Below are 561,209 nucleotides of genomic sequence, written 5' to 3' on the forward strand. Positions count from 1 at the left end.
AATTTACATTGTCTAATGTGGGGAGCAACTCGGACTAGACTGTTACTCGAATTAAGACTTATTCTATGCATCTGCTCTCCCACAATATGGCGCTGGGAGAGGAGGAAACAGCTTCTACACAGCTGCCTCCAGTTCAACCAATAAACAGCAGGACCTGCTCCTGATTGGAGGAGAGCAGCGTACTCGGCGTGTGGGTAGCAGAGTTGGGATTGGTGGAAGAGGACTATAAAGGAGGAGAGAGACAACATGCACCAGGAACATCTATCTGAAGGAACACCTGAGCAGCCCCCGAGAGAGCTGGCCGGCGGTGTGCCACTCCCCCTCGGAAGTGGGGAAAGTGGCAGGGGGAACCGCCCTTCCACGGAGTTGGAAGGGACGGTAGCCAACCCAGGAAGAACCAGCAGCAAACCCGGGGAGGGCCGAGCAGACAAAAGAACAGTGCAGGGTCCTGTGTTGTTCCTCCACGAAGAGGGGGAGCGACATAATGGTGCCGTGACTCGGATAGGAAACCTAGGCAGGGTTTAGTGTCGTTCCTCCGTGAAGAGGGGGAGCGACAGTCTAAGCCACCCAGGATTTCACATTTTGTAATGGCAACCCTAGATAACTAATCTAAAAACTGAAAATAAGGACTCAATAAAAAAAAAGTCTAGCAGAAAAACGAACAGTTGAATAGAAACACAGATCACTAGAAAATACCCAAACTGGGGGCCAACGCAATGGCTCATTTGGTTAATCCTCCGCCTGTGGTACCAGCATCCCATATGGGTACCCGTTCTAGTCCCGGTTGGTCTTCTTCCAGTCAGGCTCTCTGCTGTGGCCCAAGAGGGCAGTGGAGGGTGGCCCAAGTCCTTAGTCCTGCATCCACGTGAGAGACCAAAGAAGCACCTGGCTCCTGGCTTCAGATCAGCGCAGCGCCGGCTGTAGCAGCCATTTGGGGAGTGAACCAATGAAAGGAAGACCTTTCTCTCTATCTCTCTCTCTCTCACTGTCTATAACTCTATCTGTCAAAAAAAGAAAAAAAAAGAAAATATCCAAACTGAAATATAAAGAAGAGAGATGTAGTGCAGCAGGTTAAGCTGTCATTTGTGATCCCAGCATACCATATTGGAGTGCCAATTTCGGTCCCAGTTGCTTTACTTTTCCAGTTTCCTACTAATATGCCTGGGAAGGCAGCAGAACATGGCCCAAGTACATAAGTCACTGACACATATGTGAGAGAACAGGATAGAATTCCTGGCTGCTGGCTTCAGCTTGGCCCAGATCTGTTGCAGGCATTTGGGGAGTGAACCAACAGATAGATGATCTCTCTCTCTCTCTCTCATTCTGCCTTTCAAATAAATAAATAAATCTATTTAAAAAAAAGAGGGATGGAAAGTATAGAAAATAACCAATTGATAAAATAAAATACATTATTTGTGTATAATGGAATTCCAGGAGAGAGAGAGAGAAGGGAGCAGTGACATTTGAAAAGATACTGATTGAAAGTTTTTTAAAGAAATAGAAAACATCAGTGGGTCTAAGTAGGATAAATATAAAGAAAACTACACTAAGGTAAATCAGAGTAAAGCTATTGAAACTTAGAGAAAAAGACATTATTTTCTTTTAATTTTTTTTAATTTGACAGAGTTAGAAAGAGAGAGAGACAAAGAGAAAGGTCTTCCTTCCATTGGTTCACTCCCCAAATGGCCGTTATGGCCCGGAGCTACGCTGATCCGAAGCTAGGAGCCAGGTGCTTCTTCCTGGTCTCCAACGTGGGTGCAGGCACCAAAGCATTTGGGCCATCCTCCACTGCCTTCTGGGCCACAGAGAGAGCTGGACTGGAAGAGGAGCAACCGGGACTAGAACCCGGCACCCATATGGGATGCTGGCGCCACAGGTGGACGATTAACCACATGAGCCACGGCACCGGCCCAAGACACATTACTTTTTTTTTTTTTTTTTTTTTTGACAGGCAGAGTGGAGAGTGAAAAAGAGAGACAGAGAGAAAAGTCTTCCTTTCTCTGAAGGGAGGAGAGAACTTCCACTTTGACTATGACCTTGTCTAAATAAGATAAGAGTCGGAGAACTCAAAAGGCTTCCATAGCCTTGGAAACTCATGACTGGAGCACAGGGAGATTACTGATGCCATAAACAGGAGTGTCATTTTGTAAAGTCAACAACAGGAGTCACTGTGCACTTACTCCTCATGTAGGATCTTTGTCCTTAATGTGCTGTACATTGAGATTTAATGCTATAACAAGTACTCAAACAGTATATTTCACTTTGTGTTTCTATGGGGGTGCAAACTGTTGAAATCTTTACTTAATGTATACTAAACTGATCTTCTGTATATATAGAAAATTGAAAATGAATCTTGATATGAATGGAAGGGGAGAGAGAGAGGGAAAGGAGAGGATTGCGGGTAAGAGGGAAGTCATGGGCGGGGCGGTGGGGATCCAATGTAGTCCATAAGCTGTACTTTGGAAATCTATATTCATTAAATAAAAGTTAAAAAAAAAAAAAAGAAAGGTCTTCCTTTGCCATTGGTTCACCCTCCAATGGCCACCGCAGCTGGTGCACCACGCTGATCCAATGGCAGGAGCCAGGTGCTTCTCCTGGTCTCCCATGGAGTGCAGGGCCCAAGCACTTGGGCCATCCTCCACTGCACTCCCTGGCCACAGCAGAGAGCTGGCCTGGAAGAGGGGCAACCGGGACAGAATCCGGCGCCCTGACCAGGACTAGAACCCCTTGTGCCGGTGCCGCAAGGTGGAGGATTAGCCTAGTGAGCCACGGCGCCGGCCCTAGACGCATTACTTTCAAAAGAGCCACAAGAAGATTGAAAATAGAAGAATGGTATAATTAAAGTGCTCAAAGAAAATGACTGTCAGCCTACAATGCTATATACAGTGAAAATATCTATTTCAAAAATGAAAGCTGAAGACAGGATTTCATTCTTTTTTCTTCAACAAAATGGATGCATACTTAGTGAAATAAGCAAGCCCCAAAATGACAAATATCATGTTTTCCCTGATCTGTGGTAACTAATACAGTACAAAAAAATTTAATGTATAATTATTTGCATTGCAATCTGCATAAAATTATTCCTGTGCATAAACTGTTGCGAGGAAGTGGTTTAAAGTCTAAGTGAACTTAATTATCTTGTAACCATACTGCAAATGTTTAGATGTCACATTGTCACTGATTTATTTCATTGAAAGAAATTATGAATAACTAATTGACAAAAAATTGTATATGGCTGAAATAGTCATTTTTCCATTCAATTATTGTTTATAGCCATTATCTATATTCTCACTAAATTAGAATATTTTTGCTTTTTACTTGTTAAACGTATCTGGTGAAGTATTAATCCTTTCTACCGTAATGTAAATTTAAAATGTTACCTCAAAAACTAAAAAAAAGAAAAAGAAAAGTAGCAGGAAGGAGGATGGGAGGGAGAGAGAGAGGGAGAAAGGGAATATTATTATGTCTTAAACTTGTATCTACAAATCATACTGAATCTGTTAAAAAGTAATTAAAATTAAATATAAAAATGAAGGGAAAATAAATGTTGCTTGAGACAAAGACTAAATAAGTTTGTCATTAGACAACTTACACTAAAGGAAAAAACAAAGGTATTTGAAAAAGCTGGTGGGAAATGCAAATTATAAGAATACTCTCTTGGGGCCAGCGCTGTGGTGTAATGGGTAAAGCCACCACCTGCAGTGCTGGCATCCCACATAGGTACTGGTTCCAGTCCTGGCCTCCCCTCTTCCAATCTAGCTCTCTGCTATGGCCTGGGAAAGCAGTAGAAGATGGCCCAAGTCCTTGGGACCCTGCACCTACGTGGGAGACCTGGAAGAAGCTCCTGGCTCCTGGCTTCAGATTGGCACAGCTCCATCCATTGCAGCTATCTTGGGAGTGAACCAGTGGATGGAAGACCTCTATCTCTCTGCCTCTACCTCTCTGTAACTCTGCCTTTCTTTTTTTTTTTTTTTTTTTATGGTTTGCACTTTTTTTTTTTTATCTTTTATTTAATGAATATAAATTTCCAAAGTACGTCTCATGGGTTACAATGGCTTTCCCCCCCATACCGTCCCTCCCACCCACCACCCTCCCCTTTCCCACTCCCTCTCCCCTTCCATTCACATCAAGATTCATTTTCGATTATCTTAGTATACAGAAGATCAGCTTATTATACCTTAAGTAAGGATTTCAACAGTTTGTTCCCACACAGAAACATAAAGTGAAAAATAATAGATGATTTTTTTTTAAATGATGATGAAATCAGATCAGACCTATTGTCATGTTTAATCCCAGTGAGAGTCAAGTTGGGAATTGATAGTTTCTTTTTTTTTTTTTTTTTTTTTTTTAACAGAAGATCAGTTTAGTGTACATTAAGTAAAGATTTCAACAGTTTGCACCCCCATAGAAACACAAAGTGAAATATACTGTTTGAGTACTCGTTATAGCATTAAGCCTCAGTGTACAGCACATTAAGGACAGAGATCTTACATGAGGAGTAAGTGCACAGTGACTCCTGTTGTTGACTTTACAAATTGACACTCCTGTTTATGGCATCAGTAATCTCCCTGTGCTCCAGTCATGAGTTTCCAAGGCTATGGAAGCCCCTTGAGTTCTCCGACTCTTATCTTGTTTAGACAAGGTCATAGTCAAAGTGGAGGTTCTCTCCTCCCTTCAGAGAAAGGCACCTCCCTCTTTGAAGACCTGTTCTTTCCACTGGGATCTCACTCACAGAGATCTTTTTGCCAGAGTGTCTTGGCTTTCCATGCCTGAAATACTCTCATGGGCTTTTCAGCCAGATCCGAGTGCCTTTAGGGCTGATTCTGAGGGCAGAGTGCTATTTAGGACATCCGCCATTCTATGAGTCTGCTGAGTATCTCACTTGATCAGCATAGCCCTGACTGCTAATGGACAACTTAATACATTATCCCTCATAGTATTTTTTTTTTGTCTGTTCTACTTAATATGACTGGTTTAATTCTGTAATTATCACACAGTTATTCTTAAGTGTTGAAAATTAACTGAAATGTGATCCCTGTTAAACATAAAAGTGGGTATAAGAGAGGGAAGAGATGTATAATTTGGGGCATGCTCAGGCTGACTTGCCCCAATTGTAACTCTGCCTTTCAAATAAATAAATAAATATTTTTTAAAAAATAAAGAAAATAGTCTGCATGGATTTTAAAACATTTTGTGCCAAAATAAATTTATTTTTGATTCCATTTTTTTTAAGAATTGTTTATTTTATTTGAAAGGCAGAATTACAGAGAGAGAGAGAGAGATCTTCCATCTGCTGTTTCACTCCCCAAATGGCTGCAATGGCTAGAAAAGCCAAGAGCCAGGAGATTCTTAATGGTCTACCATGTGGGTGCAGGGGCCCATGCTCATATGGGATGCCTGAACCACAAGCAGTGGCTTTACCAGCTAAACCACAGCACGAACCCCTGATTTAATTTTTCTACAAACTTTATGAAGTTCCTGCAGACTAAAGGGAGTACTCCATGCAGAAGTAAATGACCACGGATGGAGCACAGAAGTGTAAGAAAGAATGAGGAGCACTAACGATGGTGAAGACGCAATTGTTATGGACTGGATGTTTGTGTCCCCTGAAGTTAATATAGTAAATCCCTGACACTCAGTGTGGCTTTATTTGGAGGTGAGATCTTTCAGGAGGCAACTCAGGTTAAATAAGATGACACAGGTAGGATCCTAATCAGATAGGATTAGTGTCATCATCAGAAGAAACACCAGCGCTTTCTATCTCTACACACACACACACACACACACACACACAGACATACACATACAAAGGAAAGACCATGTGGGTTCACAACAAAGACCCAGTCACCTGTAACCTAAGGAGAGAATCCTCATCAGACACCAACCTACTGGCACATTGATGGTGCCTTCTCAGCCTCCAAAACTGTGAAAAAACAAATTTCTGTTGTATAAGCCATGCAGATGGTGATATTTCATTATAGCAGCCCAAGCACACTGAGGTTGTAGATAAATCTCAATGAATATTGATTGTTCAAAACAATAGTGGCTTGTGGAGGTTAAAAATGCGTTCAAAATTAAAATACATGATGACAACAATACAAAGCTGGTAGGAGGTAAATGAAATTAAAAGTGTTTTAAGATTCTAGAAGCTGTCATTAATATGATTACGATGCAGGTGATTAAATTAATCATTTAGGTTTGACTGGATGGTTTTTTTATTTATTTATTTATTTGAAAGGAAAAGTGACAGAGGGAGAATGCATGAGAAAAATCTTCCATCTGCTGGTTCATTCCCAAATGCCTACAGAGGCCAGAGCTGGACCAGGCCAAAAGGCCCTGGTTTGGGAGACCCCATTCAGGTCTCCCAGGTGAGTGACAGAGACCCAAGCACTTGAGCCACCATTTGCTGTTTCCCAGTTCTATTAGCAGGAAGCTGGAACTGGAAGCAGAGCCAGGACTTAAACCCAGGCACTCCAACATAAGATATGGGCATTCCACACAGCAGCTTAACTCTCTGTGCCACAACACCCACCTCTGACTGAATAATTTTAAAATGAATATTGTTGGAGCCGGCACTGTGGCATAGGAGGTAAAGACGCTGCCTGCAGTGCCAGCATCCCATATGGCCGCTGGCTTGAGTCCCGGCTGCTCCACTTCCAACCCAGCTCTCTACTATGACCTGGGAAAACAGTAGAACATCCCAAGTCCTTGGGCCCCTACACCCACATGGGAGACCTGGAAGAAGCTTCTGGCTCCTGGCTTTGGATTGGCACAGCTCCATCTGTTGTGGCCACTTGGGGAGTGAACCAGCGGATGGAAGACCTCTCTCTCTCTCTCTCTCTCTGTAACTCCTTCAAATAAATAAATAAATCTTTAAAAAATATTTGAGTAATCAAAAGAAAGGTGAGAAATGAGAGAAAGGGGCACCTTAAACACATGGGCCAAACAGAAACCAAACAAGATGGTGCCTACAAACCCAAATATATAAGTTCCTACATTAAATACAAATGGGTTCACTATGCCAATTAAAAGAGTTTGTGCATGTAGTTTTTAAAAGATTATTTATTTTACTTGAGAGGCAGAGCTAGAGATAGAGAGAGGTCTTCCATCTGCTGGTTCATTCCTAAAATGGCCACAATGTATGGAGCTGGGCCAATCCGAAGCCAGGATACAGAAGCTTCTCTAGGTCCTCCATGCAGATGCAGGGGCCCAAGGACTTGGGCCATCTTCTACTGCTTTCCCTGGTGCATTAGCAGAGAGCTGGATTGAAAGAGGAGCAGCTGAGACTCGAACTGGCACCTAAATGGGATGCTAGCATCGCAGGCGGTGGCTTTAACCCACTACACCTCAGCACTGGACCCAAGAACATTTTCTTACATGGCCACATATAATGATCAGATTCAGGAAATTTAGACTATAGTTAGCTAATAGAATTAATGCTAAGGTTTTTGAAGTGTAGCTTATGTTTCATGTCATCAGAGAAACTTTTTCTGGCCCCTCTTTCTGCCTGCTTTTTTCTTTTTTTATCAAATCTTCTCTCTGATCTCACTTTCCATAAAATTTCAGCTTGATGCTGCCACACTCAAATAAACTTCCTCTTACATCTTCTCTCCCCAAAAGCCATGGCATTCTGGAGAGCAACAACCAAGTTCTACTTATTTTGTGTCTCCAGTGCCTAAGACAATGCTCATCACATTGAAGAGTCTCCAAAAATATTATTTTAAATGAACAAAATGAATGTTTCATGCATACTTTATTTTTTATACAAACATAATTATGGCTAATTTATGTTTAAGGTCTGGTGAATTTAAATATCTGATTGTCTTTCTACTATATTAATTAGACACACTGTTTACTATATTAATTACAACACACTCACCATAAAACTTCAGTCTGTTCACTTGTAGTTAAGATTCTGTCCTTCAAAATTCTGCCCCATCACCTGTCACTGTCATATAACCAGCTATATTATAAAACTAATAATATTTGTGAAGATACATGAATGATAAGGAGTTCTCATAAAAATTATAAGGCAGGTGGTTATGTATCAAGCAAATACAAGCAGATGTCAAGATTAGTATTTGTGATAAACAAGGGGACTTCAAGTTCATGGAAAATTGAACTTGAAGTGGTGCAAAACGTTTTGTAATGCATTCAGTTTTTTCATAATATGCATTTCCCATGAAACTTTTTAAAGACCCCTTGTATACACTAGGCTTCCAGGTTTAAATGATTTTTCCTTCCCTTTGTATTTCACACAATCAGAAAAGGGATTGGAAGGACGAAGTAAAACAGAAAAGTAGTTGCTACAGTTTAGAAATAAAACCTATATTTGTGTCAACACAGATGTCATTTGGAAGAGCACAGTTCCTAAATATGTGTAACAAAGGAAAGAAGATATACTAAATAGTAGTTTTCATCTATCCTGTTATCTTCTGGATCTAAAGTTTCTGTCAATGAACATTCATTAAATGGCTGCTATTGTTCAGTTTTCTGACAAATTCACGCATGTGTTTTATCTTTATCTCCACAATAAACAGCAGCAGCATCACTATTCTATAAAGAAAACTGACGTTTAGCAGTGCTACATCGGAGCATCTCACTGAATCCAAGTTCACTTCAGCTGTTCAGATTCACTATTACTCTATGTTCTGTGAAGACAGAAGCAAAAATGCTAAACCTTAAACTCCGACAACATATGAAGATGCTATTGACTATAAAATGCGAATCAGTTTCAGACAAGTTAAAAATATGTCTTCAGATGAATGAAATGAAGTGAGGAGTAAGGATGGGAATTAAGCATGAATCGGTTTGTCTTCCTGCTTGGTGACAATTCTACTGTCATCATGCCAAAGTCAGATCCTCTGTGCCTGCATCCAGGCAGGGTGAGGTTGGGTACTACTACGTGCTAAAAGGCCAGGAAGCTTTTAAAAGAAAGTGGCATGTCCAACTGTCCCTCCAGATGAAAGTGATCGGGTTTGCCTCCCTGGGAGGTGGAAGGAAGACACAGGGAAAGCCAATGATTGCCTGCCCGGCACAGGCAGACGTCATTTTCCCCATCGTCTGCCCAGTATGCCTGAGAGTTACAGGCAATGGGCCTTGCATGTGAAAGGCCTAGGCAGGAAAGGTTCAGGACTCGCCTAGTAGTGCAGTGCATCAGGGACAAAATCTAAATTAAAATGTGCAGTTTCTTGCTCCCAGGCCTGTGCTGAGTCCACTTTGGCAGGCTGCTTTCCCTGCACAACTGTGATTCTTGCTGAATAATTGAAGCTCAGGCTTTGTCCATATCAGGGATATTACTGTTTGATTTTGTGATCCCAAAGGGACAGCTGCAAACAGCTGATGCCTCTGCTGGTACTGAAATTGCTACAGAATGTGGGGATTTTTCTAGTCTCCTGTTGGAAAAGTCACCAGGCATTGCACTGGAAAGTGTGGGCTTCTTGGATAATTTTTATAAAGTTCAAAAATGTGGGGGATGAGAGGTAGATAAGATGTTTTTCTGTGTAGCAAAATTGCATCTGAACAATAAATTATGTGCAAAAATTAATTATAAATGGAATCATCCTTACCCTAAGGGATTGAGATAATGTAGAATAACTTTCTGCTCATGGAAAGAAGCAAATGTTAATATATACGCCATACCCCCAGTGAAAGGCTCCATCTTCCCATTTGAGTGACAAATGGTAACGTCTTCCAGTGTAAACCCCCCAGACATGCACACACGAATGAAGTGACAGTGGTCTGTGATCCCCTCCCTACAGTCCTCCACGAGGGCCACAGAGCAGAAAGCAGTGGCCTGTCCCAGAGCAGAGCTCATGTTCCTTGCCACACATGTCTGAAAGCTCCCTTCACATTTAGTGGTTATTTTTCACAGAAACATTATTGATCAAATACCTACAATTTTATTATGTAAAAAAAGTGTGCAATACAAAGATTCCATGACTTCCCATGAGAAAAACACAGACACTTGAATTCATCCAAGTCCCAGGTTCAGGCAAAAGAACGTGAACAAAACATCCCTCTGCTTGATGGTGAAGAATCTTGTGGGGGAAATGTAATTCCAGATCTACCTTTTCAGACGCAAATTTATTAAAAGGGATGAACAGCAAATTCCTAAGAATGATGTGGCAAAACCCCACACTCACTTTCCCTGTTGTTCCCTCTATAGTCTCACAGCCGTAGACAAAGTAGACAGTTACAAGAAACATTGTCTGTTTAACATAAAAAGAAATTTTCATTTGTTCTTAAAAAGATGGTAGTTACATGGAGCTAGCAAATGTGTAAGTTCATTTGATAGAGGAAGCAACTGAGAAAACAAGAACACTGATTCTGGAATGCTCCCTGAAGTTCCACTTTCTGTGGAGTGAGGAAACCTGGGTTCAAAAACCTCCACTATCAATTCCAACCTGGCATTTCATTAACCCACTGATGCCTCAGCACTCTCAGCATCACCATGGAGGACAAAAATCTCCTCTGCCCATCCTTGTTGAGAAAGGAGGAACCCTCAGGCAGAGCTTTGAGGACAGGGCCCGCCCCCAACAAATGTGAGTTGAATGTGAACCTGGTACCCAAAAATGCATACTTGGTGGGGCAGCCCCAAATAAAAGTCATTTATATCAAAATGATGTCAAGGGAAAAAAAAGTCCCCATTTGCTGGAAGGCAAAGAGTGTTTAACTGGAAGCAAAAAATTACTTTGTTTTATTAAACTTAATTTGGCTTTGTGTTTATCTGTTTTTGATTTAGTTTGTTTTTAAGAGAGAGAAAGTATGTGTGTGTGGTCTGTCATATGTTAGGTTCTCAATAACTATTTGTTGAATGGAATTTTAAAAAGGAGGAATTTGGCCAAGGAATATAATGTAGTAGTCCCAGGACTTACCACAATTCCATGGATATTACATTTTCCATGAGTATTTGTTATATTTCTGAATACAAGCTTTTAAAGCAGGAATTTTTCAAATTCTTTCTCTAACACATTTTATATTCTCTTTCTGAATTTCGTTTCCACTGCCACTGCTCTATCATGGCCTCTGTAATAAAATAAAAAATCCAGACCCCTGTCTGGCTTTCAGTATTGTAGAAAAATTTATGGTCATGTCAATATCACATGTATTACCCATAATACAATAGTCTATCTAATTGTGTCCCCACTTAATAATCTCCCAATCTTCTCACCCTAACAAGCCACGTCACTGAGCTCCTGCTACCTGACACACCTAACCCTGTCACAGTGCTGAGAGCATTCAAATCCTCCCAACCTCTTTACCCAAGTCCACAACTGAAGTTCATCTTTTCCCTCACCCAGCATCCACCTGCACACTCAAAGAACACAATTATATAAATAACAAACCCCATATAGCAAAGGGAATCAGGACTCCATCTTTAATTATGCCTTCATCAAAAGGAGAATTCTCTGAGCCCAAAGAGAATACCAACCACCTGGAGGAGTTGGCACAAGGAGGCAGCTGTTAGAGAGAAGCCAGCACTCACTACTCACACACCTCTCTCTCAAGTTCTTCATCTTAAAATGGGAATTCTAGGGCTAGTGTTGTGGCGCAGTAGGCTAAGCTGCTGCCTGTGATGCTAGCATCCCATATGAATGCTGATTCAGTTCTAGCTCCCTGTTAATGCACTTGGAAGGCAAAGGAAGATGAACCCTGGTTTTGAGCCCCTGCCACCCATATGGGAGACCCAGATAGAGTACCAGGCTCCTGGCATTGGCCTGGTCAAGCCCTGACTGTTGTGGCCATCTGGGGAGTGAACCAATGGATGGAAGATCTGGCTGGCACTCCCTCTCCCTGTAACTCTGCCTTTCACAAATAATCCCTTGCAGTTGCCCTATAAGCTCCTAGAGTTGCAATTGCACAGAAACAGTTCCCACAGGTTATGAAGAAATAGCAGACACAGTCACTGCTGTGGCCTGAAATTCATATGTTGAAATCCTGATCCCAAGGTGACCGCATTAGGAGGCTGAGCCTTTGGGAGGTGATAAGGCCTTTTTCCTTATAAGACCCCAGAGTGACCCCCCTCCCATCCTACCATGTAAGGTGTGAGAAGACAGCTACTGATGGAGAAGCCCTCACCATATACCAGACCTGCCAGGGCCTGGCTCCACCCAAAACCAACCTCTGCTTCTGTAAACCCTCCTTAGAATTACCCAGTCCACATCCAAACCCTACAATCAGCCACTCCCCAGTCCCTCTTAACAGGTGGCTTCAGGGTTCGCCCACATGCACTCTCCTTGAGGCATCACGCCAAGCACACCTGACAGCTGCCTGGTGGGCCAGAAGACAACATCTCTAATAACAACAAAACCAACAGCTGTCACTTCTGGGGCTTAATCTGTGCCAGAGACCTTCCAAAGTGCTCGACATGGATTCACTTTTAACCCATGTCCTGGATCAAGAGATCCAGTAAGTGAGGAAGCCAGAATTCAAACCCAGGTCTGTCTGCCCCAGAGCTGAGGCTTCTCACCACTGTTCTTCCTGTCTCCCGAGTGTAGGCTGCTTGGTGAGGGCAAAGAGGCTCAGTATCTTCTTCCTCTGAAGTTGAAGTGGAGCACAGCTTGTCCCAGTTCTGCCTGTTTGTTACTAAAGGGATAGGAAAGGGAAAGGGGGAATGAGTCATCTCCCTGAATGGAGTCCAGTTTTCATTTTACAAAGCATAAACTTGAAACTGGGGCCGTGGTGTTAACATTTAGGGGGAGAGCAGCTTCGCAACTGGGGAAGCAGAATGGCAGAGTGAGCTGTGAAATCCAGGAGAGCTGGGTCAGTCCTGGCTGCAACCCTTCTAACAAGGGGAACTATAGGCAAGTTGCTTAACCTCTCTGAAGCTCGGTTTCCTGTTCTATAAAATGGGCCCAATGATGCCTCCCTCGATGGGAGACAGTAAAGTGTGTGATGCTTCAAGTACTGGAGACATAAAAAGCAATGATTGCTACCATTTTAAAGAGCAGTGAATCTCAGAAACTCCACATGTCCTGGGAAATCATAAAAGGCTCAGATGGGTCCTTTTAATGTTCATTAAAAGTCACAGGGGCTGTCAGAGCCAGAATGAGGGCAGGGAGGGGAAGGCCAGGAGAAAGAAGCTATTTAAAAATGAGAGAAAAGAGCCCTGTTTGAGATCCTGTGACCATTCATTCTGGAAGCCAACAGCACAGAGAAAAAAAAATCATAATGTTTTAGCTACAAGACATTGTCATTTTCAGATACTGTAAGGATCCAGGCTTTGGGGGACTTCAGGTCACACCACCTCTGAACAATAACAAATTTTCCTCTTCATATAAAGAAGCCTGGAGACTTCTCAAACAGGCTTCGGAAGGAGAAAGAAAAACAGAGCTACATGTGCACACGCGCATCTCTATGTCAGATAAGAAAGCTACACTCACTGCCAGAAAATGAACAGTTCCCCGAACTTACCGCAAGCCTCTTTAATGAGCTGCAACCTAGTCATTAAACGGGAGGGGAAAAATATGAGGACAGGAAATGGGAAAGGACGGAGCACAGGGGGAGAGAGGGTGAAGGAAATCTGTCTGCTTCTAACGTGATGCAGTAAGATATAAATACAATCAGAGGGGTTAATCTAATCCTTTTGTGAAGCACTGAGTCAGAGAACAAGACAAAAACAAACCTGTGATCTGGAACTTCTCAAGCCCCCATTCGGGGGGATTAATGAGGAGTACACGGCTGTGAAATTACGTGCCCTCTGAGTCAGGAAAATGGTCCTGCTGGTGCATGACCTTGAAATGAGGGGACGCAAACTTCACCTGATCCACAATTATGAAGCCCACAAAGGAGGGGCTCGGGGAGCAGGGAGAGGCCGTACCAAAGCTCAGAATATGAAAACCCACAAATCTCAACCAACCCGAGGCTCAAAGGGGGATCTAAACACAACATAAAATATTCAGAGGACTTTAAAAGGACGCTGGCATTTGTTGCAAAGCATTAGGAGACAAGGCTGTCCTCTTTATTTACATAAAGTAGATATTTTGTGGCTGTTGTTATGGACTTGGTGATGTTTGTCTCTGTTCAATTTTCCCTTTGCAATGAAAAATCGTTGCGAGATGATTTCTAGTCTTAGCTGCTTTACATGACAGTATTATCAAGGATTCATCAAGAGGCCATCTGTCGAATTTATGAAAAAAATATGCAAAAACAAAACAGATGAAAAGGAAAGAGCAAGACAGACTGGTCCAGGGGAAGATAGATGTGGCAGCATGTGCCTCCGTGTGAAAATTACAGCATTTAAATACTGCGGAATAAATTACTGTGCCGAAAAATTAGTGACGCTCTCCCACTTTAGACTCTACCCTTACCATAAGAGCATAATGAAATATATCACATATGAAATCACCCTTCCCTCAGACTATTATTATATTCTAATGAAAAATTAGGAGAGGAGAGACACATAAACCTCAAATGGGAGGGATGAAAACGAGCCAGCGTGGATTTGCTCTAGGACGCAGCCATGAGAGGCATCTCCAAAACACACCGTCCATATGGAAATAAGAGCTTTCTCCCTCTATTTATTAGAAAGTCAATAAAATAAATTGCGGATTGTGTGAAAAGCTGAAATAATATATATTAAAATGACAGCAAGGCCGGCCAAGCTTACACCCAAATTAGATGGGCTGTAAAAACAATGTATTTCAGAGAAGTAACAGGAAGGAACAGAGAAACAGAGGAATGCAAAATGACCAGAGCTGCAGTGTCGCCCCCTAGAGGCGAGACACAGAACCACATGCACTCATAGTCCATCTGTGCCTGAAGGACTTAGGAGCTGTTCTATCAGATCTAAGAGCAACCCCGAGACTGACTCCTAACAGATCACTGCCTTTGGAGTTTGTTTCCAGGCCATAATGCTCGCAGCTTCCTACACCCACTGAAGAAGCCATATTCCCCCTTTTCCCCTCTATTTCACCCCTTCCTCCTAGAGATCGGTCTTTAGGAATCCAATGTTTCAGTGCCCTCTGAAGTATTTCACAGTGTTGCTAATCCTGTATTCAAGTGTAATGTCTCAAACATAATGACATAGTAGATGACACCCACCCCTACATTTCAAAAGAAAAGCACAATCCTGGCTCACCAAGAGCCAATGGTGTAATAAACCTGCAATGGAAAATAGTGAATGATGACAGGATAAGCTGGTACTTGTCAAGTGCATTGGTTCACTAGTTTAACCCTCACACAAATCCTGTGAGAAAGCTACTGTTTCTGCTGGTTGCCCACTTCACAGATAGAAAAATGGAAGCACAGAGAGATATAAGGATCCCATTCAAAGTCACATACAATGCAGCAGTTGGAACCCAGACTATCACGGTCACAGCACATGCTCTAATCCACCACACTGCTACTTCCCATTAGAGAAGCAGCCTGGCAGTACTCGACTCATTATGCTCGAAATAACACAAATTCTTCAACCAATCCCTAAAACTAGTGCAAACCATAATATTGAACAGCCCTGGCTATCTTAGTTTGCTCCCTTCCAACAACAACCAAAGAATCTCTGATCGACATTGAATATCTGATTAAAGATTGTATCTCACATCTAAACTAAAAAATAATTTCAGCATTTGAAATATTCAAATCATGTTACACATAAGTTCATATATCTATGTTGGTCCTTGTTAAGACATTTAACTTGGAAGTTTTTTCTACTTTCAACATAAGCAGAAAGCTGACCAAATTTGACTCAGTTTCTCCTTTTTCTCTTCCAACTTTATGTTCCCTTTTTAAAGAATTATGATTGTCTGAAAAAAATTGGAGTATACCGGTTCAGAAGCTTGGTGGCCTCAACTTGCCTGGTACTGATGGCAGTAAGATTTACCACCTCCTCTTCCATCGTATTGGCATATACAATGGGTCCTCCTCCAGAAGCAGCTCAGCCACAGCAAGGTGATACGGCACTTTCCAATTGTCCCTCTTTCACAGACATAGATGACACTTTCTAAACATATAAGAATAAATTCTTAAAATCTTTTGTTACTTTTCAAGTTGTAGGTATGATGGAATCATATTCATTGATCATCTAATGTAAGCCAGCTGTTAATCTTAAATTAATTTCTATCCACAATGACCCCAAAATGGAAAACATGTTTGTAGGTTGACTCTCCCGCACCTGCTGCTAGCAAGTTCTTTGGTGTGACAACTCAAAGACCAACACTGGTATAAGTAGTTTAGACAGAGCCACAGCAATCTGTGGGAATTAGCCTAGGATGTCAGAAAACTACTCCCAGCTTCCAAGTGCCCTTAGACACATTTTAAAATGGATAGACACATAAGATGTTTTATTTACCTGCCATACTTATCCAGATACCTTCCCTCCCACTTCTTGTTCCTCCTGTGTCACCAGACTCAATGACACCTAATGGCCAGACCACAGATCCATGTCTTCATAGCCAGGAAATGGACAGTTGATCTCTACCATCCCAAGATCTTAGCACCTGGGATTACTTTCCAACCAGGAGTCCTTTATTAACTCAAAATTTTAATAAGTTTGTGTGTGCTTGCTGTCTGAATTCCAATTGGACTTAACTCATCTATCCCTCACACTCAACTCTTCTATCTCAACGTCTCATGGACCTTAAGAAAGTACCTATAACACATGAATGCACTCAGGCAGTTCTATCTACTTCACGCCACACAGCTCTTTCTAAATTACTAACTCTTCTATAACATTTTAATTTTACTTTACCTCTGTCTCTACTGTCTACAAATAGGCATCAAAATTTGTATTTGGATAAACCTTCATTTAGATGCATTTTTGAGGCAGTGACTGATAATGTTTTCCTCCTCTGGAATGCCCTTCTATTTCCCATCCATCAGCCTATCTCTTTGGCACCCGGTTTCTTAAGCCCAAAGTTTTGTGTCCTCCATTTTCTGTCCTTACTAAGTCACTTTTTTTAAGACTGTATTTATTTATTTAAGAAGTAGAGTTACAGACAGAGAGAGGGAGAGATAGATATTCCATCCACTGGTTCATTCCCCAAATGGTCACAGTGGCCGGAGCTGGTCTGATCAGAAGCCAGGAGCCAGGAGCTTCTTAGGTCTCCCATGCGATTTCAGGGGCCCAAGCACATGGGCCATGATCTAAACTGCTTTCCCAGGCCATAGCAGAGAGCTGGATCGGAAGAGGAGCACCCAGGACATAAGTTAGTGCTCCATGTGGGATGCCAGCGCCTCAGGTGGAAACTTATCCTACTACGCCACAGCACCAGCCCCCGCTAACTCACTTTTGGCATTTACAGATGCCCTTGTTATAGCACCCTCTATAAAACAAGCATGATATTTACCACCTTCAATTTTGGTGAAAGCTGTGATGGTTTTTCTGCACATACAGATTTTGCCCAAAAAGGTATATAAAATGAAAAAGATCTCTCATTATCATAATTATGAGAACTAAACAATGGCTGAAGATGACTGTTTCCAAAATGCTTAAAGTTACTGCATTTCACTGGGGTATTTCTGTAAAACATTGTTCTAGTTATGAAGAATCTGAGTGTGTACTCCCCTGATCATAGTGAATGGAGTTCTAACAGATCCTTACCTTTTTGTAGGGGGCTTGGCATTTGTCTGTCCTGTGCTTATTATTGACAGTAGCATGGGTTCACACAGCCATTTACAATGGCCCTCATGCCTATCAGGTCATTTCTCCCTCACCTCAGCACCAAGACAACTGTCTTTGCCACGTTACAGATGCAGGTGCTGCTAACTTGCCCAAGGTCACTTCATGTGTCAGTGCTAAAATTCATACCAGAACCTCAGTGTCCTAATGCCTGGTACAGTGCATACTCTTCCAGAACCTTCTCTGGCAATTCTTCCCCTCCCCGACCCCTGCCCTGGAAATCAGCCAGAGAGCCCATATGTATGTGTGTAATCACACAAACTCATATGCATACATGCATTCACCCATGCACTGAAGACACATGCACCTAGACACACACTCACAGACGTGCATACACGGCGCAGTTTCCACAGTTGCGCAAGCTCCAGGCTGTTTCCGCAACCAGCTCAAACTCTGTGATTTGCCTGCCTTGCTCCCTAAGACGAGGGTATTTCTTGAGAGGAATCACCTGAGACCCCATTAATACACATTAAATTAGCCACTCAATACATGACACTGCCCCACAATGGAGTCACTGGCAGCAGTCGCCAAGGCCAGAGCTCCTCGGGCTCCTTGGCTTGGTTATGGCTGAGAAAGAGCTCAGTATGAGGAGCCCGGTGTGATGCCAGAGCTGTGAGGCCGGAATCTGAGTGGCAGTCCCAGCCTCGGGTTGTACTCAGGTCCGTTTTGCTCACTGTAAAGCGACTGCCCTTTGTAGAACAAATCTCTGATCTGTGCCTGCTCAGCATGGGGTGACGAGGCTAGCGAGAGGTGGTGTTATCTTAAATGACTGCTACGCCAAATAAACACTATGCACACCCCTCAGCCTTATAGACACTGAAAATAAATCATCACCAAAAAGCTTATTTTACAAACCCACAAATCATGGGAAATATAAATGCTTTCCTTTCCAGTCCTATGTTTTAATAAAGACTCCCCCCTCCTTTTTTTTTCAGACTCACTCAATTACAATATCACTATCAGTTCACATTACAGGTCAGAGATACAGCGCTTAATGTATGAGGAGCCAGTTCTCCTCTCCTAATAGCCTGTCATTCCGGGGATTTGAATGTCAGAATACAGCCTGCCGCGGTAATGCTACCCGGCAGCCTGGTGATGAAAACTTTGGACAAATTATAAAGAACACTGCAGCCCCACATCATCGGAAGGTTACCGGGGAGAGCCTTTCCTTCTGCTTTGACCCCTTGATCTGACAAGTGACACCTACAAAATGAACAGCTCTCCAACTTAAATTGTTTAACTGTAGCCTGATCAGTTTTATTATCTTGCTAATCCGAATATCAGCCGTTTCATCAGAATGGAAGATATGCATATCATGAATTATTTTGACACGGGGACCTTTTAATTTTTGCCAGCAATATTTTACTGCCCCAATCAGGGCCTGCAGTCACTGATGCCGCTTGCCTCCTGGGATGTCAGCGGACAGCGCACTCCTGACAGCACCAAATCATCCGGGAGCTGTAACGAGCCATTGCTGCGATTATTATTATCTCCTGTAGTCATGCATTTCATTACCACGCGGCAGCCGGGGGCTTGGGTTTCGGGCAGTCGTCTTCAGAAATCGCTGCCATTTTATGGGCTCACCGAGCTCTGGGGTATAATTTGCCTTTTCTTTCCCCTCCATAGATGAGGCGAGGTGAATTCCTAATAAAAACAAAACACAAGGTAGACACTGCAGGAAGAGAGAGCTCAGAACAGGACATTAAGCAGCAGTAAGGCAGCCTGAATGACCCACTTGAAGTTTATGAAAGCAGTGGTTAATCAGCAATATGGTTTGCTACAGAGGGAAATAAAAAGGGAAAGAAATGCTCCTTTTAAAATTGCTAAGTGCTGAGAATGCTTTCTTAAGAAACACTCCTTTCTTCCCATAGATGTGTTTCTTCATTTGCCTCTCCCTTGCTAACCATTTTCCTCTTCTGAATTTCCATTCTCGGAGAACCAGCTCCACTCTGAGCCTGGACCACGTTCTCTGCATTTGCGGAATTGGGCTCTGGCTCTGTGCCATCAGCTGCACTGAGCAGCCCAGGAATCACACCATCATGTGTGCTTCAAGGCTGCGGAAGAAGGTGTCAATCAGTGCAGGACACCACATCTTCTGCACAAGCACCAAGGACAAAATCTTCTGTAGCCTTACAAACAACTGATTGCTTTTCAACTTGGAGGCATTGTGAATCATGTTTATCATTTTTCTTCTTTATGATGGCTGCTAAAACCCTGAAACCATTCTATTCCTTACAAAATTAAGCATAACTATCTTATGATCCAGTAATTCCAAAGAACTGACAGCAGGAAAACATACAGAAGTCTGGGCACTAGTGCCCAGTGCAGCATTGTTCACAATAGACAAAAGGAGATAACAACCCAAGAGTCTACCCATGGGTGAATGGATAAACTACATGTGGTACCTCAATTATGCAATGGAATATTACTGAGCCTTAAAAAGGAAGGAAATTGTGATACATACTACATGAGTGAGCCTTGGGGACATTATGCCAGACCAAAAAAAAAGACAAATATTTAGATTACTCTACTGTGGAGCACCCAGAAAATCATGTTTATAGAGAAAAAGTAGAATAGTGATTGCCAGGGCTCTGGGATAGGGGTGGAGTGGAAAAGGGAGTTGTTCTTAATGGATATGGAGTCCCAGTTTTGCAAGATGAAAAGAGCTATGGAGATGGATGGTGGTGAAGGTAGCACAACATTGTCAATGTACTTAGGTTCACTAAGCCGGACACTTAGAAATGATGAAAAGGGTAAATTTTATTTAATATAAATACTTTATCACAATTGTAAAAAACAAAATCCATAGCCAACTTCTAGCAAAGAGAAGGATCTTCTAGAATATATACTGTGCATGTGTCTCATTAGTAGCTTCATTTATTCTTCTTATCCTTATTAGCTTTGCTTTATTTTCCTCACCAGATTTTTAAAAATATTATTGTATTGTTGCATGTTAGTTTTTGTGAAATGATTTTTCCCCAAGATCAGGAAGAAATTCAACATTAAAATACACTCAGTCTGGCATGACAAAGCTGTTGGGTGATTATGTTGCATGGAGAGAATAAATGAGAAATATGCATTTCTGAAGCCCAGTGGTAGCACAGATGAGATGGGGGAAATCTCTGAGAGGGAAGGCTGCTTCTCACTTCTTGAGAGCATGGGACCACTCTCCTGGGTGCTCCCATACTCCTGAAAGACTTTATAGGGTGCTCTCCCAGGTGCTGCCCCAGCCTTGGATACATTTGTATTTATTACCTCTCTGCCTCTAGGCCATCCCTTGGGCATGTGAGCCCCACTCTCAGAAGGACTCTCCACTTAGTTATTGAATATTAATGTTCCTGATAACTTTTCAACAAAAGTTGAAAACTTTTCATTTTGTACATAACTTCACAAATCATGTAGGTGGTCTTGCCACCACTAGACAGTGAGCATTGTAGGAGCAAAGAGCCCATCTTATTTTTTCATCAAATGCCCAGTGGCTGATGGGCAATCCCATAGAAGATAACCAACATACAGTCAGTCAGCCCTCCATGTTCATGGGTTCCACATTTGTGGATTCAACCAGCCACAGATTGAAAATATTCAGGAAAAAAATTGTGTCTGCACTGAGCATAAGAAGACTTCTCTTGTCATTATTCCCTGCAATACAGAACAGTGACTATTTACATAGCATTTCCATTTTTTGGGGTATCATAACTAATCTAGAGATAAAGTATACTGAAGGATACATATAGGTTAGATGCAAATATTATTTTATATAGAAGACTTGAGCATCTACAGATTTTGGCATCCAAGGGAGTTTATCCCCCAGAGTTACTGAGGGAAGACCAGGTAAACTAAAATTACATTAAGTCCTTTATGTTACAGGTGTAAATGTTGCTTCCTCATGTTGCCCATCCAAGTTATTGTCTGCTTCATGCTGAGTATAATCGAGGAAGATACCAGAATGAGTAGTTGTGCAGAGTAACTTTATTTGCAGCACATAAAGAGACTGCATGTCCAAAGTTGAGACTCTTCAAGCAGGGGACAGCAGTAATCTTCATTTGAGGGGTACATTAATCTTTAAAAGGGAAAATCTGGCCATTACCTGTGGAGGTGGTACAAGTTCGTGCAGGTACTGTTCATAAACATGTTCTTACATGCATGTTATGTTATGGTAATGAGGCTTAAGCTATGCATAGGGCAGAGATTTTAGCAATAATATCAGGGCAAAGTTAATGCTCAGACACCTGCACATGCTCAGTGGTCCTGCCTGTGGTCAGGACTGATGCCAGCTATTTCTGGGGTCTGGTAGAGTCACCCCCTTCCTCCATCCGAGCCTGAAATTCAGCTTTGAGGAAATTCTACCAATTTCGCTTGGTTACCCAGGAGGAGGGGTCCCTCAAAGTCCTGTCATGCTATTGGTTACACTCATTATTCTATGAAATCCACTCCAGACAAAGCCTGCAAAACCAAAGGGACCAAGTCAGTAAAAGGGAGGCTCATGGACCCATCAAAAATGAAGAAGACATCACAGCCATGGTGTTCTCTAGATTGGGATGCATATGTGGGAATCACCTTTGATGTGAGCAGTGCGACATGTACTACACCCATGGCCCTAGTGGTTATAACCTAAGCCCCAGCAGCAAGACAGAGCTACACGGGGATCATCCCATGCCAGTCATTATCAACACAATTCTAAAAACTCCTCAGATATGTGACCAACCCAGCCAAGCCATCTCATCATCCCTTGCAGTTTTGCTGGGAGGCAAGACCTCGGTGGCTCTCCATTTAACTAACTAGAAAGGGAGAAAGAACACAGAGCTAGAAGGAGACTGGGAGAAAGAGAAGGAGAAAGCTGAGGAAAGAAGAAAGACATGCATGCAGATGGCGGTAACAGGTCACAGCCCCCAACTTCCAACAAATCCAAGGCCTTTGGTGACATCAGACGTCCAGCAGAGATTTCCAAAAGCTGAGCGACTTCAGGTCCTATGCTTTCATTCCCAAAACCTAGCAAACTGTAAAGAACTTTCAACCCAAGAATGATTGTTTGGAGTCTTTGAAATATGTCAATTAATTTCCATTTTCATGAGAATTCAGGGACTAGGATAAATAAAAATAGTATTAATTTGAGTCAGGAAAAGGGAAGAAATAGAACACTGGGTGTGCATGATGAGAAAAGGGTTGGAAAGAGAATGGCGCCGGGGCAGCGTTTTTCAATTTGCAGACTCGCACTAAGCCACCCCCCCCACCCACATGCTCACTCTGTTCCTAACAGCATCTTCATCAATTAAGATTCTATGGGACTGGCAGGCTCCAAGATCAACAGTACCATCCACATATTCACTATTCCACTGGCACGGCGAACAATCCCGAATATTAAAAGTAAAGCAACACATTCTGCCGTGTCTTTTGTATACAGACAGCTGAAGCTGCGTGAAAGTTTGGCACCAAAAGGCCAAGTACCATATTTTCAGCCACCCACACGCCAAACCCTATAATAACTACAGACTCTTGATGTGAAATTTTCAGACATTTGCCGTGAAGAAAAACTAATAGTCATGTCTCTTCTTGGGCTTCCTGTCTTAACAGGGCAGTTTCTGCACTTTAAAACCTTGCCGGCGTTAAGCTGAAGAGAACAAAGGGTGCTGCCCGGCTATTTTCACCAGATGTCACATGGTGCTTATTTATTTCAACAGAATGCCCTACTGTGTACACTTGGTTCACTTAGTGATATGTGCTCTGTAACAAGGATTTTTTTTTTTTATGAGTAAAAAGCTGCCACCAGTGTGCTTAAGTTACAATAGGGCTTTGGGAGAGTCTGTTAGCTGAGACTAAATATTGCTCTTTTTGCCTTTGGTTAAAATGTAAACTCCCTTCCCATCTTCCTCCTTCAATAGGAGAAACACTACAGCTGAAATTAATGCAGGACTAATAAGTAATCCTTTTGCAAATCTAGAAGCAAAGATGTTCAGTCTCGTTGTGCTTTTCCAGGTAGGTGGATGAGCTACAGAATAGTGATTTTTCTCAGCAATAACACCAGAAAACATTGTAATGCTGTCCTGTGTGACTCCCTGAAGTTCCTGTGCCTGAATGAGCTACAAGAACCTAAACTGAGAACTTAGGTTGACCATTCACTGAGGATAACACAATGGTTGACCTGAAACTCCATTGAGCTTATGAAAATATGGAGAATGTTAAATTGTTCTATAGAAGAAGGGCCTTGATGAGGCTAGTGCTGTGGCATAGTGGGTAAAGCCTCCGCCTGCAGTGCCCACATCCCATATGGGCACCAGTTCAAGTACCGGCTGCTCCTCTTCTGATCTAGCTCTCTGCAATGGCCTGGGAAAGCAGTGGAAGATGGCTCAAGTCCTTGGGCCTCTGCACCCATGTGGGAGACCTGGAAGAAGCTCCTGGCTCCTGGCTTCAGACTGGCATGGTTCCAGCTGTTATATCCATCTGGGGAGAGAACCAGCGGATGGAAGATTCTCTCTCTCTCTTTCTCTCTCTCTCTCTGTATAACTCTGATTTTCAAGTAAATAAATAACTCTTTAAAAAAGAAAGAAGAGCCTTGATGTCCCTCATTCTGCCCAATAGAAAATATATTTTCACATCAGGTCTCTGTCCTGAAGTCTCCTCCCATCAGAAAGGAAATGTTTGAGTATCCTTCCTATCAACAAGGTGAGAGGAAGCTGGACAGAAATGACACTTTGCTCAGACTAGAAATAGACAAAATCTCTCAGAGACAAGTAAATATAAAAGGAATGTATCCCAGATTATCAAGTAGCTGCCTGCAGATTTTACAGAGCATAATGCAAGTTTCCAACCTCTTAGAAATACAATGGAAAGAGAGTGTGTTTATAGGGACAACTTTGAACAGGTCTATAGAGAATCTGAGTACTCTGGTAGTTATGAGAAGCAACCTCCCAGTGAGAGTGACCTAAGGCAAATGGGGAGGGAGGCATAGGTAAAGGGACAACAACACTTAAACAATGTAAGGAGAAACCTGGCTGAACTTGAACAGACTATTTGCCTAAATATCCCTGGTGAAGAGTTTTCACCAAATTCCTTTATGAAGAGATAACGGCAAATTCAGCCAGCAACCCTGAATGACTATGACTTTCTGTAAATACTTTTAATTACTATAACTTTTCAGTATAGTGTACCCAGTTCTGCCCCCCATATTATGCGTTATTGCACTTAATTTTCTTTATAAATCCTAAAATAAAATAATTTATTCAACTTTATGTTAGTCCTAGAAATCTAGATGAAAAGAAGTTGAAATAATATTATAGTACAGATTGGAGCTCTTTATTAGGTCTTCAAATACAGGTCATCATAGATATCCTCTGATGGAGTAGCACCTCTAATGAATGCTAAGTTAACTTCCTTTGCTATCAACCCACCACTGTAAAATATCTGAATATGGATCATTTTTCAAAATTATTTTAAAGTGAATATCTAGCTCACAGAAAAGTAAGCAAAAGCTATAGATACCAAAAATAAAGAGTAAACTAGGGTTGACACTGTGGCATAGTGAGTAAAACACCTGTACCCACATGAGAGACCCAGAAGCTCCTGGACTGGATCTTGGCTTCAGACCAACCCAGCTCTGGCTCTTGGGCCATTTGGGGAGTGAACCAGCAGATAGGAAATCTCTCTCTCTCTCTCTCTCTCTCTCAAAATAAAAATAAAAATAAAAATAAAAATAAAAATAAAAAATAGAAGAAACTGAAGACCAGAGTGAGCTTTCTATCAGCTTTTGACTACATAGTTTTGAAACCACTTGCTATTCAACAGAGTCAAGTGACTTCTATTTTAATGGCCAAGTAAGGACATTAAACAAGGCCTTGGGCCTAAATGCAAGACACTGTAATGGAAAATCCAATAAATCAGAGATTTTCAAACATTGCAGCTACAGAGAAAGAGTGAATTAGAAAAGAAATCAAATATTCATCCCCTAGTAATAATAACATATTCAACAATTCTGGCTTGTATTCTAAATTTAAAACAAAAACTAAACTAAAATCTGCTCTGATAATTACAGAATACGTAACTAGATGTCTGCATCATGACCCAGAAACTCCTAAGTTGATATATCAACATAAAATATGACTCCTAACTTATTAACAGCTCCCAACGACACCAAAAATAGCCAAATGCAAAATCTCCCTGGAGGGATAGGTCTGAAATCCAGTCAATCCTAACAACATAGGATTCTCATACTAAAAATCTCAGTGAAAATGAGCTGAAAATTCAAAATCACAATACTGCCTAGGAAAATAAGTCATCATTAGCAAAATCTATAAGAAGCAAAAAAAATAAAAGAATCGGAACCCTAGGAACATCAAATAACATAACTGTTTGTAAAGAGTATAAATTTTAAATTATGATCTTACTTTAAAAAATGAGACTAAAATTCATCTTTCCAATTCATCTTTTAATGAGAAAAGTTAAAGACAATATAAACTTTGGAAATTAAAAAACATAGTTATAAATAATTAAAAACTCATGTGAATTCGAAAGCAAAGAAGACACAGTTAAAGAGAGAATTAGAGAACTGGACAAAAATGGAAAGGAAGTCAAATAGAGCTCAGAGAGAAAATGAAATGGAAAACATGAGAAGTCAAGGAAAAGAAAATTGTATCCAGAAACAAGGTATTAGTTGCAAGAACATATGATGAGCAAAAAAACTGATAAATTTGTGGATAAATCTTAAAAAGCACTCATAAAACAACAATCATAATCAAAACTAATTCTTATAGCTACATACTAAATAGAGAGCTATAATTTTCTGTGCTTGTTTGAAAGAGGGAAAACATGGAGGATCTCATTTAAGGGATTTTATAGGCCAGCTCTGGAAGAGGCACAAAGCATTTTATTGACCCTCCATTAGTAAAAGTTAAGTATAAGGCCATATTCATGTCTAAGAAGGTCTGAAAAGGGGAGCATACCCAGAATGGATTGAGAATAAGTTTTGTTGACAATGACCCAGACTCTAACCCAGATGCCCTTTGTCTTTTTTTTTTTTTTTTTTCTGACAGGCAGAGTGGACAGTGAGAGAGAGAGACAGAGAGAAAGATCTTCCTTTGCCATTGGTTCACCCTCCAATGGCCGCCATGGCCAGCGCGCTGCGGCCAGTGCACCACACTGATCCAAAGGCAGGAGCCAGGTGCTTCTCCTGGTCTCCCATGGGGTGCAGGGCCCAAGCACTTGGGCCATCCTCCACTGCACTCCCTGGCCACAGCAGAGAGCTGGCCTGGAAGAGGGGCAACCGGGACAGAATCCGGCACCCCGACCGGGACTAGAACCCGGTGTGCTGGCGCCACTAGGCAGAGGATTAGCCTATTGAGCCACAGCGCTGGCCCCCTTTGTCTTTCTAATACCATTTTTAAAATACAATTTGGAGAAATGATTCATATACCATAAAATTTTAAATTGTACATTTCAATGTTTTTTACTATATTCTGAGTTGTGCAACCATCACCACTGTGCAATTTTAGAACATTCTGATCACCTCAAAAGTAATCCCGATTCCTATTTAGAAATCATTCCCCTTTTCCCTCTCCCCTAGTCCCTAGCAACCATTAAACTATTTTCTGTCTCTAGATTTGCCTACTCTGAAAATTTTATATACTTATACTTAAATTCATTTAATGCAATATGTGGCCTAATTTTTCCAGCTTCTTTTTTTAAAAAAAATTTATTTATTTGAAAGACAGAGTCACAAAGAGAGACAGAGACAGAGACAGAGGTCTTCCATCTGATGGTTCATTCCCCAGTTGGCCGCAACAGCCAGAACTGTGCTGATCCAAAGCCAGGAGCTTCTTCCAGGTCTCCCACATGGATGCAGGGGCCCAAGGAGCTGGGCCATCCTCTACTGCTATCCCAGGCCATAGCAGAGCGTATCCAGCTTCTGTCACTTATATTTTGAAAGTTCATTAGTGTTGTAGCATGTATCATTATTTCATACCAAATAATATACTGTTGAATGGGCATACCACATTTGTGTATTTGTTAATAACTTAATGTTCAGTGGAGTTGTTTCTGTGTTTCAACTATCATAAATAATACTGTGAACATTCATATACAAGGTTCCATTTGAACACCTATTTTCTGTTCTCTTGGGTATATACCTAAAAGTGAGATCGCTGGGTCATATGATGAATCTATGTTTACTGTTTGGAGGAACTGCCAGACTATTTTCCGAAATAGCTGCAACATGTTACATTCCCTCCAACAATGAGTGAAGTGCTGATTTCTCCACACCTTTGTCAACACTTGCTATCCCTTTCATTTTAGATATCTCGGTGAGTGTGAAGTGATACAACATTTGGCTGATTGTACTTTCTTTAATCCTGTAGGACATCTTTTCATATGCTTGTCATTTGTGTATCTTCTTTAAAGAAATGTCTACTTAAATCATTTACCCAATTTTAAATTGGACCATTTCTCTTCTATGGCTAATTTGTAAGATTTTTATATACTCTATGTATAAATCCTTTATCAAATGTACTAATCTCAAATATCTTGTCACATTTTGTAGATTATCTTTTCTTTTTTATGATATCTTCTGAAGTGTGAATTTTTAAAGTTTAATTTGTCATTTTTCTTTTGCTGCATATGTTTTTAGTGTCATACCTAAGAAAACATTGCCTAATTTAAGATCATAAAGATCTACTCCTGTGTTTTTTTCTTCTAAGAGGTTGGTTGTTTTTTTTTTTTTTTTAGTATTAGCTCTCACTTTTAAGTCATTAATCAATTTTGAGTTAATTCTTTATATGGTGTGAGGCAGGGTTCTAATTACTTTTTTTAAGATTTTTTTATTTGAAAGGAAGAGTTACAGAGAGAAGAGAGAAGGGGGAGACAGAGAGAGCTGGGGAGAGATGGAGAGGAAGAGGGAAAGGGGATGGGAGGGGAGAGGCAGAGAGAGAAAGAGAGGTCTTCCATCTGCTGGTTCACTCCCCAGATGGCTGCAACGGCCAGAGCTATGCCTACCCAAAGCTAGGAGCCAGAAGCTTCCTCTGGGTCTCCCACATTTGTGCAGGAGCCCAAGGACTTGGGCTATCCTCTACTGCTTTCCCAGGCCATAGCAGAGAGCTGGATCAGAAGTGAAGCAGCCGGAACTCGAGCTAGCGCCCATATGGGATGCCGGCACTGCAGGCAGAGGCTTTAACTCACTGCACCACAGCGCCAGCCCCTCAGCACATATTTGTGTGCATGTATTTAACTGAAATATGATTATGCATTTGCAAAATGTGTATGAAAGATTAAGAGGTAAAAAATCAGAACTCATAAAAATATTAAGATCATGCAGTACTAATGAAGAGATAAATAAGTATAAATAAAATTTATCAATAGAATTGAGTGGAAAGCCTAGAGGGAAATCTGTACATATGAGGTTTAGAGCTGGCTTTACAGATCAGTGGGGGATGGAATTTCAATAAACAGTTTCAGATACTAGTTTTTTAATTCCAAAAACAAACAAGCAAGCAAAAAGCAATAAATATCTACTTTATACTATACCAAAAAGAAGGCCAAGGTGAATCTCAGGTGAATAAAAGATTCAAATGTGAAAGGCAAAATGGTTAAATTTTTAGGAGAATATCTTTTTTCTCTGAGGTGGGGAATGATTCCTTATGATACTTGAAGTACAGAACAATTAAAATATTTCTCAATTCAACTTCACATATTTAGAAACTTCTATATTAATTAACTGTTCTTCAAAGTGAGGATTAATATCCAGAGTATACCCTAAAATCATGAAAATCAATAGCTAAATAACAAAATAAGCCAGAGAATTTAAAGTAACAATGTGCAAAAGATTTGAAAAGGTTGTAAAATTAGTAAACCTAATGACCAATAAGCATATGAAAAAGTGCTCAAACTCCTTACATACATGGCTGTCGCTCCCCCTCTTCGTGGAGGAACGACACTAAACCCTGCCTAGGTTTCTTATCCAAGTCACGGCACCATTATGCCTCCTAGGCTTCCTATCCGAGTCACGGCACCATTATGTCGCTCCCCCTCTTCGTGGAGGAACGACACTAAACCCTGCCTAGGCTTCATATCCGAGTCACGGCACCATTATGTCGCTCCCCCTCTTCGTGGAGGAACGACACAGGACCCTGCGCTGTTCTTTTGTCTGCTCGGCCCTTCCCGGGTTTGCTGCTGGTTCTTCCTGGGTTGGCTACCGACCCTTCCACCTCCGTGGAAGGGCGGTTCCCCCTGCCACTTTCCCCACTTCCACGGGGGAGTGGCACACCGCCGGCCTGCTCTCTCGGGGGCTGCACAGGTGTTCCTTCAGATAGATGTTCCTGGTGCATGTTGTCTCTCTCCTCCTTTATAGTCCTCTTCCACCAATCCCAACTCTGCTACCCACACGCCGAGTACGCTGCTCTCCTCCAATCAGGAGCAGGATCAGCTCCTGCAGGTCATCACTCAAGTTGGCGAGAGGCAGCTGCGTAGAAGTTGTTACTCCCTTCTCAGCGCCATATTGTGGGAGAGCAGATGCATAGAATAAGTCCAGTAACAGTCTAGTCCGAGTTGCTCCCCACACAAGGCAACTACAATCTGAAAATACAATGAAACATCGTTTCATGCACACAAGGCTGACAACATCAAGCTAACGAGAATATGGGTTTGAATTGGTACCACTGCTGCAGAAAGTGTTTTGATGCTATCTAATAAAAATGAAGGTGAGCTTTCTTCCCCTCCTATTCCTATACCCAAGAAAAATTCTCATACAGAAGTACCCGGATGTTCACAGAAGCACACTGATGATAGAAAAGTAAACAAACAAAACTGCTTAAGTAACTCAAATATCCATCAAAAGTAGAAAGAATAAATCAGTTGGGAGATACATTTAATGCAGTGGTGAACATCAGTGAATTAGCAGGACATGCAATAACAAAGGCGATTCTCAAGAGCAGAGTGTCGGGTAAAAAGAACAAGCTGAAGAAGAATATGAACTGTATGGTTGTAATCCTGTGAAGTTCAAAACTGTATGAAACTAAGCAATCTTTTATTATAAGATGCAAACATGTGGCAAGATATAAATAAAAGCCATGATATGGGGATCAGAAAATTCAGGACAGTGGGGACCTCTGATTAGGAAGAGGCATGCAAGGAGTTCAGAGTTAATGACAAAGTTCCTCTGAGGGGTCTGGAGCTGGGATACCCAGCATGATTTTATGTACACTTACCATACTCCTTTATAGCTAATCCATAGTAGTTAAGAACTACCTCACCAAAATAAAGAGCTGATGTAATGAGCACTAATGTAGCTGCCACTAGGTGATATAAAGTGAGATATGGTGTTACTATTTCATCAGCTTCATTCATTATATTTGAAATGTTTTTATGATTTTTAATTAGAATATATCTTCATGTGCATTTCTCAATACTGATTTTGCCAGAAACACTGTGAATCTTTTGGCTTCTCAGTTTTAGATCACTTTAAAAGCTGGAGAGACAGGGAGTAGTATCAGTCAGACTCATCCATAACGTGCTACTGCAAATTATGCATTTTTGATATTCTGTCTTTTTATCTTTAGCCTCAAACATTTTACAGTTAAAAACTCCTCCAGATGAAGGCTAATGGCAATTATGCGACGATCAGACTCTGGGAGTGGAGAAGAGTAGGTTTGGATGTGAGAAAGAAACTCTTGGCATTTCTTTATCTATCAGTAAAAATATCTGAAGGAGACTAATAATGATGAATTGCATCAATCCACCTTCTGCTCTAAGTCAAAGCCTGATTTGCATGTCCTAGTCTAAGTGTGGGGAGCAATCCGGACTGGACTGAGTTACTGGAATTAAGACTTATTCTATGCATCTGCTCTCCCACAATATGGCGCTGGGAGAGAAGTAAACAGCTTCTACCCAGCTGCCTCTCACCAACTTGACAAGCTGCAGGAGCTGCTACTGATTGGAGGAGAGCAGCGTACTCGGCGTGTGGGCAGCCGAGTTAGGATTGGCGGAGGAGGACTATAAAGGAGGAGAGAGACGGCATGCACCGGGAACATCTAAGGGGAACATCTAAGGGAACACCTGTGCAGCCCCCGAGAAGAGCAGGCCGGCGGTGTGCCGCTCCCCTGCGGAAGTGGGGAATGTGGCCAGGGGGAACTGCCCTTCCACGGAGGTGGAAGGGATAGTAGCCAACTCGGGAAGAACCAGCAGCAAACCCGGGGAGGGCCGAGCAGACAAAAGAACAGCGCAGGGTCCTGTGTCGTTCCTCCACGAAGAGGGGGAGCGACATAATGGTGCCGTGACTCGGATATGAAGCCTAGGCAGGGCTTAATGTCGTTCCTCCACGAAGAGGGGGAGCGACACTAAGGATGTCTCTGATGTTAGCAGTTGGACAAAATTCTTCTGTACATTATTCTCTCTTACTTTCCAGAATTTTCCATGGCACAATAATCATCTTGACCATTGATGTCCCGAGTACTCACGGCATAAGAGCCAAAACTGGTCTGTGAGTCTTCTGGTTGATGGCATGGGAGGGGCAGCCTTGGATGATGGTAGTTCTGCTCCTCCATGTCCACCGGTGTGCTATCTCTCCTTGCCTGAATTTTCTAATTTCAAAAGAGGAGAGTTTATCATTGCATGGTTCTGAGGGTTAAGTGAGTAAATACACAAAGCACTCAACATCATGGGTGCTCCAGGAAAGTCAATGCCATTCTCTTTGCACTGGTGAGTAAAATCCTCTACCCCAATGTCCTGAGCATCTGTTCAGAACTGACCAAAAGCTAGAGTCTGAGAGGTTTAAAAAGAATAATTAATACAGCAAGGATGCCTAGATTCTCTTCTTACAGCTCCTGATTATTATGTTGTCAAAAGTGCTTTTGTTGAATATGCTCTGCACCACAAGCAATTTCATATTTACCTTGAAATTTTTGTGAGAAGCTAGAAATTAAAATGATAAAACAAAACTACTAGAAACAAATCTGAACTCCAAGAAATTAAGGGACTTGATTTGATTCTTCATATACAGGTTTTAACAACCATTGTAAAGATGTTGGGTTCTTTTCTTTCTTAATTGGGGGCTATTAAATGTAGATAACAGAGGCAGGTGTTTGGCACAGCAGACGTCTGTACCCCATAATCCCAGCACCTGTACTCTGGCCATGGCTCCACTTTTCTTTAATAAAAAAAGATTCTATTTATTTATTTGAGAGAGAGACAGAGAGAGAGAGAGTGCGCACAAGAGAGCACTTCTCCAAATAGCCGCAATGACCAGGGCTGTGCAAGGCCAAAGATTCCTCTGGGCTTCCCACATTGGTAGTAGGGACCCAAGCACTTAGGCCATCTTCTGCTGCTTTTCTCAGATTATTAACAAGGAGAAGGATTGGAAGTGGAGCAGCTGGGACATGAACCAGTGCCCACATGGGATTCTGGCCTCACAGGTGGTGGCTGAAGCCGCTAAACCACAACTTCAGCCCCATGGTTCCACTTTGCACTCCAGCTTTCTGCAAAGCTGCACCCTGGAAGGTAACAGTGATGACTCCAGTAACTGGGCTCATGCCACCCATGTGGGAGACCTGGATTAAGTTCCTGGCTCATGGCTTCAGCCTGGCTTTGACCCAGCTGCTGTAGGCATTTGAGGAGTAAACCAGGAGACGAGAGATAGTCATATTCTCTCACCTTCTATCTTTCTCTCCTTCCCTCTCTCCCTCTCCCTCCACCCCCGCCTTTCAAATAAACAAAGTTTTTGCAAAGTAGATAATATTTTGACAATCTAGAAAACAAGAACTATTTGTATTTATAAAAGTTTTGCGTTGCCGGCGCCTCGGCTCACTAGGCTAATCTTCTGCCTTGCGGCGCCGGCACACCAGGTTCTAGTCCCGGTCGGGGTGCCGGATTCTGTCCCGGTTGACCCTCTTCCAGGCCAGCTCTCTGCTATGGCCAGGGAGTGCAGTGGAGGATGGCCCATGTCCTTGGGCCCTGCACCCCATGGGAGACCAGGAGAAGTACCTGGCTCCTGCCATCAGATCAGCGCGGTGCGCCGGCCGCAGCACGCCAGCCGCAGTGGCCATTGGAGGGTGAACCAATGGCAAAGGAAGACCTTTCTCTCTGTCTCTCTCTCACTGTCCACTCTGCCTGTCAAAAAATTTTTAAAAAAAGGAAAAAAAATTTTGCGTTGCTAAAAGTAGATGTTAACAAACTGGGAAACAAAGAACTATTTTAAGCCTCATTTCAGGAGGTTCCATCATCATCAGCTGGTGTTTCGTAGCATCCTGTTGACCGCCTGACTTAGCATTTTCCATTGCAGAATACTAAATAACATGGAAATATTAATTCTTGTTCTCTGAGGGTTTACTTTCTAGGATATATCATTCATTCATTTGGAAGAAAATAATTCTTTCATTTTGAAAACAGTAGGCAGATGGTTTAATCCACTGGGTTTAATTTCAAACAAATAAGCAAAAATATTTTTGAGGTGTAGAAAAACTAAAAGAAACAGATAAAAACATGTCTAGAGTTTTATACATAATTTGGCTCTATGGAAACATTCAAAATTAAGTGTTAAATATGCATAATATTTACACAGTTATTCTAAGTCATCAGTTTAACATTCTTCTCCAGTTCCAGTTTCCAAAAGATTCCATTGAATTCAGCAAGTATTTATTCCCAGAATCTACCATGTTTTGGGTTGTTATATGGAAATCCCATCACCATTGCTTTGTCTCATACTTGTTGAACACCCACCATGAGCCAGACACAAATCTAAGTGGTGGGACAAGAGATTTGAATGATGTCAACATCCTCCTATTCGGCCATGTCCATCTGTTTTCTAAATCTTATACAATGAATAGAGGTGCAAGAAACACTTAAGTGTGTTTTGTCCAATATTTCCACTTACAGTGAAACACAGAGGCAATATCAGACCATGTAGTGTATGTATAGGAAAATCTGCAGCATGTGTTCTGCAGATCTCTATGGTTATTTGAAAATAGCCATGAAGTCAAGATAGACATCAACATCAACATCATCCCAAAGTTATACCCAAAACTTCAGTTCCTGTGCGTGAATACATTAACACAGGAGTCCTCCCTTATCCACAGGATGTGTTCCAAGATCCCTGTGAATGCTTAAAACCATAGATAGTTACAAACTCTCTCTCTCCCATCTATATATAATATATATTTACTATATATAATATATATTATATAATTATACATTATATATTATTATATTATATATATTTATATTATATATTATATATACATATATATAAAGTATACTGGAATAAAGCTTTTTAAAATTTGTGATGGGGCTAGTGTTGTGGCCCAGCAGGTTAAGCTGCTATTTGCAATACAGACATCCTCTATAGGAGAATCATTTAAATTCCTGGCTTCTCCTCTTTCAATCCAAATTCCTGAGAGTGCACCTGAAAAAGAAGCAGAAGATGGCCCAAGTACTTAGGACCCAGACACCCACGGGGTGAACCAGAAAATAAAGATTTTTTTTTCTCTCTCTCTCTTCCTTTTTTTCTTAAAGATTTATTTATTTATTTTAAAGTCAGAGATACACAGAGAGAGAAGGATAGGCAGAGAGAGAGGTCTTCCATCTGCTGTTTCACTCCCCAGTTGGCTGCAATGGCTGGAGCTGGGCCAATCTGAAGCCAAGAGCCAGGAGCATCTTCTGGGTCTCCCACATAGGTACAGGGGCATAAGGACTTGGGCCATCTTCTACTGCTTTCCCAGTGATAGCAGAGAGCTGGATCAGAAGCAGAGCAGCCAAGACTTGAACCGGCACTCATATGGGATGCCGGCACTGCAGGCAGCAGCTTCACCCACTACGCCACAGCACCAGCCCACTCTCTGACTTTCAAATAAATCAATCTTTAAAAATAAAATGTGTGATTTTTTTTATTTCTAGAACTTTCCAATTAACATTTACAGATCATGATTGACCATGTGTCACTGAAACTGTGAAAAATGAAACCATGGGTCAGGTGAACCAGTGTAAGTCTTGCAGAACTTGAGAATTTGAGGTTAAATTATATTTACTATGCTTAGAAATAATAACAATTGGAGTTTCCACGATGGCAGATTAGGGAGTGAAAAAACTGTGCTAGGAGAGGGATGGACAGTTAAAAAAAAAAAAGGGCCGGCGCCACGGCTCACTAGGTTAATCCTCCACCTCCAGCACCAGCACCCTGGGTTCTAGTCCCGGTTGGGGCGCCGGATTCTGTCCCGGTTGCTCCTTTTCCAGTCCAGCTCTCTGCTGTGGCCCAGGAAGGCAGTGGAGGCTGACCCAGGTCCTTGGGCCCTGCACCCCATGGGAGACCAGGAGGAAGCACCTGGCTCCTGGCTTCAGATCGGCGTGGTGCGCCAGTTACAGCGCACCGGCCGTAGCGGCCACTTGAGGGGGTGAACCAACAGAAAAGGAACACCTTTCTCTTTGTCTCTCTCTCACACTGTCGAACTCTGCCTGTCAAAAAAAAAAAAAAAAAAAAAAAGTGTAGGAAGTGCACTCTCAGGGGAGAATTGGAGAGAAAACTACAATGGAAATCCTACAAAAGGAAGAGAAATGCCGTGGATCTGTGTGAAAAAATGCGGACACACAGCACAAACAACTGCAGCAGCTGTGAGCCAGAAAGGGAGGCAGCTTGGAGACAGAAGTAAGACCAGACTGCAGCAACCAACCGGTGGTGATATAGCCAGAGGGAGAGCATGGCATAAGTCCAGACTGCTGCCCTGGGAGCTAGCTGTTCCTAGTGGTTGCCCAAGGACCCAGTGGAAGTAGAGGGGGCACGTTTATCTAACCCCAACTTCCACACAATAGCACCCACTGCCCAGCTAAGAAAAGAAAGGCACCATTTTGGGTGTGGGTAGGAGCTGCATAAGACTTTGTGCCGGCACACAGCAACTGGCTGAGATAGAACACCATTTTAGCAGTACTGGTGGTAGTGGCAGGGAGACAGCAACATTCAGCCAGTTGCTCATGTGTACACGTGTCATCCAGAGATTCTAGCAGAGGGAATAATATGCAGTCCCCACTGATGTTGAGCCTGGCTTGAAGGTGGCAGGGCATCCATGTAGGATAATGAGGCATTTGCAGACTCCCAGGAGCAAGACGCCTAGACAGAGCTGTCTCAGGAAACATCTGCCTCTCTGTTGAATGGACAGGCTGCCAGGGCAGAAAGAAACCCGCGCCCCTTGTGTGCTGAGGCCATGGGGACTCAGTGGTTACATGAGAAGGTTCAGGGTGTAGTGGGATCTCTGTGCAATCACTGGGTGCAGCTCCACATGCTCAGAGCACCTTGGTTGCCTACAGCCGGTCATTGAAATGGGAACTGTGCTCAGAGTGAAGACTGCACAGATCATTTGTTAGGTTCATATGGTAGTGTGGAACACACTGAGATCTACCATGCCCAATGTGGTCTTACCCTGTATACTCACCCCGCCCCCAAGCACCGACCAGAGCTACCTGACCACACCCACCACACAACTCTTGTTATTCACTGAAAGTGCAGACATTCCATTAAGCCACAGAGGCAAAGCTTAAAGATAAATGCCCTAAGGAGGAGAGGCAGAAATCAACTCCTCAAATGCCTAAAAACAGATGCAGAGATTCAAGAAACAAGAATAAGGTAGACACCATGAACCCCCCAAGGAACACAATGGCATTTCAATATTCAAATGTAAAGATGAAATGATTGAGGAAATGTTGGAAACAGAATTCAAAAAATTAATCATAGGACTACTCAAAAGCAGTCAGAAGCAAATCCACAAACTAAAGAAAACCATACATAACATGAATGAAAAATTTTCCCACGAAATTGAGAATTTAAATAGAAATCAAAATAAATAGAGTCTATACCCCTATGTTCATTGCAGCATAATTCACAAAAATTGAGATATGGAATCAACCTAGATGTCCATCAACAATTGACTGGATAAAGCAATTGTGATATATATACACTATGGAGTACTACACAGCTGTAAAATAAAAATGAAATCCAGTCTTTTGCAACAAGATGTATGTAACTAGAAACCATTATACTTAGTGAAAAAAGCCAATCTTAAAAACAGATATCATATATTTTCCCTGATCCAAGGTAATAATAGAGTACCTAAAATGTAATATACTGGAGTGTAATATTAATGATTGTTTATAGTCCTGTCTTTTACGTTGAAGAACAGTGTTTTTGTTTTATCTTGTTTTCTATTCTTTATACTGTCTTTTGAATTCTTTTACTAAGTGTAGGGTTAACTATACAATCGTTAAGTAAACTGAAAATAGATCTTTGTAAAAATTTTCTGTATTGATTATGAGAAAAAATTGTTAAATTGCAATCATTTTAATTACAACCAACAATGAGCAATTTTAACCTACTGTTAATATAACCACTGATACCATTGTTACTGTAATTCTGATTTAGTAACTTGAGCTCTGAGTCACCAAATTTCATTTTTATCTGTATTTATTTCCAGTGTTTGCAACCTGGATAATAGCATCCTTCTGGCCATCAGACTGAACCCTCAGTATAAAGGCTGGTAAGACTCAGGGAGATAAAGCTAACATTTATCCACAGCACATGAGAATAAATTGGCCACTCAGCTTTCAACTAAACATAGTATGTTATGCTATGCTTCTTACTTACTGATTCATGCTGTATTGCTTATCTACTGGGTACCTCTTGCATGCTAGGTACTGTGCAAGATGCTGCAAAAAAGATAGTTCAGGAAAATATATAGGAAAATATAAGCAGTGTTCTTTATACCTAACAAGATTATAGTGTATTTGGGATGATAAACAATGCACACATATAAAGTTGACAAATTCAGTTTTTAAGTGCTAAATGTATTTTTTTCAATGTCTTAGAATCTTAATGTTTATAGCTTTATTTTCATAACTTTGAAGTAAAGAAGGGTTTGTGGGATACATTTTTAAGATGAAAGTAACAAATATAAGCAAACTGGAAATTTTCTTCTCCCTTCAGAAAAGAAAGGCCATCCTTGTTTGATTGCCATTTCTTTCGACTGGGGTCTCACTCACAGTGATCCTTCATGTAGAATATTTTTTTGTTGTTGCAGTTTCTTGGCTTTCCATGCCTGAAATGCTCTCATGGGCTTTTTAGCCAGATTAGAATGTTTTAAGGGCTGATTCTGAGGTCAGATTGCTACTTAAAGTGATTGTTATTCTTTGAGTCTGTTGTATGGATTGCTTCCCATGTTGGAGTATTCACTCTTATTTAATTCTATCTATTATTATTACCAGACACTTAATCCTATTTATATGATTACTTTAACACTTAATTCTATCTAAAGGGTCACTTTTATGCTTAATCCAATTCATATGATCACTTTTACACTAATTGGAGTTTCTCTGAACATAATCTGCTGTTTTTCTTGTGCATATTTTAGAATCTTTTCTTTTTGTTTTACTATGGAGAGTTTTACTGCAATATGTCATGGTGAAGATCATTTCTGGTCATGTATGTTGGGAGTTCTATGTGCTTCCTGTGCTTGGATGTCCCCTTCTTTCTCCAAATTGGGGAAGTTTTTCTATTATTATTTCATTAAAAAGGCCTTCTAATCCTTTCTCTCTTTCCATGCCTTCAAGAACTCCTAGTATCTGTATGTTGGGTCATTTTATAGTATATTGCAGATCTCCAACAGTGTTTTTTAGCGTTCTAATTTCTTCTAGTTGTTTTTAGTTTGACTATAAAATTTCCAGAGGCATGTCTTCTATTTGGGGTATTCTTTCCTTTGCCTCATCTACTCTGTTAAGACTTTCCACTGCATTTTTATTTGATCTATTGAATTCTTCATTTCTCGTATTTTGTTTTGATTTCTCTTTAATATCTCAATTTCATGGGAAAATTTTTCAATCATATCATGTATAGTTTTCTTTAGTTTATGAATTTGCTTCTGATTGCTTCTAAGTGATATGATGATTAATTTTCTGAATTCTGTTTCTGTCATTTCCTCAATTTCTTCATCTTTACCTTCTAGTGTTGAGATGTTGCAGTGTTCCTTTAGAGGGGCTTATAGTGTTATTCTTTTATTTATTATTTATTTGTAGGTATCTCATAAATACTACATTTGGAACATAGTAATTATTCTTATTTAAGTTTTTTCCTTGTTTTTTTTTTTGGCATTTGTGTAGTTTGTTTTTTTAATTATCTGGTGGCTTTTATCTTTGGTCTGTGCATCTGTGGCTTACTGGGACATCTATACTTTCAGTTAATACCAAGATATCTGTGCTGGGTGTGGCCAGAGTGCTCTGTTCAGTATTCCAGGGTGGAGCAAATATTTGAATTAAGACCCCCATTGGGCTTGGTAGCTCTCTTCTGGTTATCTGGATAGAGGAGGATGGTCACCTCTGTTGGTGTGACCCGCCTGTCTCCTCCCAGCTGCAGGATGCCCTGGTGTTAGTTCCTGGTGTGCTCAGCACTCATTCATACTGCTTAATGAACTCCACCCTTGAGCTGCGAGTCTTCTCTGTGAGCACAGTTCCCTCTGCTATGATCTGCTTTAGGTAACTGAGGAGCTCAGGGGATGTGGGGACACTCTCTGTAGTTGTCGAGGGCCTACCCACAATTTTTTCTCCTTTTATGTAATCACTATTTTCTCAAACTCAGCTCCCAGGGAGGTTTTTTTTCCTCTGGTTAGGTCTGTGGATTGGATCACGGACAGGCAAAGCCACCACCACTTCTCAATGGTGGTGGACACGTAGGAGATTCCTATTACCAGACAACTGGCATGGTACAACCATGGGAAAGGATTCTTCTAAATTGTTGTGGCCCTCATTGTTTGGGTGAGATGTGAGGTAACCCCCACTATTGCTGTGTGTGCCTGTAGGTGGGAGCAGCAGCCACCCACCTGAGTTCAAAAAAACAGAGGCCAGAGCCGTGGCTCAATAGGCTAATCCTCCACTGCAGCATCAGCACCCTGGGTTCTAGTCCTGGTTGGGGCACTGGATTCTGTCCCAGTTGCCCCTCTTCCAGTCCAGCTCTCTGCTGTGGCCTGGGAGGGCAGTGGAGGATGGCCCAAGTGCTTGGGCCCTGCACCCGCATGGGAGACCAGGAGAAGCACCTGGCTCCTGGTTTCAGATCAGCGCAGTGCACCAGCTGCAGCGGCCATTGGGAGGTGAACCAACAGAAAAGGAAGACCTTTCTCTCTGTCTCTCTCTCTCTCTCTCTCTCTCACTGTCCACTCTGCCTGTCAAAAAAAAAAAAAAAAAAAAAAAAAAAAAAAAAACAGAGAGAGAGAGAGAGAAAATAGTGTGACCCTTCTTCCAGCTGGCTGAAAGTCTCTGCTGAGAAGGAAGAGGGGGGTGGGAGATGTGCCAACTCCTGATTTATTTATTTATTTTTCTCTTCCCACCTCTGATATCCCAGGGGGCTCACATTGAACTTCAAAAGCAGTTCACCAAGCTTTCCCTTCTGCTCTTATCTGCAGCACCATGGGCCCGTGAATTCCCCTCTCATCTAGTCTGCCAGAGCCAGCATTCTCCTTCCTGGGTCCAAGTTTTCCATTGTTTTTATGTATATTTGCTCTTTAGGCACAGACTCAGACCATCTCTATTATTTTCTCTGGGTTTCCTGCTGAGAATTTCCCACAGCTTTAACTTAAGCATGTACTTTCTCCCCTTTTTAAATATTAATTTTGCCCCATGTGAGTAGCATTATCCTGTCACTATTCTACCATCTTAGACCCCCCTAAATGTGTATTAAAAATAAAATCACTTAAAGAACTTAGGGGGAACATAAAGTCTTTTCCTTTTTATTTTCTCTTACATCTCTGTGAGATTTTTCAAACCTCTTCAAGTTCATTATCTCAGTTGATGAAGATAAAGATTTCGCTTATTCAAAAAGACAAATAAATTTCAGTGCAGACTAAACTTAATTACTGTATATGATTTATTTCATGGATCCATCCATGGATCCATCCTTATTTTGTACAAGCTATTTGCTAGAAAATGGGATAACAAAGTTGCCTTCAGTTCATACCTGTTGATGAAAAGTCTACTTTGAGTACAAAACCATCCAAATGAGTGACTCTAGAATCCTGGTGAATGACAGATTGAGCCCAAGGCCCTTCAATCTACTTCTGAATAAACATGGAGTCTGTATTTCCCCCATTATTCCACATAGTATGTGTTCCTTAACAGCAAATATTTAGTGTATGCGTAAATCAGTACATGAATGAATGAACTGATCATTCATCTCTTAGCACTGAGCAGTCTATAATCTGCAAGTTTTGCTATGTTGGGTTTTTAAGCCAACGATGAACACCTGCACAAAGCTAGATTAGCTATGGACTAAACTCACTGTACCTAAACAGGAGTGGACTCCATCAGTAAAGATCATTAAACATGGATCTCCTAAACATACACTCCTATGTGTAAACTATCTATGCATTAGACTGTATTAATTGTATATCATAAGACTTACATAATTGTATAAGGTGTTAAAGAATGAGACAGAAGCAAATGTAAATGGCAAGTGCTAATATTTCCTTTCCTCATTCCCATGAGCCACATTCCTTGAGATGAATGCTCCCATCTTGGAGACACTGGTTGAAGTTCCTTTCTTGACTTTCCCTCTGGTTCCTTCCTCCTCTCTCCCACTAACAGCTGCCACCTGATTAGAAAGATGTTTGCATTATGAGTCTTTTACTGCAATCTCCTGAAGACAAAGGATCTGTCCCGTAGTAGATGTGTGACCCTGACTAGAGGTTCATCATCTTCCAGGATCCACATAGATACCAGGCTCTCTTGAAATTAGATAAGGCCATGGCCTTGAGTCCTTGACCATGAAATGTGAGTAAAAATGATATCTGTCATCTCTGTACACAACAATCTGGAACAATCACTACTTTTCCACACTCTCTGACCTCAGCTCCCAGACCGGTGCCAAGGCTGCAGGGGAGGTCTCTGGCCCATGAATAACTGTATGGTCTCCTTTGGGACCTCACTGGGTTGAGAAGAAAACAAGCCTCAATTGTGTCACATGACACAGCTGTTGATTTTTTTTAACTTTCAATTTTTTTAAGGAGAGCAAATTTCAAATATTTCATATATACAGATTTAAAAGCATAGATACTTCACATCATACTCTCCCTCCCATCCACACTCCCACCCACTCTCCCCCGTCCTTTCTTATTCTTCCTTTTAATTTTTACAATGATCTACTTTCAGTTTATTTTATACTCAGAAAATTGAAGTTTTTAAGAGCACTTAACCTATTCTAACAACCTCCTTTGTCTTTTATTTCCTCGTCAATAAAATTATGAAAATAACATAACCTATCTCAGAGGAATTATGTGAGGATTAAGGGAAATAACAAGCAATAGCACAGGGGGCTGCCATTGTGGTATAGTAGCTGATGTCGGCATCCCATTTGGGCTCCAGTTCTCATTCTGGCTGCTCCACTTCCAATCCAGCTCACTGCTAATAGTCTGGGAAAACAGTGGAAGATGGCCCAAGTGCTTGGGACCCTGTCACCCAGTGGAAGACTCAAAAGAAGCTCCAGGCTCCTGGCTTTTGCCTGGCCCAGGCTTAGCCATTGTGGCCATTTAGAGAGTGAACCAGGGATGGAAGATCTCTCTCTCTCTCTCTCTCTCTCTCTCTCTGTGACTATGACTTTCAAAATAAAGAAATAAATCATTTTTTAAAAACTAAGTGCAAAGCACAGTGCTTGGTCCTGAATGAGGCTATATAAATGTAAATAGAAGCTACTTCATAATTACCATCATCACCATTATCATGATCTTTCCCTCACATGGTAGCTGAAACATTTTCTATAGGCCTAAAAGCACCCCAGGGTTCAGAGAATAATTTTTTGGCACCTCTCCATTGGCAGCATACTTCCAAGATCTATATCTGGCCCATTGGGTCTGATAGCAAAGCTCATAAGGTATTGATAAATCTTTTCTTGCTCAGAACAGTTTTCTTTGGATATTAGACTATTACGGCCTATTGTTTACTGAACATTGCTCTTTTGCATGCAAATGTAGAAAATATTAGAATAACATCTGATAGAATTTATTTGCTGTAAATCATACATGTAGCAAAAATCACTTTACCCTTCATGCATGCTCTATACATGTTTGTTGGTTGACTACATGTTATTTCCTTTTTTTAAAAAAGATTTATTTATTTTACTTGAAAGTCACAGTTACTCAGAGAGAGAAGAAGAGGCAAAGAGAGGTCTCCCATCAGCTGGCTCACTCCCCAGTTGGTCACAACGGCTGGAAATGCGCCAGTCCGAAGCCAGGAGCCAGGAGCTTCTTCCAGGTCTCCCATGTGGGTACAGGGGCCCAAAGACTTGGGCCATCTTCCACTGCTTTCTTAGGCCATAGCAGAGAGCTGGATTTGAAGTGGAACAGCTGTGACTCTAACCAGCGCCTATATGGGATGCCGGCTGCAGGCGGCGGCTTTACCCACTACGCCACAGCACCGGCCCCAACTACACGTTATTTCTTTTCCCAGTCTCAAGTTTCCTAATGACTTTCTATGCTGATGTCCATCAACTGCTTTTTCTTATGAAATATTATTTGTCACTTGGTCTAACATCAACAGAACACATTTCTTTCCAACCACAGTTTGAGCTGGCGCCGCGGCTCACTAGGCTAATCCTCTGCCTGCGGCGCCAGTACTCTGGGTTCTAGTCCCAGGTGGGGCGCTGGTTGCTTCTCTTCCAGTCCAGCTCTTTGCTGTGGCCCAGGCAGGCAGTGGAGGATGGCCTAAGTGCTTGGGCCCTGCACCCACGTGGGAGATCAGGAGGAAGCACCTGGCTCCTGGCTTCGGATCAGCTCGGCTCCAGCTGTTGCAGCCATCTGGGGCGTGAACCAACAGAAGGAAGACCTTTCTTGCTGTCTCTCTCACTGTTTAACTCTGCCTGTAAAAAAAAAAAAAAAAAAAAAAAAAAAAAAAAAAAACAGTTTCCTCACCTCATCATGAGAAAGCAAGCTTGAGGTAACACCAATATAGAACATAGGGCTGGTGGGTGTGTCTATAAATATTTCAAACTCTCAAGCCTATTGCAAAAGCAAATCTTGATACAAATCATCAAGCACAGCTTTGTCAACTATACAAGGAGTTCTCCCTACAGAAAAAATGGATTTTGAAAACAAATGTCTAAAAGAACAAAAGAAAAAAAAAATAGGTTGGTGCTGTGGCTAGTAGGCTAAGCCTCCGCCTGTGTCACTGGCATCCCATGTGGGCACCAGTTCATGACCCAGCTGTTGCACTTCTGATCCAGGTCTCTGCTTATGGTCTGAGAAGACAGTGGGGGATGGTCCAAATGCTTGGGCCCCTGTACCCATTTGAGATACCCAGAGGAAGCTACTGCCTCCTGGCTTTAGCCTGGCCCACCTCCAGCCATTGCAACAATTTTGGGATGAACCAACAGATGGAAGACCTGTCTCTCCCTGTCTCCACCTTTCAAATAAATAAAAAAAAATCTTTAAAAAAAAGAAAGGAAAAAAAAAAACAAACATAAAAACTCAACCAAGCTTCAAATAGAAACAAGGAGTCTTCTAACAGACTCTTCAATAATTCTCTAAGACTTCCGTCAACCCTAAAAAATTACTTTGCACCTGTCATCTCTTTATTTCTTCACCCAACAAATCCAAGTACTTACTGGAGCAACACCGCTATGTTAGAGCCATGCAGACTGTCAAGAACAGCAGACTTGCTTCATATTTAGACAGCTGTTTAAATTTGTAGTTTAATAAATATCCATGTTTAATTTGACTATATTTTTCTAAAAGTGATTTAAGGTGGTTCATAACCAGGCATACAAAAAATTACTTACAGAGCCAGCATTGTACAGCAGGTTAAGCCACCGACTGTAATATTGAAGCACTGATTTGAGTACCAGTTGCTCCTCTTCTGATCCAACTCCCTTCTAATGTTTCAGAGAAAGTAACAGGAGATGGCTCAAGTACTTGAGCTTCTGCCACCCACATGAAAGACCCGGCTGGAGTTCCAGGCTCCTGACTGCAGCCTGGGCTATTGCAGCCATTAGAGGGGAGAACCAGCAAATGGAAGTTCTCTCTCTTACTCTGGCTTTCAAACAAACAAATAAATACTTTTTAACATTACTTATATAATCTTAGCAAAGTTAAGACTTTAAATCAATAGAAAACTGAACTGTTCACATCAAGAAATCCCTGTAAACCAATTTTTATGAATAAAGTTTGCTCATCTGGGCAAATAACTTTCTTACCAACACAAAAGTTACTTGCCTGGGTGAAGAGCTTACTTTTTAAGCAGTAACTCAATTACAAAAAGTCAGTTTAAGAATTTGCTGTACCTACTAAGGCTAAACTATCATATCACAAATTTTTCCCAATTCCAATCATTGCCACACCTTGAAATATCTAGTTTAATCAACATGAGTCTAGTTTTCAAGATATTATACATTTCCCTCCAAGCCTTTACTCCCTCTCAAAGAAGCTCTAGTTGTTCCTTACAGCAGTAAGCTTAATAAACTTAATATTGCTTGCTCAACAGATTATACCTAATACTCTTTTGAGAAGTCGGAAGTCAATAATCTAGGCCGGCGCCGCGGCTCAGTAGGCTAATCCTCCGCCTTCTGGTGCCAGCACACCGGGTTCTAGTCCTGGTCGGGGCGCCGGATTCTGTCCCGGTTGCCCCTCTTCCAGGCCAGCTCTCTGCTGTGGCCCGGGAAGGCAGTGGAGGATGGCCCAAGTGCTTGGCCCTGCACCCCATGGGAGACCAGGATAAGTACCTGGCTCCTGCCATTGGATCAGAGCGGTGCGCCCACCGCAACGCACCGGCAGCGGCGGCCATTGGAGGGTGAACCAACGGCAAAGGAAGACCTTTCTCTCTGTCTCTCTCTCACTGTCCACTCTACCTGTCAAAAAAAAAAAAAAAAAAGAGAGGAAGAAGAAGTCAATAATCTGGTGAGAAAATAAAAGCACAATATCCTATCTTACCTTCAACTAAAGAGGGAAAAATCTCTCTCTCACTGTCCACTCTGCCTGTCAAAAAAAAAATAAAAATGAATGAAGGTGAAATAAAGACTTTTCATAGCAAACAGAAATTGAAAGAATTTGTTGCCACTCGTCCAGCCCTGCAAAAGATGCTTAAAGATGTGTTACACACAGAAACAAAGAAACACGGTCATCAATATGAAAGAAGGTAAAGGAAGGAAACCAAGGAAGGAAAGCTCACAGCAAAAGATCACAGGGAATTCAAAGCATATATTAGAACTTATCTTTGGCAAATGGCAGGGCAAAGTTACCACTTATCATTAGTCACATTGAACGTGAATGGCCTGAACTGTCCAGTTAAAAGACACCGATTGGCTGATTGGGTTAAGGAACAAAACCCATCTATTTGCTGCTTACAAGAAACTCATCTTTCCAAGAAAGATCCATACAGACTGAAAGTGGAAGGCTGGAAAAAGATATACCATGCCAACAGAAATGAAAAAAGAGCAGGCGTAGCCATCTTAATTTCAGACAACATAAACTTTACCACAAAAACCGTTAAGAGAGACAAAGAAGGACACTACATAATGATTAAGGGATCAATTCAACAGGAAGATATCACAATTATCAATGTATATGCACCTAACTACAGGGCACCGGTTTATCTAAAAGATTTGTTAACGGACTTAAAGGGAGACTTAGACCCCAATACAATAGTACTGGGGGACTTCAATACTCCACTCTCAGAAATAGACAGATCAATAGGACAAAAGATCAACAAGATTATAGTAGATTTAAACGACACTATAGCCCAAATGGATCTAACAGATATATACAGAACTTTCAATCCTACAGCTAAAGATTTTACATTCTTCTCAGCAGTACATGGAACCTTCTCTAGGATTGACCACATACTAGGCCATAAAGCAAGTCTCAGCAAATTCAAAAGAATTAGAATCATACCATGCAGCTTCTCAGACCATAAAGGAATGAAGTTGGAAATTAGCAACTCAGGAATCCCTAGAGCATATGCAAACACATGGAGATTGAACAACATGCTCCTGAATGAACAATGGGTCATAGAAGAAATCAAAAGAGAAATCAAAAACTTTCTGGAAGTAAATGAGGATAACAGCACAACATACCAAAACTTATGGGACGCAGCAAAAGCAGTGTTAAGAGGAAAGTTTATATCAATAGGTGCCTACATCAAGAAATTGGAAAGGCACCAAATAGATGAGCTTTCTATTCACCTCAAGGATCTAGAAAACCTACAGCAAACCAGACCCAAATCTAGTAGGAGAAGAGAAATAATTAAAATCAGAGAAGAAATCAACAGGATTGAATCAAGAAAAACATTACAAAAAATCAGCCAAACGAGGAGCTGGTTTTTTGAAAAAATAAACAAAATTGACACCCCATTGGCCCAACTAACTAAAAAAAAGAAGAGAAAAGACCCAAATCAATAAAATCAGAGATGAAAAAGGAAATGTAACAACAGACACCACAGAAATAAAAAGAATCATCAGAAATTACTACAAGGACTTGTATGCCAGCAAACAGGGAAACCTATCAGAAATGGATAGATTCATGGACACATGCAATCTACCTAAATTGAACCAGGAAGACATCAAAAACCTAAACAGACCCATAACTGAGACAGAAATTGAAACAGTAATAAAGGCCCTCCCAACAAAGAAAAGCCCAGGACCAGATGGATTCACTGCTGAATTCTACCAGACATTTAAAGAAGAACTAACTCCAATTCTTCTCAAACTATTCAGAACAATCGAAGAAGAGGGAATCCTCCCAAATTCTTTCTATGAAACCAGCATCACCTTAATTCCTAAGCTGGAAAAAGATGCAGCATTGAAAGAGAATTACAGACCAATATCCCTGATGAACATAGATGCAAAAATCCTCAATAAAATTCTCGCCAATAGAATGCAACAACACATCAGAAAGATCATCCACCCAGACCAAGTGGGATTTATCCCTGGTATGCAGGGATGGTTTAATGTACGCAAGACAATCAATGTGATACACCACATTAACAGACTGCAGAAGAAAAACCATATGATTATCTCAATAGATGCCAAGAAAGCATTTGATAAAATACAACACCCGTTCATGATGAAAACTCTAAGCAAACTGGGTTTGGAAGGAACATTCCTCAATACAATCAAAGCAATCTATGAAAAACCCACAGCCAACATCCTATTGAATGGGGAAAAGTTGGAAGCATTTCCACTGAGATCTGGTACCAGACAGGGATGTCCACTCTCACCACTGCTATTCAATATAGTTCTGGAGGTTCTAGCCAGAGCTATTAGGCAAGAAAAAGAAATTAAAGGGATACAAATTGGGAAGGAAGAACTCAAACTATCCCTCTTTGCAGATGACATGATTCTTTATTTAGGGGACCCAAAGAACTCTACCAAGAGACTATTGGAACTCATAGAAGAGTTTGGCAAAGTAGCAGGGTATAAAATCAATGCACAAAAATCAACAGCCTTTGTATACACAGACAATGCCATGGCTGAGGAAGAACTTCTAAGATCAATCCCATTCACAATAGCTACAAAAACAATCAAATACCTTGGAATAAACTTAACCAAGGACGTTAAAGATCTCTACGATGAAAATTACAAAACCTTAAAAAAAGAAATAGAAGAGGATACCAAGAAATTGAAAAATCTTCCATGCTCATGGATTGGAAGAATCAATATCATCAAAATGTCCATTCTCCCAAAAGCAATTTATAAATTCAATGCAATACCAATCAAGATACCGAAGACCTTCTTCTCAGATCTGGAAAAAATTGGTGCTGAAATTTATATGGAGGCACAAGAGACCTCGAATAGCTAAAGCAATCTTGTACAACAAAAACAAAGCCGGAGGCATCACAATACCAGATTTCAGGACATACTACAGGGCAGTTGGAATCAAAACAGCATGGTACTGGTACAGAAACAGATGGATAGACCAATGGAACAGAATTGAAACACCAGAAATCAACCCAAACATCTACAGCCAACTTATATTTGATCAAGGATCTAAAACCAATTCCTGGACCAAGGACAGTCTATTCAATAAATGGTGCTGGGAAAACTGGATTTCCACGTGCAGAAGCATGAAGCAAGACCCCTACCTTACGCCTTACACAAAAATCCACTCAACATGGATTAAAGACCTAAATCTACGACCTGACACCATCAAGTTACTAGAGAACATTGGAGAAACCCAGCAAGATATTGGCACTGGCAAAGAGTTTCTGGAAAAGACCCGGGAGGCACAGGCAGTCAAAGCCAAAATTAACTATTGGGATTGCATCAAATTGAGAAGTTTCTGTACTGCAAAAGAAACAGTCAGGAGAGTGAAGAGACAACCGACAGAATGGGAAAAAATATTTGCAAACTATGCAACAGATAAAGGGTTAATAACCAGAATATACAAAGAGATCAAGAAACTCCGCAAAAACAAAACCAACAACCCAATTAAGAGATGGGCCAAGGACCTCAATAGACATTTTTCAAAAGAGGAAATCCAAATGGCCAACAGGCACATGAAAAAATGTTCAAGGTCATTAGTAATCAGGGAAATGCAAATCAAAACCACAATGAGGTTTCACCTCACCCCGGTTAGAATGGCTCACATTCAGAAATCTACCAACAACAGATGCTGGCGAGGATGTGGGGAAAAAGGGACACTAACCCACTGTTGGTGGGAATGCAAACTGGTCAAGCCACTATGGAAGTCAGTCTGGAGATTCCTCAGAAACCTGAAGATAACCCTACCGTTCGACCCAGCCATCCCACTCCTTGGAATTTACCCAAAGGAAATGAAATTGACAAACAAAAAAGTGGTCTGCAGCCTAATGTTTATTGCAGCTCAATTCACAATAGCTAAGACCTGGAACCGACCTAAATGCCCATCAACGGTAGACTGGATAAAGAAATTATGGGATATGTACTCTTTAGAATACTATACCGCAGTAAGAAACAACAAAATCCAGTCATTTGCAACAAAATGGAGGAATCTGGAACACATCATGCTGAGTGAAATAAGCTAGTCCCAAAGGGACAAATACCATATGTTCTCCCTGATCGGTGACAACTGACTGAACACCAAAAAGGAAACCTCCTGAAGTGAAACGGACACTATGGGAAACGGTGACTTGATCAGCATAGCCCTGACTGTTAATGAACAACTTAATACATTATCACTCTTAGTAGTTTTTTTGTCTGTTCTACTTAATATGACTGGTTTAATTCTGTAATTAATACACAGTTATTCTTAAGTGTTGAAAATTAACTGAAATGTGATCCCTGTTAAACATAAGAGTGGGAATAAGAGAGGGAAGAGATGTATAATTTGGGACATGCTCAAGCTGACTTGCCCCAAATGGTAGAGTTAGAAACATACCAGGGGATTCCAATTCAATCCCATCAAGGTGGCATGTACCAATGCCATCTCACTATTCCAAGTGATCAATTTCAGTTCACAATTGATCATAATGAAAGGACTAAGAGTCAAAGGGAGCACATAAACTAGTCTAGTACCTGCTAACACTAACCGATGGAATAAATAAAGGGGAGAGTGATCCAACATGGGAAGTGAGATACTCAGCAGACTCATAGAATGGCAGATGTCCTAAATAGCACTCTGGCCTCAGAATCAGCCCTAAAGGCATTCAGAGCTGGCTGAAAAGCCCATGAGAGTATTTCAGGCATGGAAAACCAAGACACTCTGGCAAAAGATCTCTGCGAGTGAGATCCCAGTGGAAAGAACAGGTCTTCAAAGAAGGAGGTACCTTTCTCTGAAGGGAGGAGAGAACCTCCACTTTGACTATGACCTTGTCTAAACAAGATAAGAATCGGAGAACTCAGAGGGCTTCCATAGCCTTGGAAACTCATGACCGGAGCATACATAGGGAGACTACTGATGCCATAGACAGGAGTGTCAATTGGTAAAGTCAACAACAGGAGTCACTGTGCACTTACTCCTCATGTAGGATCTCTGTCCTTAATGTGCTGTGTATTGAGATTTAATGCTATAACGAGTACTCAAACAATATATTTCACTCTGTGTTTTTATGGGGGTGCAAACTGTTGAAATCTTTACTTAATGTATACTAAACTGATCCTCTGTAAAAAAAAAAAAAAAAAAAAAAAAGAAATTATCAACTCCCAACTTGATTCTCACTGGGATTAAACATGACAATAGGTCTGATCTGAGTTCATCATCATTTTAAAAAAATCATCTATTATTTTTCACTTTATGTTTCTGTGTGAGAGCAAACTGTTGAAATCCTTACTTAGTGTATACTAAGCTGATCTTCTGTATATTAAGATAATCGAAAATGAATCTCGATGTGAATGGAAGGGGAGAGGGAGTGGGAAAGGGGAGGGTAGTGGGTGGGAGGGACGGTATGTGGGGGAAGCCATTGTAATCCATAAGTCGTACTTTGGAAATTTATATTCATTAAAAATAAATAAATAAATAAACTATAGTAGTACAATATTCTTAATCTCCATTGGTTTGACAAAGATAGAAAACTAAATTTTACAAAAATCCTCGCAGCTATACTGGTACATACACATACAGAGTTTTTGTTGTTTTTTTTTTTTTTCATTTTTCTTGTTTGTTTGTTTAAATTTAGCTACCACAATAAGGGAAAACCTGCAGTATTTGTCTCTCTGGGTCTGTGGATTGGATCACGGACAGGCAAAGCCCCCACCATTTCTCAATGGTGGTGGACAGGTAGGAGATTCCTATTACCAGACAACTGGCATGGTACAACCATGGGAAAGGATTCTTCTAAACTGTTGTGGCCCTCATTGTTTGGGTGGGATGTGAGGTAACCCCCAATATTGCTGTGTGTGTCTGTGGGTGGGAGCAGCAGCCACCCACCTGAGTTCAAAAAAACAGAGGCCAGAGCCATGGCTCAATAGGCTAATCCTCCACTGCAGCATCAGCACCCTGGGTTCTAGTGCTGGTTGGGGTACTGGATTCTGTCCCGGTTGCCCCTCTTCCAGGCCAGCTCTCTGCTGTAGCCCGGGAGTGCAGTGGAGGATGGCCCAAGTGCTTGGGCCCTGCACCCACATGGGGAGACCAGGAGAAGCACCTGGCTCCTGGCTTCGGATCAGCACGGTGCGCCAGCCGCAGCGCGCAGGCCACGGCGGCCATTGGAGGGTGAACCAACGGCAAAGGAAGACTTTTCTACCTTTCTCTCTGTCTCTCTCTCTCTGTCCACTCTACCTGTGAAAATAAATAAATAAATAAATAAATAAAGATAAAACAAAAATGCAGAGAAAAAGGCCAGCACTGTGGTGTCGCGGGTAAAGCTGCAGCCTTCAGTGCTGGCATCCCATATGGGTGCAGGTTCGAGTCCCCAGCTGCTCCACTTCCAACCCAGCTCTTTGTTATGGCCTGGGAAAGCAGTAGAAGGTAGCCCAAGTCCTTGGTCGTCTACACCCACGTAGGAGACCCGGTAGCAGCTCCTAGCTCCTAGCTTTGGATCAGAGTATCTCTGCCACTGCAGTCATCTGGGGAGTGAACATGTGGAAGGAAGACCTCTCTCTCTCTCTCTCTCTCTCTCTTTCTCTCTTTTGTCTCTGTCTCTCTGTAACTCTGTCTTTCAAATAAATAAAAACAAATCTTTAAAAAAATGCAGAGAAAAATAAATTAAAACAAGAATAGAAGGAAAATATTAAGGTGAAGTCGTTGGAACAGGTTTTAAAAAGTAACAAATGCTGTGAATTCCTAAACATCTTCTGAAAGCAGCCACAAATTTTGCTCTGAGATTCCTGGTAAACAGTGCCAAACAAGAAATATATTTGTTGCATAATTCACAAAGTTCATCTTTATAACATCGTTACAAGACCCAGCCCAAAATCCTAACACTAAGAAAGATTAATTTGTTATTTTAATTTTCATCACCATACATTTTTTAAGTCTCAATAGAAGAAATGTCAAAATAAAAGGTCATATCACCTCTTTATACATCAGTAGAAATTTGGGCAAAGTCATGATATAATGCTACCATTTAAAGGTACATATAGGCTGGCGCCGCAGCTCATTTGGCTAATCCTTCACCTGCAGCGCCAGCACCTCGGGTTCTAGTCCCGGTTGCTCCTCTTCTAGTCCAGCTCTCTGCTGTGGCCCGGGAAGGCAGTGGAGGATGGCCCAAGTGCTTGGGCCCTGCACCCGCATGGGAGACCAGGAGGAAGCACCTGGCTCCTGGCTTCGGATCGGTGCAGCACATCAGCCGTAGTGGCCATTTTGGTGGCGAACCAACAGAAGGAAGACCTTTCTCGCTGTCTCTCTCTCCCTCACTGTCTAACTCTGCCTGTCAAAAAAAAAAAAAAAAAAGTAGATATAAAAAAATTCCTGGAGGATTGATTTGGAGTGTTTTTTAAGGCCAGAAAGTGTTCGAGGTAGTAGATGATTCTGAACAAAAGCATGATGGAAAATATATGAGAATGGGGGTGATGCAAGAAGTGAGAAGGACAAGATTTCCTTGGCAGAAAGAGTGGGATTTGATGAAAGAGTCCGGTTAATAAAAGAGAGGAAGGGAAGGGGAGAGAGGAGTAGAAGGCCCTTCCTGTTCCTAATACACGGGATGAGCAGGGGAACTGTAACAGCAAAGCGTCTTGAATCACTCTCAACAGTACTTGGTATTTGATCACTGACTAATAAGAAAAAATGGGATTGAGGAAGAATCTGGTGCAATGGTACAGTTGGTGAACCACTCTAAGCGAAACCCGCAGGCAATTGATGAAGTAAAATCAAGAAAGAGGAAACTTAGCTGTGAGAGAGAGTCTATGGTCTAGCTAATTCCAACTTTGTCCATGGGGATACCACTTTCCCATCAATTTGTGAATTTATCAATGGGGGGAGTGAGGGAAGAGGCAAAGAAGCCAGGGTGAAGTCCTAAATCTTTGGCCTTATTTATCTGTATCATGAATGTGCAACTAGAGAATGGTATGGCCAACATTTAGATTGTAGTTTGTTGTGGTGGAAAAGTACAAAACCCAATTCATTCAATTGAAATAATTCATGACTACTTCAATGTGATAAATGAGTGGATGGTAAGGTAAGGAAAAAAGAGGCATCAAACATCGCCCACAAATATTAGTAACAAAGGAACAGATGGCGAGTTTTGAACTAGAAAAAGAAGTTAGGCACTGAGCAGCTATGCTTTCAAAGGCAAAGATTCAAGCCAGCGTTAGCATTCTTATGACAGGAATGGATATACACTTCAACCACGGCAGATAGACAAGAATAATAGATTTAAAAATACAATATCATGGGCAGGCGTTGTAGGGCAGCAGTTTAAGCTGCCTCTTGCCATGCCAGTACCCCACATCAGAGTGTCAGTTTGAGTCCTGGCTGCTCAGCTTCTGTTCTAGCGTCCTGCCAATGCAACCTTGGAAGCAGCAGATGGTGGTTCAAGCATGGGTCCCTGACACGGGTGTGGGAGACCTAGGGAGAACCCTGGCTCCTGACTTCAGCTTGGCCCAGCCCTGGCTCTTACAGGCATTTGGAGAGTGAATTAGGGAGCAGATGGAAGTGCTCACTCTTTCTGTCATTATGCCTTTCAAATAAAATAATTAATAACAATTTTTTAAAACATTATGTCATCTATATATCAATGATTAAATTTCACATAATTTGACTTTTTAAAGAGTGTAGAAATGGAGACTCAAATATGTCCAATTACTATATGTCAATTCAAAATAAAATATATTTTTATTGGGCCGGCGCCATGGCTCAATAGGCTAATCTTCTGCCTTGCGGCGCCGGCACACCGGGTTCTAGTCGCGGTCGGGGCGCCGGATTCTGTCCTGGTTGCCCCCCTTCCAGGCCAGCTCTCTGCTGTGGCCCGGGAAGGCAGTGGAGGATGGCCCAAGTGCTTGGCCCTGCACCCCATGGGAGACCAGGATAAGTACCTGGCTCCTGCCATTGGATCAGAGCGGTGCGCCGGCCGCAGCACGCCTGGCGGCCATTGGAGGGTAAACCAACAGCAAAGGAAGACCTTTTTCTCTGTCTCTCTCTCTCTCACTGTCCACTCTGCCTGTCTAAAAAAAAGAAAATATATATATATTTTTTTATTAAGAATGATATCAGGGGCCAGCCTCCACCTGCAGTACTGGTGTCCTGGTTCTTAAGTTCATGTCACGGCTGTTTCTCTTCCAATCCAACTTTGTTTATGGCCTGAGAAAGCAGTAGAAGATGGCCCAAGTGCTTGGGCCCTTTTAATAATCTGTGATTATTTTAAAATATACTTGATATGAGTGAAATGGACATTTTTCAGTTGATTATTATTTATAACTTTGCCTACATTCCCAATGAACTATGGGGAAGGGGACAGCATTGTAGCACACCAAGTTAAGCAGCCATCTGCAATGCCATCCTCCCATATGGGTGCCAGTGCAAATTCCAGCAGCTCCTGACTAATGCAATTAAGAAAGCAGTGGAAGATGGTCCAAGTACTTGATGCCCCTGCCATCTATGTAAAAGACCCTCACAGAGTTACAAGCTCCTGACTCCAGCCTGGCCTAGCCCCAGCTGTTATAGCCATTTGGAGAATAAACCAGCAGATGGAAGATGTCTTTCTCTCTCTCTCTCTCTCTCTCTCTCTCTCCCCACCCACCTCTCTCTCCCTCCCCTTCCTCTCCCTCCCCCTCTTCCTCTCTCCCTTTCTCTCCTGTGACTCTGTCTTTCAAACAAATATTTTTTAAAAAAAAAAAGAAAGAAAGAAATGGGAAACCTTAAAGCAGTTTAATGCAAGGGATTTGATTCAGAGTCCAAAGACTGGGCTTTGGATCTCACCCCCGGTATGAGTTCTCTCTCAGAATTCTGCTAACTCCTGCCACTGGGGCTTGGTTCTAGTCATGGTAAGACAAGAGTGAAGATGAGCTTGGTGGTTTCCACACCGTGTTCTGCAGATCCCAGGGGTTCCTGGAGACAAGGTGAGGCTAATTGGCCAGGTCCTAGGTGAGGCCAGCAGTCATGAACCCAGTGTCAGTAGCACAGAGCTACTCTAACCCTGTGCTATAACTTGTGTAAAAGGCTCTTCCTGCACAAATTCTGAGACCTAACTCTCCAAAACCTAGAAACCTCTAGACCAGATGATCTGTCCCACTCATCTCTAATAAATCCCATTAGAGTTAGTAATATGCTCGAGTAGGAAGTGTAATCAAATGCTTACTACAAGTATTATCTCCAGGTTACAGATCGGAAACAAGAACAGGAGGATGAAGCAAACTCTCACTAACAGAAATGCCAAGACCAGCATCTCAGTCGGCTGACTAACAAGGCAGAGTTCATATTTCCAAAAAATTTAAAGCACTTTATTTTAAGAAAGAACTCTACTGGTTGATTTGCTTATGCCACAACGCAATATGCATACCGGCACATGATGTGGTCTCAATTTATGAAATCATTTTACATAAAAAACATGCATAAACATTTGCAGCAATATGTTTGGAGTCCATGGACATCTGTAATTAAAACGACTCCAATAGCATTCTGGTTTTGCCTCCTAAATATAGGTTCTTCCCCTCTGATTTTGGCTGCCTGTGAGCTGCCCTACCCCCTTTTCAAACTGCATCTTATAACTACGGTTTCATGAATCACATAAAAAAGGGGGCTACTTGACACGGAAATCTCATAGTTCACAATTTTGTCAGAGTAAATTATGTAAAATATAGCTGTTGTAGAAAATTTCCATTTGATGAACACGTTTGTCTTTTGTTTTTTGTTGTTAGGTATCAACTTAGTTTAAGTTCCTGGATCCTGGTTTTAGTCTGGCCCAATCTATTCTCTCTTTCTCTCTCTCTCTCCCTCCCTCCTTCCTTCTCTCCCTCCTTCTTCCCCCTTTCAAATAAATAGATTTTAAAAACATACACACACACACACACACACACAGAGGGAGAGAGAGAGAGAGAAGGTTTATTTAGCTCACAGTTTTGAAGGTTCAAATACAAAATCTGGAAGCCCCATTGGTTTGGCAATTGTGGAGCACCTGCAGAGGAAGAATCATATGGTAAACTAGAAAGTAGAGAGAGTGGCTGGGTCCAACCCAGGCTTTTATAATCACTCTCATAAGAACTATCTCTTGAGAGCATGCCCCCAATGACTTCCCAATAGGCCCCACTTCTGATCACCATAGACAGATTGTTTCTGCCCTCTCACTATAACTAACTTATGAATTTTGGGTTTACTATCCTGTAAATTTGGGAGTCAAATCGTACTGAAGCCATAGGACAGATTTTTAATATATATAGACATCTTTTAGAAATAAGTACAGTGGAATTTTATATGTAAGTATCTATGTATATTCCCTAGCTCTGTCCATTAAGAAAGTCTGAAAACAGCAAAACTCCAAAGTAATGACCACACTTTGCACCTAGATCCTGACTTCCAAATACCATTCTCCACTAAAAGAAAATAGGGTTCCTTGCAGAAATGACAGATTAGAAGACTAGGGCTGGAAATATAAGCCTGGAGGCATCTTACTGTGTCAGATCATAAGAACGTGCTTAAAGAATGATGGGCACACATGCACGCATCGAAAGGAAACAAAAGGGGCTTCCACTGGCCAAATCTGGGACCTTGTATGTATCCACATAAATAATGACAGTAGTAGACTATAAGCCGTTAAATAAGAATCCATGAGTCTATATTGACAAAAATAAATGAATAACTAAACGGTAAGAGGACAAAGTCTTTCCATACAATGAAATGTCATCTCATCAATGTAGGAGCAATTACAGAATCAGAAAATCACCATTTGGTATTCATGACAGCAATAATTAATTCAGCCAAAAACCATCAATGAATCCTAAAACTAGCAGGGTAACTCGATGAGGAATTGAATATTTACATAGTCACCAAGCATGTCCCCACAAAATTCTGTCTGCAAAGGGGGTCAAGAGTATTTCACAATGGACCTAACAGGTTAAGTTTAATATCATCAGCACTGAGACAAAACCGTTTACCATCTGATAGAATGCAGTGAAAGCACAGCATCAATTTTGTGATATTCCTGCATTAAAAGGAATAGCCTGAGTCTCATCACGAGGAATTATCAGACAAACACTGATTAATGGACCTCCTACAAAATAACTAGCCTATAATCCTTGCTAGTGTCAGGATCACAAACCCCAAGGAAAAATAAAGAATGTCCCAAATTAACAAAATCTTTTCTTAAAACGACAATATAAATCAACACATGATCCTGCATTAAATCCTTTTGCCATAAAAAGAAGGAAAATTTGAATGAGGTCTGTAGGTTCTATGGCTTCAATGTATCATCTCCGATGATGAAGGCTCAGGAGAAAATATACCTAATTCTAGAAAATACTCATGACATGCACGGGTGATGGAATTTCACATCAGCAACCAAAAAAAATCTGGAATATTTGTGCAAGTTTTCTGTAAGGTTCATATTACTTCAATGGAAAAAAGATTTATTGTGAGAATAGCAAACACTGTATTTTTAAACTATCTATTTATAAATCTGTTGTGACAATTAAATGAGTTAATGCATACAATGTATTTAGCACAATGCGTTGTACAGGGTAAGACCCGAAGAATACAGCTTTATAGGGTACAATATTATTATAATATTAAATCACAAACACATTCTCCCATCCCACTGGCAAATGAAGATGATCAGGAAAGTCGAATACATGAAAGGATTCAGTCAGATGGCTGGAATAGTCACTACCATGAAGCAAATGTTGGAACTAGATGACCTTGAGGCATCGTTTGTACTTAATTATGTCTGGTCCCATAGTGCTAATTACCATATTTCCTCGGCTCTTTCATAAGCAGCCTCCTGATTAAAAATCATTCATTAGGTACAGCACAATGTATACCACACCACCAAAGCATTATAAAGCTTGATTAAACGTTGCTGTTTTCTGGGTTCCCCTCGTACACTTACCCACTCTCACTCTGTAAAGGAAGAGGCTGATTCAAAGTGTCTCACCCAAGGGCACCACGCAGGCTGATGGCAGAGACAAGAACAGATACCTTGAGACTCACTGACCTCATTACCCCTGCTGGTTCCAAAGCACCAGCTCAATGCACCCAACATGAGGATAGGCTCCAGAGCAGGCCGCAGTTTATCCTAATAGTAACTGCAGCTCAAGTTGACCTTTTTCAACTCCACTTTGCACTTGGTTTGCCTATCGTAAAATACACACACACACACACACACACACACACACCACCAGCCCCCCGGGGCTTAATGTAGCATTTTGAAAAGAATTGTATGGAACTACTTCTGCGTAGAAAGCCACGTTCTTTTCTTTTGAAAACGGTCTTTGTGAAAAAAAGAGGTGGGGGGAGAGAAATGTAAAGCACTCAGACCCGGTATGGAATTCTCCTCACACTGCCTCATTCCTGGCGCACACAGCCCACTTTGACATCGAGGGGCGCTCTGCCAGGAAAGAGCCACATGGACTGCCGAAGGGACTCACAGGCTGACCCGCTCCGCTCCCACTCCTCCCCACTGCCAGCTTCACCAACAGTTAATTGCCTTTTCATGCAAAGATCTTGACAGCCACTCTTCCACAAACCCCCTGTATGGTTTGTGGGGAAAAAAAACTGTTTCCATTTTTAGGAGAGCATAAGACCTGGCCCATTTTATTTAGAAATTAATAATAATTCTGAGTGCTCTCTTTTCTCTGTTCTGGAAGAGCAGTGAAGCAGCTCTGAAATGAAGCATTTACCACTGCGTGTGCCAGGACAAAAACAGATGGACCAAAAAAGTTTAGATGGATGAATCTGAAAAATTGGATGACCTTTATTATACCCCCAAAAGTTATAAAAAATTAGAAGAGCAAAACTTCCATTTGCCAACAAGGATCTCTCCAATTTATAAATTTCATTCTGTGGATTCAGGCCCAGGAGGGAAGCTCACATCGTTCTCCGGACAGCCAGACATTGTGTCCTAGCCACCAGCAGCACAGTCTCCCTGGGTCTCCTTACCTGATGCTATGGTTTTGAACATGATTTTGCTCCCAAATTCATGCAGGACCTTTAACCCCAAAGTCATAAGTCAGTGGTACTAAGAGAAGAGGAACTTAATCCAATTACAGTGTTAGGAGGTAGGCCTAACAGGAGGCTCTTAGGTTCATAGGGGAGGCACTCTCAGAAGGTAGCTCTTGAAGAAGGCTGGTTGCATGAGCCCAGAGTCAGCCCAGTCATTTTCTCTGCTTCCCGGCTGACCACATGGTCCCTCCTCTGTAAGTGCCAATGCACTGCCATCCTCACCCACAACTCTCACCAGAGTCCAACCTGACATCCAATGTTGAAGTAAAACCTCCAACTATGAGCTAAATAAACCTTTTCCCTTTAAAAAGTTGGTTTCCTGGAGTATTCTGGTTATTGTCAAGAATAGCTGACTAAATCACATGGACAACCTAGAAAACTGTTTTGTTCATCAACTACTATCCCCTCACTCCAATAAAAAGAAGGACTCAGCTCATGGCCTCACAACAGTCTGAGATTCCTGAGTCTAAGCTATAGCAAAAGATGTTGCAGCTTGTAAGAATTCAACTTACATGACACCAAGAACCAGCTCAATTCTCAGGCAAGCCAGCTAACTCCATGCTGTGGCTTCTTCCCAGTGGAAGCTACCCATCTCACAAATCTGCTAAGGACTAGAGTGATCTGAGACATTGCAGATCTAGAGGCAAGCATTTGGCATAGTGGTTGGGCTACCAGTTGGTATGGCCTCATCTCATACCTGAGTGGCTTCGGTTCAAATTCCAGGTCCACCCTCAAATCTAGCTTCCTGCTAATGTGCACCCTGGGAGGCAGCTGGTGATGACTCAACCTGGATCACTGCCACCCATGTGAAAGACCTGGCTGGAGTTCCTGACTCCACACCAACCTGGCCCAATCTTAGCTCTTTTAGGCATTTTTTAAATGAACCGGTGGAAGGGGAACTATCTCTCTCTTCTCTCTCTCTTCTCTCTCTCTCTCTTCTCTCTCTGTCTCTGTCTCTCTCTCTCTCTTCTCTATCTGTGTGTGTGTGTGTGTGTGTTCAAGTAAATTAAAAGCAAAAAAAAAAAAGAAATTGCAGATTTATAGGGTATAATTGGATTAGGACAAATTTAGTGCCAAGTACAAAATTCTTTGAAGTAGCTACTGTATCAAAAATGAGTCAGTAGCATATAACTGTGCATATGTTTTGAGCATAGATACAGTAGGGGAAAATGTTTACTTCACAGGCTATAATTCTAAAATACATTATCATGAATTTTCATATTATTTATAAATTAATAGTGCCGAGAGACATCAAGCTTCACCCAAACACAGTTCTGCTCTTCTTTTGAAATATGGAAGAATCACACACGCCACCCATCTTGTATTTGTATGAGGCAATGTGAATAGTTCTGGTCAACAAGCTGTGAGTATCACTTGAGACTTAGAGAATCCAACTGATGGAACAAGACCCTTTGTGTCTGCTGTTACTCAGCTACAGTCAAACTTGAAGATTGACATCATAAGATGAATGGAGGGCCGGCGCCGCAGCTCAATAGGCTAATCCTCCACCTTGCGGCGCCGGCACACCGGGTTCTAGTCCCGGTCGGGGCACCGGATTCTCTCCCGGTTGCCCCTCTTCCAGGCCAGCTCTCTGCTGTGGCCCGGGAAGGCAGTGGAGGATGGCCCAAGTGCTTGGGCCCTGCACCCCATGGGAGACCAGGAGAAGCACCTGGCTCCTGCCTTCGGATCAGCGCGGTGCGTCAGCTGCAGCGCACCAGCCGTGGCGGCCATTGGAGGGTGAACCAACGGCAAAGGAAGACCTTTCTCTCTGTCTCTCTCTCACTATCCACTCTGCCTGTCAAAAAAAAAAAAAAAAAAAAAAAAAAAAAAAAGATGAATGGAGTGAAACTTAGAGTAGAGCCTCTTCAATTCCTACTCCATAAGCAATGACTATTTTTTCTCATTTTAAGCTACCAAGGTTTGAGTGATACTTGTTACTGCCATCCATGCCTACCTTTGACATTTTGTCTATACAATACGCTGTCTAAATATCGAATTCAAGTCATAGTCCCCAGTCCGATGCAACTTGGCAGAAATGGTGCAAGGCATATCATACCCATAAAAGAAATAAGAGGTATGTCAGGCTTTATATGACAACCAAGCAGCAACACTGAAGAGAGGGAGCAAGATCACCCATATACGCTCACATGAAGAGCCTCTGAAGTCACAAGACAGAGCAGAATTGAGCAACATATAAGCTACAAAGTCAGATATCAGAAAGGGGGAACAATTCCAAAGCCAGAGAGAAAAGTTGAGTCTTAAACCATATACCTGCAATAAGACACCGGATGATTCTATGAAATTTTACCTGTCTTTCCTGATGTTTCAAATGGCTCATATTGGCACCAAAGCACACACAGGAACTCTCTCATTCACTCTGTACCATGCACACTGGGACAACAAAATGAAGCTCCCAAACTTTTTAAATTAAAATCTCTTAGAATCCAACTAACTCTACAGATCTGATGACTAGTTTAATTCTATCTATGTTTTTCGAGCATCATCTGGACAAGAGTCATTAAAAATAACTTCAGGCTTTATCTCCCTCCAGGCACAAATACCAAGCACAAGACCCACATGGTTTAATTGATTCTCATTCCTACTTCAGATACTCTGTATGTTAGCATAGCCTTGGAGTAATAATCTTAAATCGTAAAGGAGTCTTAGAGACAAATATAATCTTCCCCCCGCCAAAAAATTGGACAAGGCACAACCAAAATTTAAAAGCAAAAACATTTTCCAATCTATAGCTTTGATCTTTTTATATCAGACACTTTTACATCATGACTAAAACAATGAATCATTAGTGAGGCCACCGTACATCACTATAAACATATCAGGAAAATATCATTACTAATAATTATATCAAATGCAAGCTGCTTGTATCCCTTAGGATTTCTTTTATTATTAATAGCAAGATACTGGCTGGCGCCATGGCTCACTACGCTAATCTTCCGCCTGCAGCACCGGCACCCTGGGTTCTAGTCCCGGTCGGGGCGCCGGTTCTGTCCCGGTTGCTCCTCTTCCAGTCCAGCTCTCTGCTGTGGCCCATGAAGGCAGTGGAGGATGGCCCAAGTGCTTGGGCCCTGCACCCTCATGGGAGACCAGGAGGAAGCACCTGGCTCCTGGCTTCAGATCTGCGCAGCGCGCCAGCCGTAGCCATCATTTGGGGGGTGACCCAAAGGAAGACCTTTCTCTCTGTCTCTTTCTCTCACTGTCTAACTCTGACTGTCAAAAAAAATTTTTTTTTAAATAGCAAGATATTATCATTTGCTTACATTTTTCTGATTAGGAAATCGGACAGTAATTATTGATGCTGAGTCAAAAGGGCTAATTAAATGATAAATGTCAATTTTTCTTCCAACTTACACAAAAATTTTGAATAGCACATTTTTCTAATATGCCAAACCAAGAAAGAAAACACTACTTTTTGGCCTTTACAAGACCAAAAGAGATTCATCCTAAAAGTGGTTAATTTATAGATAGATAGGTCTTCTCAATATTATTTTTTAAAAGATATATTTTAAAGGCCTCAGCACCCTCATCCCATATGGGTGCTGGTTTGAGTCCTGGCTGCTCCACTTCCAGTCCATCTCCCTGCTAATGTACCTGGGAAAGCAGCAGAGGATAACCAAAATTCTTCAGCCCCTGCACCCATGTGGGAGACACAGATGAAGCTCCTGGCTCCTGGCTTTAGTCTGGCCCAGCCCTGGCTGTTACTGCCATTTGGGGAATGAATTAGCAGAAGGAAGATTCTCTGTCTCTCTCTTTCTCTCTTTCTCTCTTTCAAATAAATAAATAAACCTTTTTTAAAAAAGGCATTCATGATCCACTAAGCACAGTACAAACACTAATTCACTATTTTGACAAAATCCTGAAGGGCTTTATAATTATCATTTTCCCCATTTATAAAAAATTTTCAGAAAAGGAAATTTAAGAGTATCGAACTCATCTTACTCAGGTCAAACAATGGTGAAATCTGGTCTGAATTCTAAATAATTTTCGTTCTATTTGAAAAGTTGTATTTCAGCTAGAGTTCAAATTCTAGTCCCCTCCCACTCTCACCAGCACCCCGTTGCCATTTTCTACAAAAAGGAGGAGGAAGAAGAGGGAAAAAAGCAAATTATACCAACAAATTCAGCTTCCAAGAGAAACTAGCAAGGTTTAACAAGTCAAAATATAAACTAAGTGATACTTTACTAGCTCACCTTCATATCATTTATACAGCCTTACATCATTCTTCAAATTCTTAGTGCCCTTAAAAGAACCGATAATAACCCAGGCATGAATGAACTACATCAATTCACTGTTAATGGACATTTTAGGTAATGGAATATTAACAATATTAGCTATTATTAGTTATTGAGGGTTGGCTATGTGCAGGCACTGTTCTAACATCTGTAGAATTATTCATCTTATCCTCAGACAGCTCTGTAGTAAAAGGTTTGTACTTACAACCCTTCTTCTACAAACAGACACTGCAGCACGAACATATCATTTATCTTCCCCACGGCAATGTGGGACTCAGATTAGGGATGGCAAGTCTTGGAATTCACCATACTCCACACAACCACTTTTTTTGACCCAGTGTTCTGCCTAATGAAGAATTGTTCTGTGCAATTCGTCACTAATTTCAAAGTTATAATATAATCATATAGCAATAGCACTATGCCTAATTTGACTTTGATGATTTAGAAATATATGAGTATTTTCAAGGATTTGGGGCTCAGAAATGATAAAACGGGAATAATAATAAAACCTATATCAAGACACTTTTCGGAGAAATGAAAAAAACTTAGATGAAATGTTCCAGCTGGTCAATAGTGTGTGTGTTCAATAAGTGGTAGCTATTCATTATTATTTTAATCAGAGATTTGTAAGAATACTTTGTAATCATGGAAATAACAATTTGGAGATTAATTCTTGATTCTTCCTTCTAATAATGCAGAACACATTTATTATCTCCCTTAAAATAAGATTCCTAAAAATTTGATATCCTTTGCAATTTTCGTTGAAGTAGTCATACTTACTCACTGAAGGATATTTTCATTCAGAGATAATTCACTGTCTTCATATCTAACAAAATTTCAACCAACAGTGGCTGCTATAATTTCAACTCTCCAGTTCTACAGCCACCTATATCTATCAAGGATTTAGAATCCATCAGATATGTTATTGCTTTGAGAGCCAACTATTTACAGAAGCTTAAAATAAGTTATTTAAAGTGCAGAAGCATGCAAATTTTATTTCAAATTTTTTGCGTGAATTTACTCATAGTAGGAAAGAAGACATGCTAAATAGCATTCCAGTAAGCTCGCCTCTCCCCTTGCCAGTGGAAGGAAATCCTTGAACTTGTTTGCATGGAGCCAGATGATGGAGAAAGGATGAAGATGCAGAACAGAAACACATCCCTTTGAACTCTTCTCATAACAGAAACTGTGTGATGCTATTTGGAGACAGGATGACACGGAAATGAAGACTTGCTCTGAATATGAGTCCCATATCAACCTATTTCCCAGAAAAGGAAAAAGAAGCAGAGACTCAGAAAAGCCCAGCCTCCTCAGAGTGTCAGTGTTCCCATGCTGCCAGTCCTTGACTTCCACTCTCTACTCTGAGTCTCCGGGTGCTAGGTTCATCCGTGAGGTAGCAAGGAAGGTTTTCAGAAGCGATTTTTTATAGGCAACAGTAAGCTGAACACAGAAATATCTAATCAATGCTAAATTAATAATATACTAAACTTGGTCAATTAGTAGTACTAAAGGTTTCTTTTTTTTTATTTTTAATTTACCTGCATTTAAGCCACACAAATCTAAAATGTGCAGCTCAAAGCATTTTTAAACAACTCCACGTCTATAGATCACACTCAGATCAGATAGCTAACATTTCCTAAATCTCAAGATTACTTTTAAATTATCTTAAAGTTTTGCCTAAAGAAAATGCTATGATCTGAATAGGTCTCCCAAAAAGTCCCAGAAAAACAAAAAACTGTATGTTTTCCCTGAATTGTAGCGACTATTGGAGTACCAAAAAATTTAACATATAATGATTTGCATTGCAAACTGCATAAAATGTTTCCTGTGCACAAACTATTAAGAGAAAATGGCAGGCCGGCGCCGCGGCTCACTGGGCTAATCCTCCGCCTTGCGGTGCCGGCACACCGGGTTCTAGTCCCAGTCGGGGCTCCGGATTCTGTCCTGGTTGCCCCTCTTCCAGGCCAGCTCTCTGCTGTGGCCAGGGAGTGCAGTGGAGGATGGTCCAAGTGCTTGGGCCCTGCACCCCATGGGATACTAGGATAAGTACCTGGCTCCTGCCATTGGATCAGCGCGGTGCGCCAGCCACAGCACACCAGCCGCAGTGGCCATTGGAGGGTGAACCAATGGAAAAAGGAAGACCTTTCTCTCTGTCTGTCTCTCTCACTGTCCACTCTGCCTGCCAAAAAAAATAAATAAAATAAAAAATAAATAAATAAATAAATAAAAAGAGAAAATTGCTTAAAGTCCAAATGAGCTTAGCTATTATCTTGTAACCATACAGAAAATATTTAGATGATACATTGTCATTGATTTTATTTGTTGAAAAAATCATGACTAATTGACAAAAACAACTATATATAAGTGAAATGGTCATTTTCCCATTCGATTATTGCTTATAAATGTTGTCTATATTCTCACTAAACTAGGGTCTTTTTGCTTTTATTTGTTAAACATATTTGGTGAAGTATTAAGCCCTTTTGCTGTAATGTAAATTTAAAACATGCTATCTCAAAAACCAAAACAAAAAAAAAAAAAAGAAAGAAATGTAGAAGGAAGAAAGGTGAGAAAGAGGGAGGATGAGAGGGAGGAAGGGAATATCATTATGCTCTTGGATTTGAATCTGTTAAAAGTTAATTAAAATTAAAATAAAAAAGCTAATTGCTAGTGTGGTTGTAGTCTTAAGAGGTAGAGCCCTTGAGGGGTGATTAAATCTGGAGAGCAAAGCCCTCATTTGTGAGATTTAGACCTTTATAAAAGGGCTTAAGGAGTGGTTTCCAACCCTTCCATGGCTTCTTCCACATGGGGATGAAGCAAGAAGATCTCACCAGATACCAAGTACTGATGACATTTATCTTGGACTTCCCAGCATCAAGAACCATAAAGAAAAAATTTCTGTCCTTTATAAATTACCCATTCTCAGGTATCTTGCTATAGAAACACAAACTAAGACAGAAACTAGGTGACAGAGATGGTAGTCTTATTTTCAGTGGTGAGTTGGAGAACCAATAGTTGTAAGTGGTTGGGGAGTAGGCATAAGTGACTAGACATGGTGGGGTCATGGAGATGAAGGTTGACCTGGGAATCAGAAAGACCTGCCACTCACTATATTTGACATTTGGCAAGGCATCCCTCCGTAACCCACATTTCTTCTACTTGTGTCATGAAAATAATAACGTATCTGCAAGTGTGTCATGGGATTAAACAACTTGATGCATGCAAAGGCTTACAAGGAAATGGGTGGATACATAATAGCTGAAAACTCAAACAAATGACAGGTGTCAATATTAAAATTAATCACTTTAATATTCAACTGATGCACAGTTTGGACCAAAATGTCTTCCTTCTTTTTGGCTGCTGTACTTTCCCATGATGATGCCTTCCAGGGTTGAAAGACAATCTCTTCACTCATATAATTTTCATTTAGCAGTTGAAAGAAACTGTATTTCATTTGAACTACTATATCAGTATAAAATCCTATCTTTGAAATAACTGTTAAGAATTCTAAGGGAAAATAAACTTATACTCTCTTTGATAAAACAAGCTGCTGTAATCGGAATGAATGTTCTGCAATGATCAAGCTATTTATTTTTCAGAGCTTCCAATTTTTTGAAGCCTAAAATGGTTTAATTCTATCCACCAAGCAATTAATATGTTCTACTAAACAAATCAGAGCTGGAGAACCAAATTAACACCTTTCAAGAGTGATATATCAGTGCAGATTCTACTGAATGCTTTATGACCCTTCCACCTAATTTAATGGATAAATTCTAAGCATCAGAATGCCCAAGCACGGCTTGAATTCTTTCAGAGGCTAAAAAATATGCATCCTTTTAAAGTTTAACATCTGAATAGAAAAACAAAACTCCATCACTATATGCGAAATGCTTCTCTAAAACCCCTCACCATTATCCCAAATAGATTAAAATTCTTTTCGTTAACCAGGACTTAATTCAACTATGAAAGGTATTTTGTGTAAGTGGATAAGAGCTGAGACAAATTCATGTTCATCTCCTTCAAGCTTCATATGACTGACAGCTCATATTTCCAGACTGCAGACCTCTGAGATGCCACTACTTTACCCTGGTATTCATTTTGGAGCAAATACATCCAGTTAAAGGTTACACCAGGATTCCCAAATCTCAGCCACATTCCTCCATAAAAGCATTTGTTTATTGATTGCCTATGCTTCTAAGTCTTTTCCAAGAAGTTTTTGCCTATGCCAATGTTTTGCAGTTTCCCCAAATGTTTTCTAGTAATTTAATGGTATCATGACATAGATTTAGGTCTTTGATCCATTTTGAGTGGATTTTTGTGTCAGGTGTAAAGTAAGGGGTCTTGTTTCATGCTTCTGCATATGGAGATCCAGTTTTCTCAGCGCCATATGTTGAAGAGACTATCCTTGCTCTATGGACTGATTTGAGCCCCTTTGTAAAAGACAAGTTGGTTGTAGATGTGTGGATTGAGTTCTGGGATTTCTACTGTGTTCCATTGGTCTACAATTCTGTTTTTATGCCAGTATCAGGCTGTTTGATGATAACTGCCCTGATGTCTTATTGTTGTTATTAATTAATTAATTAATTTTATGCCTATCTTTTGGGTTGTATAAGATTGCTTTAGCTATTCAGGATCTCTTATGTTTCCATATGAATTTTAACATCATTTTTCTAGATCTGAGAAGAATGTCCAAGGTATTTTGACTCAATCTGTAAATTGCATTAGGTAGTATGGACATTTTGGTGATATTGATTCTTTGAATCCATGAACATGGAATATTTTTCCAATTTTTGTGTCTTCTTCTATTTCTTTAATATTTTGTAATTTTCATCATGGAGATATTTGATATCATTGGTTAAATTTGTTCCAAGAGAACTAATTTTTTGCAGCTATTGTGATGGGATTGATCTTAGAAATTCTTTCTCAGCCAAATGGGATTACATCAAACTGAGAAGCTCCTGTATTACAAAAGAAACACTCAGCAAAGTGAAGAGGCAACTGACAGAATGGGATAAAATATTTGCAAACTATGCAACTGACAAACGGTTAATATCTAGAATCTACAGAGAGCTCCAGAAATTCAACAGCAACAAAATAAACAGCCCAGCTAAGAAATGGCAAAGAACTTGAATAAGCATTTTTCAATAGAGAAAGTTCAAATGACCAACAGACACTTGAGAAAATGCTCAGGATTGCTAGCCATCAGGGAAATGCAAATCAACAACCACAATGAAGTTTCATTTCACCCCAGATAGAATGGCTTTGATACAGAAATGAACAAATTACAAATGCTGATGAGGATGTGGGGAAAAAGATACACTGGTCCACTGTTGGTGAGAATGTAAACTGGTGCAGCCACTGTGAAGACAGTATGGAGATACCTTAGAAATCTGAATACAGATCTAACATAATGAATCAGCAATCCCACTTCTGGGAATTTATCCAAACCAAAAGAAATCAGCAACTAAAAGAGTTATCTACATCCCCATGTTCACTGCAGCTCAATTAACAACAGCTAAGATATGTAATCAACCCAGATGTCCATTAACTGATGACTGATAAAGAAATTATGATATATATACATGTATGTATATATATATATATATGTGCACTATGGAGTACTATTCAGCTGTAAAAAATAATGAAATGCTTTCCTTTGCAACAAAATGCATGCAACTGGAAACTATCATACTTAGTGAAATAACCCAACCCCAAAAAGGCAAATATCATGTGTTCCCTGATCTGGGGTAAATAATAGAGTACCTAAAATGTAATATATTGGAGTGAAATGGACATTTTGAGATTTGATGATTGTTTACAGTCTTTGTCTCTTCTGTTGAGGAACAGTGTTTTTTCTTCATACTATTTTTTAACTCTTTATTTAGTGCAGGGTTAACATTATGAGTACAAAGTATACTAAAAATAGATCTTTGTAAAAATTAAGAATGGGAATAGAAAAGGGAGGAGGAAGAAGCATTGAAACATGGGCAGGAGGGAGGTTAAGGTGGGAAGTATCTTTATGTTCCTAAATCTGTATAAATGAAATACATGAAACTTGTATACCTCAAATAAAATTTAAAAATAAATAAATAAAAAGCTCTCTCTCTCGTACTCTCTCTCTCCCCCCTTTCAATTAAATAAAAATAAATAAACAAATGAATAAATAAACCTTAAAAAAGAGTACGTGTGTGCTTTCTCCCATCCTGTCAGTCCTTGCTCTTCATGGATTTGAAGTTAGTCAAGGAGATGGGCAAGCAAATTTGCCTTTCCCCCAGGTCTCTAAAACTATCTCCAGTATACATTTTACCCTGACATTAAGGACTAAAGCATGAAAGAATGAGCCAGTCCAAAAAATGCTCTGGACCTGATATATGAAATACAAACTGATACTTGCTTTTGAAAGTAATTTTTTTCTTTTTCTTTTTTTTTAACTTTTATTTAGTAAATATAAATTTCAAAAGTACAGCTTATGGATTACAATGGCTTTTCCCCCCCCCATAACTTCCCTCCCACTCACACACCTCCCATCTCCTGTTCCCTCTCCTGTTCCATTCACATCAAGATTCATTTTCAATTCTCTTTACATACAGAAGATCGTTTTAGTATATATTAAGTAAAGATTTCATCAGTTTGCACCCACACAGAAACACAAAGTGTAAAATACTGTTTCAGTACTAGTTATAGCATTACTTCACATTGGACAACACATTAAGGACAGATTCCCACATGAGAAGTAAGTACATAGTGACTCCTGTTGTTGACTTAACAATTTGACACTCTTGTTTATGTAGTCAGTAATCTCCCTAGGCTCTAGTCATGAGTTGCCAAGGCTATGGAAGCCTTTTGAGTTCGCTGACTTCGATCTTATTCCGACAGGGTCATAGTCAAAGTGGAAGTTCTCTCCTCCCTTCAGAGAAAGGTACCTCCTTCTTTGATGGCCCCGTTTTTTCCACTGGGATCTCAATCGCAGAGATATTTCATTTAGGTCTTTTTTTTTCCAGAGTGTCTTGGCTTTCCATGCCTAAAATACTCTCATGGGCTCTTCAGCCAGATCCAAATGCCTTAAGGGCTGATTCTGAGGCCAGAGTGCTATTTAGGACATCTGCCATTCTATGAGTCTGCTGTGTATCCTGCTTCCCATGTTGGATTGTTCTCTCCCTTTTTGATTTTATCAGTTAGTATTAGCAGACACTAGTCTTGTGTGATCCCTTTGACTCTTAGACCTATCAGTGTGATCAATTGTGAACAGAAATTGATCACTTGGACTAGTGAGATGGCATTGGTACATGCTACCTTGATGGGATTGTATTGGAATCCCCTGGCACGTTTCTAACTCCACCATTTGGGGCAAGTCCGATTGAACATGTCCCAAATTGTACATCTCCTCCCTCCCTTATTCCCACTCTTATATTTAACAAGGATCACTTTTCAGTTAAAATTTAAACACCTAAGAATAATTGTGTGTTAATTACAGAGTTCAACCAATAGTACTAGAACAAAAAAAATACTAAAAGTGATAAAGTATTACATTGTACATCAACAGTCAGGACAAGGGCTGATCAAGTCACTGTTTCTCATAGTGTCTATTTCACTTCAATAGTCAGAGTTACAGAGAGAGTGAGGGAGATACAGAGAGAAAGAGAGAGATCTTCCATCCACTGGTTTACTCCTCAAATGGCCACAGCAGCCAAGGATGGGCCAGTCCAAAACCAGGAGCCAGGAGCTACTTCTGGGTCTTCCACATGGAGAGGCATTTGGGCAGTCCTCTGCTGCTTTCCCAGGCACATTGAAAGGGAGATGGATTGGAAGTGGAGCAGCCAGAACTCAAACTGACACCGATATAGGATGCCTGCACTTCAGGTGGCTACTTAACCCACTATGCCACAGTACTGGCCCTCTTTCTTGAACCTTCTTCAGATATATTCACATCATTAAATAGATTGGTGGGAAACTTCTATATTTCTTCATTAGTAGCATATAAGGACTTCCATTGTTTTATAAAGAGAGGAAGGAGAAAATAAAAAAGAGAAAATATGATGGTGATGGTGATGATGATGATGTATTTTAATATATCTATATTGTTCAGGGAGTTCAAATCACTTTCTTCATAAATGCTCTCACCTTGCCTTTGTTTCAGATATATGAAGGGCCTTCAGAAGGTTCACAGAAAATATGTATTATGAGAAAACCATGGGTTTCAAAAATTTTTCATTGAAATAAACATGTTTTAATTCCATTTTCCCATGAACTTTTTGAAGTACCCTTGTATATCAACAAAAACACAACCTTCATTCTGACACTCAGAATCCATTTACTCTAAAGGTAATACAAGCAATAGGGCCTGGGGGAATCCTGGCACAAATCAATATCTACAATAAGCAGGATTATCTCATAACATAGAATTAATATTGTCACAGAGAAAATATGGTAGCAAGAGGTAAAATGGTATCTCTTCTGTTAAATAATTGTGTGCATGGATGTTAAAAAAAAGAAAGAAGTGTTCTACTCCCAAGATTTCCCATTAGTTGCACACCTCTATGTTAATATTATTTATTTAATCTTCACAATAACCCAGTGAGAAATAGACTTTTCCCTACTTGTAAATGAGAGAACAGAGCTTTAGAAAAGTTGAGTAGCTTGCTTGTGATTACTGAGTCGAGGAGCTGGGAACCTCAATGTGGATGCATTTGCCTCAAATGCCTGTTTCTCCAGCCTCTAACCTGTGGCAACCGAACAGATAACAAATTAAGTTACCAAATCTTAGACTGGACATTCAGTAAACTATATGGATGCAAACATTGATTATCCCTCCCTACAAAAGAAAACAAACTGAATACCAAACACAAACATGAAAATAGCTTCACCTAAAACCTAACAGATATGCAAAACCAGGCATAAAATGTTGAACTACACCAGACACATATAAAAAGGGAGATTTAAAAAGCTATTTTCTTTTTACCTTTTGTAAATTACTTTTGTAAAGGGAAATCACACATGTGAAACAAAGTAATAAGAAACATGCAATTTTGCCCACTGCTACTTGTACAACTAGTGCCTCCATTATTATGAAGAACTATGCCTACAAGGACAGATGGTGACTCTGCTCTATGTAAGATCACATCAAATTAGGCATTTTTATTTACTTACCAGTTACGGAGGCTGGGAAGTCCAAGAGCACAGTGCTGACATCTGGTAAGGGCCTCCTCGCTGAATTATAACAGCAGAGAGCGTCACACGGCCGAACAGTAGGTGGGAACTCAGGAGTCTCCTCTTCTTAGGAAGACATCAGTGCTATAATGGAAGCCTCACCCTCATGACTTCATCTACCTGATTGCCTCCCAAAGACCCTACCTTCAAATACCATTAACATATGACTTGGGGGGGGGCTACAATTAGGTATTCGTGTATGCATATGCACTTAGACTTTTCTAGGACTTATGTAACCCATAGCTCTACAAAGAAAATTTATTAAAGCATTTACAATTAAATTTTTTACCTGGCCACTACTAATAGAATATTTTTATTTTATTATTTTATTTATTTCCTAAAATTCATCTGCCTGGGGCTAGCTTTGTGGTGAAGCAGGTAAAGCTGCCATCTGCAATGCCAGGATCCCATAAAGGCACTAGCTCGAGTCTCGGCTGCTCCACTTCTAACCCAGCTCCTGGTTAATGCAGCTGGGAAAAACAGTGGAGGATGGCCCAAGAGCTTGGGCCCCTATCACACACATGGGACACCTGAAAGAAGCTCCTGGCTCCTGGCTTCAGCCTGGCCTAGTCATGGCTGCTGCGGAATAAATCTGGGGATGGACGATCTCTTTCTCTATCTCTCCCTCTGTGTCTGTAACTCTGCCTTTCAAATAAATACATATTTTTTAAAAAAATTAAACTGTTTCATTAATCCTTTCATCTTTCCTTTACCTCTTTATCACACATTTACTTGAGTTATATGGACAGTTTAGGAAGAATGTGAATCTAATGGGCATAAGAAAAAAACACAGTGTAATGACCATGCCCTACCATAGGACCAGCCCATTAAAAAAAAAAAAAAAAGGGCATGTCAGGTGTTGAGAAGGCACCTACCTAAAAAGTCAGTACTTTTCAGAAGTACTTCTTTTCAGAAGCATCTGGTCTGTTGAAGCAAACTCACTATGAGAATCATTCATTCAGTGGCTGATTTTTTTAGTGATTTCATGTACTTGACATTTGGTTACATTCTGGGCACACAGTGCCTGCCCAACAGAAAACCAGAGGCATCAAGAGAGAGGCATCAATCCAACAATTACAGAAGCCTTTGATAGAGGCTATAGTTGTAGCATACATCTGAGACACAGTGGCTATACCTATGTATTCATCCTTTAATAAAAACATAATAATATTCTGGTGTACTAACATGTATCACATGTAAATACTTACTGATACAAAGTGTAGATTGCAAAGGGTTATGTGAAGATATAATAAAACTATTTCCAGTTTCACTTACCGCAAAAGATATATCCAGAACCTTTTTTCCAGTATTGCATCCTAGTGAGCCTTGGCTTGCCACATCTTCATAGTTGCAGATCACTACCATCCTGTGCCCTGTAATTTTCCTGAAATTTTCTGCCTTTAGTTTCCAAGCCAACATGGACTTTGTCATCCACCTTCCAATTTGGAGTGAAGGTCATCACCTGGCCATTTATATTGCTGTATTCTCAATATAATAGAGACATATGGCTAATGTGTCCTTAATTGTGTTATTTTGTTGTGCTCAGTTGCTATCGCATCTCCTGAATTTTCTTCAACCAATTACTGTCAAGTGCATTTAATTTCTTCTATTTTATGTTAGTCCACCGCCAATAGTCTTTCATCACCACTCTCCCAATGGAGTCAATATTCTGCCGAAGACATGTTGGGGTTCATTTTATACTGCTACAGAGATTCACTCAACAGTAGTTTCTTGAAAGCAAAACAGTTCTTTTCTGGGAGGCCTAGACAGCCATCAGGAAAACTGGGTCCTTTCAGCCTTTCAGTGTATGCCTATGCTCTTTATTTGGTACACCCTTGTTCCCATGTTGGACTTCATCACTTAATAATGTGGACAGTAATGCTGTGTTCCAATAAAATAGGTTGAATTATTCTCAATGTCAACAGCTACAAATGGCAGAGCCCACTGACAATGCCATTTATTCACCCTCCTGTCAACAAAAATCATCTTAGGTCTTAGTAGTATAATCTGAGAGTATAAGTGAAAGGTCCATACTCCTACAAAATAAACTATTTTTCTACTGAAGACACTACAGTCAACTCTCGGTATCCATGGGTTCTGCATGCATGGAGTCAACCACACGTGAATCCAAAATATTCAGAAGAACAAAATGCAACTGTGCTGAAGGCATGTGGACATTTTTATCACTATTTTCTAAATAACACAGTATTACAATTATTTACATAGTACTTACATTATATCAAGGATATATATAACCTTGAAATGATTTAAACTATACAAAGGGGGATGATATTGTGTCGCAGTTGGTTAAACTGACACCTGGGATGCCCACGTCCATGTGAGAGGGCTTGGGATCAAGTTCTGTCTCGGCTTCTGCTTCCAATTCAGCTTCCTGCTGCTGCAGCTGAGAGGCAGCAGGTGATGGCTCAAATACTGAGTCTCTGCCACTTGTGAGACCTGGATGGAGTTCTTCACTCCTGGCTACACCCCTGCCCAATAGATGAAGGTTTCTCTCCCTCTCTCTCTCCCTCTCTCTCTCTCTCTCTCTCTGTCTCCCTCACTCCCTACCTCCCTCAACCCTCCCTCCATCTTTCTGTCACCCTTTCAAGTAAATAAAAAATGAATAAATAAACAAAAAATTTACAAGGAGATGTGCCTTGGTTATATGCAAATACTACAGCATTTAAGGGACTTGAAAATCCCTAGGTTTTGATATCTGTGGGAGGTCCTGGAACCATCTCCCCATGGACATAAAGAGAAGACTATATTTACTACAGCTTCAACAGATTCTCAATTTTTCAGAACATGTTGTGAAAATCATTAGCAATAAACTTGGTCTAAAATACAACTGAAATGCTTTATACAGAAATTGGAAAATACTGTGATTATACTTAGTACATGAATGCTTTTCTTGTTTCTTATATTATAGCTAATTTATTAACCACAGAAATGGAGCAGGTTACTTCCTATCTACAGAATGCAATCTAAATTTTTTTTATTCCACCATTTCAAGAGTTGGTTTCAAGGTGGGGTTTGCAGTTGGCAACTTTTAAGTTAGATTGCATCTACATTTTTTAGTTTAAATCCTAATTGTACTAAGAGTGGAACATTTTTGAAAACTGAGCATAACAGCTTAGTCCAGATCATGATTTTCATAATTTTAACTATTGGGGAAAGCACATTAACAATTTTTTTTAAAATAGCACAACATTTCATTGTGAAATTTACAGTGCATGGATACCAAATTTCTCCACAAAGATTTTTCAAAGGTGTGTAGGCACCAAATTTCTCCACAAAGATTTTAAGAGGACATTAAAAGTGGACTTAGAATACTGGGCGGCAGCTGGTCTGACATGACAGGCTTGAATAAATGTGCCAACAAAGCCCTTATGGTTTATTGGGTAATTATGGGAAGTGCCATTGGTGCCAGCCAATCAGATTCCTGGGCAGCTACTTCTAAACCCACTTACTCTTAAAGTAGATCATTAAAAATGCACTTTTGTGGAGAAGCTTTGCTCCTACTCGACATAAATAGTCTATTTGCAAAGTTAGTCATTTGGTCAGAATGCAGCACATCAGTGCTGGTACAGTGAACAACCACCTCCGTATTGCACGGACATCTTCCATTAAAGGCATTTCAGAGAGGGGCTTTTCAAACATGAGAGGAACGAATGGGCCTGCGATGGGCATGAGCCCATCTATTCCTATCTATAAAACCACATATTGACTCACAAAAGCGAGTTCATGCCATTTGTTTGCAGGGTTCTGAAAATTTCACTCCAGAGCTTATGTGTACAGTATACACTGAATTGGGTTTTTAAAAAATGCCAAACCAAAGTCAAATTTTTCAGCTTGAAAAGACAAATCTCAATTCCTGGAAGCTGGTTAAGTCCATCTTCTCCTGCCAAGCCACTAAACAGAGGTGATAACTTAAAAAAAAAATCCCAAAAATTTATTCAGCAAGATTAGGAATTTTTTTCATGACATGGAAATGAATATTCTTAAATATAGAATTGTCCATTACCCAAAACTTCAAAAGCTAAGTTGGCTCCAAATATTGTCTTGAGGATAAAAAGATTGGAACAATATAAAAAAATTATGAAGATTTTAACCTAGGTCTGGGAAACTGTTTTAAGATTACTATGTGGTGGACATTGACTTGATGTTTATTTTTTAATGTAACATTCACCTTCACTCCCAGAAGGGTACGAGGTCTAATATGGGAAGTCAAGCTTCTCAACCAAAAATTTAGTCCCCAGAAGAAGGATAGGTGTTAGGACCAGAAAGTTCTGCCAATGAATTCCAACTCATAACCAGGGGTAATGTTCAAAATATTTAATAACTAGCTGCCGTAAGCTCCAGCAAATCAGAATTAACTTCTGGATGCCACTGCACTGGAGCAGAGTCCAAAAGTCCCCTTCATAGATAGCTCCAAGGGATAAGTGCTGGGACTTGGGCCAAATAAGCCAGGGCAGCAGGGGTACCCAGTATCTCAAGAAAAGAGCCATTCACTGACCAGTTCAGATGTAGTTCAATATTTTAACAACTAATTCAGCCATATTCAACTAATTTAGCCAAAAGCACATATTGCCTGTGCATGTGTCTTGTTCTTAACTATATAAAAACATTCATCACATACAGTTAGACTCAGAGAAGGTGAATTTAAAATACACGTATGTAGGTTTGTGGTGCAGTGGACTAAGCTTCTGATTAAGATGCCAATAGCCCAGATGTGAATGCTAGTTCAAGACTCAGTTACTCCATTTCTAATCCAGCTTCCTGTTAATGCTCCTGAAAAGGTTACAGAAGGTGGCCCAAGTACTTGGGTCCCTGCCACCACTATGGAAGATCAGGATGGAGTTCCCGGCTCCTGAATTTAGCAATCTGAATGCTGCCCATTGTAGATATTGGGAAGTGAACCAGTAGAAGGAATTGCAATCTATCCCTCTCCCTCTCCCTCTCTCTCTTCCTCTCTCTGCCTTTAAAATAAATAAATATTTAAAAGGAAAAAAACATTAGGGGTGGACATTAAGTCTAGCTGTTGTCACTAGTTAAGACAGTCACATTTCAAATCAGCGTATGTGGGTCCAATACTTGATTCCAGCTTTCTGCTAATACAGATCCTGGGAGGCAGCAGGTGATGACTCAGAAAATTGGGTTCCTTCCACCCATGTGTAAGACCTGGATTGAGTTCCCAGCCCTCAGCTTTGGTCTGGCCCAGCCCCAGTTATTGCTATTATTTGTGGAGTGAACCAGTAGATGGAAATTCTCTCTCTCTCTCTCTCTCTCTCTCTCTCTTTCTCTCTCTTTCCCTCCTTCCCTCCCTCTCTCTCTTCCTTCCCTCCCTCCCTCCCACCCCAAAGATATATCTGTTTGCCTCTCAAATAAATGAATACTTTTTTAAAACTATAGACTTCCATTGAAATTATGGATGCTAGTCAAATTTGCCTAAGGTCTTTTTATCAGAACACAATGAGGGAGTTGAGAGGGCAAGAAAGTAAACAAGGAAAGACTAAATTCGGATAATGATAACCTATCACAGCAGCTAAAGGATGTAGACCTCAGAAAAAGGGAAGCAATCATGGCTGGAAGGGCGATCTTACACAAAAGGAGGATTGAGGAGGTAAAATGTAGCCTTTTCTCTGGCTGACAAGAATGACAAGTGTGCAGACCACCAGGAGCAATGAGGTAAGCACTGGTTTCCATCAGAATCCTAAATCCAATTTGAAACCTTCATTCCATCTTCAAAGTAATACATGAAAAAGTTTACACTGAAGACAAAGCACCCAAAGCTGAATCACATCATCAACCTGGGACTGATGAGACACTGCATGGATTTTCTATTACATTTCTCCAGACTGAACATCTGTCTTAGAGTGAGCTCATTCAGCCTCAGCCAAAAGCTTTCAGATCCAGGAACACTCATCATGATCTGAGGGCACTGAACTGAAAGATACTCTGAAAAGACAAGACAGACCATTGGGGAAAAGTTTTCACTCATGAAAGCTTCTCCTGAACACGAGAACACACCCCAGACGAGTCAGCAGGAACAGGAACTATGGCTCAGTGGCCAGGTTCTTTTCAGAGATGAGCCCTCTCACCACTGCTGTCGAGGAAAGTGACCTTCCACTTTCTGAAGCAGAGCCAGAAACCAATGGGTGGCTGATTTGTTAAAAGCCCACCCATAACACTCTATCAGTTAAGAAGGAAATTCACATACTGGGCTTATATTTCATAAAATAAGCATCAATAAATGTTAATAAAAAAAATAGGAGGATGCATGCCTCTAGCTTTATTCAATGTGTTATTCTGAAAGTATAGACTGTGGCTTACAATTCCTTCCCTGAAGATGGTGATGAGGGTGATATCTAGAGATAATAGTGCAGGAAAAGATGAAGTATCAATCCTGGCCAAGCATTAGTTAAAATGCCATGCCTTCTTTCTCAAGCAAAAAATTGACAAGCAAACTCCCAGATCTTCAGTTCTGAAATGTTTTTGCAAATGATGTGGATGTGCAAGAAATTCTGCTGGGCTGTCTCACCTGCCCTTACAGCTCTGCCTCCAGCCTCTTGATTGCTGTTGGTCTTTCTGAGATGCTGAGAGGCGTCTCTCAAAGCACTGTGCATGTCACACAGAGTCTTTCCTTGGAAGTCAGAGCTCCTTGGAATGGACCCACGTTGGCCAGAAACTCTCATTTCCTGCAGTGCAGCATCCATCCAAGAAAAACTCTCTCCAGGACCAATATTGCCAAGAATAATACAAACACGTTGGCATTCACAAACCTTGAAGGTAGCCCAGAAACTGAGATGCTCAGCCCACTCACAGCAGAAAAAGACATATTCTCTCACCTCTTTCTCTGGATGACCTGCCACATACCTGAAAGGTTTGGCTATCCCACTACTGGTGAGCAGAGACTGGCTTGGGGATGATATGAACAAATTCTTTGAAAAGAGTACCTCATGTTCAAGAATTGAAAACTTGGGCAAAATCTGATTCTACTCAGAATGGTTCCTCCTAACCAACATTGCTGGTCCAGATCCTGCCAATGTCTATTCTACTGGGTGATTGCAGCTAGGCCCTGAATGAAAGAATCCTCAACAAGTCAGCTCAGACTTATTAACTGCCCTCAGTCTAGATCCAGGAGCATACATGCATTTCAGAAAGCTGACTTGAAGTGTGTCTCACACACCTTTCAAATGCCTTGGGGTAAGGCTGTGGAGATGTGGCCAAAGGTGGTAGTCATGGTGCCCTTCCTGAACCTCTGTCCCTCTCAGCCTTTTGTGCAAGAAAATAACATGTGCAGAAGATAGACAGACACTTGTATAATACATTCCCTTCAGTTTAATGGCAGGAAATCCTAATTAGAAGTCCCCTAAATCTCCTTCCACATTTATCATTAGCTACCAATCCACCTACATCCTCAGGCCCACAGCCTCTTCCTTACTGAGAAAAGATAGCCCACTCTCTTAAAAGGATACTTTTATGTCGGAACATTTTTATATTTTAATTTATAAATATTATTCCAATAACAAATGTTTGCTCACTGGACTAATAATTTAGCTCATGAACTTGTTAATGATTGAGTTAATGCAATTTAATAAGTGATCAACATACAGTTCACTGCCCTGAACTAACTTAGGCAACTGCATTCCCATACACTAGGCTGAGACTCATAAGCACAGTTTGCAGTTATTTTATAGCAAGGTTTGAGTTTAAAAAGGAGAGTTTTCAAGTACACTGGAGAAAATAATGTTAGACCTTGGAATCACAGACCATCAAGAGAGGCAAAGTAAAATTAAGAAAGATGAGCAAGGAGAAAATATCTAAATACCTTTTAAATGAGATTTGAAAAAGAGATGGAGGAGCAATGAGGTGTAAAGATAAGACAAAGGCAAACTTTCAGATTTCCAGATAAACAAGCAGACATCATTCACACCCAGTGAACTAGTGAGGCAGAGAAGCCATCAAACCTCACAAGGAGCAATGCTCCCACCTTGCACGTTAATTATGGGAGGAAGTCTAGTCCTGGTCTGGCATACAGCTAGTTAGATTTCTAGTTTTCCATCTCACTGCTCTAAGGAATCATTTATGTTGGCTCAATCCACCAGAGACTAATGGATATTTCCCAGTCCATAAACCAGCAGCCACATTCATGTGCTTCTATGGAAAGGCTGAGAACATGTATGTAAGATTTTTACGTCACCAAAAGTATTTTCCGCTATGAACAATGATGGTGAAACACTCCCACATGTAAACCAAGTGAACCTATATCTTTCTGAACTTTTAGTCACCTTAATACTTAGGATTATATTTATCTGATCTGGTAGTGAACTTAGTGCAAAGCTGCATCAAGAAAAAAAAAGAAATTCTTAGCTACATTGGAAAGAATTACTATGATAGTACATTTAAGAAAATTACCCTTGACATTTACATCTACCAAAATTTCTATGAAAAGAAGTATAACTGGTAACCCAGGATTAGACATGATTAAACAGTCGAAGGGATAGTTTGCAGCCCCTTTTTTTCCTACCAAAAATGTCAGTTGTGGACCATTTTACTATTCATCAATAACTTCATCAAGGATATTTTTTATTAATACTCAGACTCTGCCTTATAGAGATTTAAATTAGCACCAAAGAAATAGGCTCAGGGAAGGGGAGACCAGGGCAGCATTGTGGCACAGCAGGTTAAGCCTCCACCTGCGATGCCAGCATCCCACATAAACACTGGTTCGAGCCCTGGCTGCTCTACTTCCAAAACAGCTCCCTGCTAATGTGCCTAGGAAAGCAGCAGTAGATGGTCTAAGTGCTTGGGCCCCTGCCACTCATGTGGGAGACCCAGATGGTGTTCTAAGCTCCTGGCTTCAGCCGTTTCAGCCCCAGCTGCTGTGGCCATTTGAGAAATGAACCAGCACTTGGAAGATCGATCTCTCTCTCTCTCTCTCTCTCTCTCTCAAATCTACCTTTCAAATAAATAAATGGATTTTAAAAGAAAAAAAGAAATAGAGTATAAAAGCGAATAATTAGTTTATTTTTCTCGTGTTTAAAAAAGACTAAAAGAAGGGCGAGTGTTTAATGCGGTGTTTGAGATGCTCACAACCCATAGCAGAGCACCCAGTTTTGAGTCCCAACTTCTCCATTTCCAATCCAGCTTCTTGCTAATCCACGCGTATTGAGACAGCAGGTGATGATTCAGGTAGCTGAGTCCATGCCATTCATGAAGGAGACTCAGACTGACAGACTCAGATTGAGTTCTGGGCCCCTGGCTTCAGCCTGGTCCAATCCTGGTTGTTGCAGGTTTTTGAGGATGAAGTACCAAATGAAAGTTCTCCCTGTCTCCATGTATCTCTACCTTTCAAATAAAGTGAAAATAACTAAATAAATTTTAAGGACTAAAGAAATATTGAAATTGTAAATAATTTCTCATTAACTATTTGAAAGGCTGATTACTGATTAAAGTTGGGATATCACATTCAATCCAAAATACCAGGTCCTCACTGACAGCATATTCTAGCTAATAAAACAGGCCAAGCAGTTAATGAAAAAGAAGGAAAAAAGATTCAAAATTGAGTCATGTTGTTTTGAATGAAATCTAAAGTTTCATGAAATTGACACAAGAATAAAATGAATTATTGTTCATTTTATCTTCATTTTAATGAAGTTCAAATTTTTGTCCTTTGAGCTTTTTGGTTATATGTTTGCTTGTCTTTTGTTATATATGCTTTGGGTATCTACTGAGTCTGGAAAGTATAAAACAATGCCAGCTGGACATCTTATTCTGCAGCCTAAAATCTAGAGGTTGGCCCCACCCAGTGCATTTGGAAAATCCAAATGTGCAGTTGACATGACCCTCTTACAAATGCAGGCTAATCTGGTGATCATTTCTAATTCAGGAACACAAAGTTAATCTCAGGTAAAAGTTTGGGACTCATCTTTTGTGGAGCAACACCAGCTGCTCCTGTGATGAGTCTAGACTATCCCTATGCCAAAATCAATGTGGAGGGAGTTCGATCTGCCTAAACAAAGATCCCCTGAAATTAAAAAAAAAAAGCCACTTATCCAGCAGTTTATAGAAATAACCATTGTTTTTGATAGTGAGTAATATGATAGATAGCACTTAACTTTTTTTAACAAAATGATTTGTAAACAAAGATAGTCACAATTTTAAAAAGACATGCACCTCCTTTTTATTATTTTTCTTCTGTAATATGATAAATGGCAATTTCACTTTTTGTACCCTCTTGAGTGCTTAAGGAAAACTATAAGATGGAAATCATGAGAATAAAAGTTCCATGGTAACTGTGAAAAACAGTCTAGCAATCACTTATGGGAATACAGTGGGTTTGAATCTCCCCCAAAAAAGCTATATTCCCAGAGAATTATAACCATCTGATCTGTCTTAGGGCTTACTGAATAGTTCCATTATGAACATTTGTCTTTATTTGACATAAATAAGAGTTCATTCCATGCAATCAGCCCTATCTAAAAGGCATTTGTCAAAAACAAGGGCAATTGTTTAACCTTGCTGCTGCCAAGGCACCATTACAGTTGAAGCAAACAAGAGGTTAACCAAAAATCTCAAAAGGAAAAGAAATATCCATGCAAGTTTTGAAAGTTTCTCCAACATTTCTGGGATTCAAGAAAGCAGTGAATATAAACAGGGTTGTATGCACAGATACCCAGGGTTGAGCAGATACCCAGAAAAGACCTAAGAAGGCCATATTTTATCCCTACCATAGCATTAAAGACAAGCCTCAACACACACACACACACACACATAGTCCCTCGGCAAAGGATGAGAGCCTTATTGGTTCAAGGCATTTAAGGAAATTTCTGCCCATTCATCACGATCACTAAACTAATTAAGAAGCGACTTAAGTGACTACATACAACTCCAGCAAATACAGAATTAGCCCAAAATTGTCACTTAATAAATACTCACAATAACACAAAAACTCTGAGGGCAGAGGTGGGAGAAGTGGAGAGGAATATAATTACCAGAATTGCCACCTAGGATTATTTATATGTCCAGATTTCAACTGAAAACTATAGGCAATGAAAAAAAAAGCAGGAAGGCATGACCCAGAAAATAAGCATCAGATGTTGGGCTTAATAGACAAATACTTTGAGTCAGCTATTACAAATATACTCAATGAAATTTTTAAAAAATACCCCACAAATAAAGAATTAAATGAAATCATGAGAATGATGTCTCAGAAAGCAGAGATTAACAATAAGACAGAAATTATGAAGAAAGAAATGAAAAAGAGGAGGAACTAAATAAATATTCTAGAGTGGAGAAGTAATACATTTTTTAAAGATTTATTTATTTATTTTACAGATTGAGTTACAGAGAGAGAGAGAAACAAAGGTTTTCCATCCACTGATTCACTCCAAAATGGCTGCAATGGCCAAGCCAATCCGGAGCCAGGAGCCAGGTGTTTCTTCCAGGTCTCCCATGAGGGTGCAGGGACCCAAGCACTTGGGCCATCTTCCATGCTTTCCCAGGCCATAGCAGAGAGTTAGATTGAAAAGGAGCTGATGGGACATGAACCAGTGTCCATATGGGATGCCAGCACTGCAAATGGAAGCTTAGCCTACTATGTTATAGCACCAGCCTTGAGAAGTATAATAAATATCTTAAATGAAATGTTCTGTAGAGGAGCTCCACAACAGATTTTAACTAACAGAAGAAACAATCCACAAACTTGAAAGATATCAATTTAGATAACCAAGTTTAATAATAGAAAGAAAAAAGCATAAAGGAAAATGAACAAATCCTTAGAGACATGTGGGACACCATTTAAGCATATCAGCACACTTATATTGGATGTCCCAGTGAAGTGACACCCTGAGCATTAAGGACTCCATTTTATAGGACCTGAGACTCCTTTTTGAGAATGCATCCCCCACAGTGAGACTATGGTCTGAAAGTAACTATGGTCTAAAGATATGTTAATAACAGTATCCTGCTCGGCAAAACATAGAAATCCCCTAGCATGATTGCTCAAGCTTAAAACAAATTAACTATACCTGGATTAATGTTAAGATTGTAATTTATCAATGTTCCACATATGATTTAGGTCAGTACCTGGACTAATGTTGAGATTGTAATTGGTATTGTCAGGATCACAATTGATAGTAGTTTCTCATATGTTTTCGGTCAGCTTGAACCCAGTAGCAATTGTATTCCCCAATCCTAGCAGCCGTGTATTGCCCCTCCCGTCCTTGTGTTTTTTTGCCTTTATAAACCCTGTTGCTATGAACTTCAGGGTTGAGAGTTTTTCAGGGCATATGCCTGCTCTCCACCACCAACAGTAAAGGACCATCAAATTTTATCAATGTGTAGTGCTCCTCTGTTTGCACTTGTTCAGGCACAACACCAGAAGGAAAACAGAGAGAGAAAAACCTTGAAGCAACTTACTGCACACTGGCATTCTTAATGTATTACTCAGCTTTTCAGTACTATAATGAAAAACCTGAGACAACTAGCTTTACAAGAGAAAAGGTTTGTTTAACTCACAGTCTCACAGTCTCAAAGGTTCAAGTCCAAGATCAGGAAGCCCCATTGGTTTGTCCTCTGATGAGTGCAATATATGGCAATGGTTGGTCACATGTGGAGGAAGAATCACACGAAGAACTGGAAAGCAGTGGTGGGGGAGGGTGCCTCAAGTTCAGGCTTTTATAACAACCTTCTTGTGAAAACTGAAGAGATCATATGATTACTACCTTCTTTCTTTCTTTCTTTTTTTTTTTTTTTTTTTTTTTTTTTTGACAGGCAGAGTGGATAGTGAGAGAGAGAGACAGAGAGAAAGGTCTTCCTTTTGCCATTGGTTCACCCTCCAATGGCCACCACGGCTGGTGCGCTGCGGCCGGTGCACCGCTCTGATCCGAAGGCAGGAGCCAGGTGCTTCTCCTGGTCTCCCATGGGGTGCAGGGCCCAAGCACTTGGGCCATCCTCCACTGCCTTCCCTGGCCACAGCAGAGAGCTGGCCTGGAAGAGGGGCAACCAGGAAAGAATCCGGCACCCTGACCGGGACTAGAACCCGTTGTGCTGTGCCGGTGCCACTAGGTGGAGGATTAGCCTATTGAGCTGTGGCGCCGGCCATGATTACTACCTTCTAAAGTCATGTCATCAGTGACCTAAGAAGTTCCCACTGTGCCCTACCTCCCAAACACAATAATTAGATTAAGTTTCTACCCTTTTAGTATAATAACTTACGACTTTGGAACTCAAGTCCTGCATGAATTCAAGTCCTGCATGAATTCAGGTGCCAAATCGTATTCGAAACATAGCACCTAATAAGATTAAAATTTTGCTTCTCATCAGAAACTGTAGAATCCAGAAGGCAGCAGAATGATCTTTGAAAGTGCTAAAAAAAATGGTCAATCAAGAATTCCAAATTCAACCAAACTATCTTGTAAAAACTAAGGAGAAATTAGAACATTCCCAGTGCTGAAGACTCTCTCCTCGAGTAAACCTCACTCAGGATCTTCTGAGCCTTTTGTCAACTAGATCTCAACCTTGGTCTGCCTTTCTAAGTCAGGGTTTTTATTTTTTTAAAAGATGCATTTATTCATTTGAAAGTCAGAGCTACAAACAGTGAGGAATAAAGAGAGAGAGAGACAGACACACAGAGACAGAGAGAGACCTTCCATCCACTGGTTCACTCCCCAGATGGCCACAAGGGCTAGGGCTGTGCCAGGCTGAAGTCAGGAGCCAGGAAGTTTTCTTCACCATTTTAACAAGTATTGAAATAAATTTGTCTCTTTAACAAGATAAACAAAAACAAGAATCTGTATCAGCAGACATGCCTTATAAGAAATACTAAAGGGGTTCCTCCATGCTCAAATAAAAGGACAATAGAATGTAACTCGATCCACATGAAGAAATGAAGAACACCCGTTACCCTAATCCACTGTTGGTGGGAATGTAAACTGGTCCAGCCACTATGGAAGACAGTACAGAGATACCTCAGAAATCTGAATATCAATCTACTAGCCATCCCACTCCTGGGAATTTACCCAAAAGACATGAAATCAGCATATGAATGAATTATCTTTACTCCCATGTTTATTGCAGCTTAATTCACAATAGCTAAGATAGGGAATCAACCCAGATGTCCATCAATTGAAGACTAGATAAAGAAATCATGGGATATGTACACCATGGACTATTACACAGTAGTAAAAAAAAAAAATGAAATCCTGTCATTTGCAACAAAAAGGATGCAACTGGAAAACTATACTTAGTGAAATAATCCAGTCCCAAAAAGACAAATACCATATGTTCTCCTTGATCTTTGGTAACTAATAGAGTACCTAAAAGATAATCTATAGAAGTGAAACTGACACTTTAAGATGCAACCATGATTTTTAACAGCTCTTGTCACAACTGTTGAGGAACGGGTTTTATTGTTTTTTTTTGTTTGTTTGTTTGTTTTTTTTGACAGGCAGAGTGGACAGTGGGAGAGAGAGACAGAGAGAAAGGTCTTCCTTTGCCGTTGGTTCACCCTCCAATGGCCGCCGCGGCCAGCGCGCTGCGGCCGGCGCACCGCGCTGATCCGATGGCAGGAGCCAGGAGCCAGGTGCTTCTCCTGGTCTCCCATGGGGTGCAGGGCCCAAGCACCTGGGCCATCCTCCACTGCACTCCCTGGCCACAGCAGAGAGCTGGACTGGAAGAGGGGCAACCGGGACAGAATCCGGCGCCCCAACCGGGACTAGAACCCGGTGTGCCGGCACCGCTAGGCGGAGGATTAGCCTAGTGAGCCGCAGCGCCGGCCGGGTTTTATTGTTTTATACTATTTGTTGAACTCTTTAATTAATGTACTGTTAATCTTATATGTATAAAGTTATTTGAAAATAGATCTTAGTAAAAATAAGAATGGGAATAGCAGAGGGAGGAAGAAGAAGGGTGGGAATGTGGGTGGGAGAGGAGATATTGTGGGAAGAATCACTATGTTCCTAAATTTTTATTTATGAAATACATTAAATGTGTATACCTTAAATAAGAAAGATTTTGGAAAAAACAAATGTGGTATTAATTCCACTAAGAAAATGTCTGAAACATAAATACACAGGAAAACATAAAAAAAAATGTATTTTTGTTTGTAATTCTTTATTTCTCCTATTTGATTTAGAAGAAAACTACATATGAAACTGTTGATGAACTAAAGTGTATAAAGGTAATTTATATAATAAGTGTACACGGGAAAGTGTAGGATAGGGCTATATTGGAGCAAAATTCCAGTATACTGTTAAATTGATATTAATATATATTAGACTGTTTTAAGATGTTAACTGCATTCCTCAAAAAATACTAACAAAATGACTCAAAGCCATATATTGTCCAAAAAGACAAATACTATATGTTCTCCATGGTCTGTTACCTAAAAGGTAACCTATAGGAGTGAAGTTGACACTTTAAGATACAAAGATGATTTTTAACAGCCCTTGTCTCAACTGTTGAAGAACAGTGATTTTTTTTTCTTCATACTATTTGTTGAACTCTTTTCTTAGTGTAGGGTTAAATTTGTGAGTATAAAGTTAACTAAAAATAGATCTTTGTAAAAAAAAATAAGAATGGGAATGGGAGAGGGAGGAAGGAGAGGGGTGGGAGCATGGGCGTGAGGGAGGGCAGGATGGAAAGCATTACTATGGTCCTGAAACAGTATACATGAAACACATGAAATCTGTATACCTTAAATAAAATTTAAAATGAAATGAAATAAAAACCATATAGTGAAAAAATGAAAATATGAAATTAAAATGACATGCTAGTAAATATCTGTTTAATACACAAATGAAAACAGTAGTGGATAAATGTAGGAACCAAAAAAATCAAGACATAGAAATCAAATAACAAAATATGGCAGACATAAGTCCTACCTTATGGATAATTACATTAAAAGTGAATGTAGGGGCCAGCACCGTGGTTAATCCTCTGCCTGCAGTGCCAGCATCCCATATGGGCACCGGTTCGGGTCCCAGCTGTTCCTCTTCCAATCAAGCTCTCTGCTGTGGCCTGGGAAGGCAGTAGAAGATGACCCAAGTACTTGGGCACCTGCACCCACAGGGAGACCAGGAAGAAGCACCTGGCTCCTGGCTTCGAATCGGCCGTTGCAGCCATTTGGGGAGTGAACCAACAGAAGGAAGACTTTCTCTCTGTCTCTCCCTCTCACTGTCTGTAACTCCACCTCTCAAATAAGTAAATAAAAATCTTTTTAAAAAAAATCCATGGATGACAGTAGTATTCAAAAAGTTCATGGAAAATGTGTTTAAAAAAATGAATGGAGATGGGCATCGTGGTACAGCAGGTTAAGTTGCCACTTGGGATACCCACATCCCATATCAGAGTGCCTGGCCCATGTCCTAGCTACTCCTCTTTCAAGCCAGCTTCCTGCTAATGCGCATCTGGAGAGGCAACTGATTATAGCCCAGTAATTTTGTTCCCTGCCCCTTATGAGCAAAACCTAGATGGAGTTCTAGGCTAGGGTTTCTGCCTGGCCCAATCCTGGTCCTTGCAGGCATTTGAGAAGTAAACCGGTAGATGGAAGATATTTCTCTCTCTTTCTCTGCCACTCTGCTTTTCAAATAAACAAAAATTAACATTTTCTAAAGTGAATGGACTAAATTCTATAAGCAAAAAGCATAGATAGGCAGAATAGCTTAAAAAAAAAAAACACAGGATCTTGGGGGAGGGGTCATGGTGCAATGGGTTAAACTACCACCTGTGAAGACTGGTATCCATATCTAGCATGCCATATCTGCCGCCTATCCAGCTCCTGCTAATATACTTGGGTCCCTGCAGCCTGTGGGAGACCTGGATGAAACTCTTGGCTCCTGGTTTCAGCCTGACTCAGCCCTGGTCATTGCGGCCATCTGGGGATTGAACCAGTGGATAGAAGGTGTCTCTGTCTCTTTCTTTCTCTCTCTTTTCATCTCTCCATCTCTCTCTCTCTCTGTGTAACTCTGCATCTTAAAGAAATAAATCTTAAAATGAAAGGATCTATTTTTATAATGTTTCTAAGAGACTCAGTGTAGATCCAGACATGAAAAGACATATGATACAAACAGTAAGCAAAACAGAGCTGTGATAGATACAGTAATAAATTAGGCCAAATAAACTTGAAGACAGATATTATTACATGAGAAAAAAATTTACAATGATTAAAACGATCAGTCCATCAGGAAGACAAAACAAGTGTAAGGGGTGGGGGGGAGCATTCCCATTGACTGTTTCATTGCCCAAATGCCTGTATGCCAGGCTGGACTGAAGCTGGAAGCTGAGAATTCAACCCAGGTTTCCCAGGTGAACAGAGGGGAGCCATCATTACTACCTCCCAAGGTGCACATTAATAGGGAGCTAGAATCAAGAGCCAGGCAGCAGAGTCAGAAATCAAATTCATGTACTCCAATATGGGACACAGACATCATAGTAGGCTTTTACAAATTTATTTATGTATTTGAAAGCTGGTATTACTGAGAGGAAGAGGCAGAGAGAGATTAAGTCTTCCTACCATTGGTTCACTCCCCAAATGGCCTCAACAGCTAGGACTGGGCCAGTCCAAAGCCAGGAACCAGGAGCTTCATCCAGATCTCCCACATGAGTGCAGGGCCCAAGCATGTGGGTCATCCTCTGCTGCTTTCCTGGACATATTAGCAGGAAGTTGGATCAGAAGTGGAGCAGCTGAGACTTGAACCGGTGTCCATATGGGATACTGGTGCTTCAGGTGGCTGCGAAACCCACTGCCCCACAGCACAAGCCCCCAAAGCAGACTTCTTAGCCACTAAGCCAAACATTCCCCCATTGAAAATCAGCAGAGAATATGAGTTCTACCAGGAATCCTAGAAAATATCAGGGAAGGCACTGGAGCCCAGCATTTGATGGAATGAAAGCTTCAGTTGTTATGTTTAGAACAAATGATAAAGAAAAACGTGAAAGCTGGAGAAATCAGTTATATTCTGATTAAGATTCTTAATTCACATAACTACTACTAACTTAAAATTTTATGTAACTATTCATGTATATTTGGCCAGACCCAATTATAAAATTTTATCTAAGAATCATAATTTAAGAAGTTAAAATATCCAAGGATGCTTAAAAGATAATGACACACTAAATATGATCAGAGTCGGTGAACTCAGGGGGCTTCCATAGCCTTGGCAGCTCATGACAAGAACCTAGGGTGACTACTGATGCCATAAACAAGAGTGTCAATTTGTTAAGTCAACAACAGGAGTCACTGTGCACTTACTCCTCATGTAGGATCTTTGTCCTCAGTGTGCTGTACATTGAGATTTAATGCTATAACTAGTACTCAAACAGTACTTTTCACTTTATGTTTCTGTGTGGGAGCAAACTGTTGAAATCTTTACTTAATGTATGCTAAACTGATCTTCTGTATATAAAGAGAAACGAAAATGAATCTTGATGTGAATGGAAGGGGAGAGGGAGTGGGAAAGGGGAGGGTTGCAGGTGGGAGGGATTTTATGGGGGGGAAGCCATTGTAATCCATAAGCTGTACTTTGGAAATTTACATTCATTAAATAAAAGTTTAAAAAAAAAAGATAAAGACACAGTACTTATTTTATCTCTGTCTCTCCTCTCTCTGTGTAACTCTGACTTTCAAATAAATAAATAAACCTTTAAAAAAGAGAGAGAGAGAAGTAGTAACTAGAAGCTCACTGTCTAGTTTAGCATATGTAGCTTTTAAAAAATCCATACTGGAGATGCTTAATTTATTATAACAACATGGATTATTTAGTCCTAAATAATCAAAAGAATCATCAGGATATCAGGAATGTCTTAAAAGGTCATATAATACAGGGCCGGCGCCGCGGCTCACTAGGCTAATCCTCCGCCTTGCGGTGCCGGCACACCGGGTTCTAGTCCCGGTCGGGGCGCCGGATTCTGTCCTGGTTGCCCCTCTTCCAGGCCAGCTCTCTGCTGTGGCCAGGGAGTGCAGTGGAGGATGGCCCAGGTGCTTGGGCCCTGCACCCCATGGGAGACCAGGAAAAGCACCTGGCTCCTGGCTCCTGCCATCGGATCAGCGCAGTGCGCCGGCCGCAGCGCGCCGGCCGCGGTGGCCATTGGAGGGTGAACCAACGGCAAAAGGAAGACCTTTCTCTCTGTCTCTATCTCTCTCACTGTCCACTCTGCCTGTCAAAAAAAAAAAAAAAAAAAAAAAAAAAGGTCATATAATACAGCAAAACCAACACTGATGTAGGAATCTGCCAAAGTCAGAGGAAAATTCCAGCTTTGCTTCTTCTTGTATGAATTTAAAAAGTCACTTCAGCTTGCAAACCTGCATCCATGTCAACTGTCACTGAGCCCCAATCTGCCAGACCAGATATGTACAATTCTCCCACTCTCCACTCCATCATTCGTTCGCAGGTGGGCTCCTTCCTCCTGTTGGCAGCTCACTGGACCTCCTTGAAGTTTTAGGATGCTCTGAAATTCTCTGCTGGCTTTTTTAGACTTTAGCATGAGCTTGGCTCATTCATTCAGTTTTAGCATCTCCGTCACCCTGCCGCTTCCCGTTGCCTTGGATGAGACTCTTGGCCCCAGCCACTGCTCTATTGCACCCTCTCACACCCTCTAGAAGTAGACAAGATTTCAAAAACAATGCTAAGTTCCCATGATAATCAGAAGAAATCATGTCTAGAAAAATTTTACATAAAAATAAGGATGTAGAACATGATTTTGTACTAGTAGTCACAGAGAAATGTCTAAATAATCCATGTTGTTATATTAAATTAAGCATCTCCAGTATGTATTTTTTAAAAACTACATATGCTAATCTAGACAGTGAGCTTCTAGTTACTACTTCTTTTGTGATGACATTCTCCATAGGAACCCGCTTAACTAAGATTTTAACACCTTAGCCCAGGGCATAATTCTTCTAGATGGTTTCAGGTGCCAAGTAATTTGGTAGCTATAACTGAGCAGCCTAGCCTCCCTGAGGTTTGTGTAAAGTGTTTGTACCTCAAGAAACAGAATTTTGCCACTCATTAAAAGTTCAAGCGTTATTTTTAAACTAACAAGAAATTTAATAGGAAATTCTTAACTGGAATAAGAAATAGTCAACAAAGCCATTGCACAGGGAAATTGCAAGCCCTTTGTGCTAAGTCTGATTTCAGGAACTCTGGTAAACTGTCTTTCATACCCAAACATTGTCCTGTCCGTCAGCTACAGTCACTTCCCGGCTCACTCACAAAAGCTCCCTGTCATCTCTGGGCAGGATTCTGACAGCTTCCAGAACATCAATTCTGTCACTAACACTTATTTGTTTGCAACCTACATAAGATTATATTAACTTAACCAGACGAGAGACACTCTTTTTCTGTTAAGATCAACCTTTAGGCCAGACCTGTCCTCCCTGAGTTTTTCTGCAGGGTCCACTGAGGGCTCTCCCTCCTGCTGCCTCTCAGTTGCCATTGTCAGGGACTCAGTTTGTGAAAGCCACATTCAGGAACACACACACACACACACACACACACACAAATAGTACCCTCAGTTAACACTCCATTAACTTTGGAGGTGAATTACTCTGGAGGTGTGCTTTTGCTAAATTATAACTGGCACATTCAGGTCAATTTCCTCCCCTCTATCTGTGCTGACATCTTTCTCTCTCTGGCATTAAGAACTGCCATGTCTCTCTCAAAGCACCCACTTGGCAGAGCATACCTTTACCAGGTGACTGCTGCATTGCCCCGTGGCCGAGCTTCCCTGGCCCTCTCCCTTGAAGAATCACGCGAGCCTTGCTTTCCTTTCATGAGTTTCTCACATACATCATAAAATCCTAGACAGCAAGGAAGGTGCACCCTGATTATTTTCCTCACCTACAATACTCTGGGACATTTTATTGATTGCTGCAGCAATGAGATGACATGTGTTAGTGTCTGCTAATCACGTTGAAGTTCAGCTAACCCATCCAGATAGGATGCATGACCAGTAAAATTGATGAGAGTTGGAGACCAACTGGAAATGGGATGAAGGAGATTTTATGTGAGGGTAAGTAGAGGAAATAGCTGAGTGGTGAAGCCTTCCCATGAGAAAAGAATTTCAGGAGGGGGAACCTGATGGAAGAGGGGTTAGGAGACCTCGAATAGCTAAAGCAATCTTGTACAACAAAAACAAGGCCAGAAGATGGGTTAGAAAGCAGAGGAATAGAGAAGGGAATTAATTGTAACTGTTTTGTGTTGGAGGTGTCTGAGATATCTATGAAATGAGAATTGAGAATGGAAACTTAAAGGAGAGGTAGAGGCTGGAGAAACTGAGTTGAAAACAATGATTAAAAGAAACAGTTGTTGCTGGTGCCAGTGTTGTGGTTTGTCACACCAGCATCTCATATCAGAGGCCCAGTTTGAGTCCCCGCTGGTCTGCTTCCAATCCAGCTCCCTGCTAATGTGTCAGGGAAGGCAGCAGAAGATGGCCCGAGTACTTGGGGCCCCTACCACTCATGTGGGAGACCAGGATGGAATTTCTGGCTCCTGGCTTCAGCCTAGCCCAGAACTGGCTGTTGCAACTATTTGGGTAATGAGCCAGTGAGTGGAAGACATCTCTCTCTCTCTCTCTCTCTCTCTCTCTCTCTCTCTGAGTCTCTATCTAGTTCTTCCTTTCAAATAAATAGAGATGTAATAGATAGAAGATAGGTAGATAGATAGATAGATAGATGATAGGTAGGTAGATAGATACATAGATAAAATTGTTAAGAGTTTCTGAAGGCTTGGGGATGGTTGAAATAAGACAAAATTAATCTGTAACACACATTGCCACACTTCTTTGTCCCTTTTTGGGCACAAGTCTATTTATGGAAGAGTGAGTAATTGTGATTAGTGCTTAGGACAGATGGAGAGACAGCAAAGTACAAGCAGAAGACCAAGGAGAGAGATTCCAGCTAAAGATGCTCTTATTGTCTCAGCTTTCTCATGAAAAGATAAGCAATTTTTTAAAGATTTATTTATATTGAAATGCAGAGCAACAGAAAGAGAGGGAGAGACAAAGATCTGCCATCTGATGGTTCACACCGCAAATGGTCACAACAGCCGAGATTGGTCCAGGCTGAAGCCAGGAACCTGGGACTCCACCTGAGTTTCCCACATAAGTGGCAAAGGGCCCAAGCACTTGAACCATCTTCTGCTGTTTTCCCAGGCACATTAGCAGAGAGCTAGATCAGAAATGGAGCAGCTGGGACACAAATTGGTTAGCCATTATTTTAAAACCAACCAGAAATGTAATAATAAATGCATTTCTAGAATAAGAAACAATCAGTAGCAATTGTAGAGGGAAATTGCAAATACTTTATGCTAATTTGACTCTCTTACCCAATAAAGCACCCAAGTTCTTCTGAACCTATCTATATCACCAATTTCTCTATAAACTTATTTTATTCACACTGGACAAGGACTCCTAGAAATCTACTAGACACATCTAGAAAACAAAAATCTAACTTTATTTTTAATCTATCTATGATTAGCCAATAAAATCCAATTTATTATAAGATCTTACAAGATCTCAGAAAAGTCCACACTTAGAAGCATTGATGTGTTTAATCAAAATCATCATTTTCTCTGTGAAAGCAAAATCAGAACTGAAAAAGTTATTAAACCATACTCAATACTAGCACCAAAAAACAAGCAGCAAGGAATTTCTATCAGCCACATACCAAACCTTCTGTAGATTTCTAGAATATAACAGTCCAAATTTTAGGTTAAATCTGTATTTGTACTGCACAAGGAAAAGTACAGATTATTGATTAGTTTCTGCTCCATTTCCCTGGACATTCGAGCATCTCCCACATGGGACTCTTAGCCAAGCCCTACAACTATTTGGCAGCATCTCACTGAAAGTCACTCTTTTTTGCATCTACCTGCTTTCACTAATGCAACTGCAAAAAAAAAAAAAAGAGAGAGAGAGAGAGAGAGAGAGAATAAAGCAAGCATTCAATATAGCCATTGCTTTTCTTTCTCTTCTGTTCCCTCTTCTCTCTGCTAGAGTCTGACCCATCACACTCCTAAATTTTCCCACTGGACTGATGTGTTGACTGTATTATAGGTTAAGCTGCTTAGCCCAGAGATTCCCAAACAATACAGAGGAAATAACCTAAACAACCTGAAGACATGGACAAGCTCGGGTGTCAGCAGCTCTGTCCCCTAAGATTATCCAGGGATCCACATGCATTCCTCATTCTTATTCCACTGTCTTTATTTTTCCTTAATTTTTATTTATTTAATTGAAAGGCAAAGAGATAGAGAAAAGAGATATACACACACACACACACAAAGGGTGGGAGGGATGGGGGGGTCTTCTATCCTCTGATTGACCCCCAAATGTCTGCCACAACCAGGGCTATGCAGGCCAAAGTCAGGAGCTGTAACTCAATCCAGATCTCCTAGGCAGGTAAGCAGGGACTCAAGTATTTGAATCACCACCTAATGCCTCTCAGGGTGAATATTATTAGCAGGAAGTTAGAACTTGAAGCAGAACAAGGACTTGAACCCAGGCACTCTGATATGGGATGTAGAGATCCCAAGCAGCATTTTAACTCCTGTACCAGATGTCTGCCCCCACCTTACTGTCTTTAAAAGTCTCTGTCTTCATCTGCATTTTCAAAGCTAGTTAACCACCACCACAGATGACAAAAGAGGGAAGGCTCATTTCACTTCTGCTCATATCCACTGTCCAGAGATTGGCACTGTGGTCTGTAGCTAGGCAACCATGGGCCTCCTGAAATTTACAGTGTGGGAGGGATCTTAAACTGAAGAAAGATGGAGGGAATGGGCCTTCGGGCACAATTATTTGCTATATCTAGTTCAGATTTAGGCTCAGAAAATATTTGACTCCCACAGTCTGGGCACAAAGACCTCAGTTTCTCAAATTAGGTCTTAACAAAGCTTTAGCTATGGACACAATACAAATAATGTCTATTGGATATCTTTTGTGTCTCAGGTAGTGTGTTAATTACTTCATACACAGTCATTCTCTTAACACTTATTAGAAACGTGAAAATATACTATAATCCCTATTTAAGAGATAAGGAAAATTGATCTTAGAGTGGTAAAACAACTTTCCCAAGTCCAGACAGCTAAGCAGTAGAGTCAGGGGATAAAGTAGATTCAGAGAATCATGTGTTTTGGAAGTATATTTGAAGTTACCCAGACAAATGGACAATGGTCTGAGCTAATAGGGATGGGATGGAAAGCTAGACTCCTGTGAGGCCTTAGTGTGGGGGCAAGGAACCCAGGACGATGGAAGTAAGCCATCCACAATGCTACAGTTAAATACATGAGACATGGCCTGAGTCTTTCCAAGGTACTGAGAGATATGGTTACCTTGGGCTCAGCAAACCCTGAGTCTCACTGTGTGGGGACACTCCATTATGGTGCCATAATCAATTTCACATTTCATAGCCTAGAATGGAATCTATCCATACACAGTCCTTCAGCACAAATTGAGTGCCATCCACTGATCAGGCTTTGTTAAAGCCTTGGGAATATGTATAGAGAAGAATAAGAACAAATCATCCCTTCTCTTACAGAATGCACAGAAGGAAAAACAGATATTAGATATTGTGCTCCCCCTAAAGTGCAGCAAATGTTGTGGCAGGGAAAATATCAGCTGGTGAGGGTCATGCCTTCCTAATAAAGAATGGAGGTGCTCATTCATAACTATGGGGTGGGGTCCTTCATAACCAGGAGGGAGGAGTCCATTTATTACCAAAACAGAAAGGTCCATTCATAACAAAAAGAACAGGCAAATTCACAACCAGGAGAAAAAAGTCCATTCATAATGAGGAAGGAGGAATCTATCTACCCAGATAACTCAAGGGGCATTCTTTAAGCAAGTAATTAAGAGAACTGACTTTGAGTAATGATAAGGATGAAACAAGAACCAGAAAAATTCTGCAGGTGGGCTACAGTGCACAGGTATTGCTGCTTTAAGCCATACTGCCATGATTGCAAAAAGAGTTTAAAACAGAACAATATTCAAATTATTACCCCGTTGGCTTTCTTCTTGGATCCTGTTTCCGAGATCATTGCTCTTATTTATTTTAATTTGATCTTTTATGGAGGACAGTCTTTTTCTGGTGACCCTTACCTTCCTGGTATTGATGTTTTCATTTAATCCCTTCAACCTCATCTATCTGATTCTCATCACACACACCCCTCCCAAATCTTGTTCATGGAACAACCAGTGCTTGTGGCAGACAACGTCCTACAAATAGTCAGCTGCTACAGAATGGTGGTTATTATCATTACCACTAATGAAAATAAATTGCAAAAATATGCGCATCCTCAGATCAACTAGAGCACCTCCTGAACTCTTTCACTGTAAAATACCTTTAGTAAATGTTCTTAGGATCAGAAGCATAGTCCATCATAAAAGGGAATTAAGTGACTAATGATGATGATATTGATGCCATTACTCACATAAGCCAAGGCTGGAAGCTGTTAGGTAAACAATGAAGCAGGCTACCCAGAGGGCATGCCTAGAGTTTGGACTCTTGTGATTGACAATATTCAGAATTAGCTCAGAGAGCAAAAAATAAATAATAAATAGCAACAATGATTAAAGAATCTAAGAAGTAATATTGGCTCCTTCAGTAGAGTCAGTTCTCCTTTCTTGAGGTTCTCCTGATCTCAATTGGGTAGCTGTGTAAGTCACAAATACTGCATTCATTCATTCCACAACTATTTGTTGAATGTGTACTATAAACTACACAGCCTGCTGAGTACCAAAATGATATTGAAATAGATAGACACAACTTTTGTCATATGGACAACAGACACACAAATGAATGTATGATTAAAAACTATGAGAACGGCTATAGAGGGGAGTTAACAATTTGATGAACCTTGTGAGAGGACAGTAGTTTAGATTAATGGACCAGGAAAAGCACCTCTAAGGAAGACATTTAAGCTTAAATGAATAGGAAGAGGCCAGTAGAGTGACAGAAGATAAGGATGGCAAACAGCATTGAACACAAGGAAAGACTGGACCAATGAAGCTATGAAGAGGGAATCAATGATCCTGTGTTCTGTAGCTCCTCAGCTTCCTTAGCTACAGCAAGCAAAAAAGGTCATGAAATTTCAGTGGTAAGTTGTTCTCTATCTTCAGGGCTGGGATATAAAGGAAGATGCTACAAATGGTTTGAATTCTGACTGCTGAGGTTATCAATATTCTGGCTTCACATAACAATTTGACCACATTTTTATATCTCACTATTCCTGTATTACAGTTACAACTTAATAAATCTTTCTTTCCCAGATTGGAGGTTATAGAAGATAGAAACATTTTGCTTATAGCCCTTCATCTAACACACAGTCTAGAACAGAGTAGCTATTCTATAATACAAAATCAATGAATGTATGAAGAACACATCAATTAATCAATCAGTCACTAGAATTAGATTTTGCGGGCTTTTCTTACAGTTCAAATAGATATGGGTTTACATATATTGTGTATCTTTTATAAAAATATCTGCAGGTTTAGTTTGATGGGAAGCAATTTCTTTGTTGAGTGAGCCTCAAAATCTTAGTAAAGTAGTAGAAATTCTTGCTCACCAGAACACTGGGTATGCTACTAAATTTTCTTAAAACAAAAGATGAGGGGATTATGAAGGCTGAAGATACAAAGCCTTCCACATCATCACCTGACTACAAAAATAAATGCATTTATCTGTGGAAAAGCAAGTCCGCACTGAGTTCTTTTGTGCTCTTCTTGAAATTTGGATGATAGCAACTTAAAAAGAGCTGCACTGAAAACTGATAACACAGGAATGCAATTAGTCTCAAAATGCCGATTTGGAATCATTATATTTTGCACAACAATGCCTGCCCCCTACAGTTGCTGAGACTTTCACCACTGACAATGGCCAGATATCACATGTAATAGGACCAGACGCAGCAAACAAATTAAAATGTGTGTCTTTGTCGACTGATACTGTTTCGAGGAGGATAAGTGACATGGCAATTAATGTCTGTGAACAGCTGGTTTTAAAGATTAAAGAAAGTGATTATCTTGCCCTGCCAATGGACACATCTACCTAAATGTGCTGAGATGTTGGCATTTTAAGTTACGTTTCCATGAAATATTATGGGTAAGAGTGTGCTGTTTAGAAAAATTTAGACTAATCTTCCAACAACAGAAGATTGTTTTTAAGTAATTCAAGAGACAACCTAGAATTCCCTATATACCAACCAGGAACTGAATATTGGTGTTTATGTCACTCAGAGTTGCATCACAGATTATCAGTGCAGGAGATCATTTGATTACAAAGCATGATTCAGACTTTCGTTGATCTTTAAAGGACAGAGAGAGAGACAGAGCAGCATGTCTCCCTGTATTAAAAGGACAGTACCATCAACTTCAACCTCAAAAGTGCTGTGCAATAAGGAAGTCACAAGGCCATGAGCACAAAATATAAAGTCCAATATCTCTTTAAACCAAAATGGCTGCACTGGCAAATCAACAAGGTGAGCTCTAGTGACCAAATCCATCATAGTAGAGCCACAGCATCCAAAATGGATGCATCCTTTGAACTTCCAGATCTGAAGAACATTCTAAAACAATAAAACAAAAATGACAATGGATTGAGTTTTGTCATATTTTTCCAAATAAGGAATAAAATTCAGCAAAGGTTAGAATATGTAATCACCTCTTCAAAAAAATTTCTAGAGGCAGATGTTGTGGTGTTGTGTGTTAACCATAATTTGATACACCTGCATCCATTTCCGAGTACCTAGGATTGAGTCCAACTTCTACTTCATATCCAGGTGTTTGCTAATTTATCTGAGTGGCATTAGATTGGAAGTGGAGTAGCTGCATCTCCAATCAAGCACTCCAGAATGGGATGTGGATGCCTCAAGCTACATCTTAATTTTTTTTTTTTGACAGGCAGAGTGGACAGTGAGAGAGACAGACAGAGAGAAAGGTCTTCCTTTGCCGTTGGTTCACCCTCCAATGGCCGCCGCGGCCGGCGCGCTGCAGCCGGCGCACCGCGCTGATCCGATGGCAGGAGCCAGGAGCCAGGTGCTTTTCCTTGTCCCATGGGGTGCAGGGCCCAAGCACCTGGGCCATCCTCCACTGCACTCCCTGGCCACAGCAGAGAGCTGGCCTGGAAGAGGGGCAACCGGGAGAGAATCCGGTGCCCCGACCGGGACTAGAACCCGGTGTGCCAGCGCCGCTAGGTGGATTAGCCTAGTGAGCCGCAGCGCCAGCTCAAGCTACATCTTAACTACTGAACCAAATGCCCATCCCTGAATTATATACTTTTTAAATTTTTTTTAAATTTTCATTAATGTACAGAGAATAGATTTTATGTATTTTATAGGTATAATTCTAAGATAACCATACTTTCCTCATTCTCCCCCTCCCTCCTTTTTTCCTTAATTTCTGCAAAGATGTAATTTCAATCTACTTACAATAACAGCCATAATTCATCAATAATCATAATATGCACTAAAAAAAAGTAGGAAGACCACAACTCTATAGTAGTATAAACAAGGGCTAAAAACAACAATCATATGAAAAGTTGTCCATTTAATTCCTATACATTTTTTATATTCTATATTATCTGCCACATATTAGTCTTTTGGGAACTGGCTTATTTTACTAAGTATAATGGTTTACAGTTGCATCCATTCTGTTGCAAATGACAAGATTTCATTCTTTTTATGGCTGAGTAGTATTCTATCATATATATATATATATATATCACATTTTCTTTATCCAGTTGTCAGTTGATGGACATCTGGGTTTATTCCATATCTTAGTTATTATAACTGCAATAAACATGGGGATACCGATAACTCTTTCATATGCTGATTTCATTTAATTTGAGTAAATTCCCAGGAGTGGGATGGCTGGGTCATATGGTAGATCTACTTTCAGTTTTCTGAGGAATCTCCATATTGTCTTCCATAATGGTTGTACAAGTTTACATTCCCACTAACAGTGGATTAGGGAATCTTTTTATCCACATCCTCACCAGAATTTATTGTTCTTGTATTATTGGATGATAGCCATTCTAAGTGAGGTGAGATGAAACCTCATTGTGGTTTTGATTTGCATTTCCAAGATGGCTAGTGATCCTGAGCATTTTTTTCATGTGTCTGTTGACTATTTGAATTTCATCCTTTAAAAATGCCTGCTATGGGGCTGGCACTGTGGTGTAGCAGGTAAAGCCACTGCCTGTAGTGCTGGCATCCCATATGGACACCGGTTCGAGTCTCAGCTGCTCCACTTCCAATCCAGCTCTCTGCTTATGGCCTGGGAAAGCAGTCGAAGACGGCCCAAGTCCTTGGGCCCCTGCATCCATGTGGGAGACCCGGAAGAAGCTCTAGCCACTGGGGAGTGAACAGAGTATGGAAGACCTCTCTCTCTCTCTCTCTCTCTGCCTCTCCTTCTCTCTCTGTGTAACTCTGACTTTCAAATAAAAATAAGTAAATCTTTAATAAATAAAACAAAATGTAAAAATGCCTGTTCATGTTCATTGTGCATTTTTTAACTGTGTTATTTGTTGTGTTAGCTTTGAATTTTTTGAACTTTTTATATATTCTGGATATTAATCTTTTATCAATTGCATAGTTTGCAAATATTTTCTTCATTCTGTCAGCTGGCTCTTCACTTTGTTGAATGTTTCTTTTGCAGGGCAGAAGCTTCTTGGTTTGAAGTAATCCCATCTGTCTATTTTTGTTTTGATTGCCTATGCTTCTGGGGTCTTTTCCAAGAAGCCTTTGCCTATGCCAATGTCTTGCAGAGTTTCTCTGATGCTTTCCTCTAGTAATTTTATGGCATCAGGTCATATATTTAGACCCTTGATCCATTTTGAGTTGATTTTTGTATAAGGTGTAAGGTAGGGGTCTTATTTCATGCTTATGCACATGTAAATTCAATTTTCCCGCACCATTTGTTTAAGAGACTATCCTTTCATCAGTGAGTGGTTTTCGCTCCTTTGTTAAAGATTAGTTCATTGTAGATGTATGGATTGATTTCTGGGGTTTCTAATCTAGTACATTGTTCTACATGTCTATTTTTGTGCCAGCATCAGGCTATTTTGATCATAACTGCCCTGTATTATATCTTGAAATCTGGTATTGTGATGCCTTGGATTTGTTGTTGTTGTTTAAGATTTATTTCTTTATTTGAAAGGCAAGATACATAGACAGAAGGAGAGGGAGAGAGACAGGGAGAGATATCTTCCATCTGCTGGTTCATTCCCCCAATGGCTGGAGCTGGGCCGATCTGAAACCAAGAGCCAGAAGATTCTTCTGGGTCTCCTACATGGGTGCAAGGGCCCAAGTATTTGGGTCATCCTCCACTGTCTTCCCAGGTGCATTAGCAGAGAGCTGGATCAGAAGTGAAGCAGCCAGGATTATGGAATACTGGCACTGCAGGCAGAGACTTAACCTTCTATGTCACAGCACCTGCCCCATAAAAAGTTTAAAAAAGAAAGAAAAGAGATATGACATTACTGATCATCTTGACAGAACAAACACCAATACTCTTTGAAAAAGAAGAGATATTAACATGTGATTCAGAAGGGTCAGACACGAATGTAGCATCATTTTAGGAATATTTAACCAATTTTCTTTAATTTACATATACTTTCTTTCTTAAAAGTGTAAATAAAAGTTCTAAGTGATTAAAATCTATGTCCAAATTTTTTTTTTTTTTTGACAGGCAGAGTGGACAGTGAGAGAGAGAGACAGAGAGAAAGGTCTTCCTTTGCCGTTGGTTCACCCTCCAATGGCCGCCGCAGCCGGCGCGCTGCGGCCGGCGCACCGCGCTGATCCGATGGCAGGAGCCAGGAGCCAGGTGCTTTTCCTGGTCTCCCATGGGGTGCAGGGCCCAAGCACCTGGGCCATCCTCCACTGCACTCCCTGGCCACAGCAGAGGGCTGGCCTGGAAGAGGGGCAACCGGGACAGAATCCGGTGCCCCGACCGGGACTAGAACCCGGTGTGCCGGCGCCGCTAGGCGGAGGATTAGCCTAGTGAGCCGCGGCGCTGGCCCTATGTCCAAATTTTTTAAAAGATTTATTTTATTTATTTGAAAGGCAGAGTTACAGAGGGAAGGACGGGGGGTGGGGAGAGAGAATAAGAGATCTTCCATCTGTTGATCCATTCCCCCAAATGGCTGCAAGTGCATGGCTGGGCCAGGCCTAAGCCAGGAGCCAGGAGCTTCATCCAGGCCTCTCACATGGGTGCAGGGGCCTAAGCTCTTGGGCTGTCCTTCGCTTCTTTCCCAGGCTCATTAGCAGGGAGCTGGATCAGAATCAGAACAGCAAGAACTCAAACCGGTGAGCAAATGAGATGCCAGCATTGCAGGACCAGCTTAACACATTACACTACAATGCTGGCCCCTGCATTTTCTGCATAAAAACAGAAAAATTAGGGGCTGGCATTGTGGCGTAGAGAGTAAAACAGTTGCCTGAAATACTGGCATCCCATATGGACTCCAGTTCAAGTCCCGGCTGCTCTACTTCCAACCCAGCTCCTTGGTATAGGCCTGGGAAAAGCAGCAGATGCCCCAAGGGTTTGGGCTCCTGCCACCCATATGGGAGACTTGGATGAAGCTCCTGGCTACTGGCTTTGGCCTGGTCCTGCACTGGCTGTTGTAGCCATCTGGGGAGTGACCAGCAGCTGGGAGATTCTCTGTCTTTCCCTCTCTTTCTCTGTAAATATGACTTTCAAATAAATAAATAAATCTTTTTAAAAAAAAAGGAATGGTGTGTCAAGGGTCAAGAATGAGAGCTATGCCAAAGGAGTCTCTACTTGTGTGGAACTCTTCACTCTGGGAGGGATATAAACACTTGGGACTTGACCTAATGGCTGTTCAAGCATCCAAGTACAGATATTTAGGGTTTCAGTGGGCATGAAGAGAGTGAAGCTTACAGATTGAGGCTGAGTACACTCTTTTATATGCAACTCAGAAAAAAAATTACAAAATATTTACCCATCATCAAGTAGCTTATTATCACTGTCACACTGCACTTATCATTGACAGTGAGGAGTCTAGGGAGGGATGTTCTTCACCCTCCTGGTGCCACAGGCAAGACTCAAATGCAAACAGAAATGTTGCAGGGAGAAAAATCAAGTGACTTCACTGGAATATGTGAAGCTGAATGGCAAAGTCAACACCTTGTCCAAGAAGCTCATGTAATAGAAAATCTTTATCTACAATATTGGTCTCTGTTACCATTGCATTAATTGATATCTAAAAGCTGCCATCTCTACCTTAATCCTTATTTAGAAAAATTCAGTCCTGAGATACATTGATGGGAGCCAGAAGCAGCTAATCAATGTCGTAAGGATTCTTCTGACATGGAAAATCAGCTGTGGGCAGATAAATGGACTTTCTATCTTGTCCTTAAAATCAATAGGTCAATTTGTTCTGACTCCAAGTATTCAATATATATTTAACCTAAAAATAATAGACTCCTTTAGCCCAGTTCTGTGAATCTCTGTAAGTCAGGATTAGATAAGCTGTGCCTATAAATTACTGGGGGGAAAAATAAAAATAATTGGCATTCTGAGTTGTGTGATGAAATCTCACACTGTCCCTCCCCAACCCACTCAGGGTGTGTACTGCCCCTTTATCCAGTGTATCCACACCATTCATGCTACTAAAGGCATCCCAGTTACCAGATCCACTGCAATGTTACTGCAGTGCTTGTATGCCAATAACCCTTATTTTATCTAACAATGATCCCAAAGCACAAGAAGAGTGAAGCTGGAGATTTTTTAATAATTTTATTTATTTGAGAAGCAGTTAGAGCAAGAGTCAGACAGAGAGCTCCCATCTACTGGTTCACTCCCCCAAATGCCTGCAACAACCAGAGCTGGGCTGGGGCTACAGTCAGGAGCTAGGAACTCAATCCAGGTCACCCACACAGGTAGAAGGGGCTCAGCCACTTGAGCCATCTCCTGATATCTCCCAGGTTGTACATTAGCTAGAAGCTGCAATTAGGAATAGAACTGGGACTCGAACCCAGGCATCCCATATTGGATGCAGGTATCTTGACCAATGTCTTAATTGTTGCTGGCAATTTTACTGCAGTGTGTTGTTGTGACTGTTCTGCTTTATTATTGGCTATTGTGGTTAACCTCTTACTGTGCCTAATTTACAAATTGAACCTTATTACATGTATGTGTGTATAGGAAAAAACATTGTATGAGTCATATATATGGAGTCATTATTATCCTATATTACACATATATGGAGTCATTATTATCCTCAATTTCAGACAACCATTGGGGTCTTAGAACATACCCCTGTGGATAAAGGAGAGCTACAATACTACTTACTTCCCTACTAATTGGCCACATGCAGGAACCCAGGAAATGAAGAAGACATTCATGTAATCATCTCTTACTTGTGTAGACCTGAGGTAAGCAAAAAAAATGCCTGAAAATCTGACACTGGAGATATTGCAGAAAGAAAATCTGCAATTCTTCTCAACAGCAATATGGATGAGGGCTGAACTATGTTAAACATCAAGTTGGGAATTCATATCACATTTTTGTTCAGCTTCTTAACAATAATATTGTGTATTTAACTCAGCTGTTAGTTATCCATCCTTTAATTTCTATTTGTCCAACCTGGAAGCTTTTTTTTTTTTTTTTGCTCAAATTGAAATATCACACTATTATTTCAATCTCTCCTCTTCAGAATTGCACTTGGTTGCTCACATCCTAAGATAAAGGGTTAAACCGCAAACCTTGCCTTGCACTTATTCCTAGAAATCCTGACCAGAAATCTCCTCAATGAGCCCTCGGTGCCTTTATTTTATATCTAAGCCATCTTCCCAGTCAATGAGCCTCCCTAAAAGATTAATGTAGTTTGAACTTTTATAGAGGAATATCATTTGTGCGCTGTCATATTTAGCACAAATGGTGCTTCAGTCACAGCTCAGTAATATTCCAGCATATTATTTCCAAGGCATTTGAGAGTTTAAAGAATTATTGAAGGGCACGCTGTACTCATTCAGTAATAAGGCAGAGAGTACTGCTGTCTACATATGATTTCAGCAAATGGAATCTCTGCTAATTTCATTGCATGGGGCAAAATAGTTGTGATAATAACCCAGGTGAAATATCCCACTGGAGGAAATATATGAGACACATTTTTTTAATGAGACCTCCAAGAAGTACCAAAGAGGAAGTCCTAGGAGTTGAGGATAAGAAGTTGAGAAGTCATCTTCTTATATCAAGTACAAGCCCTCTATGCTGTGGTTGTCAGCTCTGGGTGTGAGACCTCAATTTTTATTTGGCAATGAGTTGCCTGCAGAAGCTATGAGCTCTGCTGGCACCATATGCAGCCTAGTGGCAATGCTAGAGCCACTGAGCAGGCATGAAGGAGTTAACGTCATCTCAGGAAAAACTGTAGCCGCAGCATTGCCCAGATAGCTGGTGAGAAAATTCCCTGACTTTTGCAGCTTTGTAAGATTCGTTTGAATTTAAAAAATTTAAAATGACAGAGATGTTTTAGAGGAAGAGAAGGTCTTGCTTGCTGTCAGGTGTCACCAAACAGCAGTTGAAAGGTCTCTGGATGTGTAGTAATCAGAAAGAAAGAGAGAAACCTGCTGTCAGGAAAGGCCCTTTTCATATCTTTTGCTCCAACCCTATCTCAGGTATTAACCTTAATTTCCTTATTGAATTATGCAGTCCCAGCAGTTATCATATTTATATCTCCTAGTTATGAGAATCCTGCGAGCAGAACTGGTTCTCATCTTCCATTTCTAAACCAAGGAAGGCATCATTTTTTTGCCATTTGGGGAACTAGCCTCTTCAAAACACATTACACTTTATTTACTTATTCTCTGACATTGGAATTAACTTACATATTCAACCCTTAATCTAGGGAGCCAGTGGTCTCTCTCCTATTGTTTTCTATTGCTTTCCAACAACTTCAAGCCCTTCTATCCCATCCATTCTGTCTTTGCTTCTAGTGACCAAAGGAATGTCAGCCTTTTAGGAAAATGTTCCTGGAATATTCTGTTGGCAGCATCCACATGTTACTAGGGGAGTATGAAATTATTTCAGCCATTATGCTATTTCCCAACACTTGGAATGATTAGTTGAAGGTACAGGTAGCATATAAAGTTCCTTAAATTTTAGGTTAGATTTAACTTAGTTTAAATTAAACTAGATGATAACTGTAAAAAGTGTACAATTGCAAAGAATGGTTAACCTACCACAGAAGTGAGAATACGCCAAAATTCTTAAAAGTATAAAAAGCTGCTTTTTACAATTCCTTCAAATATAGAAATAACATTTGCATAGTATTTAGTATTGTGTATATAACAGAAGTATTGGGGCCAGCTCTATGGCATAGTAGGTTAAGACTCTGCCTGAGGCACCAGCATCCCATATGGGCGCCGGTTCTAGTCCCAGCTGCCCCTCTTCCAATCCAGTTCTCTGCTATGACCTGGGAAAGCAGTATAAGATGGCCCAGCTGCTTGGGCCCCTGCACCCACATGGGAGACCAAGAGGAAGCACCTTGCTCCTGGCTTCAGATCGGCACAGCTCTGGCTGTTGCAGCCATTTGGGGAGTGAACCAACGGAAGGAAGACCTTTCTCTCTGTCTCTCCCTCTCACTGTCTGTAACTCTGTCTCTCAAATAAGTAAATAAAATCTTTTTTAAAAAATGATCCCTTTAAAGGCAAAGTGGATAGAAGGGGAAAAAAACCTGGCCTTTGGTAACATCATTGAGCCTCTAAACCAAGCCCTGAAGCCTGACTTACCTTTGGCTTTTGATGATGTGTGCCAGCCTGTCAATCTCTTTTAATGATAAGGTAGTTTGAGATATGTTTCAGTTACAAACATACTTCAAAAGGTTTATGGAAAATAGAATGAAAAAATAAGCTTGTTTTGGTGCAAAAAAAATTGAAGTCCATGCAGTTTCTTCATAATATATGTTTTCCATCAACTTTTTGAAGACCCTTTATCTTTAAAGCCACAGCAAAAAGTACTGCTACAAGATCTAGAAAAAATTTTAATTATGTCTCTTAAAATAGGAATCAAGATGCCCTAAACAGCACTCTGACCTCAGAATCAGCCCTTAAGGTATTCAGATCCAGCTAAAAAGCCTATGAGAGTTTCTCAGGCACGGAAAGCCAAGACATTATGGCAAAAAAGTGACATAAATGAAAGATCTCTGTGAGTGAGATCCCAGCAGAAAGAACAGGCCATCAAAGAAGGAGGTACCTTTCTCTGAAGGGAGGAGAGAACTTCCACTTTGATTATGGCCTTGTATAAACAAAGTCGGAGTTTGTGAACTCAAGAGGCTTCCATAGCCTTGGCAGCTCATGACAAGAGCCTCGGGTGATTACTGATGTCATAAATAAGAGTGTCAATTGTTAAATCAACAACGGGAATCACTTGTGCACTTACTCCCCATGTAGGATCTCTGTCTTTAATGTGTTGTACTATACAAATTAACAAATTAACGGTAAAACTAGTATTCAAACAGTATTTTATACTTTGTGTATCTGTGTGGGTGCAAACTGTTGAAATCTTTACTTAGTATATACTAAGTTGATCTTCTGTATATAAAGATAGTTAAAAATGAATCTTAATGAGGGGTGGGTTGGGAGAGGGAGTGGGAGATGGGATGGTTGCGGGTGGGAGGGAGTTTATGGGGGGGGGGGCCGTTATAATCCAAAAATTATACTTTTGAAATTTGTATTTACTAAATAAAAGTTTTAAAAAATATATGAGTCAAGAAGTGCATTATCGAAGACTAAATAAAACATCTTTTGGTTAATCATTTTTTAAGTTTTTATTTATTTATTTGAGAGGTAGAGTTACAGACAGTGAGAGGGAGAGACAGAGAAAGGTCTTCCATCCTCTGGATCACTCTCCAAATGGCCACAATGGCCGGAGCCAGGCAGATCTTAAGCCAGGAGCCAGGAGCTTCCTCCAAATCTCCCTTGAGGGTACAGGAGCCCAAGCACTTGGGCCATCCTCTACTGCTTTCCCAGGCCATACCAGAGAGCTGGATCAGAAGAGGAGCAGCCAGGAAAAGAACCAGTGTCCATATGGGATGCCAGCATCACAGGCAGATGATCAACCTACTGTGCCACAATGCCAGCCCCTGTCTAATTGTTCTATGTAGTCTTCATAAACAGAATCTGTGACAAATAAGCAAGTGTGATCCTTTAGAACAGAGCACTATAGAATTTTCTAGATTCTGCCTGCAAATGTTTTTTAATATTTTTTGTTTCCTAATAAAACTGGAATTAAGAATTAGATGCAATTTTCTCTTTGATTCAGAGCCCAGATGGTGGGCTGCAAGAATTTAATTTCTGGTCTCTTGGTAGAAATTTGAGGACTATCAGTTCTTAAGATTTTAAGTAATTCAGTCAAGTGACTGTAAGTACTGTAGTTTGGGGAATTGTACTGTCTTCAGTTGTTGTTGTTGTTTTGTTTTGTTCGTAATAATGGCAATGTGTTTTAATATTCATAGGCTGTCCTGGGAGAAAACCAGCAGGGTGCTCCCTTGTGTCTGACAGCATGGATTTGTTTATGGGCTCAGTGTCCCAGAGGATCTACCTTGGAGCAGCTGTAGTTTCTGAAGACTGCTGTCCTGGAGCTCAGCAAGCATTTGGGAGAATTGGGGGAATTGTTCCATGAGATGCTGCCTCAAGGGAGGTTTGACAATAGGAGCGTGGTGACATGTGACAAAGACACCAAGGAATTCAGGCTGTCCATGGTCCTCTGGAGAAGGTTTTTAAAGCTCACAGATGCATTCCTCAGGGCTTTATGGAGGGAGGGGTGTGGTAGAAGGCAAGACTCAAAGATGCTCCCGCAGGCTTCCCACCTCTCAACACATCTCAGTACTGAGAATGTGATGGATTTTTCTCCCATGATTTGATTACATCAGATGTACAGGTGTGACTGGAAGGAAGATTGTCAAAATGTACATAAACTTAATGACCTGCAAATTTTAAGAGCTGTTAGTTTTCTGGCTGGTGACAGAAGAGGAAATCAGAGATTCAGAGTACAAGAAGGATCCAATGCACTACTGCGGAGGGTGAAGGTGGAAAGGGCTGCATGGAGGGGCCGGTGCTGTGGCATAGCAGGTAAAAGCCGCTGCCTGCAGTGCCAGCATCTCACATGGGCGCCGGTTTGAGTCCCAGCTGCTCCACTTCCAATCCAGCTCTCTGATATGGCCTGGGAAAGCAGTAGAAGATGGCCCAAGTCCTCGGGCCCTTGCACCGCGTGGGAGACCCAGAAGAAGCCCTTGGCTCTTGGTTTCAGATCAGCGCAGCTCCAGCCTTTGCAAGCATTTGGGGAGTGAACCAGCAGGTGGAAGACCTCTTTCTTTCTCTCTCTCTCTCTCTCTCTCTCTCTCTCTCTTTCTCTGCCTTTCCTTCTCTCTCAGGGTAACTCAGTCAAATAAAATAGATAAATCTTAAAAAAAAAAGTTTAACTCCTTTTTAGAATAAAAAGGGGGGGGGTGCATGGCTAGGAATGGGGATAGGATCTAGGAGCTGAGAGCAGACCCCAGGGGAAAACCAACAAGGAAATGGAAATCAATGGAAATCTTAGTCCTGGAACTTCAAACCACCAAATTCTGCCAACAAAACACATGAGGGTAGAAGGAAACTCACTTGGACACAGTCTCCAGACAAGAACCCAGTCCAACTAACACTTTGATTTTGCCCTTGGCTTCATCCCAGAAGGAGAATCCAGCCACACTCTGCTAGACTTGGGCCTACAGAACCGTCCACTAATCAATGGGTGATGTTTTAAGCTTCTAACTTTAATTTTTTACACAGCAGTAGAGAATGAGTATTTTTGTCAGGCTGAAGCAGTAAGCAGAGGAAATGATTCTGGCTAGAGCAGTAAAGAATGAAAATAAAGAGGCAGAACTGAATGTAGGAAACCACCTGAAAACAAGGTTCCACGCTTGTTAAAGGCAAGTGGCAAATAGTCTCCTCATTCAGACCTGCACATATGACATCAGTTGTGTTACTGGTTTTTAGATAAGACATAGAAGATGTTTAAAAATCACATAGAAATGGACATTGTCTTCACAACTTCTAAGCCTAGTCCTTCTGGGACATTAGTGACGATGTTTGAAACTAAATAGAGAGTAATTGAAATTTTCATTTATAACTCCGTTAATTGAGTATGACTTTGTTTATGTGTCTTCCTGCCCAAGACCCCTGATCCTTCTACCATCTTCATAGTTTTTCTTTTTCCAGAATGTCACCTACTTGGATTCATATAGCGTACAGCCTTTTCAAATTGGTGTCTTTCACTTACTGATACATATGTAATGTTCTTCCTTGTTTTGTTGTGTGTGTTAGCTCATTTTATTTTCTGAATACTATTCTGTTGTCTCATTGTACCAGAGTTTGTTTATGCATTCACCTACTGATAGACATCTTGGTTGCTTCTGCATTTTAGTAATTATGAATAAAGCTGCTATAAACATTTGTGGACAGATTATCATGTGGACATCAGCTTTTAGCTCTTTTGGTTTAATACCAAGGGGGCACAATTGTTGCACAGTATGGCAAAAGTGTGCATAGTTTTCTAAGAATCTGCCAAACTGCCTTCCAAGTGGTAATACTGTTTTGCATTCCCACCAGCAATGAATGTGAGTTCCTGTTGCTTCACATCCTTACCAGCATTTGGTACTGTCAGTGGTCTGGATTTTGGCCATTGTGCTGGGTGTGTCATAACAGGGGTATTCACGGTTATTTTACTTTCCATTTCCCTAATGACATATAATGTGAAGCATCGACTCATATGTTTATTTGCCGTCCTATGTCTTCTTTGATGAGGTGCGTGTTCAGATTTTCTGCCCATTTTTAATTGGGTTTTTTAATTCTATTGTTGAGTTTTATAAGACCTTTGTATATTTCAGATAATAGTTCTCTATGACATATGTCCTTTGTGAATATTTTCTCCTAGCCTGTGACTTGTCTTCTCACTCTCTCGACAATGTCTTCAGCAGAATATAAATCGTTCATTTTAATGAAATCCAGACCATCAACTCTTTCTTACATGGATTGTGCCTTTGTTGTTCCATCTAAAAATTAATAGCCAAAACCAAGGTCATCAAGATTTTTCTCCTACTTTATCTTCTATTGTTTTATCTTTTACCTTCAGATCTATGATCAATTTTGAGTTAATGCTCATGAGTCATATAAGGTCTGCATCTACATTAATTATTTTGGGGGTATGCGAATGCTCAGCTACTCTGGTACCATTCGTTGACACACAAAAAGTTTTCATTTCCCTACCAACTTTTATTGGGAGATGCCTGCTAGAATGTTAACGTGCATTTATTTACAATAATAACAATAAATCCCCCAAAAACTTGTGATGGAGGCATTTCAGAGGAAGATCAGTAGTAATGCTGCTTTTTTGCATTCCTCTCACAGCTACTCTCTGGTCAATTAGATGTGTGACCTCATTTTACAACTAGAAACGCTGACACAGAGAGAGAGGAGCAAAGCTGCATTGCTCACCTATGAAGCCCATAGTAGAGCAAGAATTCACAGTTGCTGTCTCTAACTATTGTCCTCATTTAAGCATCTGATGGGTAGGGGTCACTCATTTTTACTGTTATCCATGATGCAATGAAGAGAAACTATGCTGGGTTCTACAGGGCCAGCATTAAGAAAACACCTAAAAATTCACTTTGAAAAACTGATTTTTCTCATATTGTAAGAAAAATGTGAGAAGAAACTCTGAGTTATCCAATGACCAAGATTATAAAAACTACTACTTAACAGGAAGGGAGCGATCTCATAGTTTCAGTTTTTATATCACGAAAGCAAAAAATACTAACCTCTCTTCACTTTCCTTCACCTTATGCTCATTCACCTGCAAATTATTCCACAGAAACATTACAAAAAATAAATCCAGGATGTTGACAAGTGCTTGGCCAGAACAAATATGAATTTCAAAAGCAAAGAAAAAATGCTTTTTAGGGTGGGAATTTGGCACTATTTGGATACTCACATTCCATATTGGAGTGCCCAGATTTGCATTCCTGCTCCATTTCCAATCCAGTTTCTGTTAATGAGCACCCTGGGAGGCAGTAGGTGATGGTTCAAGTACTTGGGAACCTGACATCCACATGGGAGACCCAGATTGAATTCCTTGCTCTTGGCTGCAGCTAGGCCCAGCCCCAACTATTGTAGGCATTTGGGGAGTGAACCAGAACATATGGAAAATGGATCTCTCTCTCTCTCTCCCTCTCTCTCTGCCTTTCAAATAAATAAATAACTTTTAAGAAGAAAAGATGCTTCTATCAAATTTCAGTGGTCCAAACCTAAATAACTACTCTTCCTAATTAAAGACAATGTTACTGATTTCTGTGCACAGGTGAAAAAAATTTTTTGGTAAGACAAACTCATTGATCCCCTTAAAGAATATTCCAGGACGTGTGAAACTATCTAAACATGTTTTCACCTTTGCAGTTCAGCTATCCTGTACACTTGTGTCATTTGCTGACTATTCCTAATGCTGTGCATCCATGCTGCTATTGCAGGCAGCTTCCCAAACAACAAAGTTGGCTGGCACTGTGCTTCCAGATAGCCTCCCACCTGGTCCCCAGGCACTTGCTGCAAGTTTACATTGTTTTATAAGTTGTTTACATGTTGACTCGAACTACATTTGGGAAACGCTGACCCAGATGTATCCTCAGAAAAGTATTGGAGTATCTACAAATCTTTGTAACACATAAGAAGATTTTAATTAAAATACAGCTAATTGAATATCCTGACAGTATGTTTTATAATACTTTTCTCTTTGTCCTGAGTAAGACACATCTTTCAATCTCTAAGTTCTTCATTCTCCTCTTTCCTGCTGGCATTCACTTCTATTAGGACTTAAGCTTTTTTCTTTAGTCATACGCTCTTTCTCTCTACTATCTATTTTATTGTATGTCAACATTTACATCTTCAGTTACACCCTGAGAAGACAAAAAGGGGGTGCCCTGAGATTTGGAAAGATAATGTGTTGTGCTGCAGAGGTAGTGTCTGAGGAGACAGTCTCAGATTTCTCCCATGTGAGGATTCAGACAAATTCACTCAATTAATCCTTGCCCTGTAGGTTTGGTGGGAGGATCAAAAGAGACACTGCATGTGAAATACACAGTACTGCATGTAACAACAGATGTGGAATTGGCAAGTATTTGATTGCACTCAAACCGTTGACTTCTTTTTTTAAAAAAAGAATTTATTTATTTATTTGAGAGGCACAGTTACAGAGAGAGGGAGAGACAGAGAGAAAGGTCTTCCATCTACTGGTTTTCACCCCAAATGGCTGCAATGGCCAGAGCTGTGCCAATCCAAAGCCAGGAAACTGGAGCTTCCTCCGAGTCTCCCATGTGGGTGCAAGGGCCCAAGGACTTGGGCCATCTTCTACTGCTCTCCCAGGCCATAGAGAGAGCTGGATCAGAAAAGGAGCAGCAGGACATGAACTGGTGCCCTTATGGGATGCTGGTGCTGTAGGCAGAGGCTTAGTCCACTACTCCACAGTGCTGGTCTCCATTGCAGCCATTTGGGGAGTGAACCAACGGAAGGAAGACCTTTCTCTCTGTCTCTCCCTCTCTCTGTCTGTAACTCTACCTCTCAAATAAATAAATAAAATATTTTTTAAAAAGCCATGATGCTGCATTATTTTTTAAAGATTTATTTATTTATTTGAAAGTCAGAGTTACAGAGAGAGAAGAGAGGCAGAGAGAGAGATTTTCAATCCGATGGTTCACTCCCCAATTGGCCGCAACGACTGGAGCTGCGCCGATCCAAAGCCAGGAGCTTCTTCCAGGTCTCCCATGTGGGTACAGGGGCCCAAGGACTTGAGCCATCTTCTACTGCTTTCCCAGGCCATAGCAGAGAGCTGGATCAGAAGTGGAGCAGCCAGGACTAGAACCGGCGCCCATGTGGGATGCCGATGCTTCAGGCCAGGGTGTTAACACACTGTGCCACAGCGCTGGCCCCATGATGCTGCATTATTACACCTCTGATTTGGTTTGGTGCTTAATAACTCTACTCAGTTGTATTTGAAGCTTCTGAAAGCAGAAGACCCAGTTGGATTAGTGTCCTATTGCTGTTGCAACAAAACCACAAATTAAGTAGCTTAAAACAGCCCAAACTTACTCTCTTATAGCTCTGGAAGAATCCAAAATCAAGGTGCTGGCAGGACTCTGTTTAATCTGAAAGTTTCAAGGGACAATTTCATTCCCCAACATTTGCAGCTTCTAGAAGTACCCACATTTCTTAGCCGGTGGCCCCTTCCTCACATCACTCGAGTCTCTTGCTTCATCATCATGGTTTGTACTCCTGACTCTCATTCTCCTGCCTCTCTCTAATAAAGACCTTTTATCACACTTGCCCCTCTGCATAATCCAAGATCATCTCTTCACCTTTTCTTTTTTTAAGATTTTATTTATTTATTTGAGAGGTAGAGTTACAGACAATGAGAGGAAGAGACAGAGAGAAAGGTCTTCCTTCCATTAGTTCACTCCCCAGATGGCCACAATGGCCGGCACTGCGCCGATCCAAAGCCAGGAGCCAGGTGCTTCTTCCTGGTCTACCACGTGGGTGCAGGGGCCCAAGGAGTTGGGCCATCTTCTACTGCTTTCCCAGGCCACAGCAGAGAGCTGGATTGGAAGAGAAGCAGCCAGGACTAGAACTGGTGCTCAAATGGGATGATGACACTGCAGGCAGAGGATTAACCTACTGTGCCATGATGCCAGCCCCACATTTCCTCATCTTAAAAGTCTTAATCATCTTGGCAAAATACCCCTTAGTTTCAAGAATTAGGACATGGGCATCTTTGAGGTCACTATTCTACCTTCTATACCAAAGATTTCTCAATTTGTCTAAAATATGTATTTGCACACTGACTATGTGAAAACCACAGGTGCTGGCTAAGGGTAGGGTTTGGAGAATTATAATGATGATAAGACAAAGTTCTCAAGCTCAAAAATTTATTATATAATAAAACAAATACATAAATTACCTTCAACTCAAAGATTCACTCAGGCAAGCAAAAGGGACAGAAAGACACGGCACAGAGCCAAACACAGGAAATTAGGACACCAAATTCAGAAAGTGCCAGAAGTTAAGGTTGTCATGGCAATATGAACCCAGCAATACAGCAAAACCTGTTTATCAAAAGTACACACTTCACAGCTTTGCACAATTATCATCTGTTGGAAGAGCAGCTTTCATTCAACCACCCGAAACCTTCTTACAACTATGGATTAGCTCTTGTTTTGTGGCCACAGACAAGAAAGAATTTGGGGCCAGCACTGTGGCATAGCAGGTAAAGCCATCTCCTGCAGTGCCGGCATCCCATATGGGTGCCAGTTCAAGTCCCAGATGCTTCACTTCCTATCCAGCTCTCTGCTATGGCCTGGGAAAACAGTAGAAAATGGCCCAAGTCCTTGGGCTCCTGCACCCGTATGGGAGACCCAGAAGAAGCTCCTGGCTCCTGGCTCCAGACTGGCGCAGCTCTGGCCTTTGCAGCCTTCCAGGGAGTGGACCAGCAGATGGAAGACCTCTCTCTGTCTCTACCTCTCTCTGTAACTCTTTCAAATAAATAAAAATAAAAAATTTTTTAAAAAAAGAAAGAAATGGGCTTCCAAGAATGGATGGGATACGTGCAAGAAGGTGGTATGGCAGCACCGCCAAATGAAACTTAGAAGCCAGAAAGAACAGGTGTTCAGGGGAATAGCAGTAGGGCTACCAAAACAAAGAGAGTCAAGTTGCTGGAAACATCAAACAGATTTTTACTTGTCTTATAAAGCCAGGACCCTGGATGACAGGTGGTAAGGTAGTAAGCAGACAGCAGTACCTTCAAGAAGGATAGTATACATTGTCAAAGGTCAAAGGTATCTTTCCTATCTCTACTTTATCTGCTTCTCCTATGGTAAAAACTTACTTTCAGAAACCCCTTTATCTCGTTTTCTTAACTCTCTTGCTGTTCCTATTGTTCACTGGCCAATTGCCTTGGCACATATTGGTTCCCTGTCCCTAAAAGGTAAGGCAAAAGTTATTATATCAGTCTGCAAAATAGGAGACTGAAAAATCAGAAATAAATTTCTCAAGGAACAGAGGGAGGTGACAATGTCGTCTGTGACTACAAAACCCAAGCTGTTTTCTTACTTGGACTATTCAACTCAACACACTTGTAATCACTTTCTTGTCTCTTTCCCCAGGAAAACTGTGAGTGTCTTACAAAGAAGCTTCCTCTCTTGCCCAGCTTCCTGTGCTTAGAATCCAGTTCATTTTGGCCTGTGCTGTGGCATAGCTGGTGAAGCCACCACCTGCAGTGCCGGCATCCCATACGGACACTGGTTCAACTCTCAGCTGCCCCACTTCTGATCCAGCTCTCTGCTATGGCCTGGGAACGCAGTACAAGAGGACCTAAGTCCTTGGGTCCCTGCACCCACATGGGAGACCTGGAAGAAACTCCTGGCTCCCAGCTTTGGATCAGCTCAACTCCGGCCTTTGCGGCCAGTTGGGAAGTGAACCAGCAGATGGAAGTCCTCTCTCTCTCTCTCTCTCTCTCTCTGTGTGTGTGAAACAAATATAAATCAATAACTTTTTAAAATCATAAGTCAAATCATTTCAACGAAAGACCCTCTGCCTATGCAGAATCTCCACTTCCACTGCTACCTGTGGGCCAGCCTCCCACCATCGCCTCACCTCTTTCTAGGATTGCAGCCATCGCTTCTACAGGTCTCCTGCCTTGCCAGTCTGTTCTCAGCAGCAATTCCAATGATCCTTTGAACTGCGTCAAATTTCTTGATTCCTCTGACCAAAACCCTAACTGGCTCCCCCAAGTTACTCACAGTAAGGACAAAGTCCTCTCTGGCCTGCGGGGCCCCCAGCATCCAGCACTCTCTATTCTCTCTCTACTCTGGCAGCACCCTCTCTGCTCCTTGCTCTGTCTACTGCAATCTCAGAGCCAGGCCTCCTAGGTCAAACGTCACCCTCTTCAGCCTGTGAGCAAGGCCTCCCTTGACTGGCCTACTTACCAATGCGATTCATCCCCTTCCCTGGCTTAGCTTTTCCCTTTGGCATTGATCACTACCTAATATACTAACATCAGTTTATTTATTTGTTATCTGCCTCCAACCACTAAACATTGAGAACCTGAGGGCAAAAATTTTTGCCTGTTTTTTTTCCGCACAAAACAATGACATCAAAACAGTGCACAGCACACAGCGATGGCACAAATTTGTTACATGAATGAACTCAAGACATTAATTCACCGAAAAGTTTTCTATTTTGCCACTAGTAAATCTTCACAGAGGGGTGAACAATGTAGCATGGAACAACCACATTTCGTGTAAGAGTGGTGGTTCAAGTCCAGGATACTCCTCTTCCAATCCAGCTTCCAACTACTGCACCTGGGAGGCACCTGCCATTCACATGAGAAACCCAGATGGAGTTCCAGGCTCCTAGCCTGGCCCAGCCCTGGCTATTACAGGCATCTGGAGAGTCAGCCAGCAAATGAAAGATCTCTATCTCCCCTTCTTTCTCTCCCTCTCTCATTCTTCTGCCTTTTAAGTAGATGAAAATAAATAAACATTTGAAAAAACTCGTGGCGCTACAGAACATACAAAACAGTCCTTACAGTGCAGAGTACACTGTCAACGGTTTCACTTTTGTGTGTTTTATTCATACGCAGCAGAGCTATGCTCTTTTGTTTGTAAAATCGCAGATAATGCAACTGAAGCCTTCCCAACCTAAAAGCAGCTTTGTAAGACAGCAGACACACAGCCAGGAATGCAGTCTACATAAGGAGACACAGTTCAACACAAACACTTCTCTGCAAGCAGAGAAGTGATTGTGAGAGAATAATGAGAAAATGGCTGCCTCGCGTGCTCAGAAAAAGTTGTTTCTAAGGGTGTTATTTGCAAATCTAGGGATCTAAAAAGTGGTCAAAACCTTTTCTCCAATTAGTAGAATCCCAGAGTTACATTCCTTTCTTTTCTTTCTTTCTTTTTTTTTTTTAATGACAAATAGTTTATAAAGCTCCTGAGACATAAGACTCAATCTATAATGAAACACCAAGGGGGCCTGAATTTGAAGGGCGCCACAATGTCTTACAGTTGAATTTGCACCATTTGTCTGAAACGGTTTTCATCTGTCCTGTGGAAGAAAGAGGAGCCCGAATCCCTGGGCTGAGGCACCGTTTTGTTTAACAATGCTGCGCCCGCGTCAGCCCCTCCGCACCAAGTGGCAGTGAGGAGATGATCGCTGGGCCTGCGGTGAGCCCGGCCGCCATAAGGCGGCCACTCACAGGCGCGCTCAGGCAGCAGATGGGCCTTCCGCTGTGCCCCGAAGGCAGACAGGCCGGGCTCTGCTGGACCGCGGGCGGGACTGCATTCCCGAGTGCTGTTTTCTTCCTTGACGGTCCCCTGCCCCTGGGTTCCCAGACTTCAAACCTTCAGCTCTTGATCTTCCCTGGCCGGTAGAGAAATGGACTGCGGGCCGCGGTGAGACGGGTCCCTAGGGAGGGCACGTTTCAATTCTGCCCCGCAGTGGAGCGAAAAGCCTGCACCTGCCCGCATGGGAACTGCACTCGGGAGTCGGTCCTACCTGGGCAGCCCAGGTGTGCCTGAGACCTTGAGCCCTCAGTTCAAGCAGGGTTCACTCTAACACGCTTTTAAGGAGAAAAGAGCCTGAACAGCGTATTTCGATGTTTAATGAGTGAACCTTGCGATCCTGGTGGTAAGACAGTCACAGGATCCTGGTACTTCATTCAGAGCTGCTGTTCCAGTTTTGGAAATTATTTCGTCAAAAGTTTAGGTTTTAAGCATTCAATGATAAACATATAAAATTGCTTAGTGCGGTATTGTTATTATAGCAACAAAAAACATGGACCACATTGTCCACCCACGCAGTGAGTTTACAATGCCGTGTTATAAACATGTAGTGAAATTATAATAATAGGTGGCTTATAAAACTCAAGCAGGGAAATCCATCCATGATAGAGTAAATTTAGAATGTAAGTTGCAAAGTAGCATTAGTGTCCTGTGATCTGATTTTGTTAAAAAAAATATCTATATATTTGTCTTTACTTAGAGAAACATCTAGAAGGACATTTACAGATAACCTTGGGAAGACTTTGGGAGATTTCATTTTCTATTTCATATTTATTGTATAACTTAAAAGTTTGCAACAAGAATCTCACATTTATATAAATACAGTCAGATTTGTGTGTGTAATTGAGATCTACAAGCTTCCAGCATAATGAAATCCAAAGTAATAAATGATACAGAATAATGATAATTTGATATTAACTATATCTGTAGAACAGACTTATATTGTGCCTTTTATCACTTCATAAGAAATGCATGACACTAAAATTACAAAATTGAGGTCATTTACAGGAAAACAATTTCTTTGCTTCTGAGTAAAAAGCACCTGCACCCATTGTTAACTCCAATTATCCAGTCCATTGAGTAAGTGAAAATGTGGCCAATAATGTAAATATAATGCAAATGTAGGTGAAAATGCAGTCTATGTAGAAATGTCTTTCCCCCCAAACACTTCTACTCTTCCTAACCCACCACTCATTCTCCCACCTAAACTCAAACCCACCCAGCACCTGAAAGCTACCTTGTTTCACTTTCTTGCTTGTTCCTAAATGATGGTGGCGGCAGGTTTTAAATCACCACAAAAACCACACTTACTGAGATTCCAAAGCTTAGTGTTCCAAATTATGCAAGATTACTTATGAGAACATTCAGTGAGACACAAACACTCAAAACACAGCATACACTGCCCCTCGTTTAGACCTGACACACAGTACTCGATTTGATAAGCAAGGAAAACAATCTTATGATCAATAAAGAAAATAAAAGCCTTACTACATCTCTCGTAAAAGACCAGAGAAATCACTCGAAAGTTCTGTCTACTCTATGTTTAGAAAGGACCAAAGTACAAAGGTTAGCTGCTTTTTGTTAAAATGCACTTGTAACAGCATCTCCATAAAAGATAAATTTAAATGAACATTTCTCTGCTGCCATCTTGTGGCTTACTTCAGTAATCCAGTCGAAGCCTCAGAGCAGGCAAATCTAAATTCCTAACCAGTGAAATCAGACTGGATGCAAAAAGTCTTACTGATTATTGAAAGTCATTTATGTGGCCAAATAAGGCATAATTTTATTTTCTATGGCACATTATTTATATCACAATAAACACCTTCCTAAGACAAAGGCTTAAGTTTGAAATAGTTTAACTTGGTTAAGCTTGATAAAGAAAACAAATGCTTTTGGTACTGCATAGGCAACAGTGACCATAAAAGACATTAGAAATATCTCTGTGCAGTGACCACTAGCTTTGATTGGATGTACTATTGGCATTATCCGCTTCAGAGCTGTTCCCCTCCACAAAGGCTGGGAGCAGGGACAGGTTGGGGAACTGCATTTCCCTCCCTGCTCAGGTTCCAGACATGGGCCCAGGAGGCAAACGTGACTGACATGTGCCCCATGCACTGGCAAGTGTTCTTACTGATTCATACCTGCACTTTCCAAACCTTCAGACGTTTCTTGGTGCTTTCAGGTTTTAAGATCCTCAATAGACCCAGAAAGAAATAGAGGGGGGAAATACGAAAGTTTTATCCATCGTAATGCACATATTAGAGAACCATTTAAGAAACTGAAGAAAAAGCTTCCTGAATGCTCCCTCATGTCCTTTCCCAGCCAACCTGAGAAACTGTGGAATTTTCCAATTTGGGATGAAGTTAAAGGATATGTTAGATGAACCTTTATGAGATGCTTCAGGTTGCTCCTCTGAATCCCATGAACAAGACCTAAGACATGTTATTTCTACACTCCTTTACAGATTGGCACCTTTCAGAAGGTTGTCACGTGAGCATAGTATACACAGTAAATCTGTTTTAAAGAAAGGTGGAAAGGTTATTGCTATGTGCTCTCAGTTGGATAGTTCGTTACCTCTACTTGTAGTTTATATGGTCTACTGGCACCAAAGTGGCTGAGAGTGTGTCTTCATTTCCCTCTGACTCCCAGTTCTTCCAATCCTCCTTTCCCAAGGATGCCTTTCTCCTAGACATCCTTGTTGTCCTGCAGGGAAAGTCTTGTCTCCCTCTTCCAAGTGGCAGTCCATGCTCCTACACCTGTAACAGGCTGCTCTCTTTTAAAAGTAGGAAAACTGGCGAGGACAATTCCCTTTAAAATGTGAGTGATTAGGAATTTCTTTTTAAAAAATTTTTATTTATTTGAAGGTCATAGTTACAGAAAGAGAGGGAGAGACAGAGATCTTCTATCTGCTGGTTCACTTCCCAGATGGCAGCAACAGCCGGGGCTGGGCCAGGTTGAAGCCAGGAGCCAGGAGCTTCATCTGGGTCTCCCACGTGAGTGGCAAGGGCTCAAGGACTTGGGCCATCTTCCATTGCTTTTCCCAGGCCATTGGGATAGAGATGGGTCAGAAGTGGAGCAGCTGGGACTCAAAGCGGTGCCCATATGGGATGCCAGCGTCACAGGCGGGGACTCTACCTGTTTCACCACAATGTCGGCCTATGATTAATCATTTCTAACCTCCTCCATTCACAAAGGAATGTTTGTTTCCCTGTTGTAACAAAAGTAGTGAAACTTCAGGCATGAGCACAGACATATTTTTAGTCATTAAGTATTTCTTTCTCTATCCCTCTACTCCTCCCATAACTAAGGGACCTCTGGAAGACTGCTTCTATGATACGCACTGGCTAGTCTAATATACCACCCTCCATTTCAGTAAAACGTCCAAAGCTCATCTACCTTTTGCCTTTACGTTTCCAAAACTTCCCAAATTTTCTATATGACATTATTGCAAAAAGACTTGCTATGTAGGCCTCCTGCTCCCCCCATTGCCCTCACTGTGCTCTGTTGAGCTATCCTGCCACACTCAGCCCTCATGTTTCAAAGGCAGTGGAATCCTTCCAACACCTAGACCTAAACTCTATCGTCAGACAAGCTCGTCCCTAATGGGACAAAGATGACCCCAGCTGCCCCGTGTTTGATTTCCAGGTTCCATTCCTATGACCACTGGAACTTGTGCAGGAACGTACCCAGTCAGATATATCAATATCCTCCTACATTTCTCAAATGTACTCCCTGAATGCTAAAATACAAGGTCCTAAAATTTTGGAAATAAAAATGACAAGGGTCTCCAGTTCAGTTCTATATTAGAGCACTGGCATCTTGACCAACACATTAAAATACGAAAAAGGTAAGGACTAGAAAAAAGATAAAACTGCGATTATCTGCAGATATTTTGACCAGCAAATAAGTAAATTCTGGGAATTAATAAGAGATAATAGATCAATTTACCAACAGTGTTTTTCTGTATCAATTAGAAAATATAATCCACAGTATATATATTATTCAGAACAGCATTAAAAGCAGGTGTGAGAAAAGTAAATGTAGTATATATATATAGTATACTATATACTACATATATTACAGAATATATATATATATATATATACACTACGGACTACTACTCAGCTGTAAAAAAGAATGAAATCCTATCTTTTGCAACAAAATGGATATAACTGGAAACCATTAGGCTTAGTGAAATAAGTCAGTCCCCGAAAGACAAATATCTCGTTTCCCCTGATCTATGGTAACTAATAGAGTACAAAAAATGAAATGCATATGAGTGAAATTGCCATTTTTGAGATTTGATTACTGTTTAAAGTCCTTGTGTACTATTGAGGAACATTTTTCCTTCTTACAATTGGTTGAATTATTTACTTAATGGAGGGTCTACCTATGATTATAAAATAAACTGAAAGTAAGTCATTGTTAAAATTAAAAGAAAAAATATGAAAGGAAGTTGGGGGGAGGGTGGAACCATGGGTGAGAGGTAGGGTAGGGTGGGAAGTATCACTGTGCTCCTAAATCCATATATATGAATTACATGAAATTTATTCAGCTTATACAAATAAAAATTTTAAAGAATAAACTGAAAAAAATGAAGTTGTACAGATATGTCAAGAATCATTTGACACACCCTTCTGGATAAATGACACAGCATCGGAAAACAATGAGACTAATGCAGAGAGTACAATGAAGAGAAGTCCCAAGACAGCAACTACATGGCTAGAACAAGAAGTTAGGAGGTATAAAGAAGAATGTTCAAAAAGGATGTTGGAAAGGACTTCATCATGAAAGCCATATGATTGAGATAGTGAAAGAATAATATAGCAAAGACACTTTTTTTCTCAAAAAGTTAACTTTGAGAAAAAACTTTAAAACTCACGAAAAGGGTCTTGAGCCAAATAGGAAGCATTCTTCATCAAATGGCACAGGTGTGGTGAGATAGGGGCATTCTTCCTCCTCTACTGATCCAGTCCTTCTGTCTTTAAGTTCAATAATATCATGTTTATATCCTAGGTGTATATTTATATTTCCTAATTATAGTCATCTAAATGCTATTTGTATTCTAACTTTAGAATCAACATTGAAATAAAGCATGGATGGTTACATTTTGTAATTACAATTAAAGACTACAATATAAAAATAGACTATGTAATAGAATAATAACAAAAGTAAGGTGGAGATAGAAATTTCAAGAGAAGTGAATAAGATTAAGAAAAGAAGTGGAGGGGTCGGCACTGTGGCGCAGCGGGTTAAAGTCCTGGCCTGAAGCATCGACATCTCATATGGGCACCGGTTCTAGTCCCGGCTGCTCCACTTCCGATCCAGCTCTCTGCTGTGGCCTGGGAAAGCAGTAGAAGATGGCCCAAGTCCTTGGGCCCCTGCACCCGCGTGGGGGACCTGGAAGAAGCTCCTGGCTCCTGGCTCCTGGCTTCGGATCAGCGCAGCTCCAGCCATTGCGGCCATTTGGGGAGTGAAGCAGTGGGTGGAAGACCTCTCCGTCTCTACCTCTCTAAAACTCTTTCAAATAAATAAAATAAATTTAAAATAAAAAGAAAAGAAAAGAAGTGGAAGTTCTTACCTAGAGATAGTGTAGCTGTTATTCCTTGCTAAATAAGAAGTTCTCCTCCCCTCAAATTCAGTGGCTTAAAAGACCAATGAACATTTCTTATCTCATAGAATTTCTGTCATTCAATCACGAATTCAGGGGCATGTTAGTTGAATGGTCCTGGCTCAGGTTTCTCACCAGAGTGCTGTCCAGAAGTCAGCTTGCACACTAAAACGAGGGCAGCTGCCAACAGTCATGCAGGGTCAAGTCTGTACTACTGCTCTTCATAGTTCTCTGAGACAAGATCTTGCTCTTCCTGGCAAGAGATGGGCTCAAGATGGCAAGGCTAATCTACAGGAAACCTCTCCATGTAGACCACCATGCTGGCTCAAGATGGAACCACCTTGCAGATGGCAGCCCTGGGTGGGGAGGATTCTACAACGGTCAGAGACTTGGTTCCCATCATTTTGGAAAAAGTCCCTCCACTGTCGTAGCAGGAGCCCTTCATTCTGCTGAACAAAATCCTGAAGCCAACATGTGCACAAGTTCCAGTGGCACACACACCACTAGATCCAGCCCAGCCCAGGGTGGATTCTGTGCCTACCTTTTCTGTCGTTTGTATCGGTGAACCAGTACACTCTTCTGTCTTTAATTCAATGTGGGTGAAAGAGCCCTAATGTCTATCATATGTATAACAATCTTAGGGAAGAGATACACCTCTTTGGGGCAATAAACATAAAACAATCTCTTTTTTTCTAATTATTGCCTCAAGCTGTAGTTCATTGCATCTCCTGCTTATCTTTTAAAAATATGCACAGATTGGGGCCAGTGCTGTGGTGTAGCAGGTAAAGTCAATGCCTGCAATGCCATCATCCCATATGGTACAAGTTCGAGTCCCGGCTGCTCCACTTTCAATCCAGCTCTCTGCTATGGCCTGGAAAAGCAGTAGAAGATGGCCCAAGTCATTGGGCCCCTGCACCCACGTGGGAGACCCAGAAGAAGCTCCTGACTCCTAACTTCAGATTGGCGCAACTACGGCAGTTGTGACCATTTGGGGAGTGACCCAGCAGAAGGAAGTCCTCTCTATCTCTATCTCTATCTCTATCTCTATCTCTATCTCTATCTCTATCTCTATCTCTATCTCTATCTCTATCTCTTCCTCCCTCCCTCCCTCCCTCCATCCTTCCCTCTCTTTCTTTTTCTGCCTCTCTGTAAATCTGCCTTTCAAATAAATAAATAAATTTTAAAAAATATATGTACAGATTAAATGTCTATCAGTTGTTACAGGGTCAGCAAACTTTTTCCGAGCAGGGCTAGGTAGTTACTACTTTAAGCTTTGTGGGCCACCTATGATCTCTGGTGTATATTTTTATTCATTTTACAATCCTTTAAAACTGCCAAAACCATGAGCTGGGACTGAATCCGGCCTTTGGTTATTCAAACAGCTCTGTTATGAGCTTCAGTTTCATTGTTGCGAGATGCCCTGACAAGCGCCACAGTTCCTGTTGAGTGCTAGCCTGCAGGTTTAAGTGCCTGCTGATGGGAAACAAATTCTGCAGTAGTCTCATAGACAATTAGTAAATCCAGGTGACACCAGGTAGTCCAGCCTGACCACCAGAGCCAGCGTGGGGATCAGCAAGCAAAGCCCCAGAGCACTGGGTTTAAGAGGGTTCCCACTCCCAGGTGCCAATTCGCATTTGCACAAACTTCAGAGTGAGTGCTTCCCTAAATTTAGCACCATGGGCGCCATCCCTTGCCTCATCCTTATCCCAGCCAGGAAAACCACCATCTAACTGCTCGCTCTCAAAGGCAAAACTGGCTTGCTTGCTGTTGCTACAATGTTTGCTGCTTGCTCAGAAAGCGCTGGGCTCTTGGCCCTGGCTTCTTCTCCTGGAACAGAACCCACTGCATGTGTTTGTTTCTCTCAGCCCGTGAAATCACCCCCGTGAGACTTGGGGGCAAGGGAACCAACACAAATATGCTGAGGCTGCTGCTTTTATTGTGCCCTGAGTAATAAAAGCCACTTGTCTCTGACCCAGGAGCCTGACGTCCTCTGCCAGCAGACAGGAAATGATATGAGGCTAACTTGCTGGCCTACAGGCAAGGGGAAATCTGACCCTTCCTGCTTCTTGAGCCTCGTTTTTGATGCAAAGCTCCCATCCATCCCTATTCCCATGTCCATTTCAGTCACAGCAGGATGGCAAGTCCAGGAACCTGTAACAAGGTAGTCTGTCTCTTTGACACCTTCTTTTTCCTTTTTTAGGGCTGGTGTCCCAGGGCAGGAAGGAAGGATTAGGGAGACTGAACTATTACGTCACTGCCTGCCTGAGGCGGTGGGGGTGAGGGTGGTAGAAGGGTCCCTCAAGGACTTGGGCCCCTTTGATGGATCTCTCAGCTTCAGAAACGTCTAGACAGGGTTGGTGGAACAGCAGGTTAAGCTGCATGGGACACCTGCATCCCATACTGGAGTGCTTGGCATCAAGTCTCATCTCTATTTCCAATCTAGCGTCCTGCTCATACACCCCTTGGGAGGCAGCATATGATGGCCCAAGTACTTGGGCCCTCACTACCCGTGTGGAAGACCCAGATAGAGTTCCTGACTCATGGCTTCAGACTGGCACAGCTCTGGTTATTGAGGGCATTTGGGAAGTAAACCAGTGACTGGAAGTAGAGTTACAGAGGGAGAGACAGAGAGAAAGGTCATATGTTTTTTAAAAAGAAACCCCTAGACAGACACATGGCTGTTAGTTTCTATGCACACATGATGCCCAAAATCTGTGGTATATATTTCAAATTCTTCCTTGGCTCTGTCCGTGTTTCACCAATGTGCCAATTCAGGAAGCACCTATAAACTCTGTTGGTCTCAGGTTGAGTCTCTTCAAGTCACTCAGTGGCTCACCCTACTCCCTGGGCTTGGGGAATCCCCCAACATATACTTTCTCTTTCCCCCATGAGAAGAGTAAGGGGCTTTCCCACCACAGTGTCCCTTGAAGATCAAAGTTTCACCTCCCCCAAAGACTCTCCTTATATACACTTGAAGTGAAGAATATGGTTGGCAAAGTAAATACAGAATTTGGCAGTGCTGGGCAATAGACTATATGAGAATCTAGTATCCATTGCTTTCAGCTTTGGGCCTTGTTGGCAGTTCCAGAATACCAAGAAATGCTCCATTAAGGGGACAAACATTGTGGCACAGTGATTTGATGCCACTTGTGGTGCCTTTATCACACAGACTGCTGGTTCAAGTTCTGGCTACTCTACCTTTTATCCAGCTTTCTACAAATGCACCTGGGGAGGCAGCAGATAGATAATGGCCCAGGTACTTGAATCCCTGCCAGCCGCTAGCTAGTGGCTTCAGCCTGCCCCAGCCTTAGCTGTTGGAAGCATTTGGGGTGTGAGCCAGCAGATAGAAGAGATAACTCTCTCTCTCTCTCTCTCTCTCTCTCTCTCTCTCTCTCTCTCTCTTTCTCTTCTTACTGTCATTCTGCCACAATGAAAGTTGTTCTAAAAAAAAAGTTTCCCTTAATGAAATATATTAAACAGAAAAAACAACTTAAGAAATTAGAAACACATATTTCCTTACTAGGAGCATAAAACTATATTCTGGCTCAACATAGCACTTAATAATTCCTTCATTGCTCAAGTCCTGTCTTGTGCCCAGTGGGAACATTAGCTAACTATGTAGGGTTAGGGTTGCCTGTACAGGGATCTAGACCTTTAGAGCAGTGATTCTCCAACTTCCACATCCACGTGCACGCTTCAGGATTGCCTGGAGGACTTGTTGCAGCTCGAATTGCTGGGGCCAGTTCCTAGAGTTTCCCACTCAGTAGCCACTGACAGGTGCAGTTTGAGGATGTGCATTGCTTTCCAGTTTCCAATGACACCAATGCTGTGGAGGAATCACACTTTGAGAACCACTGCCTAGGGCACCCTTTCCTGAGTAGCCAATGGACCAAATGCAGCCCATCATTGTTTATTTACCATGATCGGTCATTCCTACCTCTGAAGGTGCCACTGAAAAAAAAAAAAAAACATAAAAATAAAAAAGAAGATGGGCTTTGGAGGGCTTCTGAGTTGAAGAACACGCCCACATGCCACAGGTTGGGAGAGAGGGCAGGGTGCACCCCAGCTTCATGGTATAGAATTCCTGCACTCAAAACTCTTCTAGATTTCATCCTGTGCATGTCTTCATCTGGCTGCACATCTGGATCTTTATCAGGTCAGCAAACTTGTAAACATGTCCCCCTGTGTTCTGCGAATTAATAGAACCCAAGGAGGGAGCTGTGGGAACCCCACTGTGTAGCCACTCGAGCAGAAGTGCAGATCACAACCTGGGACTTGTAACTGGCACCTGAAAGGGGGCTGTCTTTAGGGACTGAGCCCATCTGCGGCTGTCCCTTAGTAGACCGTGCCAGAACTGAGTTGATTTGTAGGACACCAGCTGGATCCACCAGAGAACTGGTTGTCAGTGGGAAGAAATCCCTACACATCTTGATGACCAGAGGTAAGGTGGGGGGTGACATGTGCCAGATCAGAAAAACACTTTGATGGTTTCTATCTCATACACATGGCCACACTTCTTCGTTCACAGACTGTCTCTGGCTGCTTTCTAAGTATAGTTGGAGAGCTGTGGAAAGCCACAGTTTCCAGCCTACAGAGTCTTTTCCAGAAACAGTTTGCTGATCCCTGCTTCACAGCATCATCTTCTGGCCCTCAGGCAACCCTGCCAACATAGTGTCCTGCACTGGGCAGAGGAACATTACAAAAAACAGCCCTGTAAGGCTGTTGCCAGAAGGGCTTATTTTGTTAATTGTATTATAGCCTTGATGTAGTATTGGGTCACTGATACTTATGTATAAACTTTAAAAATATTTGCACAAACCCAGCTACATACACACATAGAGAGAGAGGGGAGAGAGAGAGAGAGAGAGAAAGAGAGAGAGAAAGTGACAGAGAACTCACATCTACTGGGTTACTCCCCAAGTGCCCGCAATAGCTGAAACTGGCCTGAGTCAAGCCAGGAGTCAGGAACCCAATCCAGGTCTCCCATGCGAATGGCAGGAACTCAACCTACTGCCTCCCAGGGTCTGCATTACTGGGGAACTGGAGTCAGGAGCCAGAGCCAGGTATAGAATCCAGGCAACTCCAATGCAGGATATGGGTGTCTTAACTGGTGTCTTATCCACTGGGCCAAATGCCTGCTCCCAGGTCACTATGATAATTCCCTTAATGAAAACTTTTCTAAACTTTGAAATATAAAGAATTGTTGCGAGTATCTGTTATCTAGTAACAAAGGAAAATTGAAATTTTCGCCTGCAGAATTTATTATAGTGGAATTGCATCTCCGACAGAGTTGTACACACAAGAGAAAAAAATCTCATGGAGTCCAAATCATGCTTGAAAATCTAAGTCACCTTTAAAATACAGTATACAACATTTACAGACTATGTTGGAGGCAGATTCTCAATATGTCCAACACAGCCAGTTTTTCTTTCAGTGTTCAAACAGATGGCTCATTCTTTGGGTGAGCACCAGATGAAGTAGTTGGCTTGCATTTGAGGCCATCTTGTATAAAAAATACTTATCTTTAAACACTAGCATCACACTTTGTGCAGTGAGAAGCTCACAACTACAAGACACAAAGCATTTATGACCAACTGAGGCAATGGCAGATTCATGCCTCCCTTTTAACACTTACTTGGGGGAATACTTTTGAGAGCAATGGGCAGGCAGCAGTGACTGAACACCTTAAATTCTCAGTCTCTCCTCTTTTTCTCTCTGGCCCACCACATGTAGTTGGATTCCAAAAACTTAAAACATGCCACTGATCGGATTCCACTTTGATCATGAAGATACGGATAAAGAAGCAAAGATCTTAAAATAGTGGGTCATATTCACTCCTGGTACAAATTTCTTTTATTATAAATGAGAGACAAATTTCAGCTTACAAATGAGAGACAAACTCAGGTAAACTTGTAAGCAAAAAGGTTTTTACAATGTATTAGTATTACTACTGGCATTGGTATTTTAACATTGTTGTCTCTATTTCAGAGATTTTTAAAAATATATTTATTTATTTTATTCAAAAGGCAGTTATGCAGAGAAGGAGAGATGGGGGGGGGGAGAGACAGAGAGAGACAGATAGAGAGATTGATCTACCATCCTCTATTTCATTCCCTAAATGGCTACAATGGCCAGAGCTAGGCTCATCTGAAGCCAGAAGCCAGGAGCTTCTTCCAGGTCTCCCACATGGGTGCAGGGGCCAAAGCACTTGGGCCATCTTCTACTGCTTTCCCAGGTGCATTAGCAGGGAGCTGAATTGTAAGTGGAGCAGCCAGCATTTAAAATGGCACCCATTATGCCACAGCAAGAGTCCCATATATCAGATTCTTAACTCTAAACAATCCACATGAGAAGAGATGACTGGGCCATAAGCATCATCCAGCATCTTTACACTCTGCAGAGTTGTAGCCATGCTATAATTGTTATTATTACAAAACACAGCCATGCCTATTGCAGACAGAAAAAGGTACCTTGAGCTACCTTGAAGCTCCTTCCAAATACCAAATCCTTTCAAGTAATCAGGAAGATTGTCTTAAGCATTTTCATGGTAAATTCACATGGGAGTACCTTAGGAAGATAGTACATGGTTTAAAATTGTGATGATTTCTAAATCAGAGTTCTCCGTAATTTCAAATAAAATTAAAATACTAAGTTGAGTCTCACACAAATCAGACAGATGGTAATTAAGCATATTTTACATATGGGAAATTGGGGAGAATGATTAAATCAGGTAGTAGTTAGCCTAGAGTTGAACCCTCAACCAGGTCTCTGAATGCCAAGAAGCTGAATTGGTAGAAGGTGTTGCTCATGTTCTGAATAACTAAAACAAGAGCTAATTTTGGCATGCTTATTATGGGAAAATGAAAAGTATATAAAATAATTACTATAAAAGTATATAGTTATTATGTAATTAATTGTTGAAAGCATTAAATCAAAAATAGGATAAGGTAAGACAATCTATAGTCAAAGTAGTAGTTTGGGAAACATACATTTTATTTTTTTTAAATATTTATTTACTTGAAAGTCAGAGAGTTACACAGAGAGAAGGAGAGGCAGAGGCAGAGAGAGGTCTTCCATCCGATGGTTCACTCCCCAACTGGCTGCAATGGCCAGAGCTGCGCCAATCCGAAGCCAGGAGCCAGGAGCTTCTTTCGGGTCTCCCACACAGGTGCAGAGGCCCAAGGACTTGGGCTATCTTTCACTGCTTTCCTAGGCCATAGCAGAGAGCTGGATTGGAAGTGGAGCAGCCGGGCAGGCGCCCATAAGGGATGCTGCCACTGCATGCGGTGGCTTTACCTGCTCCGCCACAGCGCCAACCCCAATTTTATTAACAACATATGTGTTTCTTGTTTGTTTTTAGAACACTTTTATTAGCCTTGCAGAATGCAAGGCCTCAAAAAATTAGGTAAAGACTCAGAATTGTTCCTCTCCACAGAAATCTTTAGTAAAAGGCGAAAGATTTATACGATCTGAAGAGAAACAAGAGTATAACAACATGTTACTGGGATAAATCTTATTGATCTTGTTGAAATAACAAAAGTTGAAAAGGTCACAAGATTCTTTTCCTAGAAAAACTGTCTTTCCTTTAGCATATTATTTATATAACTAAAGTAAAAAGGTCCAAGTAAACAATTTAAATTTTACTTTTCCTTCTTTTTCATACAAATATCAGAAATACTTCAGTAATTGTAAGGAAGATGCTAGGAATCCTTAGAAAAACATATGGTTTATTATTGTAAGGAATTCAGTGCATCTACTCATATATCATTGACTTATAATTTAATAAAAGTCACTGTGTCTTACGTTTCATGCTTATGTGTGGAAATTCTCTGGACTGATCAAAACATCTTGCATCATTAAATCATTTGTCAATGATTAAAGAACATCTCATTAATAGTGATTTAGGATTTCATGACTTCTTGATGGCTAGACAGTTTATCTTGTAGTTTTAGTGAACATATAACACAGCAAATCTTCTGCTTCAATTTGCTTTAAAATATGAATCTACTCCTGATTTATACCCAGATAGAATATAAACTGTCTAACCTAAATTTACATGGTATTTTACTGATTAGTAAAATCATGGTATTATTACTTGTGTACACTCACTCTATGACCAGTTTCTCCAGCAGGCCAATCTCCAACAGTTGGGACTATCCCAAGGAGTGAAGGACATAGGCAGTGAATATATGAATTTCCAATCCAAGTTCTTGTCTCCCACAGAGTAGAAACACTAAGCGGAGACTAGTATTGTGTGCTAATAGGAACAGCAGTTATTTAACAGTGAGAGAATAAACACATATTTATGCAGAGCTATGGGCCACCCCATACAGAGAAATATGCAACATGAGTGAGCCAAAGTATTTCCTATACATGAGAAAAACTGAGAATGGTAATTCTAAGTGAAAACGAGAGGTCTGAGACCAGTCCATGGTGGAAAGAGGGAAAACCGGAGCAGCACCCCTAAATGGGATCCACAGTGGAAAGAGAGCTCTCTCCTGCCTGTCACCTCTTTTTAGAAGGAAGGTACCTCAACTGGACATACAACCAGAGTGGGGTCTGAGCATGCACCCTGGTCCCAGATGCTACAGGTACTTCCTGAGAAGGTGGCTCTATCAAACCATTAAAGTGACAGCATTATTTTACAGGAATGCAAGAATTCCAGCTCACCCAAGCTTTAATTGCCTAGTTATACCATATGACTGTAACCATGGTCACATGTGGGTAAGACCATGGTCACATGTGGGTAAGAATCATGAACGTGCCCCCAGATGATTCCAAAACCCTCCTATATCCCTTGTCCCTTTTAAAAATGCAGGTGATGGACATAATAGTAGATCTGGATAAAGCTGGCAAGGGCAGCCATTTCTCTGGATCAGGTTTTCAGGAGACTAGATTTATTCAGTATAAGACTTTAGCTGGTGGGGGCAGGAGGGCTGTCACTGAGATGTAGTGTGTGTGGCACTGGCCTCCCATTGTCCCATTGCAACCAACTGGGGAGTGAACAAGCAGATGGAAGATCTCTCTCCCCCCACCAACCCATAACCCTGACTTTCAAATGAATAAATTAATCTTTTTTTTTTTTTTTTTTGACAGGCAGAGTGGACAGTGAGAGAGAGAGAGAGAGAAAGGTCTTCCTTTGCCGTTGGTTCACCCTCCAATGGCCACCGTGGCTGGCGTGCTGTGGCCGGCGCTGATCCGATGGCAGGAGCCAGGTACTTCTCCTGGTCTCCCATGGGGTGCAGGGCCCAAGGACTTGGGCCATCTTCCACTGCCCTCCTGGGCCACAGCAGAGAGCTGGCCTGGAAGAGGGGCAACCGGGACAGAATCTAGCGCCCCGACCAGGGCTAGAACCCAGGGTGCCAGCGCCGCAAGGCGGAGGATTAGCCTAGTGAGCCACGGCGCCGGCCTAAATTAATCTTTAAAAAAAAGATTTTAGCTGTGGGTCAGCTGTGGTGCAGTCGGTTAAGCTGCCACTTATGATGCCAGCATCCCTTTTTGGAATGCTGCTCTGAGCTCCAGCTGCTCTGCTCCCCATTCCAGCTCCCTGAATATATGCTTGGGAAACAAAATATGATGGCTCACATAGGAGACCTGGATGAAGTTCTTGGCTCCTGGCTTTGGCTTGGCCCACCCCTGACTTTTGCAGCCATTTGAGAAGTGAACCAGAGTATGGAAGATCTCTCTCTCCCCCCACCCCCGCCCTCTGTTGCTCTGCCTTTCAAATAAATAAATAAATATTTTTAAAGAAGATTTTTAAAAAGATTTTGAGAGGTAGAGTTACAGACAGTATGAGGGAGAGACAGAGTGAAAGGTCTTCCATTTGCTGGTTCACTCTCCAAATGGTCACAATGGCTGGAAGAAAGCCGATCCAAAGCCAGGAGCTTCTCCCAGGTCTCCCACAAAGGGACAGGAGCCCAAGTACTTGGGCCATCTTCCACTGTCTTCCAGGGCCAGTAGCAGAGAGCTGGAACAGAGGCTGGCTAGCCAGGACTCAAACCAGTGCCCATATGGATGCTGGCACTGCAGGCAGAGGCTTAGCCCACTATGCCACAGTGCTGGCCCCAAGAAATGATTGTAGCTGGGAATTTTTTCTGTAATAATTCATTTGACTTGTGGACTGTATTATTGAGATAGATCTAATTTTAGAGTAATACAGCCATATGATGCTGATTAGAAATAATGAATACTTTTTAAAGATTTAGCTTCTTTATTTGAAGGTCAGAATTACAAAGAGATGGACACACACACACACACACACACACACACAGAGGTGGGGGGAGGTGAGAGGAATATTTTCCATCTGCTGGTTTACTCTCTAAATGGCTGCAAGAGTTAGGGCTGCACCAGGCCAAAGAGCCAGGGATTCCATCCAGGTTTCTCATATGGCTGGCTGGGGCCCAAGTACTTGGGTCATCTGCCACTGCTTTCACAGGTGCATTAGCAGAGAGCTGGATCAGAAGTGGACCAGCTGGGACTAGAATCAGTGCTCTTATGGGATACTGGCATTGCAAGCAGCGGCTTAACTGGTGTGCCACAATGCCAATCCCCAGAAATAATGAATATTGTTTATTCAAGTAGACATGTGTTCATTTAAGTTAAGAAGGGAGGGAGTCAGAGCTCTGGACTCAGGGATTGTAATTCTCCTCTGTTCCCTACCATGTCTACCAACCCCCAAACCCAGTTACTACACAGGAGACAAGCCTCCTTTTAACTTGAAAATCAGGGTATCTTTATTTCTAAATTTCTTTTATTGTGCAAGATTTTTCTGTAAAGTGATTTGGTTTACTAATATTGATTTTGTAGAGCTTAAACATTTATATATTATTTTAGACTTCCTTATGAAAAATCGTTAGGCCTATACATATCACAAAGATATTACACTGGAGAGCTCTTGCACAATTTTGAGAGCTACAAACCAGAAAGCCTTAACTCCATGAGACTTCTTTCTTTCATGGAGAAACCTATAACACGCATGGAAATCTGAAATCTAAATAGTGGATATAGAACCCAATTTGTTTTCTTACTTTTTCTTCAGTAATTCATCTGCAAAACAAGAGTAAATATCATAAACAACTTTAAAATCTTCAGCTAAAACTGAAACCATTCCTTGGAGAGTACATGAACACAGAATCTTTGCTTTATATAAGCTTATATTGAAAATAAGCTAAAATATCCATTACACTTGTGTACTTGATGGTTACAAATTGTAATGTACATTATAGATACCTGTATTCACATATGCACATAAACTGGCTATATTTACTTTAATAATGAGATTGCCTCTGTAGACTAAATGACACAATAAACGTTCAACTCCCCTGAATGGTTGCCATTTCCATTTTATGGTCAGTGATACGTCTTCATTGTTTTGAAAATGCAGGCATCTGAAATTAAGTAGTCAACAGCATTCCCCTATAGTGCTAAAAAGGATGTTATACATATAAACAAAAACACAAACACATCCTATGCATTCCTTTGGCATAGGTGAAGAGAAATAACAGTTATAACCTGTTAAAAAATAGAGTAAAAGACCTCCCTTTCTACTGATAGCATTTTTGTTTCTAGCATTTCAGATTAATACTTCCCTTTTGGAGAATTTATAAATGTACAGTAAACATGTTAGACACACAAACCAACATTTATAGACCAAGGTGCTTCTGTGTTTATCTAATTATAGAAATTGCAATTTATAAGATACTAAACAATGCAAGCTTATTACAATTATCAATGGCTTCTTCATCCTTACACATATCTGATTGATTTTTTAAAAGGACTTATTTATTTATTTGAAAGAGTTACAGAGAGAGAGAGAAGGAGAGGCAGAGAGAGAGAGGTCTTCCATCTGCTTGTTCACTCCCCAATTGGCCACAATGGCCAGAGCTGTGCCTATCTGAAGCCAGGAGTTTCCTTCAGGTCTCCCACGCCGGTGCAGGGGCCCAAGGACTTGAGCCATCCTCCACTGCTTTCCCAGGCCATAGCAGAGAGGTGGACTGGAAATTTAACAGCTGGGACTGAAACTGGTGCCCATGGCACCAGTGGTGCAGGCGGCAGCTTTACCCGCTATGCCATAGTGCCGGCTGCTTGATTTTTTTTTTTTTTTTTTTTTTGACAGGCAGAGTGGACAGTGAGAGAGAGAGAGACAGGTCTTCCTTTGCCGTTGGTTCACCCTCCAATGGCCACTGCGGCCAGCGCACCGCGCTGATTCGATGGCAGGAGCCAGGTACTTATCCTGGTCTCCCATGGGGTGCAGGGCCCAAGCACTTGGGCCATCCTCCACTGTACTCCCGGGCCACAGCAGAGAGCTGGCCTGGAAGAGGGGCAACCGGGAAAGAATCCGGCACCCCAACCGGGACTCGAACCCAAGTGTGCCGGCGCCGCAAGGTGGAGGATTAGCCTAGTGAGCCGCGGCGCTGGCATTGATTTTTGATTAAGTTGCTTGCTAGTCTAGATTTTTCATAAACATGTTGTTAAGCGTTTGATTATTAAAACATTTGACTCAGCAGTACCTTGAGAAATTTTTGAAGTGTATTGCTACCTTTTAATATCTTTTTAGTTTAATCATGGTCTGGATTTTGGATATCTGGAGAATCCCACCATTTTGGAGTACAGATGTGGAAATATATATATATTAGAATAGGTAATACTATTTGGAGCTAAAACAAAATAGAATTACAAGGTTAAGAAATTCCAAATCGATAAAGAATATCTGCCATCAAATAGATGGGACTGTGATAGATGCTGGGAAGACACGGTCCCCTGACGTTTATGTGAAATACATTAGACAGAAGCACAAGGGGAAAATGAGCAAACTAAAAACCACTCAAAGCTACACAAATTATGATAGCAAAAATACCCAACTAAAGATCACAGGTTTTGTATACAAGTATTTGTCCTAAATTATTACATGCATACTTTCCAAAAATAGCTAGTTTTAGGAAAGGGGTTTTGCCACACAGAGAAAAAGCTTATAGTAACACATCTCAGATTTGTAAATCTAAGTACAAGAAATAGGCTATGGTTTCCAACCTTGGCTGTACATTAGCAACATCTCATTGTGGTGACAAAATATCCATGCCCTTGACCCATCTAGAGTAGACAATATTTTTATTAAAAGCATACAGGTCATTCTAACGCGCCTATAGAGAGCTGAGAGCCACTGAAGTAGACGGAACGATCAAATGAAAAGATCAGTGAACACACATGACAATCCAGAGGCTGAAGACCATTTATGGAAACTACCTCATCCATACTAATCCAGAAAATATTAGTAACTAATTATCAAGTCTGGGTACTTGGGGTCAGCATTGTGGCACAGCAAGTTATGCTGCCACTTGCCATGCTAGCGTCCTTTATCAAAGCACTCATTCAAGTCCCAGCTGCTACAACTCAACCCAGCCCCTGGTAAATGTACCTGAGGAGGTAGTGGAAGATAGCCCAAGTACTTGGGCCCCTGCCACCCAGGTGAGACTCCAGTGGAGTTCCTGGCTTCAATCTGGTCTGGCCCAGCTCTAGCTGGGATTTGGGGAAATAGCCCTAAGATAAAACTAAGTCAGGGCCAGCATCCCATATGGGCACTGGTTCTAGTCCCGGCTTCTCCTCTTCTGATCCAGCTCTCTGCTATGGCCTGGGAAAGCAGCAGCAGATGGCTCAAGTCCTTGGGCCCCTGCACCCACATGGGAGACCTGGAAGAAACTCCTGGCTCCTGGCTTCTGATCTGTGCAGCTCTGGCCATTGCAGCCATCTGGGGAGTGAACCATCAGATGGAAGACTTTCTCTCTCTCTCTGCCTCTCCTCTCTCTGTGTAATTCTTTCAAATAAATAAATATTAAAAAAAAAAAACCTAAGTCACAACTTTCCTTCATCATCTACTAGGAATCTAAGAACAGTGATATAAGAAATTTAATAATGAATTTTAATGAGTCAATCCAGCAAATCTCTCAGGTCAGAGAGGGACCCATCTGTCAAGCAGAAGTCCTACTGCAATTCTAGATTCCACTTGCTTCTGAATCTCATTCTGTATTAATTCAACCTTCTCTTCTCTCTCTTAACTCTCTACTGGACCCACCCCAGCAACATTTAGGCGCTTCAGTCTCTCATTTTAAAGCACACATCACTGAACCCATTATTGTCATCCTTGCCCACAACCCTATCCTAGTGTCTCCCAGCTCGGTATGCAACAAGACCTTTGGTGCAGCCACAAACTGGGAATTCTGAGAGCCCCACCTCAGAACAAATCACTACATTCTTCTCTGACAGCCTAGAGTTTAACCAGCACCCATATGGGATGCCCATGTTGCAGGTGACAGCTTAACATGCTATGCCACAGCACTGGTACCTGAATTTGTCTTTTAATTCCATTTTTCGATACAGCATTGAGTTTCCTCATGGAGTCAGCATAGCAGGTTAAGCATCTACCTACAAGGCTGGCATCCCATATAGGTGACAAAATTTGAGTCACAGCTGCTCCACTTCTGATCCAGCTCCCTGCTAATGCACCTGGGAAATCAGTGGAAGATGGCCTAAATGGTTGGGCTCTTGCACCCACTTGGGAGATCCAGTGGGTCTTCTGGCTCCTGACTTCAGTGTGGTCCAGCCCCGGCCTTTGGGGTCATTTGGGGAATGAACCAGCAGATGGAGGAATCCACTCTCTCTTGCTTTCTCTCTCTCCCCTCCTGTCCGTAACTCTGCCTTTCAAATGTTTTTTTTTTTTTTTTAAATAAATCTTTTTTTAAAAAGTCTTCTCATACATACTATCTTAACAAAAAGTTAAAAAGACCAGTAATCCTCACATCAAGCACTATGTGTGTCTTCATCCAGAAGTGTTTTCCTACATAGTTTCCTGTCCTTAAGACTTCATATTATTTGGAGGAACTCTGTATATTAAAAATAAAAATACAACCAAAAGTGCAAATATTCATGTAAAAAAGTTTACATTCTAAATCTATTTTTATATACACATTTTCCAAAAGTAGTATGCTTCCTGACAGTCTGCATTGAGATAAATTCCTTTTACCCACAAAATTTATCTCCTAAAACTGCAGGTGAAATTTTAGTTTAAAATAGCAAAACGAATTAGAAAATGGATAGGTAAGAAAGTAGCCTAGCATGAATTCAGAATGACAGTTGGGAATAAAAGTGGATAAAGAGACATGGAATCATAGAAAATTAGCTTTATGGATTTTACCAATGGTTGAAAAATAGGATAAGGCAATTGTAGGTAAAAACCCCAAGACTATGAAAGAGTTGAGCCAAAGAGGGATTCAGATGACGGAAGATCTCTCTGTATCTGTATCTCTTTCTCTCTCTTTCAAATAAAATGAAAGTAAGTTGTAAATAATTTTTTTAAAAAAAGAATTTAGATTTGACCCAGTAAGTTACTAAAGGTTTGTAAGCAGGAGAAAGGACAATATATGAAAATAATTTTTGGTGTCATACTAAAGGACCCCAGATTTAAACCCTAACCCTGTCACTTATTCGTTGTATTTACATCCAGTTACTTTATTTCTAAGCTTTAGTTTCCTTTGTCAAATAGGTAGGAAAAGCTCAATTCAGTGGACCATTGTGATGACTGCAGGTTCCACGAGTACAAATTCTGCAATGTAAGTGCTCAGCTAATGTTAACTGCAATTAAGGGCCGGCGCCGCGGCTCACTTGGCTAATCCTCTGCCTGTGGCACCGGCATACCGGGTTCTAGTCCTGGTCAGGGCACCAGATTCTGTCCCGGTTGCTCCTCTTCCAGTCCAGCTCCCTGCTGTGGCCCGGGAGTACAGCGGAGGATGGCCCAGGTCCTTGGGCCCTGCACACGCATGGTAGACCAGGAGAAGCACCTGGCTCCTGGCTTCAGATTAGCATGGTGCGCCGGCTGCAGCGGCCATTGGGGGTGAACCAACGGAAAAGGAAGACTTTCTGTCTCTCTTACTGTCCACTCTGCCTGTCAACAACAACAACAAACTACAATTAAGAAGCCCCGCCCCCTCAGTACAGAAATACTGCACTACTACAACTGTTTGATCACCATAGCTCATTCAGTGAACACTTCTCACATGCTCAGCACATGAATGATGCAATATTGTGGCAAACTCTTAGAAAACAGAAAACATCTCCATCCTCTCATAAAAAATATACTCACAGAAAGTAAAGGTCTATGAGTATAATGACAAGTCCCATACAAGAGTAAGTACCAGAGCAGTTAAGAGGAAAAAGGAATCATGGGTGACAAAATACCACAGATATGGATGTGTATAGGGAACAACAATAAATACTGTTAATGTGATGTGTGAGCTGCACGTATTTGTATTAAAGACATGAGAGAATCTCTTTAGTACGTTAAAGAATTTCTATAAATCAGTAAGAGATCAAACCCATTCCCTGCCCTATAATAAGAAAAGGGTAGGGACCATTCACAGGACAAAAAATATTCAAACGGCTCTAAAACACACAAAAGCTCCCTCTCTTAAGAGATGCCATTTTTTAGATGACGAGTAACTGGAGAAGAGGAGAGGCTGAGGGGAACTAGAAACTCACACATGTTGCTGGTCAGACTGGAAACCAGAATTATTTCTAAAGAGACAGGATGCAATTCCATATCTAGGAATATATCCTACAATACATTTTCATGGCATTATTTGTAAGAACAAAGTCTACAATGGACTGGTTAAATTAAGGAACATTGATATAGTGTAATACTATGAAGCTGTTAAGGAAGTTACTTTTATGCAAGAAAATAGACAACTTTTTCAAAGATTTATTAATTTTATTTGAAAGGCAGAGTCAGAGAGAGGGAGGGAGAGGCAGAGGAAGATATTCCATCCACCGGTTCACTTACCCAAATTGTTGCAATGGCCAGAACTGGGCCAGAATGAAGCCAGGAGCCAGGAGCTTATTCCAGGTCTCCCAAGTGGGTGCAGGGGTTCAAGTTGGGCCATCTTCTGCTGCTTCCTCAGGCACATTAGTAGGGATCTGGATCAGAAGTGGAGCACTCAGGAAGTGAACTGGAACCTATATGGGATCTGACACTGCAGGCGACGGCTTAACTAGCTATGCTTTCAAAAGGTTAGCTCCTAGGTAAGTTCTTTTTAAAAGATTTATTTATTTGAAAGGCATAGTGACAGAGAAAAGAGAGAAAAAAAAAAGTGATCTTCCAGGGCCAGGCACTGTGGCATAGCAAGTTATGCTGCTGCCTATAGTGCTAGCATCCCATATGGGTGCTGGTTCGAATCCCAGCTGCTCCACTTCAGATTCAGCTCCTTGCTAATGCACCTGAGAAAGCAATAACAGGTGTCCCAAGTGCTTGCACCCCTGTACCCATGTCACAGACCCAGAAGAAGCTCCTGGCTTTGGCCTGGCCCTGCCCCAATCATTGTAGCCATTTGGGGAGTGAACCAAGAGATGGAAGATCTCTCGCTGTCTTTCCCTCTAACTCTGCCTTTCAAATAAAAAACCTTTAAAATAAAGAAATAAAAAGATCTTCCTCCCATTGGTTCCCTTCCCAAATGGCCATACTGCATGGGGCTGAGTCCTGGCTTCATCATTTCTTAGTTCTGTGACCTGGAACTAAGAGAAGAGCACTTTTTTTTTTTTTTTTTTAATTAAAGATTTACTTATTTACTTGAAAGAGTTACAGAGAGAGGGACTTCCATCCACTGGTTCACTCCCCAGTTGGCTGCAACGACTGGAGCTGCACCGATCTGAATCCAGGAGCCAGGAGTTTCCTCCGGGTCTCCACATGGGTGCAGGGGCCCAAGGACTTGGGCCATCTTCTACTGCTTTCCCGGGCCATAGCAGAGAGCTGGACCGGAAGTGGAGCAGCCGCTACACCACAGCACTGGCCCCCTAATGAGTACTTAATCCCTCTCCCTCTTGTTTTCCCCATCAGTAAAATGGTGATTTAATAGGAGTACCAACCTCACAGTTAGTAAGGGTTAAATGAGCAAATATTTGAAAGCAATCAGCAGTGACTGCATAGAAGTCGTTTTTAAATTTATTGCAGACCTACCATGATGTTGGTTCTAATAAAAATAAAAATTCACAGACTTCACATTTGAGAGGCACTGCAAAGGAAAGGAGAGCTGTGAAAGGTAGAGATTCAAAAATTATCTTGACGAAGGGAACTGAACAGATGCATTCTTCAAGGGAAAAAATTTTGACATAAATCACAGAGTAGAGGACGAAGTCTAAAAAAAGCAAAACCCTCAATTAGAAGTAAAAAGGGGGGGGGGGGGCAGAGGCCAGCGCCGTGGCTCAATAGGCTAATCCTCCGCCTTGCAGTGCCGGCACAACGGGTTCTAGTCCCGGCTGGGGTGCCGGATTCTGTCCCGGTTGCCCCTCTTCCAGGCCAGCTCTCTGCTGTGACCCAGGAGTGCAGTGGAGGATGGCCCAGGTCCTTGGGCCCTGCACACACATGGGAGACCAGGAGAAGCATCTGGCTCCTGGCTTCAGATCAGGACGCAGAGGCCATTGGAGGGTGAACCAACGGTAAAGGAAGACCTTTCTCTCTGTCTCTCTCTCTCACTGTCCACTCTGCCTGTAAAAATAAAAAAAAAAGGGGGGGGGGGGCAGAGCTGTAGCATAGCAGAGAGAGCCGCCGCTTATGGTACCAATATCTCAAATGGACACCATTTTGAGTCCCGGCTGCTCCATTTCCAATCCAGCTCTCTGCTGTGGCCTGGGAAAGCAGAAGATGGCCCAACTCCCTAGGCCCCTGAACCCCTGTGGAAGACCTGGAAGAAGCTCTTGGCTCTTGGCTTCAGATCGGTGCAAAAGCTCCAGCTGTTGCAGCCATCTGGGAGTGAACCAGCAGATGGAAGACCTCTCTCTCTCTCTCTCTGCTTCTGCTCTCTGTAACTCTCCCTTTAAAATAAGTAAATCTAAAAAAGAAAAAAAGGTACATAAAAAAAAAGTAAAAAGAGGAGTCAGGGGCTGGCACCACGGTGCAGTAGGCCGCTTGGGCCCCTGCACCTGCATGGGAGACCAGGGAGAAGTACCTGGCTCCTGGCTCCTGGCTTTGGATCGGCACAGCGCCAGCCATGGGGGCTATTTGGGGAGTGAACCAATGGAAGGAAGACCTTTCTCTCTTTCTCTTCCACTCACTGTCTGTAACCCCTACCTCTCAAATAAATAAATAAAACCTTAAAAAAAAAAAAAAAAAGTTGAGGAGTCAGGTAAAGTGTGATTAGAAAATAAAGTCATGTCAAATTCCCAGTGCAATAATTCTATCACACATTGGCAATATTTCAGTTTCAAAGCACTCATGATCTAAGAGGAATTATTACCATTCTATTAATAAAGAAAAGTTCTAAGATTAAATTATTGCCTAGGATCACATAGCCATTCAGTTGTAAAATAGCAATCAAAACCATATTATGGGTGTATATATACATTCATAATATTCTCCTGTAACAACGCTATGGAAATCAGAATAAATTCATCTTCTCTTCACTCAGTGGAGTATTATAGCCCCCATGCAAATTTTTTTGTAAAAATTAGAAACCAAATGACAAATGAATGAATATGCTAAATATTAACCAACAAATCAGAAATAAGCACGCTTGGAAATATATATATATATATTTTTCCACATGCAAAGTTAATATACTTACTTTTACTATTTTCAAATTGTTCTTAATTTTTTTTTTTTTTTTTTTTTTTGAAACAGAGAGAGAGAAAGAGACAGAGACACACACATGGGGAGATAATCCACCTGCTGGCTCATTTCCAAAATGCCAACAGCCAAGGCTGGGCCAAGCTGAAGGCAACAGCCTGGAACTCCATCCAGTCTCTCATGTGAATGGCAAGGATCCAAGTATTTGAGCCATAATCTGCTGTCTCACAGGGTGCACATCAGTATGAAGCTACATAAGAAGCAGAGGGAGCCAGGACTTGAACCCAGGCACTCCAATATGCAATGTGAGTTTTCCAAACTGCATTTAATCACTGCACCAAAAACTCGCCCATCTATTCATTTTCCTCCCCCAAATCTGAGTATTCATTATTAGCCAGATACAGTTATAAGATTAATATGAAAAAGATTGTTTTCAAAGACCTTAGGAGGGAAGAGACTGTAGCAAATTTGAAATTTTAAGATAATGTTATCACCATTACCGTATGTGTAGGAATAGCGAGTCCAATCGTGGAGAAAGACAGGTATGGTTGGGAAGCAGATAAACAGAAGATGCATGGGAATTGGTAACACCTGACCAATGGGAGCATACACCAGACAGACTGTTTACACACAGGCTTGAGAGTATTCAATAATGTTTCTACTACAAGAATGCAATATCCATTCAATTTTAATTATGTTACCTTTTATTATTTTACAATATATTTCAAAAAATGCCATTACAGATGTCTTAACTGCTCTATAAGATCTGGAATAAAAGAACGCTTAGAATTAGAACTCACAAACATCAAGCTGTAATACTCACTTGTACTGAACCATTTCTACCAAATGGAAGTAGATTTTTTTTAAATAAGCAGATGTGCGGCAATGCAAAATAAAATACAAACCTGTTAGAACAGTAAACTTTGCTTTAATGGCTATAGAAAGGAGGTGGTTTTGTTTTCTTTTTTCAACACATCTGGTTCTGGCAGCAAGTCGCATTCTACACTTAAAGCAGTATGTGCCCTGAATGCTTCTATTTGTGCGTGTAACTTGGATCAGAGACCAGATACATGAAAAAGCATCGTTCTTCACACCCTTGATGCCTCTCCCTCTAGAAGGTCACAATGTTAACAAACTCTAGACTCTCCTTGTTGATGGTAGTTTACAATTATTTTTCTCCAAGTAATACTGGATGCTTTTAATAGTCTCTTAAAGAGAAGTGATGAAAATGGACGGAAACCCTCCTGGGTACAATTTGTACTTCACATTCTCCAAGTAGTAAAATAGCAGCTCTACATGTTATAAAAAAGGAATTTAAATTTCTTGTTATTAGTTTTCAATCATATTAACTTTAAATTGTATTTGGATTTAGGTGAATTTCCAAAAAGAAAATTTTAGTTGCCAAATATTTTAGAAATTTAATAAAGCATTTCACACAATTAATTAGCTTCTATCTACCAAAAAAAATATGTGTGTGTATAATATATCTTACCTTAACTAAAGTTTTCTTTTTCTGGCTGGACATGAGAAACAAGATTAAATGATCAATGCTGGTTTTATTTCTTTTATAAGCAATAATTTGGAAAAAAAATAAGCAATAATTTGGGTCTTTTTTTTTTTTTTTTTTTTACTGAATATGACTGCAGCATTTTCATAATAAATTCACAAAAGGCAATACAAAGAAATGCCTACTGAACAGGCTTCTGCTAGGCAACCATGTAAGTTCAACTCTTCCAAAGTGGCACTGTGGCATTACAGGCATTCGATTTGTGTTTTCCTTTTTCAAGTTTGTCAGTTCTTTACTACTACTATTTCTGTCTACCGGGAGATAGTACGTAATCACAAAGTAAGGCCTAGAGACCATTTACAAGTGCTTGCAATATCATGGTGGACTTAACTCTCAAGATCTGATATAAACCAAAGTGAACAGCAGTCAACAGGAACCACATCTGGTCACATTCAAATGGTCTCCAAAAAGCACTTTGCTAAAATACATATTTCCTTCTTTTTGACTGATTTTGTATTAATCTTGTTGAAATAACAGCAAATAAGTTGCAAAAATTTTTTTGGGGGGGGACTCTGTGTTCAAATAATTATATTTTAATATGCAAAATGTCATTAGTAATGTCCTTTCTATAAACATGGTTGGCAAAATAAAAAAAGGCACAAAAGGGGATAAACAAAAAATGTTTTCAATTGTCAGTGAAGAGTATCAAAGCACGTACTGTTCATGAAAAGCAGAGGAAAATGTTCAGTAATTCATGCACAACTTGAGCTACACAGAAACTTCTCTTCAGATACGTCTTGAGGCTTGAGGAGAAAGTAAGTTTTCCTAATCACGTGCTTCATGTAAAATAAAACGTAAAGCTGCACATACAGGTTTGGTTTCAACAGTGGACCCATGTTTTTAAAAAATGAGGCAACAAAACAAAGGAAAATAAAACCAAAATACCTTCAGGAACAAAGCAATTCCACCTGTAGCCTCTGTCCTTTTGTCACCCAGTGGGGTAAAATGTCCAATCAAATGTAAAATGCAGCATACGCAATCCTGTAATCTAAAAACTTTTTCATGATAACTTATTGCAAATTGCACTTGACAGTTCACCACAACAATGGAAAACTGGCCCCTTGTTGGTTCACACTGTCCTTGAGCCCCAAAGTGAAGTTGAAGTCACCAGTAAAATGACCTGGATAAAAAGTTTGCAGCTGTGCTCAGCCAGCTAGCTCCACCCTCCGGGTGTGAGCCGACCCGGGACACTGCTTTGTCCTGCTCCTTGGTGGGACTCTCATCCTCGGGCAGGTAGTCAGGCAGCTCTGTGTTCTGCTCTACTTCCATAGGAGTATCTTGGAACGGGACCAGCATCTGGAACACAGAACATATTAAAGAGTACCACAAAATCAAGGTGAGGGTCAACTTTGCTCTTCATTCTAATTACCACATTTATTCTCAGGGGCTCTGTTCTTTCTAAAATGTCCCCATTACATGACAGTAGTCCCAGTCACTGAGCAAGGTCTAAACACAGAAAAGGAAGAACAACAAATGAGAACTCAGAGGCTGACTTAACTATCTTGGAGTAAATGAGTAATCTATGTCTATGAAAAGATGACCAAAGTTAATGTCTGGCCATGTGGGTCCCTGGAGAGCCATGGAACCTCCCATTAATGAAGACCCAAATGAACTCATGGCATTCAGATTCATTTCTCTTTTTTAAAATTTCACACTCATTTTCATATTACAATGCTACTGGAAAGAGTAGCAACAGGCAAAGATTTTGACCAAATTTATTTCCCCAATGGGATGTACCTTCATTTTATTTTTTAGATTGGAAAAATAGTTAAGATTGGGAAGAAAGTATTAAACCAAGTATCCAATGCAAAGAAATCAAGTATCCTATATTTCCATACAAATTCAGTAAAATATCTCCACTGAGAAAATTTTCTTCAAAGAATAGATTCTGAAATCTACAACAGATCTGTATATATTTCTAAGACAGTTAACTGCTAACCAAGAAACATCACATTCTTAAACAGCTGGCATCTACTTGTCTAGAAATATTGGCAATCTGTGAGCCATAAAAGACAATCAAGAGTCTGAATTAGATATAAAGCAAACTAAATGCAACCTTTACCTCTTCTCCACTTTCACTTTTCACAACTTGCTGAGCTTTCATAACCTTGGTTGATGCTATCGCTGATGCCAAAGCCTGGAACAGGATGAGAGGGATCAATTTTGAGCATTGATTTGTTTAGCTGTAACCTTAGGCATTTTTCAGCTATGTTATACTAACCTCCGCCTTCAAATCTGAACGGATTCGCACCACACATCTTTGCACAGCCATTTGAAAAGTAAAGCTAATAACACCTTTAATTTTTAACAAAGCCTCTTCACATAGATTTCTCCGAGACTGAAAAATAAAAGGAAATTGTCATTAAATATGATAAAATAATAACAGGGAAGACATCAACTCAAATCATCCTAAACTAGTCATTTTCATTATATTTTGGGGGAAAGGGGTGTAGAGCTAGGACATGAACCCAGACACTCCGATATGGTATTTGGGTGCCCCAAGTGACCTCGTAACTGCTGTGTCAAATATGTGTCCCTCCTCTGTACTGTTAACAACTTTGTAAGAAGTTAGTCAGGGGGCCAGCACCGTGGCTCATTTGGTTGATCCTCCGCCTGCGGCGCTGGCAACCCATATGGGCGCCAGGTTCTAGTCCTGGCTGCTCCTCTTCCAGTCCAGCTCTCTGCTGTGGCTGAGGAGTACAGTGGAGGATGGCCCAAGTGCTTGGGCACCTGCACCTGCATGGGAGACCAGGAGAAAGCACCTGGCTCCTGGCTTTGGATCGGTGCAGTACCGGCCATTGTGACCATTTGGGGAGTGAACCAACGGAAGGAAGACCTTTCTCTCTCTCTCTCTCTCACTGTCTGTAACCCTACCTGTCAAATAAATAAAAACTCAGAGGGCTTCCATAGCCTTGGAAACTCATGACTGGAGCACAGGGAGATTACTGATGCCATAGACAGGAGTGTCAATTGGTAAAGTCAACAACAGGAGTCACTGTGCACTTACTCCCCATGTAGGATCTCTGTCCTTAATGTGCTGTACATTGAGATTTAATGCTATAACGAGTACTCAAACAATATATTTCACTTTGTGTTTCTATGGGGGTGCAAACTGTTGAAATCTTTACTTAATGCATACTAAACTGATCCTCTGTAAAAAAAAAAAAAAAAAAAAAAGAAATTATCAACTCCCAACTTGACTCTCACTGGGATTAAACATGACAATAGGTCTGATCTGATTTCATCATCATTTAAAAAAAATCATCCATTATTTTTCACTTTATGTTTCTGTGTGGGAGCAAACTGTTGAAATCCTTACTTAATGTATACTAAGCTGATCTTCTGTATATTAAGATAATCGAAAATGAATCTTGATGTGAATGGAAGGGGAGAGGGAGTGGGAAAGGGGAGGATTGTGGGTGGGAGGGACGGTATGGGGGGGAAGCCATTGTAATCCATAAATCGTACTTTGGAAATTTATATTCATTAAATAAAAGTTAAAAAATAAATAAATAAATAAAATAATAAAGTTAGTCAGTTAATTCACATTTTAAACAAAAAGTACAGGAAAAAAATGCCAAAAACCAGAAAAAAAGACAGTCCTCTAGCTGAAGCATGAGCAAACTACAATCCATCAGCTGATTTTGTAGATGACATTTCACTGGAACATGGCCAAAGTCACTCATTCATGTATCATATGACATGAGTTTCCTGCTAAGCAGAAAGCTGACAGAGACCCATGTCAATGTGCTAAGCCCAGAATATTTACTCCCTGACCCTATAAAGAAGATGGGACAGATGTTGTGGCACAGAAGGTTAAAACATCATATGCAATGCTGGCAGCCCATACCCACGTCCCACTTCAGAGTGCCCATTTGAGTCCTGGATGCTCCTCCTCTGATTAGCTCCCTGCTAATGCACCTGGGAAGGCAGTGGAAATGGCCCAAGTACTTGGGCTGGGGCCCCTGCCACCCACATGAGAAACCACTATGGAGCTCCAGCTTCTGGCATCAATCTGGCCCAGCCCTGAACGTTGTACACCATTTGGGGAGTGAGCAAGTAGTTGATGGAAGATATCTCTCTGACACTCTTCCTTTCATATAAATAATTTAATAAAAAAAAAAAAAGCTCAATTCTGGAATCACACTACCTAGATTCAAATCTTGACTCATCTTTTCATTTCCTCCACCTATGTGACTTGGATATGTTATTTAAACCATTCTAAAACTCAATTTCCCATTCTACAAAAATAAGATAATGACATTCCTCTTGGAGTTGATTATCAAATCAGATAATCAATGGAATATACTTATCCTGAGTGCCAGGTTACGTCACTAAAAAGTGCTGAGCAAGATAACGCAGTGCTAGTGTTAACTTGCTAGTGTTTTCTTTTGTATTTTGGCAATCACATTCTTGCTATATATTTGGCCTATGTTTTTCTAAGTGCTTTATTGGGTTTTATTATTTGGTTTGTGCTAGTTTTAAAAAAGAATTATATTCTTAGTCACTACAATGTGATGGTACTAAAGATATTTCAATATCTTAATATCTTGCATTCAATTTATATTTATCAGAACTTGCTTCCTAAACATTTTTCAAGATCTTGTAGCTCCAAATTCAGTAAGACAGGTGTTACCTCATTTGGCTCTGTCACAGATAATATGCATAAGGAAGGCTTCCTCTCATAAGAATACTTCAAAAAGCTTGAAGAAAATATAATTTAAAAATAATTTATTTTGGCCCAAATATTTTTGAAATCCATGCACATTTTTTATCATAGTATTCACTTTCCATGAACTTTTTATATAAAGACTCCTTTTTATGTACAAAAACCTAAATCTTGAGGCCTGAGCACCTAAATACTATAACTAGAAAAAGCTATGGATAATCTATTATAACCTACCTAGCATAGGTAAAGGGATAAATGATGTTCTGCCAGTTGCCACCCATAAATATGTAAAAGAAACAAAGATTTCATTCCAAACATATACTCTAAGAAATATTAAATGGGGCTGGTGCTGTGGCATAGTGGGTAAAGCCACCTGCAGTGCTGGCATCCCATACAGGCGCCAGTTTGAGACCTGACTGCTCTACTTTCCATTCAGCTCTCTGCTATGGCCTGGGAAAGCAGTACAAGATGGCCCAAGTCCTTGGGCCCCTGCACCCATGTGGGAGACCTGGAAGAAGCTCCTGGCTCCTGGCTCTGAATTGGCGCAGCTCTAGCCGTTGCGGCCAATTGGGGAGTGATCCAGCAGATGGAAGACCTCTCTCTCTCTCTCTCTGCCTCTCTTCTCTCTGTGTAAATCTGACTTTCAAATAAATAAATAAATCTTTTAAAAAAAATTCCAATCAGTCCAAAGAAGCCAGGAAAAAAGAGGAAAAATGGCACAAAGGACAGAGCAAATAGAAAGCAATCAGCAAAATGGCTGTTTCAAATCCAACCATATAAATAATCATGCTAAATGTAAATGGCCCAAATACTCCAGTTAAAAGGCAGGTTTTTAGATTAGATCAAAAAAGCAACACTTGGGGCCAACGCTTTGGCATAGTGGATAAAGCTGCTACTTGCAGTGCTGGCATCCCATATTGATGCTGGTTCCAGTCCTGGCTGCTCCACTTCCAATTCAGCGCCCTGCTATGGCCTGGGAAAGCACTGGAAGATGGCCCAAGCCCTTGGGCCCTTGCACCTGTGTGGGAGACCTGGAGGAAGCTCCTGGCTCCTGGCTTCAGATGGGCACAGCTCCGGCCACTGTGGCCAATTGTGGAGTGAACCAGCGGATGGAAGACCTCTCTCTCTGCGTAACTCTGACTTTCAAGTAAAATAAATCAATCTTTAAAAAAAAAAGCAACACTTGACTAGATGAGGCCTGGAAGAAATCCACTTTTAAGTATAGCTATAAATATAAGATATAAGGGTTGGTGCTTAGTGTAAGGGTGAAGAATAAATTGATAAGGAATCACAAGTTATGCAGAATTGCTAATGGAATTCCACAATACTTGAAAAGATTTTGTACAAATGGTATTATTTCTTCCAGTATAGCCACCCAGGGCCTGAAGTTGGTTTTTAATTGCAACTTCTATTTCTTAATAGATATGGAGGAAATTCAGTCATGTATTTCTTCCTGAGTGGGCTATGGTAATTGTCTTTCAAGAAATTTCCCCATTTCATCAGCATTATCAAGTTTATTGGTATAAAGTTATTTAAAATATTTATTTTATCCTTTTAATATCTGTAAGAGCTATAATGATGTCCTGTTACTGACACTGTTTTTCATTTCAGTGATTTCTGTTCTTTTTTGTTTTGTTCTTCTGTTTGCTTTGGCTTTAATTTGCTCTTCTTTTTCTACCTTTCTAGGGTAGAAGCTTATCTTTCCTCTTTTGTAAACATTTTGTGTGAATGAATTTCCACTTAAATACTGTGTCAATTGCTCCCCACAAATTGATGTTATATTTTCATAATTATTCAAGATGCTTTCTAATTCCTCTTTTGATTTATTACTAATGCATGGATTGTTTTGGAAACTCAGATTCTTGAAGTTTCAGGGAAATTTTCCAGGTTATGTTTCTGTTACTGATTTCCAGTTTTTTTTTCATTATGCTCACAGAACACACTTTTATGATTTTAATTCTTTTAAATTTATTATGTTTTATGGCCCACAAAATGGTCTATTACTGGTGAATATTCCATGTGCATAAAAAAACTGAGTATTACCCTGTTGTGAGATAAGACTATTGCATAAATATCAATTAGGTTTAGATGATTTATATTATTATTCAAGTATTTGATACCCTTACTGATTTTCTGTATGCTTCTTGTAATAATTGAGGGTACTGTTCAAATCTTTAGCTCTAACTATGGATTTGCCAATTTCTCCCAGCATTTCTGTCAGTTTTTGCTTCATGTGTTTGGAAGCTTTCTTATTAGAGGCCTAATAAGAAATAAGTACTTGATATTGTTATGTCCTCTGATGAAATGATGTCTTTCGCATAAAATGAGTACAAAATACTGATACTGACTTTTACTCTTGAAGACATCAAATGACACTGAAAAAAAAAAAAACTTGCTGACACGATTTCTCTTGCTCCTCTTATGATCAATATGTCTGTAAAATTCTCACCGTATCATCAAGACCATCTATATGCAAAACCACTGTTTTGGCACGTTTGTTTGTAGTTCCCAGAAAAAACTGAGCTTTCCTTCGACGTGAATTCATTTCACTGAAGCTATCGCCATCTGCCATATTAGAGGACTGAAGAATGTCATAGATTTCAGAGGCCAGGAGTTTTGTTTCTCCTGGAGTTGTAGTTCTGGAAAAGAGACACATACAAATTAAATCAGTCCTGCCCTTCTACTCACTATTCTGTAGTCTTATTTCTCAACTTTAAGGACCCTTATTTCCTTCACTTTGATGCTTTGTTCAATTTAAAAGCAATATAAAAGTGCAACAGAAAGTATCTTGTCTATCACGTTCTTTTATTTCTTTTTTCTTTTTTTCTTTTTTTTTTTTTTTTTTTTGACAGGCAGAGTGTGTCGACAGTGAGAGAGAGAGACAGAGAGAAAGGTCTTCCTTTGCCGTTGGTTCACCCTCCAATGGCCACAGTGTACCGCGCTGATCCGATGGCAGGAGCCAGGTACTTATCCTGGTCTCCCATGGGGTTCAAGGCCCAAGCACTTGGGCCATCCTCCACTGCACTCCCAGGACACAGCAGAGAGCTGGACTGGAAGAGGAGCAACCGGGACAGAATCTGGCACCCGGACCAGGACTAGAATCTGGTGTGCGGGCACCGCAGGCGGAGGATTTGCCTATTGAGCCATGGCACCGGCAGTATATTAGCTATTTTAAGAAAGAAATTTTTTATGCATTCTTTCCTTTATTTATACTTCATATCTTTTATAAAACAAGTATATTTCATAAACCATGTCTCAAGTAAAAGTACTCATTCTTAAACTTTTAAATCCCACTGTAGTTTTTCATATCAACATCTAGGGACCAGCACTGTAGTATAGTGGGTAAAGCCGCTGCCTGTAGCACCAGCATCCTGTATGGGCACCGGTTGTAGTCCTGGCTGCTCCACTTCTGATCCAGCTCTCTGATATGGCCTGGGAAAGCACTGGAAGATGGCCCAAGTCCTTGGGCCCCTGCACCCACATGGGAGACCTGGAAGAAGCTCCTGGCTTCGAATCAGCGCAATTCCATTCCCTGCAGCCATTTGGGGAGTGAACCAGCGGATGGAAGACCTCTCTCTCTCTCTCTCTGCCTCTCCTCTCTCTGTGTAACTCTGACTTTCAAATAAAAACAAATCTTAAAAAAAAAAAAAAAAAAAAAAGCCTAGTGCTCTACTAATGTAACTTTCTGCAATGACAGAAATGTTCTTTATCTGTACCTGAAAGGTAACCAAAGCAAGTAAAGAAAAAAATTTTATTTAATTAATTTAAATAGCATATGCAGTAAGAGGTCACCATAATGGATGGCACAAATCTAATATCTAATTAATTAATTGAATTTAATAAAAAAAAGTACATATAACTCTAAGAACATAATCCTTATTTCACTAATAAATAGGTTTGGTTAAATCCACACCTTTTAATATATATCCAAGGCCTTAAAAACTGTCGGAACCGGCTCATTTTGTCTTTTTATTATAGTTCTTCAAGTTGACTGACTATGGCACTTATCTATCTCCTACAAAGTAATGCATTTTCATATATCCTTTCTGTTGTTCTTTGTTGTGAAATGCAGAAGGTAGAATGCAGGAATCCTTTCTACTATTTTTAAAAGTTTTCTGTAGGTCAGGTATTATTTCAACATAAAATAACTGAGAAAAGGCATAGAGAAATAAAGCATACTTTTTTTCCACAAAGATTTTCAGCAAGGACACACCACCATTTATTATAATATTCTTTTAAAATAAAGAACTTCAGGGAGGGATCAGTGTTGTGGCATCACGGGTAAAGCCACTGCCTGCAGTGCCAGTATACCAGTATACTGCAGTGCCAGTTCCTGTCCCGGCTGCTCCACCTCTGATCCAGTTTCCTGCCACTGGCCTAAAAAAAGCAGGGGCCCTAGTACTTGAGCCCCTGCACCCACATGGGAGACTCAGAAGAAGCTCCTGGCTCCTGACTTTAGCCTGGCTGAGCCCAGGCTGTTGCAGCCATTTGGGGAATAAACCAGCAGGTGGAAGATCTCTTTCTGAAAAGTCTTTCAAATAAATACATAAATATCTAAAAAAAAAAAAAAGAGAGAGAAGAGAACTTCAGGGAGAGGCATATGCCACAGCAATTAAGACATTGTTAAGACATTGCTAGGGATGTCTACATCCCATATCAGAGTGCTTGGCTCTGTTTCAGATCCAGTTTCCTGTTAATGCACACCCTGCCAAGGATCCCTGGCAGACAGTAGGTAATAGTCCGGGTACTTGAGTACCTGCCACCCATGTGGGAGACCCAGACAGAGTTCCAGGATCCTGGTTTCAGCCTAGAGTAGCCCAGCTGTTGGGTTTTTTGATTAGTGAACCAGCAGATGTAAGACCTTTCTGTCTGTCTCTGTCTCTCTGCCTTTCAAATAATAGTAAAAGTTCATTTAAAACATTTTTTAAAGATTTATTTATTTGAAAGATAGAGTTAGAGAGATTGAAACTGCTAGAGAGGTCTTCCATCTGCTGGTTCACTCCCCAAATGGCCGCAACAGCCAGAGCTACACTGACCCAAAGCCAGGTGCCAGAAGCTTCTTCCGGATCTCCTATATGGGTGCAGGGGCCCAAGGACTTGGACCATCTTCTACTGCTTTCCCAGGCCATAAAGAGAACTGGATAGAAAGAGGAGCAGCTGGGACTCAAACCCATGCCCATATGGGATGCTGGTGCTTTAATCCACTGTACCACAGTGCTGGCCCCAATTAAAAATTTCTGAAAACTAGAACCTTAGGGGGCCAGTGCTGTGAAGTTGCAGGTTAAGCCTTTACCTGCAGTGCATGCATCCAATATGAGCGCCAGTTCATGTCCCGGCTGTTCCTCTTCTGATCCAGCTCTCTGCCTGCCATGGCCTGGGAAAGCAGTAGAAAATGGTCCAAGTGCTTGAGCCCTGCACCCATGTGGGAGACCCGAAAGAAGCTCCTGGTTCCTGGCTTCTGACAGCCTGGCCATTTGGGGAGTAAGCCAGTGGATATAAGACCTCTCATTCTGTTTCTAACTCTACCTCTCAAATAAATAATCTTTTTTTAAAAGATTTATTTTATTTATTTGAAAGACAGAGTTACAGAGAGAGGTAGAGACAGAAAGAGAGGTCTTCTATCTGCTGGTTCGCTCCCAGATGGCCACAACAGCCAGAGCTGCACCGATCTGAAGCCAGGAGCCTCTTCTGGGTCTCCCACGTGGGTGCAGGGGCCCAAGGACTTGGGCCATCTTCTACTGTTTTTCCAGGCCATAGCAGAGAGCTGGATCGGAAGAGGAGCAGCCAGGACTAGAACCAGCACCCATTTGGGATACTGGCACTTCAGGCGAGGGCATTAACCTGCTGCACTACAGTGCCGGCCCCAATAAATTATTCTTCAAAACACACACACACACACACACACACAAACTAGAATCTTAGAAGTTTAGAAGTTCCCCAGATGAACTCAGATATTTCAAAGCTGAAATGCCACATTTCATTCCAGTGGCTTCTATTTATAGTATACCCTTGTTAGATATTCTCAAGTGGCTTAGGAAATACATCTTGGGATGTGTGTTTGGCACAGCAGTTAAGATGCCTCTTGGAAAACCTATATCCCTTATCCAGAAAGCCTGGGTTCAAGCCCTGGCTCTGGTTCTAATTCCAGCTTCCTAGGAGGCAGGAGGTGATGACTCAAGTAGTTAGGTCCCTGTCACCCAGTTAAGAAACCTGGACTGGGTTTCAAGTTCCTAGCTTTGCCTGACCCAGCCCTGGCTGTTGCAGGCATTTGGGGAGTGAACAAGTAGACAGAAGATTGATCTCTTCCCCCATCACACACAAATAAAAAGGAATATTTAAAAAAAAAAAAGCAACTTGTATTAGCAGTGTAACTCTTGAAGTACCAATTAACAAATATCTCAAACTGGATTTAAAATTCTCCTTAAACTACCATCTTAAAAACTCTTTTCAGAAAGGAATCTAGGACTAAAAATATAATATGAAAGGTTCTATCCTTTAATACTTTAATAACAAGCTTTTATTTATGGAAGAGATTAAAATTAGAATATAATGTCAGAGTCATTCTGAGTGACAGAGAGCTGAAATTCTTTTCACAGTTAAAGAACTAAAGATAACAGTGATTTTGAACTCAATCCAAGTGTCAATTTGTAAGCACCAAGTTGACCTCACAAGTCAAAACTGCTGTTTTATACATGTTCCAATCTCAGCAAATTCTCTAGCAAAACATGAGATGGGAATTAAACAACAAAAATTTAATTTACAGAATTTTCTCATTATGTAATACTCTCCTCTGCTTCTCAAGGGGAGAAAAACCTCCATTTTTCCTCCCTATTCCTGTTCCTACCACCCCCTCCCCCCAGGTGAACACTGCCAGATGTAAGGCTCTTCAGTTAATAGGGTAGCATCATTTCACACCAGACTTTCTTTATTCTCCAGGTCTTCCTGGAACGTGGAAAAATCCTCCTGGTACTTCTTTAGTGGCATGGTTCCAGAGCAGCATAACCAGCTCTCCCCTAACTCAGTACTCTAAGACAGAGGCTGCTCTGAAAGTTTGCTTCTAATCCCACTGACTGGCTGGCTGTCATGAAGTAGCGATATCAAAGAACACAAGGAGAGCATCTAATATCCATCTCTGTGCTATCATTTGCCAAGGTGACTATATATGAAAGGGATACTAATTAGCTCATAAGTTTGTTAAGTCAGAATTGTGAAAAATCAGTCATGTGCATCTGGTAATAAAGATATCAAAATGCAAAATAATGTCTAAAGGACAGATAAGTGAGTTTATACTGGCACCTCGATGATAAAGATATAAAACGCGTTCTGCTCTACTTCTCACTCTGATTTCTTATAAATTTTAAGAAAAGAAACACATAGGTAGACAATTACAATAAGATTACCAAAGCAATCTCATTGTTTTTTTTTAAAAAAAAAAAAAAAAGGAAAATCTCGTGCGAGCCATGAGATGGGTCACAATGCAGTATTTAACAAGTTGACCCAAAATCTGACTGTAACACTTTAAAGTCTTGATGTTTACAAGCAAAAACACACGGTTTTATCAACCTAATTATCATATTAGGATAGCACTCAAATACACTGATAAACTTCTAAGGTGGTTAGAAGTTTGGTAAACAAAGGAGACTTTTAAAAAACTTGCAAGGCAGTCTTCAAATCTGACATCTCCAGATTTATATATATATGTGTGTTTATATATATGTATTTATATGTATGTATATATATACACACATACATATATATTTATATACACTGAGAAATGTATATAAATATGTACACTGAAAAATGCATATAAAAAATTGGTACCTCAGATCTCTGCTTCTCAAAGGGTTGAAGGATCAAATTATAATGGAGTACAAGACGACTGTTTCACTATCAAGCAACAGTCACCACATTATTCTAAAAATTATACCTTATTTATTTGAATTAGAAGGCTAAGTCACAAAAAAAAAAAAAAAAAAAAAAAGAGAGAGAGAGAGAGAGAGAGAGAAGGCTAAGTCACTGCAGTAGCCAAGCAGATAAACACTATTTGGATCCCCCTTAACAAAGAACTTGCCCATCTACTCACAGTAGCAGAGTTACCCGCTACAGTGGCTTTGGGATCCATCACAAACTCAAGGTGGTGCCCTTCGCAGGCAGTCCCCAGTCAATGACTAAGCAGGGTAGGAGGAATAAGATCTGGCCATTTCTGCTCAGTGCAGGACTCCTCCCAATAGTAATCTTTGCTTGGAGCTCTCCTACTGGGTTGGCTGTCAAATCTGCATTGCAATCTGGGACCACTTTTGCCCCACTTTGCTTCCTCTTCTCTTTCACAGAAAGTCTAAAGACTTTTCCTGATTTGTCCTTCTTTACTTTTACAGATCTTATGCTACAATAAAGCTCTTCCTTTTCTAATGCTATCTCAGGATCTCCTTCCCAGAAGATATACCTGAACTGACACCATTTCTCTCACAAAGACACAAGCAGTCTCCCTACCATTTTACAGATATATATAAAATACACACACACATATATACATACAAAACCACATTCTATAGCCATACAAGTAAAGTAGCCCTTATAGAAGTACCTAAATCATGACTAAAGCTTTCCCCAGTTCCAGGGGAACTAAAATATGAATTAATTTGCTTCCATATCAGAGCTCCTGGGTTCAATACCCACCTCAGAATCTTGTCTCCACTTTCCTACTAATGCAGACCCAGGGAGGTAGTTGGGATGGCTCAAATAAGTGGTTTCCTGCCACCCATGCAGGAGACCCAGATTAAGTTACCGGCTTGTGGCTTCAGTCCAACCCAGCCTCAGTCATTGTAGGTATTTGGGAAGTGAACTAGCAGTTGGGAGTTCTATCTGCTTCTGAAATAAATTAACTGATTTAAAAATGATTCATAATTACACTATCTGTCAAAATTTTAATAAAGCTGAGTGTTTTTCTAAGGACTATTTTTTTTTTTCAAGATTTATTTGTTATGGAGATCAGAGTTACAGGGTTCAGTCCCCAGATAGCTGCAACGACCAGGGTTGAGCCAGGCTGAAGCCAGGAGTTTTATCCAGGTCACCCACGTGGAGGCAGGGGCCTAAACACTTGAGTCATATTCTGCTACTTTTCCCAGGCAATTAGTAGGGAGCTGGATCAGAAGTGGAGAAGCCACGAATCAAACCAGTGCCCATATGGGATGCTGCCATCATAGGTGGCACTGTTTTTACCAGCTCTGCCACAACGCTGTCCCAGGACTTTTATTAATGTCAGTGTTTAAGAATTATAAGAACATTAGTCATTGAAATATTAATCACCAAAACATTTTGAACACAGAGCCCACATAAGTATGCATTTATAGAATTAAAAATGTGGTTAAAATTCTATATTAACTATCAGTATATATTCAACAAGATCAATTTTTCTACTGTATTGGGAAACACTATCTATTGTACTTACTTCTGTATAACATTTTGTAAGCTCAACATCATACCCAGTTCCCCCTTCATCTTCTCTCTGTTCGCACGGCATTCTGCCAAGTATCGCAGAGCCTACAGCAGGAAAATAAGTAATAGGTTAATCAACACGCCCAAACTACTAAAGATGCTGCTAATTTATTGCAAAAGCAGAAAGAGAAAAATAAGTTTTTGTTTCTTCTAGAATGACTTGATCTTGAAGTGTTTGCAACTCTCCTTTAAACGTGATATTCAGGGGCCTGAATTGTGGCGTAGTGGGTTCAGCCACTGGCATCCTATATGGGTTCAGGTTTGAGCCCCAGTAGGTCCACTTCTGACCTAGCTCCCTGCTAATGTTCCTAGGAAAGCAGTGGAAGCTGGCTGAAGTACTTGGGCACCTGCCACCCACGTGGGAGAGACCCATTCCTGGCTCCAGACTTTGGCCACCTATGATGCCAGCATGCCATATGGGCACTGTTGAGGCCATTCATTATCTCCCTGTCACTATGCTGTTCAAATAAATAAATAAATCTTTTTTAAAGATTTCTTAAAGTCATTTGGAAGGCATAATGACAGAGAAAGGGAGACAAGGACAGAGATCTTCCATCTGCTGTTATCCCACATGATCACAGAAGCCAGAAGCCCAAAACTCCACCTGGGTCTCTGACAGGGTGGCAGGGGCCCAATTACTTGAGCCATCTTCTGCTGCTTTCCTAGGTGCACTAGCAGGGAGCTGGATTGGAAGTGGAGCAACTGGGACTCAAACTGACATTAGGATATGGGATGCTGGCACCCTTCTCCTGAAAGTTTACAAGTGTTTCCTTCCCACGCTCTTTCTTTAGGGAGCTCATTTAGCTATTCACACTTTACACCTAAATTGTGCTATCACCCACAGACCTACCAATCACTCATCGTTCACAGAAAACCTTTTACCTCTGAAAACTACATCTCCAAAACCCTGCCATCTCAGTCCACTGACCTTTCACATTTCCACCAGTCCTTTAACTTCCATTTTGAAAGTGCCTAGTCATTACTGAAAACATGCCATGTGGGGTAGGCATTTAGCCTAGCTGTTAAGACGCCTGCGTCCCAACTTGTAGTACCTGAGTTTGATACCCGACTCCATCCAGCTCCTGACTGCAGCTTACTGCTAATGGACCCTGGGAGGCAGAGGTGACAGTTCGTGCAATTAGTTTCTTGTCAACCACATGAGAACTGGATTGCATTCCTGACTCCCAGCTTTGGTCCTGGCCTAGACCCAGCCATTGCTGGCATTTGGGGAGTGAACCAGTGGATGGGAACATGTGCTTGATCTCACCCTTTCTCTCAAATTAATTTAAAAAAAAAATTTTAAAGAAGAGAATGTGCCATCTATGAAATAAAAAATTCAACAACCTCTTTTCTTTTTAGCAACTACTCCTATAACGACCTCCACTTCAGCCCATAAAGAATGAACTGCTCCAGCTTAATATGTTATCCCTCTTAGTATTTTTGTTTGTTTGTTCTACTTAATACTTTTGGTTGAATACTGTAATCAATACACAATTCTTCTTAAGTGCTGAAACTTAACTGAAAAGTGATCACTGTTAAATATAAGAGTGGGAATAAGAGAGGGAAGAGATGTGCAATTCGGGACATGCTCAAGCTGACTTACCTCAAACAGTAGAGTTAGAAACATACCAGGGGATTCAAATTCAATCCCATAGAGGGGGCATGTACCAATGCCATCTCACTAGTCCCAGTGATCAATTTCTGTTCACAATTGATCATAATGATAGGACTAAGAACCAAAGGGATCACATAAACAAGAATAGAGTCTGCAAATACTAGCTGATAGAATCAAAAAGGGAGAGAATGATCCAACATGGGAAGTGAGATACACAGCAGACCCATAGAATGGCAAATGTCCTAACAGCACTCTGGCCTCATAATCAGCCCTTAAGGCATGCGGATCCGGCTGAAATGCCCATGAGAGTATTTCAGGCATGGAAAGCCAAGACACTCTGGGGAAAAAAACCTAAATGAAAGATCTCCACGGGTGAGATGAGATCCCAGTGGAAAGAATGGGTCATCAAAGAAGGAGGTACCTTTCTCTGAAGGGAGGAGAGAACTTCCACTTTGACCATGGTCTTGTCTAAAAATGATCAGAGTCAGTGAACTCAGGGGGCTTCCATAGCCTTGGCAGCTCATGACAAGAGCCTAGGGTGATTACTGATGCCATAAACAAGAGTGTCAATTTGTTAAGTCAACAACAGGAGTCACTGTGCACTTACTCCTCATGTAGGATCTTTGTCCTTAGTGTGCTGTACATTGAGATTTAATGCTATAACTAGTACTCAAACAGTATTTTTCACTTTATGTTTCTGTGTGGGAGCAAACTGTTGAAATCTTTACTTAATGTATGCTAAACTGATCTTCTGTATATAAAGAGAATCGAAAATGAATCTTGATATGAATGGAAGGGGAGAGGGAGTGGATAAGAGGAGGGTTGTGGGTTGGAGGGACGTTATGGGGGGGAAGCCATTGTAATCCATATTCTGTACTTTGGAAATTTATATTCATTAAATAAAAGTTAAAAAAAAAAAAAAAAAAAAAGAATGAACTGCTCCAAGAACTGCCCTTCCTCCATAAAAAATGAACAAATGGAACATGTATTAGATACTTGTTTCCAGACACTGGGCAAGAAACAGCAAAAGGCTGTAACCAAGGTGGGCCTCTCAGTTACCCCACTTTACAATTCTGAAGGTAGTTTCTAAATTGTAGCATAGGGAAGGGGCCCCAAATGGAAGCCAAAAGTCTTGCTGAGTTCAGGAGTCATAGTTGAGAGTTGAGCAGTTTGGAATTTGCAAAGCAGAATAACAGAGGAGGGATCTGCACCGCAAGAGATCTACAGAAGGGAGCCCAGAATCTTCAGTTGAATACTGATCTGTACATGCCTGGGATAACAGGCTGCATGGCTAGGGAATAAAATCACTAGAAAATATGGAAAACAATTCTTGGAGCTCACAAAATGGGCTAAGAATAGTTTGGATGCTACCAGCCAGGGGTGCAAAGATCTCATCTTGTAAGAGGCATCAGGCGGGCCAGTGCTGTGGCGCAGTGGGTTAAAGCCTTGGCCTAAAGCGCCAGCATCCCAAATGGGCGCCAGTTCTAGTCCCAGCTGCTCCTCTTCTATCCAGCTCTCTGCTATGGCCTGGGAAAGCAGTAGAAGATGGCCTAAGTCCTTGGGCCCCTGCACCCATGTGGGAGACCCAGAAGAAGTTCCTGGCTCCTGACTTCAGATTGGCTCATCTCTGGCCATTACAGCCATATGGGGAGTGAACCAGCAGATGGAAGACCTCTCTGTCTCTACCTCTCTCTCTAACTCTGTCTTTCAAATAAATAAAATAAATCTTAAAAAAAAAAAAAAAAGAAAAGAAAAGAAAAAAGAGAGGCATCAGGGAGAACCCTCAGAGAACCATCACTTGGGGCAGGTGTTTGGCACAGAGGTTAAGTCACCACTTGGAGTACTGGGTTCAAGTCTCATCGTCCACCTCTGACCCAGCTTCCTGCTAACATGCATCCTGGCAGGCAGAAGGTGACAGCTCAAGTACTTGGGTCACTGCCACCAACACAGGAGACCCAAAATTGAGCTCTGGGTCCTGGCTTTGGCCTGGCCCTGCCCTGTCCTGGCTGTTGCAGACATTTGGAGAGTGAACCAGTAGATGCAAGATGAGAAATGTCTAGTAGCATCTAATTAAAAATCACCAAGCATGAAAAGAAGCCAAGAAAATATAACCCATAATGCAGAAGGGAAAATGAAAAGCAATCAGTGAAGCAAACCAAGAGACAACACTAAGAGAGAAAGAACTTAGAAGGACACCCAGTTACTACAAATGCACTCCATATGCTCTAAGATGAGCAGAAAAAGTGAAGAAAGAAATGGACATAAGAAATGACCCAAATGTAACTTATAAAAGACAAAAACATTAGACATAAAGATAAAAGAATTAGTGACCTTTAAAAACTACCAATAGGCATGGCGCTGTGATATAGTCGGAGGAGCTACCACCTGCAGTGCCAGCATCCCATATGAGTGCCAGTTCAAGTCCTGGCTGCTCCACTTCTGATCCAACTGCCTGCTAATGTGCCTGGGAAAGCAGTGGAAGATGGCCCAAGTGCTTGAGTCCCTGCACCCACATGGGAGACCTGGAGGAGGCTCCAAATCTTGGCTTCGGATGGTCCCAGCTCCAGCCATTGCAGCCATTTGGATGGAAGACCTCTCTCTGCTCTCTGCCTCTGCCTCTCTGGAACTCTGTCTTTCAAATAAATAAATCTTAAAAAAAAAAAAAAAAAAAAAAAAAAAAAAAAAAAAAAAACTAGCAATAAATGCACCTGGATAAGCAACAGAAGACAGTTCAATTAGTTGGGCACTTTCCACCCATGTGGGAGTCCCAGATGGAGTTATAGGCTCCTGTCTTTAGCCCCAACCATTGCAACCATTTGGGGAATGAACCAGAAGATTCCTTCTCTCTCTCTCTCTCTCTATTTCTCTCTTTTCACCTACTTTCTCTAACTCTGCCTTTTTTTTTTTTTTTTTTTTTTTGACAGGCAGAGTGGACAGTGAGAAAGACAGAGAGAAAAGTCTTCCTTTTTGCCGTTGGTTCACCCTCCAATGGCCGCCACGGCCAGCGCACTGTGGCCAGCGCACCGCGCTGATCCGAAGGCAGGAGCCAGGTGCTTCTCCTGGTCTCCCATTGGGTGCAGGGCCCAAGCACTCGGGCCATCCTCCACTGCACTCCCTGGCCACAGCAGAGAGCTGGACAGGAAGAGGGGCAACCGGGAAAGAATCCGGCGCCCCTACCAGGACTAGAACCCAGTGTGCCGGCGCCGCTAGGTGGAGGACAGGTAGTCTATTGAGCCGTGGTGCCAGCCTAGCTGCCTTTCAAATAAATAAATCCTTTAAGAAGAAAAAAAGCTAGCAACAGAAACTATCTAAAATAATACACAGAGAGGGAGAAACATTTTAATAAAATAACAAAAAAACAGTGTGACAGTGTCCCAGGGGACAAAATACGGTAACCAACATACAAGGAATTAACAGGTTCATAGGAAATGCATATTATGAAAAAACTACATAGGTTTCAAAAAATTTCTACACCAGGGGCCATCTAGTGGGAGCAGGTTAAGCTGCCACCAGTGACACCAGCATCTCATGTGGGCTCCTGTTTGTGTCCAGACTGCTCCTCTTCCAATCCAGCTCCCTGCTAATGGCTGGCCTGGGAAAAGCAGAGGAAGGTGGCTCAAATAATAAAAAACAAAACACACACACAAAAGTCCATATCAAAGTATATAATAATAATTTACTGAAAACCGGTATTAAAGTCTCAGAAGCCAGAAAAAGGCATCATAAATCTGTATATATGAAAACATGAAACATGTATAACAAATAAAAATTTTAAAAGGGCACTATGTAGAGAGGAACAAAGATAAAAATTACAATTTTCTCAATAGAAATACAAACCTAAAGTCTGCGCAGCAGCATGCTTTACATATTTGCAAAAAAAAATCACTAGCAAACCTGTTTTACAAGAAATGTTAAAGGAAGTTCTTTAGGCTCGAAAAAAAAATTACACCAGTACAAGTCTAAATCTATATTTTAAGGGACCAAAAGCACCAAAAAAATGAGACTAAGTATATAAGACATTTAAAAAAAATTTTAATCTCTTTATAAAACTATTTTAGGCCCAAAAACAGTGTACTGTAAGTGTTTAAACACATAACACATGTAGAAGCAAAATGAATGATAAAAATAGCACAAACGATGGGAGGAAGAAATGAAAATACACTATTGGATGATACACAATACATGAAGTGCATGATTAATTTAAGATAGACTGGGAAAAGTCAGACACATATTGTAAAACCTGGAGCAACCACTAAATAAATTAAAACATAAGGAATGCTAATAAGCCAACAGTAACAATAAAAGGGAATTACAAAACCTCCAGCCCGCCCTTCAGTCTCACTGGGAAGATTCACGCACGGATCCCTGTGCTTTCTGATTAGCCCCAGCACTCCATGACTTGCCTTCCTTCCCTATTTCAGCCTAGCACCTGATCCATCATTTCAACCACTCTCTTGCCAACAGCCTAAGCTCCCTTGCATAACAGTTCAGTCCAACTTACCCAGCCAAGTATCAACCCTGGACAAATCCAACTATTTGACTGTCAGGACCTAAAGCAGGACTGACAGGGTAGAAAAAGGAGTTTCATAATCAAGTCATAAGTATCACATCCATTTGGTATTGCCAAACTAATGAGTTCCTCTTTCCCTACCATTCTCCTCAGTCAGCAACCTTTCTTATTTTCTATATTTATGACAGCCTTTTCCTCAAACCTTGCTCATTGTAGCCTTCTAAAGTTAGACATATTCAAATCTAGTTTTAAGACTTCCTTTACCCTCAAGTTCCTATCTAGAGACCAACACCCTCCCTCTTCTTATCCTTACTGCATTTCTTATTGAAACAGAACCCAAACTAGGAGCCAGGCAATTTTTACTACTGTTACTATTGCTAACTTCATATATCAATTTTTTTTTTCCTGCTAACCTCCATTCTGTGAAGGCAAAATAAAAAAAGCAATGCTTATTTTTGTACAAAGTTATGGTATTAGATTAATTGGGGAATTTACCATGAGTCCTTAAGTAAAAGACAGTGAATAAAATTTTTATTACACTAATTTTCTTTTAAATTGTCTATATTATAAAAAGTTTATATCATATGTGTGATGATTCCCATGTATTCTTACACAGCCTCAATAATTATCAACCATTTGGCAATCTTGTTTCATCCTTCTCTCCTGCCCTATAACCACACTACAGTATTTTATAGCAAGTCTCAGAGAGGATATCATCTCATTTATAAATACTTCAGTACATCCCTAAAAAATATCATTACTTTTAAAATTAGTGCAATGATAATACTATTAAATTATCCTATAAAATAATGATTCTTCAAAATCATCCATTATCTGATCCATATTCATTTCCACTATTTAAGAAATATTTATGGTTGACTTGTTCAAATCAGGTCCACATATTACACTTGACTGATTGTCACATACCTGTCTTTTGATCTGTATCAGTTACTACCATCCCTCTCCTCCACTCCAATTCCCTTCCTATTTTAATATCATTTATTGTTCAAGAAATTATCACATTTTGGATTGGCCTAATGGCCTTGTGTTGTTAACAAGTTCCTCCAGCCCCAACATGTCCCATAACATAATAATTCCTTCAGCATTACTAGTTATGATCCTATATATTTTTCCCTTTACCCCTTTTCCTTACTGTCTCTTCCAACCCCTTATTACAATAACAAGTGTCATGTCTGTTAACTAATGAATGGATAAACAGAATATGGCATATCCATAAAATGGAGTATTATTCAACCACAAAACGAAATTCTGGGTTTTTTTAATTGATTTTTTACTTAAGAGGCAGTTACAGACAGAGAGAGCGAGAAACAGAAGAGAGGTCTTCCATCCGCTAGTTCTATCCCCAAATGGCCTCAACAGCTGGAACTGGTCCAATCTGAAGCTGGATCAATCTGTACCACATGGGACACCAGCACCACAGGCAGATGCTCAACCTATTACATCACAGTGCCAGCCCCACAAAAAGAAATTCTGACACAAGCCACAGTATGGATAAACCTTGGAAACTTTAAGCTAAGTGAAAGAAGCCAGTCACAAAGGTCACATACAGTATGATTCTATGTATATGAAAAATTAATAGGCATTTTCACCAGAATAGGCACATACACATAATAAAGAATAGACTGATGGTTACTTACGGACAGAGGGGGGTGGTTTGCAGAAGAGGTAAAATGTGCAGAGTTTCTTTTGATGAAAATGTTCTAAAATGGATTGTGGTGACGGCTGCACAACTCTGTGAATACTAACACAACTGAAATGTACATTTTTTTTAAAGATTTATTGATTTGAAAGGCAGAGTTACACAGAGAGAGACAGAGACAGAGACAAAGAGAGAGAGAGAGAAGTCTTCCATCCGATGGTTCACTCCCCAATTGGCCACAATGGCCAGCACTGCACCGATCCAAAGCCAGGAGCCAGGAGCTTCTTCCGGGTTTCCCACGAAGGTACAGGGGCCCAAGGACTTGGGCCATCTTCTACTACTTTCCCAGGCCACAGCAGAGAGCTGGATAGAAAGTGGAGCAGCCAGGTCTCAAACTGGTGCCCATATGGGATGCCGGCGCTTCAGGCCAGGATGTTAACCCACTGCACTACAGCGCCAGCCCCGAAATTCACACTTTAAATTGTGGATTCTATGATGTTATGTGGCATACATCTTAAAAAGCTGTCATAGGGGCCGGCGCTGTTGTGCAGCAGGTTAAAGCCCCAGCCTACAGCACCACCATCACACATGGGCTTCAGTTTGACTCCTGGCTGCTCCACTTTCCCAGCTCCCTGGGAAAACAGCAGAGGATGGTCCAAATGCTTGGGCCCTTGAACCCATGTGGGAGACCCAGAAGAGGCTCCTGGCTCCTGACAGGCTTAGCTCCAGCGACTGTGGCCATTAGGAGTGAACCAGGAGATGGAAGACCTGTCTTTCTCTCTCTACCTCTCTCTGTAACTCTTTCGAATAAATAAATCTTTTTAAAAAAAAAAACTGTCATAAAATAAAAACTCAAATAAGCGTCTTTTAAATTTAAATGTCTACACTGATATGGACATTCCTCAAGATTGCTTGTTAACTAAAAATAGGAAGTGGCAGAACATTCCAAACATGCGGTATGCTACCATTTGTTAAAGAATAAAAACAACAGGGCCAAGTGTTGTGGCACAGCAGGTAAAGCCGCCACCTTCAACACAGACAGCACATATGGGCACAGGTTCATGTTCCAGCGGTACCACTTCTGATCCAGCTCCCTGCTGATGGCCTGGGAAAAGCAGCAAAGATGGCCCAAGTGTGTGGGCCTCTGCCAACTGTATGGGTGGATAAAGCTCCTAGCTCTTGATTCTGGCCTGGCCCAGTCATGGCTGTTGCAGTCATCTGGGGAGTGAACCAACAGAGGAAAGATCTTTCTCTCCCTGTGTCTCTCTTTCTCTCTGTAATTCTGACTTTCAAGTAAATAAACAAAACTTTAAAAAAAATAACAAAAACAACAAACCATATTACCGTTTGTGTAAAAGGACTAAACACATGTATATGTTTGTATATAAGGAAATACAGTCCTCCTTTGGTACTGTGGGGGAATGGTTCCAGGCCCCCTCCCTACCTACACCAAAATCCACAACTCTCAAATCCCTTATAAAATGGCATAGTATTTACATATGACCTATCCACAGCCACCTACATAGTTTAAATCATCTCTAGATCACATTAATCACTAATACAATGTAAATATTATGTAAACAAACAGTTGTTATACTATAAAAAGTTGTACAAGAAAGTACAGACACACTTTTCTTTTTTCTGAATACTTTCAATCCTGCATTGGTTGAATCAAAGAATGCAGAACACATGGATATTGAGGGCCATCTGTACGGAATATAATGTGCTCTATATCCTCTTTGGATATTTTTTTTTACCATGTCATCTAATGCCTTTTTCAACATCTTGCAACTCTGCAAAATTAAAACACTGAGATTGAAATTACTAATGCCAACTTACGAGCAAAGCTGAGTGGACCACAGGGGGGTTGGGATGGTCCATAAACAGAATAAGGCCAGGCAGACATCCCTGGTCCTGGACGATGGCTCGTCTATTTAATGGATCTGCTGCTAAATCTCGTAGCTGGTTAACTACTGATAGAGCATCAGGTTCTTCATTCATGGTAGAGGAGGAAGAATTCATCTTCTAGGCCATGCACGTGAAGAAAATCTCAAATTCTGTAGAAAAAGTTTACAAGATTAGTTCTAGGCTGCTGAGGTGTAGTATGGCATCTGTTAAATAACTAGGATTACAGCATCTTTTGAAAGAAACAGATGAATCCAAATCACACAAAAAATAAGAACTGGCAAATTCCACAGTTTGAGAAAAGTAAAATGAACACAAGAAGCTGACTGAAGAAATCAAGCTATTTATGTGTGCACAGTGTTTAAAGAACATATGTCATGCTCAATATTCCAATAAACTTTCTCTTAGCAATACATATTTTAACACTAAAGTCACAATAAACAAGATCTTCACAGTTCAAGCTTATAACCTTTGATATGCTTCTCAAACCGTAACATTGCCAGTGCTTTTTTCCCCTCTAGAATATTTCTGGGCCTGAAACAAGAGCTTCAGGGAAAAGTGGCTAGATGACAGCCTTTTTTTTTTTTTCTTATTCATCTATGAACAAAAAACTAACCTACTGGGTCTACAAAAGATAAAACCCCCTAGAAAAAAAGGAAAGAATCAAAGGCGGCTGAATCCAGAAGTCAAGAAGGGTATCTTACTTGTACCTGAGGCCAGCAGAGTTTGGGAGATTATAGTGAATCTGAACTGAATCTAAGACAATTTGTTCTTTTCTGAGTATGCCATATTCTACCACCTATTAGTAAAGCAAGAATAGCAAGAATGAGATAGGTAATTCATTGGACAGGTAAGGAAACAGTCACAGAGAAGCTAAATAATATGACCCAGATCCCAAAAGCTAATTAGTACAAAAGCTAATTAGTGTAATACTGGGCTGAAAATGTATTCATTATTTCCTAAACTGGTCAGCTTTCTACTTAGCATACAGCTCTTATAACTTCAGCATATCTTTGTTCCACAAAAGTAAACAGTATTTTAGAAAAGTTAAACATGCAAGACTTAGAAAAGCCAAAGAAACAAAATCTTATGGAATAATCTTCATACATGCAGAAAGTTAAAAACAGTAACTTCAATTAGTCCAACTACATAGTGTATTCCTTACTGGACAGAATATAAAGTTGCAACCACTTCCCACAAATTAATGAGCTTTATGTTAATTTCAATAACAGTACCATCCGTGAGGGCAACAGGGTCAAAATTACTCTGTAAATCCAGAAAGACAACCACAAAGTTATTTTGAGGGAAAAAAGCAATAAAGCAGAACTGGTCTTACCATGCATTGAAACACACAAAGCTATCAGAGTAAAGTAGTAGCAGTAGGGAAAGGGAGAGACAGACACAGGCTGGACATGGACATCCCTTCTCTGAAATGCTCAGGACCAGAAAGTGTTTCTGGTTTTGGATTTTGTTGGATATTGGAATATTTGCATATACAAATTGAGACACCTTGAGGATCCAAGTCTAAAAAAATTCATGCCTGCTTCCTATGCACCTTATACACATATCTTGCATGTAATTTTGTACAATGTTTTTAATAATTTCTGTGCATGAAGCAAAGTTTCATGTTGTGGGATTTCCACTCATGGCATCATGTTAATGCCAACTCAAAAGGTTTTAGAGTATGGAGCCGGCGCCGTGGCTCAATAGGCTAATCCTCCACCTTGCGGCGCCGGCACACCGGGTTCTAGTCCCGGTCGGGGCGCCGGATTCTGTCCCGGTTGCCCCTCTTCCAGGCCAGCTCTCTGCTATGGCCAGGGAGTGCAGTGGAGGATGGCCCAGGTGCTTGGGCCCTGCACCCCATGGGAGACCAGGAAAAGCACCTGGATCCTGGCTCCTGCCATCGGATCAGCACGGTGCGCCGGCTGCAGCGGCGGCCATTGGAGGGTGAACCAACGGCAAAGGAAGACCTTTCTCTCTGTCTCTGTCTCTCACTGTCCACTCTGCCTGTCAAAAATTAAAAAAAAAAAAAAAAAAAAAAAAAAAAAAAAAAAAGGTTTTAGAGTATGAAGCATTTCAGATTTCAGATGAGGGAGCCTCAACTTGTACTTCTCCCAAGACAGTTATTTATGCAGTCAATATAAGAAAGACAGCTTCCAACTGACTCAGACCTAGGCTCTCTTCTTGGTAGCTTTGTGATTTGAGGCAAATCCCTAAAACTGTCTTGTGGGGAGCAACTCGGACTAGACTAAGTTACTGGAATTAAGACTTATTCTAGTTTCTGTGCGGGAGCAAACTGTTGAAATCTTTACTTAATGTATGCTAAACTGATCTTCTGTATATAAAGAGAATCGAAAATGAATCTTGACGTGAATGGAAGGGGAGAGGGAGTGGATAAGGGGAGGGTTGCGGGTTGGAGGGACGTTATGGGGGGGAAGTCATTGTAATCAATATTCTGTACTTTGGAAATTTATATTCATTAAATAAAAGTTAAAAAAATAAAAAAATAAAAAAGAAAGTATAAAAAAAAAGACCTATTCTATGCATCTGCTCTCCCACAATATGGCGCTGGGAGAGGAGTAAACAACTTTTACACAGCTGCCTCCAGTTCGACCAATAACCTGCAGGAGCTGATCCTGCTCCTGATTGGAGGAGAGCAGCATACTCGGCGTGTGGGTAGCAGAGTTGGGATTGGTGGAAGAGGACTATAAAGTAGGAGAGAGACAACATGCACCAGGAACATCTAAAGGGAACATCCGGATAACATCTGAGCAGCCCCCGAGAGAGCCGGCCGGCGATGTGCCGCTCCCCCGCGGAAGTGGGGAAAGTGGCAGGGGGAGCCGCCCTTCCACGGAGGTGGAAGGATCAGCAGCCAACCCGGGAAGGACCAGCAGCAAACCCAGGAAGGGCCGAGCAGACAAAAGAACAGCGCAGGGTCCTGTGTCGTTCCTCCGCGAAATGGGGGAGCTAATGCTGTCTCAGTTTCTTAATCAGTATAATGGGATCAATTATGACAGTTACCAAACAGCTTATTGCATAGATGAAATGATAATATGCCTAAAGGGCTTAGACTAGTTCCTAGCACATGGTAAATGCTTAGTAAGTGATAGATTTGAGTTATGGTGTCAGAAATCAGTGAATGTCAGAATCAATGAAAAATATGATGTCAGAAATTAATGACTGGGGCCAGCACTGTGGTGTAGAGGGTAAAGCTGCTGTCTGCAATGTCCATATCCCATATGGATGCCGGTTCAAGTTCCAGCTGTTCCACTTCAATCCAGCTCTCTGCCATGGCCTGGGAAAGCAGCAGAAGATGGCCCAAGTGCTTGGGCTCCTGCACCTGCATGGGAGACCCGTTAAAAGCTCCTGTCTCCTGGCTTCAGGATTGGCCCAGCTCCAGCCACTGTGACCATTTTGGGAGTGAACAAGCAGATGGAAGACCTCTCTCTCTGCCTCTCTGTAACTCTGCCTTTCAAATAAATAAATAAATCTAAAAAAGAAAGAAAAAAGAAATCAATGAAAAAGAGTAAGATTATTTAAAAAATGATATTAGAATAACTTAGCAATTAAAAACCACTAAGGATCTTTAACTCAAACCACATGACTATATACATATAATATATATATATTCCAAATAAAATACATTAGTGCATTTAGAAATCTACAAGAAAATACCAAAGAAACAGCTCAGTGAAAAGAGGGCTTTGGTAGGTATCTTCTCAAAAGGAAAGCATTATAGCTATCACTTTAACTTTTAAAGTCAGGATAAAAAGGCTGGCGCCATGGCTCACTTGGCTGATCCTCCGCCTGCAGCACTGGCACCCCAGGTTCTAGTCCCGGTTGGGGCACTGGGTACTAGTCCAGTTGCTCCTCTTCCAGTCCAGCTCTCTGCTGTGGTCCGGGAGGGCAGCAGAGGATGGCCCAAGTGCTTGGGCCCTGTAACCGCATGGGAGACTAAGAGGAAGCACCTGGCTCCTGACTTCGGATTGGAGCAGCACTGACCATGGCGTCCATTAGGGGAGTGAACCAACGGAAGGAAGACCTTTCTCTCTCTCTGTCTATAACTCTGTCAAATAAAAAAAAAAAGTCAGGACAAAAAGAAAAGTCAATAAGGATTAACATTTGGCACAGCACATAGGAAGCCTGCCTCTCACACTGTGATGCCTGGGTTCTCATCTCAGTACTGCTTTCTATTCCAGTTTCCTGTTACTGTGTACCCTGGGAGGCAGCAGATGATGGCTCAAGTACCTGGGTTCCCACCAGCCACCTAAGACCCAGTCTGAGTTCTAGCCTCCTGGCTTCAGCCTGGCACAGCCCTTGCTGTTGAAGGCAGTTGGAAAATGAACCAGTAAATGCAAGAAAAACACACAAGATCTCTGTGTGTTTTTCAAAGAAATTAAAATTAATAAAAAAGGAAGGAATGAAGGAAAAGCAACAGACTGAAAAGCACAGAGAAACCTAAGGGGTCTAAGGCCATGTTGCCTCTCAAGTGCCTCTTATCAGCATCCTGAATATCACTGTTCACAAACCAGCTTACCCACAAGCTACATGTGGTGTGATCAGCACAACAAATCCTATCCAAAATGGAATCTGCAGAACTAATTACCAGCTTGAAGGCACCAGAGCCAAATCACTGTTACGATCCAAATACTGGGAGTGGACACACGGTATAGTAAAGATGCTGCATCCCTTATCAGAGTGCCCGAGTTCAACTTATGGGTTGCAGTCCTGGCTGTGCTCTTGACTCCAGCCTTCTGCTACTACACACCCTCAGAGGCAGCAGGTCACGGCTGGAGTAGTTGGATCCTTGCCATCCAGTGAGTACCAGAGTTCCCAGCTCCCTGCTTTGTCCTGGCCTTGTTCTAGCTGTTGTGGGCATTTGGGGAATAAACCAGCAAATAAGACATCTCTGGCTCTCTCTGCCTTTCAAAATATAAACAAGTAGGGGCCAGCACTGTGGCATAGAGGGTAAAGCCACCTCCTGCAGTGCCGGCATCCCACATGGGCATTGATTCAAGTCCCAGCTGCTCCACTTCCAATCCAGCTCTTCTGAGGCCTGGGAAAGCAGCAGAAGGTGGCCCAAGTCCTTGGGTCCCTGAACCAGCATGGGAGACCTGGAAGAAGCTCCCAGCTCCTGGCTTCAGATCAGCACAGCTCTGGCTGTTGAGACAAGTTGGGGACTGAACCAGCAGATGGAAGATCTTTCTCTCTCTGTGTAACTCTTTCAAATAAATAAATAAATCTTTAAAAAATATATATAAAAAATATGCTAGTTGGGCCGGCCCCACGGCTCACTAGGCTAATCCTCTTCCTTGCAGCGCCAGCACACCGGGTTCTAGTCCCAGTCGGGTGCCAGATTCTGTCCCGGTTGCCCCTCTTCCAGGCCAGCTCTCTGCTGTGGCTGATCCTCCGCCTGCAGCACCGGCACCACTGCACCTCCACTGCTTGGGCCCTGCACCCCATGGGAGACCAGGATAAGTACCTGGCTCCTGCCATTGGATCAGCGCAATGCGCCGGCCACAGCGTGCCGGCCACGTCGGCCATTGGAGGGGGTGGACCAACGGCAAAGGAAGACCTTTCTCTCTGTCTCTCACTGTCCACTCTGCCTGTCACAAAAAAAAAAAAAAAAAAAGTATGCTAGTTGACACTCTCTTCTATAAAATACTGTCTTGGAATTGGAGTGTTCTGTTCTTAACTAAATAGTCCTTAGACAACTATTCAGTAGAAATGACCCTGAAAAAGTAGAGCCTTCCTGTTCCTTTGAGATGAACAAAAGCGAAGGGGCCAGCGCTGTGGCGTAACGGGTAAAGTTGCCACCTGCAGTGTCAACATCCCATATAGGCACTGGTTCAAGTCCTGGCTGCTCCACTTCCAATCCAGCTCTCTGCTGTGGCCTGGGAAAGCAGTAGAAAATGGCCCAAATCCTTGGGCCCCTGCACCCACATGGGAGACCTGGAAGAAGCTCCTGGCTTCGGATCAACGCAGCTCCAGCCATTGTAGCAATCTGGGGAGTGAACCAGCAGATGGAAGACTTCTCTCTCTGTGTAACTCTTTCAAATAAACAAATAAATCTTTAAAAAAAAAAGTGAAAATAGTTAAAACTTCCAATCTTCAAAGCCTACTGGTAAGGTCAGAGCTCAAATCAGGATTTGCCTAGGAAAACGTCTACGACATCGGAAGGCATCAAAAACCTTACCTAATACCTAATACCTAATACAGCAGGCAGAGCTGCAGTCAAGGACTACATTTCCTGTGACACTTAAATAAAGGCATCAGAAAAGCAAGCAGAAACCATGGTTTGCCACTCAAATGAGAAGAGTTTTATGCAAACTTCAGGAGAGAATTTTTCACTACTAAGAGTTGATTTTTATATTCTTATTTTAATATTTTTGATATCATTATTCTGACATCCCCTTCTAACTACCACATTGCCTGAGCCCTAATAAGTGATAAATACCTCTATAGAATGCAGAGGGAGTTCACACAGCAGATTTTTAAAGAGATAGTCACGGAATTGTTCAGAAAATGAAAACAGGTGCTGTTGTAGCACAGTAGTTAAGCTGCAGCTTCCAATGCCCTGGTTCTAGTCCTGGCTGCTCTGCTTCCAATCCAGCTCCCTGCTAATGCACCTGGGAAGACAGTGGAAGATGCCATCCACCTGGGAGACCTGGATAGCGTTCCAGGCTCCGGGCTTCAGATTGGACAGTTGTGGTCAGGCAGTTGTGGTCATTTGGGAGGAGGTAGGGGTGAACCATAGATGGATGATCTCTGTCTCTCTCCCCACTGTCACTCTTTCAAACAAATAAATATTCTAAGAAAACACACACACACACACACACACACAGGCTCCAAACTTAGTTTAATAAGCAAATCAAGTGATTTCTGGTGCAAATTAGAGCCATTAAAAATTTATCTTGGTTAAAAAATGTGTGTCTCTTGAAAATGGCAGTGAACATCTGAATGAAACCCTGAACACTAAAACTACAAGACTTTCTCTAATTACTGAGTAACAAGAGATAATGTGAATTTGGAACTGGGTTTCAGTTTTTAATACCAGAAAACCAAATTAACAAACTGGAAAAAAACAGTTGCAAATCCACCCCCTTCCTTCCAAAGAAAAACTGATTGGAAAGTCTTGATTAAGGGAATGAAATTGGGGGGGGGGGGGCCAGATTACAGTGGAAAATTAGTCTGTACCCAGATTGTGTGCAAGTACACAGAAGGTGTGTGAAATTCTGTTAGCAGTATTTAACAGTTCTTTGGTGTAAGCCTGCCTCTTACGTTTAAGATCAGCATATGATGTCTTATAAAATACTTTTGAATTACTGTTAATATTCATGTCTATTTTAAGATTTTTGGCAGCTATGCTAAAATTGCCAATATAGACATATTTTAAAATTATAACTAGCAGATGATGTAATTGTTGGAAAACAATTTTTCCCTATCTCTCCACATATGCAGTCCTATTAGAACACATAGATATAGATATATTGCATCTCATGATTTTCTCTTTTTAGTTAAATCTGGATAAACAAATAATTTTAAGACAATGAATGTTCACTCCCAAACTTATGAACATTCTGGGCACCTAGGGAATCTTGTAGAAAAGGAAATTCTGGGGGCAAGCCCTTGGCCTAGCAGTTAAGACACCTATGTCCTACTTCAGAGTAACTGGGTTCTTCTCCCAGCTCCCGACCAAAGCAGATCCTAGGAAACAGCGATGCTGGCTCAAGTGGTTGGGTCCCTACCATTCACATGAGAGACCCCCGAATGCATTCCTGGCTCCTACAGGGAACTGGGGAGTGAATTAGCAGATGAGAGCTCGTTCTCTCTTTCTCTCAAATAATTTTTTTAAAGATTTATTTATTTACTTTAAAGAGTTACACAGAGGAGGGGGAGAGGGGAAAGGGGGAGAAAGAAAGGGAGAAAGGGGGAGAGGGGGAGAGGGAGGGAGGGAGGGAGGGGTCTTCATCTGATGGTTCACTCCCCAGATGGCCTCAACAACTGGAGCTGCGCCAATCCAAAGCCAGGAGCCAGGAGCCAGGAGCTTCTTCCAGGTCTCCCACGCTGGTTCAGGGACCCAAGGACTTGGGCCATCTTCTACTGCTTTCCCAGGCCACAGCAGAGAGCGGGATCGGAAGTGGAGCAGCCGGTACTCGAACCGGTGTCCAAATGGGATGCCAGCACTGCAGGCGGCAGCTTTACCAGCTACGCCACAGCGCCAGCCCCTCAAATAATTTTTTTATAAAAAGCAAATTCCGATTCCGTTGGTGGAGTGAGGCCTAGGATTCTGCATTTCCAACAAGCCTCCAGGTGTGGTCTTTGCTATTTGTCAGGGAACCACACTTTTTGAGAACCAAAGAATTAGACATATGTGAGACACCTGTAATGAGGAAGATGGTGAAAGATTTTCTTTTCTTTCAGCCAAGGTTCGCCACTTCACAGAACTATTTAGCTCTTACATGCTGCAGAGGGTACACACAATACCTGAGTCCTTAGTCAGCTAACCGAGTTTTTAAAAAACGACTTAAGCATTGAGATGAAAGCCGGCTCTCCCCTTACTAGCAAGTAACTTTAACTCTTTGAGAAATTGGATTACCTCCTCAGAGCCTCAGTTCCCTCACCTGAACCTTCGTGTGCGGTTACCGCGATCAATGAGATGGTAGCGAAAGCGGCCAGCCACGAACAAACACGAACAACACTCGAGCCTGCGGGGACCTCTGCTCCAAGCGTTGGGGTTACCTTGAGGACCGCCGTGACACTCGAATACACGGAGTGTCACGAAAGGACAGCTAACAACGTGAGTGCCCTTGCCAAGAAGTTATGTTGGACACAGAGACGTGAACACTGATCACGCGAGGTGCAGACCCTAACAGAAAGGAAGATTAAAGGAGAGATGAAGCAAAGAGCGAGGGGCTGACACCCATTACCGAGGTTCGGGTGAGTAAAAGTCGGACGTCGGGGGCACAGGGAGGAAGTGAACAAAGCTAACATTTTCACATGACACATGGCAGGAGGGCGTTTTCAAGCGCCGCGGCGAGACCCGGACAAGAAGACAGGAGGCGGCGTCCCCCGTCCCGGCCGATTCGCCGCCGCCCGGGTGCAGGTGCCGCTGCCCGCGGCCTTCCCGTCTCCACCGCTTTGTCTGCCGCCCCTGGCCCCTACCTACCGCTCCAGAGTTTCAGGAGTCCAGAGCCTCCCGCACCATCAGGGCCACGCCGATGAATGAGGCGGAGGCACGCGGGCGACGCCGGACGAGCCCACTCCGTTCGCTGCAGCGGCCTCGGTAATCGCGAACAACCGGACTAACTCAAAGAGCCCAAGAGCGAAGGAGCTGGCGGGGCGAGACTCTGCAGAATCTCCCCCCAGTGACCCTGCCACCTCCGTCGGTTCTGCCTTCCCGTTGGCTGATGGTGAATCCAACGCGAAGAGAATTGTCCAATCAGTGAAGCCCTTCTTAGAACGACTCGCTCAATGGTGAACTGGAGAAATGCACTAAGTGTTCAGTGGACGGGCCCAATGAGGATCAAGAACACTGAATTGGACCTAGCAACTCTCTGTCCACCAAGCCCCAGCCAAAGAAATCTGATTCTGGTTGAGAAACCTTCGCGCTTTTCCGACTACAATTCCCAGCTTTCGGGCGCTGGGCGGGCGGGCTTCTTGGCTGCTGAGTTCAGAGATTCAACTTGAACGTTTCTTCTTTAGCAACTCCTTCAGTTCTAGCAAAGCAATTCCATTCGCTTCCGTGAGTTTCAATTAATAGTATTTAAATTTTGTTAGTTTTTACTTTTTTTTTTTTTAGCTTTACTTTAGCACTATATTAGGTGTTCTTTTGCTTTCATTCATATCTCGTTGGTGTCCAGTTACCTTACGAGCAAAGCCAAGGCCACGAAGAAGGCTTATTTTTTGGAAAGAGTTTTTTTTTGTTTTTTTTTTTTTTTTTGTTTTTTTCTTGCAAGGTTCTTGTGGTCTGAGAGAATTTGCTCAAATTCGTCTTGAAGCTTTTTTTTTAATATTGTCCTCTATTAAAGTAAGGATTATATACTTGTTTTATAGATTACAGCCACTGAAGTATTTGTTTTGTTCAGAGAGAGACTTTTTTTATGTGTTAAAAGTATTTCTCTTCATAGAAATGCCAACTAAATCCCTCAGATCAGTCTGTGAAACTAATGCACCATTGCACTTAACCCACACTGAACAGGTTTTGAATGTGCTCTTTCACAGTTTGCTATCGCCATGTGGTTTATGTAATAGAATGAGAGGGGATCTGAGAAGCCTCCAATAGGGAGAGAGTGTGTGGGTGAAAGTAAACATCCAGGCCTGCATTCTCTGCCAAGATCTCCTGTACATTGTAAGTGAATTTTTAAAAAACAGGCTGTTACTTGTACTTAAATGTCTTTGTGTTCCCTTGTTCTTGGTTTGATCTTCTAATAAGCTCAAGAAGAAAATAGGAATGAGGTGAAGCCAAGTAGAAAACAATGACTGGTCTGTTTCACACCCTTTGAACTTTTGGAAAACCAAGGCTGGCATGGTTTCTGTTTCCCACAAGAGGGACTGGTGGTGAGTGAACACTGAGGTAAAAGAAAAAGAACCAAAAAGATGATGCGTAATGTCTAGTGGTAGAAGCACCAGTCTTACTTGGAGCAGTCAACCAGAGCAGTCAACTGCTGAAACTGAAAAAGAGGAGGGAAAGGCAATTGTAAATGTGGAAACTGTAAAAAAGTAAATATAAGAAGTTCAAAGGGCACAGCCAGGTTAAACATAACCCACCTGGCTGAGTAAATGAAATTTTGTTCAGAATTGTTATTAAAAACAACTCAATAACCCAGAAAAGTAAAATTAACTGTTTTTGCTAAAGTTAATTTATGTATGTGTATTAGGAAGGGAAACAACATTTGGCATTTTCCCAACTAGTAATTGAGGACTGAAGTTTCCAGTGCTGCCAGAATGTATACTCCAGAAAGTCTTTGTCTTTTGGAATCTTACAACCCAAAATTAAATCTAATCATGTTTCTTCCATTGAGAGTAATTCTGCCATTAAAGTGTTGAGATTAAGTGAGATTAATATATAGGGTAGATGACTAGCATTATTATTCACACACACACAAAAAATAGTTTATTGGTAGTGTTGGGGTTTAGCTGGTAAAGCCGACACCTGTGACACTGGCATCCCTTGTGGGCACTTTTTCATGTCCCAGCTGCTCCACTTCCTATCCAGCTCCTTGCTAATGCACCTGGGAAAGTAGCAGAAGATGGCCCAAGTGTTTGGGCCCCTGTCACTCACATGGGAGACCTGGATGAAGCTGGCTCCTGGCTTTGGTCTGACCCAGCCCTGGACATTTTGGCCATCTAGGGAGTGATGGAAGATCTCTCTCTCTGTCTCTCTCCCCTCTCTCTGCCTTTCAAATAAATAAATCTTTTTAAATATTTTTTTTATTAAGCACCAGTAGATTACAAGCCTCAGGAAGGTCTTGAGGATTTTAAGAATTCATATTTCCATATTAAAATGTCTGTACTTGAACTAATTGAAGCTATGCTACCTACCATTATGAATCATTGTTTGTACTTAGCCCTGGATATTTTGCTACATAACACAGCTGGAATGTCAGGTTTCTCAATAGCTGTGTTGCTTAAGACACATGATTCAGATACTGCAATTTTATTCAATTATTTAACAACCATTTTTTTTTAAAGCACATACAATCTGCCATAGACAGTCTGAGCTATAGATTCAAAGTCAAGGGAAAACATAATCCCTGCCTTTGAGGAGCTCATGATCTAAGGAGCTCAAGGAACAATGGTTTCTGAAACATTGATAAAGCAACATTTTAAGCTTAAAAGTTTTTTTCAGGGGTCAGCATTGTGGCACAGCAGGTTGAACTGCCGCCTGCATGCCATCTGGGTGCTGGTTCCAGTCCTGGCTGCTCCACTTCCAACCCACTTTCTCTGCTGATGCACCTGGGAAAGCAGTAGAAGTTGGCTCAAATGCTTGGGCCCCTACACTCATGTGGGAGACCTGGAAGAAGCTCCAGGCTTCAAATCAACCCAGCTCTGGCCGTGTGGTCATTTGAGGGGAGTGAACCAGCAGGTGAAAGATCTTTCTCTCTCTCTCTCACTTTAATTTTGCATTTCAAATAAATAAATCTTTTTTTAAATCAAATAAATAAACCTTTAAAAATAAAATAAAAAATAAAAATGTGAAAATAGAAATTTTATAGAGAAGAAAATATTATAAATGGAAGCTCTGAGTATGCATTTGAATGAAAATAAAATTGGATCTATATATTGCATAATTTACCAAAAAATTAAATTCCAGGGTGTATTAGAAACTCAAACTTTAGAGGCTACCTTTATAACCTAGAAGTAAGGGAAACATTTAGTATTTTTTTTTAAAGCTATATTTATTTATTTGAAAGGCAGAGCAACAGAGAGAGAGAGAGCTTCCATCGACTGGTTCATTCCCCAAATGAACACAATAGGGAGGTGTGGCCTGGGCTGAAGCCAACACCTGGGAACTATATCCAGGTCTCCCACATGGATGATGGAGACCATCTCCTGCTTTTCCAGGCATATTAGCAGGATATGGAATGCCAGCTTAAATTGATGCACCATAGAGATTACAAAGACTGGAAACACAGAAGTTAAAAAGAAAAAGATGGCCATATTTGACTTGTTTGTTTGTTATTGTTTTTAAGAGAGAGAAAAGCAGGATTTATTTAAGTTGGAAACCTACTACTGAAGCAGCTGGGGGCGGGGGTGTTCTTGACTTGTGTTTTTAGGAAGTTTATAACCTGGCCAATATATAAGCAAAGTCAATAGACAATAACTTTGGGGGTAAGTTTTCAAGCCACTGGATTGATAGTGGCAATTGGAAATTAATTATAAGTTATTCAACAAGAGAATAAATTGGGCAAATAATATAAATGGGTATTTAATAAAGGAAAAGTTCATGTGACCAATGAACATGAAAAGACATGTAAGCTCACTTGTAATTAGGGAATGCAAATTAATATAACAAGAACAATCACTTGATACTGATCAGATTGGCAAAAACCAAAATGACACACTGTTGCTGGCAGAGATGATGGGTAGAAGGAGGATTCTCAACTATTGCTATGGAAATGTAAATTATTTCTGCATTTTAGAGAACAATACAGCAGATTCTACTCTGAAAAAAGAAATACTGTATTTAGGCTCAGCAATAATGTTCTCAAGAATCTAAACCATAGAATGTAAAAACACCAGTAAAAAAGAACAGACATGCTTATTGCAGAACTGTGGCCAAAAAAATACATTCAACAAATTCATATCAATAGTGGAATGTTTTAGTAAATCATGGTATAACCATAAAGAAAAAAGGAAACTTGGAAGAAAATAAGTGATAAGAATATAGTGCTGAACAGTATATATATTATGATTGCATTTTTGAAAATAGCAAATTAAGTCCCATACATGTTTATAAAAGTGTATATCTTTATATACTTGTATGGAAAGATACAATCTAGATTGTCAGCATGTGTTTATAGATTGTCAGCATGTGTTACCAGAAAAGGAGGTCTGGGAGACAGGAACCAAATACAGAAAGAAAAGTTAAAATTAATATAACTTTTCAGATCTTAGTAAAAAAATAAGAATGGGGATAGGAATGAGAAGAGAAAGGGGTGAGAATGTGGGTGGGTGTGAAGAATTAGTATGTTCCTAAAGTTGTATTTATGAAATGCATGAAGTTTGAATTCCTTAAATAAAAGGTTTCTGGGGAAAAAAATTGCTGAAGGAAATTAAGTAAATGAACAGACAGCTCAAAAAATAAGTAAAAAGAAAAAAATAATATAAATTTTCTGTGGAATGGGCTATGACTAATATAGTTTTGTATATCATATGTTAAGTCTGAATCAAGTAAAATCATAAATGTAAATATAATGAAATGTATTCAACAGCCATACAGAAATCGAAGAGGTGGGTTATAAGGTAGAAGGATATTTAATAATTTCAGAGAAGTGCTTTTACAAGTATGAGAGTGACAACCTCAGGGTCACTAGAACAGCTGCCAGTGAGGAGCACATATGATAAAGAGGTAGGCTGCAGGGCAATCAGTGAGCTCCACACTTAGGGATGCAGTAGAACCCCTTTCAAAAAAAAAAAAAAAAAAAAAAAAGCTATTCAGTGCCTTGTGGATCAGACCAATCCACATTTGACCACTCTATAGGAAACAGAGATCATGGTCATGATACTTCCCAAAACTGCCCTTAGGGTTAAATGAGATATTGTATATGAGTGGGTGTCTTGCTCAACAAGTTAAGCAACTGCTTGGGACACCCGCATCCCATATGTGAGTGCTGGTTCCTTCCCAGCTACTCCACTTCCAATCCACCTCCCGGCTAATGTGCCTGGGAGGCCTCAGATGAAGGCTGAGTTACTTAGTTCCTGCTATCCACATGGGAGACCCAGATGGAGTTCCTGGCTCCTAGCTTCAGCCTCGCCCAGCCCCACCTGTTGTAACCATTTGGGGAGTGAACCAGCAGATTCTCTGCCTGTCAAATAAAATACACCTTTTTAAAAATCTCTCCAGAAAAGATTATAAAAGCTAATTTACTATCATAAAATTGTGAATACTTATTGATACTGGATAAAAGAAAGAGAAATAAAAGAAAAAAATCATTGTAACCTATTACAGGAATTGTAAGAATTGAATTAAGGATTGAATTGAATTAAGGATTGAATTAAGGATTGAATAAGGGAATTATAAGAAATGAACTCATTGTTCTGAAAACTTAGAGTAAATCATTAAGCTTGCCTTTCTTGCATGAACTGTATTTCAAGGTAACCAGAAGAGTAAACGTGGGATAATCATTCTGATAGTGGTAAATCTTCACAAACAAGCATTTGGGGACTGGCGTTGTTAAGCTACCTCCTGGGCCGACATCCCATACGAGCACTGGTTGGAGTCACGGCTGCTCTGCATCCATTTCAGCTCCCTGTTAATATGCCTGGGAAAGCAGCCGATGATGGTGCAAGTACTTGTACCACCCACATGGGAAACCCAGATGGAGTTCCAGGTTCCTGTCTTTGGCCTGGCCCAGCCCCAGCCATTGCAGCCATTTGGGGGGTAAACTAGCAGATGGAAATCTTTCTCCATCTCTCTGTAACTCTTTCACATAATAAATAAATCTTTAAAAATTATTTCCTAAAAGAAAAACATGCATCCAACCTACCTTTCATTACAAATTTATGCCTAGAGATAACTAATTAGCTAAGAAATGAAATGGAATAATTGAATATCATAATTTTTGCAAATCCTTAATGAGATCATGAATCTAGATAATGATCAATAGCTGTTAATCTTACAGTGTTGGGGAACACATTCTGTGCCTTCTGATGGAAATGCACTCCGTCACTTATGAAGAGTTCTTGCCAAAAACATGAATCTGAATCATATCAAGCCTTTTTATCTACCAGTTTAAAAATAGTAAAAGGTTGGGGCCGGCACTGTGGCTTAGCAGGTAAAGCCACCACCTGCAGTGCCGGCATCCCATATGGGCACTGGTTTGAGTCCCTGCTGCTCTACTTCCAATCCAGCTCTCTGCTATGGCCTGGGAAAGTGGTAGAAAATGGCCCAAGTCCTCGGGCCCCTGTACCCGTGTGGGAGACCTGGAAGGAGCTCCTGGCTTACTTTCGGCCCAGCTCCGGCTGTTGCGGCCAACTGGGGAGTGAACCAGCGAATGGAAGACCTTTCTCTTTGTCTGTAAAATGAAATAAATCTTAAAAAAAAAAAAAAAGTAAACGTAGAAAAGAATGTGTTAAATGTCACCATAGGAATATAATCGGAGCCGGCGCGGCGGCTCTATAGGCTAATCCTCCTCCTTGCGGCGCCAGCACCCCAGGTTCTAGTCCTGGTCGGGGCGCCAGATTCTGTCCCGGTTGCCCCTCTTCCAGGCCAGCTCTCTGCTGTGGCCCGGGAGTGCAGTGGAGGATGGCCCAAGTGCTTGGGCCCTGCACCCCATGGGAGACCAGGATAAGCACCTGGCTCCTGCCTTCGGATCAGCGCAGTGAGTCGGCCATAGCGCACCAGCCGTGGCGGCCATTGGAGGGTGAACCAACGGCAAGGGAAGACCTTTCTGTCTCTCTCTCTCACTGTCCACTCTGCCTGTCAAAATTAATTAATTAATTAATTTAAAAAAGGGAATATAATCGACAAAATCTTGAATTTGAGAAATTTCTACAATAGAAAGGTCTGTTTCTTCAATAACAACGGTTGGGGGATGGGCCAGCAGGTTATCACCTGCTACACCAGCATCCCATATGGGCAGCCAGTTTGCATCTCACCTGTTCTACTTCCAGTCCCACTCCCTGCCAATGTGCCTGGGAAGGCAGAGGAAGATGGCCCATGTACTCGGGCTCCTGCCACTCACGTGGGAGACCCCAATGGAGATCCAATCTCCTGGCTTTGACCTGATCCATCTCCAGTCATTGCAGCCATTTGGGGAGTGATTGAGGGAATGGAAGTTCTTGATCTTTCTCTCTGTCCCTCTCCCTCTTTCTAACTCTTTCAAATAAATAAACCTTTTTAACACAATAAAAAAGGAAAAAAAAAAAAGGTTGGGGGAAGGAAACTGTATATTCAAATAGATTTAACCTGGGTTTCACAGATCAGCTCCACTTCAAATTTCAGTTTCCTGCTAATGAGAACTGTGGGAGGCAACAGGTGATGGCTGAAGTTCTTGAATTCATGCTATCCACCTGGTAGACAGGATTGAGTTCCTGGTTCCTGGCTTTGGCCTGGCCTAGCACCAGCGATTGGGAACATTTGAGAAGTAAACCAACAAATGACAGATATCTCTATCTATCTCTGTCTCTTTGCTTTTCAAATAAGAATTTGAAATAGATTTAAGAAACATATCTTCCAAATGTCGGGTATGGTGCTCTTAGGCAGCTGAGCCAAAGAAACTGAATTTTCAAGACAACAGGCAAGGTGTGGATGTTTGGTGCAGTGGCTAAGACACTATTTTGGATGCCCACCTTCCATAAAAGACAACAGGCAAGGTGTGGATGTTTGGTGCAGTGGCTAAGACACTATTTTGGATGCCCACCTTCCATAATAGAGTGTCTGGATTCAAATGTTGACTCTGTTTCTGATTGCAGCTTCCTGCTAATGCAGACACTGTAAGGCCTGAGTACTTGGAACCCTGATGCCCATGAAGGAGGTCCAGATTGAGTTCTAGACTCCTGACTTCAGCCTGGCACAGCTCTGGCTATTGCCAACATTTGGATTGCACTTTTTTTTTTTTAAGATTTATTTATTTATTTATTTGAAAGTCAGAGTTACACACACACACACACACACACACACAGAAAGAGAGAGAGAGAGAAAGGTCTTCCAACCGCTGGTTTACTCCCCGGTTGGCTGCAATGGCTGGAGCTGAGCCGATCTGGAGCCAGGAGCCAGGAGCTTCTTCCGGGTCTCCCACACGGGTGCAGGGGCCCAAAGACTTGGGCCATTTTCTACTGTTTTCCCAGGCCATAGCAGAGAGCTGGATTGGAAGTGGAGCAACCGGGACTCAAACCGGCGCCCATATGAGATGCTGGCACTGCAGGCAGTGGCTTTACCTGCTACGCCACAGCGTCAGCCCCAACATTTGGAGATTTAGGGAGTAAACCAATGGATGGAGGATATCTCTCTTATCTCTGCATTTTAAATAAATGAAAATTAACAATAAACATTTTTAAAAACAAATTCACTAATTTGATATATTGGGAAATTACTATTAATGTCTTAGGTCTGAAAAGAATATTTTAGTTATGTTTTAGTGATATACATTGAAATATTTATGGATGAAACAACATATCTAAGATAGTTTCAAAAAAAGTAAAGGAGCGGCCGACGCTGTGGCGTAGCAGGCAAAGCCGCCGCCTGCAGTGCCACATCGCATATGGGTGCTGGTTCGAGTCCCAGCTGCTTTACTTCCGATCTAGCTCTCTGCTATGGCCTGGGAAAGCAGTGGAGGATGGCCCAAGTGTTTTGGACCCTGCACCCATGTGGGAGACCTGGAAGAAGCTCCTGGCTCCTGGTTCCTGGCTCCTGGCTCCTGGCTTCAGATCGGCTCAGCTCCAGCCATTGCGGCCAATTGGGAAGTGAACCAATGGGTGGAAGACCTCTCTCTCTCTTTCTCCCCCTGTATAACTCTGAATTTCAAATAAATAAATAAATCTTAAAAAAAAAATAAAAAGCAAAGAAGAGGGGAAAAGCTATGGATGAAACAGTGATGAGGCTTGTTAAACCTGGCTGTTGGATATGTGTTGATTCCTTGTACAATGTTTTTTATCTTTGTGAATATTTAGCATTTCCCATAATTACAAGGGTTTTTAAAACTTGTGTTTTATTTATTTTAAAATAGGCAGAGTTACAGAGAGGAAGAGACAGAGAGGACTTCCATCTGCTGGTTCACTCTCCAGATGGCCTCAATGGCCGGTGCTGGGCTAGGCCAGGCAGAAGCCAGGAGCCAGGAGCTTCTTCCAGGTCTTCCACATAGGGCAAGGGACCTAAGCACTTTAGCCATCCTCCTCTGTTTCCCAGGCTCGTTAGCAGGGAGCTGGATCAGAAGTGGTGCAGCTGGGACTCCAATGAGTGCCCATATGGGATGCCAGTTTTGCAGGCAGTGGCTTAACCCACTATGCAACAATGCTGGCTGCACAATTAAAAAAAAAAAAAACCACAAGAGCTTTGTAGGTCAGGGAGGGTCAATAGCATTTCTGGAAGGCAGTAATCTTTGAACTGTGTGGATACAGATCTTTTTGGTCACTTTATACACTGATCAAATAAGAATAAAATAGTTCTAGGGCTCAGAATAATCAAATATACCCCAACGTGTATGAATAAATCAAAATAGGTTAACAGAGGCCAGTGTTGTGGTGCAAAAGGTTAAGCTGCTGCTTGCCATGGGAGCATCCATCCAGAGTGCCAGTCAGAGTCCTGACTATGATGCTTCCGATTCAACTTTCTGCTAATGCACCTAGGAAGGCAGCTGATAATGGCTTAGGTACCTGGGCCCCTGTCACCCGCATGGGAGACCCTGGGCTCTTGGTTTCAGCCTGGCCAAGCCCTCGTGGTTTTGAGTTTGTAGGGAGTGAAATAGCAAATGGAAGATCTAGCTCTATGTCTCTCACTCTGCCTTTTTTTTTTTTTTTTTTTTTTTTTTTTTTTTTTTTTTTTTGACAGGCAGAGTGGACAGTGAGAGGGAGAGATAGAGAAGAAAAAGGTCTTCCTTTTCCATTGGTTCACTCCCCAAATGGCTGCTACGGCCGGTGCACTGGGCCAATCCGAAGCCAGGAGCCAGGCACCTCTGCTGGTCTCCCATGCTGGTGCAGGGTCCAAGGACCTGGGCCATCCTTCACTGCACTCCCGGACCACAGCAGAGAGCTGGACCGGAAGAGGAGCAACCGGGACAGAATCCTGCACCCCGACTGGGCTAGAACCCGGTGTGCCGGCGCCGCAGGCGAAGGATTAGCCTATTGAGCCGCGGCACCGGCCATCACTCTGCCTTTCAAACAAATAAATAAAAATATATTTTTTAAAAGTTCTGCAACTTGTTACTAGGCATCACAGTAAAAATATTCATTTGCATTGATATTTATGTGACTAAAGCAGATTAAACCATTATCTTCTCCCAAGAATATCTACCTTTCATAGTGATTCAGGAGCTTTGAAGCTAATGTACTGCCTGCATCTTTGACCCTCACCTCCTACAAGATGAGGTTAACCCACCAATTGGTCTTAACTGGCTATCTTGTAGCCCAGTGTCTCCCATACACATCTAGCCCCAACTTGTCTTTAAATCCCCTGGACTCTGCATTGCCCTATTCAATGATCTTTTTTTTTTTTTTTTTTTTTTTTTTTTTTTTTTTTGACAGGCAGAGTGGACAGTGAGAGAGAGAGACAGAGAGAGAAAGGTCTTCCTTTGCCGCTGGTTCACCCTCCAATGGCCGCCGCTGCAGCTGGCGCACCGCGCTGATCCTGGCAGGAGCCAGGAGCCAGGTGCTTTTCCTGGTCTCCCATGGGGTGCAGGGCCCAAGCACCTGGGCCATCCTCCACTGCACTCCCTGGCCATAGCAGAGAGCTGGCCTGGAAGAGGGGCAACCGGGACAGAATCCGGCGCCCCAACCGGGACTAGAACCCGGTGTGCCGGCGCCGCAAGGTGGAGGATTAGCCTATTGAGCCACGGCGCCGGCTCTATTCAATGATCTTTTACCACCCAGAAGGTTTCCCTGTATTCTAATACAAGACTTGTTGAGGCCTATTTCAATGGACTGCATTTTCTATAGAGAGGTAATCTCAGCTAGAGAAAAAGTAGAGCTAGAAGGAAAGGCCTTGATTTCTAGGGAAGTTCCATGTAAGACTTGCAGACTTTTGAATTTGTCTCACCAAATGGACCTGTCATTAAATCCAATGAGATTCGGGTAGAAACAGACATTTGCTTCCTCCTCTATTAAATACAGGATTCTACCATGCAGGTTGACTGTATGGCCTTTATGGTGATTAATTTTCAGACCCTTGTGATAAGCCCCGCATTGGCCTTAGCATTTGACAAGTGTTACGTAATCGGTCCTCAAGGCTATTCTTTGAAGTTGGTACCATATCCACTGTGAAGGCCAGGAAATTGAGACCCAGGGAGGTGACTGGTTTGCCCAAGGCCATGCAACCAGACAGTGGCAGAAGGCTAGTATTAACATGAATCAATCTGAGTTTGATGCCTATATTTTTTCTATACCAGTACACAGCCCCACTGCGTACCAATAAATGGGAATCTGATGTTTTGTTACACCTCTACAAGAAAGGAAGCTCAGAATCTGCATTAGTTATCTAATATTGCCTAATTAAGTAATGAATAAATCTTTGCCCAGTGATAACATTATGGTACTTCACTTTCCTGTTGGCTTTTTTTTCCAAGACCACACTGTAAGAGAATTGTGAATTCTTTTTTCTATATTCTAGAAATACTCCAAATTGCAGATGACATTTTGTTTGTTCTGGATTCTGCCAAGAAAGTTGAATCATTAATTTGGGCCAAGAACACCAGGATCAAATACATTAAAAATAAACTTCTGTTTTCTTCTAATATCCTCACATGTAAGACTCCTTGTTTCTTTCCAAACTTCAACAAAAACCTAAGATTCAAAAATGAAATTTAGGAACATCTGACCTTTTGGAGGAAACAGAATTTTATTAGTTATCAACTGCTTCCTAAGAAATTAATACAAAAAAAGAAATTAGTACAAAACTTAGCAGTTCAACACAATAACCATTTTTAAAAGATTTACTTACTTATTTGAAGGGCAGAGACAGAGACAAAGACAGAGATGGATCTTCTATTAGCTGGTTCACTCTTCAAATGCTCACAACAGTCAGATCTGGGCCAGGCTGAAGCCAGGAGCCAGGGAGTCCATCCTGGTGGCAGGAGCCCAAGCACTTGAACCATCATCACCTGCCTTCCCAGGTGCATTAGCAAGAAGCTGGATTGAAAGCGGAGCAGCTGGAACTCGAACCAGAACCAGTTTGGGATGCTGGCACAACAAGCAATGGTTTAACCTACTCTGTGCTACATTTGCCCTGTATCATTTATTATCTGACATCTTGTGTACATCAGGGATCCATATGCAACCTAGCTGAAAACTTCCAGCTTGGTTCTCTCCCAAGGCTACAACCCTGGTGTCAGCCAGGGCTGCAGTAATCTCAAGACTTAAGTGACAGAGGCTGTTGGCAGAACTGAATTTTTTGCAGGCTGATGGATGGAAGTTCCTTGCTGGATGCTGGTCAGAATTGTCCCTCAGTTTTTTGCCATGTGGGCCTCCTTACAGCAACTCAAACACAGCACTGGATTCCTCAAAGTGAGTGAAAGAGAAGACAAGAAAGGGAAGCTACACAGGTTGTTTTTTGTTTTTTTTTTTTAAACTAATCTCAGGAATGATCTCTCTCTTGCTATGTTTTATTCATCAAGGCCTAGCCCTTGCTCAAGGAAAAGTGTTTACATAAAGGTGTGAAAACCAGGAAGCAGCCGGTGCCACAGCCCAATAGGCTAATCCTCCGCCTTGCAGCGCCAGCACACCGGGTTCTACTCTCGGTCAGGGCACTGGATTCTGTCCCAGTTGCCCCTCTTCCAGGCCAGCTCTCTGCTATGGCCCAGGAGTGCAGTGGAGGATGGCCCAGGTCCTTGGGCCCTGCACCCCATGGGAGACCAGGAGAAGCACCTGACTCCTGCTTTTGGATCAGTGCGGTGCGCCGGCCAAGCGCGCCAGCAGCGGCAGCCATTGGAGGGTGAACCAACAGCAAAGGAAGATCTTTCTCTCTGCTCTCTCACTGTCCACTCTGCCTGTCAAAAAAAAAAAAAAAAACAAACAGAAGCGGGGAACATTGTGGGGCCACCATTTAGGCTGCCTGACACAGAGATATAAGCAAGAATTTAAGAACAAGGTGGTAATATAGTACCTATCTCTATCCATTCAGATAGGCTAAAGTCAACGACACCCTAATATCAATGAGCACACCTGATATCTAGATCTTAAGTTTCTTTTCCTTTTTAAGATTTATTTTATTTTATTTTATTTGAAGGGTAGACATTAGTAAAACTTAACTAAAGTCTAGAGTTTAGTGAATACAAGCAGCAATGTACTAAACTTGGCTCCCTAGTTTTGTAAATGTGTCATGGTAATGTAACAAGTTAACATGTATCATGGTAATGTAACATGTTAACATCAGGGGGAAACCTGCTAAAGGGTACACAGGATATTTCTATATCTTTGCAACAGCTTGTAAATCTGAAATTATTCTAAAATTAATTTTATTAAAAGCAAAAAACAAAGTATTCTGCTTGTAATTTTAAAAGTGTGTGATGATGGGAAGATTTTCCCCTAGATGAGTTTCTGGCTCAGCACATTTCAAATTCTTTCTCTTCCACTAGCCATATACTTCTGGCCCCAGGTGCCATGATACCCACCTTTGTGTCACAGCCTTGAGTGAGATGGCACACAGCACAGACAGGAGTTATTTCTGGAATCCCCTCCACTACAAGAGAAGCAGGAATAACTTACTGGGGAGTGGCCCAAGTTTAATTCAGATCTCCCAAGTTGCAGATTATTCTGAGGCACTGAGTATTATGGGAAATGTGAAGGAAGGGAACAAAAACTTTCCCTTTGTGGTGGGTGATTTAAGACCCCCTCTTTTTAAATAATAGATATCACCCAGATCTCCAAGTTGCAGATTATTCTGAGGCACTTAGTATTAAGGGAAATGTGAAGGAAGGGAACAAAAACTTCCCCTTTGTGGTGGGTGATTTAAGACCCCCTCTTTTTAAATAATAGAGAACAACATATAAGGATGTGAATTCATTCGGTACCAGGATTTCTCCTTGGGTCTCAAGACTGGTCTAAGTCAGGAGCGTGGAGCACAGCTTCATTACTTTAGCAGTAAATACAACTAGAAGACTTTCGGAAGAAACAGGTGATGCCGGTTCAAGTCCCTGCTGCTCCACTTCCAATCCAGTTTCCTGCCAGTGGCCAGGGAAGACAGTGGAAGATGGCCCAAGTGCTTGGTCCCCTGCACTCACACGGGAGACCCAGAAGCAGCTCCTAGTTCCTGACTTCGGATTGGCCCAGCTCTGGCTTGCAGCCATTTGGGGAGTGAACCAGAAGATCTAAGACCTCTCTTACTCTGTCTCTAAACTAAGTAAAATATTTAAACACACACACACACACACACACACACACAACAAAACAGGTGATGTTGTTAGAAATGTCACTGTCAGTTGGCCCTATCCCTTTGGCTCAGATACTGTTGCTATTCCGTGAAGCTTCTCACCAAGCTCTCATTCCTCTCAAGGTGTTCCCTGAGCCACCCCACATGTTCAGGCATGTCTCCTGGGCTCCTGTCACCGTGGCTTCCTACTATGCCTTAGGATCACATATGTCACGTCTGTGTTTCACCTCCCTGTTATCCTGTCCTGTAAACTCAATGAAGGGTGTGGCTCAAGGCTTTTCTTAATCTTTGTAATGTCACAGTGGCCTTCACCAAGTCCTTGTTGAGTAAATGAATGATTACTGAAGGAGGGGAGGAAGAAACTTGGGCTACCCAGGGCACGAACACCCAGTTCTTAGGGCTTGTGGAGGGACCTCTGCGATCAGCTGCAAAGGGCGGGTAAGAGACAGCCAATCAACGAACTCTTCAAAGACCAATACAGAACTAGTTAGAGGTGGTCTCACCCTACATATGAACCTTTTATGAATATGAATCATGCCTACACACATTATCATGCCGAACAGAGTTCATGCTAAGTGTTATGATTGTATTTTCATGACAATCATTTGAAATACAGACCTTCAACTTTTAAAAACCATGTTCACCAATGAATCAGACTGAACAGACGCTGGGACCAAAGATAGTAAAGCAGTATCTTTATCCACCACGTACTTTGGACAACCCCAAGCCCCCACTCCTCCCAAACAGACACACCCCGGATGTGAGGTCCGCCCAGAAGATCTGCCGGGTGAACCCAAGTCCCTATAGCGTGGTATGAAATGGACTTAACATATGTTAGGTTAACGAGGGCTTAAAACGTATGTCTTCTTTCAAGGTAATACACACTTGGCGGCTACATTCAGAATGAGGGTCTCCCTATAGACCCAGAGCATGAAGTTTACCAACAAAAGCCCTCTCCAGGAGCCAGCAGTGAAGGCACAAAGCGAGGGCCACGCGAAAGCACACGCCCCTCGCCGAACCCTGCGCGTGCGCACACCGACCGAGAAAGGCGGCCGGCGGCATTTGGGGCGGTCTCTTTGCCTTCCGTCGGCGTCTCCCTACACCCGCCTCCGAGTCGGAGGAAATAGAGGATTGGTTAGCTTGGCCCTGGCTCGGGGCGGGGATTGGCTGATTGGCAGCAACGCCCCGGGACAACCAATCTGGAGGCCTGAGTAGCTGGAGAAGGTGCTGGGTGCCGCGCGGCCGAGGTACGTGGGGCTGGGGACTCGGAAAAGCGGTTGGGGAGAGGGTGAAGGAGGCAGTCCCCGGGCAGGCGGCGGTGGGACGCTCCGTTAGTAGTCGGGGCGGGAATGGAGGGAGTCCGGTTTGGGAATGCGGGGAGACCGGCGGGCTCCGTGGGCCGATTGGGTGTCTGCACCGCGGCCCGCCGATCGGAGGCGGAGATGTCCTCCGGCTGCCTGGTGGCTGAAGGGCCTCGTGGGTCCGGAGCTCTGAGGGAGCGGAGAGGAGGCTCCGACCTGTCCCGAAGCTGGGACTCGCCACCTGCGGGTCTACCCCGTATCCCCGGCGCCCTCCCCCGCGCTCTGCAGAGTCCGTCGTTTGCGCGCCGGCCGGCAGGCGGCGGCCCGGTGGGCTGTGGCGCCCTTTCCCGGGCCTCGGGAGCCGGCCCCGGGGATTCCGGGAGGAGGAGCGCGCTCCCGGGTCCGCTTAGGAGGCTTGACCTGCTTCACCTGGCTGCGTTGCTTTGTCGCTTTCCGCCTCCCAGAACTTTGTAACGCATCTTCCTGACCGTGACCAGGGTTTTGCTTGAAGCCCCAGACAAGTCGGCCTTTGGGCATTAAAAACCAGTTTTCCTAAGACAGTCTTTGAGTGTAGAGAAGTTGAGCGAATAAACTCCAGCGTCAACTCTGTTCCCTTGGTTATTTTGAAGTAAGTCGCAGACATCCCGTTTAATCTCTTTTTAACATATTTCTATGGTGCTGTCTAATCACTTGCTTTTTAGAGGAATTGAGTACATTAAGGCGCACGTTAAAGAGCGTACTACAAGGTTGACTGCCCTGTGCTCAGGTTTTAAAAATTTCTGAGATCGAAGGTCGTAAATAACCTAGGGTGTCGTGTCATGACTTTGGAGCATAAATAATTGTGTTGGTCATTTCTGTTTATGGAGAGCTTAGTATGCATGAGGCCCTGTGAAACTGTTTCCACCTTTTTATTTTACTACAGCCCTCTGAAGGTGTTAGCTCATTTCACAATTGAAGGAAAAATAAATTAGGTCACCCAGTTTGGCTAAGATTACCCTGCTTCTAGGGGTGGGAGATGGAATGAAGGATGCTAATCTTGATCTTTGTCATTGTAAACGTCTTGCTCTTTTCACCATAATCAAGTTTCCACAAGCAGGAGTTAAGACGGAACTGTTGTAGAAAATGATTTCTATTGAGCTACACAACCATATTGGTTTTACAGATGTACAAAACAGTAAGAAAGAGGTATGTTTCTTTGAAACAGTAAACAAATGCAACTGAATTTTAAGTTATGAGCAACATATATAAATGTAGCTCAATAAATACAGGACTAAACATTTTATTATTTAACACATGGCCAGTTAAAGGGGAAAGAAAAGGCAGGAAGTATATACATCAATGAGTAGGCACTCCTTTAGTGCATCCTGGATATTTAGACTGAATATTTCATCTGTATTCCTCATCTTCCCAATCTTAACACCACTTTTGTGACAGTGTGTTCATCCAAATAATGTGGGTTGAATAAGGAACTAGAAAGATAGTTGAAGGTAGGATAGCCTCAGTTGTGAAGGAAGTTCAATGCCAAGTCCAAGGAGTCTGAATTTAATGAGCAAAGAAGTGACATCTCATAGGTGGGTAGTGACCTGGCACTGTCAAAGATGATTTTACCTGAGCTGTGGAAGGATTAGTGAGTTGACCTGAAGAACATAAAGGAAATAAATGTTGCTATCTGGTGAATTTATGAAAAAAAGGGAAGTAGTGAAGAAAAGAAAGCCTGAATAAAACAGATGGTGTGATAAAATAGATTCTGAAGTGTTGGTGAACTTCATTTTCCAGGGATTTTTCTTGGACAGTCTTACACACTGCCCTTTGAAATGTTAATTATTACTCAGCTGTTCAACTCTTTTTATTATGTACTTGTTGCAGAAATTACATAATTTAGGTAAGTTGCCAAAAATGTAATCCCACCATTTCAATAGCCCCTGATGCTTACCTATATATCCTAGACAAGGGGTTGGCAAATTGTGGTCCAAGGGCCTAAACTGGCCTGAGGCTGTTTTGGTGTGCACTGAGAGAGTGGAGTTTTTACATTTATGTAAAAAACAATACAAAAAAAATGTTTAAAACTATTTCATGATACTTGAAAATGATTTGAAACTAATTTCAGTGTTCACAAACCTAGCTATGCTCATTTATTTACATATTGTCTGTGGCTGCTTTTGCACTGAGCGGGCAAAGATTGAAAATATTTTTGTCAACCCCTCTCCCTCTTGATCTTTTTTTCAATCAACGTCCCTAAACACATTTATTTACAAAAATGAGATTATATGCAGTATTTTGTAATCTGATTTATATATTGAGCATCTTTTTTAAGATTTAAAACTATCTTTTTTTAAAAAAAAATTTTATTTGAAATGTAGAGTTACAGAGAGAGGAGAGACAGAGATATCTTACCACTGGTTCACTTCCCACATGGCCACAAAGCCAGGTCTTGGCTAGGCCAAAGCCAAGAGCCTCATCCACATGGGTGCAGGAGCCTAGGGACTTAAGCCATCCTCCACTGCTTTCCCAGGTGCATTGGCAGGGAGCTGGATTGGAAGTGGAGCTGCCAGGACTCAAATTGATGCCCATATGGGATACTGGTGCCACAAGCCACAGCTTTAACCCATTGAGCTACAGTGCCAGCCCCCTGAATATCTTTTTATTGTCTGATTATTTCAGAGTATGAATGTGGTACCAATTGTATATTTAACCAATCTTTTTGTTAGATATTTTGGTTTCCTTTCCAGTTTTTAAAAGCTATTCATGATTCTTGAGAGGAGAGGTTTTTCTACAGATTTTATTTTTAATTTTTAGATTTATTTGTTTATTTGGAAGGCATAGTGACAGAGGGACATACACAGCTCTTCCATCTGCTTTTTCACTTCCCAAATGTCTACAAGAGCCAGGGCTTGGCCAAACTGAAGCCAGGAGCCAAGACTCCATCTGGGTCTCCCACTTGAGTGCTAGAGAGTCATGTCCTTGAGCCATCATCTGCTATCTCCCAGACACATTAGCAAGAAGCCGAATTCTGAATTGGAAGCAGAGAAAGCTGAAAGTCAAACAGGCATTCTGACACAGGATGTAGGCATCACAAACAGTGCCTCAACCTGCTGTGCCACAGCACATGCCCTCAAATTTTTGTCAGCTTCTTTCTCTCTCTCTCTCTTTTTTTTTTAAGATTTATTTATTTGAAAGAGTTAGAGAGATAGAGACAGAGATAAAGGTCCTCCATCCGCTGGTTCACTTCCCAGATGGCTGTAATGGCTAGCTGCACCAATCTGAAGCCAGGAGCCTCTTCCGGTCTCCCACGTGGGTGCAGGGGCCCAAGGACTTGGGCCATCTTCTACTGCTCTCCCAGGCCATAGCAGAGAGCTGGATAGGAAGTGGAGCAGCCAGGTCTCAAACTGGCGCCTGTATGGGATGCTGGTGCTTCAGGCCAGGGCATTAACCCGTTGTGCCACAGTGCTGGCCCCAGTCAGCTTATTTCTTTAGGAGAAATTTCTAGAGGGGCTGGGACAGTGGTGTAGCCAGTAGAGTCGCTGCCTGTGAATCTAGCATCCTGTATGAGTGTTTCTGATCCAACTTGCTGCTGATGGCCTGGGAAAAGCAGTGGAGAACAGCCCAAGTGTTTGGGCCTCTGCTATCCACAAGAGATATCTGGAAGAGGCTCCTGGCTCCTGGTTTCCGCCTGGCCCAGTGCTGGCCTTCACAGCCATCTGGGAAGTGAACCAGTGGATGGAAGACCTCTCTACTTCTCTCTCTGTAACTTTGAAATAAATGAAATAAATCTCTTAAAAAAAAATTCGAGAAATGAAACTGCTGTTGTCTACATAATGGAATGCTCACCCAAAACGTTGCATTTTTGCCATGCCTTTACCAATATGGATTGTCTCCTTTTTCATATTTGCCAGTTTTGATGAGGAAAAGTGGTAACAGTTTTTAGTTAATTTTTTTATTTGGTTACTAGTGAGCTCCTTAAACATTTTTTTTTTCAAATGTTTGGTTGCGTTTCCACTTGCAAAATGCCTGTGCAAGTATTTTACCAATTTTTCTGTTGTACTTATCTTTTGCTTGGTTTGCAAGCACTTTATGTTCATTAAGGATGTTAGTCATTTGTTTAGTTGCCATTAGGTGCCTCAATTATCTATTCTCAAAAGCTAGAATGGCTAGTAAAATGAAATATATGTGTCTGCTGGGAGAGCACTCAGGGCTGCTGTTGTAAGGACTGGAATATGGTACTTCTGAAACAGTTCCTTCTTTTATAAAACTGAACTTATGTCAATCTGTAAGTTGTCATTTTTAAAAATTTTATTTTCACTTCATTTAGAAGGCTGAGAGAGATACCAATCTTCCATCTGCTGGTTCACTCCCCAAATGCTCATGAATTGTATAAGTATTTGATATCATTTAACAGATCAACTTAACACAGCTGAATTTGACTAGTATCAATTGGTTGTGGTTTAAATGGTTTAAATTAAGTCTTTTAGACTGAAAAAAAAAAACATATAATGTATTCTTTAATATATCAACATCGAATCGTGTGTCTTAGCTTTAACTCAGTATTTTATCATGAAAATCCTTTCATGCATAGCTGTATCTTTTTGGTTTATTATTTTTTAAAGACTTATTTAGTTGATATCAGAGTTAGAGAGATGCAAAGACAGAGAAATCTTCCATCCATTGGTTCACTCCCCAAATGGCCACAACAGCCAGGGTGGGAACTAGGCCCATCGAGAGCCAGGAGCCAGGAGCTTCCCCCGGGTCTCCCATGTAGATGCAGGGGCCCAAGTACTTGGACTGTCTTTCATTGCTTTCCCAGGCTCTTTAGCAGGGAGCTGAGTTGGAAGCGGAGCAGCAGCAGGGACTCAAACCCAGCACCCATATCTAATGCCGGCGCCAACCCACTATGCAATGGTTTTACCCCCTATGCCACAGCGCCGACCCCCTATTTATTTATTTTTAAAATATTTACTAATTCATCTGAAAGGGTTAGAGGGAAAGTCAGAGAGATAGTCTTCATCCACTGGTTCATTCCCTGCATGGCTGCAACTGCCAGGGCTGGAGCTAGGAGCTTCATCCAGGTCTCCCTCCTGAATAGTAGGGGCCCAAGCATTTGGGTCATCTGCTGCTTTTCCAGGCTGTTGGCGGGGAGTTGGTTGTAAGTGGAGTAGCCGGGTCTCAAACTGGCCCCCATATGGGATGCCAGCATTGAAGGTGGCAGCTTTACCTGCTACACTACAATGCTGGCCCTTCTTTTTTGTTTTAATTACCTTAAACTTAGAACAGATGTGTTGAGTTTAACTATGCCCCTATTCAAGGACTTTTAGATTGTCTCTAGTTTTCCCTTTCATAACTAATTCTTTAGTAAATACCTTTATCAGTTTTCAAACACTGAACGTCTTCATTTACAAAGAGTTTTTCCAGTAAGACAATTTTTAAAATATACATGGTATACTTGAAAGTCAAAGTTACAAGGAAAAGAGGGAGAGACAGATCTGTTTGCTGGTTCATGCTGGCTGAAATCAGGAGCCAGGCACTTCATTTGGGTCTCTCATCTCATAGTATACTTATTACACAATTTATCAAAATCACCTTTACAGTGAATTTTTGTCACTCCCTTGAGCCCAAGAGCAGCAGCATTTATTTATTTTTTCATTAAATACTTATTGATTTATTTATTTGAAAGGCAGAGCAACAGAGAGGGGAAGGGCAGGGAGAGAGAGAATCTTCCACCCACTGGTTCACGGCCCAAATGACCACATCTGCCAGAGCAGAGCCAATCAGAAGCCAGGAGCCAAGAGCTTCATATGAGTCTCCCACGTGGGTGAGGGGACCCAGGGACTTGGGCCATCTTTGGCTGCTTTTCCACGTGCGTTAGCAGGTAGCTGGAAGGAGGTGGAGCAGCGGGGACACAAACTAGCTCTCATATGGGATGCCAGTGTTGCAAGAGGTAGCTTTACCCATTAGGCTGAGATGCCAGCCCCAGATCTTTAGCTGAAATGGAAATATCACCTCTGTCTCTACATTTATATCCATTTACATCATCAAGAAAGATAGCTTCAGGGCCAGCATTGTGGCATAACAGTAAAGCTGCCTTCTGTGGTGCCTGCATCCCATATGGATGCCGGTTCAAGTCCTGAATGCTCCACTTCCAATCCAGCTCACTGCTATGGCCCGGGAAAGCAGTAGAGGATGGTCCAAGTGCTTGGGCCCCTGCACCCGTGTGGGAGACCCGGAGGAGGCTTCTGGCTCCTGGCTTCCGATCGACGCAGCTTCAGCCATTGTGGCCATCTGGGGAGTGAACCAGGGCATGGAAGACCTCTCTCTGAGTCTCTATAACTTTGCCTTTCAAATAAATAAAAGAAAGTTTCTAACAATGCCCTTTAGAAGTCTTAATTTCAGGCTGGCACTGTGGCTCACTAGGCTAGTCCTCCGCCTGCGGCACTGGCATCCCGGGTTCTAGTCCTGGTTGGGGCGCCGGTTCTGTCCTGGTTGCTCCTCTTCCAGTCCAGCTCTCTGCTGTGGCCCTGGAAGGCAATGGAGGATGGCCCAGGTCCTTGGGTCCTGCACCCGCATGGGAGACCAGGAGGAAGCACCTGGCTCCTGGCTTCGGATTGCCGCAGCGCACCAGCCGTAGCGGCCATTTGGGGGGTAAACCAAGGGAAGGAAGACCTTCTTCTGTCTCTCTCACTGTCTAACTCTGCATGTCAAAAAAAAAAAAAAAAAAAAAGCCTAATTTCATATCTAAAGTATGTTGACTGAAAAGAATTTTCATGAGGTTTTAGATAGTTATGTTAACATACCTCTTATCTAACCAGTTTCACCTTTTGTTGAGAGATGTATTAAAGGTCATGAGATTTATTTATTTATGGTCTTTAAAAAATGACATTTTGTCAGATTCTATTGTGAGCACTGGGAATATAGCAGTGTACTTAATTTTGCATGAGTAGAATATGAATTCTGAATTACTGTCAAATTGTACTTATAGGTGGAATACTATATCATTGTTTTATAGTATGAGATATAGCAGTGGTTGCTAGACTTGAATTTCAAAGTTTAGTTTTCTAAAAGTAGAGGAGAGGATTGACACAAGAAAGACAACTTCACACAAGGAACGACGTCTTTAAAAAAAATAACAGCTACCCACTGTCCCCATCTCCTAGGAGAATAGGCATTTTACGCCACAGATGTTGGAAAAATAAAGGACCGTAGCTCTAAATTGAATAAACTTTTTTCTTTTTTTTTTTTTTTCTTCATGGTCCTTTTTTTCTGCATCATTGGCGCTGAAGTTTTTAGACTGTCATTTGGGGTACACTGATATGGTTTATCTAGTCTCTTAGTATTCTGAGAACATAAAACATCATTCTAATGATGATTTAACCTACCAAAAAACTAAGAATGTTCTGTTAATCTTCTTAGATATTTTCCCCAACTATAAAATAGGTCAGATTCCTCCTAAAGATAGTTTAATGGCCTTTTCCTTGAACAATTCTCAAAGACCTTATAAAAATAATCTCCATATAAATCTTGTAATCTTGCTGTAAGTGTTGAAACTTTTTAAATTTTTGGCATTTTACATTTCATAACAACTTTATTGTTAAAGTGATGGGGTTGTGAAATTATTGCTAGTAACTTTTATTGTGACTATCTCAAACAGACATCATATTATTTCATGATGGTATTATTTTGTATTTTCCTTATTTGACAGCTATACATTCTAGTCTAGCAATATATTATTATATATTTTCATAGTGTTTATGGAGGGAAATAAAATTGTTTTCAAAGTTTATGTATTTCTCACTTACTCTAGACTTTTTTTTTCTGTTAGCTGCCAACCATACCTCTCTACAAAAGGTAATTTGCTATTTCTTATATATAGCCTGTGCCAGAGTAGACTACACTGTAAGCCTAAACCATCTTATTCTGAGGAGTTACATTTTATTTATATAATCGACATGCATGTTCATATGGAACCTAGAAAATAAAATGCAGCCTGCTTTCTTAGCTTTCCTTTTTTTTTTATTTTTTATTTTTTTGGACAGGCAGAGTTAGACAGTGAGAGAGAGAAACAGAGAGAAAGGTCTTCCTTCCATTGGTTCACCCCCCAAATGGCCTCTACAGCTGGCGTGTAGCACCGGTCCGAAGCCAGGAGCCAGGTGCTTCCTCCTGGTCTCCCAGGAGGGTGCAGGGCCCAAGGACCTGGGCCATCCTCCACTGCCTTCCAGGGCCACAGCAGAGAGCTGGACTGGAAGAGGAGCAACCAGGACAGAACCGGCACCCCAACCTGAACTAGAACCCGGGGTGCCAGTGCCACAGGCGGAGGATTAGCTTAGTGAGCCACGGCGCCGGCCAGCTTTCCTTATTAAAACCTTTTTTATTTTGAAGTGTTACACAGAAAAATGCACAAACCTAAATGTACAACTCAATAACTTATCACAAAGCAAACATCCAGGTTAAGAAATAGGTTGTTGGCACTCCACAAAACCCCTTTATGACATACTTTTAACTGTTAGCCATCTCTACCCAAAGGGTAACCACCACTCTAACTTCTACATTCAAACTTATTTTGATTTTTGTGATTTTCTTAATGCCTTAGGATCTGTAGTGATGTTGCTTTCTTCATTCAATTTATATTGATATGCACACCCTTTCTCTTCTTTCTAAATAAATCTCATTAGAAGTCTATATTTTTATTAGTCTCAGGAATCAACTGTTGCCTTGTGTTACTTGTTTGCTTCAATAGTTCTCTGATACTTTCAAATAGGTGATTGTATAAATATATTATGTGTTATGTATTTTATTTGACAGGTAGAGTGTTAGGAAGCAAGAGAGCAAGATCTTCCATTCTCTGGTTCACTCCCCAAATGCTGCAGTAGCACAGGGCTGAGCCAGGAGCCTGGGACTCCATCTGGGTCTCTCACATGGGTGCAAGGACTGGGCTTACATGCTGGCGTTGCAGGAGATGATTTAACCTGTTGTGCCCTAGTATCAGCCCTTATGACTTTTATATTTTGTCTAGTTAGTTTACTAATTGTCATCAATGGAGAGAGTTTGTCTGAAATTACATAGCTCACCTGTATTAGAAGCAAAGTTCCTTTTAGATATCTGTTCACTATTGAGAAGGCATAAGAAGGGCACTGGCTTGGGGGTTAGGTTCTCTCATTTAATATCAGAATGTTAATTGAGCAACTTTTATGTCCTATCTGCTTTGCCGCAGGCTGGGGCCTGTGATTCCTAAGACAGTTTCTGCCCTTGAGGGAATTAAATTCCAGTAAAGGAGACAAACAGTTTAGCTCCATTGTTTTAATGTGCTACTCCATAGGAGAATATATCCTGGTCATATATTCAGTCACCTCTTGGAGGAAGTGGTAGCTAAGCTGAAAGAAAGGGTGAGTAAGGATACAGAGGGTGGAGGAATACCTGGATAGGAGGAAAGTCCAGAGATGAAGAAAGCATGTTGAGGGGCTGGCGCTGTGGCACAGTGGCTTAACGCCCTGGCCTGAAGCTACGGCATACCATGTGGGTGCCAGTTGGAACCCGGCTGCTCCACTTCCTGTCCATCTCTCTGCTATGGCCTGGGAAAGCAGTGGAAGATGGCCCAAGTCCTTGGGCCCCTGCACCCATGTTGGAGACCTGGAAGAAGCTCCTGGCTCCTGGCTTCTAATTGGCGTGGCTCCTGGCTTCTAATCTGCGCAGCTCTGGCCATTGCGGCCAGTTGGGGAGTGAACCATCGGATGGAAGACCTCTCTCTCTGTATCTCTGAGTTTCAAATAAATAAATAAATCTTTAAAAAAAAAAAAAAGCATGTTGGATTTCTGCATTTACCTTTGTGGCTGAACTAAAGAGTAAGATATAAACATGGGGGATAGGAAAGAATAGAGGCTGGATCATAAAGGACCTACTTCACTATTGAGAATGGATAGAAAGGGGAGGGCAAAACTGGTGGACAGATAGTCTAATTAATGTGGGTTTTTTTTTTTTTTTACATTAGTGAAAGCTTAGAATAACAGTAAGGACATTGGAGATGAAATCTGGTATATTTAGAAGAAAAAATAGAACCTGATTGTAGACAGTGAAAGAAAGAAGGAATAATTGGCAGTAGGGATGCCATTTTCTGAGGTAGGGAGCCCATATGCAACAAATTTTTGGGGAAAGTTAAGGAATTCAAATTTAGATTTCTATAGATGAGTGAAACAGGAAAATAGTAAGCAATTGAAGTTAACAGGGGACAGGAGAAAATTTACGTTATATATGGGGCATCTGTGGTATCGTGAGAGCTCTGAAATGAGGAGATAGAATCCTGAGCACATAGTTGGAAGGCTGTGGGATAGAATAGTCACAGATATAGCTAAGTATATGGCATGTGAAGTGTCAGGATGTTGAAGGATTTCTTGAGGAAAGATTCTGTCAGTTTGAGTAGTATATAAAATGTTTGAAGTAACTGCTCTGGAATGCAAGTTGGGGAGCTGGTGATGTGGCATAGCAAGTTAAGTCTCCACCTGGCATACGATACAGTCACAGGTTTGAGTCCCAGATGCTCCAGTCCAGCTCCCTGCCAGTGTGTTTGGGAAAGCAGGGGAGGATGGCCCAAGTGGCCTATGTGGGAAGAAGCTCCTGGATCCTGGCTTCAGCCTGGCTCAACGCTGGCCATAGTAGCCAATTGGGGGGTAAACCAGCAGATGGAAGATAACTCTCCCTCTCTCCCTCTCTTCTCTGTAACTCTAGTTTTCAAATAAAAAAAGTGAATTTTTAAGAAAAAAATAAAGAACACAAGAGGAGAAAGGAGGAAAATAAGATTTTTCTAGAATGATGAGAAGCAGTGAAGGCCCAGCTGAGACTGGAAATAATATATTGGTTACAACATCAAAACGTAAAGTTCAGTAACTTTTCTGTAGCTCAGTTGTAGGAAATATAATCTGTTGGAATCATCATTTTGGCTTATTGAATAAATAAGAGAGTAAAGCAAAGAGTTGAAAATATTTGCAAGGGGTGGGTGTTGTGGCATAGTTGGTAAAGCCACCACCTGCGACACTGGCAATCCGTATTGATGCCAGTTCTACTCCCAGCTGCTCCACTTCTGATTCATCTTACTGCTAATACACCTGGGAAAGCAGTGGAGAATGGCTCAAGTACTCGTTGGGCACCTGCATTCACAAGGGAAACCCAGATGAAGCTCCTGGGTTTGGTCTGGACCAGCTCTGGCAGTTGTGGCCATTTAGGGAGTGGACCCGCAGATGGAAGATCACTCTGTCTCTCCTCCTCTTTCTCTAATTCTGCCTTTCAAGTAAATAAATATTTAAAAAATTTAAAAAATACTATCAAAGCAATGGCTCAAGTGATTTTTTTTTTTTTTTTTTTGGCTGAATGAATAGAAGAAACTAAAGGTGAGAAGAGACTGTTAGGTGGGTGAAAATTATAGGAGAAGAAACAGAGGATCTCAATTGATCAAATTGTATGTCAAAGGAGTTAAAACGTGACTTTTTTTTAATTCTAGATTTTGTTTTTAAATGAAATGCATCTTAATAAAATTTTATGGAGTAAATATACCTAGAGTATATATGTCAAGAAATAGAAGATTTCTGGCACTCTAAAAAAGTTCCTTTCATGCTCCTACTGTAGGTCACTGTTCCTGTTTTCAAAGATGATAAAACTTTGGAAAGGAAAACAAAACCCCAACATATGATTATTTTAGTTTCAGCTTTGCGCTTTTTAGATCTTTATCTAAATGGACTTGTACAGTACTGTTTAATGTACCACTTACACAGTAAGAATATAAGATATATTTGTTGATATACTAGTGCTAATGAAGTCAAAGTGCAGAATTCCTTTTAGGGAAGGACTTGGAGTGAGGCAGCAACTCTGCTAATGTCATAGCTGAATTATGGAGAATGACTCAGTTATCTTATTTGACAACCACAGTGAGAGTGGTTAAGTATTACCTCCAAAAAAAAAAGTGACTTTGTTTTTGTTTCTTAATGAAGGTATAATTACATACAGCAAAATCCACTCTTTTTGGTGAACATTTCTATGGTGAACTGTCATATCACTGCTACTACAACCAAGATAAAAGAATAGTTCCGTGTTCCTTCTGCTTCCTCTTTAGCTAAGCCAGCCTGTGGTAAGCACTGATCTGTTTTTTGTTCCTTTGGGTTGGCCTTCGAGGGTTTTTTTATTTTATTTATTTATTTGAGATTAGTTTACTTGAAAGGCAGAATATCTGAGAGAGTGGGGGGGGAGGGAGACAGAGACAGAGATATCTTTCTTCTGCTAGTTCACTCACCAAATGGCCACAACAGCAAGGGCTGGACTATCTTGAAGCTGGGAGCCAGGAACTGTATCCTGGTCTCATACACAGGTGGCAGGGGCCCACGTATGTGGGCCATCTTTCATTCACTGCCCTCCTGGGAGCATTAGCAAGAAGCTGGATTCAAAGCAGAGCAGCCAGAAATCAAACTAGCACTCCAATATGGAATGCCAGCACTGCAAGTGGCAACCTTAAACTGTTCCACTGGCCCCATGGAAGGGTTTTTTTTTTTAAAAAAAACTTAGAGAAATAATTGGTGGGAAACAGCATTAACATAGATTAACAGATTAAGCAAGCAGAAACCCTTTAAGAAGGCTGTAGCTGTGGAAAGAATGATCTTAAAAAACATTTTTTTTTTCCTTTGAAAGTCAGAGGGAGAAACAGAAATCTCACATTCACTGGTTTATAGTCTCCAGATGACCATAGCAGCCTGGGCTGGGCCAGGCCAAAGCCAGGAGCTGTGAGCTTAGTGTAGGTGTCTCACGTGGATGGCAAGGACCTATCTGCTCAACCTGTTATCTGCCACCTCTGAGGATGTATGTTAGTAGGAAGCTGGAATCAGCAGTGGAGCTGGAACTCAAACCCAGGCGTTCTGATGTGGGATGCTGTCATCCTGAAGCAATATTCTAAAAGGAAGCCAATTTCTGTTAAGGGATGGAGGTAGACCAGGAGAGCTCAATAGTGATAGAATATGTTTACCTTCAAAGATGATTCCAGAGATCATGGTGGAGAAGTTTGGAAGGAAAGAAAAAGAGGTCACTGTGCAATCTTCCTTCTGTGTTTAGCGATCATTTACCCTTCTTGAAAGCCCTTCTACTTTTTGATGACAGCAGCACTCTAATTTTTCTACTACCTGTTTGATCATTTTTTCTGAATGCCTTTGTGTTTTTTTTTTTTTATTTCCTGAACTCTATTCCACTTCTTCTATGTAAGTTAACTCATTTCATCATCTTTTTCTAACCAGTGCTCCTTAATCTTGATTTCTAGACCAGACCTAAAAATAAGTCAAAGTAATTTTTGCAGATAATTTTATGTACTATATGTAAACATGTAATATATATTATATGTTAATATATTTTCAGGTAATTTTTAGAAAAATTATGTGATGATTAATATTGTGTATCAACCAGACTGGGGTAAGGGATGCCCAGCTTGTTGGTCAAACATTATTTCTGAATGTGTCTGTGAGGCTGTTTCCAGAAGAGATTAGTATTTAAATCTGTAAGTAAAGAAAATTTGTACCATCCAATCTTCTGAATGCCTGAATAGAATAAAAAAACAAAAGAAGAGTGAGTTTGTTGTCTGCTTGAACTGGGACATCCATATTCTGCATGCAGAGAAGGCCCTCAAGCCACTGGACACGGATTAGGACTTTAACCATTATTAGCTCTTGTGGGCCTCCAACTTGCATATGCCAGATTGTGGACTTCTCAACTTTTATAATCACATATTATAATCTCATAATCTCTTTTTGTCTGTCCTGATGGTTCTGGCTATAGAGAGAATAATAATACTCATGTACTGTCGACTTTAAAAATGAGCAAAACCTGCACACAAATGTTTATATCAGCTTTATTAATAATTGCCAAACCTTGAAAGCAATAGATGTCTTTCAGTAGGCGAATGGATGGATAACCTGGTATATCAGGGCGATCATACATTATTTGGCACTAAAAAGAAGTGAGCTATCAATCCATGAGGTACTTTGGAGAAACTTTAAATGCATATTGGTTAAAAAAAAGTCAGTCTGAAAAGTCTACAGACTATAATTCTTATCGAATGACATTATGGAGAAGACAAAACTGAGGAAACTGAAAGGATCTGCCATTGCCAGAGATTGGGAAGGAGGGAGAGATGATTAGCCTGAATTCCAAGGATGTTTAGGATAGTGAAACTTCTCTATAACATTCTATAGCGTGGATACATGTCAACATAAATCTGTCAAAATCCACAGATGTGGGTCAGTTATGTAGCACAGTGCATTAAGCCACTGCTTATGATGCCTGCATCCCATATAGTGCCTGGTCCAATCCTTGATGCTCTGCTTCTGATCCAGCTTCCTGCTAATGCGTCTGAGTACAAGGGCCTCTGCTACCCTTGTGCGAGCCAGAGTTTCTGGCCCTTGGCTTCAGTATGGCCTAACCCTGGCTGTTACAGCCATTTGGGGAGTGAACCAGCAGTAGAAAAGGAATCTACTCAGCCCTCATCACCTCTCCCCTCCTCCTCCTCTCCCTGCTTCACCCAGTCCTCCCTCTGCTTTTCTCTGTGACTTTGTCTCTCAACTAACTAAAGAAATAAATTTTAGAGGGGAAAAGGGAACTCTAATATAAAATGTAGACTTTGAGTGATGATGTATCATTATAGGTTTGTTGAAATGTGTCACTTTGGTGTGGATAGTCAAGAGACCATACTTAAGTAAGGGTATGGGATATACAAAAAAATCTATTTTCCACTGAATTTTGCTGTGAACTTAAAACTGCTCTGAAAAAATGCCATTTTTGTTGTCTTTGTATAAAAAAAAGAAACAAAATATTTGAATAGACAGTTCAGAAAAGGTTTTTTTTTTTTTTTTTTTTGAAAGAGTTAGAGATCTAGTTTACTGCTCAGATGACCGCAGTGGCCAGAGCTGACCGGGTCAAAGTCAGGAGACAAGAGCTTCTTCCAGTTCTACCACGTGGATGGCAGGAGTCCAAATACCTGGACTATCTTCCACTGCTTTTCCTAGGCCATTAGGAGGGAGCTGAATCAGAAGTGGAATAGCCCAGGCATGAACTGGTAACCATATGGAATGTTGGCATCACAGGCAGTGGCTTTACCAGCTATGCCACCACGTTGGCCCCCAAAAGAAGATGTTGTAGTGCCCCCCAAACATGTAAAGAAATCACAGAATTACCAAAGATAAAAAAATAAAATACCAACTATTGACAAAGATGTGGAGCATCTGGAGATCTCATATTTGCTTGTGAGAATGTCATTGGTACAACAACCTTGGAAAGGCAGTTTTTAACTGTATCCACAGGGGCTGGCATTGTGTATTGGGTAAAGCCACCACTGGCATCCCATGTGGGCACTGGCTCATGTCCCAGCTGTGCCACTTAACCAGCTCTCTGTTAACCATCTGGGCAGGCAGTAGAAGATACCTCAAATCCTTGGGCCCCTGTCACCTACTTGGGAGATCTAGAAGAAACTCCTGGCTTCTGGTTATGGACAGGCCCCGCTCTGGCTGTTAGGACCATTTAAGGAGTGAACCAGCACATAGAAGATCTCTCTGTCTCTTCTCTCACTCTGTAATTCTGCCTTTGAAATAAACAAATTAAAAAAAAACAGTATATGTGCATGTTTGTGTGTGTGTGTATGAACTGTCATCTGGCATTGTATAAATTGTGTGTATATATATGAGCTATGATCTGACATTGTATAAATGTGTGCATGTGTGTATATGGTCTATGATCTGTGTATTCAAGAGAATACTCAAGAAATTAGTGCATATGTATATGTTGCTATTTTGTGTGCAAGACTTATCTTAGCACATTTATTTGTTATAGCTAAAACCTGAAAACAATCCAAATGGCCACAGACATTAAAATGAGCAGATAATTTGCCATGGTAATACAATCAAATACTACAAAGCTACTTAAAAAGAACTGTAATTCATAACCAACATAAATGACTCTCACAGACAATGTTTGATAGAAATCAGACACAAAAGAGTACCTATAGCAGGCAAAACTAGTATGTGATTGTAAAAGTTAAAGTCATGATTAGATAGGAAAGGTATAGATAGTAAATGAGTAGAGGCCCAGGGGAGCCTTTGGGATTCTAGAATTGTTTTATATCAGTTTGGATGGTGTTACCATATGTGAAATTTCATAGAGGTGGACAATTGAAATTAGTGCACTTTTCTGTGTAAGTTGTATCTCCCAAAAAAGTGATAGATGTTCAGTTGACCACATAAAACCATCATTTCCCCCTGCTGAGTTTTTTGCCAGATTCCAGCTTTGACATGTTTGCTGTTTCTTCTTTTTATTCCCAGTGAGTCACAGAGCAAGGATTCATTTATACAGCCAGTAGCAGCTCATGGTAACATTAAAATATCTGTGACCAAGATCTAGTCATGAACATTGAGTAAATACTAGTATATATTCCTCCCAGTGCTTATCGCTCTACTACGTATTTTCATCTAGATACACATCTGTCATCTTAGACTCCTCTTCATTAAAGAGCTGTACTCCCCAACATTTTTTTTCTCCTAAACAAGCAAACAAAAAACCCTTTATTTAAGGACGACAAACCTCATGCATTTCATAAGTGCAACTTTAGGAATATAGTGATTCTTCCCACCATACCCACCCTGCCACCCTCACTCCTCCTCCTCCCTCCCAATATTTCTTTATCTGCCATCATCTCTGCTTGAATTGTTGGAGTCATTTGATTTCCTCATTTGTTCCTCTAGTTAGCCACTTAGCAAGTCTAGTTTTTATTTTGGTAATGTCTTAAATCCATCTCTTGTTCCAGCTAATATCGATCTACTTTTTATTTTAAGGATTTTACTAATATGGCATATGTATTATATCTGTAAATTCTGAAAACTCTCTTCAGATACTGTTACTATCTGAAGGTAATTAACTTGTTCATACTCACCAATTGCTAGGTGACACACAGGTATAACTGAAGTCCTGAGCCTTAGCACTTTGCTTTGAGAAAGTAAATTGGAAAATTGAGTAGTATCACAACATGAAAAAATGAAAAATAGCCAACAGACTTTCAGATAGGTTCCCTAAGCCACTGCTTCTCTTTTGGGGATAGTATGATATAGTGGATAAGAGGGCAGACTTTTATCTAAGTATCTACCTAACTTGATTTTAACTTCACCTCTTACAAGCTTGTGACCCTCAGTCAAGTTACTTGAACTAAACTTCAGTTTGCCCCTCTACAACTAATTGTGATAATTGAATTGATTTTATATCTAATGACTTGAGCATTAAATTACGGATTCAATAAAATGCAGTGCTCATAGTACCTAGCACATACTAAGTGTTCAGTTAAGTTAGCCCTTGTTATTGTATAGCTTATTGGTGGTTGGACATTTTTAACTAGGGACTCTTGTTTGGAACACCAATAAATAAAGAACTCTAAAAGCATTATTCAGTTGATTTAGATAAATATCATTTACTTACAAAGATGGTCCATGAAACCTAATAGTGTAGTAGAACTTTTCCAATGTGTAGAAATTTAGGGAACAGGCATTAGTTAGTTGTTAAGCTGCCTCTATCCCAGCTCTGCTCCCAAGTCCAGCTCCCTGCTAATGCCTACTCCAGCAGGCAGCAGTTTGGTCCTATATTGAGTTAAACTTTTCTGTCCAATTTAAAAACTCAAGCAATTTGGTCCCTACTACTCGTGTGGTACACCTGGATTAAGTTCCTGGCTCTTGATTTAGGCCTGGCCCAGTCCTGGCTGCTGGAGGCATTTGGGGAGTGAACCAGTTGGTAGGAGGTGTTTTCTATGTGTTTCTCTGTCTCCTTGTTTCTCTTTCCTTCTCCCCCCCCCCCCCAAAAAAAAAAAAAACAAAAAAAAACAAAGATGTAGAATGTATTAAATGTACTAGTTTTACAGTTTTTCAAAGGATCAAAAGTGGTATTTAAACTTTGGTGAATTCAGACTTTCTGAAATAACTGTCCTATATTGAGTTAAACTTTTCTGTCCAATTTAGAATCTTATTTACTCTGATCCTTGTTTCTTTTCCTTTTTTCCCCAATATAAGCTTTTAGCTCAGATTCTCATATAAGCTCACATCCTACGTTCATTCCTATCTTAATGATTCCTCTGTTGCTGTTCATTTTTACCAATATTGTCATTCTTCTTTCCACTGTTTGTCATTAGAGCCCAGCTCTTCCATTCATTTTCACCCAATATTTGGCATATTTCTGGCAACTTTTTTCGCTATTCTCTGTAATTATCTGTAAAGTTCTTCTCAAAGTGTAGACCACAAACTGTTCTGGTCAAGAGTGAGCTTACATCAAAATGTAAATCAACTGTATCACAGAGCACCTTGCAGTGTTCAGCTGTTTATTGTTTTTGTTTCTGTTAAAGCAAGATTTCCTAAATGAGGAAGCAGCACATTGATTTACATTCTGGTGCAAACTCCTAACCTCACTGGATATGAACACTTTTCAGTGAATTCATCTGTACCATGTGAGTACCATTTTAGTTTTATCAGAATATTAGGGTGATATGAGTTGCAGGGGCTATGTTGCTAGTGAGTATAGAAGAACTTGTCATATAATTTCAATCTTCTTGCATCTGAATTCCTATTCCATGTTTCTGGAATTTATTTCTTTATGATCTTTGGGAAACAGGATCTGCTGGTTGTTCAGCTGCGTGCTGACCCCCTTGCCCTGTTTTTTTTTTTGTTTGTTTGTTTGTTTGTTTTTGTTTATTTGAAAGGCAGAGTGACAGCGAGGAGAAACACAGATAGAGATCGTCCATTTGCTGGTTCAGCTGCCTAATGGCCTCAAAGGCAGGGTCCTAGAACTCCACTTGGGTCTCCCACATGGGTGGCAGGGGCCCAAGTACTTGAACCATCCTCTGCTGCTTTTCCAGGGATATTAGTAGGGAGCTTCTGACCTCTCTTTTGCTAGTACATGTGAACTTTATACTTGACTAAGCAGGTGCCCCAGTAGTAACAGCATCTTGGGAGCTGGTGACATGAAAAGAAGGAACTGTGTGTACTCTGTTCTGTCCACTGTGGCAATAGCAGATGCCATGGTGTCTTCAGGACCAGTTCTATAGTTTTGAACATCTTGCCTGGCTGTATCCTATAAGTTGAGTTTTCTGAAGATTACTGTCTATCAGATATATTTTCATAAGTGTATTCTACTTAAATTAACCACAATAGGTGTGTGTTGCATCCAGCTAAAATCCCTAAGTGGAAAAATACTTTTAAAAAATCTTGTAAGGGGGCCGGCGCTGTGGTGCCGCAGGTTAAAGTCCTGGCAGTAGAAGATGGCCCAAGTTCTTGGGCCCCTGCACCAAGAAGGGAGTCTCAGAAGAAGCTCCTGGCTCCTGGCTTTAGATCGGCGCAGCTCCAGCCATTGCGGCCAACTGGGGAGTGAACCAGCAGGTGGAAGACCTCTCTCTGTGTCTCTTCCTCTCTCTGTAACTCTGTCTTTCAAATAAATGAAACTTTTTTTTTTTTTTTTTTTTTTTTACAGGCAGAGTGGACAGTGAGAGAGACAGAGAGAAAGGTCTTCCTTTGCCGTTGGTTCACCCTCCAATGGCTGCCGCCGCCGGCGCACCGCGCTGATCCAAAGCCAGGAGCCAGGTGCTTCTCCTGGTCTCCCATGGGGTGCAGGGCCCAAGCTTGGGCCATCCTCCACTGCACTCCCGGGCCATAGCAGAGAGCTGGCCTGGAAGAGGGGCAACCGGGACAGAATCTTGTAGGGGCTGGCACTGTGGCATAGCAGGTAAAGCTGCTGCCTGCAGTACTGGCATCCCATCTGAGCTCTGGGTCAATTTCCAGCTTCTCCATTTCCAATCCAGCTCTCTGCTGTGGCCTGGGAAAGCAGTGGAAGATGGCCCAAGTGCTTGGGCCCCTGTACCCACGTGGGAGACCCTAAAGAAGCTCTCAGCTCTTGGCTTTGAATCAGCGTAGCTCTGGCTGTTGTGGTCAATTGGAGAGTGAACCAGCAGATGGAAGACCTCTGTCTCTCTCTGCCTCTCCTTCTGACTTTCAAATAAATTGTTAAAAAAAATCTTGTAAGGACTGGTGCTGTGGTGCTGGCATCCCATTGGGCACCAGTTCATGTCCTGGCTGCTCCGCTTCTGATCCAGCTCCCTGCTAATCAGCCTGGGAAAGCAGCAGAAGATGACCTAAGTCCTTGGGCCCCTACACCCACATGGCAGACTTGGGTGAAGCTCCTGTATCCTGGTTTTGATCTGACCCAGTGAAAGCTATTTATTACAGCAACTTGGGTAGTGAACCAGCAGATGAAAGATCTTTCTCTGACTCACCATTTCAAGTAAATAAATCTTTATAAAAGAAAAAGTCTTGTATTAATACAGTTACTTTAAGCAAGCTGATCACAAAGAAGTTGTACTTTCTCTTAATTTATTCACAGAGTTTTAAAGTGTTTTAAGTTTACTTTGTGAGACATGTTAGTAAAGATTTTAAATAATAATTATTTTAGTATTTGCATTTTAAATTTTCAGTGTGCTTTATGGACCATGTGCTGCTATGTATGCCTGAAACACTTGAAATGCAAATTTGGGGAGACTTTGCCATCTAAATGCTTGGCTGGATTAACCGCCTGATTAGGATGGTTTTTCAACAAGTTGGAGTAAGCATGCAATCGGTGAGTGCTTAAGATTCATTTTTAAAATCCAGACATTTATTTCAAGAGTTTTTTTCTGAGAAAATTAAATGTATCTGTATATGACAAACATTTTGAATTCAATGTATTTATGTACTATTTTATTTCCTTAGTATTTAAGCTGCAGGAGTGTATCATTTCCCAGTATCCTAAGGAAAGAATTACTTTTCTGTGTTATGTTGAAAACTTAGAAATATTCACATGTCCTTTAAAAGCAATACATTTATTAGTGAGGAAAAGGTTTATATATATGGAAAGAAATCATTAAATAAAATGATTACGCTTGACAACTTTGAACTTTGTAGAACTATTAATGTTGCATAAATTACTCAACTGTTGTGGTAAATCACTCAGCTGTTCCGAAGGTAAGTGATGTAATTTTGATCTTGACATTTTTTGAAGTCTGACACATAAACTTTGTTCAGGTCTAAGGTAAAATTACCAGAGCAGTTGGACTAAGCTCATTTTGTAGAACAATTTTTTTCATTTTCAAATAAATGCTTTGATGTTTTTGTGACATGGAACTCAGTTTTATTTATTAAAGTTATAGGCAGGTTATATAATTTGAAAATGGTATGCCTTTTTTTTTCCTTAAAGATTTATTTATTTATTTATTTGAAAGTCAGTTACACATAGAAAGAGAGAAGTCTTCCATCTGCTGTTTTAATCCCTAGTTGGCCGCAATGACTGGAGCTGTGCTGATCCGAAGCCAGGAGCCAGGAGCTTCCTCTGGGTCTCCCTTGCGGATGCAGGAGCTCAAGAACTTGGGCCATCTTCCCAGGCCCTAGCAGAGAACTGGATCAGAAGTGGAGCAGCCAGGACTCGAACTGGTACCCATATGGGATGCTGGCACTGCAGGTGGCAGCTTTACCCTCTGTGCCACAGAGCCAGCCCCTGGTATGCTTTTTAATGCACTACTTTCATATTTTAAAAACTTGCTGGGGTTTGACATTGCGGTGTATTGGGTAAGTCACCACCTACTATGCTGGTTCAAATTCCAGCTGCTCTAATTCTGATGCAGCTCCCTGCTAATGGCCAATGGAAAATTGGCCAAGTGCTTGGACCCTTGCACCCATGTGGGAGACCTGGAAGAAGCTCCTGGTTTTGGCCTGGCCCACCCCTGGCCATTACAGTCATTTGGGGAGTAAACCAGTGAGTGGAAGACCTCTCTGTGTTCCCCCTTTCTCTTTCTCTGTAACTCTGTCTTTCAAATACATAAAATAAATCTTTAAAAAGTAATTGTGTCTGACCACTAAGGTTGTGGTCAGAGAGCAGAGAGCCAAAAAAAAAATTACCTTTGTTTATTGATGCATCGTTTTGAAATTATTAGCTTTAGGATAAAGACTTTGAAAATTACTTGTAAAGTTAGTGGCTTTAGGATAAAGACTTTGAAAATTACTTGTAAAGTTAGTGGTGTTTTCATCTTTCTCAGAAGTGTATTCCTATGTTTTGAATTTATTATAGTTAAATCATGTTTCTCTTGTTACTTACTACCACTTGGCTACATGGGGTAGATTAATATTTTAGCACTAACAGAAGAATTTTTACTCTTTGCTTCCAGAAGGAAAGGAAGCTTCTGTTATTTATGATGTCCCAAAAGCAAATTTTATGGTATCTATTTATTTGTAATTGTTATTGTAATAAGAAGATAGTGGCAAGATTGTGGGTCCTGAATTTAACCCTAGATCTGAAATTTGTTTCTGCCAGTTATGAGTTTACTCCCCCAAAAATAAGGTTAAGAAGTGCTGTTACAGCAGAGTTAGCCTGTGGATTAAATGGCAGTAGATATAAAGCACCCAATACAGTAGCTTGCATATAGCATAGGTTCCTTCAGGATGGCTAGTTTCTTAAATTCCACCCTAATTAAGCTAATGTAGACTAGCTTAATGAGGCCAAAGTACAGAATTCTGATTCGTGCACACATAACTGATTCTGATTCTTTTTTTTTTTTTTTTTTTTTTTTGACAGGCAGAGTGGATAGTGAGAGAGAGAGAGAGACAGAGAGAAAGGTCTTCCTTTGCCGTTGGTTCACCCTCCAATGGCCGCCGCGGCTGGCGCGCTGCGGCCAGCGCACCGCGCTGATCCGAAGCCAGGAGCCAGGTGTTTCTCCTGGGTCTCCCATGGGGTGCAGGGCCCAAGCACTTGGGCCATCCTCCACTGCCTTCCTGGGCCACAGCAGAGAGCTGGCCTGGAAGAGGGGCAATCGGGAAAGAATCCGGCGCCCCGACCAGGGCTAGAACCTGGTGTGCCGCGCCACTAGGTGGAGGATTAGCCTATTGAGCCGCGGCGCCGGCCTGATTCTGATTCTTCACACATTTTATTTAGCTTGTTCATTTGTTTAGCTTTTTGTTCATTTTAAGTTGTAAAATGTGTGTCATTCATCAGAGAATGGACCAGGTAAAATATGATTGATTTTCTCATTAATATTGTAAACACAATTTAGGGTTCTTCCTACTGATAGCAGATGAGCAAGATTTTTTTTTAATGTATTGAGACTATCATATAATCATCAAGTTTAATCAGTTAGCTAGAAATCTACATAAAATTGACTTTTCTACAACTGATCTTTTTGTAGTTTCTAATGTTTTTAGCTTGCTGACTAAGACTAAAAATACAAAGGTATAGTGAACGAAGATTTTTATTTTCTGAAATCAAAAGAAATTTTCTTAGCTCCACCTTTCAGTAATTAATATATATTTTCCCCAACGATTTGATGTACAAATATATTTGAGATTGTTCTTGAAAGTTTTGCAAAAGCAGGAACTTGTCTTCATTCTTTATCTGATTTATTTGCTTTTTTTTTTTTAAATGGTGCACGCTTTTAGGTCAGGATTTTGTTTTTGCTGTTAGGACAGCCAGTGATGTTTAATGTTTCTATTTTTGTTTACTCAACCTGTAGTGCCATAATGGGCATCCCTGATGGGCTTACTTTGTGCCCAGTGTTTATACACATTGTGAACAACCCTCTTTTACAGATGGGAAACTTGAGGTTTGGAGTGTTAACTGCCTCAACCAAAGTTGCCTGACAGTGGTAGAGCTACAATATGAACCCAGTAATAATTCCCAGATTCTTCCTCATTTTTGTCTGTTTTGCTGCCTCTTACTATGGAAAGGGGAAAAGATTGTTAATGTTATTGAAGACGTATGATAAATACCTTAACTCATATATTGTTCAAAGGCATATAAAATGGATATAGTTCTCATTTTGTACATAAGAAAACAGAGTAGTCAGTAATTTGCTAGTGTTACAAAGGTAGTAAATTGGCAGAACCTGCTTTGAAAGGCCTGCGCTGCCTTGACTTATGTTTTTACTTCACTGTCATCTGTATTGCCTCAACATTTGAGTTTAAAACCATACATAAGTTATTTTTGCTCAATCTATTATATTTCTATCCCTCAGTAAAAATGTTTTTAAATTAGAGAAAGTAAAAATAGGTGTGAAGTTAAAATGATTCTGATTAATTTCAGTATTTTATGTTGGAAAAAAAGTTTAGCAAATACCAATTTGTTTTAACAATATAATAATAAATTAAGAATTAGACCCTTGTTTCTCTTTGTGCTTTAGAGGGGGAATGAGATGGGGCGGGGAGTTTAGAGCAAAGAAGAGAACTGAGAGAAGTCTTAGTCTTCAGTTAAGGATTTGAAATTATTATAGAGGTTCATCCTCCAATATCCAACCCCACTTCCTCCAAACACGTATGTTTTTTGTTTTGTCTTGCTCCCTTGGCATTATGAATTTGTATTTTGTTGGGTCCTAGATTCCTTATAAATTTAATTAATGATATGAGCCTTCTTCCCTGAAAAATATTACATAGGTATTCTAATTTTGCAATTTAAGAGATATGCAAACCCATGGATTAATATCACATAGTTTTTCTTGAGAAAAATACATTTACTTAGAATTAAATTTGTATTTTTTCCTGTTAAATAGTTCTGAAATAATTATATAGATTAATATATAACAAATGAGTTACCACATAAAACTTTTGCAGCCATTATGGATGAGACAGATGACAGCTTCAGATTCCAGCCTCACATGTCAACACTTCTACAATAGCATTTCACAATGTTAAACAAGAACAAATTGCTTTCCTGTTGTCATCCTTCTCTTTGCTGTCATCACTTTCAAACACTGTTGCAAAATGTTATGGACTGCCATTACTAGACATAGGCATGTACAACACACACACACACACAAACTCATTAGATTGTTCATAAAGAGTTCTTATAGATAAATTGTAATTTTTCTGTTATTTCCTAAATCTATTGAATTGTCTTATTTCTTAATGAAACTACCTTATCTAGTAATGACGGTTTTATCTCTGCCTTCTCTCTTACATTTGAAGAAATATTAATGATAGTTTATCTTTAGTGGAAGTCTTTTCCAAATCAGTATATTAACAAGACACAGTTCAACCCCAAGTTAGGGTAGGAGATGCACTTGGGTCATACAGCCTCCCATTGCACAGATGGTGACTTTTCAGTACCATCTGCTCACTGTTTCTTCACAGCCATTTACAATTTCTCCCCCTCCGTGAGGGCTGAATAGAAAAAAGCTGGTAAAACCTAGTTTTAGAGTTCCTGGAAGTTAACTGCTCTTTCCCCTCACTTTTTCCTACCATCCAATAAAGGTTTTGAAGGCTATAAATATTCTATCATTCACTTAAACAGACCCTTGTTTCATATTTCTTGGTGCTAAGTACTAACCAGTTCACAAGTAACAAAAAACAAGATTGTTAGTCTACTGCGTATGCTTGAAAAAAATAATCACATCAAGCAATCTGTTCTTTTCCTTCCTTTAAATTTGTAGGAGAAACCTAAGTAGTCTGCTTATTCCTTTTAATTAAAAGCTGAATCATTGGCCACTTCTCTTGTAGAAGGCACCTGGTATTCATTCCTTCTGATATTAAACAGATGGAAAGATAATAGTTGAAAATTAGCCCTGCAGCATGCATAGTGAGAAATGTTCAAAGCTGGCAGAAACATTAGTTCCTGACCTTGACAAATCCTTTCTCAATTTTTCTTTGTGAGCTTCTTGTCCTTTTCATCTCTGGTAAGAACTGCATACTGGAAGGGAAGAAGATTCACGTTAGACTATGTAATTGTCACCTTGTGATGCACAAAAAGCATTTATTTTTCTTTAAACCATCAGGACTATTAAAAATATGTAAGGTAAAGATTTTGCTGGAAATTGTTTTAAGTTATTTGCTCTTGCTCTTTTTGTTGGCAAGGCAGATTGAATGTTTACTTTGTAGCACCATTAAGCCTCCCATTTGCCTCTAGTTATTTTTCCTTCTTTTCATTTTCATGTATTGTTAAGACTGTTAATGTGATAGATAATGCTCTGTAGGATCACTGATTTAAATATTTTGCTCTAAACTTCAGAGTAAGTTTGCCTCTTTGTGTAATATTCACATTTTAATATTGATACCTTTCAGGCTTCTGTTGAATGATTTTCCAGTCTGTAGCATCTTTTTAAATGATATTTCAAAACAAGCATTAGAGTGTTTGTTGGTTATCATAGCCAGCGTAGATTATAGAACTAAGAGGCAGTGAACCCTTGAACATACATGATAAAAATTATATAAGTCTGAGGCGAATGCTCAGGTATTTTATATACTCTAGTGAACCTCACCATGACTCACTGATCCCTAAATAGATTTGGCTGCTAAAGATTTAAGAAATTATATTTTTCTGCCGGCGCCGTGGCTCAATAGGCTAATCCTCCACCTTGCGGCGCCGGCACACCGGGTTCTAGTCCCGGTTGGGGCGCCGGATTCTGTCCCGGTTGCCCCTCTTCCAGGCCAGCTCTCTGCTATGGCCAGGGAGTGCAGTGGAGGATGGCCCAGGTGCTTGGGCCCTGCACCCCATGGGAGACCAGGAAAAGCACCTGGCTCCTGGCTCCTGGCTCCTGCCAGGATCAGCGCGGTGCGCCGGCTGCAGCGGCGGCCATTGGAGGGTGAACCAACGGCAAAGGAAGACCTCTCTCTCTCTCTCTCTCTCACTGTCCACTCTGCCTGTCAAAAAAAAAAAAAAAAAAAAAAAAAATTATATTTTCCTGTGTTCATTTTGTAAGTTGTATGCACATTTAGAATGGTCTAAAAGGTCTAGTTTAGGTTAGATTTTAGAAACACGGCTGTTTACAATGACCAGTTGCTTGGTAATACTGTTTATAATAGCATACTTTTTAATAGGATAATTTTATTTTTTAAATTAGAGTGGCTGTGGAGTGAACTTAAAAAGGTGACTGTGTCATTCCTCAGACTCCATTCTCTTAGTACTATTTATTTAGTCTTTAGGATATCATTAATGGTAAGGTTTGATGAATTCAGTATTATAGTCATTTTCACTTTTTCCTTTTAAAATAGCTTTTAATAGCTTGCTACCTTTCTTTACCTCTTCTGTCCAGGCTTTCAAGTGTAGCACTCAGAACAGATGGATAGTTTTCTCTTTAAGGAAAGATCATATACTTGGGGAGAAATTTCAAGGTACAATATGTAATGCCTTAACAATCTACATGTGTGTTTTTTTGTTTGCTTTTTGGCTTTGGGGATTTGTTTTTGTTTTTACTTCAAGCATAGCGTACTGTTCTATATGTATTATGATGTCCTCTGAGAGACTGCTCATTAGGGCCAGCACTAGCCCATTTAGTTAGGTTTGTGCAGATTAGGAAAAGGCGCCTTTCCTCTGGGACAAGGCATCCCAAGAAGATGCAGTGCTTGGTGAGCAGAGTGACTAGATTTCAGCCCCTGCTTACCCCTAGCCAGGCACTCTTACACAGCAAATGATATGGTGTAACTGTGTGACCCAGATTCAGATTCTGAACTTTGTATTCAGTTGAATTTGTTTTGAAAAGCCCATTATAGTAAAAGTAGCTTATATGTTTAAAGAAAGTATAACAGTATGTTTATTAACTATAAAGATATAACAGAAGAGGTAAAAGGGTATTTCCTTTGGACCTGATGCAAATAAAGTTTTTGCTCCAAATACAGTTTTATTTTAAAATTACTATGCATTCTTGTGTTTTGTATATAATGCCTTACTTTAACGTTTTTGCTAAATAACTAGCTATCTACTCATATATTCTCTAGTTTTAAATTGAGAACTACTAGCATATTTCCCAAAACATTTATAGCATTCTGATCCCATAATTAATGCTAGCATGCCATGCAATTACTTCTCCAGTGCTTTCTATTAACTGTAGGTCTTATAATTAAGCTTTTGGTTTTTCTGCTTCCTCAGGTACTTTGGTCTGGAAAGCCTTATGGTTCATCTCGAAGTATCGTAAGGAAGATTGGTACTAATTTATCTCTGATTCAGTGCCCAAGAGTTCAGTTTCAGGTATTGTATTTTATATAGTTTATAAATTTTTGTATTAATATGTACATTATGATATAAATGGGCAAGATGATTTTAAAAGTATTTGTTTTTGAATCCTTTTCTTTATTGATGCCAACTATCAATAAAAGAGGATTAAAGTCTTTCTAATTTTAGTTCATCTGTGAAGTGATTATCCAAGATCTTTAAGACATTTATCCTTTTTAAGAATTCATATGTGAAGATTTAGAGGCATATAATAAGCTAAGCAGTTAATTCCCAAGTGACCTCACAACATGGTCTTCTGTATATATATACATACTTGAAGTGCTTGAGGTACCACCATTTTTTTTTTTTTTTTTTTTTTTTTTTAGTTTTTTTCTTTAGTTTTGGACTTTTTGCACAGCCACTCTGATGCCTTTGTTTGTTGATGTCTTTGAAAATACATATAAGTCACTTTCTGCACCACTGGTTTCAATCTCAGCATTTATTGTAAAATCCATTGTTTTGACAATGCCAGTGTCAGGACAAAGAGGTAACTGTAGTTCTCTGAATAAGATGATAGTCTCTGAATTAGGAGTACTTTTGTTTTTTAATAGAAAACTTTTATTTAACAAATATAAATTTCAAAAGCACAACTTTTGGATTATAGCGGTTCTTCCCCCTATAACCACCCTCCCACCCGCAAACCATTTCATCTCCTACTCCCTCTCCCATCCCATTCTTCATTAAGGTTAATTTTAATTATCTTTATATACATAAGATCAACTCTATAATAAGTAAAGATTTCAGCAGTTTGCACCCACACAGACACACAAAGTATAAAGTAGTGTTTGAAGATTAGTTTTACTATTAATTCGCATAGTACAACACATTAAGGACAGAGGTCCTACATGAAGAGCAAGTGCACAGTGACTCCTGTTGTTGATTCAACAATTGACACTCTTATTTATGATGTCAGTAATCATCCAAAGCTCTTGTCACGAGCTGCCAAGGTTATGGAAGCCTCTTGAGTTCACAAACTCCGACCTTATTTAGACAAGGCCATAATCAAAGTGGAAGTTCTTTCCTCCCTTCAGAGAAAGGTACCTCCTTCTTTGATAGCCCTTCTTTGAGGAGTACTTTTGAGCACTCAAATCTTAGTATTCTTCTCCAGTGCCAAATCAGGAGCAAGTCTTCTCTTTGCTTGGAAGTAGTATTTTCTTTGATTTGCATTTTTTTGTTTTGTTTTTAAGATTTATTTACCTATTTGAAAGCGTTAGAGGAGGAAGAAACAGAGAGACTTTCCATCTGCTGGTTCACTCAACCAGATGGCTGCCACAGTCAGAAGTGGCCAGGCTGAAGCCAGGGCTTCATCCAGGTCCTCAACATGGGTGGCCGGGACCCAAACACATAGGCCATCTTTCTCTGCTTTTGCCAACCTGTACACAGGAATCTGGGTCAGAAGTGGAACTGCCAGAATAGGAACTAGCACCCATATGGGACGCTGGCATCATAGGCAGCAGCTTTACCAACTAGGCTACAACACTGGACCCTTGATTTGCATTTTTGTTTTATTATTATTATTATTATTATTATTACTATGGTGTTAGACATAGATAACTTTGTTCTTATTTTTCGGTGATTCTCTGATAATCAAGATAAAATATTTTAATATTTAATAATGTAAATCTAACATACCTCTGTCAGTTTTAAATAATAGATGAGCATGTGGAGATGTGAAGTTGTATTTAACTTAGCATTTAGAAGCTCAAATATGCCCACCCCTACGTGCTTATTTGATATCATGTCATAAATTATCCTCTTGGTTTGTGAGGGTAGCAATCCATTTCTAAGTAAGTAGTAGAAATTATTGTTTATTCAGATTGACTAACTAGGGTGTTTATTGCCGTTCATAATCCCACTTGCCAATTGTTAGCTAAACCTTTATGTATCATTGTATAAATTGACAGATTAGAAATTTCTGAGAAGTAATTTTTATCAAACTATAGCTTTTAAAAAAATCCAAATAAACAAATCTGGGGTTGGTGCTTTGGTGCAGTGGGTTAAGCTGCCAGTGTGGTGCTGGTTTAGGTCCAAGCTGCTCTGCCTCCAATCCAACTCCCTACTAATGTGCCTGGAAAAGCAGCAGAGGATGGCCCAATTCCTGAGGCCCCTGCACCCATGTTGGAGACCCAGAAGAAGCTCCTGGCTTTGGTCTGGCCCTGCCTTGGCTGTTTTGGCCATTTGAGAAGTGAACTAGCAGATGGAAGATCTCTCTGTCTCTCCTCTCTCTCTCTCAAACTCTTTCAAATAAATGAGTAAATCTTTGGAGAAAAAATCTGTAGTTTTATGTGACTCTTAAATAAAATTTCTGAAAATTCTGTCCATTTAGATATAAATTACTGTTTTGTCATTTCCTTCAAATAACTGTTATCAACTCTTTCTGATAGCTTAGTTCCTTTAAATTTTCTTTGTCAGTCCTGCTAGTTGTAGAACTTGCTTTTGCATTTGTGTTCATGTAGTTAGAGACATCTAAATGACATGAAAATAACTGGCATTTTTCTGAAAGCAACCCAAATCTGCCTTGATAGTCACAGGGGTGAAATATTAGAGCTGAATACATTTACTTGGTTCAGTTCTCTTGTTCAGTGTTGTTATCAGTCACTGAAAAGGGTATGATCAGAAAAAGAGTATTGGGTTTAGTACAAGAATTGCCTTTGAAAACAGATGGATTAACTTAAGGAAACTAGTCAGGTAAGAAAAATATTGGTGACCTACTGGAGAATAGTAGAAGACAGAAGCCATTTGTTTATAGTGAGATTTTTATTCCTCAGCACATTGAGTATTGAAATTCAACATCATTGTTAAAGTATTTTGTTTGCTGCTTTAGCTAGATGTCTTATCTGTTACTCCTCTCTGGATTTTTTTCTTTTCAGAAATATAAAAAAAAAGTAGTCTTCAGAAATACAGAGGATGCTGTTTTTTTTTTTTTTTAATTTATTCATTCATTTATTTATTTGAAAGAAACTGATAGAGAAAGAGAGAGATCTTCCTTGTGCTGATTTATGTCCCAAATACCCACAATAGCCAGGGGTGGACTAGGCTAAATCCAGGAGCTGGGAACTCCATATGAGTCTTCCATGTGGGTGGCAGGGACCTGGCAGGGACCCACTCTCTTCCCCGGACACACTAGCAGGAAGCTGGGTGGGAGGTAGAAGAGCTAGGACGGAAACCAACCTTCCCATATGGGATGCGGGTGTTGCAAGTGGCAGCTTAACCTGCCGTAGAATAGCACCTGCCCCAAGGATGCAGTTTAATGAAATTGAAAATGCATTTTTGCTATTTGTCTAGCTTCTTTGGGGGCTGATTGAGATGGGATACTGTATCTGGACTGTCTTGGAGTCCAAAATGGGTAAATAGTGTTAAGAAATTCTGGGACTGGGGAACCACTATGGGACCCAAAGAGAGTTGTAACCATTTTAATAAGGCATATGCAGGACAAAATGACACAATACTTATATCTCTTGAAATGTTACATTGTACCCCATAAATATGTGCAGTTAATATGTGTCAATTAAAGTAAGAAATTTAATTTTTAAAAATATCTTGCCTCCAAAAGAAAAAGAAAATGAAATTGAGAATAGAACATTTATGGAATCAGTTTAGAAGTAGGACTTAGGTAGCCACTTCTTTATTGTCCTAGGTGATATCTGTGTCTTTTGGAGGGTTGTTCTGATCCACCTTTTTCTTTATTTCCTCTACTATTGATGTTCATTTCCATTTCTTTCCTGGTACCCAACAGCTCAGCTCTGTCACTCTCAAAACAGTTTCCCCTCTGAAATCTTAAACCTCTGTGTGTTCTTTCTAGGTTATAGCTCTTTTTCACTGTACCAGTCGACCTGTACATCTTTGATTAAGTAAAAACCCTGTATAAATATTAGGCAAGATGGGCACATTACTTTGTGAGCATTTAATGATATAAATGTTTAAAGTCTCAAGTATAATGGCTCACATAGTGAGTGCTCAATAAATGTTTAGCTAACAGTGGTGATTTTGTTGATGCTGTTATTTCTGCCTTAACAGTTACAGACCAAATTATCCTGTTTGTTTTTCTAGCTTAACTCCCCAATTTTACAGATTGGATCACTGTATATTTATAGGATCACAAACCAGAACACAGACCAACACATTTAGTTATGCCTTCATCTAGTTAATGAGCACAGTGACCACTGTACTAAGAACAAAATGAGATAATAAATGTTAAAGGAGCCAGGTACTTCTCCTGGTCTCCCATGGGGTGCAGGGCCCAAGCACTTGGGCCATCCTCCACTGCACTCCCTGGCCACAGCAGAGAGCTGGTCTGGAAGAGGGGCAACCGGGACAGAATCCGGCGCCCTGACCGGGACTAGAACTTGGTGTGCCGGCGCTGCAAGGCGGAGGATTAGCCTACTGAGCCGCGGCGCCGGCTCCCATAGACCCTTTATGTTTACTTTTGTTGAAGAAAAATAACTTTCTCTAGCCCTTTTAAAACCATTCTTTTTTGCTTCCCCTTTTATACCTTTCTCGGGTACATTTCAGCCTTGGGTCACAACTATACACTTTTGGCCTTAAGCATTTTGTGTGACCTCTGTAATTCCCTGGGAGGTGGGACCCCAGATAAAGGCTAATTTGCACAGGCCATTCTTTGTCTACTAGTTCTTATTCCAGATTCATGACACCAAAAGAAAATTTCAGTGATGAAGAGACTTGCAAAAGCGTTGTGGAGGATACTGGAAGAAATAGAGTGCAGAGGATCTGATTTACAAATTCTCAAAACGAGATATATATTTAGATCATCAAGAGCTTTAAAAAATACTGTGCTAGGGTCTTATCCTCCAGTGTGGCTCTGTGTGCTCTCTCCTTGCTTTGCAAAGTCTTTTTTTTTTTTTAAACAGGTCCCATTTAACACCTACTAAATCTAAATTTTATACAAAGAGCTGGCTCTGCCAGGAATTGAGGAGAGGCCTGGAGGTTGGGGAAGTGTTGCATTCAGAGGGAACAGCAGGTGCAGAGGTCCTAAGGCAAAGGTCCTAAGGCAAGATTTACCTGTCCTTTGAGGAATAGAGGAAAGGCCACTCTGTCAGGAACTAGTGAAATGAGAAACTAGTGTGGTATAATCATCATTGATGTCCAGACCAGTTGAAGCTAAATATCAGAAGTGGTATTAAAAATAACTGTCAAACTGAACCTTGTTTTCAGTCACCATTTGAAAATCTGGGATATACTAGCTTGGTATGTCATCTGTATGTGAAATCTGTTGTTTGGTGTTTCTAGCTATAAAATGGCCTGTAATGATAATTGAATCCAGCTATGAGTACTAAATTTTATGACTTTAGCTTTGTGAAATAATAGTTTGAATACTAACTTACATGACAGATGTTTGTGGCCATTTTATTCATCCTCAGTAACTGAATTCCTTTTTTTTTTTTTTTTTAAGATTTATTTATTTGAAGGCAGAGTTACAGAGAGAGAGGCAGAGAGAAAGAGAGAGTGAGATATTCCATCTGCTGGTTCACTCCCCAAATGGCCAATCGATGCCAGGAACCAGGAACTCCATCCAGGTCTCCCACATGGATGCAGGGGCCCAGGCACTTCTGCCATCTTCCGCTGCTTTCCCAGGCGCATTAACAGGGAGCTAGATAGGAAGTGAAACAGCTGGGACTTGAACCGGAGCCCATGTGGGATGCTGGGGTGGTAGGCAGCGGCTTTACCCACTATGCCACAGCACCCGCCTTGTAATTCCTTGACTTATTTCTCCCTGGGGATACTGTTGCTGACCCTCTAAGGTTATTCGCAGAGACAAACACACACATTTTCTTCCCTGTTGTCTCTGGTTCCTTACCTTTCCCCTTCTATCCCCTTCCCTTCCCCTGCTCCATTCTAGTTGTGTTGTGGATAGAAACTTTTAATAAATGCTGAATTGTTAAAAAGGGACCATTCAGGAAATCTGTTGTTGCAACATGATCACTACAGTTAATAACAATGTATTTGTATTTTGAAAATTACTAAAAAAATGGATTTTAAGTGTTCTCACCAGGAAAAATAAAATAAGCGTGTGAGGTAATGCACATGCTAATGAGATGGATTGAGCCATTCCACAGTGTATACATAATTCAGAACAACAAGTTGTGCACAATAAATATATACGATCTATTTAGCAACTTAAAAATAAATTCTTAACAAAGTGACCACATCATTCAGAAACATTAGTGGCTGCATTTGGGAATGGTGTTCTTTACACAGGCATACCGCCTGGCCAGTTGGTGTCACTATATGTCATTGTACTAAAATATAGAAATTCTACTTTTAGTTTTTCTTACAGTAGTAGAAGTTGGTAGACAAAGAGGAATAGTTAATAGCTAGGTAGGTAAAAAGATATTACTGTTTTACTGTGTTGCTTTTAAAAATGTTTCATATTTGAGTATAAAATTGTAAAATAGACCAAGTTTATTTACTGTTATATCTTCTTGGCGGAGAATCCAACTAACTAGTAACTGTGTGATTATTTTATGAAAAATTACATTGGGACTTCTAATGTTTTTATTATAAATACTTCAACTGTTACGCATTTGTATTTTACTTCTGTGTATTTTATTAAATGAGTCAGTTTCCTTGGTATGGTTTTATATTACCAGAATATTTTAAAAATTATTAATAACATTAGTAAGATTCCTAAAATATAATTTAGGGTAATTTAAATTTTTTCAAATGTTAAAGTTAATATCGAAAATGTGAAAATACAAAGCTACTACTGAATTTTTGTGTTGGATGAAATGTGATTTAAAAATTTCTCTCTTCACTGTTTCTTTCCTATTAGCAATAGCTATGATAGGACAGGACCTTGCTGGGAACCTTCAGTAAGTTGTCCTTTTCTTTCCCAGAGCTGCCATCAGTCATCCATGCATGTCAGTAGTGCTGTCTAAATCGTACTGTTGAGAACAACTTGTCCTTAGTCCTCTGTGACAGTGCTGACTTTGCCTTGGCTTGTATTTTGCTAAGTGGATTGTGCTGGAAATTGTCCTTCCCATTTCATGCTTATGTCACTCAATGAATGTTCTCCCTAGCAACTACTAAATGGGGTGTAAAAAAATTATTTTTTAGTTTTGTCTTGTGAATGAGCTGGACTTAAATGTCAAAACTACTGTGTTTGGATGCAGGATGTCAAGTAGAAATGATACAGACAGATCTTGACAGCATCATTAACATTTTTATCTGGAGGGGGGTGGCACGTGTTACGAACATGGATTATTTCTAAGCATAACTAATGCTTAACTAAGAATAAAAGCCAAATTCATGGAGTAGGTATGTTTTTATTTTTTAAACATTTATTTATTTATTTGAAAGAGTTAGAAAGGCAGATCTTCTGTCTGCTGGTTCACTCCCCAAATGGCCACAATGGCCAGGGCAAAGCCAAGAGACCAGGAACTTCTTCCAGGTCTCCCATGTGGGTAGCAGGGGCCCAAACACTTGGACCATCTTCTACTGATTTGCCCAGACCATTAGCAGGGAGCTGGATCGAAAGTAGAGGCAGCAGGGACACGAAATGGTGCCCTTATGGCATGTCAGCATTACAGGCAGTGGCTTTATCTACTACACCATAATGCTGACTCCACAGTTAGGTTTTGCTTTTGATATATTAAAGTTTGTACAAGAAGCAGCATTTCATTTTAATGTATGAATTATTTACAAATGTGAAATTGAGATATAATGATCCTTAGTTATCCTTGAAAATGGGTTCTATATCTTTGAGAATGTATTCTTAGAAAAATAGTACTTCTCTTTATAAATATTTTGGAAGAGTAGTTTTTATAATTTTTATGGGAAAATAAGGAGTCTTAATGTAAAACTCAGATTTTTTCTTAAATATAACTAGCTTCCTACCAATTAGTAACTATTGAAACACTTCTTACATTTTTTTTTTTTAAGATTTATTTTTATTTATTTGAAATAGTTACAGAGAGAGGTCTTCTATCTGCTGGTTTTACTCCCCAAACGCCCACAATGGCTTCTTCCAGGTCTCTCATGGGCGTGCAGGGGCCCAAACACTTGGGCCATCTTCCACTGCTTTCCCAGGTCATTGCAGAGAGCTGGATAGAAAGTGGAGTAGCCAGGACACGAACTGGCACCCACAGGGGATGCTGGCGCTGCAGGTGGAGGCTTAGCCTATTATGCCATTGTATCAGCCCCACTTATAGATTCTTGAGATAGATGTAATACCCATTACATTATTTAAATTATATAAGATGCCTATTTGCTGAATATCTGGAAAGTCAGTTGTTTGGGTAACTTTCTGAAATACATAGGAGAAAGTATAAAAACCTTGCTTTTGGGTACCAGTGCTGTGGTGTAGTAGGCTAAGCCTCCACCCGCGGTGCCAGAATCCCCTATAGGCACCTGTTCCCAGGCTGCTACAGCCTGGGAAAGCAGTAGAAGATTGCTCAAGTGTTTGGGCCCCTGAAATCCCCATGGGAGGCCCAGAAGAAGCTCCTAGCTTCAGATCAGCCCAGCCCTGGCATTGCAGCCATTTGGGGTGTGAATCAGCAGATGAAAGACCTTTCTGTCTTTATCTCTCAAATCAAATAAATAAAATCTATATTTAAAAAACTTGTTTTTGATCCTTTTTTGCTCATGTATCTTGAGAGTATACTTACTGAAATTCCTGTTTTTCCCTCTTTGACTACAAATTACTTCATTATGTGCAAAACATAGTGTTTTGAGTTTTTCATCTTAATTCCATTATTATGTCTCGGTTTTTGCCTGGGAGTTAAATACTTACATCTCACTTCTTTTTCCTCTTGCCTGCCCACCTGTCTTCCCTAGAGGCCATAATTTGAGGCATTTTATTATTAAAATGTCATTACTAGTTCTACTTTATTGTTAATTTTAAGTAATTATGATAACAAAATGAGTGTACCTGCTAACAGTAGATATGTTTGGTTCAATTTTTATTCCTAATATTAAAGATATTTTAAACTTTGTATATGTTATTGTTATTTGTTTAATGGGTATTAATTTCAAAAAGCCTGACCTGACAGCATTAAGAAGATTTGAACAGTGCAGAGACTGTAGTCGCACCTTCCTTATAAAAATACTAAGTAAATTTTTTTGGCCTTTTACTTTTCTTTTTTCCCCCAATGTAAAATTGTGAATTGTTTTTCTTTTTCACTTAAGGCTCATTATAACTTTTAGAAAGTATTAATTTGATAACTGTATTTTAAAGCTGTTTTGCTTATTTCATATTTCTTTTTTGAACTTTAAGTTATATAAGTTTCAAATATTTCATATATACAGATTTAGGAACATAATGATGCTACCCCTCCACCTCCCCGTGCTCCAACCTTTCCTTTCCCTCCCTCTTACATTCCCAATCTTAATTGTTACCAAGATCTATTTTCAGTATACTTACTGATCCTATAGTTATCCCTACTCTAAGTAAAAGAGTTCAACAAATAGTAAGAAGAGAAAAAGAAAAACTCTTTATCACTGGCATTCTGATTCTGAGGTATTTTACATGCAATAAAACCAAAGTTAACTCTTTCAAATTATTTTTCCATTTTTTTCTCAGGTTATGCATAATTTTTTGTATTTATTTCAAAATATTCTCTTCATCCATGTGTTTACCCATTTGATAGAATTCTTCTGCTATTTGTATTTTTTATTCATCAATATTAAGCTAAAATTCAAGAGATTTAAGAAATTTTTGAAAACATTTTCAACAGTATAATGACATATACTTTTATGTATATGATGGTATCACAACATAGCTATATCATAGTCGTTTAAAAATATTCCTGGATTTAACACAAATTGGTCATTTGTTCCTTCTTACACTTTCTTGCCCCCTCCTTTTTTTTCCTTTTTTTTTTTTTTTTTTAAAGATTTAGTTATTTATTTGAAAGGTAGTGTTAGAGAGAGAAGGACAAACAGAGAATCTTCCATCTGCTTATTTAGTCCCCAAATAGCCACAACAGTCAGGACTGTGCCAGGCTGAAGGCAGGAGCCAAAAGCTTCATCTGGGTGTCCCACGTGGGTGCAGGGGCCCAAGGACTTGGGGCTATTCTCTGCTGCTTACCCAAGTGCAGTAGCAGGGAGCTGGATCAGAAGTGGAGCAGCCAGGACTTGAACTGGTGCCCAAATAGGATGCTGGAGCTGCAGGCTGGCTTTAATTGGCTGTGCCATAGCACCAGCCCTTATTTCTTTTAAAAAAAAATCTAAATTACTCTCCAGAACAAAGTAGTTTCTAATGCTTAGATTGAAAAATTTTTCTGTTTTTTTTTTTTTTTTTTTTTAATTTTTGACAGGCAGAGTGGACAGTGAGAGAGAGAGACAGAGAGAGAAAGGTCTTCCTTTGCCGTTGGTTCACCCTCCAATGGCCGCCGCTGCAGCCGGCGCACCGCGCTGATCCGATGGCAGGAGCCAGGATCCAGGTGCTTTTCCTGGTCTCCCATGGGGTGCAGGGCCCAAGCACCTGGGCCATCCTCCACTGCACTCCCTGGCCACAGCAGAGAGCTGGCCTGGAAGAGGGGCAACCGGGACAGAATCCGGCGCCCCAACCGGGACTAGAACCCGGTGTGCCGGCGCCGCAAGGTGGAGGATTAGCCTATTGAGCCACGGCGCCGGCCCAATTTTTCTGTTTTAAGATAGAATTTTCTTTTTTCAAGTAACTAGCAAAGTAAAAAATTGAATACAGGTAAATTATTTTTGAGAGATAGTCATACATTATTAGGCAACAGTGTGATAATGACTAAGGATTTCATTCACAGAGGTTAATGGAAATGTTAGAAACCACCATGTGTTTGTAACACCAAAGCTGGTGATTTTCATTTAGGTGAGTAAAAAGATTTATGCCATTATTTTTGTGTGAGATAAAGAACTTTTCCTATTTATAACTTACAGCTCACCAGCAATGCACCAGAATGGAGCCCCAACCCAGGAGAGGATACAGTGGTGTCTTTGGCTGATGTTGGATGGGTAGCCAAAGAAGAAGGAGAATGTTCAACAAGACTAAGGTTGGTTTGGAAGGCTGTCAGAACTGAAATGCAATATATTCTTTTAAAGAGGATGATATGTTTGTAGTATTTTCTTTAAATAGCCTAATTTGATTTCTATTGACTAACCCAGTTCTTTTCCTTCAGCAGCCATCTTTTCTGTTCATTTTTAAGACTGGACTACTATTTATAAAGTTCCTAAAGACATGTAATTATGTGATAAACCCTAATGAATCACAGGAGTTTCTGCCTTTTAGAGGTTTACATTCTACTATGAGTGGCCAAAAAGAACTATTACAAATATGTTTAGATAAGAACAGTAATTATACATGAGGGTAGAGAGATCAGTCTGGATTATAGTAGGGAATTTGTGTAATTGGAAATTGTTTCATAATTATGAGTCAAGATGAATTGTGATTGAAGGGAACAATGTGTGAATTATATAGTTGCTTGCTTTTATTTGAAAAAGCCTGAAAAAATGTTGACTATGCATTCAATCTAATAGAAAGTTATTCCACATACTTACATACTCCTCACTTTTATCAGGCATCAACTATGTAAAGATAAATAATAAGATACAGTTCTCGCATTCAAGGAATACTTAGTGCTGGAAGAGAAAAGAAATCAATACAATACTATAAAATTTAATGATTACAAAAGTCTACCATATTCTCAAAGGAGGGTATGACAGAGCTGTTTGGTAAGGGATCAGTAGGAGCCAAGCAACTGGGAAGGCTGTGTTCCAGGAAGAGGGAAGAATTTCTTTAAAGGTGCAGTCAGCAGAAAATGTGGCATGTTTGGGAAATACCAAATGTTCCGGTGAGCCTAGAGAAGGGTAAGCTGTAGAAGATAAGCATGAAAAGTGGGTAGAGATTCAAGGTTATACATGTTATACTAAAAATGTTAGACTTTTCCCTGCAAGCAGTATGGAATCATGGAAGAAATTTAATCACTATAGTAATGCAATCAGGTTTGTGTTTTATTCAAATTAACCTGTAAACATTATGAAGAATAAAATACTGGGAGTTAGGCCACCTAATAGATGATCAGATTGTGACTAAATTAGGAAAAGAAGGTCAAAGCCAAGAGAGAATCGGAGAAATTAAAAGGACATGGAAATTACCAGATAGGAAGGATGAAGAGAGTCTACGATGGTGGGATAATTAGTAAGATTATCAGAAAACAGGTTTATTGGTAGGTGGAATTAGGGAGCAGTAATCCATGCTGGGATATATTCTGTTTGAGTTTTCTGTGAGATGTTCACAGTGGATCTAGGAGAAGTTTATGGAAACATACGTATAAGGAAGGCTTGTACTCTAACATCTAGATAAAATGGCTGAAAATGAGTGCGCCCAAGGAGCATGTAGAGAAGAGGAGCATTTGTATTATTTATTTTTTAAGATTTGTTTATTTATTTGAAAAGCAGATTTATAGAGAGGCAGAGAGAGAGAGAGAGAGAGAGGTCTTCCATCCACTGGTTCACTCCCCAAATGGCTACAGCAGCTGGATCTGTGCCAATCCGAAGCTAGGATTCTGGAGGTTCTTCTGGGTCTCACACTCAGGAGCAGGGGCCCAAGCACTTGGGCCATCTTCTGCTGCTTTCTCAGACCACAGCAGAGAGGTGGATTGAAAGTGGAGTAGCTGGAACTCAAACCATATGTATGTGATGCCGGCACTGCAGGTGGCGGATTTACCCGCTACACCACAGCGCTGGCCCCGAGCATTTGTATTCTGAATGAAGCTAGCATTTGGAAATTTAAAAAAGGAAAGCAAAAGTCTTACATTCCCAAATCCCCATTTGTGATCAACAGGTAGTGCTCGAGGTGAGACTAGGTAAGTAAAAACATTATCAAGTTTCAATTTTGTTTTTCAGTTGAAACATTATCTTTGACTTTAACAAGAGTAATTTCATTTGATTGGTATTAACTGGATAAAGTAAAAATCAGGTAATCCAAGAACAAAAGAAGAGTGTGGTTTGAATAACAAGTAGAAGTGAGAACATAGGAGTAGACAAACACAGACCAGATATTGCAGTATTAACAGATAAACAGCCTTTTTTTTTTTTTTTTTTTTTTTTTGGACAGGCAGAGTGGACAGTGAGAGAGAGAGACAGAGAAAAAGGTCTTCCTTTTGCCGTTGGTTCACCCTCCAATGGCTGCCACGGCCGGCACACTGCCGCTGGCGCACCGCGCTGACCTGAAGGCAGGAGCCAGGTACTTCTCCTGGTCTCCCATGGGGTGCAGGGCCCAAGCACTTGGGCCATCCTCCACTGCAATTCCCTGGCCACAGCAGAGAGCTGGCCTGCAAGAGGGGCAACCGGGAAAGAATCTGGCGCCCCAACCGGGACTAGAACCCAGTGTGCCCGCGCCGCAAGGCAGAGGATTAGCCTAATGAGCCGCGGCGCCGGCCACCTTTCTTTCTTTAGACGTATTTTTTTTTTTTTTTAATTATTGTTTTGAGACAGTGGTACATTCTTCACATGCAGTTGTGAGAAATAATACAAAGAAATTCCCTGTACTCTTAACTCCATTTCCTTCAGTGGTATCATCCTTTAAAACCATAGTACTGTACAGTATCACAGCAGGGAATTGGCATTAAGGAAGTCAAGATGCAAAGCATTTCTATACCATGAGGATCCCTCCCGTTGCCCTAGTGTGGCTCCAAACACTTTCCTTCCATCTTCAACCTCTCCTTAATCACTGGCAACCACCATCCTGTTCTCCATTTCCACAGTTTTGTCATTTAAGGGAGGTATGCATTATATAACCTTTTGGGATAGGCCTTCTTCACTGAGCATTATTATGTGGCTTTTTATCCAGGTGGTTGTGTGTATCAGTAGTTCATTCCTTTTTTTTTTTATTGCTGAGCAGTATTCATTGGTATGGATGTACCAGTTTTGTTTTTTTTGTTTTGTTTTGTTTTGTTTTGTTTTTTAAGATTTTATTTATTTATTAGAGAGGTAGAGTTACAGATGGTGAGACTGAGAGACAGAGAGAAAGGTCTTCCTTCCGTAGGTTCACTCCCCAGATGGCCATAACAGCTGGAGGTGAGCCGATCAGGAGCCAGGAGCTTCTTCCAGGTCTCCCACGTGGGTGCAGGGGCCAAATCACTTGGGCTATCTTCTACTGCTTTCCCAGGCCATAGCAGAGAGCTGGATCAGAAGAGGAGCAGCCAGGAGTAGAACCAGTTCCCATATGGGAGGATTAACCTACTGCGCCACGGCACCGGCCCTCTGCCATTAATTCTTCATGTATCTTTTCAGCTCTTTCTTTCTCTTCTTCCATGGCATTGATGATGTAAATAATAAATCTTTGATTACAGTCTCACAGGTCTCTGAGGTGCTGTTGTCTTACAACTTTTGTGGGGATTAAGTCATTGTTCTCTGCCTTTTCTGACGCCATCTGCAGAGTTTCAGGGTTTATTACTGCCTTTCGAGGGTGAAAGTTGGTCTCTGCTGTGTGGGTCACGGTTTTCTTCAGTAGTTTTGGCTGAAGTAGGATGATTAGTTTTTTGCAAGTTTTCTATCTTGTTCGGCAGCCCCTTTCTTGATCCATTGGGTGAGAGAGCAGGCTTTTCTTAGGGCTTTTTATTTTTCTACAACCCTTGGCATTTCTGAGTTGTCAGCTTCTCCAGCATTGAGTCTGGGATATGTGAGCCAATAAGAAAAGGCAGGAAACTCTGCTGAATTGTTTTTTGGGTTTTGAAGTGCCTTCTCTGAGGGTGTCCTTCTCGGCGTCTTTCAGGTTTTTCATGTGTTTGTCTTATATACAGTGTCTAGGGTTTGTAGTTGTAGTTAGTGGGAAGAATAAGGAAAAGTTATCTGTATGTAATACAAGATCACATTTACAGCAATGTGAAATACAACCTAATGAATTAACTGTCAGAGGATTTTAATTATAAATATTTAAATATGGATAGTGGATTTTGTCAATGATGTGGAAAACAACTGGCTAATGGGCCTTTGAAAAGGCTCCTAGAAGGGCCAGTGCTATGGCATAGCAGGTAAAGCCACTGCCTGCAGTGCCAGAATCCCCTATGGATGTCAGTTCGAATCCCAGGGGACATCATCCACAGCTTTCCCAGGCACATTTGCAGGGAACAGCCAGGAATTGAGCCAGCACTCTGATATGCAATACCAGCATTACAAGCAGCTGCTCGGCCTGCTGTGCTACAGTGCCACCCCTGCCACCATTTTACTTTTGACTTCTGTGGGATCACCTTTTTTGTAGACGCCACATGGAGAGAAGAGAGATCATGTGTTATTTGTCTTTCTGTGCTTGACTTACTTCACTTAACATAATGACCTCCAGTTCCATCCATGTTGTTTCAGATGACAAAATGCCATCCTTTTATGGCTGAGTAGTATTCCATATGCAGCACATTATCTAGCATCAGTGTTTGGATACTTAGGTCCTTTACACTCTGGGCTATCATGAATAGTGCTGCAATAAACATGGGAATGCAGATGTCTTTTCAACATATTCCTTGGATATGTACCCAGTAGTGGGAATTCTGATTCTATTTTTAGTTTTTTGAGGAATCTCCATACGGTTCTTCACAGTGGTTGTACTAATTTACACTCCCACCAACAGTGTGTAAGAATCACTTTTTCTCTATATCCTCACCAACATGTAACTGTCCTTTATTTTCTTGATAACAGCCAGTCTAACTGGAATGAGATGGTATCTTGAGGTAGTCTGAGGTTTTTAAAAGAGCATGAAAAAAAAACAGTATACTAGCATGCACACAGTAAACTCTCATTGTGTTCTTTCTATCACATTTTCATTCCTTTTCATTAACAAAATTGCATTAGAAAGAACATCATTTTTATAAGTATTAACATTCTTTGAAAGAATCATAACTATTTAAATTGTCTAAGATAATTTGTTCTCTTTCGTTCTGAGAATATGTAGTCTTAGAATATATACACAGTCTAACATTTGTACTGTGCATGATAAAGACTAATCTGATGCTTCTAGTAGACATTTTCAGTAAATATTTGATTGCTTCTGGAGTGAAAGAACCTTATAGTTAACTCCAATTTGTTCATTCTATGAGTAAATTTCTTATTGTATCTAATTCTTCTGTAGGGTTTCACATAAAATTTTTTTAAATTTTTATTTCTTTATTTGAGAGGTAGAGTTACAGTCAGTGAGAGGGAGAGACAGAAAGATCATCTTTCCGTTGGTTCACTCCCCAAATGGCTGCAACTGCCAGAGCTGCACCAATCCGAAGCCAGGATCCAGGTGCTTCTTCCTGGTCTCCTACACGGGTTCAGGGGTCCAAGCACCTGGGCCATCTTCCACTGCTTTCCCAGGCCATAGCAGAGAGCTGGATGGGAAGTGAGCAGCCAGGACTAGAACCGGTGCCCATATGGGATGGTGGGGCCACAGGTGGAGGTTTTACCTACTGTGCCACGGCACCAGCCCCTCCACATAAATTTAAACTCAGAAATTTTTAGATAAGCATCTATAGGTTCAAAATGCTTAAAAGTAGTTCCAGTTAGGTTTTTTCCTTAAACCCAGTATTATTAATCTAATAAAGAAGATAACTTACAGTTGTCCTTCAGTGTCCATGGGTGATTGGCTTCAGGATCTCTCCCCCAGGTACCAAAATGTGGAGATGCTTAAGTCCCTTGCATAAAATGGTATGGTATTTACAAATAACCTGTATAGTTATCTTATGTTTTAAATCATTTCTAGATTACTTAGGGTAATGAATACAGGTAAATGTTATGGGAATGGTTGTTATACTGTCTTGTTTAAGGAAAAATGTCAGGAAAAGGCAATTTATACCTGTTTAATACAGATATGATTTTTTTTTTCATTTTTAATATATTTGATCCGTGGTTGGCTGAATCGATGAATGCAGAGGGCCAACTATTTATAAAAATCTATAGTGGAAGGATAGTGAACAAAGTGAGACTGAAAACTTTGATGTTTGAATGTTAAATGTAATGTGGAGTGTGGTATTTTTTAAGGGTGTCAGAGAAGACCCTCAACTTCAGACTGAAAGAAGTGACTCAGGAAGCTAGCAAGCTGGCTTGTCACAGCTCCTAGTGAGAGACAGTTCCTGTGCACAGCACATCCGGTGCTGGTGTCATCAGTCATTTCAGTCTTATATTTGATACCAAAATTAATAACTTACATTAGTAAAATACTGCATTAGAGAAAGGAATATTTTCCTTAAATATCATTGTAAAGAATAGCCAACTTTTGAAATATAAAACAGCAGCAGAGTTGTGTTGAACAAAACCTACAACAGCTAATGGGGTGGTTCCCACCAGTCTTCTAGGTCTGGGGACAGCATCCGTGCCTGTTCCTCCACTGTCTTCCTCAAGCTTCCTTCAATCTGAGTAATTCCCCCAGTCTTGTAGTCTTTATCAACTCCTCGCTTGCTTTGAGAGATTGTTGGTTTTCTACCAGCCTTTATGTGGCAGGGAACTATAAACTGCCGGCTTGTTTTCCTGCCTGGATTCTAAGACAACAAAATGTACTATTTTATCTTCGTAGGTTATTCTCTAATCCAAAAACATGAGGGAGGGTCAGTAGAAATTTTTGGAACACAACTGATGGAAGCATCAGACACTGTGCTAATGTAAAACTATTTCAAATCTTGTGTTTTATTGAGTCTGAAATAAGAGGGAAGGATCCTGAGGTGTATTACATTTAACCTGGAGCTTTTTTTGAATTAGTGGAACTAAAAAAAGCCCTTTGTATTTATGTAAATTGTGCTCCAAAAGTAGCTTCCCTTGATACTAACATTGGAAAAATAGAGCAGGTAATTCCAGTGCAGGGTTACTCTAAATAAAAGCTTGTGTTCTTCTGCCTTAGGATACTTTGGAGCCACAAATAAAAAGGGTAGAAATCTAACCAGTGGAAGCTGGTGTGCAGAAAGTGGTTTTTTTGTTTTGTTTTGTTTTGTTTTTTAATTTTTTGACAGGCAGAGTGGACAGTGAGAGAAACGGAGAGAAAGGTCTTCCTTTTCCGTTGGTTCACCCCCCAATGGCCGCTGCAGCCGGTGCACCGCGCTGATCTGAAGCCAGGAGCCAGGTGCTTCTCCTGGTCTCCCATGGGGTGCAGGGCCCAAGGACCTGGGCCATCCTCCACTGCCTTCCCGGGCCATAGCAGAGAGCTGGACTGGAAGAGGAGCAACCGGGACAGAATCCGGCGCCCTGACCAGGACTAGAACCTGGTGTGCCGGCGCCGCATGTGGAGGATTAGCCTATTGAACCGCGACGCTGGCCTTGGGCCATCTTATACTGCTTTCCCAGCCTGTAGCAGAGAGTTAGATCGGAAGTGGAGCAGCCGGGTTTTGAACTGGCGCCCATATGGGATGCCAGCACTGTAGGCAGTAGTTTTACCTGCTACGCCACAGCACCGACCCCTGAATAATATTTAAAACAACTTGTAAGCATTTAATACTTTTGGATCAGAATTTTAGGTAAGTATATGACTACTGATTTTTAAATAAACAGTAGTATAATATCATTTTTTGTTTACTAACACTGAAGATTCTGATATCCAACGTTTAATTCTTGTGAATAGGTTGCATGAAGCCTCTGTACTGACACATAATATGAAAACAAACCATCAGCCTCATTTCCATCCCTAGATAAGGATACTTTTATAAGCTAGATTTTAGTAAACACAGCGGAGTTCTTTCATGGAAAGGGGAAGTTGGTAGGGGTGGGGATGAGTATTTATCTGTAGGTTCTGTCTCCTCTCTTCTCTGTTCCACTTGCATCTGTTGTCAGCTCCAGATGCTGTCATCCCTGGTACCCATGGCAGTGGTGTCCATGTCCATCCTCTGTCCTGAGAACACTCTGCTGCTTATTGCTGACTTTCTCTAAACCAGGGTGTTATCAGAGAAAGACCCCTTAGAAGTCCCATCTGGGGTACCAAATATTATCGGAGTGTGAGGTGCCAGTTATATTACTGTGTACTGTGTTCTTATTAATAAATTCAGAATATTAATAAGCATTGTGGGTTCTTGCCTAATATTCAGAGAATTCTGAATCCTGGCATAAATGAATGATAAGTTTTAAGCTTTTATTTAGTGAGAGAAATGCATAGGAGAGTGATGGCCTTATCTAAAAGAGAGAAGAATCTGAATTCATACCGAGCACCAGGAGCCAACCATGTGGAGGAGCACGTAGGCCAGGAAGTATGGGGCGGGTGGCCCGAAGGCCACACTCCCGGAGGCACAGGGGCAGTAGCAGGTCCGGGGCAAAAGGGAAAAAGGGCCAAAAAGTGCTGGACCCACCATGTTCCAGGCCTTTAATCCACTTCCAAAGGGGAGTGGTTAATTAGTCTGATTGGCAGGTGAGTGCACAGGTGTGGTAAGATAAGGGCATGAGATCACACAGGGGGCGTGGTGAAGGCATGGTCTTCCAGCTCACAAACCTGATCAATTTTATCCTGTATGCCTGCCTACAACAAAACTTAAAATTTAACCTTCTATATATTTATTGATTTTGGAATACTGGCTGTTGTTGCCTCTGGGCAGGGCCAGACCAAATGACTTTCTGGGCCTAAACCACCAGTAGGCTAGAGGTTCCCCACCCTTGCAGTCTAAACCCACATTCTCAGTTACTGCTGCTTTGTCTTACTCCACTGCAGTTGCGCACAAGCATGCTACTTTAATTCTGCATTTATTTGAGATTTTTATACTTTGCTAAAATCTGTTCCTGAGATTAAAATACTATCATTCCCACTGTCCTACCTACCAGCATTTTCCCTAGTTCTTTCATGAAGTTTTAAAAAGATACTGTTCAGTTCCCTGTAAAAATAAAACATTACCAAAACTGTATTTGAAGAAGCACATTAGGTAAGATTATGTTATATTAAATGTAATTACCCTATGAAGTGTAGATAGAAATCATAGTTTAGTCAGTTACATCGACAAAGAGCCATAGTAATTATTTTTTCCAAACTTTCAATGTCTTATTAAAATAACTTTCTTTATTGCAGATTGATTAGAGCATATCACGTCATCTATTAACTTTCATTACATAAAATTTTTCAGAGAAAGTATTGATATGTTTAATCAGACATTGGCACTGTTCTTTATGAGAATTTTTCCTTCGTGTAATTTTCATATTTTTTTTAAGATTTATTTATTTATTTGAAAGTTAGAGTTACACAGAGAAGGAGAAGCAGAGAGCCATCTTCCATCCACTGATTCACTCTCCAGTTGGTTGCAATGGCTGGAGCTACACAGATCCAAAGGCAGGAGCCAGGAGCTTTTTTGGTTCTCCCACATGGGTACAGGGGCCGAAGACTTTGGCCATCTTCTACTGCTTTCCCAAGCCATAGCAGAGAGCTGGATTGGAAGTGAAGCAGCTGGGAATCGAACTGGCACCCATATGGGATGCCGGCACTGCAGGCAGCGGCTTTACCCGCTATGCCACAGCACCAGCCTCTTCATGTACTTTTATAGAAAGTTTCATCATCATTTTTTCCAGTGTGGGCCTAAGAAGAGAAACAGTAATTGAAGCTTTGTAAGCCAAACATTTATTTCCCTGTCCCACAAATATTCTAAATAAAATGAAGTTGGTATTATGGTTGTCAGGTAAGGTAGGACAGGGAAAAAATGAGGATATTCCCCAAATATTGTTGTTTAAAAATGTTGTAGGTAACATTTCTAAATGTTATAGGTAGAAAACAATTTGTAAGCATCCTTTGTGTATGGCAACTTAATTTTAACAGGCTGTAAGCCAAATTAGATTTGAGGAAAAACACCTGAATTCAGTGAATACCAAAAGCTAGGATTACAAGTGTTCTTGTAAACACAAACACGAAGTATAATGAAGAATTGTTACAGCTCTCAAGCAGTATTAAAATAGCAATTTCCAGTTAAGGAAAAACTAAAATAGCGTTTACTATTTTGCATTTCCTAACAGTAAGGATTAACTTTTACTGCATATAACAGAAACCTAAAAGAATGGTGGCTGAAATAAGACAAAACTTTGGTTTTCTCTCATGACCGTTTATTTCTGTCTCAAATCAAAGATCCAAGGGTAGGTGGTCTGGACCTTTTTGTGTCTGTACAGTGTGCTCAGGGTCCTGGCCAGGCTCTGCCGTCCTTGAAATTGGTTTCCATATCTGGATTATTTCCTGACCCTCTATGAGTCTGAAACATTGCCTTGCATTCATGACTCAGCAGAAGAAAAAGAGACTAAGGCTAAAGATGAAATCACTTTCTGTATGGAATCACCTTTAATCTGTTCTCCTTGATGACTTACCAGCATTCTACCCATGATCTTGTTAGCTCAACTTAGTCACATGTCTGCAAAACTGGAAGGGAAAGTGGAGTCCTTGAGCTGGGCACATTGCTGCCCTGAAATAATTTCCTTTGTCCCTTTCTCTTTCTTTACTAAGAGTAAAGGGAACATGCTTGTTGAAATAAGCCAGTAACTAGTGATCTCTGTGCCAACACACACTGCACTGGAGTGAGCCCTGACTACCATCCTTTGCCTTAACTGAGAGTTACTTGAGAAGCAGAGAGATGACAGAAAGACAATGAATACCCATTCACTGGTTCACTACCCCAAATGCTGACAAAGGTAGAGCCTGGGCCTGGGCTGAAGCTGGGAACGCAACACAGGTGTCCCACCTGGGCTGCAAGAATCCAATTACTTAAGCCATCACCGCTGCCTGCCAGTGTCTGCATTATAATGAAGCTGGAGTCAGGAACCAGAGCAAAATATCAAACCCAGGCACTCAAATGTGCGACATGGTTGTATTAATCACTAGGCTCACCAACTTGCCCTTCCAATTGTTTTTAAAGCCATAGATTCCTTTGAAAAGCTGCCTTCTCCAGGTAAATGATCACACACACCCTCAGAATGTTCTGCTCAATTTTAGGAGTCCTGGCCCTAAATGAAGAAATCTCTTATCACCCCACCCCTCAAGGGCCACAGCAAAAGGTAAGCTAAAGACAAAATCTGAGTAACTCTCAGTTAAGGCAAAGGGTGGTAGTCAGGGCTCACTCCAGTGCAATTACTCAGATTTTGTGTTTTCATAATTGGACAGAATTTGTTAATGTTGGTTGAGAGCAAGGAAAAAAATTTGAGTTATTTTCTCATTTTTAAAACTCCAAGTCAAGGGGCCGGTGCTGTGACTCACTTGGTTAATCCTCCGCCTACGGCACCACATCCCATATGGGCACCGGGTTCTAGTCCCAGTTGCTTCTCTTCCAGTCCAGCTCTCTGCTGTGGCCCGGGAAGGCAGTGGAGGATGGCCCAAGTGTTTGGGCACCTACACCTGCATGGGAGGCCAGGAGGAAGCACCTGGCTCCTGGCTTCAGATCGGCGCAGCACCGGCCATAGCAGCCATTTGGGGTGTGAACCAACAGAAAGAAGACCTTTCTCTGTGTCTGTCTCTCTCTCTCTCTCACTGTCTAACTCCGTCAAATAAATTAAAACAAACAAACAAACAAAAAAAACCTCCAAGTCAAGACACTCCTTTCTTTTCCTGTGTAATCATGAGTGTGAATGAGGGCAGTGCTGGTGAAGTGTACTCATCATTCTCAGTATAAAGTAATGATAAACTAATACACTGAAAGTCTGACCAGAAATGGGCATATTTCTTACTTATAATGTATTCTCTAAAAGAACTAGGTTTATGAGTTAGGATTAAATAATATCCCTATATCTTTCATAGAAGAAGAGCAACATTGATAACCTGAAAAAAATTTCATAACTCTCAACTCCAAATTGGCTCTCCCACACTAGCTATGAGATACTGGCCTGTGGCCTTAGCTGTAAATTAATATTTGCCTGATTGGGTTTAGATTAGATGTGATGGAGAGGAAAGCCCCAGTCCCCTGAGAGCAAAGATCACAGTTAGTGTTAGTTTTCTTTCTCTCTCTCTAACACACTGGAGATTTTACTCAATGGCACAGCACTAGACCCACCTGTCAAAGTATTCTTCAGAACTAGAACCTAAACATAATTACTTCTTGCACTTGTATGAAGAATTGCTAGTAGCCAAGAGTTCTAAATTACTGTAATGGGAAAAGATAGAATGTAGGGAGGAATTTTCATGAAACTTGATACTTTTGGTTTCTGTGTATTATTTAGAGATTAAGAAGAATTATTGCAATAAGAACCCCAGATGTGGTATGTAGCTAATTGAGGTAGACAAGTGCTTTGCTGTTTTAGCACTTTCAGAGGAATTTAGGTAAGATAAACCTGAAAAGTAGGGTTTTTTTTTTAAATTTAGTTTCTTTTGTGCTTTATTTTCTCTTTACATTTTTAGAATTAAAGTTTCATATATTTTTATTTATTTGAAAGGCAGAGTGATAAGAGAAAGAAATCTGCCAAGTCCTGGTTCATTCCTGGCTTGGCTAGGCTGAAGCTAGGACCTTGGGCCACCCATGTGACAGGGATCTGAGGTATCACCAGCTGCATCCCATGGTGCACGTTTAGAAGGAGCTGGTGGGGCCAGTTCCATGGCTCAATGGATTAAAGCCCCAGCCTGCAGTGCCGGCATCCCATATAGGCACCAGTTTGAGTCTCAGCTGCTCCACTTCCAATCCAGCTTCCTACTAATGTGCCTGAGAAAGCAGCAGGAGATGGCCCAAGTTCTTGGGCCCCTGCACCCATTTGGGAGACCCAGAAGAAACTTTGGCTCCTAGCTTTGGCATGGCTCAGTCCTGGCTGTTGTGGCTATTTGATGAGTGAACCAGCAGATGGAGATCAATCTCTCTGTCTCTCCTCCTCTCTCTGCAACTCTTTCAAATAAACAAGTAAGTCTTTTTTTTTTTTTTTTTTTTTTAAGAGCTGAACTTGAAAATGAAGGAGCTAGGATTCAAATGAGGCTGATAAGGGATTGCAGGCATCCCAAGCGGTGTGATGCCAAATGCCTGCCTCCATAAAAACTAGTTCTTAGATGTCATCTCTGATACTCTTATTGATAATGATTTTACCCTTTACAAAACCTGTGACAGCTCCTTATGTTTTCCTTGCAGGACAGAGGTCAGGTCAAGGCCACCCCTCCAGGATGACCTTCCTTTCTTTGAGAAGCCCCCTGGCAGGCAGATTTCCTCACCAAACTTGTCTCAAGAAGAGTCGCAGCTGAAGACTACGACACTGGCAAATGAAGAAGCACTGCAGAAGATCTGTGCACTTGAAAATGAACTTGCTGTTCTCAGAGCTCAGATTGCCAAAATTGTCACCCTGCAAGAGCAGCAACACCTCATTGCAGGTCTGTAAGTCCTACATTCATTTGTTTTAATCAGCAAACTGGAGGTGAAGAGAATGGCACTTATCTGACTATTCTTCAGTAACAGTTCTTGGGAAAAACCAGTTGTCGGGCTTTTGCATAGTCTGCTACAGAACCTTGTCAAGTTTAGATTGTTTTTGTGTCTTTGTTTTGAGCAATCTTGATGCTGTCAGAGGAGATGACTAGGAAGCATATTTGAAAAACACAGAAAACCATGCAGTTGAATTGCTGCTGTTGTGAATGTTTTCCTTATGGTCAATTTAGTTGTCCATAATAATGGTACCAACTGTTTCAGACATGAGGTATCCTAATAGGTTTCTGTCCATTTAGTGAGCCTAGGTTTGGAGTCAGGACGTGGGTTGCTAATATTTCTGCCTGCAAATCCTGAGGCAAGTGCTTGACCTTTTACATCCTTTTCTTGTTCTAAAATGGGGTTACTATGAATGGAAATGTAGAAAGGCCTTTAGCACACAGTAGCTGCTTAATATCATTTCTCTTATTACACAGAGTAGATATTGAATTCAGGTTTTCTGACTCCTGGTCTGACACCATTGCTTTTTATTACTGTGGCATTATTGCGTTAGGAAAGAAGCCACAGCCTTGAAATCCTAGCCTGCTCATGTGCTGGCAAGTAGTGGTTTTTCCAGCCTGGGCACTCCAGTGGAGTTGGACAGAGAATGAAGGAGCTCTGAACACCGAGTCCCGGTGGTGTAATGACTTTGCATATTCGGGATTTGTTAGGACCCTAACGTTCAGCTCTTGTCACTTTTAGCTTTTGAAAAACATTTATTTATGTTCACTCCCCAAATGGCTGCTGCTGGGCCAAGCTGAAGCCATGGGCTTCATTGGGTTTCCCATGTGGGTGCAGGGGCACAGAAACTTTACCAGGCACATGAACAGGCAGCTGGATGAGAAGTGGAGCAGCTGGTGTCGCAGGTAGCAGACCAACCTGCTACACCACAATGCCACGCAGGCCCCTCTTGTCATTTTTAAACTTCAGTTTTCTTTTGCTTTTACCTCCCTCTTCTGGCAGAGGAGGAGAACTGCTGTAAATGGTGGGGTAGTTTGAGGTTTGTGTTTAGATATTCCATTTATGTATGAATCTTCTGAGCAAAATGTCTTTGTCTCAACACTACTCCCTCCACTGTTTTCCCAGTCAGTGCAGTTCACCCAGTAAACAACTTTCCAAGCTCTCAGTTCTGTAGGAAAATGAATTTTATTTTTATTTTATAACCTGTTTTAACAATTAGTTACTCCTTGTTTTAGAAATTAAATATAACACTTATTTTCTTCCACAAGTGTTTTCAACAGTGAATCTAAAACTTTTTTTCCAAACACATTCTAGTTATGTAGACTTTCCAGTGCTAAGTCTTATATGAAAATAGAATGAATCACAAATTTCTTCAAATAGTTACATAGTCTAAATTGTCAAATTATGTTGAAAATGGGGGTGATAATGTGGTACACACTGCTTTTTATTTCTGCTAAAAGTGATAAACTATGCCACAGTCGAACTTGAACATTTGGTATTACAAAAACACCCTTGTTAAGTCAAATGGAAATTTTCATTTGGAGAAGTTTGGATTGAATAATGATGGCTGATTCACCAAGTAACTGAATCTGCCTTCTTACTTAACTGAGATTCTTTTTAAGGACATTGTTTTTAAGAATACAAAGTTTTTTAAAATGGACATTTTCTTTGCCTGTTACCAGCAGGAGTGTTTATTTTTCTTTATTTAGGTGATTTAGATACTACCGCGTCTGTTACCACAGCAGCACCCCCTCTCCCACCCCCTCCGCCTCCACCCCCACCCCCACCTCCCCCTCCACCAGCGCTCCACCAAAGTCTGTCTGCCATTGATCTGATTAAAGAGCGAAAGGAGAAAAAAGCCAATGCTGGAAAGACTTTGGTTAAAAACAATCCAAAGAAACCCGACATGCCAAATATGCTGGAGATCCTTAAAGATATGAACAGTGTGAAACTCCGGGCAGTGAAGAGGTGAGCACGCACTGACCTTCTTACTTCTCCATTTATGTCTTGTAAAACTGAAGGACTGGGCTTCTTGAGCCGTGGTGTAACTGCCATGAATAGTTAAATATTTATTTAAAGAAGATAAGTACTAGTTGCTGCTATACAAAAATGGCAAAGTAAATAATTTACAGGTGTTTTTTAAAATATAGTTTTTCTGTTTTATTTTGTCACCCCTTTAATGTAAAGTCTTCATTGTGATTGGTCAGTCATTTCTTGAACAAAGGTATGTTCTATGCCCACAGGGCTGTTGCTAGGCATCCTAATTGTCCTGAGGGACAGGACAGTGCAGCCAGCGTTCTAGAGATGCAGTGAGTGGTTCTTTATTGGACTCTTACATGCCCTTGTGTTGAGCATTACATTGGTTTCTCTCTCAATGCTAGTAGTATTTGTGTCTTTATGGAGTAACTGTGACGCCAGGGAAATGCTGTTGGGCATGTAAAGGTGGGCAGAGTGCTTCCCTGAGGGTTATCCACATATCCACCTGTCCCCTTGGTTTCTTTTCACTCTTCTAAGGCCAGAGCAAGATGTAAAGCCCAAGCCAGTGGATGCTACTGACCCTGGTGCCCTAATAGCAGAGGCTCTGAAAAAGAAATTTGCCTATCGGTATCGAAATGATAGCCCAGGCGAAGCTGAAAAAGGAGTTCCAAAGTGTGAATCAGAGTCCACTTCAGACACGGTGTTGGTGAGTATTATTAACCCAGGTTTCCTTCCTGTTACCCCTGCTGAGCACTAATCATTCAGCTGTGTCTCTGCAAGACCAAGATAGGATACAAGGTTGTCCTTGCCCTCCAGTAGAGATTACTGTTGGCTGGGGAAAGGATGGCATCTTTGCTTTGCATTTATACTTTTATGACTTTAGTTCATTTGGAAATTTGAAACTTAGGAACATAAATAAAAAAGCAAACATTAAGTTGGGATCTCAATTCTCACTGCTTAGCCAACTCCAATGGTAAATTTTCCATACAGGATTATATTTTATTTAAGTATAATGTAGCAAAACTTTATTGTAAGTTTTGTGTGTGTGTGTGTAAATAACTTGAAAGGCAGGGGAAAGAGATTGAGATCTTCCATCTACTAGTTAACTCCCCAGATAGAACCATCAGGGCAGGAGCTGCTTCTGAGTCTCCCACATGGGTGCAGGGGCCCAAGGACTTTGCTCATTTGCTGCTGCTTTCCCAGGCACATTAGCTGGGAGCTGGATCAGAAGTGGAGTAGCCAGGGCTTGAACTGATGCCCTTATGGGATGCAGGTGCCACAGGTGGAGGTTTAACCTTCTACACCACAGTGCCAGCCCCAAGTTTTTTTAATTTATTTATATATAGAGACATATATATGAATATACACACATCCACATATATATATATGTATACATATATATGTATATATATATATAGTAGTGATTTATTTATTTTATGTGAAAGGTAGAGTTAGAGGCAGAGAGGGAGGGAGATATCTTCCATCCGCTGGTTCACTCTCCAAATGGCAGCAACAGCCAGAGCTGGGATGATCTGAAGCCAGGAGCCTGGAGCTTCTGGGTCTCCCATGTGGGTGCAGGAGCCCAAGGACTTGGGCCATCTTCTACTGCTTTCCCAGGCCAGAGCAGAGAGCTGGATTGAAAATGGAGCAGCCAAGATTCAAACCCGTGCCCATATGGCATAGCGGCACTGCAGGCAGCAGCTTTACCCACTATGTTACAGCATTGCCCCCTCCCCCAAGTTTATATTTTAGAAAAACATTTTTTTATGTTGTGACATAGGAACTGAAAGCAAAGCAAGCTCACTTTCTTAGGAATACCCTAAGGAAGTCTTCCAAAGAAGGTGAGATTTGACATGTGGCTTGTGACACATGCCCATGTCACATGTGGAGATTGGGCAAATTTCATACAGTCTCACAAATTGATCATTTCTGCGCTCCCTTTACTCATGTTCATGGGGGACATGTGCGTATCTATCCTCAGGAGGAGGGCACATCACACTATAGTACCCTTTAAATACTAGAGAAGAATCTTCCTTCATCCTTTATTCAAAGAAGTAAAATTGGACTAAATTGGAATATTGCTAAGATGCCATTTTCTTTTCTGGAAAGTAAATTGACAACCTTTTTGCCTTTCATTCAAACACAAAACAGATAACAGAATGAAAGTCTAAAAGATAGGTTACTGTAAAACAAGACAGATAATTGACTATCAGTTCATAAAGGTTTCAATATGACCAGTAGCTGCTTGGTTTTTCAGGCAGAGCATATGTAGCCCTCTCTGATCCATGACTAGGAGGAGGACATATCATTACTGTTACATGCACCAGTGTCTTTATTTATAATTTGTTTGTTTCTTTTCTAGTTTGGACCACATATGTTGAAGTCTACAGGAAAAATGAAGGCTTTAATTGAAAATGTCTCAAACTCCTAATAGACAGTATGCCGAGAAAGACTATCCTGGGTTCAGCTGTTGGTTTTTGAGGGCTGTGTTTGGCTAGTAGAAATCAACATTATTTAGTAAATCCTGACTTTAGTATTCAGTGGTCTCCTTTTTTAACCTAACTAGAGGACGAAGCAATAACGAAAAGTACTAGATGTTTGGTTTTTGCTTTGATACATGATCAGTTCTGGAACTCTGTAGTGTTGCCAGTTCTGACCTGTTGCTTATGTGTAGCCAGGATGTTCGGGTTTTCAGTCTTAAAACACTTGTACAATTTCAGAACATTTAGAAGGACATTTGTGAATGTTACTGTGCATTTTAAATTAACACTAATTTATCTATTCAAATGTTTTATATGCATATATTTGGATGTAAGACAGTTTATGTAAAAATTAGTACTGATGACAGCAATGGAGGGTACTGTTACCATCATTGTTTTCTGTGATCATTTCCGATTCAGTGATGTAACAGCTGCTATAACATAAGTTGTTGGAGTGAAATATTTGAGATTGGAATCTTCTTGCCTTGAACAGAACTTATATCTTAGATTCTCACATTTTTTGGAGCTGGGTTTGAGTAAGAACCAGATGATGTTCAATGCTCAAATTCCACAATGCCTTCCACTGAAGGAAAGCTGCTTTTGCCTCATTGCCATGCAGTGCTGAGGATGAAAATGTAATTTTCCAAACAGGGACAAATCATATTGCTGAATTAAATCCCTTTTTAACTAAAAACTAGAAACGTACCACTTTCTTTTCTGTTTCATGAATGGCATCATAAAGGTGACATGTTGCTAATTTAATACTTCTGGAGATGTCAGCATAATGGAGTTTATAAAGTTAATATTTTGGCCAAATATTAAAATTTTTAATGAAACATTATTGAATAGGCAAATTTCTATAAATTATTTGTCATTTATAGAATGCTGCTCCAATGAATTATATTATGCAGTATAAACCTTAGGTGTTATTAGAAAGTGGAGACCTGCCTTTCTAAGCTAGGGCTTCTAAGGACTTGCTGTAAGTGATTACTTTTAAATGCTTAATAAGTTCACATGATTTTCTGTTTCTGATAAACTCAGCTATAGTTAGTGCCAGAATCTCCTACCATGAGTAAATATTTGTATTATTTAAATCTAGTTTAGGGGAAAAAAAACCCAGTTATACTTCCTGGGAGGAGTAAGAAACATGAATAGACATTCACCTTTAAGTTATTCAAAAATTTATGTTGTTCTCCTTAAATATTAACAAAAACTGAGGTAATTTACATGGTTTGTTTATTCAGCTAAATTTAAACTGGCTTATTTTACATATTCTTGCATTGTTTCTAATTGTTTTATATTTAAAATTTCTGCCTTCAAAAAGTTAGGAAAATTCGCCTGACATATTTTGACCTCCCAAGAAACTTATATTTGTATCAGTATTGAATTTTGGCTAGTGCTTCAATTAGTTATTGTTTTAAAATAAAGCAAACCTTTATTTTCCTTGGGCTGTGCTGCTTATTTTATGTTTTTTTTTTTTCATTTTATTGTACGTTTCTTTTATATTGCACAAGTAGCTTCTTGAGAATAATTTCCTTTTTGCCATTTTCATGTGGCTATATATTCCTTAAAATAAGCTGTATCAAATGCTCAGGACCAGAAATGTTTCAGACTTAAAACATTTGTGATACGTAGTGAAGTATCTTGGGGATATTTCATATGCTCCTTATATATATAGCCAGAAGGTAATCTTACACAGTATTTTTACTGTGCCTGTGTTTTGACTGTTACCTGTCACAGGAGTTCAGGTATTGAATTTTCCACCTGTGGTATCATGTCAGTGCTCAGAAAGTTTTGGGTTTTGCATTAGGGACATTCAGCTTGTAAATCATTTTAGACCTGGAATACAGGTGGACCCTAAATGAGCTGTTCCTGGTCAGTTCATTTTTGTAAAGTTTAATTAGATGTACCAAATAAACTATGCACATAAAAAAGAGTGAGAGGTTTGAATGTTGCAAGTATGTCCACTTAAGGTGTTTGAACTCTGCCATTTTGCTTGATCCATCTTGTCCTTTCCTTGTGTTTGACTGTGGTATCAGAACTGGCATTAAAAGCTGTACATGTGTGGGAGCTTTGGATGGTTGTCCTTGATTGGAGAGTGAAACTTCTGATGTAACATTTCAAAAAAAAATCAGCTGTATCACTTCTTATCCACGTTTCCTCTTTAAGGGGCACCAGCATTGTAACAGAAGGGTGGTCACAGGAGGCAAAGCTCCCTCGTGATCCACTGATGGGATGGTGAGATCACTTTCCCATCTTCTGTCACACCTGTATCATTCAGTTTTGGATGCTCACAGCCAAGAGAACATCTGAAACAAAAGAAGTTAAAAATAATTAAACCCCTACATTTTATAGTTGAAAGGTAAGTTGGTATAATGTTGTCTACAGTGGATTCTGACTAGTTGAGTGACCTTCATTTTTTTTTATTAAGTATGGTGTATTTGCCTTTATATATATATATGTATGTATATATATATTGACAGGCAGAGTGGACAGTGATACAGAGAGAAAGGTCTTCCTTTGCCGTTGGTTCACCCTCCAATGGCCGCCACGGTCGGCGCGCTGCCGCTGGCGCACCGCGCTGATCCGATGGCAGGAGCCAGGTACTTATCCTGGTCTCCCATGGGGTGCAGGGCCCAAGCACCTGGGCCATCCTCCACTGCACTCCCTGGCCACAGCAGAGAGCTGGCCTGGAAGAGGGGCAACCGGGACAGAATCCGGCGCCCCGACCGGGACTAGAACCTGGTGTGCCGGCGCCGCAAGGCGGAGGATTAGCCTAGTGAGCCTCGGCGCTGGCTTGTGACCTTCATTCTTGATGACAGAGGCAAGCAGCAAGGAGACAGAAAACTGAATCAGACCGCTGGACCTAGAGCTTTTAGAAATCATGGCCAAGTCATACCCCCCGCCCCCTTTTTAAATACTTAAAAAAAAATACTCAGCTCACAAAATTGAGGAAATAATAATTTTTTAACACATTCTATGAAAAAAAGTGCTAAACAATCATTATTACTGTTGTATTCTTCTAGGCAAAGTCTCCTGTTTCCAATAGCATGATTTCTCCTAGAATATGGCCCATTGCACCTGTGAAAGGTGTCATCCTATTTGCACAGGGATGGGGTAAGACTTACATTTTATTCTGGTTGTCTCCCCAGTCACCTACCCTACTGCATTAGACCTGGTTCTTTTTGCTGTGTTAGGAATTTGAGTCTGTATCTGTGGTGGAAAGGAAGACACAAGTAATAATGAAAATTGTTTTGGTAACTTTTCCAGAAAGTCCTTGCTATGGGATAGAACCTGGCAGATAAGTTTAAACTTTTATGTGTTCACCCAAAAAAATCAGCTCTGGGATTTCCAGGTAGAATGAGACACTTGGTCTCAAGAAATATTGCCCATTATTGCTTCAGTATGTCTCTTGAACCTCCATCCATTTTGAGGGCTCAGTTCCTATGTTGGCCTTATCTTCAGATTTAACATTCTTGACTTGTAAGCCTTGTAAACAGGCTTATCTTCATTGGCTACAGCTACCCCTTGAGAACAGACAGGATAACAGGAATAGCATAACCAAGTAAGGATCTAGAAATTTTCTACATCTCTCTGACTGCTGTCCGTAGTTCACCTGTACTAGAAGCCTTAAAAGTTCTACAGCTGAAACTTCTCAGGTAAATTATTCTACTTCAAGTATGAGTGTAATTTAGACATTCTCAGAAGGTTAATGTTAACCCAAATATGCTCCCACTCTGTACTGAACGACTATCATGGGGCAGTATTTCTCAGTTACTTTCTTTGCAGTTGGAAAAAGTTAATTTGAGGAAGAAAGGTCAGACTCTTCCTAACAGGAGTTTTACTGAAGGCGTAAAAAAGCTTGTTAAGGTTAACCTTGCCGGGACTGGCGCCGTGGCTCACTTGGTTAATCCTCCGCCTGCGGTGCAGGCATCCCATATGGGCACCGGGGTTCTAGTCCCGGTTGCTCCTCTTCCAGTCCAGCTCTCTGCTGTGGCCCAGAAAGGCAGTGAATGGCCTAGCTGCTTGTGCTCCTGCACCCACATGGGAGACCAGGAAGAAGTACCTGGCTCCTAATAGGCACAGCGCACCAGCCGTAGTAGCCATTTGGGGGGTGAACCAACGGAAATTAAGATCTTTCTCTCACTGTCTGCCTAATTAAAAAAAAAAGAAAAAGTTAACCCTGCCTAGTGGCCAGCTCTCTTCTTTGGCCATATGGACTTTTTAATGGAAGAATGAAAGGAAGGTGTATTCCCCCAGGGAATTACATTGTGGAAACCAGGTGACATGCTGAGGTTGAGAAGTCATTCTGAAACACTGGTGTTAGCAACAAGGGTAGAAAGTACCCCAGTGCCAAGCATTGCTTGGAATCTTCAGATACTCCTCATCTACTGCCCCACCATTCTGCAGTGGGAACACCCTGGCAATGCAGACAGCTCTGTGACCAAGGACGCAGCCTTGATGAGCCATACAAGTCAGATTCTCTGTCCAGAATGTGCATAGCTCAAGTAAGGATGTCCTGAGGTATAGCTGTATCCATGAGGAGCTTCTACAAGGCAATGATGAGGACATGAAGTAGAACAAATACTCAGAGCAGCCACTGAGCACTTACTGTGTGCCAGTGCATAATTTTATTGTGATGTGCCACAGGCTAAGCAGCCACTCAAGAGCCTGGGTAACTTTCCCAAGCACCCAAGCCCACGCCTGGCGGAGTGTTGAGACAATGCTTTAAAAATTGCACATATATTGCCTTCCTGAGCAAAAACTGCTAGGTAGAGAAGAAATGGGAAGAGGAGGAGGAGGGTAAAAGAACGCCCAGATGCAGTAAGAGGGGCCATCTCACATTAGATGCCAGGTTCTCCTTCCTACAGCCCTGACTCACAAGGGTTCTGTCATGCACGTGAATCCTGATCAGAGTGGAAAGAACTTGAAGGAATCAGTTTCAGCCCTCTGACGGAAACACCCGACTGCTAGCTTGCAATGACTCCAAGGTGCAAACTGCAGAGTTGTTTTCTGCAGGTGTTCACTAGGAACTTTGGGCGGTGTGAATAAGTTCACGTTCGTGTACTACCCATTTCCATCCCCTGCCCCTCAACAGGATGGTATTAGGAAGTGGTGCCTTTGGGAGGTGAATTAAGGTCAGGGTGGTGATCCCATGATGGGACTGGTGGTCTTATGAGAGGGAGAGAGCTGGCCCTCTACCCTGTCTACATGAGGGTACAACCAGAAGTCACCAAGTCTGATCCTGGAAAGCAGCCTTCACAAGAACCAGAGCATTCTCGGTATGAGAAATGTATTGCTTCTAAGTCGCCCAGTCTGTGGTACTTTGTGATAGCAACTGACCGCACTAAGACATTCCTTCACAATATTGCCTTCAGAAAGTCTGTCTTCATATGGAACTTTTATAAATTGCAGATAAGATGAGGGAACTTACCTCGGAATATCATCACAGTTGCCTGGACTTGTCATGGCTCAGCAATACAAAAATACTTCAAATCTGTCTTTTTAAAAAAAAATTTCAAATTAGAGCTTAAAAATAATTGTTGTAGTTCCAATACAGGAATGGAAGTCTGTTACCATCACCATACTACTACACTGAGTTTCATATTGAACATTTAAAACTCTACATTAGAATCAAATCATTTTCACATTACTAATGATAAAAAATTATGAGATTATTTTAATCACTAAATGAAACCACCCTCCTACGTAACACCCCAACACATTACTCCTTTTGTACACTTATGGAAACCTATTATGAAAGTCTGTACACAGTCACCCATTTTGATAAACCATGCTGTGTAATTTTTAATACCACTTTTCTTACATCCAGTGCCATGTTCTGCACACAACAGGAACTCAGATACTGCTTACCACGTGACTTCCGCAAAGACAAACCAGCTTTGATAAAATTTCTCCTACTGAAAAACTGAAACACATTAAATTCAAGTTAGTTTGTTCAGCAAACATTTATTGATGGCCCAATTTATGCCAGCCCTGTGTTGATCACAGGAACGAGGAGATCCATTGTGAGGGCTCCAGTGGCTGTCCCACCTACAGACCCAATTGACCCTTGGGGTCCTCTCAATGACACAGGTCACCTGCAGGTCCCTGGTGAAGGAGTGGCTGCATACTAAGTCTGGCACAAGTCAATACCACTTTGTTCCAAATGTATGCTGATGCTGTGCTGACATTTCTTTCAAAGTAATACTGAAAACATACTCACTTTGTGGTCATTGTATATTTTCTTAATTGGCATTTATTTATGTCCTGAAAAACATTGGAAACCTGTAATGTGAATGTTTTTAAAGTTTTATGAAAATAAAGTTGGGGCTGGTGCTGTGGCGTAGTGGGTAAAGCCGCCACCTGAAATGCCAGTATCCCATATGGGCACCAGTTTGAGACCCAGCTGCTGCACTTCCAATCCAGCTCTCTGCTACGGCCTGGGAAAGCAGTAGAAGATGGCCCAAGTCCTTGGGCCCCTGCACCCACGTGGGAGACCCAGAAGAAGCTCCTGGGCTCCTGGCTTCAGATCGGCACAGCTCCAGCTGTTGCAACCATTTAGGGAATGAACCAGCGGATCTCTCTTTCTCTCTGCCTCTGCCTTCCAAATAAATAAATAAATCTTTAAAAAATTTAGAAAGCTTAATAAAAGCCAATATTTTTGGAATCTTTCCCTGTACTTCATGTACAAATATGTTTCAAGTTTGCAAAGGACATAAAATTTTAATTCTTTTATATAAAATGGTCATTACAAGCCATCACATGTACAAATTTTGACCAGAAACTATATATATATATATACATATTTATATAGATATATATATTTAATTAAGCAAAGACTTGTCAAGGGTTTCTCCCAAGGACATTTTACTCCTAAGGAGTGCGGACTCCCTCACTACTGCAGTGCTGGGCCCAGAGGACAGCTATAAAGCTGTGGAATCTCCTCTTTTATCTTGAAAATTTATGTAGATTATGCATTCTGTTCCATAATAATACAAGGACACTTCAGAAAGTTTGTGGAAGAATGGGATTAAGAGGTAAATTTGGTACAGAAGCCTTGAAGTCCATAGTTTCTTCATAATACACATTTTCCATGAATCTTTTGAAGACCTCCTTGGATGTACATCTTTTTTTGTACCAAAATAAACAATTCTATTTTCCACAAATTTTGAAGTTCCCCACTTACATTTTTATATGTCATCTAAATATCTCAAATTTTTGTAAAAAATCAGTGTTCAAGGAATACAGGTCGTATTTAAGCAACAAGGCGACAGGTGGTTTTCACATATATGTAACAACACAGTTTTTCAGTGGGTTTATTTAATATGCTGGCAGGAACACTGAACTGTTCCCCTGAGGAAGTGGAAATAACAAGATCATGCTTTGAGTAATAACTCGAAAACACACACATGGATCAGAGAAATAGGCAATAGGCAGTCCCATACAAGCAGAAAGGAGCCCAGGGCAGGCTGCACTGAAGCAAGGCTGAGGACAGTGTAGCTCATGAATCTGCCATTCAGAAGTAACCACTGACAGAGAATCTGTAGCATCTTCCAGGGCAGGAGGGAACCCTGGTCCACAAATATGAATTTCACCAGGCATATCCCCCCAGGGAGATGGATGGATGCGTGAGGCAATTTGCTTCCTTTGCTCAGAATCCATGCTCACCAAGTAACTGGCTGATGATAATTTGGCTTCCAAAGACTGGCCTAAAGGGAGGGGATGACTGATAGTTACATGTCTTAGTTACATGTCTCACTGTAAATTAAAATGCTGCTACTACTTTTAAAATATCAATTACTGTGAGACTGATTTGCATGGTGGGCCATGAGATGATGGTTCCTCTCCCTGTACTGACAAACTAGGTCTGTGAGTTTGTAAGATCATTATCATTCTCTGATAAATCAAACCTGCCCAGTGATGTCACTTCATGTTAGCAGCCAGTTGACCTTCCCCAGGTAACACTCCACTCTGCTACCTCAGGTCTCTACCCACCTCATCTAGAACAGTAGCCATTAGCCACACGTGAACACTGGGCACCTGAAACGTGGCATAGCATAAATTGAGATGTGCTACAAATATAAAATACATGTTATATGTCAAAGACTTAGTGCCAAAAAAAAAGGCAAAACATCTCAGTTGTTATATTGGCTACATGTTTTCAAATGGTAAAATGTTTTGGTTACATGAGAATAAATATTAAATATTCCATCTAAATGTGGCTACTAGAAAATTGAAAATTGTTTCTGTGGCTACCATAATATTTCTATTGGACTTCACTCTTCTATACAAACAACGATACATTTGACTTCAAAATCGGCTCAATATACCTTCTAATGAATTGGATGTGGAAAGACCTGGGGGAGGCCCAGGAGTACCTTTTTTACACTGGTTATCAAACAAGCAGAATAAGGCGCCATTTCTTACTGCTTTATTTTAAAATGGCCAATGAGAGACATAAATACAACTAGTATTTTAGTACTTACAAGAGTGCTGATGTCTTCTGCAGTTCCCAACTGTGGGAAGAAAATGTTGTGGACTCAAGAGCCCTGGCTCACAGCTGGCTTCCACCGCTGCATCAGTCAGCATTCAGCAAACCATGCAATAGGGCGGGCCTCAGCCTGCACACCGCAAGGTGCAGATAGATAATGGCAGATGACCTCTTAGGATGGTGCCTGCACACAGCTCCAACTGAGTAAGCCTCTGCTGAGCGAATGCAAGAGCCGAGAAGCTAAGTCTGACTTCCTAGTCATTTAGTATTGTGAATTCCAAAGGACTGAGTTACAATGTAAATATCAAAGATAAAAATGTGAAAAGATAGGTTTTTATTCATCAAAAGTTAACAGCAACAGGCACATATTAAAATGAGTATGGCAAAGCCTTTTACAAATGGCTTTACACTCAAGCTTTCTCCCAAGAAAATGGCTGTTGCAACAAACTGTAAACATAATTAATAAACAGTCTTTTACAGTAACAAGGGAAATACAAATGAACTAAAAGAAAGCACCGGTTTCTCTTTAAAACTAGATTACAGTTGTGCTTACTATACATAAAACAATTTAAAACAAATTACAAAAGTGGAATGTTTTACGTTTAAAATTAGTCCTTAAGTTTTTGTCCTAGAAAACATCTGTTCACATCAAAAGGCCCATCAAGGGTAACGTTTCATCAAAGGGAGGGACAAGAAAACAATGCACTTTTTTTTTTTTTTTTTTTTTTTTTTCAAATCAAAACGAAAAGTTTGGTCACTTAGCTTTGTGCATAGTTTAAGGCAACTGGAGCAATCTGTTACAGCTTACCTACCTTCCCCTCCCCCAAGTGTGGCTGCTCATTATGTCACATTCTACAAGAATAAATAAAAGCTTACATTTCCAATCCTTTCCCACATGGGTAAACATAACACATGCACAGTCATACACACACAAACATGCACGCAAACACACGCCCACACATCCACACACAACATACCTCTCACTGCAGCGAAAGGGACTTTAGTACCCTTAATCTGAAGGACACACTTCCCCATCCCACTTTATTTCAGATTGGCAAATACCCTGAGCTGATTATGGTGTTTTAAACATTCCACCTTTTTCTTGCATGTGCAGGTCAAGTGTACAGTAGTGAAAACAACATGCAATGTCTCCACTGCACAATCAGAGGACAGCTAGGACACTGGTGTTCTCCCCCTCCCACCCCAAATTAAAAACTAAGAGTTTTTTTTTTTTTTAAATTTGCATTGCCAAACAGCACTGGAGGGAAAGCTTGGCGGTTTTCTATGATAAATGCTCAGTTTCCAGTGCACAAAGTAAAACTAGCAAATGGGAGGCTTTGGTGGCATCCAAAGAAGAAAAAAAGGCAAACCAGGGGGGAAAGAGCTGCAGTCTAAAAGTTTGATCTTTAAGTTTTGTTTTTTAGTGGTTCCTTCACAATCGTGCTCCAAGGCAATTTAGAACCAATATTTTCAGAGTTGATTTGTAAACATTGAGTCTTGCCGGAGGCAGCAGAGGCTGGGCACTTCACATTTCCGTTTTCTCAGAGAGAACTTAGTGGAAGGTACAGATACACACTGTTCCATCAGACTGGTTAGCTTCCAAGAGACTGCTGCTCAGAGATTCTGTTCAAGTTTCAGGGTTTGAAGAAGAATGCTCTGAAAACCACGCGGCACACCTCAAACCGGCCTTCCAGGCTCCTTCTGTACTCTCGCCTGCTGGGCTTTGCATATTCAAGGTTTCACACAAAAGCCAATGCATATTGCTGTGGGTTCAGGTCTCATAATTAAAAAGTGGGCTTAAATGATCCAACAGAGGAAGTCTTGGAAATAAATAATGCTGGCATCATTCACTTGGAAACCTTGGCAGTCAAGAGTAAGTTCTCTCACCTCAAGACCCCATTTCACATTTATAGAAACCTCCAGGAGGCAGTTTGTCCCTCTGGTTCTGGGGTTAAGATAACCGATTTTCCTGAGGTAATAACTGTGAGTTCAACTCAAATGCAGCATCAGTGTCCTCACTGCTGGACTGTTCCCTCTGCAGTCCCTTCCAGCTGGCTTTATTCAGCCCCACGTGGCCAAGCATAGTCTGGGACAGCCTTGTGTTCGAAAACCTGGCCCATTCTGTAAATAAAGGCTCCACTAGGTAAGTCATAAAACCTTGAGGAAATAAGAGAGAAAAGCTATTAATGTATCTTACAGTGTTAATCTTAAGTACTATTTCAATATTACCTGAATCTTATTTTTCAAGGATTTGAAACTTTTAAATTTATCTGAAAGGAAGAGTGACAGAGAGGGAGAGACAGAGATCTTCCATCCACTGGTTCAATCCCCAAATGGCCACAAACAGCCAGGCTGAAGCCAGGTGCCTGGAATGCCATCTGGATCTCCCAGGTGTGTGCGGGAGCCCAAGCACTTGGACCATCTTTCACTGCTTTCCCAGCCACACTAGCAGGATCAGAAGTGGAGCAACCAAGCTTGGAACCTACACTCCGATACTGGATGTAGGTGTTACAGGCGGTGGTGCACAACTGTGTGTGTGTGTGTGTGTGTGTGTGTGTGTGTGAACATCTTACTTCTTAAGTAACCTGATGGAATTTTAGGTAAACATGAGCTGACAAAGCTATCAGATCTCGTCTGGTTATTTCTCTCTCAGCTGTACAACAGCACATGCAGCTCTGGGGACAGCAGGGCCTCACACAATTCAAGCGACAGTTGCAGTGAGACAACTGGAGGCCAGAGCAGGGTCTCCTCCCGGGCGAGGTTGAGGAGCCCTGAGCTGAAGTGAAGCTGGTGGTTGTTTACTGCTGCACAACCCCTCAGGGAAGGAGAACCTGCACACTGGCCCATGACTGGTGATCTGCCATTTATAAAGAACTCAGAATGTATAAAGCCAAACTCATGATAAGAATTAGTTAAAAATAACGGGAGAGGGAGAAAGATGGCAGTATAGCAACAGGATAATCTGAGTCACACGGGGCAAAATAGAAAAAGGAGTGAAGATTCACACTGAAGATAGAGCCGTGGGAAATTCTCGATGGGAAGCCCAGGAGAGCAACAGAGACTGGGAAGGTTCACACCAAAAGAGCAAATAGGCAAGGGAAGTGGAGGAGACTCGGACTGGGGAGGTTGGCACCAGCCAGTAGCAGGCCGGGTGAGAGAGGAAATCGAAGCAGCAGATAGCAGCAGGAGAGCTTGGCACACTGCTCTGGAAGTTCCACGCAGGAAAAAAAGAGAAGGCATAGAGGAACAGAGGTCAGGCACCTCCCTACCCACCTCCCTCCTCACACCTTCCCCCACCTAGACCTGCAGCTGGCTGGCAGGGGCCATTTTGTTTGTTTACATTTTCAAATGTAAGCAGGGGGTTGACGACTTTGCCTCTCACACACACCCCCATCAATCGTGGGGCAGGGGTCACCTCAACATACTTCCCACCCAGGAACAAGGACCACAACATTTCAGAAGAATTTCTTCCCCACCAAGCAAGCTGTACACAGGAGAAGTCCTGAGTACTGGAAACTCAAGCCGCCCCACCCACCAGTGAGAAGTGAGCCAGGCTACAGAAGGTAGGGCTCTGTGCTTCCACTTGGAATGCACAGACACACAGCAGCTCATAACAGAAGGAAACCTCACCCCGGTTAGAATGGCTCACATTCAGAAATCTACCAACAATAGATGCTGGCGAGGATGTGGGGAAAAAGGGACACTAACCCACTGTTAGTGGGAATGCAAACTGGTTAAGCCACTATGGAAGTCAGTCTGGAGATTCCTCAGAAGCCTAAATATAACCCAGCCATCCCACTCCTTGGAATTTACCCAAAGGAAATGAAACTGGCAAACAAACAAGCTGTCTGCACATTAATGTTTATTGCAGCTCAATTCACAATAGCTAAGACCTGGAACCAACCCAAATGCCCATCAACAGTAGACTGGATAAAGAAATTATGGGACATGTACTCTATAGAATACTATACAGCAGTCAAAAACAACGAAATCCGGTCATTTGCAACAAGATGGAGGAATCTGGAAAACATTATGCTGAGTGAATTAAGCCAGTCCCAAAGGGACAAATATCATATGTTCTCCCTGATTGGCAACAACTAACTGAGCACCAAAGGGGAAACCTGTTGAAGTGAAATGGACACTATGAGAAACAGTGACTTGATCAGCTCTTGTCCTGACTGTTGATGTACAATGTAATACTTTATCCATTTTAGTAATTTCTCTCTGCTTTGTTCTAGTACTATTGGTTGAACTCTGTGATTAACACACAATTATTCTTAGGTGTTTAAATTTTAACTGAAAAGTGATCCCTGTTAAATATAAGAGTGGGAATAAGGGAGGGAGGAGATGTACAATTTGGGACATGCTCAATCGGACTTGCCCCAAATGGTGGAGTTAGAATCATGCCAGGGAATCCCAATACAATCCCATCAAGGTGGCATGCACCAATGCCACCTCACTAGTCCAAGTGATCAATTTCAGTTCACAATTGATCACACTGATAGGTCTAAGAGTCAAAGGGATCACACAAACAAGACTAGTGTCTGCTAATAATAGCTGATAGAATCAAAAAGGGAGAGAACGATCCATCATGGGAAGCGGGATACACAGTAGACTCATAGAATGGCAGATGTCCTAAATAGCACTTTGGCCTCAGAATCAGCCCTTAAGGCATGTGGATCCAGCTGAAAAGCCCATGAGAGTATTTTAGGCATGGAAAGCCAAGACACCCTGGGGGAAAAAAAAATAAGACCTAAATGGAAGATCTCTGCGAGTGAGATCCCAGTGGAAAGAACAGGGCCATCAAAGAAGGAGGTACCTTTCTCTGAAGGGAGGAGAGAACTTCCACTTTGACTATGACCCTGTCAGAATAAGATCGAAGTCGGCGAACTCAAAAGGCTTCCATAGCCTTGGCAACTCATGACTAGAGCCTAGGGAGATTACTGACGCCATAAACAAGAGTGTCAAATTGTTAATTCAACAACAGGAGTCACTGCGTACTTACTTTTCACGTGGGATCTGTCCTTAATGTGTTGTCCAATGTGAAGTAATGCTATAACTAGTACTGAAACAGTATTTTACACTTTGTGTTTCTGTGTGGGTACAAACTGATGAAATCTTTACTTAATATATACTGAATTGATCTTCTGTATAGAAAGATAATTGAAAATGAATCTTGATGTGAATGGAATGGGAGAGGGAGCAGGAGATGGGAGGGATGTGAGTGGGAGGGAAATTGTGAGGGGGGAGAGCCATTGTAATCCATTAACTGTACTTTGAAATTTTATATTTACTACATAAAAATAAATTAAAAAAAAGAAAAGCAAAAACAAAACAAAAAAAAAGGAAACCTCACCACAAGAAAATCTCCAAAGATTAGAAGTGCAGTTCGTTAAACAGGGCGATATAACCCTGAACACACCAGAGACTAACACAGGGGCATCCCACAACTGTGATGAAAAGGGTAGGTTATATCAACAGAAGTGAACAACCCCCTCTAACCAAAAAACCAGAGGAAAGCTACAAAGCCCTATGGGAGCCTTACATTGGATACCCGTTCCACCCTGGAATACTGAAGATAGCAACCAGGCCACATCCAGCACACACCTCTTGGAACTCACTAAAAGTATAGACGTCCCACTAAATCTCAAAGACACAAAGAAAAAAGCAACATAGCAAAATTTATGGGGTACAGGAAAAGCAGTGTTGAGAGGAAAGTTTATAGCAGTTGGTACCTACTTCAAGAAATTGGACAAATAAATAAGCTATCAATGCATCTCAAAGATCTAGAAAAATAACAGCCAATAAACCCAAAACTAGTAGGATAAAAGAAATAATTAGAGAATAACCAAAATTGAAACAGAAATAAAACACAAAAGATCAGCAAAATGAAGAGCTGTTTTTTTGAAAAAAAAAAAAAAAATAAAATTGACAACTATTGGCCCAACTAACCAAAAAAAGGGAGAAGACTCAAATCAATAAAATTGGAGATGAAAAAGGAAATGTAACAACAGACACTACAGAAATAAAGAGAATCATCAGAAATTACTAAAAAGAGCTGTATGCCAACAAACTGGGAAACCTAGAAGAAATGGATAGATTCCTGGACACATACAACCTACCTAAATTGAGCCATGAAGACATAGAAAACCTAAACAGGCCCATTACCAAGATGGAATTTGAATCAGTGATAAAGACCCTCCCAAAAAGGAAAAGCTCAGGACCAGATGGCTTTACTGCTGAATTCTACCAGACATTTAAAGAATTATAATTCTTCTCAAGCTATTCAAAATACTGAAAGGTAGGGAATCATCTCAAATTCTTTCAATGAAGCCAGCATCCCCTTAATTCCTAAACCTGGAAAAGATGCAACAGAGAAAGAGAACTACAGACCAATTTCCCAGTTTGCATGTATGATGAACATCAACGCAAAAATCCTCAACAAAATTCTGGCCAACTGAATCCAACAACACATCAGAAAGATCATTCACCAATCAATCAATGGGATAGATCACATTAACAAACTGAAGAACAAAAACCGTATGATTATCTCAGTAGATGCAGAGAAAGCATTTGATAAAATACAGTACCTATTCATGATGAAAACTCTAAGCAAACTGGGTACTGAAGGAACATTCCTCAACACAATTAGGGTAATTTATGACAAACCCATGGCCAGCATCATATTGAATGGGGAAATGTTGGAAGCATTCCCAATGAGATATGGTACCAGACAAGGATGCCCACTCTTATCATTGCTATTCAATATAGTCCTGGAAGTTTTAGCCAGAATCACTAGACAAGAAAAAGAATTGAAAAAAGGATTCAAATCAGGAAAGAGGAAGTCAAACTATCCCTATTTGCAGATGACATGATTCTATACACAGAGGATCCAAAAGACTTCACCAAGGGACTATTGGAACTCATAGAAGAGTTTGGTAAAGTAGCAAGATATAAAATCATCACACAAAAAACAACAGCCTCTGTACACAGACAATGCCATGGCTGAGAAAGAACTTGTAAGATCAATCCCAGTCACATTAGCTATAAAAACAATCAAATACCTTGCAATAAACTGAACCAAGGATTTCAAAGATCTTTACAATGAGAATTACAAAACATTAAAGAAAGCAATAGAAGAAGATACCAAAAAATGAAAAAAAATCTTCCATGTTCATGGATTGGAAGAATCAATATCATCAAAATGTCCATACTACCAAAAGCAAGATACAGATTCAGTGTGATAACAATCATAATACCAAGAACATTCTTCTCAGATATAGAAAAAATGATGCTGAGGCCGGCGCCGTGGCTCACTAGGCTAATCCTCCGCCTGCAGTGCTGGCACCACGGGTTCTAGTCCCGGTTGGGGCACCAGATTCTGTCCCGGTTGCTCCTCTTCCAGTCCAGCTCTCAGCTGTGGCCCAGGAGGGCAGTGGAGGATGGTCCAAGTCCTTGGGCCCTGCACCCGCATGAGAGACCAGGAGGAGGCACCTGGCTCCTGACTTCAGATCGCTGGCCGCAGCACGCTGACCGTGGTGGCCATTTAGGGGGTGAACCAACAGAAAAAAGGAAGACCTTTCTATCTGTCTCTCTCTCTCTCTCTCTCTCATTGTCTAACTCTGCCTGTCAAAAAAAAAAAAAAAATGATGTTGAAATTCATATGGAAACACAGGAGACCCAAAATCGATAAAGCAATCTTATACAACAGAAAGAAGGCTGGAGTCATCACAATACCAGATTTCAAGACAAACTACAGGACAGTTATAATCAAAACAGCCTGGTACTAGTACAAAAATGGATAGAAAGATCAACAAACAGAACAGAAACATCAGAGATCAATCCAAACATCTACAACCAACTATCTTTGACAATGGAGCTACAATCAATCCCTGGAGCAGGGACAGTCTCTTCAACAAATGCTGCTTGGAAACTGGATCTCCACATGCAGCAGTAAGAAGCAAGGCCCCTATCTTACAACTTACACAAAAATCCACTCAAAATGGATTGAAGACCTAAATCTACAACTCGATACCATCAAATTATTAGAGAACATTGGGGAAACCCTGCAAGACACTGGCATAGGTAAAGAGTTCTTGAAAAGACCCCAGAGACACAGGCAATCAAAGCCATTATTGACAAATGGGATTACTTCAAATTGAGAAACTTCTGTACTGCGAAAGAAACACTCAGGAAAGTGAAAAGGCAACAGACAGGTTGGGAGAAATTACTGCAAACTGTGCAACTGATAAAGAGTTAATAATCAGAATATAAAAAGAGATCAAGAAACTCCACAACGAAACAAGCAACCAGTTTAAGAAATGGGCAAAGGACTTATACAGACATTTTCCCAAAGAGAAAATCCAAATGTCCAACCAATACATGAAAAAATGCTCAGGATCCTTAGCCCTCAGGGAAATGCAAATCAAAAGCACAATGAAGTTTCATCTCACCCCCACTGGAATGGCTTTCATACAGAAATTAACAAGCAAAAAAAGTTGGCGAAGATGTAGGGGAAAAAGTACCCTAATCCACTTTTGCTGCTAATGTAAACTGGTAAAACCACTATGAAAGACAGTTTAGAGATACCTCATATATCTGAATATAGACCTACCATACGACCCAGCCATCCCACTCCTGGCAATTTACCCAAGGGAAATGAAATCAGCAAATAAAAGCATTATCTGTACCTCCATGTTTATTGGATATCAATTCACAATATCTAAGACATGGAATCAACCTACATGCCAATCAACCTTAGACTGGATAAATTATGGGATATGTACTCTATGGAATACTACACAGCAGTAAAAAAAAAAAAAAGAAATCATTTGCAACAAAATGGATGAATCTGGAAAACATCACACTATGTGAAATAAGCCAGTCCCAAAGGACAAATACCATATGTTCTTCCTGATCTGAGATAACTAATAGAGCACCTAAAAGAAAATCACTAGAAGTGAAACTGATACTTTGAGAAATGGTCCTTGTCTTGACTGTCAAAGAACATTGTTTTTTTTCCTTTTCTCTTCCTCCTACTACTTGTTGAACTCTTAACATAGAGTTAATGATATGTGTATAAAGTCAGTTCAAAATAGATCTTAGGGGCTGGCACTGTGGTGCAGGTTAATCCTCTGCCTGTGGTGCTGGCATCCCATATGGGCACTGGTTCTAGTCCTGGCTGCTCCACTTCCTATGCAGCTCTCTACTATGGCCTGGGAAAGCAGTAGAAGATGGCCCAAGTGCTTGGGCCCCTGCACCCACGTGGGAGACCAGGAAGAAGATCCTGGCTCCCGGCTTCAGATTGGCACAGCTCCGACCATTGTGGCCATCTGGGGAGTGAACCAATGGAAGGAAGACCTTTCTCTCTGTGTCTCCCTCTCACTGTCTGTAACTCTCCCAAATAAATAAATAAAAAATCTTAAAAAAAAAAAAAAAGAAAATAGATCTCAGCAAAAAATGGGGGTGGGAATAAGAGAGGGAGGAAGAAGTTTGTAAAGCTGTATAGTTCTGCATACATTCTTACAGACTTACTTCTAAGGATACAGTTTAAAAACTTGCCATGGGATCCCAAATCCCATTAAGCTGGGTGGTAAAAATGCCATCTTAAGTGTTAAAGGAATCATATTAAGGGTTAAAGTGATCATATAGATAGGATTAAGTGTTAAAGAGTTCATTTAAATAAGGTCAAGGGTCTGGTTATGATAGTAGATAGAATTAAAAAGGAGAGAATGTTCCAACATGGGAAGCAGTCCATACAGCAGACTCATAGAATGACAATCGCTCTAAATAGCACTCTGACCTCAGAATTAGCCCTTAAGGCATTCTGGTCTGGCTGAAAAGCCCATAAGAGCATTTCAGGCATGGAAAGCCAAGATACCATGGCAAAAAAGTTTCCTACATGAAGGATCTCTGTGAGTGAGACCCCAGTGGAAAGAAGTAGCTATCAAAGGATGTACTTATCTCTGAAGGGAGGAGAGAAGTTCCTTTTTCCTTATGCCTTGTCTAAATATTGATGGAGATTGTGGATTCAAAAGGCTTCCATAGCCATGGAAGCTCATGTCAAGAGCCTTAGGTGATCACTGACATCATACATAAGAGTGTTAATTGTTAAATTAAATTTCTTTAAAATATTATTTATTTTACTTGAAAGTCACAGTTACACACACAGAGAGAAGGAGAGGCAAAGAGAGAGAGAGAGAGGTCTTCCATCCACTGGCTCACTCCCCAGATGGCCACAATGGCTGGAGCTGCATCAATCCAAAGTCAGGAGCCAGGAGCTCCTTCCAGGTCTCCCACACTGGTACAGGGGCCCAAGGCTTTGGGCCATCTTCTACTGCTTTCCCAGGACATGGCAGAGAGCTGGATTGGAAGTAGAGTAGCTGGGTCTCAAACTGGCACCCATATGGGATGCCGGCATTGCAGGCGGTGGCTTTACCCAGTACACCAGAGCACCAGCCCCAATTGTTAAATTAATAACAGGAGTCACTGTGCACTTACTTGCCATGCAGGACCTCTGTCCTCAATGAGTTTTATTATCAGAATTAACTGTAAAACTTGTTCTCAGTTTGTGGGTGTGTGTGGAAACTGTTGAAATCTTTACTTAGTAAAATAATAATAATATTAAGGGAGATTAGCTTAAGTTAAAAAAAATTAACATCAAATAATGTGCCAGGGTCTTATGTGTTAAGCAACTCATAAAATTGATCTCTCTTAATTCATAGTAAGAAAAGGAAAACAGGGGCCAGTAGTGTGGCATAGAGGGTAAAGAAACCACACACAGTGCCGGCATTCCATATGGGCACTGATTTGAGTCCTGGCTGCTCCACTTTCGATCCCGCTCTCTGCTATCGCCTGGACAAGCAGTAGAAGATGGCCCAAGTTCTTGGGCCCCTGCTGCGGATTGGCACAGCTCCAGCCGTTGCAGCCAACTGGGGAGTGAACCAGAGGACAGAAGACAGTCTCTTTCTCTTTCTGCCTCTCCTTCTCTGTGTAACTCTTTCAAATCATTAAATAAATCTTTTTTTAAAAAAAAGAAAACGAATCATTTCAGGATTGTTTGCAGCTTTAGGCTACAGAGCACCCTACACTATACAAATCTGATTTAATAATAAATAGGATTGAACACAGAATCAAAACAAGCCTCCTAGAAGAGAGCTTATTAACCCAATCATATATACTGAGAACAAATAACATTACCTTCCTGAAATTTTTTTTAAAAGATTTTATTTATTTATTTGAGAGGGGTGGAGTTACAGACAGTGAGGGGGAGAGACAGAGAGAAAGGACTTCCTTCCATTGGTTCACTCCCCAAATAGCTGCAACGGCCGGAGCTGCACTGCTCCACACCAGGAGCCAGGATCTTCTTCCTGGTCTCCCACGCAGGTGCAGGGGCCCAAGCACTTGAGCCATCTTCTACTGCTTTCCCAGGCCACAGCAGAGAGCTGGATTGGAAGTGGAGCAGTCAAGACTAGAACCAGTGCCCATATGGGATGCCGGCGCTACAGGCAGAAGATTAACCTACTGAGCCATGGCGCTGGCCCCATATTCTTTCATTTATTGTTTGAGAGACATCCCCAAGTGCCCACAATGGCAAAGGCCAAAGCTGAGAGCTGGGAACTCAATCCAGGTGTCCCACATGGACAGCAGGAACCCAATCTCTTGAGCCATCACTGCTGCTTTTCAGGGTCTGCACTAGCAGGAAACAGATCAGGACAAGGACGGGAACCCAGGCATTGGAATGTGGGACGTGAGCGTTTATTGCTAGGCTGTACGCTGACTCCCTTCCTAAAGTTTTTATCTGTTAAGGATGAGAAATATATCTTTGAAGTCTCTCACTGCTTCTATAACAGTTTTCAAAGACATTCAAGAATGTCTTTGCAGTGTAAGACCATGTAGACAACCACTAATATAGATTATATTTAATCAACATAAAAATCTCACTGGAATTATAAGCAGTTAGTCTTCATTATTTTTAATTAACTGAGAACCTACTGTATGCACTATTCCAGGGTGATACAGCAGTAATAAGATCCCTGCCCTCAAGAAGCTTACATTCTAGTTAAAACAACATAGAAAAATGTCATTACTGTGGTCAAAGAACACAGCAATCTTTTTGGCAGTCATTTCTTGTGACACTACCGTGTTTAGCCCTCCTTCCCAAAGCTCTGTCTTTTCCCTGTGCCACGGTTAAGCTGCAGATTTACACCTGGTGCAGAACCTTATCACTCTAGGTTTTACATGCATCAGTGTGTCTGATTCCTCCTATGTTTCAACTAACTGAGATCTCTGAGGATGCTGACCCTAATATCTGACAAACTGGCTATCACTTCTGGCTCTCTGTTACCTGCCAGTTGAAGTCTAATACAAATGCACAGGCCTGGGCCATGAGCACTGTCATATAGCACCCTGTGGAAGCAGGGCTCTATACTAACTAGTGCCACAAGCACAGCTGCTCCACCACTTGGGAATCCCACACAGGGTAGCACTGGCCCCACAGGCCTCTCTCTCCTGGAGAATCAAGGCAGAGCAGATCTATTTCTTAACTGCCTAATTATCCTCACCAAAAGGAAAAACACCCTCTGCTAACCTCAGCATTCCTGGCCAGTCAGCTCTCTTGGCTTCCTCACACCCTTACAGGCTGGTGCCACTCTGCTGTATTTTCTCTACCTACCCCTCTCTGCAGCCAAAGCAGCTACTGCCCACTTTCTACCACGTAAGGAGTCTTTGCAAAAGAATTACATTTCTGGGGCTGGCACTGAGCAGCAGGTTAAGCCACTGCTTTATGATACCACCGTCCTATATCAGAGTGCCACTTCGAGTTCCAGCTGCTCTGCTTCTGATTCAGCTCCCTTTTAACATGCCTGGAAAAGCGGCAAAAGACAGCTGGAGTGCTTGGACCCTTGCCACCCATGTGAGAGACCCGGATAGAATTCCAAGGCTTCTGGTTTCAGCCTGGCCAAGCCCTGTCTGTTGCCAGCAATTGGGGAGTGAACCAGTAGATGAAGATGCCTTTCTCTCTGTGTGCTTCTCCCCACTTCTTCTCTGTTACTCTTTCAAATAAATAAATCTTAAAGGAAAAAAAATTGTACTTCTGAGTTTCTGACTCTACAGCGTTCAGAGAATTATGCCACAGTATTGTGCTACCTTCTGAATTTCTAGAAACCTTATCTTCCTAAGTTTTCCACAATGTTCAATCTAATCCTCAAAGGCTCTATACAATACCAATAAGCTCTTCCCACTATACCTTGTTGACTTAATTTCCCCATCACTCCCTAGTTCACACCCAAACTCCAATATATTCTCAGTCCTAGTCAGTTCTTCTTATACAAGTTGTACGTTCATCACAGAACATCTCCATGTGCTTTTTATTTCAAACATCAGTTCACAGCAAGTCACTCTCAGGGGTCTCCTGCTCACAGGGGCAGGGCAGGGCTACGGAGACACTCATCAAGTGCTTCAGACAACCAGAAGGGGAGGGACCAGAGTGCTTGGGGGAGAGTGGAAAGCAGTAGCTCGAGCAGGTGACATCCAAGCTGAGTCTTCAAGAAAAAAAGTCTGTGAGTTAGGACTGCCAAGACAGAGAGAGGGAAGAAGCATCATGGGTCCTAAGCTGCTGTAGAAAAATGCAGGGGAAGAGTAAAGAGAGAACTGGGGCCGGCGCCGCGGCTCACTAGGCTAATCCTCCGCCTGCAGCCCTGGCACCCCAGGTTCTAGTCCCGGTTGGGGCACTGGTTCTGTCCCGGTTGCTTCTCTTCCAGTCCAGTCTCTGCTGTGGCCCAGAAAGGCAGTGGAGGATGGCCCAAGTGCTTGGGCCCTGCACCTGCATGGGAGACCAGGAGGAAGCATCTGGCTCCTGGCATCGGATTGGCGCAGCACCGGCCGTGGCGGCCATTTGGGGGGTGAACCAATGGAAGGAAGACCTTTCTCTGTCTCTCTCTCACTGTCTAACTCTGCCTGTCAAAAAGAGAGAGAGAGAGAGAGAACCGGAGGCTAGACTACCACAGGCCTATACAGGACACCGAGCAGCGGATCTAATCACCAGGCAGTGACAGAAAGGAAGGAGCAGTGGAAATGAGCTCATACTACAACCACACTAAGTCGGTTGACTTTTTCTCTTAAAATGGCGGCCTAAGCATTCAGATCTGGCTAAAACGCCCATGAGAGTTTCTCAGGAATGGCAAGCCAAGACAGTCTGGCAAAAAAATGACCTAAATGAAAGACCTCTTGGTGAGATCCCAATGGAAAGAACGGGCCATCAAAGAAGGAGGTACCTTTCTCTGAAGGGAGGAGAGAACTTACTCTTTGACTATGGCCTTGTCTAAATAAGATCGGAGTTTGTGAACTCAAGAGGCTTCCATAGCCTTGGCAGCTCATGACAAGAGCCTTGGGTGATTACTGATGCCATAAACAAGAGTGTCAATTGTTAAATCAACAACAGGAGTCATTGTGCACTTATTCCCCATGTAGGATCTCTGTCCTTAATGTGTTGTACTATGCGAATTAAAGATAAAACTACTATTCAAACAGTACTCTATACTTTGTGTGGGTGCAATCTGTTGAAATTTTTACTTAGTAAATACTAAGTTGATCTTCTGTATATAAAAATAATTAAAAATGAATCTTAATGAAGAATGGGAAGGGAGAGGAAGTGGGAGATGGGGTGGTTTGCGGGTGGGAGGGTGATTATGGGGGAAAAACCGCTATAATCCAAAAGTTGTACTTTCGCAATTTATATTTATTAAATAAAAGTTTTCTAAAAAAGTTTATAAACAAGAGTGAATATGATAGCTAAGTAAGTTCATAATCATGTTCTAAGATTCACCTCCTGTATTTTTGTTCTGGCTGTATAACCATTATGGTGTAGAAAACAAGAATATTTTATTCTTGTTCTGATATGTCCTACTAATGCATGTTTATGGAATAAAATTGCCATGGTTATTTAAAAAAAAAAAAAGGCAGGCTAAGAATTGTGTGAAAGAAGCTTACATAGGAGAAAAATGTATTCTTTCATTAGAACACAACAGAGGAAATGGCATTGTAACCTGCCTACATTACCAGCATCCCATATGGGCACCAGTTTAAGTCCCGGCTGCTCCACTTCCATTTCTCCCTGCTATTGTGCCTGGGAAAGCAGCAGAAGATGGTCCAAGTGAGACCCAGAAGAAGCTCCTGGCTCCTGGCTTTGGCCTGACCCAGCTCTGGCCGTTGTGGCCATCTGGGGAATGAAGCAGCAGATAGAATACCACTCGCTCTCTGTCTCTCCCTCTTCTCTCTCTCTGTAACTCTGGCTTTCAAATAAATAAATCTAAAAAAAAAAAAAAATAACAAACAGAACACAGCAGAAACAAATGTATTTCTGCCAGCTCTGCAAAGTTACACATCTTATTTCCTAAGATTAACTGTGAGTCAATTATAAGTCATAACAGGAGAAAACAAGGGTAAAATGTCTTAAATTATTTTAAAAACTAGATATGAACATTGCAGGATTTTATATGAAAAATGAGTGCACTTTTCTAACTAGCTCTGAATATGTATAATTACCAATCTGGATGTTGGCAATAGATTCAGTCTGACGATCACAGAGTGGACTCACACCCAAATGATACTTTTTTTCTATATCTCCTACAAATTGAAAAACAGATAGAATTATTCATATGGAACACATCTATTAGTTAAATATATATTTAAAATCTTCATCATACCTGTAAATTCCTTAGGAAGAACATATTTAATTCTGAGAGAATGGCTTCTCAATTAGTTCTTTAAATAACTTTAAACCCACTCACACATAGAAAAGGTTACCATGGTGACATCTTTATTTAAATGGAGGAAGTAGAAAACTTCACCAGGTATTGCCCAAGACCATAATTCTGTCAGCATTTTAATATAAAACTTAGAATGTTTAGAAGGAAGGTACTTGAAACAAAGACCCTTGGATCTGGATTTAAATTCATATGGCCTTGCCCTCTACACGTGACAAGGATGTAGTAAGTTCAGAGAAATCTTTCTATACAATAATTTCCAGCTTGATTTGGAGTGTGTGTGTGTGTATCTTCCTTCCAAAGAGGACTACTAATTTTTAAAACAGATGCTTAATTTATATATTATCAGCTACATGTGCATTACTAAATTGTCACCAAAAATACCAAACACCTACTGACACACTCTCATAAATGGTTATTTTATGCAAATGATACTAAAAAATGAGCTGAATAGTTTAGTTATCACTCAGTACCGTACTTGCCTTGATGGAAGAATTCTTCTGTTACTTTCTCACTCCACTGCTTGCTTAATTCCCAGGTCCGACATGGGTTACAGATATCAGCACATTTCAAAGCCATCTAGCAACAAAAATATTAAAATTGTGTTAAGAGAAAAAGGCAAAACCTTAATTGTACTAAGTTTAATAAATATGAGTATACTCCAATGGCAGGAGAAATAACACTTTAAGAAAATATTGCAACAGATTCATTTTTTATATTAAGTGCCTGATGCTACTAGATCTACCAACTGTGTTTACATTAATGCTGACCATGAAGCTGTAACACTGCAAACCTAATTATACATGCTTGATAACACCAAGAAAACAAGCACAGGACTGTATTAACCACAAGATATGAATAAATAAACCAGAAATAAATAATCCAATTCTTTTCCCTACTTTTTTGATGTAAAAATTTGTTAGAATATTATATCACTGATTTACAGAAATTGTGTTTTCATCAGAAATCCTGAGCATGAAAAATGCAAAAGCAATGGTGCCTTTGTAGGTAAAGATTCACAAATGATCTTCTGAAAACTTAGTGTACTAAATTCCTCAGCTTTCCCTAAGGATGTAGCCACTCTGAAAAAACCATGCTCCAGAATATTTTATTTTGGGGGCTGGCTCCGTGGCAAAGTAGGTTAAGTCTCCATCTGCAGTCCTGGCATCCCATATGGGTGCTGGTTCGAGTTCCGGATGCTCTACTTCCAATCCAGCTCCCTGCTAATGGCCTGGGAAAGTAGCTGAAGATGGCCCAAGTCCTTGGGCCCCTGTACCCACGTGGGGGACCTGGAAGAGGCTCCAGGCTCCTTCCTTCAGATCGGCCCAGCTCTGGCTGTTGCAGCCATTTGGAAGTGAACCAGCAGAACTTTTTCTCTGTCTCTTCCTCTCTCTGTCTGTGACTCTGCTTCTCAAATGAATAAATAATCTTTTTTTTAAAAGAATATTTAATTTTTATTGTAGTAGCCACTGGATTTACCCAAGAAATACAGGTTTTGCAAGCCCCTGTTTACCTGTAAGACCAAATGCCTATGTCTGGTGTCTTCCAGGCATAAGTCACCTCTATCCAAATGGGACCTAAACAACGACAGATACTCATTCTGGCGACTGATGTCGGTGGCTAGTATCAGAGCACCTATCTGAGTCTCCATTTGTTGCCTGGAGTTGGGGAAATACAAAGAGAAAATATAAGACTTTAAATTAAATAGTTACTTGACTCTGGTTTGTTTAGACTTAATATTTGGAAACTTTATAAAACTGTGTGTTATCCTAACTGCCATTCGAGTTAAAATTTAATTCTAAAGAATGCATCCCAAAAAACTATTAAAATAATCAAAATTAAAACCAAGAAAGTTTGTAGGGAAACATCAATATGCTAACATTCCATAAAAGTTGTCTTTAGTTTATCAGCCAAAATGGAATTATTTGCTTAAAAAAATCAATATAACTTTGGTTTGGCGTTTGAGAAAATTCTTTTCAGGAAAATTCTTGTGTTGAGGGTAAACAACTTTGCTTTCTGTTTTGGGTGCCTGAGAGTTAAGGGCAGAAGATTCAAACAGTCCACTGAACCAGGTCTCTATGGATATCTTGCTGAAATGCCTGACGGAATCCTTTGGGGATCCCACCAAGGATATGATGTGGTTCAGATTCAACTATGTTTTCAGGGTCAAATCAAGAAACCAATTATCTGTAAATTAATATCCAAATTTTCTAGAAGGAAAAAAGTAACATGTTAATAAAAATAGCAAATACATGATACAATTTTTTCAAACTGTCTCAAGTCAACTAAGAGAAATGCATTCTTAAAAAAGTTCTGCCTTTTGTTTTAACAGGTTGTAGCAAATGTTATCTTTGCAGGATGACCAGTAAAGTGATGTCAGATGAAAACTCTCACAGTATTGAATAGAAAACAAAACAAACCCTAAAAGAAGAAAACATGAAAGAATGCTGTTAGGTAGCCCTCCTTATTTTCAGTTGTAATTGAAATCTGAGAATTCAACAGGGTTAATCATTAAATGCAAAACATGATGAAAAGGGAATAATGAAACAGGCATTTTAATCTGTCGTAATAAAAAAAAATTCCATGATCTGTATATACAAATTCTATATGGTTTAAGCAATCTTTGTATTTGTACTACAGCAAGAAATGATTTCACTTACCAGAAGTATTGTCATACTCCAAATGGTAACCATGAATAAAGATTTAAAAAAATATAAAATAAAGTCCAGCTTTTTCCTTATAGCCATTACAAAAACACTTATTTTTTTATAAAGCTGTTTTAAATTATGAAAGGGAAAAGGAAAGAAAAATGAGTATAATTCAAATTTTAATATCCAAACATATTTTTATGCCTCACCATTTTTCTCGACTTGGATGGTTTACATGTCTTTTCGACGTTCTCTAAAGTGCATTTTCTTTCTCTCAGTGTGCCCTAGTAAAGGCTTTGGTTTGTGGGTCACATTACAGCAGTGGTATGAGATTTTATTCACTACCATCATATTGGGCTTATTTGTAATAACACTTTTTGTTAGGCTCTTAAATATCCTGATTAACTATTTTTTCTAAAATATTAGTGCTTTCTATTGTTCTTTCCATTCATTATTTAGCTCCAGAAGTGACTCCATAACTATACCACTGAGAAGATAAGTCATACTGTTTGTTATCAGCCTGAAAGCTTCCTGAAACAGATTTTAAAGACTCTAAATCATAGAATGTTTACTTTCTATTCAATTTAATTTTGCAACTAGTCCTTAAGGTTTTATTCAGCTGAACACTAAGTGGAAATATGTGGTACTTGTAGCACTCTATGGTTGAGTCATTTTGTATTTATAGTGAATTTTATTGTATTCAAATCCATGGATGGTCTTTCATAAAAGTGAATATTCACTACAATATTACTAACTGTACTATAGAACTAACTTAACTAAATTTTTGATCTAAATTTTTAAAAAAAGATAATTTTTTCCAATAAGTTTAACAAAAAGTGAAAACTGCAGAACCCTTGAACACAACAGTTTTATTTTTAGCACTTTATAAAATTAGTTTGCTAACTTAATTTCCATAGTTGTTAAGTTGGTCTTAATGCAACCTACCTGCTTTCTAACGGCATATGTGAGAATAATCCGGATTCTCTCAACAAGCCCACTGCAGATCTCCAGTGGTGATTTTCCAGGACTGAGGTATTCTACAAAAAAGTATGTCTGTTAACTACTTAATGACAAATATAGTTCTGAACATGAAGAATTATTTGTCAGTACTACTGATCTGGTTACAATGCTCATATCATGGAGAATTTGTTTCCATTACTTTTATTCCTTTGATACATGACACATTTCTCTAGAATCAGAAAAGTATTGAGTGACAAAACTGCACTGACCTTGTACAAAGTTGCCAAGTAATGGTTTGTTTTAATAAGGAAAGGTTGATTGACACCTGGATGGTCCAGATCATGAGTGGCAGCTGCAATTAAGCTCAGCAAGATATCCCAGGGGGTTACAGAATTGGCAAGCTGAAGTGTGACAAAAGAATAATTAATCACAAACATGTCTGAAACAAACTACACCAGTGCAGCCGCTGCGAAGCAGCAGCCAGCGGCAATGACAGTCTCCTCCCCTTTTGTCCAGGCAGATTGGTCAGGACCACCACCCAGTGCCTCTGCTAGGTGCTGGTCTCATCGCGACACTGGGGCGGGGTGTGATACCACAGTGTCCCTGCTCACATGGAGTTTATAGAGCTCATCTTTCTACTGCTTCATCGTTAATGAGCCTAACTAGAATTGTAGCTAAAGTATAAATCGTTCTTTTGGTGGGAATAAAGGCTTTAAAAAGAAAAACACAGGGGCCAGTGTCATGGCATGTTAAGCCACTGCTTGTGACACTAGCATCCTGTATTAGAGAACTAGTCCCAGTCCTGGTTTCCTGGTTGCTCTGCTTCCGATCCATTCCCTGATAAGGCACCTGGGAAGGTAGCGGAGCACCTGCCACCTTGGATGGAGTTCTGGGCTCTTAGCTTTGGCCTGGACCAGCCCTGGCCAGTGCAGCCATTTGGGGAGTGAACCAGTGGATGGAAGACCTTTCTCTCTGTCTCTCCCTTTCTCTGTAACTGCCTTTTTTTTTTTTTTTTTTTTTTTTTTTTTTTTTTTGACAGGCAGAGTGGATAGTGAGAGAGAGAGAGACAGAGAGAAAGGTCTTCCTTTTTGCCGTTGGTTCACCCTCCAATGGCCGCCACGGATGGTGTGCTGCGGCCGGCACACCGCGCTGATCCGAAGGCAGGAGCCAGGTGCTTCTCCTGGTCTCCCATGGGGTGCAGGGCCCAAGCACTTGGGCCATCCTCCACTGCCTTCCCGGGCCACAGCAGAGAGCTGGCCTGGAAGAGGGGCAACCGGGACAGAATCCGGCGCCCCGACCGGGACTAGAACCTGGTGTGCCGGCACCGCAGGCGGAGGATTAGCCTATTGAGCCGCGAAACTGGCCATAAGTGCCTTTTAAATAAAAAAAAATAAGTATTAAAAAAGAAAAATGATGCTCTCAGTTCTTTATTGAGATGCCCACCTGGCATATCAAGTATACTCTCTTCATTCAACTTTGCGGCCTTACTTACCACTTAAAAAAAATTATTTGGGGGCTGGTGGTGTGGTGTTGCAGGTTAGGCTGCCACCTACAATGCCAGCATCCCATATGGGCACTGCTTCATGTCCTGGTCTTCCACTTCCAATCCAGGTCCCTGCTAATGGCCTGGGAAAGCAGCTGAATGTGGCCAAGTGTTTGGACCCCTGCACCCATGTGGGAGACCTGGAAGATCTTTTGCTTCTGGTTTCAGCCTGGCCCAGCGCTGGCCATTGTGGCCATCTGGGGAGTGAACCAAAAGACAGAAGATCCATCTCTCCCTCTCTCTCAGCCTTTTAAATAAACACACACTTTTTTTTTAAAGTGTATAATAAAATCTTTTCCTAGTGGATGGATATGTTCAGAATGATATACATAATATGTGCATGTCAGAAAAACACAACCTTTTAAGACAGGAATTATTATATTTTGCTCTCAGTAATCGTCATCAAACATATCTGACACAGCAAACTATTAGAGTAAACAAAAGTTTATTATTAGCTTGGAATTTTCAATGATCAGAAAATGATCACCTTGAGTAGATCACTGCTTCTGATGAACTGCCGCTCATTTTCTGGCAAACTTCTCCTCCTCTCACAAGGCCCAATCCTGCTCTCATCAGCCCCCTCCCTACCAAGGACAAACTGTTTCTACTGCACTTGACACACCCGCCACCACGGCACCCAGCGAAGCAATGTTACCTACAGACTGTGCTACTGAACTAACATATATTTCATATTGTAAAATGATTATGAAAATTGAAAAACTTACCACTGTGAGATAAAAAATAAATTTACATTCAAGTTCTACTATTTTCTTTCTATATCGGAATGGATCTTTTTCTATCCCCTGTGTTAAGCGCATCTCAGTCAGAAAAATCACTGAGGGCTGGAATCTCCTGGGAAATTGTAAGCTGGTTGAAGGTAAAGAATGTCTAGGATGTATTTTTGTATTATGTATACATATGTGGGCACACGTATGCTTGGCTGATGAACATGTAATTTACTAAGCAATGTGCAAAATACTATATTATCGTAACTACAACAGAGAACTAAAATTCACCAAAGAAACATCATCCAGAGAGAATACAGTAATCCAGAATTGAACTTATTTAAAAATTTAATGTATGACTACGTATGGCATCAAACAATCTCAGGGATCTTAAAGAGTTAACCCATAAAAATAGGAAGAACAAACGAATTATTGAATTTCTATGAGGAGGGATGGCCTGGCAGTTAAGCTACTGCTTGGGATGCCAAATTCCTGGATTTGAGTCCCAGCTCAGCTCCTGCTAATAGACACCCTAAGAGACAGCAGCCCTGGCTCAAGTGGTTGGGCCCCTGCCACTCACATGGGAGACACAGAATGAGTTCTCAGCTTCTACCCAATGGGAGCTCTTTGTGTGTGTGTGTGTGTGTGTACTTATCAAATCAAATTTTTTAAAAAAAACAAAGTTCTGTAAAGGGATAAGCTTGGAAACAAACGACATATGCAAAAAAGGAAAGTTCAACTCAAAAAATGTAGCATTTTATAAAATGTCTTTCATCAGAAAGAAAAGTTTACTAGTATTATAACAAAGACAAGGAATTCAATAACATTAATATAACTTTATAGAGTACATTTTGAAAAAGATAAATGTTATTTCCATTCTGCAACATAGTTGGCAATGAAAGTTGGAGAAGAAACTGCAAATCATATAATGTACATGAAAGTCAGATTTCACATGACTCTGTAAAACTATCAGCAGAGTCCTTTTCTAACAAAACAGAAACTGATTACATGGCTAATTTTCCTTTGCTCAACAAAAAACCTATTTGTTTCATTGCTTGCTAGACTTGCTACTGTAATGGTTATTACATGTGTCTAATTCATTTGAAACAAGATGTCAATCAATTTCAAAATAATTTTAGAGGCAATGATGTGGAGAAACACAGGGAAAGGTAAACCCAAAAGTGAAATTAAAATTCAAACACATACCTGGGAAAATATTTTGTAGGAAATGACTAGTGCCTAGACAGACTGAGATAAAGAAAGAAGAAATACAAAGGAAAAAAAACTAAGTTCAAAATAAAAAATACATATATCTAATAGCAGAAAAGAGCTAATTGAAATCCTGATGCCTTGCTGAGGGTAATAATTAAAGTGGTTTGATCACTGAGAAGAGTATTTCAAAGTACCCAGATGCTTGATATATTATGTCAGCCTGGAGAGCCTACTAAAGGAAAGATCCCTCACTCAGGAAGCAAAAAGCAAACTGAGGGCTTATACAGTAGTAGCTGTAATAGTAAAATCAGGAACAATCTAGAAGTGTGAAAACAGAGAATCATTATACTTAAAGAAAACCTACTCAATTTTAAAGATTACAGCCATAGAGCAACATCCATTCATTAATGTAATTCATTTACTGAGCACCTACCTCGTGCTGGTATTATTCTAGGAGATGGTGTACATTTGTGGGCAGACAGACAAAATCACCTGCTGGGGGTATGGTTGGGGATTTGGGTTCACTGTCTTGTGGTGTCCACATTAGTTTCCACCATGTTCCACAACTAAGATTTCAGAGTTCAACATTCACGTCTTACACTTTGTCATCAACAACTAGCAGGCATGCAACCTGTCTTACATGCAGTGCAGGATGGGGCAGGGAATGGTACCGCAAGACTGAGAGAGGTTCAGCATCAGAGCAGATGTCTCTCTGCAACATGTGCAAGTGGTTTTTATCCAGGCCTAGTCTGAGTAGAGTTTCTGATTAAGTATGCAATTAATTTAAACTTATACAAACACGAGATTAAACATTAAAATGAGAAAAAAGGGGAAATAACAACTTCCTTCTCGGCTCACAACTATGAATGTTATCATTGTGTCAATAAATAAATGAGATATTAGGCTCAACTGTGAAAAATGCTTTCTAATCCAAGTTCAGCCTTAAGGACACAAAGCATAAACATTGAAATTTAGAGATGATGCATGTACAGAGAGAAGGGTCAGTTCCTTGAATTTCCAGTAATTTCTTGGGCCTGGAATATTTCTTTTTTCACTTAGAGAAAGAGCCAAATATTCAGCTCTTCATATAAATCATAAGCTGTAAACAAATTTCTCAGTAAATACAGCAGTATGTTAGAAAATGTAAAATCATGAAAAAACTATGTGTGGATTTCAAACCTTTTTTTTGCACCAAGATTGACTTTTTAAATTCCATTTCTTCAGTGAGTCTTTTGAAGTACCTTTGAACATGCAGGAAGTCTCTCTGAATAGACTTAGGCCTTTCACAACTCTCTCTGCGCCTGGAGTGTTCTATGGTTGACTCTGAGTTTCAGCGGAAAAGCTTCCAACCACTGAGAACTCTTGCCATACACCTGGTCACTCTCCAGCACACTACTCTGCTTTGGTTTCTTCATAGCAGTGATTACTGCAGAGAATGTCAAAATCCTACTCGTCCATGTCTTCAACGACTACGCTCCCACTCCCCAGGACATAAGCCTCACGGAGCCACCGCGTGCCCAGCACCAGTAGAGTGCCTGGCATGTAGCAGATGCTCGGTGAGCAGGCACTGAATTAATGAGTACAAACACTCAGGAATACGATGCTATGTCACGGCCTGGGAAGTAAAAGAGTCGGTCTTACAGCTTCAACGTTTTTAGAACTCACTTTTAAAATGCCGACTTTTAAATGTAAACTACGATGAGGGGGAAGGGAGTTGGGCACTCAGTGTTCACGATGAGAGATGTTTGAGGTAAGCATGGACAGAGCTACACAGGCACAGAGTGTCTAAGATCACATTTGCACTCATTTCTGTCCATGTCTCCCCACCACGCTCACTGGCTCCACCCCAATTTCCTCACCCCTGGCTTCAGCTGGGTGCAGAGGTCGGGGCAGCGTCTCTGTCCAGTTTAACCCTCCTCCACACCTCAGAGAATTTATCTCTGTAGTTCCATTTGCCAGACTGCTTGGTGATTAATTTGAGTACATGGGAATATACATTTGCCAAAATTAAATACAAAAAAATAAACCCAATATATTTTAATACTGCATCAAAGTTATACCATGATAAAGTTGATTAAAAAAAAAAAAAGTCATGATACATACACCTCAAATGTGCGCCGGCAGACATGGCTTTCATTGGCACGAGCAGCCCATGTTTCCTAAATCATATCTCAACTCTGATTTCCTTCCCCTACCTCAGGTTCTTTTATCCATCTCTCTCTCAGACATCTCTACCTGGATATCACACAAATCCATTCCACGCCACATGGCCAGATGGAGCCGCACATCTCTGCACATACCCCCCGCCCTCGCTGAAGACGTCTACCTTCTGCTCTACTGCCCAAACCAGGACACAGTGGCTCCTCTATTTCCTTCCCCGAGATGCATACAAACACACACCCAGTTCATTCCAGTCCCCAAGAGATGTTACAAATGACCCACTTCTCTCTTTCCACAAGGCCACCAGGCCCTCTCCCAGGGAGCAGTGAGTGAGTTCCTGGCAGGTATCCATGCTTTCTGACCTTGCTTACTTTATTTTCATGGCACAGCAAGGCTAATCTCCTGAAGCCTCCCACTTTCCTCCCATAGCCCCTTCCCTGCCCTGGCTCTAAGTGTCAGATGCCGTCACACCACATGCAAGGTCTTGAGCGATCAGGGCCTTCGTCAGGCTTCTCCTGCCTCTCTCTCGACCATCGCCCAGATTTCCCGGTTGCTGCACTGACAAATACAGCCACTTCAGAAACTCGGTCAAGTTGGACCTCATTCTTATGAAGGAAGACTCTGATTTTGAGTCCAGCCACTAACTTAGAGGACTCTTCGTATGATTTTTCACCTAAAACAAACATCAGCCACTTACCTTCGGTTCTTTTAAGTAACAGTGCATGGCCTGAGTAACATCTGCAGCATGGACTGCATTGTGGTAAGGGTTTTGACTGTGATAATCCTCTTGAATCATAACTGCATCAGAGAAAAGATCTCAGTTTTAATGTAAGTGGGAGCATGTAAGAGCACAAATTTGTCATAATTACAAGCGACCCATTCATATTTTTTGCTATCCCCATAACTGTCTGGATTCAGAGAGATGATAATCATCTCCCGATCATATGTACAGTAGTAACCCATCACTTAACGGCAGGGACACATTCTGGGAAACGTGTCATTAGGCAGTTTCCTTACTGTGCATACATCATCCATACTGAGATGGCTGCAGCATCACTGGGCCATACAATCTTAGGGGACCATCATCATATATGGGGTCCATCCTTGACTGAAATGCAGTTATGCAGTGCATGACCATATACCCAAAGAAATGACATCAAACTGAAACCTAACTCATTTGGAAATATATCCATGTGACACTTGTAAAGTAGGTTATTTATTTTTTCTTTATGTCTTTTATATTGTCAATCTATCATGTCAAACTCCACCAACTCCTTTTAGTTTAAAAAACACTTCCACAGTTAAATACATTGGTGCAATTCAGGCAACAAATACTGTGCCTGGTACTGTTCTCAGTACTGGAAATTCAGCAGAAAACAGAAGCTATCAACCATCTTTGTGAAGGTAACAGCAGATATTGGAGTATATAAAGGTAATACTATTGGCGTGTCACCAGTGAGATATAAATTCTGGATGTGGAATCAGTTTTTCAATAGAAGGAATGGGTTTTCCGTTAATCCTACCTTCTTGCACAGTGGCTGGTATGCAGTCATGAAAGAGCAGACTAGGGTAGGGATGCAGCTAGACTTCCCTGCCACCAAGCCTGCTCTATGGCTCCAACAGCATACCACAGCAATGCAAAGCAAAGCTATTCTACTAGAACATGGTAAATACAACCCACTGGTGATGGGGAACGAGCATTAGGATTCTGCATATACCTTGATCATATCCTTTAAAATAACTTTTTAAGAGATGAGTATTTAATCTAGTCATCAAGACATCTACATCCTATTATCATAGTACCTGGGTTTGATTCCTGGCTCCAGCTCCTAACTCTAGGTTCCTGTTAATGCAGATCCTGGGAGTCAGCAATGGTAGCTTAAGTAACTGGGTTCCTGCCACCCACTTGGGAGATCTAAATTGAGTTCCCAGCTCCAGGTGTTGTGGCCATTCGGGGAGTGAACCAGAGGATAGAAGACCTCTCTCTCTGTCTCTCCCTTTCTCTCTAACTCTGTCTCTCAAATAAATAAAATCTTTAAAAATTTTTAATTAAATAGCTTTTTAAATACCTTTTTACCTTTTTATGTGTTTTTATAATTTATAAGTAGGTTACAGGTATACTAATTATAAATAAATATACATTAAAAAGTTTCTCAAGATTGCTAGAACAAGTTTCTATTAGTTTCATACTGAAGAGGGAAAAAATTATCTGCTTCCTTAAAATAAAATAAGAGAGAATCTTGATCTCCTTAACATTTTCTAAATATTTTTTAACTTAGTGAAACATTTCCTAGCAGAGCAATATTATGTAAATATCACCCTGCACATATAAACATATTCATAATCCTCACAGTTTATTTTAAAGAGATTTCAGGGATCAGATACAGAACATATCTAAATGCAACATGCCTGATCTTTTAAAGTTTTGGCCTCACACTTAGGAAAGTACAGACATTGTATTATCTTGGTTAGCAGGCCGCGGTTGATCTAAGAAATTGAACGCAAAACAACCCCAATTTTTCACTAATTCCCTGCATCTGTCACTTTGAGATTCTGCTGCTTTTGCCACCAAGAGGCGCAGCTCATCCCCAGTCTGGTTTGATCCACAGAATGAGGGGCCAGCTCTGGGGGCCGGCGCTGTGGCACAGTAGGTTAATCTTCCGCCTGCAGTGCCAGCATCCCACATGGTGCCGCCAGTATCCCCATGTATCCTGGCTGCTCCTCTTCTGATCCAGCTCTCTTACATGGCCTGGGAAAGCAGCAGAAGATGGCCCAAGTGTTTGGGCCCCTGCATCTGCATGGGAGACCTGGAAGAAGCTCCTGGCTCAGGATCGGCCCAGCCCCAACAACTGCGGCCATTTGGGGAGTGAACCAACAGATGAAAGACCTTTCTCTCTGTCTTTCCCTCTCTGTCTATAACTATGCCTCTCAAATAACTAAATAATTTTTTTTAAAAAAAGAGAGGGGCCAGCTCTGAGTGTGGTGCTACAGCAGCCTGTACTCCTCAGCTCTCTCTCAGAAAACTGCATTGCTATTTGAACAAGCTAAAATAAATGTTTCTTGTCTTTAATGTGAACTTATTATAGTGACAAACTACTCTGGCTCTTTTTAATTGTTAAAGAACTAAGCCAGGTCAGATCCAGTGTCACACCTTAGGTCCCAGGCAAAGACTGAAAATCCAATGTGCAGCTACCTGTTGCTGACTGCAGGTGCACAAATGATCTCAACTACACAGAAGCTCTGAACAGCTCTATACACACAACAGCTAGACAAATGTGTAGCCTAAGCTGGTAATTTTGGGTGGTTTGTTACAGAGCACTAACTAACTAATGTAACCAATATAAAATTTAACAAGTTCTTGTATAAGTTTGTTGCCATTAAATGGGTTAATTACGTACCTAAAAATCTGCGAAGTTTCATCATATCTAAATGGAAGTACTCAATTAATCCATGAAGACTAAATAAATGAAAGGTTAAGCTTACTAGACTATTCCCTAAAAAGAAAAGAGATATTAATTAGTGGGAAATACAAGCTAACATGATTATAATATGCTTCCAATATGGATTTCTGAGTAAAAAACATGGAGAGAAGAGTACTAATTCCTTTTTGTTTACCTACCATTTATAGCTTCTGATTTTACCTGTTATGAATTTCAATGTAATATCTTTGCTCTACTCTTTAAGAAAAAGTAAATTTTTTGCTGTTTAAGCTTTCCAGAACCAAAGAACTGGAAGATAAACATTTTCAAATAAGCTAATTTTTTTAAAAGGCACCAAAATACGTCAGTAGCAGAAGACTGCAAAGTGCCCCCTGCTGAATTAGCTAATTTGACCTCCAACACACTTCTGTTCCATGCCCTCTTCTGCCTTGCTTAACTGACAAGGGCTGGCTCAGAGCACTCCGCCTCATGGGCAGCTTCAGGGGGCGAAGGCTGTGTTCATTCTTATCCACAGAGGACAAGGAGGATGGATCACTGGCTGCCTTCAGATCCTCTAGACTCTGAACTCAACCACTTGCCCTTTCCTTACTTGCAGCAGAGGATCTGCTTGTTGCTGGAGAAAGGAAGATTCACAGAACGGGCGGAACTCTACCACTATCGTTATGACCATACACCTTTTCTTTGTGCATGTACATATTCATTTTGCCTATCATCATTATCATAGGGTCCTCCCAAAATCTTTTTCCAAATTTAACAGATTACCAATTTGTAGGGTCTAAAATAAGTATTGAGAAATCTGAATCAAATAGCAAAATATCCTATTCTGGAATTCAGGCAAACAGCAGTAAGAGACACATGTAATGTCCCCAGAAAGAACCTTAAAGGAATCTGACGAGATCCAGTGTATTCAAATGTACTACCCATACAGAATTAGAAATGTTCAGGCAACATTTTTTCCCCCTTTTCAATTCACAAAATACCAACTGAGGATTTTTTAATACCAGTCAATAAAAACACAAGTCAAGAAAATATTTTTAAAACAACAGAAGTTAGTTGTGTTAAACAAAATGCAAGCACAGGGGCTGGCACTGTGGTATAGTGGGTTAAGCCACTGCCTGCTGCACCCATGTGGGTGCTGGTTTGAGTCCAGGCTGCTCCACTTCCGATCCATCTCTCTGCTGTGGCCTGGAAAAGCAGAACATGGCACAAGCCCTTGGGCCCCTGCACCCGTATGGGAGACCCAGAGGAAGCTCATGGCCCCTAGCTTCAGATCAGAGCAGCTCCAGCCATTGCAGCCAACTGGGGAGTGAACCAGCAGATGGAATACCTCTCTCTCTGCCTTTGTCTCTCTGTAACTCTGCCTTTCAAGCAAATAAATAAATCTTAAAGAAAAACAACAATAACAACAACAACAAAAAACCATACAGGCACAGAACTTTTTAAAATGGAAATAGATTTTTTTGGGGGGAAAAGAAAATTCAATTTATAGAAATTTATAGAAACACTACCCTCATAAAAATATACCAAAGGATATGACTGCCTAAGGCAAAGAAGCTCTCAATAGTCTTTGGAAAGTGGTCTTCACTAAGCACTGGCAAAATTAGGCTATGACTATGACACAGGCCTGGCAGCTGGTGTCTTGGCCAACCAAACAGCTTTCAGGGGTGATAAACTCTATCTTGCTGTTATCATATCATTCAACTCTCATCTCTGTAAAGAAAACTATTAAAAAATTACTTTCTTTTGTGGAGGCAAAAAGGTAGGGATCTGTACCTGTAACAAGGTAGGGGCCTGTACCAACAAGGTAGGGAATGCCTGTTACTTTGGTTATCTGTAGTTAACTGCATGTGTATTCACCACCTGCAAAATCAAGATGAGTGGCTAAGCAGTAGCAGTTTTTACTAGCTCCAAATGATCTGGAATCAAGCCCAAGAAGAAACCATTCAGCCACGTTCTCCACAAATTCAGTTCAAGGAGGAGGTTGTCAAAGGGAACACAGAGGGTCCATTTAACTCATGAAGGTTGCTGGCTGTTGCTGCTGTCCATCCTACACCACTCTTGGTATCAAGCCTCCTAACTAGCAGCACATGCACTTTTTAAAAATAAGATTTAGAGGAAGGGGAGAGGGAGTGGGAAAGGGGAGGGGTGCAGGTGGGAGTGAAGTTATGGGGCGGGGGGAGCCATTGTAATCCATAAGCTGTACTTTGGAAATTTATATTCATTAAAGAAAAGTTAAAAAAAAAAGATTTAGAGAACAATCGACTATTTCAACAAATGACAGGCATCCCAGTAGCCTAATTATAGGCTATGAGCTGTTAAGAGTTTATATAAGGCTAAGCCTTGAGGGTGGTAAGGGTGGCATTGTTTCGTCTATATTTATCTTGAGATAATAACTAAGGTAATATTTGTGTTGAGTTACGAAAGGGGAATTTCCCAATCAAACAGAAGGTGCCGCGCCTGATATTTCACTACCTATATTTTCAAGGAGATGGCCAACTGTGTAAAATGACGTTGGAACCTTTCTTGAACAGAAGGGTCAATGTGAGGGCAGGGTGAGGAACAGGACACTCTATCAGTGGGCGGGAATTAGAAAAAGAGTAGAACAAAAAGGCAGGGAAGCAGGGCGGATGGCTTTGCTGCTGAAGGTGACCGTCACCGTCTTCACCATTTGGCCAAGACCAGTCCAGTTTATTTTCTGTCAACAGTGAATAGACAAGCCCAAGGTGTGCAGAGAGAGAGTTTTTGCTATAAACTGGCTTACAGTGTAGAGGAAATAATGCAGTAATACTAGCAGATTTATACTGATTCCCAAGATAAAGCTGTATTCGCTTGCCTATTTTACATATTTGGTTCCCTTATGAAAGAAACTTTACTCCAAAGTGAAATAAGAAAAAAGCAGATGATTTCAAAGTATGACAATGAACCAAATACTCATTTCATCACTTTAAACTGCAGTGACTTCCAGTATACATTCTCATTTTGTTGAAGAGCTATGCAGACAAAAGAGGTACACACTGAATCACAGGTAGCACTAAGAAATAGGCCAAATATTTGATCCGAGGTAAAAAAATGATTCCCAAAGAGAATCTACTCCTGTTCCTAAACAGCACGGAAACTATAATTCCCAAAACAAAACTAAACTAAATACAAGAGGGGATAAGCACATCAGAATCACCTGTGGGCATATCTTTTAAAATTACCCCTACCCTGTAGATTCTGATAAATCCTCCTAAATTAGCTACAAACTCTTCCCCATTCCAGTGCCAGAGGGAACTAATGCTGCTGATCGTATCATGCATCTCAGAAGTATGCAAAGACAGGCCTGAGAGCTTCCCTCTCAGCAGGTAGTTGACCCACCATTCAATCTGGACTATCCCAACAGGAACACAACATCAAAAGACGACATCATAAAAGACCACAAGCGAAGGGCCAGTGCCGCGGCTCACTAGGTTAATCCTCCGACTGTGGTGCCGGCATCCCATATGGGCACCAGGTTCTAGTCCCAGTTGCTCCTCTTCCAGTCCAGCTCTCTGCTGTGGCTTGGGAGGGCAGTAGTGGAGGATGGCCCAAGTGCTTGGGCCCCTGCACCCCATGGGAGACCAGGAGGAAACACCTGGCTCCTGGCTTTGGATTGACGCAGTGCACAGGCCGTGGCAGCCATTTGGGGGGTGAACCAACAGAAGGAAGACCTTTCTCTCTCTCTCTCTCTCTCTCTCTCTCTTTCTCTGTCTAACTCTGCCTGTCAAATTAAAAAAAAAAAAAAAAGACCACAAGCTAAAAGAAACCAAATAAAAAGAAAAATGAAGAACATAATGAGACAATGATATTGACTTTGGGTTATTAATAATGCCAGCCATTAATCTGTCAAGTCTCTGTGATGAGCAGGAGGATTGGCTTTTCATTACTGCAAAGCGTTAATAATCAAAATGTAAAACTGAGACTAATTCTCAAGGTTTTTTTCTTTAGAAAAAGTCACTGCCGGAGCCGTGGCTCACTAGGCTAATCCTCCGCCTGTGGTGCCAGCACCCCGGGTTCTAGTCCCGGTTGCTCCTCTTCCAGTCCCGCTCTCTGCTGTGGCCCGGGAAGGCAGTGGAGGATGGCCCAAGTGCTTGGGTCCTGCACCTGCATGGGAGACCAGGAAGAAGCACCTGGCTCCTGGCTTCGGATCGGTGCAACATGCTGGCCGTAGCAGGCCACTTGAGGGGTGAACCAATGGAAAAGGAAAACCTTTCTCTCTGTCTCTCCCTGTCTCTCTCTCACTGTCTAACTATGCCTGTCAAAAAAAAAAAAAAAAAAAGAAAGAAAAAGACACTAAAAAAAAGAGGACAAAATGACGCTCCCTATGCCTGCAGAGGGCTAATAACCTAAGTAAATGAAAAGCAACAACCCACTGGTGGCTCTACCATCAACACAGTAATCTAAGACTACATTAACTTGAGTAAGTCAAATTTTTCACTTACCATTTGTTAGTCTATCAAATAGAAAGATATCAAAATTCCAATTTCCAACTTTTTCAAGCATACACTGAAACAAAAACCAGACATTCCTACTGTAATTTAATTTCAACAACATTCTCTTTTTGCAAATAGTCCATATACAAGTTAATGAAAATTGAAAGTGATGGTTTAAGAAATACCAAGTATCATTCCCTTTTCAATCATGACTTCTTTAATCTCTAATTGGCATAAAAAATGTCCAAAGGGATAAATTTTATTTGGAAAAGGAAACATTATTTCACTTTTCAGTTAATGAATGTACAGGAAAGGGCAGTTTTTCTCAACTTACATCTACTTCTCTAGAAACTTTGAAGGATTCTAACGTAATTTAACATCACAGAAGTGGGATTCATATGTTGCATGACCTAGAACCTGCATCTTGAATCTTGCAACAACTGCTCTTAAAAGTTCTTGCTCTACTACTTACTGTATCACCAATGCTGTTATAAGTACTTTACTCACCCTGACTATTCACATCAAAACTGTTTTCAGCATTTATCTTATAGATGGGAAAGCAGGCAAAAAGTAAGAAAAAAGTGATAGATCTAGGATCTCTGGCATCTGATTTTGGAACCCAAACACTGACAGTGATGACATACCATGCTTAAATTGTCTGCTACTCATTCCTTAAAATACACTCCCAACTTCATTTATATTCTTTCAATTTCCTTATAAAATAATAGAATTTACTACATCAACTTTTAGGATGGTGTGCATGTCAGCCAAGCAAATGTATCCCACGAACATCCTGACATCCAAGTATTTTATACCACAGAGTCATAACCCGATTATTTTGGAGCCCTCTGTAAGAGAAAACTTATTTTGTACCCAAAAAATTCATCACTGTATACATTTATGAAAAAACTGACACAAGCAACACTATGATGCTACTAGTAGAGATTGTTAATTATGATAGCACTAATAACAACCAATGATACATAGGTCAACATTCTCATTCTAAAAAGCAAAACATGTAAAGTTGTTAAAATTTAAAGTATGAACACATTCCATTGATTTATTAAACAGGGAAGGAAATTTTTTCACTTTAATGTAATCATAAAGAAGGTACCTCAGCCACATCAACATAAACTTACAGAATCTGGTCTGTAAATACTAAGTCAAAGAATAAGTTAAAATACAATTAAAAATTTAAGATTATTAAAGATCTTCATCTGGTCAGAAACAAGCTCATTTAATCTTGACCTTCTCAAGACATCTTTAAATATGTCCCTATCAATAGAATACACACACTAGGTCAGGTAATCTCTATAGTGTTCCAAGCATTAGGAATCTGTGTGACCTTATAATGTTTTACTGGTCTGCATGTCACTTAATATTATAGTAAATGAAAATATTTTCATAATTTAGTTATTTCAGAAATGTTCCTTGTGCTGGCACACCTAATTGTAAAATGAACAGCTTCTATAAGGAAAAAAAACTAAAAATTGAGCTCAATTTTCAAAACCAAAAAAAAGAGCTTCAGTAAATCTATCAAAATACTGTTTTCTTGAAAAGTTGCACATACCTTGGCTTGTCCATTGTAATCATCATCTAAAATGTTTAGAGAACTTGAAACAGTAGTACCACGAAAAAAGCGTGAAGATCTAAGATATCGCTGGAAACTTAGTAACCTCCTGATATTCCTTGCAGAGACAGATACTTCAATCTCAGATTGAGCTGAAATAAGAGGAGTGACAGGTGAGAACTGCAAGTCACAAATGGGCATATGCCATTTCAACAATACTTCTCTTAGTTAGGAGCAAGTATGTTCAAAAATTCATTCTTCACTAAACCATATTCCTAGGAGAGAAGAGAAGGTTATTTTATTTCTATTTTCAATTGAAGAATTAAGATTGAAAGGAAAATAGCCAATTTCGACAACATTCAGAAACATAATGAAGACTGTGGCTGCTTAACAATCTTTTTTTAACTTCCAAGAACTCTGACCTCTCACTTGATCACTCTAACACATTATTCATATATAAACATGGAGCAAAAACACACAAAAAATCTAGTTTCAAATTACTTGAAAGCGAGGTTCCAAGTTGCATGATATTTTTAACAATCACACAACTAAAACATCTTCAACTTTAATGACCTCTATCATTTCAGATATTTCATTAAGATAATATTACTTAGAGGAAAAGGAGATGGAATGGGGAATGAAGTGCTTTAAAGAATAAATAAAGGTTTTTTTTTTAATAAAGGTTTTAAAGGACAGGAATAAAATTCCATAAAGTTTAAAAAAATAAAAAAAAAAACTCTACAAAAACATGTGGTTTTTTCCCCTTGGAGACAAACAGGTTCTTGCAGTGAGTCTAACATAACCTTTTTTTCCCTCAAGTGTTAGAATAATCTGGTTTCTTCAAACACCAGATGAAATAGACTTGGTTATAAAAGCAATCTTGTAGGGAATATATATATATATATATATATACACATATATATGTATATATATATATCAGTTACCTTAAATTCTAGAATAAAAGCTAATTTGTAAAATATTCAAAATATAAACACACAAAAATTAAGATGAAGGATCAACCAACTGTCATCTCTCTACTTAACTTCCAGTAACTTAGAATCCCCAGGGGGAATGGTAGCTAAACAAACACATTCTCTCCTGTGTGTCTAATCACTCATTCTTCGATCAACCTCCACTACCTGGTTTGCCTTGTCTATAAAATAACGGCGATTATATCTAATTCAACAGATACTCAATTAAATGAGATAATGTACAGCAGGCACTAAATAAATGATAGCAATGCAAATGATGGTAACACTGATGTGAATTCCTCTGCTTAAAGGTAGTTCTCCTAAATTCAAATACTGCTGATGCTGCTCTAAAGAAAAGCATTCCATGGCTCCTCATCATCTTACTAGGAACTCCATCTCCTTAGCCCGGAAGAGAACATGTTCCAGGATATGGCTCTCTGCAGACCTGAGGCATTACCTCTCCTGGGAAGTAGACCTTAAGGCATGCTCCCTCAGTACCTCTGTGAGTTCGCAAAGCTCTCTATGCATTCACCAATTACAGCACTTCTGACTTTGAAATACACTGGTATCTCTCTGGTTCCTTTAACAAATGACAACATTCAATATAGACACGAGCTATTTTTTAATCTCCATATTCCTGAGTCTAACAATAGTGTCAGGTATATAGTAGATAACTGTAAAATACACAGAATCCAAGCATACTGTTCTTGAAATATCTGTTGAGTTTTGAGGTTCCCATATATCCAAATAAACCAGAAGTAAAATACCACACAGTAATGTAGTTTACTCTTCATTTTTTTCACTGCAGTAAGTAAAATATGAAATATGTAGAAAGATAACAGAGTTAAATTTCTGATTTTATCAAAGTAATATACAAGAACTAGAACCAAAATGATAAAGTTATTAATATCTACTGATGGTGTTTACATTAGAACCAAGTCTGTTAGAGGAAATGAGGATAGACTAAACTCTGTGAAAGCAACACTCCAAGCACTTGCAAAATGCATCTCCTTTAGTCATCAACTTCAAAAGATAAATATTATCCTCCACTTCACACATGAGAACACTGAACCTACAAGAAAATAATTTCCCAAGGTCAACAGCCAATACAGGATGAACTGGGATTAAAGAAAAAAAATCTGCATTTATAAAGGCTATGTACAGTACTACTCATAAATTTTTTTATTGTATCTCTACAGGGCTGTTTATTGCTTATTATCCAAATAAGACATTTCACAGTTTTACTAAAGCATGTTCACACCCACTATCCATTTAGCAATCACTACAATACTGTGAAGATCATCATCCTAGTTTTATAAATATAACCTTATAAAGCAAGGTGGAAACACAATACAATCAATATATTAGAGCCAAGGCACACAGAAAACTGCTAATAAATGCAGCAAAATACATGTACTCTATTCATTCCAGAAAACAGTAAAGAAGACTTCAAGGTCATGAGTATTCTTTTTGATTTATCTGAAGCTACACACAAAAGTAACAATTTTATTACTGGCAATTACATTGCAGTGTGAGTGTGTGTGTGTGTGTGTGCATGCACTAACAGAAGGATCACTGCTTTCAAATTATCGTGTCCAAACTAACAAACCCCTAAAGTAAATTTGAGAATTTCTTTAGAGGACACCTGCATAAGGTTCAAAAAATGAGTTGGTTTTATTTGATCGGAAAACCCCAACGGTCTAATCCAGTGTGCCAAGTCTCTGTATCAACACAGCAGGGTTCACGCTGTCAACTGTTAAGTCACCTGGTGCTAGCCCAGGGCCAGGCCCTACCCATAAAATCAGGGTCATGTCCTCCACTGCCTAATTCCCATTTTCCAGGTGACATCTGACAAGTCACAACCTCCTGATGTCTCATTTTCTTTAGCTAAGAAAATTCACGTCTTTTCCCTGGTTCACAGAGCCCCGAAGTTACTAGTCATGAATGACTACCAGGCACTGACTCAAGGCGACATGCTCATTTATCATAGGAACCCAATGCCTTCCAGTGAGACTAAACCCATAAACAAACCTGCACAACAGAATAAGAAACAGACCTGTATCTAATGATACAGAACCAGCCTTAACAATTCGTGACTATTTCCCAAACTTAACAAGGACAGAGAACTTGCCTATATGAAACAGCAGATCACTCAGAAAAACTGCTTTATTCCCCATGAGCCCTGAGGACCTCACACAGGAGTCTTGTACACAACAGATTTATAGTCTGCAGTGGCCAGAAAAATGCAATGGGACCTTGCAGACAGGCCAACTAAAGCTGCCACAATCAAAGACTTAATACAGGACCAGAAGTTGGGGGCATATCTGGCTTGTTTTGTCATTTATACAATTCTTGAATATGCAACACTTTACACGTCCAGGAAGGAGCACAGGAAAGGTAGGAGGGAGATACAGAGTGGGAGAGACCTCAGGGAGGGAGGGAGGGAAATAACAGTGCAAATCCTCACCTCCAGCCCTGTCTCCCCAGCCAGTCGACACTCAAACCCTCTCCTGCAATGATAATCTTTTTCTTCAAGTTTCAATTGTATCCTTACTGAGTTTTTAAAAAGCACGCGGTTCAACAGGCTAATCCTCCGCCTGCGGCACCGGTACACCAGGTTCTAGTCCTGTCACCCCTCTTCCAGTCCAGTTCTCTGCTGTGGCCCAGGAGTGCAGTGGAGGATAGCCCAGGCCCTTGGGCCCTGCACCCACATGGAAGACCAGGAGAAGCACCTGGCTGCTGCCTTCCGATCAGCGTGGTGTGCCGGCCACAGCATGCTGGCCACAGTGGCCATTGGAGGGTAAACCAACAGTAAAGGAAGACCTTTCTCTCTGTCTCTCTCTCTCTCTCTCTCTCACTGTCCACTCTGCCTGTCCAAAAAACAAAAACAAACAAACAAAAAAAAAGGTAAATCTTGGAAACACCATTATGTATTTTTTTTTATTTGACAGAGTCACAGATAGTGAGAGAGAGAGAGACAAAGAGAAAGGTCTTTCTCCGTTGGTTCACTCCCCAAATGGCCAGCGTGCTGCTCCAATTCAAAGCCAGGACCCAGGTGCTTCTTCCTGGGCTCCCATGTGGTGAAGGGGCCCAAGGCTCCACTGGCTTCCCAGGCCACAGCAGAGAGCTGCACTAGAAGAGGAGCAACTGGGACTAGAACCCAGCACTCACATGGGATGCCGGTGCTGCAGGCGGAGGATTAACCAAGTAAGCCACGGTGCCGGCCCCATGTATTTTTTAAGGTTTATTTATCTATTTGAAAGACAGAGGCAGAGACAGAGAGGTCTTCCATACGCTGGTTCACTCCCCAGATGGCCGCAATGGCCAGAGCTGTGCTGATCCGAAGCCAGGAGCCAGGTGCTTCCTCTGGGTCTCCCTTATGGGTGTGAGGGCCCAAGGACTTGGGCCATCTTCCACTGCCCTCCCAGGCCATAACAGAGAGCTGGATAGGAAGTAAAGCAGCTGGGACTTGAACCAGCACTCATATGAGATGCCAGCACCACAGGCATAGCTTTACCTGCTATGCCACAGCACCAGCCCCTCCATTATGTATTATTTTCTTTTTTTTTTTAAAGATTTATTTTATTTATTTGAAAGACAGAGTTACAGAGAGAGGTAGAGCCAGAGAGAGAGATTTTCCATTTGTAGGTTCACTCCCCAGATGGTTGCAATGGCCAGAGCTGAGCTGATCTGAAACCAGGGACCAGGAGCTTCTTCCGGGTCTCCCACGCAGGTACAGGGGCCCAAGTACTTGAGCCATCTTCTATTCCTTTCTCAGGCCATAGCAGAGAGCTGGATTGGAAGTGGAGCTGCTGGGACCCGAACTGGCACCCAAACAGGATGCTGGTGCCACAAGCTGGGGTTTTAACCCACTGTGCCACAGCACCAGCCCCTATGCATTATTTTCTACTTCTTTTACATAAATGGTGCATGTTTTACAAATTTCATGTTGCTGTTTAACTTATCATGGGCACTCTCTCCCTATCAGTAATAGAGATCTTCCTCATTTTTCTAAATACAGTTGTAAAGTATTTCACATTACAGATGAATCATAATCTACTTAGCCAGCCCACTGCTGAAGGACATTACTACAATTTCAGTGTGCAAAAGATATCCCCATTTTGTTAAATGTGCTTGTATTTCTACTGCCTCATTTCTCAGCCTTGAGAGACCACCCTTCAGTTTCTAGTTATTATACACAAGGCAGTTACTCTAATATCCCATCCCCTTCCTTCTTCCAGGATTGTTAGTTATCAGAACACGTTTGGTTTTTGTTTCATTCATTTTAATTCCCAGATTCATGTTGGGTTCAGCTCCAGAAATTATTCAATAGCACAAATCCATTAACCTTGGTTCCCTTAATTGTCTTGTGTTTATGCTTATCCGCTCTGTTACTTTATTCAAGAAGGGCTCATGAAAAGACCTCAAACACAATGTATTCTGAGATGTTTGAAACTTTTCTCACAGTTTTTGAGGACAGTTTAAATGAATATAAAATTCTTGGTTCTCATTTTCCTTCCCTGAGTTTACGTGAAGGTATTGGTTGACTGTGTTCTGACATTGAGATGTGCAAAATCTAAGGCAAACATACTTGTTTCCCACTTATAATTGTCTGGGTCTTTTGGGAAGGCTGCCAATAAAAAGTCTTTAATGACTTTACTAAGATGCATCTCAGAGTTAATCATTCTGGGTCATTTTCTCCTCCTATGTGTTATGTTCTTGCAATGTACAAATTTAAATCCTCTATTTCTTAAAAAAATTTCTTGAATTATGTCTCTAAATATTTATTCTGTTCTACTATCTTAGCTTTATTATTCAGAGATTATAAACTGTTTATTTGTAAATCTCTGGGTGTTTTTATTTCTTTCATTCAATAAATATTTAGTGCAAATTTGGTGCCAGGGACCATTCTGGATGCTGGAGTTACCATGGTGAGGGAGACAGACAGGGTCCTTGTTTTCACAGAGCTTGCATTCTGTCCCCTGGTTTTCTCGATTATGAGCTGTTTATGTTCAAACACCTTTTCCTGTCCTCTATATCTCACTTTCTTTCCAGTTCTTAACTGCTTATTTGTTCTATTCTGCTTGCTTTTATAGCCATTAGTATATGCAGTATAGGTTCTATCTCCTGCTTGTTCCAAATCTGTGTTTCTGTGATATTATTGAGAGTTTTGTTTATACTATTTCCAGATTTGAGTGTAAACATGTGTCAATTCCTTGTTATCTCAATGCGCTCTATAGTAAACTAGTGATTCGTCTAGCTTTTAAGTGAATGGCAAGAAATGGTTATAATTTTCATCAGTTCTAATGGCAGTATTTTCCCATTAAATGTTAATCATTAAGTTTTGCTGTTCCTATCTATTGTTTTTTTTACTTAATTAAATTATCTGATGTGCCAGTTTCTTTTCAAAAAACAATCATTACTGAATGGAATGAATTCTACTGAACCAACTCTGCACCAAATTCTCAATGGGAACAACGAGGCAGAGGAGCCCTCTGAGATTCACCACTCAAATGATCTCTACTCCTCTGCCAAAGAGACAGATCGCTAATTAAAACATGTATCTGTGGCCGGCGTTGTGGCATAGCAAGTTAAGCTACTGCATGCAATTTCAGCATCCCATACTTTTTAAAGTGAGTCTCTTCTACACAGAATATAGGTGGACTGTGTCCTAGTACATCTGGTGATGCTATAACAAAATACTGAGGCTAGGTAACTTATAAAGATTCGTTTGTTGTAGATCCTAAGGCTGGGAAGTCCAAGATTCAAAGACTGCTTCTAGTGAAGACCTCTTTGCTGTGTCAAGGCAGGAGGGCACGACAGGGTGTGAGTAAATTAGAAGGGGGGCCTAAACTCATACTTTACTAGGAACCCACTCCCAGCATGCCCTGCCCTGTGATAATGGCACTAACCCACCTGAGAAGTGAACATTCCGAGTCACACTAGGGCACTCTGGACAACTACTCCTGTAATTGTTTCTGATAAGGATTTTTCCTACTTTAGTGTTTGTTTTAGAGCAGAGCCCAACCTCTGAGGCTTTACCTCCCCCCCCCACCTTTAAAAAAAAAAAAAAAAAAGACCTATTCATTCATTTGAAAGGAAGAGCCACAGAGAGGCAGAGGCAGAGACAAAAAGAGAGAGAGAGAGAGAGAGAGACCGACCGACCAACCGACCGACCCTCCAGCCACTAGTCCACTCCCCAGATGGCCGCAACGGCCAGAGCTGAGCTGATCCCAAGCCACGAGCCAGAAAACTCCTCCGGGTCTCCCACACAGGTACAGGGGCCTAAGGACTTGGACCATCGTCTACTGCTTTCCCAGGCCATAGCAGAAAGCTGGATTGGAAGTGGAGCAGCCAGGACTTGATCCAGCACCCATATGGGATACTGGCACTGCAGGCAGTGGTCTCACCCACTACACCCTGGCGCCAGCCCCTCGCCCCTTTCTTTTAAAAGATTATATTTTTCCTGGTTCTTCCTGGGGATTAGGCATCTTCAGTCCTCGTTTCTACTCTACCTAGCTTTCAGAATAGGTGCAGGCTATGTGGGAAGCGTTAACTATAAGCAATCACTCTTAATACCTGGCACTCTGAATATTCCTCCATGAATTATTTTCTATAGTATATGTATATGGATAATTTTGCACATTGATAAATAAATATGTTTGATTTAATTTCTATTAGCCATGTGTTATTTTAAGGTATAAAATTACACTTTTTGCTGTTAATGTTTCTTTTTATTTTCCTTACAATCAATTCTATGATAAACATTCTTATGATTTAATTTTTGTACACAGGCTGATTCCTTTAGAATGAATCCTCAGAAGAACAAGTAGTAAGACCACATTTTAATGGAACCCAGCAAAATGCCAAACTGGAGAATACATTTTCTAAAAGAAAATTGGAGAGGTCTCCCGAACCGTCCTGGAGTAGTTTCCAGATATGATCTACGAGAAGGGAGCAGGAGCTCGAAATCAAGGACAAACACAGTGCAGTCACCTGGAGACGGCTGGAAAGCTGCAGTGTCCCAGGCTCACTCCCCACTCCCAGCCACCACGTATGCCCACGGCTTCCCTGTGGCAATGAGGGAAGTGAAATCCGTGCATGGAAGAAGCCTAAGGACTAATTCCTGGGGACAACAAAGAAGAATGAGGCGGGGAGGCAGCACCATGGCTTCCATGAGCCCAGCTGGACAGGGCCTGAGTGAAACAAGCAGAGACCACTCCGGCAAGAGAAGACCACGCTGAACGAACGAGCAGCACCACTGGGGAATCTATACGGGAAGACCCACGAGGAACCCAGAGCACGAAAGAGTGACTATGAGAATTCAACTAGCAATTTTCTTCAGACACGGACTGAAAAGCTCACCCTCTAGCCGGATCACACAAAGGCCGACCCCAGCACCGTTATTCTCACAAGCTCTTTCTGTCACAGATCAAACTTGTCTTTATTAAAGTTCCGCTTCCCTCAAACTCAGACTATTTATTCTAAGTCCCAGGCCTGTTCCAGTTTACATGGTTACCTACATTCCGATCCAGCTTAGAGAGCCAACAGGGCTCAGTGAATTAATCAAGTTACTATTAAAGAGCAGCTGGCTTTGCGGGTTCTCTTCTAAAATATCACATTACCTCACTCAGTGACCTGGACAGACTGATCGGCCTCCGCCAGAACGACATGAGCCCTGCTGCTTACCACCACGGGCATCACTTCCAGTCAGCATTCTCAGCTCGGGGCCAGAAAACAAAATGTGGGACAGCAGGCTTTTCCCTCTTTGGAGGAAGAATACAGGAAAGCCCTACGTTAAAGCAACAGAGGGCCGGGGAACCAACACATCCTGAGGATCGTTATTCCAAGCCCTCTCATAGTGTCTTACTTCACACCCAAATCACATGATAAAAATGTCACTGACATGTTATCAGTCAAAAGACATCTTTAGCAGAAAAGCTACTGGATCTCGAGACCTGACCACTCCTTAATCATCCACAAGAGGGAGCTCTCCAGTCACTGTATGTGTATTGTTAAACCAATAAAAATCACATAGATACATATAACCATGAATCACTCTGGGAGATTATTTTTTAAAATATATGTATTTTTGGGCCGGCGCCGTGGCTCACTAGGCTAATCCTCAGCCTTGCGGTGCCGGCACACCGGGTTCTAGTCCCGGTCGGGGCACCGGATTCTGTCCTGGTTGCCCCTCTTCCGGGCCAGCTCTCCCTGTGGCCAGGGAGTACAGTGGAGGATGGCCCAAGTGCTTGGGCCCTGCACCCCATGGGAGACCAGGAGAAGTACCTGGCTCCTGCCATCGGATCAGCGCGGTGTGCCGGCCGCAGCGCACCGGCCATGGCGGCCATTGGAGGGTGAACCAACGGCAAAGGAAGACCTTTCTCTCTGTCTCTCTCTCTCACTGTCCACTCTGCCTGTCAAAAAAATAAATAAATAAAATATGTATTTTTAAAACATTCAGTGCTATAAGGTTTTAACTCCGGTGTATGGAAAGCTCATATTGAATGGTGATGGAATAAAAAAAATCTGACAACATTCTCTATTTTTTAAAAATATTAATAACTAAAATTTTTATTTATTTATTTGAGAGGCAGAGAGAGCTCTATCTGAAAACTTTGTTCTCCAGATGCCTACAATGGCCCCATATTGGTGGCTAAAGCCAGCAACTGGGAACTCAATCCAGGTCTCCCAGTGGGTAGCAGGGACCCAACCAACCACTTGAGCCATCACCGCTGCCTCCCAGGGTGTGCATTAGGAGGAAGCTGGAGTCAAGAGCCGGAGCTCCTTGGCACTGAACCCAGGCATTCTGTTATGGGATCTGGGCATCTCAATCACAAGGCTAAACAATCTGTACCCCAACCGCCAACACTTGACGTTCTAATCTCTTTCTCTGAGTTTCTCTCGAATAGAACAGGAAGCAAGTCTAAAAGACTACTGTTGCGTAATTACACTTATCTTACATTTATGAGAAGTGTATATGTGGATAAAGGTCTTTAGTGGAGAAGTGGTGTGGACATGGAGAGCCAGGACAGCAGAGTGGACAGATAACAGCTTGGGAGTTAGACACATCTGATTTCAATTCCAGTTCTGTCACTTTTGCTAGTTTTGTTGTATCAAGTAAGTTAATTTTAGATCTCTGATCCAGGGCTGGTGCTGTGGCACAGAGGGTAAAAGCCGCTGCTCTACAGTGCCAGCATCCCATATGGGCGCCGATTCTAGTCCCAGTTGCTCTACTTCCTATCCAGCTCCTTGCTAATGTGCCTAGGAAAGCAGTGGAAGATGGCCTAAGTGCTTGAGTCCCTGCACCCACGTGGGAGACCTGGAATAAGCTCTTGGCTTCAGACAGCGTTAGCCGTTGCAATGCGGCCATTTAAGGAGTGATCCAGCAGATGGAAGATCTCTCTGCCTTTCTCTCTTCACCTGTTTGTTAAACAGACCTCACAGGACTGTTGTAAAGATTAAATAATATATGCTGAACATATTTGCACATTTCTTGGCAAATAATATGCAAAAAACAATTGACAGTTATTATTACAAACGTCAAATATTATTAAACATATGACTTCAAGTATTTAACAAAGCCAGATTTATTTTTCATGACCATAAAACTTCATCCTGAAGACCACTGCACTCGTAAGTACTCTAGAAAATGCACACACTTAAAAGACTTTAAAGTATGCAAAGATTACCTTAGAGAGGATGTAGTCCGAATTTCATTATAAATCAAATAAATGAGCTACTCAGAATCTAAAATTATATAAATGTTAATAAAAAATAAAATAGAACCAATATTTTTCCCTTGATTCGCAGAACCTTATTTTTGCAGGATCCAATGTTCACTTTGATAGGATTTAATAATATAAGAGGTAGAAAACCCTCTAAAAAGATTACAATCAATGTCACACATTAGACTTTTTTTTCACCCTTCAGAGGTAGGCTATAAAGGATGTTGGGTTCCTTGTATGCTTAAACTCAGGCCTTGAATATAAGCTCCTTATTCATTAAATTCTTAATCCCTTTATTAAGGGAGCTGAGAAAGAAAGGAGGAAAAGAAAAAACACAGGGCCTTAATGCAGCACTTCCTTCAAAACATGCATATAAAACGAAGCCTTAAGTTGCATTTCCAATTTCGCCAATTCTCCAAAGCACAAGTAGAATTAAACTGCCATGAAACGGTATTAAGATTAAGGTTCAATTCATGTCAGTTCCTAATTTATGCTATGAAGTTACAGAAGATATCTAGAAGACAGAACATTCTGTTCTTTCAAGTTGGGAACAAAGAAGAAACAAAAATCAGCGGTTCTCAAAGGTAGGCATTTCAGAATTACCTGGAAAACTACAGTAAGTTTTTAAGAACACACATACAAGGAGCAGCACGCTGCTTGCTACCGCAGTTCAGGACAGCACTGCTAACAGCCACCAGCACCACTTCGAGAGGGATTGTGACAGAAAGGAAGGAGGAGCACAGGTCACAGAACCAACAGGGGAAAATCTGCACATGCGATTACTGCTTCCTGTGACAGCTCTGTGAACTACTAAGATGTTTTTTGAAACAACCAAATATGATTTCAAGACAAATAAATGATTGGGAACAAACTAAAATTTAATAGAACTCCAGGTAAAATATGACCCTTGTCTATAATGCTACAACTTTAAGTACAGGCTGGCACGCTCCAGTTTCAATGAGAAACTACATTACAAATGATGGACAGCCACTTTAGCAGACCAAACAAATCATGGTTGGACAACAGTATGCTTGTGAGTAGGAAAGTACTGATCAGCAAGCACAGCACACAGGTTAGGAAAGGATGGACATTTGGTGTGGCAGCTGAGATACAGCTCGGGATGCCTGTGTCCCTTGTCCTAGGGCTTGAGTTCAAGTCCCAGCTTCCTGTAATGGGCACCCTGGGAGGCAGAGGGGATGACTCAAGCAGCTGTGTCCCTGTCACCCACGTGGGAAGCCTGGATCATGTTCCCAGCTCCTAGCTTTGGCCTGGCCTAGCCTCAGCTGTTGTGGGCATGTGGGGAGTAAACTAGCAGATGGGAGATCTCTTTTTGTTCATTTCTCTATCTCTCTGCTTTTCAGAAGAATTAAATATTTTTTAAAAAAAAGGAGAAAGAGGAATACTGTAACCACTCCCCCCCCCCAAAAAAAAAAATGTATGGTTGGGGAAATGCCAAGCAAACAACTTTTATGCCTTGGCAGGGGTGGGGAAACTTTTTTCTGCCAAGGGCATTTGATATTTATAACATCATTTGCAGGCCATACAAAATCATCAACCTAACAATTAGCCCACTATAGATCTGGTGAATTTCAGGTCCACCTGTTGTTGCCTCGGCAGGGCCAGACCAAATGATGTTGCAGATTTTATATGGCCCACAGACTGGACAGTCCCCCCTGCTTAAGTGAAGAAGAATTAAGTACTCCAAGCCTCCGAACAGAATGCACCTTTGTATAGGAGCCATTATATATTAAGGACTGAGAGAATCCAACATGATAGAACCTGTGTTACATGAGCTCAAAACACATCCAGAAATAGGTGTCCTCTCACAACGTATAACCAAGCAGGAAACAAATGTCCCAAGCCCAACACAGCCCAGTGAGGAAGATGGGAAACAATCCAAAGTTAAATGCACATGAGGAACTAAGGGACAATTTCGGGAGAATTTTGTGTTTTCATGGTAAGTCATAAAGACAACAGGAGACACCTGACTCGAGAGAAAGGGCAGCAGCCAGCCTGAACTTGGTTAACGGTTAATACAGATGACATGCCGAGAACTGCAAACAGGACCCTATAAAATTCCACCTGGAGAAGACACAGCGCTTGAGTCAATTCAGTGCAATAAAACTATATGCAATCTCTGCTATGAGCCAGATGCTGCCAGAGACCAGGAATAAAAAGGTGAATAAAACAGAAAGCTCAAAGTTAAGAGCTTTTAGGACACCAATGTAAATACCCTGAAAGGTTTCCCCACTGCTCTCACACGGGGTGGAGCAAAGTGCTAAAATGAACAGAGCTCAAGCTAATGGAGAGAACACATTTACATGGACCGGAACACTGCTGTGTGCCAACAATAAAAGAAAATGGGGGGGAAACCCACAAACAACCTTGCAATTGTAAGGACACAAAAAATTAGTGAAGAAGCTTATTCTTTGCATTACATCTTGTCAGACATTGGCAGAGAGACCAGGCCCTCCAGCCTGGATGACGTCAATGAGCTCTGGTGAATTCCACGAAGGGAACTGTCAAGCTGACAACTTCCATTACTATTTAATCCTTGTGCCAGAATCTTTTAAAAGAACACATCAGCCCTACTGAGTGGGCTTGTGAAATGAGATTATAATAATTCTTTTATGTTTAAAGATAATAGTACTCACCATTATATAAGCTGAAAGTAACACGTAACTAAAGGAATAATTAAATTTACAGATGCAAATCTACAGCAAACATGAGATGAATTTTTGACCAAAAAACATCAACATGGAATTCATTTCATCATGTCCAATTAATTAAAGACTCAAAACGTTTTGTTTCAAGAGACTAGGTGAATGATTGAACAGACCAAAATCTCTGGAGGAATATTTGGGACTTTTACTCCAGCCTACTTAAAGTAAGCTACTTATTAGAAAAGGGAAATGAAAGAGTCTCCTATTCACATTTAGAATTGTGTGAAAGCAGAAACTTGAGGAAGCCTAGCAAGGGGAAGCTGTCACAGCAGGGAATGATAGTCAGGAACAAAGGGGTCGAAGTTAGAGAGAGAGGCCAGCTCTGGACTATACTGGCTGGCAAGGATGACAGCCTCAGGCTCTCTCTAACCAACTTCCCACTCCTCCCCCACCCTTTCTCTTCCCTGTTTTTCTTTTCTTCCTCATTTGTTAGTTTACATATCCTGATTGCTATTAGGTGCCTCAAACTCACAACAGAATTTTCCCATATATGGTGAGGAGACTAAAACAGTTCAAATGAGTTGAGCGAAGGCCAACAAGAAATTGTGTATTGGGATGTGCATTTGGTATAGTGGTTAAAAGATCATTTGGGATGTCTGCATCCCACACCAGAATGCCTGGTTCAAATCCTGACTCCACTTCCAATCCAGTTTCCTACTAACATATACCCTGGAGGCAGAAGCAATAGCTCAAGTACTTAGGTCCCTAACACCTATGTGGGAGATCTGAAATGAGTTCTGGGATTCAGGCTTCAGTCTGGCCCAGTTCTGACTGTTGTGGGCATTGGGGTAACGATCTGGCAGGTAGAAAACATTTGCTCACTCTCTGTTTTTCAAATAAAACAAAAAATAAGTTTTTTTTTTTTTTTAAGCCATAAGTTTCTTAAATGTAAACAGATGAAAAATCTTCACCGTAGTGAGAATGACACCCAGAGTCAGGGCAGTTCTAGGGGTTACAGATCTTATAAAAATGGACTAAGTATCAAAGAACTTTGTAGGTCTTCGAGAAGTATTAATGTCAACATTTTCAGTTTAAACATTTGTCAGAAACTAATCAATCTGTCCACAAAAGTCTGGGCCACTAAATCCAATCACCATTTGTTTTAAAAAGAAAATAAAATCATCATACACTTAGAACAGCCAGATGCTTCATTTCTTGCCAATCCTGTAGCCCTCGCCCATAACAGGAATCCATGCACAGCTTTGGGGACAGACAAAGGGTAAAGAGGTTAAACAAGAAGCATCGATCTTAGTTTTCGATCACCTAAATAAATCATAAGTGACTAGCACAGTACTAATGCTTATGCACTAGTTGGGATACTTTTCCAACTGTATGACCAGAGACTGTTTTCAATTCAATAAGCAATCACAGTCCTTCTAACACCGAGTAAACATTTTTACATAATAGCAACATATCACAATTTTAACAGTATCTTTAATGAGCTAAGTTCTTCCAAATTTCTTAATTAACACAGGACACTCAGATAATTCCTATTAATAATATAGCCTATCTAAGTCATAAAATGGAATACTCCCTGGAGAAGAATAATTATTTTGATATAGTAAACCAAAATGTTTCTTATCATCATAAAATAATATCAACAAGGACTCCCTTCTGTGAAAAAGTACTTTCTCAAGTGCATATGTAAATTATGGTGAGTATTATCATTGTGCTATTATATAAAATATATAGCTAATAAATTGAATGCAAACAAGGGTCAAAGAATGTTTCAAAAGATCTCTTTAGTAAGAGATGATACCTGGGAAAATTTTTCAATTTTACCATGAATACTCCACTAAAAGTATCAAAGACATCCATATATTATATACTCGTACCCCTCACCCCCCTAAAAAAAGCTAGTTTAGAATGAAAGGCTCTCTATGACACATTCATCTCAGGAAAGACTTAATTTACAAATTATGGTAGATCGTATTGATTAAAGCAGAATCATGACTACAAAGCTGCCAGACTAATCCTGACTATAAATTTATACCAGATCTTTGGGGAACAGTTCTTGGCAAACACAGTTCAAGATCATCAAAATCCCTCCACTCCCTGTAACCATGAATTCAAATAAACTTCAAAATGTCTTCCCCGGGCCTGGCGCTGTGGTGCAATGGGTTAAGCCACCATCTACAATGCCGGCATCCCATACGGGCACCAGTTCAAGTCCCAGCTGCTCCACATCTGATCCAGCTCCCTGCTAATGCTCCTGGGGAAGCAACAGAAGATGGTTCAAGTCCTTGGGTCCCTGCATCCACATGTGAGACCCAGAAGAAGCTCCTGGCTTTAGTCTAGCCTAGTGCTGGCAATTACAGCCATTTAAGGAGTGAACTAGCAGATGGAAGACCTCTCTCTCTGTAAATCTGCCTTTCAAATAAATCATTAATACACACACACACAATATCTTCCCCAATTACAGAACTGGTCTAACATCAATTAGTGAATAAATATGTGATCCAAATAAAAACCCATGATTTTAAATTTGTGCAGAATTTCAAAATACCATACTTTAAAAACTTAGAGAGAAATACAAATAGTACAAGGAACACCCTTTGCTCTTATTTGCCTTTGTTAACATTTGCTTTGTCATTTGCAGCTTGTGTGTGTGTATGTGTCTTTGTGTACACTGAATTCTTTTTTTTCTGAACACGGAAGGTAGGTTATAAACATTCTGGCCTTTTGTCCTTAAACACTTTAGTGAATAACATAATTTAATACATTTTCCTATTACAAACAATATCTAAGTGAGTGTCTTCGCACACACTTTAACATTTACTACGATTATTCTCTTCGTACATTTCTAGTGGTGAAATCCAAGACAAAAGAATTGCTTAAAGTTCTCCATGCATATTGCCAAACTACTCTCCAGAAAGTCTACAACAATTTGGACTGTCACCACCTGTACTTTAGCCGATCATTTGTTTAACTTTCTAATTTGATAGGAATTTGTTTGTTTAATAGTAAGGTTGATTGCTTCTGGTGGTTAATGTGTTTCTGTATTCAACTGACTTTTTTCTTTTGCCTCTTTATTATCCTTTAAAAATATTCTTAAAGGTCAAAAATAGCTGGACGATAAGGCCTATAGCAAATCCTATTGTGAGGATAAATTTATGGGTCTCAAGAAAATAAAGATTGTGACAAAAGACAATCCAAACCACAAAAATTTGGTGCAGTCGATTGTGGTATCTAAATAAACAGATTATTGTTGTGGTCCTTCTTGTTGGTTTTGGGGCTTGTAATTATTCCCTAGCTGGCCAGTGATCTTGGTGGCAGGTGTCTCACAGAGAATCTAAGTTCATGATGCAAATTCAAATGTTGCTTATAGTACACTGTACATATAAAAAATACTAAAAGGGCTCAATTTTGCAGTGCAGAATTCTATTTCCAGGTAAATTTCTTAGGTTCTGCATGAGGAAAATCATAATCCAGAAATAAGTTAGAACTATTCCAGCACCCGCTCCCCCGACCCAAAAAAAATCAGCAGCACTGCACAGATACAATATGCAAAGGAAATATACAATTATAGGCAAAAATATGCTAGTGGTATTATACATGTCTATAACCTATCGTCATGCATTTTTCCTCTATATTTCATGCTTTCCCACTCTTGAGACAAGACTCAACTCTGGGTACAGAATAGAGGACAGAATTCTTAAAAGTACAGATGACAGAATTTCAGAATAATCTCAAGGTAGAAAAGAGTTAAGTAGGGAAGTGAGCAGGTAAACCTGTTACTTCAGAATACAAAACCACATGGGATTTAATGACAGCCTGGATTCAAGCCATGAAAGAACAGAAAGGGACAAGAATTTTACAACAGGGAAATTAATAGTAAGTTTAGTGTAAAAATAAAGTACACAGAAAAAATAGGTTGAGGAAGTGTAGACAAAGAAACATTCTAGCTTCAGAAAGTTTAATATAACTGTCTAGAGTTTCACAATCAGAGTACCTAGAAACTATTTTTATTCCAGCCTGTATATAACATTTTAGTGTCACTGTGTAAACAATCTTATTTTTAATTTTATGCAAGAGGAGAGAGGGCACATTACAGTCTTTTTGATGCTTCAGTATCTTGGAAGGTTTAAACAGAGTCACTAAGGTGTAAGGAACTTTGCCAGGTCCGGGAGCATAAATGAGTGTGTATGTGACCTAAGTCACAGGTGTCCTTATCAAGGGCATTTCCCAAGGAAGTAGGGATACAGAACAAATATGACTCCACAAAAATCAACTCCTTATTTCTTCAAATAGCGTGAAAGGGAATTAGATACCTGACAAGGAAAAAACCTGGAAATTCACAGGTGGAGAGGGACAGTCTTCCAGTCTGATGCAGTTTAGACTTCACAGCGCATACATTCAAACCCAGTGTTCAATTAAGGAAAAGCTTCATAGGCTAACTTCTGCAGAGAACAAGTTTGGGCAAACTTGCAGGACAATCCAAGATGCTGCAGACAATGGCTTGAAGATGGCTAACAGGTTTAGTCATTGCAGAACACGTGCTCATGCCTGATTAAATCACATGCTGCAAAACACATTCTAATGGGGTGGGTGTTTGGCACAGTAGCGGAGACGCCACTTTAGATGCCTGCATCTCATATCAGAGTGCCTGAGTTCAAGTCCTGGCTCTGCTCCCAATTCTTGCTCCATGCTAACGTGCAACCTGGAAGGAGTGGGTTTCTGTCACCCAGTGAGAGACCTGGATTGAGTTCTGGACTCCTAGCCTCATCCTGGTTGCTGTGGGCATTTGGAGAGTGAACCAGTGCATGGGAAATCTATCTGTTCCTCTCTATCTTGAATAAATAACTTACAAATATTAACAAAAGAAACACACATTAAAATTGTTAAAGAATTCTGAGCTGTGTAATATGCAAAATCTACTGAACAAAACCAAAGAACAATTCATTTTTTTCCCCAGTACCAAAAAAACCTCTAAATCATATAATTTTAACTACAGGACCAATTCTACAGTGACGGTTAATTTCCAGCTACAGAGGCAGGCATTTGGCCTAGGAGTTAAGATGCTACTTGTGGCAGGCGCCGCGGCTCACTAGGCTAATCCTCCGCCTGTGGTGCCGGCACACCGGGTTCTAGTCCCGGTTGGGGCACCAGTTCTGTCCCGGTTGCTCCTCTTCCAGTCCAGCTCTGCTGTGGCCAGGGAGTGCAGTGGAGGATGGCCCAAGTGGATGATGGCTTGGGCCCTGTGTCCGCATGGGAGACCAGGAGAAGCACCTGGCTCCTGGCTTCGGATCAGCGCGGTGCACCGGCCGCAGTGGCCATTGCAGGGTGAACCAATGGAAAAGGAAGACCTTTTTCTCTGTCTCTCTCTCTCACTGTCCACTCTGCCTGTCCAAAAAATAAATTAATTAATTAAATAAAAATTAAAAAGATGCTACTTGGGACACTCAAGTGCCCTATCAAGCCTGTACTTATGCCTGGCTCTGCTCCTGATTCCAGTTTCCTGTTAATGTGCACCCTGGGAGCAAATGCAGGAAACTCCATATGAGTTCCTGGTTCCTGGCTTCACCCTGGCCTCACCCAGACTTTTGTAGGCATTTGGGAAATGAACCAGTGGATGAAAGATCTCTGTCTCTCTGTCTTTTGAATTAATCAACAAACCATTGTAAACATATATATATGTTATATATATTTTAAGACTTCTGAGTAACACATGCATATGAATCAGAATTAAAAAGATCTTTAACAATGTTTCCATTTCCATGTGATCAAGCCACCCAGTTTCATTCTGCAAGCAATGTTATCACATATCAATGTTATTGTCAAAGGAAAAAGTATATACTGAATCACCATTGCTTCTTCGTGAAGACCAAAGTATTATTCTTTTATGTTGTTGGGATTCTTTAATTTAACATTTAAAATTTTTTAATTGACATGTACAGTGAGCATATTACATTTGCCTCTAAGGAAGCTGAATTTGCTTTATAAAATTACTTTGAATGGTTCCTTTTTTATATGTGGAAGAGTTTAAAAAAGTTTGAAACTATCATCTTTAAAAGACCTTGAGGAGGGGCCAGTATTGTCCTGCAGAGTTGTAAAGCCGCAGCCCTAGACAATAGCATTCCATATGGGTGCGGGTTCTTGTCCTGGCTGTTCCACTTCCCATCCAGCTCTGTGCTAATGGGTTGAGAAAGCAGCAGAAAATGGCCCAAGTGCTTGGGGCCCTGATACCCATGTGGGAGACCCAGGAGAAACTCTTGGCTCCCGGCTTCAGCCTGGCCCAGCCCTGGCTATTTTAGCCATCTGGAAAGTGAACCAGCATATGAAAGATATTCATTCATTCATATTCTCTCTTTCTCTCTCTCCCCCTCCCCCCATCTCTCCCTCTAACATTTTCAAGTAAATAAATAAATCTTTAAATAAAAGAAAAAAACATCTAAAAGAATGTGCCTATTAAATCTCTCTCAGGCTCTTAGAGAAGTAACTCACATGCAACTGTCTCTGGCATGCTGGTTCTCAGGACTCTATAATTACTGACTGGCCCAAAGAATTATAGTCCAGGTAAGTTATACATGCTCACCATGATACAAACTCAGATTTGAATTTTATTATTTAAATATTTAATTTAGAAAATTTTCTTAAAAATATGTAACTATAAAGTACTAATTATTTAAGCTTAAATGGGATTGAAAATGTAAAATATTTATTATTTTACTTCAAATAATAAAGAATCCCATGCTAATATAAATAGCATTTTATAAAAACTATATTTTCCAAAAACAATGAAAAATTTAATAAGAATGGCACTGTTTTTTCTGTTTTAAAAATCTCTTTAATGTCCTGATATTTATCACATATCTGCTAATACTTTCAAAGTGTTCAGATAGCATATATGATATGGCCTCAAAAAACTCCACTGTATCTATAAGTGATAATAAGAAAAGGCAAATACTCGAACATCTTACAATCATTATAAACTACTTTGGGGGCTGGTGTTGCGGCATAGCATGTTAAACCGCTGCCTACAACACCAGCATCCCATGTGGGTGCCCGTTTGAATCCTAGCCGCTTCACTTCCCGTCCAGCTCCCTGCTAATGCACTTGGGAAAGCAGTGGAAGATGACTCAAGCCCTTGGGCTCCTGCATCCATATGGGGAACTAGAAGAAGCTCTAGGATCCTGGCTTTGGCAGAGCCCAGCTCAGGCCATTGCAGCCATCTGGGCAGTGAACCAGCAGAGGGAAGATTCTCATTCGTATTCCCAGTCTCCCAACTCTACCACCCTCCCTAACTCTGCCTCTCAAATAAATAAAATTTAAAAAATAAAAAATAAATAATAAAAATACTTTTAATCTCATAGTCCCTCCAAAGAGTGCTGAGAACTCCATACAATCCTCTGAGTATTACTAGTTTACTTAATCTGTATTTTCTACATTGTCCTGATACATTACAATTTCCAAGAAAATTTTCTTGGGGCTGTCACTGTGGCACAGCAGGTTAAGCTGCTACCTGTGATGCCGGCATTCCACAGGAGTGTGGGCTTCAGTCTTTGTTGGTCAACTCCCTTCTAATGTGCCTGAGAAAGCAGCAAAAGTTGGCCCATATGGCTGGGCCCCTGCTACCCACATGGGAAACCCAGATGGAGTTTCAGGCTCCTGGCTTTGGCCTGGCTCAGCCCTAGACATTGCAGCCATTTGGGGAGGAACTAGTAGGTAGAAGATCTCTCTCTCTTTCTCTAACTCTGCCTTTCAAATAAATAAATATTTTTCAAAAAAATCTTTCTGGATCACAAAGGTTTTCAAATATTGTTTAGACCCATGCAAAGTAGTTTTTTCTTTAAAAAATTTTTTTTATTTGAATAGTTCAGTGACAAAGAGAAAGGGAGAAACAGAGGAGAGATAGTCTATTCTCTGGTTTTCTCCCCAAATGTCCAAAACAGCCACAACTGGGCCAGGCCAAAGCAAGGAGCCAAAAACTGCATCTGGATCTTCCACATGGGCGGCAGGGTCCAAGCACTTTAGCCATCATTTGCTGCTGTCCAGGATGCATTAGTAGGAAGCTGGTCAGAAGCAGAGCAGCCAAGACTTGAATCAGCACTCCACTATGGGATACATGCATCCCAGGCTGCATATTAACCCACTGCACCACAATGCCTGCCCAGAAGTAGTCTGTTTAAGATTCCTTATTTCTTCTAAATCTGTGGGATTTTCCCCTCCAGTTTTTCACTCTACATGCATCCATGTAATGCCTTATTACATTAGCCAACACTTTATTGTAAACAAGCTCCTAGTTAGCGGTTTGTTTTTATTTCAGTTGTCTAATTCATTGACTTGTTTTTTATTTTTATTGTTTTCTTCATCTTCTCTTAGATATATTTTATTATTCTTTAACTTCTTCAATTAGGCTACTTAGTTGACTTATTTCATTCTTTGTTTCTGAAAATATTTTTTTTAAAAAAGATATTTATTTATTTGAAAGTCAGAATTACAGGAAGAAAGAAAGGGAGACACACAAAGAGGTCTTCCATCTGCTAGTTCACTCCCCAAGTGGCTCCAATGGCCAACTCTGAGACAGGCTGATGCCAAGAGCCTGGAACTCCATCTGGGTCTCCCATATGTGTGGCAGAAGCCCAAACATTTGGGCCATCTTCCACTGCCTTTCCCAAGCCATTTGCAGGGAGCTAGATCAGAAACGCCGTAGCCACGACAGGAACTGGCATCTATATGGGATGCTGCTGTTGCAGGCAGTGGCTTTACCCACTATGCCACAATGCTGGCCCCAAAAGAAGTATTTCTTAAGGCTGTGGATTTTCCTGTAATCACTGCTTTAAATAAATTCCACAGGTTTTCCTATATAGTCTGTTTTCTAACTTCACTATTAGTTTCTAGCTTCTGTGCCCCTACTTTTCCTGTCAGCTCTGTATTTCTTCCCTTTGCAGCAAAACCTCTGAAAAAGCTGTCTGTACTTAAGTACTTTAGTCCTCTCTGACTTCAGGCTTTACGGACCACATCTCCACACAGTTAAACCAGTTCTCCTTTCTTCTTCATTTCTCATTTATCAACATAATTTGGCAAACTTAATCCACCAAAATTTGATTTTTTTTCATGTATGGTATGAATAGGGGTAAAGATTTGTGCTCCTTCTCCCTTTCCCCTCCTCCCCAACTTCCAGATTATCCACTTGACTTACACCATGTATGTTCCACCACTGCACTACCACATTTGTCACAAATCAAATACCCATAAACGTGGGTGTGTTTCTAGACTGCATAATGTGCTATTATTCTACTTGTCAGTCTTTGGACCGCTATCATCCTGACTCAATCATTAAAGCTCAGAATAAATTTTGATACCTAGGAGAGATAAATCCTATAATTTGGTTGTTCTTTTTTCCTGAATGTCTTTGCTCTTCTTCGTTTTCTTAATTCTTGGAAAAAGTTTATGATTAGCTCGATTCAAAAAACTGCTACCCACCCACCACAAAAAAAAAGTTAGGATTTTCATTGTGATTTCACTAAACCCATATACATAAATTTCAGAAAAATGACACCTTTAAATATTTACTCTTCCAACTGATAAACAATAGTATATGTCTTAATTTATTTAGGCCTTTTTAATCTCTTTGTTATGCATTATAATTTTCTAAGTAATCAAACACATCTTCAGTTAGGTTTATCCCTACATATTTGACGCCTTATAAAATCTAAATTATATTTTATCTTAACTTTGCCAATGCTGCTTTATAGAAATACAGCCACATACTAATTTCTTTTCTAGCTAGTTTGCTAAATTCACTTACTATTAATCCTAGTAATTTTCTGGGTATGTAATCATGTCATACATAAATCATAACTTTTTTTTTTTTAGCATTTGGTCCTACTGGCATTTAGCACACTCATTTCAGCACTGGTCTATCTGTAAGTTTTCTCCTTTAATCCATTATTGCAGTGAATTATGTAGATTGTTTTTTCAATGGTAAGCCAATCTGATATTCCTACAAGAATGCAAGTTGGGTCAAAACAGATCATTATTCTTATATATTACATACTGAATTTGAGAACATGCACTTAAGCTGTTCTATCTGTGCATTTAAGGTGTCCCATCTGTATTCTTGAGTGATGTGCTTGTAATTTTCTGTTCTTGTCCTACGTTTGTCAGGTTATAGTATGAAGACTATGCTGGCTTTATATAATAAATTATCTAGGGTGTCCTTTCCCCCCGGCACTATCTAGAAGAGCCCGTGGATGAAATTTCAACCTAACAGTTATTTATTTTTTCTAGCACACTGGAGTTACCATTCTTTGGTCTTTTAGCTTCTTGGTTTCTGTTTAAAATGAATCAAGGATCTATTTCTGGCAATTTCGTAACTGCTCCTTCAAAGGCAGTATTTCCCCTCTCTTTCTGTCTCATTATTTTTAATATTTTCTCCATGATTTCGGATTTCATGGTTACACCATGGTATACCTAGGTGTGGTTTTCTTTTAATACTACTCTGAGATGTACAGTGCTTCCTGTATCTGTATCTCTATGTCTTTTTATCAAGATTTAGAGATTTCTCAGCCATTATCTCTTAAAAACTGTGCTACATTCTCCCTCTCCTCTCCTTCTGGGACCCTAATTCTTTCGTCAACAAATTTTATGCCACACTAAAGATGGAAAATTAAAAAATCTTTTACCTTACTGCCTCTGACAAGTTGCATCTGGGATCTAAATCCTCTGTCCATGAATATGAACAACCCAGATGACCTGACTGATCAACAGAATATGGCAATAAGACAGTATGCCAGGGTCTAGGCCCAGACTTCCAGAGACTAGGAGCTCCCATGCTTCCTCTCCCTCGAAACACCTGCAGTGGGAGAAAGCAGCTGCCATCTAAGAAGCTGAAATTCCCCGAGACTGACAATGTCTGGAGAGAAATGCTGATCAGTCCCAGAAATTCCAGCCTTCCCAATGCTGGCACCAAAACCACGTTGGAGGTTCCAGACCTAGGAGATGATACAAGAAGAACCAGGACACAGGGACTCAGTGGAGCCAATCCAGCTATCTAGATGTCTGAACTATCCCAATCAAAGAACCCAGCACTGCGGTGCACAGGCACACCAAACCCAATACACTCTGACTGAATGCCTGCCTCTTAAAATTATGAACATAAAAACGGTGGCTGTTTTATGCCAATAAGTTTTGGGGTCATTTGTTATTACTGGAAGAGGCAATCCTCCACAGAGGCCTAGGTGTCTCTGCACATTCTTACTGGGTGTGTCAACAATGCAAAGGCTGTGACCAATCTTTACCGGGGCCACTCTTCAGGGTTCTGTTTATAGTTAGCAACCTTGATGGCTGAGTAACATCACTGTCCCGCAGGCAGCTAGAAGCACCACAGTCATGGATCACCTTAATGTAATCAGGGATTGACACATCTCAAACCTAGGATTTAGTTCTAAGATGCAGTACTTGGTTCCAATCTAAGCACACAAGATTTACCAGTATCTACCATTTAACCTTGGCACGCTATAACCACCTGTTTTCGCCTCCCTATCCTTACGTATTCATCAAAAGCTCTGCTCGGCTTCTCACCCACCTTTCTCAGACTCCACATATCCAGCCAAGAAAAGGTGGTCTGAACTGCCAAGCTCACTGCTGGACAGCATTGCGCTAAGTGCCAACATATGTTTTTTATATTTTGTCCAGTTTTTCCCATTCTCCAAGTAGAGTGTTAATCCAAATTACTTTATCCAACATTGCCAAAAGTGGAACTCCTCCAGAAACAGGCTTAATATGTTCAATATTTAAAAAATTTAGAAGTTATATCTTTTCCAGTTTCCCTCCATTATAAACCCAGATGCACACAGAATGTTTGCTTCTGAAGTATGCATTCTACCAAACATGTTTAAAGATAATGTGCATTTCAAATAAACCAAAAATTGAAATTTGTTAAACTATCAAAATACCTTTATAATATATCTTTTCCATAAAACATTTCATCTATTCCAGATTAAATTAATGATAAAACATTTGCAATGAAACAACTCTTTAAAATACATTTTCAAAGAAAAAAGTACCAAAGTAATTTCACATAAGAAAGAAAAACTTTACCAGCTTTAACACGGTTAATATTTTTCTTTTCTAATTGTCCCGAAACATCTACTAAAGTGTCAGCATGTTTTTCAAATATGCTAACCATTATATAGTTTTTCCTGTCACATTCTTTTTTTGCCTTGGAGAACCAGAGACTCATAATAAAGACCTGAAGTTTAGTGAAAATCTGAAGAACCACAGTGGCTGTCAACACTTACAGTGAAAAATACGAAAATCGATGTATGGGTGAGAACCTCTTCTTTCTGATTCAAATCCTGCTCGGCTCCTTACGCGTACATCTCCTGGTCAGAATCAAGAATACAATGAAAGTTTAGAAGGCTCTCATTTGGAAAGAAGCTCCAATATGCAAGAAAGGTCCACGTGGTAGGACTCCATACATAATGGCCCCTTAGTAACATACATGGAACAAGTAGTGAAGAGAAAGTTATCTGAAGTGTTTCACAGATCTTCAGTACTGAGTTGCAAGGTTGGATGAGGTGATTTTTTTTTTAAATATACCCCTACAACAATAATAATTATAGCCTATTAAAGTAAGCTTTCTGAAAGATAAGTCAAATATGTGATAATACAACCTAACACTTTATTGTTTACATGGAATTTAAAAAAAAAGAAGAAGAAAAATGTCCACTGGGAAACAAAATCTCTTTTAGAAGAGACAGAAAATCCTCAGCACAAACCTTTAAAAGGTCATAGCAAGAATAAACATTTATTAAACATCTACTCTGTGCCTAGTACTATGCTATGGACTAAAAGAAATTAGAAAGATAGAAGAGACATGACCTATTCTCAAGTAGTCTGCAACCACATAAATGTGTAGAAAACTGGAATGCTGTTGCTTTTCCACTATTTAACTTAATCTTTTCTACTGCCAGTGAGTATACCCAAGGTCTTCAGCTAGGTCTTAAACTTTGGTCTTTATAATCAGTGTTTTTCCTATATGGACCTACATGACTTTCAGATTTATTTCTCTATAGAGCAACATAACCACAACACTTTTTGTCTTACAGGCATTACTTTATTTAATTCTCAAGTCAACACTCACCAATAACAATCTCCATTTTACAGATGTAGAAGCTGGACTTTGAGAATAACATGTGCCATGCCCCAAGGTTAGTGCATAGGGCGGGCCAGGATTTAAATTCAAGCCGTGTGGGTTACAAAGTCAACACTTCCCCACTCCACTGTCACAGCTTCCAGGTCCACAACCTTTAAGTCTTCAACCCTTATCCCTGTGTTCATACAATTCTGCCTGCCTATAAGGCTTTACTAATTACTTGTTTTTCTAACTAAGATCATCATTTCTTTGAAGGCTCATTTCATCTGCCATGACTCTACCCCACAATGATGAATCACCTCTCTCATGCGGTGTGATTCCTTTACAGTGTAATGTCTACCAGGCATCCACCATACTTCAGGCACTGGAAAGACAGCAGGGAACAAGATATACAAAGTCCCTGTCCTCAAGAAGCTTATCTTTTTATAGCATGAGACCAAGAACAAAGCAAATACATCATTTCATAGTATGAAAGATGATAAGTTACATGAAGAAAACTAAAGCAAAGGAAGAGGAATAGAGAGGGAAGAACAGAGGTGACGCATTAGTGTGGTCAGGGAAAAGGAGGTATCTGAGCAGGGACTGGAAGGAAGCGAGGCAGGGAGCTGCATGGCTATCCGAGAGGAAGAGGTTTCCAACAACAAGGCAGAGCAAGCATAAACACCTGTATCCCAAGACAGAAGCATGCTTGGCCTGTTCAAGGACAAGCAAAGAGGCTTGGATGACTTATGTCAGGTGAGTGAGGGACCCTGTGGGAGGTAAGGACAGAGAGGCACAAGGGTCAGATCATGTAGGGCCTTTATGGCCATTACAGCAGCTCTGGTTGCTACTCTAAGACACAGAAACATCAGAGGGTTATGAACAGAGAAGATGATCTAACCTATGTTTGCAAAGGCTCGCTCTGGCTGTGTAGTCTAAAATAGAGGAAGGTGGCTGCAGGAAAACTGGGTAAGGAATGAGTGCAATAAAAGAAGCAATTGTGGGGAGCAACTCGGACTAGACTAAGTTACTGGAATTAAGACTTATTCTATGCATCTGCTCTCCCACAATATGGCGCTGGGAGAGGAGGAAACAGCTTCTACACAGCTGCCTCCAGTTCAACCAATAAACAGCAAGACCTGCTCCTGATTGGAGGAGAGCAGCATACTCGGCGTGTGGGTAGCAGAGTTGGGATTGGTGGAAGAGGACTATAAAGGAGGAGAGAGACAACATGCACCAGGAACATCTATCTGAAGGAACACCTGTGCAGCCCCCGAGAGAGCCGGCCGGCGGTGTACCGCTCCCCCGCGGAAGTGGGGAAAGTGGCAGGGGGAACCGCCCTTCCACGGAGGTGGAAGGGACGGTAGCCAACCTGGGAAGAACCAGCAGCAAACCCAGGGAGGGCCGAGCAGACAAAAGAACAGCGCAGGGTTTTGTGTCGTTCCTCCACGAAGAGGGGGAGCGACAGCAATAACTAAGGCTTGGAGTGGGTAATACCATCAGGGTGGTGAGATTCTGGATTTATTTTGAAGGTATCAGCCATCAGGATTTGTTGATGAATTAGACACAGAGTGTGGAAGGAATAGGAGTTAAGAATTGGCTGGTGCCGTGGCTCACTTGGTTAATCCTCTGCCTTCGGCGCTGGCATCCCATATGGGCGCCGGGTTCTAGTCCCGATTGTTCCTCTTCCAGTCCAGCTCTCTGCTGTGGCCCGGAGAAGGCAGTGGAGGATGTCCCAGGTGCTTGGGCCCCTGCACCCGCATGGAAGACTGGGAGGAAGCACCTGGCTCCTGGCTTCAGATCGTCCCGTAATGGCCATTTGGGGGGTGAACCAACGAAAGGAAGACCTTTCTCTCTGTCTCTCTCTCTCTCACTATCTAACTCTGCCTATCAAATAATAATAAATAAATAAGTAAATAAAAGAATGACTCTCAGGTTTCTAACCTGACAGCTGAAGAATGGAGTTATATTTACTGAGACAGCAATAGACTACAAAATGAACAAACCTGGGGAATGCAAACCTTGTTGTGTAAGACATGCTAAGTTTAAAGTACCTATAGCACACACCTAGGTGGAGATGTTCTACAGAATTAAAGAAAATATGAATCTAAAGATATGTTTTAAGGATCACAGAGCCCTGAACGTGTTTGTAGGGAGAGATGGAGACAGTGAAGAGGAAAACACTGCACATTCACGAGGGAAAAAAAATAAGTGCTATAATAGATTAGAAGTGAGGCAAGTAAGATACAAGCAGTAAATTAAAGAGGAATAATGGGAGTAAGAGCAAACACAGGATCTCAGGCAGCACTTAGGCTTAAAAGTCTGAAAAGGAATAGTGAAAGAGGCAAAGGAAAACAGAAGTTGGAGAAGGGTGGCTCAATATCTTCAAGGTGAGGGAGGGATTCTGAGCAGGAGGAGAAGAGTCACAGGCGATCCTCCAAGAAAAGGTAAGTAAATTTGTCTCTTGGAATCTTAACAGTATATGTTCAATAGTATGAAGTAAACTGCATGGGATTAGGAAGCATGTCATCTGGCAGAGAGAGAGGGACAGAGAGAAAACTACCTTGTGGAATTGAGTAAAACATCAGTAACTTGGGGCCAGCGCTGTGGCTGAGCCGGTTAATGACCTGGCCTGAGGCGCTGGCATCCCGTGTGGGTGCCGGGTTCACGTCCCGGCTGCTCCACTTCCAATCAGCTCTCTGCTATGGCCTGAGAGGGCAGTGGAGAATGCCCAAGTCCTTGGGCCCCTGCACCCATGTGGGAGACCCAGAGGAAGCTCCTGGCTCCTGGCTTCGGATCAGCACAGCTCCGGCCGTTGCGGCCATCTGGGGAGTGTCTCTACCTCTCTCTGTAACTCTGTCTTTCAAATAAATAAATCTTTAAAAAAAAAAAAAAAGAAGAAGAAGAAGCTTAAGCACCACGACTAGAAGATAAATTCCTTGCAGCCAATTGAGAATAAAATACATCTGGTGACAAAACTGTCTGACCAGATATTCCATGGCCTCAACCATGTCTGTGCTGGCAACTCTACAAACCTATTTTTTATGAAGAATGTTCAACATGCAATTTAAAATTGTGGACTAATGACACTGTCCCAGTTATTAAGCCAGAGATTTCTCCATTATCTGTGATTCATAAATGCCTCCTTTTATTCACATTACATTCAGTGTTGGTTTCTAGATTCTAAGCTTCAATGTAATAGATTATTTGTGATATGAACAATGATAAAAAAAAAACCTAACGAAAGATACCACATCCTCAAATAAAAGATTATGATAAAACAATGAACTAATTTGGGTACAAAATAAATAAGGCTTACCTAGCATACGAATGTACAATGCAGTCTGATCAGAACTGTCATAGGAAATAGCTCCACGTCGCTAGAAAAAAAATACACACATTTTAATGTGTAACAATTAAATGTAATACAAAATTCAGTTCAACTAACATAGATTTATTTATATTATTTGCAAAGCATTGTGCAAGCAATGTTGGAGATACAAAACAAAATTGGACATGGTATCTGCTCCTGAAATCTCTAGTGTGGAGAGAGACAAACACTTATAATACAATAAGGTTAAGAACTATTACAGAAGTGGATACAGGATGAGGAGGTAGAAATTTCACCTGAGTAGGTCAGGAGAGGTTTGGTAGTGACTTCTGAGTTGACTCGGAAGTATTGACAGGAGTTGCCCAATGGCAGAGAGAGGAACAAGGCGATCCACTGGATTCCCTCCTCCATCTTTTGGCCCAGGCTGCTCTCCACACAGAAGCAGGAGTGAGCATTTCAGCTACTGCTCAAAATGCTCCAATGGCACCCACTGTATTTGGAATAAATTCCAAACTCTAAGCTCTGATTTCCCAAAGCCTTCCACGGTCTGCTCACCTCTGTCCTCTCGTTCACAATTCTCCTCGCCACTATGAGGCAGCCACATTGGCCCCTTGCTTGTCCTCAACCACACCAAACGCACAAAGCCTTTACACTCGCTGCTCCCCTGTCGGGGCTCACTGCATCATCACTCCCTTCTCATCTCTCATGTTCTAGGTGAAAAGCTGTCCCTTCAGAGAGGGGACTATCAAACCTCAATCCACCAGACAGCCCCCATCCCCCAGCAGCCTAAGTCAATCCTCTGTGGCACTCAACTGACATCACCTTGTGTGCATGTTTCTAAAATAAAAGCTCCACAAAAGCAGGAACCTTGTCTGCCTTCATCATTGCACCACTGGCTTCTAAACAGGGCCCATTACTTAGTAAACTATAAATAAATATTTGGTGAATAAACTACTGAATGCACAGATTGCAAATAAGTGATGAATAACAGTTTACAAACAAATGGATAAGTCAATTATCAATTAAAAGAACTGATATAAATGATGATAAGTTAAACATCTGGAAGAGAAAACTGACCAAGTCTCCCATTAGAATCTAAGCTCTAAGGAGGCAGGGATTCCACTCACTGCTGCATTCCATGACCTGGACTAAATCTCAACACATACAACAGGGCACACCGAAAGTGATCTACAAAATTACTTGAACCAACAAGCAAAGGGAAAAAAAAAATTTTTTTATGGTGCAAAAGTGAAAGCAAGTTTATTTGAGATAAGCAACCAAAATTCCCTGGGTGGAGGAGAGGCCACAGAGCTGGGAGTCTGCTGCCCCAGCAGAGACAGTCTGTTAAGAAAAATTTTAAAGTATATTAAATGGAGTTAGCACAGTGAGCCACTGATACACAAAGTACAGTGCCACTGCAAAGAAACGGAGAAAATAGTCAATCAAGACTCTAGAAGCAAATCCAAGAATATAATTTGTATTTGATATAGAATATAAAAATATATGGGGGAAATGATGATATTCAATAGTGTTAGATTAAGTGGTTACCTTCTGGAAAGAAACATAAAGCTTATTATTGCATTCCTACTTCAAAATAAATTACAACGATTTAAATGTAAAAGATTATTAGAAGAAAATGGGACTACATTTTTAAAAAATTTTAAATAAGGCAGGCCTTCTAACTATTCTATTCTATAAAAATCCCAAGTGGGCCAGTGTTGTGCTGCAATGGGTTAAGCCACCACCTGCAATACCAACATTCCATATGGGCAATGGTTCAAGTCCCAGCTGCTCCACTTCCATTCCAGCTCCCAGCTAATGTGCCTGGGAAAGCAGTAGAAGATGGCCTAAGTCCTTGGGCCCCTACACCCACATGGGAAAACGGGAAGAAGTTCCCGGCTCCTGGCTTCAGCCTGGCCCAGCGCTGGCCATTGCAGCCATTTGGGGAGTAAACTAGGGGATGGAAGACCTCCCTCCCTCCCTCCCTCCCTCCCCCTCTCTCTCTCTCTCTCTCTTTCTGTAGCTCAGGCATGGAATTTACAACCCCAACACTTATCCACAAATCTCAAGGAAAAACAACCAAGTATTTTAATATTATTAAAAAAACAATTTACTTTGATATCCTCATAAAATGCAAAACAGCTGCCCAAGACATTATTAAATTCTTAATGTTTATCCATTTAAGAGAAAAATATCAACTCAAAATTCTTACATGATTTCATATTTCTTTAAAAAGAGAAAAATAGCTCTTGAAATGTAAGAAGAACATTTCAAACAAAAATAAAATTCTAGCTATCAACAATGGTTGCCTGAATTGTTGAAATCTTTACTGAGTATAGAGTTCGTCTGTATATAAAGATAATTAAAAATGAATTCTAAGAATGGGATGGGAGAAGGAATAGGAGGTGGGACGGGAGTGAGGATGGGAGGGCGGGTAAGGGGGGAAGAACTGCTATATTACTAAAGCTGTACCTATGAAATTTGTATTTATTAAATAAAAGCTAAAAAAAACCTGGGGTTGCCTCTAAGGAGGCCGAGGGACACAGATGTAGGGGGGCACTTTTCAATGTGTATCTTTGTACCTCTTGAATTTCTAGTGTGTGTATTAAAATTCACGAGCTGAATACAGTTTAAAGATCTACTACAAAGAAAAGCATGATCCAAATCCCAAGGGAGAAAATCATACAGAATACACTTGTATGCTTAAAGTAACTTCCAACAAGAGTATCCCAAGGAATAGGAATAGCCTCCTGCTGTGTTTCATGGTAAACTATTTTTTCTGGAACAAACAGCCAAGTAATCACTTGGTATTAAAAGGCACTACTCGCACCTGCTGCTCCAATCCTCTCCCCAAGATATTTAGCTTATTAGATTACAGTCCTCCCCTCAATATTACCATACTGGGGATTAAACTTAGTAACCCTGAAAGGGCACATGCGGAAATAAATAATTCCATCAGCTAAAATATTTTTTTTAAGATTTATTTATTTATTTGAAAGGCAGAGGCAGAGAGACAGAGAGACAGAGAGAGACAGAGAGATCTTCCATTTGCTGGTTCACTCCCCACATGGCTGCAACGCCCAGAGCTGGGCCAATACAAAGCCAGGACTTAGAGCTTCTTTCAGGTCTCCCACGTGGGTGCAGGGACCCAAGCACTTGGGCCATCTTCTACTGCTTTCCCATGCCATTAGCACAGAGCTAGATAGAAGCTGGAGCAGCCGGGTCTTGCACCAGTGCCCATTAGGGATGCTGAAGCACTGCAGGTGGCAGCTTTACCTGTTATGCCACAGCGCCAGCCCCATAACTAAAACATATTAATGAAACTACAGATATTGGGCAACAGCTTGTCACATCAATACCTATCAATCTGATAGAATGCAATAACAACCTGGATAAACAGCTTGTCGAACCAAAATTTAAGCTGCTATGTCTAATGGTCTTCTTTAGGAGGGTGGCTTGCATCATTATTATTTTTTCTAATGCAGGAAGGGTATTTACTAAAACGGCCCATAATTATACAGATAAAATCTCATTTGTCACCTCATATCTTAAGAATTGTGAAAGAGTAACATCAGCTCTCTATTAAATAAAATAGTATTATGTCAAAAACTGGGTAATGAACATAATGATCATATAATTCGGTCATACAAAACTTATTTTAAGGTAATCATTTTAGGCTCATGTACAGAGCCTAACTTAAATATTAAAACGGTAGAGTTTATATTAAAATTTATAAAAACTTGGCAAAAAGTGGAATTTAATTTTTAAAAGGTTTATTTTATTTATTTAAAAGGCAGAATTACAGAGAGGCAGAGGCAGAGAGAGAGATATCTTCCACGTGCTGGTTCACTCCCCAAATGGCCACAACAGCTGGAGCTGTGCCAATCTAAAGCCAGGAGCCAGGAGCTTCTTTTAGGTCCCCCACTTGGATGCAGTGGCCCAAGGACTTGGGCCATCTTCCACTGCTTTCCCAGGCCACAGCAGAGCTGGATTGCAAGTAGAGCAGCGGAAACTCGAAGAGTGCCTATATGGGATGCTGGCACTGCAGGCGGCGGCTTTACCCACTACGCCACAGCACCGGCCCCAGTAGAATTTAATTTTAAATACACATTAACAAGTTACTTAGGGATATGCAAAATACCCATACTCTATCTGATACAAGGTGCCAATTTAAGTAAGACTGATCTACAAATATTTAGCTTAAATGCTATACTGAATCATAAGACATAGCTTTTATGAAATAAATCCAGATAAAAACTTTTTTTTTAAATAGGTGAAACTATCAACAAATACATCCTGAGTGATAGTCCTTCACTCACCCCCTTAATCTTAATTAAGAAGATTAAAGTGAATATAAGCCATTTCACTCAGCAACTGAGGTAGAAAAATGTACCGTAAATTACGAGAAACCCTGGAACTTCATGTTAGAATCATATTGTTTTAAAAAATAATTGCATGTACTTTGCACACCAAGACTACACATAGCCTTAACATGTTTCTTTAAAGATTAGCATTTAAAAATACCATATAATAGTAAGATTTTATTTTTAGTAAAAAGAGTAAAACAAATTTCATGAAAATCCTGTGTCACACTGTCAGTCATAAACCATTCTGAGCTATCACCCACATTCCCACCTCGCCTCACCAGTGAATGGAAATAACTGAGAAGCTCCTACTCGTGACTCTTCTAATTTAGCCATCCTGGGAACAGCTTGTAAAGCAAACTAGTATAGGTCAAAACATGGGCGAGGCTGGGCTAATCAGAAACTGACAGCCGCCGCATAAACAAGTTAAACTGCAAGGTTCCAAAGGATCCAGTGCCACGCTCAAACACGTTCTCTACGCCCTGGCAGGACACCGCTCACCCTGAATCAGGGTGAATCGGTCTTCCATAAATGATCTGATGGGAGGGTTCACGACCAAAAGGTGTAAAAGCTGTTCCCAGTATGAGTAAATACATAACTTTTAAAGGCAGACATGCAAAAGCAAATTCATTTCTCCTACACAGTAAAAATATTAACATATAAACTCCCTCTGTCAGGTACTGTTCAGGTGCTTTCACACAAAATCGCATTTGACCCAATGAAGAGCTCACTAAGGTAAACCTTAGTGGTCCCATTTTGCAGACTGGTAAACTGATAAGTTAAAGAGCTTAAACACAGTAGACACTAAATACAATTTTTGATGACATTATCAAAAAACAGTAACATATAAGCAAAACACAAAGCTCTTAAAATCAGTTTTCTCTGCTACGCCAAAAGTCTTTTGCAGATCTTACTCGTCCCACATAACTGCAGGTATTTGAGTTCCGACACTATTCAAATATTGCATTATCCACTGAATAGTATCCTTCCCATTCTTTATTTTAAAATGTTAAAATAAAACTTTAGCATCCTTTTTGTTTTTGGTGATCATTTTAAAAAGTAAAGTCTCTGAAAACACCCACAATTCAAATGCATTAATATTAACTTGATCTGTATTTGGTAACTTGGCAAACCAATCCTTTAGAAACAATGAGTTAAACAGCCATCAGTGCCAAAAATTAATTCTTAACTTTTAAAACACACAGTTTTTTAAAATTTGAACAAACCGTTTTTCTTCAAGTGATTTATTTCATCATTTCATATTCACTAAGAAAAGTGGACTACTTCTCATGAGTGTGCTTAAATGTTAGCTTAAATTACGTAAAAAATTACATACCAGGGATTAAAATTTTCCTTGAAAAAGGAAATTAACTTTATAAAAGTTTTGTGTTGTTTAGCGAAAAGTGATGACTTTACAATTTTTGTTACTATTCTTCAGTTTAATACAGAAAGAAAAAAAAGCAGCATGGTGATGACAGATATTATCATTCTAACACAAGTGCAGAAGAAATAGCCTAATAATTCCAAATAGTATAAACTTATTTTAGTTTTAGACTCTGATCCAGATGGCAAGTGGCTAGTTAGCACTTGATCAGGCTTTTCTCAAGCCTGCTGTTTAGAATTCAACTTCAGAAACAAGTTGTCATTAATCTTACACTTTTGACATTCTATTATAGCTAAGACATACATTTTAGCAGCAGCAAGACCTTAAGAAATAACATGACAGAGGGTGATTTTTTTAAAAGCTTATCACTCTTTAGAAGTCCTCAAATTTCACTTTAAGTACACAAGTGTTAGTAAATTCTTTTTCTGCAAAGGATATTTAAAATAAGTACACCAAAAGTCTCTCAACAGTTGGATTTTATTATCTTAAAAGTTCAAGTTGTTTAATTGTAAAACGTCCTTCAGAACAACTACTTGGATACTGAGGAATGATGCCAGAAAACACCCCAAAAAAGGAATCAAGTGGAAAAGGAATAAAAGCTGCAGGTAGAAATTTAAAGCCTTTCTGCTGACAAGCAAAACTCACAGCTCTTTGAGTCAGAGATAAAAACGGAGGCAAACAGAGAAAATCAACTAGCCACTTCATTGCATTGCAAGTAACGATTAAGTGTCACAATCTTCAAAGGAGAGATGGCCTACCTTGGAGGTGATCCACTTGATAAGAACCAAAGCCAGACACCAGATCAGTGTAATTCCCATTGGATCAATCAGATGCCCACTGCATAATCTCTCTCCTCTACCAGTGAGCAAGGAGGACTTCTTAGGAGCCTGGTAAATAACCAGCTGTCCTGAGGCAGAGGAGAGGGGACACTGCCTGCCTGGAACCTCCAGCAGCTGCCTTCCAACAGCAATCACCTGACTCCTCTGAGAATGCACTGCCCAGCCAGTCTTCCTACCAGAGCAAGCTGCACACCCCAGGCACGGGGTGGAGCAACCTAAGGATAATGGGGAGGAGGGGGGCACCTGAGCGAGGGCTGACCTAACAACTTCAAATAAGTGGACAAAAGCGGCCCCAGGCCAGCCCCACGCACTTGTACAGTCTTTATACTAACAGACTGATTGCCTCACAACAACTTTCAAAAACTGTTTGGCAGGATGAAAACTTTCCTCTTGGTCTTCACACAGACCGTTTCACAGGCACAATGTCCCGGCATTTACAAGTAGTATAACACATTTTACTCTTCAACTTCTCACATTGATGTTTGATCAACGTTTACTTCCTTTGGAGCTAGGATTACTTTATGAATGTTACATGTTGTCGCAAAAACTGTTCTGCTCCTTAACATTGCAATTCACTCGTTTTTATGTATTGACAAAGACCAGCTGAATCAGCACATTTTCACATCATTAAAGGTATATTATTTTTCAAACTCTAATTGCAATCTAGCTTATAAAATAATACTTTTGGTACATGTCTTGCTCTCATGGCAGTGAGTGAACTGTCTAATAACGAAGTGTGCCTCTACCCAACCATCTGCAATGACCGCCACAGCAGCTAGCAGACTGCAGGTAGTAATGCTGAGAAAAGGTATCTGGCGACTCTCATTCCAGGTATTCACCAAGTGCTTATTAAGCTGCCATTGTGTCCCACGTCCTGTGCAGGACATCAGGGATACAATCATTAAGTAAAAGCAGATATGGCTTCCGCCCTTGTGACAGGTACAGTTTAGAGTCTGCATTAATCAAATGATACAATACACACGAAACTGCAGCCGTAACAAGTGTGATGAAGCAAAGAGAAGCTACCTGCAAAGTCTGGCTCTGACCTAGAGAACAGGTAAAAGATTTCTTCCCAGGGTTCTCGAAGTGTCCCTAAGCTGGAATGCAATGGGACAAAAATATAAAGACAGGAGGAAAATGTCTGTATGGTCATCCTTGGCATGAGGGCCAAGGATCCAGACAAAAAGCAGCAAGAACCAGTGACGGAGAGGAGACCTGGGCAGCTTGAGTGCAGGTAGGGACAGATGAGGCTGCAGCATGGGGGAACACAGGCCACTCCCTACAGGGCCCTCCTGGAGGCCACACAAAGGTGGCCTGTCTCCATGCTAGAAATGAATGACAACCTGCCGGGCACCTTTAGCAGATGGTTCCATTCTGAAAAGCCACTTTGGTCAAACATAATTAGTTAGAGGAGGGCAGTTCATGGGGAGTTGGGCTGCCTGACAGAGGTCCAGGAGAGAGGTGATCACAACCTTCAGGTGGCAGGACCATGACAAAACTCAGAGGTGACAGGACTATGTCACAGACTGCAGTCTATGAGGGAATAAAACCACTTGCACAGCAACAGTGCACAAATGACAATTCTCAAGTATTTGAAAATAGCTCAAATGGTTCAAATACTAATTTTTCATTAGCTAATCCTTGGTACAAAGAATTCATGCAGAAGTTAATTTTAGACCTATCAAAGTGAAACATAAACTGACAGGTCTAAATCCAAATTTTCTTAAATCTAAGCTGCTCCAATAGCTGGCTGTGAACTTTTTACTTCTGGCTCCAGAATGAACAAACTGTGATGCTAACCCTTGCCCAAATCAAGATAAATGTTTCTATTTTATAATGAGACCAGCTTTGACAGGAGACTGCTGGGGTCTCTGATGACCCTCTTTCTTTTCCAGTAAGGTTCCAACAACCAAATTCAAAGGATGCCCAGGCATGGGACAGACCAAATCTTAGCCCAATACTTATCAGAAACATTGCTGGTCAGCTGTTAGAGCAGGGCTAGCCTAGCCAGCATCTAACACGGGCTTCATTGTCATTCTCTGTCACTCTGGCCTGGGCTGCATACTCCAAACTGGTCCATGACCATGATGACCTTAGCCCAGGAATGCCTCTCTTCTTCCTAACTTCTCTTCCAATCAGCTGCTCAAAAAGGATCACATTTTGAGAAATAAAAGATTGCTATTTCTGGTACTATAACTGAAATATTTCAATAAAAACCTTTTAGTTAACAGTGAGCTCAAGAATCTACATTTCCTCATATACTAAAAGACAAACATGCATTGTGGCACAGCAGGGTGAGCCACTGGGAACGCCAGCAGCCCGCACTGGAGTGCCTAGGACACAGTCCCACCTCCACTTCTGATCCAGCTTCCTACTAATGCACCTGGGAAGCAGTAGGTGACAGCTCAAGTACTTGGGTCCCTGCCACTCACGTGGAAGACCCAGATGGAGTTACTGGCTCCAGGCCCAGCTCTGGCTGTTGTGGGAATTTCAGGAGTGAACCAGCAGTTGGACGATTTCTGTCTCTCCCCCTCTGTCCCTCCGCCTTTCGAATAAACAAACAAATGGATACATGAATGAATAAATAAATAAATCTTTAAAAGATAACAAAAAAGACTGAAAGGAAGAGAAGGTAAAGACCTAGAACTTAAGACATCAAGTAGGAAAGATTAGCCTCCAAGTCCTCTCATGAATTTCGATACAGATTATCTCTACCATCTAAACTCTCTTGGGCTTGGAGATGAGGGTCTAGGTTTATTTTCCACCTTTCTTGCCAGAGCTGGTGACCCTGGATGAATCATCACCTCCCTGTACCTGACTTTCCTCCTCTTCACAGGAGTGGAATGGTATACATAAAAGAAGAGCTAGCTCAGAGTGAGCTCTCAAGAAATGTCAGCTCTATCAGAATTAAATATTAAGACCTTAAAATGACAAGGCCCTAATAAGCACAGTAGCTGTACCTTACCTCTCGTTCTAACTGCAATCCCAATGGTCATGAGGGGAACTGCACTATGCTTGCCAAGTGGCGTCCAGTAGGACCAGGCTCTTGGCTTTCATTTCTCACCCTCGGTTGGCTCTGAAAATGGTTTTCCCAGCATCTATTTCTTGAATTTCTACTCCATGTCTGATACTATAATACACTGACAATCAAGACGTGATCCTCCCCAATCAGAAAATCTGTTTGCACAGAAAGAGCTATTGAGTTACCAACTAAAATCAATTCTTCCACGCTAATGATGCTTCAAAGTCACTCAAATCCTATAAAAACTCAGGAAATGCAGGGTTTTTCTTTCTTAAAACGGTATTCTCAACTTTTCTCAATGTAATTTTCTTTTATTTCAGGAATGATATATTTATTACCAGTTTATCTTTGTAGGTTATAAGGGTTGTCTTAGTAAGAGTAAAGATCAAATCACAAAGTACACCTCACTATTTTCTTTGTGGTCAATAGAAAAAAGGAATGACTTTGATCATTGTTTATTAGAAGTAATCCAAGAGCAAATTTTATCCCTAGGGCTCTCTGCCACACACAGGACACCTGTCAATCTTGGCAACAGCCTTTAGTTATCCATATAGAGACTCACCACGTCCCTCTCCTGACCAAATTAGGTGAACCTCATCTGCATTGACATCAGTGTCTATAATTTTGGAATCCCTTGGACAGAAATAGCCTATCATAGCGTTCTATATACAAATCGACCGTATGCAGAAAACAACCAAATTGATTACAGAAAAATATGAACTCTATAGTAAAAATCCTCCAATTATACTTTTATCATTTTGAATTCTAGTCCATTATAATAAACAATAAAATAGAATGGTGTTTTTATTTCTTTTACTAAAAACCAGAGTGGATTATTCTTCAAATGGTATGAATTTCAAGAGCTATGAAACTAAGGGAAAAAATAAGTGCTCATAACTAACAAAAATATTACTTTCATGCTGTGGCAATATGAGAACTTTACAAGTGAATTAAGACCTTTCTGTCATATTGACTTAAAACTCTGACATATTTTTTGTTCTAAGAGTATAGTACTCCAATATTTGACAGAAACATACATGTGATTTCCCCTAGTACAAAGGAATAAATACACCTTGATTATTATAAATATACAAGACTTCTGATTTCAGAAAACATTATCTTCTATAATAAGTTTGCTTATTTAACCACTGATAATATTTTTTAAATTATGGAAAAGTAGAAAATCATCACAAAACATGATAGCGAATATTGCCACAATTTTTACACTCTAAAGTGGCTAAAATGTTAGAACAGGAGAATGTCACACACATGGGACACTCTAATCTCAGCAAGGCTCCACGCAAAGTCCCTGGTGACATCCTTAAAATCCAAGCACAGCAAGACAAGCCCAATACTCAGTTAGGCAGACTCCTAATGGACTGAGCAAACACATACAGAGAAGTACTAGATACCACTTTAGAGGAAGGATCTTGGAGGTAACTAATAGATTTCTGCATTTGACCTTGTCTTGTACCATAGTTTGTTTACTGGTGTGCAAATCTGACAAATGCATATCACATCTGCAGATAAAACACAGAAGTTAGCAAGATGAAGTTCAACATCAACTAAAACAAAAAGAGAATTAAGTCTGCACCGAGATAAAAAATGAACTCGATATGTGTAGTTTAATGGAAATAGTAGTTAAAATTTCCTTTAAAAAAAAAGTTTCCTTTTAAAAGAAAAGCTAGGGTGTTTGAAATCTGAGTTAATAAGGGACAAAAAGTGAAGGCAATATTGGGAGGTATTTAGTCATATAAATATCCAAATCAAAGATGCTCTTCAATACAGGCTGCCTTTGCCAGACTGACTTCAGTTTGGAATATATAGTGGAAGATGCACACAGACATGATATTCTTAAATGCAGACAGTGATGTTACATAAGAAATAGTTTTACAACAGAGATGGTTTGGGCAAAGAAGTAAAAAAGATGGACAAAACAGGTGTGAAACTGCTGTCAGATAAAACAGCCGAAGGAGAAGCTGAGCTTTATTCTAAGAAATTACGGACAGGAGAAGTAGGACCACCAGGCAGAAGTTCGTGGAAAATAGAATTCGATTCAATGTTATCTCCTAAGAGCATTCTATAATTTCTAACAACTTTCTACACCTGTAGTCATGGAAACTAAGCTATCTCAAAGCAGCCTCTGTCAAGGAGCTTGTGGGGCAGGCTAGAACGAGTGACTTTCAAGATCACTGCCAGTTCTAAGATTCTAATACTGAACTGACAGCTCATAATTATTTATGGGCCAACAGTTTTAACTTGAAACCTAAGGCAAACCTGAACCAAATTCATGCCAATTTTTATGTCATTAATCTTAAAACAAAATGCAATCACTGACAAATTTGTGAAGCAGAAACTGAAAATGAAATATCTTTTTTCCATAAATAAAAGATAGATATGATTATTGTATCAAATATATTATTTCATTTAATAATCAAATCTTTCTAAGAAAGTAGCTCCTCAAGGGGATAATGGATCTACCACCACACCCCACAAGATCCCACTGAGTTCCCGGTATTCACTATACCTGAGTGATTATGGACATTTATCTTGAAAGACATTCTGTAAATGAGACTCTTTATAGGTCAGGGAAAAAAAACTTCACCTCAGGGCCAATGCTGAGGTTAAGCCTCAGGCTGCAGAGCCAGCAACCACAGAGGTGCCAGTTTGTGTCCCAGCAGCTCCTCTTCTGATCCAGCTCCCTGCTGATGGCCTGGGAAAGCAGCAGAAGATGGCTAGTGCTTGGGCCCCTGCACTCATGTGGGAGGCCTAGAAGAAGCTCCTGGCTTTAGATCAGCCCAGCTCCGGCCATTGCGGCCATCAGAACATCTGCAATATTCCAGAGAGACCCCCCAAAAACACCATACCTTAAGAAGTAGGCAAAACCAGCTTATCAAGATAGAAAGCTCTGTCAGAAAGCATTGTTATAGACTCACACTAACAAATGACTAAACTGCTTGTGAGATTAAAACACAACATGCTTCTAAGAATGGCAAAGCCAAAGTTAAAAATCAGGAGAATAAGCAAGAAGGTTGAACAACCTCAACACACTCGGAGGAAAAATCAGTCAAAAAATAATAATAATAAACCTAGAAATGATCAACATAATAAAATTGTAGAATAGGACTTTAAAAATAATATTATAAAAATGCAAAGATTTGCCGGCACCGTGACTCAATAGGCTAATCCTCTACCTGCGGCGCCGGCACCCTGGGTTCTAGTCCCGGTTGGGGAGCCAGATTCTCACCCAGTTGCTCCTCTTCCAGGCCAGGAGGATGGCCCAAGTCCTTGGGTCCTTGCACCCGTATGGGAGACCAGGAGAAGCACCTGGCTCCTGGCTACGGATCAGCGCAGTGTGCCGGTCACAGTGGCCATTGAGGGGTGAACCAATGGAAAAGGAAGACCTTTCTCTCCCTCCCTCCCTCTCTCTCTCTCTCACTGTCCACTCTGCCTGTCAAAGAAAAAAAAAAAAAAAAAGCAAAGATTTGGGGGCTGGTGCCATGGCGCACTGGTTAATCCTCTGCCTGCGGCACCGGCACCCTATCTGGGCGCCAGTTCTAGTCCCAGTTGCTCCTCTTCCAGTCCAGCTCTCTGTTGTGGCCCGGGAGGCCAGTGGAGGATGGCTCAAGTGCTTGGGCCCCTGCACCTGCACAGGAGACCAGGAAGAAGCTCCTGGCTCCTGGCTTCGGATTGACGCAGCTCCAGCCATAGCAGCCATTTGGGGAGTGAAAGAATGGTAGAAAGACCTTTCTCTCTGTCTCTCTCTCTCACTGTCTGTAACTCTACCTGTCAAGTAAATAAATAAATAAAATGCAAAAATTTAAAGGAAAACACGGACATACACAAAAAAATAAAAAAAGAAATGCAAAAATAGGGAACCTCAGGATGGACATTGTGTAAAGCCGCTGCCTGCAAAATCAGCATCTCAAATGGGCACCAATTCAAGTCCTGGGTCCTCCATTCTAATCTAGTTCCCTGATAAGGGCCTGGGAAAAGCAGCGGAAGATAGCCCAAGTGCTTGAGCCCCCGCAGCCATGTGGGAGAAAGGTTGAAGCTCTTGGCTCCTGGGTTCAGCCTGTCCCAGCCTTGGCCATGGTGGCCATGTGGGGAGTGAACCAGCAGATGGGAGACCTCTCTCTGTGTCTCCCTCTCTCTCCTCTGTAATTGAATTATAAATAAATAAATCTTTAAAAAAAAAAAAAAAGAATACTCTGTAACAAAAAAAATCACAATTTTCTAAAATAAAAAAATTCACATTTGGGTTTAACAGTAGACAAAACATTACACAAGGAAAGATCAAAACAAACTACCTAAACTGATATGCACAAAGAATAGTCAAAAAGATCTGAACCTGCAGAAGTACATCAAGTCATTAACTGAACTCCTAAAAGGAAAAGGCAGCAAAAACACTTAAGCAGGGGCCAGTGTTGTGTACTGGGAAAGCTGCTGCCTGCAACACTGGCATCCCATATGGGTGCTGGTTCAAGCTCTGGCTGCTCCACTTCCTATCCAGTTCTCTGCTGATGTGCCTGGGAGGGCAGTGGAGAATGGCCCACGTGCTTCGGACCCTGCATCCATGTGGGAGACCCAGAAGAAGTGCTTGGCTCCTGGCTTTGACCCAGACCAGTTTTGGCCATTGAAGCTATTTGGGGAGTAAACAAGCACATGGAAGATCTCTGTCTCTCCCTCTCTCTGTAACTGCCTTTCAAAACACACACACACACACACACACACACACACACACTTGAAGCGGTAATGGCTTCAAATTTTCCAAATCTGATGACAATTATCAATTCATATTTTGAAGCAGCTTAATAATTCCAGACAGGGGCCGGCGCCGTGGCTCAATAGGCTAATCCTCCACCTTGCGGCGCCGGCACACCGGGTTCTAGTCCCGGTTGGGGCGCCGGATTCTGTCCCGGTTGCCCCTCTTCCAGGCCAGCTCTCTGCTATGGCCAGGGAGTGCAGTGGAGGATGGCCCAGGTGCTTGGGCCCTGCACCCCATGGGAGACCAGGAAAAGCACCTGGCTCCTGGCTCCTGCCATTGGATCAGCGCGGTGCGCCGGCTGCAGCGGCGGCCATTGGAGGGTGAACCAACGGCAAAGGAAGACCTTTCTCTCTCTGTCTCTCTCTCTCACTGTCCACTCTGCCTGTCAAAAAAATAAATAAATAAAAAAAAAAATTCTTAAAAAAAAAAAAAAATAATTCCAGACAGGAAAAATGCAAAGAAAATATGTCAAGAACATAATAATCAATTTGCTAAAAACCAACTGATACCAAAATGAGACAATGACATTATAAAAAAAGGAAATTATAGAAAATATTAGTAGATCAAATCCACCAATATTAGGGTACTTCAAAAAGTTTGTGGAGAGGTGTAACTCTACCACTTCAGCATGGTTCTCAGTCAGTCAGATCAAATACATTAAAGAAAAGCAGAAAGGACCAGGGGCATACAAATTGTAAAGGAAGAAGAAACACTTCTTTATTTGCAGACAACTCATTTATCCATGTCAAAAATCCTCAAGACTCTACAAAAGGCTTTCTAGAGCTAATAAAATTCAGCAAGATCCTGAGACATAAGATCAATATTAAAAAGTCAACTGTATTTCTCTAACTGGCAAAATGATTAGAAATGAAATTTTTTTTTCAAAGTCAGAGTTACATAAAGAGAGAGACACAGAGGGATCTTTCATCTACTGGTTCACTTTCCTACATGACTGCAAGAGCCAAGGCTGGGCCAGGTGGAAGCCAAGAGCTTCATCTGGGTCTTCCACGTGAGTGGCACTGGCCCAAAAACTTGGACCATCTTTTGCTGTTTTCCCAGGCCACTAGCAGGAAGCTGGACTGGAAGTGGAGTAGCCAGGACCTGTACCAGTGCCAAACTGGGATGCCTGATGTCATAGACTGCGGTTTTTTTGTTTTGTTTTGTTTTGTTTTTTTAATTTACTTGACAGGTAGTTATAGACAGAGAGAAAGGTCTTCCTTCCGTTGGTTCACTCTCCAAATGGTCACTACGGCCGGCGCTGCACCAATCCGAAGCCAGGTGCCAGGTGCTGCTTCCTGGTCTCCCATGCTGGTGCAGGGGCCCACGCACTTGGGCCATCCTCCACTGGCCTTCCGGACCACAGCAGAGAGCTGGACTGGGAGAGCAACCGGGACTAAAACCCAGTGCCCAGATAGGATGCCGGTGCCGCAGGCGGAAGATTAACCAAGTGAGCCATGGAGCCAGCCCCACATGCTGCAGTTTTACCTGCTTCACCACACTGGCCCAGGAAATGAAATTTCCTGGAAATTTAAAAATACTATTTGTGAGGCTGGTATTGTAGTGCAGCAGGTTAAATCACTGCCTGGAACTCCAGCATCCAATATCAAAGTCAGCTCCAAGTCCCAGCTGCTCTGCCCAGCCCTAGCTGTTGCAGCCATTTGAGGAGGGAACCAATGGATGGAAGACCTCTCTTTCTTTCTAACTTCCTCTGTAATTTTTCCTTTCAAATAAATAAATAAGTCTTAAAAAAAATTAAAAGGCTACATAAACAATGCCTTGCTGAGAAACAACTTGCAAGATCAGTCTCATTCACAATAGCTGCAAAAAATTTTAAATAGCTTGGCAGAAATTTAACCAAGGATGAGAAAGATCACTACAATGAAAACTACAAATCATTAAGGAAAGAAGTAGAATAAGACACACAAAAAAGAGGAAAGAATCTTCTATGTTCATGAACTGGAAGAATGATTATCAACAAAATGTCCATACCACCCAAAGTAATTTACAGACTTAATGTGATCCTAATCAAAATACCAAGGACAGGAGCTGGGGTCATGGGGAAGTGGATGAGGCTGCCATCTGTGATGCTGGCATTCCATAAGGGCACCAGTTCATGTCCCAGCTGCTCTACTTCCAATCCAGATTCCTGCTGGTGGACTGGGAAAGGCAGCAGTGGATGGACCCACGGTTGGGCCCCTGCCACCCACCTGAAAGACCCAGATGAAGCTCCTGGCTTCGGCCTGGCTCAGCCCTGGCCATTGCAGCTGCTTGGGGAGTAAGCAGTGGATGGACTTTCCCTCTCTTTCTCTAGCTCTGACTTTCAAATGAAGAAATAAATCTTTAAAAAAATATATCAAGGACATTCTTCTTAAATCTAGAAAAAAATCCTAAAATTTATATGAAAACATAAGAGATCCTGAATAACTAAAGCAATCTTAAACAATAAAAACAAAGCTGGGGGCATCACAGTACCAGATTTTATGACATATTACAGGGCAGTTATAATCACACCAGCCTGGTACTGGCACAGAAATAGCCATGTGGATTGAACAGAATTAAAACCCCAGAAATTAATCCATGCATCTACAACCAACTAATTTTTGACAAACAAGCTAAAATCACTCACTGGATAAAGAACAGCCTCTTCAAACTATGTTGGGAAAACTGGATTCTCCCATGAGGAAGTATGAAACAAGACACCTATCTTACACCCTGTACAAAAATCAACTCACAATGAACCCGGGACCTAATTTCAGGATATAAAATCATCAAATTACTAGAGGAAAACAGGGGAAATACTGGAAGACATAGGCAAAGACTTTTCTTCAATAAGATCTCAGAAGCACAGGCAATAAACCAAAAACAGACAAATGAGATTACATCAAATAAGAAGCTTCTGCACAGCAAAGGAAACATTCAGCAAACAGACAACCAACAGGATGGGAGGAAGTATTAGAAAACCATGCATCTGATATAGGATTGATACCCAGAATCTATAAGAAGCTCAAGAAACTCAACAACAAAATAAATAATCCAGTTAGGAAATGACAAAGAATATAAACAGGCATTTTTCAAAGGATATATATAAATGGCCAGACACATGAAAAAACGCTCATAATCACTAACCATCAGGAAAATGCAAAAATAAAAAAAACACAATGAGGTTTCACCTTACCACAGTCAGAATGGCTATTACCAAAAATCAAAAAATAGCAAATGCTGGTGAGGATGTAGAGAAAAAGGCACCTTAATACACAGCTGATAGGAATGTAAACTAGTACAGCCATTATGGATGACAGTATGGAGATTCCTTAGACATCTGAAAATAGATCTACCATGTGATCTGGCCAGCCCAATCCTGGGAATATGCCCAAAGGAAATGAAATCAGCATATGAAAGAGTAATCTGTACCTCCATGTTTATTGCAGCTCAATTCACAATAGCTATGCTATGGAATTAACCATATGTCCATTGCCTGATGACTGGATAAAGAAAATGTGGTTTATATACACTATGAAATACAATACAGCCATAGAAAAAAATGTAATCCTGTCTTGCAACAAAATGTATGCAACTAGAGACCATCATGCTTAGTGAAATAACCCAAACTCCAAAATACAAACATTATGTTTTCTCTGATTTTTGATAGCAAATTATATACAGTATCAAAAAAAAAAAAACACCTGAATGTATTAGAGTGAAATTTGCATCTTATTATTTGACTATTACTTATAGTCAATGGCTATATTCCTGTTAAACACTGGTCTTTCTACTTTTTACTTGTTGAACACTATATTTAATGGAATATTAAGCCTGTGATTATAAAGTAAATTGTAAGTGTTATTGCAATAATTAAAATAAAGAGGGTGGGGGGTTGGCATTGTGGCATAGTGAGTAAAGTCACCACTTGCAAAGTCAGCATCCCATATACAGGCCAGTGAATATCCCAATTGCTCCACTTCTGATCTTCCATTTCTGTCCTGGAAAAGCAGTAGTAGAAGATGGCTCAAATGCTTGGCCCACTGCACCCTCAAGGGAAACCTGGAAGAAGCTACTGCCTCTGGCTTCGGCCTGGCCCAACACTGGCAATTCTGGCCATCTGGGGAGTGCATCAGCAACAGCAAGACCGATCTATCTATCTATCTATCTATCTATCTCTCTCTCTCTCTCTCTCTCTCTCTCTCCACCTCCCCCCAACTCTGCCTTTCAAAAACAAATAAATAAATCTTTAAAAAGAAAAAAATAAAGAAGGAGGGAGAATGGTAAGGAGGGAAAGAATCTTACATTCTTACAATTGTATCTTTGAAATACATGAAATTATTCTCTATATTGATGATTTTTAAAAAAATATGAAAAGGCAAACCACAAACTTAAAGAAAATCTCTGTAATACCTGAGTAAGTCTGACAAAGTAGCTATATCCACACTTATATCTAGCATTGGCATGGATGTAGAACAATCATAACACCAATACAAATGAAAGTATATGTCCAAATTTGACTTGAACATGATTGACTATTCATAACAGCTCCATTCATAAAAGTCAAGGCTGGTAACAGAAGCTGGTAACTGATGAACAGATAAACCAATTGTGGTACATCCATATGATGGGGCACTACTCAGCAATAAAATACAACAAAACATTAACACAATACAATGGCATGGACAACTCTCAAAAACACCACTAAGTGAGAGAAGCCAGGAAAAAAAAGAGTACATCCCTTTGACTCCACTCTATGAAGCTCTAGAACAAGCAAAACTAACTAATCAATAGTGAGGGAAAACAGGTCAGCCACCTGGGGCAGGGGCTGAGGGGAGCTGGCTGCAGTTCCAAGGGAACTTTCTGGGGTGACTATTACCTGCAAGGGTGTACACATTTGTCAAAATTCATCAAACTGCATGTAAATTATACTTTAGTAAAACTGAATTCCAAAAAGAGCAACAAAATCTATACAACCCCCTACTCCCAAGGAAGTTTATTAGGGTATAAAGTTGAACTGTAAGTGGGGAGGGGCTGAGACTAGAGGAGCAATAAAGGCTTTATCGACCACATTAAGGAGTCAGAATGGTACACAAAGATAAAGGGGATAAACACTGGGAGGCTTCAGCTAGGGGAATAATACACAAACTGCCTTTGGGAAAAAACACTTTGTGTCCTGTGTATGGAATGGATTAACGCAGCAGGAAGACTTCAGTCTTCACGGAGATCTGTAAATGGAGGCTGCTCTAACCCAGGAGAGACGATGGGCGAGATCAGGGTGGCAGCCATGAGAATGGAGAAAAGCAAGGGACTAAGGTTTATTTGGTCTGACATCTCAGCAGAGGGGTAAGTGCTGGGGGCCAACTAAGTGGCAGTATCCTGCTTAGCAGCTAGGTGCATAGAGTCTCACTGACCTGAAGGAGAGCTGAGTGGGAGAGGGGGATTTGGAAGTAATCTTCCACTGATCAAGATGGTATGGTGAGCAAGGTTAACCAGAAAGACAAGAGGGCTAAAACCAAAACACTGAGGCCCACAAACAGGAGTGGGCTGGGAGGGCAAAAGGCCAAACTCACAAATGGTTAACTATGCCAACTAGAAAGCACCCCTTCCTGCACTATCTGTTCTCACACACACACACACATACACACACAGATAACATTCCCGCCCCGCCCCCCTTACACACTCTGCAGGAAGGTTAAAGCCACAAAGCAGCAGCTTCCAATAAACACAACAAGCAAGTGACAAGGTGGCTCCACAAGTATGAAACAGGCCACTCGACAACCCCCTCTTTTTTTAAAGATTGATTTTATTTATTTGAAAGGCAAAGTGCCAGAGAGGCAGGGAGAGACAGACAGATCTTCCTTTTGCTGGTTCACTCCCGAGATGGCCGCAAGGGTTTGAGCTTAGTTTCTCCCCCATGAAAGACCACCTCTGGCTCGAACCATACCCATTCCCCAGCCGCCACTCCTTCAGAGGATGAACTACAAGTTCAACAACTAAAACTCAAAATTTTTCCATCCAGTTTTAAAACAGACACTGATTTAGAAGACCTGAGTGCAACCCATGCTTCTGTTACTACTGTTACTTATCAGGCAGAATGAATGACTGTTTAGCAAAGACTCAGAGAACACTTCCAACAGTGCCCTAGTTCAGAAGATGAATCCTCCCATTGGAAACAGAGGAAAGTGCTATAAAATACTGAAAATACCTTCTGAAATGAATCCTTGAGCTGACAATTGGGAATACTCAGGCAAAAACCACGTAAAGGCAAGAATACAAGAAGGTAAGCAGAGTACTGAAACTGACATTCATTCACCGCAAGGTCAATGTAAAGTGGAGGAACCTGAGTCCTAGGTTTTTTAAAATCTCATGGGTAAATAGGACAACAAACCACAAAGCCCAGGAACTGAACAAAGTAGTCATACCTTCCAGTAACCAGTACTCGTGGAATACCACAAGCAATAATAATCACATTCTACATTCACTTGAAAAACAGCTAGAGTTAAATAATGTGCAATTTGACAACCATCAGTTAGGAAAACATGATACAAATAAATGCAGACTGGTAAAAAGATAGTCGTTTCTTAGATTTGCTACCATTTTGATGAATTTAATGGCAAAAGCCATTAAAACTAACTGTTATAACTTAAGGAGCTCTAACTAGAACATATAAAAAGCAGCATAATAAAGTTCAGGAAAAAAGAACTGTTCTGAAATTAGTACTGCTTGTTTACATTTAATAACATGAAGAGAACACAAAGCCTTCTGTATTTAGCATATATAATTATAATGATTTGTTTAAAACAGAAGACAATGAATTAAGAATGCAAAAATAACTTGATTTGCAATGAAGTAAATGGTACTTCTTGTTCAAAAGAAATGCATTTATAATTAACACTGTAAAGAAATTTAAAAGTTAATGTTTGTCATCTAACATCAACAAAACTTTCTCATTAAAAATACTTTCTGCATAGAAACAGAAAGTAGAACAGAGGCTGCCAGAAGCTGCTGTGAGGGGGACAGAAAAGTTATTGAGGAGTAGGGAGTTCCTGTTAGGGATGATGAGAAAGTTCACAAAATGGGTAGTAGTGATGGTCATACAACATGTCAATGTACTTACTGCTACTAAATTGTACATCTACAAATAACTAAAAATGACAAATTGCATGTTAGGCATATTTTAAAATATAAAATATTTTTGTAATTCCATAAAGTTCAGAATTTGCTTAACTCTCTAATTTGTGCAAATATCCTCCTAAAATTGAACCAACTGAGCATTTAGCTTTGGGTCATCTGGTCACTGACTCAAATTCGAGGTTTATTCTTTCTAGCCATGTAGTAGTTCAGTCTAACCCTCAGTTTTCCCCACCAGGATAGTAGAAAAGTAGGGAGACACTTAGCTACTGTGAAGAATTAGATGGTGATCAGTGGTCTTCGTTAAGACTATTCAGGAACTTAACCAGAATATTTTTATCCAATCTCCGGCACAACACAAATGAACAGTCATTAACCACAACTTGTAAACCTTTAAAAATCACCTAACTCCCTTTATCTAGAGCACTAGCAATATATTCAGGCATATCACCAGCATTCCATATGAGCCCTGGCTGGAGTCCTGGGTGCTCCACTTCTAATCCAGTTCCCTGCTAATGTGCCTGGGAAAGCAGCAAAGTATGGCTCAGGTGGTTGGGCTCCTACCACCTACATGAGAGACCAAGAAGAAGCTCCTGGCTCTGGTGTGGCCCAGTCCTGGTCACTGCAGCCATTTGGGGAGTGAACCAGAAAACAGAAGATCTCTTTCTCCCCCTAACGCCACCTTTCAAATAAATAAATCTTGTAAAAATTACAAATAAAACGGCTTTCCCCTCTCTACTTGGGAAACATTAATCAACCTGGCTCCTATTTAAAATGCCAGCTTTTCTAAGTTATAGCAGGAGACAGACATGGAATAAAAAATAAATAAATAAACATATCAATACATGAAAGTTTGACCACAATGCTCCCCTTTTCAAATTTATCTTGGCCAGTACTCACAGTTTTCAATGATAACAGTAAGTTTTCAGTCAGACATGCAATATTAAACCATTCAGAAATCAACCAGTGTTTCAGGTCTAAATCACAATCTATCCTTTTAGGAGAGAAAACATGGCCAGTATGGGTGGTGTTTCATCTTCTGGAGTACAACAGACCCTTTTTAATGTCAAGAGGGTTTTCATACCCCCTCATGACAGGGCCTGTTCTGGTCTCCACTAACTGAGAAAGCACAAAATAACATAATGCTATTATAAGTTCAGTAGTTATGCTTAAATGCAAATTCATTTAATCAGAAACACATGTGGATTCATGGATTCTGTGCCAATTCCTAGATCCTTCTGGGATTTGCCTCTATCATTTGGGAACTGCTGGCCAGAAGATAAGGTTCCTGGCATTGGAGAACAAACCTGCAGGGACAAGGTGTGTGTATGCACACTCCCCACTGCACCCCACCCACACACACATCTAGAGATAGGCATCATTTGGTACACCAACATATCTCTAAAAGAAAGCTGATATAATTCAAACTGATGTAAGAAAAACCTATATGATCAAGGTCACAAAGAGCACAAAAAAACTTAACCAAATCATCAAATTGCATACATAGCACCTTATCATACATTCTTCTCTACCCTACAGCTATTTCTACCACAGAAAAGATAAAAACCAGCATTTTAAAACTGTCTCTCAGGGCACCAATTTAACCCTATTGTCTCATTTTTATCCTGTATTTATCCCGACTCCAGGCAACTTATTAAGTTGGCACAGCCATATATTTCCCAGTTTAATTCCTCAATTTAGAATGAATTCCTCTCCCCTTTCATCTTGGCAATTTTAACACTTCCAACAAGTGGGTATAAAGAGAAAATAAAATTCAGTCATTTCTGGCCCTCAGAATTGTTTATTTCAGGATTCCCTGAAGAAGCTTAAAAAAAAAAAAAAAACACTAAAATAGGTAACTTGATAAAGCTGAAAGTTTTAATGCATTCTGTGGACAATTAAGAGCCAGTTAGATATACTGCAGGCAGTTTACAACAAATGAAAAATGCATATTTCAAAAGTCCCTTGTTTAGAACTTGGAATACAAAACTATCACAGGAGCTCTGCCTGTTCTAGGTAATGCTTCAAGTACATTTGATTTCAAAATGATGACATTCATTTATTGAGAAGTTCTAAAGCATTGAGCAGAAAGCAATTTTCAAAATTACTGAAGTAAACATTTGAAAGCAGACACTATTCTATATTTTAAAAGTTTGCTAATTTACTATTTTATCATACAGGGGTGGGGAACTGCAGCCTGCGGGACATATGAGGCCCATGAAGTAATTTGGTCTGGCCCTGCCAAGGCAACTGCAAGCGGGACTTGAAATTCAATAAATCTATGGCAGGCTATTCTTTAAGGTGGTGATTTTGCATGGCCCAAAAATGATGTTATAAGTATCAAATGGCCATTGGCAGAAAAAAGGTTCTCCACCCCTGCAACAAGCCATGCATTGCTGTTCCAGTGAAAATGCATGCAAGCTGTCTGGAAGATAATTTGATAATGTTTATCAAAAAGACTTTAAACTGGGGCCTGCGCTGTGGCATAGCAGGTAAAGCCGCCACCTGCAGCGCCGGCAAACCATATGGGCACCACTTCGAGTCCTAGCTGCTCCACTACCGATCCAGCTCCCTGCTAATGTGCTTGGGAAAGCAGTGGAAGATGGCCCAAGTGCTTGGGCCCCTGCACCCATGTGGGAGACCCCGGAATAAGCTCCTAGCTTCGGATCAACCCAGTTCTGTTGTTGTGGCCATCTGTCGAGTGAATCAGCAGATGGAAGATCTCTGTCTCTGCCTCTCTGTAACTCTGCCTTTCAAATAAATCTTTAAAACAAAAAGACTATACCTAACTTTTTAATTCACCATATTACTAGAAATTACTCTTAAGGAAACAATTATGAATGAGCATAAAGATCGAGCTACAGAGATTTTAATTACCACATGGTTCATAATAGTGAAAAACTGTAAACATTCTAAATATTGAAAAATAAGGAATGACTGGTCAATTATAATAGAAATATGGGGGTCAACATTGTGGCCCAATGGGTTAAGCTACCCTCTGCAAGGCCAGCATTCCTTTTTGGAGTGCCAGTTCAAGCTCCACTACTCCAGTCCTGATTCAGCTTCCTGCTAATGCACCTAGGAAAAAAGTGTATAATTATCCAAGTACTCGGGCCCCTGCCACCCACATGGGAGATCCTGATGGAGTCCTTCGCTCCTGGCTACAGCCTAGCCCAGACATAGCAGTTGTGGCCACCTGAAGAGTAAACCAAACTATGTGTCTGTCACTGTGCCTTGCAAATAAATAATAAATCTTTAAAAAATAGAAATACAGAGTATCTGCAATCATCTAAAGTAAATGCTCTAAAACATAAATGCTTAAACTTTTCCCAAGTGACTTTAACTTCTTGGACACTTTTAATTATTTTAAATTTGTTTAAAAAAAACCAATCAAGATATTCAATATATACACAGAAACAGAAAGTAGATTAATAGTTGGCAGGTACCAGGAGAGGGAGTGGAGAGTGGTACAAAGTGTACCCTACTGGGTACAGTTTCTTTTTCAAGAGATGAAAGTGTTCTAGAAATAGGTAGTAGGAAAGGTTGCACAACTTTGTGAATGCACTAAAGAAAACTATTCAATTATACACTATGAATAATAAGTTTAATGGTATAAAAATTATCTCTTTAAAAATGCACATATAAAAACATTTTACACTTTTTCTTTGGGGACTCCTACTAAATTATTATGCATTCAGATGAACGTGTTTACACAATTCTTAAATTAGGCTGTCCTTTGGCACCTCTATGCATGTAACTGAATGCTATATACATGTGCTATTGATTAGCAAAGTTTGGGTTCTGAATTGGCCTTTATCCAACTTGTGGCGTGTATCTGAAATCCATTTGTGCTGCATGTGGCTATCCAGTTGCTGTAGCACGATCTGTGGAAAAGGCAATTTTTCCATTTCCCCCCTCCGCCCCACCCATCCTTGAATGGTCTTGACATCCTTGTCAGAATCAGTTGCCCATAATACATCCATCTTTCTCTATGTATGCTAACACCAGTATTACACTGTTTTGAACACTGTTGCTTTGTAATAAGTTTTGAAATCAGGAAATCTGAGTCCTTCTACTTTGTTCTTTCTTCTTCCAAGACTATTTTTCTGTGACTTTGAATCCTTTGAAATTCTACAAACATTTTCCAATCAGCTTGCCAATTACTATAGAGAAATCAGCTGGGATTCTGAAAGGGACTATATTGAATCTACAAATGAATGTGGGGACTATGACATCTAAACAATATTGACTTCAAATCTTCGGGATTGTTTTTTCCATTATTACATCCTCAGTTTTTTTCAACAGTGCTTTGTAATTTCCAAAGAATAAATTTTACACTCTGTGTTAAATTTATTACTAAGTATTTTCTTTTAAATATTATTACAAATTGTCTCCTTGTTTTTTAAGATTTATTCATTCATTTAAAAGTCAGAGTTAGAGAGAGAGAGAGGGAGAGCCAGAGAGATCTTCCATCTGCTGGCTCACTACCCACGTGGCCACAACAGCCAGTGCTGAGCCAGGTCAAAGACAGAGCCAGGAGCTTCTTCCAGGTCTCCCACGTGCGTACAGGCAGCCGATTACTTGGGCCATCTTTGGCTGCTTCCCAGGTGCTTTAGTAGGGAGCTGGATCCGAGTGGAGCATCTGGGACTCTAACCAGCTCCCGTATGGGATGCTGACACTGCCAGTGGATGCTTAACCTTCTACACCACAGTGCTTCACCCAGACTCAGCTCTGAAGAAAGTCAATCACGATTCCATCTCTCACTTGGAAATGGCTACATGAAATAATCAGTGTGACAGGGAGTCCCTGAAACAGGTTTCTTTGCACTTAAAATTATGAAAAATAAAGAGAAAGTCTTCCTCTTCCCTCCGGAAATGGTCATTTCTAGACACATGGAGTTACTAAAGCCATTTTGCCATTGCAATGGAAGAGGGAGTACAACTTCAACTTTTTGCTTAATGAAGTTGGAATAAGATTTTTGCTTCTTGCAACTAAAAAATTCCAGCTGATACAACCAGTGGTGTGTAGGAGCCTGCTCACACTGGGTCAGAAGTGCTGTTTTATGACTCCTCACTCAGTGACACTGCATTGGTAGCTTCAGATCAGCCATGGGAAGAGTCTGGGTACTATAGAAACAGGCAACCACCACAAATCAAAATCTTTTCTTTCAGAAATCCAGTTGCTAAACATTTTCCAGTATACCACTGGATATAACCCTATTTAAAATTTTCCTTTTCATTAAACCTTCCTTTCTATTACAATAAAGTTGTGAATTAGTAAAATAAAAAAAATTTTTAAAGACTTATTTATTTGAAAGGCAGAGTTAAAGGTAGAGCAAGGGAGAGACAGATAGATCTTCCATCCGCTGGTTTACTCCCCAAACGGCTGCAATGGCCAGAGCTGGGCCAGTCTGAAGCCAGGAGCCCGGAACTTCCTCCAAACACTTGGGCCATCCTCTGCTGTTCTCCCAAGCAGGGAATTCCAGCGAGCTGGATCAGGAGTGGAGTAGGCTGGTGCCGTGGCTCACTAGGCTAATCCTCCGCCTTGTGGCGCTGGCACCCCGGGTTCTAGTCTCGGTCGGGGTGCCGGATTCTGTCCCAGTTGCCCCTCTTCCAGGCCAGCTCTTTGCTGTGGCCAGGGAGTGCAGTGGAGGATGGCCCAAGTACGTGGGCCCTGCACCCCATGGGAGACCAGGAGAAGTACCTGGCTCCTGCCATCAGATCAGCGTGGTGCGCCGGCCACAGCACGCCGACCACGGTGGCCATTGGAGGGTGAACCAACGGCAAAGGGAAGACCTTTCTCTCTGTCGCTCTCTCTCACTGTCCACTCTGCCTGTCAAAAAAAAAAAAAAAAAAAGAAGTGGAGTAGCCAGGACTCGAACCAGCATCCATATGGGATGCTGGTGCCACAGGCACTGGTTTTACCTGCTACACCACAGAGCAGGCCCCAGAATAAAAACTTTACTAGGGCTGACTTTGTGGCCTAGCAGATGCTGGCCTAGCACCTGTGATGCTGGCATCCCATTAGGGAACTGATTCAGCTCAAAACTGCTCCATTTCTGATCCAGCTCCATGTTGGTGATCTGGAAAAAGCAGAGGAGGTTGGCCTGGGTGCATGGGCTCCTGCTACCCACTAGGGAGACCTAGAGGAAGCTTCTGACTCCTCAGTTTGGCTTGGGCCAGTCCTGGCCATTGCAGCCATCTAAGGAAGATTTCTCTGTGTGTCTCTATCTATAAATGGATAGGTGCCAGAATCATTGAGCTAAATACCAGTATGTTCACAATGTTATTTCTGGGTGGTAACATTACAAATGTTTCATTTAATTAATGTATTAATTTCAAATGCAGAGCTACAGAGAGAGAGGGAAAGACAGAGATCATCCACTGGTTCACTCTCCAAATAGCTGCAACAGACAGGGCTGGGCCAGGCCAAAGACAGGAACTTCATCCAGGTCTTCAATGTGGGTGGCAGGGGCCAAAAACTTGTGTGATCGTCTGCTGCTTTCCCAGGCACATTAGCAGGGAGCTGGATCAGAAGTGGAGCAGCTGGGACTTGAACCCATGCTCATATGGGATGCCAGTGTCACAGAGAATGGCTTAACCCACTCGTGCCACAACCCCAGCCCCACAAATAATTCTTATACTTTTGCCTATTCTTTCCTTAATTTTACATCATGAAAATGTATTACAAGATAGAAAAATATAATTCATGTTTTTAAAATTAAAAAAAAATCCAGTATTATTTTATAACAAGACGACACTATTTTCTTTTCTATCTAGTAAGAGTCTATACAAGGCCGGCACAGCGGCTCACTAGGCTAATCCTCCACCTTGTGGCGCCGGCACCCAGGTTCTAGTCTTGGTTAGGGCGCCAGATTCTGTCCCAGTTGCCCCTCTTCCAGGCCAGCTCTCTGCTGTGGCCAGGGAGTGCAGTGGAGGATGGCCCAAGTACTTGGGTCCTGCACCCCATGGGAGACCAGGAGAAGTACCTGGCTCCTGCCATCGGATCAGTGTGGCGCACTGGCCGCGGCGGCCATTGGAGGGTGAACCAACGGCAAAGGAAGACCTTTCTCTCTGTCTCTCTGTCTCTCTCTCTCTCTCTCACTCACTGTCCACTCTGCCTGTCAAAAATAAATAAATAATTTTAAAAAAAGATTCTATACAAACCTTTTTAGATGGGAAGGCAGCCTCAATTTTTTTTTAAATTGGGTGATTCTATGTTGCTATTTATAGTACAAAGTTATAAACCTGTTTTCTGACTACCTCAAGAAGATATTGGAGCATAAACTGAATTACAGCATGTATCGTAAGAAAAGTGCTGAATTCTTCACACAGGAAAACAAAATCTGAGGCAAAGTTCTCCTATCTTGAAATAAGCATGTGAACTGATTCAACAAATTGCATTAACTCTATTCTGAAAGCTGATGCGGTAAAATAAAGGTGCATTGGACTATGAGTCAGAGACTTGGCTTCGAAGTCCTAGAACTAAAACCCTGTTAGCCATGTGGCTGCTGGCCAGCAGTAATCTCTTTGAATCTGTGACGTGGGGCTGATCACACCACCCCTTGCCTCTTCACAGGATGACGTAGACGAAGGAACTATCAAGTGTCAGCACTTCATTACATACACACTTTAAGTCTTATAACGATTGTACTTTGTTCCAGTTTGATACAAAACATAGCTTTATAACTAACAATGTATGACACCAGTTTCCTTGGTAACAAGTTAACTTGCTCACTGCTTTGAAAATCTTTATATATAAAGTTTTTTAAAAGGCTCTGTTCTTTGCTGATTCCAACTCAAAAATACAAGGATGATGTCAACAATGACTATTCCCACAACGTTATACTGGGTGGGGAGAAAGAGATACAGATGAATTTCAATAACATTGCTGTGAAAGCCCTAAACAAAACATTAACAAGAAGAATGATTAAAAACAATAACATATCCTGTGGGAGAGGGAGTGGGAGATGGGATGGTTGCGGGTGGGAGGGAGGTTATGGGGGGAAAAGCCGTTATAATCCAAAAGTTGTACTTTCAAAATTTATTAAATAAAAGTTTAAAAAAAACCAATAACATATCCTGAAAAAAATAAGAATCATCCTAGCAATTTAAGAACAAGCTACTAGAATATTCAATAAGATAATTTGCTATATTTATTAGATCAAAGGTTAAAAAAAATAAGCATCTTTTTGAAAGATTGATTTATTTGAAAGGCAGAATGACAGAGTCAGTGAAAGAGGGCAGGAGGGGCAGAGGGAAGAAAAAATAAAGCAGTATCTTCCAACTGCTGGTGTACTCCCCAAATGGCCACAATGGCTAGTAACTCCATCCCGGCCCCCTGCATGGGAGGCAGAGGCCCAAGTACTTGGGCCACCCTCCACTGCCTTCCCAGTCACATTATCAGGGTGCTGGGTTGGAAGTGGTGCTGCCAGGACTGGAACCAGCACTCCAATACACAATGACAGTGTCACAAGCAGCAACTTATCCGCTATACCACAACTGATGTGCTATAACTGATGGCTGCAAGTGCATTTGAATAAAGTAAAAAATCATTCCCAAATAAATACCTCCTAATAAAGTGAAGGAAGATAAAAGCAAAATTGTTACTGCTTGCAGGTGATGCATAATCTGCAGGTGATTACAAAATAAACAAGAAAAGGTACAAACTCTCAAACAACTTAGTATATAGCTGATTTATAAAATTAACATACAAAAACCAATAGTGTATTTATATACAACTAGAGAATATAATAAAATGATTCAATTCATAACTGCAACCACATAAATCTGGGTATAAACAAAACTTGTATAGGATTCTATTTTAGTGGAGACTCTCACAATGGGAGAGGAGTAGCCTCAGGGAGACAAACACAGCCCTACAGGGAGAGGGACTAGAAAATGTGAAGAGTCTTCAAAAACTTCATGGAAAATGCACATCATGAAAAAATTAGGTGTAGATTTCAAAACATGATTGCACCAAAATAAAACTACCTTTTTGTTCCAATTCCCATTAATTTTTTAAGTACCTCCTATGTCCTAACCTTCCTTCTTTCCTACCAGCTCATCTCCCGCTGGCCAAACCCAGTCAGAAGACAGGGGCGAGAGAAGTCAGTGACACGCTCCATAGAGGCCAGCATCCTCAGGCAGACAGCAGGATGGACAAAGTGGAGAATATGTCTGAGGGAACAAAAAGAACATCCAGGCAGCGACTAGTCCCTTTTGACTATTTACTCTATTTTGCTTGGGTTAATCCTTTTAATTCTCACATGGTTAACACAAACAGCATTGAAACAATCCCAGTTAAGAGAGCTAGAGGAAAAGGGTAGTTTGCAGCAAACAGTAAGACATTTTTTGAGAGTAAGAAATATGGGTGCAAAATCAGAGAGGGGGGAAAGTAAGAGAACAGTACTATCAAATAGTAGTACAGGAACAGACAGGGTTTTAGCTTAGTGCTTAAGATTGGTGAGGATGCTCATGTCCCACATCGGAGAGTCTGGGTTCAACTCCTGTTCAACTCCCTGTGAAGGCAGACCCTGGCAGACAGCAGCGATGAGACAAGCACTTGTGTTGTTGCCATTCATGTGGGAGACCTGGATTAAGTTCTTGGTTCCAAGCTTCAGTCCCCTTTATCCCAGACTACCACAGGCATTTGGGGGAGTGAACCAGCAGACAGAAGCACACACTGTCTCTGCTGTTCCTATTGTCTCCCTCTCTCCCATCTCAAATAAACAGGAAAAAATTCTGAAACATTAAAATGTCAAGCTAAATTAAAACAGGTTGATCCTAGCACATGAAGAGACCTCAGTGGAACACAACAGGAAGTCCAGGAGCAGACCAAAATACATGCAAGAATTTCACATGGTAGAGGTGGTGTTTCAAATAAATGGGAGAAAACACATTACTTGACAAATGATTTAGGGGAAACTGGCAAGCAGGAGGGAAGAAAAGCTACTATATCGCAATAAATTTCAGACAGCAGAGATTGAAACACAAGGAATAAACTGTAAACTGTGGAAGTAAACTCATAAAAAGTAATGTAAAAGAACCACAGGACACAATAATGAAAATATTTACTATCTTGAAACAGAAAAGATAATACTTTAAGCATGACATAGAACCAGAAACCATAAAAGGAAAAAAATTACACATCTGTCTAAATAAACTGCAACACACACCAAAAAGAAACTACCATAAAAAGTCAAGAGTGTAGAGAAAATATTAGTAATATTGTAATAAAATTTTATTTCCTTAATATTATAACATTACTTTTGCAATGCAGTAAGATAGCTGTGATTTTTTAAATGCAGTGCCACTAACATAAAAGTATGCACAGCAGTACTTACAATTAAGTAAAAGCAAAATGAACCTAATGAGACTCTTTTTATTTTAACCCACTACATTCAAAAGAATTAAAACTCCTCATCAGGAGTGGGGGTAAGGAGAGACTATGAAAGAGAAACAACAGGCTTACGAGTTATTCGGACACCCACTAGCCAAATTAGATACCAAGTAGATGAGGATACATCTTCAAACGAAATCATTATTTGGATTGTCCATACTCTTGCCACCCAAATCTCAGGAACGAAGCCAACCTGGCTGATATCACACCTCTCACTAGTTGAACTCACTGTGCTAAATTTAAGAATGAAAAGATCTGGACAACAAGGAGACACTGTGAAAGTGTTCTTAGAGTTTTGTAGTAAAAATGCAAACCAGTATAACCCTTTTAGTGATACGAACATTGTAAACGCATATAGCTTTTGATCCAAATTCTTCTAGAAATGTATACCACAGATCAACTCACATGGGAATATAAAGTACATACACAGAATATTCACTGCAGTACTGTTAGGAAATGCCACAAGGGAAAAAAAAATTCTATGTCTTGATCATTAAGGATCCAATTACAGCACAGCACATTTGCATTGTGAAAGTCATGAGATCTTAGTATTGCAAAGGGTCCATTTAGTGAATCATTTTAGAATATGGATAAAATGTCACATTGAAAATGACAGCTGATTATCAAGATCTTGACTTGAAAACTAAACAAAAATAGGTAGGTTTCTTTAAACAAAATTTGTAACTACATTACAACATAGCCTTCACGTTTTTCTCTTTCAGGGCAATCATACGCACACAAAAAGGTAGTTTTGCAAAAATATTGAGAGCTTCATCTATCTTTCTTAAAAGGCTCTCTTTGGAGCAGGCATTTGTCACAGTGGTAAAGATACCCCTTGGGACAGCTGCACCCCATATCAGAATGCCTAGGTTCAAGACCCAGCTCCACTTCCAATTGGCATTTCCTGATCACACATACCTAGGGATGCAGCAGGTGATGGCTCTCATACTTGGGTCTCAGCTACTCATGTAGGAGACCTGGATGGAGTTTTGGGCTCCTGGCTTAAGCCTGGCCCAGCCCCAGCTGTTGCAAACACTTGGACAGTGAACCAGTGGATGCACAATCTCTCTGCCAAATAACTCAAGTCCTCTCTTCAGTCATTTGATAGTTAAAACAGGCTCCTTTAAAACAGCTACTGTGTAGGGGCTGGCCCTGTGGCATAGTAGGTAAGGCTGGCACCTGCAGTGCCAGTATCCCATGTTGGTGCCGGTTTGAGTCCCAGCTGCTCCACTTCCAATTCAGCTTTCTGCTATGGCCTGGGAAAGCAGTAGAAGATGGCGCCTGCGTGGGAGACCCGGAAGAGGTTCCTGTCTCTGGCCTTAGAATCCGCAAACCTCCAGCCATTGCAGCAAACTGGAGAGTGAGCCAGCAGATGGAAGACCTCTCTCTCTCTGCCTCTCCTCTCTAAGTAACTCTGACTTTCAAATAAATAAATAAATCTTAAAAAAAAAAAAAAGTTACTGTGTCATCATCCTTGGTAATTTTTTCTTAAATTGTCAACCTTAAAGAGCTCTGAGTTATTTAGCATCATACACATAAATCTCATTAAAACTTGCATGCTTTGCAAAATAGGCAGTTTCAGTTTTTAAATGATTTTACTGTTTTCATTTTAAAAATTATAAAAGTATCAGGAGCACTATTTCAATGGGAACTAATTTTAAAAGCAATGCTTTCATTACTGAAAGCTTTTTCTTTTGATGACCTTTAAATACATAACCAATCTAGTAACACAGACACTAACCATTCACTAAAAATGGCATATCTATTATACTGATAAAAAGATGTCACATATATAGAACAATTCCATTTGCTTAAAAGAATCTCATCATATATACATATTATGCATAGCAAGATACTTATCTTCATACATGAACAAGCTTTCTGGAAAAGCATTCAAGAAACTATAAATATTTGTTTAACACTGGTGAATGGATAAGGAGAGGTTTCCTTTCATTGCATCCTATATCCTTTGAAACATTCAATTTTACCACGAGAGTAATAATATATATACAACAATGTTTATAATAACATCTACAATAATGAAGATTACTATATAATCAGGCTTTCAATTAAATATAGCTATGATACTCTATGCTTCCAGCTTCCAGAAGTTTAAACAACATATAAATTTCAAATACTGATTAAAAATTATTTCAAAATACATCTTCACATAACAATTACCCTATCAAGTTTTGTTAAACACCTACTTCAAAGAGAAAACTTTTGTTTACCCCATTAATCTTTAGAGGTAAGATATGAGTTTTGATATCAAATTTCAAAAGAAGATTTGATATTTCAGAAAAAGGCAAAAGATAAGTGAAAATAACTCACACTTGTGACCCAGAAAGTCATACCAATACTCACTGAAGCAATTTTAAGTGTTCTAAAACTTTTATTTTTAAAAGGATATGTTCATTTCATACTAAAGTTCCAGTGAAAATTAAAAATAGAATAATTGTACAATTCTCAAAGTGTGCTACCATTTCATTGGATCAAAGATAAAATTATGCATTAAAGACAAACTCAATATGCAGACAGAATGATAGATGTTAATGCAATAAAGTACAAAAGTTCACTGATATGGTTTCAGAGTCTCACATCTACAATTAAATGGAAAGGCTCCTAAAATATGTCTCCCTTTTACAACTACACTCTCAGGGGCCACATTTTGTTTGCACACTTCAGCCAAAGCAACATCGCACAAAGAGCTCAACGCAGAAGCATATATGAAAATCTAGCTGTCTCCTATTCAGGCAAACACTAAAGCGATTTGAAAGTGTAAAACCAGACTACTCTCCTTGCCAACTATTTTGCTTTGGAAAATAGATTTTTTTTTCATTTAAAAATGGTATTTATGATAACATGCAATGAGTCATGTTATTTTAAAATGAACATATTTAAATATTTGTTTTAATATCTAACATAATAAATATCAATACATAAAAACCATATAAGCAAAAGCTCTTGGGAGTCCTCAATAGTTTTAAGAGTAGAAAGGAGTCCTGAAGACAGAAATTGTAAGAACCATTATCAGTCTAGCTAACCTATGGACCAAGAGGCAAATGGGCTAAAGCAATTTGCTTACAACCAAAATGAATGAACATGGGGAAGTGAAATGCTGCAGATACTAAATTTGTTCTTAGAATCCAATGCCTTTCAAAGACATTAAGAAATGAAAAAAAATGCATTTGTAGTCTCTTATATTAACCCTCATATTGACATTTCCAGTATGTTTCATTTCTTCCTGTGGATCTGAGTTACCATCTGGTATTATTTCCTGCCAACCTGTTTTGTAAGGCTGGTCTTCTGGCTATAAATTCGCACAGTCTTTGTGTAGGAATATATTTATGTGACCTTCATTTTTATTTTATTTTTCAATATTTCTTTATTTGAAAGTCAAAGGAACAGAGATAGGGAGAGAAAGAGATCTATCCATTGGTTCACTCCCCAGATGGCCACAACAGTTAGAACGTGGTCAAACTCAAAGTAGGAGCCAGAACCTCATCTGGGTCTCCCACGTGGGTATCAGGGGCCCAAGTATTTGGGCCATCTTCTGCTGTCCCAGGCATAATAGCGGAGAGATGCATCTGAAGTGCACAAGCCAGGACTTCATAGAAAATGTCAGTAAGCCCTGACCTTTACTTTTTGAAGGATAGTTTTTCTAAATAAAGAATTCTTCACAGGTTTTTTTTGTGTGTGTTTTTCTCTTTCAGCACTTCAGATATATCATCCCACTGCCTTCTGCCCTCATTGATTTCTAGTGAGAAATCAGCCATTAAATCACCATTCCCCTCTACATAATGTGTTGCTTTCAAGATATTCTCTAACAGTTCAGTCACAGTATGTAGGTGTGTGTGTCTGGCATTAATCCTGGTGAGGTACACTGAACTTGCAGGTATGCACTTTTTAATGTTTTTCATCAGATTTGGAAAGTTTCCTGAAATGTCATTTTTCAGCACTTTTCTCCTTCTGGGACTCCCATCACATGTATATTTGTATACTTGTGTCTTCCACAGATCTCTGAGGCTCCATTCTTCCATCTTCAAACATTTCTCTGCTTTTCAGACTGAATAATTTCTATTGGTCTTCTTCAAGTTAACTGATTTCTTTCATTATCATCATCATCATCTCAAATCTTCTGTTGAACCCCTCTAGTTCATTCTCATTTCAGGTATTGTATTCTTCAATTTCAAGCTTCCTATTTAATTTTTAAACTTTTTATTCCAGAATAAATATAGATTACTTGTGATACATCACATTAACAAACTGAAGAATCAAAACGATATGATTATATCAATAGATGCACAGAAAACATTTGATAAAATACAACATCCTTTCATGATGAAAACGTTAAGCATATTGGGTACAGAAGGAACATCCCTCAACCCAATCAAATCAATATATGACAAACCTACAGCCAGCACCTTACTGAATGGGGAAATGTTGGAAACATTTCCACCAAGACCTGGAACCAGACAAGGTTGCCCACTTTCACCATTGCTATTCAATATAGCCCTGGAAGATTTAGCCAGAGCCACTAGGCAAGAGAAAGAAATCAAAGGGATACAAATTAGAAAGGAGGAAGTCAAATTATGCCTATTTGCAGATAACATGATTCTGTATGTAAGGGAACCAAAAACCTCCACTAAGTTACTAATGGAACTCACAATGGTTTGTTAAAGTGGCACGATATTAACACACAAAAATCAATAGCCTTTGTATACACAGACAATGCCATGGCTAAGAAAGGACTTCTAAGATCAATCCTATTCACAACAGCTACAAAAAACATTAAATACCTTGGAATACATATAACCAAAGAGGTGAAAGACCTCCACTATAAAATTACTTGAGCTGAGGCACTGACATCCTCTCAGACCTCTGAAATCCACATCCACAGACATGACAATGGGCCACATGCACCATTTCAAAGAGCTGGACCCCTTCAAAGTGCCGTGGCCTACTTTTCAATGGAAGAATCTTCCTGACAACCTCACTAGGCAAGAATAAGATGGAATGTGATTAGCTTCAGGCTAGAATGCTGCAGTTCCATTGTTTTCACACCAAGTTCAAGAGCATACATTTTTCAAAGTTTTATACAATTGGTCATGGGTCACCCTAAGAGTACTGAAATGGTTGCTTCAGAAAAGCAATGCCGAAATAAAAATTCTATTAAAATGTTCCAGCAATCTCACTTCTATAAAAATCATCCCTAGTGAAATAACCTAAGATATGGAGCAAGCTGTGATTATCGTACTTTTGCAATGATATTTCTAATAGCAAAATATTTAAAGCAATATAAGTATTCAACAAAGCTGGATATTAAACTATGGTACACACATCTGATAAATTACGTAATGCTTAACAATTAAAATCACAGAAAGCATTATATTATAAATTTCTTCAAAATACTTCCCTTTGACAAAGGCCACTAAAACTAACTTATTAAGTTGTGGCAAACTAAAATTTGTAGTTCCCAGGGACTGAGTTGTGACATAGCAGGTTGAGCTACCACTGCAATGCCTGCATCCCATGTGGGTGCTGGATCAAGTCCTGGCTGTTCCGCTTCTAATCCAGCTCCCTGCTGGTGCACCTGGGAAAACAGCAGAGGATGGCCCAAGTCCTTGAGCCCCTGCACCCATGTGGGAGACCAGGATGAGGCCACTGGCTTCTGGCTTTGGCCTTGCCCAGCCCCAGCCATTGCAGCCATCTGGGGAGCAAATCAGCAGATGGAAGGTATCTCTATCTATCTCTAAAACAAAACAAAAAATAAAATTTGTTGTTCCCCAAAACTATCCTTATATTCTTTCTGAGCATATCACCAGCCTCCTTTGGAGCTAAGCATAGCCACATGACTGTGTTCTCACCAAAGCAACATGAGCAAAAAACCTGCTTACCTCCTCACTGGGAAACTATACAGAACTTCATCTCTTTTTCCTTCCCACAGGTTGAAATGTGATTTGGTAGCAACTGACAACCATGACAAATGGATCCCTATATTACCTCATTGAGCAGAACTGCTTCATCAGCCTATACATATTCCCAAGCTATTGCAGGACAGGAAAATGCTACCTTATGAAAAGACTAAGTAGCATTATAAATCCATATTTTAAAAAATACTTATTCAAAAAAGCTATAGAACTAAATATACCAAATAACCACAACTATGTTTTTATTTATTTATTTATTTATTTATTTAAAGATTTACTTATTCACTTGAGAGTCACAGTTACAGACAGAGGGAGAGAGAAAGGTCTCTATTGGTTGGTTCACTTCCCTAATGGCCACAACAGCCAGATCTGGGCCAATACGAAGAGGAACCAGGAGCTTCTGCCAGGTCTCCCACACAGGAGCAGGGGCCCAAGGACTTGGGCCATCTTCTACTGCTTTCCCAGGCCATAGCAGAGAGCTGGATCATAAAAGAAGCACCAGGATACGAGCCAGTGCCTACAAGCGATGCTGGTGCCACAGGCAAACAGTTGGCCCACTACATCACAGCCCAGACCCCCACAATTACCTTTTTAACATTCATTTGAGAGGCAAATGGAGAGTGACTTAGAATGGAGGGGGCTCCCATTCACTGGTTCACTTCATAAATGGCTACAACAATCAGGGCTGGACTAGGTCAAGTCAAGAGCTGAGAACTCAATCCTGAACTCAAGGGTGGGTGGAAAGAATTCAACTACTTGAAAATCACCTGCAGCTTCCAAGGATGCACTAGCAAGAAGCTGGAATCAGGAGCCTGAGAAACAAACTGGACCCAAGATGCAGGCATCTTAACTGGAGTTTTAACCTTTAAGTCAAATGCATGCCTCAACAACTATCTTATAACATGTATATGGAGGCTGAAGCTGTGGCATAGTACGCTAAGCCTCCTCTACCAGTGCTGGCATCTCATATGGGTGCCAGTTCATGTCCTGGCTGCTCCTCTTCTGATCGAGCTCTCTGCTGATGGCCTGGGAAAGCAGCAGAAGATGGCTCAAGTGCTTGGGCTCCTGCACCCATGTGGGAGACCCAGAAGAAGCTCCTGGCTTCACAACAGCCTAGCTCCAGCTGTTACAGCCATTTGGGGAGTGAACCAGCAGATGGAAGACCTTCTGTCTCGCCCTCTGTCTGCAACTCTCTCAAATATATAAAATCTTTAAAAAAGTGTTATTAACACAGCATACACAAAAATATAATGTTATAGGGGCCGGCATTGTGGCATTATGGGTTAAACCACCACCTCTGACATCAGCATCCCAAACAGGCACTGGCTTGAAATTCCGGCTGCCCCACTTCCATCCAGCTCCTTGCTAATGCATCTAGAAAGGCAGCAGAGGATGGCACAAGTCCTTGGCGGGGGAGGGGGTCTCTGCTCCCATGTGAGAGACCTGGATGAAGCTCCTGGCTCCTGTCTTCAGCCTGGCCTAGGCAAGCTATTGTAGCCCTCTGTGGAGTGAATCAGCAGATGGAAGATTTCAATCTACCCCACCCACAACAGGTAACTCTGACTTTCAAATAAATGAATAAATTTTTAAAAAGAAAAGTTATAGTAGTGGAATTATGAATCATTATTTTCCAAATCTTCAATATTACTTGATTTAAGCCATTTTAAAAATTGAAACTGTTGCATTAGAGTGAAAATTGCAAAAGAGATTTAAGGACTATTTATCCTATCATGTTTCATAATGGTATCAAATGGATTCTCTGGCCAATGTTGGAAATTTTAAGTGCTTCATCTGCAATCCAGCCATCTGCACTCAACACTGCAAGATTATCTACTCATGTTCCTCAAGGGCACAAGCTATCAGCCTTAACCAAATAAGATTAGCTCCATATAACTAAACCTTTTCTACTTTTTAAACAATTGGCTTTGTGGGCAGGTGCTGTGGCGTAGTGGGCTAAGCCTCAGCTTGTGGCGCCAGTGTTCCATTTGGGTGCCGGTTCTAGTTCCAATTGCTCCTCTTACATCCAGCTCTCTGCTATGGCCAGGGAAAACAGAAAACGGCCCAAGTGCTTGGACCCCTGCACCCATGTGGGGACCCAAGAGAAGCTCCTGGCTTCAGACTGGCCCAGCTCTAGCTGTTGCAGCCATTTGGGGAGTGAATCAATGGATGGAAGACCTTTCTGCCTGACTTTCCCTCTCTGTAACTCTACCTCTCAAATAAATAAACCTTAAGGAAAAAAAAAAAACCTGTTTAAAAAATCCTTTTTGCATTATCTGGAAGATTAGACAAATTCTCAATGCAAGATCATCATTTCAGAACCTGACCCCAAAGGAAGCTTCATGCCTTTTTTCACCCAGCAGCTCCTCTCAACCTAAAAAATCTGTCAGAAGAAGGATGAGAGCTGGGCCCACAGGCAGTAATTTAAGGTTAAAGTTTCCTCCTCCCCAAACCAAGAGAGCAAAGCAGCTCAACCCACAAAAAGCAAAATAAAACTAAAAACTTTGCTGTCCTCTCATCCTGGAAACTATATAATCTCTCTAAAAATGCAGCCAACTTCTAGAGAATCTTGAGATCTCCAAGGCTAACAATTAAATTTGATGGGTTTATTTGAAGAGACAGAGAGACAGAGAGAGAGAGAGAGAGAGAGAGAGAGAGAGAGAGAGAGAGAGAGACTCTCATCCACCAGTTCTCTCTCCAAGATGCTCCTAACAGCCAGAGGGCTGAAGTCAGGAGCCAGAATTCAATTCAGGTCTCCTTATTGGGAGTAGAAACCCAATTACTTGAGCTACCACTGGTTCCTCTCAAGGTCTGCATTAGCAGGAAGTTGCAGTCAGGAGCCAGAGCTGTGAGTTGAATCCAGGCACTCCAACATAGGACACAGGCATCCTAACCAGCATCTTAACAAGTAAGCCAAATGCTTACCCCAATTTAAAGTCTGAAAGGGGGAAAACTTGTAGAACTCCAAAATCTACTACTACTACAAATCTGTCTAATTATGGGGATGGGGGGGTAAGGAGAGGTATCCTTGACACCTGACTCCTCCTGATATATTTTATGTGCCATAAAACATTATTGGGGTCGGCATTGTGGCATAGTGGGTTAAGCTTCTGCCTGCAAAGCCAGCATCCCATATGAGCTCTGGTTCAAATCCTGGCTGCTCCACTTCCAATCCAGCTCCCTATTAATGAGCTCAGAAAAGCAGCAGAAGATGGCCCAAATCCTTGGGCCTCCCTGCACCCAAGTGGAAGACCCAGAAGAAGCTCCTGGCTCCTAGCTTCAGCCTGGCACAGCCCTGGCTGTTGCAGCCATTTGGGGAGTAAACCAGTGGATGGAAGATTAATCTCTTCCCTATCTCCCCGACCCAGTATAACTCATTCAAATAAATGAAAATAAATCTTTTTAAAAATACTCAAAAAATCATTATTTCTAAAGTTGTATTGTCTGATGAAAATCACTAGCCACTTGTGGCTACAGAGTACCTGAAACAGTGCTGATCAGAACTGCGATGTGCTCCAAGTATAAAGATACTGCATTTTGAAGGCTGTTTAAAACTATAACATATCATTAACATCTTTGTTACATGTTTACATAAAATATATACCATTTCACTTATTTTACTTTCTAAAATTTGGTCACAAGAAAATTTAAAATGACCACATGGCTCACATTAGTGGACATCAATGGTGTTATACACGAATTAACTGATCCAGGTCTTAACCAACCAAATTTAAAAGCATTTCCTTTTGGTTTAGCACTCTTTAGTTCCTTCCTTTTGCACAGAAAACAAAGAGGGTACATTGACCTCGAATTATAGTCCACAGGTTATTGAAGATAAGGGCTACCTATAGTTATCTGGTTACTCAATGACAGGGTTCAACCTGTACACCAACCAAGGCCTCAGGAGAAATCCAGAAACCTTACATAGTCTTTAAGGGTAAGAAAACCAACACCCATTCTGACCATGTCATCTGTCAGTTTCACATGAGGCAATGCGAATGCTAATGCCGCTTCAAGAGGCTCTTTAAAAATCCCTTAGTTACCATTCTAACAATAGTGGCCAACTTAAGATAGCACAGATATTTTAAAACAAAACACTGGATGTAACAGTAGGAGATGAGTTAGCACTGTGAGAAGAGAAAAAGAAGTGTGTGGGTACAGCAGAGAGCAGGACTATCAGAAGGACATGATAAAGGTTCAATGAACTGTCTACATTTGCTGAGTATCTACTTTATGGGAAACACTGGCTGAACAGAGCCAAACAACAGCCACTGTTAAGGAACTCAGTCTAATCAAACACACTGAAGTCAGGACAGATTAGTGGACAAGGTCAGCTGTGCTATGAGTTAATCCCTAGGCTGCAACTTTAAAGGCTGAAACCAAAGTTGGGTTATGAAGTCAAATAAATCAGTAGACAAAAAGCTGAGGGCAACCGGACTCAGGAAGCAAGGAAGGTTTTGGATAAATGGAAACCTACCTACTCTAAGGGCACGATGAGTGAACTCCGGATCCCTTTAAAATGTTAAACATTTTCAGACAGGTTTCTTTCTCCTCCTTTGGGGAATGGGAGAAGTTAAAAGAACTCATAATTATTAACAGTTTCTGAGGTAGTGGTCTGCAAATATTTAATAAATGTATTTATAAATTATGTACCTGTGTATATACTTTTATGCAGTCTATGCAACAAACATAAAATTGGATCTAAAAATTAAAGATAAAAAATAAACACAAATTCTAAAATTGTATTTTTGTATCTTTAATGGCTCTTCTTGCACAGCCTACTGGAATCCTATTCTAAGGTGGCCTAACATTAAAATATGAAATTAAAAGGCATATTGGGGAATAGTGAGGGCGCGCACCGATAGTCCAGGAAAAGATAGTTTAATAAAAGTGGAGTTACTGTAGCCTCAGGAAAAGGCTCAGGAAAAAACTGCAGAGGAAACTCTTCCGGATCTAGTGGATGTGACACGGAGGACCTACGGGGAGAGCAAGGTCGCACACCGTGTGGAAGCCGAGCCACGGGAGCCGAGCTACCGAAGCCGAGCCGCAGAGTCTGCGAGCCAGCGCCGGAAGGGGAGGTGAGACAAAAACCCTGGTAACCTGAGACATTGGCAGGGAAAGGCAGAAAGAGCCTACAGGGAACGAGGCCTGAAGCCCCACTGGGGAAAGTTCACCAGGCTGACTGGAGGAGAGAAAAAAACGAATAAATAAGGGGAACCGGCATGGACATTAGCCTCTGTCTCCACTCACCTTACAAAGCCAAGCAAGACAAAGAGCAGGCACCATTTTACGTAGGTAAAGCGGCACCTGCCATTAGCCAAGCAGAAAAACCTGACTCTGGTGGGGAGAAATAACAGGAGGTTAAGACCTAGTGAAAGCGTGGAGCTAGCGAACTGAGACTGTGAAAATCTGAGGGGCGGGGGGGGGGGTGTGAGAGAACTCACCGAGTACACAAACTCGGTAACCTGGGCAACCTGGTGAGAGACTGCAGAGACACACTGAGGGCCGCATAAACTCTTTGTGTGGTCCCAGGGGTAAGCAGACAAATACTGACAGGGGCCAGATTTCAGACATCAACTACCCTCAATTCCACTCAGCTGTGTGGAATTCCTTCCCAACTGAGTCAAAAACAGAGAGAGCAAGCGAGCGAGCTAGCGAGGGAACAATCTGGGTGAGTCACCTTTGGCACACCCTTAACCCTGAAGAACCAAACAGAGCTCTCTGGCCACACCCATCACAGCCTCTAAGGATCCATCAAAAGCAGACAGTCCACTTAATCTAGAGTCACAGTATAACGAAAAAAACACCACACCTAACCCACACCGAAGAAACCAAAGAATATCTCCAATATGCCAAACAACAAACACAAAAACCAAGGTAAAAAGAACAAGGAAGACACTATGACACCACCAAATGAAATAGACACCCCAATTCAAGATTATGAAGATGATGAGATAGAAGAAATGCAAGAAGTGGATCTCAAAATATTGATAAGAACATTAAGAAGTTCTCAAAAACAAATTCTTGAACTACAGAAATCCTTAATGGACAAGATAGAAAATCTCTCTCGCAAAAATGACTCCCAACTTGACTCTCACTGGGATTAAACATGACAATAGGTCTGATCTGATTTCATCACCATTTTAAAAAAAAATCATCTATTATTTTTCACTTTATGTTTCTGTGTGGGAGCAAACTGTTGAAATCCTTACTTCATGTATACTAAGCTGATCTTCTGTATATTAAGATAATCGAAAATGAATCTTGATGTGAATGGAAGGGGAGAGGGAGTGGGAAAGGGGAGGGTAGTGGGTGGGAGGGACGGTATGTGGGGGAAGCCATTGTAATCCATAAGTCGTACTTTGGAAATTTATATTCATTAAATAAAAGTTAAAAAAAATCTTTAAAAAAAATGAAATATTAAGGAGGAATCAAAATGAAATGAAACAACTAGAACATGAAACTGTGATAGTGAAAAGAAATCATAATGAAATGAAGAATTCAATAAATCAAATGAAAAACACATTAGAGAGCCTTACAAACAGAATGGGTGAAGCAGAAGAGAGAATATCAGACTTAGAAGACAGAGAACAGGAAAATATACAGTCAAACCAAAGAAAAGAAGAGGAAATCAGAAATCTAAAAAATACTGTCGGGAATCTTCAGGATACTATTAAAAAACCCAACATTCGGGTTCTAGGAGTTCCTGAAGGCATGAAGAGGCAGAAAGGATTAGAATGCCTTTTTAGTGAGATACTAGCAGGAAATTTCCCAGGTTTGGAGAAGGACAGAGACATCCTAGTACAGGAAGCTCATAGAACCCCTAATAAACATGACCAAAAGAGATCCTCACCACGACATGTTGTAATTAAACTCACCGCAGTGAAACATAAAGAAAAGATCCTAAAATGTGCAAGAGAGAAACGTCAGATTGCTCTCAGAGGATCTCCAATCAGACTCACAGCTGACTTCTCATCAGAAACCCTACAAGCTAGGAGGGAATGGCGAGATACAGCCCAGGTACTAAGAGAGAACAACTGCCAGCCCAGAATATTATATCCTGCAAGGCTCTCATTTGTGAATGAAGGTGAAATAAAGACTTTTTGTAGCAAACAGAAATTGAAAGAATTTGTCGCCACTCGTCCAGCCCTGCAAAAGATGCTTAAAGATGTGTTACACACAGAAACACGGTCATCAATATGAAAGAAGATAAAGGAAGGAAACCTCACAGCCAAAGACCACAGGGAATTCAAAGCATATATTAGAACTTATCTTTGGCAAATGGCAGGGCAAAGTTACCACTTATCATTAGTCACATTGAACGTTAATGGCCTGAACTGTCCAGTTAAAAGACACTGATTGGCTGATTGGGTTAAGGAACAAAACCCATCTATTTGCTGCTTACAAGAAACACATCTTTCCAAGAAAGATGCATACAGACTGAAAGTGAAAGGCTGGAAAAAGATATACCATGCCAACAGAAATGAAAAAAGAGCGGGCGTAGCCATCTTAATATCGGACAACATAAACTTTACCACAAAAACTGTTAAGAGAGACAAAGAGGGGGCACTATATAATGATTAAGGGATCAATTCAACAGGAAGATATGACAATTATCAATGTATATGCACCTAATTGCAGGGCACTGGTTTATTTAAAAGATTTGTTAAGGGACTTAAAGGGAGACTTAGACCCCAATACAGTAGCACTGGGGGACTTCAATACTCCACTCTCAGAAATAGACAGATCAACAGTACAGAAGATCAACAAAGAGACAGTAGATTTAAATGACACTATAGCCCAAATGGAACTAACATATTACAGAACTTCTCATCCTACACAGAAAGCATTTACATTCTTCTCAGCAGTACATGGAACCTTCTCTAGGATTGACCACATAAAGCAAGTCTCAGCAAATTCAAGAGAATTAGAATCATACCATGCAGCTTCTCAGACCATAAAGGAATGAAGTAGGAAATTAGCAACTCAGGAATCCCTAGAGCATTCTCAAACACATGGAGATTGAACAACATGCTCCTGAATGAACAATGGGTCATTCAAGAAATCAAAAGAGAAATCAAAAACTTTCTGGAAGTAAATGAGGATAACAGCACAACATACCAAAACTTATGGGACGCAGCAAAAGCAGTGTTAAGAGGAAAGTTTATATCAATAGGTGCATACATCAAGAAATTGGAAAGGCACCAAATAGATGAGCTTTCAATGCATCTCAAGGATCTAGAAAAACTGCAGCAAACCAGACCCAAATCCAGTAGGAGAAGAGAAATAATTAAAATCAGAGAAGAAATCAACAAGATTGAATCCAAAAAAAAAAAATTTAAAAAAAATCAGCCAAACGAGGAGCTGGTTTTTTGAAAAAATAAACAAAATTGACACACCATTGGCCCAACTAACTAAAAAAAGAAGAGAAAAGACCCAAATCAATAAAATCAGAGAAGAAAAAGGAAATGTAACAACAGACACCACAGAAATAAAAAGAATCATCAGAAATTACTAAAGACTTGTATGCCAGCAAACAGGGAAACCTATCAGAAATGGATAGATTCCTGGACACATGCAACCTACCTAAATTGAACCAGGAAGACACAGAAAAGCTAAACAAACCCATAACTGAGACAGAAATTGAAACAGTAATAAAGGCCCTCCCAACAAAGAAAAGCCCAGGACCAGATGGATTCACTGCTGAATTCTACCAGACATTTAAAGAAGAACTAACTCCAATTCTTCTCAAACTATTCAGAATAATCGAAAAAGAGGGAGTCCTCCCAAATTCTTTCTATGAAGCCAGCATCACCTTAATTCCTAAGCCAGAAAAAGATGCAGCACTGAAAGAGAATTACAGACCAATATCCCTGATGAACACAGATGCAAAAATCCTCAATAAAATTCTCGCCAATAGAATGCAACAACACATCACAAAGATCATCCACCCAGACCAAGTGGGATTTATCCTTGGTATGCAGGGATGGTTCAGCACTCACAAATCAATCAATGTGATACACCACATTAACAGACTGCAGAAGAAAAACCATATGATTATCTCAATAGATGCAGAGAAAGCATTTGATTAAATACAACACCCTTTCATGATGAAAACTCTAAGCAAACTGGGTATGGAAGGAACATTCCTCAATACAATCAAAGCAATCTATGAAAAACCCACAGCCAACATCCTATTGAATGGGGGAAAGCTGGAAGCATTTCCACTGAGATCTGGTATCAGAAAGGGATGCCCAGTCTCACCACTGCTTTCAATATAATTCTGGAAGTTCTAGCCAGAGCTATTAGGCAAGAAAAAGAAATTAAAGGGATACAAATAGGGAAGGAAGAACTCAAATTACCCCTCTTTGCAGATGATATGATTCTTTATTTAGGGGATTCAAAGAACTCTACTAAGAGACTATTGGAACTCATAGAAGAGTTTGGCAAAGTAGAAGGATATAAAATCAATGCAAAAAAATCAACAGCCTTTGTATACACAGGCAATGCCACGGCTGAGAAAGAACTGCTAAGATCAATCCCATTCACAATAGTTACAAAAAAAAAATCAAATACCTTGGAATAAACTTAACCAAGGACGTTAAAGATCTCTATGATGAAAATTACAAAACCTTAAAGAAAGAAATAGAAGAGGATACCAAGAAATGGAAAAATCTTCCATGCTCATGGATTGGAAGAATCAATATCATCAAAATGTCCATTCTCCCAAAAGCAATTTGTAGATTCAATGCAATACAAATCAAGATACCGAAGACATTCTTCTCAGATCTGGAAAAAATGATGCTGAAATTTATATGGAGGCACAGGAGACCTCGAATAGCTAAAGCAATCTTGTACAACAAAAACAAAGCTGGAGGCATCACAATACCAGATTTCAGGACATACTACAGAGCAGTTGATATCAAAACAGCTTGGTACTGGTACAGAAACAGATGGATAGACCAATGGAACAGAATAGAAACACCAGAAATCAACCCAAACATCTACAGCCAACTTATATTTGATCAAGGATCCAAAACCAATCCCTGGAGTAATGACAGTCAATTCAATACATAGTGCTGGGAAAACTGGATTTCCACATTCAGAATCATGAAGCAAGACCCCTACCTTTCACCTTACACAAAAATCCACTCAACATGGATTAAAGACTTAAATCTATGACCTGACACCATCAAATTATTAGAGAGCATTGGAGAAACCCTTCAAGATATAGGTACTGGAAAAGACTTCTCAGAAAAGACCCCAGAAGCACAGGCAGTCAAAGCCAAAATTAACATTTGGGATTGCATCAAATTGAGAAGTTTTTGTACTGCAAAAGAAACAGTCAGGAGAGTGAAGAGGCAACCAACAGAATGGGAAAACATATTTGCAAACTATGCAACTGATAAAGGGTTGATAACCAGAATCTACAAATAAATCAAGAAACTCCACAACATCAAAACAAACAACTCTCTTAACAGATGGGCCAAGGACCTCAACAGACATTTTTCAAAAGAGGAAACCCAAATGGCCAACAGACACATGAAAAAATGTTCAAGATCACTAGCAATCAGGGAAATGCAAATCAAAACCACAATGAGGTTTCACCTCACCCTGGTTAGAATGGCTCACATTCAGAAATCTTTCAACAATAGATGCTGGAGAGGATGTGGGGAAAAAGGGACACTAACCCACTGTTGGTGGGAATGCAAATTGGTTAAGCCACTATGGAAGTCAGTCTGGATATTCCTGAGAAGCCTAAATATAACCCTACCATACAACCCAGCCATCCCACTCCTTGGAATTTACCCAAAGGAAATGAAATTGGGAAACAAAAAAGCGGTCTGCACATTAATGTTTATTGCAGCTCAATTAACAAGAGCTACGACCTGGAACCAACCCAAATGCCCATCAACAGTAGACTGGATAAAGAAATTATGGGACATGTACTCTATAGAATACTATACAGCAGTCAAAAACAATGAAACCTGTCATTTGCAACAAGATGGAGGAATCTGGAAAACATCATGCTGAGTGAATTAAGCCAGTCCCAAAGGGACAAATATCATATGTTCTCCCTGATTGGCGACAACTGAGCACCAAAGGGGAAATTTGTTGAAGTGAAATGGACACTATGAGAAACAGTGACTTGATCAGCTCTTGTCCTCACGGTTGATGTACAATGTAATACTTTATCCATTTTAGTATTTTTTTTGTTCTAGTACTATTGGCTGAACTCTGTAATTAACACACAATTATTCTTAGGTGTTTAAATTTTAACTGAAAAGTGATCCCTGTTAGGAATTTGGAAAACATTATGTTGAGTGAAATAAGCCAGTCCCAAAGGGACAAATATCATATGTTCTCCCTGATCAGTGACAACTACCCGAACACCAAAAAGGAAACCTGTTAAAGTGAAATGAACACTATGAGAAACGGTGACTTGAGCAGCCCTTGCCCTGACTGTTGATGAACAACTTAATATGTTATCCCTCTTGGTATTTTTTGTTTGTTTGTACTTTTGGTTGAATACTGTAATCAATACACAGTTATTCTTAAGTGTTGAAACTTAACTGAAAAGTGATCGCTGTTAAATATAAGAGTGGGAATAAGAGAGGGAAGAGATGTGCAATTTGGGACATGCTCAAGCTGACTTGCCCCAAACGGTAGAGTCAGAAACATACCAGGGGATTCCAATCCAATCCCATCAAGGTGGCATGTACCAATGCCATCTCACTAGTCCAAGTGATCAATTTCAGTTCACAATTGTTCATAATGATAGGACTAAGAGCCAAAGGGATTACATAAACAAGACTAGTGTCTGGAAATACTAGCTGATAGAATAAAAAAGGGAGAGAATGATCCAACATGGGAAGTGAGATACACAGCAGACCCATAGAATGGCAGATGCCCTAACAGCACTCTGGCCTCAGAATCAGCCCTTAAGGCATGTGGATCCAGCTGAAAAGCCCATGAGAGTATTACAGGTATGGAAAGCCAAGACACTCTGGCAAAAAAAAAAAAAACTAAATGATAGATCTCCACTAGTTAGATCCCAGTGGAAGAACAGGTCATCAAGGAAGGAGGTACCTTTCTCTGAAGGGAGGAGAGAACTTCCACTCTGACTATGACCTTGTCTAAATATGATCAGAGTTGGTGAACTCAAAAGGCTTCCATAGCCTTGGCAGCTCATGACAAGTGCCTAGGGTGATTACTGATGCCATAAACAAGAGTGTCAATTTGTTAAGTCAACAACAGGAGTCACTGTGCACTTACTCCTCATGTAGAATCTGTCCTTAATGTGCTGTACATTGTGATTTAATGCTATAACTAGTACTCAAACAGTATTTTTCACTTTGTGTTTCTATGTGGGTGCAAACTGTTGAAATCTTTCCTTAATATATGCTAAAGTGATCTTCTGTATATAAAGAGAATTGAAAATGAATCTTGATGTGAATGGAAGAGGAGAGGGAGTGGGAAAGGGGAGGGTTGCAGGTGGGAGGGAAGTTATGGGGGGGGAGCCATTGTAATCTATAAGCTGTACTTTGGAAATTTATATTAAATAAAAGTTTTTTTAAAAAGCATATTGGTGGGGAAAACAGGACAGAAAACTCTCCACAATGTTATTAAAGCTATACCTCTATTAGACGCCATTCACAAAAATCCTCCAAGTCACGTTCTGAATTTGAGCATTTTGAGAACAAGAATGAAACAAAACAAACCTATTTCTATATATTTCAGGTAGTAAATATCATGCTTTTCTCTTCAAGTTGTCCTCTTCTATGTCAATATGATAAGCTACTAAAAAATCCTTTTAAAATGTTTATAAGATACAAATTCTCTAAAATTGTCTAAAATGGGCTCTGTTTGCCATTTCTCTTTTAAAATTGGAGGTATCACAAAATTAAAAATATTTGCTTGAGGGGGAGGCCCTGTGATAATTACCTTAACACAGAGTGCTCTGGCAGAACATTCAGTTCTCAAGCCATTCATTTTCAATACATTTTTCCAACCATAAAAATTTCCTACTATTCTTCATTCTCAGTTATTAAAAAAAAACTAACTCATCACCTTCCTTTTACCATATATTAAAACTATAAAGGGATATGTAGTAAATAATTCACTGCAACATATTAAAATGAAATATATTTATCAAATTAGATTTTAAAGACAAAAGGTTTGTGTGGAAGAATTTTAAAAAATGAAAACTTACTAACAACTTTTATTAATAAAATTACATTACATACTTAAAGAGACTTAACACTAGAAAAAAGTTTTAAAAGATTTATTTATTTATTTATTTGAAAGTCAGAGTTACACAGAGAGAGAAGAGGCAGAGAAAGAGAGAGGTCTTCCATCCGCTGGTTCACTCCCCATATGGCCCCAAAGTCGGAGCTGCACCGATCTGAAGCCAGGAGCTTCTTCTGGGTCTCCCACGTGGGTGCAGGGGCTCAAGGACTTCGGCCATCTTCTACTGCTTTCCCAGGCCACAGGAGAGAGCTGGATCGGAACAGGAGCAGCCGGGACTAGAACCGGCACCCAGATGAGATGCTGGCGCTTCAGAACAGGGTGTTAACCTGCTACACCACAGTGCCGGCCCCAAGATAAAGCTTAACAGTATAAGTAGAACATCATTTTGTTAAAAATAAAGGGGAGACACCTGACATAGCGGGTACGATACCACTTAGGACACTCACATCCTCATAACTGACTGCCCAGGGCTTGGGTCCCAGATCTGCTCCCTACTCCAGCTTCCTGCTAATGTACACCCTGAAAGGCAGCAAAAATTGGCTCAAATACTTAGGTTCCTGCCACTTTGAGGGAGGCCCAGACTGAATTCCTGGCTCCTGGGTCCAGTCTGGTCGAGCTCCGGCTGTTGCAGGCATCTGGGGAGTGAACCAGTGGATGGAAGACTTGTGTCTCTCTACCTTCAAATAAATAAAACAGGGACAGGCGTCTGGCCTCATGGTCAAGACACTAGTTGGGATGCCAACATGCCACACATCAGAGTGCCTGGGTTAGAGCCCAGCTCCACTACCGATTCCAGCTTCCTGCTAGTAGGCACTCTGAGTGGCAGCTGGTTATGGCTCAAGTACTTGGGAGACCTGGTTTAAGTTCCTCTCTCCCAGCTTTGGCATGATCCAGCCTGGGCGGTGAACCAGCAGATGGAAGCTCTGTCTCTGTCTCAAATAAGCAAAAATTTTAAATAAACAAGATAAAAATATCAGAGGCATGCAACAAATATGACAAAATGTTCATTCTCAATATAAAATAATTGAAAAATAAATATGCTAATTTTCCAAAAGAAAAACAGGCAATAGATATAAATAATTCATGGAAGGCATGTAGTTCATAATATATATTACATGTTTAATTTCAACAAAAATCCAAGAAATGGAAACTAAAAATATTGGCAAGGCATAAAAAGGCACTCACATGCTACTCATGGAAATAGAAGTTGGCATCACTATTCTTGCAAAGGAATTTGACAATATGCTTTGATAGAGTAATGACATTAGGAAATAACTTTGAAATTAAAGATTTATAGACGATCATCACATTATTTTGTTTCTTCACAGAAAAGATATCAAAGCAAAACATTAAGTGATTATCTGGGTGGAAGGACTATGAATGGTGTTTACTTTCTTAATTTTTTATCTTCCATGTATTTTATAACAAGCACATTAACTTTAGTCTAAAAAAATTCAAGTTACTTTTTAAAGCTCCTTAACAAGTATCACCCACTTCTTCTTATAGAAATAAACAGTAAGTGTTCGCCATTTCTATTTCAAATAGACAGGGCTCCTATTCTAATTCAGGAGTTATGCATCCCACTCACCAAAACCATGAGCCTCCATGGCTGCATAGTAGAGAGGAGCTCAATCTAGATAGAGAAATAAAGTAAGTTCCAAACACAGAAACACCACATACAGGTGTAACTTTGGGCAACTTACTTTTCTAAACTTTGGTGTTTTCTTAAATAAGAGATAAATACAGAGACCAAGATAGCTCCAGTTATTACAGAGGGCAATTCCAAAATATTACAAAAATGAAGGTAGAATATTGGAGGAAGGGGGTGGGTGGGATTGTATAATGAAATTACAACACAATTTTGGAATCATCTAAAGGAAAGGTACAATGACACATGTTCTGACACATTAAGCATGAAACACGGGGCCAGCGCTGTGACATACCGGGTAAAGCCACTGCCCACAGTGCAGGCATCCCATTTGGGCACCAACTGAAGTCCCAGCTGCTCCACTTCCCACCCAGCTCTCTGCTATGGCCTAGGAAAGCAGTGGAAGATGGCCCAAGTCCTTGGACTTCTGCACTCAGGTGGGAGACCTGGAAGGAACTCCTGGCTCCCGGCTTCGGATCAACCCAGCTCGTGGCTGCCGCGGCCATTTGGGAAGTGAACCAGTGGATGGAAGACCTCTCTCTCTGCTTCTCCTCTCTGTAACTGTTTCAAATAAATAAATAGAATCTTAGAAGGAAAAAAAAAAGCATGAGACTAAGAGTTAAGTTTTCTTCACTTAGTACATATTGTCCCACCAGTAAATGTGCTAAACAAGATCCCTATTCCTGAGTACATATTGTTAGTGATGTGTGCCACAGAGAGGGGGATGGGTGCCATTTTAAACAGGATGGTCAAGGGAGGTTTTCTACAGGGGCTGGGCTGAGACTTAAATAACAAGGAGCCACAAGAAGAACTCAAGTCCAAGGAAACAGCCAGTGCACCATCGAAGAGGGGAACAAAGCTGGCATGTTCACAAACAGCAAGAAGACCCCCATGAGACAAGGAGACAAGGGGGCAGCAGTGACCAGATCATGGAGGGCCATAGCACAAAAATGAGTTTGGATTTTAACTGTGTGAAGAACCCACAAATGTTTTCAGCAGACTAACACCACCTGACTGCATTTTAAAAAACACTTCAAGGAGCACACGTTTCACCCAATAGTTGAGTTGCAGGGTGAAATGCCCACATTCTGTCTCTCAGTGCCTGGGTTCCAGTCCTAGCTCTGTTCTTATCCAGCTTCCTGTTAATGTGCACTCTGGGAAGCAGCGGATGATACCTCCAGTACGTGGGTCCCTGTCACCCACATGGCAGACCAAATGGAGTTCTGGGCTTCTGACTTTAGTTTGGTCCACCCCTAGCAGTGTCGGGCATTTAGGGAATCAATCAGTAAATGAAAGATCTTTCTGCCTCTCTTCCTTTCTCCATTCCTCCCCATGCTTTTCAAATAAATCCATACTTTTTAATTATTTCAACTGTCTGCAGTGATAGTATTCTAGAGAAGGAGATAATTGCAGTGGGCCAAAGGTTCCTTCAGCTAGACAGGACTGGAGGTACAGAATTCCCATGGAGGTTCATTTCAAGTCAATCAAGGAAAGAGCTCGCTTTGTAAAACTGTCCCTTCTCCTCCCTTAGATAACTTCACAGTTATCTAAGAAGAACATGTGTCAAAATGCATTGCAATTATTTATTTACATTTTATTTTTCTAAGTAGCCCACACCCCAAGAACGAAGGCAGAACAATCTCTTACCTATCTTTATAATTCCTAGCAGAGTGCCTGGCACAAAAAAGTGTTTAGTTAATGTCTGCTGATTCAAAGAATGAACAAAGTTTAAAACAATTAAAGCCACTTATATCAGTCCTAGGACAGCTGTAATGCAGTACCACAAAGTGGGCAGCTTCACACAACAGAACTTTATTCTCTCACAATTCTAGAGGCCAGAAATCCAAAATCAAAGTCAGCTGGGTCATGCATACTCCTTTTATAAACTTCCGAGAAAAACCTTCCTTGCCTCTTTCCCAGCAATTCTCCGTGCTTTTGGCTCATGGCTACATCTCTTCAACTGCACGCCCTTCTTCCTTGTGTGCCTGAGTCTCTGAGCACGTAGACACCAGCCATTGAATTTAGGACCTGCCCTAATCCCATTCGGCCTCATCTTAATTATATCTGCAAAGACTCGTCAACAAACTAAGATCACATTCTGAAGTTCCTGGTGGACATGCAGTTTTGATGGACACTATTCATCTCACCTTATTCAGCACTCCAAAAATGTTCAAGTAAGGCTGAGCACTCAAAATCAGGAATATTTAACAGATGGGCTCTCGAATTGTCTTTGTGTGTCCCTTCATCTCTCTAGTTTCAGCTTGCTCATCTCTACGTTGAGAGGACTGAGCTCTACGGTCTGTTCTAATGTTAATATTCTGAGATGGTCAACCATAAATTTTGAGGACATTTTAGATTTTATAAATGTGTTATGCAAATTAAATTACTTGCTCAGATTACTTCCTCAGCTCTGAAGTACACAAAATGTTTTCATAAACTCCCTATCACCAAATTCTCTTCAGTTAGCTTCATTTTTCCTTAAGAACGCAGTGTATTCCTCCATATGGTAAAATTCTATACTTCCATTTTAATAAACTGCACTTTTGAACATCTACTATGAGGCAAACATATATAAATACAGTAGTGACTAACTCACCTCCAACCCACAAACTTATTAAATTATTAGCTAAGTAGACCTCAGTGTCTTCATAATTTAAAAATTCTACTTAAATGATATGCTAACAGACACAAGTTATTTTTTACTGAAAAGATTCAAAAATAGCTCCGTTGATTTCTGATTACAAAAAAAGGGCATGTTCATTGCTTAAGAAAAAAAAAATCACAACAGCACAAGGATAATAAAACTTATCAGAAACTCTATTTCCCAAAGGTAGCCACTGTTACCATGACATTGAACAATATTCCAGACATGGATGTATCTGTGTATGTGTGTATCCCAGATTTTACCCACAAGTGCACACGCTGTGGAGAAAGCTGCCCTAATGGGCTAATACATGCAATTTTGCAACTAGCTTTTTCTCCCACTCAAGCTGTTATGTACATTTTCCCATGAAAAATGTGACTGTATGGCATCATTTTGCTAGGTAGTTTTATGTTGAATTAAAATCCCATAATTTAACCAATCCCCCCCCCCCCAACTGATAACTGGTAAAATAAACTCAAATATCCATTATTACCAATGTTGCAGACTGTTACCAAAAAAATCGGTGCTTTTTGCAATTAGCCCATTGGACAAATTGTAGAACTACACAAAGGGTATTCATGTTTAAATATTTACTTGTATCACCTACTCGCTAAGACTGAATCAAAGGATGCGCCAACTCCACATGTAAGAATACCCATCCCCTCACATCCTTGACAACAAGTTTAGTCAGACATCACCAATATGAAAATACAAGCACCTGCCAAAAGACAATTTTATTTGCATTTCTTTATTAGAAAAGCTGTACATGTTTTCCTACAGTAGCATTTCTTCAGTCTTCTATCAAATTCCTACTGAGCAGTTTTACTTTTTATGGATCCGATTGGATTGCCCTTGTTAGAAGAATATTTTCATTTATTAGAACAGTTTTATAGTTTTTCTTAAATTACATGTTCACTGCAAAGAACTTATACAAAAAGTAAAATAATGAAAATGTTTAAATTATAGCCTACAATTCCACTACTCACTATTTCTTGCATTTTCTTCCAAGTTGAAAAAAGTCTATGTTTAAAGTACAGGTAAGATATGTCTTTGTAAAAAGGTAATTTCTGTTAAAACAGATCAATTTCAGCAAATAATGTTATCTGCCCAACTGTCCCATTACACTTTCAATAATGGTTTTGCTTTATTTCTCACTATATTTTAATCATTTTTAAAATTTTATTTGAAAGGTAGAAAGAGCAAGAGACAGAAAGATCCCCTATCTGCTGGTTCACCTCCCAAATGCACACAACTGCCAGGCCTAAGCCTGACCCAAGCCAGGAGCTCACAATTCAATCACGATCGCCCATAAGGGTATCAGGAACCCAACTACCAAAGTCATCAGGAGCCAGAGCCAAGACTTGAACCCAGGCACCCTGAAATAGTACGCAGGCATACCAAGCAGCATCTCAAACACTACGCAAAATGTCTACCTTCTCCCACTGTATTTCAATTAGCAGTTATCTCAGATACAAGAGGTCTTCAAAAAAGTCATAAAGTCACACACTATCTTTTAATTCCATTTCTCCACAAACTTCTTGAGGTTGCCTTTTATTTTTAGAATGTATTTATGCTTTTTTAAAGATTTTATTTATTTGAGAGAGAAAGTTACAGACAGTGAGACAGAGAGACAGAGAGAAAGGTCTTCCTTCCCCTGGTTCACTCCCCAGATGGCCACAATGGCCGGAGCTGCGCCGATCCAAAGCCAGGAGCCAGGTGCTTCCTCCTTGTCTCCCACGTGGTTGCAGGGACCCAAGCACTTGGGCCATATTCTACTGCTTTCCCAGGCCATACTGGAGAGCTGGATTGGAAGAAGGGCAGCCAGGACTAGAACCAGTGCCCATATGGGATGCCGGCGCCGCAGGGCAGAGGATTAACCTACTGCACCATGGCGCTGGCCTCTATACTCTAACTTTTTAAAATAATTACTAACCTATAAATAACTGCTCAAATGCACTAAAGAAGATCTGCCATGCAAGGAACAATGTTCATTAAAGAAAGACTGCCATTTAAAGAATTCCTACAGATCAATCCTTTTATAAAGAAGTATGGGATACAGTGAGAAAAGCAACAGATTAAAAGTTGAAAAAATTCAGTTTAAAGCCCTAACTTCTCTAATTCTTAACTGTGTGATCTTGGACAGATCACTTAATTTTCTGAGCCTCGTCCACTAAATCTTTACAATGTTCAGAATGGAATTATATATATGATCCCTTTCAAGCAATAATACAAATTCCAGGGGTCGGCACTGTGGCATAGTGAGTAAAGCTGCTGCCTGCAGTGCTGGCATTCCATATGGGCATCGATTCAGGTCCTGGCTGCTCCACTTCTGAACCAGCTCTCTGCTATGGCCTGGGAAAGAAGCAGAAGATGGCCCAAGTCCTTCGGCCCCTGAACCTACATGGGAAACCCGGAGGAAGCTCCTGGCCTCGGATCAGCGCAACTCCGCTGTTGAGGGCAATTGGGGAGGGAACCAGCGGATGGAAGACCTCTCTCTCTCTCTGCCTCTCCTTCTCTAACTCTGACTTTCAAATAAATAAATAAATCTTTTTAAAAAAAGTATCAATTCCATTCCCAAAGAAGGCCTAAAAATGATGTAGTATGGAGACCCAGGACTAGGAGCAATCAAAAACTAGGAAGAAAAAAATCAATAGCTGTATAAGGTATTCCATCTTTATAGTAATGTAGAAAGGTAAAACAGAGCAACCAGGGAACAGAATACAGTACTGGTAGTCTACAGACGAGCTCCTGCAACCCTGGAAGCACGTAGGCATGGAAAATGTCAAGGGAACGGACAATCATGTCCTCAGTTTCCACAGGTAGCTTTCCTCCCCTCTGCCACATCATAGAGGAGAATCATGACCGCCACACCCTCTGAGACTTTCTGCGTGCGGAGCACTGTCTCAGGGCCTAACACCATCGGAGGAGAACAGAGGAGAGTTCAAGATGCTCACACTGAGGAAGTCAGTTACACTAAACACTGAACATCAAATCCTTTGGCAGCTCATGTTGTCACCAATTCCATAAAAATGAAATTTGAATCAACTCCAGCTGTTACCTAACAAAACATGAAAATGATTTTGCTCACTTTGTTGTTTTATGCATATAGCCCAAAAGAACAGGTGCCACTATAAAATAAAGCACTTTTTATTACCAGCTACTAAATTAAAGAGGCTTCTCAATACATTTAGCACTAAAGAAAAAAAAAAATGCAGAATCCTATCTTGTCTGATGATATTTATAAATGGCCCCTTCCATTCCACTGAAAATGCACTTATGACAAAATTTTTACTTTATTTAAAAATTTTATGATTCATATGTATTCTCTATTAAATTCATAAATTTATTTGTTGCAGAAAAAATGTGATGGATTAAATGCTTTTAAGTAAAAAACAATATATTAGGATAATGATATTTAGGGAAAGTAAAATGAAAAGATAACAAAAATACAGAATGTTAAAATTTGTTTTTAAAATATATGGAAGATACTGTTACAATTCACCTGGATATATTTAAAATTATCATTTAAACACACCAGAAATTTTATCATTTACAAATATTGAAACTTAGATAAAAAAAAAATAATTCAAGGCAGAGGTCCTAAAAGTTAAGATGCCTGCCTCTCATACTGGGAATGGGTTCAAATTTCAGCTCTGGCTTCTGACTCCAGTTTCTAACCAGCGCAGACCCTGGAGGCAGCAGTGTCGGGTGCAAGTGACTGCATTCCTAACACTCACATGGAAGACCTGGATTAAGCTCCCAGCTAGGGCCCACCCCAGTCCCAGTCACTGTAGGCATTTGGGGAGTGAACACATGGATGCAAGCTCTAACAAAAAAATTCAAGAGGTTTGCGAAAGAACAGTTGTAGCTGGTTTTTCAGGCTCTTTGAAGAGATCTATGAACAGAATGTTTAAAAACTCATTATCCCTATCTCTCTACATAAACACAAAATGTAGGGGTGGGAAGTAGAAACAAATAGAAGATCTGCCTCCTCTTCCTGTTTTTATTACTAGCTTTGTGATCCATCTCTCTAGTCTCCCAAAGAGTTTGCAAGGCCCAACTTCTCTCCCTTCTACCACTACCATTATTCAAGATCTTTCCATCAGCTGTCATCTAATAGCTCTGCTTCAAAACATTAACTATACTTAATCTTACTTCTTAGCATTGCCCATGGAAGGTGAAACTTTATAATTATCAGAGTAATACAAAGTACAGTTGTCATACATATAAATGAGTTCCAATTACAGAATTGGGAAGTTGGAAGGAACAAGAACAGTGAATCCCCTTGACAACACCTTAATCCAAGCACTTTTCCAAACTATTGTTTCAACTGACACTGACTGAGAATTTATAATCTCATTAGGCAACTCACTCCATCTGGACAGCTCTGCCAGAGATCTAAACCCAAATACAAGCTATTTGATTTTTTTTTTAGTCCTAAATTATTTTGGTTTAAAAAGAGACTCTAGTTACTAGAAGAATATTTATAAAATCACCTACAATTTTAAATTAAATAATTACTAATAAAAGTTACTTATAATTTCACCATCCAGAGGTAACTTCAGCTAGCACTTGGGATGCATCCAGCTTTTTCTTTTATTTTTTATTTATTTATTTGAAAGTCAAGAGTTACAGAGAGGCAGAGGCAGAGGCAGAGAGGTAGGTCCTCCCTCCGCTGGTTCACCCACCAACCGGCCGGAGCTGTGCTGATCTGGAGCCAGGAGCTTCCTGCAGGTCTCCCATATGAGTGCAGGGGCCCAAGGACCTGGGCCATCTTCCAGTGCCTTCCCAGGCCACAGCAGAGAGCTGGATTGGAAGTGAGCAGCCAGAACTCTGAACCGGCGCCCACATGGATGCTGGCACTGGAGGCGCTGGCCCTCTCTACTTTTTCTTTTTTGAAAGCAGGCAAGGTGTGCACATAAGTATGTATTGTTATTTATTTATATATTTTAAAAGACTTTTAAAAAATTTTTCTATTGAAAGGTAGAGCAACAGAGAAAGATACAGACAGAGAGCCATCTTCTATCCACTGGTTCACTCCCTCAGTGGCCAAAACAGCCAGGGCTGGGCCAGGCCAAATCCATGAGACAGAACTTCATCAAGGTCTCCCATATGAGTAGCAAGGGCCCAAGTACTAGGGCCATCTTCTGCTGCTTTCTCCGGTACATTAGTAGAAAGCTGGAATAGAAGCAGAGCAGCCAGGAATTTAACCAACACCTGATATAGGATGCTACAGCACAATACCAACCCCTCTGTGATTTAGTTTTAAACAAACTGAGATAATACATAGATATCCTAGGTTTTATTTTCTTTCACTTAATTATGTTGTAAGAATTTCCCCCATGTAACAAAATAGTCTTCAAATTCTTCAAAGCATTTTAGTGGGTACACAATACAGAAACAATATTAAAACTTTTTTAGCCCATTTGCAAACTGCATTATTACATATCCTTTCAATTCATCCTAGCATTTAGGTGATCACATAATACAAAAATAAATATTATACTCCATAATACTATATCCACTTATAAATGTTTCCAATTTTTTAGGATATTTAACAGGATGAATATCCTTGAAGACCAATCTTTTATCTACATTTCCACTTATTTACTCAGGACAGATTCCCAAAAGTAAACTATCAAGCAACAGTATTAATTTTTTAAGTATTAATTTTTCACTTCATTTGCCAAACTGTTTTTCAGAAAACTCAGTTTGAACTGTAACACTCGGTAACTGCAGCCTTCAAGCTATACACTTATTTTTTTAAATTCTACCAATCTGACAGATGTCACAGTTCTTTAGTACACATTTCTTTGATTACCAGTGTGGGTGCACCGAAGATCCCCTTCTTATTTGCCTATTGTTTTTAGCTATTGGTCTTCAACCCCCTGAAGACACTCTTATCCCCATGGTAGGAGGAAGCAGGCTTGAGAGTTGGGCTCTGGTGTTTAACTCCTTTCCACTACTTCCTGTGTTACTTGCACAAATGACAACTTAACACTCCTATCTTCTCTAAATTCCAGACCACCTGACACAAAGGACAAGCTGGGTGCACCCACGGAAGACACAGGACCAATCAAAACCTGCATCAGTCCTCCTCCCTCTTCCTCTCCTTCTTGGGGCAGCCTTTCAAATCTTGGAAGACAGCAACTCCCTCAGCCCTGCTGCCTGGGATCTGAGTCTTTTTCTCTCCAGGAGGTAAAAAGGTCTCTAGTTCTCTCAGGCACTTATCAAATGATGTGGTTTGGAATCATCTGACCACCGGGGACACTGTCTTCAAAGCATGATTTGGCTTAGTCATGTCCTCCTGAATGTGGCACTTGAAACACACTATTCCGAGTCTGATTTGAGTGACGGTTATCACGTCAAATAATCACCTCAGATAATCTGTCAAATTATCAGCATCCATGAGCCAGCACCATCTACAACCCTTAAACCTAAAATTCAAACTACATCCCACTCATCTTTACAAATGAGACAGGTCAGATTAAAAATGGGGGCGTTGGAACATGACAGGCCCTTCTCAAAAGTTCATGTGATGCCTCAGGCAAGGTACTTTATGTCCTTGGTAAAAACAGGAGTAATACCACTTACAGAGTTTTCATAAAAACTGAAAACACCAATTATAGTATCTAGCATGTAGGAGTCAGTTCAAAAACAGAAATAATTATAACTATTACTAAAGCAAGACTACTGCATTTTTATTAAGCACCATTTGCCAAGTACCTTGGATGTTAATTCTGAGCTACAGTTTGGTCTACTCAAAACTCCAAGGAGTAGAACAGACTTTGATTCCTGCAACTTAGTTACCCAGGTGACAATGTATCTTCTTCCCCAAACTGCCCTGCCTCACCCTGGTCTCCCTCCAGTCATCATCTTTTGAAAATGAAGAAGCATCCCCACCAGCAGGTGGAGGCATGGAGCAGCAATCCAAAATCTGTACTCAATGAAAAAATTACAAGCAGGAGATGCTTCTGATGTCCACCACAAACCCACTGGCACGGCTCCCTTAAGAAGGGAAAGTGCCTGCAGCAACTAACTGTCCACGTGAGACTGGTACAGGTTTCTATGTGCAGGTCTCTGAAGCAGCACCTATGACAGCTAACAACAACCTGGAATAATTTACAAACCGATGTAAAGTAAGTTCCATTTACAAACTGATGTTGAATATAAATGAGCACAGGACAGTCAAAGTGTCGTTTCACAAAAGAGGAAATGCAAGTAACCCAAACAACACTTTAGGCAGCATGTGCTTTTTTATAACTACAACTGAAAACAAATACAGGGTACCACAGTGCACCTGCTAAGTAACAACATGCTTATTATTAAAATATTGTATGTTAACATGATTTGAAATGAAAGGGATGTGATCATTTAACTAGGTACTGTAAAAGATCACAGCTTTTTGGAGAAAGAAAAAAATGCTGCCCCAACCAAGTGATTCTATTGTAAAGACATTATCAAACAGGCCCAAAGGTGTTCATTAAGTGAAACTTTGTGCACAACAGAAACCTAAAAGCCTAAATGTTCAAATTCAGGGAATATGTTGCTAATAAATCAACACGACCTCCTTCTAATGATCCCTGAAGTGATACTATACATCTGCTCTGCCAATAGAGTAGCCATTGGTCATACGTGCCCATTTCAGAAAAACTGAACTAAAAATCCATTTCCTCAACCTAACCACATTTCAAATGACCACGAGCTACATACAGCCTGTGACTAGCATAATGAACAGTGCAGAGAACATTTCCATCATCCCAGAAAGTGGTATTAGACAGTGTTTATCTACAAATCTCTGTAGGCCATCCCCTCCCCTCCTCTCACCACCTCTGCTCGTCTGTCTGGAAATATCTGCTCCACCTTTGATCTTTGGCCTAAGTCTCAACAACTCCATGAAGCTACCCTCATTTACCCCAGAAATTTAGGTATACCTTCCTTATAGTCTCATTACACCTTGATAACTCCAACATACTAATTACGCCACATGTAATCTTATCTTTTTCCCCCCACCACATCCTACAAGCTTCTTGAGAAGAAACCAACTTTTATCCGAGAGACTTTGAACTATTCGGGCATATATGATAATCGGTCATACACTAACAACACTGCTGAAGGAAGGAGAGGGTGAGCCCAATGATTACAGCTGAAAAATGTTCACGTAGAAGGAAGGTAGGAAAATTTGGTTAGGTTGTTAGACACAGGGTTTTTATTTAACTACTAATTCTTTTCTTTTTCAACTACTAACCTCTTGTCTTAACATCTAACATAAGGAGTCCAACAATTCTGTGAATCAATATTTGTGACATACTTCCTCACCAAAAAAGGACAGAGATGCTAAATTACAATTAAGATTTGACTTACTGTGGTATTAAAAACCATGTGCACATATTAAATCCCAATATTCTGTTCAAAAGAAATACAATGTCATAGCTTTATGATGGATTTTAAATTTTAAACTTCAAATTTCTAACCCAAATAAGATTCGATTCCAGTGAATACAAAGTCCAACTGAAATAATCCTAAGTGCAATGACTGGCATGGTCATCAATACACTAACTCAGCTTCCACATTTACTAAGAACTTACCTATACAAAGTACCAGGGATAAGATAAGGTGGTGAACAGGGCACATTTTCTGCCTTTACAATGTTTCTCCCTCCCCCCCAAATAAGAACTTTATTCAAAAAGACAAATCTTTAAACAGCCATCAACAAGAGATATCCCAGAATGGCAAAGAGCAGGCTTCATTTATAATTCTTATTATTCAAGCAATCCAAAAACTAGCATTCATCATTTGAAAAAGTCCTATACCGCATGGTTTAAAACAAAAAGTTCATGCCTCATTTACTTGGCGTCTTCAGAAGAGCTAGTGTTCCACATAAATGAATTTTCCAGATAACTCAAGCTTGTCCATTTAAGCACCAACTCCTAAACTATTTAGCATAGAAATCTTTTCTTAAGGAAACAGTACAAATCTTTCAACTTTTAAAAACAGATTCTATCAGACATTCTGACAAACAATTACTGTGTGTGCAACACTCAAGCCCCTAAACTAAATGTCATCAGCGTGTCTTTTAAAAAGTCTCTGGTTCTGAAGAATCTTTCTTCTGGTTGCTGGCTGGTGATGTGTCAGGTATCAAGTTTTGCTACTAGGGGTACTAAGAGACTCCAGTGCCTCCCATCTCAAATTTGCTACTTGGAAAACAAGTATGTCAAAATTCTGCCTGAAACACACATACACTGAGAGGCTCTCCAAATGCATTTTTGCTTGCAGAGAGTCCTTTCTGCTTACTTCCTAGATCTGGCACAGTCCACAGTTACAAGCCCTAAACTGAGTTTTGGATAAATGAGTCATTGCTATACTTTACTGTCTACATCATTAGATATAAAACTGATGCTCAGAGATCATTTCATTATCAAGTCACTCATTCAACAAATATTCATTAAGTACTCACTGTTAGCTAGGCTCCAATACCAGGGTGAAACTAAGGAACTGAGAAGATTGCTAGTTCCGAACATAAGGTAGAAAAACGATCATTAAAATAACTATTAAAGCCTAAAAAGAGAAAATAATCAGTTTTTAAAAAGTTTCTTACATGATATTATAAAAGTACCTAAACTTTTTATACTTTCTGTACTCTTTTTAGGCAACTTAAGATTCAAGTTGTGCTCTGAGATTCCAAAGTTTTCTACCTCCTTTTCTATTACAAATTCCACCTTGCCCTAAAGAAATAAACAGTACATATGCTTTATTATTATATGCTATGGAAAGACTTGATAGTGATAAACACTCATATACCCATCTCAGCATCTTAGTAAGCTTGGCGTCATTTTAACACCGAGTAACCTGAATCAGAAAAAGAGTTAATGCAGGAAAGTTTCTGTCCACAGTTTAAGAAGTTCCTAAGCATCTCTCTCTAGGGGCTTAGCAAATTTTTTTTTTCTAAGTTTTAAGTGTTAGTAGAATGTGGTGCAACTCTACAATATTCACTTTATCTGCAACAAATTCCACTACCCATTTAAAACTAAAGCTAGGAAATGAGTCAAGGAGGTGTGGAGCTCAAAGCTGGTCTCTGTGGATTAATTAAACATCAGGTACAACCCCAGCATCAGCCTTGATTGAATTCCCTTGGAATATTCCTTCTCATTCATTAACTCTTCAGGGAGTACAAATATTTGTATTTTATTCTTTCATAAATCAGTGATTGACTTTATTATTAACAGAGATCTGGAAACAGAAAATTATCAAGGTCATGTTCCTGCTAATCTAAGGGAGTAAAGTGATACTCCCAAGTGAACAAAGTTACTTTCATTAAAAACCTCTCATTACTCCTGTCAAAAACCTTTGTCAGCAGTGCACTGGTATCACTTCAGTATTAATTCTGGAACATAAAAATGCATTAAGTAGTTCTAGAAAGGCAGATCACAGACCTACTCTTCAAAACCAATTCCAATGTATTCTTTAAAATGCTACTTACTATCAGCAATTCTTACAAGTCTGCTCTGATCTCATTAGCATGCCACTTAGGGCTGTGAAAGAAGTCAGATTTTGAATAAAGATTCAGAGAGAAGCCCAAATACAGGCTCTTGCTTTCTCTAGAAACAACTTAGGCTAACAAGCAAATGACAAATTTACTGGACAGGTTATTAGATGCAAAATCGATCAGCTCTGTCCACACTGTTAAAAAAAAAAAAAAAATCTTGTTCCAGATACTTACAATGTAACTGGAGAGGGAAAACAGACTTCCATGAAAGATATTTGGCTAACCAGTAGAAAAAATATATTTGAAAAAGTGATCATGAACACAGAACTTCTGGTAGCAGAAAATGGGGGACCCCAGTTCAGATGTAAACAAAATTCTATCTCCCTATTTTAAATCTGCCCATCAAAAGGAGCCACAACGTAGGAGGTGGCTAACAGCATCACTACAGAAAAATCAAATTCGGAGGAGCAACCGGTACTGGCCCATTCGAAACAATCTTCCTGCGAGTGTGAGCTCATCAGCCGTGTCTCTCACAAAAAAATCTCCCTGTTATACACAAAACTGATTTCCTAGTTGTCAACTTCGTGGACCTGTCCCTCTGACACCACGTAGGGACCGAGTCAGGGAGAGGACAGCAACGGGGCTGGCAGGCCTATTGTTCAGGGACCAGCCAAGCACCACGGGGCGCGCGGGAGCTGGGGGAGGAGAGGCGCGCACCCAGTACAGGTGTGCATGGGGGGAGTACAGGTGTGTCGGGGGTGAACAGGTGTGCTCGGTGGTCACAGCTGAGGAAGAAGAGCCCAATTCCAGAAGGAAAGAGAGGAACGACAGTCATTCCTGCGGTTCAAAGCGCTGGACATGGAGGGTGTCGGGCCCGAGGAGGGTCTCAAGGGCTCCCACCGAGGCGAGGGGCCGAGGCGGCGGGAGGACAGACAGTGGACAGCCGCGAGGATTCAAAGAAAAGGCTCAGGCATCGAGGGCCAGCCTCGAAATCCCCCCCAAACAATGGCCAAGGCTCGGCTGGGGTGAGCGGCGGGAATTGGAGGTGTCGCAGAGGTGAAGCCCGTTGGAAACAAAGGAGAGAAGCCCCCAAGCGCGGGCCCCGGGCGGTGGTGATTACCTGTGAGAGCTGCCGGGGATTGGGACAGCCGAAGAGCGCGGAGCTGGAGCTGAAGCTGATGGCTCCTCGGCGGCTGAGGACGTGCTGGGGGACCGGCCTGTCCAGGGGCAGCACCGGCAGCTGGTAACATACTTCCATTGAATACGCCCGCCCTGCCTCCGAGCGGCGCCCGCCCTGCCGCGGCCGCCGGCCCCGGCGCCGGCGCTGGGAGGGGGCCGCGGCTCGGGGTCGCCGGGCCCAGGCTGGGGCAGGGCGGGCGGCCGCCGACCCGGGCCCGGGAAGCCGCGCTCACGCCTCCCCCACCCCAGCCCTCCGCCCGGGCCGCCGGCGGGAAGGTGTTGCTGCTTCGGCGGCGGCGGGGGCGCCAGTTACCAGGACCGGCGCGCGCGCCCAGCTCCGGCCGAGGGGAAAACGGGGTGCAAGCCGGGGCTGCACAGGCAGAAGTCGGAGAGGGAACCCCGCCGCCCCAGGGCTCCTCGGCCGAAGAGGAGCGGGACCGGGACAGCAGAGCAAGAGCGGAGCAGGCACGGAGCACCGCGATGCAATTAAAGACGACTGGAGCCAGCGGCCAGACGCAGGGCGCGCGGGGCTCAGGACCAGCGACCAGCTCCGGCCGCCGCCGCCGCCGCCGGAGTCCTGCCCCTCCCCTCCTCCGGAGCCTGACTTCACTCCGCCGCCGGCGCGAGCCCGGCGTAATTCACACTTTGCAGCCGCGGACCCTGCGCCAACCACGGACGCCGCCAACGTGACGTCACGACGCCGCGCCGCAGGCCCAGCGCCCCGCGCCGCCGCCACTGCCGCCGCAGCGCCCAGGGAGAGGAGCTAGCGGCCGAGGGCGTGAGTGGCCGCCCTCCGGCTCCGCACCCTGGAGGGCCGTAGCGTTCCCCCCTCCGCCGCAGACGGCTCCCTCCTTCTCCACCCGCCTCCTCTGCAGCCCACCCCGCAGCTCCCTCCTGTGTCGCCCCGCAACCGAAGGCGCGTGCGCACGAGGCCCCACTGTTTGGGGGCATCCCCTTCAACGCTGAGCTCTTGTGTTGGAGCGTGCTGAGGGTGTGCAGCGGGATCTGCCCACGCGGGAGGCGCCCTTTGGGCCTGCAGACTCCAGAAACGCAAATCACGTGGCGCGTTCGCCGCACTCAGCCCTAACCGCGAGGTCACCGCTGGCTTTCACTCCCCGAATTCCCGATCTGGGGCTTCGCTCGGGACCGCTGCGGCAGTGACGTCAGCGGACCGCGCGGGCACCATCCTCCGCTCTACGTCACTGCCAGTCCCTCGGCGGGGCTGGACTCCCGCGTTCCCCTGGCAGGTGCAGCCCCAGGGCCTTCCCAGGCCGGAGGGGCAGCGAGGGAAGCTGTGAATTTAGAATTATGGTGGGGGGTTGCTAGTGGATGAGGGGGGGGACCCAAAACTGAGAAAGAAGTGAGTATGCAAAGGAAAAAAAAAAACCTATGAAACAGTGATACTGAGAAGACAAAGGAGAAGAGGCGGCTGCTGCATTTCTAGCCAGAAGTGGGTTTTTGTTTGTTCGCTTTTGATTTTTTAGAGAGGAGAAGGTGGAGAGCTCTTGACCTGTTTCGTAGGATATGTAATTTGCATATTCATTTTGTCACATTCCTCCCCAAAGGGTCAAAGCTTTTCAGCAGGAACTGATTCTTTGCAATGCTTTCCAGCCTCTGCTACTTCAGCTTTAACAAGTTCTCCCCCGCTGGCAAAATTGTTGATTTGGCTCATCTTCAGGGCACCCACTCTTCCACTTATTTGGGATGACTAGCCAGTGGCAGGCAAGGTGACAGGCCTTTATAAGTACTGCACGGCCTCTACCGATGATACCAGGGGCAAATGCATTTGATCTGGTAAATAAGCAAAAGTCTGCATCTTCCCATGGCGTTTCTGCTTTCTTCGCGAATGTTTCCTTGTCTGCTCTCTACTATTAAAATAAATACAAGTATAATTTCCACCGTGGGCTTGTAGATTTTGTCTTCACTGGATGGTGAAGTACTAAGCTCCCCTTCAGGGCAACAAGTGATCCGACTGGCCTTTAAAACCCTAATTACTCCCATAACATCTAGTAGATGTATTGAGCATCTGTTGAATGCAGGGATTATGCCGAGCACTTTCTCCTATTACCACATTTACTCCTCACAAAAACCAGGTGAGGTAACTATTAGTATCTAAATTGAAAGTAGGCTCATGGAAACAGGCTTGCTTTGGACCTCACACTAGCAAGTGGTGAGAACCAGCCTCAAATAATGTTTGAGTTCTTCTGGCTCCTCAGAAAGGTGATCCTGATGTGCGCTATATACAAACCAGGAAAGTCAAGCAGGGTTTCGACGCTGGTGTCTTAAAGCAGCATTTCTTCTTCCTCAGGAAACCTGGGTCTGCTCTTCAGGCCATCGATGATTGCATGTAGCCCACCTACCTCACAGAAGAAAATTTCTTAAGAAATACAAATTTTAGTCACTTCCACAAAAACCTTCAAGGCAACATCTAGGCTATTTTTTTTCTTTTTTTTTTTTTTTTACTTTTTTTTTTTTTTTTTGACAGGCAGAGTGGACAGTGAGAGAGAGAGACAGAGAGAAAGCTATTTTTGACTACACTGGATGTCATAGGCTACCAAAGTCAATACATAAAATGGACCATCAAAGGGAGCAAACTTTAAGCTCAGATAATGGGGGGAAATACTATTACCAATGGCAAAAAAAATATAATAATTAAGTAATTACTTTTGCATCTGGGAAAGCAGCAGCAGATGGCCCACATGCTTGGGCCCTTGATACCTACCTACATGGAAGACCTGGATGGAGTTCCAGTCTCTTGTCTTCAACCTGGATCAGCCCCAGCCGTTGTGGCCATTTGAGGAGTGAACCAGCACATGGAATTGTCGCTCTGTCTCTCATAAATAAATCTTTAAAAAAGAATAACCTTAACATCAACAACAAAAGGCCCTGCACATTTCATATAAAGGAAATTTTATATGGAATAAATATTAAAGTAGATCTAGATATTAAGAGAGAATGTCTTTATAGAAAGATTTAAGCTACTTTTAAAATGGCAACTTGGGGCCGGCATTGTGGCGCAGCAGGTAAAGCTGCTGCCTGCAGTGCCAGCAACCCATATGGGTACCAGTTCCAGTCCTGGCTGCTCTATTTCAATCCAGCTTCCTGCTGATGTGCCTGGGAAAGCAGTGGGGGCTGGCCTAAGTGCTTGGACCTCTGCACCCACATAGGAAAAACCTCCTGGCTCTGACCTTAGCCTGGGCCAGCCCTGGCTGTTGCAGCCATTTGGGGGAGAGAACCAGCAAATGGAAGTGTTCTCTTTCTCTCTCTCTCTCTCTCTCTCTCTCTCTCTCTCTCTTAGTTTGGCCTTTCAAATAAATAAGTAAATATTTTTTAAAATGGCAACTAAAAATCTATACATTGTCCATGACCTCAGTAAATAACCAAACATTTTCAAACAGATCTGATTCCAAGATCATATGAAACTGTATAGAGGATTAGCCAGGAAAGTTATGGGAAGAATAAAAAAAAATGAGTATCTCTCTGTTAGGTTGGTTCAGAGAAGTAGGATTGCTACCAATAATACAGACTAAATGATAAATTATAGGGATTAGACTTTATTCAATTGAGGGAAGTTGGGAAAGTAGAAGTCAGGAAGCCATGGTTATAGAATCATAGAAAAGCCCCTGAATAGGGTCTATGAGGAGGAACGAGTCACAGATTTTGTGAAAGACTATTGTCTCAGCAATGGTAGAGGGCTTGACGCCACTGAAAGCATTGCAAGCAAATGGGAAGTGAAGTTGGATGCAAAGTGGGAGGGCGCTTGGACAGCTAAAACTGTGAGAAGGAAATGGAACTCATGTCCTTCACTGCATCCAATCCCAGTGATACATGACTGACAGAAGGAGCAGGTGCTTTTAGGCGAAGAGCTGCACTGGTGCTAGCTCAGGATGCAGAGAAACTGAAGAGGCTGCAGGCCATTGTCCTGCTGCCCTAGACAATGAGGAGAGTCAGCAGATCGCGAGCACGTGTGCAAGTGATTTCCAGAACCCTGCGTGGATCTTCCATGGCTAATGACTTCCTCCTTCTCTCTGCTCTTCAAATCTTTCGCAAATTTCTACTGTGGCCAACCAAACCCAGAAACATAAAGGGAGGAAATTCTGGGAATTGTCGTCTCAGCTTAGCAAATTTAACATTTCAACATAATTAATTTTCAAAAAAAGACCTTTGAGGCTGGCGCCGTGGCTCACTAGGCTAATCCTCCACCTGCGGCACCGGCACACCGGGTTCTACTCCCATTCAGGCCGCCGGATTCTGTCCTGGTTGCTCCTCTTCCAGTCCAGCTCTCTGCTGTGTCCCGGGAAGGCAGTGGAGGATGGCCCAAGTGCTTGGGCCCTGCACCGGCATGGAGACCAGGAGGAAGCACCTGGCTCCTGCCTTCGGATCGGCGCAGCACGCCGGCCGTAGCGGCCATCTGGGGAGCGAACCAACAGAAAAGGAAGACCTTTCTCTCTGTCTCTCTCTCTCTCTCACTGTCTAACTCTGCCTGTCAAAAAATAAATAAATAAAAGACCTTTGAGAATCATGCTTCTCCCCATATTATGCAACCAAAATCAGCTCACCACTACCCAAAAGGGTATACACAGGTTTCTTGAGGTGATGTTCTTTCCTTTTTTTGAAGACTCACAATATACTCTTAATATTCCTAATTTAAATACTTATATACAAGATTATCTACTATTCACACATCTCAGGAGAATGGGAGGAGGGGAAAAAATAGGGGCACTGTTTGATGCAGCTGTGAGGTCCTATTTAGGATGTCTACATCCTGTGTCAAAGTGCTGGGGTTCAAGTCCTGACTCCACTTTCCAACTTCCTGCTAATGTGCATACTGGGAGGCAGCAGGTAATGGCTCAAGTTCAGTCCCTGCCACCCATGTGGGAGACCTAGATGGCATTCCTGACTCATGGCTTCAACACAGCCCACGCTGACTGTTGCCAGAATTTGGGGGAGTAAACCAAAAGATAGAAGAGCTTTGTCTCTCTGCCTTTTAAATTAAATGTAAATTAATTAATTAATTAAAGACTATAATTGGTCAATATACATATGATTATGTTCATACCAAAAAATGAGGAACCACTATCACAGTTCTTGCATATTCAGCTCTTTCATTACTCACTTAATTTTCCCTTAGCCTCTAGCAAGCACCTTAGCTAGAAGTGGTTCCTCATTGCGGCATGATCCAAACCTTCCTTCCTGAAGTGCCTGGGCCAGTAAGAGTTTCTAGTTCTCTTGGATTTTTGTGGTTTTCTGTTAACTCATATCACTCAGTCTGGGAGTGCTGAGGGCCAAGTACATCCCTGAAGAATCTCCTGTATATTCCTCCCTTCTCCCTTTGTGTAGCAACAACTCAAATCACTCCAAGTGGTACAGTCATCCGCCTCTTCGTGTGTCTGTGAAATAGCATGAGGAACCCAAAATGGCTAAGTGGCAGTCTCAATGTCTAGTTTAATTAAACTCTTGCTGGTGTTCCCTGGTGAAGCAGTCTTCTCTGAGAGAAACCCAAAAATGTAGCAGCAAGGGGAACAAATATTTTGCATGTGTTCCACTTGGAGTAATAGTGAGGATCTACTCCTTGATTCCTGGACTACAGCTACATAGTGGTCACTGATTAACAGCATATACCAAAACCTGGAGAACATTGTCTAATGCCTCCCAAGGCATTGTCACCCACCCAGAAAGGATGATTATTGAGTCTTCAAAAGACCATCTCAACAATGCAACATGGATGAGCCTCGAAAAGTGAAAGTAACCAGACCCAGAGTGATTTGATTTGTATAAAATATGCAGATAGGCAAAATATAGAGACAGAAGGCCAACTAGAGGTTCATAAGGGATGGGAAGAGGGAAGGACGAGGAGTGATTGCTAAATAAATCTGGGGGTTCATTTTGAGCCTAAATAAAAATTCTGGAACTAGATAGTGGGGATGATAATTGTGCATGACTATAAATTTACACAGTGTCACTGAATTGTATAATTTAGAATTCCAAAATAGAAAATTTTATGTGATATGTATTTTAGTACAATAAAAAGACTATTCTTCCATCCTACCAGGCCAACTACTGTATCAGGGTAATGGGTAACAAAGTAAGACCAGTGAATTTTTATTAAGAGCATGAACCCATTGCTGCAATTATTTGCTACAAAATTAATTTCTTGTTTAAAAGCATTGCTATGTGGAATTGCATAGTGGTAAATAAAACAGTTTGTAAGTCCACAGATGATGATTTTAATGGAAGCATTGCAGATAAGAAAGGAAATATTTCCAGAATAAGTATCTACTCAGTGAGGGGAAAAGTTGCCCAGAAGTGACCCAAAGTAAAATGCAAGGGTACTTCAAAAGGTTCTTGGAGAAATGAAATTAAAATACAAATTTATTTTGATGCAAAAATAAAATCGATGCATAGGATTTTCATAATATACATATTCTATGAACAGTTTGAAGACTGCTAGTTAGTTCAAAGTTCCAAGGAATGAAGGTTTAGTATTAATCTCTGCTATTGGAAAGTTGGGTACTCAGCAAAAACTATAGCAAGACCGGCTTTGTTGAATGAAAATCCAAGCTACTGCACCTGTGTCAAACCTTCATCCTGCCACCATGGTCACTCTTTTCTTTTTTACAAGTCCAGTGGGAAAAGATAGGGATAGACAAGGAAAGAGACTGTCTATTCCACACAAGAAGCAATCACCTCCTCTCTAATATGATCCTCTTCTACCCAAGTTCCTCTTTGGTGAGTAGTTACATGAAACAGATACATCTTCACACCATGAGCCATTCAATGTATCCGTACATACTTCTTCCCAAGACCTCCTGTCACCACTTTTCCAATCGTCTTTCTTTCAAGTTCCAGACCATCCATCAGCTAGTCAAATATTGCCCATGAATCAATGTATATCTATACTTCTGTTCCTTCATCTTTCCAGACAAAATGACTGGCCAAGTGCATTGCTCCAAGTTCTGCCCAGTGGAAGTATCTCTCATCACCATCTTCAGGACCACTCCAGAAATGGGCTGTAGTGCTATGGCTATAGTGCCATAAATGCAGAGTTGTTTGTCAGTCATTCTCACAGATTTGCCTCAATACATCTTAGGGGCCCAGTGTCTAAGATGTCATCTAGGATGGGAATTGACTGGGAGAAGCCAATGGATCAATGACAGAGATCATGAACTTCTGGGCTTCTTGTTCATACCATTAATTTATACCTTCAAAGACATGATTTAAGCCTAGTTTCACATTAAACCTAGTTTCACACTTCCACTTATGGATAGAGCACTGCTGGGCACAACCAGGTTTATGGTTTAGTGGATCAAAATATATCTGATATATCATGGACAGTTCAGGTCACAGGGTAATATGAAAACTCGTGAGCTAATCTGACAATTTTTATTAGGGCCCAGTAGTAGACCAAAACAATTTCTGAAAGGAAGTTACATCAAGGATTGCACTAATTTGCTTCCAAGTCCTAAAATCCTGTTTATATTCACTTATGAGTGCTTAACAAAGGCTTCACACAATATCCCCAACCAGTCAAAGACACTCCATCACCACGTCTGCTGGGTCATATGGCCCAAGTACAGAGAAGCTGCCACGTCAGCCTGGAGTCATCACAGAATTCTTTGGCTCTGAGTCCCACTTGGCCTTAATATGTTTTATTGTGGTACACTACACAGAACATACAATTTGTATTTTGACCATTTTTACTTTATTTAAAATTTTTAATTAATTAATTAATTTTGAAAGGCAGAGAGAGAGGGAGAAGAGAGATCTTCCATCCACTGTTTGACTCCCCAAATGGCTGCAACAGCAGGACTGGGCTGGGTGGAAGCCAGGAGCCAGGAACTCTGAGTCTCCACATGAATGGCAAAGACTCAAGTATTTGGGTCATCATTTGCTGCTTCCAATGACAGGACATTGGATCAGAAACAGAGCCAGGATGTGAACCCATGGACTCTGATATTGGATGGAGGTATCCCATGTGGCAACTTACTGTGCCAAACGCCCACTCCTTAACTATTTTAAATGTAAATTATACAAGTGGTATAATTTCTCCTATATTCTACAACCATCACCATTATCCAGCTCCATAACTTTTTCTTTCTTACTGCTTTTTTCTGTATGTTCTGTACATATTTTTTATTATAATGGGGATTATATATATATATAATCCTAAATTTATAACAATTTATTGTGAATTGTTATTACCAATTTTACTACAAATAAATACAAAAACTCTACTCTTTTAAAATTGTGCCCACTCCACTTTATGTCATTGATGTCACAAGTTACATATTTATAAATTTGTATCCATTAACACAGATTTATAATCATTTTTCTGCATTTGTCTTTTGAATCTTGTAGAACACAAAAATGAAATTCAAGACCAAATTGACACTGATTTTTTATATTTTTCAAGTATTTACCTTTAACAAAGATTCATATTTTCATATGGTTCCAAGATACTGTCTAGCATCCTATTGTTTCAACTTGTTTCTTGTAGTGAACTAGTGGTAAGGAACTGCCTCAGCTTTCATTTATCTGAAAATCCTTAAACACTTTGCCATTTTTTGAAGAATAATTTTACTGGGTATAGAATTCTTGGTTGACAATTTTCATTACTATTGTTACTATTATCAATGTTTGTTGTCCTGTCAACATTTTAAGTATATCAACTCGCTGCCTTTAGTACCACAATTTTCCCTAAGAAATTAGCTGATAGTCTTACTGAGAAATCCATGTATGTGATGAGCTTATTTTCTCTTGTTGCTTTCAAATTCTCTCTTCAACAGCTTGGCTATAATACATCTTGGGATGGACCTCTGGGTTTGTAATATCTGAAATTGAATGATCTTGGATGTGTGAGAACCAAGTTAGGAAAAAAGAGATCTATCATTAAAGCATGGCATAATAGGCTAGAACATTGAAAAACAATGTGTTCTGGTCGGCGCCCTGGCTCAATAGGCTAATCCTCCACCTGCAACGCAGGCACACCAGGTTCTAGTCCCGGTTGGGGCACCGGATTCTGTCCTGGTTGCCCCTCTTCCAGTCCAGCTCTCTGCTGTGGCCCAGGAGTGCAGTGGAGGATGGCCTAAGTGCTTGGGCCCTGCACCTGCATGGGAGACCAGGAGAAGCACCTGGCTCCTGCTTTCGGATCAGCGTGGTACGCCAGCCGCAGCGGCCATTGGAGGGTGAACCAATGGTAAAAGGAAGACCTTTCTCTCTGTCTCTCTCTCTCTCTCTCTCACTGTCCACTCTGCCTCTCAAAAAAATAAAAAATAAAAAAATGTGTTCTGCTCACTGTGGTTTCTCATTTTATTTATTTATTTTTTGCAATGTCTTTGGCTTTATTGTCAGAGAAATATTTGCCTCACAAAAAGTGTTGGGAAATTTTCCTTGCATTTCTATTTTCTGAAAGATTGTATACAAGTGGTATAGTTTCTCCCATAAGTGTCTGGCAGGATTCTTTTGTGAACTAGCTGAACCTGGCCCTTTAATTGTGAGAAGATTTTCACTGACGAATGCTATTCTTTTACTTGATAAATATAAAATAGGATCTATATAGCCCAAAGAAGTGGTCTCCAAAGTATTTCATCAAAATGTTAGTCACTATAGTGAAGAGGATGAAAAACATGTCTTTGATTGGATGGTATTAGCTAAATTTTCATCTTCCATAGTAGAATATTAACAGATAGTATCTAAAATTAAGATGTGATTTAGTGATATGGAGTTAAACACTTGTAAGAAACAACATGAGCAATGAATTGTTTTGGCCTCAGCAGAATAAAAATTGGTGAAGGCTAGGGATGGGACAGGAGGCTCTAGGTTTATTATAGCATAGCAGTGCCGTTGGACTCTAAAAACTATGTGTATGTATTATTCTCTTCATTCAAAAACCGAAAATAATGTGAGTGTGTTGAATTCTGCCCTGTACCCTAAAGATGTGAAAGTACTATCTCTTGGCACCTTTGACATTGTTGGGAAGCAGTCTTTGCAGATGCAATTAAGTTAAGATAATGTCGTACAGGATTGGGGTGGGCCCACATTACTGAATTGCTGTTCTTTTAAGAAGAAGGGGGGGGGGCCTGAAGCATGGGATCCCATATGGTTCGAGATCCGGCTGCTCCACTTCTGATCCAGCTCTCTGCTATGGCCTAGAAGAGCAGTAGAAGATGGCCCAAATCCTTGGGCCCCTGCACCCACGTGGGAGACCTGGAAGAAGCTCCTGGCTCCTGGCTTTGGATAGGCTCAGCTCCAGCCATTGCGGCCAATTGGGGAGTGAACCATCGGATGGAAGACCTCTCTCTCTGTCTCTTCTTCTCTCTCTGTGTAACTCTGACTTTCAAATAAATAAATAAATCTTAAAAAAAAGAGGAAGGTTTGAAGACACACAGACACAGAGAAGAAAGCCATGTAATGTCAGAGGTAGAGGTTAGAGTTCCACCGTACATGCCAAGGATTCCCAGCAGGAGCTAGGAAAGTAGAGTAAAACAGACTCCTTTCAGAGAGAGCACAGCTCTGCAGCTCCGCAGTTCTGGGCTTCTCAGCCTCCAGACCTGTGAATGAATAAATGTCTGTTGTGTTAAGCAGCTCAGTGTGTGACCATTTGTTATGGCAACCCTGGGAAACTAATACAATCATGGTACTTGACTCTGTGTATCTGAATTGGAGCAGGAGATGTTTCACGGAGGGTCAATTCTTCTAACTTCATTTCCACACCAGAGGTTAAACAATGACAGCTAATCGACTTATCTGAGTTTTTGGGGCATGGTAGAAAACCCATCTGTTCTATTGAGGGCCTGAGAAGGGAGGACTGGCAAATGTGAAGTCATGAATTTTACTCTCTTGTTATAAATGTTGACTTGAAGGCTTCTCTGAGGTTTACTGGGTGCTTTTAAGAACACTCTTCTCTCCTGCTACCTCTGAAGAAGAACAGTTATGAAGGACAAGGGGCTTTTCCCTTCATACTGCACACAACTACATCAGGAATGTTGATGGGAATAAATCTTACTCAGTTCATCAAAACCTTTTATAGTGCACCTAAATATTGATTACTAAACATTTTTATCACCAATAAGTATCACTGAACTTGTTAACTATCACTTTTTTGTGAAATTGTAGCAGATTTGAAGAAATAACATGCATTTTTTTTACACTTCCTACACCCTGGATTCCAGCGTCCTTAGGGTCAAATGTCTCCTTAAAAATAGTTCAAATAATGAATTTTTTTGTTTAAGACAACTGATGGGTTGTTACAGGATGAATTGTAGCTGTTCCCATGCTCACCCCTTCAAAAAAATGTTGAGTTCTTCAGAATGTGAGCTTACTTGGAAATAGGGTATTTGGAGGCACAATTAGTTAATTAAAATGAGGTCATACTGGATTAGGATGGACCACTAATCCATTAGGACACATATGTCCTTGTGTGATGTGAAGGCAGAGACTTGGTGATAATGTCATGTGAACATGAATGCAGAGGTTGGATTGATCCATCTAAAAGTCAAGGCTGTCAACTGCCAGCAGAAGCAAGGAGAGAGGCATGGAACCAACTCTGGGAGAGCCACTAAGAGGAACCAATCCTATGAACACTTGGATTTAGGATGTGTAACCTCCAGAACTTTGAGACAATAAATTTCTATTGTTTTAGGCTATTCACTTTTGCTGTATTTTGTTACAGAAATTCCAGGAAATTACTACACATATATTTAATAAAAATATAATTAGAGATGGGGAAGGCATATTTTAAATTTTTTCAATTTCAATTTTTTCATTATTTGTTTATTCATCAAATACCTGTTGAGTGATTACTATGTATCAGACCCTGGAGAAAAAGCAGACAGAGAAAGATCTCTGCCTTAATAAAGTTAAAATTCTAATAGAGTAGAAACAAGTAAATACTCTTGTAGGACATGAAATGATATGACATAACACAGCAAAAGCTGGTGTTAGGAGCTAGAGAGAAAAATGAAATAGGGAAGTATGTTGGAAAGCAAGACACACAGGCCGGGGCTGCCTTTTTTGAGATGACAATGGGACGGCGACCTGAGTAAAGTAAGGAGTGAGAGAAACAAGGAAAGGAGAGAATTTCCTTCACAGAGGAAATCAGCACAAACGTGTGCAGCATGAACAAGGCCAGCACAGAAATAGCCCAGGGATTGAGCCTACAGATTTGCCATCCTGAGCGATGCACCTGACCTCACCTGATCTCACAGACCAAACAGGGTCTGGCCTGGTTAGTGCTTGGAGGGTGGAACCTAGTGATTGAAAAACAAGGAAAGGAGATGCGATTGGAGCAATGGCGGTCCCTGAGGGCCTGGTGAAGGATTCATATTCTTAAGTGTGATGGGAGCCATCAGAACAGTTTCTATTTTGTTTTGCTTAATCAGACAAGTGACAATACCTGATTCTTATATTTTTATAAAACCTCTCTGACTGCCGAATCGACAGTGGCTTCTACATGAAGAGTGGAAGCAAGGAGGACAGTTAAAAGGCTTTTAAATTGCCTCAGAGAGAAATGGTGGTGCCTTCAAGATCTTTGGAGGTGGCACCGTGCAGATTTCTAGATAATAACCTAAGCCTACATATGTCAACTCCTTTTCAAATTAAAGTCATAACAGTGATCTTCTTCTATGTCTCCTGAATGCAAGATTTTCTGAATAAACCACATAATGTCATTTAAACATCTGTTTCTTAGATCAAAACAAAAATTGAAAATAACTCTAAAGTTGTAGGATAAAAATGAAATTACTCCTTAAAAATCTCAGAATGAATATATTCTTAGAAAAAATTTATATCATAAAAATTTAGTGAGATGTTGCAAAGTAAGTTGTACCTATATATATTAACAATATCGAATCCATTTTTAAATACAACTAAAATAATTATTTTACTTATAGTACTTAGGAGTGCACATTTCCCAAGGATTAATAAAAGTTCACAATTCTTGAAGAAGTCAATATTCATAATTCAGTTACATTTAAAATTAAATGAATGTGTTCATTTAGGAATAACTGAATATAATTAATAATAGTGATATTGACCGCAGTTTTTTAAGATTTATTCTATTGATTTGAAAGGCAGAGTGACAGGCAAGGAGAGACAGAGAGAGAAAGAAATCTTCCAGCTGCTGGCTCACTCCTCAAATGGCCACAATGGCCAAGGGTGGGCTAGGCCAAAGCAAGAAGCCTAGAATTATTCTGATCTCCTACTTTGGGGGGCGGGGGCCCAAGTACTTGGGCCATCTTCTTTCTATTGCTTTTCCAGTCACATAAGCAGGGAACCAGACTGGAAGTGGAACAACCAGGACTCAAACCAGCCCTCTGATAGGTGATATCAGCAACATAAGCAGCAGCTTATGTTGTGCCACAACACTGGTCTGGTCATTGATTTTAGAAGATGGAATGAATTGGCCAGCACCATGGCTCAATAGGCTAATCCTCCACCTAGCGGCGCCGGGACGGTTCTAGTCCTGGTTGGGGCACCAGATTCTGTCCCGGTTGCCCCTCTTCCAGGCCAGCTCTCTGCTGTGGCCAGGGAGTACAGTGGAGGATGGCCCAAGTGCTTGGGCCCTGCACCCCATGGGAGACCAGGAGAAGCACCTGGCTCCTGCCATGGGATCAGCGCGGTGCGCCGGCCATAGTGTGCCGGCCGTGGCGGACATTGGAGGGTGAACCAACAGCAAAGGAAGGCCTGTCTCTCTCTCTCACTGTCCACTCTGCCTGTCAAAAAAAAAAAAAAAAAAAAAAAAAAAAAGAAGAAGAAGAAGAAGAAGATGGAATGAATCAATATCCAAGGTCAAACTTCTAAAAACTTGCCCTAGAACAGACGATATATTTCAAAAATGGGAAAAGGGAGGTGTTTGGCATAGTGGCCAAGATTTTTCTTGGGGCACCTGCATTCCTTACTGGGGTACCTAAGTTTGAGTTCCAGCATCACTTCCAATTCCAGCTTCCTTTTAACGTATAACCTGAGAGATAACAAGGGATGACTCAAGTAGTTGGGTCCCTGACAACCACATGGGAGACCTACACTGAGTTTCAAGTTCGTGGCTTTGGCCTGGCCCAGCCCTGGGTGTTGTGGGCATCTGGGGAGTGAGCCAGCAAATGGGAGAGCTCTGTTTCTGTCTCTTTCTGTCTTTAAATAAATAAAAGAGAAAAATGGGCAAAGGACTTGAACAGATATTTCTCCAAAGAAGATTGGCAAGTGTCCAATATGTTGAACATATTTGACCTTGGATATCGATTCATCCCATCTTCTAAAATCAATGACCATGCCAGTGTTGTGGCACAATAGGTTAAGCTGCTTCCTGCGCTGCTGATATCACCTATCAGGGGGCTGGTTTGAGTCCTGGTTGTTCCACTTCCAGTCTGGTTCCCTGCTTATGTGACTGGGAAACATTATTTGTCATTAAGGCAGTGTAAATCAAAACCACTTAAGATGGCACTTCATACCCATTAAGATATTTATTAAAGAAAAAAAATAAAAGAAGTAGCAAATGTTGATGAGGATGTGGAGTATCAGAACCCTTGTAAGTTGCTGGTAGAAATACAAAGTGATGGGCCAGCACTGTGGCATAGCCGGTAAAGACACTGCAATGCTGGCATCCCATACCACTTTGGGGGTCCCAGCTGCTCCTCCTCTGACCCAGCTCTCTGTTATGGGCTGGGAAAACAGTAGAAGGTGGCCCAAGTCCTTGAGTCCCTGCACCCACATTGGGGATCCAGAAGAAACTCCAGGCTCCTGGCTTCAGATAAGCCCAGCTCTGGCTGTTGTGGCCATTTGGGGAGTGACCCAGCAGATGGAAGACCTCTTTCTCTCTCTCTGCTTCTGCCTCTGTAACTAACTCCACTTTTCAAATGAATAAATAAATCTTTAAAAAAAAACAAGAAAGAAATACAACATGATGCAGCCAATGTGGAGAGCAGTTTGGCAGTTTCTAAAAAGTTACACATGTGATCCAGCAATCGTACTCCAAAGTATATACCCAAAATATCTGAAAGCCTGGGTTCAAACAGATAGTAGTACAGTGATGTTCATGGTAGCGTTATTCACAATAGACAAAACAAGGAAGTCCATCAACAGATGAATGAATACCAAATAGTATTCTGGTTTTCTTAAAAGGAATTAAACTCTGATGCATACTACAACACATAGGAACCAATGAGGATATAATGCTAAGTGAAATAAGCCAGACACAATAGGACAAATACTGTGTGATTCCACTTATATGAGGCACTTACAATAGTCAAATTTATAGAAACAAAAAGTAGAATAAATGTCACCAGGTGCAGCAGAAAGGCAGGAATTGGAAATTAGTGTTTAATGGGTTTAGATTTCAGTTTGGAATGATGAAAAGGTACAGGAAATAGAGAGACATGATGGTTGCACAACACTGTGATTATATGTAACATCAATGCATTGTGCACATATAAATGGGTGAGGTAGTACATTTTGTGATAGACATACTTAACCACAGCAAAAGTCTCCATTCCCCTCAAGAAATATAGAAAGGACAGAAGCAAAGTTTGTGCTCTGAGTGTCCATTGCTTTGGCCCACCACTTTCTTTGGGGCTCTGGAATCAACTGTGTGGTGGTGGGTCACCACTCCTGCTGTGATGGCACTGTGACCCTGCAGTTCCTGCACCAGAGCCCTGCTGTTCCTGCACCAGAGCCTTGGGGTTCCCATTGTACATTTTTTCCTGTGCTTTTTTTTCACCCAAAGAACCTTCAAACCTTGAAACAGTTTTTCAGATATTCTATGACATTTACTTCCTTTTCTTTACTTGAAAGACAGAGTTCCGGGGGTGGGGGGAGGGCAGGAGGGCAGAGAAAGAGAGGTCTTCCATCTGCTGGTTCACTCTCCAAATGGCCACAACATCCGGAGCTGGGCCAGAATGAAACTAGGAGCTTCTATTTTTTTTTTTTTTTTTTGACAGGCAGAGTGGACAGTGAGAGAGAGAGACAGAGAGAAAGGTCTTCCTTTACCGTTGGTTCACCCTCCAATGGCCGCCGCTGCGGCCGGCGCACCGCGCTGATCCCATGGCAGGAGCCAGGAGCCAGGTGCTTCTCCTGGTCTCCCATGGGGTGCAGGGCCCAAGCACCTGGGCCATCCTCCACTGCACTCCCTGGCCACAGCAGAGAGCTGACCTGGAAGAGGGGCAACCGGGACAGAATCTGGCGCCCCAACCGGGACTAGAACCTGGTGTGCCGGCGCCGCTAGGCGGAGGATTAGCCTAGTGAGCCGCGGTGCCGGCTTGAAACTAGGAGCTTCTTCCGGTTCTTCCATGTGGGTGCAGGGGCTCAAGCACTTGGACCATCTTTCCCAGGAGCATTAGCAGGGACCTGGATCAGAAGTGGAGCATCTGGGACTTGAACTGGCACCCATCTGGGATGCTGGCCATTGCAGGCAGTGTATCTACCTGCTACTCTACAACACTGGCCCTACTTTCTTTTTTCATTTCAAATATTCTTTGAGTTGATTAAGAAAGATGGAGTCTTTATCATGTTGAAGTTGATACAATGGCGATTTTCCTTGGCACTTCCTGTAAGTTGGTTCTGTTACTCCCTCTGAGCCTGCAGTGTGTGACGTCAATGTTGTCAGGAGTGTGTCCATACTTCTTCAGCAACAGTATACCTTGACAACACAGCTCTCGTGTGTGTTTCCTCGACTTCAGCAATTCATCTAAGCACAGCATACAAAATAATGTTTTTCTTTTTTTTTTTTTTTATTTGACAGGCAGAGTTAGAAAGAGAGAGACAGAGAGAAAGGTCTTCCTTCCATTGGTTCACCCCCCAAATGGCTGCCACGGCCCCTGCGCTGCATCAATCCGAAGCCAGGAGCCAGGAAGCTTCCTCCTGGTCTCCTATGCGGGTGCAGGGGCCCAAGCACTTGGGCTATCCTCCACTGCCTTCCTGGGCCACAGCAGAAAGCTGGAGTGGAAGAGGAGCAACCAGGACTAGAACCCGGCGCCCATATGGGGTGCCGGCACCGCGCAGGCGGAGGATTAACCAAGTGAGCCACAGCGCCGGCCCCAGCATGAAAAATAATGTAATTGCAGTGAACTTGGTGCAGTATAATACAGAATACAAGTAAGTACCCCAAGTAAAACTGTAATATATACCTGGGGTCTAGGATAGGAGTAAATTGTAAAGCAGATAAAACTATAATAAAATTTAAATGAAAGGAATACTTTATAAGGAGAAGACTTTTCAAAAAATGAAGCCAGATATCTGAAAAACTCTGAACAAAACCACAAGAAACAAGTTGCTTTTACTTTAACAAATTTCACTCACATAAATGTGATAACTGGAAGAAATATTTTTCATTATCTGTGGACAGTTCCATCTGCCAAGGAATCCTCGGATGACCCTCCCTCACCCCATCACAAACACTGTTCAGACCTATCACAGAGCAGTGATGAAAGGTCATTAAGAAATAGAAATTCAAAAGCTCTCATATGTATGGATCAAAGTTCCCAATGAGGACATGTGTTTGCACCGTGATTACGATCTCCGTTGGGACTCTCACATCCCTTGACAGTGCCTGAGTTTGAGTCCCAGCTCTGCTTCCGATTCCAGCTTCCTGCAAGTGTGCACCCCAGGAAGCAGTAGTGATGTCTCAAGTCGTTGGGTTCCTACCACCCACATGGCAGACTCAGATTGAGTTCCTAGCTCCTGGCTTTAGCTTGGCCCAGCTCCAGCAGCTTCAGATAATTGGGGAGTGAACCAGTGGATGGAGGATCTCTCTGTCTCTCTCTCTTTCTCTGTTTCTGCACCAAATTCTCATCCTCAGCCTCTTAACATCTTCTATGCTCTTTAAGGGCAACACCATGTGCTCCGCACACACAAAATATTTTTTAAACAAATTAATAGATGTAAGGAGCAATATATCTTAATGAATTAGATGGAGCCTGAATTAAACACATGGTAACAATTACAATCAGGCTCTGTGTACATTTCAGTCAATTACAAACTGAATACAGGACAGTGGTCCTATAAGATGATTCAGGGTGAACTGAAAATTCCTATTGTGTAGTGATGTCCTCACCATCATGACCTCATAGCATTATGCCTTACTTACTTGTCTATGGTGATGTTAGTTTAAACACATCTACCATGCTAATAGTCATATAGAAGCATAGAGCATTAAATTATGTTCAGTAAATAATACTTTTTTTTTAACAGGCAGACTTAGACAGTGAGAGAGAGACAGAGAGAAAGGTCTTCCTTCCATTGGTTCACCCTCCAAATGGCCACTACGGCCGGTGCGCGGCGTCAATCCGAAGCCAGGAGCCAGGTGCTTCCTCCTGGTCTCCCATGCGGGTGCAGGGCCCAAGCACTTGGGCCATCCTCTACTGCCTTCCCAGGCCACAGCAGAGAGCTGGGCTGGAAGAGGAGCAACCAGGACAGAATCCAGCGCCCCGACCGGGACTAGAGCCCTGGGTGCCGGCGCCGCATGTGGAGGATTAGCCTAGTGAGCCACGGTGCCGGCCAGTACAGAACACTTGATAATGATAATAAACACTTACACTGGGAGCCTGGCATCATAGCACAGTGGATCTTATAAGATGTCACCTGCTATGCCAGCATCCCATATGGGTGCTGGTTCAAGTTTTAGCTGCTTCATTTCTGATCCAGCTCCCTGCTTTTGTGCCTGGGAAAGCAGCAGAAGATGGCCCAAGTAGTTGGGCCCCTGCCATCCACACAGAGACCAGGATGGAGTTCTAGGCTCCTGGATACACATGGCCCATCAAAGGGTATTACGGCCATTTGGGGAGTGAACCAACACATGGAAGGTATCTCTTTCACTCTCTCTTTCTAACTCTGCCTTTCAAATAAATAAATATCATTTCATTAGTGTTTTATTTATTTACTATACTATATTTTTATCATCATTTCAGAAAAATGATTATAAACCAATATGCCATGGTGGCTCCAGCAGAAACCTCAGACATCTCATATCTACATCTTCTCTTGGTCATTTCAAGAACAACACCAAGTGATTGATTAGTTGCTACTAGATCTACGTAAATGCACTTCATGATGTTCACACAACAATGAAGTCACCTTTCAGCACATTTCTCAGACTGTATCCCTATGACACATACCTATTTGTGCTATCATTATTTTTAAAATGTAGTTCAAGGTTTAACAATGTGTAGGCCACAAACTCCAAGGTGCCTTGGAAACCCTTTTAGGGTCAATATTAAAACTATTTTCCTAATAATAGGCTGTGTTGACATTTACAATAATAGTGTGAAAGAAATGGTCAGTAAAACTTCTGGAGGCTTAGCACAGAGCAAATTGTACTGCCAGTCATTGCATTCTTTTTGCTGTGCCCTCACATTTCCAAAATGCCACTTTCAGCTTACGCATGTCCTTGAACTACAAGTTATTAATTTCATTATCTGTCAGTCCTTGAGTCCACATCTTGATATGCTGTGTGACGAAATGAGAAGTGTGTATCAAGCTCTTGTGCTGCTTGATGTTGTCTCAAGGAAAACACTTGTGCCATTGTTTGTGCTGGGAACTGAAGCAGCTGCTTGCTTCATGAAACACCGTTTTCTTGGAAGAATGATTGACAAACTATGATCTCTTGCACTTGGATATTTGACAAAAAGTTGCTCTCAAATGCAATAAATGAGCCTGTAGTGTTTGTTGTCAAGGATAAAGTTCAAACTATCAGGAGAATACTAGGATTCTGGAAAACGCGACTCACCATGGAGAGCTTAAACCTTAAAGAATTTTCTGATGTCCTCAGTGGTGATACTAATAAACGTATTTTTTAATATTGTATAATGGAATGTGCCAACATTTGGAACATCTGCATGACAAAATGGGCCAATCATTTCCAAATGATTAACATATGCTTTATGAAAAGCATCCAATGGTAAAAAGATACATTTGCAAAAAAAAAAAAAAGAAAGAAAATTTCTAAAATTGACTGTGGCAATGGTTGCACATACTTGTAAACATGACAAAACACTAGAACATACATTTTTTTTTTGACAGGCAGAGTGGACAGTGAGAGAGAGAGACAGGCCTTCCTTTGCTGTTGGTTCACCCTCCAATGTCCGCCACGGCCGGCACACTATGGCCGGCGCACCGCGCTGATCCCATGGCAGGAGCCAGGTACTTATCCTGGTCTCCCATGGGGTGCAGGGCCCAAGCACTTGGGCCATCCTCCACTGCACTCCCTGGCCACAGCAGAGAGCTGGCCTGGAAGAGGGGCAACCGGGACAGAATCTGGTGCCCCGACAGGGACTAGAACCTGGTGTGCCAGCGCCGCAAGGCGGAGGATTAGCCTAGTGAGCCACGGCACTGGCAGAACATACATTTTGAATGGGTGTTTTTATATGGCAAGTGAATTATATCTCAATAAAGCTGTTTTTAGAAAAGAAAAAAGAAAAAAAAAAGCTCCATTTAGAATTCAGGAGAACCCAGTGCATTTTATTGAAACATATTGTAAAAAGTTCATTGATAAGATTTCAAATTTCACACTGCAACTAACCTTTAAGAAATTACCATTTGTTGAGTTTGGTTGTCAGAGCGAAGAAGAATATTCACAAGTAATTGAAAAGGTTATTAAAATATCTTTTTTCCAACTGTATGTGTATGTGAGGTTAGATTTCCTTCACATAATTCAACCAAAAAAAAAAAAACAACATATTGTAGCAGTTTGAACATAGAAACATATATAAGAATCTGTCTTCTCAGGATACACAGCAGACTCATAGAGTGGCAAATGCCCTAAACAGCACTCTGGCCTCAGAACCAACCCTTAAGGCATTCCGATCTGGCTGAAAAGCCCATGAGAGTATTTCAGGCATGGAAAGCCAAGACACTGTGGCAAAAAAATAAAAATAAAAAAAAAATAAAAATGACCTAAATGAAAGATCTCTGTGAACGAGATTCCAGCAGGAAGAACAGGCCATCAAAGATGGCAGTACCTTTCTCTGAAGGGAGGAGAGAACTTCCACTTTGAATATGGACTTGTCTAAACAAGATTGGAGTTGGTGAACTCAAGAGGCTTCCATAGCCTTGGCAGCTCATGACAAGAACCTCAGGTGATTACTGACGTGATAAATAAGAGTGTCAATTGTTAAGTCAATAACGAGAGTCACTGTGCACTTGCTCCCCATGTAGGACCTCTGTCCTTAATGTGTTGTACTATGCAAATTAACGGTAAAACTACTACTCAAACAGTATTCAATACTTTGTGTGTCTTTGTAAGTGCAGTCTGTTGAAATCTTTACTTAGTATATACTAAGTTGATCTTCTGTATATAAAGATAATTGAAAATGATTTGTGATGAAGAATGGGATGGAAAAGGGAGTGGGAGATGGATGGTTGTGGGTAGGAGGGAGGTTATGGGGAGGAAAAGCTGCTATAATTCAAAAGTTGTACTTTGGAAATTTATATTTATTAAATAAAAGTTAAAAAAAGAAAAAAGAAAAATCTGTCTCCTATTAAGTCAGATTTTAAAGTAATTCACAGAAATGTAAAACAAGGCAACTTTCTTTTCTCCATTTGTTTTTTTGCTATAGAAAATGTTCTTTTCCCCAAAACTGTTATTTATGTTAACATATAGTATGTTTACTATACTTATTTATAAGTAAATTTTTAAAAAATATTTATTTGTTTGAAAGACAGAGTTTGAAAGAGACAATGAGTGTGAGAGAGAAATTTTCCAACCACTGGTTCACTCCCCAAATGGCTACAACGGTAAGGGCTGGGCCAGACTGAAGCCAAGAGCCTGGAGTTCCATCCAGGGTTCCCATGTGGCTAGCAGGGGCCTAACCACTTGGTCCATCTTCTGCTGCTTTCTCAGGCACATTAGCAGTAGAGTGGATTGGTAGAGGAGCAGCCAGGACTTGAGCCAGCGCTTATGTGGGATTCTCACGTTACAGGTGTTGGTTTAACCCACTATGGCACAACACCAGCCCTTAAATATTTTTTTTAAATTCTAATTTCTAAATGTAAGTATTGAAAGATACAAATTGCATAAAAAGAAGCTTTTCGAGTTCCACGATAATTTTTTAGCTTTAAATATTGCCTTTCATTATTCTTTTTAAATTAGTAAGTTTTTTGCCTCAGAACAGTTTCAGACGGACAGAGAAACTGAGATCACAATTCTCACAGATGTCTGCCTTTTACACACACAGTTCCCAGCCCCAGCTTTTGCAGCCATCTGGGGAATGAACAAGTATCATTCATCTATTACTATTGATCAGCTAATATTATTAACCAAAGTCATCGTTTACTACAGGTTTTGACAAATGCGTAATGACGCATGACCACCATTATAGTATCATACAGAGTAGTTTCACCACCAAAAGTCCGTGGTATTCCATCATTCATTCTTCCCTAACTTTGCCTGAGTTCCTGGCAGCCACTGAACCATCACTAGATCCTTAGTTTTGCCTTTTCCATAGTGTTAGGTAGTTGGAACCATCTAGTATGTAGCCTTTTACATTGGCTTCTTTCACTTACCAATATGCTCCTATGATTCCTTTATGTTTTCTTTTAGCCTAATAGCTTATTTCTTTTTAGCAATGAATACTACTCCATTCCATATGGATATTCCATTCTTTAATTCATTCACTAATTGAAGGACATCTTGGTTTCTTACAAGTCTTGACAATTATTAATAAAACCACAACAAACATTCATGTGCAGGTTTTTTGGTAGATATGTTTTTACTCATTTTAGTAAATATCAAGGAAATCCATTGCTTGATTTTATGGTAAAAGTGACTTTATTTTTGTAAGAAATTGCCATACTGCCTACCATAATGGCTATACCATTTTGCGTTTCCACTTGAAATGAATGAGAAATACTACTGTTGGCCGGCGCCATGGCTCACTAGGCTAATCCTCCACCTGCGGCGCCGGCACCCCAGGTTCTAGTCCCGGTTGGGGCGCCGGATTCTGTCCCAGTTGCTTCTCTTCCAGTCCAGCTCTCTGCTGTGGCCTGAGAGTGCAGTGGAGGATGGCCCAGTTCCTTGGGCCCTGCACCGGCATGGGAGACCAGGAGGAAGCACCTGGCTTCTGGCTTCAGGTCGGCGCAGGGCGCCAGCCGTAGCGGCCATTTCGGGGGTGAACTAACGGAAGGAAGACCTTTCTCTCTGTCTCTCTCTCACTGTCTAACTCTGCCTGTCAAAAAAAAAAAAAAAAAAAAAGAAAGAAAGAAAAAGGAAATACTATTGTTATACATCCTTGCCAGCATTTGATATCAGTGTTTGAAATTTAGCCTTTCTGGGGCCAGCATTGTGGTAGTGGATGTTAAACCATATCCAATGTTGACACCTGAGATGAGCATCAGTTTCAGTTCTGGCTGCTCCATTTAACAATCCAGCTCTCTACTAACGTGCCTGGGAAAGCAATGGAAGATGGCCCAAAAGCTTGTTTCCCTGGTAACCATGTGGGAGACCAGGATTGAATTCCAGGCTCCTGGCTTCCACCTGGCCCAGCCATTTGGGGAGTGAACCAGCAGATGGAATCTGTCTCTCCCTTTCTCTTGGTAACTTCGCTTTTCAAATAAATAAATAAACAACAACAACAACAACAACAACAAAGAAGCATAGGCATTCTAATAGACATGTAGTCATATCTCATTGTTTGCTTTAATTAGCAATTACGTAATGACATGATATCTCTTTTCATTGCTTATTTTCCACCTGTATATCTTCTTTGGTGAGGTGTATGTTCAGACATTGTTTATTTTAATTTTTTCTAAATTACTGTTGTCTTAAAAGTTCTTCATATTTTTTAGATACCAATCCTTTATCTGATATATATTTTGCAAAGACTTCCTCCCACTCTGCTGCTTGTGTTTTAATTCTGTTAACATCATCTTTTCCAAGGCAGAAGTCTTTCCTGCTTACCAATTTTTCTTTTCTGGGTCATGTATTCAGTGTTGTATCTAAAAGTCACTGCTGGGGTCGGTGCCATGTGTAGCAGGTTGAACCACTGCCTGCAACTCTGGTATCCCATATGGACACATTGGTTCAAGTCCTGGCTGCTCCACTTCCATTCCAGCTCCCTGCTAATGTGCCTGAGAAAGCAGTGGAGGATGGACCGAGTGCTTGAGCCCCTTCATTCACATGGGAGACCTGGCTGAATCTCATAGCATCTAGCTTCAGCCTGGCCCAGCCCCAGCTTATGTAGTCATTTGGGGAGTGAAACAGCAGATGTAAGATCTCTCTCTGTCTCCCTAACTCTGCCTTCTGAACAAATAAAATAAATCTTTCAAAACATAGTGAAAAACAAGTCATTACTGGGGGTTGGAGTTGTGGTAGAGCAAGTTAATCTTTCACCTGCACTTCTGGCATCCCATATGGGTTCCTGCTCAAGTCCTGGCAGTGCCACTTCCAATTCAGCTTCATGAGAGCTTGCAAAGGCAACAGAGGATGGCCGTAGTGTTTGGGCCCCTGCCACTCATGTGGGAGACCTGCATGGAATTCTTGGCTCCTGGCTTCGGCCTGGCCCAGCCTGGCCATTGTGGCCACTTGGGGAGTGTACCAGCAGACAGGTGATCTCTTTCTGTCTCTTCTCTCTCTATAATTCTGCCTTTTAAATAAATAATTAATAAATAAATCTTTAAAAATAAAATGGAGCAAAAATGAAAACTACTTTATTTGGGGTTGTCTTTAGGAGAAAAGTGATAATATCTGGTGTCTGGCATATGGAAGAAACACAATTAATAGTAGTTACGGTTATTCATATTATTATGATCCAATAATTCTACACTGGCAAATAAATCTCAAGGAAATTACTCCAAAGTGGTATTTGGGATAAAGGACATTTAATAAAAAATGTTTGTATTAGCAACCTAAATGATAGTAGAAAACTGGAAACAACAGGGACAAGATAAACACATTATGCTATAATAATATGATGGATAATGCAATCATTAAAATTGGCTATTGTACAGATTAGATTTTTTTTCTTTTTTTCAGATCAGATTGATGGAAATTACATAAGAAATAAAATTTAAGTGAAAAATAATATTTTAAAGTCTATAAACACATTATAACCAAAGCAAATGCCTTTTGTGCATTGACAAAGATTGGAAGAAAATTACAAGTAATAAAAACATAATTTAATGTTTATTAATTGTTTTTGAAGTTGCTTACATTAATGATTTTTAAATTATAAAAAATTCCTTATGGAAGACACTTTATTAGGTGCTTTATAAATATTGTCTCATTTATGTCTCAGCACCACCCTGTGAAGTAGGCATTGTAATTAATGTTTCAGGGATGAGAAGACAAGTCTCAAAGAGATTTAGTGCATTTCCCAAGATCACACAGTGTCTCTTTGCTAACGTTATTGAAATTGGACATAAATTGGACTCTGACCACCTCGGCCCACTTTCTAAGTTAGGCTCCTTAGGAGCACATGTCTAGGTACTGCATTTGACATTTCAGAGTCTGATTATGACCATCAGAAATCCCTAAGACCTGTCTTTCAAAGCAAACTGGTTTTCTTTTTGCTTCAGGGGAAAGAATGGCAGTTTTACTGATAACAGTCATTAAGATGATTGTGGCAAATCATGGCATCTGTTTTCCTCAGACTGCCTTTAACCCTAAATTCCAGGAGTGAAGCAAAGAAGGTTGGCGTTGTTTAGGTGCTTTTTCTCAGAATAGAATCTTCTAGAAATGATACAGCAAAATTCTCAAGAACAATTGCTCTACCCTTGGGATTATTATTCCAATTTTGCCAGATCTATTTGAGTAGACTTTAACATAAAATTTCTTTCAAAGAGGGTTTTTTTCTATGTTTGTTTGGATGGGAAAGAGTAATTGTGTTCCCTGCTTCCAAAATGCGCTTCAGTTTGTTTCTGTGAATTTTAATTTCCCAATTTAATCTGAGTTTTGTCCTGTTATCACTGACATTTATAAAGCATTGTCTATTAGAAATGATATTTGAATAATGTAGACTTACTTTGAAATAGAGTTCAATGCCACAAAATTAATTCTTTTAGCAAAACATAAAAAGCTGTTGAAATTGTCCCTTTGATTAACTAGCCAAAAGAAGTTGTTGTCTCAAAGAAAAGCCAATTCGCACTTGTCAAAACTTAGGAAACTTCATGTTAGAGCAAGTTAATTTTACATGAAAAAACATAGACAAACTAACTGACATTTTAAACAGCTATATAATAATTTTTTTAATCTTTTTTTTTTTTTGACAGGTAGAGTGGACAGTGAGAGAGAGAGACAGAGAGAAAGGTCTTCCTTTACCGTTGGTTCACCCTACAATGGCCACTGCAGCCGGTGCGCTGTGGCCAGCGCACCGTGCTGATCCAAAGCCGGGAGCCAAGTGCTTGTCCTGGTCTCCCATGCATCCTCCACTGCACCCCCGGGCCGCAGCAGAGAGCTGGACTGGAAGAGGGGTAACCGGGACAGAATCCAGTGCCCCGACCGGGACTAGAACCCGGTGTGCTGGTGCCGCAAGGCGGAGGATTAGCCTAGTGAGCCGCGGCACCGGCCTTGCTTTAGCTCATTTTCAATAGACTGGCAAAGTGTTACCATGGAAGGTGTGGCATCACCAGGACAATGAACATGAGGACCCTGTTGGTAGAAGCACATTTACAAAGGAGAATAATAAAGAAAAGGAAGCTTTTGCTTGCTATGGGATAGAATAGGGTATGGGGGACAAATGGGGGAGAAAGGATTAGGGACTGTTGAAATTCCATGATTTTTCTCATGTGGTGTTCTAAATATCATTGTAGCTTAATTTTTACCCAGAGGGACTGCTGCAAAAGAAACTTTGATTTTCCTAACTGAATTACCTATTATGATTCAGATTCTGTAAATTACTCAAGCACACTTGGAAGATTCTGTTTTATTCCTATTTACATGGAAATGGAAAAATTACTCAAGCAGAATCTACCAGAAAATATTAGAGAATAATATTTTGGTGATTTTTCCATTTTTCTTCAAAGTACATTTAAAATGTTCAGTTTCTTTTCTGTTTTCTTGAGTGGGAATGCTCCAACATCTCAAATATTGGAAGGCTTTAAACAGCCTAGCACATGTTTAAAGAGTATTAAAAGAATATTCCTCAAATCTATAATATACATGATCCATCTTTGTCTAAGAATATATTTTTGCCTTTTGCATATCACAGATTGATTACTGCCGGCTTGGGATGTCACCTCTGACTGCTTTGCCTTCAGGTGGAGTCTTGATCTGATCTGAGAGGACAGGCTTTATCCACAGAGCTAACACTCTTCTACTACTGCCTGTGTTCTCTCTGGTTGTGCATGCCCAAGCTGCTGGGCTGGCCCCAAGGCATTCCATTTAGATTTGCTTTAGGGTACAGGGTAAAACCTGTCCCAGGTATAAACAGCACAAGTGATCTTTGATGTTTTCCATTTCCCCTTTTGAGGCCCTTTTCTTCCCAGGTTCCCCCTGTTGTCCTGATCCCTACATTCCAGTGAGAGTAGCCCTGGGCCAATGCCTTGGGCACAAAGATCATTCTTACTGATTGGCCTCTGCTCCTTTTTCTCTGAACTGTATAAATTCCCTTAATAGTCCCCAGATAATTTTACTGAAGCTTCCCAAAGACTCTGAGCAGTTTAGCTCTAATTAGAACGTTTATACATGGTAATAGGAAGTGGACTCCCCCCTCCTTCTGCAGAAGCAGCTGGAACTCCTAGATCACATGGTTTATTTCTTCATGGAGTTGTAGGCGTCTCACATGGTGTTGTTCACACATCCCTTAAGCGAGACGAGATGAGGTCAGGAGCAGGTGGCTTGAAGCTGGTCGTGTGGAAGTTTCTTTTTTGCGCAGATCCTTTCCAAGGCTTTTGGAAAAAATGAGCAGTGTGTTCACATGTTATATGTTCTCTCTCTTCTTAATTTGCAAAAGAAAGGTATTTTAGCCCCCCTCGGTTAGCACTTGCCCTTGTGTTTTGTGATGTTGGAGAGGCTGTGGGTATTTTAGACTCCCAGCAAGGGGAGATTAGATGGGTGATGTGTTTAATTTAGGTTTCATAGGCAATGCAGTCATCCTTGAGAATCTGAAGGGGACTGGTTCTAAGACCCTTGCAGACACCAAAATTCGTGGATGTTCAAGAGCCTTACATAAAATAGCGTAGTATTTGCTTCTAATCTATACAACCTCCCATACACTTTAAATCATCCCTAGATGACTTATAATACCCAGTACAATGTAAATGCCATATAAATAGTTGTTGCATTATTTAGGGTGTAATAATAAAGAAAAAAGTATGCACCTGTTCAATATAGACACAATTTTTTCCACAACATTTTCTATCCTCGGTGGAATACGTGGATATGGAGCCTTTGGATATGGAGATACGGAGGACAAACTGTGTGTATGTGGTTTGCAGTCATTTCTTCAATTAGGAAAGTTTACAGCTATGTGTGCTGAGGAAAGAATGGTTTTCAGGAGTCCTCCTGTTGTGTAGGAATGGGATTCCTTTATGTACAGCTCTTGCTGTACATAAAGAGAATTTTTTTAAAGATTTATTTTATTTATTTGAAAGACAGAGTTACAGAGAGAGGTAGAGATAGAGAGAGAGGTCTTCCATCCGCTGGTTCACTCCCCAGATGGCCACAATGGCCGGAGCTGCACCAACATGAAGCCAGGAGCCAGGAGCTTCTTCTGGGTCTCCCACGTGGGTGCAGGGGTCTAAGGACTTGAGCCATCTTCTACTGCTTTCCCAGGCCATAGCAGAGAGCTGGATTGGAAATGGAGCAGCCAGGACTAGAACCGGTGCCCATATGGGTTGCTGGTGCTGGCATATGTAAGATAAATCTTACTCAGAAAGTGAGAAAGCAAACACACACGAACATGTGTTGCTCCACATGGGTGGCTCCATACCTGTCGTGAGTGGAAAGTGGGCCCAGAAGAGAAAGAGAAAGGGAGTAAAAGAGGGGGAGCAGAAAGGGGGAGAGAGAGAGAGAGAGAGAGCACTTTGGTACCTCCTCTAGTCATGGTCTCCGGCTGGAGAGAGAGAGCGCTCCCCAGTTGTGGGTCTCTCTTATGAAGTCAGAGGAGTGGCTGCTTACAAGGCTCAAGTCCCATACGAAGGAGCTACATTCCAGGAAAGGGGTCATTTTGATTGACAAGGTGGAGGGTAAGTGACTCCCAGCTTCACAGACCTAACTAGCTGCCTGCCTAGCCCATATCACTCCTGCCATCCACTTGGCTGAGTCATTCAGTGCAAGGACATAGAGTTGCAAAGCCCATGTTCACATACCAGGAATGTGCCCTAGTGTACCTCTTTCCAGTTCAGTGTAGGTAAGTGGTGGAGAAATATGTTTGAAATTGTTAGGTAGCTGGTAGACATTAGCCTGTGTGTGTAAGAGGGGCTTGAGAAAATGGGAATTTTTACGTAGTTGAATGAGGAAAGAAGCAAGCCATGGAAACTGAACAGCATTTGCACATCAGAAGACTTGTCTTTGATAACCTTGTTGGGTAGGTCCCACCCCTCCAAGGGGTAATCTTGCACCATCTTGCACCAAGGAATCTTGCACCATCCTGCACCAAGGGGGCTATTAGGTTCAATAAGGCTCCACCGATAAGGTCCAGGAATTTCATGAATTCCATACCCAGAAAGCCCTTCACCAGCGATAACCCAGACAGGGAAGGGCAAGGAGGAACAGGTGGGGGTGGGTGTGGGACACATACCCATATCCATAAAAACTCCACTCTGAATATAGACTGGACACTCACTTCTCTCCTGAGATGCCCACCTGGCCTTTCAGGTCTATTCTGGTCATGAAACTTTGCCACCACACTTACCACTACTCTCTGTCTCACTTCTAAACTCTTGCACAGAGACAAGATCTTCTGAGCAGCCGTTTCCGGTAGCAAAATGTCTTAAGCTAGTTTGTGGAATAAACACTAGTCATCAGATAGAGAAAATTCTAAGTAGAAAATTCAATTTGCTCCAGAGCTTTCCCATAACTGTAGCTTTCCAGCTGCAAGACAAGAGGTGATGTAACATCCACAATTATAAACACACCAATATATATTCTCCCCTTTTGTGATAGGAATTGTAGGAGATATAATTGACCAGAATCTTGATTTTAGGGCACAAAACTGTAGTAGTATTAAAAACAGCACATATGTCTACATAGAGTTAGAGGTATTTATGCATCCTAAACCTCAATATGTAAAGCAATTTCTGATCAACTATTTGGCATGAAAGATTAAAGTTATTTTTCTGGTCTCATAGAAGATATTATTACAAAACAATTGTTGCTTAAATAAACAACTAAAGAATATTAAGCCAAAAATATGAAAGTGTCATAAGGATATATTAAGCAGTCAGTTAATAAAAATATTATGTAATTTTCTGGGAGTTTATGATATTTATGGTATTTGTTTAAACTTTTGAGACATTGTGATTTCTATTTTTACTCTAATTTTTATGTAATTTTGCATTTTTAATTATATAGTCTTTTCTTTACAAAGTGTCCCCTGGGGTGGACCTTTGGCACAGTGATTAAGGCACTGCTTTGGGACACCTTCATTCAATATTGGAGAGTCTAGGTTTGAGCCTTGGCTCTGCTTCCAATTCCAGCTTCCTGCTAATGCACACCCTGGGAAATCAACAGATGATGGCTCAAGTCCTTGGGCCCCTGCACCCACATGGGAGACCCAGAAGAAGCTCCTGGTTCCTGGCTTCGGATCAGCACAGCTAGCTCAACCCCATCTGTTGCAGGCATTGGGGAATAAACTATTGGATCGAAGATCTCTGTCAGTCTCTCTCTCTCTCTCTGCCTTTCAAATAAAAGTAAATAAATAATAAATAATTTTGATAAGGGCCCCAATTTATGTAAGCTTTCTGACTCTACAAAGTCAAGATCTGTCTCAGAATGAGAGGAGACGAGCTAGGTCAAGGTGATTTTTGGCATCTGACATAACAAGCTAATCAAATAGGAAATGAAGTTAGAAAAAAAGAAATGAAGTTAGTAAGAAAAGATAAAAATAGGGGCTTGTGCTGTGGTTTAGTAGGTAAAGCTACCACCTGCAGTGCCAGCATTCCCATATGGGCACCAGTTCGAGTCTTGGCTGCTCCATTTCCGATCTAGCTCTCTGCTATGGCCTGGGAATGCAGAAGATGGCCCAAGTCCTTGGGACCTTGCACCCATGTGGGAGATCCAGAAGAAGCTCCTGACTCCTGGCTTCAGATTGGCGTAGCTCAGGCCATTTTGGCTATTTGGGGAGTGAACCAGCAGATGGAAGTCCTCTCTTTCTCTGTCTGCCTCTCTATAACCCTGCTTTTCAAATAAATAAATAAATTTTTAAAAAGGAAAATAAAAACAATCAAAGCTGGACAAGGAGCACAGTCTGTCTTCTTTTATAAACAATAACACATTTTTTGATACTAGCTATGACGGGCACAGTATAAATGGTATTATTTTGGGCCAAGTATATGGCTGCACATTTTCATTTTTACTATGTTTATTTGGCTCCACTTCCTTTCTCCTATTCTGAAATACCCTGTTGGTTGCTTAGCAGTGGAAGAATAGTAATGTTAATAATGTTACGCATTTTTTAAAAACCCAGGTGTGGGATTTATTTTTTGCTACCTAGACTTTAAAAGTAAATGCTTCCATTTATGTTAGAAGAATTTTCTCTAAACTACATTCTCCAAAACATATTTAGTGAGAGAGTAGATTATTCTATGCAATTATTTTCCCAGGGCAAATCTCCCAGGGCTGTGTCCAGGGGAGCATACTTATCACTCAGGTGTAAGTTCAGCTTCTTAGAAAGTGTAACTAGTGTAAGGAATGTGTTAAGCTATGGATTATTACGCTGTCCTAGAACCAGGTTTTTTTTGGTGCAGCCTCTACAAATTTTTGTTGTGGTGATTAGTCAATTCTTATGCTTCATTCCAAAGGTCTAAGGCTGTGGGGCAAGCAAAGGCACATTGCTGGTGGTAGATTCTTGTCTCTGGAATTTACCTTCCTTGTTATCCTCTTGAGATCCGGGGTGTCTGATCCTATCTATGGCAAACACATAGCCAAAGCCCTCACAAAGTGCTTCTCCCTCGTTTCCTGTTTGACTGAATCGCCTAATGGGGTGGGGGGGCAGCATTGCGGGACACCAAGGAGAAGTTCTCTGCTTTCACCACTGCTCGCATTTTTGTCCTTTTTGAGTCTCACCCTCCGCTTGGAGTGTTTATGATTGGTTTGCATTCTCCAATACATGTCTCGCAGGTAGCGTGTAGCTGATTAATGATAATAACTGGATTGAGAGATCTTTAAGATCTTGCTGCCTTTTGCTTCTCTCTCTCTCTCTCTCTCTCTCTCTCTCTGTCTCTGCCCCTCATCCTCCACCTCAAGTTCTGCTGAAAAACAGCAGGACAGTTTCCTTCAAACTGAAAGGAGCACAGCATAGTCCTTAGAAAATAAAATCATAGAAAGCAGATTGTGCCTGTCCTGCTGTGTATAGATCCTATAAAAATTATATCAAACAGCTTCTTTAAAATATACAGAGAGGCCAGTGCTGTGACACAGTAAGTAAAGCCTCACTTGTGGAGCTGGCATCACGTACGGGCGTCAGTTGAGTCCTGGTTGCTCCACTTCCAATCCAGCTCTCTGATGATGGCCTGGGAGGGCAGTAGAAGATGGCTCTGTGCTTGGGCTCCTGCACCCACATGGGGTCTTGGAAGAAGCTCTGACTCCTGGCTTCAGATCGGCCCAGATCCGGCTTTTATGGCTATTTGGGGAGTGAACCAGCAGGTGGAAGACTTTTCTCTCTCTCTCTGCCTCTGCCTCTCTGTAACTCTGCCTCTTAAATAGATAAATAAATCTTTAAAAAAATGAAAAAGAGGGCCAGCACCATGGCTCACTTGGTTAATCCTCCGACTGCAGTGCCGGCATCCCATATGGGCACCAGGTTCTAGTCCCAGTTGCTCCTCTTCCAGTCCAGCTCTCTGCTGTGGCCCAGGAAGGCAGTGGAGGATGGCCCAAGTGCTTGGGCCCCTGCACCCACATGGGAAACCAGGAAGAAGACCTGGCTCCTGGCTTCGGATCAGCGCAGTGCCAGCCAGAGTGGCCATTTGGGGAATGAACCAACGGAAGGAAGACCTTTCTCTCTCTCTCTCTCTCTCTCTCTCTCTCTGTAACTCTACCTGTCAAATAAAAAAAGTTATTAAAAAATGAAAAAGAAAATACACAGAAACAGTATTGGGTTTCATTTTTGTTTTTATATACTTTGTGACCTCTATTTAATCCACATGTTGGTGCGGTCATTAAATACTTGAAATGACTTCAGTCTATTGTGTTCCTTGTGTCAGAAGAATGACGCATTAGAGGTTTGTGAACTGCTAAGCAAGTATGAATAATTCTCCACAGATCGTCACACCAGATTAGAAAACTCAGCCCTTAGAAGCATGGCAGCAAATCTATCAAATGGTACAAACTGCATACATGTGTTTATCAAGTCATAAACCTTTCCTCTTCATTAAACTATGTTCAAATATTACAAGGAGAACATGACCAATATACACAATTTCTTTCAGGCAAATGATCCATAATCTGAAAACACTAATAGTGTAACACTGTTATTCAAACATTCCAACAAATCATTAGCCATACTGTACATTCAACGCAGAATGCACACATTTTATTTGTCCAAGTTTGACCTTACTAATATTTCAACTTTTTTATATATGTAGAATATTATAGATACATTGCCTAATATCAATATTTTTAAAAGATTCATTTATTTATTTGAAAGGCAGATTTACAGAGAGAGGAGGGAAACCATCTGCTTCTTCACTCTCCAGGTGGCTGCAGCAGCCAGCACTGGGCCAGGCTGAAGCCAGGAGCCAGGAGCTTCATCTGGATCTCCCACATGGGTGGCAGGGCCCCAGACACTTGGGCCGTCTTCTGCTGCTTTCTCAGATCATTAGCAGGGAGCTGGATTGAAAATGGAGCAGCCAAGACACACACCGGTGCCCATATGGGATGATGGTGGGCGTTGCAAGCCGTGGCTTTACTCTACGCTACAGTGCTGACCCCATAACTTTATGTTCACATGTTTACTTATACATGAACATGTGAGGCTACTTCAAAAAGTTCATGGTAATGGAACTAAAAAATAAGTTAATTAAAAAAATTTCAAGTTTTATATACAAGGGGTCTTCCAAAAGTTCATGGAAAATGTGTATAACAAAAAAAATTCACGGATTTCAAGTTTTATCCCAAAAATACTTATCTTTTAATGCTAGTTTTTTTTCCCACAAACTTTTTCAAGTATCTTTATGCACAAAAAATCTTCCATCCAAATCTTCAGGGGATTAACAAAAGAACTGGAAATCAGATGACATGGAGTTGGAGTTCCTCACTTTATTTTTTGATGTTTTTGTTTGACATTTTAAAATATTTTATTTATTTATTTTTTAGGATTTATTTGAGAGAGAGGGATTTCCATCTGCTGGTTCACTCCCCAGATGGCTGCAGTGGCTGGAGCTGAGCTGATCCAAAGCCAGGAACCAGGAGCCAGGAACCAGGAGCCAGGAGCTAGGAGCTTCTTCAGGGTCTCCCACGCAGGTGTAGGGGCTCAAGAACTCGGGCCATCTTCCCAGGCCATAGCAGAGAGCTGGATCAGAAGTGGAGCAGCCGGGACTTGAATGGGTGCTCAAATGGGATGCCGGCACTGCAGGCGGCGGCTTAACCCACTATGCCACAGCTCTGGCCCCGACATTTTGTTTTATATATAGACAATGTTCTTTTGAACAATATGTGATAGATTAGTGGGGAATGGCAGCTAATATTTTTCTCCTTGGGTTAAAAAAAAAAGTGTTCTATAATTAATGTCTTGTGATAGTTGCACAACTATATGAATATACTCAAAACCACTGAACTGTATTCTTTAATTGGGTGATTTTTATAGTATGTGAAATGTATCTCAAGAATGCTATAAAAAAGAAAAATAGAGATACTTACTTAGATGTTCCCCCAAATCTCTTCAGATTATTGAATTTCTCTTATACTATGTGAAGATACTTCCGTCTTCTTTTCTTACTTAAACAAATTCTAGATGTATTTTTAAATTGTTTATTTATTTTGATTTATTTGAAAGGCAGAGTGGCAGAGAGCTAGAGATAGAAGGAGATCTATCATTTGCTGGTTTACCCCCCAGATGCACACAAAAGCCAGGGCTGGGTCAATCCAGATATCTCAGTGGGAAGCAGGGACCCAAGTACCCTGTTACCTCTCAGGGAATAGATTAGTAGGAAGCTAGATTGGAAGTAGAGGCAGGCTTTGATCCTAAACACTCTGATTTAGGATGCAGACATCCCAGGTGGTGACTAAATCTGCTACGCAACAATGCTCACCTTTCTTTTCTTACTTCTGCTGATAAATGTATCTCAATATCAAGTTCTGAACCTGCTTATTTGATCTGCTTCATTTCTTTTTTCTTTTTTTTTTTTTTTTATTTGACAGAGTTAGACAGTGAGTGAGACAGAGAGAAAGGTCTTCCTTCCGTTGGTTCACCCCCGAAATGGCCACTACGGCCGGCGTGCTGCACCGATCTGAAGCCAGGAGCCAGGTGATTCCTCCTGGTCTGCTATGCAGGTGCAGGGCCCAAGCACTTGGGCCATCCTCCACTGCCTTCTTGGGCCACAGCAGAGAGCTGGACTGGAAGAGGAGCAACCAAGACTAGAACCCGCCGCCCGCAGGCGGAGGATTAACCAAGTGAGCCACGGCGCCGGCCCCTGATCTGCTTCATTTCTATCACTTCCTTAAAAGGCTTCTTTGTACTTAAGCTAAATTTTACCATTTATTCTATGATATGAATGTAAACTTTTTGTTAGAACAATGTAGAACTGCAAACATCTTAAGAAAAAGAAAGAAATGTGAGTTAACAGTTATCAGAAACAGTCTTTCTGGTTTTGTATACAAAGTAAGGTCTGTTAATCATACTAACAATCGGCAAAAAACAAAATGTTGGACTACTAATGTATGTATGGAATATCAACTTTCAGTCTATCATATGTTAATAGGATTACCATACTAAATAAGTAATCAAAGAAACCTAAGTTAATTGTCATTTTTGCCACAGCAAGCATCCAATATACTATTCCTACATGAACCTTTACTGATCACTTCAGGATCCCTCAGAAGGCAGAGGGCTTACAGGCTATAGCTTGCCTATGTTGAGGAGAAGACAATGTTTGCATAAATTTGAGAAAACTAAGTGTTCATTCATGTACATGTACATTAATGAAAGAAGTTAATTAGTATGGGTCTGAGGAATGGCCAAAGCTTCTTCAACACATTTTTCTTGATACTGGCACTGAATTACATTTTTTTACACTACAGTTTGTAGTGCCAGAAATAATTTTCCCCTTGTCTGTACTTCCTACATATAAAACTGCCTTCTTCATTTGATAAAAGGCAAATATGAGTGTAACCATAACTTCCAGTTGTGACCAACTAGAGCAGAGGTGGGCCTTTGAGTCAAAATGAGTTTATAAGATTTTCTCTCTTCTTGGAATATAATTTTAAAATATAATTTTAAGTATTTATTTAAAAGGCAAAATTAGAGGGAGGAGGAGAAGGAGAGAGTGATAGCAAGAAAAAGAGTGATAGAGCTCTTCCATCTGCTGGTTCACTTCCCGAAAGTCCACAGTGGCCAAGGGGCTAGGACAAGCTAAAGCCAGGAACCAGGAACTCCATCCATGTCTCCCCCATGTACTTGAGTCATCTTTGATGCCTTCCCAGGCTCATCAGCAGGGAACTGTATTGGAGGTGCAGCATTCAGAACTCAAATCAATACTCGTATGGAATGCTAGCATAGCTGATAGTGACATAACCCATGGTGCCGCAGTGCTAGTCCCTAGGAGTTCTCATTTCTTCAAAGTGGGACAAGAGATTGAGTCAGTTATCTGTGAGGTTATACAAGGGATCCGCAAAAAGTTCATGGAAATGTGATTATGAAAAAACTATGCATGAGTTTTATTTTTTTGCACCAATATAAGCTCATGCTAATTTGTTATAACATATCTGAATGGGATCTAGTTTGAGGCACTAAGAAGGATAAGACATCACTGATCATGATCAGAACAACATGAATTCTGCTAAATTGAAGCAAGAAAAAACATCTAATTATAGTTAACCTTGGAGGGAAGACTTGTGAAATTGCTGATGCTTTATGAAAAGTTTATGGACACAATATTCACTCATATCCCCACCATTTCAGTAGTTTTCAAGCTGATTTCTAATTTTTAAAAGGGACAACACAATTTTTTTAAGATTTATTTATTTACTTGAAAGTCAGAGTTACACAGAGAGAGGAGAGGCAGAGAGAGAGAGAGAGGTCTTTCATCTGCTGGTTCACTCCCCAGTTGGCTGCAACAGCTGGAGCTGCACCAATCCAAAGCCAGGCGTCAGGAGTTTCTTCCAGGTCTGCCACATGGGTGCAGGATCCAAGGATGAGCCATCTTCTATTCCTTTTCCAGGTCATAGCAGAGAGCTAGATCAGAAGTGGAGAGCTGGGACTAGAACTGGAGCCCATATGGGATGCTGGCACTGTAGGCGGTGGCTTTACCCCTGCTACACCACAACACCATCGCTGGGAAGGCACAATTTTAAAGATGAAGTCTGCAGTGGCATAGCATCCTCATCAGTTTGTAAAGAAACAGTTCATCTTGTTCCTGCCATAATTGAAGAGGACTAACAATTAATAGCAGAAGCCATAACCAACAACTAGACATCTCGGCTGGTTCAGTTTGCACAATACTGATTGAAAAATTAAAGTAGAACAAACGTTACACTTGATGGGTACCAGAACTGTTGAGACAAGTCCAGCTACAAACAAGAACAGAACTGTCAGTGGAAGTTTTAAACAAGTAAGAGCAAGAAGAATGGTAACAAGAGACAAAAGAAGGCTGTACTAATGCAATCTCGAAGACAAAGCATAATCAAAGCAATGGCTACCAAGAGGCAGAAGTGGTTCAATCAACACAAAAGCAGACCAGTCAAGAGCAAAGGTCACCACAACAATTTTTTGCTTGATGACTTTCTGGCAGGTTTATTAAGAGAGTGCTTTGAGATAGCCAAAGCTTTAGCAGAAAAAATGCCCAAGAAGACTTCCCCAGAGTTCTTCATCACAGCAGTGTTTCTGCTCATTTCTCTCATCACAAAGAGCAATTTTGTTAGAGCATGGGTAGAAAATCATTAGGCAAATAACCTTCCAGTTATTTGGCTCCTTCTGATTTCTTTTTTTTTTTTTTTTGTTTTGGTATCTTAAAAAAATATTTAAAGGGCACCCATTTCTCTTCCAATAACGTAGAGAACACTGCACGGCTAAGTTCCCAGGACTGTGAGTTCTTTAGGGATGGACTAAATGATTGCTATTATTGCTTACAAAAGTGTCTTGAGGGCCCAGCATTATGGCATAGCAGGTAAAGCCATTGTCTGTGTTTTTGGCATCCCATTTGGGTGCCGGTTCCAGTCCTGGCTGCTCCACTTCCTACCCAGCTCCCTATTGATCTACCTGGGAAAGCAGTGGAGGATGACCCAAGTGCTTTGGGCCCTGCACCCATGTGGGAGACCCAGGGCAATCTCCTGGTTCCTGGCTTCCACCTGGCCCAGCCCCAGCTGTTGTGGCCATCTGGGGAGTAAACCAGTAGATCGAAGATCTCTCTGTCTTTCCTTCTTTCTCTGTAACTCTATCAAATAAATAAATTTTTAAAAATGTCTTGAGCTTGATGGAGCTTATATTGGGAAATATGTTAATATTTTAAATTCTTATCTCTTAATTCCATTTCCATCAACATTTCAAAGTTTTCTTGTATATTTGACTAAAGTAAGTTATAATTTAAAGTAGGGAGACTTAAGAAAATAAATCTGGAAAAATAAGTTGGGGTCTGATTATAAAAGACACATCATAACAGATAAATGAATTTGATTTCAGGGACAAAAGGGAGGAATTCAAGGTTTTTAAAGTAGGGTGTTGGTAAAAATACAGTAATGAGGCCAGTGCCGTGGCTCACTAGGATAATCCTCTGCCTTGTGGCGCTGGCACACCGTGTTCTAGTCCCGGTCAGGGCACCGGATTCTGTCCCGGTTGCCCCTCTTCCAGTCCAGCTCTCTGCTGTGGCCAGGGAGTGCAGTGGAGGATGGCCCTAGTACTTGGGCCCTGCACCCTATGGGAGACCAGGATAAGTACCTGGCTCCTGCCATTGGATCAGTGTGGTGCACCGGCCGCAGCGCTCCGGCCGCGGTGGCCATTGGAGGGTGAACCAACAGCAAAGGAAGACCTTTCTCTCTGTCTCTCTCTCTCACTGTCCACTCCGCCTGTCAAAAAAAAAAAAAAAAAATACAGTAACGATGCATGGGAGAAACTGAAGGGAGACAGCTAAAGGAGATGTCTGTATTGAAGACTTGTGCAATAGTTCTATCAAAGGACTTTGACCAGTGTGTTAGAGGAAAATGTGAAGAAGGACTTGAGATAAAAAAAAAAAATCAAAAGCAGTCTGGGACTGATTAGTTATGAGAGCAACAAAATGAGGAGAAAGGACTGGACAAGGATGAGGGTGATGACAAGGCACTGGACAGACGATGCAACATCAGCAGGGGGTCTGCAGGGAGAAGGAGTTTGGGGACTGCATTTATGACTTCAGTTATCCATCAATGAGTGCCAGACATTTGAAATGAAATGTTCAGTGGGTAATTGAAGCTAGAGTGCTGGGGACAGTTCCTAGCTACACCACGGGCTTTCATAGCGTGACAGCTGATGCTGTGAAACCAGGTGGGATTTCTGGGGAGAGACTAATGGGGGAAAGGAGAAGACGGCTGGAAACCGATCCTTTTGTGCCCACTGCTATCCCAGGACAGAAGGAGTCAAGGAAGCAGCTGGTAAAAGCAGGAATTTTTACCAGAATCTCATCATTTCTCTGTAAACCAGGGAGACAAGGGTCTTAGGGAAGAAAGAGAGTAAACTATCTTGAAAACTTCCGGGACAATGTGCATGGAACTTAGGGAGAAAGTGATTTTAAGCACATAGTTGCAATGCAGACCCGGGAGCTGAAATTCAGATGAGAAGAGACTAAAAGGAGAGCAGAATAAAGAACATAGAAGTAGAAAGTGGGGTCACTCCTTTAGAAATTAAGTGATGAGAGAAAACAGAAAAATTGTGGATTTTCCTGGTCTCAGTGTTGTGTTGCAGTTGATTAAACCACTGCCCACAATGCTGGCAGATCCACTTCCAATCCATTTCCCTGCTAATGTGCATGGGAAAGCAGCAGAAGTTGGCCCAAGTTCCTGAGTCCCTGCTCCCCCTGTGGGAGACCGATTCCTGGCTTCAGCCTGCTCCAGCCCCAGTCGTTGCAGCCATTTGAGGTGTGAACCAGCAGAATGAAGATCTCTTTCTTTTGTTAACTCACTTTTCAAATAAATAAATAAATAAATAAGTATTTTTTTAAAATTGTACTATAGGGGCCTGCACTGTGATATAGTAGGCTAAGCCTCTGCCTGTAGTACCGGCATCCTATATGGGTGCCAGTTCATGTCTCGGCTCTCCTCTTTTGATCCAGCTCTCTGCTATGGCCTGGGAAAGCAGTAAAAGATGACCCAAGTGTTTAGGCCCCTGCACCCATGGGGGAGATCCTAGAGGAAGCTCCTGGCTCCTGGCTTCGGCTCGGCTCAGCTTCGGCCGTTGTGGCATTTGGGGAGTGAACCGTGGATAGAAGACCTTCCTCTGTCTCTACCTCTCAAATAAATAAAAAAAATTGTACTATCTGAGATTTTCAAGGCAGGTTAAAAGAAGAGTTTGTCTTGCTCCACCTTCTCCTTTGAGACAGGAGACTTCCATGTATGGAGTGGTCAGGAGAGGGAGCAAATAATGTTGAAAATACTTAAGGAGAAAGAAATGACAGAGGAAGCAAAAGGCAGATCTTGTAGCAGTTTTCAGTTTCTGTTGGCCATAGAGTTGTCTCTTTCAGTCAATCTTGCAGGGAAGCCCAAGATGTAAACGTAGGTTGCTCTAGTGAGGGTCACTGTGTGTGTGTGTGCACAAGTGCACACGTGTGGGGGAGTGTGTGTGTTGGTGGTGGGAGGGTGCTGCCCTGGGTGTTCTCAGATTTCTGGCGAAAGCCAGTGGGATGCCTTATCTCATTTGCCCTCCATATCAGTGGACAAGGCATTTCTATTGCTTCTAAGCAACACTGAAGGAAACTGGTTCAGAGGTTAATGACTTATTGAAAACCATATAGCTGGTATGAGGCAGAGGTAAACTAGAACCAGATCTGGTGGTTTCAAATCCTTTATTCTTTCTTTCTTTTACAGATTTAAAAAATTATTGTTTATTGATAAGATAGATATATAGAGGGATCCACTGGTTCACTTCCCAGATGCCTGCAACTGCTGAGGCAGAACTGGGAACAATGCAAGGAGGTGGGAACTTCATCCAGATTTCCCACATGATTGACAAAACTCAATTACTTGGGTTATTACAGCTGCCTTCCAGGGTCTACCTTAGTAGACAGCTGGAGTCAAGAGCCAGACCAGATACTGAACCTAGGTACCACAATATTGGATGTGTTTTTTTTTAAGATTTATTTATTATTTATTTATTTGAAAAGCAGAGTTACAAAGAGAGAGAGAGGGAGAGACAGAGAAACAGAGAGAGAGAGAGAGGGAGAGAGAGAGAGAGATCTTCCATCTGCTGCTTCACTCCCCAGATGGCCACAATGGCAGAGACTGGTCCAGCCTGAAGCAAGGAGCTGAGAACTCCATCTAAATCTCTCACATGGGTAGCAGGGACCCAACTACTTGAGCCATCTTCCATTTCCCAGATGTACTAGCAGGGAGCTGGATCAAGGCAGGACTTGAACTGGCTCTCAAATGTCTCAAATGGAGGGCTTAATTTACTGTGCCACAACACCAGCCCCTTGCAATCTAGGCGTTTTTTTTTTTTTTTTTTAAGATTTATTAATTTATTTTGAAAGAGTTACACACACAGACAGAGAGGAAGAGACAGAGACAGAGAGAGAGAGAGAGAGATAGAGAGAGATATCACCTATCTGCTGGTTCACTCCCCAGATGGCCACAACAATAGCAAGGGACCAAACCAAAATCAGGACCCAGGAGTTTCGTGGCAGGGGCCCAAACACTTGGGGCATTTTTTTTTATTTGACAGGCAGAGTGGACAGTGAGAGAGAGAGAGAGACAGAGAGAAAGGTCTTCCCTTGCCGTTGGTTCACCCTCCAATGGCCGCCACGCTGATCCGATGGCAGGAGCCAGGTACTTCTCCTGGTCTCCCATGGGGTGCAGGGCCCAAGCACTTGGGCCATCCTCCACTGCACTCCCTGGCCACAGCAGAGAGCTGGACTGGAAGAGGGGCAACCGGGACAGAATCCGGCGCCCTGACCGGGACTAGAACCCGGTGTGCCGGCGCCGCAAGTCGGAGGGTTAGCCTCGTGAGCCACAGGCCGGCCTGGGGCATTTTCTACTGCCTCTCCCAGGCCAATAACAGAGAGCTGGGACACAAACCAGCACCCATACGAGATGTGGGCTCCTCAGACAGAGGCTTAGCCTACCACACCACAGCGCCGGCCCCTGTAACCAGTGTCTTAACCACTAGGCCAAATGCCTGTCACTCCCTCACCACACCCCCCTCAACACCTTCAACACACACACACACCATGTTCTTTCTGATGCACAGTTATAATTCCTTGCCCTTTCTGCTACAGAACACTAGCATCTTCTTTATAAAGGAGATATTTTCAAGAAACCATAAGCAACACAAATACAAATGTGGGGAAAATATGTGGTGCTTGATAATTTGGTAGGACAAACTCATTTATCTGCCCAGAGTTCTCAAAAGATCATTTATCTTAGGAGGGAACGGCAGTCCATAATACCTTTTTAAAAAATTATTCCTATTACAAAACATGTCTGTTTGTTTTTTAAGAGGAAAAGAGTATTGCTGGTGAGAATGTAAAATGTTGCAGCCAAATGTGGGAAGCAGTATGGCAGTTCCTCAAAAATATTAAACATATGATTACCACATGGTCCAGCAGTTCCACTCTGGGTAAATACCCAAAGGAATTGAAAGCCAGGACTTAGATATTTGTGTACCCAGGTTCACAGAACCTAAAGGTAGAACCAAGGCAAACATCCATTGAAAGATGAATGGGTTAAAAAATGTGGAATACATATGCAAGAGACCCTTAGTAAACCTCAGCCAGGAATAAAATTCTGATATACGCTACAACGTGAATGAATAAAAACATTATAGCACATAAAATAAGCCAAACACAAAGGGAAAAGTTTTGTTTGATTGCACTCACATGAGGAACCTGAACTGGCAGATTCATAGAGGCATAAAGTAGAATAATGATTGAGAGGCAGCAGGGAGACGGACAATGGGAAGTTACTATTTCATGGGTACAGAGTTTCAAATTGGGGTGATGCAAAAGTTCTGGAGATGGACAGTGGTGATGGTTACACAACAATGTAAAAGTACTTAATGTCACTGATTTTCACACTTAAAACTGGCTAAATGGTAAAAGTTATGCACATTTGACCACAATAATAAAAAAGGAGAGAGGAGATTTTTGTCCTTGTTGTTTTCTGTGCCACATTGAGAGTAACTTCTTGGCTACTACAGTCACTGTTCAAGTTGAAAAGCAGGAGAGACTTTGCTTTTTGTGGCAATAGGCATGTTTTTGTCCTTGTTTGTCTTTACTTTTTCTTAGCATGCCTAAGCAATCATTGAATGAATGATTATCAGAGCATCTTTATGAACAATGATTTCTACTAGAGTTTTCAGTGGTTGGAATATGCTCCTTATTTCAGGTCAATAAATAGAAATGAAACAATAAGAGGACCTAGATTTTATATCCTTTTTCCAGAAAGCATGGAGGTGAACTAATGTATGTCCCAGTATTAGCTAACTCTCTCTCTGATAGGGACAGCAGGTTGATGACACTGAGAAACTAGCCAGCTATCTAGCCTTGCCACTTGAAGTGTGGTCTGTGGAACAGCTGTGACAGCATCACCTGGGAGCCTATTAGAACTCGTTGATCTTGGGCACAATCCCAGACCTACTGAATTAGAATCTGCACTCTGACAATTACCCAGGTGTTTCCTGTGCACACTGCAGTCTGTAAAGCACGGATCTACACTACTTTCTTACGGAAATTTTGTTCTTTTTTGAAGAAAGAGAACTAAACGAGGGAACAAAGATTTACTGCAGAACTGCTATATAATAGACTCTAAAGTATGAGTTTCACCAATGTAATATCTAATATTTACAATAACAATGGCAGGATAAATTATTGCTCTCTTTGAACAGATAAAGCAACTGAAGACTCGTTTCAACCAGCTAGGAAGTGCCAGAACTTGCATTTGACTTTAGTGTTTCAAAGGCCAAATTTTTTTCTACCGCACTAATCTATCTTTTAAGCATATGAATGAAGGCATTCTAAAATCTCTTGGACTGAAACATTACTTAAGAATTTCACTAAGGAAAACATGGCATGACTCAGATTCATAAAACTATCAACATTAAGCATTTATTTTACCATTGCAAAGTGCTTTCTTTTGTTATTCCTCACAATAACCAGGTGAGGCAAATATTATCTCTATCCGGTAAGTAAAAAAGCTCAGGGTAACTGGATTTGTCCACAGTTATAAAGCAGTGAGTCAGAACTGGAATTTAGATGAGAAAGCTTAAGGCAACTTCACATACTCTGTCTCCTCTAAAATCATTGGATATTTTGAAAGCCAAAGTAACCTACAGATGTTGGCTGCTGTAGTATGTAGTACGTATGTAGTATGTAGTATGGAGCCAGCTGGGTTGCTATTTGGGACATTTGACTTTCCTTAATGTGACTAAATGAAAACACGTGGATCCCACTCATTGCATCATGGTTGGTTTTGCCTGACACTATCAACCAATAGTTAATAATGTGTGAGGTCCCATGACCAAATCCTTAGACAAATGTGATCTACAAGGCTCCATATGATGCAATTGTTTGCCTCCTGGCTTATTCTTTCATCTAAAGTGATTTGTCTCTTGGGACTGGATACTCACTCGATCTTAGGAGGGAAGTGTAGGACCATAGTGTTTTTTAAAAACTGATTGCTGGCCGGTGCTGCGGCTCACTAGGCTAATCCTCCACCTTGCAGCGCCGGCACACCAGGTTCTAGTCCCGGTCAGGGTGCCGGATTCTGTCCGGTTGCCCCTCTTCCAGGCCAGCTCTCTGCTGTGGTCAGGGAGTGCAGTGGAGGATGGCCCAAGTACTTGGGCCCTGCACCCCATGGGAGACCAGGAAAAGCACCTGGCTCCTGCCTTCGGATCAGTGCGGTGCGCCGGACGCAGCGAGCCAGCCGCGGCGGCCATTAGAGGGTGAACCAACGGCAAAGGAAGACCTTTCTCTCTGTCTCTCTCTCTCTCACTGTCCACTCTGCCTGTCAAAAAAAAAAAAAAAAAAAAAAACCAAACCAAAACAAAACAAAACAAAAAACACACACACACACACAAAAACCCAAACTGATTGATTGCTTATTGCAAAACATGGCTTTTCTTCTTTTACAAGAAGGACATTATTTGTGGAGATGTAAAATGGTGCAGTTGATGTGGTAAACAGTATGTAGTTCCTCAAAAAATTAAACATAATAGTGACCATGGGATTCAGCAATTCCCCTCTGGTGTATGCCCAAAAGACTGGAAACATCATTTCCTAAAGTAGCCTGTGCCCTTTGCCACCTTGGGTTCTCTGCACAGGCTGTCTCCAGGGCCTTTAGTGCTCACTCTCCTCGATGCTTTCCTAAGTCATTCATTCACTCCTCAGGTGTCATCCTTTGACTCATTTCCTCAGGGAAGCTTTCACTAATCCCGGAGGTGACGCCCCTGCTGGACACTCCCATAATCCCATGTACCTCCCCATCACGGCACTGACCACACATCTAATTTGTTAATTATTGGAGTGATGATTTCTTTTTTTTCTTAAAGATTTATTTAATTTATTTATTTGAAAGACAGAGTTACAGAGAGAGGTAGAGACAGAGAGAGGTCTTCCATCCGCTGGTTCACTCCCCAGATGGCCGCAACAGCCGAAGCTGTGCCAATTTGAAGCTAGGAGCCAAGAGCTTCTTCCGCGTCCCCCAAGGACTTGGGCTATCTTCCACTGCTTTCCCAGGCCATAGCAGAGAGCTGGATCGGAAGAGGAGCAGAGGGACTAGAACTGGTGCTCATGTGTGATGCTGGTGCTTCAGGCCAGGGCTTTATCCCGCTGGCCACAGCACCAGCCCCTGGAGTGATGATTTCTTTAAGATTACTTCTCCCACTAAACTAAGCTCGAAGAAGGTAAAAACCATATTGTATTTTATACTACTCTCTCTTAGCACCCATGCCTAGCATCATGTCCAATAAAAATTTATTGAATAAATCAATGGAGTTCTATGGTGTCTGTGAAAATGTTTTTCATGAATTATAAAGTTTTACACAGCTGGCATTGTTATTATTTATACTCTGACTTGAAATTTAATTTGTATTTTATTATCATTATAAGATTTATTGAGTTACTTGAAAGTCAGTTATGCAGAGAGAGGGAGAGAGAGGAAAAGAGAGGGGGAGAGAGATTGATCTTCCAACCACTGGTCCACTCCCCAGATGACAGCAGTGGTCAGACTTGGGTCATGCCAAAGCCAGGAGCCAGAAGCTTCGTCCACATGGGTGGAAGGACTCCAAACACTTGGGCCATCTTTGGCTGGTTTTCCCAGGCCATCAGCAAGGAGCTGGATTAGAAGCAGAGCAGCTGGGACAGGAATGATAGCCAATGTGGAATGCTGGAGTTACAAGTCATGGCTTTACCCACTATGCCACAATAAAGCCCCTAATTTGTATTTTAACAATGTTAATGATAAATAATGGATTTGTGCATGCTTAGTCATTTGTAACACATATTCTTTTATTTTAGTAGCTGAGTCTAACTCTAGCCCACGTTGTGTGTTTTTTTTTTTTTAAAGATTTATTTATTTATTTGAAAGTCAGAGTTACACAGAGAGGAGAGGCAGAGAGAGAGAGAGAGAGAGAGAGAGAGAGAGAGAGAGAGAGGAAGCCATCCGCTGGTTCACTCCCCAGTTGGCAGCAACAGCCAGAGTTACGACAATCTGAAGCCAGGAGCCAGGAGCTAGGAGCTTCTTCCAGGTCTCCCATGTGGGTGCAGGGGCCAAGGACTTGGGCTATCTTCTACTGCTTTCCCAGGCCATAGCAGAGAACTGGATTGGAAGTGGAGCAGCTGGAACTCCAAGCGGCGCCCATAAGGGATGCCGGTGCTTAAGGCCAGGGCATTAACCCGCTGTGCTACAACACCGGCCCCCAACGTTGTGTTTTTATCTGATATTCACAGGAAGGGTCCGAGTTAACTGGGCACAGACAGGAGATTTTCCATTTGATTCTGACAGAAGACCTGACTAGGTGGGAAGACACGAAATTCCTCGCCTGACCTCTTGTTTATAAGACAGAGACAGATAAGTCAATTCTAAGAGATTCACACTTAAACCAGAAGAGTTTTGGCAATCTTTCTGGTACTACTTGTTCCTAGGAGAAAGTATGTGTTTGCAGACAAATGTTTTTGCTTTTTTTTTTTTTTTCAGAAAACGTAGATTATGTATGGTTCCAATTTTTGCCACATTTGCCAAGACATTAAAGTAAATTCAATGTACTTTATCTCCTTGAAACCTGGTGTTCTCTACCCTACTGCTCTTTTTAAGTGATTTCTGTTCAGTTTTTAATTGCTAATCCCTTGGTTTATGTCATAGTAAGAGTCTTGAATCCTTTTGGTCAGTAGACATGACATACAACTTTAAAAAAATATTGCATGCCTTTTGCCTGAGTTATCAGTGATTCAAGAATTAATCGCATTTGGAAGGAGGAGCTGGCAAAAACAAAGCTATTATCTTTTCTACAGTAATGGAATTCAGACACGGTGGCATTTGAATTGGAGAAATAGATTGTGCACTAATTTTCTTTAGTGTTCCTCGGACTAAAATCATATGTAACTCCCTTTTTGAAAAAACAAGGCTATCTCTACTACCAAATCTAGCCACTATTGTTTTCAGTTCATGGTATAAATTCAATGGTGCATGAGAAAGCACTTGGTAAACATATTAAAGTACTTAGTAAAGGTTCTGTCCAAGTGTAATTGCTGTGGTTATAATTATTCTTACTCCAATTACATAAAAATCATTGTAGGCTTTTTCAGTTTATTGAATCCTGAATCTGTACATTTTGCACATATTAATAACTATACATATCTTATTTTTAAAAATTATTTATTTATTTGAAAGGCAGAATTAGAGAGAGGCAGAGGCAGAGAGAGAGAGGTCTCCCATTTACTAGTTCGCTCTCCAAATGTCCTCTACAGCCAGAGCTGGGCCGATCCAAAACCAGGAACCAAGAGCTTCTTCCAGGTCTCCCAGGTGGGTGCAGGGGACTGAGGTCTTGAGCCATCTTCTACTGCTTTCCCAGGCCATAATAGAACTGGGTCAGAAGTAGAGCAGCCAGAAATCAAACCGGTGCCCGTATGGGATGCCGGCACTGCAGGTAGCTGCTTTACCCTCAACACCATGGCACCAGTCACACTGTGCATATCTTAAACCTGTGTTTTGAATTTAGGCTAATAGTATACAGAAAGTCCAAGTTAACTGGCAAAGCCAGAGTTTCTATTTAGCTCAGGTGGAGATCATGCTGGATTTTTGCTCACTTATCCAACAGTTATGGTATCCAAATCTCTAAGGCTGTTGGGATGAGAAACAGTGCAATATCGAGCAAACTTAGACCCTGACCATAGGAACTTAAATTCTAGAAAAATAACAAATAATAATAACACAGATAACAACAACAACAGATAAAAACTCATCCAGGAGCTTATTACATGCTAGGTATTGTGGTAAAAACCTTATGTAAACTATTTCACATACATGTAATCTTCACAATCCTATGAATAGGAACCATTATTATCTTTACCCTCATTTTAAGATGCGAAGAAAGGTTAGGTCAGTCTCAAGATCAAATCTGAAGTTGGTTAGCTAAAAGCCAGAGTGATGTTCAAAGCCTGGGAGGGATAATGACAACCAACAATGGGAATGGGCATTGGCCACTGCCTCATGGCAGGCCCAGGGGGCCAGGAAACTCCTGTTATCCCTGGAAAATGGCCAGCCTAGGAATTATCATGGGAGAGGCATACTAGAGAGACTGCAAAATATTCAGGCTGAATATTAGCTCTGAACATAAGACAGGATGTGTACAACAACTTAGTAAGTAGCCAGAGCAATAGGCTGAGATTTCAGTCCAGTAGCTACCCCACTCTGTGCCAGTCACCACGTAAGCCCCTGCAGTTAGAACAGGAATGAGGAGGATGTGACATAACGTTAAGGAGCTCAGAACTGAGAGTTCTGAGTTTGGTCTTGATTCTGATTTTAAAAGTGGAGTGGTTCTGAGAGAGTCACTAGCTTCTGGGAACTTCTTGGAAAACTGATTGATTTTCTAATCAGGAGGACGAGGGGAGGCAGCAGGGTGACTGATGCTAAGGAATCTAACTCACTGTGGCACAGATCCTTGGGAGCTAGACACTTGCAGCTTTAGAACAAAGGGGCTAAAAAAGGCCTCACTTAGTTGTGCGATGAACATATCCATGGAGGAGAAACTTAGGTCGTTTGTTACAGGGAAACACATGGTATAGTGCTACAAAGTGGCAGAGCTGGAAAGGGTCTCAACCCAATGTCAGGGAAGCCTGGGTTCAGATCATGTACGGAAACTCTTTTTTTTAAAAAAAAAAAAAAAAGATTTATTTATTTATTTGAAAGGCAGAGTTACAGAGAGGCAGAGGGAGAGAGAAAAGTCTTCCTTCTGTTGGTTCACTCCCCAGATGTCCGCAACGGCCAGAGCTGCGCCAATCTGAAGCCAGGAGCCAGGAGTTTCTTAAGTGTCTCCCACGTGAGCAGGGGCCCAAGGACTTGCTCCATCTTCTACTGCTTTCCCAGGCCACAGTAAAGACCTGAATTGGAAGTGGAGCAGCTGGAACTCGAACTGGGGCCCATATGGGATCCCTGTGCTGCAGGTGGTGGCTTTACCCATTAAGCCACAGTGCCAGCCCCGGTACTGAAACTCTTTAGCTGTGATTGTGATCAAGATATTGAAGTCTCAGTATCAATGGCCACACTACTGACATTTTTGATCCTATAATTCTTTGTCACTGGGTACTTTCCTGTGCATTGAAGAATTTTTAGTATCTACCCACTAGATATTAGTAGTACCTTCTCCAGTTGAAAAAACCAAAAATTCCTCTGAACACTACACATTTCACTAGGAGGTAGCACCCCTAGCTAAGAAGTGCTTTAGATGTTAAAAGATGGGTAATAGAACCCATTTCACAGATGTTGTTGGCGAAAGAATGGTTCCTGGAAATGTTCACATTTCAAACCCTGGAACTTATAAATATGTTACCTCCATAGTGAAGGAGAATTAAGGGTGAGGATGGGAAAAGGTTTCTAATCACCAACTTTGAAAAGGGAGATTATTCTAGATTATCTGGATGGACTCAAAGTAACCACAAGGTAGTTTAAAATGAGAAAGGGTGAGGCAGAAGAGGTCAGAGTGATGTGATGGGAGAAAGACTTAATTGCTTCTGCTAACACTGAAGATAAATAAGCCCTGACAATTATGGGCAATTGTTTTTTCAACAAGGGTGCCAAGGCAACTCAATATAAGAAAAGCAACCTTTTCAGTAAGTGGTATTGGAACAACTGGCTGTAAAAGAATGAAGCTGGACCTCACCTCACACTACACACAAAGATTAACATTTACCCAAAGAAAATATACGGATGGCCAACAAGCACTGAAAAAGATGCTCAAAGCCTATTAGTCATTAGGTATGTGCACATCAAAACCACATGAGAAACCCACTAGGATAGTTACAATATGAAAAGAGGTAATAACAAGTGTTAGCAAGGACATGGAGAAATTGGAACTCCTTTGCACATTGCTAGTGGGAATGTAAAATAGTTGAGCCACTTTGGAAAACAATCTAGCAGGCACACAATCTAGCAGGCCATCACCGTGGCTCACTTGGCTAATCCTCCGCCTTGCGGGGCTGGCACACCGGGTTCTAGTCCCAGTTGGGGCGCCGGATTCTGTCCCGGTTGTTCCTCTTCCAGTCCTGCTCTCTGCTGTGGCCCGGGAAGGTAGTGGAGGATGGCCCAAGTGCTTGGGCCCTGCACCCGCATGGGAGACCAGGAGGAAGCACCTGGCTCCTGGCTTCGGATGGGTGCATCGCGCTGGCCGTAGCGGCCATTTGGGGGGTGAACCAACGGAAGGAAGACCTTTCTGTCTCTCTCTCTCTCTTACTATCTAACTCTGCCTGTCAAAAAAAAAAAAAAAAAAAAAAAAAAAGAAAAAGAAAAAAAAGGAAAACAATCCAGCAATTGCTCACATGATTGGGCAGAGTTACCAAGTTATCCATCGATTCCATCACTAGACACCAACCCAAGAGAACTGAAAATAAAATAAATGCCCATAAGAAAGCTTGAACATGAATGTTCACAGCAACATTATTCACAATAACCAAAATCTAATTACCCAAAAATCCATCAACTGAAGAATAGAGAGAATATGAAGAATGAATGTAATCTCTAAAAAAACAACATAAAATAAAAAGATGTACAATGGGAGGATCAGCAGAAAAAGCCCTAGTCTCTATTCCTATACTTGTTTCCAAGACCTACCTGATAGTCTTCATCCCCCTGCCTCATTTTCTATTTTCTTTCCTTTAGGCCAATCTTTCAGCCTCTTCGCTTCTTTGCTTGGTGGAATGACTTAGCAAGGCTTTTTTTGTTTTGTTTTAAGATTCATTTATTTATTCAAAAGGCAGAGTTATAGAGAGGCAGAGAGAGAGAGAGAGAGAGAGAGAGAGAGAGAGAGAGAGAGTCTTCCATCTGCTGGTTCACTGTCCAAATACCCGCAATGGCCAGGGCTAGGCCGATTTGAAGCCAGGAGCAAGGAGTTTCACCTGGGCTTCCCACATGGGTGCAGAAGCCCAAGGACTTGGGCCAACATCTGCTGCTTCCCAGGTGCATTAGCAGGCAGCTGGATCAGAAGCAGGACAGTGGGACTTGAACCGGTGCCCACGTGGGCTGCTGGCACTGCAGGCTGGGGGTGGATGACTGAATTTTCACTTCGGGAAGGACAGAGGCTGTGGTTGCCTTGCCCTTGTCAGGCCACAGTGAACCGCATTCACCTGTGCACTATTACTCACTGGGAATGGAGGCACAAAGGATGCTCCAATGAGTCTTTCAAGTTGCAGGCTCTTCCCTAATCCGTAAAGCAGCAGCAATCATCTCTTTGCTGTAATCAGAATCAGTTACCTCTACTCTAACTTTATTCACCTGTTGGTTCATGAACATGAGGAGTCCGAGGTGACCAGATGTTTGTTGTAGTTCTGGGTTCAGTGAGTCATTATTATATCTCTGGGAAAAACATCCCTCCTCTCAGAGAACCAGTACCTTTAACCCAGCAGAGCCCAGAGTTGCAGGGATGGGAAATATAAATTCTGTAAATGAGCTCCTGGGAGCTGTGCTGAGAGGAGCCGATCTTATTTCTTCCCTTGGTTCCTGGATCTGTGTAGTACTTATCAGAAATAGATACCCTGTGTCATGCATTGGTTGGATGCATAAATAGCAGCCTAAAGGACTGTGCAGCAACCCTGCAGGATGTTGCCTATAAGAGGGCATCTTGCCGGCACCGTAGCTCACTAGGCTAATCCTCCGCCTTGTGGCGCCGGCACACCAGGTTCTAGTCCCAGTCGGGGGTGCCGGATTCTGTCCCGATTGCCCCTCTTCCAGGCCAGCTCTCTGCTGTGGCCAGGGAGTGCAGTGGAGGATGGCCCAAGTGCTTGGGCCCTGCACCCCATGGGAGACCAGGAGAAGCACCTGGCTCCTGCCATCGGATCAGAGCGGTGCGCCGGCCGCAGCGCGCCAGCCGTGGTGGCCATTGGAGGGTGAACTAACGGCAAAGGAAGACCATTCTCTCTCTCTCTCTCTCTCACTGTCCACTCTGCCTGTCAAAAAATAAAAAAATAAATAAAGAAAAAACTTTATAAAAAAAAAAAGAGGGCATCTTAACAGAATTTCTCCAGCCGTCTATAAAGCTGATACTCCGGGGAACAGGTATCAGTGGGAACAGGTGGTAGGATCAGTGAACCCCATGGTCAAATGTCCCCTGTCACATACTATTTTGCTCCTTAGGTCTGTGGCAGTGTTACAGAGAATCCTATGTTGATGAAGAACATTCTATACGTTCTTAGAGGCATGCTGAAGTTACTTTTTTTTTTTTTTTTACAGGCAGAGTGGACAGTGAGAGAGAGACAGAGAGAAAGGTCTTCCTTTGCCGTTGGTTCACCCTCCAATGGCTGCCGCGGCCGGCGCACCGCGCTGATCGATGGCAGGAGCCAGGTACTTATCCTGGTCTCCCATGAGGTGCAGGGCCCAAGTACTTGGGCCATCCTCCACTGCACTCCCTGGCCACAGCAGAGAGCTGGCCTGGAAGAGGGGCAACCGGGACAGAATCCGGCACCCCCAACCGGGACTAGAACCCGGTGTGCTGGTGCTGCAAGGCGGAGGATTAGCCTAGTGAGCCGCGGCGCCGGCCCTGAAATTATATTCTTATCCAAAGTAATTACCAAAAACTAACCACAACTCTTTAGGATTGGAAAGGGTCTGTAATAATCATTTTATCCAAATGCCAGCTGGTCTCGTCAAGGGATGCCGTATTGAGAACACAGATTTGGTCCTTGTTGGTTCTCAGGTTGGTGTTAGGCAATAGGAACAGCTGGTTCAGACTCGTGATATTGAACCCAGGCAAAACCGCCAACCCTGCCACTATGGCTATTTTGTATGTAGCAACATTTTTGAAGTTCTGGGCCAGCTAAGAAGAGTTACCCATCTGGGTTTTGAGTATATCTTCTGCAGTGAGTATTTTCTGGTAGGTATTGCAAAGAAACACAGAGGTCCACCCTCCCTTTGTGTACTCCCTAAGTCCACTCACATACATTTCCCCAGATCTCTTTGTCTCTGGTTTCCCATTTTTTGTTGCTTTCACATCCTGATGAACCAACCAGACCATTCACCACTGCCCACTCCTTTACTGGGGTTGGAGACAACAATATAGGAAATATTTGGAGAGTTTTTCTGTAAGGAAGAGTAAGGACAAGGGAATAATGGCTTGTGGGAGGGGTCAAGATTGTTTTTTAAGATAATAAGAGGTTATTGTGCATTAACATACTGATGAAAATAATCCAAGTGGGGGCCAGAATTGTGGCACCTCAAGCTAAGCTTCCCATTGCAAATATAACCATCCCATGTGGGAGTGCCAGTTCAAGTCTCTAAAGTCCTACCTGCTCCACTTCCAATCCAGCTCCCTGCTAATGTGCCTAGGAAAGCCTGGAGGATGGCCCAAGACTTGGATCTCTGCCATCCATGTAGGGCACCTGGATGGAGTTCTGGGTTCCTGGTTTCAGCCTGGACCAGCCGGGGGTCATTGCAGTCATTTGGGGAGTGGACCAGCAATGGAAGATATCTCTCCCCAAACCATGTGTGTCTGTCTTTCTCCCCTTCAAATAAAAAAGAAAAAAACCCACTTTGTTTAAAAAAGAAAATAATCCAGGTGAAATACAAAACTATGATGTAATACACATGGAACAGAATTACTGAAGATAGATTCTAGTAGCCTTGAAATGCATCATAAATGGCAGTATATTATTTGGAGACAATTATGACATTTTAATTATTTCTATATACATTTTATGGAATTATAAAAATTAATTATTTAAGAAATAAATGTTAAGCATCTTTTCAGAGCTAAGTACATGCCATTTATAGGTACATAGAAATAAGAACTTCTTGAGGAATTCACAATAAAAGAGATGATTGCAGAAAAAAATTAAATTCAGTTTCATGCGGAAAATGTTGTAATGGGAGCATGGGTAGAAGGGTATGCTTTTTTAAAAAAAAATAGTTTCTGTAAGTCTCTCAGTGAGCCTAATTCAGGAGATCTCATTTTGTTTATTTATTTTTCTTAATTTGCTTGAGAGGCAGAGAAAGAGAGAGAGATCGATCTTCTATCAGCTGGTTCATTCACCTATTGCCTACTTGCAAAGCCAGGGCTGAGCTAGTCTAAAGCCAGGAATCGGAAACTCAATCCAGGACTCCCATGTCAGTGGCCCGCACTCAACCTTGAGACACCATCTGCTGCCTTCCGGGGTCTATAGCAGCAGGAAACTGGAATTGAGGGTGGAGAATGGAGCCAGGACTCAAACCCACGCACTGCAATATGGTATGAGGGCATCCTAATCAGCATCTTAACTGCAAGGCCAAACGCCTACCCCAAGAAGGGTCTTCTTTTGCTATCATGGCACCAGTACTCAAAGAACTGCTTATGTAGGTAAAATCTGATGACGTGGAAAAGTTATATAGGCGTAGGCACATGACACAGCTATTAAGTGACTGCTTAGGATACCTGAATACAGTGTCAGAGTGCCTCAGTGGAGTCCCAGCTACTCCACTTCTGATCCAGCTCCCTGCTACTGTAGACTGAGAGGCAGCACATGATGCTTCAAGTACTCGAGTTCCTGTCCCTGAAGTGAGAGACCTGGAAGGAGTTTCTGACTCCTGGTTTCGACTTGGCCCTGACCTGGCTCTTGAGGCTATTTAGGGGGTGAGCTGGCCGATGGCTCCCTCTCAATTTATCTCTCTGTCTCTCTGCCTTTCAAATAAAATGAAAATAGATAAATAAAAATTTTAAGTTATGCAAACAGTTGTTTCAGGATTTTAAAATATCTGCTGTTCTTGTACTAACAGGAGAGACTCAAAAGAGAAACTAGTTCTTTTTAAAATGGATAGAGTAGTGACGTAAATGTAAATGTGGTTATAAAAAGTTACAATTATGAATAATTGGTGCTGTCAGTTACAGATCCTGATAAATGGCTGGTACGTAGAATCATTAAGATAATTGGCAGAGGAATGTTATAAAATCAGATACTGCTTCCTTAGGAAATTATTAGGGGGGAAATAGCATTAGAATACAGAAAATGGAGCTGATTTTATTGCAGCATTACTGTCTCTCCCTGAACATGCATTATGCATAAAACTACACAGAATGGGTCCACTTATGGAAGGTTTACCTCGAGCGGGAAAGGGGAGTGCAGCTCTAGAGGGAAGTCAGAAAATACCTCCCCTTTTGAAACAGTTGCTTTATACTAAGGGAGCCCCAAGGAGCTGAGTCCTGGCAGCAGGCAATCACGGCACTTGGGAGTAACCAGAGGCTTCCAGGCAGATCAGGATCCCCCCCTTCCCAATGCCCATTCCACCCCATTAAATGGCCCCTTGTTCCACAGGAAATATGCTTTAATTTTTCACCTTAAAAATTGAAATAATTTTGTAATTTTCCAATTTTATTAGGCATGGATTATTATTTTCTTCATGATATAGATCATATTATATCTATATAGAATTATAAAGGCATTGAGCCAACTTAGAATTGAGCAGTTGACATGATATTCTATGAAATTTTATTAGATGTTTCAAAAATTGGAGGCGAGACTACTTACTTTTCATATCTAAAACATATCAAGGGCCTTTAAAACTGTTACAATCTCCATTGTTTGCCAATGGCATCTGGTAAATAATACTTAGATAGCACATGACAAAAAAAATGAAATCAATCTGGGTTTCCTTTCTGATTCAGGAATGTTTCCACCATTTCAGGATCCTAAAGTTATTCTAAAAGTATTTCAAAAGCAGGGGCCGGCGCCAAGGCTCATTTGGTTAATCCTCTGCCTGTGGCGCTGGCATCCCATATGGGCGCCGGGTTCAAGTCCCGGTTATTCCTCTGCCAGTCCCGCTCTCTGCTGTGGCCCAGGAGGACAGTGGAGGATGGGCCAGGTGCTTGGGCCCCTGCACCCACGTGGGAGACCAGGAGGAAGCTCCTGGCTCCTGGTTTCAGATCGGCGCAGCGCCGGCTGTAGCGGCCATTTGGGGAGTGAACCAACAGAAGGAAGACCTTTCTCTCTGTCTCTCTCTCTCCCTGTCTATAACTCTACCTATCAAATAAATAAGTAAATTTATAAAAAAAAAAAGTATTTCAAAAGTTTGTGGGGGCAGCAGTTGTGGCATAGCAGGTCAAGCTGCCACCTGGGACACTCATATCCCATACTGGAGTGCTGGTTCTAGTCCTGGCCCCATGGCTTTGAATCCAGCTCCCTGCTAATGTGCCTAGGAGGCAGCACATGATGGCTCAAGTACTTGGCTCCCTGCCACCCATGTGGGAGACTCGGATGGAGCTCTGGGCTGCAGGCTTCAGCATGATTCAGCCCTGGTGGTGGCAGATACTGTAGGAGTAAAGTAGCAGATGGATGATTATTCTGTCTCTCTCTCTCTTTCTGTGACTTTGGCTTTCAAGTAGTGGAAAATTAATAAATAACCTTTTTAGAAAGAGGTAAGCATTGTGGTGCAGGGGGCTAAGCTGTCACTTGGGATGCCCACATCCAATATGGGAGGGCCAGTTTGAGTCTGGCTCCTCTGCTTTTCATCCAGCTTCCTGCTAATGCACCCTGGGAGGCAGCAGGTGATGGATCAAATACTTGAAGCCCTGACACCAATGTAGCAGACCTGGATGGAGTTCCTGGTTCCTGCCTTTGGCCTGGTCCAGTCCTGGCTTTCACAGGCATTTGGGAAGTGAACCAGCAGATGCTAAGTCTCTCTCTTGTCTCACTGTTACCCTGCCTTTCAAGTAGATTAAAAACACGCACACACATGTTAAAATAAAGTTCATGGAGAAAGGAATTTTAGATGTTTACTTTTGGTGCAAAACAATTTTTAAATCCACACATGATTTTTTCATAAGATGCAGTTTCCAAAAGCACCCTCATGTATTCATTTAAGTGACCTGGAATTCATTTGTGAGTGGTGTCGGAATTTAACTTCATTTTTATGTACATGGATATCAAACTATTCCATGTATTACATTGTTAGTAGAGCATTTGCTACAAAGACACACTTATGTTTAGTAAGCCAATTAGCTGTCAGGACCGTAGAGAGGGGTGAGGTGAAGGAAAGAGGTGGCACAGGTAAAATACAGGTAAATCTTGGAGAAAATGATCCCCCTTTTCCCTTTGTGTAGAAAATACCAATCGTTCAAGATATCGCCCAGAAGGTGGAGGCTTTGGAAGTCCCTGCCTTGTGGAGGGATGCCCATGGAACTCACCTCACGTAGAACCTCAGCTTGACCTCTTATTCCTTGCACGCCAATATTCTTTGAAAACCAAAGGTCAAGTGCGCAAGTTTCAGGAAAGGCTCTCAGCAAAAGCTTATCTCTTGAGTCCCAGCCTCCACTAAGACTTGACCTGAGAATTCTTCTTCCTTATCAGTTCACCAATGCTTCTAAGATGTTTTATCTTTACCCAGGCTTTTTGTTTGTTTGTTTGTTTTGTTTTTCTTTTAAGATTCGTTTATTATTTGAATGGCAGAGTTGGAGAGAGAGAGGAAGATCTTCCATCTGCTGATTTACCCCACAGATAGCTGCAATGGCCAGAGCTGGGCTGATATGAAGCCAGTAGCCAGGAGCTTCCTCCAGGTCTCCTATGTGGGTACAGGGCACCAAACCCTCGGGCCATCATCTGCTGCCTTCCCGGGCACATTAGCAGAGAAACTGGATTGGAAGTGAAGCAGCCAGGACCTGAATTTGTGCCTATATGGGATGCCGGCATCACAAATGGCAGCTTAGCTCGCTACGTCACAATACCAGCCTACGGACGCATTTTTTATTTTATGACTAGGCAAAGCACTCTACTGGTGTCTAAAGGCAGAGGCCAAGGATGTTACTAAACATCCTCCAACGCACAGGAAAGCCCCACAGTAAACTATCTGGTACATAGAGCCAATAGTGCACAGGATGAGAAACTCTACCCTAACAGGATGGCCCGTCCATGTTCTCTCTGTAGACTCCGTATGCCAGAGGCTAATGGATGTTTCTTGTGTGTGTGTGGGGGGGGGGGGGGGGAGGTAGTTTGTCCAGGGAAGAATCTTCAGTCCCCAGTTGCATAGTGTAAACCTGCCGGCTCATCCTTCAAAGAGCGAGGCTGGCAGGGCTCTTGAACTTTGGTGTGCAGACTTGTGCTTAAAGTTCTGTTTCCCCTCACACACTCCAGCATTCTCTGTTAATATCCTCTCTGGTTCAGACTTTTCCAGAGGGCTGGTCACCAGGCTAAGAGAAGTGGAATGAGGGCATGAGGACCTGATTTTTCCTTACTCTTATATTCAAATGATCTCCTGGTTATTAACATCTTCTCCTCCTTACCTTTCAGAGTGCTGGCACCTTCACTTTCTCAACAGTTCTGGGGTCCTGCGAGTTGAATCTGCTCCCTCTGGCAGGTGTCACCTCTGTGGCCCTTCAATTTGACCTTCCTCTCTTCAGCTAACCCACATCTCATTCCTCATCTGATCTTCCTCCCATCTAGTGTGGTTTGGGGTTGTAGATGTTTTCTAAATTCATCAAAGATGAAATCCAAGTTTCTGTTTCGTGTTCCCCTTGTGCGAAGAAGGCATTGCAAATGTCTTAAAAAGAGATAGGGGTGGGAAATACCACTTGGGATGCCTGCTTCCCATATTGGAGTGCCTGTGCTAAATCCCAGCTCTGCTCCCCATTCCAGCTTCCAGCTAACTCACACCCTGGGAGGCAGCAGGCCTCCAATGCAAGTACCTGGGGTCGTATGTGGGAGACTTGGGATGTGGCGTCTGAAGCAAACTTAACAGCTTTGCCAAACACCAGTCTCTCTTCTATTTTTTAAATTATTGTTAATTTTTTATTGTGTCTAATTAAAAGTTAATTTTTGTTATAGGTATGTACATATAGGAAAAAACCTAGTATTATATAGGGTTCAGTACTACCTTGTTTCAGGTATTCACTGGAGGTCTTGGAACATATCTTTGGCAGATAAGTAGGGACCACTGTGCTGAAGAAAAAGACTCCTGCTATTCAGGCCCTTTTATCAGGCACTCCTTTGCCTTACAAAGCTTAGGATAGGGCTGGTGCCATCATTGAATCCTTTTTATTTGCAGTTTTTTTTTTAAAGATTTATTTATTTACTTTGAGTTATACAGTGAGAGAAGGAGAGGCAGAGAAAGAGAGATAGAGATAGAGCTAGAGAGAGAGAGAGAGAGAGAGAGTTCTTTCATCCTCTGGTTCACTCCCCAGTTGGCTGTAATGGCCGAAGCTGCACTGATCCAAAGCCAGGAGCCAGGAGATTCCTCTGGGTCTCCCGTACAGGTGCAGGGGCCCAAGGGCTTGGGCCATCTTCTACTGCTTTCCCAGGACATAGCAGAGAGCTGGATCAGAAATGGAGCAGCTGGGTCTCGAACCAGCCCCCTTATGGGAGGCCGGAACTGCAGGCAGCGGCTTTACCCACTACACAACAGCGCTGACCACTATTTGCAGTTTCCATGATATCTATCAATGGTCCCTTCAGCAAGGTAGACTCTTTGTATCACTAATGGGAAGTCTAAAAAAGCATTTATTTTTTTTTTTTTAATTTATTTGACAGGTAGAGTTAGACAGTGAGAGAGACAGAGAGAAAGGTCTTCCTTCCATTGGTTCACTCCCCAAATGGCCACTATGGCTGGCGCTGCGCCAGTCCGAAGCCAGGAGCCAGGTGCTTCCTCCTGGTCTCCCACGTGGGTACAGGACCCAAGCACTTGGGCCATCTTCCACTGCCTTCCTGGGCCACAGCAGAGAGCTGGACAGGAAGAGGAGCAACCGGGATCAGAACCCGGCGCCCATATGGGATGCTGGCACCGCAGGCGGAGGATTAGCCAAGTGAGCCACGGTGCCGGCCCCAAGCATTTCTTTTCTTAGTAGAATCATATATATATATATATATATATATATATATATATATGCCGGCGCCGCGGCTCACTAGGCTAATCCTCCGCCTTGCAGCGACGGCACACCAGGTTCTAGTCCCGGTCGGGGCGCCGGATTCTGTCCCAGTTGCCCCTCTTCCAGGCCAGCTCTCTGCTATGGCTCGGGAGTGCAGTGGAGGACGGCCCAAGTGCTTGGGCCTTGCACCCCATGGGAGACCAGGATAAGTACCTGGCTCCTGCCATTGGATCAGCGTGCTGTGCAGGCTGCAACGCGCTGGCCACGGCGGCCATTGGAGGGTGAACCAACGGCAAAGGAAGACCTTTCTCTCTGTCTCTCTCTCTCACTGTCCACTCTGCCTGTCAAAAATATATATATATTATATATATATATATATATTACTTTCAACTAGTTAATTCTTTCCCAGTTCATGTGAATAATATAAAGGTTCTCATGTTAATTTTGTTTTGATTATAAAAAATAATATAGTATAGGAAATGAAAATGTAGAAAAAATAAAATTCACCCAAAATTGCCCCACTTGGAGATAAAAATTGTTAATATTTTAAAATAGCTCCTGTCCAGGTTTTTAATCTATATAAATACTTCTCTTGAGGCAATCATCAGAGTTGATTCAATTTATTTATACTAATGTCTACTATAACATCATTTATAGTTTTTAAAAATAGCATAGGGGCCAGCATTGTGGCCTAGCGCTAAAGGCGACACCAGCATCACATATGGGTACTTGTTCGAGTCCCAGCTGCCTCACTTCCGATGCAGCTCCCTGCTAGTGACCTGGGAAAGCAGCAAAGGTGGCCTGAGTCTTTGGACCTCTACTACCCATGTGGGAGACTGGAAAGAAGCTCCTGGCTCCTGGCTTCAGACCGGCCCAGCTCAGGCCGTTGTGGCCATTTGGGGAGTGAACTGGCAGATGGAAAATCTCTCTCTTTCCCTCTCTCCCTTTGTAACACTGCCTTTCAAATAATAAATAAATAATCTTAAAATTGAATGGGGGCAACAACTGGCACAGTGGTTAAGACACTGCTTGGGAATCCCACATCCCACATCAGAATGCCTGTGCTCGAACCCCACCAGCTCCCTCCATCCCAGTTTCCTGCTAATGCACAACAGGTGGATAAAATATTTGGGTCCCTGTCATCCAAGTGGAAACCTGCACTGCATTCTTGGCTCCTGGTTTTGGCCAGGTGTAGCCCTGCAACAACTGGAGCTTAGTCCACAGAAGTCAGGAGCACCATCTGGGTTTCCCACAGTTGGTGGCAGGGACAAAAGTACTTGGACTGCTGCCTCCTAGCATGCACATTCGCAATAAGCTGGATCAAAACCAGCAGTGGACTGGATCCCAGGCATTCTGATGGGGGTGTGGACATCCCAAGTAGTGACTTACTCCACCGTGCCACAACAATCGCCCCATAGCTCTCTGCAGTTTCGTAATTATTTTAGAATCAGCTTGTCAGTTTCTACAAAGAAATCACTGGGATTCTCTTGAATCACTAGCTCATTTTGAGAGTTTGAAAAAGGTCTCTTAACCATTTTGTCCTCTGATCAATGAATGTGGGATTTTCACCAATTATTTGGATTTCTTAAAATTTATTTTAACAATAATTTGTTCTTTTCCTAGTATAAGTTTTACACATTTTATTAAATTTATTTCTACATATAATATTCTTTCTGGTCTACTATAGAAAGAACTTTTAATTTCATTTTTGAATTGTTCATTACAAGTATATAAAAACGGAATTGATTTTTGCATTTTGATCTTTTGTCCTGCAACTTTGTTGATCACTTACGATCATTTATTTTAACTAGCATTTTTATATATGAATTCCTTAGAATATCATCTCAGCTGTGAGTATGGTTTTTTTTGTTTGTTTTGACAGGCAGAGTGGACAGTGAGAGAGAGAGACAGAGAGAAAGGTCTTCCTTTGCCGTTGGTTCACCCTCCAATGGCCACTGCAGCCGGCGCACCGCGCTGATCTGAAGGCAGGAGCCAGGTGCTTCCTCCTGGTCTCCCATGGGGTGCAGGGCCCAAGCACTTGGGCCATCCTCTACTGCCTTCCCAGGCCACAGCAGAGAGCTGGCCTGGAAGAGAGGCAACCGGGACAGAATCCGGCGCCCCGACCGGGACTAGAACCTGGTGTGCCGGCGCCACTAGGCGGAGGATTAGCCTATTGAGCTGTGGTGCCGGCGGGCCTTTATAGTTTTTTTTTTTTTTTTTCTTGCCTAACTATTCTGGCTAGAACCTCCAGTACAATTTTGCATAGAAGGGGTGAGAGCAGAAATCTTTGTCTTGTTCCTGGCTTTAGGAAGAAAAATCTAGTCTTATTTTTAAGTATGATGTTTGTTGTGGGTTTTTCATAGATGCCCCTTTATCAGACTTAGAAAGTCCCTTTAATTATAGTTTCCCAAGTGTTTTTAATCATTAAAAGTGTTATATTCTGTCAAATGCTTTTTCTGCAGATATTAATGACCATATGATTTTTGTTTTTCATTTTGTTGGCATAATGTGTTACATTGGTTTATTTATTAAGTGTTAAAATAATCTTGCATTCCTGGGATAATCCCACTTGGTCATGGTTTATAGTTTTTAAGTATGTTGCAAGATTCTCTTTGCCATTATTTTGTTGAGGATTTTTGCATACACAACTATAAAAGACACAGATGTATAATTTTTTTCTTGTGGTGTAATTGACTGGTCTTGGCATATATGAAATGTTGCCTACTGCTTCTTGCATATTGCCTATTGCTTCCTGAGCTGCTTCTGTTAGTTTGTGTCTTCTTAGGAATTTCCCCATCCTATCTAAGTTATCTAATTTGTTGATGTACAATTGCCCATAATACTTCTTTATATACTTTTTGTTGCTGTAAGGTTGGTAGTAATGCTTTTGCTTTCACTGCTAATTGTAATAATTGGATTCCTGTCATTTTTTTCCCTTGGTCAGTCTTCAAGATTTGGCAATTTTGTACATCTTTTCAAAAAACCAGATTTTTATTTCATTAATTTTTCTCTATCATTTTTCTATTCTCTGTTGCATTGGTTTTCCCTCTGACCATTCTTACTTTCTTCAATTTGTAGCTCTGAGCTTTGTTCTTCTTTCTCCAGTGTCTTTGCTTTCCTAATAGGTTATTGACCTGAGATCTTTACTTTTATAGCTATAAATTTCCCTTAAACACTGCTTTAGCTCTATCCCCTAAGTTATGCACTGTTGTGTCCTCATTTTTATTTATTTAAAATTAACATTTATTCATGTCAAATATATTTCATTTTTTATAAATAGGTTCAGCATTATGATTATATGCGTATTTTATACAATATTTTCTTAATCAGCAAAGAGAATAAAGGGCAAGGGATGTACATCGGCAGTGCACTTTGTAATTGCATCATTAACTTCCTGCTCTTCTTTTGGGGTATTTTTGTTAGGTCTGACTAGCAACATATGCTCTTAGCGTTACCATTTATCTGAGACTCTATTTTGCCTTCCATTTTGAAAAATTTTTTTTCTGAATATAACACTTTCAGTTAACTTTTTTCTTTCAATACTTTGAATATGTCATCCCACTGCTTCCTGGCCTCTATTGTTTTGTGAGAAGTCAGGTATTAATATTTTTTCTTTTTTGTTAATTTTTATTTAATGAATACAAATTTCCAAAGTACAGCTTTTGGATTACAATGGCTTTTCCCCCCCCATAACTTCCCTCCCACCTGCAACCTTCCCATCTCCCGCTCCCTCTCCCCTTCCATTCACATCAAGATTCATTTTTCAATTATCTTTATATAAAGAAGAACAATTTAGCATATATTAAGTAAAGCGTTCAACAGTTTGCACACACATAGAAACACAAAGTGTAAAATACTGTGTGAGTACTAGTTATAGCATTAAATCACAATGTACAGCATATTTAGGTCAGAGATCCTACATGAGGAGTAAGTGCACAGTGACTCCTGTTGTTGACTTAACAAACTGACACTCTTGTTTATGGCATCAATATTCACCTTAGGCTCTTGTCATGAGTTGCCAAGGCTATGGAGGCCTTTTGAGTTCGTCAACTCTGATCTTATTTCGACAAGATCATAGTCAAAGTGGAAGTTCTCTCCTCCCTTCAGAGAAAGGTACCTCCTTCTTTGATGGCCCGTTCTGTCTTCTGGGATCTCACTCGCAGAGATCTTTCATTTAGGTCATTTTTTTTTTTCCAGAGTGCCTTGGCTTTCCATGCCTGAAATACTCTCATGGGCTTTTCAGCCAGATCTGAATGCTTTAAGGGCTCATTCTGAGGCCAGAGTGCTGTTCAGGACATCTGCCATTCTACGAGTCTGCTGTATCACGCTTCCCATGTTGAATCGTTCTCTCCCTTTTTTATTCTATCAGTTAGTATTTGCAGACACCAGTCTTGTTTATGTGATCCCTTTGACTCTTAGATCTATCATTATGATCAATTGTGAACATAAATTGATCACTTAGACTAGTGAGATGGCATTGGTACATGCCACCTTGATAGGATTGAATGGGAATCCCCTGGCACGTTTCTAACTCCACCTTTTGGGGCAAGTCAGCAAGTCAGCTTGAGCATGTCCCAAATTGTACATCTCTTCCCTCTCTTATTCCCACTATTATATTTAACAGGGATCACTTTTCAGTTAAGTCTCAACACTTAAGAATAATTGTGTGTTAATTACAGAGTTCAACCAATAGTATTAAGTAGAACAAAAAAAAAATACTAAAAGGGATAAAGTATTAAATTGTGCATCAACAGTCAGGACAAGGGCTGATCAAGTCATTGTTTCTCATAGTGTCCATTTCACTTCAACAGGTTTCCTTTTTGGTGTTCGGTTAGTTGTAACCGATCAAGTAGAACATATGATATTTGTCCCTTTGGGACTTGCTTAATTCACTCAGCATGATGTTTTCCAGATTCCTCCATTTTGTTGCAAATGACCGGATTTCATTGTTTTTGACTGCTGTATAGTATTCTATAGAGTCCATATCCCATAATTTCTTTATCCAGTCTACTGTTGATGGGCATTTGGGTTGGTTCCAGGTCTTAGCTCTTGTGAATTGAGCTGCAATAAACATTGAGGTGCAGACCACTTTTTTGTTTGCCAATTTAATTTCCATTGGGTAAATTCCAAGGAGTGGGATGGCTGGGTTGTATGGTAGAGTTATATTCAGGTTTCTGAGGAATCTCCAGACTGACTTATAGTGGCTTTTCCAGTTTGCATTCCCACCAACAGTGTCCCTTTTTCCCCACATCCTCACCAGCATCTGTTGTTGGTAGATTTCTGAATGTGAGCCATTCTATCCTTGGTGTGGTGAAACCTCACGGTGGTTTTGATTTGCATTTCCCTGATGGCTAATGATCCTGAACATTTTTTCATGTGCCTGTTGGCCATTTGGATTTCCTCTTCTGAAAAATATCTGTTGAGGTCCTTGGCCCATCTCTTAAGTGGGTTGTTTGTTTTGTTGTTGTGGAGTTTCTTGATCTCTTTGTAGATTCTGGTTATTAACCCTTTATCTGTTGCATAGTTTGCAAATATGTTTTCCCATTCTGTCGGTTGCCTCTTCACTTTCCTGACTGTTTCTTTTGCAGTACAGAAACTTCTCAATTTGATACAATCCCAAATGTTAATTTTGGCTTTGACTGCCTGTGCCTCCAGGGTCTTTTCCAAGAAGTGTTTGCCAGTGCCAATATCTTGCTGGGTTTCTCAAATGTTCTCTAATAATTTGATGGTGTCGGTTCGTAGATTTAGATCTTTAATCCATGTTGAATGGATTTTTGTGTAAGGTAAAAGGTAGGGGTCTTGCTTCATGATTCTGAATGTGGAAATCCAGTTTTCCCAGCACCATTTATTGAATAGACTGTCCTTGCTCCAGGGATTGGTTTTGGATCCTTGATCAAATATAAGTTGGCTGTAGATGTTTGGGTTGATTTCTGGTGTTTCTATTCTGTTCCATTGGTCTATCCATCTGTTTCTGTACCAATACCATGCTGTTTTGATTATAACTGCCCTGTAGTATGTCCTGAAATCTGGTATTGTGATGCCTCCAGCTTTGTTTTTGTTGTACAAGATTGCTTTAGCTATTCGAGGTCTCCTGTGTCTCCATATGAATTTCAGCATCATTTTTTTTCTAGATCTGAGAAGATTGTCTTTGGTATTTTGACTGGTATCACATTGAATCTATAAATTGCTTTTGGGAGAATGGACATTTTGATGATATTGATTCTTCCAATCCATGAGCATGGAAGATTTTTCCATTTTTTGGTATCCTCTTCTATTTCTTTCTTTAAAATTTTGTAATTCTCATCGTAGAGATCTTTAACGTCCTTGGTTAAGCTTATTCCAAGGTATTTGATTTTTTTTGTGGCTGTTGTGAATGGGATTGATCTAAGCAGTTCTTTCTCAGCCATGGCATTGCCTGTGTATACCAAGGCTGTTGATTTTTGTGCATTGATTTTATATCCTGCTACTTTGCCAAACTATTGTTTTGTGAGAAGTCAGGTATTAATATTATGGGATCTTTTTTTTCTCTTCCTGCTTTCCAATTTTCTTTTTTCTATTTTTCTTTGATTCTACATGTGGATATCTTTGTGTTTACCACACTTGCAGTTCACTGAACTTCTTAGATTATGGATTAATATTTTCATCAATTTGGGGAAGTTTTTAGATGTTTCTTTAAATACCTTTTCTGCCTCTTTTTGATGCTCTTTTTTCTGCCTCTTTGATGAATGCACATACATTTGCTGTGGTTAATTATGTGCCACATAAGTTCTGTTTATTTTGCTTCATTTTCTTTTTCTTTGGATTTGATGTTCTACATTGATTTATTTTCAAATTTTATGTTTCTATCTTCTGCTAGTTCAAGTATATCTTTGAGCCTCTCTAGTAAATTTTTCATTTCAATTATTGTTCTTTTCAACTTCAGACTTTTTATTTATTTGTTTGTTTATTTATTTTTCACAACAGCTCTCTCTTTGATATTTTCTATTTGATGAATATTTGCTGGCCGGTGCCATGGCTCAATAGGCTAATCCTCTGCCTGTGGCGCCGGCACACCGAGTTCTAGTCCCGGTCATAGCGCCGAATTCTGTCCCGGTTGCCCCTCTTCCAGTCCAGCTCTCTGCTGTGGCCCGGGAGTGCAGTGGAAGATGGCCCAGGTCCTGCATGGGAGACCAGGAGAAGCACTTGGCTCCTGGCTTCGGATCAGCACAGTGGGCTAGCCGCAGCTACCATTGAGGGGTGAACCATCAGAAAAGGAAGACCTTTCTCTCTGTCTCTCTCTCTCTTACTGTCCACTCTGCCTGTCAAAAAAAAAAAAAAAAAAAAAAAAGAAAAAGAAAAGAAAATTTGCTACTCTATTTCTTGTTACTTATTTAAGCAAGATGCACTTTAGTTCTTTGAACATATTATAATAGATATTTTACAGATTAAACCCCACATCTGAGTACTCTCCTAGGCAGCCCCTGTGCTTGCTTTTATTTCCTATACATGAGTCATACTTTTCTGGTTTTTAGAATGTCATACAATTTCTTTGTTGAAAACCAGGTATTTTAGGTTATATATTACAGCAATTGATTGCTGCTGTCCCCTATGCCAGGGCTTGTTTTTGTTATTTGCTTATTTGTTTAGTGACTTGGCTGGACTATACACACACACCTGATTTATTTATTTAATTTGAAAGGAAGAGTTACAGAGAGGCAGAGAGAGAGAGAGAGAGAGAGAGAGAGAGAGAGAGTCTTCCATCCGCTGGTTCACTCCCCAAATGACCACAACAGCCAGAGCTGAGCCAATCCAAAGCCTGGAGCCTGGAGTTTCTTCCAGGTCTCTCACATAGGTGCAGAGTGCAGAGGCCCAAGGACCTGGGCCATTTTCCACTGCTTTCCCAGGCCACAGCAGAGAGCTGGGTTGGAAGTGGTGCAGCCAAGACTCGAACTGGCGCCCATATGGGATGCTGGCACTGCAGGCAGAGACTTTATTCACTATGCTACAGCACCAGCCCCTTGGCTGGACTGTTTAATCCACATGTTTCCCTACAGTGTGAAGACTGTGGTGTTGCTCCTCAGAGGGCACATTCTTGGGCGTGTGCAATCACCCTGGGATAATCACGGCTTTAACACTGCTCTCTTTGGCTGTCTCTTTCCTTAATCTGTTATGCCATCTGCCTCTGTTGACATCACATTCAACCTAAGGGATCCATTAATTGTTGACTGTTTTATTGTTGTTGGCAATGTCCTGGGTCAGAAATTACTGAATAGTCTGACCCAATTAAATTCAAATCTCTTTACAAGGACAGTTTCTGAGTTCAGTAGTTCATAGCTATTTCTCTTCAGTTTTCTCTGATAAACTAGTGGGCCAAGGTTTAGCTTCCTGCTCTCATGGAGCTCCCATCCTTTCTTAACTGCTTGTCACTAAATTCCTCATCACTTTCAAGAGTACCCCTAGCTTTGCATTTCTCCATTCTGCTTCAAATAAAGTCAGTTCTCCTTTTTATAACCTGCTTGTCTTCTGGGAAAACTCTCTCTTAGAGTCAAGGACAGTGGTGTATTTTCTGTCAAAATAACACCCCTGGTTTATGAGTTGGGCAGAGGGGGTGGGATCTGCTTGAGTGAGTGTGATTTGGGTCCCAGTGCCCAGCCTGCCCTGGGGTAGTGTGGGAGCTATATGAGTGGGGGTAATTTCCAAAGACTTTATTTTTTAAAATATTTATTTATTATTTATTTGAAAGTTGGAGTTACACACAGAGAGAAGGAGAGGCAGAGAGAGAAAGAGAAAGAGTTCTTTCATCCGCTGGTTAATTTCCCAATTGGCTGCAATGGCCGGAGCTGCACCAATCCGAAGCCAGGAGCCAGGAGCCTCTTCCGGGTCTCCCATGTGGGCGCAGGGGCCCAAGCACTTGGGCCATCTTCTACTGCTTTCCCAGACCATAGCAGAGAGCTAGATCAGAAGTGGAGCAGCCAAGACTCGAACAAGTGCTCATATGGGATGCCGGCACTGTAGGCGGCAGCTTTCCTGCTACGCCACACTGCAGGCCCCAGGCATATCAAAGACTTTAAATGACAGCTTGTTTTCTTGCTTGTTTTATGATTTTCACAAGCTATGGTTGTTTTGTTAGGGGAATGGGTCCATGGAGCAATTCCTTCCTCCATTTTAGAAGTGGAAGCCCCAGCAGTCATTTTACTTTTTGTGTTAAGATTTCTTTTATTTATTCGAAAGAGAGAGAGAGAGAGAGAGAGAGAGAGAGGGAGAGAGAGAGAGAAAGGGAATCTTCCATCTGCTGGTTCACTCCAGGGAACAGGTATGAGAAAACTGAATACAGCTCTCTTGCTGTTCCCTTTGTAAGCGTCTATCCTCAGGGCCCACGGCCTGCCTTGGGTATTTGATTGATAGAAACCATGGTTGTGAATCATGATTGGCACAGTCACCTCAACTTGCCAGTGGTGGTACAACTCCGCTTCTGCCCAGAAAGGTGGTTTCCCAACCGCATGGAGTTTTAGAATTAAATTTAGATGTAATGATATTAGCTAATCCACAATAACACTTTTTGTGTAAAGTACCAGAAAAATAATCAGAGGCAATCTGTTACATTTGTCATTTAAAATGTAGTGCTATAACATTACCCTGGTGATTTCAGTTTTGTGTGCATTGTTGATTTCAGAATTATAATTGTGGTGGGCTGAAGATTTTGGTTAATAAGAATAGTTCTTAAATTTTAGGGTAGGTTATGAGTCATTACATATGTATAACTTAAATCTATGTGTATATGAGATTATATTGTTTTGCTTGTAAGAATTGTTTAGTTAACTCTTTAAGCATTCAAAGTCCTAAAAGAAAACATTAAAAACGTGAAATGTTTAAATGAAGTTAATTATTTAAGGAGTGACTAAATAACAGAGAACTAACTAGTGAATAATGGGAATGATTATTAAAAGAAATTTAGCTTGTTTAGCTTGAGTTCATCAAACATGAACAAAAGAATATGTAAAAGCGATTCACATTTTATTAGATTTTAAAGTCGAATAACATGGCTTGTAACTTGCACTTAAAATATAAAGCAGCTAGGTTTTTAAACTTTGTTGTGTTGACAAGTAAATATTAATTTACAACCAAAGTAACTGTAAGTAGTTCTTTCTCTTGGACTTTAGGCAGCACGTTGACACATTTTCCTTCTGCGTGAATGGAGGCTTTATGCCGCAATGCACTGTTTACTCAGCCCATAGCACTTGTCTAGACAGGGACAATAAGCCGGTTAATGCCAAATATGAGAGAGCAGCAAGTTCCAAGAACTCGTGGTGTACTGTGGTTGTTGGAAGCAATCTTTCTTGAAGGTCCCCGCCAGTCTATCCCTTGCATAACATTCTCCTTAAGCCATTTTTTTTCTAACCAAAACGAGGAATCTGGCCTTGAATCAGGGCAAACAAAGGATGCGCCATTCAGCAGTCTTGGTTACTCTAACAAGGGAGCAGAATTTGCTCTACACAGAGGATTCCCTACTAGTCAGAGACTTCAAGATCACTGCCTGGAAAGGGAGAATTTTGTTTTTCCTGCAGGATACATGATTTTCAGTTGTATTAACCTCGTTCCTTCCCCAGCAGTTCAGTGTATTCGTCAGGTCTCTGTTCACATTGCCCGACTTTCGAATGCACCTGCTGAAGCAAGGCCCTGCCCTTGTCCACTTTAAGGTATCTCCCTTTTTGCTGGGTGACTTGTACTGAGGTGGGATTCGGTTTTATCCCATAGCTCTTTGTCTTCTACACAGAGAAGCATTCTAAGTACAGGCACATATTCAGTGTACAAAAGGTGAGAAAGCGCACACACGCGTGCGTAGTTGAGGGGTGGAGTGGGACAGAGCGGGAAGAGGAGGGAAGGGAAGTAGAGACAGGGTAGCTTCAGCACCTCCTGTCCACCTAGGCTCTGGCCAAGGAAGTCGACCCCTCCCAAGCGCTGGCCTCTTTTATAAAGTTGGAGGGGGCGTGGCTACGTGGGCACCTCCCATCCCAGATCCCAGGTGAAGGAAGATGCACGCTGGGAAGCGGGCTGTTTCACGGACAGGTAGGTGGAAATGATTATGTAGGCTTGTGGTTTATAGCTCGTAGCCTTACCCTAGGAGGATACAGCGCTGTTTCGTGGGTGAGAGGGGAAGGCGCCTTCATTCTTACCGCCACCTTCCCCTGTGAGGCTGCTGGAGGAGGCACTCAGTGCCCACCAGCTGGTGCCCGAGTTGGAGATTTGTTGGTAGGTAGACCTGTGTGTTTCCAGCCAGCTACTCCTCTGGGCCTGACGGCTTCTCAAGTAGTCAAGAGCCCTCCCCTGTGCTCCTTCCTAAATCTCTTACCTCAGCACACCTTCCTTTGTCATCAGGTTTTATTTTAATTCAAAAATGTAGTCTGAAGCTTTCAAAAGCAACCCCAGGTCCAAAGCACGGCTATGGCCGGAAGTGACAAAATTCACAACAAAATGGCTTCCCTGATAGCCATACACACATGGGGACTGCAGGGCGGCCCGCGGGCTTGCAGAGGAGGTGAGTTCTCAACCACGCGGAGTGTCAGAGCTGGAAGACACTCGGGGTCGCTTCCCACCCGACCCCTCACCGCTACTCCCCACCACCCTCTAGCCCCCACCCACCGCCACCTCATCCCTGCACCTCCCACCTCTGAGCTGCAGTCCCCAGCCCTTGGCCTCTGGGGTCTGTCAGCCTCCTTGCCTCCCCTTCCTCAGCAAGGGCACCAGGTCTGAATGTGGAGGAGGGGGTGGCCCGGGTCCTGCCTGGGGCTCTGGAAGCAGTGATGTAATATGCCCCGGCCTGCCTGGGGATAAAAAGATGCTGGTGCTGGTTCCCCAGGTCTGTGGGCGGACCAGTGTGGATTTCTGACCAGTTCTGCATGGTGCTGTGCTGCAGTTTGTGGACTAAAATTTCGAACAGCGAGGACTAAAAAGATATTTTTGTTTTTTCCTCTGCTTCTCTCTTTTCCTTTCCTTCACATCCTTGTTTTCTTCCTCCCTCTCTCCCTCCCTCCCTTCACCGCTTTCCTCCCTTCCTCCCTCTCCCTCTCTTTTGCCTGGAAGACTCCTGTATCTGAGTAAAGGCTTGTTGTCTCTTTCTCTTCTACAAACCTGATTTACATTTCAACCCCCCCCCCCCACACACACACTTGCACCAAGATCTAGGTACAGTTGGTGGTGGTGGCTGGAAAACCCATTTTGTCATTCAAATACCTTTCAGTTCAAAAACTTCTGCCTGGAGTCCCTGTGGATCATTCATTCATAATGTGTCCGGTAAGGCTCTGAAGATGATTCTCTAATTTATGTTACTTATTTGTACTTCCTTCTAAGGCACAGGAATCAGTAATTTTTTCACCCTTTAGGAAAAAATAATCTTTCTATTAAATGCTGATGACGTTACTGCTATTAGGTCCTTATCAGTAGTTGCCATTGATGAAAGACAGAACTTATGTTGGGATGGAGATAATGTATAGCTAATGAAAATAACAAAATCAAAAGGCTGTCATGCTTCTAGTCGTTAATTTTGGAACCGAAAACACTGCAGCAACTACTTTGCATGTTGTGTGCTCTCTGAACTGATACTGGCTTCACTATTCTCTCTTGCTTTTTTTCTTAAACTTTTGTAGCAACAGCTGGTCTAGGTCATTTACCAAAGGTGCAGGGTTTCCTCAGGTCAGATGCGGTCAAAGATATCCTCTATCTGCGGGAGCAGGTGCAACTTCCCTCATGCTGCAGAAGCAGAAGCCACCTCTGAGAATTAGTAGATTCCATTCAGAAAACCACACTAGAAAGTATCACTATAACTTAACTTTACAAGAAGGGAGGCCCTCGTGATAACTGACTGTTGTAGGTACCCTTCAACTCTCACTTTCAATCTTCCAATCTTTGCCAAAAAAATCTGAAAGCAGATCAAGAAGATGCCAATAGTATTGCTGGGTCTTGTGACTCAGTTCCCCGCTCTGGAGCTTTGGCCCTCAGGCAGTATTTAGCCAAGGGGAAGATCTTAAATCCGATGGGCTCATTCCTATTGACTTCAAGGCTAGACAGAGTGTGTATTCAGGGTTGGGTAGTTAGTACTATCATGTCCACTTTTCCTGGGGGATGTGTTCTAAAACTTCCCCATGGATAACCAAAGCTGTGGACAGTCCCAAACCCCATACACACTATGTCTTTTTCCTATACATACATATCTATGATAAAGTTCATTAATAAATTAGATACAGTAAGTGACTAACAATAATTTACCTGAGCAAGCTCCCCACAAGTTTTTCTTTCTTTCCTTATTAAGCCAAGAACTTTCATCTTACAGCTTCTCTTTATTTAAAAAAATGGCTTATTTTATTTATTTGAAAGGCAGAGATACAGAGAGAGGGAGAGCAGAGAGAAAGATCTTTCATTTGTTCACTCCCCAAATGGCTACAATGTCCAGCCTTGGACCAGGCCAAAGCCAGGAACCTGGAACTCCATCTGGATCTCCAATACAGGTAGCAGGGGCCCAAGTATTTGGACCCTCTTCTGCTATTTTGCCAAACACATCAGTAGGAAAGTAGATTGGAAGTGGAACAGCTGGTGCTCCAAGCAGTGCTCGTATGGAATGCCATGCCGGCACTGCTGGTGGTGGCCTAACCTGCTATTCTACAACACCAGCCCCTCGGCTTCCATTTGGCATATCTGAATTGCCATCAGTACCACTTTTGTACTTTGGAACCATTATTAAAGTGAAATTTGAACTCAAGCACTATGAAGCCAGGACAGTTGAGCTGATAACCAAGTCAGCCCACTAAGTGACTAATGGATTGTATTACACTGTCTAGTGGATACACTGGACAAAGGCAGATTCACATTCCTGCACAAGACAGAGCTGGATGTTGTGAGATTTCATGAAGCTCTCCTGATTAATGCACAATTTAAAACTTAGGAATTTTTTTATGAAATGTTCCATTGAGTGTCTTTAGACTATGGTTAACCCTGAGTAACTAAAACGTGAAAAGCAAAATTATGGATAAGGAAGGACTACTACTGTATAGGCATAGGGGTGGGTCTGAGTCTTCATAAAACTAATGTTCACTGATGCGAAACAGTAGGTCAAATAATGCACCGTACTTTGTTATGCAATGTCATAATTCCCCCTTTAAAAATGATCCTTTTAGCATACTGCCAGTTTCTAGCTCTACCAACTTTTTTGTTACTTCCTTGGCTTAATTGATGTCAAGACACTTGAAAATCATTTAAATATAAATACAACGGTAACCCTGCTAAGCCTTTACTATATGCCAAGGATAGTTATTTGTTTCAATAATTCCTTGACCAAATTATATCTCCCTTTTGTAAATAGGGAAACACTCCAAGAAGTTAAGTGACTTGCTCAAAGTCTAGGAGAACACATGAAATGGGTGTGGGCACAGAGACATATATTGTCTATAGAGAATTTTAAAATAATAATAAAATTTACTAGAAGTCAGACTATCTTTTTTTAAACATTTTAAAATTATCTTGGTAAAATACATAGAACATAAAATTTACCATCTTAACCACTTTCAGCATACAAGTCAGTGACATTAAATGCATTCACTGAGGGCTGGCTCTGTGATGTAGCACTTTAAGCCTCCACCTGTGACGTTGACATCATATAGGAGTGTTGCAGTTGACTTCTTAACAATGTTGCAATGGATTCCTTTCTGAGAGGAGGGCAAGAGGTGCAGAGTCACCACACAGACCCCGGGAATCGTGTGAAAGCGGGCTTGAGGCAAGCAGCCCGCAGACTCCTTTATTTCAGTTAGTACAACAGCTTATATAGCCAAGACCAGCCAATCCTGTCAAGGGGCAGTCTATGCCCCAACCAATCAGCCTGTTGCCAGGCAGGCACCGAAGCCATCCAATCACAGCCTGTTGCCAGGCAGGCTCCGTTTGCCATGTGGTTTCCAAAGCCATCCAATCACAGCCTGTTGCCAGGCAGACTCTGTTGCCAGGTGGGTTTCAAAGCCATACCTGAGTAACTGACGCTCGCTTGCCAGTGGCCATCTTGGCATGGCCTTCTCATTCCACCACATAGGAGCTGGTTCAAGACCCAACTGCTCCACGTCTGATCCAGCTCCCTGCTAATGTGCCTGGGAAAACAGCAGAGGATGGCCCAAATCGTTGGGCCCCTGCACCCACGTAGGAGACCTGGAAGAAGCTCCTGACACCTGGCTTTGGTCCGGCCCAGCCTTAGCCATTGTGGCCATATGGGAAGTGAACCAGTGAATGAAAGATCTCTCCCTCTCCCTCAATCTCTCCCTCTCTCTATAACTCTGCCTTTCAAATAAATAAAAAATAAATCTTTAAAAAAACTGCATTCATTGTTGTGCTACTATCACTACCATCCATCCACGGAACTCTGTTTATTACCCTAAACTGAAACTCTGTACCTCTTACATAACAACTCCAAATTCTCCTTCACCCCAGGTTCTAAAAACCACCAGACAGTACACTTAAGCAGATTCGTATAATACTTGGAGTCTTGGATTGTGTCTGGCATTATTTCACTCAACACAACATCCTCAATGCTCGTGAATGTTGTAGCATGTGCCAGAGCTGCTTCTTAAGGCATTCTGAATAATACTCCATTGTATGTATCAACCACATTTTACATATCCTTTCACCCATCAGTAGATACGTGTGTTGCTTCTGCCTTTTGGCTATTATGAATAATGCTATTAAGAAGGCGTGTGTGTTTAAATCATGATGTACAGGCAATTCTAAATAATGTCAGTCATAAAATGCTCCCTCAATCCCCAAATCTTTCTTTGGCATAACTCATTATTTTTTCAACCATTATGGGCATCATTGGATTTAATAATGTAGCATGTGCCTCAAAATCATCACATTTTAAAAATTTCCTTTCCTTTAGTTAACATTGGGCTCATTGTGAAAATTCCTAGCTACAGAGTTGGTCTCTGTTGGCTTAGAGAGTAACTTTGGGATGCTTCGAAATTGTTTGAGATTACTTTGGGTGTAGTTCCAATCTTGAGCCCCTGTAGTGCTACATATGGTTAGGTTTAAACATTAGATTCAAAATAAATAATGATAGCACATGATTGCAAAGGCAAACAACTGAACTTGAGTCACTCTCTATGTGAACAATTTGGAATTTTTATTTATTTTTCAATTTAAAATTGTAAAATAGTTGTCAATGGTAAGGGCACCTCCTTTTTTTTGGCTTAGTGAATACAAACTAGTTTGCTCATGAAATATGAAATATTTGACTGAGTTTGGATATCTTTAGAGTTGAAACTTACTTTTAAAATCAATTGTTTTTAAAACTAATTAATCAAAAAATAATAATCATGGATTATTATCTGAGTATACTGAAAATAATTTTCTTAGATAAAGAATATATTAAAAATACCATCCATTCTGGTTGTCAAATATTTTAGGTACATCAGTGTCACAAGCTGATAAATAGCAAGACTTGTGTTCAAATCCAGGTCTGTCTAACTCTGTGTTTTTTACATCTACTTTATGCTGTTTAGTTACTAGCAAGCTTGTCCATTATCTAGAGATGGATTTCAATCTACTCATACAATATAATAATTAAACACTTACTGTATTGCACTTGCAGTGCCGTGATGAATATGGCATTCTCTCCTCAAGGAACTTTACTAGTGGGGAAAAGACAGCGTGACCATTAAGTGTGAGTTCTCCAGAGACCCAGCACTCACCAGGTCAGCATGCAACTGCAGCATCACAGTTTTCTGTGGAGAAACAGCTTCCCAGTATTGTATGAATTCAGAATTCTTGGGTGATCTCATGAAGAGGTGGGGCAGGGAGGGGACCCACAGACTGAATTCTTATGTCAAGAGGGTGAGAACTCGGAGCACCTTTAGTTTTAATTTTAGGAATAACTGAATGTGACATTTTTTTGCACCTGGGTAGTGAAGAGCAAAATTCCTTCTTGCAGCACAAATAAACAAGCGATTGCAACACAGAGGAATGAACACTGCCAGGGGAAGCGTCAAGTTCACAAGCAGCACTTAGGAGGGGCAGGGAAGGACTCCTGGGAAGAGAAGTTGGGGTCAAGAATGAAGAGCGTTAGCCAGAAATAGGGGTATTGGGATACACCAGGGAAAGGGGAAGAGGAAGAATGCTCCCGACAGAAGGAATAAAGGCACAAAGTCCAGATGGAGAAAGAATGGGAGTGCCTGGAAACTAGGAAGACGGGACAAGAAGTCACAGGGTGGAAGGTTAATACACAGTGACTTAAATCAGGGACGGATCAGGGAGATCCGTCATATTGAGATGTTGAGGATTTATCCCGATGGCAACAAAGAAAGCAAATGATGTGTTTGTTTATTTAGAGGGATGACAGGATGAGATTTTAGGTTCTAGAAAGCTCACTCTGGCTGCCCAGGGGAGCGCGGATTGCAGAAGTAGGGAGGGAGGCTCCATCTGATGACTTGCCAGTGGAAGGGAAGCAGAGTTCAAGGTGTTGGCAGAGTTATGCTCTCTCTAGGGCTGGAGGGGAGAGTCTGTTCCATGCCTTTCTCTTAGCTTCTGATGTTGCCAGCAATCTTTGTTGCTCCTTGGCTCATCACCACATGGCATTCTCTTTGTGTGTCTCTGTATCTTCATGCCAGCTTCCGTGTGTGTGTGTGTGTGTGTGTGTGTGTGTGTGTGTTTTCTCTCCTTCTTGTGAAGATACCAGTTAGGCTGGATTTAGAGTCCCCTTGACTTCACCTTAACTAATTATATCTGTAGAGAACCTTTTTCTGAATAATGTCACATTCTGGACTTCTGGGAAAGGCATGAATGCTGGGAGGAACATTGCAAGAGGTCTCCAAAAAGTTCATGGAAATGTGTAGTACGAAAAAAATTATGCATGAGTTTCAAAAAAATTTTTTTTTAAAGAGAAAGGGGCCTAAGGGCTCAGTCATCTTCTGTTGCTTTCTCAGGTGCATTAGCAGGGAGCCGGATAGGGAGTGGATATGGAATGGTTACCTTGCTGCACCACAGTGCCAGCTCCAAGTTTCAAAACATTTCTCACCAGAATACACTAATCACTTGGTTCAACTTTCCACATATTTTTGAAGTACCCTCATATTCTACCCAGCACAGATTTCACATGGGTACATCGAAGTTGATTATGGCTGACCTTGAACTATGAGGTCACTGCCTCATTAGTTATTTTCCTTTGCAAAGTGAACCCTATGCAAAAAGGGTCTAAAGAACAGCAGAAACATGCCCCCTTGAGTTGTGTATGCATAGATTACTGTATAGATTCACTTGGCTTTTCTTTTTTTAATGAAATGTGTTTATTTTTACTAGAAAGACAAAAAGAGAGAGGAAAAAGGATCTTTCATTTGTTGGTTCACTTCCCAAATGCTAAAGTTGGGAGCCTGGAACTCAATCTGATCCTCCCACATAGGTGGCAGGGACCCAAGTACTTGAGCTATCATCTGCTGCCTCTCTCCCAGGTTATATATTAGCAGGAAGCTGGAATTGGAAGCAGAGTTCAGAACCCAGATAATCCAATGTGGAATGTGGGAATCTCAAGCAACACCTTAATCAAGTGACATGTTTTTTGTTTTGTTTTGTTTTTTAAAGATTTATTTATTTATTTGGAAGTCAGAGTTACAGAGAGAGATGGACAGATAGAGAGATCTTCCATCTGGTGGTTTACTCCCAAAAGGGCTGCAACAGCGGGGTCTGGGCCAGGCTGAAGCCAGAGGTGCAGGGGCTCAACCACTTGGGGCATCTTCTACTGCCTTCCCAAGTGCATTAGCAGGGAGCTGGATTGGAAGTAGAGCAGCTGGGACTGGAACCAGTACCCCCATGGGATGCCGGCGTTCACACTGGCCTCCCAAGTAACATCTTACTTTTTCAGATCTGAAAACACTGCTATGGAAGTTCTAAGGAGTAAAAAATTTGCAAGCATCTGCTTCCTTAAGAGCATGCTATATTCTCCATTTAGAGAACATATATTTTTGACTCAATGTAGTCTGTAAAACTCCATGACAACAGAAGCAAAATATATTGTTGTTTAAGGCATCATGTTATGCAAATATCCATGTTAGTTTTATAAAATGCAAGGAGGAAGGTTAAATAATCTATTGTTTCAGGGAGGAGAAATTGCTTCAATATTGAGACCGAAGTCTGTCTGTAATTTGGAAGCTTATCAGAAAATTAAAAAAGAAAGCTGGTAACTTCTGTCACCAAAAGTGAATTTCAGCTATTTACCAAAAAGATAAAAGTGGAACTTCAGGCTACTGAATTTAATTCTGGTTATACGATAGCTGTATTTAGTGTAATATAGTCACCTACTGCATGATTAAATGCGCTGTTAATTCTGTAGAAGGAACACATCTGCACATACACATACATAGATAGGTGTTTTAACCTTTTATTTGCTGTTAATCTTGTGTAGAACACTTAAGCGTATTGTTTTTTCTGTAACTTCAGACTCTGTGGTCTACAGTAACCACAACTATTTTGAAGATTACACATAGAAAAAAAATTTGAGGGGCCTAGACCTGTTCTTCTGGCCTATCGAGAGCTCCTTATGGGTCCTAAAGCCATCATGAAACGTGTGATTTGTCTTCTCTAATGAGCAGTCATATTTTATTAGGCTGCTATTAGTGCTGTTTACTAATTTGTCCAAAAAATTTTTGAGCAAGAAGGGCAGAACAATGGCCATATCCACTTTCCTGCAGGTTTATGTCACCTTTTGGTAAGCGTAATCAGCTACATGCAAATCTGCCTTGTTGCCCGGTGCTCGGCCCGTGGGTTTCTTGCTTGCCTAATGGAATGATTGAGGAGACTGCTGAGAGCTGTGCTAAATCCACACTTTGTCTACTTACTTCCTTTTTTATTTTTTAAAAAAAGTAATGTTGATTTTTAAATTATTATTAATTGAAAAGCAGAGAGAGGGGGATTTTGCACCCTCTGATTCACTCCCTAAATATTGCAATAGTCAGGGCTGGGCCAAACTGAAGCCAGGAGTCCAGAACTCAATCCAGGCCTCTTCTGAGGGTGTCAAGGTCCCAAGTACCGGAGCCATCACTTGCTCCTAGCATGCACATTGGCAGGAAGCTGGCTGGGAAGCAGAGCTGGGACTAAACCTAGGCACTCCAGTATGAGATGCAGGCATCACAAGAGACATCTTAGCCATTGTGCTAAATGCCTAGCCCTACTTACATCTTTTTTTTAAAAAAACTTTTATTTAATAAATGTAAATTTCCAAAGTACAACTTTTGTATTATAGCGGCTTCCCCCCCATAACCTCTCTCGCACCTGCAACCATCCCATCTTCTACTCCCTCTCCCATCCCATTCTTCATCAAGATTCATTTTTAATTATCTTTATTTGGGGCAAGTCCAATTGAGCATGTCCCAAACTGTACATCTCCTCCCTCTCTTACTCCCACTCTTTTTTTACTTATATTTGATGGGGATCACTTTTCAGTTAAATTTAAACACCTAAGAATAATTTGTGCGTTAGTTAAAGAGTTCAACCAATGGTATTAAGTAGAATAAAAAAATACTAAAAGGAATAAAATAGTAAGTTGTTCCTCAACAGTCAGGACAAGGGCTGATCAAGTCATTGCTTCTCATAGTGTCTGTTTCATTTCAACAGGTTTCCTTCTAGGTGCTCAGTTAGTTGTCACAGGTCAGGGAGAACATATGATATTTGTCCCTTTGGGACTGGCTTATTTCAATCAGCACGATGTTTTCCAGATTCCTCCATTTTGTTGCAAATGACTGGATTTCATTTTTTTGTTTTGTTTTGTTTTGTTTTACTGCGGTATAGTATTCTATAGAGTCCATATCCCATAATTTCTTTATCCAGTCTACTGTTGATGGGCATTTAGGTTGATTCCATGTCTTAGCTATTGTGAATTGAGCTTTAATAAACATTGAGGTGCAGACAGCTCTTTTATTTGCCAATTTAATTTCCTTTGGTAAGTTCCAAGGAGTGGGATGGCTGGGTTTTATGGTAGGGTTATATTCAGGTTTTTGAGCAATCTCCAAACTGTCTTCCACAGTGGCTTTACCAGTTTGCATTCCCACCATCAGTGGATTAGTATGCCTTTTTCCCCACATTCTCGCCAGCATCTGTTGTTAGTTGATTTCTATATGTAAGCCATCCTAACTGGGTAAGGTGAAACCTCATTGTGGTTTTGATTTGCATTTCCCTGATTGCTAGTGATCCTGAACATTTTTTCATGTGTTTGTTGGCCGTTTGCATTTCCTCTTTTGAAAAATGTCTGTTTAGCTCCTTGGCCTACTGAAGTTTTTTTACCTGACTTGCACGTGGCTAGGTGTGGAGATGACCACATCAAAAACTAAATGAGGTTAATGTTAGCTGATTTGTAACAGACCTGTCATAACTCTCAGTTGTCACATCCCAAGATACTGAAAAAGCATTATTTGAGAGTTTTAGAGTTTTGTACAGGATTAACATCATCAATACATATTTTATAGTGATAATAACAACTCCAATTGTTACCATTTTATTGCAGGTATTGCAGTATATGCCTTTCTGAAATATATACCCATGTGGTAAATTTTACTCCCAGATGGAGAATGAAGGCCACAGTCATTAAGTCATTTTTCCAGGTTTACATGGCTTGTAAGTGGTAGAGCAAGTACCGACTCCAGATCTGTCTGATTTATATGTCCACACTCACAACTACAGCTCTAGTTAACCTGATGATGTCATATACAAATCAACATCATTGCACTTTCCTGAGCTTTCTTATATTATCTGCTAGGTGCTTCCCTTTGCTAGGAACCATGTTTTATTTTTTTAAAGATTTATTTATTTATTTATTTGAAAGACAGAGTTACAGAGAGAGGTAGAAACAGAGAGAAAGGTCTTCCATCCACTGGATCACTCTCCAGATGCCGCAATGACTGGAGCTGTACCGATCCAAAGCCAGGAGCTAGGAACTCCCTCCGGGTCTCCCATGTGGGTGCAGGGGTCCAAGGACTCGGGCCATCTTCCACTGCTTTCCCAGGCCATAGCAGAGAGCTGGATCGGAAGAGGAGCAGCTGGGACTAGAACCTGTGCCCATATGGAATGTCGGCACTTCAAGCCAGGGCTTTAACCCACTGTACCACAATGCCAGCCCCTAGGGACCATGCCTTATATCATTTTATCCCCTGTGCTTAGCATAGTACTTATTACATAGGAGAGGTCTTAAAAGTATTTATTGAATAAATGCATTAAAATGCTTTTTTCAAAAAGATTTATTTTATTTTATTTGAAAGGCAGAGGTACACAAAGAGAGAGAGAGGGAGAGACAGAGGGAGATCTTCCATAAGTTCACTCCCCAAATGGCCACAACAGCTGGATCTGGGATGGTCCTAAGCCAGGATCCAGGAGCTTCTTTTGGGTCTCCTATGTGGATGCAGGGGCCCAAGAACCTGGATCATCACCTGCTGTTTTCTCAAGTGCATCAGGGAGCTGGATCAGAAGTGGATCAGCCAGGACTCAAACCATCACCTACATGGAATGCCAGCCCTGCAGGTGGTGGCTTAACCTACTACACCACAGCACTGGTCCCTAAAATGCTTTCTATTACCCATGATCTTCCTCAGTTTGACAATGAAGAGACTGTTTGCCCAGCCTTGTCCACCAACTGTCTTCTTGCCCACAGTGATTACAGATAGTGGCTTAGTAATGTCCACATTTCCGGCAGCTAGCAGCCCTCATCATGTTCTCTGTCATCCATGGCTTAAGAGAAACCTTTGCTTTAGCTTTTGCTGTCAGAGGAACATCACCTGAGCAGAGAACATATGCAAAATGGAAAATGAGTAGTTCTCTTTTCTTTTTAACCCATAACCTTTTTACCAAACGCTAGATACGAACTATGCCTGCCACATTCTTCATCTCTGAACAGGAATTACTGCTTGTGTTGCCATTGATCATTTTCTTTATGAAAGGAACCATCATATTTAAATCAATAACACTGGGATAACACAACTGAGCACTTCTTGACTTGGTGTCTCCTTTGTCTCATTCATCAAATCACATTAAAAGTATAATTTTAATAATGCCAGAATATTAGGACAATAAATTAACAAAGGTTCCCTAATTCCTAAACTTCTAATGCTTAAGAAACTTTGAATTGTGTATATATTTGTGGCAACCTCAAAAATGGGGAGGGGAAGCAAAATGGTGATTTTAGTCTTTAGTTTTTATATATTAATTTGAAAGAGAGAGAGAGTGAGAGAGAGAGACCTCCTACCCACTGGTTCACTCTCCAGACGCCCACAATTGGAGCTGGAAACTCTATCCAGAACTCCCACACGGCAACAGGAGCCCCATTACTTGAGTCATCACCTTTCTCCCAGGGTCTGTGCTAGCAAGAAGCTAAATCAGGAGTCAGAGCCAGGAACTGCACCCAGGTACTCAGCTGAGGGTTGCAGGCAGCTTAACCACTAGGCTAAAAACCTGACTCAATCCTATCTTTAAAAGGACCGATATTATATTTTGGCTTCGAATAAAATGCATCAACTCCACTCTTGCCCACTCTGTCTACAACAGCTGCACATGGGTGTACATGTACACACACACCCCACACACTGTACACACACAAACACACCACTGGACATACTCCCAGTTAGTAGGATTTGTTATTTATTTCCAGCCAAGAATTATATGTTTCAGCCAATAATTTGAAACAGGCTGGACATTAGACTCAATGTGGTCTGTAACGTATCAGTTCCCAGGCAGGGAAATGGATGGAAAAGCATCAAATGGATGAGTTGAGCAAATGTCAGAAACGAGGTTGAGCTTAGATGGAAAGTCACTTGCTGAGATCCCAAGCTAGGAAGAAATAAGACTAGAATTTCCTCAAGTCAACAATCTAGAGGCTCTGGAGAAACCTGGCAAAAAGTCAGATGTGCATCTGCATCTGTGTTAATGAGGACGGCGCAGCACACAAGAGCTGTTTCTGGGTGGGGTCTGCCCAGGTATCTCATCAGGAGGGTTTGTTCTTCTTGTCTGTTTGTGTCCATATTTTAAAGCGGTGCTTCATTTCCCCCTTTAAGTGTAATTTATTCAATTCATTTAGTTAATTCACTCATTAACCAAAATTTATGAGGACATTGCTAGTTGTTAGGGATGCAAAAAAAAAAAAAATGATTGAAGTCAGTATGTGTTCAAGATAACAAGTGAAGTAAGCAGGCCAAACAGTACACCTGTTCTCCATTGTAAATTAAATGAAGGAATTAGAAAGCTCTATCTCCAAATCGCCATTATAGAATGTAGGAAAAGGAATCCATTACTAAGTGGTGTGCATGTTTATCAAAGTTCCTCCTGGACAGGGTTTTGGCCTAACAGTTGGGATGCTGATTGGGATGCCTGCATCTCAGGTTGGAGTGCCTGGGTGTCCTCCCAGCTCTGCTCACACTTCCGACTTCCTGCTGGAGTGCACCCAGGGGGACAGCAGTGATGGCTCAAATAGTTGGGTCTTTGTCACCCATGTGGGAGAGCTGGGTTGAGTTCTTAGCTCCCAGCTTCTGCCTGGCCCAGCCCTGGCCATTGCAGGCATTTGAGAACTGAACTAGTGGATGGGGCTCTTGTTTCTCTGTCTCTCAAATAAATAAAATAGACAAATACACATTTTTTAAAAAAAGATTTACTTATTTACTTATTTATAAGGCAGAGTGACAGAGAGAGGGACACACACACACACACACAGAGAAATAGGAAAAAGAGAGAGAGAGAGAGAGAGAGAGAGAAAACTTTCATCTATTGGTTCAATCCTGGCATGGCTGGGCCAGGCCAAAGCCAGGAGCCAGAAGCCAGGAACTCCGTCCTGACCTCCCACGTGGATGGCAGGAACCCACATACTTGGGCCATCATTTGCTGCTTTCCTGGTAGATTAGCATGAAGCTGAATCAGAAGTGCATAGTAGCTGTTGAAACAGCCCTCTGATACAGGATTCAGATTTCCCGAAAAGGCAGCTTTACCTACTGTGCCATAATGCCCACCCCAAATACACAGTTTTAAAAATGTTTCCAAGTGCACCATTAAGTACTTTGAATGAATTCCCATCACCCAGCATATAACCCATATTCAACTTTCACCAATTAGCCCACTAAGTGATGTCTTCGGTGGATTTATTTTTTCTGTCCAGGAGCCAGCCCATGATCATGGCCTTCACTGGCTTGGCCCATGTCAGATCTCCGAACTCTAGAATCGCTCCACAGCCTCTCTGTGCCTTTGGTGCAATGCACGTCCTGGAGAGCCACAAGCCAGCTGTTTGTAGGTGTCCTTCAGTTAGGTTCTGCAGCAATTTTCTCAGCTTTCTTGTCAGACAACTGGTGCCCTGGCTCCCGTGTGATGTGGAGCAGCCCCCTCCAGTTCTTGTCTTGCTGCCGTGCCTGATCTCCGCGTGGCTGCCACCGTGTCACCTTGTTTCCTGATTTAGAAGGATTGTCTTCCCAGGATAATTGATGCTAAAACCATCCACCCCTATACCTGGTAACCCACCTCGCAGTAATTAGTGAGGCTCCGATGACTCAGCCAGCCTAATCCTCCCAGACCGCATTTACTAAAGTTAGGCTGTCCAGACTTATGTAACAGTGCATTTGGGACAACAAGATTCCAGCCTGGAGGCACTGCCTCCAGCCACATACAATCCCTTTACAACCTGGTCTCCGGCGGCGTGTGGTGAAGGGCAGGATGGTCCTTCACAGGAATCCACTGCAGCTGGGTTTTCACTCCTGATTTGTCAACAAATGCTCAGACAAGAACCCATAAACACGTCTCCCAAGAACACCCAGCGATTTTCAAACATAAATTCTAAATCTAGACTGAAAGAAAAAAGATTACAATTCGGCAGGAGCATAATTGAAAGTAAGATATATCCAATTTACATTACTAAATAGACTGTCGAAAGCATTTGCATTTGGCTTTCTATAAGAAAAATAGTGAATAGCTCTCCTGAACCTTACACAATTGAAAGGCCCATTGAAGGGGTGTTGTTTTTTTCCTATTTTTATAAAAGATTTTATTTATTTATTTGAGAGGTAGAGCTATAGACAAAGAGGGGAGAGACAGAATGAAAGGTCTTCCATCTGCTGGTTTGCTCCCCAAATGGCAGCAAAGACCAGGAGCTTCTTCTGGGTCTCCCACATTGGGGCAGGTGTTACCGGGTGCTTATTAATAAATTTGCAATATTAATAAGCTTTGTAGGTTCTTGCCTAATATTTAGAGAACAATTCTGAATACTGGCATAAATAAATGAGGCAGCATGATAAGTTTTAAGCTTTTTATTCAGTGAGAGAAATGCATAGGAGAGTGAGGGTTCTGTCTAAAGGAGAGAGGGAAATCTGGATTCATACCGAGCACCATGAGCCAGCCACGTGGAGGAACATGCAGGCCAGAAAGCATGGGGGTGGGGGATAGCCCAAAGGCCACGCGCCTGAGAGCGCAGGGCAGCAAGGAAGAATAAGGGCACAGTGAAAAAAGAACAAAAAGGACAAAAAGGGCCGGGCCCACAGAATCCCAGGCCTTTAATCCACTTCCAAAGGGGGTGGTTAATTAGCCTGATTGGCAAGTGGGTGCACAGGTGTGGTCAGGTACGGGATGAGATCACACAGGGGGCTTGGTGAAGGCGTGGTCTTCCAGCTCACAAACCTGATCAATTTTATCCTGTATACCTGCCTACAACACAGGGGCCCAAGCACTTGGGTCATCTCCTACTGCTTTCCCAGGCCATAGCAGGGAGCTAGATTGGAAGAGGAGCAGCCAGGACTTGAACCGGCGCCACAGGCAGAGGCTTAACCTGCTGCACTACAGCACTAGCCCCCCAAGGAGTGTTTTTTAAAGACTGATTTAATAGTTTGGACTAAAAGGTAAATCCCAATCTCCACCCCAAAGGGTAAAAGTGTTCATAATTTTAGGACTAGAAAGTTTTCCAACCTCAACTATTTTTAGTATTTTAAGGCAGATTTTCCACACTGCACCTGGTTAGAGACACATCCTTCAGACATGTCCTACCCAAAACCCCTACTCCAAAGCCCACCATTACCCACCCTATGCTCCTGCCAAATGGGAGCTGATCTCTGCCCTTACCCCTTGCTTTCCTCCCTCTGCCTGGCCACTTGCTTTTGTGGTCATTGCACCTCGGATACTCCTCCCATCCTCTGAATCTGTCAAAAGTCTACTTCATCTTCAAAGACAAACCCTAATGCTGTCTCCCAGGCTTCCTATCTAGATATGATTGCTCTTTCCTCTTAAAATCCTGTGACGTAAGATTTGTAATTTCACTTTCTGTGGCAGTTACTTGGGTTCGCATCTTCTCTGTCCTGGCTTTCTCAAGGCATTGCCAGAGTCATCTTCATCTTGGTGTCTCTCCCACTACCCGGCCTAGTATCTTGCAGAAAGCAAGCATTCGAAATACTGGCAGGGTTGAATGGAACTGAAACATAGTGAAGACAAGATCTTACAGGAAATTTCAGCTCAGACCTCAATTGCATCACAAGACAAATCTGAAAATATTAGTTCAAGAATGAGAGCAGAAATATGTCAGTCTGTTGTTCATCTGCCAGCTACAGCTTTGGCCAAACATTAACAAAGACAGGCATTGTAAAAAAAAAAAAAAAAAAAAAAGCCCCCTTTACTTCCAAACTTAATAACATTTGATGACACAGAGTGGAGCAACTGGATAAAATGACTTTTAGGTTGCAGAGTTTGAGGTTTATGAGAAAATTACGATCCCAGCTAAATGAGAAATAAGAAATTGCTAAGGCTTTCTTTACCATTTGGTTGACTAAGCTGAAAGGAAAATTTAAAAATAGAAGACAGTAATGTAATAAACTAAACAAAGATCTTTAGTGCCACATTTCAGGTGATATTTTGGTCATTATATCATTGTTAACATATAATCACCAAAGGGGCGTTTGACAGGGCTACGGATCAGCAAACTCTGTCGCAATATAATGAGAAGGAAACGTACTGTTGTTGCAAATGGCACATGGACTGCTCTGGGAGGGAATTCCTCTTTCTTGAGAAGGCTGTGAAGAGTCAGCCCCTGCAGAGCAGAGGCTCCGGAGGCCTTGAGGGCTTCTGAACAAGGCACAAAGACAAAGAAAACATTTTATTTGCAACTAGAGTGGAACCCAGGAGAGGAGAAGGAGTGCGAGCAAATGCCTTGTTCCCGGGGTGTACTATGAACTATGCAAGGTGACGCCTCCATGACTCATGCACAGTCAAGAAATTATACAAAAACCGCACAAAAAAAGATCACAGTGATGATATTTCTTGTGAAAAATCAGCAAAGTGGCCCAATTCAGCCTCAGGCTTTTTGTGGGACGTAAAGGAGAGAGAGTTCTGGGGCAAGGACTGAGTCAGAGGGGATCTGGAGAGCCCAGAAGGCCAGGGTGCAAGATATCCTGGGGACTTCCCACCTTATGGAAATCAGGGGCTTTTAAAAAAATCTGCCCGGAGCACAGAAATATTATAGGCAGTTTCGCGGTCACAGTCTTATCGTCTAATATTCTAGGGACATCAACCCATGACTTATGTATGTAAACACTACTCCCTCATAAGAAAATAATGCTGGAGGCAGTAGAACGCAGCCCTGAAGAGAACAGATTTTGGAGCCAGATATGCGAGTCGACTTCCTGGCTCCACTGTGTATTATGGAGCTGATCTCCTTAAGATACTTGACACTCTGGGCACAAGGCCCTTAGTTGAAAAATAGGGATAGTAAAAGAACCTGTTGGGGCCAGCGCCATGGCGCAGTAAGTTGATCCTCCGCCTGCGGCGCCTGCATCCCATGTGGGCAGCGGTTCTGGTCCCGGCTGCTCCTCTTCCGATCCAGCTCTCTGCTGTGGCCCGGGAAAGCAGTAGAAAATGGTCCAAGTCCTTGGGCCCCTGCACCCATGTGGGAGACGGGGAAGAAGCTCCTGGCTCCTGGCTTTGGATTGGCGCAGCTCCAGCCGTTGCGGCCATTCAGGGAGTGAACCAGATGAATAAAAAAATAAAAAATAAAAAATAAAAACCTTAAAAAAATTAGTACCTGTCTGTGAACAAGGGCTTAGGGGTTTAACAAATCCTGTTATCCCTCTGGGACACTGGGACACTGCAACACTGATTGTCCGTCTAGCTCTGTTCTCCTGGCAACCTGGAAAAAGTAGAATGGTTCGCTGTGTTACTAGCATCACTGTTTATATGAAAAGGAGCCCTGACAGTAAATCACATTTGTGCTGGGGGAAGTGGAACTGAAGTTGAAATGTGTGATGAGGACTCCATGTTTTGGGGCTTCCTTAAATATGATGATCCTTGTAACTGGGTATTTGCCTTAATGGATCATTGTAGCTATGACCATAAAATTGTTGTGTGTGTATGTCTGCTTTGTTTTATAGGAACTTTTTGAAATAAAGAAATAGGGAAGAAAATGGAAAAACATCCTACAGGAGATAGTAACATATGATCCAGCAATTGCCCTCCTCAGCACTGAACCCAAAATGAGTGGAAAATGTTGTTCAGGGATGGGGTGGCGCCATGGCTCACTTGGTTAATCCTCCGCCTGTGGCGCCGGCATCCCATATGGGTGCTGGGTTCTAGTCCCAGTTGCCCCTCTTCCAGTCCCGCTCTCTGCTGTGGCCCTGGGAAGGCAGTGGAGGATGGCCCAAGTGCTTGGGTCCCTGCACCCACATGGGAGACCAGGAGGAGGCACCTGGCTCCTGGCTTCAGATCAGCGCAGCGCCCGCCATGGCGGCCATTTGGGGAGTGAACCAATGCAAGGAAGACCTTTCTCTCTGTCTCTCTCTCACTGTCTGTAACTCTACCTGTCAAATAAATAAATAAAAACCTTTAAAAAAAAAAGAAAGAAAATGTTGTTCGGGGTCCTGGTGCTGTGGTGTAGCGGGTTAAGCAGCCATTTTTAGTGCCAGCATCCCATAAGGGCACCAGTTTGAGTCCAGGGTGCTCCACTTCCAATCCAGCTCTCTACTATAGCCTGGGAAAGCAGTAGAAGATGGCCCAAGTGCTTGGGACCCTGCATCCATGTGGGAAACTGGGAAGAAGCTCCTGGCTCCTGGCTCCTGGCTTCAGATTGGCCTAGCTCTGGCCATTGCAGCCATTTGGAGAGCAAATAAGCAGATGGAAGATCTCTCTGTCTCTCTCAGCTAAGTTCTGTCTCAGGCTCTGCTTTCTAGGGAACCTGGGCTGAACATGGCTTATGGATCCATATCCTTAGTCCCAGGTACCAACCCTTCTGATAGGGAAACCAGGCAGGAAGTTAGACATAAGAGAGCTGGAACTTTTTCCATTCGTGAACTGTAACTTTATCCCTTCACCTGTCAATTTAATATACCTACCTTCTCAGAATGCACCTGTGTCTCACGCGGTTCTAGGAAGGAGGAGATGCCAAGACAGCTACATGGAAATTAAATTCCACTCTCTGCTTACTCATGATGGGTATCATTCCATGTGGGGCAGGCCACACTCACGTGTGAATGTATGTTCACACACACTCTCTCTCTCTTACATAAATTCTGCTTTTACTTGTGCAGTAAATGGGTGTCTCTGCTTTGAATCTTATCTCTGTGGAGGCAAGAATCTGGAGTAAAGATTGAGAACCCTAGGCTTATTGTCCCATGGATCTGCTCCTTGCCCATTTCACTTGCCATACATTCCAGTTTTGCTCAGCTGATGATCATACCACTCCTGTTTATATCTCTGTTTTTGGTTCCATATGCTCACCTCCATCTTGGTTTATCCCAGTTCCTTTGTTATCTTGTGTTTGTTTGTCCAACCTCTATTCTTCCTTCTCACAGGTAATTGTATTTTTATTTTTCCTTTGGGAAATTACTTTTATCTGTGGTCTATATCGTTCATTTGGGACCAAGCTTCTTCCTACACTACCAAATCTTGGCCGACCAGCGCCTTCCATACCCTTAGTCATAATAACGAGCCAGTGTTGAGAGCTTTTGTTGGTCCTAGTGAGAAATAAAAGCTCTTTCTTGTCTTAGGAACCTGGACGTATAAACAGTCTGCTTGAGAACAAAGCCAGATCCCAAGGAGAGAGAGGGTGGCTGGCCTCTGATGGGAGGTTTGAGTCACTGAGTCCCTTTATGCTTGAAGTTTTGTATTTTCAAACCTTCTGTTTTCTGAGTGAATAAATTGTATTTTGGGCCCTTTGTCCAGGCAATAGAAGGTGTACAAACAAATATGGCTTCTTTTTTATAAATCTGGAGTATTAGTACAAAAGCCCAGGATACTCAAATAGGATGCCATAGGCAAGCTCCCTATGACCTTGTGCTCTCTGTATGTTTCTTTTGTGGAACAGTGGGGTGACTGTAATGCGTCATTTGGTAGAGACAAGGCTTGGGTCACGGACCCCAAGGGCACCTGGGACTAAGTAGCCCTTCTATAGCACTGCCTGTCTTGCTACACCTTGATTCTTCCCTTTCTCTGCTGACCCATGTTTCTGTCTGAGTGCCCTGCCAATAATCTGATGCAACCTCTCAGGTTCTTCACACTACAGGGACATTTTAGGGCCATTCAGGCACGCAGTTCTTATGAAGAACGCAGTGGATGGAGTTTCTGGCGTCAATGCAGGACTGTGAGACAAAGCACATCTTTTGCTGTGGGGCATGAGGGCAGCTCTCTTAGAGACTTTCCAGCCTGGCCATGCAGTTCCTCCCAAGGTTGGCTCCCGCCTGCTACTTCTACTTGACTCATGCTCCTGTCTCTCATTACTCTCCTCATACAGTTTTTCTTCTGCATGCCATCGCCATATGCTCTCGCACTGTTCAGGATAGTATTTCTGTCCCTTGACTCTTTGAACCCTTGTCCTTGCTCTAATTTGCCCCTTTAAGAAGGCAGGTCAGGCATTTGGTGGGGCGATTAAGACACTGGTTAAGATGCTTATGTTCCATATTAGGGTACTTAGGTTTGATTCCCAGCTCCATCTCCTGACTCCAGTTTCCTTTTAATGTAGACTCTGGGAGGCCATGGTGGTGATTCAAGTAATTGGAGTCCAGCCACCCATGTGGGAGACCTGCACTGAGTGTTCGGTTCCCAGTTTTGGCTTGGTGCAACCATGGCTGATGCAGGCATTTAAGGAAGCAGAACAGCAAATGGGAGCCCTCTCTTTCTCTGTCTCTTGCTCTCTTTCTCTCTCTCTTTCTCTCTGTCTGCCTCTCGAATGAATGAATGAATGAATGAAGCTGATCCTAGGAGTGTGTGAGACCTGGTCACTGGTAAAGTTTAATTACAGTTGTTCACTGGTTAATGACAGGGACATGTTTGGAGAAACATCCTGAGTGATTTTGTTGTTGTGCAAACACCATAGAGTGCACTAACACAAACCCAGATGGTGTAGATCAGTCACTCCAAGTGGCCCCTGAATGCAGTCAAGAGACAGTGAAGGGGCTGGTGCTGTGGCATAGCGGGTAAAGCCACCACTGCGGTGCCAGCATCCCATATGGGCGCCGGTTCGAGATCCAAATGCTCTACTTCCAATCCAGCTCTCTGCTATGGCCTGAGAAAGCAGTAGAAAATGGCCCAAGTCCTTGGGCCCCTGCACTGGCATGGGAGACCTAGAAGAAGCTCCTTGCTCCTGGCTTCAGATCGGCACAACTCCGGCAGTTGAGGCCAATTGGGGAGTGAACCAGCAGATGGAAGATCTCTCTCTCTCTGCCTCTCCTTCTCTCTCTGTGTAACTCTGACTTTCAAAATAAATAAATCTTTTTTAAAAAAAGAGGCAGTGAAAATCAGGAGTCTGAAGCTGCTGCTGACATAATATGGCAGACTCTTTTACAGTCAGCCTTTTTTATAAGAGTACATTCCTGGCCAGTGCCACGGCTCAATAGGCTAATCCTCCACCTGCGGCGCCGGCACACCGGGTTCTAGTCCTCAGGGCGCCAGATTCTGTCCCAGTCCCTCCTCTTCCAGTCCAATTCTCTGCTGTGGCCCGGGAGTGCAGTGGAGGATGGCCCAGGTCCTTGGGCCCTGCACCTGGCTCCTGGCTTCGGATCAGCACAGTGTGCCAGCTGCAGCGCTCCGGCCGCGGCAGCCATTGGGGGGTGAACCAACGGAAAAGGAAGACCTTTCTCTCTGTCTCTCTCTCTCTCACTGTCCACTCTGCCTGTCAAAAACAAAAAAGATTAAAAAAGACTACATTCCTGTTTTAAAATATTCATTCATCCATCTGAAAGTGCTATAGAGAGAGAAGTAGAGACAGAGAGAGAGAGAGAGAAGGGGTTCATTCTAAAATAAGCATAGCATAGTAATACACGGACCAGTAACATAGTGATTTATAATCATTATCAAATAGTATGGGCTGGACATAATTGTGTTGTTTCTTCATGCAACTGGCAGCACAGTAGGTTTGTTTACACCAGCATCCCCACAAACAGGTGAGTAATGCACCATGCTATGACATTACGATGGCTGTGATGTCACTAGGAAACAGCACTATTTCGGCTCCCTTTCAGTCTTATGGGACTACCATGATATATGTGGCCTGTCATTGACAGGAATGTTATTATGTGGTGTGTGACTAAACTGTGAAATAGAGCTGCTAACTGCACTCTGACTCAAGCCCAGTGTGCCCCAGTGTGTCCCTGGCCAGCATGAAGGACAACTTGGAAGTGCTTCCCCTCCCCCGCCAGGTGTCTGGCAGATTTCCAGAGTTTGTCCTGCTGTGTTCTCAGTAATCACGTGTGTATTGGACCAGGTCTAAAGCACTCTAAAGAGTCTCCTGCTTTTTTTTTTTTTTTTTAAGATTTATTTATTTATTTGAAAGAGTTACATGGAGAGAGAGACAGATACACACACACACACACAGAGGTCTTCTATGCACTGGTTCACTCCCCAATTGGCCTCAACAGACAGAGCTGCGCCGATCCAAAGCCAGGAGCTAGGAGCTTCTTCCGGGTCTCCCACGCGGGTGCAGGGGCCCAAGTACTTGGGTCATCTTCCACTGCTTTCCCAAGCCATAGCAGAGAGCTGGAACGGAAGTAGAGCAGTCGGGTCTCGAACTGGCGCCCATATGGGATGCCGGCACTGCAGGCGGCGGCTTTACCCACTACGTCACAGCGCCGGCCCCAGTCTCCTGCCTTTACAAGTGAGTGGCCAAAGGATGCAGTCTTGAAGCACAGACTGGTAGCTATCCCTGCTCTTGCTAAAGGGGCAGTTTTCTCTGCTATGTTAGCCCATTTGCTCTAGCACAGCTTCCAGACATTTTCCTGGCTTCACAGAAGCAATACCCTCGATCTGCTGGATGGACACACTCTGGGCAACCAGATGATTTTCAGACAACTGTGATGGGCGAGTTCAGGTGTAAGAGACACGGACAAGCCATAGCAGCACATCACACAGAGCATCTTCTATGCACAAGGCTTGGTTAGGGGCTAGTGGTTCAAACAAGGCAACATAAGATGAAAACATGAGAAATGATGAAATGTGCTTTGACAACAATAAGTAAGAGGCAGAGACAGAATAGGAGAGGAGGGTGACAACTCAGGGAGGGCCTTTCTGAGGAGGTGGCAGGAGGTAAAACAAAAAGAAAGCTTGCAGTGATCATGCAAGTGTTGAAGGAAGGAATAGTGTTACAGTCAGAAAGAACAGCACGTGCAAACTCCCTGAGGTAGATAGGTTACAGAAATGGGCAGAAAATCAGTGGGAGAAAGGTGCAAAATGAGACTTGAGGCATGGGCAGTGGCAGGATGCAGGTGCAGGTCCTTGGGGAGTGCCAGTGTAAACTGATGTGAAAAGTGAAGCCAGTGAAGTGAGAAAACAACGAGAACTCATTGACATCTACAGGCCGTTGCTACTTCAGCGTGTACTGAGAATGGTTGTGGAGGGCGGAAGAGGAAGCAGGGGAGGCAGTAGGGAGGCTGCGGTCTGTGTGGCAGTTGTGGGGAGGAATGAAGGATTTCTCCATCCACCTGGAGGTGGAACGAACCGGACTTCCTGTTGGATTTGATGTGACCCGTGAGAAAAAGAGGAAGCAAGACTCCGAGGGATGTGACTTGAGAAACTGTTTCACGGTGGTGTCATTCACTAAGACGGGGGCGGGGGGTGGGATACATTGACTAATCTGAGAGGACAGGACGTTGGTGAGAATGACTGGGATCACTTCTCGGCCTTTTGGCTAAGATCAAGTGTGAGAATGAGAGGGAAAACCATGCAGTTTTGGAATTAAATATCAGATGTTCATTATAACCCAGTGGGAACATTCAGGGGTAAGCTGGAATATGCACCTGAAACCTGGCAGGGGGTTTGGTCTCAACTAGAGGCAAGGATTTGGGAGTCACCAGCAGTCAGCTAGCATCTAAGACCACTGGGATGGAAGAGGTCCTAAGGAGAGGGTGGGAGGAGGACAGGAGGGCGGAAGGCCTTGCACCTCGGTGCCAACCTTCAAGTTGGTTCTAAGAATCCTAAATCTTCTTTCTTATTATGTTTCTTTCCTTGTTTTCTTTTTATTTGAAAAGCAAAGAGAGAGAAGGGGAGACAGGCAGAGAGAAACATCTTCCATCTTTCCATCTACTGGTTCACTCTCCAAGTGCCTGCAACAGCCAGGGCTGGGCCAGGGCCAAATTCAGAAACTCAAAACTCCATCCAGGGCTCCCATGGGGGTGGTAGGGATGCACCTAAATCATCACCTGCTGCCTCCCAGTGAAGGCGTTAGCAGGAAGTCAGATCAGAAGGGAAATAGCCAGGATGCAAACCAATCACTCCAGTATGGGTGATGGTATTCCAAGTGGTTGCTTAAACTGCTGCACCATGTGCCTAATCTTTTTTTTTTTTATTTAGACTTCACATGCAAAAGATACAGTTCCCTTCCTCCCTGTCACACAGAAGCCTGGTGGTCCCCAAATAAGAGGGCCAGCTCTAGCCAATCTGTTAGAAAGCCCAGTCTCTGGGCCTCCACCTTCTACTCCTTTCTGATGAGTTTCCTTCCCCCAGGTGGACAATTGATCTGCATGTTAAAAAAAAAGGAAGGAAGAAACACAAAGCAACGTAGCATCACCACCAGCCCAGCAAGTAAGCCAACAAATGCAACTGCATTCTGAGCTCTCAGAAAGACTGCCTTGCTGGCCAAGGCTTGGGGGATAATTTGCAGTCCCAGTGTTAGTTTTTGGGATGAATCTTGCTTCCACCACTGTGCTTTGCCTTGGCATACAGTTTGTCAGGGTGTAGCATGAATCACATGAGAACTTGACTGGCTTTGAGCCAATCACAACCACTTCTGGAGGAGCAACCGCTCCACTGAGCTCCACTGAAAATGGGTCGTGAAGCCGATGTGCACCTGTGAAGACACCATTTATCGTGTGTGCCGCATGAGTTTCAAAGACCGCACTGTGTGACTACCCAATCTTTTTAAATCGAATGATCAGGGTCTCCTCCTCATCTCTTGGCAAACACTGGCTGCTCCTGGAAGATTCACCCCCTTACCCGCTCCCACCAATAGCTCCAAGGCTAAGCCAGGCACCAGCCCCTGCACCAGAAAGAAGCAAACAGGAAGTGTCTTCATTCTGGCTGTAGGTTACCCGCAACCCTGAGGTTTCCTTTTGGTGTTTTGCACCTCTGCTTCTGTTCATTTTGCCCTGCCCTTTTCCTTCCACTGTTGTGGCGCACCACTTATCTGGCCTTTCTCTGCATTGCTTGAGGCCACTTGTTTCTCATCTTCCCACTATTTTCCCTAATTAATTATTGTCGTATGGCTCAGGCCCATGTCCTCACGTACAACTTGACCTTGATGCTTGGATTGTCTGTGACTATGGGCTCCTGACTCCCACTGGGGTTGCAGACCTGCTGTGCAATCCAGATCCGCAACTTCTGCATGTGCTTTGCTCTCCTTTGCACCAGCTCCCTGTTCATCTTTATGCTGAGCCACCGCCCCCACAGTTCCTCTGCTGACATAGAAAGTGCACATGCAAAAATTGCTTTTTGTTTCAAGATTGCTTTAAAAACCTGGATGCTGTGGTTGTTCCTCTTCGCTTATATATTTCATGACATTTTGACTCACCAAAGTCTCCTCCACCTCTGATGGTGCCCCACTGAGAGGGTCTGCCTCCTGTAGTTTTCCCCATGGTCAGAGTTTGTCTCACTGCTCCCAAGCAGGACTGCCTTTGATTCTCAAAAGTATTTCTTTTTCCAGTCCTAGCAGCGTCTACTTTGTGTAAACTCATCATTCAGACATGTCTGGGAGACTTACATCCATCCAGTGTGTGCAAAGAGTAAGGTAAAGTTGAGGAATGATGAGTTGACAGTGGTCTGGCTTTGTTGACATTTAACATTAAGTCTGCAGGTGACATTAATGAAATCAGTTAGAGAAAGGATGTATAGTTGTCATCAGTGCTGTAGACTAAATTATTCTGAGTCTCTTGGGTGCATATGTTTCAATGATACTTCCTCTTTTTGAAAGAGTTGGCCTTGGCCATGTGACTTGTTTTGGACAAAGAAATAGGAGCAGAAGTGATGTGTGTTACCACTGAGTGGAAACTTGAAAGACTATTGTGTACTTTGGCACACTTCCTTTTTTCTGCCCCGGCCAGCACCATCTAATAGCCATATGCTGCAAGGTATATAGGTGACTGGAAATTTTTTAGTAGTCACCTTAAAAAAAATGAAAAAGAGAAAGGTAAAATTAATTTTACTAATATGAGTATATTTCATTTAACCCAATGTAATAAAAATCATTTCAATAAGTAATCAATATTCAATGTTATTCATAATAACTTATGAATAGTTTATACTTCTTTATAGTAATAGTTTATACTTTTAGTTATAGTTTATACTTCTTTAAAAATATGAACTCTTTGAAATCTAGTGTGTGTTTTACAATTCCAGTAGTCTCCCCTTTTCCATGGTTTCATTTTCCACAATTTTAATTACTCACAGTCGACCATGGTCTGAAAATATTAAATGGAAACTTTCAGAAACAAGCAACTCATAAGGTTTAAATTGAAAGCCATTCAAGGTAGCATGATGAAATTTCATATCATCCTATTCCACTGTGCCTGGGATGGGAATCATCTCTCTGTTCATAGTATCTACACAGCATACTCTACTTGCCTATTAGTCACTTAATGGGCACTTTGGTTATCAGTTTGACTCTTGCCATATCACACTTCTTGTGTTCAAATAAGCATTACTTTACTGAATAATGACCCTAAATCATAAAGGTAGTGATGCTAGCAATTTGGCCATGTTAGAAAGAAGCCATTAGGGGCTGGCGCCGTGGCTCACTTGGTTAATCCTCCACCTGTGGTGCCGGCATCCCATATGGGCACCGGGTTCTAGTCCCGGTTGCTCCTCTTCTAGTCCAGCTCTCTGCTGTGGCCTAGGAAAGCAGTGGAGGATGAACCAAGTGCTTGGGCCCTGCACCCACATGGGAGACCAGGAATAAGCACCTGGCTCCTGGCTTTGGATCGGCACAGTGCCAGCTGTAGTGGCCATTTGAGGAGTGAACTAATTAATGGAAGGAAGACCTTTCTCTGTCTCTCTCACTGTCTATAACTCTACCTGTCAAATAAATAAAAAAAAATTTAGAAGCCATTAAGTGTTTCCTGTAGGCTAAAAGGCAGAAGTTTATCATATACATAGGTATGTAAGTATAGAAAAAGCATACGGGTTCAGTACAATCAATGGTTTCAGCATCCCTTAGGCTTTTGGAACATAACTCTTCATGGACAAGAGGAAATTATGATACATTTTTTTAAGATTTATTTATTCGAAAGTCAGAGTTACAGAGAGAGAGAAGGAGAGGCAGGGAGAGAGAGGGGTCTTCCATCCACTGGTTCACTCCCCAATCTGCTGCAATGGCCGGAGATGTACCGATCCGAAGCCAGGAGCCAGGAGCCTCTTCTGGGACTCTTACACTGTTGCAGAGGCTCAAGGATTTGGGCCATCCTCCACGGCTTTCCCAGGCCATAGCAGAGAGCTGGATGGGAAGTGGAGCAGCCAGGACTCAAACCAGCGCCCATATGGGATGCCGGCACTGCAGGCGGCAGCTTTACTCGCTATGCTGTAGCGCCGGCATCTTAACTCAGACTAGCCACATTTTAAGACCTCAGTAGTGGATATAGCTAGTGATTTCCAGGTTGGATAGCACAGGCCTTCGCAGTGGTGGAAGCACAGACAGAGCCTCTCTCCTCCCAGCCCACTTGGAAGGGTGACAGACTATATTTGACCTGCAATGGATCGGTAAAGGAGGGTGAGAAGTCTTTCTTTGCAGTTGTTGAGACTTTGGGATTGCCTGCTACTGTAATATAACTTAGATAATTGATTTAAATTATAAAACACTGACGTAACAGTACAAGCAGAAATATATTAACTCAGAACTCACAAACAGGTGGCAAAGAAATTCTTACCAACTAGTAGCATGACCATTCATTTTATTTAGTCAGAGAATATTTGGCAAATCTCTCATTTTTTAATATGTGCTGCTGAAGCAAGCATATTTTTGAAAGCACAGAAGTTCATACAGAATGCCATTGTAGTTTTAGGGAAAGAAGTTGGATGATAAAATGTTAGTAGTGGGGCCGGTGCTGTGGCATAGCACGTGAGACTGCCGCCTGCAGTGCCGGCATCCCATATGGGTGCTGGTTCAAGTCCTGGCTGCTCCACTTCCATTCCAGCTCTCTACTATGTCCTGGGAAAGAGTAGAAGATGGCCCAAATGCATGGGCCCCTGCACCTATGTGGGAGACCAGGAAAGGGCTCCAGACTCCTGGATTCAGCTCAGTCAAGCTCTGTTCATTGCAGCCATTTGGGGAGTGAACCAGCAAATAGAAGATTCTCTCTCTCTCTGCCTCTCCCTTTCTCTCTCTGTAACTCTTTCAAATAAATAAATAAAAAAAAGTTAGTAGCATGTGTTGGTTGTTGGTTATTGCATTTATCAAAGCATTACAAGAAAAAAGTCATCTCAGAAGAGAATTGCTTGATTTGAAAATAAAAATAAAAGGAAATAGAATATCTAAAAATGTTGATGCTCATATGGCAGAAACTTAGTAATTTTCATTTATCTCAAGCAGTAACAGACAAAATTAGTAAGTGCACCTGAGGGGCAAAGGCAGTTTCAAACATGATCTTATTACAAGTATCAAACCAAGGCACAGCCGGCGCCATGGCTCACTCACTTGGCTAATCCTCCACCTGCGGCACCGGCACCCCGGGTTCTAGTCCCAGTTGGGGCACCAGGTACTAGTCCCAGCTTCTTCTCTTCCAGTTTAGCTCTCTGCTGTGGCCCGGGAGTGCAGTGGAGGATGACCCAAGTGCTTGAGTCCCTGCACCCTCATGGGAGACTGGGAGGAAGTAGCCAGCTCCTGGATTCAGATCGGCGTAGCGGCTATTAGGGGAGTGAACCAACAGAAGGAAGACCTTTCTCACTGTCTATAACTCTCTGTCTCTCTTTCTTACTAACTCTGCCTGGCAAAACAAACAAACAAACAAACAAAAACCAAGGCAAACCATGGAAACCTTGGAATGAATTAAATATGTCCTTTTCATTGGGTCAAAGAGCTTAAAAAGCATGGTTCTTCCATCAAAGACTGAGACCTAATGAACCCACAATTTTACACACACACACAGGGTGGGAGCCTTCAAAAAGCTTATGGAAAAATTGGAATTAAAAGATAATTTTGGGGCCGGTGCTGTGGCGCACCTGGCCTGAAGCGCCAGCATCCCATATGGGCGCCGGTTCAAGTCCCAGCTGCTCCATTTCTGATCCAGCTCTCTGCTATGGCCTGGGAAAGCAGTGGAAGATGGCTCAAGTCTTTGGGCCCCTGCACCCATGTGGGAGACCTGGAGGAAGCTCCTGGCTCCTGGCTTCAGACTGGTGCATCTCCGGCTGTTGCGGCCATCTGGAGAGTGAACCAGCAGATGGAAGACCTCTGTCTCTGTCTCTACCTTTCTCTGTAACTCTGTCTTTCAAATAAATAAATCTTTAAAAAAAAGATAATTTTATTTTGGTACAAAAAACCTTGAAGTCCATATATAGAGAGATTGTTTCTCATAATATACATTTTCCATGCATTTTATGAAAACCTCTCACATATATGATTTCCAATTTTGGGGGTCAATTTTTTTTTTTGCACAAAATAAACTTACCCTTTAATTCCATTTTCCCATATATTTTGTAAGTCTCCTCATACATGCCTATGTAGTATTTAACCTACTAAATTTTAAATTTTACCATTAATTTTGCCACCAAAAAGCCAGGAGCCAGAATTTTAAGCTTCTGTGACTTTTTTTCTTTTTTTTCTTTTTTTTTTTTTTTTTTTTTTTTTTTTTTTTTTTTTTTGACAGGCAGAGTGGACAGTGAGAGAGCGAGAGAGACAGAGAGAAAGGTCTTCCTTTGCCGTTGGTTCACCCTCCAATGGCCGCCGCGGCCCACTGCGCTGATCCAATGGCAGGGGCCAGGTACTTCTCCTGGTCTCCCATGGGGTGCAGGGCCCAAGTACTTGGGCCATCCTCTACTGCACTCCTGGGCCACAGCAGAGAGCTGGCCTGGAAGTGGGGCAACCGGGACAGAATCCGGCGCCCCGACCAGGACTAGAATACAGTATGCTGGCGCCGCAAGGCTGAGGATTAGCCTAGTGAGCCACGGCGCCAGCCTGTGACTTTTTTCTTTCAGACACTTCTGTGTCTATCTATGCATGCCTAGAGGTGGTGATAACAATCATCACTTGTACCTGTGACACATTGTTGGTAAAAATGTCTATTGAGCCATTCATGCTCACCTCCTGAAATCCTTCAACTGCTGAAACACTTTAAGTAGATCCTTACTGAGCCTCATTCTTTCCTTCTTCTCAACTCCTGTTGCCCAGCAACAGAACATCATTACCACCATACTCTTCCCCAAACATTCCCTATACTTTTCTTGCTCTAAAAAAAAAATCCCTAATTTTTCCCCAAGGACTCTTATCTCTCTGCAATAATGACTGTATTTCTCGATAGCTCCCAGAGCTCCACAAATCTGAAGGTATGGCAGGTGTCCTCCTTAATTCTCATTGATAGGGCAGGCATCATGGCTCAGTGGATTAAGCTGCCCCTGCAATGCCAGCATTCCATGTGTGCACCAGTTTGAGTCCCAGCTTCTCCACTTCTGACCCAGCTCCCTGCTAATGTGCCTGGGAAATCATCAGGAGATGGCTCAACTTCTGGGTCCCCTGCCACCCATATGGGAGACCTGGATGCAGCTCTTGTCTCCTGGCTTCAGCCTGGCCCAACCCCAGCTGTTATAACCATTTGGGGAGAGAGCCAGTGGATGGAAGATCTCTCTCTCTCTCTCTCTCCCCCTATCTTTCTCTGTAACTTTGCCTTTCAAATAAATAATTATATCTTAAAAATGATTTAAGAAATTCTCATTGCTGCTTTAATACAATTCCCACTCCTTTACCTTTAGAGTCTGTTTTGAAATTCATGTCATTAAATTGGAGCACTGAATACACTTCACTGTTGCCAGCATGTGCATATCCTTCTGACATTAGGCCTTATTTCTCGATGATTTTACCTCCTGCTCAGCAACATCATGCTCATATTCTATATGATTCCCGTTTAAATGCTTGGGTATTTCGAACTACACCTACATTGTCTTTCCAATGATCCCCTCCGAATCTCTTGAACTTGCTTCCCACTTTGATCTTTTCTTTTTATTTATCAGTTGCTCATTCCCACGGCAATATATTGGACCATACCACTATCAAGAACTGTAATCACTGCGCAATCTCATTTGCAAGTATCCCAGACTCTGAGCACCTTAGAATAGTGCACCTGCTCTAGAACTCAAAAATATTTTTTGACAAAAGGATGTCTTTCCACCCATGAATCCTATTTTTGCAAATGTTTCTCTCATTTAATAGCATTTTCCCCTTTCTTTCCAAACTTTAATTATATGGTGTAATGGCCTGAATTGTGCCCCTACCCATAGCATTCATATGTTGAAGCTGTAGTCCCCAGTGCCTCAGAATGTGATTGCAAGGGGAAGATGGGGGCTTTAAAGAAGTAATTAAGATTTACATGAGGTCATAAAGGTGAACCCTAATCCAACTTGGCCTATGTCCTTATAAGAAGAGAAAATTTAGATGAACTAGAGATGTTAGGGATGTGAATGTCCAGAGGAAAGACTATGAGGTCACAGGCAAGATCCCCAGCTTCAAGTCAAGAGAAGAGGTCTCAGGAGAAACCAAATCTACTGACTCCTTGGACTTGCAGCCACCAGAACTGTGGAAAATTAGATTTACATTGCTTAAGCTACCCAGCCTGTTCTATTTTATTATGGCTGCCCTTGCAAACCAGTAAGATTTTGGTATGGAGAAGTGGGGCACTGTTGAAACCAGTACCTAAAAATGTGCTAGTAGCTTCGGAACTGGGTATTGCATGGAGTCTGCAAGAGTTTTGAGGTGTGTGCAAGAAAAAACCTAGATTGTCTTAAAGAGCTTGTTGGTAGAAATATCCATGTTAAAGGTTATTCTAATCTGAATAAAGAACATGATATGGAAACCTGGAAGAAGAATGATCTTTGTTGTAAAGTTGCAAATAACCTGGTTGAATTATGTTCTAGCGTTTTATAGAAAGAACAAGCTATAAGTGATGAACTTTGACATTTAGATGATTAGACTTCTAAGCAAAGTGCTGAAGGAATGACCTTTCTCCTTGCTGTTTATGGTAAGTGATACATGAGAGGAGAGAGATAAAGTGAAGATGAAATTGTTAAGCAAAAGAAAAAAAGAACTTAAATATTTGAAGAATTCTTTGCAAAAATCAATTTAAAAAAAGAGAGAAAATGTCTGTTGGAGAAAGTACCAAGTGTATGGCTGGACAATCACTCCACAGGTTTTGATTGTGACTCATTGATTAATCAGCCACTTCAGCAGAAGCCAGGAAAAGAGATAAGGTTATATCAAGCAGAAGAAACACTGCCAGTCTGGACCAAAAAGCACAGGAAAAGGGCAAAATTAAGGAAGGCTGTTGGACTTCCGGAATTCTATACAATGGGCTGATATCGCTATATGCTTGAACATGCATCAACCTATGAGAAAAAGGAGGAATGAGCCTAATGTATAATTCAGAGATCATCAGCACTGCCACTGCCACCGCAGTCTCAATGGGGAGAGGTCCAGGACGTGAGACTCCCTGTTGCGCTGTTCACTGGGCTAGGCTTCACCCCCAGAGCTGCTGGGCTGGAGGTGCTTCCTTGATGTGCCCAAAGGACAGAGCATTGATTCAGTGCTGCTCTTAAGCCTTAAAATTTAATGACATTTATCTGCTAGGTATTGGACTTGCTTGAGAGCTATGTCCCTTTCTTCTTTCTGATTTCTTCCTCTTGGAATGGAAATGCCTCTCTTAGGCCTGTCTCACCATTGTGAGACAGTGCCCCGGTCCACAACTGATGAGGAACTGTGTCTCAAGATAAACCGTACTTCAAGTCTAAGCTATATCTAGATGAGATGAGATGTGGGACTTAGAGTTGATGATGGAATGAGATAAGACTTTTGGGATATTGGGATGGGATTCAACGTATTTTGCAAGTGAGAATAGCATGAATTTCAAAGATCCAAGGGCAGAATCTTATGGGCTGAACCCCTTGGCCCAAATTCATATGCTAAAGTCCTCACCCCCAGTACCACAGAATGTGAGTGTATTTGAGGATAGGGCCTTTAAAGAGGTATTTGAGGGGGCCGGCATTGTGGTGTAGCGGGTAAAACCGTCACCTGAAGTGCCAGCATCCCTTATGGGTGCCAGTTCGAGTCCCGGCTGCTCCACTTCCAATCCAGCTCTCTGCTATGGCCTGGGAAAGCAGTAGAAGATGGCCCAAGATCCTTGAGCCCCTGCACCCATGTGGGAGACCCGGAGGAAGCTCCTGGCTCCTGGCTTCGGATTGGCGCAGCTCTGGCTATTGTGGCCAACTGGAGAGTAAACCAGCAGATAGAAGATCGATCTCTCTCTCTCTCTCTCTCTCTCTCTCTCTGCCTCTCCTTCTCTCTCTCTCTAACTCTGACTTTCAAATAAATAAATAATTTTTTTAAAAAAAGAGGTATTTGAGATTAAAAGAATTCATAATGGGCAAACCTGCTTCAGTCTGACTAGTGTCCTTACAAGACCAGTGAATTTGGACAAACAAAGAGATACCAGGGAATGTGTTCAGGGGAATGATCATGTGAGGTCTCAGAAACAAAGAGGCCATGTGCAAGTCTAGGAGAGAGGCCTTAGGAGAAACAAACTTGACAATGCCTTGATTTTGGATCTGTAGCCCCCAGAACTGTGAGAAAATGAATTTCTGCTATTTAAGACCATCCCCCGACAAGGTCTGCAGCTTTGAAGATTTAGAAAGAACTTCAGGTCCCTATATTTTGATAGGCAGGAGGTGAGTTTCCAAAGAAGACATAGTCCCCAATGCTTGCCATGTGGTCAAGGAGGATAATGAATATATATATATATATATATATATATATATATATATGTTGTAGAGACGCATTCTCTGCCTCTAAGTGAGGGACCCTTACTATATTTATCCCATGGGATTTTAGAATTTTAAATGACTTTAGTGTGTCTATCAAACTTTCCCAAATTTTAGCAGGAAGATACTAAGGCATTAAGAAAAAACATTGGTTAGGCTGAAGGATGGCAGAAATAGCGAGAACAAAGGGGATGAAATGTTATGGATAAGCCATTAGTTTCTCTTTGGAATTATCTAGGTAATTAAGGTTGGAATTGCCTTAAACTACGCTGGCCACTGGGCTGTTTCCTGGATGATTCCCCCCTTATACATGCTGCTCTCGATAGGGCCATAGCCTATTATGAGAAACAATAAAATAAATCAGACCTGATATAGGTCATCATTGGTATCTCCCATATCTATCCTCCAGGTCTCAACCAGACCGATTTTCATAAGTGTAAATCAGACCCTATTACTCTCCATTGAAAACCTACAAGGGCCCCCTATTCCCTGTGCAGTCCTTTGACACTTGGTTTACAAGGCTCTTTACAATAAGACACCTGTTTCGTTTTGCAGCCTCATTGTTTGCCATTCACTTTCTTATATTTTATGCTTCAGAAACACCAAAGTATTTTGAGTTCATTGCTCATAGCCTGCTTCTTATCTTTATTCATACTTTCTTGGAACTCCCTCCTTCATCCTTTTTGTCTGACTCCTACTAATTGTTCAAGACTTAATTCAAGTGTCATCTCAGAGAAGTCTATGCACACTGCCAGGATGATTAGATGTTGCTATTGAACCCTTCCCGGGACCTTACATATCTATAACTAAGGTTATCATTTTGCATTGAAATTATATATTTATGTGCTTCATAGAGACTCAGTACATGGTTCTTGTTTCTGGAAGACAGAGCCAGTGATCAAAGAGAAGAATGAATAAAAGAACTTGTCTTAGAGAATAAGATGAGTAGAGAATTAATAAATGTTTCTTAAATAAGAGGTAACTGAACAGTTTAGTGCTGAAATAGATTCTGATTCTAATTTACAGTCCTTACCAGTGTGGCAGGTATAGTTTTATACTAATGAGTCATAATTTCCAGAACCTCTTTTTTGTTTTTCACCTGGTGGACCATGGAAATTCTGAGGGTGTAAACTAATCCAGCAGAGCAGAAGAGAATCCCAAATGCCTGATACTTTGTTATAGTTTGTCAACATCTCCAGCCTGAGGACAGAGAGATTAGAAGCCAAGGCAATAGTTCCTTTGGGGAAGAGAACTGGTTATGTGGTAATTATGATAATGTCTTGTCTGATTGTGCAACCATGGTCAAGTCCTTAGTGACCCTTGACATAGCTATGGCATTTGGAGTACATATTTTTTTTTCTACTATGATGTGAAATAACAGATATTTGTTAAGTAACTTTTTATCAAATGCCAAGGTTGTTGGAAACTTATAGGACCATCTGCCCTGGCAACTTTCTTCTTGTCTTATAACTCCCATTGCCTCCTCCTGTGACTTCTCTGGAACTCTGAAAGGCCTTTACATGACCCCCTGGCCAGTGTGGATTGGTTCATGAGTGGAAATGTGAACCCACATAGACCAATCATAAAACTCCTCAATTCCAAAACCTACTTTATTGGTACAGAGATTGTTATCTGAACCAAGATTGACCAAGACCAGGGTTGTTAGGTTTGATAAAAGAAAGGTCACAAGTCCTAAGAAGCAAGACTTGGAAAAATTATTGGAAAAACTCACATAGCCATGAAATGGAATATAACAAGCTAGAAAAAAAGAAAAGAAAGAAGTTGTACATAGGTGATAATAAGCTGTCCAAGCATAATAGCTTCACAATAACATTTAAATGGATGCCTCAACCACATTATGAACCTTCAGGATGATTCTAACATAAATGTAGTAATGAATCTTAGATTACAAAAGATATTGTCCATTGAATTTCTAGATGAGGGAAAAGAATCTGAGAAGGAAAGTGACACAAGGATAATGCATACTTCAGTGACTGATGCTAGACTTGGACTTCAAATTATATTGGCACGTCTCCTGATTCCAGGTCCCCATGTCTATTAAAGTGCAGGTAACAATAAATTCACCTCTACGGTGGTATGAAGATGGCCCCAAAGTATTTGCCACTTCTTTTTTTTAAAGACTTATTTATCTAAGACAGTTACAGAGAGAGAGAAGAGTGAAAGGGGAGAGACCTCCTATCTGCTGGTCTACTCCCCAAGTGGCCACAATGGCCAGGACTGTGCCAGGCCAAAGCCAGAAGCCAGGAGCTTCTTCCAGGTCTCCCACATGGGTTGCAGGGATCCAAGCACTTGGGCCATCTTCCTCTGCTTTCTCAGGCTATTAGCAGGAAGCTGGTTGGAGGTGGAGCAGCTGAGACTCCAACCAGTGCCCATATGGGATGCCAGTGTTGCAGGCGGCAGCTTTACTCACTATGCCACAATGCCAGCACCCCTACTCCTTATTTTGGTCACTTCTTTCATTGTGAGATGGAGTCTATGTTTCCTCCACTTGAATTTGGGTGGGCTCTGCGACTGCTTTGATAGAAAGAATATGCTGGGAATGTCCTTGGGCCAATATCTGAGACCAGGCCTTAAAGCTTTGCCAGCTTCTCTACCTCCAGTAACTTAGAAGTCTCACTCCTGGAGCCGGCTTCCATGTATCAGATTACTGTAAGCATATCATGTTGAGAGAAGCCAAGGCAATGAGACAAGGCCCTGGAGGATGAGACATATGTGGGGTAAGAGAGAGACCGAGGAACACCGAGATGCTATGCTTATGAGCGAGACACAGTCCATCCTAGGAGAAGATATCCAGCTACAGAGCTAAGGCCTTCCTGAATTCCTGACTCCCAGACTTGAAGCAGATGAAGTACTTGTCTTGGACCACTAAATTTTGTGGTAGCTTGCTATGTATCAATAGATAACAAGAATAGATATCAGTACCTAGAAGAGGGGTACTGCCATCACAAGAATCTAAAATATGTGGCATTGACTTTGAGAGTCAACAGTGGGTAACCCTGAAGAGGCTTTCAAGGAGAGTGTTGGTGAAGGCTGGGAGGAGGCTGCTACTGGGTTTAGCAGGAAGCTAACACATATTATATAGTGTCAGGTGGTGTGGCAAAATTTTCACCCGAGTTTGTTTTTTTTTTTTTTTGACAACAAAAAATGAACCCAATAGACAGACTGAGTTTGCTAAGCAGATATCCAGGCAGAATATTAAAAGTGCCACCTGGTCTTTGTATCTGCATTGATAATGATGTACGGATAGGGAGAAATAAGATAAAAATGATGTTTCATTTTTTTTTGTAGACTTTGGAGAACACACATAGAATCCAAGACTTGCTGGCTTCAAAAATAAAACTATTTCTCATCTGCCATCTATCTAAGAAACATTTTTAAAGCAAGAAATTGCCCCCGGGTATAGATCAAAACCAGGGCAGTAACACAAAGACTCAGAGTAAATTTGAAGTCAAAGCTGCAGGTATTAATCCCTTTGATAACACCTCTGAAAATGTTAAATTGATGCTTAGTGGACCATTTCAGTTTGAGGAAAGATCTGAGGATTTTGAGAGTGTGCCTTGTCATCCTTCTCTCTTAATAAAATGGAGAATCAAACCATCTTAAGGATTTTTTAATAGATTTTATTTATTTATTTGAAACTCAGAGTTACAGAGAGAGAGAGAGAGAGAAGTCTTCCATCTGCTGGTTCACTCCTCCAGTTGGCCACAATGACCAGAGCTGCATTGATTTGAAGCCAGAAGCCAGAAGCCTCTCCTGGATCTCCCATATAGGTGCAGGGGCCCAAGCACTTGGACCAACTTCTGCTGCTTTCCCAGGCTATCCCAGAGAGCTGGACCAGAAGTGGAGCAGCCGGGACTTGAACTGGTGCCCACATAGGATGCTGGCACTGCAGGCGGTGGCTTTACCTGCTACACCACAGTGCTGGCCCCATCTTAAGGATATTTCCCTTTCCTTATAAAGCTTTGAGGTGGGCCCATGGCAGAGAAGAGCCTTTATCCAATAGAGTTGTGGGTGTGCCTTTTATGTAACCAAAGGGATTGTAATTTGACACATGGGAATCCCCTGATGTTTTTAAAAGAATTATGCTTCCACAGACTGAAAAGATCAGACTCAATGGCAAATTAAAAGGTGAACTTTAGAGCTCCAAACTAAAACAGTAAGGATTCAGGCTAATAAAATTGCTTGGCATAAAACACAAGCTGTTTCTTAAGAAAAAGAAGACTACTTATCAGGCATAACCAAGAACCTGAAGTTCAGAACCAAGGGCCAAGAGAATCATACCGAGGGTGCAAAACCAAGGCCTAATCAAGAACTGGCAACATGTACCTTGCTGGATGTCAGTGTTATGGAACAGTGACTGATCTGTCTCTTGTTTTCATCTTTATTTATTTATTTATTTATTCACTTGAAAGGCACAGTGACAGAGGAGAGAGAGAGGGAGAGGGAGAGGGAGGGGGGAGGGGGAGGGAGAGAGAGGGAGGGAGAGGGAGGGAGGGAGAGAGAGAGAGAGAGAGAGAGAGAATCTTCCATCCTCTGGTTTACTTCCCAAATGGCTGTACCAACTAGGTCTAGGCCAGGCCAAAGCCAGGAGCCAGGAACTCCACCCTGGTCTCCTCCATGACTAGCAAGGATCCAAGCACATTAGCAGAAAGCTGGATCAGATGTAGAGCAGCCAGTACTCAAACTGGCACTCTGATACCGGATGCCGGCATTGCAAGTGGCAGCTTAACCCGCTGTACCGCAATGCTTGCTGCTCTTTTCCTCCTTTTTGAAATGGCAGGTTTATCCATGACTGCTCCATCATTGAGTGTGTGTGTGTGTGTGTGTGTGTGTATTTGTGAGAGAGAGAGAGAGAGAGACAGAGACAGAGAGAGAGACAAAGAGAGTCAGGGAGTAAAAAATTTATTTCTTTATTTATAGGAGTTCAAATTGAGGGAACATTTATCTGAGAAACTTAACCCAAGGAGGCTTATCTGAACCTGGACTTGAGATCCGGAACCTTGATCCTAAGCTTAATCACATAATGGGATGAGACTTTGGGGGATTGTGGGAGGGGGCGGCACATTTTGCATGCTGTAAGAATATAAATAGTTTTACAGAACAGATTGTCCCACTTGTTAATGAGGAATTTGTGTCCCTCAGCTTAGATCTGATTAGATTCTGTGACTGTTTTGGTCAACTGAATATGGCCAAAGTGAAGTTGTGCCAGTTTCTGGATCCAGGTTTTAGGCAATTGATGACTTTTACTTCCTGTTTTTGAAGCCAGCCACCACTAGAGAAGTGTGACTGTCCTTATACTGACCATGTGGAGAGGTACTGGAAGAAGCCTCTCATAGGGAGAGAAACCAAGGAGAACTGACAAGCCACAAATGAGAGTGAGAGTCATCTTGGAAGGAGAGCCTCAGGTCCTAGCCAGCTGATGTGTCAGGGATTAGAAATAAGCTCTTTCAGAATTCATGTGTGTAAAAACCATGAACTGACTGTTTGGAGTAGTTTATTACAAAGCCATAGATAACCAGAACAACTTCCACTTTAAATTTACTATTTAATGTGAAGCACTTGACCTCACCAGCATGGGAAGTACTAGACAAAATTTGAATCTGTCCAACCTTATGACTTCTAGCCAATAGAATTCAGCATTAAGTGATGATGTCTCAGTGTTGAGCCTGAATCTCAAGAGGCTGATGTGTGACTGCTTTCTCTTGGAAGCTTTGGAGCCCGAAGACATGAGTCATCCCAGCTGACCTCCCAGCTGACCACAGACTTATGAGCAAGCCCAGCTGAGCTCACCCCAGCCCAGTCCAGCTCAGAAGACCCCACCCAGTTGATTCCAGTCTAAATTGCCAACCCACAAAATCATGAACAAAAAATTGATTATTGTCTTAAGTTTTGAAGCAGCTGGTTAAACAGCAATAGCTAACTGGCACAAAAGTCTTTTATTTGATTTCCTGCCCATCAAGACTTATGTGGAGAAATATTGATGGTTCAATCCAGTTTTAGAGAAGTTGTTTACTTTTGTTTCTTTATGAATTTGAAGATGAAACCAGCAAACTACTTTTAATATTTGCCTTTGACAGATCGCAATGAGAACACAGCAGCAACACTTCTGTGATATTCCTGCAAAGAGTTCAAAACCTGAACCCAGTTATGAGAAGACATCAGACAAACCCAAATTGAGGGACATTCTTGAAAGACATCCAAGTGATAAAAGACAAGGAAACATCAAGGAATAGTTGGAAGGACAACCAAATTCAATTCACGATTCTAGACTGGATCCCCTCACTATACAGAACATTATGGAGACACTGGACATTTGGATTAGATGGGACTAGGACACCAAAGTGACTTCACCGATTTTGGTGGTGGTATTGTGGTTAGGTAGCAAATCTCCTTGTTTATAAGAATTATGTATTAAAATATTTTGAGGTTTTACAGCATAATGTAGACAACTTAGTCCCAATAGTTGAGTTTTTGAAAGCTTAAAAAAAAAAGAACATTATAGAAAAAGAATGTTCATGGTAAGGAAGTTGCAGTTTTACAAGATGACAAATAGCTTCCTGTCTCTTAATCAAATTTGTTCTTAATAATCAGACTTCGTGTTCTCCCCACCCCCTACCAAATTTGCCTGGGAGCCTATTTCCCATTATTTACTTTTTTCTAAATCTTTATTTATTGTATTTGAAAAGCAGAGAGATAGAAACAGATGGGCAGTGATCTTCCATCCACTGGTTCACTCCTTGTGTGCTCACAACAACTGGCGCTGGGCCAGGCCAAAGTAAGAACCTGGAACCTAATTTGGATAGCAGGGACCCAATGAACCACCAGCTGCTGCCTCCCATGGTACACATTAGCAAGAAGCTGGAATCAGTAGCAAAGCTGGAACTCAAACCCAGGCCTCCTGCTAATATGGGATCTGCTGTGCCAAATGCCCTTCCTTCACATTATTTTAAATGAGAAAAATATATGTTTGGCACATCAAACTAAAGTACCAACCCAATATCCCTAACCTGGAACCAAACACATTTAAATATTGATATGCTATATCATTATGTAAGTTCAATGTCACTTTTTGATCACCATACAATTAATATGGTTATTAACAAATTGCTGCTTTGTCTGCAGCACAAATTACATAATCATCTTTGCTGTCATTTAGTGTACTTTGTACAATGGTCTACACATTATGATATGATATGATTATGATGTTCTATCATTGTTACTTGAACCCAGACTTATCCTTTATTTCCATTATTTCTTATTCATATAAGTCTTTTTGTTTAAGATATGTCACTGAGTTTTAGGGAAAAATATAAACTTTTCCTATATGATCAGTGGTGAAAAAAATAATTGTAATGAAAAATAAATATGTTCAATGAAGTATATATAGTAAAATCCAAGAGATCTTCTGGTGGAAAAATGTTGCATACAGGGACAAAGGGGTTATGCCTCTGTATTACAAGGTACAATCATTTCAACTGTAAGTCTTAACAAGATGGTCTGGTAAAACAGACTAGGTAGACCTTCAAATGTATTATACACTATATTACGCTGTAAATATTCATCAGATGAATGAGATTATTGACCAGCAGTTGGGAAAATAATGCACATCACTATGAGCTTTAATTTCAGATAATTTACAGAGGTAAACACTTTAAACAGAAAATTTAGAAGAAAAGTGAATTGAATTTATTCATTTTACTTGTGGGGAAGAACTTGCCAAAGATAGAAGTGACAGAAGTCAATGAGAAAAAAATACACAGGTTTATTTACTGCAAAAGTTTAAAGTTTTGTGTGTATGAGTTTAAAAATAAAACACAGAAAATAGGAGATCAAAATATTAAATATTAAGATTTTTTATAAATCAATAAAAACATTGAAACACCGACAGATGTGTGGAAAAGGGCACAATAAGATAGTTTATAGTAAAGCAAATAAATTTTGAAGCAAATTACAGAAAAGAAATCTTTGCAAGCAGCCAAAGAGATGAAAATCATAGCCATCAATTAAATCACACAAGTTATTAAAAGTATTAGACTCTCCCATGCCAATGAAGAGTGTGGAAAACTAATTGGGAACTCTGCACATAACTAGTGTTGGTGTGAAATAACTGAATCTTTTTGAAAAATAACTTAGCATGGTTGCCCAAGAGCCATAAATAATAATATGGTTTGGCTTATTAGCGTTGTTGCATTTGCTATCCATTATTGCACAAAGATGACCATTTCAAAATTGTCTACAACAGCAGAAGAAAGTGTCTGTGTTAGAGTAAGGGGCAAAACCTAAATAGCCAAACTCTCAGTAAACTATGGCACCAACACCACGTAAGAGGCTGCAGTTGCTACAATAACTTTTTTTTTTATTTGACAGGTAGAGTTACAGACAGTGAGAGAGAGAGAGAGAGACAGAGAGAAAGGTCTTCCTTCCGTTGGTTCACTCCCCAAATGGCCGCCATGGCAGGCCCTGTGCCAATCCGAAGCCAGGAGCCAGGTGCCTCCTCCTGGTCTCCCATGCGGGTGCAGGGCCCAAGCACTTGGGCCATCCTCCACTGCACTCCCTGGCCACAGCAGAGAGTCAGACTGGAAGAGGAGCAACCGGGACCAGAACCCGGCGTCCACATGGGATGCCAGCACTGCAGGCATAGGATTAACCAAGTGAGCCACAGCACCAGCCCCTACAATAACCTTAAAAGTGAACAGAAGTGAAGATACAGTCCTGAAAAACAAGGAACACAAAATTGTATGCCTTGTGTAAAATTTCACTTTTGTCAAATAAGAACCACCCCTTACAAATAAGCAATGAAATTATACACTAGCATATTAACAATGGATGTACAAAATAATGAGGTGACTAGGATTCAGTAAGTTTTTTCCTCTTTTTTTTACAGTTAAAAAAGAACATATATTGTCTTAAAAATTTTTTAAAGTAAAGGAAAAGGAGAGGAGAGATGATGTTACAGTACTTGTAGTCAGTTGGGAAATTTTCCTTCTGCAAATGTTTTAGCAAGCACCACCAAAAGTCCATGAAGTAACCCTACAGGTGCTGATGACAGCACTCTGGAAAGCACAACTGGAAGACTGGAGACGGCTGTAGAAAGCCAGTATCCTTCTAGGAGCTGATGACAGCTCTACACAAGACTGAGGTCATGCACCAACCTGCCCAAGGAGACTTTCCATACAGTCATAGCTGCTGTAATACTTTACAAGGCTTCATAAACACATCAAGTGCTTACTGGTCAGGAAATAAGCCTGGTAGTTAGATTTCTTTTTGTTTATGTTCAACATAAAGTGTGTCTGTGTTTTTCAATTTTTATAAGGTTAAGGTCACAATGTTTTTCCACTATAATTGCTCTTGGAATAAAAAAAATTAGCGATCCCATCAGTGTGATTTTTAATGTAGGAGCAGTCAGTAAAAGCAGAATCTATTCTTTTTTTCTTTCAAAGACTGTTTTTAAAGTTCACATTGGATGTGTGCAGGTAGAATTTTGAGTCAAGGAACTACTTGCAGTTGCTGCTCTTTAGTGTGGAGGATGTGCAAAGTAAATGTAACACAGTAGGGGGTAATCTTCCATTTAGCTTCATAATTCTATCAGCAAAATGCCCAGGGAGAAGGAATATCATGTTCTCTTTGAATTGCGTTTTTGTAACCTGAGATTCAAGTTCAAGTTTCTTGATACACCCCTGGGCATTGAATTTGAATTAATTATTGTGTCCAATTTCCTCCACTTAGCCCCTAAAACAAGTGCAAACAAGCCAGCAATGGTTACCTCTGTGGCCACTAGGGATCCTATCAAAGGAAACCGCACAGCAGGGCAACATTCTGCTCGGAAGAATCTATCCTTTGGGAAGAACTGAGGGGAGTCAGGCTGGCACAAATTGGAAGCCATTGGATGCACTTAATATCTTCCACTTTAATTCACACCTTCCAGGCATGGATTAAAGAACATCAGGAAAAGCTTTGCTCTAATGATTAAGGTGGTTCCTTTCTCTCTCTCTCTCTCTCTCTCCCTCCCCCTTTTACTCTAGTAGCAATTAGCCAGATGCTATCTGTAATGGGAAGACAGGCCTCATGCTAGGCTGCACATGCGTGAATCCAGTCACCACCCATCTGATAGGGAAAATGGTTCTTTATGACAGGTTTGAGACTTGTCCTCGAAGTATGACTAGTAGCAGCAGAAAGCAGATCCAGGTGTTTCTGAAGATTCTGCTTCAAAAGATTGAAACCCCCTCAAAATATTCCATCTTTAGTAATAGTGTAAGTTTCTAGTAAATAATTACTGATTTAATGAAGGAATTTCATCACTCTTTTAGTCCAAAAAGCATGTACTTGCTTTCAGGATATTTTTGTCTTGGATGTAATGCTCTATAAAATCTCTTGTTGAAGCACTCCAAAGACTGGCCCTAAAGGAAAAAAAAATTAGAAAAATTTTCAAATTCTCTTTATTAGAGACATGTGAAGAATTCCCTCCTCTTAATGCAAGTTTTGGAGTAGAATTTTTGAGAATGACTTTGTAAATTACCGAGGAGGTTTAATCTAGTAAGCAAGTATTTTAAAAATAAAAATAATATTGGTAACAAATAAATATTCAACAATAATAATCATGAAAGTTATGAGAGTCTGTGCAGTAGCATGGGTAGGATATGGATGATGGTCAGCCAGAGTTGGCTTGGAATCTCAATATAATAATTATCATGACTGGGACTTGAGGCCAGCACTGTGGCTTAGTGGGCTATGCCCCCGCCTGAGGCGCCAGCATCCCATACAGGTACCAGTTTGTGTCTTGTCTGCTCCTCTTCTGATCCAGCTCTCTCTACAGCCTGGGAAAGCAGTAGCAGTAGAAGACGGCCCAAGTGCTTGGGCCCCTGCACCCACGTGACAGACCCAGAAGTAGCTCCTGGTTCCTGGCTTTGGATTAGCCCAGATCCGGCCATTTGGACATGTTTGGAAAGTGAACCAGCAGATGGAAGATCTTTCTCTCTGTCTCACCCTTTCTTTGTAACTCTGTCTCTCAAACAAATAAATAAATCTTAAAAACACACATACACACACACACACAAGATTGGTACTTTACTGCTGTCTAGAAGCTGTTACTATTGGTGGTGGTTTGCAATTCTTGTGTGGCTGACAAGAGGAGGAGAGGTAAAATATCAAGAAATAGAAATGGGGAAAGGTTGCTGGAGACAGATCATGAAAAACCTGTCTTCTGAGTTTGCACTGTATCACAGAGGTGAAAGCCAATGGGGACAGAATGTGACTCAGAATAGCACGCCTCAGACATTCTGGCTGCTTGATGGTTGACGGATAAACAGGGACAAGACTGGCGGCGCAGATCTGTTAGGCTAATAAGTGGCCCAGTGAGAGGTGACAATAGCCAGGGCATGGTTCTAGACAGTAGGAATGGAGAGACATGGAAAAATTCCAAATCTGTGTAGAAGTTAGAATTCATAGGACATGGAGATTGGCTGGCTGTATTGAGGGTGAATATAATGTTATGGCATTAAAAGGCTAATGCGTATATCCTCCCATCCAAGTACTAAGCAGGGCTTTTTGTGATCAATAGAGACCTGGTAATTTACTCCAGAAGAATAAATCTGGATAATTCTATGTAGGCTTTTTGCAAAAGGACCACTGTCAGCACATGACTTGCTGCTGAGTTCACTGACGGGGCGAGCCATTAGAATACGTTCTGAGGACTACAGTTTTCCTAAGTTTTGGACTTGTAATTAAAAAATCTAAATCTTGGCCAGCGCCATGGCTCACTAGGCTAATCCTCAGCCTTGCGGCGCCGGCACACCGGGTTCTAGTCCCAGTCGGGGCGCCGGATTCTGTCCCGGTTGCCCCTCTTCCAGGCCAGCTCTCTGCTGTGGCCAGGGAGTGCAGTGGAGGATGGCCCAAGTCCTTGGGCCCTGCACCCCATGGGAGACCAGGAGAAGTACCTGGCTCCTGCCATCGGATCAGGGCGGCCATTGGAGGGTGAACCAATGGCAAAGGAAGACCTTTCTCTCTGTCTCTCTCTCACTGTCCACTCTGCCTGTCAAAAAAAAAAAAAAAAAAAACAAACAAACAAACAAACAAACAAAAAAACTAAATCTTTCATGTTGCTTTAAAAATTTTTAAAATGTATTTATCTTCATTTTATTTCAAAGGCAGACAGGCAGAAAGACAGACATAGAGATATTCTTTCACCCACTAGTTCACTTCTCAAATGCCTGCAATAACCAGGACTGGGTGAGACCAAAATCGAGAGCCAGAAACTCAATCTGGACCTTCTATGAGGAAAGCAGCGATCCAAGTTCTTGATCCATCACCTGCTGCCTCTCAGGGTGTGCATTAGCAGGGAGCTGGATCAGAAGTAGAGGAGCAAGGACTCCAATCAGGCACTCTGATATGGGATAAGGATATTCCATGGAATGGCCTAGCCACTGAGACAAAGGTTTGTCTCCTTCATGCTGATATTACAGCAAAATATCAATTCATTCTTTGCTAAAATCTTCTATTTAAAGTTTCATGATTAAAATCTGATGCAAAGAAGGAAAACCTAGTCTTTATTTAAAAATATTTTAAGTCTTTTTATTATCAATTAAAACAAATGTCTAAATCAATTATTAGAGTTTTCAGTTCAATAAATTGTACATGGCTGCATGGTCTATAGTTTTCCCTTGATAATCTCCTTCCAAAGTATAAGTTAACTTAAAAAAGAAAGTAGGTGTTTCAAGTGATTTTTGTTGAATCCAGAATATTATTAAAATTATGGATATAAATATACTCTGATTGGATAGCATTTTGCTGAATATCATAATGAATAAATAACTCCATCTATCCTGGTGCTATTTTTTACTGGTAACAATGTATTTTTAAGAAATGATTGTTAGGGCTGGTATTCTGGTCCAGCAGGTCAAGTTGCTTGCAATGCCGCCTGTCATCCATGTGGGAGACTTGGATGGAGTTCCAGGCTCCTGGCTTCGGCTGGCCCAGTCCTAGCTGTTGTGGCTGACTGGGGAGTGAACCAGAGGACAGATCTTTTTCTCTGTTTCTCCCTACCTGTCTCTGTCACTCTGCCTTTCACATAAAGAAGAAAATTTTTTAAAAAAGTATACTTCCCTCGCAACCAGGTGATTGATTTTGTCTCTTTAATTAACTTGAGTTTTTGCATTGAGAAATAATTCCTAAAGTTAGAAAATAAAATACCACTTGAAGACTGAATGTTTTGTGTGTGTGTGTGTGTGTGTGTGTGTGTTTTTGACAGGCAGAGTGGACAGTGAGAGAGAGACAGAGAGAAAGGTCTTCCTTTGCCGTTGGTTCACCCTCCAATGGCCGCCATGGCCAGCACGCTGTGGCTGGCACACCACCCTGATCTGAAGGCAGGAGCCAGGTGCTTCTCCTGGTCTCCCATGTGGGTGCAGGGCCCAAGGACTTGGGCCATCCTCCACTGCACTCCCTGGCCACAGCAGAGAGCTGGCCTGGAAGAGGGGCAACCAGGACAGAATCCGGCGCCCCAACCGGGACTAGAACCCGGTGTGCTGGCGCCGCTAGGTGGAGGATTAGCCTATTGAGCCGGGGCGCCGGCCTAAATGTTGTTTTAATTGAATGTATTACTCTACTGTTTCGGCGTTTATTCTCTGGTGACAATAATTTTTTTTAAAAAAATATTGTAATATTTCTAACCTGGAGCATATCATTTAGGTCATATATCTCTTCCAGAGTAATTAACCAGAATTTATGTATATTGGCTTACTAATTTCATTCGTGAGTTTAACCTTGTCAATAAACAGTTAATGATGATCATCATTTGCCTTTGCATTATGCTGCAGCTTAACAGGTGCTTTCACTTCTTTCTATCTTATTTATCATCGCCAATGATCTGTCACATAGGCAAGCTAGAGAGCAATCCTTCACATAAACCTCCCGAGAAAACAGAAATTGAGGAACCACGACTCTGTCTCAAAAGCCAATGACCGAGAGTGGGGAAGTCAGCCTTGAAAGCAAGTCTCCAGGAAGTGCCTTTTCTATCCCTGGCCATTGTGTCTGTGAGCTAGGAGTTAATAAGAAATAAGACCTGTGATATTTTCTTTTCAAATGTCTGACCGAAGCATGGCTACTCAATCATGATCACTGCCCAGATAAATTGTGCTCCCACAGTGCAACTCATTTGTGGTTCCTCAGGTTAACCTGTACCGCCATGTCCGGCTGACTGCTTTTCTTGCATCTGTCACTTGTCTCAATCCTACTAATCATTCGGGACCCTACTCAAGCCTCCATCAGTACATCTCTCCTCCCACCAGGGGCAGGGAAGCTTTTTGTCCACGGTTGGCTATGTATCTGAGCGGTAATTAAATGTTTATCAAGGCAGCTTTCCATCAGATCTCCTGATCCGTGTCAGCCTCGTCATTAGCCTGGAAGGGGAAAAGTGTCCTCACATCACATCCACAGTTGTGCCTGGCAGTAAGCCTGCATAGTTTTTAATGGAAAGAACCGGGGAGCTGGCAGCAAATGAGGATTTGACTTCTGTGTTGTGCCTTCCCTGACCACTGCTCATGCCTCCCTTTGTCTTTCCATTCCTCCCTTCTGCTGCTGGTTCTTCACTGGTTGGCTGGAAACACGACTGCTCTTCTTATCCACATCGGAACCTATTTAAGAATGGACTTTGCGTTTTTCAAAACGTGCACCCAGGACACTGAGCTGACAACTTTACCATGGTTAAACATGTGACGAATGTCGTAAAGCAAATGTGACTGTGTTTCCTTTTAGAAACTGATGTTCCTCCTAAGTGCTGAAATTCAAACCTTTTTAGGGAGTGATATTTTTGAGAGGACTTTTAGAAAAGTGTTGATTATTAAGCCAAACCGGCCAAATGTACCAAAGCCTCACATTTCGTTTGCTTATCGGCAGGGAGAACTTGAGCTGATCTCAGTAGTGTAACTGCATTCAACCTCCTTTTGTTCACAGACATTTTATTTTGAAATTGGTTTACACTTCACTGTTCAGAAACAGAAGTAAAACTGTTTGTAGAGTGGATTCAGGGTCAACGGGCTTTCCTTTTTTCTTTTTTGGTGTTAACCACAGATGTCTTCAAGAACATGGCCTTTCTAAATGACCCTTTTGGTTTCTATAGCTACTATTTTGTGGACTAAAGTTCAACAGTTTGTGGGTTGGACAATTTGACTGGTAAGCCCCTAAGCATATTCTGGAGAAAAAGAAAGAAAGCAAGAAAGAAAGACAAGACTTATCTCTGTGAAGAGATCTGCTGCAATCCAAACAAATAAGAAGTCCTGAGCTTTATGACTTTAGGTAATGGCACATCTGTGTTGGGCCTCAGAAATCAATGAAAACATGGCTTCTAGCTATTCCACAGTCGCCATTTTTATTTGCAGGAAGAGGTAAAGGAGAGAGCTTTAACCTTTCTGTTACTTTCAGGATGTCAAAGAAACAATTCTACCTTTCTCCTCTTTCCTCCAACAAACTGAAGGATAGGAGAAAGAAGGAAGGGAGGAAGAGAGCAAGGGAGGGAGGGAGGGAGGGACCAAGAGAAAGAGGGAGAGAGGGAGGAAAGAAGCAACTTTTCAGGTGCTATGCTTCTTGGATGAGAATCTTAAATTTAGCAGAGTAAACCAGAAACTGTTACACTGTCCTACTTTTGACTCTAATCCCTCATAATGCATTTTATTGAATCTACATTTCTATGCTAATTACTATAATTTTTCTAGAAGCAAAATGGAACAGCAGTACAACAGACATGATGGCATTCAAAGTGCTAGACTGTAATGCATGATTGAGCAAAGTTGTAAGAGGTTGCGAAGGAGAATATTTAGTATAGTCAGCTTCTATAGTAGAAAAGAGCAAGATGGGCTGGGCATTTGGCACAACAGTTAAGTCACTGTTTGGGATTCCCACCTATGTCCCATATTGGAATTCCTGATTGAGTTCCATGTCTGTTTTCAATATAGCTTCCTTTTAATTTATATCCTGGAAGGCAGCAGGTGATAGTCCAAGTACTTGAGTTCTAGGCTGTTAGCTTCAGCCTGGCCCAGCCCTGTGAGCATTTGGGGAGTGAACCAGTAGATGGGAGATTCTCCCCCCCTCCTTCTTTCCTCCCTTCCTTCCTTCCTTCCTTCCTTCCTTCCTTCCTTCCTCAACACAACCTTGAACAAGAGAATCCAGGCTGGATAATAGTTGAGATAATCCCACAACCATCCTAAATGTTGCCACCAAATTCTGAGAGAAAAAATAGAAGTATCCAGAATCATCTATACATTTCCTTCCATAGTACTTCTACAGTAAACGAGCTCATTCTCGTTCTAAAGGGAACTGAAATGCCCAACAGATTCACTGCCAGGTCTCTAAGTTAAAGAACCTCTACGTAAATTGTTAGAAATAAGTACCTCATCTGGGTGGGTAGGAACTAATACAGTCAAGATGCCATGCCAAAGATGACAAAACCAATTTAGAAACTTCAGATGCATTTTTAACAAGGTCTACTTGGGTCTGGTCATGCTTGCTACTACAGAGCTGATGGTGTCTGAAGCTTGCATTGAGCTGAGAGTGATCCAATGATGCAACTGGAAGCAGGAAAGGGAGTATCTGTGTCTAACAGATCTGCTGCATGGAATGTAAAGATACTCCTCAACCTAAGATGGGGTGTGCTTCTGGTTAAGCTACTGGTTGGCACCCCACATCTTTTATTGCAGTGCCTGAGTTTGAGTCTCAGCTTTGCTCCTGTTCCTAGCTTTCTGCTAATGTACACTCTGGGAAGCAGCAAATAAGTTAGTTCCCTGCCACCTGGGAACCAAGTGGAGTTTCTGGCTCCCAGCTTTGGCTTGGCCCAGTACCAGCTGTTGCAGGCGTGTGGGTGGTGAATCAGTGGATGAGAGATCTCTGTCCATTTCTGTTTCTCTGCTTTTCAAATAGATAAAATTAATTAATTTTAAAGACGAGGTTTCATTCTGATAAACTCATTGCAAATTGAAAATGTCATTAAGTTGAAAATACATTTAGTGTACCTAACCTACTAAACATAATTTAGTCTAGCTTACCTTAAACATGCTCAGGACACTTACATTAGCCTACAATTGGAAAAAAATAACTTAACACAAAGCATATGTTATAAACTTGAAAATCTCAAGTAGATTAGTTGATATTGTACTGAAAGTGGAAAACGGAATAGGTATATGGGTGTGACTTAGGACTGTCATAAAGTCAAACCATCATAAGTCAAGGACCACTTGTAATTGTAAATTCTAATTTAAATAAAGTAATTTACAAGAAAAACTTCTGATTCCAGAAAATAAAAATATCTTGAGTTAAAAAAACTTGTTTGAAAGGAATGGAACAATGAGAATGCAATCCTCCTGGTAGTATAGTTTTGTCCAGTCAGGGGGAGCATCTGATTTTCTTTCCCAGATCTTTTATCTTGCAGAATTTGTCTGTACACTGGGTTGCCAAGGTAGCAAAGAAACATGCAGTTTGGGATCGGCACTGTGGAGCAGTGTTATGCCACCACCTGTGACATGAGCATTCCAAATGTGCTCTGGTTCAAGTCTGGGCTGCTCCACTTCTGATGCAGCTCCCTAACACTGGCTTTGTTCTGGGCCAGCCCTGGCTGATGCAGCCATTTGGGGAGTGAACCAGTGGATGAAAGATCTCTTCTTCTTTCTGTTTCTCCCTCTCTTTCTCTCTGGTACTCTGCCTTTCAAATAAATAAATAAATCTGGATCTGTAGCTTAGTTTCTTTCTTTGTCTATTTTCTGCTGCTGCAGTAACCCAAACTGGGTCATTGATAAAGAAAAGATATTTATTTCTCACAGTTCTGGAGGTGGGAAGCCCGTGAGCGTGGTGGCCACATCCGTGAGGACTTTCCTGCTGCATTGTCTCATGGCAGAAGATGGGAATCCATGAGGCAGAGAGAGAGACTGGGGACCAAACTCCTCCTTTTACCAAGAGACCACTCCCTCATCATGAGATTGGAGCCCTCATGACCTAATCATTCCTTAATACTGTCAATGGCAATGACATTTCAACATGAGTTGGAAGGAGGCTCACCCCGTAGCAAGGCCTTTATATTTGCCTTGGCTTCTGCCTGGAACATGCCTCCCTAGGTCCTCTGCCCCTCTTGTGTGTTGACTTCCTTTAGATTCTGCTCAAATGCCACCATAGCATGAAGCCTTCCCTGGCTCCTTCTCTAAAATAACACAACTCCTCCCTCTCCAGATCTTCTGCCTTACCCCACGTTCCCCCATATGACACATGTATGTTCATTGCTTCGCTGGCATGTACTCCCTCCCCAGAACAGTGTCTCATATGAGGCAGATGCTCGGTAACTAGGAATGAATGATTGAAAGTGGAAACAAACATAGATGTTTAAATCTGATGCTTCAAGCTACAGTTCAACTGAGTAACCGTTATTACAACATATTCAAAATTATGAAAGAAAACAGCCTGTTGCATTTAATTTTATTGTTTTGAATTATATATGAACCTTATGTTTCTAACATTGTGATATGAGGAGGGGTATGTTTTTTACCTTGTTTTTATTTACTATTTTGGTCCTTGTTAACCTTTTCTTTCTTTTTCTTTTTTAAAGATTTATTTATTTATTTGGAAGGCAGAGTTGCAGACAGAGACAGAAATCTCCCATTTGCTGGTTCATTCCCCAAGTGGCCGCAATGGCCAGGGCTGAGCCAGGTCAAAGCCAGGAGCCAGGAACTTCATGCAGGGCTCCCACATGGGTAGTAGACTCCCAAATACTTGAGCCATCTTCTGCTGCTTTTTCCAGGCCATTAGCAGGAGCTGGATTGGAAGTGGAGCAGCTGGAACTCGAATTGCTGCCCAAATGGGATACTGGCATAGCAGGCAATGGCATAACCCACTGCACCACAGTGCCAGGCCCCTCATTAACCTTTCTAAAATACATTACCACTGGGGCAGCTGTTTGTTTGGTGCAACAGTTAAGACACCAGTTGAGGTGCTCACATCCCATAGGAGTGCCTGATTCAAGTCCTGTCTACACTGATTCTGATACAGCTTCCTGCTAATGCAGATGCTGGGAGACAGGGGATGATGGCTCAAGTACATGGGTCCTGGCCCCCTTTGTGGGAGAGATCTGCATTGAGTTTCAGGTTCCTGGCTTTGGCCTGGCCCAGATTTGGCTATAGAGGAGTGATCTGGTAGATGGAAAATCTCTCTCTCTCTCTCTCTCTCTCTCTCTCTCTCTGTCTCCCCTCTGCCTTTAAAACAAAATGAAAATAAATAAATAAATAAATAAATAAAATGTTACTGCTTACTTATTCAGTAACATTTTATCTGTAGGCCAATAAGACAATATCTGCCTCCTAGATTCATATGATGAGCCACAAAAGTGCATACTCATTAGGTACAACAAAAGCAAGATTCTTCAAACACACTCATGGCTAAGCTTTAAATGGATCTTATACTGCGGCTTTTTTTAAAAAGAGATTTATTTATTTATTTGAAAGGCAGAGTTACAGAGAGGCAGAGAGAGAGAGAGAGAGAGAGATATCTTCCATCCTCTGCTTCACTACCCAAATAGCCACAATTGCTGGAGCTAGACCTGTCTGAAGTCAGGAGCTTCTTCCAAGTCTCCCGCATGGGCAGCAAAGGCCCAAGCACTTGGGCCATCTTTCTCTGCCTTCCCAGGAACATTAGTAGGGAGCTGGATTGGAAGTGGAGTAGCTGGGGCACAAACCAGCACCCATATGGGATGCTGGCACTGCTGGCAGTGGCTTTTTTTTTTTTTTTTTTTTTTTTTTTTTTGATAGGCAGAGTGGACAGTGAGAGAGAGAGACAGAGAGAGAAAGGTCTTCCTTTGCTGTTGGTTCACCCTCCAATGGCCGCCGCTGCAGCCGGCGCACCACGCTGATCCGATGGCAGGAGCCAGGATCCAGGTGCTTTTCCTGGTCTCCCATAGGGTGCAGGGCCCAAGCACCTGGGCCATCCTCCACTGCACTCCCTGGCCATAGCAGAGAGCTGGCCTGGAAGAGGGGCAACCGGGACAGAATCCGGCGCCCCGACCGGGACTAGAACCCGGTGTGCCGGCGCCGCAAGGTGGAGGATTAGCCTATTGAGCCACGGCGCCGGCTCGGCAGTGGCTTTACTAGCTGTGCCACAGCACTGGCCCCTCTAGTGGGGTTTTTGACAATTGATAGCCAAAGTGCATTTCTGAATGAGTGCTTTTAAAGTTACCCACTACTCGTTCATGGATAATTGTATTGAAAACAAAAGTTCTCATCTCTAATGGGAAGTCCCAAGCCTACATTGTGGGAAAACATACAAAGGCATCTATCATGGTGTCACTGGTTAGACTCCAGCGCCTAAACCTTGACTTCCTTGTTAAACCAGAGTGCCCTAAAAAGTACATATACACTTGTCATTCCTGGGAAGATGATGATCGGAAGAGATCCGAAAGGAATTATAAATGAAGACCAGGATGATGGGTGCGGTGTGCGGAGAGGGAGCAGTGCAGGGGGTGATGAAAGTGGTGATCCAGCTTGTCCAGAGAACGTGGTCTGGGTTCTTCAACTGTGGTCAAGCCCTTGGGTTTCTTTGAGAGGCAAAGAAAGAGAGTGCTCCAACCTGCTGCTTCACTCCCCAAATGCCTGCAACAGCCTGGGCTGGGTCAGATCTAAGCTGGGAGACAGAAACTCAATCCAGGTCTCCCACTTGGGTGGCAGGTACCCAATCACTTGAGCCATCACTGCTGTCTCCCAAAGTCTGTATTAGCAGGAAGCTGGAATCAGGAGCCCGAGTCAGGCACAGAACCCAGGCACTCCCAGGTGGGATGCAGGCGTCTTAACCACTGGGCAAAGGCCTACTTTCCATAGATTTTTTAGGGGAAGCTTCCTTAGCAAGGTTTAAACTTCTGTCTTTAAAACCTAAGGCAGAATCTTCTGTTGTTTTGTTCTTAAGGAAGAACTGTTACTAAAGTTTCTACAGAGAAGCTTAAGGCCTCCCCCATTCTTAGAGAAGATAGATGTACCGAAGAAGAGCCTTTGTGAGCAGGGTGGAAAACCACTTCGTTATCTCTAGGAAAGTTACTCAACTTTCTCAGGCCTCAGTTTCCCCACTTATTAAACAGAGATCATAGTAATGTACACCACAGGTTGCTGTAGCTATCAAATGAGATAGCGCACGTAAAGTGTGAGGCCTGGGAGTGGCAGTGTGGTCATTTCCCAGTAAGTCGACATGAAAGCTTACTTCTCCACCTTCTTTCTGCTCCCACATCCGTTCTCTCTGCCTTGTTTCCCTTCCCTTTGTTTTCCCATATAGCCTGATTGTAATTATTACTCGTAAATATTTATTGAGCACCAATCCATTGTCGTTAAACAGTCTTTCAGGAAAGTCAATATGTATTTGAGGATTTAGTAAGCAATTATCAGAATCAATGGGCCGGGAGACACAGGTCAGAGATTGTGTGCTCAGGCCCTGCCCAGGGGGTGTACAGTTGCAGGGCAATGCATTGTGGGATGATGTTCCATAGTTGGGGGCAACATTGCCCTGGGATTGCGTTGGGTGGCTGGCCTCGATGAAGGGTAAATGCTGGTAGTGTTTGGTTCCTCAGAAACTGGCTCCCATTTAGAGCCAGGGGGCTCTTGGGTAAGTACTTTCTGGAGGGAAAGAAGGGAGGAGGTGAGCTCCCTTGCTCTGAATCTGAGGTTACAGAGAAACAGCTCTGTGGACTCCGTGGTAACGGTTCTCTCAGAGCTGTTTCTGAGAACAGAGTGCTGTGCCCCCAAGTGGAATCTGGACCCACCCCAGCTGGAGAGGGAACTGGGGGGCTGTATCATGAAACCTGTTCTCTGCTCTTTCCCTCCTTGTCCTGCCTAGTCCGCTCTGCACTCACTCCAGCTCCCTCCCAGGACGGGCACTCCCTGCCTCCAAGTTGGCACTCCAGCCATAGTGAAATCCTTCCAGTTCCAAAAGGAGCCTGGTTTTCTGTCCTTCATTGATTTAAAGCCATTCATATTCTCGGCCTCACGCTCTCCTCAGTGTCACTTCGGGGCAGCCTCCCTTCCCTGCCTGTAGGTGCCTCTCAATGAGGTCCTGTGGCCTCGGTGCTTGTGGCCGCTGTGGCCCTCATTGGTCAGTGTGTGTTTGCTGCCACTGCCCTCCCACTCTCCTGTCGGCTTGCTGAGGGCAGAGACCCCATTCACCTGTGTGATCTCCGTGTCCCTAACACAAAGTACAGTGCCTGATGCAAAGAAAGTGCTTAATAAATAGTAAATGTTGGTGGATCAAAATAAGTGAGACTCTGTTACTCTCCTCTCTACTCCATTAGCAAATGAGCTCCTGACTGTTCTCCCCAGATAGTTATATAAAACAGCTTTGAAAAAGTGCTCACTTTCACCTTTTTTAGCTCTTGGAAAGATGAACGCCTATTTGGCAATGAAGTTTTGTAAAGGGCCTTAAGGGCCTTGGAGGGAAAGGGCCATGCAGATTTTAAGATACAATGACTGTGATTTGTGGTTATTGCCACACCTCTCCTCATACTCAGCTTATAGAGAGAGCAGGTGCTCTTTGCTGCTTGGGAAAGTAGTATGATTTATTTTTATATGACTAAAATTAACCATACATATATTACCCCACATTATCATCAGATGGAATGAAAAAGGTATCCTGAGAGAGGCTAAAGATAACATGGATTTGGTTCACTTGCTCTCTACTCTGGAATAAGGGAGGATGAACTGTTTTTTAAATGAAGGGTGTCGCTGCCAAACGTTTCTCACTTCTTTACTGATTTAATATGCCCAGACAGCGCATGCCACATTGCCAGAGGCAGCAATTACAGAAGATGAGTAGGACAGAGGTGCAGAACTGAATTAAAGAAAAAAAAAAGTCCACTGGGATTGGTGGTTGCTCTGTTCGATTTCTGAGAGTCACAAGTAGGTACTTGTTGAGTAATTAAGAGAGTTTATTGAATAAAACACTGTCTGTCCCCTAAACAAGTTGCTCTTCTGTGTCCCTTAATTTTCTTCAAAATAAACTCTTACACCTACCTTGGCTCCAGGGTGCTCCTTGGTGTTGAAGACTGGCCTTCCACAAACCACAATGGGTTGAGCTGGGGATTCCAAATTTGACCCACTTTCTATCAATGTCACCTCTGAGGATTTGTCAAATAAATGCTGAAAAAAATGTCCCAAAAGTTTGAATAACTGGGAAAACATCAAAGATGAGCATAAAGATATGTACTGAATATAGAATTGTTGAACTGCTTCTCCCTTCCTGAAATGTCCTAAAAATGTCTCCACAAAGAGAGCCAGCATTATCCCTGTCAGCAAAGGAAGTTTCTGCATTAACTTCTACAGCATAAGAAGAGCTGTAACCAGCTAGGAGGAAATAGGATTACTGTGAATAAAAAGGAATGGGCTTCATAGTAACTAGCTTGGTTTGAGTCCTGCCCCTTTACTTAGTAGCTGTGTAACTTCAGACAAATTACTTAACTTGTGAAGTCTATCTCTCCTATCTTTAAATTTGGATTCCTAACTACCTCATAAATTTATCAGTCATCCAATTAATAGATGTTTATTTATTGAGAAATTACTAGAAATCAGATGCCCTGAAGGGTGCTAGAGATTCAAAAATAGATATGATGTTCTCTCTCAAGGATTTCACGATCTAGAAGTAGAGATTGCAGAATACAAAAAACAACTGTAGCATATTGTGACACTGGCTAATTCCTGGTTCTATCCAAGGGGATACAAAAGAGAAAGTATGACCAAATCTGCTTGGAAAAATTAGGGAAGATGAAGAAGAGAAATTTGTTTGTTTTAAAAATTTATTTATTTATTTGAGAGTTACAGAGAGAAAGAGAAGGAGAGACAGAGAAAGAGAGAGATCTTTCATCTGCTGATTCACTCCTCAAATGGCTGCAATGACCAGGACTGGGACAGGCTGAAGCCAGGAGCCAAGAGCTTTTTCTGGGTTTCTCATGTGGGCGTCAGGAGCCCAGGGACTTGGTCCATCTTCTGCTGCTTTCCCAGGCACATTAGCATGCAGCTAGATGGGAAGTGGAGGACTTGAACCTGCACCCATATGGGATGTCAGCACTGTAGGCTGCAGCTTAACCCACTACACCACAACATGGCCCCAAGAAGTTTAAACATCATCTAATGTTTGACAAATGAGCAGAGGTGGGGAATGGAAAGACATCCGGCACAGAAGCAACAAGAATGCTCAATGGCAGGACAGTGAGAACAAATTCAAAACTTCAAGTTCAGGAAATTTTGTGCAGAATCTTTATATATTTAAAAAAAAAAGTTGGAGAATCTTGTGCATAAGGCTTAGCAAAGAGAAGGATAGCAACAGGTTTCTGCATTGCATGATTCAGCTGAAGGTGAGGCCCTTTACTGAGAGATACAAGAGGGGGCACATTGAGAGGAGATGATGAGGGTAAAGAGATAACAATGGACAAGTTGAAGAGGAGATGAAACACCTTGCAGGCAGTTCAATGCACTGTTCTGGAGCTCAGGAGAGAGAACTGATCTGGAGATTCAGATTCAGAACCCAGAGCATCATTTGTGGGGCCAGAGGAGCCCTTGGAGCTTCCCTCCCACAGAGTGGCCTCAAGGCAGTATCACACACCTGGGTTGAAGGGGTGGTATCCAAAGGGGAACATATTGTTCAGATTCGTGGGGAGAGGAGCAGAATGCTTGAGAAACCCTGCAACCCATCTTTAGAGCAGAATTGCAATCAAAGAGAACCCGCCCCCAACGGGAATGTACCCTCAAAATAATTCCAGTTGTTTTATTTAGTTGCATCTCTTTAACTTTTTGAATGAATACATCGAGCACAACAATTCTTCTCAAAAGCCCCTACCTCTTTCCCGTTTGCTTCCCTCTTGTCATAGACCTCCCGTCCAACACGCTAACATGCACCAAAACCCTCCTTCTCACCCAAGCCCCCACATCTCCTGTTCCTACCTCCCTACCTCCTTTCTTCTTATTTTACATCATGAAATCTCCCATAAAGAAGTCTGCTGAAGCAGGAAGAGGCTTCTCTGTAGGGTGGGGGAGAAGAAATGAAGTCAGAAAATTCAGGAAACTTTAAGAGGACAGGAGTAGAAAGGTTGGAAGGACTCATGCATTAATGATTTTGTTCCTGTTACAGTGGAATCAAAAGCCAGGCTGATCCTCTAAATAAGTCATGCATGCAAAGCAGCTTAGCAGAGAGCAAGGATCTCTGTACCAGGAAGTGGGATGGAGACCTAAGAAGAAAAGGTTCTAAGCAATGGGTGAGAGGTGTTGCCTGGAGAGCTCCCTTAGCCTCCAAGAACTGCTGCAGCAGCTTTCAACGGTGGGCAGGGAGATAGTCAAAGTGCTGGTGAGGCCTAGATGTCACCAAAAGAAGGTGCAGAGAGCAGAGAAAGGAGAGCCCAGACGGAAGCTTAGGGAGCACTGAGTGGAGATGGTCAGAGGGGTTGCATTAGTCAGGTTTTCATTTCTGTAATTAAATACCTGAAACAGCGAACTTTATAAAGAAAAGAGGTATACTTTTGGCTCACAATGTTGGAAGCTCATGATCCAGGTCCAAGGTGGGTCTCATCGCTTCAGGTTCGGGTGATGCCATTCCTGCTGGCAGAGCTCCAGGGTGACGCAGAGCTTTGCATGGCAACAGAGAGCACACGTGTCTACTTATAGGGTTTGACGTGGCCTCTTATAGGGCTGCCAAAATTTAATCATGGGCCCCATAATGACCACACTTAATCCAATCACTTCAAAGACACCCCCTCCAAGTGCTATAATTAGATTCATTCATTTCCTCTTCGTACCATTTTCATAAGTCTTTCTGGGAATCAAAACTTAAACACATGAACTTTTGAGGCACATTCAACACTCAAAGTAATATCTAAGCCATAGCAGAGGTGAGAACCAGGACAGTGTGCCATCCAGGAAATTAGGAAGCATTTTTAAAGGAATGTCAAATGTCTCAGAATGATCGAATTTGATAAGGAGTGGAAAGTAGCCATGGGATTTGGAGATTGGGAGATCACTGGTGGACTTGGCAAAAATATCTTAAAAGGAAAAGTGGAGGCAAAAGACAGATTGCACTCTGTTCATAGAAATGGAAAGATGGGACATCCCAGACACAAAGACAGCTCTCCTGAGAAGCTATCTGAGGACAGATGTGGCAGAGGACAAGAGGAATTTGTCCTCTCCCTCCCTCCATCTCCTCTTCCTTCCCCTTCCCTCCCCTTCCCTTCCTTCCCCTCCCTCCCCTCCACTTCCCTCCCCTTCTCTCCCCTTCTTTCCCCTTCCCTTCCCTTCTCCTCCCCTCCCCTCCCCTCCCTTCCCTCTGCTCCTCTTCCCTCCTTTTCCCTTCCTTTTTTCCTTCCTGGTGGGCAAGGACATAAACCTCTTTAAGGCAACTGAGCAGGGTCTCATGGTGAGGCATCTAGAAGCACAGATAGAAATGACATGGATAGAGGACTGGCTTTGGATAAGAGGGAGCACTTCTGTTCTGAGTGGAGGCAACTAAAGGGCATGGCAGGAACAGGCTCTACTGGGAAAGCAGGAGTTGGTCAAGCAGGAAGGTGAGGGGGCTTCTCTCTGCTTGCCTTCATGTTCTCTGCAGGGAAGCTGGACATGTCATCTGCTGGCTAAGGTAAGGAGGGAGAGACAATGGGAGGAGGCTTGACACACAGTAGAGGATGAGAAAATGGATGAGACAAATGGCTCATAGGGCTCACCTTTTTGGGGCCACATGTTTGAGACATCAGGTAGATTTGGAAGTCGTAGAATTTTTTTTCCTAGCTGCACCTGGATGAGGTGCAGAGAGGTTCTCATGAAATGCACTTGAGGATGGCAGGTGGAGGAAGGTAAACTTTCAGTAGATATCAGCTCCCTCATGAGGAAGTATAGCTTGATAGTATAGAAAATAGGCAGTTGTGACTTTCCAGTGGCCAGAAATATTTTCATTTGGTGGAATTAATTCCAAGGCCATGGAAATTCTTCTAAATTTTTTTTTTACTTATTTCTTTATTTATTTGAGAGATGAGGGTGAGAGACAGAGAGTTCCTATCCACTAGCTCACTCTCCAAATACCTGCAACAGCGAAGGCTGGCCTGGCTCCAGAGCCAGGAGCCAGGAATTCAATCTAGGGCTCCCATGTGGGTAACAGGAACCCAACTACTTAAGCCATCATCACTGACTCCCAGGTTCTGCACTAGCAGGAAGCTGGAGTCAGGAGCCAGACCTAGAAACTGAACCCAGGTGCCCTGAAATGAGGCATGAGCATTTCAGCCATTGTGCTAAATAACCATTGTGCTAAATAGCCACTCCATCTTCTAAAACTCTTGATTTCAGATTTAGGGGATAAGCTGAAAAATAGCAATTTGGCTACTGGACCTGGTATTGTGACTGTCCTTATCCTGAGAGCCCAACAGGAATAATCAACTCCTTGCCCTACTGAAATGCAGGGAGACAAAAAAATTTCCAACAGATGCAATCCTCTTGCCCTTACAGACAGCTTTCAATATCCCAGAAAGTAGTAAGACAATGAATTTTGGGAACATGCTAATGAAGACCAACACATGGAATCATTTCTTACAATTATTGCATGGAAGCCATGTGTACTGTTGGCATAGGAAGAGACCTGAATTCAGGTAAGGCAGAAGCAAGGGTAAGACAGTAAGAGCTGGAGCATACCAATTTGTCCTCTTGCCTGGCTAAGAAAGAGAAACAATCTTCTGTCATATCGGAGTCAAAGAATAAAAGGGATGTGAGTGAACTGGGACAACTGTCCAAAGATACATGGAAACCATCATGCATATGCTAATTATATTAGTAAACCTTTTGTTACTATAATTAAATGCCTAAAACAAGTTAATCACAAAAGAAGGTGGTATATTTTGTCTTACAGTCTTGGACCCCATTGGTTTAGGCATCTGCAGAGGCCAGAGAATGGTAGAATATGTGCAGAGGAAGGATCATATGGAAGCCAGGAAGCAGAGAGAGTGGGTAGGCCCAACTCAGCTTTTAGAAACAACCATCTGGCCGGCGCCACGGCTTACTAGGCTAATCCTCCACCTTGTGATGCCGGCACACCGGGTTCTAGTCCCGGTCGGGGCGCCAGATTCTGTCCCGGTTGCCCCTCTTCCAGGCCAGCTCTCTGCTGTGGCCCGGGAGTGCAGTGGAGGATGGCCCAAGTACTTGGGCCCTGAACCCCATGGGAGACCAGGATAAGTACCTGGTTCCTGCCATTGGATCAGCGTGGTGCGCCGGCTGCAGTACACCAGCCGTGGCAGCCATTGGAGGGTGAACCAATGGAAAAAGGAAGACCTTTCTCTCTGTCTCTCTCTCTCACTGTCCACTCTGCCTGTCAAAAAAAAAAAAAAAAAAAAAAAAAAACCAACCATCTTGCAAGACCTGCCTCCCAAGCACATGCCCCCAGTGACTAAAAGCCCTCCCCATGAGGTTCACAATAATTGGATTATGTTCCCACTTACTTAGCACCATGAATTTATGACTTGGGCAAGTAAACATCTGCACAAGTTGAGGAGATATAGCCTAATCAAATCACAGGACACTCCTTAAAACTGCAATGTTTGTGGAAAATTTCAGGAAGAAATCCACTAAGTCACCATTCATCTTGTGGCATTAATTGTGATTTGAACCAGGAACTCAGTACTTACATGTATGTGGGTATGAGTATGTGATGTAGTGTCAAGGGAAAGGAAAGAATACTAACACTTGTTGAGTCCCAACTACATGCTGATAACTAGCTTTTCTCATATAATTCCTATGTCAACAGTGTACCTTAAATATGGTTTTCTTCACAAGGGAAAGACTCTGGGGCTCAGAGTAGTACAGCAACTTGTCTAAGTTTTTATGTAGAGACTTGCATGTCTCAGAACTCAGACAAGGACACAACAGGCCTGGGGTCTGGCCTTGCCACTACTCAGTCCTGGGACTTGAGCAATTAGTTAAGAACAATAATACTTGTGATAGTTTTATGTATCATCTTGGCTGGGCTACCATTTCCACTTATTCAATCAGACACTATTCTAGCTGTTGCTGTGAAGGTGTTTTGCGGATGTGATTAAATAATAAAGAAAGGGAGATTATTTTAGAAGAGCTAGGTGGGCCTAATCCAATCAGCTGAAAGGACTTAAAAGCAAGTCAGACCTCCCAGTAGAAGAAATTCCAGTCTACGGCCATACCACCCTGAGTGTGCCTGATCTCTTCTGATCTTGGAAGCTAACCAGGGTCAGGCCTGGTTAGTATTTGGATGGGAGAAGAAATTCCACCTGTGAACAATAGCTTCACCCAGTGCCCATATTCCAAGTCTTCCATTTTTAACAGGCTGCTCTATGGAGTTCAGACTTTTCCAATTAACTCCACATAAACCTACTGCATATTAAAAAATCTCTTAATATATGTCTCCTATTGGCTCTGTGTTTCAAGTGGAATTCTGGCTGATAAAGCACCTCCCTCAGATGGGTTGTGAAGATTAAATGAAGTAATGTATTACTATGTGGGAAGCACTTGACGTGGTGCCAGGAACATTAAAAAGGATTTTAAAATAGTGATTACGATTAGGAGGACTTGGCAATTGCCAGATCAAGTCTACATCAAGTTGGCTCCCAAGCCTGACTCTACCCAACACAGACTTGGTCATCATCTGTAGTTCTTGGTCTGGGTTCTAACACTACTTCAGTGACTTTTCAAGCAAATCACAGCCTCTATGCCTTGGTTTCTTTCTGGAAAATGGAGACTGGACCAAAAGATTTTTGTATAAACTCCTCTAGCTCTGCTACCCCCTGATATTTGACCTAATACATCATATTTTTATTAAGCATTTTCTACAGCCTCCAGCTCCCAGACAAGATCTATTCCATTACTGTTCCATTCAGGGCTGCCCTACTAAATAGCCCTCTAATTACTGAATAGTTTATGGCCCGAGAATACAAACAAAGTTTAATATTAACCTGAGTAAAGCATTTATGTCAATTTAGTTAGTGGTTATAGAGCTACTGTCTGCCCCAGACCGTGGGTCTGAGGATATTTAAAAAACAAAACAAAACAAAACAAACGTTAAATCTAGTCCTTGCCCTCAAGAAACATAGGTAGACATCCAAAAATCAGATATTACTATGAGGAAGTATATAATTAAGCCTAAGCACTGTAAGAATTAATAGTGCTTGTTCTGAGCTGGAATGATCAGAAAGGCTTAAGAGAAGAGGCAGGAACTTAGATTGATGGAATGTCTTTGTTAGAAGTGAGAAAGGTGTTAACCTTCCTGTCATAATGGGCATCAAGAATTCTAAAATGTAATAGGTGAGCTTTGGGGAACACTCACACGGTGCTGGTTTTTGCCAGCACAGATGGTGGAGAAATGGATGCCTAATGATTTTAGACTTCTCCTCCTGCATCCTCACTAACTGCTCTTATTCTGTGCAAAGATGAGTGGTTACAGTAGGTTCGGCACATCACATGCATACTGGCCGATACCATGACAACTTCTTTTTTTTTTTTAAGATTTATTTTATTTATTTGAAAGAGCTACAGATAGAGGTAGAGACAGAGAGAGAGGTCTTCCATCCGCTAGTTCAATCCCCAGATGGCCACAATGGCCAAAGCTGTGCCGATCCGAAGCCAGGAGCCAGAAGCTTCTTCCGTGTCTCCCATACGGATGTAGGGGTCCAAGGACTTGGCCATCTTCCACTGCTATCCCAGGCCATAGCAGAGAGTTGGATTGGAAGAGGAGGAGCCGGGACTAGAACTGGCACCCATATGGCATGTCAGTGCTTCAGGCCAGGGCTTTAACCCGCTGTGCCACAGCACCGGCCCCACCATGACAACTTCTATCGTCGGTACATCTGGGGACCACCACAAGTAAAGTGAGTTTCATTAAGGGGACTCTGGTCCACTGCATATGTAACACCTCTCACAAAGCACCTACAATGTGCATTTATGTAATAATTACATTAAAGTATTGCCACTCCCCAGATGATGGGAGACATAAAGGGAAAGTTTCTCTATCTGAAACATTCAATGGCTTAAAATCTTAATCATAGTGATTCTGATACTTTGAATATTCTTTGATTTCAGTGTTAGCCCTGAAATATCCTGCTCCCACTCTTTGAAAAATGTTGCTTGAGTCTACTGGCAGGGCTTCTCATTCAGAAAGCCACTGATAGAAGCATTGCCAAAAACTTGCTGGAGCTGAACAACAAAACCAGTGGGTGTGGGTAGAAGAAGAGTTATGCTTGAATGATAAGCAAACAGCAGAAGGATTAATTTTACAAGTTCACCTTTGAAATCAGATAAAAGCAGCTTGACTTTTTAAGGACAATATTAATTTTTATCAGTTTAATAAACAGCTCCTAGCAACACTGATAGTCATCTTCAGTGGGAAGTAACAAAGAAGTCTGAATAACATTGAAATTTAAATTGTTCACTAATCTTACTTAAGTTTATTGCCTATTTCATGATGATCTTTTGCTAAAGGAGTCTAAAAAAATGCTTGGTGATATGTGTAAACAAGCCAGAAATTCTCAAGACTGTGGTCTAATGAAAGCAAATAAACGGGGCTTATAAAATAATTCAGAACTGTGAAAGAGGCAGTATTTGAGGGTGTAAATATAGATTCCTACAAACAAGCAGCTAATAACCATAAGTCAACCTTCATAAGGATCACTGTAAAGATGAAAAGTGAAAAAAACATTCTTTGGATTCAGAAAAGTCTCCTAGCCAATCATTCTGTCCGTGGAGTTCCAATGTGGTGATTATTAACACTTATATTATAACAAATGTCTGCAAATGTTTATTGAACACCAACTGTGTGCAATGAATAGTTCTCAAAACACATTGCATCTGATCAATGCAGTCAGTTGTTGCATGTTTACCAAGGATTGCTATTATGAGCAGTCTGGGTAAGGTACATATGCATGATTGGCCTGTCCAGCCTCCGTGTATCACCCCTTTTTCTGTTAGCAAGGCTGAAATTATGTTTTGGGTAGCACTTTCTGCCAACCCATACCCTTGCACTCTAAGAGAATGAACCCACCCATCCTACTCCCGAGGGTATCCAGGTGATCACGACCTGATTGCTCGGTCACACTTGGGCCATAGTGATTGCTTTAGAGATGGGCAAAATCTACTCATAGATTGAAGCAGAGATAGGCTTGGTGATACAAGCCAGGACAGAGAGACTAAATTCTTGGTTTTTGTTAAAAAAAAAGCTTCAACAAGAGACGCTCTCTTCACACACATTGCAAGCTGTGAGGGTGACAAGAGTAAATCTTGGTTAGGAACAGGACAGAGGACACAAGAACAGGTCTTTGTGGCGGTGCTGGGGAGCGTCCCCTTACCCCTAGATCTGCCTTTCCTCTCCTCTACTGACTGGCTGCATGGGCCCCACCAACCTTTCCTCCCCACTGGCTTTCAGGGGGTATGCTCTCAGGGAGTGAGAGGAAAACTGAGTTATTTCTTTCCTTTCTGCAGGGTCTCCTCAGGCTGCCTTTGACTCTAGTGAAGTCTATACCTCTTGACAGCAGACTTTTTCTTTTCTGATATCTCAAATTAATTTATCATTTACATTGTTGCTATTATTTTATTTTTTATAAATTAATTTGTAAATAAGTAATTTTCATTTTTCTTTCACTTCTTTCTCTGATTCTTTTCTTTATGTGGATCTGGGTTTCTGACCTAAGTCATTTTCCTTCTCTCTGAAGAACTTCTTTTAATATTTATTGCAAGGCAGGCCCACTGGTAACAGATTCCCTCAATTTTTGTTTGTTTGAGAAAGTCTATTTTTCTCCTTCACTTTTTTTAAATGCTTATGCATTTTTTTCAAAGAAACCTTCTATTTAATGAGTACAAATTTCATAAGCACAACTTTAGCAATATAGTGATTCTTCCCACCATACCCGCCCTCCCATCCCTACTCCTACCCCACCTTCTCCTCCCTCTCCCATTCCCAGTCCCATTCTCCATTAAGATTCATTTTCCATTAACCTTATACACAGAAGAACAACTCTATACTAAGTAAAGATTTCAACAATTTGCACACACACACACAATATAAAAAACCGCTTGAGAACAAGTTTTACAGTTAATTCTCATAGTACAACTCATTGAGGATAGAGGTCCTGTATGGGGAGTAAGTGCACAGTGACTCCTGCTGTCAATTTAACAATTAACACTCTTACGTATGACGTCAGTGATCACCCAAGGCTCTTGACATGAGATGACAAGGCTATGGAAGCCTTTTTTTAAAAGATTTATTTTTATTTATTTGAAAGACAGAGTTACAGAGAGAGGTAGAGCCAGAGAGAGAGAGAGAGGTCTTCAATCTACTGGTTCACTCCCCAAATGACCACAAGAGCCAGAGCTGAGCTGATCCAAAGCCAGGAACTTCTTCAAGCTCTCCCATGTGGGTACAGGGCCCAAGGACTTGGGCCATCTTTTACTGCTTTCCCAGGCCAGAGCAAAGAGCTGGATTGGAAGTTCAGCAGCTGGGGCTTGAACCAGTACCCATATGGGATACTAGTGATGGAGGCCGGGGCTTTTATCCGCTGCACCACAGCACCAGCCCCTGTGGAAGCCTTTTGAGTCCACAATCTCTGTCAGTATTCAGACAAGGCCATAAGCAAAGTGGAAGTTCTCTCTTCCCTTCAGAGAAAAACACAACCCCCTTTGATGGCTCCCCACCCAGCATTTGATCTCCTGGATGAGTGGCATTAATAATTATATGAAAGCATCAATACTAATACAGGGGCCAGCACTGTGGCACAGTGTGTTAATCCTCTGCCTGTTGCGCCGGAATCCCATATGGGTGCCAGTTCAAGTCCTGGCTGCTCCTCTTCCAATCCAGCTCTCTGCCATGGCCTGGGAAAGCAGTAGAAGATGGCCCAAGTGCTTGGGCCCCTTCACCAACATGAGAGACCCAGAAGAAGCTCCTGGCTCCTGGCTTCAGATCAGCATAGCTCTAGTCATTGTGGCCATTTGAGGAGTGAACCAGCAGATGGAAGACCTCTCTCTCTCTGTCTCTGCTTCTCACTGTCTGTACATCCATCTCTCAAATAAATAAATAAAATCTTTTTAAAAAATACTAATATATATTGCTCAGATTGGCTTCAGTTTTTACTATGTTAGCCAAGGCCCTTCCAGTCATTCCCAAGGCTCACTTTCTTGACATTGGGTTTCATGAGATATCCCAGTATTCACACCACTCTGTTTTGCTTGAGTTAGTTTGGTGTAGGTTTATTTTCCTTGAAAACAAAGAACAAACAAAAAACCTCCTGATTAAAATAGTTTCAAAGGGATATAGTCATTTTGTTCGGGGAAGAGGGATTTGTGTGTGCACGGGCTTGATTGTTGTAGATTATTCTTGGTTGTGCAATCAACTTTGTGCTCAAATGGTCACCTCTCCTTGTACAATACATAACTAGGAGGAAGAATGAACAAGTTTTCCACTTCCTCATCATACAGCCAGAGAATCTTAAGAAGCTGTTTCATGGGTTCTTTTACTCCTATCCCAGGCAGAAATCATTTTCTACTACTTTCATAAACCCTAAAAATAAGAATTATTTCAAATGTTCTGAATGATTGGTGTGTTGACTGATTTTGTGTTGCTCCACTGAACTTGCAGTGACTTGCCTTTACTTCCTGGTTCCACAGAGACAAAGGATTCAGCAGCTGCAGAGCTTACGTTTCACAATTTGTGATGCTGATCCCACGTGTTGAGCGGTTTCACTCATTTCTGGCAGTGGTCGTTTCTGACTTTGGGGCATTTGAGGGTGGTGTGTGGGGGTGGGCTGGGGCAGAAGACAAGCATGGAGAGGGATTTGGGCCTTCAGCCTTACTTGGATGCACAGGTGGCTTTTCTAGCACAATGTTTGCCCAGTGACATTTCGGATTCACCATACGGGTGATTGCTTCCCCTTCTGGAACAGTCTGGTTATTTTGTTGTGTTATCTCTCCCCTCTATTGTTTATTGAGCAAGGGTCCCATTTAGCAAATATGCATGTCTGCCTCACCTTTCTCACCAATTTAAGAATATCTTAACCTCATCATTGATATCAGGGCTGGCCATGTGAGTGGTTTTGGTCAATGAACTAGAGCATATGCTTTGAATGCACTTGCACTGTTTGGTTTTAACTCTCAGTCTCTAGTGCTCCCGCCCACCATCTTACCTTTGGGAAGAGCTTGTCTAAGTAGCCACTGTTCCTGCAACCTGGATCACAGAATTCAAAACTCATGGAACAGACCTGAACTTGACCCACAGTGAAGAGCAAGGCTGCTGCAGCTGACCAGCAGACCTGTGGATAAGATGCAAAAGGCTTTTGTTATTGCAAATCATATAGAATTATCACAAAGAATGTTGATGAACACATCTGGCAAAGGTTCTCAAGGAACTGAGGAATGATATGATATGGGATTTGAAGGTAAGGGAGTAAGTGCAGGATAAAATTGAGCTGCTTCTATAGATAATGATCAACTCTACCTCCAAAACCAGATTAGACTATTCCAACCATCACACCTGTAAAGAGATACTAGAAATGTTCCCAAATGACTAGACTCAAGTAAAGCATTCTGGGGCTGGCACTGTGGCATAGCAGGTAAAGCCGCCTCCTGCAGTGCCAGCATCCCATATGGGCACCAGTTTGAGTCCAGGCTGCTCCACTTCCAATCCAGCTCTCTACCATGGCCTGGGAAAGCAGTAGAAGATGGCCCAAGTGCTTGGGCCCTTGCATCCATGTGGGAAATCTGAAGGAAGCTCCTGGCTCCTAGCTTCGGATTGGCCTAGCTTTGGCCATTATTATTTGGAGAGTAAATCAGTGGATGGGAGACCTTTCTCTCTGTCTCTCCCTCTCTCTGTCTGTAATTCTGCCTCTCAAATAAATAAATAAATAAATAAAAAGTGGAAGGGGGCCAGCACTGTGGCTTAGCGGATAAAGCAGCCACCTGCAGTACTAGCATCCCATGTGGGCATCGGTTTGAGTCTCAGCTACTCCGCTTCTAATCCTGCTCTCTCCTTTGGCCTGGGAAAGCAGTGGAAGATGATCCAAGTCCTACACCTATGTGGGAGACAGTTATGTGGGAAGAAGCTCCTGGCTCCTAACTTTGGTTTGGTGCAGCTCTGGCTGTTGTAGCCATCTGGGGAGTAAACCAGCAGATAGAAGACCCCACCTCTCTCTCTCTCTACTTCCGCCTCTCTGTAACTCTTTCAAATTAAATAAATAAATAAAAATAAATTTAAAAAGTGGAATAGAAACATTAAAAAAATTAACTTCTGTATTTATGTGGCTGTGCCAATAATGGCATAATTAATAATAATACTGATTTCACTCCTAATATAAGTTCAGTATTTAATTTTATACTAATATATATTTGTTACAGCCAAATACCAACATAACCAAATACTTCAGACTTGTCCATGGAGTTTTTTTTAATGGGAATCCATCTATGTTCAACAACTGCAAACCACTTTGACAGGTTTTACTTGTTTATCTAAGAGACTTTTTTTTACAAAGTCATTTATTTTTCATTTTTTCCTGGCATTAGCTGGGGACAATCTTGCCACAATTCTGCTTTACAAAACTACAAGGAAGGAACACTCAATTCGATGTTCATGTGAAATATAATTACCCACTTTTCTTCCTTTACAACATGTACTCCAGAGACAGGATGACAAGCCAAGAAGCACATAATACGGTGCCTGTCGTCAATAACAAGTACATGCTTTTGAAATTATTTCATAATAACACTTATGCAAAATATCCTGTATTTGCTTTTTTGACTATTTTATGAACATTACCGCACATAGCAAAGATATAAATAGGAATTCACGGCATCAATGAACTCACCAGGAACAGTCATAAGTACTGTAAATGATAACATATACAGAGTTTAGTCTGTGCCTTTGACTCTCCAGGTGGTTACAACTGGCAGGCCCAGTGTCCTTATGCCAGGATTCTAGAGAGATGTGGTCCTCTATCTTGCCCTAAAGAAGTAGCATTCATCCTCAGGACTCTTCACAAAAGGTACCTACTGAATGAAGTCTTTCTCGAACCTTCCAAGCAAATATGATCTCTCCCTCCTGTGAATCTGTGCAGTGCCGCCTTGTCTCCCTAGAATATGATATGAATAGGTATGAACAGGAAAGCTCACACCATCTTATAACTGAGAACCTCCTCTCTGCTCAGCGTTGCTAAACTCTACATTCAGGGTCTCGTTTCTTCTTTGTAGCACTTCTACAAAATCCACATCATTATTTCTGCTTTATAGATGAAGAAACGAGGCAAAGATTTGAACTCAGGATTGAACTCTAAAAGTGGTAGCCTTAAAATGCTCCTTAGGGGCCAGTGTTATGGTGCATCTAGTTAAGCTGCAGTTTGTGATGCTGGCATCCCATATCGGAGTACTGCTTTGAGTCCCAGTTGCTCCACTTCCAATCCAGCATCTTGCTAATGTGCCTGGGAAGGCAGCAGATGATGATCTAAGTACTTTGGCCCCTGCCATCCATGAGAGACCTGGATGGAGTTTCTGGCTCCTGGATTCAGCCTGCCCCAGATCTAGCTGTTGCAGCTATTTGGGAAGTAAACCAAAAGTTGGAGGATTCTCTCTCTCTCTCTCCCTCTCCCTCTCCCTCTCCCTCCCTTTATTTCCCCCTTTCAAATAAAAAAATATTTAAGAATTTTAAAAAACCCAGCTGCTTTTATTCATGGTTGGCATTTGAATTGCAAGTGATTTTTGTCTGCCTGCTCAGTTGGGGAGTTCCTTCTGGCAGATTGTAACCATCTCTGTATTCCTTTGTATTTCATCACAGTATGTTGCATAGAAAGAAGTCAATAAATACCACATTTCCTATATTCCCTTTATCCAAAGCCCCTTTATCCACACTAAGCTTCCCTTTAATCAGAATATATGTGTAATTTATGCCTTTTTTTTAAAGTCAGAGTTACAGAGAGAGAGAGAGAGAGAGAGAGAGTTTGCTGCAAATGGCCAGGACTGGACCAGGTTGAAGCCAAGAGTCAGGAGCTTTTTCTGGGTCTTCCACGTGGGTGCAAGGACCCAAGCACTTGGACCATCTGCTGCTGCTTTCCCAGGCACTTCAGCAGGGAGCTGGATCAGCAGTGTCACGGCCCTGTAATTTATGGCTTGCTTTACGTGGTGGTCATTTCCTTTTTCTTTTCTTAAAATGCTGTTATTGGCCCCCACGTGTCTCCTAACCACTTCAATCTTATAATCAAGAGTAGTAATGGAAATAAACTGGGATAGAACTCAACCCAAACTGCTCAGAGGCAAGCCTGTGTCATTGCACATGTGTTTCCCTTAGAGTTCATATTACCTGTGTAGTAAGCTGAGGAGGAATCCAGAGGAGGAATCCATTTGAAAGTGAAAAGGAAGGGAGATGGTCAGAGGTACATTAGCAGAAATAAACAAGTTGTGAGGGCAGTGATTTCAAGGGAGCATACAGATGACCTGAAGATCTCAGGAGGGGGCAGTGCGAGTGCTTACCACGTTCATGATCCTAACACTAAGGTGAGCCAGAAACACAGCTGGTGGACCGGTAGACACTACAGGTCCTTCTGTCTTTGAACTGCCCACACTCTATTCCCACAAGTTCTGGCAATAGCAATACAATGAGAAAAAATACATTAAAAGACTGCAAACAGTCTCTGAGGCAAGGACGTGCAGTCCGCCTTCTTGATGTAGCTTGGAGGAAGTCCTGGGAGAGTTTGGCAGTGATGTCATAAAAGGAGATCAATATGTATAAAATGATCACCAAGGCCGTGTACTTCACTGTTCTTGTCTCGCTTTGGATATGGGCATTGTGACTTGAAAGGAAAGGTAGTAGGTAGTTCTTTCCATCAGCCTGCCTTGGAGGAGGAAGGAGAACTGAGAGTATCTCTCCTGGGGAGACGGGTCTGGGGTTTTGGGAGGTTTTGTGCCTTTTTTTATAAATAGAAGAGATTGGGGAATATTTTTATGCAAAGAAGAGAAAGCCTACAGAGAGAGTTAGTGGTATAAATTAGCGAAAGGGGATAATTAAGGTAGCAAGTTCCTAAAAGTACTAGAATTCATTGGGGCTCAGGGCACAAGGAGAGGTAATTACCTTGGTCTGAAGGAGGGAGCTTGTCCATTGGGTGAGGGAAGGAGTTAAGAGTGGATGCAGCTGTAGATGCACTCGGAGTAGTGTGAGGTTGGAGCTGAAAGAGGGAATATTCAGTGGTTTTTGAGTACTTTGCAGGAGCAGCAATGGTCACTGTGAAGAACGAAAGGGAAACAGGTAAGAGAAAGAGGTTTGAGAGACTGGAGACGTTTCACAGTGACTGTAGACAATGGGAGAGCTACTTGGTATTGAGAGTATAAATGAGGTTTGGCGATTGTCTTGGCCTATTTGTGCTCTGCAACGATTTCAGCTTCCGTCTAATGCATACATGGTGATGGCTCCAGTAGTTGGGTCTCTGCCGTTCACATGGGAGACCTGGATTGAGTTCCGGGCCTGGCTCAACCCTGGCTGTTTCAGGCATTTGGGAATGAAACTGATCTCTTTCACTCTCTTTCTGCCTTTTACATACATAAAATAATAAATAAAGCATTTTTAAAAGATCAGGCAGTCATAGCCAAACAGAATCACACAAATGTATTATAAAGCCCACTATAATTTGTTTTAAGTTCCTAAAGTGTTTGAATTCTTGGTGTTATATAGAACTTTCTGTTCTTCAGAGAAGAGCCACCTGGCAAGGCAGGCGTTGGACTCAGAGACAGCACCTTGTCGGTTTCTAAACCAAGACATCTCTGGTGCTTTACTTACAAAACAGGAACATGTCTCTGCTACGGACTTGCGTGCTGTGTTTCTTGGATCTGTGATCACTTATTATTGTAACCTTTGAAAGTCAATAATTTTAATTTTTTTATTGGCCTAGAAACGTTTTATTGCAACTTGGCTGACATTTTCTTTCAGTAATGTCATTAGCACTGCTTAAAAATGAATTCAGTTGGGGCATATAATACCACCTTTGTTTTGAGAAAATATTACGATTTTGTGAGCACATGAGGTGAGTCTCATGAGAACAAATGTTAGTATCTTTCTGATTCCACAGTCTTGCTTACATTTCTATTAAACATAACTAGTTTCATTTGGAAAAAAGGCCCAGATTCAGAGGTATGTTTTCAGAGTTGTGTTGAATTCTCATATCATCCTTTAAATGGAGAATCCAGTTTCACAGTCACAAAAGCTTAATTAAAATTTGCAGCACATAGTCTATTCAGATCCCTTATGTATTTTGTAGGTTTAGCTCTGGCAATTGTTGGTATTCTGACACTGGTGTTTAATGGGACACTGAAATCAAATTAATGTGACTGTCTAAAAAGTAGGACATGATTCTATTCATTCATGAGATCCTCACATTTTGAAGGCATGAAAACAAAAGAAAATGGTTCTGTTTAATTTTGGAAGATCCTGAATGGATGGACATATGACAGCATTTTATGGAAAAACAAAAATCATTTGTAGGGCTCCCTGCTAATGTACCTTGGAAAGCAGAAAAAAATGGTCCAAGTACTTGGGCCCCTGCCACTCATGTGAGAGACCTGGATGGACTTCCCGGCTCCTGGCTTCAGCCTGGTCCAGCCCGGGCTGTGGCAGTCATTTGGGAAGTGAATAGCAGCTGGAAGACCTCACTTTCTCTTTGTAATTCTGACTTTGAAATAAATAAATAAGTCTTTAAAAAAATGAAAAACAGGGGCTGGCGCCATTGCTCATTTGGTTAATCCTCCACCTGCGGCGCCAGCATCCCATATGGGCTCCGGGTTCTAGTCCCGGTTGCTCCTCTTCCAGTCCAGCTCTCTACTGTGGCCCAGGAAGGCAGTGGCAGATAGCCCAGGTGCTTGGGCTCCTGTACCCACATGGGAGACCAGGAAGAAGCTCCTGGCTTTGGATCAGCGCAACGCCGGCCTAGTGGCCATTTGAGGGGTGAACCAACGGAAGGAAGACCTTTTTTCTCTCTCTCTCTCTCACTATCTATATCTCTATCTGTCAAATAAAAAAAATGAAAAACAAACTAAGACAAAATTTCCTGACACATAAATTCTTTCCTGAGTCTTAGTAGGTAAAGACTAAGGATCCCAAGTTGTACTTCCTATGCATTTGGAAATGCCTTTAGATTCTGCCTAGTTTCTTGAGCCAGGCGCAATAATTGTCAAAGTGTAGTTCAATCATCAGCCCTAAGAACTTGTTAAGAGGGACTGGCAGTGTGACACAGTGGGTTAAACCACCATCTGCAATGAGAGCATCCCATGCAGGTGTCAGCTTGAGTTCCAGCTGCTCCACTTCTGATCCAACGTCCTGCAATAAATCTGGGAAATCAGCAAAGGATGGCCCAATTGCTTAGGCCTCTGCACCCAAGTGGGAGACCCATAAGAAGCTCGTGGCTCCTGGCTTCAGACCCGCCCAGCTCCAGTCATTGTGGCCATTTAGGGAGGGAAACAGTAGATGGAAGATCTCTGTATCACCTCTCTCTGTAACTCTTTTAAATAAATAAATACACCTTTAAACAAACAAACAAAAAAAAACTTGTTAAGAAAGGTTTTGGGCCTCCTCTAGAACCAGAAACTTAATGGAAGGGGTGGCAATCTGTGCTTTAATAAGTCTCCAACCTCTACCCTTTTTTTTTTTTTTTAAAGATTTTTAAAACTTATTTGAAAGGTAGAGTTACAGAGAGAGACAAGGAGAGACAGACAGAGAGGTTTTCTATCCACTGGTTCTCTCCCTGATTGGTCACAATGATCAGGCCTGGGCGAGGCCAAAGCCGGGAGCCAGGAGCTTCATCTCTGTCTCACACATGAATTCAGGGGCTCCAGGACTTGAGCCATATTCCGCTGCTTTTCCAGACATATTAAGAAGGAGTTGGATTGGAAGTGGAGCAGTCAGGACTCAAACTGGCACCCACATAGGATGCTGGCGCTGCAGGCCATAGCTTAATCTGCTGTGCCACTGCCGGTCCCAACCCTAGGTATTCTAAAGATCTGCTCTAAAGGTTGGGCACCTCTGATCTAGAGAGGGTGTTCTTAAGCATTGTATACATAAGAATCCCCTGGGGGCTCCCTCAAGTATGGGTCCTTCACCCAGCCCCAGAGATTGGAAGGTAGTAAAATCCAGGAAGCTATTTGGGAATCTGCATTTAATAACACACACACACACACACACACACACATGGTCTTCAAAAAGTTTGTGGAACATGTAGATTATGAAAAAAAATTATTTATGTGTTTTGTTCAAAAAATTTTGCACCAGAATATACTTATCTTTTAATTCCATGAACTATTTGAAGTACCTGTGTATGTCCCTTGATATCCATGGAAGATTGGTTCCTGGACCCCTCCTTAGACACTAAAATCCTCTGACACTGAAGTTCCTTTTATAAAGTGCTGTATATAGTATTTGCATATAATAGTCACACATCCACTCATATACATTAAATCATCTCAAGATTATGCATAATACCTAGTATAGTATAAATTCTACATCAATAGTTGTAACACTATATTGTTAAGGGAATAATGACAAGGAAAAGTCAGGGCAGAGGCAATGTTTTTTCAAATATTTTCATTGTGGTTGGCTAAGTCTGTGGGAGCAGAAGCCCTGGATATGGAGGGCTGACTGTGGATTCTATGTACATGAATGTTAATGAAGTAGGTGATTCTAGTGTAGGTGGTGTGTGGATCATAATTTGAAAAATTCTGGCTTAAGGTGGCATTGCATTGTTAACAAAAGTCAGTGTCCCCCCACACACGTACACACATACACAAAATCCTCCAATCCATAACTGAGCAAAGGCCTTTGAACTTACACATCTCTACAATTGCTGCTGAAGTAGGTGTGCAGGCTTCCCCAGCCCATGCCACAGGGACCCAGGGTCTCTTCTCGAGATGCAAGATCTGCTCCTTGTGGTGTGTGTGTTTCATCACAGAGACACACGCCTCCCCTTACAGAAAAAGGAGTAGTAAGTAACATGCTCAGCCAAGACAGAGCACAAATGAGAATCTGATCACCAACTGACCTCCCTACCCTCACCGCCACCCCAAGATGACAGCTGGAGGAAGGCCACTTTGAGAAGAGGGGCCTCGATCCTTGCACATCCTGCTGCCATGAGAAATACCTATTGGGGTGCTGTGATGCAGTGGGTTAAGCCTCCACCTGCAGTGCTGGCATGCTATATGGGGGCAGGTTCAAATCCCAGTTGTTCTGCTGCCGATCCAGCTCCCTGCTAATCACCTGGGAAAGCAACAGAAGATGGCTCAAGTCCTTTAGGGCCTTGTACCCACATGAGAGACCTGGATGAAACTCCTTACTCCTGACTTCTGCCTGGCCATTGCAGCCATTTGGGAAGTGAACCAGCGGTGGAAGTTCTCTCTTTGTCTCTCCTCTCTTTCTCTGTAACTGACATTCAAATAAAATCAATCTTTTAAAATAAGATAAAAATACCTATTTTTAAGCAAGGTGACCTTTAAAGCAAGTTTTGGGGATCCTTTGAGCACAAAAGGAGGGCATAAATGTAGCTGACTGTGATTTGGAATCAGATATGTACTTCATTTCTTTGTCCCTGAACCTGTTATAGGTCAGTGATAGAAAAGGATATTTTTAATGTAGAAAGGTGAAATTTATGCTGGAAAGAAAGGTTCTTAATCATGACTTGATTGAATCACTCCTACATTTTCCATTATCTATTGGAACCATTAATAATATTATTTAAGGAAGGAGATCCAAGATGGCAGAATAGGGAGGGAGTTTACTGCTCTAGTTTAGGAGATAGTTTTTAAAAAGTGGGGAGAAGCAGTCACAGGGAAGAGTTAGGGAGAAAATGGCAGAGGAAACTCCACACAAATTGGACATTGTGGACCTACTTGGAGGGTGTGGATGCACACAACTCAGGACCCCAGCAGCAGAGGGCCTTAGCACCAGCTGTGGAGAGTGAGGTATGACTAGACTGCAGCAGCCCAAGCCACTGGAAATAAAGCTGTAGGAATAGCCTGGTGGGAATCCAGCTTGGAGCCCTGTGGGGGACGGTGTACCTGCCAATCTACAGGAGAAAAAAAGGGGGCATGTTTCTGTTTCCCTGACCACCCTGCACTGGTGTGCTATAACGAGCCGAGAGAGGGTGGGTGCCATTTTGGACACACGTAACAGCTGCGCCTGCTTGTGTCCGTGTGCCAGCAACCAGCAAAGAGGAGATGCCTGAGTCTGGCTGGGAGAACTGACAGGAGTCTGGGTGCTTGTGACTGTGGGAGGCTTGTGTTCCAGGACTATGAACAAACACTGAGGCTGCATGGGAGGGCACAGGTTGTGGCTGTCATTGTGGGCAGCTCCACATGCTCAGGGTTCCCTGATTCCCTAGTGAGGGTCATTGCTGCAGTATTCATGCTTACACGGAGGATTGCACAGATCCTGTGTGTCGTTCTTGTGGCAGGGTGGAAAAATATTGTATGCACTGGGGCTAGTGCCCAGGCACTGGTTCCTTTGAGGAGAGGACGTGAGTGTGAGACTATGCCAACAGAGCAGAGCAAACCTCCCCTCTGATTAAAAAAAAGGATATTTACCATGCCCAACCTGGGTGTCACCTTGGACACTTCCTTCTCCCTGGAACACTGAACAGAGCTTCCTGGCCACACCCACCACATGCTTCTAAGTATTCATTGAAAAAGCAGACACTCCATTAAGCCATGGAGATATAGTCCAAAGATAAAAGCCATCACAGGGAAAAAAAAAAAAACAAAAACAAAAAAGAAACTAACAAGTATCTCCACAAAGGCTGAATAATAAACAAAGCAATTCAAGAAACAAGAATAAGGAAGACAACATGATGCCCCCCTAAAAAAAAACCACAACACTTCAATATGACAATGTAAAGATGAAGAGATTGAAGAAAAATCAGAAATGGAATTGAAAAAAAAAATGATCATAGGATTACTTAGAAGTAATAGAAGCAAATCCATAAACTAATGAAATCTGTAAGAAATCATGAAAGAAAATTTCTCCCTTGAAATTGAGATCTTAAAGAGAAATCAAAATGAAATATTAGAAATGATTGGGCCAGCCGGAAGCCAAGATGGTGGAATAGTGAGGGTGCATACTGATAGTCCAGGAAAAGATAGTTTAATACAAGTGGAGTTACTGTAGTTTCAGGGAAAGGCTCAGGGAAAAAATTGCAGAGGAAACTCTTCCAGATCTAGTGGATGTGACACAGATGACCTATGGGGAGAGCAAGGACGTCCATGGCTTGGGAGCCCAGCCGCAGAGTCTATGCATCTGCACTGGAAGGGGAGGTGAGGCAAATCCTTAGTAACCCGAGACATTGTCGGGGAAACAACAGAAAGAACCTAGAGGGAATGAGGTTTGAAGCCCCAGTGGGGAAAGTTCACCAGACTAACTACAGGAGAGAGGAAAAAAAAAGGCGGGACCAGTGCGAACACGAGTTTCTCTCTCTCCGCTCACCTCACAAAGGCAAGCAAGACAAAGAGCAGGTGCCATTTTGGACATACGTAAAAGCTGCATGACCTCAGGGCTGGGCCCACCCTCAGCCAAACAGAAAAACCTGACTCTGGGTGGGGGGGTGAAATAACAGGAGGTTAGGACCTAGTGAATGTGTGGAGCTAATGAACTGAAATGGTGAAAAAAGAGATGGTGGGTGAGAGAACCCATGGAGTTCACGTAAGTACTCCAGAGATGCTACAATTCAGTAACCTTGGCAACCCGTTGGGAGACTGCAGGAGAATTTGAGCCCACACTGAGGGCAGAACAGAGTCTTTGTGTGGCCTTTGGGAAAGAGCAGACGAATGTTATACCCACAGAAGCCAGAGATCAGAAGCTGACTACCTTCAGTTCCACTCAGCTGTGCGGAATTACTTCCCTTTTGAATAAAAAAAAAAAGAGAGAGAGATTTGCTACGCCTAACCTGAGTGGGTCACCATTACACACCCTTAACCCTGAAGAACCAAACAGAGGTCTCTGGCCACACCCATCTCAAGCCTTTAAGGCTCCATCAAAAGCAGACAGTTCACTTAATACAGTCATAGTATAACAAGAAAAAAACACCACAGTGAGGGAAGAAGAATCCAAAGAATATCTCCATAATGCCAAGCAACAAACACAGAAACTAAGGAAACAAGAATAAGGAAGACATTATGATGCCCCCAAATGAACAAGACATCCCAAGCCAAGGTTAGGAAGATGATGAGATAGAAGAAATGCAAGATACAGATTTCAAAAAATTTATGATAAGAACATTTAGAAGTTTTCAAAAACAAATTCTTGAAGTACAGAAATCCTCACTGGACAGGATAGAAAATCTCTCTCGTGAAAATGAAATCTTTAAGGAGGAGTCAAAATGAAATGCAGAAACTAGTAGAACAGGAAAGTGTGATAGTGAAGAGAAATCAAAATGAAATGAAGAACTCAATAGATCAAATGACAAACACATTAGAGAGCCTTAAAAACAGAGTCAGTGAAGCAGAAGAGAGAATATCAGAATTAGAAGACAGAGCACAGGAAAGTATACAGTCAAACCAAAGAAAAGAAAAGGAAATTAGAAATCTAAAAAATATTGTTGGGAATCTACAGGATACTATTAAAAAAAAAAAACAACATTTGGGTTCTAGGAGTTCCTGAAGGCATGAAGAGGGAGAAAGGATTAGAAGGCCTTTTTAGTGAGATACTAGCAGAGAACTTTCTGGGTTTGGAGAAGGACAGAGACATCCTAGTACAGGAAGCTCATAGAACCCCTATCTGGATTTGGAGAAGGACAGAGACATCCTAGTACAGGAAGCTCATAGAATCCCTAGTAAACATGACCAAAAGAGATCCTCACCACCACACGTTGTAATCAAACTCACCACAGTGAAACAAAAAGAAAATATTCTAAAATGTGCAAGAGAGAAACATCAGATTACTCTCAGAGGATATCCAATTAGGCTCACAGCAGACTTCTCATCAGAAACCCTACAGGCTAGGAGGGAATGGCGAGACATAGCCCAGGTACTAAGAGAGAAAAACTGCCAGCCCAGAATATTATATCCTGCAAAGCTCTCATTTGTGAATGAAGGTGAAATAAAGACCTTTTGTAGCAAACAGAAATTGAAAGAGTTTGTTGCCACTCGTTCAGCCCTGCAAAAGATGCTTAAAGATGTGTTACACACAGAAACACAGAAACACGGTCATCAATATGAAGGAAGGTAAAGGAAGGAAACCTGACAGCAAAAGATCACAGGAAGTTCAAAGCATATATTAGAAAATATCTTCAGGAAAATGGCAGGGCAAAGCTACTACTTATCAATAGTCACATTGAACGTTAATGGCCTCAACTCTCCAGTTAAAAGACACAGATTGGCTGAATGGGTTAAGGAACAAAACCCATTATTTGCTGCTTACAAGAAACACATCTTTCCAACAAAGATGCATGCAGACTGAAAGTGAAAGGGTGGAAAAAGATATACCATGCCAACAGAAATGAAAAAAGAGCAAGTGTAGCCATCTTTATATCAGACAAAATAAACTTTAACACAAAAACTGTTAAAAGAGACAAAGAGGGGCACTGTATAATGATTAAGGGATCAATTCAACAGGAAGATATAACGATCATCAACGTATGTGCACCTAATTACAGGACACCGGTTTATTTAAAAGATTTGTTAAAGGACTTAAAGGGAGACTTAGATTCCAATACAATAGTACTGGGGGACTTCAATACTCCACTCTCAGAAATAGACATATCAACCGGACAGAAGAGCAACAAGGAAACAGCAGATTTAATTGACACTACAGCCCAAATGGATCTAACAGATATATACAGAACTTTTCATCCTACACATAAAGAATTTACATTCTTCTCAGCAGTACACAGAACCTACTCTAGGACTGACTATATACTAGGCCATAAAGCAAGTCTCAACAAATTCAAAAGAATTAGAATCATACGATGCAGCTTCTCTGACCATAGTGGAATGAAGCTGGAAATTAGCAACTCAGGAAACCCTAGAAAGTATGCAAACACATGGAGACTGAACAACATGCTCCTGAATGAACAATGGGTCATTCAAGAAATCAAAAGAGAAATCAAAAACTTTCTGGAAGTAAATGAGGATAACAGCACAACATACCAAAACTTATGGGATACAGCAAAAGCAGTGTTAAGAGGAAAGTTTCTAACAATAGGTGCCTACATCAAGAAATTGGAAAGGAACCAAATAAATGAGCTTTCAGTGCATCTCAAGGATCTAGAAAAACTGCAGCAAACCAGACCCAAATCTAGTAGGAGAAGAGAAATAATTAAAATCAGAGAAGAAAACAACAGGATTGAATAAAAAAATTACAAAAAATCAGCCAAACGAGGAGCTGGTTTTTTGAAAAAGTAAACAAAATTGACACCCCATTGGCCCAACTAAAAAAAGAAGATAAAAGACTCAAATCAATAAAATCAGATACGAAAAAGGAAATGTAACAACAGACACCACAGAAATAAAAAGAATCATCAGAAATTACTACAAGGACTTGTATGCCAGCAAACAGGGAAATCTATCAGAAATGGATAGATTCCTGGACGCATGCAACCTACCTAAATTGAACCAGGAAGACACAGAAAACCTAAACAGACCCATAACTGAGTTAGAAATTGAAACAGTAATAAAGGCCCTCCCAACAAAGAAAAGCCCAGGACCAGATGGATTCACTGCTGAATTCTACCAGACATTTAAAGAAGAACTAACTCCAATTTTTCTGAAACTATTCAGAGCAATCAAAAAAGAGGGAATCTTCCCAAATTCTTTCTGTGAATCCAGCATCATCTTAATTCCTAATCCAGAAAAAGATGCAGCAATGAAAGAGAATTACCAATATCCCTGATGAACATAGATGCAAACATCCTCAATAAAATTCTGGCCAATAGAATGCAACAACACATCACAAAGATCATCCACCCAGACCAAGTGGGATTTATCCCTGGTATGCAGGGATGGTTCAGTGTTCAATGTGATACACCACATTAACAGACTGCAGAAGAAAAACCATATGATTATCTCAATAGACGCAGAGAAAGCATTTGATAACATACAACATCCTTTCATGATGAAAACCCTAAGCAAACTGGGTATAGAAGGAACATTCCTCAATACAATCAAAACAATTTATGAAAAACCCACAGCCAGCATGCTATTGAATGGGGAAAAGTTGGAAGCATTTCCACTGAGATTTGGTACCAGACAGAGATGTCCACCCTCACCACAGCTATTCAATGTAGTTCTGGAAGTTTTACCCAGAGCTATTGGGCAAGAAAAAGAAATTAAAGGGATACAAATTGGGAAGGAAGAACTCAAACTATCCCTCTTCGCAGATGATATGATTCTTTATTTAGGGGATACAAATAACTCTACTAAGAGACTATTGGAACTCATAGAAGAGTTTGGCAAAGTAGCAGTATATAAAATCAATGCACAAAAATCAACAACCTTGGTATACACAGGCAATGCCATGGCTGAGAAAGAACTGCTAAGATCAATCCCATTCACAATAGCCACAAAAACACTCAAATACCTTGGAATAAACTTAACCAAGGATGTTAAAGATCTCTACGATGAGAATTATAAAACCTTAAAGAAAGAAATAGAAGAGGATACCAAAAAATAGAAAAATCTTCCATGCTCATGGATTGGAAGAATCAATATCATCAAAATGTCCATTTTCCCAAAAGCAATTTATAGGTTCAATTGGATACCAATTAAAATACCAAAGACATTCTTCTCAGATCTAGAAAAAATGATGCTGAAACTCATATGGAGACACAGGAGACCTCGAATAGCTAAATCAATCTTGTACAACAAAAACAAAGATGGAGGCATCACAATACCAGATTTCAGGACATACTACAGTGCAGTTGTAATCAAAACAGCATGATACTGGTACAAAAACAGATGGATAGACCAATGGAACAGAATAAAAACACCAGAAATCAACCCAAACATCTACAGCCAACTTATATTTGATCAAGGATCCAAAACCAATCCCTGGAGTAAGGACTGTCTATTCATTAAGTGGTGCTGGGAAAATTGGATATCCACATGCAGAAGCATGAAGCAAGACCCCTACCTTTCACCTTACACAAAAATCCACTCAACATGGATTAAAGACTTAAATCTACGACCCAACACCATCAAATTATTAGAGAACATTGGAGAAACCCTGCAAGATATAGGTACTGGCAAAGACTTCTCAGAAAATACCCCAGAAGCAGAGGCAGTCAAAGCTAAAATTAACATTTGGGATTGCATCAAATTGAGAAGTTTCTGTACTGCAAAAGAAACAGTCAGGAAAGTGAAGAGGCAACCGACAGAATGGGAAAAATATTTGCAAACTATGCATCAGATAAAGGGTTAATAACCAGAATCTACAAAGAGATCAAGAAACTCCACAACATCAAAACAAACAACCCACTTAAGAGATGGGCAAAGGACCTCAACAAATATTTTTCAAAAGAGGAAACCCAAATGCCCAACAGACACATGAAAAAATGTTCAGGATCACAAGCAATCAGGGAAATGCAAATCAAAACCACAATGAGGTTTCACCACACCAAGGTTAGAATGGCTCACATTCAGAAATCTACCAACAACAGATGCTGGTGAGGATGTGGGGAAAAAGGGACACTAACCTACTGTTTGTGGGAATGCAAACTGGTAAAGCCACTATGGAAGTCAGTCTGGAGATTCCTCAGAAACCTGAATATAACCCTACCATTTAACCCAGGCACCCCACTCCTTGGAATTTACCCAAAGGAAATTAAATTGGCAAGCAAAAAAGTGGTCTGCACCTTAATGTTTATTGCAGTGCAATTCACAATAGCTAAGATCTGGAATCAACCCAAATGCCCATCAACAGTAGACTGGATGAAGAAATTATGGAACATGTACTCTATAGAATACTATACATCAGTAAAAAAAAAAAAAAAAAAAAAAAAAAAAAAAAAAAAAAAAAACAATGAAATCTGGTCATTTGCAACAAAATGGAGGAATCTGGAAAACATCATGCTGAGTGAATTAACCCAGTCCCAAAGTGACAAATATCATATGTTCTCCCTGATCCGTGACAACTAACCAAGCACCAAAAAGGAAACCTGTTGAAGTGAAATGGACACTATGAGAAACAGTGACTTGACCAGCCCTTGTCCTGACTGTTGATGTACAATTTAATACTTTATCCCTTTTAGTATTTTTTTGTTCTACTTAATACTATTGGTTGAACTCTGTAATTAACACACAATTATTCTTAAGTGTTGAGACTGAACTGAAAAGTGATCTCTGTTAAATAGAAGAGTGGGAATAAGAGAGGGAGGAGATGTGCAATTTGGGACATGCTCAAGCTGACTTGCCACAAATGGTGGAGTTAGAACTGTGCCAGGGTATTCCAATACAATTACATCAAGGTTGCATGTTCCAATGCCATCTCACTAGTCCAAGTGATCAATTTCAGGTCACCATAGATCATAATGATAGGTCTAAGAGTCAAAGGGATCACATAAACAAGACTAATGTCTGCTAATACTAACTGATAGAATAAAAAAGGGAGAGAATGATCCAACATGGGAAGTGGGATACCCAGCAGACTCATAGAATGGCAGATGTCCTAAACAGCACTCTGGCCTCAGAATCAGCCCTTAAGGCATTCGGAGCTGGCTGAAGAGCCCATGAGAGTATTTTAGGCATGGAAAGCCAAGACACTCTGGAAAAAAAAAAAACCTAAATGAAAGATCTCTGCAAGTGAGATCCCAGTAGAAAGAATGGGCCATCAAAGAAGGAGGTACCTTTCTCTGAAGGGAGGAGAGAACTTCCACTTTGACCATGACCTTGTTGAAACAAGATAGAAGTTGGTGAACTCAAAAGACCTCTATAGCCTTGGGAACTCATGACAAGAGCCTAGGGAGATTACCGATGCCTTAAACAAGAGTGTGTTTGTTAAGTCAGCAACAGGAGTCACTGTGCACTTACTCTTCATGTAGGATCTCTGTCCTTAATGTGTTGTCCAATGTGAATTAATGGTATAACTAGTACTAAAACAGTATTTTACACTTTATGTTCTGTGTGGGTGCAAACTGTTGAAATTTTTACTTAATATATACTAAATTGATCTTCTGTATATAAAGATAATTGCAAATGAATCTTAATGTGAATGGGATGGGAGAGGGAGTGGGAGATGGGAGGGTTGTGGTGGGAGGGAAGTTATTGGGGGGAAAAGCCATTGTAATCCATAAACTGTACTTTGGAAATTTATATTTACTAAATAAAAGCAAAAAAAAAAAAGAAATTATGGGGTCAATGCTGTGGCGTAATGGGTAGGGATGCCACCTGCAGTCCTGGCATCCCATATGGGTGCTGGTTTGAGTCCCGGCTGCTCCACTTCCAATCCAGCTCTCTGCTATGGCCTGGGAAAATGGTAGAGGATGGCTCAAGTCCTTGAGCCCCTGTACCTGCATGGGAGACTAGAAGAGGCTCCTGGTCCTGGCTTCGGATTGGCTCAGCTCCAGCCATTGCAGTCAATTGGGGAGTGAACCAGCGGATGAAAGATCTCTCTCTCTCTCTCTCTCTCTCTCTCTCTCTTTGTCTCTCTATCTCTGCCTCTCCTCTCTCTGTGTAACTCTGACTTTCAAATAAATAAAGAAATCTTTTAAAAAGAGAAATATTAGAAATGAAAGAATTCAATAGAGCAAATAAAAAATGTGGTGGAAAGCCTTAAGAACAGATTCAGTGGAGGAGAAGAAAGAATATCTGAGTTAGAAGACAAATCACTGGAAATCTTACAGTCAGACTGAAAAAAAAAGGAAGAAGAAATTAGAAAACTAAAAAATAGTGTTGCAGATCTTTGGGATGCTATCAAATGGGTCTTAGGAATTCCTGAAGGCACAGAAAGAGAGAATGAATTATAAAGCCTTTTTAGTGAAATAGTTACAGAAAACTTTTCTAATTTTAGAAAGAAAGGGACATCCAAGTATAGGAAGCACATAGAACTCCTAATATATGTGACCAGAAGATCTTCACCACAGCATATTTTAGTCAAACTCTCCACAGTAAAATATAATGAAAATTTTAAAATGTTCAGCAAAGAAACACCAGATTACATTCAGAGGATCTCCAATTAGACTCACAGCTAACTTCTCATCAGAAACCCTACAGGCTAGGAGATAATGCCAAGATATATTTCAAGTATTAGGAGAAAAGATCTGACAACCCAGGATACCACACCCTGCAAAGCTCTCATTTATGAATGAAAGTGAAGTAAAGACCTTCCATAATAAACAGAAATTGAATTTGTCACCACCCCTCAAGCCTTACCAAAGATGCTTAAGGATGTACTACACACAGAAACACAGAAACATGGTCATCACCACGAAAGGTGAAAGCAGAAAATCTCCCAGTAAAAGTACAAAGGAAATTCAAAGTAAACAATAGGAATATTTATGGGAAAATGGTAGGGCAAAGTCATTACTTATCAACAGTCACCTTGAATGTAAATGTCCTCAACTATACAGGTAAAAGATACAAACTGGCAGAATGGACTGAAAAACAAAACCCATCTATTTGCTGCCTACAGGTAACATATCTCACCAACAAAGATACAGGCAGACTAAAGGTGAAAGGATGTAAAAAGTTATTCCATACTAACAATGCCAAAAAAGAGCTGGTAGCCATCCTAATATCAGACAAAATAGACTTTAACACAAAAACTGTTAAAAGAGACAAAGAAGGGCCCTATGATATGATTAAGGGATAAATTCAACAGGACAATGTGACTATTTACACATATATGAATCTAATTACAGGGCACCCGGCTATTTAAAAGAAATGCTAAGGGACCTAAAGGGAGACATAGCGTCCAATACAATAGTAATGGGGAACTTCAGTACCTCACTTTCAGCAATGGACAGATAAACCAGGCAGAAAATCAGCAAGCAAACCGCAAAGTTAATTGACACTATAGACCAAATGGACCTAACAGATATCTACAGGACTTTCCATCCTATAGTCGTATAATACACATTCTTATAACCAGTATATTGAACTTTTTTCTAGGATTGGCCACATGTTAGACCATAAAGCAAGCCTCAGAAAATTCAAACAAATCGAAATCATACCATGCATCTTCACTGACCGCAATGGAATGAAGCTGGAAATCAACAACTCAGGAATCACTAGAACATGTGTAAACACATGGAGACTAAACAACTTGCTCTTGGATCACTGAGGAAATCAAAAGAGAAATGAAAAAATTTCTGGAAACAAATGAAGACAACAAAACATATCAAAGTTTATGGAGGGGGGCAGTGCTGTGGAGTAGCAGGTAAAGTTGCCATCTGCGATTCTGGCATCCCATATGGACACTGGTTTGAGTCCAAGCTGTTTCCCTCCTGATCCAGCTCTCTGCTGTGGCCTGGGAAAGCAGTGGAAGATGGCCCAAGTACTTGGTTCCCTACATCTGCGTGGGAGACCCAGAAACAGCTCCTGGCTCCAGGCTTCAGATCCAAGCAGCTCGGATCATTACAGCCATTTAGAGAGTTAACCAGTGGATGGAAGACCTCTCTATCTCGGCATCTGCCTCTCTGTAACTCTGTCTTTCAAATAAATAAATAAATCTCTTAAAAAATGTATGGGATACAGCTAAAGCAGTTTTAAGAGGGAAAGTTTATAGCAATTGGTGCCTATATCAAGAAACTGGAAAGTCACCAAATAAATGAACTATCAATGTATCTCAAGGACCAAGAAAAATAACAGCAAACTAAACCCAAAACCAGTAGGAGAAAATAAACAATTAAAATTAGAGAAGAAATAAACAAAATTGAAGCCAAAAATGCAATACAAAAGATCAGCAAAATAAAGTGCTGGTTTTTTTTTTTAAATAAACAAAATTGACACACCCTTGGCCCAACTAAAACCAAAAAAAAGACCCAAATCAATAAAATTAGAGATGAAAAAGGAAATGTAAAAACAGATACAACAGAAATAAAAAGAATAATTAGAAATTACTGCAAAGGGCTGTTTGCCAACAAAGTGGGAAACCTAGAAATGGATAGATTTCCTGAACACATACAACCTACCTATATTGAGCCATGAAGACACAGAAAACCTAAACAGACCAATAACCAAGATGGAAATTGAATCATTAATAAGGACCCTCTCAACAAAGAAAAGCCCGTGACCTGCTGCCTTCACTGCTGAATTTTACCAGACATTTGAAGCAGAACTAACTCCAAGTCTTCTCAAGCTATTCAAAAAAATAAAAAGGGAGGGAATTCTCCCAAACCCTATCTATTAAGCCAGCATCAGCTTGATTCCTAATCCTAAAAAAGATACAACAGAAAAAGAGAACTACAGACCAATTTTCCTGATGAATATAGACACTAAAACACTCCACAAAAGACTAGCCAATCGAATCCAGCAATGCATCAGAAAGATCATACACCTGTACCAAGTGGAATTTATTCTTGATATGCAGGTATAGTTCAACATTCGCAAATCAATCAATGTAATACATCACATCAGCAAATTGAAGCACAAAAACTATATGATTATCTCAATAGATACAGAGAAAGTATTTGATAAAACACAACACACTTTCATGATGAAAACTCTAAGCAAATGGGGTATAGAAGGATCATTGCTCAACATAATCAAGGCAATTTATGACAAACCTAGTGTCCTATTGAATGGGAGAAGTATTCCCACTGAGATGTGGAACCAGACAAAAATGCCCACTCTCACCATCGCTATTCAATATATTCCTGGAAATTTTAGCCAGAGCCATTAGGAAAGAGAGAAAGAGAGAAAGAGAGAAAGAGAGAAAGAGAGGAAGAAAGGAAGGAAGGAAGGAAGGAAGGAAGGAAGGAAGGAAGGAAGGAAGGAAGGAAGGAAGGAGAGAAAGAAAGAAAGAAAGAAAGAAAGAAAGAAAGAAAGAAAGAAAGAAAGAAAGAAAGAAAAAGGAAGGAAGGAAGCAAGCAAAGGGATACAAATTGGGGAGGATAAAGTCAAATTATCCCTGTTTGCAGATGACATGATTCTATAATATATATATATATATATATATATATATATATATATATATAGGAGATCCAAAACACTTCTACTAAGAGATTATTGGAACTCATTGGAGAGTTACTGAAGTGGCAAGATGTAAAATCAACACACAAAAATCAATAGACTTTATATACAGAGATGATGTCACAGCTGAGAAATAACTTCTAAGATTAATCCCATTCACATTTGCTACAAAAAAATCTAATACCTTGGAATAAATTTAACCAAGGATGTCAAACATCTCTGTGATGAGAACTACAAAACATTAAAGAAAGAAATAGAAGATAAAAAAGGTAAAATCTTTCATGTTTATTTATTAGAAGAATCAATATCATCAAAATGTCCATACTACAAAGAGCCAGGTACAGATTCAATGTGATACCAATCAAAATACCAAGAACATTCTTCACAGATATAGAAAAAATGATGCTTGAATTCATATGGAAACACAGGAGACCAAGAATAGCTAAAACAATCTTATACAACACAAAGGAAGCCAGAGTCACCACAATACCAGATTTCAAGACATACTACAGGGCAGATAATCAAAACAGCCTGATACTAGTACAAAAGTGGATAGCCAGAGCAAGGGAACAGAATATAAATGCCAGAGAGCAATCCATGTTTCTACAACCAACTTATCTTTGACAAAGGAGCTACAATCAATTCTTGGAGCAAGGACAGTCTCTTCAACAAATGGTGCTGGGAAAACTGGATCTCCACATGCAGCAGTATGAAGCAAGACTTCTACCTTATACCTTACACAAAAATCTACTCAAAATGCATTAAAGACCTAAATCTACAATCCTATACCATAAAATTATTACAGAAAATTGGGGAACCCTTCAAGACATTGGCATAGGCAAAGAGTTCTTGGAAAAGACCCCAGACACACAGGAAATGAACGTCAAAATTGACAAATGGGATTACATCAAATTGAGAATCTTCCATACTGCAAAAGAAACACTTAGCAAAGTGAAGAGGCAACTGACAGATGGGAGAAATTATTTGCAAACTATGCAACTGATAAAGGGTTAATAACCAGAATATATAAAGAGATCAAGAAACTCCACAACAACAAAACAAACAACCAAGTTAAGAAATGGGCAAAGGATTTAAACAGGCATTTTTCAAAAGAAGAAATCCAAATGGCCAACAGGCACATGAAAAAATGTTCAGGATCACAAACAATCAGGGAAATGCAAATCAAAACCACAATGAGGTTTCACCTCACTCCTGTTAGAATGAATTTCGTACAGAAATCAAGGGGTCAGCGCCATGGCTCACTTGGTTAATCCAACACCTGCGGCACCAGCATCCCATATGGATGCTGGGTTCTACTCCCGACTACCCCTCTTCCAGTCCAGCTCTCTGCTGTGGCCCGGGAAGTCAGTGGAGGATGGCCCAAGTGCTTGGGCCCCTGCACCCACATGGGGGAACAGGAATAAGCACCTGGCTCCTGGCTTCAGATCGGCGTAGCGCACCGGCCATGGCAGCCATTTGGGAAGTGAACCAACAAAAGGAAGGCCTTTCTCTCTCTCTCTCTCTCTCTCTCTCTCTCTCTCACTAACTCTACCTGTCAAATTAAAAAAAGAAAAAAAAGAAAACAACAAGTGCTGGCAAGGATGTAGGGAAAAAGGTATCCTAATCCACTGTTGGTAGGAATGTAAATTGATAAAGCCACTATGGAAGACAGTATGGAGATAACTCAGAAATCCAAACATAGACCTACCATATAACCCAGCTATCCCATTCCTGGGAATTTACCCAAGGGAAATGAAATCAGCATATGAAAGAGTTATCTGTACCCTCATGTTCATTGTAGCTCAATTCACAATATCCAAGATATGGAATCAACCCAAATGCCCATCAAATGAGGACTAAATAAAGAAATTATGGGATAAGTACACCATGAAATATTACACAACGGTTAAAAAAATGAGATCTGGTCATTTGAAATGAAATGGATGAAACTAGAAAACATCATACTTAGTGAAATAAGTCAGTTCCAAAAAGGACAAATACCCTATGTTTTCTCTGACCTATGATAACTTTATTATTAAGCTTTATTATTATTACATTATTATTATTATAGATGTGAAATTGACACTTTGAGAAGCAATGACTTTGAATAGCCCTTGTCTTGATTGTTGAGAAAGTTTTATATTTTCATACTATTTGTGATCCCTTAACATAGGTAATCAAATGGATTTGAAGTTAAGTGAAAATAGATCTTAGTAAAAAATAAGAATGGGAATAGGAGAGGGATGAGGAAGAGGGGTGGGAAAGTAGGTGGGAAGGTGGGTACAGTGGGAATAATTACCATTTTCTTAAATTTGTAATTATGGAAAAAATGAAAAATAAAAATTTTTAAAAATATTAGTTTTTGTTATTTTTATTAATTACTTAAGGTAGTTAGTAATAAATTTCACTTATATAATGACAAAAATACCTTTAATGCTCTTACTTCAATAAATGTTTGAGTTAATTTAAAGGAAAATGTTAAGTCAATACTAGTACAGGAGGTAATATTTCAAAGATGATATATGAATGATCAAAGTCTGGAAAACTTTGGCCTATCATGTTATTTTTACGAGATCACAATGATCTATTTTACCACTTTTCTAATGTTGAGCTGCTAATTTGTGTTCTATTATAAATAATGCTTTAAAGCACCTCTTGTGGGGCTAGTGTTGTGTCACAGCAGGTTAAGCCACCACTCATGACACGACCATCCCATATTAGAGTGCCAGTTCAAGTCTTGGCTGCTCTGCTTCCAATCCAGCTTCCTGCTAATGTGCCTGAGAAGGCACTGGATAATGGTCCAAGTACTTGGGCTCCTGCCACTGACGTGGAAGACCTGGACAGAGTTCCAGGCTCCTGGATTTGACCCTGGCCTAGTTATGGCTATTGTGGGCATTTGGGGAGTGAACAAGCAGATGGAAGATCTCTGTCTGTCTCTTCTTCTCTCTCTTGCTCTACCGTTCAAATGCATCCATTCATCCATATGTCAGTTTATGAAGAACCTCTTGTAGCTAAATATTGTTCTTGTCCATAACAGTTCCCTTAGGATAATTCACAGAGGTGGAATTGTTAAGTAGAAGAGTGACAAGTAGATTATTTCGGAGTTGGGAATTAGTGTTCATTAATCATTTCTTTAAATTTTTATGAAGACATTTAGGAGGTAATTAAAACAGTATTTATGGCCCATGAGAATAATTTTTCTTCATTACTCAAAGGATTGCTTCACACAGCTGCCTTCAAATGTGTTCTGGGACCAAACAACAATTCCTTCTACTCTGGGGAAGCCTTGTGGTGGAGAAAATGCTGCCTTGGAAGATCCGGTGTGGACTTCATGCTAACCTTTCCACTTCATTAGTTTTGAGATCTTGTGCAAGTTGCAACTTCTCTAAACCATAATTTTCTCATCTATAAAACTGTGCTTAAAAGTAATGTACTTTTTGCTCCATCATCAAGATGTGAAGATGAAATGAAATGATATATGTGAAAACAGCTTATAAATGAAGCAGTATAGAACATGTTCATCACTGGTATTGAATGTCCCTCACCTAAGAGATTCTGAAAGTTCCACTCTGATTTCACAGATACAGGGCACCTCGTGCAACGTGGATAATTTTTTCGGTACCATAAGGGATAAGGTCTAGAAAAAGTGAAGGCGACGAAAGAGAAAAGAGCTCAATTCTTTTTTTTTTTAACTTTTATTTAATGAATATAAATTTCCAAAGTACGACTTATGGATTACAATGGCTTCCCCCCCATACCGTCCCTCCCACCCGCAACCCTCCCCTTTCCCACTCCCTCTCCCCTTCCATTCACATCAAGATTCATTTTCAATTCTCTTTATATACAGAAGATCAGTTTAGCATACATTAAGTAAAGATTTCAACAGTTTGCTCCCACACAGAAACATAAAGTGAAAAATACTGTTTGAGTACTAGTTATAGCATTAAATCTCAATGTACAGCACACTAAGGACAAAGATCCTACATGAGGAGTAAGTGCACAGTGACTCCTGTTGTTGACTTAACAAATTGACACTCCTGTTTATGGCATCAGTAATCCACCTAGGCTCTTGTCATGAGCTTCCAAGGCTATGGAAGCCCCCTGAGTTCACTGACTCTGATAATTTTTAGACAAGGCCATGGTCAAAGTGGAAGTTCTCTCCTCCCTTCAAAGAAAGGTACCTCCTTCTTTGATGACCCATTCTTTCCACTGGGATCTCACTCGTGGAGATCTTTCATTTAGGTTTTTTTTTTTTTTCCCCCAGAGTGTCTTGGCTTTCCATGCCTGAAATACTCTCATGGGCATTTCAGCTGGATCTGCATGCCTTAAGGGCTGATTATGAGGCCAGAGTGCTGTTAGGACATTTGCCATTCTATGGGTCTGCTGTGTATCTCACTTCCCATGTTGGATCATTCTCTCCCTTTTTGATTCTATCAGCTAGTATTTGCAGACACTATTCTTGTTTATGTGATCCCTTTGGTTCTTAGTCCTATCATTATGATCAATTGTGAACAGAAATTGATCACTTGGACTAGTGAGATGGCATTGGTACATGCCACCTCGATGGGTTTGAATTCGAATCCCCTGGTATGTTTCTAACTCTACCGTTTGAGGTAAGTCAGCTTGAGCATGTCCCGAATTGCACATCTCTTCCCTCTCTTATTCCTACTCTTATATTTTACAGCGATCACTTTTCAGTTAAGTTTAAGCACTTAAGAAGAATTGTGTATTGATTACAGTATTCAACCAAAAGTATTAAGTAGTAGAACAAACAAAAAAAAATACTAAGAGGGATAACATATTAAGCTGCTCATCAACAGTCAGGGTGAGGGCTGATCAAGTCACCGTTTCTCATAGTGTTCATTTCACTTTAACAGGTTTCCTTTTTGGTGCTCAGTTAGTTGTCACCTATCAAGGAGAACAAGTGGTATTTGTCCCTTTGGGATTGGCTTATTTCACTCAACATAATGTTTTCCAAATTCCTAACAGGGATCACTTTTCAGTTAAAATTTAAACACCTAAGAATAATTGTGTGTTAATTACAGAGTTCAACCAATGGTACTAGAACAACAAAAAAAATACTAAAATGGATAAAGTATTACATTGTACATCAACCGTGAGGACAAGAGCT

General features: G+C 41.3%; 3 protein-coding genes and 1 non-coding gene across 16 annotated transcripts; 1 reads left to right on the forward strand and 3 right to left on the reverse strand.

The window, feature by feature from the left end:
* Positions 1-134,405: 134,405 nt before the first annotated feature.
* LOC127490822 (U5 spliceosomal RNA) lies at positions 134,406-134,522 on the reverse strand. Its single transcript, XR_007919219.1, has one exon. It is a non-coding gene; the product is annotated as a U5 spliceosomal RNA (small nuclear RNA).
* Positions 134,523-147,317: 12,795 nt separating this feature from the next.
* Positions 147,318-181,478, reverse strand: ARMC1 (armadillo repeat containing 1). Of its 2 annotated transcripts, XM_002710530.5 has the most exons (7): positions 181,227-181,478; positions 171,992-172,209; positions 162,321-162,412; positions 155,322-155,511; positions 150,425-150,541; positions 150,266-150,340; positions 147,318-149,499 (listed from the first exon to the last, which is right to left on the reverse strand). In XM_002710530.5, the coding sequence occupies exons 2-7, from the start codon at positions 172,172-172,174 to the stop codon at positions 149,308-149,310; spliced, it is 849 nt and encodes a 282-aa protein (XP_002710576.1). In that variant the 5' UTR covers positions 172,175-172,209; positions 181,227-181,478; the 3' UTR covers positions 147,318-149,307. The 2 variants fall into 2 exon arrangements, with proteins under 2 accessions (XP_002710576.1, XP_069931204.1); XM_070075103.1 differs by lacking the exon at positions 155,322-155,511 and having other exon boundaries at positions 181,227-181,448.
* A 262-nt stretch (positions 181,479-181,740) lies between these two features.
* On the forward strand, positions 181,741-280,780 carry MTFR1 (mitochondrial fission regulator 1). Of its 9 annotated transcripts, XR_007918616.2 has the most exons (11): positions 196,912-197,047; positions 209,065-209,201; positions 217,596-217,738; positions 224,999-225,097; positions 235,991-236,103; positions 249,058-249,293; positions 251,052-251,310; positions 251,857-252,025; positions 255,969-256,161; positions 256,826-256,916; positions 280,390-280,780. XR_007918616.2 is itself a non-coding variant. In XM_070075102.1 (10 exons), exons 4-10 carry the CDS (start codon positions 217,673-217,675, stop codon positions 253,748-253,750), a joined length of 1,011 nt encoding a protein of 336 aa, XP_069931203.1. In that variant the 5' UTR covers positions 181,741-181,802; positions 182,282-182,408; positions 196,675-197,047; positions 217,596-217,672; the 3' UTR covers positions 253,751-255,242. The 9 variants fall into 9 exon arrangements, 8 of the variants coding, with proteins under 8 accessions (XP_069931203.1, XP_069931200.1, XP_069931199.1 ...); XM_070075102.1 differs by lacking the exons at positions 209,065-209,201; positions 255,969-256,161; positions 256,826-256,916; positions 280,390-280,780 and adding exons at positions 181,741-181,802; positions 182,282-182,408; positions 253,682-255,242 and having other exon boundaries at positions 196,675-197,047; XM_070075098.1 differs by lacking the exon at positions 255,969-256,161 and having other exon boundaries at positions 280,390-280,589.
* On the reverse strand, positions 262,611-393,827 carry PDE7A (phosphodiesterase 7A). Of its 4 annotated transcripts, none has more exons than XM_008255575.4 (14): positions 393,569-393,827; positions 326,589-326,649; positions 322,434-322,517; positions 311,317-311,388; positions 296,767-296,918; positions 295,206-295,269; positions 290,704-290,799; positions 288,003-288,103; positions 281,935-282,066; positions 281,651-281,742; positions 279,571-279,715; positions 278,540-278,636; positions 277,837-277,917; positions 262,611-264,450 (listed from the first exon to the last, which is right to left on the reverse strand). In XM_008255575.4, exons 1-14 carry the CDS (start codon positions 393,704-393,706, stop codon positions 264,245-264,247), a joined length of 1,521 nt encoding a protein of 506 aa, XP_008253797.1. In that variant the 5' UTR covers positions 393,707-393,827; the 3' UTR covers positions 262,611-264,244. The 4 variants fall into 4 exon arrangements, with proteins under 4 accessions (XP_008253797.1, XP_008253798.1, XP_002710579.1 ...); XM_008255576.4 differs by lacking the exon at positions 393,569-393,827 and adding an exon at positions 333,107-333,358; XM_002710533.5 differs by lacking the exon at positions 311,317-311,388 and having other exon boundaries at positions 393,569-393,824.
* Positions 393,828-561,209: the final 167,382 nt, after the last annotated feature.

The sequence above is a fragment of the Oryctolagus cuniculus genome, chromosome 6, assembly GCF_964237555.1.
Source record: "Oryctolagus cuniculus chromosome 6, mOryCun1.1, whole genome shotgun sequence".
NCBI classification, from domain to species: domain Eukaryota; kingdom Metazoa; phylum Chordata; class Mammalia; order Lagomorpha; family Leporidae; genus Oryctolagus; species Oryctolagus cuniculus.

Coding starts and splice junctions, on each gene's coding strand:
- ARMC1 (XM_002710530.5), bottom strand. CDS start 172,174: ATGAATTCTTCCTCCTCTACCATGAATGAAGAACCTGATGCTCTATCA. Junction 150,542..155,321: donor TAGATGGTCTTGATGATACG/GTGAGAATTTTA, acceptor TTTATTTTTCAG/TCTCGGAGAAATCTATGTGA. Junction 150,341..150,424: donor GTTCAGATTTGAAGGCGGAG/GTTAGTATAACA, acceptor ATCCTGTTCCAG/GCTTTGGCATCAGCGATAGC.
- MTFR1 (XM_070075099.1), top strand. CDS start 217,673: ATGCTTGGCTGGATTAACCGCCTGATTAGGATGGTTTTTCAACAAGTT. Junction 217,739..224,998: donor TTGGAGTAAGCATGCAATCG/GTGAGTGCTTAA, acceptor CTGCTTCCTCAG/GTACTTTGGTCTGGAAAGCC. Junction 256,917..280,389: donor CCTATTTGCACAGGGATGGG/GTAAGACTTACA, acceptor TTGTTTTAACAG/GTTGTAGCAAATGTTATCTT.
- PDE7A (XM_008255575.4), bottom strand. CDS start 393,706: ATGGAAGTATGTTACCAGCTGCCGGTGCTGCCCCTGGACAGGCCGGTC. Junction 326,650..393,568: donor ATCCCCGGCAGCTCTCACAG/GTAATCACCACC, acceptor TTTTTTTTCTAG/CGACGTGGAGCTATTTCCTA. Junction 282,067..288,002: donor GTTACTTAAAAGAACCGAAG/GTAAGTGGCTGA, acceptor GTCACACTTCAG/CTTGCCAATTCTGTAACCCC.